Source organism: Mesoplodon bidens (genome assembly GCF_964165515.1).
Source record: "Mesoplodon bidens genome assembly, chromosome: 4".
Taxonomy (NCBI): Eukaryota; Metazoa; Chordata; class Mammalia; order Artiodactyla; family Ziphiidae; genus Mesoplodon; species Mesoplodon bidens.
In genome coordinates, this window is record NC_138160.1 from 120,354,241 (window position 1) to 120,928,301 (window position 574,061).

Here is a 574,061-nt window from a genome sequence, read left to right on the forward strand (position 1 = left end):
TTTTTCAAGCAAATCAATGGCATGGAAAAAGGGAGGAGGGAATCTTACACAATGAGAGAAATTAAGACATACCAACCAAATGCAGTGGATAGTGGATCTTGTTTAATCTTGATTCAAACAATCATAACAACTTTGAAATAATTGGAAACATGTGAATATAGATGGGATATTAAACAATATTAACTTAATTTCTTAGGTGTGGTAAGGGCATTGTAGTGGGTTTTTTTAAGACATTAAAAGTTAGAGATTTATAATGAAGTTTTATGGGTAAAAATTTAGTTTGGAAGGTGAAAATGTTGGGGAGATAGGGTAAACAATTGTGGCAAAATATTGATAATTGTTCTAGCTAGTTATGAGTACCTGGGGGTTCATCGTACTATTCTCCTTCATTATGGGGTTTGAAAATTTTCAAAATAAAAGGTTTTTAAAAATTGATACTGTAAGAAGAGAAGAGGACACCCTTCTGAGATACAGAATCATCACTACCATCACAGATTATACATGTATTAGAAAGATTCTCCAGCCTTTCTGGTTTCATCGTTTGATATGATAACTTCATTCTGAAATAATGCTGCTCATGAATTCTTCTACCACGTGAATCTTGGGGGTTTTTCTAGTCATGACAATGGATTAATGCAAAGTGAGCTACCTGATGGCATCACATTACATGCCGTGTGTGTGTGTGTGTGTGTGTGTGTGTGTGTGTGTGTGAGGTTAATCTCTTTCTGCCTCAGTTTCCCCATCTGTAAGGTGAGGAACTCACAGCAGCCCTATGTAGTAAGTTCCATTAATATCTCCACCTTAGACAGATGAGAAAACTGAGGCAGAGGTTAAATAACGTGTCCAAGGTTCACAGCTACTAATTATTCCCATAGTTCATGGCAATAAAAGTATATAATTCTGAAAGTTTTCTATGTTATTATATATATATTTAAATTTCTGCATATAGTCTTTCTTCTCAGGCAAACTGTTACATAAATATTTTCTTTTTGCTCCAAACTCAATTAGCATTATTGAAAGTAGTCTCTACTAATATCATTTCTCCTGTATGGCCCTCAGACAATTGCCTCAACCTTAGGGTTCAGAGATAGTAAAAATAGTATTGTAACCTTACATAGCTCGGTGATACGTACTGGCAAGAGTTGGGAACATTGGGGAGTTCCCTGGTGGTCCCGGGTTCAGTTCCTGGTCGGGGAACTGAGATCCCACAAGCCACGCGGCTCAGCCAAAATTTAAAAAAAAACAAAACGAAAAGATCTGGAAACATTGCATCCATTTTCAACCCAGAAAATGTAAGATCCTCTGAGGACGCGTGGTGGCGCTGCACGATAAGGTACAAACCGGAACCGCAGCTGCGTCTCCATTAACAGGCAAAACTCAACAGCAGAGCCTGGAAGCCCACGGGGAGCTTGGATGCCACAGAAGGAGGACTGGGTCCTCTGTAAAGGACTACTCACTGGAATATTTCTGAAGTACCTTGTGGAATAACTACAGTCTCAGAAACGTACTGAGGCCTTTACAGCTCAGCGGAACCACCCTCGCCAGAGGCTATACCGAGCAAGAACAATGGAGGCCAGCAGGAAGCTCATTTGCAGACAAAGGCAAGTCTTTTTCTTCTTTTTCTTCTTGGGCTTAGCTCAGGCGGGCTCTGAATTTAGGCGTTATTCTGTGGTGGAGGAAACTGAGGGGAGCTCTTTTGTAACCAATTTAGCAAAAGACCTGGGTCTGGGGCAGGGGGAACTTTCCAGGCGGGGAGCTAGGGTCATTTCCAAAGGAAACAAACTGTATTTGCAGCTCGATCAGGAGACTGGGGATTTACTGCTAAATGAGAAACTGGACCGCGAAGAACTGTGTGGTCAGACGGAGCCCTGTATGCTGCGTTTCCAGGTGTTGCTAGAGAATCCCTTAGAGTTTTTTCAAGCTGAGCTACAGGTAATAGACATAAATGACCATGCTCCAGTGTTCATGGACAGAGATATGTTGCTAAAAATATCAGAGAGCAGTCCTCCTGGGACTAAGTTTCCTCTGAAGAACGCTCAGGACATGGATGTAGGCCGAAACAATATTGAAAACTATATAATCAGTCCCAACTCCTATTTTCGGGTCCTCACCCGCAAACGCAGCGATGGCAGGAAATATCCGGAACTTGTGCTGGACAAAGTGCTGGATCGGGAGGAGGAACCTGAACTCAGGTTAACCCTCACTGCTCAGGATGGCGGTTCTCCACCCCGGTTTGGCACCGCTCAGGTCTACATCGAAGTCGTGGACATCAACGATAATGCCCCTGAATTTGAGCCGCCTTTCTATAGGGTGCAGATCCCCGAGGACAGTTCCATAGGCTACCTGATTGTCAAAGTCTCTGCTACGGATATAGACATAGGAGTCAATAGAGAGATTTCCTATTCACTTTTCCAGGCTTCAGAAGAGATTAGCAAAACCTTTGAGATCAATGTCATGACAGGAGAAATTCGACTGAAAAGACAACTTGATTTCGAAACAACTCAGTCTTATGAGGTCAATATCGAGGCCAGAGATACTGGAAGTCTTTCTGGGAAATGCACCGTTCTGATTCAAGTCATGGATGTGAACGACAATGCTCCAGAAGTCACCATGTCTGCACTTACCAGTCAGATCCCCGAGAACTCGCCTGAGACTGTGGTTGCAGTTTTCAGTGTTTCAGATCTTGATTCTGAAGAGAATGGGAAAATAAGTTGCTACATTCAGGACGATCAACCTTTTTTCCTTAAATCTTCCATGGAAAACTTTTATACTCTAGTAACAGAGAGACCGCTAGACAGAGAGACCAGGGCAGAATACAACGTCAGCATCACCGTCACGGACTTGGGGACACCCAGGCTGAAAACCGAGCACAACATAACCGTGCTGGTGTCCGACGTCAACGACAACGCCCCCGCCTTCACCCAGACCTCCTACACCCTGGCCGTCCGCGAGAACAACAGCCCCGCCCTGCACATCGGCAGCGTCCGCGCCACAGACAGAGACGCGGGCGCCAACGCCCAGGTCACCTACTCGCTGCTGCCGCCCCTCGACCCGCACGTGCCCCTGGCCTCCCTGGTGTCCATCAACCCGGACAACGGCCACCTGTTCGCCCTGAGGTCCCTGGACTACGAGACCCTGCGGGCGTTCGAGTTCCGCGTGGGCGCCGCCGACCACGGCTCGCCCGCGCTCAGCAGCCAGGCGCTGGTGCGCGTGCTCGTGGAGGACGACAACGACAACGCGCCCTTCGTGCTGTACCCGCTGCAGAACGCCTCGGCGCCCTGCACCGAGCTGGTGCCCAGGGCGGCCGAGGCGGGCTACCTGGTGACCAAGGTGGTGGCGGTGGACGGCGACTCGGGCCAGAACGCCTGGCTGTCGTATCAGCTGCTCAAGGCCACGGAGCCCGGGCTCTTCGGCGTGTGGGCGCACAACGGCGAGGTGCGCACGGCCCGGCTGCTGAGCGAGCGCGACGCGGCCAAGCACAGGCTGGTGGTGCTGGTCAAGGACAACGGCGAGCCGCCGCTCTCGGCCAGCGTCACGCTGCACCTGCTGCTGGTGGACGGCTTCTCGCAGCCCTACCTGCCGGCCCCGGAAGCGGAAGCGGCGGACGCGGCCCCGGCCGCCCCGCTCACCGTCTACCTGGTGGTGGCCTTGGTGTCGGTGTCGTCGCTCTTCCTCTTCTCGGTTCTGGTGTTCGTCGCGGTGCGGCTGTGCAGGAGGGGCGGGGCGGCCTCGGTGGGTCGCTGCTCGGTGCCCGAGGGCCCCTTTCCGGGCCACCTGGTGGACGTCAGCGGCACGGGGACCCTGTCCCAGAGCTACCAGTACGAGGTGTGTCTGAAGGGGGACTCTGGGACCAGCGAGTTCAAGTTTCTGAAACCAGTTGTGACCAATTTTCAGGGCCATTCCCCTGGCCCTGATATAGAAGAAACCCCCAACTTTAGGAAAGATTTTGGTTTCAGTATTCAGTGACAGCAATTGTTTTTCACGTTCCATATATTTTAAATTGATGATACTTCAAGGTGATTGTTTTTCTGGCAACCTATCCTGAACTTATAAACTACACTAAACTTGCTTGCAAATTTTGTTTTAAAGAAAGATATCTTTTCTTCATTACTGTAAGAAGATTAACGGTCCTAAATCTTGCCTCTCAAAACACTGTTGAAGTCAATAAATGTACAAGTCCTTTCTGGCATAGCTTAGAAATGTGTTAAGAAAAAAACAGTGGGAAATTAATTCTATATAATCAGTTGTATTTCCTTGAGTTTTTCTTATTAGTTTTTAAACCATTACGTACATAAGAGCAGTACTGCACTAACACACTGAAGCATGCCCAATCAGGAAGGAGAGAGAACTGGTACAGTGAGAATCTGGCTCTTACTTTATTCTGCTCTCATAGCACTTTAATCTTATTTTCTCTTATTAATTGTGCTTCCTTTCATTAATATACCAGTATTAGTTTTAATATAGTTATTGTAATTGCTTTCCATTTAGTTTTACTGGTGTAAAAGGGGAGAAAAAGCTACACTGTTTTTATCCAGTGTGATGAAAGGGCATAGCAGGAAATTGGCTTTTCCCACTTGAGAAACATTGGTCATCTTGTGACAGAAAATCCAGTAGCTGTCCAATCTCCATTCATCTTTTCTTCTTTGGTAACAGACTCCAAATTTCATTTAGAGCATTAGTGTGCTTAGTCAAAAGAACATGTTTTCCCAGGCTCCTTGGCGGCTAAAACGGGACATTTGACTACATGTATATGCAAATGTTGTTAGAGACTTCCAAGAAGGCCATTAAAAGGGAGGTGACTCATCTAGGAAGGGGTCCCTTTTTGTCCTCTAACTGCTTCTTGCTGCTTGCAATGTGGGAGTCTTGGTTGGAACACAGTCATATTGAGCCATAAAGCAACACTAAGGATGGAAATAATGGACCAAGACAGTCAGTATAGAATAAACTTTAAAGAGATGAGGATCCCTGATAATCACAGTTATCCTGTCATCCCTGGATTGCTCACTTCTGAGCTTTCTTCACATGAGAAATAAAGGAACTTCTACCTCATTTAAGCCACCATCATTGTAGTTTTGTGCTACCTCCAGTGGAATCCAATCCTAATGCTTTCACAGTAAGATTTTTTGTTAAAATGTTATATAATACGGGAAAATGGACAGCTCTTCAGTGTATAGTGTGATCTAACTGATCTTTGTCAAGTTTTCCTTGATTTCTAATTTAGTTAAGAGTACAGAGTGCTTTACATTCATTATCTTTTTAATCCTCTGCCAAACCCTAAGGAAGTTGGCATGTTATTTCCTCTTTTACTTGTTCACAATTCTGAAGTAATAAAAGGAAACATTTGGAATATATTCTAAGTCTACTTGAATGGAATGTCCCAGTTCTTCACCTGCATGCTATCACAGCAGGCATTAACTGGTGGCATTGTCTTCCTAACCAAGGAAGTGAAATCCTTCTACTGCATGAATTGAACTCCTATGTAGAAATGTAACTTTTAGTCTGTAGCTTGATTTTGTTTCTATACCAGAGATCACACCGCTCTGGACCAATAAACCCAAAGTTCTTACAGAAACACTGACCTAAGTAAGCTGGGTCAGGTACCACAATTGACCTTCATCATGATCGAATCAGCCTGATTACCTTCCTGTACCTTCTCGACGTATCACATTCAATATTGCAGAAATGAAGGCCCTAAACAGGGAGTAGAATTACCCTATGGTTGTATTTCTTGAGTTTTTTTTTGTACTATTCCTTCAGTCTTTTTCTGTCACTCCTAATATATATTTTATCTTTTTTTTGAAAGTTTATTATATACATTCTGTAAGTCCCTTATTCAAATTAAATATACTGTATTCATTTTAGCACACTATTTCTTTGAAAGCAGTTGCTATTCTAGTATTAGCTCTAAATGAAATAACTAATTTCAGAAAAGTATAGGCGGGCTTCCCTGGTGGCGCAGTGGTTGAGAGTCCGCCTGCCGATGCAGGGGACACGGGTTCGTGCCCCGGTCTGGGAGGATCCCACATGCCGCGGAGCGGCTGGGCCCGTGAGCCATGGCCGCTGAGCCTGCGCGTCCGGAGCCTGTGCTCCGCAGCGGGAGAGGCCACAGCAGTGAGAGGCCCGCGTACCGCAAAAAAAAAAAAAAAAAAAAAAAAAAAAAAAAAAAAAAGGTATAGGCAATGATGTGGAGGAATTTTTATCACTAAATAAAGATTCTGGAAATTAAATAGAAATAAAGCTGATAGGCTCCAGTTATTTTCTATTAAAACTAACCATATGTCTTTGACAACACCTCTTAAAATTATGCTGAAAAAAGATTTAGAGGGTCATAAATGACTTTATTCTGAAAGGATGGCTCACAAGAGCTGAATCAGACATTCTTCAGCATTTGCTGTGATAATCCAGTTTTGTAGAGTGATGAATTTTTGTTGACTCAGATGCTGGGTGCATGAAATTTCATGCTTATGTATTCATTTTCTGTTTCTACTATTAAAAATTACCACAAACTTGGTTGCTTAAAACAATAAAAATGCACTGCTATATAATTCTGTAGGTCTGATGTCTGATATGGGTATGACTGGGTTAAATTCAAGATGTCACCAGGGGTGCATTCTCTTCTGGTGGCTCTAGAGGAGAATCTATTTCTTTCTCTTTTCCAGCTTCTAGATGCTGCCTACAGTACTTGACTCATGGCCCCTTTCATCCATCTTCAAAGGCAGCAACATTGTGTCTCTTAGTCCACTTCTTCTGTAATCACATACCCCTCTGACCATAGCCAGGAAAGGTTCTGTCCCTCCCAGATAATCCAGGATAACCTACCCCCCAACAAGGTCCTCAATTTACTTATATCTGTGCATTCTCTTTTGCCATGTAAGATAACATATTTACAGATTTGGGGAATTAGGGCATGAACATCTTTCGATGGGTGGCCATTATTCTGCCTACCGCAGGTTGACTGCTTGGAAGAAAATTATCTGGTCTAGCAGGACCAACTGTGGCCAAAGGAAGGCATACAAAGACCTTTATAACAGAAGTTTAGACCCCATTGATTGAATGCTTTAACCCCAGACAAGGTATTTATCAAAAATTGTTCTACAGATCGTTAACAAAAACACTGGATTTATAAAAACATTATGAATCTTTACTGGAATTCAATTTAAATTTTAAAAATGGAAAATCTGAACTAAAGAGTACTTTGGGGTTTTTTTAGATGATGAAAATGTTCTAAAATTGACTGTGGTGATGGATGCACTACTCTGTGAATATACTAAAAGTCACTGAATTGTAGACTTTAAACGAGTGAATTGTATGGTATGTGAATTACATCTCATTAAACCTGTCTTTTAAAAGGAATAAAACAGAAATTATTCTTGTCAGGATAAAAAAAAAAATCCCAAAACATGGCAGGCCTAACATTTAGACTGCCTTTTTGGGAAATAACTTTCCAATAATTTGAAAGTTTCAAAAACTCATGTCCTCAGGCTTAGGTGTTGAAAAGAAGAGGAAGTAATCTACTCTTTAATAAGGCGGTGATAAAATACTCTCTTTAGAACCATCACTGATTGCAATTTTGCAGTGTCCACTCATCTGCAATTCTATAACATGTACCATGAAAATAATGTACTTGTGAAACTGTTCCCATATTACTTCACAAATATTTTGCTCCTAAACTTAAATTCTTCTCAGCTTAAATGTTAATTAAATTATTTTACTTAATTATTCACCCTGAACAGCTTTAAACAGTCAACATAATGAAAGTCTGCTCTTAGTACTCCTCCTTTGTAACAACACAGCTCTCTCTGAACTCATAAAAACCACAAGAAAATAGAACTAAGTGTTTCATATTACAGAACACGGTTGACACAGCCTATGTGTTACATTTAGAAGAATTTTGCATCCAACGTTAAACCAGAAAAGATAAGACACAGTGAGAACGCATGGTGGCGCTGCAGGTTAAGGTGGTGAGAAACAGAATTGCAGACGTAGCTCCAGGATCCAGCCAGTTTCACACTGCCTGGAAGCTGAAGAACAGCTTTCTCAGTCAGAGCACAATGTGCGTGAAACCTCTTTAAAACTGTATTTAGAGACATAGTTCTGACCTGCTATACTGCAGGACCGGACTACCAGGATCCTGGGCATATATGAAGCTCCTGTGAACTCAGTTTTCAGGAAAGAGCAATGGAGATTGGATGGATGCACAATCTGAGACAAAGGCAAGTCCTAGTTTTCTTTGTTTTGCTGAGCATGTATGGGGCGAGTGCCGATTTGGGGCCCTATTCAGTAGTGGAAGAAACAGAGAGAGGCTCCTTTGTGGCAAATGTAGGAAAAGACCTGGGGCTGGGGTTGACAGAGATGTCCACCCGCGGTGCCCGGATCATTTCCCAGTGGAACAAAGAGCATTTGCAGCTCAAGGTTCAGACTGGGGATTTGCTCATAAATGACAAACTAGATCGAGAGAAGCTATGCGGTCCGAGTGAGCCTTGCATACTACATTTCCAAGTATTAATGGAAAAACCGTTAGAGATATTTCAGGCAGAACTGAGAGTGAAAGACATAAATGACCATTCCCCCGTGTTCACTGAAAGAGAAATGATTCTAAAAATACCGGAAAACAGTCCTATAGGAATTGCATTCCCTCTGAGTAATGCTCTGGACTTGGATGTAGGCAGCAACAACGTTCAGAACTATAAAATCAGCCCCAACTCCCATTTTCGGGTTCTAACCCAAAATCACAGCGACGGCAGAAAATACCCTGAGCTGGTGTTGGACAAAGAGCTGGATCGGGAGGAGGAGCCTGAAATCTCATTAACCCTGACAGCGCTGGATGGCGGCTCTCCGCCTCGGTATGGAACCGCCCAGGTGCGCATTGAAGTGGTGGACAGTAACGATAACGCCCCTGAGTTTGAGCAGTCGCTCTACAAGGTGCATATTCCCGAAGACAGCCCCGTAGGCTCCCTGGTTGTCACTGTCTCTGCCAGCGATGTAGACAGTGGAGTCTATGGAAAAATATCATACACATTCTTTCAGCCTTCAGAAGATATTAGTAAAACTTTGGAGGTAAATCCTATGACAGGCGAAATTCGACTGAGAAAAAAAGTAGATTTTGAAAGAGTTCTGTCTTATGAAGTGGACATCAAGGCCACTGATGGGGGAGGTCTTTCAGGAAAATGCACTCTTCTCCTGCAAGTAGTGGATGTGAATGACAATCCTCCAGAAGTGACAGTGTCTGCACTCACCACTCCCATCCCAGAGAACTCCCCTGACATTGTAGTTGCTGTTTTCAGTGTTTCAGATCCTGACTCTGGGGACAATGGGAAAACTATTTCCTCCATCCAGGATGACCTTCCTTTTCTTCTAAAACCTTCAGTCAAGAACTTTTACACCTTAGTAACCCAGAAAACACTAGATAGAGAAGAAAGAGCCGAGTACAACATCACCATCACCGTCACTGACATGGGAACCCCCAGGCTGAAAACCGAACACAACATAACCGTGCTGGTGGCCGACGTCAACGACAACGCCCCCGCCTTCACCCAGACCTCCTACACCCTGTCCGTCCGCGAGAACAACAGCCCCGCCCTGCACATCGGCAGCGTCCGCGCCACAGACAGAGACGCGGGCGCCAACGCCCAGGTCACCTACTCGCTGCTGCCGCCCCTCGACCCGCACGTGCCCCTGGCCTCCCTGGTGTCCATCAACCCGGACAACGGCCACCTGTTCGCCCTGAGGTCCCTGGACTACGAGACCCTGCGGGCGTTCGAGTTCCGCGTGGGCGCCGCCGACCACGGCTCGCCCGCGCTCAGCAGCCAGGCGCTGGTGCGCGTGCTCGTGGAGGACGACAACGACAACGCGCCCTTCGTGCTGTACCCGCTGCAGAACGCCTCGGCGCCCTGCACCGAGCTGGTGCCCAGGGCGGCCGAGGCGGGCTACCTGGTGACCAAGGTGGTGGCGGTGGACGGCGACTCGGGCCAGAACGCCTGGCTGTCGTACCAGCTGCTCAAGGCCACGGAGCCTGGGCTGTTCGGCGTGTGGGCGCACAACGGCGAGGTGCGCACGGCCCGACTGCTGAGCGAGCGCGACGCGGCCAAGCACAGGCTGGTGGTGCTGGTCAAGGACAACGGCGAGCCGCCGCTGTCGGCCAGCGTCACGCTGCACCTGCTGCTGGTGGACGGCTTCTCGCAGCCTTACCTGCCGGCCCCGGAAGCGGAAGCGGCGGACGCGGCGCCGCTCACCGTCTACCTGGTGGTCGCCTTGGCATCAGTGTCATCGCTCTTCCTCTTCTCGGTGCTGGTGTTCGTCGCGGTGCGGCTGTGCAGGAGGGGCGGGGCGGCCTCGGTGGGCCGCTGCTCGGTGCCCGAGGGCCCCTTTCCGGGCCACCTGGTGGACGTCAGCGGCACGGGGACCCTGTCCCAGAGCTACCAGTACGAGGTGTGTCTGACGGGAGGCTCTGGGAGTAATGAGTTCAAATTCTTGAAGCCGATTCTCCCCAACCTCCCGCCCCAATGCCCTGGGAAAGAAATAGAGGAAAATCGTACCTTCTACAATAGCTTTGGGTTCAATATTCAGTGACCATAATTAACTTTTATATCTCAGAGGTATGTTGTTTTGTGGCACTTCCATACCAACATTATTTCCCCCAAAATGTGTGTGTTTGAAGTCGTACTGATGTTACTTTTATATTTTCGCATGTTCTACCCACCTTTAAGTGAATGTTTATCTTTACCTGTGGTTGTAGTTAGATAGCAATTTATTCTCTAACCAAGGAGGTCTTAATTTGTAATTAATTTGCCTCCTTAAATAATAACACCAAATCAGTTTTTGCTCATGGCCCTCTCTCCAGTTGAACTTTCATTCACAATTATGCGTATGATAAAATAAAGCAGACCACTTTCAAAGTATTTCAAGTGTTCAAGTATTTCTTCATTTTATTTCTTTCTTGCGGTTTTTCTTGTGGTTGAATAATGGTTGCTATTCAGAAATGTCATTCTTTCTTTAAATTCACCACTTTTTTAGTTAACATTTTAAAATGTTTATTACTGCTGAAAATATACCTGAAAAATCATGTCCTATGATACAATCATAAACACCTTGTTAGAATGGGCCAGAAGGCAATTTTCTTAGTGTCTCTTCTTTACTCATCTTGGAGGGTTATTCTGAAGACACATTAATATTGTGGCCACCCACAGAATACTGGAATATGAAGTTATAATTTTCCAGATGTCTCATTAATGTTACAAAGGTATAATGCAACCTAGTTGAATACAGGCTCCCAAATAATAATTTGTTTATTGTAGAGTGGACTTGTTTGCTAATGTGTATAATTTTTTGCCTCATGTGTTATCCCAGAATTTAATATATATACACTGGGCACTAATTTTCAAACTTTAAAAAATCACAGGCAACTGAAAAATTATATTGTATATATTATATAACATACATGTTTTACATGAAAGAAATGTTTTGTGAACAGTGCTTAGCTTTTTTGTGATACAATCTGAAATTGCCTGTATTATTCCATTCTATTTAATTTTCAAATGTGGTCATGATCCACTAAATTGATTTCATGACCTACTAATGGGTAGCAATCCAAAGTTTCAAAACCACTTTTCTCAGATATTTGTAGAGTACTGAAAAGTATGAAAAGATAGTCCTTTAACATTCTAATTTTGGAACTTTTTTCAAGTCATTGTAGGAGGAAGTTTTGTTTCATGCTGTACAAGCACCAACCAACCACTCTTGCCTTTAGTAACCTGACTATATTACAGAAGAGAAAGCCTTCATTGTTGGGGGAGGATCTTTCCAATGAATTTCATCAAAAAGTCTAAAGTCTGTATGTTGTGGAAGGAAAATGTAGATGAGCAAAATGAGTAAGGGTATAGAAGGAAAGGAAGTGTGTGTGAGAGAGAGAGAGTAGGCATGAGAAAGAGGAGGTGCATGAGGGTGAGTAAAATGATTGCTTTTATGCCTGAGGTGGGGCCACAGACTGGAGTCAATGCCACGCACTGCCTCTTGAAGATATTCTAATCTTAACATTATAGAGGGGCTGGGTATTAGTCAGTTAATAATGCCTGGAAGTCAAACCTCTTGCTCTAACATACCCAAAATAATCTAATGTTTACAGTCCTTGAATGCTAAAATTTCACCACCAGTTCTTTTGAACTGTGTGGACTGATTAATTACTCTTTGAATTCAAGAAAAATGGAGGGAACAAAAGTCTCTCCATGCAGACTAACTAAATTCTAATTTTCTGTTTTCAGAAGTGGAACTTGGAGTAAGTTCTTCTTCCCTAAACGAAAGCTTCCTTACATAGAGAACAAAAATTCATATTAATTAATCAAAATTAAGTATTAAGGTTACCTCCTGTGTTTACTGTTCTTAGTGGGGAACAGATGGAGGACTACTAGCTTAAAGAGATATACAGTATTATAACTGTCAACAACCAAGGTGGGAGTGTTCTAGCAGCTTGTTTCCCCAATAAGCTTGGTCTCTCTCATCTATAATGTGGGAGGGGGAAAGAGCAGTTTAAACAGCTCAGGCAGAAAATCTAACAGGTGCAACAGCAGAGAAAAGGATGAGGTACTTGTCCTCTTGCTTAGAGTTTTTCCAGCTATCTGAACAGGAGGACTTGTCTATTTCTGGAAAGAACTATGTGTTTCCTGACTCTAATGGAGACAGGCCAGGCCTTCAGGAGCTCAGATGCCCAGATATAAGTAAACCAACCAGTTATCTTACAATGTATTGCTAAAAACAGATTTTGCTCTTATGCTTCAGATACCTTAATTATAGTTAAATATAAACCAGTGCATAGGAATCCAACTGTATCAGCCAATTTTATATTAAAGGACTATAAGTTGTCCAATGGGAAGAGGTCACTTACAAAATGGAGATGCAAGAGACTGCTCAGCCTCCCAGAATTGATTTTCTTGAAAACCCTTACCAATAAGAACAAAATAACACTTTAAGTTGGAATTTGCCAAGAGTATGGGAAAGAAAGGACATTTTCACATACAAACACATTGTTTTCCTCATCTCCTTTCTACTTCAAGTCCCTATCCTACTACTGCATTCCTGCATCCACTGATTAATCTAACATGGCCTCTCAGTCCTCTGCTCCAGTTGTCATTAGTGCCTTGGCTACATGCTGTACTTTTTCACTACCCAGAACTGTTCTTTCTACGAAATATGATTTCAGATCTCTCCCTCTGAGAACACAACCTTCTATGCCTTTAGCCCTCTCATCCTGCTACTCCTATCACATCTTGTCTTTGACCTTGTCATGACCTCCATTCCATGATGCTACGACCACCTAACAACCCCCTCCTGTTTTAATTTCCTTCTCATCCAGCTGACTCCCTGTTTTACCACTCCCAATCACTTCATGCTCATATTCTCAATTCTCTTGTTCAACCTGCCTTCACTCTAGGATTTCCTTCACCACCTGATGAAACTGCACATTAGATGAATATAGTTATCTCTTTTCTCTTACACCTGGGATGCTGCACTCTATAAGACAAACTTAGAAAATTATCAATACTATTGCCACTAAGTTTATCACAACCAAACTTAATTGGGCTTTCAAGATCAAGAAATCTTTTTATATTTTCCTAATCAGCTTTCTCTTTTATTCTCCATAACAACTACTTCAAACCTACTTATCTTAGTTTAAACTACTCACTCTACTACTTACACACCCCCTTTTAGCAGATGAACTTGCTTAATACCTTAAAGAGAAAACAGAATCCATCAGATGGGAATTATCTCAATTTCCTGTCCCCAAACCTATACTCTTGATAGCATATGTACTTGGAAAATTTCCTCTGCTGAGGTCCCTTCCACCTAAGTCCAATCCCTTCATATATAGGATCCCTGGATCCTATTTTGACCACTTTCTAGGGGCTTCACAGTGATTGCATCCTTTCTCGTGTACCTTAATTTTCTGCCTCTTTACTCAATACTGCAAATTAGCATTTTAAAACATTTCTGTAGGCTTAAAAAACCCTCCTGAGTATAAACTCTCCTCCAGATACCAATCTACTTCTTTCTTTTGCAGCTAAATTTCTCAAAAGGATTGACATTTTTATTTCCTTATCCCCTCTCACTTTTCATCCCAGTGAAATCTAATTTTTATCACAACCACTCTACTGAAAACTGCTATTGTAAAGCTCATCAAAGATTTCTGGGGCTTCCCTGGTGGCACAGTGGTTGAGAGTCTGCCTGCCAGTGCAGGGGACACGGGTTCGTGCCCCGGTCTGGGAGGATCCCACATGCCGCGGAGCGGCTGGGCCCGTGAGCCATGGCCGCTGAGCCTGCGCGTCCGGAGCCTGTGCTCCACAATGGGAGAGGCCACAACAGTGAGAGGCCCATGTACCGCATTTCTGTTTAAGTTAGGTAAGGTTACACTATTGAAATAGAGCAGCACAACTACACAGTGGCTTGTAAAAGTATGTATCTCTTTCTTGTACCAGCCGCAATGTAAATGATTGGGTAGATAGGGCAGCTTTGCTCCTCATGGTCCTTCTGGAACCAAAATTTGTTCCAAGTAATTCCTCTTACATTCCCTGTTTCAGTGTATAATCTACATGACTTGTAGCTGGGTCACTGCCACATCTGGGTTCTAGCTGGCTAGGAGGGAAGAGACACATACAGATGTCTTCCATTCCAGACCCAGAGGTAGCAAATAAAAATTCTGTCCACAATCTGTGAGAACTTAATTAGCCACACCTAACTACAAGGGAGGCTGAGTCACCATGTGCCTGGGTACAGTTCTATTACTATACAGAAAAGGAGAACAGATTTTGGCAGACATCTATCAGAATCCTTACGATGACCATCTTCTTAAATCCAATGGACCATTTTAATACTTATTTTTCTTGAGTTTTCTGAAGGATTTGCTACTGTCAATATTCCTCATCTCCTTGAAATGCTATTTGCTTTTAGTTTCATGATTCTGAACTCTGCATCTTCCTTGTCTTTTTTAAAAAATGCTTCCTTACCTCTCCTTTAAATGAAGATGTTTCTCAGAGTTCTGTGCTAAGCCTCTTCTATTCTTATTTGACACACTTTTGCTTGGTTCTCTTAGAGATCTCATGGTTTCAAACACCATACACAGGCATACCTCATTTTATTGCACTTTATTGCATTTTGCAGATATTGTGTGTTTCTTACAAATTGAAAGTTTTTACAAATTCAAAGCCCTGCAATGAGCATATCTATCGACACCATTTTTCCAAAGCATTTGCTCACTTTATGTCTCTGTGTCACATTTTGGTAATTCTCACAATATTTCAAACTTTTCATTTTATTATATTTGTTATAATAAAATATAATGGTGATCTGTGATCAGTGATCTTTGATGTTACTATTGTAATTGTTTGGGGGGCACAATGAACTATACCCATATAAGACAGTGAACTTAATAGATAAATGTGTGTTCTGACTGCTCTACCAACTAGATGTTCCCCATCTTTTTCCCTCTCCTTGGGCCTCCCTATTCCCTGAGACACAACAATATTGAAAATAGACCAGTTAAGGGACTTCCCTGGTGGCGCAGTGGTTAACAATCCACCTGCCAATGCAGGGGACACGGGTTTGATCCCTGGTCTGGGAGGATCCCACATGCCACGGAGCAACTAAGCCTGTGCACCACAACTACTGAACCTGCGCTCTAGAGCCCGCAAGCCACAACTACTGAAGCCCATGTGCCTAGAGCCTGTGCTCCGCAACAAGAGAAGCCACTGCAACAAGAAGCCTGAGAAGCCCGCGCACCTCAAAGAAGAGTAGCCCCCGCTCGCTGCAACTAGAGAAAGCCCTCACGCAGCAATGAAGGCCCAACTCAGCCAAAAATAAAATAAATAAATTTTAAAAAAAATTTTAAAAGAAAATAGGCCAGTTAATAATCCTACAATTTGCCTTAAGTGTTCAAGTGAAAGGAAGAGTCACATGTCTCTCACCTTAAATCAAAAGACAGAAATGATTAAACTTAGTGAAAAAGGCATGCTGAAAGCCAAGACAAGCTGAAAGCTAGGCCTCCTGCACCAAACAGCCAGGTGTGAATGCAAAGGACAAGTTCTTGAAGGAAATTAAGAGTGCTACTCCAGGGCTTCCCTGGTGGCGCAGTGGTTGAGAATCTGCCTGCTAATGCAGGGGACACGGGTTCGGGCCCTGGTCTGGGAAGATCCCACATGTCGCAGAGCAACTAGGCCCGTGAGCCACAACTACTAAGCCTGCGCGTCTGGAGCCTGTACTCCACAACAAGAGAGGCCACGATAGTGAGAGGCCCGCGCACCGCGATGAAGAGTGGCCCCCACTTGCCACAACTGGAGAAAGCCCTCGCACAGAAACGAAGAACCAACACAGCAAAAATAAATAAACTAATTAATTTAAAAAGCAAACATTAAAAAAAAAAGAGTGCTACTCCAGAGAACACATGAATGATAAAGTGAAACAGCCTTATTACTGATATGGAGAAAGTTCTAGTGACCTGGATAGAACATCAAACCAGATACAACATTGCTTTAAGCCAAAGCTTAATACAGAAAAAGGCCCCAATTCTCTTCAATTCTATGAAGGCTGAGAGAAGTGAGGAAGAAGCAGAAGAAAAATTTGAAGCTAGCAGAGGCTGGTTCATGAGGTTTAAGGAAAGAAGCTGTCTCTAGGACGTGAAAGTGCAAGGTGAAGCAGAAAGGTGATGTAGAAGCTGCAGCAAGTTATCAGGAAGATCTAGTTAAGATAATTCATGAAGTTGGCTACACTATACCACAGATTTTCAATGTCAATGAAATAGTCTTATATTGGAAGAAGATGCCATATATAGGACTTTCATAGCTAGAGAGTAGAAGTAGGTGCCTTGCTTCAAAGTTTCAAAGGACAGGCTGACTCTTTTGTTAGGGGCTAATGCAGCTGGTGACTTTAAGTTGAAGCCAATGCTTATTGACCATTACGAAAATCCTAGGCCCTTAAGAATTATGCTAAATCTACTCCACCTGTGCTCTTTAAACTGAACAAAGCCTGGGTAACAGCACACTTGTTTACAACATAGTTTACTGAGTATTTTAAGCCCACTGTTGAGATCTAGTGCTCAGAAAAAGATTCCTTTCAAAGTATTACTGCTCATCAACAATGCATTTGGTCACCCAGGAGCTCTGATGGAGATGTACAACCAGATTAATATTGTTTTCATGCCTGCTAACACAACATCCATTCTGCAGCCCATGGATCAAGGAATCATTTTGACTTTCAAGTCTTACTATTTTAGAAATACATATCATAAGGCTTTGGCTGCCAAAGATACTGATTTCTCTAATGGATCTGGGCAAAGGAAACTGAAAACCTTTCGGAACAGATTCACCATTCTGGATGCCATTAGAAATTCATGATTCATGGGAAGAGATCAAAATATCAATATAAAAGAGCTTGGAAGAAGTTGATTTCAACCCTCATGACTTTGAGGGGTTCAAGACTTCAGTGGAGGAAGTAACTTAATTTGTGGTGGAAATAGCAAGAGAACTAGAATTAGAAGTGGAGCCTGAAGATGTGATTGAACTGCTGCAATCTCATGGTAAAACTTTCTCATGGATGAGGAGTTGCTTCTTATGGATGAGCAAAGAAACTGGTTTCTTGAGATGAAATCTACTCCTGGTGAAAATGCTGTGAAGATTACTGAAATGACAACAAAGGATTTAGAATATTACATAAACTTAGTTGATAAAGTAGCGGCAGAGTTTGAGAGGATTGACTCCAATTTTGAAAGAAGTTCTACTGTGGGTAAAATGCTATCAAACAGCATTGCATGCTACAGAGAAACTGTTCATGAAAGGAAGGCTCCATCAATGCAGCAAACTTCATTGTTGCCTTATTTTAAGAAATTGCCACAGCTACTCCAACCTTCAGCAACCATCATCCTGATCAGTCAGCAGCCATCAACATCAAGGCAAGACCTTCCATCAGCAAAAACATTACGACTTGCTGAAGTCTCAGATGATAGTTAACATTTTTTAGCAATAAAGTATTTTTAAGTTAAGGTATGTACATTGTATTTTTACACATAATGCTATTGCACACTTAATAGATTACAGTATAGTGTAAACATAACTTTTATATGCACTGGGAAACCAAAAAATTTGTGATTCACTTTATTGAGATACTCGCTTTATTGCAGTGGTCTGGAATGGAACCCAAAATATCTCTGGGGTATGCCTGTACATGCTGATGAATCTCAAAGTCCACATCTCCAGCCCAGATTTGTTTTCTGTGTTTCGGTTATATATGTACACACACACACACACACACACACATTCCACAGGCACTTACCTCAATATCAACATGTCCCAAGCTAACTTTATCTTTTTCTATTTCAATCTTGGTGGTTGTTTTTTTTTTTTCCAGCATTCCCTGTCTCAGTGAATGACGCACTAACCATCAGTAACCAACCCAGAGAGGTGTTCATTATCCTTGAGTCTTTCCACTTTTTCTCTCCATGCAAGCCATCAGTCACTGGGTCTTAAATATTTTTATCTTCTAAATATCTTTCTAATCACCCCGCTTCTCCTTATCGACACTAGTATTACCTTCATCCAGGCTACCATCACCTCCTACCTGGTCTCTCTGATTCCAGTTATACCCCCTGAAACTGATTATCTAACTTCAGCCAATTTTGATTTTTCAAAAATGCAGGTGTAATTATGTTAATCAACTGTTTAAGATCCTACATTGTATTATAAGTGCCTTTAGGATAACTTTTAAAATGCATGCTATAACTCATATAATTGTTTATGTCCTTACTCTGCTTTTTTTCCCCCAATCTCATTTTAACATTCTCCCCCTTCCATGGTTTAAAGCTCGAGGCATATTTAGCTTCCCTGTTTCCTTAAAATATCCGTTCAAAACACTTCTTCTTCTCCTGAATGGCTCCTCCAGATCACAACTTGTAGTTCAATACCTTAGGAAAGGTTACAGTGATGTCCAAAAATATGGATTAGATTTTATTTATTTTAACAGGCACTTAACAAGCACTTACTAGCCACTTTGTAAAAATTAACTCATTAGATTTCTATGATAATAGTCCTACGAGGTAAACACTATTATTGCCCCTATTTTACAGTTAAGGAAGCAGAGGTACATAACTTGCCCAAGACTTAAGATAGTGAGTAGCAGAACTAGGATTCTAATGTAGACATTTTGGTTTCAGAATCCATGTTCATAACCACTATGCAGTGCTGTCTCCTAGGTATAAGATGTCCCTTCTTGGTATTTATATATTATTATTTACCTGTGCATACATTCTGGCATCTTTTAATCACTTGCCTGACAAATTTTCTAGCCTGTGAGCTCCATAAAGACACACATATATATTTTTAAAAATATACAAGCGAAAAAAGCAATGACATTACTAACTATAATCGACTGAAATCTATAAGTGTTTACAAGAGTGTAGGGGAGAATATATTTGCAATTACTCAATAAATGGCCTGAATAAAATATAATTTCTTCAGTTCAGGACATTTTAATGGTTCTTTTTGTCGGGCATTCAAGACAGTGATAATTCAGTGCACTTCATGAACCTTGTTTAAATACTGATTCAAACAAACCAACAGTAAAAAATATTTTTGAGGAAAATGTGTAAAACCAAACACAGATTGAATATAAATTATATTAAGCTACCAGCACTAAATTTGTAGATTGTGATAGTGGTATAGTATATATTTTTAAAGTCCTTATCTATTACAGATACTTAGTGAAGTATTTAGAGGTAAAAATACGTGATGTCTGGGATTTACTTTAAAATACTCCAGATGATTTATGAATTACTTGTTCAAAGAGAAAAAAAAAATTCTACTGAAAAAATTCATAGAGACACATGGTGGCGCTGCAGGATAAGATGAAAAGAGTGCTTCTACAACACTGTGGGCTCCATTATTCACGGGAACAGAGAACATCCAACCCACTGAAAAGAGAGATATTAAGGAGCTTCACCTACAGACCTGCTGGAGGTTTATATACTCTCTAGAAGTTTCCAACTAAAAAAAGAATCAGAGCCTCAGCTTGCAAAATTAGAGCTGAACTTAAATTTTTCCACAAAAGAGGTTTCTTGAAGAAACCATGGAGATCGGAGGGGCACTCGTTCTGCGGAAAACGCAAGTTCTGATTATCTTTGTTTTACTGGGATTGTCTCAGGCAGGTCCTGAGCCTGTGCGCTATTCTGTGGCAGAGGAAACAGAAATTGGCTCTTTTGTGGCCAATCTGGCAAGGGATCTGGGGCTTGGGGTGGAGGAGCTCTCTTCTCGGGAGGCGCGGGTAGTGTGTGATGATAATGAAAAGCATTTGCACCTCGATTTGCTGACTGGGGATTTGCTCGTAAATGAGAAACTGGACCGGGAAGAGCTGTGTGACTCCACGGAGCCCTGTGTGCTGCATTTTCAGATGGTACTGGAAAACCCTTTACAGTTTTTTCGGGCTGAGCTGCATATCAAAGATATAAATGATCACTCCCCTACATTTCTTGACAAGGAAATAGTTATTAAAATATCAGAGAGTACCACTATTGGAACCACATTCTTAATGGAGAGTGCCCAAGATTTGGATGTAGGAAGCAACAGTCTCCAAAACTACACAGTTAGCCCGAATTCTCACTTCTACATTAAAATTCAAGACAGTGGTGATGGAAAGATATACCCTGAACTAGTCCTGCACAGAGCGTTGGACCATGAGGAGGAGCCTGAGCTCACATTAACACTCATAGCACTGGATGGTGGATCCCCACCCAGGTCTGGGACAACTTTGGTCCTCATCAAGGTCTTGGACATCAATGACAATGCCCCAGAGTTTCCTCAGAGGCTCTATGAGGTGCAGGTCCTGGAGGACACACCTGTTGGCTCTTGGATTATCACCATCTCTGCTAAGGATTTGGATGCAGGAAACTATGGGAAAATATCTTACACGTTTTTTCATGCATCAGAAGATATTCGTAAAACATTTGAAATCAATCCACTATCTGGGGAAGTTCATTTGCGATCACACTTGGATTTTGAAGCAATTCAGTCATACATTATAAATATTCAGGCAACAGATGGTGGGGGTCTTTCGGAAGAATGCACTCTTCTGGTTAAAGTAATAGATATAAATGACAATCCACCAGAAGTGACCATGTCATCAATTACAAAGATAATTCCAGAGAACGCCTCAGAGACCCTTGTGGCTCTTTTTAGTGTCCGAGACCAAGACGCTGGGGAAAATGGGGGGGTCGTTTGCTCTATTCAAGATGACCTCCCATTTTTTCTGAAACGGACCTTCAAGAACTTTTTCACTCTAGTTGCAGAAAAAGCACTGGACAGAGAGGAAAGAGCCGAGTACAACATCACCATCACCGTCACTGACATGGGAACCCCCAGGCTGAAAACCGAGCACAACATAACCGTGCTGGTGTCCGACGTCAACGACAACGCCCCCGCCTTCACCCAGACCTCCTACACCCTGTCCGTCCGCGAGAACAACAGCCCCGCCCTGCACATCGGCAGCGTCCGCGCCACAGACAGAGACGCGGGCGCCAACGCCCAGGTCACCTACTCGCTGCTGCCGCCCCTCGACCCGCACGTGCCCCTGGCCTCCTTGGTGTCCATCAACCCGGACAACGGCCACTTGTTCGCCCTGAGGTCCCTGGACTACGAGGCCCTGCGGGCGTTCGAGTTCCGCGTGGGTGCCGCCGATCGCGGCGCGCCCCCGCTCAGCAGCCAGGCGCTGGTGCGCGTGCTCGTGGCGGACGACAACGACAACGCGCCCTTCGTGCTGTACCCGCTGCAGAACGCCTCGGCGCCCTGCACCGAGCTGGTGCCCAGGGCGGCCGAGGCGGGCTACCTGGTGACCAAGGTGGTGGCGGTGGACGGCGACTCGGGCCAGAACGCCTGGCTGTCGTACCAGCTGCTCAAGGCCACGGAGCCCGGGCTCTTCGGCGTGTGGGCGCACAACGGCGAGGTGCGCACGGCCCGGCTGCTGAGCGAGCGCGATGCGGCCAAGCACAGGCTGGTGGTGCTGGTCAAGGACAACGGCGAGCCGCCGCTGTCGGCCAGCGTCACGCTGCACCTGCTGCTGGTGGACGGCTTCTCGCAGCCCTACCTGCCGGCCCCGGAAGCGGAAGCGGAGGACGCGGCCCCGGCCGCCCCGCTCACCGTCTACCTGGTGGTCGCCTTGGCGTCGGTGTCGTCGCTCTTCCTCTTCTCGGTGCTGGTGTTCGTCGCGGTGCGGCTGTGCAGGAGGGGCGGGGCGGCCTCGGTGGGTCGCTGCTCGGTGCCCGAGGGCCCCTTTCCGGGCCACCTGGTGGACGTCAGCGGCACGGGGACCCTGTCCCAGAGCTACCAGTACGAGGTGTGTCTCATAGGAGGTACTGGGACGAATGAGTTTAAATTTCTGAAGCCGATTATCCATAATCTTCCAGTCCAAGACACCGGTAGGCATACAGGGGAAAATGAGAACTTTAGGAATAGCTTTGGATTCAACATTCAATAAAATAATTTACTTTAAACTTCTAATCTTTTGTCATTCTTGGCAAACTGTGGATCCATTTTGCCAATCTGTAATAGATTTTACCTTAGACGGTAGTTGCATGCATTATCATTTCTCATGTTCTCCTCACAGTTGCTTTAAAAATCTTTATTTGTGGCTATAATGACTTGGAAAAATAATCTGTGTTCTGCTTTTTCATATATTTGGTCAAAATGTCATATTAATGGAGTTATTGCTAATTTTTTGTTCTGATAATGGCATTGTTATGCAAGACGATGTTATTATTTGGAGGTGCAAACTCAAGTATTAAGAGCAAATGCCACAATGTATGTAATTTACTTCTAGACATTTCATCAAAGCATAGATACAGCAAAAATTAAAAGTGCTGTTGAAGCTGGGTGGAAAGTATATTGGATTTTACTGCATTATTCCCTTTGAAAATTTTCATCACAAAGGGTAAATGTGACACCTCTCCAGTATTCAGTAGTAGGGTATCTTTCTTTTTTTTTTTTGCGGTACGCGGGCCTCTCACTGCCGTGGCCTCTCCTGTTGCGGAGCACAGGCTCTGAATGCGCAGGCTCAGCGGCCATGGCTCACGGGCCCAGCCGCTCCGCGGCATGTGGGATCCTCCCAGACCGGCACGAACCCGCGTCCCCTGCATCGACAGGCGGACTCGCAACCACTGCGCCACCAGGGAAGCCCAGTAGTAGGGTATCTTATTTGTTTGTTTGTTTTTTGTTATATAGTGTTTTTCAAGAATTCACTTTATGACAAGATAAAAGTGACCACACTGAAAATTATTGATTTCTGAAGTAATTTTCTTTTTTTTTACTGTTGTCATTGATGCTGTTTTGGGGGAGGAGTCTTATAATGTTCCGGGATTTTATGTTGCTATTGTTGTGTTGTGCTATTTTGTTTTCTTTCAATATACCACATTTGCTGGTTTAAATTTGTATTATTTTATATTTTTCATTACGTAACTCATATGTTCATGGTATCATCTTGAGTAAATACTCCTCCATCAGAAGAGTACAGATAAAAACTTCTTAAGAAATTAAAATGAAAATTCAAACTGGTAGAGAAATAAATTAGGTTCACTTTTCTATTGATTTTTAAAAGTATATATAAAAACATCCTTAATACTTTGTGGCCTCTCTCAGATGTTCACAAAGAAGGAATGGGTCTATATTAATGGTTTATAGATGTCTCATGGTGTTCCAAGTTATAATGTCTCCAATCTATAAGTGTACAGTTCAGTGGACACTTTGGTAACTAGAATGTAGTGTGGATATAGAGCGACTGTGCATATACATTTCTGTGATTTCTCTCATAAAATTAAATATTATAGATTAGATGATGTAGTAAAATGCAATTTTGCTTGACATTGTGAAATGGGTAAAACAAATTCCAGTTTTCTTAGGAATTTTTTTCTTTGCTTCATGCATTTTTTACTGGTCTTATTTTGTGTTGCAACAGATATTTACTAGTTGTGAGAATTTTATTAAATAGATATTTAAGCAGTACAATCCTGAAAAAGAATGTTTGGGCCCTCTTTATCTCTCAGAGTCATAAGAAACAAAGCTTATGCTTCTTATGCATAAGAGTAAGAGTAGATAACAAAATATCCTACTTGAATGATACAGAAACAAACTTGTACACTACCAGATAGAATGGAATTCAAGGTCAGATATTTTATATAAGAAAATTTGGTGATGATTGAAGAGGTGTCAAAATCACTTGGGGTGGGGGGGAAGAGACTGATTACTTAGCAATGTTATTGGGAAAACTGGCTCACTATATAAAGAAACAAAATCCTTATCTCATGTGATATAAAAATAAACTTCATGTGGATCTAAGAGGTGAATTTGAAATATTTAACTGGAAAAAATGTAACAAGTCCAAGTAAAAATATCTTTATGACCTTATTATTGATTTCAATTTCTTAAACAAGGTTTAAAAGTACAAACAATAAGGATAAAAATTGACAAATATTACTACCTCAAAACTAGAGGATAGCCCAGACAAGCTAGCAGATGACAGACAGGGAGAAGCTACTTGCAGCATTTTCACTGAGAAGGATTAATATTTAGATTATTCAGATAAGTTTTACAGATAGCAAAAGTCAGAAAGTCGGGAGAGCCAATAGAATATTTTTAAAAGGACAAAAGGGAAAGGAAATTCAAAAGAGGGGCAAACAGAAAGTCTGAGAAGAACATGAAGTGATACTCAACCTCATTAATTGCTGATACACATGATAAAATAGCAGTTTATACCCATAGCATTAGTAAAGATGACAAATTTCCATCAAGTGGAACCATAGGAAATTGCATATACACCCCATTTTGAAGGAGTTTCCATAGTATTTAATGAAATTTAGTATGTACATACTTTATGATCCAGCAATTCTACTTTGGGGCATATAAGCCAGAAAATTCTTACACAGCTTTACAAAATGAAGTGCATGCTAACATTCATCTTGGGAAAGCAAAGAATAGGAGTCTATCTACATAGCCATCAGTAAAGCAATTGATAAATAAAATGTGGAACATGTTTGTGAAGGATTATTATGCCACTGCACTCAAAAGGAGTGAACTAGGTGTACAGACAACCACATGAATAAATTCCAAATGTTTCAAAAGGAAGAAAGAGCCTGAGATTTATTGTACATACCATATATATCCATATAATACATAATATCTTAAACTTATAGAAATATACAAATATATAAACATTGGAAGAAGAGAAGAAGGAACAAATGTAGGAAAGAAGATGTGTGTTTCTACATAGGAGTGCAGACAGAAGTGTGAGCTATACCAATGTCAATGATAAGACATTGTTTAAATTGATTGCAGCATTATAGAGTTGATTTAGTATTGATCAGATGAAGTTGGTTTTAAAAAAACACATTATTTCTCTATCCTCTCAATAAGATCAATTTCCCATACTCCATGAAAGCTAAAAATTTGCTTATCATTTTAAGACATAACAATATCCTTGAGAATTTACCTTTTTAATAAGGGTGGTATACATTATGTACACCAACACTTCCACTGAAAAAAAATAGCTAATAAAACACTAATATATTGTCAGGTCACAGTTAATGTTTAAAGGTAACTCAGAAAGAGAAAATCAGCCCCAAGTCCACTTTTTTCCTTGGGAACAATTGCAATTCTGGGATATGTGAACCTCTTTTTTGATGGTGTATACGGGGGAGGAAATCAAAGCCTGACAAACTTGAGAAGCTGATAGAAGAACCTCACTTTAATAAATATGGAATCCTAAGAATGACACCTTTATGGTAGTATTAACCTGGAAATGGATGAGCCCTTGTATGCAATTTCAGCCTTGAACTTGAGTTTTAGCCTTGAACTTGATTTAAGGTGGTCATTGACAAATAGTGCTCCCAGATCCTGATAGAACCAAATGCAGACCTTCTGCAAAAGAAGGTTTATTCATCTTAAACCTAGAACTATTCATATAAATTTTTATGTTCTTAACTTGAACATAAAGATAACTGCACGCACAAGGAAACATGACACCATGAGTGAGAGCCAGCAGAAAACATAAAACACTTGCAAACACACATAAACTTGCAAACACTTCAAATATTTTGATTATCAGAAACAGTCTACAAGAAACTAACAACTTTAACTGAAATAAAAGTTACGCCTGAAAATGTACAGGGAACAAGAAACAATAAAATATGAAAGATTAAGAAAGAACCAAATAGAGCTCCTAGAACTGAAAAGTATGATAATCAAAATTTTAAACTGAATAAAAGGTTTAATAGAAAGCTAGATGCAGTGAAATAAACAATTTGTGGAGTGAAAGATAGGTCAGACTATAACTTATCCCACATATAGCTCAGAGTGTTAATAAGGTGGAAAATATGGAGGAGGTGGTTAGAAATGCAGAACAGAGTAAAAAAGTTTAACATATATTTAACCAGAATTTCAGGAGAGATGAGAAAGAATAATGGCTGGGAATTGTCCAGAATTGATGAAAACCTTAATGCACAGATTCAATAGACCCAAATAAACCTAACAGGATAAATGAAAGATAACCATACCTGGAAGCATCATTGTGAAATTTCAGAAAGACAAGACAAATTTCAAAAGACTAAAGAAAAGTCATAGGGGCTTCCCTGGTGGCGCAGTGGTTGAGAGTCCGCCTGCCGATGCAGGGGACACGGGTTCGTGCCCTGGTCCGGGAGGATCCCACATGCCGCGGAGCGGCTGGGCCCGTGAGCCATGGCCGCTGGGCCTGCGCGTCCGGAGCCTGTGCTCCGCAATGGGAGAGGCCACAACAGTGAGAGGCCCGCGTAACGCAAAAAAAAAAAAAAAAAAAAGAAAAAGAAAAAAAAGAAAAGTCATAGGAAAAAGACATTTTATCTTTAAACACATGACAGACTGAAAGCTATGTTCCAAGTGCTGAAAAGAAATCAGTAAACCTTCCTGCCTAAATAGTCTCTGCATATGAGTCATCAAATGAGAGAATCAAATCAACTGGATGTCAGTTGGTTTTAAATTAATCACGATCATGGGAAAGAAGTGGTATAAAGCTATTTTTCAAATATAACTTTATAGTTTTACTCTGTCCCTCCCTTGCCACAGTTCTGAGTCCAGGAGTTTGACCTACTCTGTTTCTAGCCTTCTTCATCCCTGGTGACATCTAATTCTACCCTAGTCTAGTAGATCTATATGACCATGGCCAATTTCTGAAGATGGTAGTCTTTTAGAGCTGCACCTCTGAAATCACAAATTCAAATGTACTTCTCTTAATCTACAACTTACATTCTTTCTCAAAGGGCTTCAATCACCACTCATACCAATAAATCCCACATTTGTCTCTGCAGCCCAAACCTCTTTCCTCAACTTAATTTATATAATGTAAGATCATTTATGTAACAATTTATATGGATACTCTATGGACACCTCAAACTCAACGTGTTTTAAATTAAAACTTTCTATTCCTCAAAACTAAATGTCTTCTCCAGCTCTAAACATGTTCCTCTTTTCTCCTCTTCCTGTGTTTACTCTATCAGTTAATAGCACTAACACTCTCCCAGTTCCCTAAGCCTGAAAAAAAGTACATTGACTTTTACTCCTTCTTATTCTACTCTGTGTCTAATCACCAAATCCTGTATATTTTATCTTTATCATTCTAATACAACTCTATAACTGCATTTTTAGGTGACAGCAATATTGTCTCTTACCTGTATTAATGGAACAACTTCTAATCCATCCCTTGCCTCTAGTCTTAACTCCTCTGTGATTTATCTTCAACTCTGAAACAGGATGATCTTGAAAAATAAGAACATGGTCATGTCACTTTTCTATTTAAAACACTTTAATAATCTTGCATTTCTATTGATGTAGATTCCAAATGACTTGGCATGGCTTACAAAATACTTGCTGATCTTTCCAATCTCAACTCACCATTTCTCTCCTCTTACTCTATGGTTCAGCCATACTGATCCTATTTCAGTTCTTCCAAAATACTTCTTTTATTTTTGGATTTGCACAATCATGTTTTTAGTTTGCTGGAAATTTTACCCCACACCCAATTTTTGTTTGGATTACTCAAACTCGTTTTTCATGTATCAAATTAGAATAAACTTTTTCCGGAAAAGTCTTTCCTCTACTTCAAATCCTGGTTAGATGACCCTCATCTATGCTCTTATATTAGCATGAACTTTTGCTATCATGGCATTCATTATGCTCTATTTTAAATGTGTGACCACTTTTCTGCCTCCATCTTTCAGGATAGAAACTCTGTCTGTCTGTTTACCACTCTATCCCTAACACAAAGTGTGTGCTCAATAAATATTTGCTGAAAAAATTAATGAATGGATGATAATATATTTAGAATTATGTCTCTGGAGGTCCTGGGTCTACAAAATGGAATTCAGTTCCACAACTAAACTGGGTTCTAGTTTGTTCAACTTTTTAAAAATGTTGACAGAAACTGGACATGTCTTACATTATTCACTACTGTTGAGCACTTACTTTCGACTACACTTATGGAGTATCCCTAAATAAACAGTACCATTTACTCAGCCTGAAATGTCCAGCCTCCCCAAAACAATTATTTGTACATACCAGTTCAGTTTTAAATACGTGACATTATCTTTATTGTCTTTTCAAAGCATATTTGCTGATATCTAAAGAAAACTAAGATCTTTGGTTCCCGTTTCCAATTTTCCTGGGAACCTCTTGCTCACTAAGTCAATTACATTAAAAAGTCCTCTTAACTATTTTTAGTTGTTTAGGTTGTTTAGTTGTGTTGTCTTCACAGAGATAGCATAACTTATTTGAGGTTGGGACTATATCTTAATTATGTTTTTTATAGCCACCACAGCTCTAGAGATTGTGGTTTATTGTGTTAAAGACTGAATAGTAACAGCATCACAAGAACAAAACTGAGAAAAGAAAATAGGAATATAGGAGAAAGTATAATTCAGAGTCATCAACAAACACGCAAGATAAATTAATATTTTGTCTCAAACTTATTTGGCTTTGTTTAAAACCTGAGACTCCTCAGAGTCGCGTGGTGGCGCTGCAGGATAAGATGGGGAAATTTTTGTACCATCAGATGCTCTGGTTACCGTGAACCACAGAAACTGAGAACTCCAGAGAAGCAGTGGTGATAAAAAGAGGCTTTCAAGAGAAAGCTAGGGAGCCAACAACGCCCTTGCCACCGAATTGCAAGTCTATAGATTCTCAATGGTCCAGGCTAATAGCTGAGAGGAGCAGTTTGAGACTGAATTGAAATATTTCCGCGGAAAGACGTTTGGCTAGGGAGCCAGGGAGCCATGGAGCCGGGAGAAGGAAGCCCTCAGCAGATAAGGCAAGCGCTGCTTTTCTTTGTTTTCCTGGGAGGGTCTTTGGTGTATTCAGAGACCTGGCGCTATTCTGTGGCAGAGGAAACGGAGATCGGCTCTTTTATAGGCAACGTGGTGAAAGACATAGGTTTGGGCATGGAAGACCTGGCTGCGCGGGGGGCCAGAGTCATCTTTGATGACTATAAACCATACTTGCAGTTGGATCGGCAGACTGGCAACTTGATCTTAAATGAGAAACTGGACCGGGAGGCGCTTTGCGATCTCACCGAGCCATGCATATTAAATTTCCAGATATTATTTGAAAATCCTTTGCAATTTTTTCGAGCTGAGCTTAGGGTCAAAGACATAAATGATCACACTCCCACGTTTCTAGACAAACATATACTTCTGAAAATCTCAGAAAGTACTACTCCAGGAACCTCATTCCAAATGGATAGCGCTCAGGACTTGGATGTAGGAAAGAATGCTGTTCAAAACTACACACTAAGCCCCAATCCGCATTTCCACCTTAAACTGCAAGACAGTGAGGAGGGTAGAAAATACGCAGAGCTGTTGCTGGACCAACCTCTGGATCGAGAAAAGGAGCCTGAACTTAGATTAACACTAACAGCCCTGGATGGTGGGTCTCCGCCCAGGTCTGCAACTGCAGTGGTGCGTGTGTTGGTCTCAGATATCAATGACAATGCCCCAGAGTTTGAGAGGTCCGTCTATGAGGTTTTGGTACCAGAAAACAGCCCTCTGGACTCCTTGGTCGTCAAGGTGTCTGCTACAGATTTAGATGCAGGACTAAATGGAGAACTATCTTATTCATTTTCCCACGTCTCCAGAGACATACGGAAAACATTTGAAATCCATCCCATTTCTGGCGAAGTCCGTTTAAAAGCACTTCTGGATTTCGAGTTAATTAAGTCTTATACAATAAATATTCTGGCCATTGACGGTGGGAGCCTTTCAGGAAAATCAGCAATTTTAGTTAGTGTTGTAGATGTGAATGACAACCCACCAGAAATAGTCATAACATCTCTTACCAGCCCCATACCGGAAAATTCGTCACCTGAAATGGTAGTCGCTGTTTTTAGCCTACGAGACCAAGACTCTGGGGACAACGGGAGGATGGTTTGCTCAATTCAGGACAATCTCCCCTTTCTCTTGAAGCCTACCTTCAAAAATTTCTACACCCTGGTAACAGAGAGTCCTCTGGACAGAGAGGAAAGAGCCGAGTACAACATCACCATCACCGTCACTGACATGGGAACCCCCAGGCTGAAAACCGAGCACAACATAACCGTGCTGGTGTCCGACGTCAACGACAACGCCCCCGCCTTCACCCAGACCTCCTACACCCTGTCCGTCCGCGAGAACAACAGCCCCGCCCTGCACATCGGCAGCGTCCGCGCCACAGACAGAGACGCGGGCGCCAACGCCCAGGTCACCTACTCGCTGCTGCCGCCCCTCGACCCGCACGTGCCCCTGGCCTCCTTGGTGTCCATCAACCCGGACAACGGCCACTTGTTCGCCCTGAGGTCCCTGGACTACGAGGCCCTGCGGGCGTTCGAGTTCCGCGTGGGTGCCGCCGATCGCGGCGCGCCCCCGCTCAGCAGCCAGGCGCTGGTGCGCGTGCTCGTGGCGGACGACAACGACAACGCGCCCTTCGTGCTGTACCCGCTGCAGAACGCCTCGGCGCCCTGCACCGAGCTGGTGCCCAGGGCGGCCGAGGCGGGCTACCTGGTGACCAAGGTGGTGGCGGTGGACGGCGACTCGGGCCAGAACGCCTGGCTGTCGTACCAGCTGCTCAAGGCCACGGAGCCCGGGCTCTTCGGCGTGTGGGCGCACAACGGCGAGGTGCGCACGGCCCGGCTGCTGAGCGAGCGCGATGCGGCCAAGCACAGGCTGGTGGTGCTGGTCAAGGACAACGGCGAGCCGCCGCTGTCGGCCAGCGTCACGCTGCACCTGCTGCTGGTGGACGGCTTCTCGCAGCCCTACCTGCCGGCCCCGGAAGCGGAAGCGGAGGACGCGGCCCCGGCCGCCCCGCTCACCGTCTACCTGGTGGTCGCCTTGGCGTCGGTGTCGTCGCTCTTCCTCTTCTCGGTGCTGGTGTTCGTCGCGGTGCGGCTGTGCAGGAGGGGCGGGGCGGCCTCGGTGGGTCGCTGCTCGGTGCCCGAGGGCCCCTTTCCGGGCCACCTGGTGGACGTCAGCGGCACGGGGACCCTGTCCCAGAGCTACCAGTACGAGGTGTGTATGAAAGGGGGCTCTGGGACCAGCGAGTTCAAGTTTCTGAAGTCTGTTGCCTCCAATCATCAGGAGTCTGTAAATGATGTAGAGGAAAACTCAAACTTTATAAATGGTTTTGGATTCAATTAGGAATTTTTTGATTTTTCAGAGCATTCGGGATGAAAGTTTTCTCTAAATATACTGTTTCCATTAGCTTTGGGGGCCATATAGAATTTCTTGATTTTTTTTCTGATTTCATTTTACTAGTTAAGGAGATTAGAAATTTTATTTGAGAATATACTCATACTTACTCTATTATTTCTATTTTGATGGAGACAAAGAACTTTCAATTTTACTTCATTACTGAAAAGTCATGAATAGTTGTTAGTTTTTCAACTTTTCATCATCAAGCACTATTGATTTGAAGATGACCCCAAACCCATTCTCTGATTGTTGTCCAGAAACTTTTTCTAAATTTTTGATGTTGTGGTTACTTAGGAGATGAGCAGGATACAAATATAATGAATTATTAGTAAATCTTCTGTTTAATCTGATATTATGCCTCCTTGTCTTAAACTTTTAAATGGAGAAATATCTGAAAAAATGGCATGTTTTTGTTTCACAGTAGTATTAAATGGAAAAGACTACAATTTATCCTATACTTAAAGGTGTTTTCTCTTTTTTAATCAACCTGCAGTATATAATATATGAGTAGTATTGAAAGATGTTATTTTAGGATATTTAAATAATAGATTCCTTTTGTGGTGTCTGTCTAGCCCACCCCATCTTTTTCTGGAAACTTCTCTCTTCAGTAAAAATGTACTGTTGCAGCCATGTTTATTTTATATGACCCATCTCCCTCTGTGATTTCAAACAACAAGACAAGGTGGTAGACATTACTGATCCAAACTGACCCAATCTGATTATCTATGCTTTAAAAAATGACTTTAGAAACTGGTTATAGTATCTCTGTTAGAAACTTAACAAGAAAGTGATACCATGTTGGCTAAATACATGAAAGAAGCACAGAAAGCCAATCTACTTAGAGACAAAAAGGAAGGAGATGCCTCATTGTGGATTTTCCAGTCACTCCCAAATGTGCTTTCTCTCTTGAGCTTTTGGAAATAAATATGAAATTTTAAAATAAATTTCCCTCTAAATAAGGTAGCTAAGTGGATTTGTTCTCTTATCAAAAGCACTTTTAGATATGCTTGCATGGATTGGACCTTACTATTAATTTGAGATATTAAAAATTGTGGTTTTCATATTAATGTAATATTTAGGATCAAAAGGTTGTGGAATATTAGTAGTCTGTAAGGGACAAGAACAAGCGTTTGTTAGAATATACAATTTTGAGAAGAATTGATGGATATATCCAAACTGTACAGTCTTTGGAGCATTTAATAGAAATTAGAAATTCTTAGAAAATTCTACTATATAAGAGTTTTTGAATATCATTAGTGTCATAATAGCTTTACTGCAAAATAACACTGATAATGTAAAATGTGTTCTAAGAGATGTATGCCTTATTTGTAGGCTCATTATAACCTTGTTATTATGTTCTTTCTTTTTTATAATATATTCCTTTGCTTAGGGGAACCAGGGTATTTTGTCATTCAGTGAAAAAACATTTTAGATCATTTTGAATTATTTCAAATTACTATTCAAAGGAGCATAGAAAAAAAGTCACTTGAGAACATGCTGTCTTGTTTATTTAGCTCATACAGTGAACTAGGATGTTAGCAAAACAGGGGGCTTCTACATTAGGAGGAGAATCCATCTATCAGAATTGTAAAATTAATTTATTCATTGATCTATTTAACAAATATTTGTTGAGTATCTACTAGGTGCCAGGAACTATTGTAGATGTTGATGGATGTAGAAGTAAACAAAACAAAGTTCTTAAACTCAAGGGTGACGCAGAAAAGAAACAATTAAATGTGTACATATATGCTGTATAAGATGGTGACCAATGCTAGGGAGAAAAGAAACAATTAAATGTGTACATATATGCTGTATAAGATGGTGACCAATGCTAGGGAGAAAAAGCAGGAGGAGATATGGGAAGTGCCCTCATATGCATTTTTCCACAGTTTGAAAGTTTCATAAAATCATAAAATCTCTGACCTTATGTAGAAAGGGTATTATAAACTGGAATGAACTAATAGCTTTTTCCTTGATGTGATTCAAACAATGGAAACCACAGTTCTGGCACATAGGGTGCCTAGAATTTGAAAGGAAATCTAGAGGAACTCAAACTTTTTGCTGAGAGAACTTTAAGAAATCACATAGGTATATATTGTTATTTTTACAAGATGACTGATCACTTTTAAGTCTTCTTTCACTTCTCAGTTCTCCTCAGAATACCCCACCCAGATGACAGGTTCTAGAAGATAGGGACAATGTCTGGATTGCTTACTGATGTATTTCAGAGCCTAGTACATAGATATCAGTCACACTCCTTTGAATGAAGGAATGAATAGTTATAATTGCATGGTTTTCTGATTACATCATCTCCCCCAAACCATTTCCAAACTCCCAATAGCCATCTAGATTATTATATACAGAGAGAATGCAATTGCAGCAATTCTTTTCGAAGATAACGCATGATGGCGCTGCAGGCTAAGACGTCAAAAAAAAAAAAAAAAAAAAAAAAGCCCAGGAAATACTACGAACTCTACCTCAGATCTCCAGCGGAAGAGAAAAACCTGTAAGCAAAGCTCAGGACCAAAAACTCCAGGGAATGTTGCTCGCCGACATTTCTGGACAGGTTACCCACTGGGAGATCCACCACTGTCTCAGTCCCATTGCTACCTAAGGTAGAGCTGGCCCCTATTCCTGGAAAGGCGTTTGTGGGAGTAAAGATGGAGGCCGGAGGGGAGCGCTTTCCTAAACAAAGGCAAGTCCTGATTCTCTTTCTCTTGCTGGGAGTGGCTCTGGCAGGCTGGGAATCCCGTCGCTATTTCGTGATGGAGGAAACTGAGAGCGGCTCCTTTGTGGCCAATCTTGCTAAGGACCTGGGGCTGGGAGTGGGGGAGCTAGCTGCGCGAGAAGCCCGGGTGGTCTCCGAGGACAACGAACCCTGGTTGCAGCTTGATCTACAGACTGGGGAGTTGATATTAAGTGAGAAACTGGACCGGGAGGAGATGTGCGGCCCCACAGATCCATGTGTAATGCATTTCCAAGTGTTACTGAAAAAACCACTGGGAGTATTTCGAGCTGAGCTACTGGTGAGAGACATAAACGATCATTCTCCTGAGTTTCCTGAAAGAGAAATGACGCTGAAAATCCCAGAGACTAGCCCTCCTGGGACCGTGTTTCCTCTGAAAACAGCCCAGGATTTGGACGTGGGCAACAACAACATCCAAAACTACAATATCAGTCACAACTCTTACTTCCATGTTTCCACCCGCAACTGGGGGGACGGCAGGAAATACCCAGAGCTGGTGCTGGACAAAGAGCTGGATCGAGAAGAGCAGGCCGAGCTCAGATTAACCCTCACAGCGCTGGATGGCGGCTCTCCACCCAGGTCTGGCACCGCCCAGGTCCGAATCTCGGTCTTGGACGTTAATGACAACGCCCCTGAGTTTGCACAGACGCACTACCAGGTGCAGGTCCCAGAGAACAGCCCTGTAGGCACCCTAGTTGTCACGGTCTCAGCTAGGGATTTGGACACTGGAACAAACGGAGAGATATCATATTCCCTTTTTTATAGTTCTCAAGAGATAAGCACAACTTTTAAGCTAAGCAGCATTTCAGGAGAAGTTCGACTAATTAAAAAACTAGATTTTGAGACAATATCCTCATATGAGCTGTATGTAGATGCGTCTGATGGTGGGGGACTTTCTGGAAAATGCTCTGTCTCCATTGAGGTGATGGATGTTAACGATAACTCCCCAGAACTAACTATTTCATCACTTACCAGCCCCATTCCTGAAAATTCCCCCGAGACAGAAGTGGCCCTGTTTAGGATTCGAGACCGAGACTCAGGGGACAACGGAAGGGTGACTTGCTCCATCCAGGATGATCTCCCCTTCCTCCTGAAACCGTCTGCAGAGAATTTCTACACCCTAGTAACAAATGGGGCGCTGGACAGAGAGAGGAAAGCCCAATATAATATCACCATCACCGTCACAGATATGGGGACACCGAGACTGGAAACCCAGCATAACATAACCGTGCTGGTGTCCGACGTCAACGACAACGCCCCCGCCTTCACCCAGACCTCCTACACCCTGACCGTCCGCGAGAACAACAGCCCCGCCCTGCACATCGGCAGCGTCCGCGCCACAGACAGAGACGCGGGCGCCAACGCCCAGGTCACCTACTCGCTGCTGCCGCCCCTCGACCCGCACGTGCCCCTGGCCTCCCTGGTGTCCATCAACCCGGACAACGGCCACTTGTTCGCCCTGAGGTCCCTGGACTACGAGGCCCTGCGGGCGTTCGAGTTCCGCGTGGGTGCCGCCGATCGCGGCGCGCCCCCGCTCAGCAGCCAGGCGCTGGTGCGCGTGCTCGTGGCGGACGACAACGACAACGCGCCCTTCGTGCTGTACCCGCTGCAGAACGCCTCGGCGCCCTGCACCGAGCTGGTGCCCAGGGCGGCCGAGGCGGGCTACCTGGTGACCAAGGTGGTGGCGGTGGACGGCGACTCGGGCCAGAACGCCTGGCTGTCGTACCAGCTGCTCAAGGCCACGGAGCCCGGGCTCTTCGGCGTGTGGGCGCACAACGGCGAGGTGCGCACGGCCCGGCTGCTGAGCGAGCGCGATGCGGCCAAGCACAGGCTGGTGGTGCTGGTCAAGGACAACGGCGAGCCGCCGCTGTCGGCCAGCGTCACGCTGCACCTGCTGCTGGTGGACGGCTTCTCGCAGCCCTACCTGCCGGCCCCGGAAGCGGAAGCGGAGGACGCGGCCCCGGCCGCCCCGCTCACCGTCTACCTGGTGGTCGCCTTGGCGTCGGTGTCGTCGCTCTTCCTCTTCTCGGTGCTGGTGTTCGTCGCGGTGCGGCTGTGCAGGAGGGGCGGGGCGGCCTCGGTGGGTCGCTGCTCGGTGCCCGAGGGCCCCTTTCCGGGCCACCTGGTGGACGTCAGCGGCACGGGGACCCTGTCCCAGAGCTACCAGTACGAGGTGTGTCTGACGGGAGGCTCTGGGAGTAATGAGTTCAAATTCTTGAAGCCTGTCTTCCCCAGTATTCTAGAATCGGACCTTGGGAGGAAGTCAGAAAGAAGTTCAACCTTCCAGGATAGTTAGGTATCTGAAACTTCCCCACTGCGAACATTAGTTTTGTCTCCTACACCTTTCCCTTTTTTAACCTAATAGTAATCTTTAATGCTACTTGTCTTTCTTCTTTTCTAGTTTTTCTTAGTAATACTACTCATTGTTTTGTTGGCCTGTTTGTCCTATAATTATTTTTACAATTATTGTTAGTAAAAATTTTATAGCAGGAAATTTCATATTTCTGATTAAACTTTTAGTATTTATTTCTAAATGATAATATGAAAGTTAGCCTCTCAGAATAAAAGTAATTCTAAGTTTAAAAGTACACTTCTCACTATATGACACTACATAAAAATGTCTGATCCCTTTTTATCATACTTCATTTTTTAATTACTGGAAGTTAAAGTTTTTATTTACACAGTTAGACTTGTCTATAATACGTCTTCTGTTTGGAGTGGAATCAATTTATATTTACTTATGTTCAATTTCTTCCAAGCTCTGTTTGGATTTTTGTTTTACCAATAGGCAGCAACATGTATAATTTCATGCTATTTATTTAGAAAATCACACTTGTAATCGTTAGACTTTCACTCTGAAATATTGCATATGTTATCTCATGCAAGTATATATTTATCATCTATTCTTTCTCATCTAAATCAATGTTGAAAATACTTGTAAGTTCTTCATTATATCTAACTGAAGTTGTGATCCTGTTAAAGAGTTTACTGATACCAGGTTGACTATGTTTAAGGAGTTCTTTAGACGTGACCAAGTAATGCATTGCCTGCAATTGTCCCTTGCTGTTGGAGACTAATTCTCAAGTGAGCTCCAAATTCTGCCTAGAGGAGCTTTTGATGACACAGCATTCCAATATCTGCTTGCCTTTGGATGACCACATTGTTCTGGTTAATAGGGAATTTGAAAGAAAATGCATTGTAGAACTAATATTACTTAAGCAAAGAAAACTTAGTAAAGGATATGTTGGTGAGGGAGTTGAATGATTTGAAGAAATAATCAGCTCTGTTGTCAGGACTCCTCTATCTCCAGGAGCCTCATAAGTGGATACTATAGAATGGTGTGGTTGGCAGAGTAATGGCCCCCTAAAGATATCCACATCCTAATCCCTGGAACCTGTGAATATTCTGTGTTGTATTGCAGAAGGAAATTAAGGTTCAGAGGAATTAAGGTTGCTAGTCAGTTAGTCTTAAAATAGGGAGAATATCTAGATGATCTGGATGGGCCTGATTCAGTCAGTTGAAAGGCCTTAGAGCAGAGCTGAGTCTTCCCTGAGATGAAGAAATTCTGACTGTGGGCAGCAGCTTCTCATGCCCCAGACTTCCAGCCTGCTCTTTCTAATTGCCTGCTCTACAGATTTTGGACTTGCCTAGCCAGCTCACCCAACCAAGTAAGTCACTTCCTTGCAATAAATCTCTTAATATATATCTCCTGCTGGTTCTGTTTCTCTGGTTGAACCCTGACTGATACAGATGTTGGTACCTGGAAGTGGAGTGCTGCTGTAACAAATAACTAAAAATATGGAAATTGCTTTGGAATTGAGCGGCAGGCATAGGCTGGAAGAATTTTGAAGCGCATGATGGAAAAAGCCTAGATTGCTTTGGACAGACTGTTAGGTGAAATACAGATGTTAATAACTTTGCTAGCGAAGACTCAGAGGGAAGTAAGGAGTATGGTGGAGAAAACATATATTGCCTTATAGATTACCTAAATCAAAACCTTAGGAGACTTGGTAGTAATATGGATGTTACTTGGTAGTAATATGGTAGTAATATGGATGTTCCCTGGTGGCAGTGGTTAAGACTCCACCTGCCAATGCAGGGGACAGGGGTTCGAGCCCTGGTCCAGAAAGATCCTACATGCTGCAGAGCAACTAAGCCTGTGTGCCACAACTACTGAAGCCTGTGCACCTAGAGCCCATGCTCTGCAACAAGAGAAGCCACTGCAGCGAGAAGCCCACGCACTCTGTGCACCACAACAAAGAGTAGTCCCTGCTCACTGTAACTAGAGAAAGCCCGGGCACAGCAACAAAGACCCAACACAGCCATAAATAAATAAATAAATAAATAAATTTTAAAAAATGTTTAAAGTCACTGCTGATGAGGGCTCAGAAAGAAATGAGGAAAATGTTATTGGAAACTGGAGGAAATAGAATCCTTGCTACATAGTGGCTGAAAACTTAACTGAATTGTGTCCTGCAGTGGAAATGTGGGAGGAAAAGGACTTGTAAGCAATGAACTTGCATATTAGCTGAGGAGATTTGGGCTGAGAAGGCATGGGTTGAAAGTGCAGCGTGGTTTCTTCTTGCTGCTTATAGTAAAATGTGAGAAGAACGAAATAGATTGAGGGAAGGACTGTTAAGCAAAAAGGAACCAGAATAGGGCTTCCCTGGTGGCGCAGTGGTTGAGAGTCTGCTTGCCGATGCAGGGGACACGGGTTCGTGCCCGGGTCTGGGAAGATCCCACATGCCGCGGAGTGGCTGGGCCCGTGAGCCATGACCACTGAGCCTGCGCGTCCGGAGCCTGTGCTCCACAACGGGAGAGGCCACAACAGTGAGAGGCCCGTGTACCACAAAAAAAAAAAAAAAAAAAAAAAAAAAAGGAACCAGAATATGATGATTTGAGAAATTCTCAGCCTATTCAGACTGTAAAAGATGCTAAAATTAAGAAAGTGTGTTCTGGAGAGAAAGCCAAGGATGTCACAGGTGTACACTATTTGTACTAGGCATACACATTGAGATGATACTATAATGAGATGTGATCTTTGAGGACCTTAAATATATTTTTTTATGTGGGATGGATGTGAATCTTTGGGGGCCAGAGGGTGGACTGTGGTAGGGAGAATAATGGCCCCACAAAGTATCTATGTCCTAATCTCTGGAACCTGTGAATATCTTATGTTATGTGGCAAAGGGGAATTAAAGTTGCAGATGGAATTAAGGTTGATAATCAGCTAACCTTACAAGGAGATTACCCTAGATTATCCAGATGGTTCCAGTGTAGTCACAAGAGCCTTTAATAAGAAGTGGAAGTGAGAAACAGAAAAGTCAGTATCAGAGTGATGTTCTGCGAAAAAGACTGAACCAGCCATTACTGAGTTTGAAGATAGACGGGAGCCACAAGTGAGGGAATGCAGACAGCCTCTAGAAGCTAGAAAAGGCAAGAAAATGTATTCTCCCTTAAAGCCTCCAGAAAGGAATATAGTTCTACCTTAACTTTAGCCCAGTTTAATTTCTGACCTCCAGAACGGTAAGATAATTTTGTGTTGTTAAGCCACTAAGTTTATGGTAATTTGTTACAGCAGCTATAGGACATGAATACAAATGGCTACCAACAAAGCCATTTCCAAGCCCATTTTTCTTTTCCTTCCCCTACTCTAGGCCAAAGTATTCATATTCCCATAATCTCTTGCAGGTAGGAGTGTCATATAACTCTGTTATTGCTGCTGATGTAAAAGTATAATTGGGAATTGGGCTTAAGGGAAATATTTTTGAAAGGGCTAATCTGAGGTGGCATGTTCCTTAGGACTTTGCCCATTTTCCTTTTTCTTAACTGGCATGGGTACTGATGAGTAAGCCTTGAGTTGAAGCAGCCAGCTTGCAACCATGAGATGAATACCATAGAACAAAGGTTATATACTAAGTATGATAAGATGGAAAGCCCCTGAATTTCTTACAGCATTGTCAAGATGCTGCAACACCTCTATGCTACCTTCTCCCAGGCTTTATTTTGCACTTTATAAATAAACCCCTATGTGATTAAACAACTGTAGTCAGGTTTTCTGTTGATTACAGACAAATGCATTCCAAGCTGACACATCTCTCCTCCTCGTGAGTAAGGTTGATTTACACAGTTGTCTGACTAGGTCCTATGTTGTCTGTTTAAGATGTATGAGATGCTTGTCAGAAAAATAGTTTTCCCTTCCCTTAGGTGTTATCAAGGGACAGTACTCTGACTGACTTTATATCTTTATTCAGTCATTTCTCAATTTGACTAATATAAACATACACAGATAATTGAATTTTCAAAGGAATCTTCCTAGTTGGTAGCAACCCAAAAAGTTGAGTTTTGGAAAACAGAATAAGAAAGTGACCTGATAAATGCCAGCTATACTATTAACCTGCATCAGTGGTGTCCTTACAAGATGACTGGAAGTTTAGAACACTTGTTTCCCTCTCTGGCAGGGAAGTGGCACAGCCAAAAATTTTACTTGTTGACTAAATATGAGTCCTGAAAATCTTCATAAGCAGATCAGCAGTCTACATGTTTTGGTAGAATATGCCTGATGGAAGGATCAGAAATCCCTAACAACATTTTCAGTACACAGAGATGTGCGTTTTGAGGCCTCAGTGTGTCAGGAGCCATTACTCCTTTCCTGTCTTACTTTACAAATATTGATAAGGTGTAGAATTTAAAGGCATCTCCAAAGGCTTCCTACTTATGTCTTTCTTGGACTGATCTGGAATATCTTGAAAAGAACATTCCTTCCAGTTTATCAGCATAATCATGAAAAATCAATAAAAATCTATCATGATACATGATGGAATTGCCTCAAGAAGCTTTAGAACTCCTTAGCTTCATCCAGAGTGTTTGTGTATTTGTGTATGTTTGTTTATGTGTACATTTGAGTGTGTGTGTATGTGTGTGTCTAGGGGAGTAGCTTTAGCAGATGGTAGAGGTGCATCTCTGGTATATATGCAGAGATATATACCAGAGTAACAATGCTTTTCCATAGCTTTTCCACACTGTAAAGACATTTTCCCTTTAGTGCATAAATGTATGTCATAAAATTGCCATTACTGGGACTTCCCTGGTGGCGCAGTGGTTAAGAATCCGCCTGCCAATGCAGGGGACACGGGTTCAATCCCTCATCTGGGAAGATACCACATGCCACAGAGCAACTAAGCCCATGTGCCACAACTACTGAGCCTGTGCTCCAGGGCTCGCGTGCCGCAACTGCTGAGCTTGTGCTCTAGGGCCCGTGTGCTGCAACTACTGAAGCCTGCATGCCTGGAGCCCATGCTCCACAAGAGAGAAGCCACCGCAATCAGAAGCCCACACACAGCAACAAAGAGCAGCCCCCACTCACCACAACTATAGAAAGCCCGTGCGTAGCAATGAAGACCCAGCGCAGCCAAAAAAATAAAAAATAATAAAATTTAAAAAAATAAAAATTTGCATGGAAAAAGGAAATGTGATTTAAAAAATTAAAAAATAAAACTGCCATTACTAACATATCCTAAAATAGATTATATTTGCAAACTGAAGGATGTTTCTCTTTGTAAATTTAACAGTGCCAGCATTATTGGATCTAGAAGTGTAGTAGCCCTCTTGGTCTTGAAGGAGCATCCCAGGGGAGGGAATTGTAGACCAGACTTGGTCCTTTTTTCCCCAGTGGGCTCAGGAAACAATAAAATTGATGTCAGGATGTGTCAGGGCTGGAATTAGGGTGAGGCCAAGTTGTGCAAGTGTAGGGTTGGATCCTGTCTTTATTTAAAATATTAATATTTTGTTCATCATGAATTATTTCATTAAGTTTGACTTTTTAGAATATTGTATTAAGTAGTATCTATCTTTACTACTAAGTTTTTGGGTGACCCATTAATTTTGCTTCTGAGACGCTTGCCTTACCCTAGTCCTGGTCCTTTTGGTAGTATCCATCTTGCCAGTTCAAATGGCCATCATAGCAGTAGTTTCGGTAGTCACAGCTGAAATCTGAGTGGTGAGATCTGAATCAAGTCCATCTCCATTCTGAATATGAGCTAGCAGCAGCAACAGTAGAAGAATGCAAAGATCCAAGGAGATCTGACAAACTGGAGTCCTACAGACTGGGAACAGAAGAGTACCTGTATGGCTGTGATTCATCAGGCAAACTGTTTGTATGTTTTTCTTCCAGGTGGCATGCAGCAGTGTGAAAAATGTTATCTATTGGGGGATAACATTTGCCACTTCATTGTTGAGAGTTTTTGCATCTATGTTCATGAGGGATATTTGTCTCTCTACATTTTTTCATGTTATCCCCTTGTCAGGTTTAGTTTCAGGATTATACTGGTCTCATAAAATGAGTTGACGATTGTTTATTCCACCTCTCTTTTATGAAAGAGGTTGTGTAAGATATTTATTATTTCTTCTTTATGTATTTGATAGAATTTACCAGAAGCCATGTGTGGCTACCGTTCTCTTTGTGGGGAAAATTTGAATTGCAAATTGAACTTCTTAATTAGATATGCTGCAATTCCAATTTTCTATTTCCTCTTGTGTCAGTTGGTAACTTGTGTTTTTTAAACAATTTGTCCACTTTACCCAAGATGTTAATACACTGGCATGAAGTTATTGATGATACTCCTTTATTATCTTTTCAATATAGTTAGGATCTATAGTGGTACCCCTCTTTCCTTCTAGTTATTGGTAAACATGTTTTCTCTCCTTTTGCCTTTATCAGTATTGTAGTGAGTATATCAGTTTTATTAATCTTTCTCTTCTTAATCCAACCTTGTCTTTGTTATTTTCCTATTACTTTCTGTTTTCTGGTTCATTGATTTCCACTCATACGTTTTAATTTCTTATACCTACTTTGGGTTTAGTTTTCTATTCTTTTTCTAGTTTCTCTGAAAGCTTAGATTGTTGACTCTTTTCTAATACAGATTAAAATATATAAATATATAATTTAAAGTTATAAATTTCTTTCTATGCATTAATTAAGCTGCATTTCATGAATTTTGATACATTGTTATTTTATTACCATTAAGTTTGAATTTATCTACAGTTTCCCTGTTGATTTCTTCTTTGATCTATTGCTTAACTAGAAGTATTGCTTAATTTCCAAATATCCAGGGATATTATTTTTGATATCCAAAATAATTCTGTTTTGATCTGAGAACTTACTCTGTACAATTTCAATCCTTTGAAATTTATTGAGTTTTGCTGTTTTGTTGTTGTTATCTAACATATGGGTTATCTTGATAAGTTTTGCATGTGTACTTGAAAGAAATGCATATTCTACAGTTGTGTGTAGTGTTCTGTAAATATCAATTAAGCCAAATTGCTTTGATAATGTTGTTTAAATATTCTTTATCCTTACCACATTTTCCTACATGTTCTATCAATTACTGAGAGAAAAATATTAATTCTTCAACTATAACTGTGTATTTGTCTGTTTCTTCTTTCAGTTCTAGCATTTTTTTAAACCTCATGTATTGTGAAGCTCTGTTGTTAGATGTGCACATCAGTAGGATTATTTTGTCTTCTTGTTGAATTGACATTAAGCACTATGAAACATCCCTTTTAGTTTCTAGTAATACTTTAAATCTGATATTACTAGAGTCATCCATATTTCTTATGCTTGGGGTTTGTATAATATATCTATTTTCATCCTTTTGCTTTCATCCTGTCTTTATATTTTAAGTTCATCGTTGGTAAACTACATAGAGTTGGATCTTGCTTTTTTATCTCCAGTATTATCATTTCTGTCTTGTAATGGGAGAGTGCATTCTATTTATATTTAATATATTTATTTAGATAATTGTGGCTATTGAATTTTTTAATTCACACTCTCTGTTTTCACTCCTTTGTTTTTTGTTTTCTGTTTTCTTTTGGCTTAATTCTGTATTTTTTGGTATTCCATTTTATGTCCTGAATTGACTTTTTACCTGTAACATTTTGGGGGGTATTTCCTCTAAGAATAAGAATATACAGCCTTTACTTATCATGGTCTACCTTAACTTAGTATTATACTACTTCATCTACAATGTGAAAAGCTTCCTATTGTGTAATTATCATCCTTTTTGCCATGGCACAGATCAGTTTCAGACACAGGAGAGATATTTAAGAATTCTTATGGTGGAGAATCTCTGTGAATAAAATCGAATTGGAAAATATTTTATAAAGACCTTAAAATCTACTATGTGGAAGGTATTTCATACTGGAGAGAACTATAATGAGAGTAATCAATATGGAAAAGCCTTCAGCCTGTTTCCAAACTTAAATGTGCACAAGAGAACTCATACTGAAGAGAAATCCTGTGAATTCACTAGCTATGTGACAGCCTTCATTAATCATTCACTTGTTAAGACACACTGGACACAACCCTAACAATGTAATAAATGTAGAGAGCTCTTCAGCTGTTCTTTGTATCTTAGGACTCATGTGAAATTCACACTGGAGAAGAATACTATGAATATATAAAATGTAGGAACGCTTCTGTTCATTCTTCATGCATTGCTATACGTGTAAGAACTCACAGTAGAGTTAGGCTTTATATTTATATAATGTGAAAAGGCGTTCCATTTCTTTCATCTCTAAGAAAATGTGAAAACTCTCATTGGAGAAAAATTCTATGAAGGTAAAAAATGTGGAAAAATCTTCAATTGTCCCTCATCCTTTAGTTGCAAATGTGAGAACTCATATTGAAAATATACCCAATGAATGTAAAAGAATGTGAGAAAGTTTTTATTTCTTCTACATCCCTTAAAGTACCTGTAAGAACTCGAATTGGAGAGAAGCATTATGAATATAAGGGATGTGAGAAAACCTTCACTTATTCTTCAAAGATTACTCTACAAATGAGAAAACACCAGATATGAGCTCTACACATGTAAGGAATGCACAGTTCCCTTCCTCTTTTACTAACCACATGAGTACAAATATTGGAGAGAGGCCCTATAATTGTAAACAATGTGACAAATCCTTCTTTCTTCACATTTTACTGTACATGTGATAACACAAATTGGAGAGAAACACTGTGAATATATGAAATGCAGGAATGCCTTTGGCTGTTCCTCATCACTTAGGAAACTTGTAAGAACTCACACTGAAAAGAAATCCTATTGGTATTTGAAGTGTAGGACAATCTTAACTTGTATCTATTTCTTTCAAAGCCATGTGAAAATTCACATTAGAGAGAAACCATATAAGTGTAATAAGTGTGGGAAAGTATAATTCCTAACACTTTAGGGCATATATGAGGACACACACTGAAGAGAGACCATATAAATGTAAAGAATGTGGGAAAACCTTCAGGTCTTTCTCATTCTTTAGTCAGCAAGTGAGAACTCATACTGGGAGATAGGAATTTGAAGAATGTGGAAAATCCTTTAGTTTTCCCTAATACTCCAAAAACATATGAAAACTCACATTGGAGAGAAACCCAATGAATACAATCAATGTAGGAGAACCTTCAGGTGCATCTCTTCTTTGTTATGCATAAGGAAAGCAATACCAGAGGAGAAATGTTTTAAATGTTATAAATATGGAATTGCTTTATTAGTGTCTCTCTCATCTTTGAAGTGATCCCCTAGCTCATAATTTATAGTTTTCATTTTCTAATATAAACCTCTATGGTAATAACTTGCTCCCAGTACTCTTTCAGCTATTTCACACAACTTTCAATATGTATTATTTTCATTGTGGTTCACCTATGTATATTGTCTCATTTCCATTGTGAAATCTCAGACTGAAGTAAAGTGTATTTTTTAATATGCAAGTAAGTGTATTTGAAATTAGCTTTGTTATGTTTCTAATTGATTTCCACTATATGCAATGCATGTGGTCCTCGTGATACTGATTTTGGTACTTGTTGGGATTTTCTTTCTGGCCTACTGTGCCAGACCCTGGGATTTGCCTACCTGGTAGTTATTCTACCCTTCTTCCTTACTATGAAAACTTAGAAATTTTCAGGTTATTGACCTTAACTGTTGAGAGATGTATCTTCAGCATTTTTGTGGCTAGTGTAGTATATAACAATTGTTTTGGTTAATAAGTAGTTGATATAAATTAAAAATGTTCAAAATTATCAAAAAAATATGGTTTCATCAGACTCAGTAATTTAACCTTTTGTACTTTTCTCCTCCTTTAAGTTGGACACAACAATTCAAGTTGAAAAGAGAGAACTTGGAACCATGAGGGTGAAAGCGAGGGGTAATGATGGTTGTGCTGGATTATGTTATATGAGGCTTAGAATTACATTTTCTAGAATCCTCTTGCTGTATGGTTAGAATTAGACAAAAGAGGAACGTACAGGAGATTTGAAATGCAAAAATGAAGAAGCCATTAATCTCAAAATGATGTGGAAGTAGCAGATTGACAGACAGATCCTGAACTGTTCAGAAGTTCCAGACTTCAAGCTTATCTTCCTGACTACTGTCTTTGAAGAATAACATCAACCCTGAGCCAATCACAAGCACTTCAGTCGCCTCAGAGGTAGCAGTTTCCACAAACATCTCCATGAGCTCACCCTTCATGGTCCTACTTTGGTGGATAGATGTGCACAGCTGTTTGAATTTCCTTGCAAACTCAAAACTGTCCATTTATACCACTGTTACAGAATATTGTGTTTAAAGACTTTCTCCAATCCTCTGATTACCTCTTCTCCACATTTGTGAAAGGTCTAATTTCTATAGTGAGCACATAGTTCTCCTAATACTTCCAGTGACTCTGTTTTTCCTGAGTCATAAAATGTTGCAGCAAAAGAAAACAAACAAATGAGTAAGTTTGCTCCCCTATTGCAATTGTTGAGTGGCTATACTATCCTTGTGTTGCCTATTTCTAGACTCTCCCAGGAGAGAAATAAGCCCCTTGCTGATTTGTGGGAATTTTATGTTAGTCAAAACGGAATGAAATTCCTAAATGATAAACGTAGTATTGTTAAATTAAAACTATCAATGTAATTCACCATATTAACAAAATAAAGAACATATATATGATCATCTCAAAAAATGCATAGAAAGTCTTTGAAAAATTCAAAATGCATTTTATGAAAACTTTCAACACACTAGAGGATGGGAACATCCTCATTGTGGTTTTAAAAAAAACTACTAAAATCCTAAAGCTAACATCATACTTACTGGTAAAATATTGAATGCTTCCCCATAATATTAGAGACAGAGCCAGAAAGTTCTCACTCCTTCTGTTCAACATTATAATGGAAGATCTAGTCAATGTAAAAAGCCAGGAAAATAAATAAAAGGCACAGATATTTAAAATATTTGTCTTTATTTACAGATGACCTAATTGTATATGTTGAAAATCCTAAAGAACCTACAAGAAAACCACTATGACTAATGAGTAGATTTAGCAAGGTTGCAGAATATAAGACTAATATATAAAAATAAATTGTTTCTATATAATCGCAAGTAACAAATGGAAAATAAAAGTTTAATGCTACCATTTACAATAGCATCAAAAAGATACATTAAGAATAGATTTAACTAAAGATGTGCAAGACTTCCACACTGAAAATTATAAAACATTGCAAACAAAAATTGAGAAGATTTAAGTAAATGGAGAAACATACCATGTTCATGGATTGAAGACTCAAAACTTTTAAGATGTTCACAATTACCAAAATGATCTCTAGAGAAATGGAAATCCAAGTAGGCTGTTTTGTGGAAATTGGCAAGTGACAAGCAAATATATATATATATATATATACATATATATATATATATATCAAGACACCTTGTATAGTTGCAATAATCAAGACAGTGAAGTATTGGCAAAAGGATCAATAAATAAACTAGATAAAGAGAAAATAATCAAGTTTTTTTTCTTTTTAGTATCATTACATATTCATAGCATCTATGGACTTAACTTGTATTAATCAAGTATACATTTTTGGTCCATTTTTGCAAGTAACTTGTCACAACTTAGCCAGCAGGAGACTCACCAAACTGGCTCCTGTGGACTTTTGACCCAACCTATGATTTTGAAAGCGTCCTTGCTTTCTGGAAATAGCAAGAGGTCACAAAATTATTCTATATTCTGCTGATCCAGACATGTATACAACTATTCTTACAAAGAGCTTTGGTTTTTTTCCCATTGAATAAAGGTGTTAGAGAATAAAATCTTGGGATCCTGGAAAGCTGGAAGATTGGGTACAAGGAGTAATGGGTTAGAAGCATGATGAATATATGGGAGTAAACACAAAGTGTGAAGACCTATATGTGATAAGTATATGTTAATAAGTTAATGTGATAAGTATATGTGATAAGTATATGTTAATAAGTTAATGGCCACCAGAGGGCATTCCACCAAGAAAGAGTCACTAAACATTGGAACAGACAAAATTATTGATCCTTTTGACATCAGACAGACTCTTTCATCAGCCAGGCCACTGCTGGCATGAGCAGATGAACAAAGAGGCCACAGTGGCAAAGATAAAAGCTATTCAAGTACCTCACTTACCAAGGTTGATCTAGGTGCTTCCACATCCAAATTTCCAATATGCCAGCAATAGAGACAAACACTAAGCCCTTTACTTTATATGGCAGGAATGGCTTCAGTTAACATTGCTCTCAATGACCTGCTTGGGGAATTTGTGCTTCTCTTTTCTGAAACTCTGGGCTCTGCAGAGTTAGAAGTCCTTGTCCTTAAAGGGAAACATTTCCACCAGGGGATATAGCATGATTCCCGCTATACTATAAGCTAAAGCTATATCCTCAATCCTTTTGGTTCCATATGACCAGGGTCCAGCAGACAAGAGAGGAGCCACCAACTTGACAGGGGAAACTGACCCTGATCATCAGGAGGAAGTAGGGCTGCTATGACACACAGGGTTCAAGGAAAAATATGTTTGGCACATAGTTGACCCACTTGAGTGCCTCCTGGTACACACTAATTGGATATATGCAACAATCCCACATCGAGATTGGGATTGAAGCCCGTGTGCCCAGAGTCCGTGCTCCTCAACGAGAAGCCACCGCAATGAGAAACCCGTGCACCGCAACGAAGAGTAGCCCCCGCTCACCGCATCAAGCGGTGATGACAAGGACTCATATCTCTTGGGGATGAACGTCTGGATTATACCACCAAATAAACCACCAAGACCAGCAGACATGCTAGTGAAGGTGAAAAGAAACCTAGAATGGATAGTAGAGAAGGGAGACAATGATTATCAGTTCTAACCCTGAAACCAGTTTCAGTGGTAGAGACTATAGGTCGTCCCATTAAACTTTCTCTTCTAAGTTTCCCCCAGGAAGAGAAGACCAGCAGAACGATGAAGGAGCTGCTCCACGAATATGTGTGAAGAAAAGGATCTGAGAGGCACAGAAGGTGGACTATAAGGACATGGACATGCACCACTGAAATTCCCTTTCCATGGAAGTCTTGATTCTGGGAATGCCAGGAGTGTTATCAGTAGGCACCCTTCAGCTGTCACACCCTTTTCAGGGCAGCCCACATCCAATGACTGATCAATGTGGAAATATAAAGACCTAGCCATTTCAGCTAGCTCAGCACAACTCTAAAGGGACATTTTAGCTTCAGAGTTCCCCACTTCTCTCTTTGCTGAATCCTGCCTCTGTCACCTCTACCCCATGGATGTTAATCTCAAAGAACTCCCTAGCAAATACCCTACTTTAACTCAATCTCAGAGTCTGCTTCTTAGAGATCCCAACTCAGTAACACAGCTCCTGGCTTGCTGTTGGACCACGGTAGAGACTGAACCCCTGACTGTGGGACATAAAGTGAACATGTGATCTGAGGTGTCTATAATTTACCCAATTCATCAAACCATAAAATTGTAGCATGTGTAGCAGCACTCCATCTTCAAGTGGAAGTAGTAATACAAGATCATAGGTGAGCAGGTCTGGAGAGCATAAATATGTTTCATAAGTGGATGGTTTACACTGGCAATACACCTACTGCTCCTGCATTACCACCTCTCTTTCAACCTACATCTATGGCCTTATTGGTAATTGGATATATGCAACAATCCCATATTGAAAGGGCTTGATGACAAGGGCTCATATCTATTGGGGATGAACATCTGTATTATACCACCAGATAAGCCACCAAAACCAGCAGACATGCTAGTGAAGGTGAAAAGAAGCCTAGAATAGATAGTAGAGAAGGGAATGATCAGCTCATTCCCTGTGATCAGATCACTAAAGAGGGAAAATTTGAGCTTAATATTAAAATATTTCCTCACAGACATCTGACACAAACCATAAGGAGACTAGTAATGTATTACATCCCACAGAACTGGCTCGGAAAGGCAGAAGAGAAAGGAACTCTTCATGCTAGGGAACACCTTTATGGGTTTGTTTTTTGTTTTTTGTTTTTTAATTGAAGTATAGTTAACTTACAATATCATTTTACTTTCAGAAGTACAACATAGTGATTCAATATTTTTATAGATGATACTCCATATAAAGTTATTATAAAGTGTTGGCTAAATTCCCTCTACTGTACATTATATCTTTGTATCTTATTTATCTTATATTTAGTAGTTTGTACTATTTAATCCCCTTCATCTATCTTTCCCCTCTCCCCTTGATAGGAAAGAACCTTGAGTGGTACATCTGACTGTTCACTTTTCTTGGAAAGAAAGATGGCCCGAGGTAAGTATTTGCATTTCTATTAGTTTTCTAGGGCTGCCATAACAGAGTACCACAAACTGGGTGGCTTAAATAATAGAAATTCATTGTCTCACAGTTTTTCAGGCTAGAGGTCTGAAATCAAGGTGTTAGTAGGGTGGGTTCTTTGTGAAGGCTGAGAGGGAGAATCTGCTCCATTTCTGTTTCCTTGGATGTGGATGCCATCTTCTCCCTATCTTCTCCTTCTCTTCACATGGACTTCCCTCTATGTGTGTCTGTCTCTTTGTTTAAATTTCCCCTTTTTATAAGGACATCAACCATCCTGGATTAAGACCCATCCTAATGACCTTGTTTTAACTTGATTACCTCTGTTAAGACCCTATCTCCAAATGAAGTTACATTCTGAGGTACTGGGGTTTAGGATGCCGATATATCTTTTTCAGCAAGGACACAATTCAGTCCATAACAGCATTTATTCATGAGTGGTGGCTAATGGTTTGGCCTATATGCCATGGGATAAAAGGGAATAAGATTAGAGGGTTGGTAACAAGAAAGTCTGGGTATCATCTCTTGCTCTGAGCCTCTTCCGAGGTGTTAATGTAATATTGAATTTCCCTCATTACATAACCCATTTATCATTCCTTTACCAACAGCTACTATTTTTTCTTCTTTCCATTTTATCCCAAACTTTTCTACCTTTGGAAGGGACATTAGGTTCAGCCACTATGCTGGTGTAGATTGCAGACCGCAATACACTCTAGCAAGTGCTTCTTCCTCTGTCCACTCTGTTCCCATAGAGTAAGGTACATAGTTGCAGAACTAGTGGGCTATCTTTACCACCAGGCAATATAGTGGCATTCACTGTTAATCCCAATTTTGCCAGATGGTGTGAAGGTACATCCTGCCCCATTAGGCCCTTGGGAATTCTGACATAAGGTTAAAAACATAGTTATAGTTCCTTGCTTAGGAATCCATTCATGTTTCCTGTCCTTGTAATTGCAGCCCTGGTCCTATGACCAACGCAACAAGTAGGAGAAAAAAAAAAGATGAGGTTATATGAAGAAGAAAGTACACCAGCACCTTCCCCAACCCTTCTGCCCCAGATCCACCAGGAAAACAAGAGAAATCTATTCAGTGAGGACACTCCTTTAGCCCTGCTCATGTTGAGTGTGAGCACATTCTCATGAATGTGTGTAAACCAGCCCTTCGTGCTTTTATCTCCCCCTGTTTTAGACAATCAGTGTTTTAATTGCCTGTTCCAATTCTCTATCAGAATATTACTCTGAGGGGGATATCTCTCTGCCCACTGTTGGACATTATGGGCTGTAAAGTGAGGTCATTGGTCTGAAGACATGATAGTCCGCTATACAAATTGGTGCAATATCTTCTCTTCCAATTCTCTCACAATATTCTGAGCATTTGCATTTACCACCAGGTAAACGAAGTCCAGACCAGAATCAGTGTCTACTCCTATCATGACCCATTTGTAGCCCCATAAGGCTACCAGTAACAGCCAGCTGTGTTCAAGGGCTTTCCCGCCAGGAAGTTAGTCACACAGCTATCTGCATTCTCTGTGTATTTCGTTGGCAGATAAAACAGTTCTTACTGGCATTTTGTGCCTCAGAGGGTACAAGAGGAATATGTTTAGATTCATCCCATCTCTGCATTGCTGCAAACCCTCAACCTCATGGACCCAGTTGGCCACCTCAAGCAAACACACAGGTGTATCTTCTTGTCGATTCCAATCATTTTGGCCACTGTGCATGAGTCAGTAAAAAGCCAAACATAGTGGCTTTTTTCCATTGTTCAATCCTTCCGTCACTGGTGAGTAAACAGCATGCAATTCAGCCCACCAAGCTGATTTGTTTTTACCTCCTTCCATCAGAGTGATGGCCTTCCAAACAGGATGTTCTCCGTTCACCTTGGAATGTACAAACCAAGCAGCTCTGTCAGCCAGGCAAGGGCTCTTTATGGGGCTTTATGGGAAGTGCTTGTGTCTTTTTTTACACCAAGGGAGTAAACACCCCTCAAGTGGAAATTCTCTTGTCCAAAGTCCCAGTAGTCATCTCTGGGAAGCACTCACAGGCTCTAGCCATAAGCCCTAGTATATGCCCCACATAGGGCTATTGTACAGAGAATTTGTCCCCACCAGCACTCCACTTCCATTCTACACTGTATGGCTCAGGCAATCTTACTGGTTCCCATTTAGCATGTCCAGTTAATATTGCTTGAAAGGTGGATTTACATACCTCCTATTTGACAATACTAGGCAGGGGAAGTGTTCCACAGTCAGATTCAGTGTCCATCTCCCAAATACAATCTGGTAAAAAATACACAAACACTTCACATAAAGCCTGTTCTTTTTTTTTTTACCATCTTTATTGGAGAATAATTGCTTTACAATGGTGTGTTAGTTTCTGCTTTATAACAAAGTGAATCAGTTATAAATATACATATATTCCCATATCTCTTCCCTCTTGCATCTCCCTCCCTCCCACCCTCACTATCCCACTCCTCCAGGTGGTCACAAACCACCGAGCTGATCTCCCTGTGCTATGCAGCTGCTTCCCACTAGCTATATGTTTTACATTTGGTAGTGTATATATGTCCATGACACTCTCTCACTTTGTCACAACTTACCCTTCCCCCTCCCCATATCCTCAAGTCCATTCTCTAGTAAGTTCAAACATACCGATTCTCCTACAAACTTTTACTGTAAGTCTAACAACTCATATGTTCCTAACTGTAGCCTCTATTAGGACTTCATCCACAGGTTTTTTTTAATAGAACTTTATTGGAGTATAATTTTTTTTTTTTTTTTTTTTGCGGTAGGCGGGCCTCTCACTGTTGTGGCCTCTCCCCTTGCGGAGCACAGGCTCCGGACGCACAGGCTCAGCGGCCATGGCTCACGGGCCTAGCCGCTCTGCGGCATGTGGGATCTTCCCAGACCGGGGCACGAACCCGTGTCCCCTGCATCGGCAGGCGGACTCTCGACCACTGCGCCACCAGGGAAGCCCCTATTGGAGTATAATTGCTTCACAATACCATGTTAGTTTCTGTTGCACAACAAAGTGAATCAGCCATATGCATACACATGTCCCCATATCCCCTCCCTCTTGAGCCTCCCTCCCATCCTCCCTATCCCACCCCTCTAGGTCATTGCAAAGCACCAAGCCGATCTCCCTGTGCTATGCTGCTGCTTCCCACCAGACAACTATTTTACATTCGGTAGTGTATAGCATCCTCAGGTTTTGATTTTACAATACTAGGTAGGCGAAGTGTTCCCTCGCCCTTCATAATATGCATTCCCATATAACATTCAGGAAAAGTTGACACACTTCTTTTTTTTAATTAATTTATTTTTTATTTTATTTTTGGCTGCATTGGACCTTCGTTGCTGCACATGGGCTTTCTCTAGTTGCGGTGAGCAGGGGCTACTCTTCGTTGCGGTGCACGGGTTTCTCATTGTGGTGGCTTCTCGTTGAGGAGCATGGGCTCTGGGCTCACAGGCTTCAGTACTTGTGGATCGTGGGCTCCAGAGCGCAGGCTCAGTAGTTGCGGTGCATGGGCTTAGTTGCTCCGTGGCATGTGGGATCTTCCATGACCAGGGCTTGAACCCGTGTCCCCTGCATTGGCAGGCTGATTCTTAACCACTGCGCCACCAAGGAAGCCCCACACTTCTTTACATAATTCTAACTTTCATAATCCTATCAACCATTACCTTTTTTAGGTAATCTTAATATAATCTAATCTTAATCTAATTGGGTTTCACCAGTGGGCTTTGGTACCACAGTTGAGTCCTGGAAACTTCTCTTCTCCAGCCCCTGACCATTTTACCCACTCCAGTGCAAAAGTTTTTGGCTACCCAGTGAGGAGTTGAGCCAAGTGACCTTGGCCCTTTTTTCAATCTTTACCTTATAAATCTGCCTGCCCACTCTCCCATGCAATTTCCAGTCAGGTTTCTCATTGTAATGTCTGCCTTCTGACTTTTAAAATTTCTCCAAACAGGGGTAAATAGAGTGGACCTGTTTGGCGTCCTTTAATGTTGAGAGATCAAAGGCGGGGGGACGGGTTCCTTTGGCCCACCCAACCTTAGGTAGTGCTGTATTAAAACTTTGTTTTAACCCAATCAATATCCATTTTATTCACTCCATTTTTTTAATAACCATCTAAGGATTTCTACTCTTCTGGAATGAGTCCTGTGACTCCCCTTTCTGTTTTCTCTTTGTTTTGCTCCTATCGATATTCACTTCATTCATCTTATTGCTTTTTAAAAAATATTTATCTATTTACCTATTTATAATTTATTTATTTATTTAGCCGCACCAGGTCTTAGTTGCAGCAGGTGGGATCTTCATTGTGGCATACGGGATCTAGTTCCCTGACCAGAGATCGAACCCGGGCACCCTTCATTCGGAGCACGGGGTCTTAACCAGTGGATCACCAGGGAAGTCCCTCATCTTATTACTTAATAACCGTTTAAAAATTTCTACCTCCTTGGGAAGAGTCCTGTGACTGCCCCCTTGGCCTCTCCCCATTCTCTAGTTAATTAACTTAATGTTTTTATTAACATCTGTAAGACCCAGTGAGGGGAAGCTAAGATAGCAAAATTGATGCTTCCTGAACCTTTTTTTTTTTAATTTATTTTTGGCTGCATTGGGTCTTTGTTGCTGCGCATGGACTCTAGTTGTGGCGTGTCGGGGCTACTCTTCGTTGGGGTGCACGGGCTTCTCATCGCGGTGGCTTATTTTGTTGCGGAGCATGGGCTCTAGGCATGTGGGCTTCAGTAGTTGTGGCTCATGGGCTCTAGAGCTCAGGCTCAGTAGTTGTGGTGCACAGGCTTAGTTGCTCCGCGGCATGTGGGATCTTCCCAAACCAGGGCTCGAACCCGTGTTCCCTGCATTAGCAGGCAGATTCTTAACCACTGCACCACCAGGGAAGCCCTGAACACTTTTTTGATTTAGCAACAATAGGATTATATGGGATGCCCATGTGAAAGGGCCCCTTTAACCTCAGAATTTACCGTGACATTGGTAACAGGTATATTCAGCGGGTGAATATCCTACTCATCATAAAGCCAGTACCACAGGGTTTGCATATGAAGCGTATCAGCTATTTCATCTGAAGTTTTCCACTTGGCATTCATAGGGGAAGACAAACACTGCAGGGTAAACAGACCTTGCAGTGGCTTTTATTTAGTCCATCAGGCTGGCTGTTCCCTCAGGAATAATCTCTTGTGTATCTGAATCACATATAGTCGTCTGTGATTTTTCCATAGTGAGCTGTGGGCCCTGTATCAACCCAAACATGCTCTTCCACTCTGCAGCACTCAAAACCAAAGACACAGCCCTCACATTAGTTATGATTCATTTCAGTAAAGGTTCTTCAGGAAGCTGATGATACTGATCTACAAAATGAAACAATTCCTTCACACTATAACCCCTGGCTTCAGGAGTTTCTTGGTTTTGTCCTCTCCCCCTCCCACCCACCCCATGTTGATTACCTTCTTTGTGACCAGAGATCATAGAGGACTTTCTGTTGTCACTGCACATTTTTTTACCGTGGGGGCAGCTTTGAGGCTAGTGGCCCAAGCTCAGACTCACTGAAATCTGAGTTTGGACCAGCATCAAGGTCTAACCCAGCATTCTCTTTTACTTTTAGTTTAGCTATTACAGATAAGAATAACCAAGGGATTGTATGTTTAGCATCCTTCTTATTATTTTGCACTTCCTTATACACCCAGTGATTCCATTCCCCAGGATTTGGATTCCACTGGTAACTTTTACCTTTAGTAACTGACTACAGCAAGCTGCTGCTCCATACCATGGGTGACCATGTGGCCCAGGAATCAGAAGTTCTTCATCCTGTGCCCTTTCATCCTTTCTCTTCCCAAACTATATGTTTCCGTGAGCCAGGGCTAATCTAGCAAATCCCACGTCACTGACGCCAACTCTTTTGTGTTCTGAGCACCCAATTTCAATGTGAGGAAAGGGGGTTTTCTTCCACACCTCCAACAAGCAATGCTCTGACACCAGCTGGGTATTCTACAATTCAACTCAGTTCTCCCCTGAGATGGCATCAGATTCCACAAGTTGAGAACTCAGTCCCACAAGACTCCCCCCGCAACCCCAACTGCAGATGCCAATTGCGAGCCCAGGTTGTTACCTGTGCTTCTGACCAACTGGCTACAGGTTGGAGGGTCCCAAGATTCCCTTCTCAGACTCCAAACACCAGTGGCAAGCCCAGGTTGCTACCTGTACTTCTGACCGACTGTAAATCAGAGGTTCCCACAAAGCTTGGGTTTGATTAATTTGCTAGAGTGGCGCAGAATTCAGAGAAACATTTTACTTACTAAATTACCAGTTTATTATAAAAGGGTATAACTCAGGAACAGCCAGATGGAAGAGATGCGTAGTGCAGGGTATGGGGAAAGGGGCACAGAGCTCCCATGCCCTCCTAATGTGCCACTCTCCCCAAATATCCATGTGTTCACCAACTGAGAAGCTCTCTGAACCCTGTCCTTTTGGGTTTTTCTGGAGGCTTCATTACATAGGCATGGTTGATTAAATCATTGGTCATTGGTGATTAAACTTAATCTCCAGTCCCTCTCTCCTCCCCAGATGTCAGGGGAAGGACTGAAAGTTCTAACCCTCTAATTACATGTTTGGTTCTCCTGGCAACCAGCATCCCATCCTTAGGTGCTGGTCCAAAAGTCACCTCATTAACATAACATAACAAGAGACACCTTTATTGCTCTCTTCACTTCACTTAGAAAATTCCAAGGGTTTTAAGAGCCGTATCAGAAACCGAGGACAAAGATCAAATATATATTTCCTATTATAAATCACAATATCACACTGGGTGAGAGATATGTTTACGGAACTCTCTCAGAATGGAGTACAGAGTATGTAGATATATGTGCCTCATATGAATGCTCACTAAATGTTCAACATTGCCGTTGTGAATATTAATACTGAAATTGAAAAGAAGGTCAATTATGTGGCTTTTTACTTTAAAAACATTACATAATGCTTACTATGTGCCAGGCATAGTTCTATTCATAAGATATAAATAGCCCTTTCCCCAACTATACCAGTATTTGCTGATAAATGAACATGAAAATCTTAAAGCCCTTGACCCTCTGACTCCTCCTGGCCAACATAAGCAGACTTTTACTACTTGCCAGAGGAAAGCAGTATCCCCTTTCCTGGAAATCATACAACAAACTTATGAGGCAGGTGCTTTACAAAGTGACACTTGTTCTTCTCCACATCTGTCCCTCTAATCTGCATTCCTTTTAGGCTAAAACCTATGGAAAAGTATACTCTCCATTCTGGGGGAGATAACTTTCACAGAAAGAGTTGCAAAGCCTGACCAATACATACCAGCAGGATACAGGGAAAATGTGAGAGTGGATTTTGAGGGTATTGGACCAGGGTACAGAATATAAGCCTAGATTTGTAGAATTAAATAACATGGAGAACTTGCCCATGACTTGGGATTTAAGCTTCTGGCAAGGATACCTGGACCAGATCCTAATACTTTGGCCAGAAAGGTCAAAGGCTTTTTGAAGATTAGACACAATTAATGGCTAATAAATGTAGTAGAGATATGAACTATCCTTGGACCTAGTATGGAGGAGAATATCAGAAGGCTCAGAGAGGTGGGAATGTTAGAATGGGTTTACTGTATAACCCCTGAGAACCCAACAATTATGTTCCCTAAGATGGCCCAGAAGTGAGGCATCTAGTGAGGAAAATACTGACATTTTTGTAAAGCTCAGTGGGTAGCTATCCCCTATAGACAAGGGTTTGTGGTATTGATGCTGGCAAGGAACTGAGCTCTCTGGCATGAATGAGGATAGTGAGATTTCAGAATAACAGAGACAAAACGGCTTCACATAATTAGTGGCAAAGTAGATTTAACTACTGCAGCAGCAGCGAGACCATCATGGCAACCAAGGTGGTTTTACACATAGTGATTGTGGCTATGCCTAATAAACCATGGTGTTCCTGGGAGTGAGAAAGATAGACAGCCAAATAAAATGTTGCTTGACTTGTTTAATAAAGATATTTGAGAGCTGGTATACAGCTACTGCAATGGACAATTGCAGTCCCTCACCCTGTTTTTAGATGTGTCAGATCACATACCAGAGCCTGTTAGAAGGGGAAGATGACCCTCTTTAAGGAAGGGCAATGCCACTGCAGCTAAAGACTCTAAGTGTTCCTTCTATCCTTTCCTAAAGAGATCTGCAGCTGTTTGCCTGGGTAACTGCACTTGGGAAAGTGGATTATCCAGACTTCTCAAGGAAGGTGAAATATAGTTCCTGAGCAGACTCTGATAAGAGGTGACCTAAAACACCATAATGGTCCTTCAGTTATAATACAGGCTTATAGAGATGAAGAGATGAATGGAATTTAGGCCCAAATCCATCTCAAAGTGGGTCCAAAGTATCCACAGACCTACCATGTGATTATTTCCTAGGTCCCTCAGTGTATAATTGGGATAGATATACTCATCAGCTGGAAGAAGCCTGTGCAGAAAAGAATTAATGTAGCAGGCTTAATACTCTACCCTTACAAGGCCCTGCTTGCAAGGTTGGCCCTTGGCTGTTATCTGGGAACTTGGATTTGGGGAGCATTTCCACTGTCCCTTACCACTGGCTTTCTTGGCATTCTGAACTCACAGATCCTAATCGCCTAGATCTGACACTAAGGGAAAATCTGATACTGTCTTCTAAGCACCATTTCAGTTATAGCATGAGCTGTGCTGAACTGAAAGCAGCCACAGGCTCAATAAAGGGAACACAGATGCTGTGCCTGTTGCAGATTTAGGAAACCCCCTTGTGGGGCCCTAAACAGAGAAAACATGGATGCTGGCTGGACCATCTGGACCACTTACAGATGCCCACAAGAAAGGCTTATTTTCTGATGGGGCCATCTGTAATTGAGGTGCTGACTGGCTCTATATTTTTCTTTCTTTTTTTTTTTTTTTGCGGTACGCAGGCCTCTCACTGTTGTGGCCTCTCCCACTGCGGAGCACAGGCTCCGGACGCGCAGGCTCATGGGCCCAGCCGCTCTGAGACATGTGGGATCCTCCCAGACCGGGGCACGAACCTGTGTCCCCTGCATCGGCAGGCGGACTCTCAACCACTGCGCCACCAGGGAAGCCCTGGCTCTATATTTCTGGTAGACATATACAGAGACTGGTTGCATTTCTAACTTGTGAGTACTGTGGAAAGCTGCAAGCTGGGGGAAGGCACATCACAGCAACTACGACCCCCTTCACCCATTCCTGACAGATCAGGCTCTGGACCCCCAATGGGGTATGTTCCACTGCTATTGACTTGTGTTCAGATTTCTAGATTGGTTGCAATTTGCATCAATGAACTGATGGTGTGACTCTATTTCCCTCACCTTTTACCTAGTACACACATCTTATTAAGGCAATTTGACTGTTAAATGCAACTATCCCCAGAAAGAGATTGATCTGTGTAAATCCATTTTGAAAACCTTTGAAAATTCAGCATATCATTATGATAAATTCCTTAACATGATATGACTTTATGGTAAAAATTATATAAAAAATTGTTTCTGTGAAAATGCTTTTGTCTTGCATACGACCCTTTCAGACAAAAGATCTGGGTAAGAGTAGAGGATGACTAAAAAAATATAAAGTTATAATTGCTGAATGGGACACATTGATTTTTTAACAATGAAGAAAACAGCCCGGGGAGGCACAGAGAGTGGGGAGGACATTAACGATGTTTGTTTTTCAGAACTCTTCCTGGAAGCTTCCCTCTCTTCTTGAAGGAAAACTCCCCATGCTGCTTTTCCAAGCTGCTATGAGCATTCTGGATTCAAATGGACTGCTGAGCCCACAATCACACCTGACAGTGCTGACTATGAGGCAGCAGAGAATGGCTCCAGCTCTTGCACTTTCCATGCAGAACACTTCCAGATGCTGTCCACACCTGAGAGGTGGATAAAGTGATGTCATGCACAAGCAAAACTGTTTGGAACCGACTGCCTCGGGAAGCCCCTTTGAAACCAAAAACTGAACTGAATTATTTGGACTGAACTGAGAATCCTGGAGTAGGAGGCCCCATGGTTAGAGGCCATCTTGAAGTCTCTGTTAACCAGTACTGCCTAACTAATGTATGTCCTGCTCGGGGTGCCCTAACAATGTAAACTCTCTGTTTCTAGAGGTACTACATGTGCCCTCTGGGACTGTATTTCTTCCATGTGTACCCTGCTATCATGACACTGCCTCAGCCCTACAAGGCATTTGTGTCAGCTTCAACTTCCTAGCCAGAGTTGTGCTGTGCCTGACTTGATGCCTTGGGTCAGGTGAAAAGGTTACAACAAAAACTTAAGCAGGAAGATACCTGGCTTTCTAAAGTAGGCCTTTACGGTTAGTGGGATTTGTTTAACTGGCCAAATCTAGGACCCATGGAGGGCATAACTGAGGCCAATATTGTATGTTGGTCTCACCCTGCTACATGGGGTCCTACTGATGATAATCTTGTTGTAAAGACACCTTGGCCAAGGGCCAAGGGCCAAGGGGATGGGCTGTGCAGGAAAGAGTTACCATAGCAGGCCTGAGACTCCTATCCTTAGAAAGGCCTGCTTGCAAGGTTGGCCCTTTGTTGGCATCTGGGACTTGGATTTGGAGACTGTCCCCAACATTTCATAACTGATAAAGGTCATTTACTGTGCCTAAACTGTATACACAAACAATGTAGTTTATGCTAGGCAGGGAATGCCCATGTGTCCAGCACCCAATAAAACCCCTGGATTTCAGGTAAGCTTCGCTGGTAGACAACACTTCATACATGTTGTTTCAATCTGATGCTAGAAGAATGAAGCACATTCTGTGTGAATCCAAGGGAAGAGGACTCTTAGAAATTTCTATCTACTTTCCTCCAGATTTTGTCCAATGCACCTTTTCCCTTTGCTGATTTTTCTTTGTATCCTTTTACTGTATCATTTTACATACTCACAGCCATGAGTCTGACTATATGCTGAGTCTCATGAGTCTTTCTAGCAAATCACCAAACCTGGGGATGGTCTTAGAAACTTTCAATGTCAAACCCTTTCATTTGTTCCCTGACTGGTAGGGTAAGAAACATTATAGTGGAAAACCTGAAATTTCCCTTTCCCTAGCCAAGACAGTAAATAAGTAACACTGCATCCTAATTTCAGAGATTAGCACTACATCCTAAAAGTTAAAGTATACAGAGGTGATAGTCTCCTCATATCCTCATTTAATTTACCTGTTCACCCCCTGCAAAAACTGGATGGATCATAGTGATGACAATGGACTGCAATTTGCTTAATCAACTGGCAGCTCCAATTACAGCTGCCATACCAGTGGTTATCTTTACTGGAGTAGATTAGTATAACCTTTAGCACTTGGTAGGTGGCTATTTTTCTGGTGAATGCGTTCATCTTAAACTCCACCAGTGAATAAAATCAAAAGCAGTTCATCTTCTCATAACAGTGCAGCAAAATATATTCACTGTCTTGCCCCAGAGCTATGTTAACTCTTTCCCTTACTTTTGTAACATACTCCACAAAGACCTCAACATTGAACATTCTACAGAACATAATGTTAGACTACCATATTGATGACATCATGCTAATTGGGCCTAATGAGCAGTAACTGAAAAGGACCCTAGATGGCCTAGCAGGACACATGCATGTCAAAGAGCAAAAGATTAGCCCCATGAAGATTCAGGGGCCTGCCCCATCAGTGATGATTCTAGGGGTCTGGGGCATGCCAGGAAATCCCCCCCCACCAAGGTAAAATACAAGTTATCTCTTGCATCTCTTACCACTAAAAGAGAGGCACTGTCTTTGGGGACCTCTCTGGATTTTAGAGGCAGCATATACCACATCTGGAACTCAAAATGCTGCCAGGTTTGAGCAGGGCCTGGAGTAAGAAAAAGATACGTGTCAGGTTGAAACTATAATACTAGCCAATCTGATGTGATCTAGTCAATCTGATGTTGCTAAAAATGCCAGTAGTGGCTAAGGATGCTGTGTGGAGTTTCCAGCAAGCCACAGTAGGATGATTATAGTGCAAATCTTATAGTGCAGATCCATGCGTTCTATAGCAGATAATTTCTGTGTCCTTGTAAGTAGACGCTGTCAGGCTCCTGAGCCCTAGTAGAGACTGAGTGGCTGACTATGGGACATCAAATGATCATCATGTCATAAGAGCTGCTTAACGTGGGCTTGGTATCATCGGAGCCACTAAACCATAAGGTTATTTGCTTTTTGTTTTTTTTTAAGAACTGATTTTATTTGGGTAACTGACTAAAGGAGTCTCATTTGTAACCAAGATGGAATTCACAGTATGTTGTTACATTCACACTTAAAAAATGTATCTCTATGTACAGGAATTTGCAAATTGATATAAACATACATTGCTTCCAAGTACATTTCTCCCCTTCTTCCTGGAGGAAAAAGAATAGAGCCATCCAGCAAGTCAACTCCTTCAAAATAACTTTAACACAAAGGACGTAAGTATCTCTAAATCAAAAAAGTGGTTCATCTGACCTGCAGATGTCACGGGAGAAAACATCATGGAATGACAGCAATGACAACAGCTTGACTTCAGATGGAACCGGACTATTTAAAATGGAATTTCCAGGAAAAATAGGCACTGATTTCTAGAAGGAAATTCACTCCTTACTGAAGCTATTTATTGAGCCAATATGGCTGGTTAACATTCTCACTAGTGTAAAGTATCCCAGTGCAGAACTCGCGGACGACGCCGGTTGAAACCAAACGCACAGTCGGATCACAACTGGCGCTGCCTGGGTTCCACTGAGAGCTGCTGTCCCCACTCCCCAGATGTGGAGGACCACCCCAATTTCATCTCAGGGGCCCGGTCCACTTCTTCCCATACTGCAACTGTCTAGCATTATACAAGGTACCCTGCTGCTTACCCACTTAAACTACTTTTCAAGTTAATTAGAAAAACCTTTAAAAAACAAAGGAAGAAAGAAAGGCGCTGTGAGTAGTACCAAAAATTCAAGGAAGAAATAATTCCAATCTTATACAAACACTACCATAGAATAGAAAAAAAGGGAGAACACGCCCTTAAAATATTTTGCATAACCCTGATATCAAGAAAGGAAAATTAAAAGCCAATATCACTCACTGACATAAAGTAAAAGAGAAAAAATCATACAATAATTTTTAGAGACACAGAAAAAGGATTGGATAAAATTCTGTTTATAATGGGGGGAAAAACTCCTTAAATTAGAAATAAAACTTCCTTAATCTTTAAATGATATGAAAACATGTACAGCAAAACACATTAATTGTGAAATGTTAAAAGCTTTCCTCTGAGATCAGAAACAAGACACAAATGCCCACTATTACATTTATTTGATATCGTACTGGAAGTTTTGGCCAGCATGATAAGGCAAAGAAATACAAGTTATGTAGACTGCAGAGTAAAAAGCAAAGTTGTTATTATTTGTAGACGATATTAAGGAGTACAAAGAAAATCCAAAAGTACCTACAGATAAAATATTATAATGAGTTTAGTAACGTTGTCGAATTTGAAAAATCAATATAAAACCAATTTATTTTATAAACCAGTAAATAGAAATTGACATTTTAAATAAAGATAGAATTTATAATAATAAAAAAAATCAAGTAGCTAGGAATAAGTCTAACTAATAAAGTATAAGGCCTCTATGGAGAAACCATATGCCTTTGTGAAGAGACACTAAGATGACTTATATAAATGGAGAAATATATATATGATGTTCCTGAATTGGAAGATTCAATGTTTTAAAGTTATCAATTCTCTTCTCCCCCAGGACAACATTACTTTAAACATTACAACATTACTTTAAAATTCATATGAAAGAATAAAATAAGAGCTAGGACACTTCTTAAGAAAAAAAGTAGGATTAAAAATTTGCCTTATTTATTATTGACTTGTTATAAAGCTCTATTAATCAAGATAGTCTGCTATTGGTGCACAGGCAGAAAATTTGGCAAATGTAATAGATTAGGGAGCTCAAACATAGACTTATGTATATATGGAATGTTTGAACATTACAGAGATGGCAATTCAGAATGTCTTAGTCTGCTCAGGCTCCTCTAACAAAATACCATAGACTGGTGGCTTAAACAACAGATATTTATTTCGCATAGTTCTGGAGGCTGGGAAGTCAAAGACCAAGGTGCCAGCAGTTGGTTTCTGTTTGTTTGTTTTTTTTAACATCTTTATTGGAGTATAATTGCTTTACAATGGTGTGTTAGTTTCTGCTTTATAACAAAGTGAATCAGCTATACATATACATATATCCCCATATCTCTTCCCTCTTGCGTCTCCCTCCCTCGCACCCTCATCTCACCCCTCTAGGTGGACACAAAGCACTGAGCTGATCTCCCTGTGCTATGTGGCTGCTTCCCACTAGCTATCTATTTTACATTTGGTAGCGTATATATGGCTATCCCACTCTCTCACTTCGTCCCAGCTTACCCTTCCCCCTCCCCGTGTCCTCAAATCCATTCTCTATGTAGCAGTTGGTTTCTTAATGATGGCCTTCTTCCTGGCTTGTAGGCTGCAGCCTCCTCACCATGTACGTATACATACACCATGTATGTATACATACACCATGTATGTATACATACACCATGTATGTATACATACACCATGTATGTATACATACACCATGTATGTATACATGGTGGAAAGAAGCTCTGATATTTCTGATATTTCTTCCCCTTCTTATAAAGACACTAATCCCATCATGGGCTCCACCCTCATGACTTTATCTAAACCTAATTAGTGCCCAAAGGCCCCTCCTCCTAACACCATCACAGTGGGGGCTAGGGCTTCAATATATGAACTAGGGTAGGGGGTAGGGCACAAACATTCAGTCCATAACACAGATCAGTGCGAAAAGATGAAATGTTCAATTAAAAATGGTTATCCATACAGAAAAGGATTAAATTGGGTCTTAATTTAAAAATCAACTTCAAATGGTTCTAAGACTCAAATGTCAAAAACAAAAACAAAACCCAAAACAGCATTCAAGCTCTTAGTGGAAAATACAGGTAAATGGATTTTAGACCTTGGGGTAGAAATAATTTCTTTAAAAAGACACTGACCAGGGCTTCCCTGGTGGCGCAGCGGTTGAGAATCTGTCTGCTAATGCAGGGGACACGGGTTTGAGCCCTGGTCTGGGAGGATCCCACATGCCGCAGAGCAACTAGGCCCGTGAGCCACAACTACTGAGCCTGCGCGTCTGGAGCCTGTGCTCCACAACAAGAGCGGCCGCGATAGTGAGAGGCCCGTGCACCTCGATGAAGAGTGGCCCCCACTTGCCACAACTAGAGAAAGCCCTTGCACAGAAACGAAGACCCAACACAGCAAAAATAAATTAATTAATTAATAAACTTCTACCCCCAACATCTTACCAAAAAAAAAAAAGACACTGACCATAGAATAAAAGATTAATACATTTGTAATAAAATCAAGAAACTTGGGCTTCCCTGGTGGCGCAGTGGTTGAGAGTCCGCCTGCCGATGCAGGGGACATGGGTTCGTGCCCCAGTCCGGGAAGATCACACATGCCGCGGAGCGGCTGGGCCCGTGAGCCATGGCTGCTGAGCCTGGGCGTCCAGAGCCTGTGCTCTGCAACGGGAGAGGCCACAACAGTGAGAGGCCTGCATACCGCAAAAAATAAAAAAATAAAATAAAATCAAGAAACTTCATTCGTCAACAGACATCTTAAAGATGTGAAAAGGTACAAACCAGGAGAGGATACTCACATATACACTGTGACAAAGAATTAATATCAAGGATATATAAAGAACTCCTACAAACCAATATAAATAAAAACAACAATAGAAAAATGGTAAAAGACATGAACAAACATTTCACAGAATAAACATATAACCAATAGATGCACAAAGAGATGTTCTTTTGCTGTAATTAGAAAAATATAGATCAAAACCAAGATAAGGTAGATGTTTTTGTTTGACAAAAATTTAAAAACCTGAGAATGCCAAGTGTTGGAAAGCATGTGGATACAAGAGATTCAGGCCTATATATTGCAAGTGCATGTAAAAATCAGTACAACTACTTTGAGAAATAGTTGAATATTAACTATTAAATATAATGATTACTCCTAGATAAATACTTGCGAGTTCCAGAATTTCTATTCCTAGTTATATACCCAAAAGAAATTCTTGCACATTTGCATCAGGAGGTATATGTAAGAATGTTTATATTGACAGAGGGCAACAGGAGCAAAAATCAGGAAACAATCCATATGCCTATCAACTGAATGAATAAGCTACGGCATACTCACAAAATGGAATGTTTTACAGTAGTCTAAATAAATGAATTACAGGAACACAAGATTATTGGATTTTAAAAATAAATATTAGAGAAAAAAAGTACCAAAGTATCACATATTTTACCCTTACTATAAAATTTAAAACAAGTAGAAAAATATATATGTAGGAGTAACATATAATACAAAAAAAAATCAAAGGAGCAAAGAATGATGCACATAGAATTCAGGATGATAATTACCTTCATTTGCTGGGGGCCAGGGACCGGTAGGAGGAACCATTTGTACGATTAGATGTATATTACTACCAAGGTCCTGGCATTTGTGGGGAGGTACTGTGTTCACAAATTCTTATTACTATTTTGATAGATAACTACATATATAGATATACAGCTAAATGATATTGGATAGGTAAGTAAATACACAATGCAGGTCAGGTATGGACTAATGATGACAGTTTATCATAATCCAATTCTGTGAACTTGAGGTCCAACAGTATAAAAATAAAACAAAACAGCACATGTGAGAGAATATAAAGCACAAAGAATCACCAATGAAGTATTCTTGCCAAAAATGTTTAAGCTCAACCAAGCCTTTAGACCTTCTCTCAAGGAGTGAAAGTCCTGAAACCCAGGAGACTTCCTGCCTAGTTCTTCGGAGTAACAGACCAGAATCAATCTGGGGGAAAAACTTTTGGATATAGTGCAAAGCTCTTATCGACGTGGTTCAGCTTTGACTCCAGACGACAAAGAGAAGTGGAGAGGCAAGCATAAAAATAGAAGCAGAGAATTAAAAATAAAAAGCAGTGTGTCCTAAAATCCTTAATGCATTACAAAAGGCAGTAATGGTGCCGCGGCAGCCTCCGGACTCAGAACCGAAGACTTACCCTGCTGCACGGCCTCTTCATGACCAAGTGGGCACCTGAGTCCAAGTAGATTCCCACGTCTGGTGCTAAGGAGACAGAGAAGGCTTTTTGTGGACAAAACCTCCAACAACCTAGATCAGGAACTCAGAGCACGGGTTGAAGGTTCTGCCATTCATCTAAAGGCAGAAAGGAGTCTTTCCTGCGAATGGACAAAAGAACCATTTGTAAATCAATGAGCAAAGAAATTAAGTGGAAGGATGCCCCGATGAAAGTCTGCTGGTTATTGAGGAGGACCCAGTGAAACTATTTTAGGCTGGAGTAGAAATTCTCACTATACAGACAATTATCTGGCTTCCCTGTAACAGAAATAATACTCTTTCTGAGTACAATTGTTCCCCCCACAGAATGTGTAGAATTGTTAACAGACATCAATTTTCTACAAAAGTACTTACCCACCTGTGACATTTTTTGTCTCAAGGTGCAGACTAAAGCCAGTAATACCAAATTTTCTGAAGTGGTTTTGAAAAAGCCATTATATCTGTGGCAATGAACAGAGCATCAGAACAGATGATACTCCACCAACCTTCAAGAGATAGGGACACAGGAAGATCCTAGTCCTCCTTTTAAACATCATATACACCATTCACAAGGAGCCTGTATTTAAAAGTGCTGGCATTAGGAGGGCGCTGAAAACATGGTGGACCATGGAGCTCAAAGGGTAGACCACAGACTTAGATGATAGTTCCAACACTGAAATAATTTACTTTCTAAAAAGGCTCTCAGAGATTCCTGGGCCATTCCACGTGAATTTGGAGAGATCAGAGAGACCAGAAAGTCATAGACTTTGAAAACAGGAATTTCAAAGCTCAAAGGGTGCTTACGTTGGAAACGCAGGCTCCAAACACAGGGTACTTTATGGCTTGAGCAAAAAATCTCCTGTGACTGTTTTATGCACACAACAACTTCCTGATAATAATTATCACCCCTTCTTAGAGATATGGGCCAGAAGAAAAGAACCTACTTTTCTTCCAAGTTCAACAACTTGGGGACATTTTCTTGTTTAATTCAAGAAAATGATCAGGTTTGATACTCCACTGCCAGATATGGTCCTTCTGAGATATTACATATACTTAACTGCTGTAGCTTGGTATTGGTATCCCATGAAAGCTGGAACAGAGAATGAATTTCTAGCTACAGTATCACTATAGCATTGCAAGATGCATACCATCTGGCCCTGACAGTAGACCAAAGGGTATAATAAGATTTTTCAAAGTTGAGGGATACCAGGGAGTTCCCTGGCAGTCCAGTGGTTAGGACTTGGTGCTTTCACTGCCATGGCCTGGGTTCAATCTCTGGTCGGGAACTAAGATCCTGCAAGTTTTGCACCATGGCCAAAAAAAAAATAAAAATAAAAATAAAAAAATTGAGGGATAGCGGAGAAAACTCTAATTTTAAAAGATACATGCAAGTTCATAGTAGCACTATTTATAATAGCCAAGACATGGAAGCAACCTAAATGTCCATCAACAGATGAATGGATAAGAGAATGTAGTATACACACACACACACACACACACACACACACACACACACACACACACACAGAGGAATATTATGCAGCCATAAAAAAGAATGAAATAATGCCTTTTGCAGCAACATGGATGGACTTAGAGTTTACCATATTAAGTGAAGTAAGTCAGACAGAAAAAGACAAATATATGATATCACTTATTTGTGGAATGTAAAAAGATGATACAAATGAACTTATTTACAAAACAGAAATAGAGTCAAAGACTTATGGCTACCAAAGGGGAATGGGGGAGGGAGGGATAACTTAAGAGTTTGGGATTAACATATACACACTACTATATACAAAATTGGTAAACAAGGACCTACTGTTTAGCACAGGTAACTATACTCAATATCTTGTAATTACCTATAATGGAAAAGAACCTGAAAAAGTATATATACATACACACACACACACACACACACATATGTATAACTGAATCACTTTGCTGTACACTGGAAACTAACACAATATTGTAAATTAACTATAGTTCAATAAAAAATAATTTTTAAAAAGTTGAGGGATAAATTATACTATGTGGAAGTAAAGTTTAAAATAAGGCTAGGCATCAGAAATATGGATTTGACCAACTTAAATCTTAGAAATAAATACCATCTCACCTCAAATTAAATAAATAAATAAATAAATAAATAGTAACCTGTGAGGTGATGGACATTAACTAACCTTATTGTAATAATCATTTCATAATAAACACGTATATAAAATCATAACATTGTACACCTTAAACATGCACAATATTATTTGTCAATTATATCTCAATAAAGCTGGGGAAGAAAAAAGAAAGAAATACCATGAAACTAATTTAAAGACTACAAAGAAACCACGATATAAAAACAAAAACACAGTTAAGGAAAAGATTTTACACACACACATCACTGATTTTACATACACACACACACATACACACACATAATTTGGATTCTATTTTTTTGTTCTAAATTGTATTCTAGAATATTGCTCTTGTGACTGAAAACAAACATCTAGACCATCAGATCCCTGAGAACAGAAACCAGACCATTAATATCTGAATACCCAGAGCTCAATATAGTATACTGTAAATGGTGTGAATTCAATAAATATTTTTATTTAGGTAAATAATTTAATGATAGACCACTCAAATTTCTTTAAACACAATATTTCAAGTTACTATATTTTTGTCTGAGTACAGATCTGAAGTGGTACAAATTGTATCTAAATATTGAACCATGAATTAAGCAAAAAGAGTGGAAAACAATTCTTCTGACTTAGGTTTCAATTCCTTACTCCCACTCTTGTTTGCCTCAAATGATTCCTATTGAAGATATTTAGGTAAACCTTTAATGGACAACATGTGAAAAGGTCCGTTGACTATAGGGCTAATTGAGACGAGCTCATGGGTACTGAGCAGGGGGCCTTCAGACTTTGAAAGGTCCACTTCCTGCAGAAGCCATTCTTGTTCTCTTTTCTGCTTTAATCCAGACCTGCTTGAATGAAGCCCCACTAAGTAGCTACTGACCACTTTTGTACGTAATATATAACTTAAATGTATAAATAACTTAGAAGTAAAGTAGAAAAAATGGTTTTCTTTTAAAGAAAAAGCAAATGGAAGACCAGCCATCGCTCTGGAGCACACCAGGGATGACACTGAGCATCCCCTCCCCAAATGTCTGCCCCAACCCCCATTTGTCAACATCCATCACCCTGACCCTCTTGCCTCTGGCAATATGGCTAGACTTACCTCAGAGGTTTCATATATAGAAAAAAGCTGAAGGAAACTGGTGACTCCATACCAGGTGTACATCCCGCCAGCAGTGATTGACACACATGCTATGGACGATCATTAACACTGAGAGCCTGCCTGTTTTCAGCTTTTCAGGCTGCTTAAGAACACTTATTGAGAGAGACTCTGCTGGTCTTGGATCATCATGGAATAATGAGGCTTACTTTAGTAAGAATGACCCTCTTACATTATAGGGCCAAAGAACAGATGCACAAGTGTGTAGGGATCAGATGAACTGTTTTTTTGTTTTTGGTTTTTGTCAGTGCCTATATACATACATATGGTATAGTTTATTTAATAAAGTTGCTTTTCTTATGTTTCATTGCTTTGTAAAGTCACATCATATATACAGTCATCAATAAAACTCACAGATGGCCAGTACAAAATTTACAAGTTTCCAACACTGTAAAAAAATGACAAGGAGTTATCAGCCCTCAGGTAAACTTCAGGATGGGTCAGCCCTAACATTAATCACTGTGGACTGCAAGCACTAAGTTCTGTCTAGTTCTGTTTGAGAGGAGAGGACTTCATCCAATGGTAACGTCACCTGATCACCATCAGGGAACAAAAAGTTCTCATGGCTTTGGCACTCTCTGTTCCCTGGAAGGGTTTCTGACTGGTGAAGGCAGAGAGGACAGTGAACGATCCAAAGGGGATCAACAACCCCTAAATGGGCCAATAGTACATCCTGGAATCCTACCCAGGCCAGGACCCTGAGACTGGAAGCTAAGAACTGTTGTCAACTACATGGGTCTTCATCCAAGCACAGAAGCACAGCCCCATCCCTCACCCCTTCCTCAGTCTAAAGTAGAGCAGAGGGGAAGCTCTTTGGGAGAGGAGAGGAAGGAAATTTGGTACAAAGGCCAGGCTACTTCCCAGAGGCCTAATGCTCTAGGCCACACCTAACTAAGAGTGTGGAATATGATCCCACTTTGAAGATGAATAGCACTATTTTAAGAGTAGAACATCTTGGGAAAATCCAGGATGCCTACTCTGAAACTTTAACTCGAGACTGTGGAAGACACATCAGTATGCAGGTATATTCTCCTCTTAAAAATCTAGATGAGAGAGACCACCCTGGTGGTCCAGTGACTAAGGCTCCATGCTCCCAGTGCAGGGAGCCCAGGTTGGATCCCTGGCCAGGGAACTAGATCCCGCATGCCACGACTAAAAAAAGATTCTGCATGCTGCAACTAAAGATCCTGCATGCTGCAACTAAGGCCCGGTGCAGCCAAATAAATAAATAAATATATTTTTTAAATCTAGATGAGAAAAAATATGAAATCTTGCCATTTGCGACAACATGGAGGGACCTTGAGGGTATTATGCTAAGTGAAATAAGTCAGACAGAGAAAGATAAATACTATAGGATTTCACTCATATCTGGAATATGAAAAACTATAATAAACAAAACCCCTAATAAATGAACAAACCAAAACCAAATAAAACAAACATGTCATTACAGAGAACAGAGTAGTGGTTATCAGAGGGGGTAGGTAAAGGAGGGAGACAAAGTGGATAAAGGGGATCAACTGTATGGTGATAGATGAAAAATAAATTTTTGGTGGTGAGCACATTGTAGGGTATACAGACAGAAATATAATGCCATAAATCAAGATTACCTCAATAAAAAATAAAATAAATCATTGTAGATGAAAAAAATGTAGATGGATATTTTCGTTTTCAAGCACCAAGAACTTTTAAAAAACTTTAATTGGCTAATATAGTGCACATGTTAAGCAGACTTTTAAGGAGACCTTACATCTTGAGTGGGTTAAGTAATCATTTATAACCATCTTGAAACATGTTTAACTCTGTTTTTCTGGTGACATGAGGTTAAACATGGAAACCAAACTGTGTTTCACTCACAACATATAAGCAAACAAACTGCATGTACATGGGTAGATTTATGCAAAAGCCCGCTGATACAACTATATTTAGCTTTTCAGATTAGGTACATACGGCCACCCACTCGCCCTGTATTATCTCACCAAACACAAGAGCAGCAACTTTTCCATTTCAATACAAGTATGGACAGAAATTATATGATGTAAAATAGAGGTTCTTCCATAAAGCTTAAGATTTAGCATATAAGCAGGGAAGACAAAAGCAAAGTTCCCATGAAGTCAAAAATAATACCACACTGGTCCAGTGCTCCATGAAACTCTGAGTTAAATTATAGTCCTCAAAGGCGTGTACTTGGATCCAGATTCACCAAGACACTTCAGTATGCTTCAAACTGGCTCATCATCATCTTCCTGCTGTATTCGTAAGTCAAAAATAGTGCTGCATTGGCAGGGAACGCTCGAATCAAAGTAGCTTTCAGACCAGAATATAAAGCCGCTACTCCTTCGTTTTTCACAACACTTAAAAGAGTTCTGATAAATCCTGCCTGTTTTCCAGACATGGAAAGAACCTGAATTCTGGATTTGATACAATCCACTGGGTATATGACAAGCCAAAGGCAAATTCCAGAAATGCCACCGCTTAACATCAAGGGGACAGGGCCTAGTTCATCTTTTGATCCATCCGAGGCAAAAAACGATCGGCTCAGTTCATAGCCACCGAAGAAGAAGAAATAGCCTGGTACTACTTGAAATAGAGTGCTCGTGAGTCCGTGGTAGAAGCCCAAGGGGCCATCCTTTCTAAGGATACTCTTCACGACGGACCAAACTGTATTTTGGCTTTTTGCTATCCTCCCTGACATCTCCAGTTCGTGCATGGTCTGCAGCCGGCACTTCACGAGCTCAGTGGGGCACAGGGCCAGCGCGGCAAACGCAGAGGCGACGGAACCAGCGGCCGCAGTCTGCAGATCATTCAGCTTCGCCTGCTTGTCCAATCCAACCACTTTCCTCATGAACTGTTGGCAGAAGCCGTAGCACATGAAGAGGACTGAGTTCTCGGCGACGTAGGCCATCAGCGCGGGGCCGGTCCCTTTGTAGAAGCCCCGCAAGCCCACCTGGGAGTACGTCTTCAGGCCACAGTCGGCGAGGCCCTTGTACAGGCCAGGGAACGTCTGCATCTTCACTTTCATTGTGTCGAAGGGCTGCCCGGTCAGGACGCATGCTGTGCCCCCAAGGGCCCCCGCGGTGAGGTCGATGGCGGCTTGGATGGCAGGATTGGATTTCATGTTCGCCCACTCTTCTGCAGGTCTCCGAGGAAGGGAACTCTCTGGAGCTTAGGAGGGCGTCCCGTGTCCAGCCGCCTGCTCTTGGCGCTCTCTCCGGGGCGGGAGAAGCCGCTTAACGCCAGACTAGGCCGCGGGCCGCCCTCCCCACGCACTGAAATAACCCCCGGCCCGCGGGCCCGCGCGCGCCTCTCCTGGCGCCCTGCGGCCGCCGCGTCTGGGCCCTAAACCCGCCAGCCGCCCGCCCGCTCGATCCGCGCCGCCCGGCTGTCCCAGCGCCCGCGGGCCCCGGGGCAGACTAGAGAAACACTTCTAATGAATCTCAATACAGCAGTAGAAAGCTGTCCCATAAATTCCTGCGATTACGGCCAGAAACTCCAGGCGCTGCTGCGGCGGAGTCAGACTTGCCTTCCTGTTCGGCCAGAGACCCCCACCTCCCGGCAAAACAAAATGGGAGGTGCTTGATCGCGCCTGGGGTCAAAGGGTCAAAGGGTCAATCTACAGAGACCAAGGTTTAAAATAGGGAAAACGAATAAACACTTTGGGGGGTTTACCTTACAATCGGTGGCTCCTTCGGATCAGAAAACCCTTAATCGTCTCCGGAGAAGAATGGCGGCTCCACAAAGGTGCCGGCCGCCGCGCCTCTCCAGGTGTAGCTCTTTGCTCACCGGGGGAGGCCTGAGGCGGGCACATCCCCTATTTCGTGGTAACATCGCCGAGGATCCTGGCCTGAAGCCCTGCGAGCTGGTGGGACGCAGGGCCCTCGTTATTTCTAGAGGCAAGTCAAGGCCTTGTACAATCGCATTGGAAAACATTTATATACAGCTAAAAAACTTGATATAAAAGACCTGTGTGGTTCCAGCGCTCTGTGCGTGCTAAGCCTCGGGGTTCTTGCTGAGGAGCCATGCAGCTTTATGCGGCAGAAGTTCTGGATATAACTGACTACAGGCCTAGTAGGCAAGATGCAGTTTGGGGCATCAGTGAGGGTACCGCTGTCAGGACACACTTATCCTCCCATATGTTTATAATCCCAGCGTTGGAGCGAATTCTCTTAAAGTTTACATTTTAAGCCCTAGGCAGTATTTTACTTTGGGGGTAAAAACAAAATGGTGGAGGGGGCAGAAAGTATGCTAAAATGATTCTTTGATTTAGAAAGCTTTCCTTGTCTGATTCTTTGGATATCAGTTAATATTTAAAAGTGAGGCACCTAAAAGCAGATTGTGCATGGATACTGTTTGTCAACAGGTAGACTTCATTGTAGTAAACAGTGACTTGGCCTTTTCTTTGGAGAGTGCCCAAATGTATCTGGATTTCCTTTCTCTGGTACCGTATGGTTTCTTCAGAGAATAATCTTCCAGTCTTGACTGTGTGTGTGTCTGTGTGTGTTTGCGGGGGAGGGGGGCTGCGGGTGGTGTTTACCTTGGGTACTGATTTAATGACACCAAGTGGGGGAAGAGGGTTGACATCCTGCAGTCAGAAAACAGACTTTCACACAATTCCCTTGTTCAATGCTATGGACCCCCAGCCTCCATCTGTGTCTTCTTTGGTTCAATTTACCCAGAAAATAAACTTTCTGTCTGTGGGATGGGTAAGGAAAAGTCATCTGGCTTGAGTGAGATAGGGCTCCTGGACATCCAACAGCTCTGAGCACAGATTTTATCTTTTTTTTTTTTTTTGTCTGTGCCACATGGCATGCAGGATCTTAGTTCCCAGACCAAGGGTGGAATCTGTGCCCCCTGCAGTGGAAGCCCAGAGTCCTAACCACTGGACTGCCAGGGAAGTCCCTGAACACAGACATTAACGAATCCTGTTTCTAGCCTCACACCTTCCCTCTTCCTTGGAAACTGCCTGCAAAAACTGAGCCTCAGTGTCTACTTCAAGTGTGTTTGTTTCTCCTTGGTATACCTCCTTGCAGACATTTAGCATGTAACTTTCTGTGATCTCTGAATTAATTTATCGTTTCTTCATCTGCTTTGGCCTTCTGAAAACACTGACATCTCTCATCCACTGTTGTCTCATCTCCTATTTTCCTTGTCCTTGGGGGTTACTATGTTATATTAGCAGGCTATTTGACAGAGAAGATTCATGAGAACAATGTGCCATTTTAAACTAGAAAAAAAATTTTTTTAATTTTTTAAAATTTCATATCACATTTGATGTTTTTTCAAAATAAATTTTATTTATATATTTATTTTTGGCTGCATGGGGTCTTTGTTGCTGCGCTCGGGCTTTCTCTAGTTGCGGCAAGCGGGGGCTACTCTTCGTTGCAGTGCACGGGCTTCTCATTGCGCTGGCTTCTGTTGTTGCAGAGCATGGGCTCTAGATGCACGGGCTTCAGTAGTTGTGGCACGCAGGCTCAGTAGTTGTGGCTCACAGGCTCTAGAGAACAGGCTCAGTAGTTGTGGCACATGGGCTTAGTTGCTCCACAGCATGTGGGATCTTCCCGGACCAGGGCTCAAACCTGTGTCCCCTGCACTGGCAAGTGCATTAACCACTGCACCACCAGGGAAGTCCCTCACATTTGAGGGTTTTTAAAAAATGTTTTGGTTTTTTAAAACTGTCAATTAATTACCTATGGTTCATTGTTTATTTTTTAAAAGCACATACCGAGTTTTTACAAACACAAGAGATGCAGGATACTACAATAAATCATCAACTGCTTTTGCATTAAATTCATGTATGTATATGTTTTGGAGAAACCAAGTTAGTAATCAGTGCCAGGGATCATGAGGGCATTAATAGGGAAATGGTCTGTAATTTCACTGAATTATCAGACATAGTTGTGCAATAATACAGATCTCAAGTTCCATGAAATATATTTAAACAGCTGGACTTGAAGCACATGTACTCCCACGCATACATGGAAAATAATGGCAAAGGAACTTCCAAATTTTCAGTGAAGACCACCACCCTTAGCAAGATGCACACCCACATCACATGTTCCCTAGCACTCAGATTGAGTAGCCAGATAGGATTACCAGAGAAAGTAAGGTTTGAGCTGAGGGCTGAGTAACAAAAAGCTAGCCATGAGAATATCTGGAGACTGTTCCAGGAAAAGGGAAATGTAAGTGTAATATAAGTAAAGCTCTGTAGTGTGAAAGAGCTGGGCATTTGAAATACAGAAAGGCGGCCAATATACCTGCTGTGTGGTGAGCAGTCTTCCTAGTCTGTGTTTTCACACAATTCTTACCAGGTAATAAAAGTTTAAGCAGAGGTTCAAGACAGTCCTTCAGAGACATGATTGGTCACAATTTGTCCAAATTTTTTGTCTCAAACATTTGATCTACAAATTCAAAATGTCAGGCTTTATGACATTTAGATGTGAGCGTAAAGATCCCATTTACCTATAGAAATAATGCAAAACAGAGACCACACTGACATGCTTATTGCAGCATTCTGTGTAATAGCAAATTTAAAATGGAACGTAAGTGACCGGCAATAGGGGAGTGAATAAAATTAAGAACTTCTAAAATTTCTGCATTGCTTAAAATTTTCATTGTTTTTTTTTTTTTTTTTTTTTTTTTTTTTTTTTTTGCGGTACGCGGGCCTCTCACTGTTGTGGCCTCCCCCATTGCAGAGCACAGGCTCCGGACGCGCAGGCTCAGCGGCCATGGCTCACGGGCCCAGCCGCTCCGTGGCATGTGGGATCCTCCCAGACCGGGGCACGAACCCGCGTCCCCTGCATCTGCAGGTGGACTGTCAACCACCGCGCCACCAGGGAAGCCCTCTTATAATATTTTAAAACACTAATTTAAAAAATTCAACTTCCATTCATGAACTCAGAAATATTGAAAACCGTAGCCCAACTATACATCACACTCATCAGGCAAGGGAGCTGTGAGAAAAGTGAGTCTTTTTTGGTAACTCTGGATTTACATGAAGGGAAATGGATCCCAATCTTCTTAAGTTTTTCTCTTTTGAAGTTTACATAACAGATAATTACTCTTCATTATGGAGATTTTAATATTTATGCAAAACTACGCTGTAAATGAATCAAATAAAAAAGCTACAGTAGTAAACTGACTCAGTTTGCTTATGCTGCAGATGTATTTGAAGCAAACTTTGTTTCTGCTGTAATTTATAAACTTAGAATGATTCTTTAATTTGAAATCAGTCAACCCCATTTAAAGCAGCTGTTTCTTTATACACTTTTCTACCATTTCAATCAGTCTTTAATTCAAATTTTTAATCCCTGTATGTTCAGACCCTGGTAAATAGGCAATAATAGTTTGCTTTTATTCTAGGAATTGTTCTAAGTCCTTATATGTATCAACTCAATAGCCAACAACTCAAGGGCCCTGAGGTAGGTAATATTATCACCTCCATTTTAGAGATGAGGAAACTGAAGCCAACAGATTAATTTACTTGCCCAAGATCAATCTCAACTAGGTCACTGAACTAGGATACAAACCCAGGCACCACATCTCCTGACCTTGTGATTTTAATCTCTTTACTCTTCTTCAGTAAGTTTACACTGACTAACAAAGCAAAGTACCTAATCTCAGTGAATTTACAGCCTAGGGAGGACATGAGCAACAGGTAACTTAGACTTTGGTATGATAAATGCATAATAGTATTTATCCCAATAGACTATTATAGAGAAAGAGTAGTAATTAAACTCCTTGAAAAAAATGTAAATAAGCTCAGGATTAAAAACAGTGAGAGAATGTGGTGAGATCAGGCTGAAAAAAAAGAATTTAGGATAGTTTAGGAACGTTCTGTATCTCCTGACCTCCAAATGGAGCAGGTGGATTGGAAACATAATGCAAAGATGACATTTCCCCACTTCTTTGCCTCTGCTGTTCCTCTTTTTCTTAAATTCTAACATAACTGCTTCTTTTCCTACAAAACAGAATCCAATTGGTCAGTCCATTAAACCCCATAAAGAAACCACTTCAGAAGAGGATCTGATACCCACTACCCCTAAAAGAGCAAGGCACATCATAAGGTGAAAATTACTTGCTTTTATTTATTGTTAAAACAACTTTATGAAATGATTTGCAATGCAAAATGTGGAAAACTGCTTTGAATAACTGGGAAAATAGCTACAGCATGGGAAAACGTATGTAAACAAACTTCACTGCCACCAAACTAGAATCTACTAATTTATCTCAGATGGCATCACAGAGTAGCAATGGCAGCTTCTGGTAAACGGAGAAACAGCAGCAAAGTCCTGCAGTGAAGCTGTGATTAATTACCAAACTGAACTGTTCACTCCACTAATCCTACAACTTCCCTACATTTATCTGTCTATACATTCCTACTTACTACAGGACAAACACCCACCAAAGTGGTTCCAAAAAACAAATGAGACAGAAATTCACAATTATAAAACAAATCCAATAGAAGGCAGTGGAGGAAACTGGGAACTACTGCAAAGTTTTACTATCTAGTCCAGGTGATGAAAACAAAGTTTTTCTTTCAAGGCTGACCACTGTCAGGAATGAAATTAAGTATCAAAACTCTCCTCACTTCTCTAGGAGTGATTCTAGCTCTTCTTGCAAAGAGCTGAGCTGCTCCTTTTCTCGGTCTTCCTTTTGTTTCAGTTCATCCAGCACAGCCTGAAATCTGTTCTTGAGAGCCAGGTTCTCCACTTTCATGATGAGATCCTCCTGTCGCTTTGCCCTGTCCTGGGTCTCTTGGAGCTTGCCTTTCATGTTATCAATCTGTTTCTGAATTCCCATAACCAGCTGATTAGTTCCCTCGTTTTCTTGGTGGTGTTCATCTGACTCATTTAGCTTGTGCTGTAGCTGCCTTTCCAGATCTTCCTCAGTGTCAATGATGTTTATATCTTCTTCATCTTGATGCTGTGTCTCATCTTCATCTTCACTGCTGCTGCTGAGGTCATTGAATATCTCCCGAAGCTCATCATGTTCTAATGAGTCATGGCCCTGCCTGTGGCCAGACATTCCTGGGGAAGAGATATCAAGGCCTTGACTTTCTGCTTCTTTTGTTTCATCTTCAGCAATTATTTCCCAACGGGTACTGACAGCTTCAGCATCTGTGCTCAGCAACCGCTTTACTTCTTTTTCCACATCTGGAGACTCAATATATTTCTTCTTTGCTGTCTTACGGAACCTTCTCTTTCTGACATTTTTTAGAGGCAGAGTAATTCCATGGTTCCATATAAACTTTTTCTCTTTGTCCTTATCCTTTTTCTTGCTTGCTTTGGGATCAGCAGTGGCAACTGGTTCCTCAACAGGAGGATAGAGATCACCATCAGCTGTACAGACAAGCATCTGAGAGATATCAGCTGTCTTGTAAAAGGTTTTTTTATCAATGGTTTTCAAGCTTTCCATAACACATGGCAGATCTACCAATTTTGACGCCAATGGGACCTGGTCCACTCTGACAATTCCATGACGCCCATCAGGGTGTAACTCAATTGTCAGTCTGTCCTTCAGGTTGACATGACCAGACTGTATCGCCCGCCTCACAGTAGAGGCATACTCCGGAGGTAGGCGTAAGATAAACTGGCTCTCTAGTTCGTGAGGAGCATCATCTTTGCTCTTACTCATCTTTATTTCTTTGTGACTCACTTTTTCTCTAATAACCACTTGTTGCACTAAAAAATTTCAGCTATTTCAGCAGAAAGACCAGTTCTTTATAAATTGACGTCTTTAATTACAAAGAGTTCTAGGTAGAACAGCAACTAAGCGTCTATTCGGAATTAAGTCCCAAGTCTTTCTAAATATGCTGTGACAATACCAGTCGTTAATGACGCATTGCCTTACTCAGGTCCATTTAAATCTGTTAGCTGCAATGCCAAGTTCCAACCTCTAGATAGAGGTTGTCCTGCCGCTGCAGGACAACGCAGGGAAAGCAAATGGCGGCTCCTACGGAATGATTTTCGGCACAGGAAGTAAGGCTCAGCAGATACTCCCAATCCACAAACTCTCCCGGAACAAAGATACGCAAAAAGCGGGGCGTACTGAGCTCTCTTCGCCTCGGGTACTTACAATCCAGTGACGGTTATAAGTCCAGTTTCTCCGGACAGGCGCGAGCGGGAAACGAAGCCACTCAGAGAAAGGCGGCCGGGAGCCGAGAGTCTCCTTCCGAATTCCTTTGTTCTTCCCGGCACTTGGCAAAGCGATCCGCTGCTTATCGGTGAAACGGCTGAGGACGGGCAACGCGAAATCTCGCCAAGAACCGCAGCTCCGAACGCCAGATTCCGCAACTCCGCAGCTCAGGCGGCCTCCGTCCGTTACAGCAGACCTAGCCGAGAAAAAACAGCTGCGTCACCACGCGAGACCGACAGCTGCTGTGAGTCGCAACACGCCTCGGGCGGAAGTGCGAGCTGCCCCAGCGCGCGCAGGCACAACGCGCGATTACGCTTTCCGGCGTCTTGTCGTCTCGCGAGAACTTGGCCTTAAAGGGATGAAGACTTTCGCAAAGAGCTGTTGGTTTAAAAGTATTTAGAGGAAACGGTTCTAAGAAGCACATGGATTCTCCTGCGCGCCTCCGCTACACCCTCCGCTAAGCCAGGGCTTTTACCGGATCTCTGTGGGGCCGGATACCTTCTAGGCTTCCGGGTGATTGCCGGAGATAGGGAGTCCGTGCGGAAATGGTGTTTGTTTCTGGAAACATCTCGGCATCTCCACAGGCTATATTCAACCTGGAGCCGATAAAAGAATGTATAACTAACCATTACCGTGGATTTTAAAGTACCCAAATCAGTGGAGTGAGGAAGTGCAGACCACTATAATGCTAAGTCTGTGTTTGTTGATTATGAAGATGGCCGTAGGGGGCCCATGACTCGGTCTGTTTCTGTTTTGAAGACCCCCTGAGGAAACAAGGGTGATTCCTCTTTTTAAATTTAATTTAATTTTATTTATTTTTTATACAGCAGGTTCTTATTAGTCATCCATTTTATACATATTAGTGTATACATGTCAATCCCAATTTCCCAGTTCATCCCCGCCCAACCCCCCCCCCCCGCCCCTTACCCGCCTTGGTGTCCATACGTTTGTTCTCTGCATCTGTGTCTCAATTTCTGCCCTGCAAACCGGTTCATCTGTACCATTTTTCTAGGTTCCACGTATATGCGTTAATATACGATATTTGTTTTACTCTTTCTGACTTCATTCTGTATGAGTCTCTAGATCCATCCACGTCTCTACAGATGACCCAGTTTCGTTCCTTTTTATGGCTGAGTAGTGATTCCTCTTTTTAATGTGTTTGACGTAGATATAAATGTAAACAGAAGGGAGTGTTCTTCTGGAGGCCCATGTTCATTTAGGACAGTTGGCTGAAAGACGAGTAGTCTGATTAAAGTAGAATATAATTGAAGTATTACTTCTTTCTACTCATTTGCCAGTAATTTTTAAATTAGTTTGGAATTTTAAAAAATCAACCACTACTGTTTGGATAACTTTTCTGCTTGCCTCTCTTTAGGTGGTCAAGTATTCTTCAACATGTACTTATCGTACTTCAGTCTAACTGAGTAACAGTTTCCACTTATTCCTATTCATTTCCATTTATTAATAGGATCAATTTGGTAGACTATCAAGGTCATTAAAATTTCAATTTCTATTCTCTAAAATATCAACACCTGCATCTAAGTTTTAGAGAATTCACTTAAAATGTGATTAACATTTAAAAAATTCACTTTATTTCTTTATGTACTTATTGTCTCCCTCACCTAGGATTGGAAGCTCCATCATAACCAGGAGTCTAATATCATGTTCATCTGGTCCCAGTGCCTAGTATCAAAACGTGGGAGATAAAAAATATTTGCTAATTGAATGAAACAATTGATCCATCCAGGAAGAACATAAATACAATCTAAATCCTATAATGATTTGTCAGAGAAAATACATTCTATGTTGCCTTAAAATGAGATAGAGCCACTTTATATATACATTTCCTCTCCAGTCACAGACCGTGCCAATTGTTATGAGGCCAGAAGTTTGCAAATAGCGTGTGTGAATGTGACCCCTTTGGTTTCGTAGACTGTGCTACTGTGTGTCATGGGGTGGAACTTAAATGGTGTGGCACCCGTTTGGTTTTATATGTTAAGTTTGAAGGAAAATTATGCTCTTCTACATAACTGTACTTTAGTTCCTTGTTCTGTATTGTGTTCAAGAACGTTAGCTGATGTATATATAATTTCCAGCATGATCTATTTCCTCTTTTTGAAGAAATTTTTCCAACGTGCTTGTCCCTTAATTGTACCTGATTTTACTTACTTAATAGATATGAGTTTAGCATGCTAGCCTTTGCATAATGCTTTATTTAACCCTATAAATTGTGAGGCCATGCTTATACATGAAAATAATCCAAATATTGCTTTGCATTTTAATTTCGTATGAGTTTTATGATGCTCAAATATCTTTGTCACAGAAAATAACTTGAGATAAATTCTAGGCAATTCAGATTTGCCAAAATTATGGTGTATTTTGGTTATTAAACCTTGAAATGGATGGTTGTCAGGGATAATTAAAAGGATCAACTGAAGTTTCCCCTAAAGTATCTACCTCCTTCAATCCTGAAACATATTTTCTGTTTTTGAGTTTAATACATTTTGTGAATGCTATTTTTTGAGGGGTAGTTACATTCATCTTAAACCTAAGGGCACTGCCACATCACCATTACCTTAATGTCTATTGATAAATCCAGTTGTTGTTGTAGTTCTTGTTTTGACTGGGGAACTGAATTTTATTTATTCATTTATTTTTGGCTGCATTGGATCTCTGTTGCTGCGCACGGGCCTTCTCTAGTTGGAGCGAGCGGGGGCTACTCTTCGTTGCATTGCGTGGGCTTCTCATTGTGGTGGCTTCTCTTGTTGCAAAGCACGGGCTCTAGGTGTGCGGGCTTCAGTAATTGCAGCACGCAGGCTCAGTAGTTGTGGCTCACGGGCTTAGTTGCTCCACGGCATGTGGGATCTTCCCAGACCAGGGCTCAAACCTGTGTCCCCTGCATTGGCAGGCAGATTCTTAACCACTACACTGCCAGACAAGTCCCGGGGAACTGAATTTTTAATTTTGTTTAATTTTTTAACACTTTTATTGGAGTATAGTTACTTTACAATGGTGTGTTAGTTTCTGCTTTATAACAAAGTGAATCAGCTATACATATACATATATCCCCATATCTCCTCCCTCTTGCTTCTCCCTCCCACCCTCCCTATCCCACCCCTCTAGGTGGTCACAAAGCACTGAGCTGATCTCCCTGTGCTATGCGTCTGCTTCCCACTAGCTATCTGTTTTACATTTGGTAGTGTATATATGTCCATGCCACTCTCTCACTTCGTCCCAGCTTACCCTTCCCCCTCCCCGTGTCCTCAAGTCCATTCTCTACTTTATTCCTGTCCTTCCCCCAGGTTCTTTAGAACCTTCTTTTTTTTTTTTTTTTTTTTTTAGATTCCATATATATGTGTTAGCATACAGTGTTTATTTTTCTCTTTCTGACTTACTTCACTCTGTATGAGAGACTCTAGGTCCATCCAACTCACTACAAATAACTGAATTTCGTTTCTTTTTATGGTTGAGTAATATTCCATTGTATATTTGTGCCACATCTTCTTTATCCGTTCATCTGTCGATGGACACTTAGGTTGCTTCCATGTCCTGGCTATTATAAATAGAGCTGCAATGAACATTGTGGTACATGACTCTTTGAATTATGGTTTTCTCAGGGTATATGCCCAGTAGTGGGATTGCTGGGTTGTATGGTATTTCTATTTTTAGCTTTTAAGGAACCTCCACACTGTTCTCCATAGTGGCTGTATCAATTTACATTCCCACCAACAGTGCAAGAGGGTTCCCTTTTCTCCACACCCTCTCCAGCATTTATTGTTTGTAGATATTTTGATGATGGCCAATCTGACCGGTGTGAGGTGACACCTCATTGTAGTTTTGATTTGCATTTCTCTAATGATTAGTGATGTTGAGCATCTTTTCATGTGCTTGTTGGCAATCTGTATATCTTCTTTGGAGAAATGTCTGTTTAGGTCTTCTGCCCATTTTTGGATTGGGTTGTTTGTTTTTCTGATATTGAGCTGCATGAGCTGCTTGTAAATTTTGGAGATTAATCCTTTGTCAGTTGCTTCATTTGCAAATATTTTCTCCCATTCTGAGGGTTGTCTTTTCATCTTGTTTATGGTTTCCTTTGTTGTGCAAAAGCTTTTAAGTTTCATTAGGTCCCATTTGTTTATTTTTGTTTTTATTTCCATTTCTCTAGGAGGTGTGTCAAAAAGGATCTTGCTGTGATTTATGTCATAGGGTGTTCTGCCTATGTTTTCCTCTAAGAGTTTGATAGTGTCTGGCCTTACATTTAGGTCTTTAATCCATTTTGAGTTTATTTTTGTGTATGGTGTTAGGGAGTGTTCTAATTTCATTCTATTACATGCGGCTGTTCAGTTTTCCCGGCACCACTTATTGAAGAGGCTGTCTTTTCTCCATTGTATATTCTTGCCTCCTTTATAAAAAAATAAGGTGACCATATGTGCTTGGGTTTATCTCTGGGCTTTCTATCCTGTTCCATTGATCTATATTTCTGTTTTTGTGCCAGTACCATACTGTCTTGATAACTGTAGCTTTGTAGTATAGTCTGGAGTCTGGGAGCCTGATTCCTCCAGCTCCATTTTTCTTTCTCAAGATTGCTTTGGCTATTCGGGGTCTTTTGTGTTTCCATACAAATTGTGAAATGTTTTGTTCTAGTTCTGTGAAAACTACCATTGGTAGCTTGATAGGGATTGCACTGAATCTGTAGATTGCTTTGGGTAGTATAGTCATTTTCACAATGTTGATTCTTCCTATCCAAGAGCCTGGTATCTCTCTCCATCTGTTTGTATCATCTTTAATTTCTTTCATCAGTGTCTTATAGTTTTCTGCATATAGGTCTTTTGTCTCCTTAGGTAGGTTTATTCCTAGGTATTTTATTCTTTTTGTTGCAGTGGTAAATGGGAGTGTTTCCTTAATTTCTCTTTCAGATTTTTCATCTCTAGTTTATAGGAATGCAAGAGATTTCTGTGCATTAATTTTGTATCCTGCTACTTTACCAAGTTCATTGATTAGCTCTAGTAGTTTTCTAGTAGCATCTTTAGTATTCTCTATGCATAGTATCATGCAGTCTGCAAACAGTGACAGCTTTACTTCTACTTTTCCAATTTGGATTCCTTTTATTTCTTCTTTTTCTCTGATTGCTGTGGCTAAAACTTCCAAAACTATGTTGAATAATAGTGGTGAGGGTGGACAACCTTGTCTTGTTCCTGATCGTAGTGGAAACAGTTTCAGTTTTTCACCATTGAAAATGATTTTGGCTGTGCGTTTGTCATATATGGCCTTTATTATGTTGAGGTAAGTTCCCTCTATACCCACTTTCTGGAGGGTTTTTATCATAAATGTGTGTTGAATTTTGTCAAATGTTGTTTTTTTAATGAAATCCACTTGACATATAGAAACACTCTGAGTTGATAAAAGAATTACACTCCTGTGGTTTTTCCATAGAATATCTGTGATACTGGTGAACCAAAGATTTGAGGGGGAGCAATAAATTCCCCAGTGTGGTAATAAGCCTCAAAGGGCTTCCTACTTATGATAAAGGAGTATCACAAGTGGGCTAATGCTGTATGATTGAAAATTCCCTTTAATAAACTTTCAAGTTCCTTATACTGTGGAGGTTAAAAAAAATGTTAGTGATGGGAGAAGGCTTGTTTATATTTTGGAGATTGAAAATTATAAGAGTGAGGAAATAGCAGATAGCCCCCAAAATACACTTATATACTGTTCCAGCAGTATATAATCAGTAAAAAGCAGGTTAACTAAATTGTAGCAGTCTCTTGTATCAAATAGGATGCTTTCGATAGAAAAAAAGACCAACCTAATTTACACTGGTTTAAACAATAAGAAAATGTGTTATCTCGAAAACCAGGTAGTCTAGAGCAGCTCTGTCCAATAGAAATATAATGTGAGCCACGGGTGAAAGTCACATATGTATGTAAAATTATCTAGTAGCCACATTAACATGCCAAAAGGAAACGCGTGAAATTAATTTCAATGTCATTTTTATTAAACCTAATTACCAAAATATTGCTCAACATATAATCATAGTATAAAATATTAACAATATTTTACATTCTCATTTTGTACTGAATCTTCAAAGTCAAGTGTTTATTTTACACTTACAGCACATCTCAGTTTGGACTAGCCACATTTCAAGTGCCCAGTGGCCACATGTGGCAGGTGATTACTCTATCGGACAGTGCAGTTCTATAAGTATGGATGCCTTTAGGCAGGATCGAATTATGGTCTGGCACAAATTGTTTAATTTTGCTAATTTGCTAATTTTGGATAATGAACATTTATTTATACTTTATTATTCTTTCAGCTTTACCCTCACCTCCTTGTAAATTTCCAAAGTCTGTCGTCATAAGAAACCTGCCAGCAGTAACTGGGGAACTTCCTTCCTTGTCCATGGTAAGTTCAGAGAGTGGCTCTTCCCAACCAAAATCTTTCAATTTGATTGGACCAAGTTAGACTATATAACTATCCCGGGCTCAGTAATAGTCACCAGCGGAATACCCTAAGCCTGTGATTTTCAAAATGGTGGATAGAAGGAGACATTTGGTGATGTCTGGAGACATTTTGATTGTTGCACCTGTGGGATCTCCTGGCCTCTCATGGGTGCTGCTAAATATCCTATAATGCACAGAACATCTCCCCCCAACAAAGTTATCTGACTCAAAATAGTACCAGGGTTGAAAAACCTTGCCCTAAGTTTATTTTTTAATTATTAATTGTTTTAAGCCACATTTCTAACTAAACACTGGCAAGCGGAATGAGATCACCAATATTGGTTTAGACCTATCAGAACCTACTACAGCTATGTATAGGTTCAGCTGCCCCTTAGGTGCACAGAGGGTGGGCCTCTAAACTAAAAATGAAGTGTTAGAAGAGAGGAAAGAGCATGGGCAACTGTCATAATTTATTTGGGCTGCTGTGTCAAAATATCATAAACTGAGTGCCGTATAAGCACCTGAAATTTATTTCTCAGATCTGAAAGCTGAGAAGTCTGAGATAAAAACACTGGCAGCTTTGGTGTCTGGTGAGGGCAGGCTTCCTGGTTCATAGGTGGCAGTCTTTTTTGCTGTAACCTCACATGGTGGAAGGGGTGGAGGAGTTCTCTGCAGCCTATTTTACAGGGGCACTAATGCCATTCATGTGCACTCCAACCTCATGACCTAATCACCTCTCCAAAGCCCTGCCTCTAAATACCATCACATTGATTAGGTTTCAGCATGTGAAATTTGGGGCGGGGTGGGACACAAATATTCAGTCTATAGAGGTAACCAGTGGTATCTATGAAAGAGCTGATTATTGGGAGGATTATAGTAGTATATATGTAATTCAAAAAAAGATACAGATGCCTGATAAGCACATGAGAAGATGCTTAACATTACTAATCATTAGGGAAATGCAAATAAAAACAACAGTGAGGGGCTTCCCTGGTGGCGCAGTGGTTGAGAGTCCGCCTGCCGATGCAGGGGACGCGGGTTCGTGCCCCAGTCCGGGAGGATCCCACATGCCGTGGAGCGGCTGGGCCTGCGTTGGCTGGGCCCACGTTGTTGAGCCTGCGTATACGGAGCCTGTGCTCAGCGATGGGAGAGGCCACAACAGCAAGAGGCCCGCGTATCACAAAAAAAAAAAAAAAAACAGATACCACGTCACGCCCATTAGGATGACTGCTATTAAAAAAACAGGAGGGGCTTCCCTGGTGGCGCAGTGGTTGGGAGTCCACCTGCTGATGCAGGGGACACAGGTTCGTGCCCCGGTCCGGGAGGATCCCAAGTGCCGCGGAGTGGCTGGGCCCGTGAGCCATGGCCACTGAGCCTGCGCGTCCGGAGCCTGTGCTCCGCAACGGGAGAGGCCACAACAGTGAGAGGCCCACGTACCCCCCCAAAAAATAAAAAAACAGGAAATAATAAATATTGGCAAAGATGTGGAATAATGAAATCCTGTGCACTGTTGGTGGGAATATAAAATGGTACAGCCACTGTGGAAAACAGTCAGTGGTTCCTCAAAAAATTAAAATTTGAATTACTATATGATCCATCAATTCCAATTCTTTGTGTATACCCTAAAGAATTGAAAGCAGGGTCTCTAAGAGATGTTTATACACCCTTGTTCATACCAGCATTATTCATAATAGCTAAAAGTTAGATTCACCCCAGGTGTCCATCAACCAATGAATGCATAAGCAAACAATGTATGTGTACATACAATGGAATATTATTCAGCTTTGAAAAGGAAGGAAATTCTTTTTTTAAATTGAAGTATAATTGACTTACAACACTATATTAGTTCCAGGTGCATGGCACAGTCATTCGATATTTCTGTACATTACAAAATAATCACCCCCACTGTAAGTCTAGTTGCCATTTGTCACCATACAAAGTTACTACAATTTTATTGACTATATTGTATTCCCCATGCTGTACATTTCATCCCTGTGACTCATTTATTTTGTAACTGGAAGTTTGTACCTCTTAATATTCCGCACCTATTTTACTCATCCCCTCACCCCTCTCCCTTCTGACAGCCACCTGTTTGTTCTTTGTATCTGTGAATCTGTTTCTGTTTTGTTATGTTTATTTGTTTTGGTTTTTTCAGATTCCACATGTAAGTGAAATCATATGGTATTTGTCTTTTTCTGTTTGATTTACTTCACTTAACGTTATACCCTCTAGGTCCATCCATGTTGTAGCAAATGGCAAGATTCTGTTCTTTTTTATGGCTTTGTATATGTACCACATCTTATTTATCCATTCATTTATTGATGGACACTTAGGTTGCTTCCATATCTTGGCTATTGTAAATGGTGCTGCAGTGAACATAGGGGTGATTACATCTTTCTGAATTAGTGTTTTCGTTTTTCCAGAAACATACCCAGAAGTGGAATTGCTGGATTATGTGGTAGTTCTCTTTTTAATTTTTTGAGGAACTTCCATACTCTTTTAAAAAGGAAGGAAAATCTGACATATGCTGCAACATGGATGAACCTTGAGGATATTATGCTATGTAAAACAAGCCAGTCACACACACACACAAAAGACAAATAGCATATGATTCCACTTATATGAAGTATTTAGAGTAGTCAAAATCATAGAGAGAGCAAGTAGAATGGTGTTTGCCAGGGGCTGGAGAGAAGGGAGAATGAGGAGTTACCATTTAATGGATATAGGTTTCAGTTTTATAAGATAAAAAGAGTTCTGGAGATGGATGATTGTGATGGTTGCATGACATTATGAATGTATTTAATACTACTGAACTGTACACTTAAAATGGTTAAGTTGGTAAATTTTATGTTATGTGTAAAATTGTAGTTAAGTAATGCTATTACTGATACTTGAAAATTTTTGTCAGTATTTTCTACCTTTTATAGTGCAAGTTTCTTTTTTTTGTTTGTTTTGTTTTGCGGTACGCGGGCCTCTCATTGCTGTGGCCTCTCCCGTTGCGGAGCACAGGCTCTGGATGCGCAGGCTCAGCGGCCATGGCTCACAGGCCCAGCCGCTCCGCGGCATGTGGGATCTTCCCGGACCGGGGCACAAACCCGTGTCCCTTGCATCGGCAGGCGGACTCTCAACCACTGCACCACCAGGGAAGCCCCGCAAGTTTCTTTTATATTGTAGAATATACAGTGAGAATTTCCTTTTCTAATGTAAAATTCTTTTTACAGTGGGTAATTTCTTGGGTAAAAAAATGTTTAAGAAAAAGAAGCTTCAAGTGTTCTTCAAAAGGAAATGTCAAGAGGGAAATTGTGTAAGAATTTTTATTTTAAGCTGATGTGAATTTTAATAAATTAAAACGTTTGATTTAAATTTTGTGGAAAGACCATTTTATTAGTATTTTGTCAAAAAGAAATAGTGACTTGTAGCCTTTATACTGAACCAACTGGTATTGTAAAAACAAGTCCTGGAAATAAAGCAAATACAGTCTCCTGTGAGGACTTTCAGAAATAACATGTGGTAGCTATCCTACTGGACCTCTGGGTGCCGCTGTTGGCCAATCCGTGGCTTAGAGTGAAACAAAGGAACCCAATGGCAGTTCTGACGCAGCGATGTATGCACACTTTTGAGAAACACACCAGGAGCGGACTCTTAACGCCATCTCTCCCGCAATCTGCTCCAAATATCTGGGTCAGGAAGGTCTGAGAGAGCTGCTGCCTTTTCTTTCCAGCTTACCTTGGTAATCCGAGGAGCAACTGTAGCGAGGTGCATTCGGTCCTACGAAGCAGCATCGTGAAGAGAGAGAAGTCTCCCCACAGGGAAGACGCGGGAGTGCAGGAAGCGCTCTTTCCTTTTCTGATGTCTTTGTTCAGCCTAGTGAACTGCACAGCAGTTACGCTGAGAGATTCCGGAAGAGGTAGCCAAGGATTTAAAAGTGGGGAATCTCGCCAAAGATCTACATGTTGGTGACAAGAACCATTGGGTGAGTGCTGAGAAGCCTCTCTTTACCGCCAGCAAAGAGAGCAGGAAGGAACAAATGACAGGATAGATCTAGCCAATAGGCCAAAGGAAGTCCCTAGGCCCCTTGAATCTGAAACCTTCACTGGAAATCCTATAAATGTTTTTTTATATAAAGTATTTATCCTGGATATAAATAACAAATGGCTTTGAGCACAGCCATTTTGTTTTGAAAATTCTGGAAAACATCTTAATAGGAGCAAAGTTTACTCCTAAACTGCAGTAGATATGAATGCTGCAAGTAATTCTGTACAAGTTTATCAAATTAATTTCAGTTAACCATCTCCCTTACTGCCAAAAGTAAAAGAGAACACTAGGGCAGTAAATACTCTGGTTATTTATTGGAGAAATCTGGACCAGAGTAGCAGAGCTGCCACCACTTAGTGGTGGGGAGGAGGCTCAGGGCAAGATGCAGGTCTTGGATGCCAAAGCCAGTCCTCCCATACTGAGCTACAAAGTATACAGCAGGGTCTGCCTGCCAGAGAACCTCCTTGTCTGCATTCTTCAGGTGATCCCTACTGACCTAGATGACACCCTTAAGGTAGAGTTCTACACGGTCTCACAGGGCATACACAGTATATTCAATAACTACAGCACCATCTTTGACTTTGAAGAGTGACTGTTGTATCACAGCTTAGAAGAGAAGACTGGAGACAGTTAAGGGCACTTTTCACAATCCTGGTTGAAATGCAGGTTGAGAACTATGATGCAGTGCAGGTGACTTTCAGCTGAGTGTTTAGTCCTATTAGAGATAAGAACTGTGGTTGCTCTAATCAAAACAACAGGACTCAGAGATTTCTTGAAGAGAAAAGTGAAAGATATTGTAGAGAGTAATAAACACATAGCCAAACAATTCACAACAAAGAATTACTCTGTAATTCTTTGTAAGCTACTGACAGAAAGGATTCTAGACTGGGAGCAGATTCGGAATCATGAGGTAACAAAGACAAGCTGTCCCTTTCCTCCAGTGTAAGCATTAGCCTGCATATAACCCACATCAACAAAAATGCTCTAATTTTCCAACAGGTCTACTGTATGGTCCCGGAGATTGGGAACACTCACCCAGAGCCTCCATTGCACACTTTAGTGCTTCCAACTGAAACTTGGTGCCCTAAGTGCCTCCTATTTTTCCTGACCAGTGACCTGGGTGCTGTTGTCTGACGTGTCAGTGAGTGCAGAGCACAGTGGTGTTCACTGCAGCCTACCTTTGAGCTGACTCTGTAGCCTGTGACCAGTGTCAGCCTGAGCCTGCCTGTAATGGTGTACCGCCACTGCAAAAACTCACAGAAGATGTGCTATGCTGGGAGTTGCACCTGGAAGTCACACGCCTCTTCAATGGGGCATCACACACTGCAGCTCAACTACCTGGTCGCCAAGGTGGACGCTGACTGGGGCACAACACCTGACTGTCCTCTCAGGTGTCCTAATCTGACTCTTCAACCTGAGGATGCACAAGAACAAGATGCTCACTGGGGCACTGCAGATGACAGAGACACTGTTCTCTGGGGCTTGCTGGTCACCATGCTCAATGACGACATTCGTCGTGCTGCAGCTAGTCTTTGCAAGAGTTGTAGACAGACCTCAGCGACCACTCAGCACCTACTGCCAGAGCTACAGCTTTACCTGGTCATGGCCTTTTCGCCTTGATCTCCATGTTCTTCTTCCTAGCAGTGACTCTGGCCATAGCCTGGTGCCTGCAGTACTCCTCCAGCCCTGCTTTCAGCCTGGTCCAAGCCTGGACTTGGAGTTGCTCCCACTTCAGCAAGAGAGATTTGCCCTATTCCTACAGTCAATATGTGACTTCAGATATTGCAAAGTCTTAATTTCTTCAAGTTAACTCAGAAACATCTTCAACTAGATAGTTTCTGTAGTAACAGCAGTGAAGCCTTAACTATTACATAGGATTCAAATGTATTCGTGTGAGTTTTAACACTTTTATTTCATACATATCATCCTGCTGTAAGCAATCCTGCTTATTTTTTGTTGTCTTTAGGGGTGTGGGAGAGCTCTACAAGTTTGCTTGCTAGTTTCTATGTATATTTTGATTTGTTTCATTAGCCCAGAAAATTCCTTTGGGCAAAACTTTGTGCCTAGTAATGTATGTTCTGAAAAATTATGTTTCTGGCTAAAGAGTTCTTTCCTTGAAATATTGAAGGAGGCTCACTGCATCTTTAAGTTTCTGCTCTTGGGCTCCATTATATTTGTCTTTGAGAAGATGGGAAACTGTAGATTTGGTTGTGTAAGAACATAGAGTCTCTCTCCAAGAACTATTCTGGCCTTTAACATCATTTTCCAGAGCCTTCTCAGTCGTGCTATCCATGGGTTGGCTGCCAATATCTGGCCCAGTTTGTTCCTAAAAATGTCAGCCTCTGGAATGCAGAGATCATTCTTCCCTAACTTCTGTGTAAGGATAAATAAATCACACTAAGCCCAAGACACTTTAGTTAGTAACCTTTTACTAATTTGCAATGAGTAAAAGAAGGAAGGCAATATAGTTTTAAAATCTTGCTGTTTTAGAAAACCAACTTCTTTTGGAGAAAATATTAAGTGTGGATGTAGGAGAATACATATTATCCTAATATAGACTATCTAAAAATAAAGATGTGGCCTTTTTATTTTCAATTTTGAAAAATTTCACTACCTCTTGTGTCTCTTTAGCCTAAATTAGATATTCATGTGACATTTTTCCAATGAAATTCCAAGAGCCCAGTGGTTTTTTTGTTTGTTCATTTTGGCCACGTGGCGTGGCACGCGGGATCTTAGTTCCCCTATCAGGGATCAAACCCCTGCCCCCTGCAGTGGGAGCATGGAGTCTTAACCACTGGACGGCCAGGGAAGTCCAAGCCCAGTGTTATTTTAATATATCAAAATATATTACTTTCAGCTGAGTTGAAGGTCTTTTAAAAGCCCATATTAAAGGTCTTTTTAAATCCACATAATACATAGATGCTTCAGTAAAAGAGGAAAAATAAGGATGGAATAAAATATGTCCTTCAAAATTCCAAGGTTTCTGCTAAATATTCAGAGTGCAATGGATAGGAAATGGGATAGTCCAATTTTTTAAAGTCTTGCTTACACTCTAAAAGTTTATTTTTCCTTTTAGTTTTTTTCATCCTCCAGTCAAAGGGCATTTGCTCTTCTATATGGCCTGTGAAATTATCAAGTGGTCAAGATGTACTACAGAAGAACTGGAGGGATGATTTGTCCCCTTTGTGATACTTCCTGACTAGCAAACGGAAAGCAGATAGCTTGGGAATACTACTGGAATATCCAGGATAGCTTGGATTCTACTGTATGTTACAATTAAGCAATATGTAGATGTAATTACTGAAATGAACATAGCAATTTCTCCTTTTCATAGTTATAATGTATAATGCTTAACTATTTCCTTGACAATAACTAAGACCTGAGGCAAAGTTGATCAGGTTAATGAGAAGAGAAAGTTCAAGTATTATCTAGGAGTGCAGTAACTGGTTAGGACTCTAGGTGCCGCTGTTCACCAGTCTGGGAGATAAAGGCAGCACACACACACACACACACACACACACACACACACACACACACACACACACACACACACACACACACACACACACACACACACACACACACACACACACACACACACACACACACACACACACACACACACACACACACACACACACACACACACACACACACACACACACACCCCGAGGGGGGAAAAAACGTCTTAGAACCTCCATCACTGCCAGATTGAAAACAAACTCCCTGAGGCTGCCCAGATCATACTTCAGGACCCCTTTCTGCTCTGAAGTCTCCTGAAAATTCGGTTAATGTAGACTCAGAAGAGCAGAGAAACAATACTGTTGGTGCCAGACTGGGAGAAAACTATGAAGCAAGAGAGCAATGACGATTCGAGTGAAGGTGCTCGGCTGCCGCAGGCTGGTCTTGCTGTTCCTTTTTCTGGGGATGTTGTTGGAAGCCCAGGCTGGGAAGATCCTCTACTCGGTGCCAGAAGAGACAGACAAAGGTTTCTTTGTGGGCAACATTGCCAAAGACCTGGGACTACAACCCCAGGAGCTGGCGGAGCGGGGAGTCCGCATCATCTCCAGAGGTCGGACTCAGCTCTTTGCTCTGAACCCGCGAAGCGGCAGCTTGGTCACCGCAGGCAGGATAGACCGGGAGGAGCTCTGCGCTCAGAGCCTGCAGTGTCTGGTGAGTTTTAACGTCTTGGTAGAGGATAAAATGAAGCTTTTCCCTGTTGAAGTGGAAATAATTGATATTAATGACAACACTCCCCAATTCCAGTTAGAGGAAGTAGAATTTAAAATGAATGAAATAACCACTCCAGGTACCAGGATCCCTCTACCTTCTGGGCAAGACCTTGATGTGGGTATGATTTCCCTCCAGATGTACCAGCTCAGCTCCAACCCTCATTTCTTCCTGGATGTGCAACAGGGATCTGATGGGTCCCAACAGCCAGAGATGGTGCTGCAGAGTCCCCTAGATAGGGAAGAAGACGCTGTCCACTGCCTCCTCCTCACCGCTTTTGATGGGGGCAACCCAGTCCGTTCAGGAACCCTCCGAATTCGAGTTCAGGTGGTGGATGCAAATGACAACCCTCCAGCGTTTACTCAAGCACGGTACCACACGAGTGTCCCTGAGAACGTGCCGCTGGGCACTCGGCTGCTCACGGTAAAAGCCACGGACCCAGATGAGGGAGCCAATGGGGAAGTAACATATTTGTTTCATAATATAGACCACAAAGTGGCACAAGTATTTCACTTGGATTCTTACACAGGAGAAATATCAAATAAAGAACCTCTGGATTTCGAAGAATACACAGTTTATCCAATGGAAATTCAAGCTCAGGATGGTTCAAGCCTCGTGGCCAGAGCTAAGGTGCTGGTCAAAGTTCTGGACATAAATGATAATGCCCCAGAGGTGACCATCACCTCTGTCACCACTGCAGTCCCAGAAGACTTTCCTCCTGGGGCCATAATTGCTCTTATCAGTGTGCACGACCAGGACTCCGGAGACAATGGTCACACTACGTGTTCCATTTCTGGAAATCTACCCTTTAAATTAGAAAAGTTAGATGATAATTATTACCGTTTAGTGACAGAAAGAACAATGGATAGAGAACTTACCTCCCAGTACAACATCACAGTAACAGCAGCAGATCACGGAACTCCGACTCTATCTACCGAAACACACATTTCACTGCAAGTGACAGATATCAATGACAACTCCCCTGTCTTCCTCCAGGACTCCTACTCCACCTACATTCCAGAAAACAACCCCAGAGGTGCCTCCATTTTCTCCGTGACTGCCCACGATGCTGACAGCAATGAGAATGCACGAGTCACTTATTCCCTGGTGGAGGACACCATCTAGGGGGTACCTCTATCCTCCTTTGTCTCTATCAACTCAGACACTGGAGTCCTGTATGCATTGCGATCCTTCGACTATGAGCAGCTCCGTGACCTGCAATTGAGAGTGATGGCTCGTGACAGCGGGGACCCGCCGCTCAGCAGCAACGTGTCACTGAGCATATTCGTGCTGGACCAGAATGACAACACACCTGAGATTCTGTACCCCGCCCTCCCCACTGAAGGTTCCACCGGTTTGGAGCTGGCACCCCGCTCCGCAGAGTCCGGCTACCTGGTGACCAAGGTGGTGGCTGTGGACAGAGACTCGGGCCAGAACGCCTGGCTGTCCTACCACCTGCTCAAGGCCAGCGAGCCGGGACTCTTCGTGGTGGGGCAGCACACGGGCGAGGTGCGCACAGCGCGGGCCCTGCTGGACAGAGACGCGTTCAAGCAGAGCCTGGTGGTGGCGGTCCAGGACCACGGCCAGCCCCCTCTCTCTGCCACAGTTACTCTCACAGTGGCGATGGCTGACAGCATCCCAGACGTCCTGGCCGACTTGGGCAGCATGGAACCCTCCATCAACCTGGACAACTCCAGCCTCACGCTGTACCTGGTGGTGGCGGTGGCCGCGGTGTCCTGCGTCTTCCTCGCCTTTGTCATTGCGCTGCTGGCGCTCAAACTGTGGCGCTGGCATAGGACGCGTGTGCTCCAGGCTTCAGGAGGAGGATTGGCGGGCGTGCCCGTCTCTCACTTTGTGGGCGTGGACGGGGTGCGGGCTTTCCTGCAGACCTATTCCCACGAGGTCTCGCCCACCGCAGATTCGCAGATGAGTCACGTGACCTTCCCGCAGCCTACCTACGCTGACACACTCATCAGCCAGGAGAGCCGTGAGAAAAAGGATTTTCTATCAGCACCCCAGTCTTTACTTGAAGACAGAAAGCAAACATTTTCTCAGGTAAACTTTGTGTAGTAAATTTATCTAGGTAAAAATAATTCCTGAGTTTACTTACTTGCTTTCATTCTTTACTACTAATAGTTCTCTATTTCCCATATATCATTGTAGCTTTCTATTTACAAATCCTAGGAAATCATTAAATGTTTATATCCGAGTATTTTTATCATTGTTCTTTCATTGAAAAGGAGATTGTAATTAATCATAATGTAGGTGGTTGGGATAAAGAGTTGTGGAAAGAGCACTGCATTAGAAACAAGGAGATTTGGCTTCTAAAGTTTTCTTGCTTCCTTCTGGCCAAATAATTGTATTTTTCTGGCTTTACCATTCTCTTATCTAGCAAGGATTGGGTTTGACTAGAAAAGGTCCACCAATATTAATGTGACTAATACTGTTTTCAAATATCCTTAAGTTATAAATATCTCCTAATTTATCCTTAAATTTAATGTAGATGTCATCTATCGGGGTGCTGTTTTATTTGGGGACATTAGAAAAGGTAGATTGTCTAAAGTAGTATTTTTAAGTTGTGTTAATATAAAATTATGGAAATCTAGGTAAGCTGCAAATTTAAACTTTCTTAGCCCTTTGTTTAGTCATTTATTTTGACGTGTTTTATGCATGCTCAAGAATACATCAACTGTTTAAGTAACTTATGAATTAAGTAATAAGATGAATGACAGAAAATTTTCTGTGCAACTTGAGAAATAGTTTGAAGCCTCGTGATTTGTATATTATGCCTGTAATGTAAACAACTAACAGAAATCAAGTATATATTCCATTTTAATGTGTGTAAGCTCTTCACAAGAAATGCATCGTAGAGGAGTAAATCGATGCTTTGATATACTTACTCTGCTCCAATAAATTAAAGATACAATAAAATAAATAAAGATAAAATAAAGATAAAATAAAAAAGAAGAAAGCAGAAGCATAGTCAGGCACAAATAAAAGATACATAGCTAAATGGACTGAAGATGGGACAGAAAGTGGTGAGCCAGGCTCAAACTAAAGTGGGAATTCTAGTCTTGTACTTAGATGAGATTGTTCAAGCAGTGTAATAGGGACAAAAGGGCTTCGGGCTAAACAAGGGACCTGAGCCAGGCTTACTGCTTGAATCCAAAATAAGCAGTTAGGCCCCTTGGCTAGTTAAAAAGGGGGAAAATCACATAAAAACATTACCTAACAGTTCCCATGGTCATAACTTGTTGCAAGCTAAAGACCAAGGGAGTGAGGTGGACACACATGCTGGCTTCAGAAAATGAACACTAAGTCTCTCAGACCTGAGCTGTGATATTCAGAATACCACTGCTGCATACCATTAAAGTGCCATTAAAATACCTAGTTATGGCCTGGGACCTGGAGAATTCTGGAACTTACTTTTGCTAATGAGAATTTCCTGCCAACAAACTATTATTTTTTAGGTAATCTTTATTTTCTCTGATGGCTTTAAAAAAATTCTCTCATTCTTGCTGTATGTCTAAATGTGGATTTTTATTTTTATTTTCTGTTTGGTACCAAGAGTATACTCTCAATACCATAAGTTGTTACAATTTAAAATTTTCTCAACTCTTATAATTTAAAACTTTGCTTCTGTGTATATATAAATGACCTTTTAACCTATTGAAACACCAAGATTGCCAAGTTGGTTGATTTTTTAAATCCATCTATTCTGCTGACAAGATACGTGCTTAAAATAAAAATATACTGAAATACTGAAGATAAAGATGTCGATAAATATGCACACACACCCTAACCACAAGAAAGCAGTCGTGTCAATTTAATATAACACCAAAGTAGTGTTTAAGGCAACAACATTAGTGGTGATTTTTTAAATGAACTGATCATACTTATAAAAAGAACAGACAACCAAAAGGATATAAAAATCATGAGCTCCTATCACCAAACAATATAGCTTTGAAAATAATACAGATTATTTTCAAATATGAAATTTGAAAGAGATTTTAACACAGTTCCATAAAAAATAATACATCACACAGGCAGAAAATTACTAAGCACACAGCATATTTGAATAACAGTATAGCTTTGGAAATAATACAGATTTTCAAATCTGAAATTTGAAAGAGATTTTAACACAGTTCCACAAGAAATAATACATCACACAGGCAGAATATTACTAAGCACACAGCATATTTGAATAACAATCTATAAGCTTGATCTGACAGATTTGTTGGGTATTTGTATACACAACAAATATAGAATAGCCAATTTTTACATGAACATATGGAAAATCTACAACAATTTACTACATAGTCATCACAAAAAAGGTAGAGCAAATTTCAAAGTACAAATAATATACATGCCTTATGTAGTTAAATCACAAAGTGGCTGGTGAGGAAAATAGGGAGGGATTAGTAAAAGGGTACAAACCTTCAGCTGTAAGAGGAATAAGGCCTTAGGACCTAATGTATAGCGTGAGACTACAGTTGACAACACTGTGTTGTATAACAGAAATTTGCTAAGAGTAGAACCTGATGCTCTCACACACACACACAAAGGTAAATATGTGAGGCGATGGATGTGTTAATTAGCTCAGTAGAGGAATCCTTTCACAATGTATACATATATCAAATCATCGTGTTGTACACTTTAAATATCTTACAATTTTATTTGTCAATTATACCTCAATAAACCTGGAAAAATCACAAAGCAAACATTTTAAAATAGTAAAAGGAAACAGAAAAGTTTGGACATTTAAATCTACAACCCTGAATTACTCTTGGATTTAAAAAATTACAATGAAATAAAAACTACAAAAATTAAAATATTACTTATTAAAAATTGTGGAATGCAGAGAAAAGAACATTTAGGGGTAAATCTGTAGACAACTATAAGAATTTCAAAAAGCAAATGATTTAAAACAAGTGAATTTAGCTTGCCACTCAAGAAACAAAGCAAGAAAGATATATTAGCATAAATTTAAATAAAATAATAGGAGAAGTAACAAAAGTGTAAATTATTGAAATGCAAACAAGGAAGACTTATGACGATGAAGCAATAGAAGCCGACACCAGTGGGGAGAAAATGAAACTTCTGTCAAGTCCAGTGCTGGGACTAATATTGGCTAGTCAGATGGCATGACTAAAATTTGTTTTAGAGATCTTAAAAGAAAACCCCAAATTCTGATTATAGACAAAGACCTGGAAAAGAGAAAGGGAAGGAAAAGCAAGTAAGACTAGAAAAAAATAAAACAGCTTAATACGAAGCAAGAAGCATGAGTGGGAAATGATATACAGAGTAAAACCAGATGTTGTCAAAGACAAAGAAACAAATCTTTAGAGAACTACAATAAGGGATGTCGAGCAGTTATTTAATGAGACTCAAAAGTATCAAAACAATGTTGAAGAAAAAGTTTTAAAAAACAAACTAGAGGCTCTACTAGAAAACATGGTGAGTTAATTTCAATTGTTTCCAATAAATATTTCATCAGGGTTCTCAGAGGAATGGGTTAAAAATGAAAAAAGTTCAATGGGGAAGAAGCCAAAGGGCAAAAAGACTGAAATGAGACCATAACTGTGCAATCTCGCTCAAGAATGTTGATTCAAAATCCTATCTACTATATATGTAATATTTATAGCTTATGACTAAATGGGGTTTATTACTTAGGGATGCAAGAATATTTCAATATAAGAAAATCTAATAATATAAAACCTCATATTAGGGGATTGAAGATAAAAAGCCATATGTTCATTTCAATAGAGGCATAATAAAGGTCTTGAGAACATTCAACACATGATTAAAATCTTTTAGCAAACTGGAAATTTAAGGAAACATCCTTAACCTGATAAAGAGTATCTATCAAAAACTTATGGAACTACCCAAAGCAATCTACAGATTCAGTGCAATCCCTATCAAAATCCCAATGCCTTTTTTTGGTACAAATAGAAAAAAATCCATCCTAAAATTCACATGGAGTGTCAGGGGACCTCAAGTAGCCCTAACAATCTTGAAAAGAACAAGAAACAAACCACCTTCAGTTTCCTTAATGTTTGTGCTGCCTCTCACCTCCAAGAATTTGTACTAAGGTTCTAGAACACTACTCCAGCCTCTTTCTTGATCCAGTCATACCCTTTAGGATCCAGCTTCAATCTTGTCCTGGAAAAGTCTTTCCTGACCCCCAAATCTAGGCTGGATACCCTTCCTATGTATTCTCCCATTGCCCAGGGTTTCCAACCATCATAGCATTTACCATACTCTATTAAAATATTCTGTTTACTTTACTATGTCCTCCCTTATCCTGAAGCTTCCTGAGAACAGGGACTGTGTTCATCAGGTGCACCATTTCTGTCTCCAGCATCAATCAGGCAAAGTGTCAGGCCTTAATTGGGTAGTCACCCAATTAAATGTCCGAAAATTCAATAATTTAAATACAGGTTTTGGGGAAAAAAATACAGGTTTTGAAGTTCAATACTAAGCCATTAAGCACAGAAATTTAAAATATATAACATTAGAATATAATGTAGCTAATGTTTTTAGATTAATCTTATTGTCTCTGAATATAAAATAAGAGGTTGAAGATGTTTGGCCTAAGGGCAGAGACTGCCTTGATTAATGCCTCCAGCGTTCAATGATACTTTCCTTGCAACTACTATCAAGGTCACATTCATTCACACCATTCTTATTCATTCTGAAAAAAAGGACTCCTGACTTGAAACAGCTACTTCTAAGGTATCTTAGAACTGTAAGAGTCTTCACAACAATTTGAAAGTCACAAGGGCAACAAATAATAACTCGGTTTACCTGAAAGAGTGCAGAAATTACTTAGGCCTCTGGGCGTCGCTGTTGACCACCTAAGAAGTAAGCCTGTGAGACATCCACTCCAACATTACGGCTCTCATTAACACAAAGGGCTGGGCGTTTGGCCCGCAAGCTTCGGGACAGCAAAAAAATTAAGTCCAGCAGCCCACTACTTCTCTCCACAGTTACCTGGGTCCCTTGAATGCTGGTCACCTCAGACCCTGAGGAATAAAGATTGGAATCCCGCCCTGGATGCTGGAAGTTGCCTGGGAGAAAGGACTGCAGCTCAAGAAATGGCGGCTCTGCTAAATTTGCCAAACCGCGGAAGGCTTGTCCTGCTGTGCCTTCTTTTGGCGACCCTGTGGGAGGCTGGAGCTGGGCAGATGCGCTATTCTGTGCCAGAAGAGATCGAAAAGGGCTCATTCGTGGGCAACATCGCTAAGGACTTGGGGCTGGAGCCTCAGGAGTTGGCGGAGCGCGGAGTCCGCATCGTCTCCAGAGGTAGGACACAGCTCTTTGCTCTGAACCCGCGAAGCGGCAGCTTGGTCACCGCAGGCAGGATAGACCGGGAGGAGCTCTGCGCTCAGAGCGCGCGGTGTCTGCTGAGTTTCAACATACTCCGGGAAGATAAATTGAGTATTTATTCAGTAGAGGTGGAAATAACAGATATTAACGATAATGCACCTCGCTTTGTAGTAGAGGAACTGGAGCTAAAAATCAGTGAAACGACTACGCCAGGATTCCGGATCCCTCTGAAGAGCTCGCATGATGCAGACGTCGGAGAGAACACCCTCCAAAGGTACGAACTTAATTCAAATGACCACTTCTCCCTGGACGTGCGAAGCGGAAAAGATGGGAATAAGTATCCGGAGCTGGTGCTGGAACGCGCCCTTGACCGTGAGGAAGAGGCCGTTCACCATCTCGTTCTTGTGGCTTTGGATGGGGGCGACCCTGTCAGATCTGGCACCTCCCGCATCCGCGTGATGGTCCTGGATGTGAACGACAACGCGCCTGTTTTTACACAGCCCGAGTACCATGTAAATGTTCCAGAGAATACGCCCGTAGGCACCCGGCTACTCACAGTGACCGCCACTGATGCAGATGAGGGATACAACGCTCAAGTGGCATATTTTCTGGAGAAAAATCCTGAAGAAACCTCAGAGGTATTTGAGCTTAAGTCATCATCTGGAGAAATAACGATCATAAAAAGCCTAGATTATGAGGATGCCAAATTCCATGAAATTGATATTGAAGCTCAGGATGGTCCAGGCCTTCTGACCAGAACGAAGGTCATTGTCACTGTTCTCGACGTGAATGACAACCCCCCAGAATTTTACATGACGTCTGCTACCAGTTCGGTTCCTGAAGACTCTCCTCCAGGAACCATAATTGCGCTTTTCAATGTACATGACAGAGACTCTGGGCAGAATGCATTTATCACATGTTCACTCCCAGAGAAACTTCCTTTCAAATTAGAAAGGTCAGTGGACAATTACCACCGACTGGTTACAACCAGAGTCCTTGACAGGGAACAGTTTTCCTTATACAACATCACTGTGATCGCTAAAGATGGAGGGAACCCATCTCTGTCCACAGATGTCCACATTTTGCTGCAGGTGGCAGACATCAATGACAACCCTCCCACCTTTCCCCACACATCCTACTCTGCCTACATTCCAGAAAACAACCCCAGAGGTGCCTCCATCTTTTCCATGATGGCCCATGACCCCGACAGTGATGACAATGCCCATGTAACCTATAACTTGGCTGAGGACATCATTCAGGGGGCACCTCTGTCCTCCTACATCTCCATCAACTCTGACACCGGCATCCTCTACGCGCTGCGTTCCTTTGACTATGAGCAATTCCATGAACTGCAGTTGTGGGTAACAGCGCATGACAGTGGGAACCCACCGCTCAGCAGCAACGTGTCACTGAGCATATTCGTGCTGGACCAGAACGACAACATGCCGGAAATTCTGTACCCCGCCCTCCCTACCGACGCTTCCACGGGTGTAGAGCTGGCACCCCGCTCTGCAGAGCCCGGCTACCTGGTGACCAAGGTGGTGGCCGTGGACAGAGACTCGGGCCAGAACGCCTGGCTGTCCTACCACCTGCTCAAGGCCAGCGAGCCAGGACTCTTCACGGTGGGGCTGCACACGGGCGAAGTGCGCACAGCAAGGGCCCTGCTGGACAGAGACGCGCTCAAGCAGAGCCTGGTGGTGGCGGTCCAGGACCACGGCCAGCCCCCTCTTTCGGCCACGGTCACGCTCACCGTGGCAGTGGCGGACAGCATCCCCGAGGCCCTGGCCGACTTGGGCAGCATCAGGACCTCTGCCAACCCTGACGACTCAGGTCTCACACTCTACCTGGTGGTGGCGGTGGCCGCGGTGTCCTGCATCTTCCTCGCCTTTGTCATTGTGCTGCTGGCTCTCAGGCTGAGGCGCTGGCACACGTCGCGCCTGCTCCAGGCTTCAGGAGGCGGGTTAGCGGGTGTGCCCGCCTCTCACTTTGTGGGCGTGGACGGGGTGCGGGCTTTCCTGCAGGCCTATTCCCACGAGTCCTGGCTCACCGCGGACTCGCGGGGGAGTCACGTGATCTTCCCTCAGCCCAACTACGCAGACACGCTCATCAGCCAGGAGAGCTGTGAGAAAAAGGATTTTCTTTCAGAACCTCAACTTATACCTGAAGACAAAGAAGAAACTTTTTCTCAGGTAAATTCTCTTCACAATATACCTGTGAGCTACTTTGCTAAAAGAAATAAATTTACCTAATTACTTAGCTGTCTCCACAGTTTACCATACCTTTTCTATTTCCCATATTTCTTTGCGGATATATTCAATTTTTAGGAAATTAGTCCTGGTGAACTATTTCTTTCTAGTTCTAAGTGTTCACACAGTGTAAACAGGAAGAGGAGCTAGAATCATTGCGTCATGAGTATAAATCAGGAGTTAGTAAGTGAAGGTGATATTTAGGTTATCAAAAGAGCACTGCCTGAGGAACTGGCGTGTCTGGCTTCTCATACTTCTTTCTCATCCCTGAGGAAACCATCTCATGCACCTGGATTAACAATTCTTTCTTTCTTAGAAATATAAATGTTGACTTTTATGTTTCCCCAGATGCCTCCCTCCTTTAAATTTTAAGGCTTTTATGTTTATGTATACTTGTTTATGAATAATGAAATACTTTAGTTAGTTGTTTTCTTCTCACTCCGTCTTAATATTTTTCCTTCAGTTTGGCAGTGAGATTCTTCATTTTTCTTGATTTGCATGATCTTCCTTATTAAAAGATGCAAATTTAGAAATATATATGCTTCACCGTGTTTCAGGAGGGTATGTCATGGAATCTCTGTTTAGTTAAAAATCTCATTAGCCTCTAAAGTAGCTCTGTGTTCCTTTAAGAAGTGATTGAGTTATCATTTGCTCTATAATACATGGTTTGTATAACAGTGAAGATGTTTCTGTTCCGTGTTACTTTTTTTAAAATAAATTTATTTATTTATTTTTGGCTACGTTGGGTCTTCGTTGCTGCAGGCGGGCTTTCTCTAGTTGCAGCAAGCAGGGGCTACTCTTCATTGTGGTGCATGGGCTTCTCATTGCGGTGGCTTCACTTGTTGCAGAGCATGGGCTCTAGGTGCACGGGCTTCAGTAGTTGTGGCTCGTGGGCTCTAGAGCTCAGGCTCAGTAGTTGTGGCACACGGGCTTAGTTGCTCCGTGGCATGTGGAATCTTTCCAGACCAGGGCTCGAACCGTGTCCCCTGCATTGGCAGGCGTATTCTTAACCACTGCGCTGGCAGGGATGTCCCCCCGTTACTTTTATTTTTTCTCATATGTGCAAACCACATTGCCTTTTATCTTTAAAAATAATATATATCCTCAAGGGATTCAGAGACCATATCAAATTATTTCCCCTAAAGGTTCTCCTTTTATATTTCTCTTCTCAAAGTTTCCTACTCACAGCAGCTGTTAAAAATGTTTCCAATTCCTCAACCAACATAAGTCCCCCTTACGACCAAGTTTTCCTTCCCCATTCCTCTTCCCATGTTGGCTTTTAGTATGTTAGTTATATATTTAATAACAGAGAACGAAAAATATGCTAATATTGTATATAAATGGGATCATCTTTTATTTGGAAATAATCATGTACTAACTAAGTCATGTATATAATGGTATTGTCATTCTTTAAGGTGCTGTGATTCTTTATTGTTTAAGGACATTGGAGGGAGAATTGATCTGAAACAATGCATTCCATTGTCTTACTACTGTTACATAATGTTCTTTGAGATAAAGTTGGAACTCACTGTGGAATAACATGTCATAACATTTTGCAGGTAAATAAAGTATGAACCGAGGAAAATTGAATACAAAGTTCCTTTTAGTGCTTATAGTAACTCTTCCTGAAAATAAATGCCTTATACATAGGTATATATCACATCATGATTGAAGTGACAAATGAATTCCTATTTCTGTGCTTGGAGAGGAAAACAAATACAGGAAAAGGGTTTCTGGCATATAAAACAATACTTTATCTCTACTAGTTTCAGTTTTTCAATCCTTAAAAACATCTTCATACTCTAGATTTAGGCAAAGTGGACTACTTTCAGTACCCTGAAGTTCTGTGGTTTCTCTCTCACATCTAGGCATTCCCATGCTCTCCTCTCTCACATCCAGGCCTTATCCCTGATCCACTCCTCTCATGTTTCTTGGGGAAGCCTTTGCTAACCTCCAAGTCCAGGTTGGAGGCCCTCCCATTGCCCTTGGCTTCTCCCATTATGGTAGTAATCTCAATGCACTGTAATTCCTTGTTTGCTTTTATATCCTTATAACTCTGTGAAGGAAGTGGCTGTGTTCATATTGTTCACCTTAAATCCCCAGGTTTTGTCGTACACTTAATTATATGTGTGTTTAATGAATAGGTTAAATGGAAAATATTGAAGCCAAGATGTCAGGCTATCAAGGACAAATTTCAAGAGGCATGCCCTATAAATATGGCTGATATTTCTGTGAGGTTCTTAAACTTTGTCTGAACATTTCAAAACAGTAACTTCAGCATGTTTGAGGCAATATTAGTGATCTTAAGATTAGCTCATGGCTTCCCAAGGAAGATAACTTGAAGTCACATCCTTTAACATATAGCGATTCAGTTATGTGAAATAAAAACTGATCCCATTACCTCTGATAAAAAGAATGTCAGGTGCTGAGAAACAGAAAGTCTGGCTTGGGTTTGTCTAAGAGGGTGCAGTAAACGGTTATGCCTCTGAGCGTCGCTGTTCACCACTCAAGGAGGAAAACGCCACTGAAGAGCTAATCCATTTCCTTGTTCCCAAAGAGCAAAGAACCAGCAAATCACACTGACAAGTTCCGAGGCTGCTCCAAAGCTCACCCTTTCAGTCAGCCAGCTCCGTAACCTATTAATTAGGCCCACGAAAGGGTTAGTTCCTTGAGAAAATAAGACTGAAGTCCGTCGTGAGAAATTGGTACCCAATTCAGAGAAAATAATTCACCAAAAAGGAAATGACCAATTACCTGAGATTCAGAAATGGCGGAGGACTGGCCCTGCTGTACGCGCTTCTGGGGACGCTGTGCAAGACCGGATGCGGGCAGATCCGCTATTCGGTGCCAGAGGAGCTGGAGAAAGGCTCCTTCGTGGGCAACATCGCCAAGGACCTGGGGCTGGAGCCCCAGGAGCTGGCGGAGCGGGGAGTCCGCATCGTCTCCAGAGGTAGGACGCAGCTCTTTGCTCTGAACCCGGGAAGCGGCAGCTTGGTCACTGCGGGCAGGATAGACCGGGAGGAGCTCTGCGCTCAGAGCGCGCGGTGTCTGGTGAGTTTTAACATCCTGGTTGAAGACAAACTGAAAATTTTTGAAGTAGAAATAGAAATTAAAGACCTTAATGACAATGCTCCTGATTTTCTAACAGAGGAATTGGAAATAAAAATTGGTGAACTAACGGTTCCTGGAACTCGATTTCCACTTAAGACTGCATTTGACCCAGATGTGGGCATGAACTCTCTGCTGAACTATCAGCTCAGCCCCAATGACTACTTCTCCCTGGCTGTGAAGAGTGTCTCTGATGGGGCCAAGTACCCAGAGCTGGTGCTGCAGCAGGCTCTTGACCGTGAGGAAAAGAAAGTTCACCAGCTTGTCCTAATTGCTTCTGATGGTGGCGACCCTGTTCATTCTAGCAACTTGTGCATCCAAGTGATAGTGCTGGATGCAAATGACAATCCACCAGTATTTACTCAGCCTGAGTATCGAGTAAGTGTTCAGGAGAACTTGCCGGTAGGCACCTGGCTGCTCACGGTGAATGCCACTGACCCTGACGAGGGATTTAATGCTCAAGTATCCTATGTACTAGATAAAATGCCTGGGAGAATCGCTCAGATTTTTTATCTCAACTCAGTGACTGGGGATTTATCAATATCACAAAGCCTAGATTATGAGGATGCTACTTTCTATGAAATTAAAATTGAAGCACAAGATGGACTAGGTCTCCTTTCAAGAGCTAAGATTCTGGTCACAGTTCTGGATGTGAATGACAATGCCCCGGAAATTACGATTACTTCTCTCACAGGATCAGTCCCAGAAGAGGCTACTGCTGGAAGGGAAATTGCCCTTATCAACGTGCATGATCGGGATTCTGGGCAAAATGGGCAAGTCACAGTTTTTGTTCTGGGAAATATGCCATTTAATTTAGAAAAATCAATAAACCGATATTACCGCTTAGTGACAGCCAGATGCCTGGACCGTGAACAGGTGTCCGAATATAACATCACTCTGAGAGCTACAGATTGGGGAAGTCCGCCGCTGTCCACAGACACACACATCACCCTGCATGTGGCGGACATCAATGACAACCCACCTGCTTTCACTCATGCCTCCTATTCTGCCTACATTCCTGAAAACAACCCCAGGGGAGCCTCCATCTTCTCTGTGACCGCCCAGGACCCTGACAGCATGGAGAATGCCCACATCACCTATGCACTGACTGAGGATGCCTTCCAGGGGGCGCCTCTCTCCACCTACATCTCCATAAACTCAGACACCGGAGTCCTGTATGCCTTGCGCTCCTTCGACTATGAGCAGGTTAGAGACCTGGAACTATTGGTGACAGCCAGTGACAGCGGGGACCCTCCACTCAGCAGCAACGTGTCTCTAAGCATACTCGTGCTGGACCAGAATGACAATGCACCTGAAATCCTATACCCCACCCTCCCCACCGATGGTTCCACAGGTGTAGAGCTGGCACCCCGCTCTGCAGAGCCCGGCTACCTGGTGACCAAGGTGGTGGCTGTGGACAGAGACTCGGGCCAGAACGCCTGGCTGTCCTACCGCCTCCTCAAGGCCAGCGAGCCAGGACTCTTCACGGTGGGGCTGCACACGGGCGAGGTGCGCACAGCGCGGGCCCTGCTGGATAGAGACGCGCTCAAGCAGAGCCTGGTGGTGGCGGTCCAGGACCACGGCCAGCCCCCTCTCTCCGCCACAGTCACTCTCACAGTGGCTGTGGCTGACAGCATCCCAGACGTCCTGGCCGAATTGGGAAGCCTCAAGCCCTCAGCAGACCCTGATGACTCAGGCCTCACACTGTACCTGGTGGTGGCACTGGCCGCGGTGTCCTGCATCTTCCTGGCCTTTATCGTCGTGCTGCTGGTGCTCAGACTGCAGTGCTGGCACAGATCACATGTGCTGCAAGCTTCGGGAGGTGTACCAGCGGGCGTACCCGCCTCTCACTTTGTGGGCGTGGACGGGGTGCGGGCTTTCCTGCAGACCTATTCCCACGAGGTCTCGCTCACCGCGGACTCCCGGAGGAGTCACTTGATCTTCCCACAGCCCAACTATGCGGACACGCTCATCAGCCAGGAGAGCTGTGAGAAAAGTGAACCTCTCCTGATAGCTCAAGATTTACTTGAAATGAAAGGAGATCCCAAGCAACTTCAGGTGAGCTTATTTCTTTTTGAACATTATAAAGAACAGTTAATGCCAGTGTGGTTATTATAAAGCTTTAACACACATTTATTTGAAAATAAAGCAATGTGGTCACTGATCCTTTTGTTTAAATATATGTTCCTTTCTTCTTCTGGGATTGTGATGGGGATGCACTTCCTGATCTGGTATGGCTGAGTGGGCCTAGTAAATAGTTCTGACCAATACATTGTAAATGGACGTGTGTGAATCTCTTCCCAAACGAAGTTCTAGTTGCCATTGTAAGAATTACCAGATTTCTAACTTACTCTTTGAAATTGTGACTGTGCCATCTATCTGGGTCCTTGAATAACTACAGTGACAGAAGAGCCCTATGGTTGACTCAACATTGATCTGTATACCTGTGATAAGTAGACTTTTTTCATTTTAAATCACTGTGATGAAGTTTGTCATTCCAACCTACCTAATCTATCCTGGTAAACAGGCATATATATATATATATTATATATATATAAACACGTATATATATGGTACTTTAGGCTATAATAATATGATGCTTAACTCCTTCCAAGACAGACCAAACTCATTTCATCCTGATGACATAAAAATGATCGGGTAAAAAACATAGACATAGGTAAAATTCTTTTACCTGGCATGTAGTCCCTACTTTGTATACTTAAAGTGTGTGTGTGTGTGTGTGTGTGTGTATCCATATGGATTTCAGCCTTTTCTCTGAAGGTGGGAAGCTCAATTGCCTAAACTGTTATGAGCCTTAGAGTGGCAGGTCTTGTCCTTTGGGAAGGATTTTAAAATGTAAGGAGATATGTCTTAACCTCTATGAGAGGTTTCCAGACCATCCACTTCAACAATGGAGTAGGAGTCCTACAACTTTCTTGGGCTAGAAATTGTTGGCCCATTTTGAACTTTATGAAATTACTTTCACCCATAAAATCACACCAGAGAGTCATCCAAAATTAGGCCAAAATAGATTTCATTAGGTCTCAAAGAAAGGAATACAGCTCTCCTTCAGTGTGTTAGGAAAAGGTACAGTCAAAAGTGTGAGACAGGGCTTCCCTGGTGGCGCAGTTGTTGAGAGTCTGCCTGCTGATGCAGGGGACACGGGTTCGTGCCCCGGTCCTGGAAGATCCCACATGCCGCGGGGCAGCTAGGCCCGTGAGCCATGGCCGCTGAGCCTGCGCGTCCAGAGCCTGTGCTCCGCAACGGGAGAGGCCACAGCAGTTAGAGGCCCGCGTACCGCAAAAAAAAAAAAAAAAAAAAAAAAAAATTGTGAGACAAAAGGGCCTGAACAAAATAACTGAAAGCAGAAAAGTGTATATTCTCACTCAAGCCTGCAAATGCATCACAGAAAAAAGGCACATTACCTTTGGAATATTTTTTAGGAAAAATGTTTACAATATTAATATACCTTTCCGTGTAGTGAGAAAAAAAATTAAATGGGGCTTCCCTGGTGGCGCAGTGGTTGAGAGTCCGCCTGCCGATGCAGGGGACACGGGTTCGTGCCCCTATCCCGGAAGATCCCACATGCCGCGCAGCGGCTGGGCCCGCGAGCCATGGCCGCGGAGCCTGTGTGTCCGGAGCCTGTGCTCCGCAACGGGAGAGGCCACAGTAGTGAGAGGCCCGCGTACAGCAAAATAAAAAAAAAAAAAAAAAAAAAAAAAAAATTAAATGGCTAGGGTCAGGGGAACTTTATATGTTCAAAGAGAATTTTCTAAGAATATCATATAAAACATAGCCTAGGTGGCTCAGTCGTTAAGAATCCACCTGCCAATGCACGGGACACGGGTTCGAGACCTGGTCCGGGAAGATCCCACATGCCGCGGAGCAACTAAGCCTGGCGCCACAACTACTGAGCCTGCACTCTAGAGCCCGTGCTCCACAATGAGAAGCCGACGCACCATGGCGAAGAGTAGCCACACTCTCGGCAACTAGAGAAAGCCCACGCACAGCAATGAAGACCCAATGCATCCAAAAATAAATAAATAAAATAAATAAATTTTTTTAAAAAGCATAGCCTACATATACCCTGGGAAAATGCACAGAGTACAAAGGCATCTACTTGTATGGATTATAAGAAGTCTCAGACATCCCATTTTAACTAAAAAGGATTTTTAAAGGATAGGCAAGATTTCATTACAATAAAAAGGGAGGAGGGTTTATAATAAAAGGAACAGAAAGTATAAAGGCATGAAGTAGGGAAAACAAGGGAAACGATGTCTTCAGAAAACAGATAATAATCTGTCTTGACTGGAATGTAAGAGGGGTATGGATTAGCACTGCAAAATAACAGAATAAATTGTTGAGTTTGTATTTAATTTGGTAGTGCATTTGAAATAAAGGTGTTTGTTTTAGTTACCCAAGACTGGTTCAACGATTACAGGTAAGTTTCAAAATGGAGTGTCTAAGAACTCTCAATTCCTCTCCAAGATTTACCAGTGGTCAAATCAAACTCATTACACTTATTAATGGTATAAATTTACTGGAGCTGAGAATTGGCATTAAGGGGTATTTGTGTATACAGTCATATAGTAAAGAATCACTGATTTCAAAGAAATAAATAAGCTTACACAGGATTCAGTTTTATAAAAACGTGTGTGCTCAAATACTAGATTGGTCTCTTTAACAAAATATCAGGCTCCTCTGTACTTAATGGGAAGATTATCTATGTTTTAAAATGATGAGCAATATATTAAAATAAGTCTAGGGCTTTGACTCACTCCTTTTTTTGCAAAGATTAGACCTTTTTATCCACTACCAGTAACCTAATTGGTTACATCCGTACTAGTCATGCCAGTGTTTATAAATACAGTGGAATCACTGAAGATATTTCTGCCCCCAAAACTGAAAAAAAGCTGTATATGCCTTATGAAAAATATTTAATGAAGAAAGAAGAATAAAATGATGGCAACACTTAAAAATTATGAAAAGCTAGAAAATATCAGATTTAAAGGGAAAATTTGAATAGTTTGTTCTTTCCAACAAATAAAAAGACAAGATATATAGGTTCAAGAGCTTACAGTTTGAGGAATAAATAGTTGGGCAATATACAGTTTTTTCAGACAACCTCCGGGTGCTACTGTTGACCAAAAGGAACATAAGGGTTCTCAGTTCTGCAGGAGTGAAGGGCAGAGTGTTTTCCTGTTTGTCCTGTGCACATCGGAACACAGACGCACCTCCTGTGCAACCTCAAGCGCCTAACAAATAAGTCCTACCCTCAAATCACAAAAGTCCAGGGAGCTGTCATTGATTTTTTTAAACATCCCAGAGACATCTTGAAGAGCAGCTTCCCAGAGAGTTCAAGAAATGCTTAGGAGCTCTAGAAAAGCTGAAACAATGAGAGGTCAGGTACTGCTTCTCTTCCTGCTGTCTTTGTTGTGGAGGGCAATCTCCCAGGAGATCCAGTACTCAGTTTCAGAGGAGCTGGCCAAGGGCTCGAGGGTGCGGAACCTGGCCAAGGATCTGAGGCTCAGTGTCCAGGAGCTGCCAGCTCGAAAACTGCGGATTAGTGCAGAGGAGTTTTTCAGTGTGAGTGCAGAGAATGGGGATTTGCTAGTGAGCGGTAGGATATATCGAGAGAAGATTTGCGGGAGGAAATCTGAGTGTGCACTGGAATTTGAAATGGTCGCTGAAAACCCAATGACTATTTTCCATGTGAGTGTTGCAATTCAAGATATTAACGACAATGCACCAAGTGTCATTGCAAACAGCATTGACTTGGAAATCTGCGAGTCAGCCTTACCAGGGGTAAAATTCCCTCTGGATTCTGCACAAGATGCAGATGTAGAAAGTAACTCACTGAAGATATATTCCATCAGCCACAATGAGCACTTCTCTCTGTCAACAAAGGAAAGTCCCGATGGAAGTAAATACCCAGAATTACTGATGGAAAAATCTCTGGACAGAGAACAGCAGAGCTCCCACCACTTAATCCTGACTGCCATGGATGGTGGGGACCCTCCTCTAAGCGGCACTACCCAGATCTGGATACAGGTCACCGATGCCAAAGATAATGCTCCTGTGTTCAGCCAGGACACTTACAGGGTTAGCCTCCAAGAAAATGTGCCCCGGGGAACCTCCGTGCTGTGAGTGATGGCTACTGACCAGGACGAGGGCATTAATGCAGAAATCACCCATGTCTTCCTCAGTGCCCCAACAAGTACCAGCCTCCTCTTCCTTCTCTATCCAAATTCTGGTGACATCACAACCAATGGTACATTAGACTTTGAAGAGACAAGTAGGTATTTGTTGGGTGTAGAAGCTAAGGATGGAGGGGTACACAAAGCTCACTGTAATGTTCAGATTGGAATTGTTGATGAGAATGACAATGCTCCAGAGGTGACATTAATGTCCTTCTCTAGCCAGATTCCTGAGGGCTCAGACCTTGGAACCGTAATAGCCCTCATTAAAGTGCAAGACCAGGATTCTGGGCAAAATGGTATGGTGACATGCTATATTCAGGAAGGAGTTTCCTTCAAATTAGAATCCACCTCCAAGAATTATTACAAGCTAGTGATTGACGGTGCCCTAGACCGAGAGCAGAGGGCAGAGTACAATGTCACCATCACAGCCACCGACAAGGGCAAGACTCCCCTCTCCTCCAGTACAAGCATCACCCTACACATCCGCGATGTCAACGACAACGCTCCAGTTTTCCACCAGGCCTCCTACGTGGTCCACGTGCCAGAAAACAACCCCCCCGCCCCGGCGACTTCATCGCCCAAGTTAGCGCTTCAGATCCAGACTTGGGGCCCAACGGCCACGTCTCCTACTCCATCCTGGCCAGCGACCTGGAGCCGCGCGCACTGTCGTCCTACGTGTCCGTGAGCGCGCAGAGCGGCGTGGTGTTCGCGCAGCGCGCCTTCGACCACGAGCAGCTGCGCGCCTTCGAGCTGATGCTGCAGGCCCGCGACCACGGCTCGCCCGCGCTCAGCGCCAACGTGAGCCTGCGCGTGCTGGTGGGCGACCGCAACGACAACGCGCCCAGGGTGCTGTACCCGGCGCTGGGGCCCGACGGCTCGGCGCTCTTCGACACGGTGCCGCGCGCCGCACAGCCCGGCTACCTGGTCACCAAGGTGGTGGCGGTGGACGCCGACTCTGGACACAACGCCTGGCTGTCCTACCACGTGCTGCAGGCCAGCGAGCCCGGACTGTTCAGCGTGGGGCTGCACACGGGCGAGGTGCGCACGGCGCGGGCCCTAGGCGACAGGGACGCGGCCCGCCAGCGCCTGCTGGTTGCTGTGCGCGATGGGGGACAGCCGCCCCTCTCGGCCACCGCCACGCTGCTCCTGGTTTTCGCGGACAGCCTGCAGGAGGCGCTGCCGGACCTCAGTGACCACTCTGAGCCCCCTGACCCCCAAGCTGAGCTGCAGTTTTACCTGGTGGTGACCTTGGCCTTGATCTCGGTGCTCTTCCTCCTGGCAGTGATTCTGGCGGTCGCCCTACACCTTCGACGCTCCTCCAGCCCCGCTGCCTGGAGCTGCTTTAAGCCTAGTCTGAGTTCCAAGTCTGGACGGAGGGTTCCCCCCAACTACAGTGAGGGAATATTGCTCTAGTCCTACAAACTGTGTGTTGCCTCGCATTCAATTGTGCGATTTAAATTGTGAAATTTAATTTTCACAAAGTGACCCTGGAAACAGCTACCCCTCCAGATCTCCTAGGTGAAGATCCTTCTATGGGTATATGTGCCAGTAATGAAGACCCCCAAATCTCTTATGATTCCTCTTTTTCTCATCACGTGAGTTTTTGCAGACTTACTTAAATTTTAATATTGTATTTTATTCTCGATAGTGCATCATTATTTTTGGTCCTTGTTCATTGTTCTAGTGGTGGTAGTGGGAGAGGAGGTATATTGAATGGGTGGAGATTAGTCCCTTGATTGCTCAGTAGTCTTGGCAGTTACCTAATTACTACTCAATTTGCACTCTTGGCATTTCTATATGGTCAACAAATCCTGCTAAAGATAGCTTTTTCTTGGATGTCACCACCCTTAGTAATAGCACTGCCCTTAATTAGCTGATGTGTAATACTCCTTTTTTTCAAGATTGTAAATGTATTGACAGTTCTTTCTGCCTAAGTTAATGTTCATCTTCATCAAATACATTCTAGTTGTTTATCTTTTTTTCTGCGATGTGTATTTTAATATAGCCTTCCAATAATTCTCTTAGCACTTTTGTGCCTTATCACATGCAGCAAAGACTGCCAGGTTTTACATTTGAATCACTAACTTTGGGTCTTTTTTCCCACTTCAACATCTGTCAAGAATAATTTTCTTGACTATTCTTAAATAATTTATTTTTATACCCTTTCTACTTTGTCACTAGTATAGTAAGGAATGTATCAAAAAAATTTTGTATGCAGAGCCTTTTCCGTATTACTTTTTTTAGTATAGGTTTCTGAGAAGTGAGTCAATTTTTTTCAAAATATTTTATTTTACCTCCCAATCCCCAGCAATTTGTGAGTCTTTTGAGGATTGTGAAAAATACCTTTAATTTATTCTCCAAAGTCTGAGAATTTTAACACTCTGAATAGTTAATGGACTTCTGTGTCTGGTCAAAATTTATGAGTAATTTCTAGAAACTAATTATTATGTGAGTAATAATCTAAAGAACTGAGTACTTGCTGCTTTATTTCAAGTTTTCTCAGATTAGTAAATTACTCTAAGTATTCATGAATAAGAAAACTATGAAACATGCAATGATTATATACAATTACTAAAATATTTCCTTTTACTAGTTATTTCTAAAATCAAAACTAAACTTATAAATAAAAGTAAGATAATACCTTCTGGATGTGTCCTAATGTGGAAAAGATCACTGAAACACCATTTCCTCTTCACAGTGCTTTAGTTTAACTTTTTTGTCTTCTTACCTTTGTTATTTCCTTTTTTTTTTTTTTTTTGCAGTACGCGGGCCTCTCACTTTTGTGGCCTCTCCCATTGTGGAGCACAGGGTCTGGATGCGCAGGCTCAGCAGCCATGGCTCATGGGCCCAGCCGCTCCACGGCATGTGGGATCTTCCAGGACCGGGGCACGAACCTGTGTCCCCTGCATCGGCAGGCGGACTCTCAACCCCTGCGCCACCAGGGAAGCCCTATTATTTCCTTTTAAGATCAGTTATTTACCCATTGTTTTAGGTTTTGCAGCTGCATTAATGACTCATTCGTTAAGCATTGAAAAACTATTTCAGTGTATACTCTAGGAAACGTGCTGTTCTAGAGTGAGGACTCACTGTGAACATGATCGTCACAGATATAACCTGTGGCCTAGAATCTTCTTATATAAAATTAATGAGCAAATGTCCTTCCCAAACCTATTATCATATTTTCCAAGCCCACTTGCACAGGGGTAAGACTAACTCTTTGAATAGTAGATATTTTCTTACAAGGTAATTGAAAATTTGCCCCAGATTCTAAAGGGTCAACCCATGTGAGAATACTTGTTTCTGCATAGGTTGGGACTGGAGCCCAGACCTGTCTTTTCATCCATTTATTCTTTCAGTCTTCAAGTATAACCTTGTTCCTGGGAGGGATAAATATGTCCCTTATGCAATACACAGTAGTGAAATTGGGCTATGAGAATAAATAATGTAAAAACTTAAAAAGAGGTAGAAAAATTCTTACCAAAAAAAAATTGTCTCTGAAAAAATAAATTATCTTGTAAGTCTTATTGTACAGGAATCTTTGGATCACTTCTGGATTGTCATTGCAAATTGAACAGCAGGTGTTTGACTTTTATCATTTTGGGGAAAATAGAATAGGGAAAAGAAATGGTGTACACAAGTGATACTTTATTTACCAATAATAGACTGCAGTAACAGGTTAGGACTCTGAGTGTCGCTGTTCACCAATCGGGAGAAGAAAAGAACCAGGAAATTAATACAAACCACAAGATTTCTGCATTACAAAGCACTAGCTATGGGGCTTTAGAAAGCTTCGAACTGGATCCCTGAGAGCGCCAACATCCAACGGTGAAAGCACATTATCTTGGACCCTGAAGATCCTTGGGATCCTCAGGCCTCCACCAAGGGAACACCCAAGAGCAAGCTACTCCGCCGCGGGGCTGTAATGGCGGCTTCACCTTATTGCCCAGACTGCAGCCGGCTGATCGGGATCTGCGTTCTCTTGGGGGCCCTGTGGGAAATCCGGGCCGAACATATCCTCTACTCGGTGCCTGAGGAGCTGGAGAACGGCTCCTTCGTGGGCAACGTCGCCAAGGACCTGGGGCTGGAGCCCCGGGAGCTGGCGGAGCGAGGAGTCCGCATCGTCTTCAGAGGTAGGACGCAGCTTTTTGCTTTGAACCCGCGAAGCGGCAGCTTGGTCACTGCGGGCAGGATAGACCGGGAGGAGCTCTGTGACAGATCTCCAAAGTGTGTAGTAAACCTGGAGATTCTCCTAGAGGACAAAGTGAAGATTTTTGGAGTAGAAGTGGAAATAATCGATGTTAATGATAACGCGCCCAACTTTGGGGCAGAGCAAAGGGAAATAAAAGTAGCTGAAAATGAAAATCCTGGGACAAGATTTCCTCTTCCTGAAGCTTTTGATCCGGATATAGGGATAAACTCTCTGCAGGGTTACCAGCTCAGCTCAAATGGTCACTTCTCCCTGGATGTGCAAAGCGGAGCTGATGGGATTAAGTACCCTGAACTCGTGCTGGAGCGCGCCCTGGACCGAGAGGAGGAGGCGGTTCACCATCTCGTTCTCACCGCCTTCGACGGAGGCGACCGGGTTCACTCTGGCACTGCCAGGATTCATGTAACACTTGTGGATACCAACGACAATGCCCCAGTATTCACTCAGCCCGAGTATCATGTGAATGTGCAGGAGAACGTGCCGGTGGGCTCCAGGCTACTCACAGTAAAAGCCACTGATACAGATGAAGGAGCCAATGGAGAAGTCACATATTCTTTCCGGAAAGTAAGAGATAAAATATCCCAGCTATTCCAGTTGAATTCTCTGACTGGGGACATAACAATATTGGGGGATCTGGATTATGAGGACTCTGGGTTCTATGATATAGATGTAGAAGCCCATGATGGGCCTGGTCTCCGAGGCAGAAGTAAGATACTGGTGACAATTCTGGATGTAAATGACAATGCTCCAGAAGTCACAGTTACATCTCTCACCAGCTCTATTCAAGAAACTTCTTCCCCAGGCACAGTAATTGCACTTTTCAATGTGCATGACAGTGATTCAGGAGAGAATGGCCTTGTCACATGTTCTATTCCAGATAATCTGCCATTCACACTTGAAAAGACCGTTGGAAATTATTATCGGTTGTTGACACACAGGACTCTGGATAGGGAAGAAGTCTCAGAATATAACATCACTGTAACGGCCACTGACCACGGAACTCCACCATTGTCTACAGAAACACACATCTCACTGAACGTGGCAGACGTCAATGACAACCCACCTGCCTTCCCTCAAGCTTCCTACTTGGCCTACATTCCAGAAAACAATCCTAGGGGAGCTTCTATCATCTCTGTGACAGCCCAGGACCCTGACAGTAATGAGAACTCAATGGTCACTTACTCTCTGGCTGAGGACAAGCTGCAGGGGGCGCCTCTCTCCTCCTACGTCTCTATCAACTCTGACACAGGTGTATTGTATGCTCTGCGCTCCTTTGACTATGAACAGGTTAGAGACCTGCAGCTACTTGTGACAGCCAGCGACAGCGGGGACCCTCCGCTCAGCAGTAACGTGTCTCTGAGCATATTCGTGCTGGACCAGAACGACAACACACCTGAGATTCTGTACCCCGCCCTCCCCACCGACAGTTCCACCGGTGTGGAGCTGGCACCCCGCTCTGCAGAGCCTGGCTACCTGGTGACCAAGGTGGTGGCTGTGGACAGAGACTCGGGCCAGAATGCCTGGCTGTCCTACCGCCTGCTCAAGGCCAGCGAGCCGGGACTCTTCGCGGTGGGGCTGCACACGGGCGAGGTGCGCACAGCGAGGACCCTGCTGGACAGAGACGCGCTCAAGCAGAGCCTGGTGGTGGCCGTCCAGGACCACGGCCAGCCCCCTCTCTCTGCCACTGTCACACTCACGGTGGCCGTGGCTGACAGCATCCCAGACGTCCTGACTGACCTAGGCAGCCTGAAGCCCTCAGCGGACCCTAATGACTCGGGTCTCACGCTGTACCTAGTGGTGGCGGTGGCCGCGGTCTCCTGCGTCTTCCTCGCATTTATCATCGTGCTGCTGGCGCTCAGGCTGAGGCGCTGGCACATGTCGCGCCTGCTCCAGGCTTCAGGCAGCAGGTTGGCCAGCGTGCCCGCCTCCCAATTTGTGGGCGTGGACGGGGTGCGGGCTTTCCTGCAGACGTATACGCACGAGGTGTCGCTCACCGCGGACTCGCGGGGGAGTCACGTGATCTTCCCGCAGCCCAACTACGCGGACACGCTCATCAGCCAGGAGACCTGTGAGAAAAGTGAGTCTCTCCTGATATCTCAAGATTTACTTGAAAGAAAAGGAGAACCCAGTCTTCAACAGGTGAGTCAGATCTTGCCACACTGAAACGTAGGCAGAGAGCTGCATAAATGTCTCCAATTACATATAAAAGACACTTCTTTTTTAGTATTCTTTAAAGTGCTTTAAAGTGGAAGGGCAGATGATCCTTCAATAATGATCAATAACAGTTACTACAGCTAGTAGTTATTGATTACTTATCCTTTGTAATCTTCATTCAGTTATAGTTTCAGCAGCAATTTCTTAATTTTATACTTCTAACCCTCTCACGTCTTTATTTTTTTATTATTTTTTAACATCTTTATTGTAGTATAATTGCTTTATAATGGTGTGTTAGTTTCTGCTTTATAACAAAGTGGATCAGCTATACATATACATATATCCCCATATCTCCTCCCCCTTGCGTCTCCCTCCTACCCTCCCTATCCCACCTCTTGGTGGTCACTAAGCACTGAGCTGATCCCCCTGTGCTATTTGGCTGCTTCCCACTAGCTATCTATTTTATATTTGGTAGTATATATAAGTCCATGCCACTCTCTCACTTCGTCCCAGCTTACCCTTCCTCCTCCCCATGTCCTCAAGTCCATTCTCTACGTCTGCATCTTTATTCCTGTCCTGCCCCTAGGTTCTTCATAACCTTTTTTTATTTTTTGAGTCCATATATATGTGGTAGCATACGGTATTTATTTTTCTCTTTCTGACTTACTTCACTGTGTATGACAGACTCTAGGTCCATCCACCTCACTACAAATAACTCAATTTCGTTTCTTTTTATGGCTGAGTAATATTCCATTGTATATATGTGCCACATCTTCTTTATCCATTCATCTGTCGATGGACACTTAGGTTGCTTCCATGTCCTGGCTATTGTAAATAGTGCTGCAATGAACATTGTCGTACATGACTCTTTTTGAATTATGGTTTTCTCAGGGTATATGCCCAGTAGTGGGATTGCTGGGTCATATGGTAGTTCTATTTGTAGTTTTTTAAGGAACCTCCATATTGCTCTCCATAGTGGCTGTATCAATTTACATTCCCACCAGCAGTGCAAGAGGGTTCCCTTTTCTCCACACCCTCTCCAGCATTTATTGTTTGTAGATTTTTTGATGATGGCCATTCTGACTGATGTGAGGTTATACCTCATTGTAGTTTTCATTTGCATTTCTCTAATGATATGTGATGTTGAGCATCCTTTCATGTGTTTGTCGGCAATCTGTATATCTTCTTTGGAGAAATGTCTGTTTAGCTTTTCTGCCCATTTTTGGATTGGGTTGTTTGATTTTTTGATACTGAGCTGCATGAGCTGCTTGCATATTTTGGAGATTAATCCTTTGTCAGTTGCTTTGTTTGCAAACATTTTCTCCCATTCTGAGCGTTCTCTTTTCGTCTTGTTTATGGTTTCCTTTGCTGTGCAAAAGCTTTTAAGATTCATTAGGTCCTATTTGTTTATTTTTGTGTTTATTTCCATTTCTCTAGGAGGTGGGTCAAAAAGGATCTCGCTGTGGTTTATGTCAGAGTTTTCTGCCTATGTATCTCAGCTGTTTATTTTTGTTTTTATTTCCATTTCTCTAGGAGGTGTGTCAAAAAGAATCTTGCTGTGGTTTATGTCATAGAGTTTTCTGCCTATGTTTTCCTCTAGAGTTTTATAGTGTCTGGCCTTACATTTAGGTCTTTAATCCATTTTGAGCTTATTTTTGTGTATGGTGTTAGGGAGTGTTCTAATTTCATTCTTTTACATGTGGCTATCCAGTTTTCCCAGCACCACTTATTGAAGAGGCTCTTTTCTCCATTGTATATTCTTGCCTCCTGTATCAAAACTAAGGTGACCAGGGCTTCCCTGGTGGCACAGTGGTTAAGAATCTGCCTGCCAATGCAGGAGACACGGGTTTGAGCCCTGGTCCGGGAAGATCCCACATGCCGCGGAGCAACTAAGCCTGTGCGCCACATCTACTGAGCCTGCGCTCTAGATCCCATGAGCCACAATTACTGAGCCCGTGTGCCACAACTACTGAAGCCCACGCACCTAGAGCCCATGCTCCGCAACAAGAGAAGCCACCGCAGTAAGAAGCCCATGCACCACAACGAAGAGTAGCCCCCGCTCATCACAACTAGAGGAAGCCCGCACGTAGCAACAAAGACCCAACGCAGCCAAAAATAAAAAATAAATTAATTTAAAAAATAATAAGGTGACCATATGTGTGTGGGTTTATCTCTGGGCTTTCTGTCCTGTTCCATTGATCTATATTTCTGTTTTTGTGCCAGTACTGTACTGTCTTGATTACTGTAGCTTTGTAGTGTAGTCTGAAGTCCAGGAGCCTGATACCTCCAGCTCTGTTTTTCTTTCTCAAGATTGCTTTGGCTATTCAGGGTCTTTTGTGTTTCCATACAAATTGTGAAGTTTTTTGTTCTAGTTCTCTGAAAAATGCCATTGGTAGTTTGATAGGGGTTGCACTGAATCTGTAGATTGTTTGGGTAGTAAAGTCATTTTCACAATGTTGATTCTTCCAATCCAAAAACGTGGTATATCTCTCCATCTATTTGTATCATCTTTAATTTCTTTCATCAGTGTCTTATAGTTTCTGCATATAGGTCTTTGGTCTCCTTAGGTAGGTTTATTCCTAGGTATTTTATTCTTTTTGTTGCAGTGGTAAATGGGAGTGTTTCCTTAATTTCTCTTTCAGATTTTTCATCATTAGTGTATAGGAATGCGAGAGATTTCTGTGCATTAATTTTGTATCCTGCTACTTTACCAAATTCATTGATTAGCTCTAATAGTTTTCTGGTAGCATCTTTTAGTATTCTCTATGCATAGTATCATGTCATGTTCAAACAGTGACAGCTTTACTTCTTCTTTTCCGATTTGGATTCCTTTTATTTCTTTTTCTTCTCTGATTGCTGCCTCTCACATCTTTAAAACCATTTTCCTTTAGGCATTACTGAAAGGATAGATTAGAATTGTGAAATAATTCACAATTATTAAGGAGGCAATTGTGTATATTTATTTTAAAGCATTCTCCCTTATGAAGCTGTTGTTGTGTCTGGATTGAGTATTTTAAAATTTCCTCTTTTTATACCCTAATGTACTTTGCTTGAAATTTACTTTTCTTTCCTTTGGGATAGGTATTTTCCATTATGATTAAACAATGGCAACTTATAAATATTGGGGAATATACTTAACATTTAGATATAACTTTAACAGGGAGAGTTTCTCAACTGGATTGGTACATTTCATATACTGTGTTGTTTCAGTTTGTGAGATGCACCAACTGACTATGTGTGATTCCTTTGGTGCACTTCTGTGATTACCAAAAATATTGCCCGTTTAATTTCACTCATATTTAATAGCTTGCAGGAGTGATTTTAATAATTTCTAAATTACCTATTATGGTATCACTATGAGACTCTTTTTGATTTCTGAGGAAAACATAACTTTAAAAAATCTTAAAAAAAAAATTAAAAAAAATAAAAAAATGGGCTTCCCTGGTGGCGCAGTGGTTGAGAGTCCGCCTGCCGATGCGGGGGACATGGGTTCGTGCCCCGGTCCGGGAAGATCCCACATGCCGTGGAGTGTCTAGGCCCGTGGGCCGTGGCCGCTGAGCCTGCACGTCTGGAGCCTGTGCTCCGCAACGGGAGAGGCCACAATGGTGAGAGGCCCGCATACCGCAAAAAAATAAAAATAAAAAAATAAAAATAAAAATAAATCTTTCCTTTTTCATCTTGGGAGCCTCTTATACAGGTTGGGTGACTTAGATTCTAAACTGATACGATTTATGCTATTTAGTAAGAAGGTCTCAGCCCTGGTCCCAAAAGTTGCTCATAGGTATCTCTTTCACCGTTGGGCTCTGGGATGATCTGACTTGGGGAAAATATTCATGAATGTCTAGGACTGCAAAAATTAGTGAACTTTGGATACCTGGAAATTGTAGCAATAGTTTGTGGACTATGCCTCAATTCAGCTTAAGAAGGAGAGTTTGAGTTTCTAAATACCTTTGTCTTCATGGGAAATTGTGGTGCAATACATAGAGTAAAACAGGAATGTGGTATGATACAACTAGCTGGCATGAGGAGAGGAAAGAGAAAATAATAAATGAATATTGAGAAAATCGTATCTGAGGATAGATTGTTTAAAATGCTGAAGCTTTAAAATATAATTTGGAAATATCAATTGTCTTGAAACTATGACAGACATATTTGCATGCTGGCATTAAGAATACCCAGAATCAGGGCTTCCCTGGTGGTGCAGTGGTTGAGAGTCCGCCTGCCGATGCAGGGGACACGGGTTCGTGCCCCGGTCTGGGAAGATCCCACATGCCACAGAGCGGCTGGGCCCGTGAGCCATGGCCGCTGAGCCTGCACGTCCGGAGCCTGTGCTGCACAATGGGAGAGGCCACAACAGTGAGAGGCCCGTGTACCGCACCAAAAAAAGAGGCACTACCCTGTTTGCTAGGTCAACTTTCCTGAAAAAGTGACACAAAAGATGAATGAACATCAACCAGCTTATAGCGGGAGGTCAACATAGAAGGGACATTACAGGCAGGGGAAAGAGCATATGTGAAGCACTCAGGGGTCTTAAAAAAAAAAAAGAATACCCAGAATCAGAGTGATATATATTTTTTAAATGCCTAGGAGGGCAGTAGATAATTTGTAACTAATATCACATGGAAAATACATTTTTGTTTGAGTGGACGCTGGGTTTCTTTTAGAAAGTAATATTTCTGGTTAAATAAATTGTTGCTCAATTATATGATGGGCTACTACATAGCTATAAGAAATAAAAAATGGGAAACCTTTTTATGTACTGTTAGAATATGTTATCTTCAAGATATAATGAGTGATATATACACTACTATGTATAAAATAGGTAACTAATGAGAACCTACTGTACAGCACAGGGAACTCTACTCAGTGCTTGGTGGTGACCTAAATGAGAAGAAAATCCAAAAAAGAGGGGATATATGTATATGTATAGCTGATTCACTTTGCTGTACAGCAGAAACTAACACGACATTGTAAAGCAACTATACTCCAATAAAAATTAATTTAATAAAATAAAATGCACCAAAGTCTTATAGCTCAGATTTCAAGGAAACTCAATAGAAGTTTCCTCAAATTTGATAACAATCAAAAAAAATTACATTTTATTACTAACAAATGGTTGAGAATTTGAAAGAAACCTCTGCAAACTGTCAAAAAATAAAAAGCAAATTTTCATCAATTAAAAAAAGATATAATGAGTGAAAAAAGCAAGATGCAGAACACTGTATATTGTATACTTCCTTTTGTGTCTGAAACCGGGGGAGAACATTTTTAGAAATCTGCTGAACTATACAAAACATACTAATGGAATGATACACAAAAAACATAGCATTCATTTCTCCTGGGAGAAATATGTTGTTGAAAGCAGAGAGGGAGAGCCTATAAAATATGCCATATGTGCCTTTTGAATTTCGAACTGTATGAATGTATACCTATTTAAAAACAAATAAATACTCCTTGTAAATCCCCCCACAAAAAAAGAGAAAAAAAAATAGTTCCCTGCAAAGCATTTACAAGACATTAGTGCAGTTTCTAGGGAAAACCTCTGGGCGTCGCTGTAGGTCAAAAGAAGGAAGAGAAGATAATCAGAGACGCATTTGGGAACCTCTGAAAGGGTAACTTCCTGCTCAAACAAACCACACAGGGGAGGCCAGTACAGGTTTGGATAGAGCAAGCGACAGCAGGAAAAGTGACCCTATCCCGGATTTTGCTTATTCCTCCTCCCGACCAAGGAGCAGAGCAGCAGTGGAGGGAGACAGGATGAGGCCGAGCGCAGAGAGGAGCGGCCGAGCGCGGTGGCGGCAGGTACTGTTGCCCTTCCTGCTGTCTTTGTTCCGCGGGGCTCTCCCAGACCAAATTCGCTACTCAATTCCTGAGGAGCTGGCCAAGAACTCGGTGGTAGGAAACCTCGCCAAGGATCTGGGGCTCAGTGTCCGGGACTTGCCGGCCCGGAAGTTGCGGGTTACCGCGGAGAAGGAATATTTTATTGTAAACCCTGAGAGTGGGGACTTACTTGTGAGTGATAGAATAGACCGAGAGCAGATTTGTGGGAAGAAGCCTCTGTGCATTCTGGATTTCGATACTGTCGCTGAAAACCCACTAAATATTTTCCATGTATCAGTAATAGTACAGGATATAAATGACAACACTCCGCTATTCAAACAGAGTAAGATTGACTTAAAAATTGGAGAATCCACTAAGCCAGGTAAAGCATTTCCACTAGACCCGGCGCTGGATTTGGATGCTGGTCCTAATTCACTGCAAAGATACAACCTTAATGAAAATGAGCACTTTGATCTCACAGAGAAACAGACTCCAGATGGACGTAAATATCCTGAGTTGATTCTGAAACATCCTCTGGACAGAGAAGAGCAGAATTTTCATCATCTGGTCCTGACAGCTGTAGACGGTGGGGACCCACCCCAAAGTGGCACCACCCAGATCCAAATCCAAGTCACAGATGCCAACGATAATCCCCCAGTGTTCAGCCAGGACGTGTACAGGGTCAGCCTGCAAGAGGGCGTGCCCCCTGGCTTCTTAGTGCTTCAACTGACAGCCAGCGACCAGGACGAGGGCGTCAACGCAGAGATCATCTACTCCTTCCATAATGTGGATGAACAAGTGGAACAACTTTTTAACTTAGACAGAAGAACAGGAGAAATCACGACAAAGGATGATTTTGATTTTGAAATCGCTAGTAGTTACACTCTCACTGTAGAAGCGAAAGATCCTGGAGATCTAGCAGCCCATTGCAGGGTCCAAGTCGAAATTCTCGATGAGAATGATTGTGCACCGGAAGTGATTGTGACTTCAATATTTACTCCCCTACCAGAGGATTCACCACCAGGAACAGTGATCGCCTTGATAAAAACAAGAGATAGAGACTCGGGAGAAAATGGAGAAGTTTACTGCCAAATCTTGGGAAAGGCCGAGTTTATATTGAAATCTTACTCGAAGAACTATTACAAGCTAGTGACAGACAGGACCCTGGACCGGGAGGAGATCCCAGAATACAACGTCACTATAATGGCCACCGACAGAGGCAAGCAGCCCCTCTCCTCTAGTATAAGCATCACTCTGCGCCTCGCAGATGTCAACGACAACGCTCCAGTTTTCCACCAGGCCTCCTACGTGGTCCACGTGCCAGAAAACAACCCCCCCGGCGCCTCCATCGCCCAAGTTAGCGCTTCAGATCCAGACTTGGGGCCCAACGGCCACGTCTCCTACTCCATCCTGGCCAGCGACCTGGAGCCGCGCGCACTGTCGTCCTACGTGTCCGTGAGCGCGCAGAGCGGCGTGGTGTTCGCGCAGCGCGCCTTCGACCACGAGCAGCTGCGCGCCTTCGAGCTGACGCTGCAGGCCCGCGACCACGGCTCGCCCGCGCTCAGCGCCAACGTGAGCCTGCGCGTGCTGGTGGGCGACCGCAACGACAACGCGCCCAGGGTGCTGTACCCGGCGCTGGGGCCCGACGGCTCGGCGCTCTTCGACACGGTGCCGCGCGCCGCGCAGCCCGGCCACCTAGTCACCAAGGTGGTGGCGGTGGACGCCGACTCTGGACACAACGCCTGGCTGTCCTACCACGTGCTGCAGGCCAGCGAGCCCGGACTGTTCAGCGTGGGGCTGCGCACGGGCGAGGTGCGCACGGCGCGGGCCCTGGGCGACAGGGACGCGGCCCGCCAGCGCCTGCTGGTTGCTGTGCGCGATGGGGGACAGCCGCCCCTCTCGGCCACCGCCACGCTGCTCCTGGTTTTCGCGGACAGCCTGCAGGAGGCGCTGCCGGACCTCAGTGACCACTCTGAGCCCACTGACCCCCAAGCTGAGCTGCAGTTTTACCTGGTGGTGGCCTTGGCCTTGATCTCGGTGCTCTTCCTCCTGGCAGTGATTCTGGCGGTCGCCCTACACCTTCGACGCTCCTCCAGCCCCGCTGCCTGGGGCTGCTTTCAGCCTGGTGTCTGTGTCAAGTCTGGACCCGTGGTTCCCCCCAACTACAGTGAGGGAACATTGCCCTATTCCTACAATCTGTGTGTTGCCTCACAATCAGCTAAGGCAGAATTTAATTTTCTCAGCGTCACTCCAGAAATGGCTCCCCCTCAGGATCTCCTCTGCGAAGATGCCTCTTGGGTGCCAAGTAGTAATCATGGAGATGCTGGGGTCCCATTTGCCTCAGGTACTATTTTAAAGGTGAGCTTTAATTTAATTCACTTTTTTACCTTGCGGTTTCAATGTTTATTAACAAATCACCTAACCGGAGTAGAAGTCTTCAATTCATATTTTATTGTTTTGTGGATAGAATTTAGGTGGTTTTCTGCCTTAAATATCATAATCATATTTAAACAAATCTTTGACATAGGTTTTCTATCTGACAGGTGAGATTTATTTATCATAGTTACAAGCTTTTACTTCATAAGATACTTCTTTTTCTTCCTCATCTTTACATTCCTTCCCTCTGAAAGTTTATTACTGTTGAGACCTTAAGCTATTCCTTTTTCCTTCAGGGTCTTTATATTAGTTTTATTCATTTTAGTTGTACTTCCTCTTAGAATTATAGTACTTAAGAGTAAAGAGAGCTCCCCATCTCACTAGTTTGGGAAACTGGGAACCAAAGAAAGGAAGAATTTTACTCAATGTCATGGCCTGTCAACAGCAGAGCATGAGTAGGACTGACATGAACACCAGCACTCTTCGTATCTTTACAAGCTAAGTGTCTTGGGATCCCAGATCTATTTTAAAAGGTTGTGAAAAGTTTGAGGTATGCAGTGTCTACTATTAAGAGTGTGTTTAATAAATGGGAGAAATCTTTCTCAGGCACAATAACAAATTGCTCTTGTGAAAAATTGTACATTGAGAAAAATTTTGCAACCTATTCTCACATTGTTTCCTTAAAACTTAATTTTTTGAATTTTCTAGGTATAGATGTAAAACATCTTTATTTTCTTTGTTTTCCTATAAAGGTGTCATTAAGTAAAAATTGCTTCTCTCAATGGACTCTCTGAAATGTCCACTTTTTTTTTTTAGTCTTGAGGCATTTCTTTTTCTGCTATCATATAAAGGTGATAACATTAAATATCTGTCTTAACATAGAAAGGCCACTCACTGCCTGCTCAATGATAAGTATCTGGACTTGTTTTTCTGTAAGAGTGATGAACTAAAGCCCTTTCTGCCATAGTCACTCTACTGATTTTCCCCAGGTGTCTGTAACTGTAAAACATCTAACTCCAATTTAGACATGGTAATAGGAAAATATAAATAATGCATAGTTAATCCGACTCAAACTCTCGGTCTGATATAGTGTAACTGCCATGTTCTTAGTGTGAAAATCTTTTTGTTGTTGTTGTTATCTTGTGATAACAAAAATCTTGAAACTTTCTTGAAGACCTCACAAGTAACAAAAAGCAAAAAAAAAAGTCCCTTTATTTCTTCTGCATATGACAGCTAATGCAATATGCATAATTCAGTAGGCCTTTTTTCAAAGGTCTACTGAGAGCTAGAATTGTTTTCTTGGCATTCTTATATACAAATGGGCATGTTTTCATAAATATATTCTAATTAAAAAGTAAAATCTTAAAACCTGCAAAAGAATACTGATGTCCTAATTAAATGGACTCAATATAGGTAAGAGGTAAATAAAAGGCATAGGCTCAATGGCACAGTAAGTAAAACTTCTAAAGAAGTAAAAAATAATCTAATAATTATATTAATCTCAGAATTAATCTTGTGGAAGTCTTTTGCTATTTTAGAATTAAATCTTATTTAAATATAAGGAGTGTCACGTGGTAATATATTAAGGATACAGAAAATTATTAGAAATAAAATATAATTAAACATATTTGAAATCAAAACAGAATTGGTGTAGTAACTGGTTAGGACTCTGAGTGTCGCTGTTCACTAAAGTGGGAAAGAAGCTGCCGCTGATGCGATCAGACTCTGTTCCTTCCTCACTAAGCACGCGCAGACCAGACAAGCTCCTGGGAAAAGCCCCCCCACCCGCGCCCCTCTCCCATTTCCGCAAGGGAATGTGTTCCCCTTGGCTTTAGAGAAGTAAGGAAACAGCAGATTGGAACCAGGACTAAGAGAAAACTGGTCGGAGACAGGCAATGGCGGGTCCACTGAGGGGTTGGGGCTTCAGAGAGCTGTTCCTGCTCTCCATGCTGCTGGGGACGCTGTGCGGAGCCGGGGCCGGGCAGATCCGCTACTCGGTGCCAGAGGAGCTGGATAAAGGCTCCTTCGTGGGCAACATCGCCAAGGACCTGGGGCTGGAGCCCCGGGAGCTGGCGGAGCGGGGAGTCCGCATCGTCTCCAGAGGTAGGACGCAGCTCTTTGCTCTGAATCCGCGAAGCGGCAGCTTGGTCACCGCAGTCAGGATAGACCGGGAGGAGCTCTGCGCTCAGAGCGCGCGGTGTCTGGTGAGTTTTAACATCTTGGTTGAGAGTAAAATGAAAATGTATGGGGTAGAAGTAGAAATAATCGATATTAATGATAACTTCCCGCGTTTCCGGGATGAGGAAGTAAAAGTAAAAGTTAATGAAAATGCGGCTGTGGGAACGCGGTTAGTACTTCCCTTTGCTCGAGATGCCGATGTGGGTGTGAACTCCCTCCAGAGTTACCAGCTCAGCTCCAATATGCACTTCTCTTTGGCCGAGAAAAGCGACACAGATGGACAGAAATATCCAGAACTGGTACTGGAACAGCCGTTGGACCGAGAGAAAGTAGCTGTTCACGACCTCCTACTCACAGCTTTAGATGGCGGAGACCCCGTACTCTCTGGTACCACGCACATCCGCGTGATGGTCCTCGATGCAAACGATAACGCGCCCCTGTTCACTCAATCCGAGTACAGAGTGAGTGTTCCAGAGAACATAGCTCTTGGCACTCGGCTGCTCACACTAACCGCCACGGATCCAGATGAGGGAATAAATGGGAAATTGACCTACTCTTTTCGCAATGAAGAAGACAAAATTTCAGAGAGTTTCCAACTTGATTCCAATTTGGGTGAAATCTCAACTCTGCAATCACTGGATTACGAAGAATCCAGATTCTATCACATGGAAGTGGTAGCTCAGGATGGAGGTGCTCTTCTTGCCAGCGCTAAGGTACTAATCACAGTTCAGGACGTGAATGACAATGTGCCTGAAGTGATCCTCACCTCTCTCGCCAGTTCCATCTCTGAAGACTGTCTTCCCGGAACGATAATTGCTCTGTTTAGCGTACATGATGGTGATTCTGGAGAGAATGGTGAGATTGCATGTTCTATTCCCAGGAACTTGCCTTTTAAATTGGAAAAGTCAGTTGATAATTACTATCACTTACTGACAACAAGAACCCTGGACAGAGAAGAGATCTCAGATTACAACATCACAGTAACTGTCACTGACTGTGGAAATCCACCACTGTCTACAGAAAACCACATCTCCCTGAGAGTGACAGACATCAATGACAACCCTCCCGTTTTCCCTCACACCTCATACTACACCTACATCCCAGAAAACAACCCCAGAGGCATCTCGATCTTCTCTGTGAACGCCCATGACCCCGACAGCGGCAACAATGCCCAGGTCACTTACTCTCTGGCTGAGAACAAATTTCAGGGAACGCCTCTATCATCCTGCGTCTCCATCAACTCTGACACTGGAGTCCTGTATGCACTGTGCTCTTTCGACTATGAGCAGGTTAGAGAACTGCAGCTGTGGGTGACAGCCAGTGACAGTGGGGACCCTCCACTCAGCAGCAACGTGTCACTGAGCCTGTTCATCCTGGACCAGAACGACAACACACCTGAGATTCTGTACCCCGCCCTCCCCACCGACGGTTCCACCGGTGTGGAGCTGGCACCCCGCTCTGCAGAGCCCGGCTACCTGGTGACCAAGGTGGTGGCTGTGGACAGAGACTCGGGCCAGAACGCCTGGCTGTCCTACCGCCTGCTCAAGGCCAGCGATCCAGGACTCTTCACGGTGGGGCTGCACACGGGCGAGGTGCGCACAGCGCGGGCCCTGCTGGACAGAGACGCGCTCAAGCAGAGCCTGGTGGTGGCGGTCCAGGACCACGGCCAGCCCCCTCTCTCGGCCACCGTCACGCTCACGGTGGCTGTGGCTGATAGCATCCCAGATGTGCTGGCGGACTTGGGCAGCCTCAAACCCTCCGCCGATCCTGAGGACTCGAGCCTCACGCTGTACCTAGTGGTGGCGGTGGCCGCGGTCTCCTGCGTCTTCCTCGCATTTGTCATCGCGCTGCTGGCGCTCAGACTGCGGCGCTGGCACAGGTCGCGCGTGCTGCAGGCTTCCGTCAGCGGGTTGGCTGGCGCGCCCGCCTCTCACTTTGTGGGCGTGGACGGGGTGCGGGCTTTCCTGCAGACCTATTCCCATGAGGCCTGGCTCACCGCGGACTCGCGGGGGAGTCACGTGATCTTCCCGCAGCCCAACTACGCGGACACGCTCATCAGCCAGGAGAGCTGTGAGAAAAGCGAGCCTCTCCTGATATCTGAGAAGATAAACGCAAAGGAAACAGAGCTAGGAGTTGTTCAGGTGAGTTTTCTTTTTTCTGTAGCTATGCTTGGAGCATTTTCTTCATTTGTTTCCATCATTTTTCTGCCCCATTCAAAATCGGTTAAGTACGTAAATAGTGAATCATTATTTGCTTTATTTACAGATTAACTTGATTTGATAATTGATGCTTTCTCCGTTTGTTTTCAAATTATATTTTGGTTTTAATGTCTTTTTTCTATAATGTGTGGATATTTTAGAAACTATAGCTGATATCCATAGGCTTAAGTGAAACAAGTATTTTAAAAGAAAGTGGTTATACATAATCACTTTATCCAAAGGCTTTCTTATACCAGAACTGTTTGTTAATAGAAGAGTTGTTTGATTAGAACATCCAAATTGTTAGATGTAATGTTCTCTTTTGAATATTTGCCTAAACACCAATAGCACAGATGTTTTGGAAAAAGTATTGTGCAGTATTGGTATTTTAGTACCTGCTATTTTTGTAAGGGTACTAATAATTTGCATAAATCAGTGGAAGAATATAGAAAACTTCTGCGTGATCAATATCAGAAAGCAGATTAAATTTATAGTGATGATAATGTTTGTGGCATTCTGAAATCTGGAAAGTTTAGGTTAACCCACGTAATAATTGGACATGTGTAATTGTTTAGAGAAGAAATCAAAGGATCCTTTGAATTATGCTTTAGAATAAATTCTGTGATGCAGTTTAAAATCTCCAAATAATTAGATACCAGTTCATTAAATACATATATACCATACACCTGGCATCTTCTGGTTACACATAACCCCTCCACTTTTCAGAATCAATATCGACCTGAATGTTTGCATTTCTGCAAGTGCAGCTACAATTCTGCTTTATTAGAAGAGTTTAAGATTTGTATTTGGAAAATCAATTCAACTGATAAAATAAAGTAAGGCAGGACAAGAAAAATTAAGGATAAAATTCTCTGTGTTTGTTTGGGCCTCCTCCCTCCCTAATGTGCAGTGTACATTTGTATTACACATTAACCAGAGCTCCTCAGAGATGAGAATGCCTGCTTGACTGTATTTTTTCTTTCAATATTTTTTCTTTCTCCTGATGCTAGCACTGTAACTTCTTAAAAGAATAGTGTTCTTTCCCAGCTCTGTAGAGGGTCACAGCGACTTTCTGCTCACTTTGTACGTACTTACCTGGACTATGTATTCTTGGTGAACTTTACACAGAATATCAGTATATCATTTTGATAAACGATCCTTTGTCTCAAAAATGTATATGACTGTGCCTTCAACTTCTAACAGGCAGAGCAGTTCTCAGAGCTTTCTGAGAAGCTGCTTCCTGGGTTATAATCCTCAGTTCAGCTCGAATAAAATTCCCTTTTTTTCTTCTTGATAGTTAATTAAATTTACACTGACACAACTTTAAAATGGTTTGGAAATTTAAAAAACTATTTCTCAGGGATGTGCTCATCTTAAACTATGAGATTTTTCTTATGAAATACTGGTCTGTGTGTCTCAAATTTCACAAATATGTCTTGTGTAATGGAAGAACTATGTATGCTATTCATTTTGCATATGATTTGCTGAAGATGATTTTCAGGTCCTTCTTTTAAAAAGATTTTTCAATCTTTAAAATTTTGTACTTTCAACAACTTGAACATCAGCTGCAAAGTATGAATAAATGGGGAAAATGGCAATAAAATATTATTAATGGAATAGTAGGTTACATTACTCAACCACATGAAGGGGTTACCATTCATTTGGGAACCTAGGACCACTTGATTTTTATTTTTTAAACATTTATTTGAAGGGAATCTAATTATATTTATATATGGGCAATTCTGATCTCAGGGTACAATGTGCAGACTCACTGAATAGTGAAATCATCCAAAGAGTGACAAGAGAATCTGTATGATAAATACTGAATACTGACATCATTCACTCCTACATGAAAACTCACTTTTCCACTATTTTTTAAAGAAAAGATTCCTGTATAGATTTGGGTATGTGTCCTGGGTTAACTTTTTCATGCAATGGGAAAAAATACCTTTTATATCTCTATAAACTTCAATAGACTTTACATAATAAAATGCTTGATCTACACACCATGAGTGTATATACTATATATAGTATACTCTTAAATATTTGAATCTTTAGCTTCATATGTGTTCTGAAAAGATAACTTTCCTGTACTAATTGAAGTGTTCACACAGTGTTAAAAAAAAAGGCACTTGCTCAGTCATCTTTTGGAGCAGTCTTGAATCAGTAGTGTTTTTTATGTTTGTATAGAGAAGCCAATGAGTTTCTGTCTAGAATTCTGGATAAATGTGCTTTCCCACTATAAAATGAGTTCTACATTGTTATACATCTTTCAAGTTTTAGACTGACAATATATTATGTAGTTTTAAAAATACAATTTCTGAATGAAGATTTCTAGTTTGGAAATGGAATTAAAACTCTAAGACATCTATCAGAGACATGGAAACTGAAGTGCTTATTGCTAAGGGAAGAGTGTCAATAACAAAGAGTTGAGATGATCAGATAGTAACCCAGAGACCAAGGAAAAGTGGACAACATAGATTACTTTCTTTGGAATATATCATTATAAGGACTCATACTTCACCCGCAAAATCCAAGCAACTCACCATTGCTAAGCTACTTGAGAAGGAACAGTACAATTAAAGACAATGGTAATGTAGTGTGGACAAATAAAATTAGTGGAATAGTTTTAAATCATAGTCATTTAATTAAAAAGACATGGGAAAGTGTATATTTTTAATTAAATGACTACGATTTAAGGAAAAGAGAGTTTCTTGCTTCTTTACCATACTTCTATTTCATAAGGACAACCAATCTCCTTGCTATCTATCAGTTATTTTGGGGAGAAGATTATAAAGACAGAAGAAAGCAATGCATAGGATAAAACTAAAAGCTGTGAGATTTATAACTTTTATAAGTTGGAAGAAAAGGAAATAGAGTGAAATAACAATACATATCAAGCTGATATTTCAAGAATTTTCATATTACACTTTCTGCCACAACCAACACTTTCATTTGTATCACTTCTACATATTACTTTATTTGGTCTTCAATTTTACTAAGGTATGCAGGGAAGATGTTATTATGGCCACTGTATGAAAATGGAAACTAAAAGCATGACGATGCCAATAAACATCTTCAGCAAGATAACTCTGGCTTTGAGGAATAAAAATCACCTGATTTGGATGGATAAAGTTCAAGTTCAAAGAAATGACAGCGAGAACAAAGATACAGTACATTTTTAAAAATGTTAAAATCCTTATAACATGGGACGAATGAGTATCTGTATGAGGACACAGTAGACTTGTCTTCTAGCCGGCTCTATATTTGGAACTGATTTAGTAATCACTAGTGCAGTTCTGCAGCCGAGGCGCGGGGTGCAGCTGTTGGCTAGTACTGAACAAAGTATCGAGCTCCTCCTGATGCAAAGGAATCGCCTGCGGACCGCGGAATCGCGCGAACTGTGCACTCTCTGAGGTTTTCTGCAGCAGAAATATCTATCCGAGAATCTGCTTGCCAAGACGTGTCCAAGGAATAACTCCTGCTCAGAAATTTTTGGGATCATTTAGCGATCGCAGCTCTCTCGGGTCAGAAAGGCAAAGGCGCAGAGAGCGGGATGGGAAACCGCTTGGGGTCGAAGCGCCAGGCTGGGCGGAGTCGAATTTTGTTTCTCTTCCTGCTGTCTTTGTTCCGCCCGGCGCTTTCGGAGCAAGTCCGCTACACTATTCCAGAGGAGCTGGCCAGGGGCTCGCAGGTGGGGAACCTCGCCAAGGATCTGGGGCTTGGCGTGCGAGATTTGCGTACACGGAACCTGCGGGTTAGTGCAGAGAAGAAATTCTTCACAGTGAGCACCGAGAACGGAGACTTACTTGTGAGCGACCGTATAGACCGAGAGCAGATTTGTGGCAAGAAGTCGATGTGTGTTCTGGAATTCGAAATGGTCGCTGAAAAGCCTTTGAACTTTTTTCATATAACCGTGGAGATTCAAGATGTCAACGACAACCCACCGACCTTTAGCCGAAATGTCACTGAGCTGGAAATCAGTGAACTGGCCCTAACTGGAGCCACCTTTGCCCTGGAATCTGCACAAAATTCAGATGTAGGTGTCAATTCCCTGCAGCAATACTACCTCAACCCTGACCCTCATTTCTCTTTGATCCAGGAGAACCCAGACGGCAGTAGGTACCCAGAACTTGTAGTGCAGGCTCCCCTAGACAGAGAAGAGCAGTCCTGCCACCACCTGGTCCTCACGGCTGTGGATGGGGGTGAGCCAGCCAGAAGCTGCACTATGCAGATCAGGGTAGTTGTGGCAGATGCAAATGATAAGCCCCCAGTGTTCACCCAGGACATGTACAGGGTCAGTGTTCAAGAGAACCTACCCCTGGGTTCCTCTGTGCTAAGAGTGATGGCCACTGACTTGGATGAGGGCATCAATGCTGAGATCACCTACGCTTTTATCAATATTGGTAAGGCAGTGAGACAACTGTTCAAGCTGGACAGTGAAACAGGGGAACTCACCACTGGTGGAGGACTGAACTTTGAAGAGAGAGGGAGCTACACAATTGGGGTGGAAGCAAAGGATGGTGGATGTCACACTGTGCATTGCAAACTACAAATAGATATTTTGGATGAAAATGACAATGCTCCCGAGATAACCCTGGATTCTGAATCTAAATATATACAAGAAGATGCTGAGCTGGGGGGCTGTGGTTGCCTTGATCAAAACACATGATCTAGATTCTGGATTTAATGGGGAAATCTTATGCCAACTAAAAGGAAATTTCCCAGTTAAAATAGTTCAAGATACAAAAAACACATACAAGCTGGTGACAGATAGAGCCTTAGACCGAGAGAAGACTCTGGAATACAATGTCACTATCACAGCTACTGACAAGGGCAAGCCGCCCCTGTCCTCTAAAAGGAGTGTCACCTTGAAAGTCGCTGATGTCAACGACAACGCTCCAGTTTTCCACCAGGCCTCTTACGTGGTCCACGTGGCCGAAAACAACCCGCCCGGCGCCTCCATCGCCCAAGTTAGCGCTTCAGATCCAGACTTGGGGCCCAACAGCCACGTCTCCTATTCCATCCTGGCCAGCGACCTGGAGCCGCGCGCGCTGTCGTCCTACGTGTCCGTGAGCGCGCAGAGCGGCGTGGTGTTCGCGCAGCGCGCCTTCGACCTGACGCTGCAGGCCCGCGACCACGGCTCGCCCGCGCTCAGCGCCAACGTGAGCCTGCGCGTGCTGGTGGGCGACCGCAACGACAACGCGCCCAGGGTGCTGTACCCGGCGCTGGGGCCCGACGGCTCGGCGCTCTTCGACACGGTGCCGCGCGCCGCACAGCCCGGCTACCTGGTCACCAAGGTGGTGGCGGTGGACGCCGACTCTGGACACAACGCCTGGCTGTCCTACCACGTGCTGCAGGCCAGCGAGCCCGGACTGTTCAGCGTGGGGCTGCGCACGGGCGAGGTGCGCACGGCGCGGGCCCTGGGCGACAGGGACGCGGCCCGCCAGCGCCTGCTGGTTGCTGTGCGCGATGGGGGACAGCCGCCCCTCTCGGCCACCGCCACGCTGCTCCTGGTTTTCGCGGACAGCCTGCAGGAGGCGCTGCCGGACCTCAGTGACCACTCTGAGCCCCCTGACCCCCAAGCTGAGCTGCGGTTTTACCTGGTGGTGGCCTTGGCCTTGATCTCGGTGCTCTTCCTCCTGGCAGTGATTCTGGCGGTTGCCCTGAGTTTGCGACGCTCCTCCAGCCCCGCCACCTGGAGTTGCTTTCAGACTAGTTTTTGCTCCAAAACTGGACCCGGAGTTCTCCCCAACTATGGGGAAGGGACTTTACCATATTCCTACAAACTGTGTGCTGCCACACATTCCTCAAAGACTAAGTTTAAATTTCTCAATATAAAGCCTGAAATACTCCACCACGAGATCTTCTGTATAATGAAGCCTCTTGGCTTCAAAGTACCAGTAATGACAATCCCCAAATTGCTTGTAATTCAGTCAATTTGCAACAGGTGAATTACTTCAAAACCTTTTCCTCCCATAAGTATAATTAGGTTTCAATTCACTATTTTAGAGGTCAAAAAGTATACAGGCTAAGTATGCCCTGTTTTTTGTGGGGGTTTTTTTTTTGGTGTTTTGTTGATTTTTCTGGACAGAGAATGGGGATGTGGAGGCTGTTAGAAATTCTTTGTTCACTAATCTGTGTTGCAGTTGTTATTTCATGGAATGTTGCTTAGTGATGATCTTGAAATTTCTGTTAATTCTAAAACAATATGTCCTGAAACATTTTTAATATGCTAGTATCACACATTCTCATTGTAGGACATGTTATTTATATATATAATCTAGACAATTAAGTGGTTTACATGGTTTCAGTGTAGTCAATCCTAAACTATGTTTTACATATAATATAAATATAAGAATTCTTTTTCACTGTAGCCTGTATATTTTCACTTCCTTTGCATGTTCTTGAGGGTATACACAAATATTGGCTAAATTAGGGCAGTTCTTAATCTATATGTTGATAAAAATAGGTAATGACGTCTAAAAATGGCAACTCTTGTGACCTAGTGGTGGATTGGTCCCAAACATGTTTGTGGTTGTTGGTACCCTTACTGAAAATGAGAGAAATATAAATGATGGTGGAGTGTGGATTTCAAGATTTATAGAAAAGTGTAAACGTATTTGTGTTCTCCAATGCCATAAGAAATGTCACAGAAATAAGTGTCATTCCAGGGAACATATAAAACATTTCAAAAATACGCTATTTTATTCTTCCAAATGCTTTTCATTCTTGGGGAGAGAAATATTGAGTGTCATCTATGCAGATTTAGCAGAAATAAGATCCTGTGTATAATGGTTTCCACAGAACCGTGCAGTATTAAGTTAGGACTCTAAGCGTCGCTGTTCACCAACCCGGGTAAGGAAAGCCCTGAGAACTCGAGTTATATCCTCAAAGCACAAAGCACATCTTACACCAAAGCTTTGCAGCTGCGCAGACATTCTGTCCTAAAACGCTTCGCATCTGATCGCGGCTTGTTTATGGACCTTGACCTCCAATTCTGAGAAGCCCAAAATTGATGCGAACCTGTTCACCCTACTCGTAATCCCAGGGAAGTCCAGAACGAGCCAGTAATGGCGGCTCTGCAAAAGCGGCGGCACTACAGCGTGTTGGTCCTGCTCTTCATGCTCCTGGGGACGCTGTGGGAGGCCGGGGCCGGGCAGATCCATTACTCCATTCCTGAGGAGCTGGACAAAGTCTCTTTCGTGGGCAACATTGCTAAGGATCTCGGGCTGGAGTCCCGGGAGCTGGCGCAGCGCGGAGTGCGCATCGTCCCCAAAGGTAGGACGCAGCTTTTCGCTCTGAACCCGTGAAGCGGCAGTTTGGTCACCGCGGGCAGGATAGACCGGGAGGAGCTCTGCGCTCAGAGCGAACCGTGTCTGGTGAGTTTTAACATCCTTGTTGAGGATAAATTGAATCTTTATCCCGTGGAAGTGGAAATAGTGGACATTAATGACAATGCACCCCGATTCTTAAGGGAAGAATTGGAAGTGAAAATTATCGAAAACGCAGCCTTATCCTCTCGGTTTCCGCTAATGGAGGTCTATGACCCGGATGTGGGAGTGAACTCTCTCCAGGGCTTCAAGCTCAGCGGGAATAGTCACTTCTCAGTGGACGTGCCAAGCGAAGCCAATGGGCCCAAATACCCGGAGCTTGTGCTGGAGCGCGCCCTGGACCGGGAGAGAGAGGCCATTCACCGCCTGGTCCTTACTGCCATGGATGGCGGTGACCCTGTCCGCTCAGGTGTGGCTCGAATTCTGGTTACTGTCCTAGATGCAAATGACAACGCTCCAGTGTTTACTCAGTCTGTGTACCGTGTGAGTGTTCCCGAAAATCTTCCAGTAGGTACGCTAGTCGTGTCGGTAAATGCCAGGGACCAGGATGAAGGAGCCCACGCGGAAGTAACGTATTCTTTCGTGAGGATAACAGAAAAGATCTCAAAGACTTTCTGCTTGAATGTTTTGACTGGAGAAATATCAACTTCTGCAAATCTAGACTATGAAGACTCCAGCTTTTATGAGCTGGATGTTGAAGCCCGGGATCGGCCAGGTCTACAAGACAGAGCCAAAGTCTTAATATCTATCTTGGATGTGAATGACAATGTACCAGAAGTGGTAGTTACATCTGGAAGCACGTCAGTTGCTGAAAGTACACCGCCAGGCACAGTGATTGTTCTTTTTCAAGTAAATGATCGAGACTCTGGCCTGAATGGCCTAGTAACATGTTCTATCTCAAGAAGTCTGCCGTTTGAACTGGAAAAATCAGTAGACAATTATTATCGATTAGTGACCAATACGGTTCTAGATCGAGAACAGGTGTCTTTGTACAACATCACTGTGACAGCGACAGACAAAGGAATGCCATCTCTGTCTACAGAAATGCTCATCTCCCTAAATGTGGCAGACATCAATGACAACCCGCCTGCCTTTCCCCACACCTCCTACTCTGTCTACATTCCTGAGAACAACCCCAGAGGTGCCTCCATCTTCTCAGTGACTGCACACGACTCTGACAGCCATGAGAATGCCCAGGTCACCTACTCCCTAGCTGAAGACACCATCCAGGGGGGACCTCTATCCTCCTATATCTCCATCAGCTCCGACACTGGAGTACTATATGCATTGCGCTCTTTTGACTGTGAACAGTTCCATGACCTGCAACTGAGAGTGATTGCAAGTGACAGTGGGGACCCACCGCTCAGCAGCAACGTGTCTCTGAGCATATTCGTGCTGGACCAGAATGACAACACACCTGAGATTCTGTACCCTGCCTTCACCACCGACGGTTCTACTGGTGTGGAGCTGGCACCCCGCTCCGCAGAGCCCGGATACCTGGTGACCAAGGTGGTGGCTGTGGACAGAGACTCGGGCCAGAACGCCTGGCTATCCTACCTCCTGCTCAAGGCCAGCGAGCCAGGGCTTTTCGTGGTGGGGCTGCACACGGGGGAGGTGCGCACAGCGCGGGCCCTGCTGGACAGAGACGCGCTCAAGCAGACCCTGGTGGTGGCAGTCCAGGATCATGGCCAGCCCCCTCTCTCCGCCACAGTCACTCTCACAGTGGCTGTGGCTGACAGCCTCCCAGACGTCCTGGCCGACTTGGGCAGCCTGGAGGTCCCGCAGGACTCTGACGCTTCAGGCTTGACATTGTACCTGGTGGTGGCGGTGGCTGCGGTCTCCTGCGTCTTTCTTGCCTTTGTCATTGTGCTGCTGGCGCTCAGACTGCGGCGCTGGCAGAGATCGCATGTGCTGCAAGCTTCGGGAGGTGTACCAGCGGGCTTACCCGCCTCTCACTTTGTGGGCGTGGACGGGGTGCAGGCTTTCCTGCAGACCTATTCCCACGAGGTCTCCCTCACAGCGGACTTGCAGAGTCACGTGATCTTTCCGCAGCCCAACTACGCGGACACGCTCATCAGCCAGGAGAGCTGTGAGAAAAGCGAGCCTCTTTTGATTCAGGAAGATTTTTGTAAAGAGCAAGACTCCCTTGTTCAGGTGAGGTTATTGCTTTTATTGTTCTTATTCGAACAGGAAAAATTAAAATTCTCTTTGATCAGTGCTTAGTTTTCTTAGTCTTTTGCAGTGAATCATATAGTTTTGAGAAGGTTTTTCTTTTATATCAGTAGAGGTCTGTTAAATCTTAGTTTTCTCGAATTTCACCAAAATAAATCGTAATAATGTATGCCCTGAATTTCCTTTACTCCTCTCCTCTTGGCAAGCTCTTTGTGCCTTGGATTGCTTACATCTCACTTCTTAGTTGTTTTCTTTCTTTTTTTTTCTATTATGTGGCATATCTGAGATTCTTTACTTTTATACTGTGGAAAAAACTGAATCACAGCTTCTATTTAAAATGATCAAGATCTGGGCTTCCCTGGTGGAGCAGTGGTTGAGAGTCCGCCTGCCGATGCAGGGGACATGGGTTCGTGCCCTGGTCCGGGAAGATCCCCCATGCCGCGGAGTGGCTGGGCCCGTGAGCCGTGGCCACTGAGCCTGCACATCCGGAGCCTGTGCTCCGCAATGGGAGAGGCCACAACAGTGAGAGGCCCGCGTACCGCTAAAAAAAAAAAAAAAGATCTTTTTTCTCCCAGTGTTAACTAATAGCAAGTGTTTTCTAAAGTGATGGAATTTATGAAATATTTTCCCTCTTTACTACTTAGGAATCAAAAATTATTTTTATAAAAGATAAGAATAATTGATGTGTGTACCAGGAAACATGAATAATATTAGAAGATGTTAGAAGACATGAATAATATTCCTGGAACTATCTGTTATTCTTTTCAGGACAGTCACAATATCTATAGTCTTCAAGTTAAAGTTTAAGTTAAAAAGCCTTGTCTTATCTACCTCACACAAACTCTGGGAAAATAAAATGATTTTTTTTTTTTTTTTTTTTGCGGTACGCGGGCCTCTCACTGCTGTGGCCTCTCCCGTTGCGGAGCACAGGCTCCGGAAGCGCAGGCTCAGCGGCCACGGCTCACGGGCCCAGCCGCTCCACGGCATGTAGGATCTTCCCGGACCGGGGCACGAACCCGTGTCCCCTGCATCGGCAGGCAGATTCTCAACCACTGCGCCACCAAGGAAGCCCTAAAATGATTTTATTAAAATTTTTTTCGAAGTATAAAGTAGCATACTGAGCAAGTATTTGTTTATATCATCGTTATTATAATTTTGGATTGTTAACAAATAAATATAAGCACCTGATGCTGTATGCCTACTACAGTGTTTTTTTCCATCTGTGTGTTTGATAGTATTTAAAAATGAAAGTGAATTTTTAAATGTGGTAATTAGTGTCCACTTACAATATACAGCTCTAAAAATAGAGGACTAGTGAATGGCAGAATGAAGGATTAATAGTATTCAAATAAGAATTTAAATAATTTAGCATATTTAACCCAGATAAAATAAAGCTTTTGTTATGTAGGAACCCTATTCAAATATTTAAGGAAAGAAGAGTTGTCTTTTTTTTTTTTTGCGGTAAGTGGGCCTCTCACTGTTGTGGGAACCCTATTCAAATATTTAAGGAAAGAAGGGTTGTCTTTTTTTTTTTTTGCGGTACGTGGGCCTCTCACTGTTGTGGCCTCTCCCGTTGCGGAGCACAGGCTCCGGAAGCGCAGGCTCAGCGGCCATGGCTCACGGGCCCAGCCGCTCCACGGCATGTGGGATCCTCCCGGACCGGGCACGAACCTGTGTCACCTGCATCGGCAGGCGGACTCCCAACTATTGCGCCACCAGGGAAGCCCAAGGGTTGTCATTTAAAAGAATGATTAATCTAAATCATCATGGCCCAAAGGTGTGAATGAAACTATGGCTTGGTGAGTAGAAAACAGCAAAGTTTTCAGTTAAGTTGTTCTAACAAAATGGATTTCCTAGGAGGTAGGAGATTCTATTATTGGTGCCTTTCCAAAGGACGTTGATTGTCCTGGGATTAATGGCATACAGGAGATAATATTGATATAATTTGGTGAGTTGTTGAACTTCATGATAGCCAAGATATTTTCCAATCCTGAGCTTAGGATTCTAATATTTGATAACACAATGGATTTGCCACTTGTGCATCTAAATTTGGTATGCACATGTAAAGTAGACAATTCAGAATATATCTTGAAAATGAGTGAGAACTTCCTTTGTAATCTGAAATTGGCAGTGTTTGTAAAGAAAGATAATACTGAGTTGATATCTTTAAGTTAGCTGCTAAAGGATAATTAATGCATGTTTTTCTAAATTGATATTTACTTTCAGCAATTATTGTAGAATTATTTATTTCAAGATTCCAAGTGTATATGACTAACCAAGAGATTCCAGTCATACACATTTCAAACATAATTTGTTTGGACATTTGTGATATAATTCTTTAATGGTTTAATCAGAATTTAATAGAATCCAGGTTTTAAAGGACTTGAATCTTGGATATTGGTCGTGGGAGTCAGATGGTCTTTTATACAAATATTAAGATTTGTTTCATACACTGTGAGAGTGTAAATGTTATTTTAGTATATTACCAATTCTGGATGATTTAAACTAATCTTGTACCTCCATTGTTAAAAACAAAACTCACTAACCGTTTCATGGTTGGTAGACTGGTTTATTTTATTTCCTTATCTGCTGAGTAACTGGGATACTAGGTAGTTTACTTTATTCTCTTATCTGAATTACCCGTGAACATTTCATTTAAACAAATACAATATTTCACTGACAGAAAAACTGTTAGATTTTACTCTCACAATAGTCATTCATTCATGTGGACTGAACAAGTGTTAAATCCTGGCAATCATGGACTTTGCTAAGTTGTGACTGAGGCTCTTTGACTTACATACTATAGATCATTACTAAAAAGATAGGCAATCTAAGATTTTGAGCATATAGTGATTTGGAAGTACCAGGAAAAAAATCTACCAAATTATTGGGCTATTTTATCATTTGTGAAAACCACCCATTTTGATCAAGTGTTTGGAATGGACGTCAAAGAGGAAGAAGTAAAATCTCAGAGAGAATCATTGGAAGAATCCTACATCTTTGCCTGGGAATGAAAACCTAAACAGAACTCCAAACAAATGGTTCTTCAGGAAGAAAAAACGTCCCATAAAGAAATGAGAGAAGGTAAATAACTCACTGTCTGGGAAGATGAATAGACTTTTCGTAGAATGTTTTTATGTAAGTAAACAAATGAAGGTCAAGATTCTTCCCAATAACTCAATCAATAATAACATACTCCCTTTAAAAATACAGTATTATTTCAATTTTATACAGTAGTTTTATGTTATATTTAAACACATCTTGGTGGTTGAGTAGAAATTTTTAATATTTAATTTTATGTTGTAGTGTAACTTTAAAAACTTGATTGTGTCCTTTATCTAGATCTTATTTATTTAGCTCCAAAGAAGGTACCCAGAGTATTGTTAACTTTTTTTTTTTTTTTTTTTTTTTGCGGTACGCGGGCCTCTCACTGCTGCGGCCCCTCCCACCGCGGAGCACAGGGCCCGGACGCGCAGGCCCAGCGGCCATGGCTCACAGACCCAGCCGCTCCGCGGCACGTGGGGTCCTCCCGGCCCGGGTCACGAACCCGTGTCCCCTGCATCGGCAGGCGGACTCCCAACCACTGCGCCACCAGGGAAGCCCCACCCAGAGTATTGTTAATCGAGACTTTTTAAAAACAGAATAAGAGACAAATGTGAGATGACGCTCTGAATTTTGAAGTATCAAGAAGAAAAAAAATTAGGACATTGGGAGCCATAATATATGGACATGAAAGTTTTGTTTGAAAATATCTGCAAGTACTCATGATCTTTAATGACCATATACTTTGCTTACATCAAGAAATTCAAGATTGCTACTAAACTAATAGTTTTAAACTCCTGGTTATGTAATTAATCTACAATACTAATATTGGCTCCTTTGAACAACAAAAAAGTTCTTTTATCTACTTGGTGAAAGCAAATATGATACGAATTATTTTGATAGATTGAAATGGCATTTCATTCAAAGTATTTCCTGTATTTTGACATAAGGCCATCAGAGAGCAGAAATAGATTACTTAGTTAGGAACTTCTCACCAACTGAGCTAAGCTTTTACAGTATCACTTCTAGTTCTCCCTTCTGGTGCTACTAGCTACTCCCCAGGGCTTAAAATAATTTAAAAAGCAAGGTGATTTCTTGCCAGGTCTTCATTTCAGAACAGGTCACTCTCTTCTGCAACTATGTGGAAGGAATTTGTTTTATTTCTGCCAGCTGAGAGTAACCTCAGATCCATCAACAATTGAGTTTTACTTCATTAACATCAGTGGAGCAGTGAGTACCTCTAAGGATCCTCTCAGGACAGTCCTGCATGTATCCTCAAAGGCTGTTTAGAGACCCATCTTTTCTCAAGTATAGGGTAGGGTGATTATTTAAATTGCATAATGAAAAGAAACAGTGAAGCCAAAACACTCATTTCCTTATGAATCCACAGCCAGTAGAATCTGCAAATTTCTGCCTTCTGTCAAAATGAGTTGTTTCTATAGCTGATTGTAGCTGCTTGGCTTCTCACCTCATCTCTAATGGCACTTTTTGAGCATAAAGCATCAGCCAAGGCCAACAATGATTCCCTTTTTTCTTCTTAGGAGACTGGGAATGAGGATATTTGTATTCCTACATTGGTTCTACCATTATATAGTTAAGGATAAAGCAATTCCCTCTCATTTTTAAAATCATTAAAGTGAAGGTATTGGACTAAACAATCTCTAAGATTCCATTCAATGAAAAATGTTATTAAATTATCTCTATATATGTTAAAGAAAAAATGGACTCTGTGCCTTCCATGGTGGTGTCTAGAACATAGTATATGTTCAATATTATTGAATTAACTTAAATGTATATGCTGATATAAATATTTTCTACATAACATCTTCCTTATGTATACACACCTTTAAAAAATAAATCATACTTGTTTTATCTGCAATGACTGATTTTTATCTATGTGCAATAAGGTGTGAGGCAATGTCTAAGAATCATTTCAAAATTGCAATGCAGAGCAGAGAATTAAAAAAATATCTGGGATTAATAAATATTCATCCATGAACATTGTTGCATTAATTCACAGTTTCTTAAAATTTAATTTTAAATGATATCAGAGTTGTATGAATTGAAGAAATATAAATGGGAGAATTTTGAAGGATAAAACAACTTTCTCAAAAATCAATTATTTTGCTTCAATATGGTGCAGTAACTTAGTAAGGACTCTGAGCGCCGCTGTTCACCAGCCAGGGGAAAAATGGTTCAAAAGATCCGCCAGAACCACTGAGCTTTTACAGCACAAAGAAACGCCAGACTGAGACAAATTCTCTTCCAAGCTGCACTAAACTCAGGCCTCTATACCACTGGATTCTGGGCTCCTTTTCCGAATACAGAGGACTCCAGGCAGACATACTGGCATCCAGAAACACAACAGGAGATAAGCCAGTGTCTAAAGATCAGCAGAACAAGAATGGCGGCTCGGGAGAGGGGCGGGGACTACAGAGGATTCATCCTGCTCTCCATCCTCCTGGGGACCCAGAGGGAAGTTTCGGCAGGACATATTCTCTACTCCATTCCGGAGGAGACAGACACAGGGTCTTTTGTGGGTAACATCGCCAAGGACCTGGGGTTGGAGCCCTGGGAGCTGGCGGAGCGGGGAGCCCGCATCGTCTCCAGAGGTAGGACGCAGCTCTTTGCTCTGAATCCGCGAAGCGGCAGCTTGGTCACCGCAGGCAGGATAGACCGGGAGGAGCTCTGCGCGCAGAGCGTGCGGTGTCTGGTGAACTTTAACATCTTGATGGAAGATAAAATGAATCTTTACCCTATAGAAGTGGAAATAATGGATGTTAATGACAACGCTCCTAAATTCCTGACGGAAGAAATGAATGTGAAAATAATGGAGAATACAGCTCCTGGGGTGCGATTTCCGTTAAATGAGGCTAGGGATCCGGATGTGGGCACGAACTCTCTCCAGAGCTACCATCTCAACCCCAATCGCCACTTCTCCCTGGTTGTGCAAACTGGAGAGGATGGAACTAAATATCCGGAATTAGTGCTGGAGCGGGTGCTGGACCGGGAGGAAGTGACAGCTCACCACCTCCTCCTCACAGCCTCTGACGGCGGAGATCCACCCCGATCTGGAACCGCCCGCGTCCAAGTAACAGTGGTGGATGTGAATGATCATGCGCCAGTCTTCTCTTTGCCCCAGTACCAAGTAACTGTCCCTGAGAACGTGCCAGTGGGCACAAGACTACTCACGGTAAATGCTATCGACCTGGATGAGGGAGTCAATGGGGAAGTGACATACTCTTTTAGGAAAATAACTCCAAAAATTCTACAGATATTCCAGCTGAACTCCCACACAGGAGAATTATCAACTTTAGATGGCCTAGATTATGAAGAATCTGGCTACTATGAAATGGAAGTTCAAGCTCAGGATGGTCCTGGTAGCATGACAAGGGCTAAAGTACTGATCACAATTTTAGATGTGAATGACAATGCCCCGGAAATGACTGTAACATCTGTAAGCAGCTCAGTCCCTGAAAACACTCCTCCTGGAACAGTAATTGCTCTTTTCTACCTTCAAGACAGAGATTCTGGGAAAAATGGCCAGGTGACCTGCACTGTTTCAGAAAATCTGCCTTTTAAATTAGAAAGATCGATAGATAATTATTATAGATTGGTGACAGCAAAAAACCTAGACCGGGAAACATTCTCTGTATATAACATCACACTGAAAGCCACAGATGGTGGAAGCCCGCCCTTGTCCACAGAAACTCACATCTCCATGAATGTGGCAGACACCAACGACAACCCACCTGCCTTCCCCCACTCCTCCTACTCCGTCTTTGTGCCTGAGAACAACCCCAGAGGCACCTCCATCTTCTCTGTGACTGCACGTGACCCTGACAGCCACGAAAACGCCCGTGTCACATACTCCGTATCTGAAGATACTCTCCAGGGGCCATCTGTATCCTCCTATGTTTCCATCAACTCCAATACTGGTGTCCTGTATGCATTGCGCTCCTTCGACTATGAGCAGTTTCATGACCTGCAATTAAGAGTGACTGCAAGTGACAGCGGGGACCCGCCGCTCAGCAGCAACGTGTCTCTGAGCATATTCGTGCTGGACCAGAATGACAACACACCTGAGATTCTGTACCCTGCCCTTCCCACTGACGGTTCCACGGGTGTGGAGCTGGCACCCCGCTCTGCAGACCCCGGCTACCTGGTGACCAAGGTGGTGGCTGTGGACAGAGACTCGGGCCAGAATGCCTGGCTGTCCTACCGCCTGCTCAAGGCCAGCGATCCAGGACTCTTCGCGGTGGGGCTGCACACGGGCGAGGTGCGCACAGCGCGGGCCCTGCTGGATAGAGACGCGCTCAAGCAGAGCCTGGTGGTGGCGGTCCAGGACCACGGCCAGCCCCCTCTCTCTGCCACTGTCACACTCACGGTGGCTGTGGCTGACAGTATCCCAGATGTGCTGGCCGACCTGGGGAGTCTCGAGCGCTCCGCCGACGCTGGCGACTCCGTCCTCACGCTGTATCTGGTGATGGCCGTGGCCGCGGTGTCCTGCGTCTTTCTTGCCTTTGTCGTCGTTCTACTGGCGCTCAGACTGCGGCGCTGGCACACGTCGCGCCTGCTCCAGGCTTCAGGAGGCGGGTTGGAGGGCGTGCCCGCCTCTCACTTTGTGGGCGTGGACGGGGTGCGGGCTTTCCTGCAGGCCTATTCCCACGAGGTCTCGCTCACCGCGGACTCGCGGAGGAGTCACGTGATCTTCCCGCAGCCCAACTACGCGGACACGCTCATCAGCCAGGAGAGCTGTGAGAATAAGGATCCCCTGTTAACATCCACAGATTTTCATGAATGTAAGGATAAAGCCCAAAGTATTCAGGTGAGTTCAGTCATTCATTTATCTTTATATTCTTCGAAGAACTATATTTTGTGTAAATTTCTTTATTGTTTTGCGAAATAAGTGATTTGAAGATGGGTAAAAAAAAAACCCTCTCAAGTGGTAAAGCAAGATTAATCGTTTCTTTCAGAGGTGATTCTTTAACATGGAACGCTTATTGACATAGGTTTTGGTATCATATTTATAGTAAAAGCATATGGACAAGATTGTGAATAATCACATTTTTATACCTTCTACTTATGTTCCACATGGTGTTCTTAATTCATGTATTTTATAAATGAGAATGAATTGTTAAGTCTTTCTCATTGCATGAGGTTCGTAAGAAAGTACACTTCCGTTTTCTCAGGACTCTCTTTAGATCAGATCTATAAAAGGCTCTTGAAAAAATTTTCAGTCTGAAGACTTTTTCTGTGCCTTGCTTCTGCTTCCATGTAACTCCCCTTGGTGACCTTGAAAACCTCCATGGCTTTTGACTTATTTAAACCATAATTGTCTGTTAAAGTTAGGTCCTGGTAGAAGGTTAGATTGATGCCTAAAGAATGAAATGTGTGTGTGTCAGGCTTCACTGAGATCTTTATCAATGACAGACATGGAGTCTAATACCACACTAAAGGTCATTGTCCAAAACCAATAAAATGTGACATCAAATAAAATGCCATTCCAGTGTTATAAGTGACATTTGTGAAATAGGCCATTGCATGTTTTTACCCCAAATTCTAATGTGCTGAGTTAGTGATGCAGTCATTCAAAGTGTGTATGTGGGCTCTATAAGTGGGAGATTTGGGATGCTGGCTTTATGAAACAACCATCTCATACACTCAAGTCCTAGACCAGTAGTGAAGTTTACTTATTGGGTCTGCTGAAAAATTTAGTTAGAAGTAATCTAGTCTGCAATTAACTACTTGTCTACTTGTTATATAACACTTTAGTATAACTCAATACATCAGTTGATTAGTATCAGGAAGTAGTTGATGACAAGGTAATCTTGTTCTTGTTTACTGGGACCTTTTGAGTATTAGGTGAGAGCACATTTTTTCTAGCATAATGTTGTGTTAGGTGGTGTTTTGCATATAAAGGTCTGTGCAGTCCTGTGGGAGTATATTTCATACATTCTGCAGTGTTCAGATGTACAGTCACTTGGGGGAGAGGATAATGTTACTGACACTCTGAGGCAGAAATGTGGCTATCAGGTATTTTGAAAAAGAACCCCCCCAACCAAATTTATTAGATGATTAAAATATTTTTAAACAAAGGGGAGAAATCATCACTAAATTCAGTGAGCTATTGCAAATAAACTTTCTAGGGACTATTTCCTTCAACTGTCATTACGGGATGTGATAAGTACAGAAGTGGGAACAAGTGCCTCAGTACATAGACCATGCTTAGTGAGTTTGTGTTGCAAAGCAAAATATATTATTCGCCTGGTAGTTTTGGATATTTATGTTGCATTTTGTAACCAGGAAAATAATCGTGCTATGGGAAGGAGAGGGATAGGCTCTTTTCTAAAAGGCTGCATCATTTCTTTAAGTAAGATATTGGAAGTTAAAATCAAGTAATGTTACTATAAAGAAATCACTGAAACTATTTTGGAAGAAGAGAGGTAAGTATAAATTGTGCCCTTTTAAAAGACAATTTCAGCATTACTGTTGCTCTCTGGAAAAATTGAAATGAATTAGTTACCAAAAAGGTAAGGAAAAATAAGGGAAAAGGCAACGAGGAAAACAAAGATAAAACCTTATCCAATATATTGCTAATTAATAAGTATTCACAATTACTATGCTCTGAGATCGTTTAGGCCAAGTCTGTGTTATAGTTATCATTCTATTACTAGTGCGGATTTGAAAGTCGGGGAATAATTATGTCAGTATATAGATGTTTATATATCAAACCTACCTGATTTACCTAAAAACCTGGAAAGTTGGGATAATGACGTTTCTAATAGTACAAATTAAACGTTATTAAATATACAGACATCTAAAAAAGGTTTTTCAGCTGGGCACAACGGTTATAATTATTTTAGCTGTTTAAACTTAAGCAGCGGGGGCTGCAGTTTCCTAGTGCGGACTCCGGGCGCCGCTGTTGGCCAAAGTGGAGAGCTTGGTGCTGGCGACCTCCTCGCGCAGACGCAGCGCACTTTCCCATCTCAGACTCGCTAGCCTTTCCACCGCTTCCTCCTCTGGAGAAGAAGAAACCCTGCCTGACCCCCCACGCCGGAATAAAGCTGTTCGGAGCTCCGGACAACTGCAGCACAGAGATTGTTTGTAATCCGGCGTCTCCAAGCCGGTGAGCAAGCTGAGGGGAGCAAGAGGGATGGGGAGCGGAGCTGGGGAGAGGGGCTGGGCTGAGAGGCGGCCAGTGCTCTTTCCGTTCCTGCTGTCTTTGTTCTGCCTGGCGCTCTCTGAGCAGATCCGCTACAGGATTCCCGAGGAGATGCCAGAGGGCTCGGTGGTGGGGAACCTCGCCAAGGACCTGAGACTCAGTGTCCACGAGTTACCGACTCGAAAACTGCGGGTCAGTTCGGAGAAGCCTTACTTCACTGTGAACTCAGAGAGCGGGGAGTTACTTGTTAGCAGCAGGCTAGACCGGGAGCAGATATGCGGGAAGAAGCCAGCTTGTACTCTAGAATTTGAGGCTGTTGCTGAAAATCCACTGAACTTTTATCACGTGAATGTGGAGATCGAGGATATTAATGACCACATACCAAAATTCACGCAAAATTCCTCTGAGCTGCAAATAAGTGAGTCTACACTGCCAGGCACGCGATTTATATTAGAAGTCGCAGAAGATGCAGATATTGGCTTGAACTCTCTGCAGACTTATAAACTCTCTCTTAGCCCTAGTTTCTCGTTGATAAATAAGGAGAAACAAGATGGTAGTAAATACCCGGAACTGGTATTGGAGAAACCCTTAGATCGGGAACAACAGGGCTATCATCGTTTAGTCTTGACAGCCTCAGACTGTGGAGATCCACCCCTAAACGGCACTACTGAGCTCCGGATCCAGGTCACTGATGCCAATGATAACCCCCCGGTATTTAGCCAGGACGTATATCGAGTCAGCCTTGGAGAAAACGTGCCCCCAGGCACCACTGTGTTGCAGGTGTCAGCCACCGACCAGGACGAGGGCGTCAACTCAGAAATCACTTATTCCTTCTATAGGACCGGGCAAGTCTTCGGTCTGAATTCAAAGAATGGGGAAATTACAACTCTAAACACACTGGATTTTGAAGAAATCAAGGAATATTCTATCGTGGTGGAAGGGAGGGATGGCGGAGGACTGGTTGCACAATGTACAGTTGAAATTAACATTCAAGATGAAAATGACAACAGGCCAGATGTTACGTTCCATTCCTTAGTCGAAATGATTCTGGAAAACGCAGTGCCGGGAACGCTAATTGCTTTGATCAAAATACATGACAGAGATTCCGGGGAGAATGGGGAGGTTAATTGCCGATTAGAGGGTGAAGTACCTTTTCAGATAATCGCTTCGTCCAAAAATTCATACAAGCTGGTAACAGACGGGACCCTGGACCGAGAACAGACACCGGAGTACAATGTCACCATCACAGCCACTGACAAGGGCAAGCCGCCCCTCTCCACCAGCACAAGTGTCACCTTGCATATTACTGACGTCAACGACAACGCTCCTGTTTTCCACCAGGCCTCCTACGTGGTCCACGTGCCAGAAAACAACCCCCCCGGCGCCTCCATCGCCCAAGTTAGCGCTTCAGATCCAGACTTGGGGCCCAACGGCCACGTCTCCTACTCCATCCTGGCCAGCGACCTGGAGCCGCGCGCGCTGTCGTCCTACGTGTCCGTGAGCGCGCAGAGCGGCGTGGTGTTCGCGCAGCGCGCCTTCGACCACGAGCAGCTGCGCGCCTTCGAGCTGACGCTGCAGGCCCGCGACCACGGCTCGCCCGCGCTCAGCGCCAACGTGAGCCTGCGCGTGCTGGTGGGCGACCGCAACGACAACGCGCCCAGGGTGCTGTACCCGGCGCTGGGACCCGACGGCTCGGCGCTCTTCGACACGGTGCCGCGCGCCGCACAGCCCGGCTACCTGGTCACCAAGGTGGTGGCGGTGGACGCCGACTCTGGACACAACGCCTGGCTGTCCTACCACGTGCTGCAGGCCAGCGAGCCCGGACTGTTCAGCGTGGGGCTGCGCACGGGCGAGGTGCGCACGGCGCGGGCCCTGGGCGACAGGGACGCGGCCCGCCAGCGCCTGCTGGTTGCTGTGCGCGATGGGGGACAGCCGCCCCTCTCGGCCACCGCCACGCTGCTCCTGGTTTTCGCGGACAGCCTGCAGGAGGCGCTGCCGGACCTCAGTGACCACTCTGAGCCCCCTGACCCCCAAGCTGAGCTGCAGTTTTACCTGGTGGTGGCCTTGGCCTTGATCTCGGTGCTCTTCCTCCTGGCAGTGATTCTGGCGGTCGCCCTACACCTTCGATGCTCCTCCAGCCCCGCTGCCTGGGGCTGCTTTCAGCCTGGTGTCTGTGTCAAGTCTGGACCCGTGGTTCCCCCCAACTACAGTGAAGGAACTTTACCTTATTCCTACAATCTGTGCGTTGCCCATACTGGAAAGACAGAGTTTAATTTTCTAAAATGTAATGAGCAGTTGAGTTCAGGACAAGACATACTTTGTGGTGATTCATCTGGGACCTTATTTCCACTTTTTAATTCCAGTGAGTCAACCTCCCATCAGGTGAGTTTCCTGTAAGTATAGCCTGCTTCTTATGGTCTTGACAGTTTTCCATATTCACAAGAAAATACAGGCGTATCTCTGTTTTATTTCATTTTGCTTTATTCGCTTAGCAGTTACTGAGTCTTTGTTTTTTGGCTGTTGTTGTTGTTTTGCACGTTGAAGGTTTGTGGCAAGCCTGGGTCAAGCAACTCTATTGACACCATTTGTCCAACAGCATTTGCTTACTTCATGTCTTTGTGTCACAATTTGTGTCACAATATTTTAAATCTTAAAATATTTCAAACTTTGTCATTATAGTTGTCATGGCGATCTATAATCAGTGATCTTTGATATTACTATTGCAAAAAGATTATGTTTGACTCACTGAAGGCTCCAATGGTGGTTAACATTTTTTAGCAACAAAGTATTTTAAATTAAGGCATGTACATTTTTTAAGGTATAATGCTATTGCACACTTAAAACATAAAGTTTATATGCACTGGGAAACCAAAAAATTTCTGTGACCCGCTTTATTGTGCTATTCCCTTTATTGTAGTGGTCTGGAACCAAACTCAAAATATTACCAATGTGTGCCTATATACAATTTTTCGATCCAAACATTGTCTTAAGAGTGTAGTAGCCAGTCAAAAAGCTGTCATACCATTCTTCAAGGGAGGTTGAATTCGGAGCAATTATGTGTCTTTTAGTGGTGTCTTACCAGGCTCAGATTTACAAAGCAGTGAAGTTGTGGTTTTATCTACAAGGGAAACATTAGGCAATGTTATAGGGTCTCCTGTAAAACTGAGATTTTTCCCTAAATTTTTCTTCCACAGCTTAATATATTGTGATTTTTTTCAGCTTGGACATACTGTAAATGTAAATGTAGGCAGTCATATAAATAAACCTTTAAAGAAAAAATATAAGCTAAAATTAGGTATTTTTCTTAATTGATTTAACTATTATGGTTTCCATACTAATCTGATATTTTGTTTCCTATATTTACTTCTCTGTTTCAAAAACTCCTTGAATAACGTCTCTTAACCTGTATTTTTATGTAGATGGACCTACTGTAATTGTATTCATTGTACTGTGTGTGTGTGTGTGTGTGTGTGTAAAACCATTTTATTTATCAGTAGATTCACTATGTTCACCAGAAGATAAAAGCATGTTCTCCTTACTTGCAGCATAGGTTTTTCAGGATTAATCTGTACTGATGCTCATTCTATAGGCTTCCTCTATCAAAGAAAACACAATGTTTTGGCCCCTGTTATTTCTCTCACACACACTTCTCCTATGTAATTTTTGAAATGTCTGTTTTTTTGCAGACCTAAACTAATATAGCTAGAGGTCTTCTAGTCATTCTACTATCTCTAGGAGAAAAATAGCATGTTGAATTCTTCAAATTTTAGACAAGACTGACAGTCTTATGTGCATACAAGTACATACACAAGATGATAATACATTGTATCGGGCCTTTGCTAGATTTCCCTTAGCAACTGCTTCAGTTAATGGCCACTGTACAAACTGCTGAAGAAAAGAGACATTTATTCTTGCACTGGCACTTTTTGACTCCTTAGTGATAATTTTGTGGTTCTTTTGATCAAAGTGCTAGTTAAGGTAAAATTACCTTTAGATTATATGTATACCTTTAAAAGTTAACTAAGTCGGCTTTAAAATGTAATCATCTCTCATTGGCAGAAGAATAGGATGGAAATTTGCTTTTCATTGTATATTCATTTGTATCTTTCAAGTATTTTCTATTCAAATAGAAAATATATAAAATTTAAATGTTTAAAACACATATCCCATTGGGCTTCCCTGGTGGTGCAGTGGTTGAGAATCTACCTGCCAATGCAGGGGACATGGGTTCGAGCCCTGGTCTGGGAAGATCCCACATGCCGCGGAGCGGCTAGCCCCGTGAGCCACAATTACTGAGCCTGCGCGTCTGGAGCCTGTGCTCCGCAACAAGAGAGGCCGCGATAATGAGAGGCCCGCGCACCGCGATGAGGAGTGGCCCCCACTTGCCGCAACTAGAGAAAGCCCTCGCACAGAAACAAAGACCCAACACAGCCATAAATAAATAAATAAAATTAAAAAAAAAAAAAAAACACATATCCCAGTAAAACATCACAATATTAATTTGGAAACATTATTAATGTGTAATTAAAATGCCATTTTAAAAAGAATATTAAAAGGCAACAACTCTACAGGAAGCTTACTATAAATATTAATTGTTTTAAACCAAATAAAACAACTTCTGGGTCAGTCATCTCCAATAGGTGTATTTTAGTCTAAAAATGAATTAATTTCCAGTGATAACTGTAGTTCTTATTTGATAATAGATATTGAAGATATTAACAATAAAGCTTAGAGCATAATAAGAAATAAAATTTTATTTTTAAAAGAGTAAATAAAAAGAAGAGTAAATATATTCCAGAAATTTGAGTAATTTAATATGACACTAACCCCAAAATCTGATCAATAATACTTTGTAAGACTTTAACCCTACTTCATCCCACACTTCTTGGCAATTACTTTTAAAATATGAATTCAGAGATAAGTTATTCCAAACTACAAAAAGCAAGTAGTAATTTTTTCCTAAGTAATCTAGCATGCAATATAACAAATCTAAGTGAGTGCAGTAACTGCCTAGGACTCTAAGCGCCGCTGTTCACCTACTTGGAGATAAATGTAACCAAAAACCATCCGGATACTCTGGGCTCCCACCTCACAAAGACCCGCAGATCTCACAAACCAACTGCAGGACTGCAGCAAAATTCCGCCCCTAACTTTGGGAAACTCCAGCTTTCCATAAAGATGATCTGCAAAGCAGCATCAAGGTAAAGAAGACATATATGCCCAGTGAAGATTCTGAGTGGATTCCTTAGTGAAAGAACAATGGCTACTCCAAAGAATTACCGAGGACGCGGCGATCTGGTACTGCTGTGCGCGTTCCTGGGCACGCTGGGGGAGATCGGGAGAGGACAGATCCACTACTCCGTGCCTGAAGAGAGCGACAAAGGATACTTCGTGGGGAACATCTCCAAGGACCTGGGGCTGGAGTCACAAGAGCTGGCGCAGCACGGAGTCCACATCGTCTCCAGAGGTAGGATGCAGCTCTTTGCTTTGAACCCGCGAAGCGGCAGCTTAGTCACCGCGGGCAGGATAGACCGGGAGGAGCTCTGCGCTCAGAGCGCGCGGTGTCTTGTAAATATTAACATCCTGGTTGAGGATAAAGGGAAACTTTGGGGAATAGAAATAGAAATCACTGATATCAACGATAATAATCCGAAATTCCAGGTCGACAATCTGGAAGTAAAAATTAACGAAATTGCTTTGCCCGGAACACGTTATCCACTCCCAGAGGCTGTTGACCACGATGTGGGCTTGAATTCCCTGCAGAGCTATCAGCTCAGCCCCAATCACCACTTCTCCCTGGCCGTGCAAACTGGAGACGACGGAACTATAAGCCCAGAGCTGGTGCTGGAGCGCGCCCTGGACCGCGAGGAGGAGGCTGCTCACCATCTGGTCCTCGTCGCCTCCGATGGAGGCGAACCGCGTCGCTCCAGCACAGTGCACATCCGAGTGACAGTGTTGGATACAAACGACAATGCCCCGGTTTTTACTCAACCGATTTACCGAGTGAAAGTCCCAGAGAACGTGCCCCCGGGCACCCGGCTGCTTACTGTAAGCGCTAGCGACCCAGATGAGGGAACCAACGGAGAAGTGGCTTATAAATTCTGGAAAATTAGTGAAAAACAATCTCCGTTATTCCAGCTTAATGAAAATACTGGCGAAATATCAACAGCAAAGAGTTTAGATTATGAAGAGTGTGCATTTTATGACATGGAAATACAGGCTGAAGATGTGGGGGCACTTCTGGGACGGACCAAAGTACTCATTTCAGTGGAAGATGTCAATGATAATAGACCCGAAGTGACCATTACATCTTTGTTTAGCCCAGTCTTGGAAAATACTCTTCCTGGGACAGTAATTGCCTTCTTGAATGTGCATGACCGAGACTCTGGGAAGAATGGTCAAGTTGTCTGTTACACACGTGATAACTTACCTTTTCAATTAGAAAAATCAATAGATAATTATTATAGATTGGTGATATGGGAATATTTGGACCGAGAAAAGATCTCTATGTATAATATAACAGTGATGGCCTCAGATCTAGGAACCCCACCTCTATCTACTGAAATTCATATTGCCCTGCACGTGGCAGACACCAACGACAATCCACCCATTTTCCCTCATGCCTCCTACTCAGCCTATATCCCGGAGAACAACCCCAGAGGTGCCTCCATCTTCTCTGTGATGGCCCATGACCCTGACAGTGGCAACAATGCCCAGGTCACTTACTCTCTTACCAAAGACACCATCATGGCGACGCCTCTCTCGTCTTATGTCTCCATCAACTCTGACACTGGCGTCCTATATGCGCTGCGCTCCTTTGACTATGAGCAGATCCAAGACTTGCAGCTAGTGGTGACAGCCAGTGACAGTGGGGACCCTCCACTCAGCAGCAACGTGTCACTGAGCCTGTTCATCCTGGACCAGAACGACAATGTGCCAGAGATCCTGTACCCCATGCTTCCCACCGATGGCTCCACGGGTATGGAGCTGGCACCCCGCTCTGCAGAGCCCGGCTACCTGGTGACCAAGGTGGTGGCTGTGGACAGAGACTCAGGCCAGAATGCCTGGCTGTCCTACCGCCTGCTCAAGGCCAGCGAGCCGGGACTCTTCTTGGTGGGGCTGCACACGGGCGAGGTGCGCACAGCGAGGGCCCTGCTGGACAGAGATGCGCTCAAGCAGAGCCTGGTGGTGGCGGTCCAGGACCATGGCCAGCCCCCTCTCTCTGCCACCGTCACACTCACTGTGGCAGTGGCCAGCAGCATCCCAGAAGTCCTTGCCGACCTGGGTAGCATCAGGACCCCCACCAACTCTGATGATTCAGACCTCACACTATACTTGGTGGTGGCAGTGGCCGTTGTTTCCTGCATTTTCCTCGCCTTTGTCATTGTGCTGCTGGCTCTCAGACTGTGGCGGTGGCACAAGTCGAGTCTTCTCCAGGCTTCGGGCGTCGGGTTGGCAGGCCTGCCAGCCTCAGGCTTTGTGGGCATGGAGGGAGTACAGGCTTTCCTGAAGACCTATTCCCATGAGGTCTCCCTTACCTCTGATTCACGGGGGAGTCACGTGATCTTTCCCCAGCCCAACTATGCGGACACGCTCATCAGCCAGGAGAGCTGTGAGAAAAATGATACCTTGTTAACATCCAGAGATTTTCATGAATGTAGGGATGAAGCTGCTTCTGTTCAGGTGAGTTCAGTTCTTTGTTTACGTTTATTTCTTAGAGGAATTATATCTTTTATACATTTAAGTTGTGTTTTGAAACATGCATTGTGAAGAAAGTTTTAAAATAATTTTTAAAGTGTACCACAAAGTTTTGGGTTTGTGTTAGTGATACCATAAAATTGAGTTCTAATCAACATACTTGTTTTATCTGCTTTCCAAAGGCTTAGACAAGATTGTTTAAATATGAACTCTTGACCTCTTAAAGCCTTCCATATTTTACCACAATTATCACTTATTCACTTAAGAAATAGTTACCCAATCACATATGGTCAGTTCGTTTTATATACAGGAATATTTGTGTGTGTGTGTGTGTGTATACACACATATATATGTATACATATAAGTTAGAACTTACAAAACATTATTGAGGCTTCTAAACCCTTGTATTAGCTTAGTAAAAGTAAAATACATCTCAGAATTTTTAGGATTCTTAGGATTGCAAAGAATCCTAAGAATTCTTTGCTAAAACTAAAACTAGGCGCTTGAAATTTTCTTCACTTTAAACCTCTTTTCTGAGCCCTGCATCTGGATCACTACCGTTCAAAGCTTTAATACTTCTTATATTTCAAAACAAACATATTTTAAAGGGTGGTGGTAGATGAGACTGGTCCCTAACGCACACACCACTGTTTTTGTGTGTCAGTGGTCACCCAGGACTCTACCAATGGAGACATAGAATCTAAGCCTAAAATGGCCATTGCCCCCTGCCCCCATCAAATTTGCAATAACATGTCATTTTAAATTGTTGAAAATGACTTTTGTAAAATACAGAAGAACACGTTTCATTAGAATTCCAATTAGCTGTTTTGATTGTACAGCCATGTGAAATGTGCTGTGTTCTCATGGTTAGAGTTCCAGAGTGTTGGTTTTAAGAACAGAAGTTACATTTACACAAATTCTAAACAAGCCAATCAAAAATGATTCAATTAAAAATGATTAAAATTCAATTTAAAATGATTCCGTCTGGACTATATGACTTCCGTATCCCTTGTTATAGCATTTAAATAAAACTAACCTCTGATTTGTCATCAGATGAGAGTGGAAATCACAATGAATTATTTGTTAGTAATTAGAAGGACACTTCCCAGGGATTGTGCTATGTTCCCTCCAATTTTGCATATACAATGGGTAGAAGTTAACTTCATATTTTCTGTAGTGTTTGGGTGTACAGTCACTTGAGGAGACAACTATTTTGTTGACACTTTGCAAATTTAAAAAGTGTGTGGAAAGTTGCCCCAATACTCTTGCTCAAAGCATTCACTAATTGCAAATAATTTTTTAAACAAATAGAGTAAAATTATTAGAACAGGTGTCACTACATTCAGTGAATTTATGTAAATACATTTACCATGAGCTCAATTCCTCCAATTCTGAAGCCATTACTTTAGTATAACATAAGTACATAGATAAGGAGCTAATGCATTCTATTAGAATATCCATTTGTGACTTTGTATTGAAGGATAGACTAACATTTCAATACATTTTAAGGATGAATTTATATGTAATACTGGGTATGACATAAGCCAGTTAATTTTGAGATATGAAGTAGGAGGTACAGTAAATAATATCCTGGCTACATCATAGGGACAGTTTTTTTGAATGAATACTTCTTGAGATAGAAGAGTAAAAAGAAATTATTTTGTAAAGAGAGTGTTGAGATTATCAGAAGGAGATGTTTCAGGATTGGTACAAAATTACACAATTTTACAAAATAGTTTTAAACAATATTGATTTCTCTAATATATGTGATATGAAATAGCATTGAGTATGTAGAAATGTTGGAGGTAAACACAGGAATCAGTGAAAGAAGCTTAAAAAATTGTTATATATCATAGCTAATAAACAGAAATGATTCGTGAAATTAGCAGACAAGAAACTCTCTGAGGGCAAGACCTGTGTCTTATTCTTTGTTATATGGCCACTGACAAGGACAGTACTTAGCACAAAGCAAAAGTTCAATGTATGTTTGTAAAATGGTGAAATAAATGGACCAATATATGTAAGTTTGTATACAGGCCCAACATGATATTTCTAATAATTTGGAAACAAGAGAAAAGATACCTTAAGGAAGTCTTGATAATTTAAGGTATTAAATATATTAACCTAAAAATATGGCTTATTAAATTAAGCACACGGTTATAATTATTTTAGCTGTTTAAACTTAAGCAGCGGGGGCTGCAGTTTCCTAGTGCGGACTCCGGGCGCCGCTGTTGGCCAAAGTGGAGAGCTTGGTGCTGGCGACCTCCTCGCGCAGACGCAGCGCACTTTCCCATCTCAGACTCGCTAGCCTTTCCACCGCTTCCTCCTCTGGAGAAGAAGAAACCCTGCCTGACCCCCCACGCCGGAATAAAGCTGTTCGGAGCTCCGGACAACTGCAGCACAGAGATTGTTTGTAATCCGGCGTCTCCAAGCCGGTGAGCAAGCTGAGGGGAGCAAGAGGGATGGGGAGCGGAGCTGGGGAGAGGGGCTGGGCTGAGAGGCGGCCAGTGCTCTTTCCGTTCCTGCTGTCTTTGTTCTGCCTGGCGCTCTCTGAGCAGATCCGCTACAGGATTCCCGAGGAGATGCCAGAGGGCTCGGTGGTGGGGAACCTCGCCAAGGACCTGAGACTCAGTGTCCACGAGTTACCGACTCGAAAACTGCGGGTCAGTTCGGAGAAGCCTTACTTCACTGTGAACTCAGAGAGCGGGGAGTTACTTGTTAGCAGCAGGCTAGACCGGGAGCAGATATGCGGGAAGAAGCCAGCTTGTACTCTAGAATTTGAGGCTGTTGCTGAAAATCCACTGAACTTTTATCACGTGAATGTGGAGATCGAGGATATTAATGACCACATACCAAAATTCACGCAAAATTCCTCTGAGCTGCAAATAAGTGAGTCTACACTGCCAGGCACGCGATTTATATTAGAAGTCGCAGAAGATGCAGATATTGGCTTGAACTCTCTGCAGACTTATAAACTCTCTCTTAGCCCTAGTTTCTCGTTGATAAATAAGGAGAAACAAGATGGTAGTAAATACCCGGAACTGGTATTGGAGAAACCCTTAGATCGGGAACAACAGGGCTATCATCGTTTAGTCTTGACAGCCTCAGACTGTGGAGATCCACCCCTAAACGGCACTACTGAGCTCCGGATCCAGGTCACTGATGCCAATGATAACCCCCCGGTATTTAGCCAGGACGTATATCGAGTCAGCCTTGGAGAAAACGTGCCCCCAGGCACCACTGTGTTGCAGGTGTCAGCCACCGACCAGGACGAGGGCGTCAACTCAGAAATCACTTATTCCTTCTATAGGACCGGGCAAGTCTTCGGTCTGAATTCAAAGAATGGGGAAATTACAACTCTAAACACACTGGATTTTGAAGAAATCAAGGAATATTCTATCGTGGTGGAAGGGAGGGATGGCGGAGGACTGGTTGCACAATGTACAGTTGAAATTAACATTCAAGATGAAAATGACAACAGGCCAGATGTTACGTTCCATTCCTTAGTCGAAATGATTCTGGAAAACGCAGTGCCGGGAACGCTAATTGCTTTGATCAAAATACATGACAGAGATTCCGGGGAGAATGGGGAGGTTAATTGCCGATTAGAGGGTGAAGTACCTTTTCAGATAATCGCTTCGTCCAAAAATTCATACAAGCTGGTAACAGACGGGACCCTGGACCGAGAACAGACACCGGAGTACAATGTCACCATCACAGCCACTGACAAGGGCAAGCCGCCCCTCTCCACCAGCACAAGTGTCACCTTGCATATTACTGACGTCAACGACAACGCTCCTGTTTTCCACCAGGCCTCCTACGTGGTCCACGTGCCAGAAAACAACCCCCCCGGCGCCTCCATCGCCCAAGTTAGCGCTTCAGATCCAGACTTGGGGCCCAACGGCCACGTCTCCTACTCCATCCTGGCCAGCGACCTGGAGCCGCGCGCGCTGTCGTCCTACGTGTCCGTGAGCGCGCAGAGCGGCGTGGTGTTCGCGCAGCGCGCCTTCGACCACGAGCAGCTGCGCGCCTTCGAGCTGACGCTGCAGGCCCGCGACCACGGCTCGCCCGCGCTCAGCGCCAACGTGAGCCTGCGCGTGCTGGTGGGCGACCGCAACGACAACGCGCCCAGGGTGCTGTACCCGGCGCTGGGACCCGACGGCTCGGCGCTCTTCGAAACGGTGCCGCGCGCCGCACAGCCCGGCTACCTGGTCACCAAGGTGGTGGCGGTGGACGCCGACTCTGGACACAACGCCTGGCTGTCCTACCACGTGCTGCAGGCCAGCGAGCCCGGACTGTTCAGCGTGGGGCTGCGCACGGGCGAGGTGCGCACGGCGCGGGCCCTGGGCGACAGGGACGCGGCCCGCCAGCGCCTGCTGGTTGCTGTGCGCGATGGGGGACAGCCGCCCCTCTCGGCCACCGCCACGCTGCTCCTGGTTTTCGCGGACAGCCTGCAGGAGGCGCTGCCGGACCTCAGTGACCACTCTGAGCCCACTGACCCCCAAGCTGAGCTGCAGTTTTACCTGGTGGTGGCCTTGGCCTTGATCTCGGTGCTCTTCCTCCTGGCAGTGATTCTGGCGGTCGCCCTACACCTTCGATGCTCCTCCAGCCCCGCTGCCTGGGGCTGCTTTCAGCCTGGTGTCTGTGTCAAGTCTGGACCCGTGGTTCCCCCCAACTACAGTGAAGGAACTTTACCTTATTCCTACAATCTGTGCGTTGCCCATACTGGAAAGACAGAGTTTAATTTTCTAAAATGTAATGAGCAGTTGAGTTCAGGACAAGACATACTTTGTGGTGATTCGTCTGGGACCTTATTTCCACTTTGTAATTCCAGTAAGTCAGCTTCCCATCCTGACACTCTAACGGCGGTGAGTTCCATTTAAGTGTCTACTCCTTTTCATCATCTTCACAATTTTGTTTATTCATATGAAAATATATTATATTTTTAATCTAGTGAGTTGTCTTAGGAATATTATAGCTCATCAGAAACCTGTATATCCAATCATCATGGGGAATGGTGATTTGGGTAAGCATGTGACGTTAAATAGAGTTATGTTACTCAGTTCGGATTTACAAAGAAGAGAGAGTATGCTCTTTGCTTTGCCGCAAAAGTCTTTTGCCGATTTCTTATCTTTTTTCTAAGCTAATGAAATTTACCCATTGATTTTTCTCATTCTTTATTTAACATATTTTAATGTTTATTATATATAAGTAAACATCAAATTTAAAGTAGGCAATCAATTCATTCTTTAAAGCAAAAAGTGTACTACTAGGTATCTTCTTTCACTGATTTCATTGGTACAGTTTCCATCCCTTTCTTATATTTATTCCTCATGTCTAGTTCCTTAAATCTACCTATTTATGAGTCTTTGAAATCCTTAAAGTTTTTAAGAAAAAATACTGTGTGATGTGTGTGTGTGTAGAGAACGACTCGGTGAATTCATCAGAAAGTCGAAGTCATTATCTAAGTTCCTTCAAGTTTTCTTGAATACAAAATTCTCTTCTTTATAGTTAACAGGAGGAGATACTTGGTAAAAGGAAAGGAAATATTGTTGTCTCCATAACGTGATCTCATTCCCAACCTATATTTTTTGAAGAAGAAAAGGGGGAAGGTCACTGGATTTGTTTTATTACTTGGAGCCCTAAACATTAGTGACTGGAGGTTTTCTCACCCTTCTTCTAACTGTAGGAGCGAAGGAGAATTCTGAATTTTCCATTTTAAAGGCAAAACCTACTAATTTCAAGCACATACAAAGATGCGGTTACATAAGTATCAGTCTTTTTGCTAGGAACTGCTTCAGTAAATAGTTTCTTTACAAATTGCTGAAAGGAATTTCTTATTGTGGTACTTACTTTTTACTTTTTGTGGTAATAATTCATTCTACATCTTGTGTTCTTTCCCCCAAATTATTACATAAGTTTAGATGACCCTTATAATAGGAGGCTTATAATTAGGTTAAAATTGCATAATTTGTTGATGGAAGAATTGAAATGGAAACTTACTTTTCAATGTATGTTCATCTGAATCTTCCAGATGCCATAGGCTGTGCATGCACTGTGAATGCACACGGAAAACTAAATACTAAAAACATTGTGATAGCATAAAAGTTTAACAATCATAGCTATGTAAAATTAAAAAACCCAATCCATTTAAAGTTTAGCAATATTAGGTGATAAAATCTAGTACCATTGCCTAATTAAATTTTTGTAAAGATAATCTCAAGGAGACCTTACTCCAGGAATTTCACTATGAAAATGAATTAGCCTTATAAAATAGCTTCAAGATGAATAATCCATATATTCATTCAATATGATTATGTACTATACATATATAAGCATACATATAAAATTAAGAAAAATATGAATGTATTTCCAAAGAGGATTGCACATTCTAATTACTTCAGAAATTAAATAATGACCTATAGAAAGTATTTGAAACATTATAAAAAAGGAAATTTGAATAATTTACATATCTAGAGAGAGAGAACAAAATCCTAGCAAAAATAAGAGTTAAGTTTGTTTGATACCAAAGTGACATTTAATAGAATTTCATTCCACTTCATTTCCAACTAAAATATCCACAAATGGTAATTGCATTTGAAATATGAGTGAACGACACAATTAGAGAAATCTAAAATCATTATCGTTAGAGAGTAGTGTTTTCTTTTTCAGTCATTTATAACAGAAATATTGCATATCTCAATACTTGAGTGGGTGGGTGTAGTAACGGCTTAGGACTCTGAGCGCCGCTGTTCACCAACTCTAAGAAAAGCTCAATCAGCGCTCCGTCTGGATATTAGGATCTGCAACTACACAAAGCCGCTCGGATCCCACAAACCGACTCCGGGGCTGCAACATAACTCAGCCTCTTAGCCTGGGGCACTACAGGTTTCTCCTGAGGAAAAAGATCACCATAATCTGCAGGAGGAAAACAGAACCTAAGGAATCAGCGTTCACAGAAATTATTCTGAAAAAAATCTTTAGTGAAGCAACAATGGCCGCTCCAATGAATCGCCTGCACCACAGAAGACTGGTCCTGTTGTGCCTTTTCCTGGGGAGGCTGTGGGAGACCGGGGCTAGCCAGATCCGCTACTCGGTACCTGAAGAGACAGAAGAAGGCTATATCGTGGGGAATATCTCCAAGGACCTGGGGCTGGAGCTCCGTGAGCTGGCGGAGCGGGGAGTCCGCATCGTCTCCAGAGGTAGGACGCAGCTCTTTGCTCTGAACCCGCGAAGCGGCAGCTTGGTCACCGCGGGCAGGATAGACCGGGAGGAGCTCTGCGCTCAGAGCGCGCGGTGTCTGGTGAACTTTAAAGTCTTAGTTGAAGACAGGGTGCAGCTTCACGGAATAGAAATAGAAGTAACTGATATCAACGATAATAATCCGAAATTCCAGGTCGACAATCTGGAAGTAAAAATTAACGAAATTGCTTTGCCCGGAACACGTTATCCACTCCCAGAGGCTGTTGACCACGATGTGGGCTTGAATTCCCTGCAGAGCTATCAGCTCAGCCCCAATCACCACTTCTCCCTGGCCGTGCAAACTGGAGACGACGGAACTATAAGCCCAGAGCTGGTGCTGGAGCGCGCCCTGGACCGCGAGGAGGAGGCTGCTCACCATCTGGTCCTCGTCGCCTCCGATGGAGGCGAACCGCGTCGCTCCAGCACAGTGCACATCCGAGTGACAGTGTTGGATACAAACGACAATGCCCCGGTTTTTACTCAACCGATTTACCGAGTGAAAGTCCCAGAGAACGTGCCCCCGGGCACCCGGCTGCTTACTGTAAGCGCTAGCGACCCAGATGAGGGAACCAACGGAGAAGTGGCTTATAAATTCTGGAAAATTAGTGAAAAACAATCTCCGTTATTCCAGCTTAATGAAAATACTGGCGAAATATCAACAGCAAAGAGTTTAGATTATGAAGAATGTGCATTTTATGACATGGAAATACAGGCTGAAGATGGTGGGGCATTGAAGGATCGGACCAAAGTACTCATTTCAGTGGAAGATGTCAATGATAATAGACCCGAAGTGACCATTACATCTTTATTTAGTCCAGTGAGGGAAGATGCTCCCCAAGGAACAGTAATCGTTCTTTTCAATGCACATGACCGAGACTCTGGGAAGAATGGCCAAGTTGTTTGTTCCATCAAGGAGATTCTACCTTTTCAATTAGAAAAGTCAGTAGAAGATTATTATAGATTGTTGACAGTCCGAAATCTTGACCGAGAAAAAACCTCTGAATATAACATCACAGTGACCGCAACAGACAGAGGAACACCATCCCTGTCCACGGAAATTCACATCACCCTACATGTGGTCGACGTCAACGACAATCCACCCTCCTTCTCTCAAACCTCCTATTCAGTCTATCTCCCTGAGAACAACCTTAGAGGCACCTCCATCTTCTCGGTGACAGCCCACGACCCCGACAGCAATGAGAACGCTCGGGTTGTTTACTCCTTAGCCGAAGACACCATCCAAGGGGCACCTCTCTCCTCCTATGTCTCCATCAACTCCAACACTGGTGTCCTATATGCACTGCGCTCCTTCGACTACGAGCAATTTCGCGATCTTCAAATGCAGGTGAGGGCAAGCGACAGCGGGGACCCACCTCTCAGCAGCAACGTGTCACTGAGCTTGTTCGTGCTGGACCAGAATGACAATGCACCTGAAATCCTATACCCCACCCTCCCCACCGATGGTTCCACAGGTGTAGAGCTGGCACCCCGCTCTGCAGAGCCCGGCTACCTGGTGACCAAGGTGGTGGCCGTGGACAGAGACTCGGGCCAGAACGCCTGGCTGTCCTACCGCCTGCTCAAGGCCAGCGAGCCAGGTCTCTTCTTGGTGGGGCTGCACACGGGCGAGGTGCGCACAGCGAGGGCCCTGCTGGACAGAGACGCGCTTAAGCAGAGCCTGGTGGTGGCGGTCCAGGACCACGGCCAGCCCCCTCTCTCTGCCACCGTCACACTCAAGGTGGCCGTGGCTGACAGCATCCCCGACGTCCTCGCTGAACTAGACAGCCTTGAGTCTCCCACCAGCCCTGACGACTCAGGCCTCACTCTCTACCTGGTGGTGGCGGTGGCTGCGGTCTCCTGCATCTTCCTCGCCTTCGTCATTGTGCTGCTGGCGCTCAGGCTGAGGCGCTGGCACACGTCGCGCCTGCTCCAGGCTTCAGGAGGCGGGTTAGCGGGTGTGCCCGCCTCTCACTTTGTGGGCGTGGACGGGGTGCGGGCTTTCCTGCAGACCTATTCCCACGAGGTCTCGCTCACAGCGGACTCGCGGGGGAGTCACGTGATCTTCCCGCAGCCCAACTACGTGGACACGCTCATCAGCCAGGAGAGCTGTGAGAAAAGCGAGCCTTTGTGCGCTTCAGATGATTCCAGGTTTCCTATAGAAGACACCCCTTTGGTTCCAGTGAGTTCAATTTTTCCTTTACTTTAAAAAAAATTGGTTTCTATTTAAGTGTTTGCACTTTAGGATAAGTTGATATTAACATATTTCTCACCATATGTTTAAATTTTCACTGGGCCTAATTTTTGCTCTAACATCTATAGGACGCATTTATTGGTTACATCGTTGATATAATTTTTGCTTTCTCATAATGATTAACCTAAGGTCAGTGGAAACCTTCCTCTTGGGACTGCTCTCATTATCAGGCATTGGGCATGGCTCTTTGGGTGAGGTTGCTTCAGTGGTTACCACGGTTCACTACTAATTCTTAGGACTGGTTTCCATTCCTGAAATTTGTTACTATTGTTATCTCCAATGGCCCCATTGTGAAATTCTTACTCTAAAAACATTTCTGCAGCCGATGTTATTTTTGTAAGGGTAAATTAATAAGAAATGCATTCTTCTTGTAAAAACAACTGAAAGCCCAGACTCAGTACTTCTTTTCTGTTTCTGTGACAGGACAACACCCCTTAGAGGTGACGTGTTTCCGTTCACATGTTTGTAGAGGTTGTTTGCATTTAAAGATCATTTCGGAGGATAATTCAAACTTCAAATATCATCCATTTCCAAATCCTAGAAAAGGATGCTTTATTCTTTTAATAGTGAAAATTTTTAACATCATTTATTCTCATCCTCAGAGCTGTTGATTTCCTAACACTATAATATCAAATTATTAATAATTTGAAACCTCCTATAGTTTATGCTTGCTGAAGAGGGGTTTCTTAGACTGGACCCTGTGAGAAGACAAAATATAGGAAATAAAAATTATTCTTCAACTGTTTTTTATGGCTCAATCCTCCAACTTTTGAGGCTAGAAATAAATCTGGTTATGGGAGATGATTTAGGAAAATATTCTCAGGAACTGCTATGGAGATTCTAAGAATATCTTACTGGCTTTTAGACATAAGGAAAAGAATAATGTATTATGTAATGTGATTTTAAACACAATGTTATTTCAAGTAATAAATGACACTGTAGGAGACTTTGAAAATCAGCTTTGAAATTGACTCAAAGTTCTATACTGAACATGCTGAATATGAGGGCTAACATGTCTGGAAATCCATTATGACATACAGACATTATAATTATTTCAAATACTCTATTCCTAAGCTAGTAGGAAAAAAGTAAAACATCCTTCAGGGTCATATTTTTAATCATGCAGTAGGAAAACTGTCACTTAAAGTTTCTGTCTTGGGGAGTAACCTTTAGTACTTAGTATACATAAATATTAAAATATGGTTAATTTGGAAAAAATGTAATAACAGATATTGATGAAGGCTTGTATGTCATGGTAGGTAACTACTAGTCTCTGCCATAAAAATGTCACTTGCCTTTAAAAACAGAACACAAGGCTCTTTGGATCAATGACTGGGCAGACTGGAAAATGCTGAGTTCCAGTTTTCTTAAATGAGGCAGGACTTTTGCATCGGTAACAGATTATATAATACAATAGGCTTAAGGATAAAATTCTTCCTCATCTTCGTGTCTTGTCTTTAAAGAAGACTTATTAAAATATCTTGGATTTGCTTCAATATAATGAGGGAATGAAATAAAGAGTAAACAAAGATGACCTTGTGTTGATCATCGTTGTAGTTGGGTGATGGGTATAGGAAGGTTCAATAATAATACTCCCTACTCTTGTATAAGTTTGAAATTTTACACAATAACTTTTTTGAAAAACGAAGTATGCAGACATCCGCCGTATACTCTGTTAAAACTGAAATTTGGGGCAATTACATAACTATACATATATATAATTACATAACTATATATATGTGTGTGTATATATATACATACATACATACATACACACATTCTGGAGAGAAATTGTATTCAAGACGAAAATGTCAGACTGCGGTTCCACATGAGGCCTCTGGGAGCCGCTGTCGGCCAGTGCAGGGCAAGCGCTGACGCTCGGGATTCCTCAGCCTCCAGCCAGGGATTTCCTGCGTAGCCACCAACACAGAGAGAGGGAAACCTGCTCACGCACTCAGGCTCCTGGCCGGGCAGGCTCTGCCCAGCACAAACGGATTCCCAGCTCCGCCTGTCCTGGGCCGAAAGCTCTTCCAGTGACGCCGTGGATTGCATTTTCTTTGGCTTTCCGGAAAGACTGGAACCCAGCGAGAACTAGAGCGCGCAATGGGAGGGAGCTGCACGCAGAGACGTCCGGCCGGCCGGCGGCAGGTACTGTTTCCCTTTCTGCTGCCTTTGTTCTACCCCGCGCTCTGCGAGCAGATCCGCTACTCCATTCCCGAGGAGCTGGCCAAGGGCTCTGTGGTAGGGAATCTCGCCAAGGATCTAGGGCTCAGTGTCCTGGATGCGTCGGCTCGAAAGCTGAGAGTTAGCGCGGAGAAGCTGCTTTTCAACGTAGGCGTGGAGAGTGGGGACTTACTTGTGAAGGACCGGATAGACCGTGAGCAGATATGTAAAGAGAGAAGAAGATGTGAATTGCAGTTGGAGGCCGTGGTGGAAAATCCTTTAAATATTTTTCATATCATTGTGGTTGTTGAGGATATTAATGACCATGCTCCTCAATTCGATAAAAAGGAAATACATTTAGAAATTTTTGAATCTGTATCTTCAGGTGCACGAATATCCCTTGACCCTGCCACTGACCCTGATATAAACACGAACTCAGTTAAAGATTATCAGATAAGTCCTAACCCTTATTTCTCATTAATGGTTCGAGTTAATTCCGATGGCAGCAAATACCCAGAGTTATCTTTGGAGAAACCCCTAGACCGGGAAGAGCAGCGGTCCCATAGCTTAATATTGACTGCCTTGGATGGAGGGAGCCCGCCACGAAGTGCCACCGCTCAGATAGAAATCTCTGTCAAGGACACCAATGATAACCCCCCGGTGTTCAGCAAAGACGAATATAGAATCAGCATTAGTGAAAATCTACCCCCTGGGTCCTCCGTGTTGCTGGTGACAGCCACTGACCAGGATGAGGGGGCCAATGCTGAAATACACTACTATTTCAGGAGCACTGCTCAGAGTACAAGGCACATGTTCTCACTGGATGAGAAAACAGGCATGATTAAGAATAACCAGTCATTGGATTTTGAGGATATAGAAAGATACACCATGGAAGTGGAAGCAAAGGACGGAGGTGGTCTCTCTACCCAATGTAAAGTAATCATAGATATCCTAGATGAAAACGACAACAGTCCAGAAATAATCATCACTTCTCTCTCTGATGAGATTTTGGAGGGTTCTCTTCCAGGAATGGTTGTTGCCCTCTTCAAAACACGGGACCGGGATTCCGGAGGAAATGGAGAAGTCACCTGTCATATAGGAAGAGATGTTCCTTTCAAGATTTATTCTTCTTCTAATAATTACTACAAGCTGGTGACAGATGGGGCCCTAGACCGAGAGCAGACTCTGGAATACAGCGTCACCATCACAGCCACTGATAGGGGCAAGCCCCCCCTCTCCAGCAGCACTACCATCACTCTGCACATCACGGACATCAACGACAACGCTCCGGTTTTCCACCAAGCCTTCTACGTGGTCCACGTGGCAGAAAACAACCCGCCCGGCGCCTCCATCGCCCAAGTTGGCGCTTCAGATCCAGACTTGGGGCCCAACGGCCACGTCTCCTACTCCATCCTGGCCAGCGACCTGGAGCCGCGCGCGCTGTCGTCCTACGTGTCCGTGAGCGCGCAGAGCGGCGTGGTGTTCGCGCAGCGCGCCTTCGACCACGAGCAGCTGCGCGCCTTCGAGCTGACGCTGCAGGCCCGCGACCACGGCTCGCCCGCGCTCAGCGCCAACGTGAGCCTGCGCGTGCTGGTGGGCGACCGCAACGACAACGCGCCCAGGGTGCTGTACCCGGCGCTGGGGCCCGACGGCTCGGCGCTCTTCGACACGGTGCCGCGCGCCGCGCAGCCCGGCTACCTGGTCACCAAGGTGGTGGCGGTGGACGCCGACTCTGGACACAACGCCTGGCTGTCCTACCACGTGCTGCAGGCCAGCGAGCCCGGACTGTTCAGCGTGGGGCTGCGCACGGGCGAGGTGCGCACGGCGCGGGCCCTGGGCGACAGGGACGCGGCCCGCCAGCGCCTGCTGGTTGCTGTGCGCGATGGGGGACAGCCGCCCCTCTCGGCCACCGCCACGCTGCTCCTGGTTTTCGCGGACAGCCTGCAGGAGGCGCTGCCGGACCTCAGTGACCACTCTGAGCCCCCTGACCCCCAAGCTGAGCTGCAGTTTTACCTGGTGGTGGCCTTGGCCTTGATCTCGGTGCTCTTCCTCCTGGCAGTGATTCTGGCGGTCGCCCTACACCTTCGATGCTCCTCCAGCCCCGCTGCCTGGGGCTGCTTTCAGCCTGGTGTCTGTGTCAAGTCTGGACCCGTGGTTCCCCCCAACTACAGTGAAGGAACTTTACCTTATTCCTACAATCTGTGCGTTGCCCATACTGGAAAGACAGAGTTTAATTTTCTAAAATGTAGTGATCCTTTGCATTCCACTCAAGACATAGTTTGTGGTGATTCTCCTGGGGCCTTAATTCCACTTCAGAGTGGGAATGATTTGACTTCACATCCTGAGACCCTAACACCGGTGAGTTTCATTTTTTTTCTTCTGTAACATTCTACTAGTTTTTTTCATATTTTGGGCATACTATTCACTCTTACATCTAGAATCATATTTAGAAAATACATGGCTAATCACTGTCTTCTCAATGTTCAGTTTTTGCTGAGTACATTTTCAAGACTTTCGTAGTTCATAAATTGCTCTGTAATTCAGAAAGAATGTCACTAAACTGGAGATATCTTGTCAAGCTTAGATTAGCAAAACAGAGGCTGTGGTCTTGGCTTCTTACCAAATAAATAAATAAATAAATAAATTTAAATGAATAAATAATAACCTATTCAAATCTGCTGAGATTTAAGTTGAAATTTCCATACCCTATTTATGTCTTTTTAAAAGTTTAATAATATTAGCTACTCATTAAATATCCAAGGAGGTGCTCATTTCAAAGAAACATGTAGTGCAAATGATCTTGTATGTGCATTTGGGTATCTTCAATTATTTTAACAATTTTTAAAACTGTAAGCATTTGAGGGGGCATGGTGAGCGGATCCATGAATTCCTGAAATTGCATGTAAAATTACAGATGTATGCATTTTTCTTGGTAGAGGGGTCAACACTTTGATTCCATTGCCAGATTTTCTATGGGCCCAAAGTCTTAATACTAACTACCCTAGAGGAATTTTTCTCTTCAAGTTTTGGTCCTTCTGGCTTTCCTTTTACTTTTCTTGGTGCTCTATTTGTACTCTTTCCCAATCCTTTTTTCTCTACATTACAAGATAAGGAATTTTCAAGAAAGCAAATGAAATGCTATTGTGTTCTGTGCTCAATCTCTGTCTCTGATTGTCTGATATACAATCTTTGAAGACAAAAGGTAAAATCTTTGAAGAGTTCTATACTTGGGGGCAAAGAGACATAAATGTTTCTGAAAAACCTGTTCTCTCTGCATGAAAGAAGTCAACCTCCAAACTCCTCATCTTTGAGGAAAGAACTACTACTGGGTTGGTGGGGATATACAACTGAAGATGTGTATGCCACTTTATTTTGGGCTTCCATACAACATGCAAAGAAGAGATTATTTATATAGGCATCAACGCCCTGGTGAAAACAGGTCATTTGACATAAATACATATTTTTCAAAAACCTACATCACTATTTCTAACTCCGTTTTTTAAAATTGTAGCACTTGTATGTATTTCTCTTCCCACTGCAATACAGACATGTTCCTTTTAGTTTGTGATTACCAGCTCAACTCATTTAAATAGGTCAAGTTAACTTCTAATAATATAGGCCTGTAATAAAAATATTTTTTTTCAAAAAATTCATTGAGACTCAGTAAAACTATTTTAGAAAAAATTGAAAACTTTTTACACAATCTTAATGCTAAACAAATATAATTAGTTGATTGATCAATCTAAAATTTAAAAATTCTAAGTGAAATTTTAAGGGGTATATCTCATAGTCTCTGTATAAGTGTCTACTAAACACAGATGGACCATTTAAATCAGAATTTCAAAAAAATTGTAAGAATTTTCTGAATATAGCTAGAAGCTCATAGGAAAGAAAGTAAGCATTACTTACCTTTTAAAGTGGATATATTTCTATTGGGAAAATGAGTGTTGCAAATATATATTTAATCAACTATTATCACTTAATACTTTGAGGTACTTTCATTCCACTTTATTCCACCGAGTAAGAAAACTACAAATAGTAGTTGATTTAAGGATGTCAGTTGAGAAACCAAAGAAGTAATGTAAAATAAAATAAAATATGCAACAAAAAATAGAGTAGCGTTTGTTTTCTATTGCATACACAGTGGGTGCAGTAACTTCTGAGGACTCTAAGCGCCGCTGTTCACCCACTAGGAGAGAACCGCAGCTAGCGCTCAATCCGGATTCTCAGGACTCCAACTACACAAAGCTCCACAGTTCCTGCAAACAGGCTCCAGGGATGCAGCGAAACTCACTCCAGAATTTAAGGTGCGCAGGCTGCAGAGACTCCCTGCAGCCAGAGAAAGAAAAAGGACCCAGCCAAAACACACAGCGTGCCCAGTGAGGACTTAGCGAGAATTCTGTCACCAGACAACAATGGCCGCTCAAAGGAATAGCTCCGACCGCAGCGCGCTGGTCCATCTCTGCCTTTTCCTCTGTATGCCGTGGCAGGCCGAAGCTCGGCAGATCCGCTACTCCGTTCCCGAGGAGTTAGAGAATGGCTCTTTTGTGGGCAGCATCTCCAAAGACCTGGGGCTGGAGCCCCGGGAGCTGGCGGAGCGCGGAGTCCGCATCGTCTCCAGAGGTAAGACGCAGCTCTTTGCTCTGAACCCGCGAAGCGGCAGCTTGGTCACAGCGGGCAGGATAGACCGGGAGGAGCTCTGCGCTCAGAGCGCGCGGTGTCTGGTGAGTTTTAACATTCTTGTGGAAGATAGGGTGCAACTTTTCGGAGTAGAAATAGAAGTAACTGATATCAACGATAATGCACCAAAATTCCAAGCAGAAAATCTAGATGTAAAAATTAATGAAAACGTCGCTCCAGGAACGCGTTTTCCTCTCCCGGAAGCTATTGATCCGGATGTGGGCGTGAACTCCCTACAGAGCTACCAGCTCAGCTCCAATAAGCACTTCTCCCTAGCAGTTCAAAGCCGTGTCAATGGCGTTAAGTACCCAGAGCTGGTGCTGGAGTACGCCCTGGATCGCGAGGAAGAGGCAATGCACCATCTGGTCCTAACTGCCGTCGACGGGGGTGACCCTCTTCGATCTGGCACTGTCCTCATCAGTGTGACTGTTTTCGATGCAAATGACAATGCTCCGGTCTTCAGTTTGTCCGAATACCGAGTGAGTGTTCCCGAGAACTTGCCTTTGGGCGCACAGCTGTTGACAGTCACCGCCACTGACAGGGATGAAGGTGCCAATGGAGAAGTGACATATTCATTCCGAAAATTACCTGACACACAACTGTTGAAATTCCAACTAAACAAAAATACGGGAGAAATAAAACTATCAGCAAATCTAGATTATGAAGAAACAGGTTTCTATGAAATAGAAATACAAGCTGAAGATGGAGGAGCATATCTTGCAACTGCTAAAGTGTTGATTACAGTAGAAGATGTAAATGACAACAGTCCAGAGGTGACGATCACATCTCTGTTTAGTCCCCTGATGGAAGATTCACCTCTGGGGACTGTTATAGCTCTGTTAAACGTGCATGATCTGGACTCCGGGCAGAATGGGCAGGTCACCTGTTCTATACTGGGGAATCTACCATTTAAGTTAGAAAAATCCATTGACAGTTATTATAGATTGGTGACACACAAAGTCCTTGACAGGGAACAGGTATCTTCTTACAATATCACAGTAAGAGCCACAGATGGAGGAAGTCCACCCCTATCCACGGAAACTCACTTCACCCTGCAAGTGGCAGATATCAATGACAACCCACCCACCTTCTCTCACATCTCCTACTTTACCTATATCCCAGAGAACAACCCCAGAGGTGCCTCTATCTTCTCAATGACTGCACTGGACCCAGACAGTGAAGAAAATGCTCGGGTTATTTACTCCCTGGCTGAAGACACTATCCAAGGGGCACCTCTATCCTCCTACGTCTCCATCAATTCTGACACAGGAGTACTGTATGCACTGCGATCCTTCGACTTTGAGCAGTTTCATGACCTGCAGATGCAGGTGACAGCCACTGACAGTGGGGACCCACCGCTCAGCAGCAACGTGTCACTGAACATATTTGTACTGGACCAGAATGACAATGCGCCCGAAATCCTGTACCCGACTCTCCCCACCGACGGTTCCACTGGTGTGGAGCTGGCACCCCGCTCTGCAGAGCCTGGCTACCTGGTGACCAAGGTGGTGGCTGTGGACAGAGACTCAGGTCAGAATGCCTGGCTGTCCTATCGCCTGCTCAAGGCTAGCGAGCCGGGACTCTTCACGGTGGGGCTGCACAAGGGCGAGGTGCGCACCGCGAGGACCCTGCTAGACAGAGACGCGCTCAAGCAGAGCCTGGTGGTGGCAGTCCAGGACCACGGGCAGCCCCCTCTCTCCGCCACCGTCACACTCACCGTAGCTGTGGCTGATAGCATCCCAGATGTCCTGGCTGATCTGGGCAGCTTGGAGGTCCCGCACGCCTCTGATGCTTCAGGCCTCACGTTGTATCTGGTGGTGGCAGTGGCCGCGGTTTCCTGTGTCTTCCTCGCCTTTGTCATTGTGCTGCTGGCGCTCAAGCTGAGGCGCTGGCACACGTCGCGTGTGCTCCGGGCTTCAGGAGGCGGATTGGCAGGCGTACCAGCCTCTCACTTTGTGGGCGTGGACGGGATGCGGACTTTCCTGCAGACTTATTCCCACGAGGTCTCGCTCACTGCGGACTCGCGGAAGAGTCACATGATCTTCCCGCAGCCCAGTTACGCAGAAGCGCTCATCAGCCAGGAGAGCTGTGAGAAAAAGGATCCTCAGTCTTTGTTAGATGATTCGAAGTTTCCTATAGAAGATACCCCTTTGGTGCCAGTGAGTTCTATTTTTGTTCCTTTTCTGTCCTTTAAAAATTATGGTTGGTTTACTTTTACGTTTGCAGCATGTTGGTGGAGACTTAATTTTTTCACTTTTCCCTCCATTTCAATGACATTTGCTTATTGCTGAAACATTGAAGAGTAGAACTTGATGGTTATTAAGGCTGATTTGATTTTACTTTCACCTAATCCCATGAAGGTTTATTGTGATAGGCTGTTATGAGTAGCTTCACGGAGTCTTGTATTTTATAGTTTTGTTGAGCATAATACTGACAGTTCCTAAGAGAGGACTTTCATACAGAAGTGTCTTGTCAATTTGTGTGCTCTCCCGGTGGCTACATGTTGAAATCCTAGCCCTTTAGACAACCCTGCCTCTTGCTTTGAAGGCAGGTCTGGTAAGAATAGGTAAATGTCCGTAACAATTCATAACAATGTGTGCTTAAATTTTTTCAAGTGTAATCATACCTGGTAACACTGCAGCATCCATTTTGCCTGTGATTCCAATTTCATACTGTCATATGGGAGACATACCATTTTTAAAATTATTTATTTATTTATTTTTGGCTGCGTTGGGTCTTCGTTGCTGCGTGTGGGCTTTCTCTAGTTGTGGCGAGCGGGGGCTACTCTTCGTTGTGGTGCGCGGGCTTCTCATTGCGGTAGCTTCTCTTGTTGCAGAGCACGGGCTCTAGGCACCCAGGCTTCAGTAGTTGTGGCGCTCGGGCTCAGTAGTGTGGCTCACCGGCTCTAGAGCTCAGGCTCAGTAGTTGTGGTGCACTGGGCTTAGTTGCTCCGTGGCATGTGGGATCTTCCCGGACCAGGGATCGAACCGTGTTCTCTGCATTGGCAGGCAGATTCTTAACCACTGCACCACCAGGGAAGTCCCAGAAGACATACCATTTTAATTTTACTTTCCTTGCTCAATAGGGATTCCAGAGAGCCTGTAGAAACAAATGTGGGGTTCTGTTCTCTCTGTACTTTTTGTTAAATTTTCCAGTTTCTAAGGATGAAAAAATATATATATATATGTATACATATATAATTTGGGGAGATAGAGTGGTACATGTTCCCAAGTACAGGGGCAAACATGTGTGCCAAAAGCATTTCAGTGACTCTTTATATAGAGAAAGAAAGGTCCACCTGAAACTCTGAAATTTAAAGTCAAAATATACTTAAAGTCAAGAAAGAGATGTCATTTCTGTATGAGATTGGAATACAAGCAGAGAAGTACATAGAATTATAAACAGATGGTCAGTGGAGTTACTGATGAGCCCATTTAGTTAAGTGAAGATAGTGATATATTTGGTTTGATCTCTTATAATTTATTACTGATATTCTTCTAAACTAATATGGTAGTGTAAAATCAAATCATGTCCTAATGTGTTTCAAAATATTTATAAGACCATGACTTTTTTCATGTCATTCAACTTTTGTTCAAGGATATGTCTGTGGAAGGACAGCATAGTTATTATCTTTAGAGTCATAGTTATTAACTTTTATTTTTTAACTTTTAAATAATTGAAACTGTCATTTAAAATTTCCGACCATGAGAGTCAAAATTAGTATGCATCTATTTCAAATAATTCTATTATTTTGAAAAATACAGGTTTAAAAAATACTACTCTTTTGGCATGGTAACTGTTGTAAGCAAATATGTTAAAATATAATTATTTAAAAGCAATATAGGACACCTTAGATGATTGTAACGAATATGACAGTGTTTGTATTCTGTTTCCTAAATATGGGGGGATGGATTAATACTTTTCTAGCCAAATATAAGCCTGGATTGAAGACCAAAAAAAAAAAGTTTTTTGCTTATCTTTAGTACTTTCTTTTTTGGATAATTACTCTTAAAAGCAGCAGCAGTGATTGCCTCTGGATGGAAGAACTGGATAGCAGTAGGCAATGGAATAGGAGACCTACTTTTCACTCTACATTCTTTTGTGCCTTTTAGATTTTGAAATAAATATTTCTACCTATTCAAAATATATGTAAAATTTTAACATATAAAATATATAATAGGTTTGACCATGTGAAAAAAATGTTTCATGATGAAAACGGAGTCACCGAGGAATAAGATTCAAATATTTTAGCGGCGGTCATCCTGCGTTTAAAGAAAAAGACTTCCTTAAATAGAGCAGAGAAAAACTAAGCTGCGGTTCCACACGGAGCCTCTGGGCGCCGCTGTCGGCCAGTGCAGGGCAAGCGTAGACGCCCGGGATTCCTCAGCCTCTAGCCAGGGATTTCCAGCGCAGCCACCAACACAGAGAGAAGGAAACCCGCTTACGCGCTGGGGCTCCTGGCCGCGCAGACTCTCCCCTGCACACACGGATTCCCAGCCCCAAGCATGGGGGCTCCGCCTGTCCTGGGCCAAATGCTTTACCAGTGCTCCAGTGTACACTTTCTCCAACTATAAATACTGGGACCCAGCGAGAACTAGAGCGCGCAATGGGAGGGAGCTGCACGCAGAGACGTCCGGCCGGCCGGCGGCAGGTACTGTTTCCCTTTCTGCTGCCTTTGTTCTACCCCGCGCTCTGCGAGCAGATCCGCTACTCCATTCCCGAGGAGCTGGCCAAGGGCTCTGTGGTAGGGAATCTCGCCAAGGATCTAGGGCTCAGTGTCCTGGATGCGTCGGCTCGAAAGCTGAGAGTTAGCGCGGAGAAGCTGCTTTTCAACGTAGGCGTGGAGAGTGGGGACTTACTTGTGAAGGACCGGATAGACCGTGAGCAGATATGTAAAGAGAGAAGAAGATGTGAATTGCAGTTGGAGGCCGTGGTGGAAAATCCTTTAAATATTTTTCATATCATTGTGGTTGTTGAGGATATTAATGACCATGCTCCTCAATTCCATAAGGATGAAATAAACTTAGAAATCAGTGAATCTGTCAGTCTGGGGACGGGAACAATTCTTGAGTCTGCAAAAGATCCTGATATTAGTATGAATTCACTGAGCAAATACCAACTAAGTCCTAATGAGTATTTCTCGTTAGTGGTGAAAGACAATCCTGAGGGTGGGAAATATCCAGAATTGGTATTGAAGAAGACCCTGGACCGAGAAACGCAGAGCACTCACCACTTGGTGCTGACAGCCTTAGACGGCGGGGATCCGCCGCGAAGCGGCACCGTTCAGATCCGAATCCTGGTGGTGGATGCCAACGATAATCCCCCTGTGTTCAGCCAAGATGTGTACAAGGTCAGCCTTCGGGAAGATGTGCCCCCAGGTACCTTCGTGCTGAGGGTGAGCGCTACTGATCAAGATGAAGGCGTCAATGCAGAGATCACCTACTCATTCATTGGTGTGGCTGATACAGCCCGGCACGTGTTCTCTCTGGATTCAGCTACAGGAAACATTATAACTCATCAACCCCTGGATTATGAAGATGTGGAAAGATATGCCATGGATGTAGAAGCAAAGGACCGAGGATCCCTCTCTACACAGTGTAAAGTAATTATAGAAGTTTTAGATGAAAATGACAACAGTCCAGAAATAATTATCACTTCTCTCTCTGATCAGATTTTGGAGGATTCCCGGCCAGGAATGGTTGTAGGTCTCTTCAAAACACGGGACCAGGGCTTCCCTGGTGGCGCAGTGGTTGAGAGTCCGCCTGCCGATGCAGGGGACACGGGTTCGTGCCCCTATCCCGGAAGATCCCACATGCCGTGGAGCGGCTGGGCCCGCGAGCCATGGCCGCGGAGCCTGCGTGTCCGGAGCCTGTGCTCCGCAACGGGAGAGGCCACAGCAGTGAGAGGCCCGCGTACAGAAAAAAAAAAAAAAAAAAAAAAAAAAAAAAAAAAAAACACGGGACCAGGATTCCAAGGAAAATGGAGAAGTCACATGTAATTTAAGTAGAGACGTTCCGTTTAAAATTCATTCTTCTTCTAATAATTACTACAAGCTAGTAACAGATGGGGCCCTGGACAGGGAACAGACTCCGGAATACAACGTCACTATCACAGCCACTGACAGGGGCAAGCCCCCCCTCTCCTCCAGCGCTACCATTACCCTACGCATCACCGACGTCAACGACAACGCTCCTGTTTTCCACCAGGCCTCCTACGTGGTCCACTTGGCCGAGAACAACCCGCCTGGAGCCTCCATCGCGCAAGTCAGCGCCTCCGACCCCGACCTGGGACTCAACGGCCACGTCTCCTATTCCATCGTGGCCAGCGACCTGGAGCCCCGCGCGCTGTCGTCCTATGTGTCCGTGAGCGCGCAGAGCGGCGTAGTGTTCGCGCAGCGCGCCTTCGACCACGAGCAGCTGCGCGCCTTCGAGCTGACGCTGCAGGCCCGCGACCACGGCTCGCCCGCGCTCAGCGCCAACGTGAGCCTGCGCGTGCTGGTGGGCGACCGCAACGACAACGCGCCCAGGGTGCTGTACCCGGCGCTGGGACCCGACGGCTCGGCGCTCTTCGAAACGGTGCCGCGCGCCGCGCAGCCCGGCTACCTGGTCACCAAGGTGGTGGCGGTGGACGCCGACTCTGGACACAACGCCTGGCTGTCCTACCACGTGCTGCAGGCCAGCGAGCCCGGACTGTTCAGCGTGGGGCTGCGCACGGGCGAGGTGCGCACGGCGCGGGCCCTGGGCGACAGGGACGCGGCCCGCCAGCGCCTGCTGGTTGTTGTGCGCGATGGGGGACAGCCGCCCCTCTCGGCCACCGCCACGCTGCTCCTGGTTTTCGCGGACAGCCTGCAGGAGGCGCTGCCGGACCTCAGTGACCACTCTGAGCCCCCTGACCCACAAGCTGAGCTGCAGTTTTACTTGGTGGTGGCCTTGGCCTTGATCTCGGTGCTCTTCCTCCTCGTGGTGATTCTGGCCATTGCCCTGCGCCTTCGATGCTCTTCCAGCCCCAGCGCTGCTGGGGACTGCTTTGGGTCTGTTCTCTGCTCCAAGTCTGGTCCTGAGATTCCTCCCAACTACAGTGAGGGAACATTGCCCTATGCCGATAATTTATGTGTGCCCGGGAATCAGACTAATCCGGAATTTAATTTTCTCACATCTGTTGAACATTGTCCTGCCACACAAGATATTCTCAACAAAGATAGCTCTTCAGTGCTATTGGCTAGTGTTTTAACTCTTAGTGTTGAAGCAGATAAGAACACTTTTAAACAGGTAAGTATTTAAAATAATGCTTTTTATATTCCAATATGCCAACATATTCTAATATAGCACTGTTATTTCGAGATTCTAGATTCCCTCTCTTGATGAAGTTCCTAAAATTTAATTCAAACCTATGGGTATTACTATTAAGACTAAAGTTTACAATGCTGCATTCCTACTATTCAAGTGCATTTTAAGGTAAAATATATAGAGCACTGTCAGGTCAGTTTTTCATGAAATAGAACACCTTTTAATTAAGGATATGGAATACAGTTATATATTTATATTGTGGTATTTTAAATGACAACCCTAATGCCGTCAAATTTTCTCAAACATTTTATCTTTATTTTACTCAATAAACATTGGTAAGAATTATAGTCATAATCCTAACTGTTGATTTTGTTGGAACCGTGCTAGTTACACAACCACAAATGCTGTTCCCTTCAGTCAGTAAAAATCAGGAGGAGCCAAATCTAACCTGCAAGTTTTCAGTTCCAGTAGTATTTGAAATTTTTTTTAATTAGCAAGCCTTTTAAATAATTACTCTTTTCATAAGTGCTCTTGGTATACCTTTAACATCACATTACATAATACTTTATTGTCTGCAATTTTAAGCTTTACAAATCTTTGTGATTCTCAATGAGGTAAGTGTGATAACTTCAGGAACAGCAACATTAGTTGAGTTTTTCTTTCTCGTTGCAATAATAAGATTGGGCTCTAGGCGCCGCTGTTCACCAATTAGGGAAACGGGAAGCTGCGAGCTAGAGTCCCTCCCTCCGCTACCTCTACAACACAAAGCAGAGTGAAGTGGATACTCACAGATCGTGATGCTGGAAACTTAAAAGTACTTCTCTTCGCTCTCTAATATATTTTGGATGCACTTGGCCAGTGACTTTGTAGATGCATAAGCTGATTCAGAACAAACAGCTCAAGAAACCGCGGAATATAGGCTCAGCCACTGCCATGGCGAATCGGCAACTGCTCCTGGACCGCAGCGGGCTGGTCCTACTGTATATTTTCCTGGGGACGCTGCGGGAGTCTGAGGCTGGGCAGATCCGATACTCGGTGCTGGAAGAGACAGACAAAGGCTTCTTCGTGGGCAATATTTCCAAGGACCTGGGGCTGGAGCCCAGGGAGCTGGCGGAGCGCGGAGTCCGCATCGTCTCCAGAGGAAAGACTCGGCTTTTCGCTCTGAATCCGCGAAGTGGCAGCTTGATCACTGCTGATAGGATAGACCGGGAGGAGCTCTGTGAGGCGGTTTCCTCCTGTTTTTTAAACCTGGAGATACTTGTGGAAGATACCCTTAAGATTTACGGAGTGGAGGTGGAAATAATGGATATTAATGATAACGCCCCCAGCTTCCGGGAGGAGGAAGTAGAGATAAAAGTCAGTGAGCATGCAACTCCGGGATCGCGATTTCCTCTTCCTAATGCTAGGGATCCAGATGTGGGAATGAACTCCCTCCAGCGCTACCAGCTCAACCCTAATAATTACTTTTCTTTGCAAGTGCGAGGCAGAACGGATGGGGCCAAGAATCCTGAGCTAGTGCTGGAGGGGAGCCTGGACCGGGAAAAAGAGGCTGCTCACCACCTCCTCCTCACAGCCTTAGATGGAGGAGATCCCATCCGCCAGGGCACTGTTTCCATCCGTGTGGCGGTTCTCGATGTAAATGACCATATCCCAAAGTTTACACAGTCTGTATATGGAGTGAGTGTTCCTGAGAACCTCAGCTCTGGAACTCGGGTGCTTATGGTAAACGCAACTGATCCAGATGAGGGAATCAATGGGGAAGTGGTATATTCATTCCTGAATATGGAAAGCAAAGCTTCTGAGATATTCCAGTTGGATTCTCAATCTGGAGAAGTCTTAATACAAGGTTCTCTGGATTTTGAAAAATACAGATTCTATGAGATGGAAATTCAAGGCCAAGATGGTGGAGGTCTTTCCACCACTGCTAAGATGTTGGTCACAGTTGTGGATGTGAATGATAATGCTCCAGAAATAACTATCACATCTTCTACTAATTCAGTGCTGGAAAACTCTCCTCCAGGTACTGTGATTGCTCTTCTAAATGTGCAAGATCAAGACTCCGGAGAAAATGGTCAAGTCTCCTGTTTCATTCCTAACAATATGCCTTTTAAATTAGAAAAGACTTACGGAAATTATTACAAGTTGATAACAAACAGAGCACTGGACAGGGAGCAGGTACAGAGCTATAATATAACGTTGACAGCCACAGATCGGGGAAGTCCACCCTTGTCTACAGAAACTCATATTTCACTGAATGTAGCAGATGACAACGATAACCCGCCCACTTTTGCTCACTCCTCTTACTCTGCCTACATTCCTGAAAACAATCCTAGAGGGGCCTCCTTCTTCTCGGTGACTGCACTCGACAGGGACAGCAAAGAGAATGCCCAGGTCACTTATTCTCTGGCAGAGGATACCCTCCAGGGAGCACCTCTATCCTCCTACATCTCCATAAACTCAGACACCGGCATCCTCTATGCGCTGCGCTCTTTCGACTATGAGCAATTCCATGAACTGCAGCTGTGGGTGACAGCGCATGACAGTGGGAACCCACCGCTCAGCAGCAACGTGTCTCTGAGCATATTTGTGCTGGACCAGAATGACAATGCACCGGAGATCCTGTACCCTGCTGTCCCCACAGATGGCTCCATGGGCGTGGAGCTGGCACCCCGCTCTGCAGAGCCCGGCTACCTGGTGACCAAGGTGGTGGCCGTGGACAGAGACTCGGGCCAGAACGCCTGGCTGTCCTACCGCCTGCTCAAGGCCAGCGATCCAGGACTCTTCACGGTGGGGCTGCACACGGGCGAGGTGCGCACAGCGAGGGCCCTGCTGGACAGAGACACACTCAAGCAGAGCCTGGTGGTGGCGGTCCAGGACCACGGCCAGCCCCCTCTCTCTGCCACCGTCACACTCACTGTGGCCGTGGCCGAGAGCATCCCTGACGTCCTGGCTGATCTAGGCAGCCCTGAGTCTCCCGCCAGCCCCGACGACTCAGGCCTCATGCTGTACCTGGTGGTGGCGGTGGCTGCGGTCTCCTGTGTCTTCCTCGCCTTTGTCATTGTGCTGCTGGCGCTCAGGCTGAGGCGCTGGCACAGGTCGCGCCTGCTCCAGGCTTCAGGAGGCGGGTTAGCGGGTGTGCCCGCCTCTCACTTTGTGGGCGTGGACGGGGTGCGGGCTTTCCTGCAGACCTATTCCCACGAGGCCTGGCTCTCCGCTGACTCGCGGGGGAGTCACGTGATCTTCCCGCAGCCCAACTACGCGGACACGCTCATCAGCCAGGAGAGCTGTGAGAAAAGCGAGCCTCTTTTGATAGCTGAAGATTCAGCTACCGGTTTAGGCAAATGTGTTCCTACCAGTAATCAGGTGAGATTTATTTCCTGCTTCCCAATTGTTGATATCTCTGCACAGGTCTTTTAAGTTACTTTTTTCTGAGCCTGTTATAAAAACTGTTGGGGTGGGGCATATGTTCTTATATATTTAAAGCAAAACGTGAGTTTCTGTAATTTACCTTTCATCAATTTTCAGAAAGGTTTTGTGAAAGGCTTTTTTTTTTGGTCCTGTCAGCTTCTTTTGTTTCTTTGTTTTAATTCAAAGGTCCAGTTCAGTTATCATGGCTTGCTTTGTTGTAAGTTGAATTTTAGTCATATTTTTCTATCACCAGTGTCTATCAATGTAAACGGGTTATGATTCAAATTAATGATTCATAAACATCAATTCGACTTCATATTGCCTCCACTGATTTATAATTATATTCTACCATTATTTGTTTTACTTCTGATGTTCATATTTGAGCCTGTTGATTCAATAGCATACTTACTGTAGCTCTTTATAATACATATACACACACATTCACACATATACAGTTTTCCACACGTACACTTCTCTCTGAGCACAAAACAATTCTGTTTTGACTTTTGGTGGCTGGTAGTACATTTAGATCCTGTTGATTATTTCAATTTTGTCTCATTTATTTACCCAACCAAAACAAGACCTACTGACTGCCTTTTAGATATTAGGGTCTCTTGGGAGAGGAAATGTAGAGCACACTTTTTCATCTTAAGTTCTAGTCATCTTTTCTACTTCTACAGTGAAGTCATTAGATTGTTCTGAAGAAATCGTTGAATTGTAGAACTGGTGTTCTTTTCTTTTATTCTTTTACTTGTACTTTAGTGTCTGTGTATTGTTGAAGGTTTTTTTTTTTAATGTAGTAAATTCTTCTGCAGAAATAGCTTTTAATTTTGATCCAGTCCTTCTCAAAAACTTATTTTCAAATCTGCTAAACATGCTTACATTTTTCAGATTTATTTGTATGGAACAGTTGGTGAATATAAGAGATGGAGTGGATATTTAGAATTCATGAGACTGATTTAGCTGGTATTCCTCTGGATATTTTTCTTTGTTTTCACTATGCTTAGGAGTCTTGGATTCCTTTTTTCATTTCCTTTGTAAACTCATTTTTAAAAATTTTATTGTAGTTGATTTACAATGTTGTATTAATTTCTGCTGCACAGAAAAGTGATTCTGTTATACATATATATATTCTTTTTCATATTTTTTCCTGTTATGGTTTATCACAGGATATTGAATATAGTTCCCTGTGCTATACAGTAGGGCCTTGTTGTTTATCTATCCATCCATATAATAGTTTGCATCTGCTAATCCCAAAGTACCAATCCTTCCCTCCTCCACCCCTTCTTCCCCTTTGCGACCACAAGTCTATTCTCTAAATCTGTGTGTAAACTCATTTTAAAAATTGAAGTATAGTTGATTTACAATGTTGTGTTAGTTTCATGTAAACTCATTTTTTAGATATAAGTATACTCAATTCTTATATTCAGAACCAACTTGTTATTGAAGCCCTGATAGTTACCTAATAATGTGTTATCTGAAGCAATGTTTAGGAAAGTCAAGGGGGAAAAGGAAACTTATCTGGGGTATTGATCTCAGGAATCATCTCCACAGTCAATTCAGCTCAGCACTCTCACACCACTTCTAGATATTTGGTGCAAATTACTTGCATGTTCATGTTCCCTTTCAAGATATCCCTTCTCATTTCAGAGTTGACCTTACTATAGTTAACTAAAAATTGAGTATCTAATGGTTGGACAAAAAGAATTTCAACTGTAGGAAAGGGAAGTCCTGCAACAGATGCCTAAATTTGTCTTGAAATCAATAAAAATATTAGTGTTTTGAGCATCTAGGGATAGAATTTATGCGTATGGGATTCCAAACTGAGAAAAAAGATTTAAGGCCTTTTACCTGAACTGAAATTAGATGAATAAAAAGAATATGAGGTGTTTGCTGGAAGAAGGAGGTTGTTTCTTTTTTTTTTTTTTACATAGTCTGAACTTGTTAGGAGTTGACAACCAAGATCTTAGAGAATAAAAAGGAAATGTTGGTTTTGACACTTGAGATTAAGAAGGTTATTTTGATTAGAGGTAGTGATAAAGTTCTGTTGAGAGGCAACATATGGTACAGTTAAATAAAAGGATAAAAATAAAACCCTCACATTTCATGTCATTAAATTCCTATAGTAACCTACTAGGGTATGCTTTTATATTCTCTTTATGATGAAAGTGTAAAACACTTCATAATCCTTTTCATAAATCTCTTTTATAAGTAACAAGAAGACTTTATGGTATTGGCTATCCTTATCCTAAGTAAAACCTATACAGCTTTGATCTCTCCTCCAGTTTCCTCTGATGAAAGGAGGAGGAAAATCATACACATATCAGATTGAAGATAATACTGGGCGCCATTTCATAGCTGTCAAAATTTCCCCATACCACATGGTGGGGCTCTTTTTCCACGTGGTCTTTGTTCTAAATCTGGAGAGGAGACTTTGCCTTGTTCTTCCAATATGTGCCTTGCCTCTAATGAGAAAATGACAAACTTTTCTCATTACTAGGTTAATGGCTCTTCTATAGGATCCCGTCTCTAAGGAACCCTCTTTGGTAGTAAACACTGGAAAACAGACCTATCCAAAACTCCTAAACTGCCTCATTCCCTATACATCAGAGTTCAACATATCTGTTGGAATACCAAATCCCATTATTTACAAGGCTTCTGACTGCAGTTTTCTAAATAGACTCCAAGGGCCGCTGTTGGCCAATGTGCTGCAAGAGCTAGCGTCCAGTATCTACCCCAGTGATTTCTTGTGTAGTCACAGAAGCAAGTCGGAAAGGAGAGTAGCCCGGACTTAGGCTCTCTACTTGGCAAATCTGATTCCAGAATACAGATTGGGATGTGTTCAAACTGGGAGCATTGACAGTTTTCTATGTAGTCGATGCAGGTATTTTAAACGAAATTTATAAATCATGCTTTCTTAACGTTGGAGCCTGCAGCAATGCACAGAAGGATGGGAAATAAGGGGAAGCAGAGGAGCGGTACCCAGCGGCGGCAAGTAATCTTCCCTTTCTTGCTGCCTTTGTTATGCGGGGCACTCTCCGAACAGATCCGCTATTCTATCCCAGAAGAAATGGACAGAGGCTCCGTGGTGTGGAATCTCGCTGAGGACCTGGGGCTGCATGTATGGGATTTATTGACCGGCAACCTCAGAGTTAGTGCAGAGAAACAATACTTTACTGTAAACATGGAGAATGGGAAAGTACTTGTGAGTGACAGACTAGATAGGGAGTCACCCTGCCCCCAAAACCCTCTGTGCGTCGTGCCTTTAGAAATTGTAGCAGAGAATCCTCTAAATGTTTCTCACGTAAACGTGATGATAGAAGATATAAATGACAATCCACCTCATTTTCCCCAAAATAGCATTGTTTTACAAATCAATGAACTTGCAATTCCAGGAACTCGGTTTGGCCTGGAATCAACTATAGATGCAGATATAGGGCTTAACTCTCTGCAGAGTTACCAACTCAGCTATAGTGAGCATTTCTCTGTGATGGTTGAGGGTAAGACTGAAGGCAAGAATTCCCCAGAATCAGTGTTGGAGAAGCCTCTGGACCGGGAACAACAGAGCTCTCACCTCCTGGTCCTGACAGCAGTGGACGGGGGTGATCCGGTCTAAACCGGCAAACTCAAATCAGGATCAAGGTCACTGATGCCAACGATAACCCCCCAGTGTTCAGTCAGGATGTGTACAAAATTAGCCTGCGTGAGAACTCGCCCCCAGGCACCTTTGTGCTAAAGGTGAAGGCCACTGACCAGGATGAAGGCATCCTTGCAGAGATCACGTACTCCTTCAAAACACTATGAGATATTGGAAATATGTTTGTGCTAGATCATCAAAGAGGAGAAATTAAATCCAAAGACCCTATAGACTTTGAAATCAGTAGCAGTTATACTATAAGCATAGAGGCCAGGACGGTGGAAGCATAGTCACCGAGTGTAAAATTATACTGAAAATTTTAGATGAGAACGACAGTGGCCCAGAGGTGGTTTTCACATCGGTGTCTAGTTCCATAACCAAGGTTGCAGAACCGGGAACTGTGATCGCTTTGTTCGAAACACATGATAAAGATTCGGGAGAAAACGGGGAGGTCACATGTCTCATAAAAGAGAGAGCTCCTTTTAGAATTGAATCTTCCACCAATAATTACTACAAGCTTGTGGCAGATGGGGCCCTGGACCGGGAGCAGACCCCAGAGTACACTCTCACCATCGCAGACACCGACAGGGGCAAGCAGCTACTCTCCTCCAGCACAAGTGTCACTCTACACATCAGCGACGTTAATGACAACACTCCGGTTTTCCACCAGGCCTCCTACGTGATCCACGTGGCTGAGAACAACCTGCCTGGAGCCTCCATCGTGCAAGTCAGCACCTCCGACCCCGACCTGGGACTCAACGGCCACGTCTCCTACTCCATCCTGGCCAGCGACCTGGGGCCGCGCGCGCTGTCGTCCTACGTGTCCGTGAGCGCGCAGAGCGGCGTGGTGTTCGCGCAGCGCGCCTTCGACCACGAGCAGCTGCGCGCCTTCGAGCTGACGCTGCAGGCCCGCGACCACGGCTCGCCCGCGCTCAGCGCCAACGTGAGCCTGCGCGTGCTGGTGGGCGACCGCAACGACAACGCGCCCAGGGTGCTGTACCCGGCGCTGGGACCCGACGGCTCGGCGCTCTTCGAAACGGTGCCGCGCGCCGCGCAGCCCGGCTACCTGGTCACCAAGGTGGTGGCGGTGGACGCCGACTCTGGACACAACGCCTGGCTGTCCTACCACGTGCTGCAGGCCAGCGAGCCCGGACTGTTCAGCGTGGGGCTGCGCACGGGCGAGGTGCGCACGGCGCGGGCCCTGGGCGACAGGGACGCGGCCCGCCAGCGCCTGCTGGTTGCTGTGCGCGATGGGGGACAGCCGCCCCTCTCGGCCACCGCCACGCTGCTCCTGGTTTTCGCGGACAGCCTGCAGGAGGCGCTGCCGGACCTCAGTGACCACTCTGAGCCCCCTGACCCCCAAGCTGAGCTGCAGTTTTACCTGGTGGTGGCCTTGGCCTTGATCTCGGTGCTCTTCCTCCTGGCAGTGATTCTGGCCATTGCTCTGCGCCTGCGACGCTCCTCTAACCTGGCCACCTGGTGCTGCTTTCAGCCTGATCTCTGTTCTAAGACTGGTCCAGGGGTTTCTCCCAACTACAACAAGGGAACCTTGCCTTATTCCTACAATCTGTTAGGTTGCCGATTCTCAGAAAACAAGGTTCAGTTTTCTCACCATGACCCCAGAAATGGTGCCCCCGCAAGATCTTTCTAATGAAGCTCTTTTGGTGGTAAGTGTCACTGAGGAGAATAACAAGTTAAGCTCTAACTCTGTTGCTTCTATTCACGTGAGTTTCAATGAATGCCTTTCATGTGCATATGGGTTTGGTTTATTTTTTAAACCAATATTTAGGAAAAATAATCTTAAACAGATTATATCTACTATCACTTCAGTTTTGTTTGCCCTCTCTCAGACTTTTCTGTCCCTTTCTGAGTGGGTCAGCAACTCCATTATTAACCCTCAAGTATTTTAAATATTTTGACAATTTCATGAGTTATTCTTCATTCACAAACAAAATCTCTCTTACTGTGAGAACTGGGTATTATGATGCCGCTGCCATTCAAATATTTTAATGGAAGCCTAATATTTTTTTCCTGTGGGCGTTTCTCTTATTCAGAACATCAATATCTTGGCATATAAGGCTTTTCTTAAGGCTTTTCTTTACTCTAGGTACAATTTGCTAGGGATTCTTTGAGTGCCATTGAATAGATCAGTTTTGTGCCCTACCTTTTCTCAGAGCTACCTATAGATTTCATCCCAGTGCTAAAGATATTATTTTATGGTATACCTGCCAAACATGTTTATCCTCAGAATCTAAATATTTACACACATGAAAGCACAATAGTGAGGATCTTTTTCCTGTGTTCTGATGGGCTTCCAATATATTACCAGTAAATCTCAGTAACTGGAATTAGGTTTCTTTCCCAGAAAAAGGTACATTTATAATATTCTTTGGGTTCTAATTTTCCTAAACATTCTCTCTCTTTTTTTTTTTAAATTGAAGTACAGCTGAGTTACAATGTTGTGTTAGTTTCTGGTGTATAGCAAAGTCATTCATATACCATATATATATATATATATATAATCTTTCACATATTCTTTTCCATCATGGCTTATTACAGGGTATTGATCCTAAATATTCTTTTGAAATATATTAGTAGAGTACTACCCTTATTTCAAGCAAATGCTAGTTGGAATGCTTCCATTTTGTTCTAAAAATGTTACTGTGTCTTCTTCACTTGATTTCCTGCCAGGTGTGATTCTGGTAATGTGTACAATCAAGTTTCTTATTTTTAGTTTTCCATATTATTGTGAAAATTTGATTTTTAAATGTTAAATGTCAACAACATATTAAAGTAGTTCTTCCATTTAGGCAAATTTAAGAATCTACCAAAAAATTTTGCCACAGATTTTAGCTGGGTGAGAATTTTTAAATTATTCTATTATATAATTTCTCAAAACATGAAACTCCTAAGGAGATTCCCATAATAGGTGTGTATGTGTGGTGGGGGTGATATCAAAGCAGGTGCACTAAAATATACAGTTAAATTTACTGTGTATAGAAACTTCAAATTCATGTAAAACCTCATTGGAAAAATCAGAATACGCTTACAGGTACAGAAAATAATCTCAAGAAAGTGACTGTATGAAAAATCTAGGGAAATAAAAAGAAGCTCACTGAAATTCCAAGTAAAATGAATACTGTAGTTTTGGTTGGCTCCACTTCCATCCCTATTTGAAGAACAGTAGGTGGAGCTATTTAAGGTCTAAAAACCAAAATCCTTTCCCGGAGTTCAAGATTGTGCAGTAATTGGTTAGGACTCTGAGCGCCGCTGTTCACCAATCAGGGAGAGAAAAAGCAGAGAGATCCTGCTAGCCGGGCACTCGCGTTGAAGCACAAAGCACAGATAAAAACTAACCATCTCCGGGACTGTGAGAAAACTGATTGGAAGAGCTCGGGTCCCCCAACTGTCGGATTTTAAGGACGGATGAGCTGATCCGGACTTCGGTGATCACGGGAAGAATTGGAAATAATCCTCAAGGAAAGTGACAATGATTCCTGCGCGACTGCACAAGGACTGCAAAAAGCTGTTCCTGCTGGGAGTTCTCCTGGGGGTTCAGTGGGAAACTGGATGCACCCAAATCCACTATTCGGTTCCCGAGGAGCTGGAGAAAGGCTCTAGGGTGGGGAACATCGCCAAGGATCTGGGGTTGGAGCCCTGGGAACTGGAGGAGCGCGGAGTCCGCATCGTCTCCAGAGGTAGGGCACAACTTTTCGCTCTGAATCCGCGAAGCGGCAGCTTGGTCACTGCCGGCAGGATAGACCGGGAGGAGCTCTGTATGGGGGCCATCAAGTGTCAACTAAATCTGGAGATTCTGATGGAGGATAAAGTGAAAATATACGGGGTAGCGGTAGAAGTGAGGGACATTAATGATAATGCCCCGTATTTCCAGGAAGGTGAATTAGAAATAAAAATGAGTGAAAATGCAGCCACTGGGATGCGGTTCCCCCTTCCCCACGCTTGGGATCCGGATATAGGGAAGAATTCACTCCAGAGCTACGAGCTCAGTAGTAATACTCACTTCTCCCTGGACGTGCAAAGCGGAGCGGATGGTAATAAATATCCGGAATTGGTGCTGGAGCGCGCCCTGGACCGCGAGGAAAAGGCCGTTCACCACCTGGTTCTCACGGCTTCCGACGCGGGCTATCCAGCCCTCACTGGCACCGCGCGCATCCGTGTGATGGTCGTTGATGTGAACGACAACGCACCAGCGTTTGCTCAGTCCGAGTACCGTGTGAGCGTTCCGGAGAATGTGGCCGTGGGTACTGAGCTGCTTCTGGTAAACGCCACGGACCCTGACGAAGGAGCCAATGCGGAAGTGATGTATTCCTTCCGGTATGTGGACAACAAAGCGGCCCAAGTTTTCAAGCTAGATTGTAATTTAGGAACAATTTCAACAATAGGGGAGTTGAACCACGAGGAATCAGGATTCTACGAGATGGAAGTGCAAGCAATGGATAACGCAGGATATTCTGCACGAGCCAAAGTCCTCATCACAGTTTTGGACGTGAATGACAACGCCCCTGAAGTAGTAGTCACCTCTCTCTCCAGCTCCATTCTGGAAAACTCTCCCAGAGGGACATTAATTGCCCTTCTAAATGTAAACGATCAAGACTCTGGGAAAAATGGACAAGTGATTTGTTTCATCCAAGGGAATCTGCCCTTTAAATTAGAAAAGGCTTATGGAAATTATTATAGTTTAGTAACAGACTCACTCCTAGACCGAGAACTGGTTCCTACCTACAACATCACGGTGACTGCCACTGACCGAGGAAGTCCGCCGCTGTCCACGGAAACTCACATCACCCTGAACGTGGCAGACACCAACGACAATCCGCCCGCCTTCTCTCATGCCTCCTACTCTGCATATATCCTAGAAAACAACCCCAGAGGAGCGTCCATCGTCTCTGTGACCGCCCATGACCCCGACTATGGAGAGAATGCCCGGGTCACTTACTCCCTGGCGGAGGACAACCTCCAGGGAGCTCCCCTGTCCTCCTACGTCTCCATAAACTCAGACACTGGCGTCCTGTATGCGTTGCGCTCCTTCGACTATGAGCAATTCCGAGACTTGCAGCTACAAGTGATGGCACATGACAGCGGGGACCCTCCACTCAGCAGCAACGTGTCGCTGAGCCTGTTCGTGCTGGACCAGAATGACAACTCGCCAGAGATCCTCTTTCCCGCCGTACCCACCGATGGCTCCACGGGCGTGGAGCTGGCACCCCGCTCCGCAGAGCCCGGCTACCTGGTGACCAAGGTGGTGGCTGTGGACCAAGACTCAGGCCAGAACGCCTGGCTGTCCTACCGCCTCCTCAAGGCCAGCGAGCCAGGGCTCTTCGCGGTGGGGCTGCACACGGGCGAGGTGCGCACAGCGAGGGCCCTGCTGTACAGTGACACACTCAAGCAGAGCCTGGTGGTGGCGGTCCAGGACCACGGGCGGCCCCCTCTCTCAGCCACTGTCACGCTCACAGTGGCAGTAGCGGACAGCATCCCCGACGTCCTGGCTGATCTAGGTAGCCTTGAGTCTCCCGTCAGCCCCGACAATTCGGGCCTCACGCTGTACCTCGTGGTCGCGGTGGCCGCGGTCTCCTGCGTCTTCCTCGCCTTCGTCACTGTGCTGCTGGTGCTCAGGCTGAGGCGCTGGCACACGTCGCGCCTGCTCCAGGCTTCAGAAGGCGGGTTAGCGGGTGTACCCACGTCTCACTTTGTGGGCGTGGACGGGGTGCGGGCTTTCCTGCAGACCTATTCCCACGAGGTCTCGCTCACACCGGACTCGCGGGGGAGTCACGTGATCTTCCCTCAGCCCAACTACGCGGACAAGCTCATCAGCCAGGAGAGCTGTGAGAAAAGCGAGCCTGTCTTGCTCTCGGGCGATTCCGTGTTTTCTAAAGATAATCATGCATTAATTCAGGTGAGTGCATATCAAACATTCTCCTCTGAGCTTTGAGCAATATATCTCTTATTACAGGTAATTAGTATCTATTCGGAATTTATAAAACAGCAAGAAATTTATATAAACATTGCAGACACCGTTGACAACCAGGCCGACTTCCTTCAGGCTTTCCCTCACGTCTTATTTATAATAATTTAAAAAATATATTTGTGTATGTTATATATAAAATTTTATATCCATTTTATACAGTACTTTTTAATACTCTATATAATTTTTCTAATTTAATTTACCAACTGTACAGCTCTTCCTGCTTTTGATTGCTGTTTTTATTTCCCATTGGCCGTGCAGCAGGTTTATGTTGAACGTCTGATGCCAATTTATCTGTTAAGAACACAGATTCTTCTAGAGGAGATAAATCTAATTCAATCAAAAGTATATAAATGATATTTTAAATAAACTTTTATAAATAGAGTGGCTTCTGACTACACATGAAATTGCCTAACAAATTCATAAATTGCATTTAGTTTCTTTTCAAGTGCAATAATTCTGGTCATTAGGGATGCAAACATTATACTTTCTCAGTGTCCCAAGTTATTTCATGGTTTCACATCATTCATGAAATTCCAAATATCGTGAGTTTATTTCTTATGCATTTAAAACGTTCTCACTGAAATATGCACGATGTAAGTGTTGTCATGAGGAAAAACTGAAGAGATTGTTCATTTTTCATCCCCATTATAGAGTTCAGGAATACAAGTCTGTATGTGTTTCCAGTTTAGATATTTCTTTTGCCCATTATCCACACTGACGATATTATGATGACTCTGTGGAATATTCAGAGTTAACAGATTGTGTTTTGAGCACATTTTTGATATCGTGGTAAATTTGTAGTAATTCTCTCTTCTTATTTAAAATTTCCCATAATTCTCACACACAGACAATTTTCTTGAAAATGCACAGATTCTGTTTCCTGGGAACCTTACGCTTATTGTAGAATGTTGAACAGAAATCAAATGCTAAAATATATTATTCTTGGGAAAGCATTGCTGGAACCTGTGAGAAGCCTGGTTCCTTTTGGTGAATTCTTTTTTTTTTAAGGAATTTTTAAAAATTAATTAATTTATTTATTATTATTATTATTTTGGCTCTGTGGGGTCTTCGTTTCTGTGCGAGGGCTTTCTCTAGTTGCGGCAAGCGGGGGCCACTCTTCATTGTGGTGCATGGGCCTTTCACTCTCGCGGCCTCTCTTGTTGCGGAGCACAGGCTCCAGACGCGCAGGCTCAGTAGTTGTGGCTCACGGGCTTTAGAGCGCAGGCTCAGTAGTTGTGGTGCACGGGCCTAGTTGCTCCGCTGCATGTGGAATCTTCCCAGACTAGGGCTCGAACCCGTGTCCCCTGCATTGGCAGGCAGATTCTCAACCACTGCGCCACCTGGGAAGCCCTCTTTTGGTGAATTCTATAAAGGGGAAGGAAATCATAACATCCTAATTATTTTCTCCTGACTTGTTGCCTATCTGTTTTCAAAAATACAATAGTTAATTAAAACCAAGACTTATAAAAGAGATTGAAAATGATTTGGAGAATGAAAGATAATCAAGTTGCCCTAAAATGAGGCAGTTACTGCTACTGAAATTCACATGTACTTTATGCTTCTTGACAGCCAAGACAAAAAAAGGAAATATAAAAATTAAAAAAAAAAGGAAATATAGAGTGGATCTATTTGTCTTATTTTTTTTAAGGAATTTTTTTAAACATCTTTATTGGAGTATAATCACTTTACAATGATCTGTTAGTTTCTGCTTTATAACAAAGTGAATCAGCTATACATATACATATATCCCCATATCTCCTCCCTCTTGCGTCTCCCTCCCTCCCTCCCTATCCCACCCCTCTAGGTTGTCACAGAGCACCTAGCTGATCTCCCTGTGCTATGCAGCTGCTTCCCACTAGCTATCTAGTTTTCATTTGGTAGTATATATACGTCCATGCCACTCTCACTTCATCCCAGCTTACCTTTCCCCCTTGAAGGAAGTTTTTGAGCATATCTAAAATGGCAGACTTCATATTGACATTAAGTTCCAAATGGAATTTAATAAGTAGAGCTTTCTAAATAATATGAAGGAAGGAAAAAAAATAATAATATGAAGGAAAGTAGAGAGAAATGTAACTTCTGTTGTTTTGTAAAAACTATCAAAATGTTTATCACGTGGCCAGTTTTCTTGTGGTGGTTGATTCAAAATGAAAGACGTAACACACAATAGAAATTATTTGGGAAGCTAAACTAGTATAGTCCAATTCTGCTGACTCTGTTCATGTAACTTGATTTAGGGATAAATCATTAAGAGCTAGGGCAATGAATAGTGATGACCCTTAGGCTGTATATCAGGTATCAGTGATCTCAGTTATGCTTCCAGTATGAGCTAAATTGGCTTCATTAAATAGTTGCTGAGTGAATGAATGAACAAATGTATGTGCTCTGGGGATTACCTAATATCAGTATTCCAAGATGTAGTGTGACAGAGAAACAGCAGCTATGTAATGAGGTAACTCCTAACTGTGTGACCTTTGACCTTATTTAATTGCTTTCAACTTCAACAAAATTGGGATTGTAATATGTAATTTGAAAGATTGTGGTGAAGCCTAGTGATAACATATAAACCGTCTGGTTCATAATATGTACTTAATTAACAGTAGCCCTTTTTTTTTAACATTGTTGATAGAAAAAGGAGTCCTGCTTTCAGTATCAGTACACTTGACATTCTGTTGGGAAAAGTAATAATGATTTGTGTGCTCCTCCAGACAATACAATGGGATGACCTGTGAGTGGAAGTAAAACTGTTCTAACAATTTTATGAAAGTTACTGTAAAAATCTTAAGTGCTTAGGCACATTCTTGATTGAGAAGGCCCTGTTTGGGGTCATGAAAGATAGGGGGAAGATTGTTTTTGATGAGACAATTTTATGAATGTTAATTTTTCTCTCTCTGAATGACAGTTTAACTTAAACAAGGGTCCTGTGTAACTTATTATTTAAGGACCAATTTACTCCAATAGAATTGCTAGGATGATTTAAATGGAAAATGGATCACCAGAATCTGAAAGCTGGAGTTATTTGGTTTTGGCCACATGAGAATTTAAGTTAATGGCTGCACAAAATATCAATCTTAGCTTTAGGATATTTGTTGATAATTTAGGATTGATAATTAGGTTATTTGTTGATTTTTTTTTTTAGAGTAATTGGACAATGGGTTTGGATTTTATATTTCCTCTGGTTTCAGTAATGAAATTATGTCAAGGACTTTTCTTATCTTCCTTTGTGTTATATGGAAGGTGGGTATGCATTCACTTAATCTAATTAATCAAAATATTCAGCTATAACTTCAAAGTTGTAGTTCCTCTATTTTATAGCACCTAAAATTGGAATGTAATCTATCAGCATTCTTCCCCCACTTCCATTCTATAAGAGATTCCCTCCTTGAAGCAGCAATGGCCTAGGATCCTTGCTGAGTCTGTACAACTTGTTGAGACTACTCAACCCATAGATTATTTTAAGCTGCATTAGAAGACTAATGATAAACAAGTGGATTGTATTACAGTTTTCTCAGTTATATGTAACAGAGTATAGCTGTGATCATGAATTGATTAGTTCTGGTGAAAAATCTGCTTTTTCCTTATGCAAGATATCAAGTTCAAGAAAGTAAATGCCTTCACATTAAATATGTGCCACTCTTTGTATATCTATTATACCTCAATAAAGCTATTTTTAAAAATTTTAAGCTAACACATAGTTGTGACGGATGTTGATCAAACTAATGACTGTATATATTAGGCAAGAGACAGATTTATTCTCTAATGTTACACTTGGAGTTCCTCTTTAGGAAACCATACCTAATGAAAAGTCATCAATAACAGAGCACACTCTTTAGGACACATTTTTAAAACACTGATAGGAAAGGATAGCCAATGGCAAAGATAATTGAAAAAACTCTTTGATAGAGGATAAGTTTTCTGGATACAAAATTGGAAGAGCTCTATTTCAGGAAAATGTGATGAAATTGCCATCAGATGGACCATAGAGGAGATAAAATAATTTATCTATATGTAAAAAGAAATCAGTACCTCCACAATTTCTCTGAGAGAAGCCATAAAAAGATCTACTATGTTTAATAATCATTGAGGACAAGCATAATTTCTTAGTTCATCTTTAAGTCTCTGAAGAATTGCACACAGTGGTTTGTATACCTTCTAAATACTTTTTAAAAGACTTGAATTCAATGATTAGAAAGTAATCTCTTGGGGAAAAATCATAGTACAAATCCATTTTACTTGTGCTTTCCCTCTACATCAAACTCCTAATAAGAGCCAACTCTCTGATCTATCTATATAAAGATAAGGAACTGAAGATTTATCAAATTTTAAAAATAGGTGCCACAATCCATAAGATTTCTATGTTGTGAAACTTGCTAGAAGCTTTCTATATATTTATAGCTGAAGATTCAACCAATAGTTCATCCTGAGACTGTGTATATGAAAAAAGTAAAGCCTTTTCCCCCACCAAAAAATAAAAATAAAAAGAGAGACTCAATCTAAAAATACTCTTAAATGTCTAGAAGAAATAAAAAGAAGTCATTGCTTTGATTTCATATGCTGGAGTCATTGAGAATATAAACTTCCAAGAATATTTAATTGCCTTAATAAAACTGTACTACTGCTTCTCAACTTGCAAATTCCAGTGAGAAACATCTTTTTTCTTTGCTCTCAACTCTTCAGATCCTTGACATCTAATTTCTTCAGGTTGCAGTTCTAGAGTAGGGACTCAGAGCACTGCTATCAACCCATGTAGAAACAGAGGTAAACAAGGAGATCCCATAATATTTCCACTGGGTGACTTTCCTAATCGCACCTTTCCAGAGATCTGGGGCTAGGTGTCCAGGACTTAATGGGCTCAGAAGTTGCAAGTTAATGTGCAAAAAGAATACCTCACTCCAAGTGAAGAAAGTGGGGATTTACTTGTGAGTAACAGGATGGACCTGGAGCAGATATGCCAACATACTATACTTCGTATCATATGTTTATAAATGGTAGTTGAGAATCCTTTAAATGTTTTTCACATTAATATAGATATTCAAGATGTAAACGATAATACTCCCCAGTTCAGCAGGAGTGCTACTGAGTTAAATATGTGAGTTGATCCAGCCTAGAGCAAGATTTACAATAGTACCTGCAAAAGATCCTGATGATGGAAGCAATTCCTTTACAAAGTTATCACCCTAACAGCAACTGTATATTTGTCTTCGAAGTAAAATAGACCAACAGTGGAAACAAGTAGATTGAACTTGTGTTAGAGAAGCCACTAGACTGGGAAAAGCAGAGGTCGCATCACTTAGTCCTGACAGCATTAGATGGAGAGCAGCACCAGAAACAGAACCACTCGGATCCTGACCCTGGTGGTCGACGCCAACTACAACCCCTCAACCTCCAATTTCAGCCAGAACGTATACAGGGTCAGCCTTCAAGAAGACATGCCCCAAGGCACCTCCATGGTGAGGCTGAGGGCCACTGACCTGGACAAGGGCATCAAAGTGGAGATCAAGAATGTCTTTGCAGCCCAGAGTACCTATATCCAGTTTGGCCTTGATCATGGTAGAGGAGAAATGAAAACCTTAAGTACATCGGAATATGAAGAGATTAAAAAGTATTCCATAGTTTTGGAAGGAAGGAATGGGGGTGTGGGGGGGGATTGGTTTCCCAGTGTAGTTGAGATCAAAATTCTAGATGATGACGACAAAGTACTGGAGTATTTTTTTTTTTTTGGCCGCGACTGGCAGCTTGCAGGATCTTAGTTCCCCGACCAGGGATTGAACCCTCGACCTTGGCAGTAAAAGCACGGGATCCTAACCACTAGACTGCCAGAGAATTCCCCCCAGAGATTATTTTTACTTCTATTTTCATAATAATTCCTGCAGACTCTGTACCTCAGATAGTAATTGCTCTGTTTAAAACACAGGATCCAGATTCAGGAGAAAACAGGGAGGTCAAATGTCTGGTACAAGAAAATACACTTTTTAGAATTGAATGTTTCACCAATAATTACTACAAGCTTGTAACAGATGAGGCACTAGAGTGGGAGCAAACCCTGGAGTACAACGTTACCATCACAGCTGCTGACAGAAGTAAGGCACCACTCTCCTCCAGCAGAAGCATCACACAGCACAGTGGCGATGTCAACAACAATGCTCCAGTTTTCCATCAGGCCTCCTAAGTGGTCCACGTGGATGAGAGCAACCCTCCTGGCACCTCAATTGCCCGAGTCTGCACCTCAGATCCCAATCTGGGACCCAATGGCTGTATCTCCTACTCCACCATGGCCAATTCAAATACTTTGAGTGAATTGAGCTAACACAGAATGCCAAATTGAGACATCCCTTGTAATCAGGTAATTGTACAAATGGATCCCAATAATGGCAGTGTGGCATTTCACCAAACTTGCAGTTTATAAACACTTCAAAAATTATGTACTAACATTTGCATATAAAATTCCCCATTATATATTTTACTGTCAGTCTTTTTGGAAGCTTGCCATCTAAATATAGCAACAACGACCACACACAAAAAAGGAAAAACAGTGACCTTTGGAAAGTGAAAATATGTAAAACGGATAATATGGAAGCACTGAAAAGAGTGAAAGGAGAATTATTGGTAAGCCAAAAGAAAGAGAATATTAGGAGGAAGATGCATTAGAGTGTGTCTAATTGGTTAGTCACGGTAGTGTTCCTTGCTGGTGTGGGTTTTGTTGTCCAAGATATGTTAATTTTATTATAAATTCCACCTGGCTGTTGGTCTCCAAAAGGAATTCAACAAATCAGATAATTTGGCATCTTCAACCTGGATTCTGATGCTCACCTGAAAAGTTTGCTAAAGCTTGGAAACCAAGAAAAGGCAAGCATCTCAACAAATAAGTGTCACTTTCATTTACTGGATTTACCTTATTTAACATTGTTCTAGCAGTACATTAGAGGAGGCAGTGAATATTCCTGGTGAACAAGGGGCACTTGTTTTATACCTACTGACTCTTCTATTTACGTTTTTTAAAGTAGTTTTTGCATATGTGGTATGAGGCAGCGATTCAGTGAGGTAGGGGTTAAGGTTCTTTTTTCCCATATGGATGCCCAGTTTTTCCAGCATCACTTGTCAAAAAAATTTCCTTTTCCTATTGAATTGCTTTTGTACCCCTGTTGAAAATCATTTGATTTATATATATGGGTCTATTTCTAGACTCTACATCATGTACCATTGATCTGTCCATCCCTTTGCCAATACCACTCTGTCTTGATTATTGTAGCTTTATAAGTCTTGAGGTCAGGTCGTAAGTCTCCCAAGTTTTTTCTTCTTTTTCAACAGTTTTGACTATTCTTAGTTCTTTGCCTGACCAAATAAATTAAAATTGTCCTGTCACTTTCTAGAGGGGAAAAGCCTGAAGGGATTTTGAATGGGATTGATTGCCTTGAAACTATAAATCTCCTGGTGGAGGGGTCATCTTAACAATATTGAGACTTCCAATCCAGGAGAATAGTATATATTTCATATTTCCATTTATTTAGGTCTTCTTTAACTTCTCTCAGCAATGTTTTAGGTCTTGTATATATTTTTAAAAATTATTCCTGCACATTTGATGCTTTTGGATGTTATTGTAAAATGTATTTCTTATTTCATTTTCTGATTGCTAGTTTACAGGAAAACTTGATTTTTGTATATTGCATATGCTTTTGAAAAACAAGAGGTGTAGGGTGCTCTATTCTCATACTGTATGAGAATATAATGTAAGAGAATATAGTATAAGCTTAAATCACCTCTGTGTAAGTTCAGGCTTACATTCTGTACAGGAGTAGGTTGGAAGAGTCCACCCCCAAACAGAGCAAACACTAGTGTCTGCCCCAAGTCTAGTAGAGTGGATCATTCATTCATTTCTATAACAAATATTTATTAACTGCCTATTATATACAAGGCATTGTCCTAGGTGCCAAGGGTGCCTCAATGAACAGGCAGATATGATTTCTGCATTAATGGGCCCCCATTCTATGATATGATCTTTTACAAGCCTGATAAATGCCACCAAGGAGAAAAACCGGGTGCTAAGAGAGCTTGTAATAAAGAGGCCTACTCTAGTCTGAAGGGTCAGGTAAGTCTTCTTTCAGGAAGTGATTCTTAGTGTGCTATCTGAAGGATGAATATAAGTTAGCAAGATAACAAGGAGATTAAAGAAGAAATTGTCAGGCAGAGTGAATAGCATGTATAAAGGACATTAAAAAAAACAAAAGAAAAGGTGAGCAAATTAAAAAGGGCTAGGGAGGTTAGAAATGGAAAATAAGTAAGTGAGGTACATTTTAAGTAACCTTGTACTTAGGAGCTATTGAAAGGTTTTAAATAAGGCAGAGACAAGATATGGTTTAAATTTTTAAAAGATTACTCTGGCTGCTGTGTGGTGAATTGATTTATGAGGGTTATAAATGGAAGTAGGGAGAACAGAGGGGAGACTACATTCCTGGTAAGAACGGGTGCTGCACTGGATTCAAGGGAAGGCAGTGGATATAGAAATAAATGGATAGGGACTTCTCTGGTGACACAGTGGTTAAGAATATGCCTGCCAATGCAGGGGACATGGGTTTGAACCCTGGTCCGGGAAGATCTCGCACGCCGCAGAGCAACTAAGCCCGTGCACCACAACTACTGAGCCTGCGCTCTAGAGCCCGTGAGCCACAACTACCGAGCCCACGGGCCACAACTACTGAAGCCCATGTGCCTAGAACCTGTGCTGCACAACAAGAAAAGCCACCACAATGAGAAGCCGGCGCACCGCAACAAAGAGTAGCCCCGGCTCGCCAAAACTAGAGAAAGCCCATGTGGAGCAACGAAGACCCAATGCAGCCAAAAATAAATAAAATAAAATAAAATAATTTATACAAAAAAAGAATGGGTAGATTGGAGATGTATTTAGGAAATATATCCAGCACGACAATAATGGAGTGGGTGGAATGTAAATTCCGTAAGGGCAGGGACTGTTTTCTTTATTATTATATTCTTCATATCATTGCCTGCCACGTGATAGATTCTTAATAAAAGATTGTTCACTGAATAAAGGATGAAAAGGGGGGCATAAGAGTTATTTCCAGGTTTCTGAATTAAGGAACTGGATGGACAAAGGTACCATTTAGTGAGATGTGGAAGACTAGAGAAGGGTAGATTTCAAAGAAATCAAGAGTTGAGTTGTAAGTATGTTAAGTTTAAGAGTCTGAGAAACATCCAAGTGCAGATATTAAGAGTGTGGTTGGGCATATGGTCACCATTCTTTTACTCTGATTTCTTCCATTGTGATAATCCCTTCAGATGGGTAGATCTTTACCAGGTTGAGCATGATAAAACTTCCTGATAGCTCTACACAGGTATGTTTTTGGGCTCATGGCAGAGCTACTCCTGTGTTTTATTTTTCTTATTGATCTTTTTTTCACTATTAGAAACATCCAGCACCCAGAGAACCTCACTGTCTCTAATTCATACTCACCCCACTCTTGAGACTAGTCCTGGTACCCAGTTCTTTTCTGCCTCTGGAATCTGTTTGGATTGTAACTTACCAGGCTTTTAAAATTTGTTGTTGTTTAATTTTCTTTCACTTGATTGTATGTTTTCCATGGACATTTTTAAGCTCCGTTTTTCTTCACCATCAGTTTTTGGCTTACAAACAGTAAAATTTCAGATAAGGAATGTTTAGGATAAAAACTGCATAGCAATAATAATAAAATTTTTGGATTTTAATATTGTGAATACACTTGAAAGATTATATACCCACACCTACCTTAAACATCCTATAGAGTCCCCAGTAACGTTGTAAAAAAGATACTGCTTCTTGTTCTATGACTTTCATCTGGTACATACTTGCTTCCTCATCAGTGTTAGCTCTCTCTCACCAGCAAGTATATAGCTCCTAGATGACAAGGATTTATTTTTTTTTTCTTGCTATGTTTTTAAGGCCTGTAACAGTGTTTCACACTATTAAGCTCTAAATAAATATTCCTTAAGTGAATTAACAGAAACTAAGCATTTGAAGCTGAAACCAACAGTATTAATGATCATAGAACTTCTTTTGCCCTTGAGGGTATAGAAATTTTCCATATTTTGATGGGGGTTGATTGTATGGGTGTATACATTTGCCAAAACTCATTGAACTTAAGATCCTTGCATTTCACTATATGTAAACAGTATTTCAATTTAAAAGGAGATTTAAGAAAATAAAACATCAGATTCTCCTCACCACCCTCACCTTGCCTCCAGACTCACCCCCAAGAGGTTGCTACTGTTCATACCTGATTATGTATACGTCCAAGCATTTTTCTGTCTATGTAAATGTGTGTGCTGCTTGTTTGCACAACAGGGATCGTCTTACAGTACATATACTGTTCTGCAACCTGCTTTTCCCAGTTAATAATATCTCAGGGACACCTTTTTTGAATCCTTATAGGTCTGCTATCTACCTCAATCTTACTAATTTTCTTTTATTTATTTTACTTTGGGGTAGGAAGCACATTTACATGGTTCAAAAATCAAAACAATGTAATAGGCATGTATTTTCTCATTCCCATTCCTGTCCTTTTTCGATTCCACTTGTTTCCTCCTACTCCCTTGTATGGTCAGGCCACTCAAGATGGCTGTTCTCTTGCCGTCTAAACATCCCCTGCTCGACCAGTCCCTATACCCTACTCACATGACTATCCAATCCTCTTAAATCACAGGGCTTAATCACCTCTGTGTTTTCCCCCTGCCCCGGCCGCTGGTTTCCCTGGTAACTGATGAACCAACCTGACATCAACTGCACTATAAATGGTAGCCTCCTTCTCCCCCTTCTCCTATAACTGAACATCCCAGGAGCAGTTGTCTCAGTGTCGATGGCTTGTCCACCCAGAGGCAACTAGTCAAACCATCTTAGTTCAACTGTCGATCACTGAAAGGCCATTGCCAGCTATCGGTCAGGACAATAACTCACTTTTGCACTTGCCACCAGATCTCCCCACCAGAGGAAAACATTACAAAATGGCCCTGGGACTGGCAGTTAAGTCCCCAGTGGTTGGGGTTTGCATACTCCACAGTGTATGTGGGGAATAGGATTAGAAAGGGACTTATAGATTTCACCTGTCTTCTACCCAGCCCCACTGAAACTACTAAGGTAATTAATCAGAGACCCTTACTAGAGAAAATCAGCATTATATTAACCTTGTGGGCTTGTTATACCACCTGTTCGGTATTCAGCACCAGCTGAGGGTACTGAGGGTGGATAGGGGGTATGGTACTGCAGGCCAAGACAAAAAACCACAGGCAGGGGTGGTATTATCTCAGAGTGTGTTACTGCTTGTATTTTGCTCAAAGGTCGTAATATTTTCAATATTGTACCTGTTAAAAATCTTAAATTTCATCCCTAGCCTGTGCAGAGGGAGTCTGTTCAGGGACTGGGCAACGGCGGTGGCCTCACTGTGAAATGTGTCTGATTGCTGGGTCTGCAGCGAGATGCCTCTGTTGATGTAGTATGGCAAGTAGAAGCCCTGGCTAAACATACAGCGGCTGCCTTAAATAATACTAGACATGCAATTACCCTCCTGTCTGAGGAGACCACCCAAATGAGATGAGTGGTCCTTCAAAACAGGATGGCTCTGGACATGCTAATGGCAGCACAAGGCGGGGCCTGTGCTCTCATTCAAACTCAATGTTGTGTATATATACACAATGACTCCCACAGTATTTCCTCTGCTATGAAAGCTTTAGACCAGGACAACCCTGCCATAGATTCCCTCTCCATCAACTCGGTAAGCGCTTGGCTCCACAATTTGCCCACATGGCGAATGAGTATTTTTCACATACCAGCTGTGTTACTCTTGATACTCTTTAGCTGCTGGTATCTGTGTGGCATTTGTGGTGTGTGGTTGCGTTGCACCTCTACATACCTGACATCAGGGATATCGTGGAAGAGGGGTTGAACCAAGATTGTAAGGGTCATGCAGAGTATGTAGGGGTGGAGTGTATGGTCAGGCCACTCAAGGTGGCTGTTCTCTCGCTGTCTGTACATCCCCTGCTTGACCAGTCCCTGCATCACTTACACCCTACTCACATGATTATCCAATCCTCTTAATCATAGGGTTTAATCAGTAACTACATGCTTGCCCCCTGTCCCAGCCGCTGGTTTCCCTGGTAACTGATGAGCCAACCTGACGTCACTTCCCCCTATAAATGGTAACCTCCAGTTCCCGTGAGTAGTGAAGGTTGTTGCCAAGTCCTGCTTGCTGTCTGCTGTTCATGGTGGAGTGTTGCTTCACGACCTTTTGCTTCTGACTGGTAGGATTCCCTATCCAACAAATCATTGATGTCTCTGTCACGGTCTCCGGGCTTTTTCTTCAGTCTTGGAGTTGGGCAAGTACAGAGCTTGTAGGCTTGCGGGCTGCAGCCTAACACCTGTACAGGTAAACTTAATTAGTTTCTTAAGTATCCTTTCAGCATTTCTTTATGCAAATGTGGGTGAATTAAGGATATATGTTTTTCTCCACTTTTCTTACAAAAGAGATAACATGCTATACATTGTTCTATATCTTGCTTTCTTCACTCCTCAATGTATCCTTTAAAACTATTCTCATATTACTACATAAGAAAGCTTTTTTTTAAACAGCTGCTTAGTATTGTGCTCTTAATCAGTCTCCTGGTTAATCAGTTGATACTTGGGTTGTTCCAATCTTTGAGTCTTACAAACAACTGCATTGAATAACCTTGTACCTGCATTATTTTGTACATATGCAATATATTTGTGGGATAAATTTTCAGAAGTGGAATTGCTGGGTCAAGAAAAAAATGGGCTTGTAATTTTGATAGGTTTTTATGAACTATTTGAGAGTAAGTTGTAGATATCATGTCTCCTTATTCCTGAGCACTTCATTGTGTACTTTCTAAGAACAAGGACATTCTTTCTATAACTGAATTTCAATAATGAAAATAAGAAAGTTTAACATTGATACAATATGATTATTTATAGTCTGTACTCAAACTTTACCCATACTTTACAGTAATTTTTTCAAGTCCAGGCTCACACAATGCAGTGAGTTGTCATGTCTCTTTAGTTTACTTTAATCTGAAACAGTTCCTCAGCCTTGTTTTGCCTTACACTGACATTTTTTTTAAGATGTTGGGGGTAGGAGCTTACTAATTAATTTATTTATTTTTGCTGTGTTGGGTCTTCATTTCTGTGTGAGGCTTTCTCTAGTTGTGGCGAGCGGGGGCCGCTCTTAATCGTGGTGCATGGGCCTCTCTTGTTGTGGAGCACAGGCTCCAGCCGCGCAGGCTCAGTACTTGTGGCTCACGGGCCTAGTTACTCCGTGGCATGTGGGGTCCTTCCAGACCAGGGCTCGAACCCGTGTCCCCTGCATTAACAGGCAGATTTTCAACCACTGCACCACCAGGGAAGCCCTACACTGACCTTTTTAAAAGACTATAAGCCATTTATATCATAGAATGCCCTTAATTTGGGTTTGTTTTATGCTTCCTCGTGATTATATCTAAACTAGGCCTCTTTTGTTAGTCTATTCGTTATCCATTCCTGTGTAACAAATTAGCCCAAAACATAATCGTTTAAAATGACAAACATTTGTTATCTTAAACGTTTTGTGGATCAGGAATGTGGCTATGGTTCAGTTCCTCATGGGTTGTTGGAATGAGGACCTCAGTTTCTTGCTGGCTGTTAGCTAGAGTCCTACCTCAGTTTCTTGCCATGTGGACCTCTCCCATAGGGCAACTCAAAATATAGTATCTGGCTTCTATCAGTCAAAGTACAGTGTTCAAAGTTACTTGCAGTATGGTTATGTTATTCATTTGAATTGAAGTTTATTCATTCATTTCTATTGCATGCAATTTTAGAGTTTTTCCACACTCTAAAATTGCTGAGAGTGTTGATTAGTATCTTTTTGAATATGTAAAACATTTACACAATTAAAGTCAAAAGTGTGTGTTTTAAGGTGTACTCAGGAAATTGTTGCTCCTCCTCTCTCTCTTCTGCCTTGTTCATATCCACTCACTGTGTGTCTTTTTGCAAAACATAATCCCATATATTTATATTGTCTTCTTTCTTACACAAAAAGTAACATGCTATGCAGTCTTTCCTGGCTTTGAACAGTTGCAGTATACATACATTTCACTTACCACAGTTGAAATAATACCAGTCTCCTAAAAACAATTCAAACTTCGGTTACCATGGTATATTAAGTGAGTAATTGCATAAAGTACAAATTTTGCTGTTGGCCCTTCAGTCCACAAATTACTTTGCAAATAATAGATTGGTCACTGATCGTGGTGCATATCACATGGCTTCTTCCAGTCTGTTAGTGACTCGTTACTGTGCATCTGTTATTTAGTTCATGCACAAACAGCAGAGCGTGTAGTTGTTCTGGCTTCTTGTGTTCAAGTGGTGAACCCACATGACATTGTACAAAATTGTATGGAGGGGGGCTTCCTTGGTGGTGCAGTGCTTGAGAGTCCGCCTGCCGATGCAGGGGACACGGGTTTGAGCCCTGGTCTGGGAAGATCTCGCACGCCGCAGAGCAACTAAGCCGGTGCACCACAACTACTGAGCCTGCGCTCTAGAGCCCGTGAGCCACAACTACCGAGCCCACGGGCCACAACTACTGAAGCCCGTGTGCCTAGAACCTATGCTGCACAACAAGAGAAGCCACCACAATGAGAAGCCGGCGCACCGCAACAAAGAGTAGCCCCGGCACGCCAAAACTAGAGAAAGCCCATGTGGAGCAACGAAGACCCAATGCAGCCAAAAATAAATAAAATAAAATAAAATAATTTGTACAAAAAAAGAATGGATAGATTGGAGATGTATTTAGGAAATATATCCAGCACGACAATAATGGAGTGGGTGGAATGTAAATTCCGTAAGGGCAGGGACTGTTTTCTTTATTATTATATTCTTCATATCATTGCCTGGCACGTGATAGATTCTTAAAAAAAGATTGTTCACTGAATAAAGGGTGAAAAGGGGGGCATAAGAATTATTTCCAGGTTTCTGAATTAAGGAACTGGATGGACAAAGGTACCATTTAGTGAGATGTGGAAGACTAGAGAAGGGTAGATTTCAAAGAAATCAAGAGTTGAGTTGTAAGTATGTTAAGTTTAAGAGTCTGAGAAACATCCAAGTGCAGATATTAAGAGTGTAGTTGGGCATATGGTCACCATTCTTTTACTCTGATTTCTTCCATTGTGATAATCCCTTCAGATGGGTAGATCTTTACCAGGTTGAGCATGATAAACTTCCTGATAGCTCTACACAGGTATGTTTTTGGGCTCATGGCAGAGCTACTCCTGTGTTTTATTTTTCTTATTGATCTTTTTTTCACTATTAGAAACATCCAGCACCCAGAGAACCTCACTGTCTCTAATTCATACTCACCCCACTCTTGAGACTAGTCCTGGTACCCAGTTCTTTTCTGCCTCTGGAATTCTGTTTGGATTATAACTTACCAGGCTTTTAAACTTTGTTGTTGTTTAATTTTCTTTCACTTGATTGTATGTTTTCCATGGACATTTTTAAGCTCCGTTTTTCTTCACCCTCAGTTTTTGGCTTACAAACAGTAAAATGTCAGATAAGGAATGTTTAGGATAAAAAGTGCATAGCAATAATAATAAAATTTTTGGATTTTAATATTGTGAATACACTTGAAAGATTATATACCCACACCTACCTTAAACATCCTATAGAGTCCCCAGTAACGTTGTAAAAAAGATACTGCTTCTTGTTCTATGACTTTCATTTGGTACATACTTGCTTCCTCATCAGTGTGTTAGCTCTCTCTCACCAGCAAGTATATAGCTCCTAGATGACAAGGATTTATTTTTTTTTCTTGCTATGTTTTTAAGGCCTGTAACAGTGTTTGACACTATTAAGCTCTAAATAAATATTCCCTAAGTGAATTAACAGTGACTAGGCATTTGAAGCTGGAACCAACAGTATTAATGATCATAGAACTTCTTTTGCCCTTGAGGGTATAGAAATTTTCCATATTTTGATGGAGGTTGATTGTATGGGTGTATACATTTGCCAAAACTCATTGAACTTAAGATCCTTGCATTCCACTATATGTAAACAATATTTCAATTTAAAAGGAGATTTAAGAAAATAAAACATCAGATTCTCCTCACCACCCTCACCTTGCCTCCAGACTCACCCCCAAGAGGTCGCTACTGTTAATACCTGATTATGTATACGTCCAAGCATTTTTCTGTCTATGTAAATGTGTGTGCTGCTTGTTTGCACAACAGGGATCGTCTTACAGTATATATACTGTTCTGCAACCTGCTTTTCCCAGTTAATAATATCTCAGGGACACCTTTTTTGAATCCTTATAGGTCTGCTATCTACCTCAATCTTACTAATTTTCTTTTATTTATTTTACTTTGGGGTAGGAAGCACATTTACATGGTTCAAAAATCAAAACAATATAATAGGCATGTATTTTCTCATTCCCATTCCTGTCCTTTTTTGATTCCACTTGTTTCCTCCTACTCCCTTGTATGTTCAGGCCACTCAAGATGGCTGTTCTCTTGCCGTCTAAACATCCCCTGCTCGACCAGTCCCTATACCCTACTCACATGACTATCCAATCCTCTTAATCATAGGGCTTAATCACCTCTGTGTTTTCCCCCTGCCCCGGCCGCTGGTTTCCCTGGTAACTGATGACCCACCCTGACATCAACTGCACTATAAATGGTAGCCTCCTTCTCCCCCTTCTCCTATAACTGAACATCCCAGGAGCAATTGTCTCAGTGTCGATGGCTTGTCCACCCAGAGGCAACTAGTCAAACCGTCTTAGTTCAACTGTCAATCACTGAAAGGCCATTGCCAGCTATCGGTCAGGACAATAACTCACTTTTGCACTTGCCACCAGATCTCCCCACCAGAGGAAAACATTACAAAATGGCCCTGGGACTAGCAGTTAAGTCCCCAGTGGTTGGGGTTTGCATACTCCACAGTGTATGTGGGGAATAGGATTAGAAAGGGACTTATAGATTTCACCTGTCTTCTACCCAGCCCCACTGAAACTACTAAGGTAATTAATCAGAGACCCTTACTAGAGAAAATCAGCATTATATTAACCTCGTGGTCTTGTTATACCGCCTCTTCGGTATTCAGCACCAGCTGAGGGTACTGAGGGTGGATAGGCGGTATGGTACTGCAGGCCAAGACAAAAAACCACAGGCAGGGGTGGTATTATCTCAGAGTGCTGTTACTGCTTGTATTTTGCTCAAAGGTCATGATATTTTCAGTATTGTACCTTTTAAAAATCTTACATTTCATCCCTAGCCTGTGCAGAGGGAGTCTGTTCAGGGACTGGGCAACGGCGGTGGCCTCACTGTGAAATGTGTCTGATTGCTGGGTCTGCAGCGAGATGCCTCTGTGGATGTAGTATGGCAAATAGAAGCCCTGGCTAAACATACAGCGGCTGCCTTAAATAATACTAGACATGCAATTACCCTCCTGTCTGAGGAGACCACCCAAATGAGACGAGTGGTCCTTTAAAACAGGATGGTTCTGGACATGCTAATGGCAGCACAAGGTGGGGCCTGTGTTCTCATTCAAACTCAATGTTGTGTATATATACCCAATAACTCCCACAGTATTTCCTCTGCTATGAAAGCTTTAGACCAGGACAGCCCTGCCATAGATTGCCTCTCCATCAACTCGGTAAGCGCTTGGCTCCACAATTTGCCCACATGGCGAATGAGTATTTTTCACATACCAGCTGTGTTACTCTTGATACTCTTTAGCTGCTGGTGTCTGTGTGGCATTTGTGGTGTGTGGTTGCGTTGCACCTCTACATACCTGACATCAGGGATATCGTGGAAGAGGGGTTGAACCAAGATTGTAAGGGTCATGCAGAGTATGTAGGGGTGGAGTGTATGGTCAGGCCACTCAAGGTGGCTGTTCTCTCGCTGTCTGTACATCCCCTGCTTGACCAGTCCCTGCATCACTTACACCCTACTCACATGATTATCCAATTCTCTTAAGCATAGGGTTTAATCAGTAACTACGTGCTTGCCCCTTGCCCCAGCTGCTGGTTTCCCTGGTAACTGATGAGCCAACCTGACGTCACTTCCCCCTATAAATGGTAACCTCGATTTCCCATGAGTAGCGAAGGTTGTTGCCAAGTCCTGCTTGCTGTCTGCTGTTCATGGTGGAGTGTTGCTCCATGACCTTTTGCTTCTGACTGGTAGGATTCCCTATCCAACAAATCATTGATGTCTCTGTCACGGTCTCCGGGCTTTTTCTTCATTCTTGGAGCTGAGCAAGTACAGAGCTTGTAGGCTTGCGGGCTGCAGCCTAACACCTGTAGAGGTAAACTTAATTAGTTTCTTAAGTATCCTTTCAGCATTTCTTTATGCAAATGTGGGTGAATTAAGGATATATGTTTTTCTCCACTTTTCTTACAAAAGAGATAACATGCTATACATTGTTCTATATCTTGCTTTCTTCACTCCTCAATGTATCCTTTAAAACTATTCTCATATTACTACATAAGAAAGCTTTTTTTTAAACAGCTGCTTAGTATTGTGCTCTTAATCAGTCTCCTGGTTAATCAGTTGATACTTGGGTTGTTCCAATCTTTGAGTCTTACAAACAACTGCATTGAATAACCTTGTACCTGCATTATTTTGTACATATGCAATATATTTGTGGGATAAATTTTCAGAAGTGGAATTGCTGGGTCAAGAAAAAAATGGGCTTGTAATTGTGATAGGTTTTTATGAACTATTTGAGAGTAAGTTGTAGATATCATGTCTCCTTATTCCTGAGCACTTCATTGTGTATTTTCTAAGAACAAGGACATTCTTTCTATAACTGAATTTCAATAATGAAAATAAGAAAGTTTAACATTGATACAATATGATTATTTATAGTCTGTACTCAAACTTTACCCATACTTTACAGTAATTTTTTCAAGTCCAGGCTCACACAATGCAGTGAGTTGTCATGTCTCTTTAGTTTACTTTAATCTGAAACAGTTCCTCAGCCTTGTTTTGCCTTACACTGACATTTTTTTTAAGATGTTGGGGGTAGGAGTTTACTAATTAATTTATTTATTTTTGCTGTGTTGGGTCTTCATTTCTGTGTGAGGCTTTCTCTAGTTGTGGCGAGCGGGGGCCGCTCTTAATCGTGGTGCATGGGCCTCTCACTGTCGCGGCCTCTCTTGTTGTGGAGCACAGGCTCCAGCCGCGCAGGCTCAGTACTTGTGGCTCACGGGCCTAGTTACTCCGTGGCATGTGGGGTCCTTCCAGACCAGGGCTCGAACCCGTGTCCCCTGCATTAACAGGCAGATTTTCAACCACTGCACCACCAGGGAAGCCCTACACTGACCTTTTTAAAAGACTATAAGCCATTTATATCATAGAATGCCCTTAATTTGGGTTTGTTTTATGCTTCCTCGTGATTATATCTAAACTAGGCCTCTTTTGTTAGTCTATTCGTTATCCATTCCTGTGTAACAAATTAGCCCAAAACATAATCGTTTAAAATGACAAACATTTGTTATCTTAAACGTTTTGTGGATCAGGAATGTGGCTATGGTTCAGTTCCTCATGGGTTGTTGGAATGAGGACCTCAGTTTCTTGCTGGCTGTTAGCTAGAGTCCTACCTCAGTTTCTTGCCATGTGGACCTCTCCCATAGGGCAACTCAAAATATAGTATCTGGCTTCTATCAGTCAAAGTACAGTGTTCAAAGTTACTTGCAGTATGGTTATGTTATTCATTTGAATTGAAGTTTATTCATTCATTTCTATTGCATGCAATTTTAGAGTTTTTCCACACTCTAAAATTGCTGAGAGTGTTGATTAGTATCTTTTTGAATATGTAAAACATTTACACAATTAAAGTCAAAAGTGTGTGTTTTAAGGTGTACTCAGGAAATTGTTGCTCCTCCTCTCTCTCTTCTGCCTTGTTCATATCCACTCACTGTGTGTCTTTTTGCAAAACATAATCCCATATATTTATATTGTCTTCTTTCTTACACAAAAAGTAACATGCTATGCAGTCTTTCCTGGCTTTGAACAGTTGCAGTATACATACATTTCACTTACCACAGTTGAAATAATACCAGTCTCCTAAAAACAATTCAAACTTCGGTTACCATGGTATATTAAGTGAGTAATTGCATAAAGTACAAATTTTGCTGTTGGCCCTTCAGTCCACAAATTACTTTGCAAATAATAGATTGGTCACTGATCGTGGTGCATATCACATGGCTTCTTCCAGTCTGTTAGTGACTCGTTACTGTGCATCTGTTATTTAGTTCATGCACAAACAGCAGAGCGTGTAGTTGTTCTGGCTTCTTGTGTTCAAGTGGTGAACCCACATGACATTGTACAAAATTGTATGGAGGGGGGCTTCCTTGGTGGTGCAGTGCTTGAGAGTCCGCCTGCCGATGCAGGGGACACGGGTTTGAGCCCTGGTCTGGGAAGATCTCGCACGCCGCAGAGCAACTAAGCCGGTGCACCACAACTACTGAGCCTGCGCTCTAGAGCCCGTGAGCCACAACTACCGAGCCCACGGGCCACAACTACTGAAGCCCGTGTGCCTAGAACCTATGCTGCACAACAAGAGAAGCCACCACAATGAGAAGCCGGCGCACCGCAACAAAGAGTAGCCCCGGCACGCCAAAACTAGAGAAAGCCCATGTGGAGCAACGAAGACCCAATGCAGCCAAAAATAAATAAAATAAAATAAAATAATTTGTACAAAAAAAGAATGGATAGATTGGAGATGTATTTAGGAAATATATCCAGCACGACAATAATGGAGTGGGTGGAATGTAAATTCCGTAAGGGCAGGGACTGTTTTCTTTATTATTATATTCTTCATATCATTGCCTGGCACGTGATAGATTCTTAAAAAAAGATTGTTCACTGAATAAAGGGTGAAAAGGGGGGCATAAGAGTTATTTCCAGGTTTCTGAATTAAGGAACTGGATGGACAAAGGTACCATTTAGTGAGATGTGGAAGACTAGAGAAGGGTAGATTTCAAAGAAATCAAGAGTTGAGTTGTAAGTATGTTAAGTTTAAGAGTCTGAGAAACATCCAAGTGCAGATATTAAGAGTGTAGTTGGGCATATGGTCACCATTCTTTTACTCTGATTTCTTCCATTGTGATAATCCCTTCAGATGGGTAGATCTTTACCAGGTTGAGCATGATAAACTTCCTGATAGCTCTACACAGGTATGTTTTTGGGCTCATGGCAGAGCTACTCCTGTGTTTTATTTTTCTTATTGATCTTTTTTTCACTATTAGAAACATCCAGCACCCAGAGAACCTCACTGTCTCTAATTCATACTCACCCCACTCTTGAGACTAGTCCTGGTACCCAGTTCTTTTCTGCCTCTGGAATTCTGTTTGGATTATAACTTACCAGGCTTTTAAACTTTGTTGTTGTTTAATTTTCTTTCACTTGATTGTATGTTTTCCATGGACATTTTTAAGCTCCGTTTTTCTTCACCATCAGTTTTTGGCTTACAAACAGTAAAATGTCAGATAAGGAATGTTTAGGATAAAAAGTGCATAGCAATAATAATAAAATTTTTGGATTTTAATATTGTGAATACACTTGAAAGATTATATACCCACACCTACCTTAAACATCCTATAGAGTCCCCAGTAACGTTGTAAAAAAGATACTGCTTCTTGTTCTATGACTTTCATTTGGTACATACTTGCTTCCTCATCAGTGTGTTAGCTCTCTCTCACCAGCAAGTATATAGCTCCTAGATGACAAGGATTTATTTTTTTTTCTTGCTATGTTTTTAAGGCCTGTAACAGTGTTTGACACTATTAAGCTCTAAATAAATATTCCCTAAGTGAATTAACAGTGACTAGGCATTTGAAGCTGGAACCAACAGTATTAATGATCATAGAACTTCTTTTGCCCTTGAGGGTATAGAAATTTTCCATATTTTGATGGAGGTTGATTGTATGGGTGTATACATTTGCCAAAACTCATTGAACTTAAGATCCTTGCATTCCACTATATGTAAACAATATTTCAATTTAAAAGGAGATTTAAGAAAATAAAACATCAGATTCTCCTCACCACCCTCACCTTGCCTCCAGACTCACCCCCAAGAGGTCGCTACTGTTAATACCTGATTATGTATACGTCCAAGCATTTTTCTGTCTATGTAAATGTGTGTGCTGCTTGTTTGCACAACAGGGATCGTCTTACAGTATATATACTGTTCTGCAACCTGCTTTTCCCAGTTAATAATATCTCAGGGACACCTTTTTTGAATCCTTATAGGTCTGCTATCTACCTCAATCTTACTAATTTTCTTTTATTTATTTTACTTTGGGGTAGGAAGCACATTTACATGGTTCAAAAATCAAAACAATATAATAGGCATGTATTTTCTCATTCCCATTCCTGTCCTTTTTTGATTCCACTTGTTTCCTCCTACTCCCTTGTATGTTCAGGCCACTCAAGATGGCTGTTCTCTTGCCGTCTAAACATCCCCTGCTCGACCAGTCCCTATACCCTACTCACATGACTATCCAATCCTCTTAATCATAGGGCTTAATCACCTCTGTGTTTTCCCCCTGCCCCGGCCGCTGGTTTCCCTGGTAACTGATGACCCACCCTGACATCAACTGCACTATAAATGGTAGCCTCCTTCTCCCCCTTCTCCTATAACTGAACATCCCAGGAGCAATTGTCTCAGTGTCGATGGCTTGTCCACCCAGAGGCAACTAGTCAAACCGTCTTAGTTCAACTGTCGATCACTGAAAGGCCATTGCCAGCTATCGGTCAGGACAATAACTCACTTTTGCACTTGCCACCAGATCTCCCCACCAGAGGAAAACATTACAAAATGGCCCTGGGACTAGCAGTTAAGTCCCCAGTGGTTGGGGTTTGCATACTCCACAGTGTATGTGGGGAATAGGATTAGAAAGGGACTTATAGATTTCACCTGTCTTCTACCCAGCCCCACTGAAACTACTAAGGTAATTAATCAGAGACCCTTACTAGAGAAAATCAGCATTATATTAACCTCGTGGTCTTGTTATACCGCCTCTTCGGTATTCAGCACCAGCTGAGGGTACTGAGGGTGGATAGGCGGTATGGTACTGCAGGCCAAGACAAAAAACCACAGGCAGGGGTGGTATTATCTCAGAGTGCTGTTACTGCTTGTATTTTGCTCAAAGGTCATGATATTTTCAGTATTGTACCTTTTAAAAATCTTACATTTCATCCCTAGCCTGTGCAGAGGGAGTCTGTTCAGGGACTGGGCAACGGCGGTGGCCTCACTGTGAAATGTGTCTGATTGCTGGGTCTGCAGCGAGATGCCTCTGTGGATGTAGTATGGCAAATAGAAGCCCTGGCTAAACATACAGCGGCTGCCTTAAATAATACTAGACATGCAATTACCCTCCTGTCTGAGGAGACCACCCAAATGAGACGAGTGGTCCTTTAAAACAGGATGGTTCTGGACATGCTAATGGCAGCACAAGGTGGGGCCTGTGTTCTCATTCAAACTCAATGTTGTGTATATATACCCAATAACTCCCACAGTATTTCCTCTGCTATGAAAGCTTTAGACCAGGACAGCCCTGCCATAGATTGCCTCTCCATCAACTCGGTAAGCGCTTGGCTCCACAATTTGCCCACATGGCGAATGAGTATTTTTCACATACCAGCTGTGTTACTCTTGATACTCTTTAGCTGCTGGTGTCTGTGTGGCATTTGTGGTGTGTGGTTGCGTTGCACCTCTACATACCTGACATCAGGGATATCGTGGAAGAGGGGTTGAACCAAGATTGTAAGGGTCATGCAGAGTATGTAGGGGTGGAGTGTATGGTCAGGCCACTCAAGGTGGCTGTTCTCTCGCTGTCTGTACATCCCCTGCTTGACCAGTCCCTGCATCACTTACACCCTACTCACATGATTATCCAATTCTCTTAAGCATAGGGTTTAATCAGTAACTACGTGCTTGCCCCTTGCCCCAGCTGCTGGTTTCCCTGGTAACTGATGAGCCAACCTGACGTCACTTCCCCCTATAAATGGTAACCTCGATTTCCCATGAGTAGCGAAGGTTGTTGCCAAGTCCTGCTTGCTGTCTGCTGTTCATGGTGGAGTGTTGCTCCATGACCTTTTGCTTCTGACTGGTAGGATTCCCTATCCAACAAATCATTGATGTCTCTGTCACGGTCTCCGGGCTTTTTCTTCATTCTTGGAGCTGAGCAAGTACAGAGCTTGTAGGCTTGCGGGCTGCAGCCTAACACCTGTAGAGGTAAACTTAATTAGTTTCTTAAGTATCCTTTCAGCATTTCTTTATGCAAATGTGGGTGAATTAAGGATATATGTTTTTCTCCACTTTTCTTACAAAAGAGATAACATGCTATACATTGTTCTATATCTTGCTTTCTTCACTCCTCAATGTATCCTTTAAAACTATTCTCATATTACTACATAAGAAAGCTTTTTTTTAAACAGCTGCTTAGTATTGTGCTCTTAATCAGTCTCCTGGTTAATCAGTTGATACTTGGGTTGTTCCAATCTTTGAGTCTTACAAACAACTGCATTGAATAACCTTGTACCTGCATTATTTTGTACATATGCAATATATTTGTGGGATAAATTTTCAGAAGTGGAATTGCTGGGTCAAGAAAAAAATGGGCTTGTAATTGTGATAGGTTTTTATGAACTATTTGAGAGTAAGTTGTAGATATCATGTCTCCTTATTCCTGAGCACTTCATTGTGTATTTTCTAAGAACAAGGACATTCTTTCTGTAACTGAATTTCAATAATGAAAATAAGAAAGTTTAACATTGATACAATATGATTATTTATAGTCTGTACTCAAACTTTACCCATACTTTACAGTAATTTTTTCAAGTCCAGGCTCACACAATGCAGTGAGTTGTCATGTCTCTTTAGTTTACTTTAATCTGAAACAGTTCCTCAGCCTTGTTTTGCCTTACACTGACATTTTTTTTAAGATGTTGGGGGTAGGAGTTTACTAATTAATTTATTTATTTTTGCTGTGTTGGGTCTTCATTTCTGTGTGAGGCTTTCTCTAGTTGTGGCGAGCGGGGGCCGCTCTTAATCGTGGTGCATGGGCCTCTCTTGTTGTGGAGCACAGGCTCCAGCCGCACAGGCTCAGTACTTGTGGCTCACGGGCCTAGTTACTCCGTGGCATGTGGGGTCCTTCCAGACCAGGGCTCGAACCCGTGTCCCCTGCATTAACAGGCAGATTTTCAACCACTGCACCACCAGGGAAGCCCTACACTGACCTTTTTAAAAGACTATAAGCCATTTATATCATAGAATGCCCTTAATTTGGGTTTGTTTTATGCTTCCTCGTGATTATATCTAAACTAGGCCTCTTTTGTTAGTCTATTCGTTATCCATTCCTGTGTAACAAATTAGCCCAAAACATAATCGTTTAAAATGACAAACATTTGTTATCTTAAACGTTTTGTGGATCAGGAATGTGGCTATGGTTCAGTTCCTCATGGGTTGTTGGAATGAGGACCTCAGTTTCTTGCTGGCTGTTAGCTAGAGTCCTACCTCAGTTTCTTGCCATGTGGACCTCTCCCATAGGGCAACTCAAAATATAGTATCTGGCTTCTATCAGTCAAAGTACAGTGTTCAAAGTTACTTGCAGTATGGTTATGTTATTCATTTGAATTGAAGTTTATTCATTCATTTCTATTGCATGCAATTTTAGAGTTTTTCCACACTCTAAAATTGCTGAGAGTGTTGATTAGTATCTTTTTGAATATGTAAAACATTTACACAATTAAAGTCAAAAGTGTGTGTTTTAAGGTGTACTCAGGAAATTGTTGCTCCTCCTCTCTCTCTTCTGCCTTGTTCATATCCACTCACTGTGTGTCTTTTTGCAAAACATAATCCCATATATTTATATTGTCTTCTTTCTTACACAAAAAGTAACATGCTATGCAGTCTTTCCTGGCTTTGAACAGTTGCAGTATACATACATTTCACTTACCACAGTTGAAATAATACCAGTCTCCTAAAAACAATTCAAACTTCGGTTACCATGGTATATTAAGTGAGTAATTGCATAAAGTACAAATTTTGCTGTTGGCCCTTCAGTCCACAAATTACTTTGCAAATAATAGATTGGTCACTGATCGTGGTGCATATCACATGGCTTCTTCCAGTCTGTTAGTGACTCGTTACTGTGCATCTGTTATTTAGTTCATGCACAAACAGCAGAGCGTGTAGTTGTTCTGGCTTCTTGTGTTCAAGTGGTGAACCCACATGACATTGTACAAAATTGTATGGAGGGGGGCTTCCTTGGTGGTGCAGTGCTTGAGAGTCCGCCTGCCGATGCAGGGGACACGGGTTTGAGCCCTGGTCTGGGAAGATCTCGCACGCCGCAGAGCAACTAAGCCGGTGCACCACAACTACTGAGCCTGCGCTCTAGAGCCCGTGAGCCACAACTACCGAGCCCACGGGCCACAACTACTGAAGCCCGTGTGCCTAGAACCTATGCTGCACAACAAGAGAAGCCACCACAATGAGAAGCCGGCGCACCGCAACAAAGAGTAGCCCCGGCACGCCAAAACTAGAGAAAGCCCATGTGGAGCAATGAAGACCCAATGCAGCCAAAAATAAATAAAATAAAATAAAATAATTTGTACAAAAAAAGAATGGATAGATTGGAGATGTATTTAGGAAATATATCCAGCACGACAATAATGGAGTGGGTGGAATGTAAATTCCGTAAGGGCAGGGACTGTTTTCTTTATTATTATATTCTTCATATCATTGCCTGGCACGTGATAGATTCTTAAAAAAAGATTGTTCACTGAATAAAGGGTGAAAAGGGGGGCATAAGAGTTATTTCCAGGTTTCTGAATTAAGGAACTGGATGGACAAAGGTACCATTTAGTGAGATGTGGAAGACTAGAGAAGGGTAGATTTCAAAGAAATCAAGAGTTGAGTTGTAAGTATGTTAAGTTTAAGAGTCTGAGAAACATCCAAGTGCAGATATTAAGAGTGTAGTTGGGCATATGGTCACCATTCTTTTACTCTGATTTCTTCCATTGTGATAATCCCTTCAGATGGGTAGATCTTTACCAGGTTGAGCATGATAAACTTCCTGATAGCTCTACACAGGTATGTTTTTGGGCTCATGGCAGAGCTACTCCTGTGTTTTATTTTTCTTATTGATCTTTTTTTCACTATTAGAAACATCCAGCACCCAGAGAACCTCACTGTCTCTAATTCATACTCACCCCACTCTTGAGACTAGTCCTGGTACCCAGTTCTTTTCTGCCTCTGGAATTCTGTTTGGATTATAACTTACCAGGCTTTTAAACTTTGTTGTTGTTTAATTTTCTTTCACTTGATTGTATGTTTTCCATGGACATTTTTTTTTTTTTTTTTTTTTTTTTTGCGGTACGCGGGCCTCTCACTGCTGTGGCCTCTCCCGTTGCGGAGCACAGGCTCCGGATGCGCAGGCTCAGCGGCCATGGCTCACAGGCCCAGTCACTCTGCGGCATGTGGGATCCTCCCGGACCGGGGCACGAACCCGTGTCCCCTGCATCGGCAGGCGGACTCTCAACCACTGCGCCACCAGGGAAGCCCTAAGCTCAGTTTTTCTTCACCATCAGTTTTTGGCTTACAAACAGTAAAATTTCAGATAAGGAATGTTTAGGATAAGAAGCGCATAACAATAATAATAAAATTTTTGGATTTTAATATTGTGAATATACTTGGAAGATTGTATATCCACACCTACCTTAAACATCCTATAGAGTCCCCAGTAACGTTGTAAAAAAGATACTGCTTCTTGTTCTGTGACTTTCATCTGGTACATACTTGCTTCCTCATCAATGCGTTAGCTTTCTCTCACCAGCAAGTATATAGCTCCTAGATGACAAGGATTTATTTTTTTTTTCTTGCTATGTTTTTAAGGCCTGTAACATTGTTTGACACTATTAAGCTCTAAATAAATATTCCTTAAGTGAATTAACAGTGACTAGGCATTTGAAGCTGGAACCAACAGTATTAATGATCATAGAACTTCTTTTGCCCTTGAGGGTATAGAAATTTCCCATATTTTGATGGGGGTAGATTATATGGGTGTATACATTTGCCAAAACTCATTGAACTTAAGATCCTTGCATTTCACTGTATGTAAACAATATTTCAATTTAAAAGGAGATTTAAGAAAATAAAACATCAGATTCTCCTCACCACCCTCACCTTGCCTCCAGACTCACCCCCAAGAGGTCGCTACTGTTAATACCTGATTATGTATACATCCAAGCATTTTTCTGTCTATGTAAATGTATGTGCTCTTTGTTTGCACAACAGGGATCGTCTTACAGTACATACACTGTTCTGCAACCTGCTTTTCCCAGTTAATAATATCTCAGGGACACCTTTTTTGAATCCTTATAGGTCTGCTATCTACCTCAATCTTACTAATTTTCTTTTATTTGTTTTACTTTGGGGTAGGAAGCACATTTATATGGTTCAAAAATCAAAACAATATAATAGGCATGTATTTTCTCTTTCCCATTCCTGTCCTTTTTTGATTCCACTTGTTTCCTCCTACTCCCTTGTATGTTCAGGCCACTCAAGATGGCTGTTCTCTTGCCGTCTAAACATCCCCTGCTTGACCAGTCCCTATACCCTACTCACATGACTATCCAATCCTCTTAATCATAGGGCTTAATCACCTCTGTGTTTTCCCCCTGCCCCGGCCGCTGGTTTCCCTGGTAACTGATGACCCAACCTGACATCAACTGCACTATAAATGGTAGCCTCCTTCTCCCCCTTCTCCTATAACTGAACATCCCAGGAGCAATTGTCTCAGTGTCGATGGCTTGTCCACCCAGAGGCAACTAGTCAAACCGTCTTAGTTCAACTGTCGATCACTGAAAGGCCATTGCCAGCTATCGGTCAGGACAATAACTCACTTTTGCACTTGCCACCAGATCTCCCCACCAGAGGAAAACATTACAAAATGGCCCTGGGACTGGCAGTTAAGTCCCCAGTGGTTGGGGTTTGCATACTCCACAGTGTATGTGGGGAATAGGATTAGAAAGGGACTTATAGATTTCACCTGTCTTCTGCCCAGCCCCACTGAAACTACTAAGGTAATTAATCAGAGTCCCTTACTAGAGATAATCAGCATTATATTAACCTCGTGGTCTTGTTATACCGCCTCTTCGGTATTCAGCACCAGCTGAGGGTACTGAGGGTGGATAGGCGGTATGGTACTGCAGGCCAAGACAAAAAACCACAGGCAGGGGTGGTATTATCTCAGAGTGCTGTTACTGCTTGTATTTTGCTCAAAGGTCATGATATTTTCAGTATTGTACCTGTTAAAAATCTTACATTTCATCCCTAGCCTGTGCAGAGGGAGTCTGTTACAGACTGGGCAACGGCGGTGGCCTCACTGTGAAATGTGTCTGATCGCTGGGCCTGCAGTGAGATGCCTCTATGGATGTAGAATGGCAAGTAGAAGCCCTGGCTAAACATACAGTGGCTGCCTTAAATAATACTAGACATGCAATTACCCTCCTGTCTGAGGAGACCACCCAAATGAGACGAGTGGTCCTTCAAAACAGGATGGCTCTGGACATGCTAATGGCAGCACAAGGTGGGGCCTGTGTTCTCATTCAAACTCAATGTTGTGTATATATACCCAATAACTCCCACAGTATTTCCTCTGCTACGAAAGCTTTAGACCAGGACAACCCTGCCATAGATTGCCTCTCCATCAACTCGGTAAGCGCTTGGCTCCACAATTTGCCCACATGGCGAATGAGTATTTTTCACATACCAGCTGTGTTACTCTTGATACTCTTTAGCTGCTGGTGTCTGTGTGGCATTTGTGGTGTGTGGTTGCGTTGCACCTCTACATACCTGACATCAGGGATATCGTGGAAGAGGGGTTGAACCAAGATTGTAAGGGTCATGCAGAGTATGTAGGGGTGGAGTGTATGGTCAGGCCACTCAAGGTGGCTGTTCTCTCGCTGTCTGTACATCCCCTGCTTAACCAGTCCCTGCATCACTTACACCCTACTCACATGATTATCCAATTGCCTTAATCATAGGGTTTTATCCGTAACTACGTGCTTGCCCCCTGCCGCAGCCGCTGGTTTCCCTGGTAACTGATGAGCCAACCTGACGTCACTTCCCCCTATAAATGGTAACCTCCATTTCCCGTGAGTAGTGAAGGTTGTTGCCAAGTCCTGCATGCTGTCTGCTGTTCATGGTGGAGTGTTGCTTCACGACCTTTTGCTTCTGACTGGTAGGATTCCTTATCCAACAAATTATTGATGTCTCTGTCACGGTCTCCGGGCTTTTTCTTCAGTCTCGGAGTTGGGCAAATACTGAGCTTATAGGCTTGTGGGCTGCAGCCTAACACCTGTAGAGGTAAACTTAATTAGTTTCTTAAGTATCCTTTCAGCATTTCTTTATGCAAATGTGGGTGAATTAAGGATATAGGTTTTTATTTCCCCACTTTTCTTACAAAAGAGATAACATGCTATACATTGTTGTATATCTTGCTTCACTCCTCGATGTATCCTTTAAAACTATTCTCATATTAATACATAAGAAAGCTGTTTTTTTAAACAGCTGCTTAGTATTCCATTGTGCTATTAATCAGTCTCCTGGTTAATCAGTTGATACTTGGGTTGTTCCAATCTTTGAGTCTTACAAACAACTGCATTGAATAGCCTTGTACCTGCATTATTTTGTACATATGCAATATATTTGTGGGATAAATTTTCAGAAGTGGAATTGCTGGGTCAAGAAAAAAATGGGCTTGTAATTGTGATAGGTTTTTATGAACTATTTGAGAGTAAGTTGTAGATATCATGTCTCCTTATTCCTGAGCATTTCATTGTGTATTTTCTAAGAACAAGGACATTCTTTCTATAACTGAATTTCAATAATGAAAATAAGAAAGTTTAACATTGATACAATATGATTATTTATAGTCTGTACTCAAACTTTACCCCTCCTTTACAGTAATTTTTTTCAAGTCCAGGCTCACACAATGCATTGAGTTGTCATGTCTCTTTAGTTTACTTTAATCTGAAACAGTTCCTCAGCCTTGTTTTGCCTTACACTGACATTTTGTTTTTTTTTAAGATGTTGGGGTTAGGAGTTTATTAATTAATTTATTTATTTTTGCTGTGCTGGGTCTTCGTTTCTGTGCGAGGGCTTTCTCTAGTTGTGGCGAGCGGGGGCCGCTCTTAATCGTCGTGCGTGGGCCTCTCACTGTCGCGGCCTCTCTTGTTGTGGAGCACAGGCTCCAGCCGCGCAGGCTCAGTACTTGTGGCTCACGGGCCTAGTTACTCCGTGGCATGTGGGGTCCTTCCAGACCAGGGCTCGAACCCGTGTCCCCTGCATTAGCAGGCAGACTCTCAACCACTGCACCACCAGGGAAGCCCTACACTGACATTTTTAAGAGACTATAAGCCATTTATATCATAGAATGCCCTTAATGTTGGTTTGTTTTATGCTTCCTCGTGATTATATCTAAACTAGGCATCTTTTGTTAGTCTATTCGTTATCCATTCCTGTGTAACAAATTAGCCCAAACTTAATTGTTTAAAATGACAAACATTTGTTATCTTAAACATTTTGTGGATCAGGAATGTGGCTATGGTCCAGTTCCTCATGGGTTGTTGGAATGAGGACCTCAGTTTCTTGCTGGCTGTTAGCTAGAGTCCTACCTCAGTTTCTTGCCATGTGGACCTCTCCCATAGGGCAACTCAAAATATAGTATCTGGCTTCTATCAGTCAAAGTACAGTGTTCAAAGTTACTTGCAGTATGGTTATGTTATTCATTTGAAATGAAGTTTATTCATTTCTATTGTATGCAATTTTAGAGTTTTTCCACACTCTAAAATTGCTGAGAGTGTTGATTAGTATCTTTTTGAATATGTAAAACATTTACACAATTAAAGTCAAAAGTGTGTGTTTTAAGGTGTACTCAGGAAATTGTTGCTCCTCCTCTCTCTTCTGCCTTGTTCATATCCGCTCGCTATGTGTCTTTTTGCAAAACATAATCACATATATTTATATTGTCTTCTTTCTTACAGAAAAAGTAACATGCTATGCAGTCTTTCCTGGCTTTGAACAGTTGCAGTATACATACATTTCACTTACCACAGTTGAAATAATACCAGTCTCCTAAAAACAATTCAAACTTCAGTTACCATGGTATATTAAGTGAGTAATTGCATAAAGTACAAATTTTGCTGTTGGCCCTTCAGTCCACAAATTACTTTGCAAATAATAGATTGGTCACTGATCGTGGTGCATATCACATGGCTTCTTCCAGTCTGTTAGTGATTCGTTACTGTGCATCTGCTATTTAGTTCATGAACAAACAGCAGAGCGTGTAGTTGTTCTGGCTTCTTGTCTTCAAGCGGTAAACCCACATGACATTGTACAAAAATGTATGGAGGGAATTGACCAACAAAGATGAAAGTGCAGCCCAGAAACAAAAGTGATAAGGCTCTAAGTGAAATGTGAGCTGAACATAAATGGAGTCACAGAATAAATAGGTGACCATGGGAATGTTGACCCTGCTGCCTTCAAGAGTCTCTAGACATGCAGCCAAAGGAACTTAGTGAAGATGAGCTTAATGACATGAGTGAGGTAAGTGGTTTTGATGAGAAAAATGAACATGTCCCAGAAAAAAAATGACACCAGCAAAACGTTCGCATTACAGGAACTCTCAGAGATACTTCATGACATTGAAAGCTCAAAGGATACATAAAATGTTGGAAATTGATCCAAACATAAAAAGGTGTATGACAATTCGCCAAGGCGTAGAAAAGATGCTTGCTCTGTTTTGTAAGTTATAGGGCTAGAAGAAGCCAAACCCTTTTCAAGCTCTTCTTTTTATTAAGTAATAAAACCCTTTAATTCTCAGTGATTCTAATGTTTTATTTTTTATTTTATTCTATTTTTTTGGCTGCGTTGGGTCTTTTCTGCACGCAGGTTTTCTCTAGTTGCAGCAAGGGTGGCTACTCTTCCTTGCGGAGCATGGGCTCTAGGCGCACAGGCTTCAGTAGTTGTGGCACGTGGGCTCAGCAGTTGTGGCTCACGGGCTGTAGAGCACAGGCTCAGTAGTTGTGGTGCATGGGCTTAGTTGCTCCGTGGCATGTGGGATCTTCCTGGACCAGGGCTCGAAGCCGTGACCCCTGCACTGGCAGGCGGATTCTTAACCACTGCGCCACCAGGGAATCCCTGGTTCTACTGTTTTAGATTACAATGTACTAAATAAATATTAGTTTAACTGTTTTACTTCCCTACAAGAGATTCTTTAATGTTTTCATTAAAACATTTTTAAAGATCATGGAAGAGTCTTAATTTCCCCCATTGTTTATTAAGATCACTTTACACAGTTTCAGTTTGCATGGTCATTTTTACATCCTGCGCTACCATGCAAAGTGAGAACTGACTGAATATACTCTTTTGCACTTTGCTTTAAAATTTTTAAAAATCAATTTCGTTGCAATATAATTTATATATAATAAAATGTAACTTAAAATTATACATCTAAATGAATTTTGGCAAGTATTCACACCTGTGTAACCACAGCTCTAATCAACATACAGAACACTTCTATAACCTTCAAAAGTTCCTTCATGCCCCTTCAAAATCAATTCCTCACATGCCCAGCTCCAGGCAATCACTGATCTGCCTCCTGTCACTGTAAATTTGTTGTGCTTCTTCCAGAATTTCATCTAAACGGAATCCTGCAACATATACTCTTTTCTGTCTGCCTTATTTTGCTCAGCTTATTTTTGGAATTCATTCACATTGTTGCACGTACCAGTAGCTTGTTCCTCTTTATTGCTGAGCAGTATTGTATTATATAGATAGCACAATTTGTGTATTCACCCACTTGTTGATGGACATTTGGGTTGTTCCAGTTTGGTTTTACTCTGGATTAAGGTGATATGAACATTTATGTACAAGTCTTTTTGTAGGCATATGTTTTTTATTTCTTGGATAAATACCTAAAAGCACAATTGCTGGGTCATATAATATGGAAGGTCTATATTTAGCTTTATAAGAAGCTGAAAAACTATTTTTCAAAGTTGTGCTATCACTTTCCATTCACATCAGCAGTGTATGAGACTTCCACGTGCTCTGCATCCTCATCGATGCTTCCTATTGCCAAACTTTTATTTTTTTATTTTTTATTTTTTTATTAGTTTCTGCTTTATAACAAAGTGAATCAGTCATACTTATACATCTGTTCCCACATCCCTTCCCTCATGCATCTCCCTCCATCCCACCCCTCTAGGTGGTCACAAATCACCGAGCTGATCTCCCTGTGCTCTGCGGCTGCTTCCCACTATCTATCTACCTTACGTTTGGTAGTGTATATATGTCCATGCCTCTCTTTCGCTTTGTCACAGTTTACCCTTCCCCTTCCCCATATCCTCAAGTCCATTCTCAAGTAGGTCTGTGTCTTTATTCCCGTTTTACCCCTAGGTTCTTCATGACATTTTTTTAAATTCCATATATATGTGTTAGCATATGGTATTTGTCTTTCTCTTTCTTTTTTTTTTTTTTTTATTTTTTTTTTTTTTCCATTTTTTTTTAAGTTTATTTATTCATTTTTTTAATTAGTTTCTGCTTTATAACAAAGTGAATCAGTCATACATATACATCTGTTCCCACATCCCTTCCCTCATGCATCTCCCTCCCTCCCACCCTCCCCATCCCACCCCTCCAGGCGGTCACAAAGCACCGAGCTGATCTCCCTGTGCTCTGCGGCTGCTTCCCACTATCTATCTACCTTACGTTTGGTAGTGTATACACGTCCATGCCTCTCTTTCGCCTTGTCACAGCCCACCCTTCCCCCTCCCCATATCCTCAAGTCCATTCTCAAGTAGGTCTGCGTCTTCATTCCCGTTTTGCCCCTAGGTTCTTCATGACATTTTTTTTTTAAATTCCGTATATATGTGTTAGCATACGGTATTTGTCTTTCTCTTTCTGACTAACTTCACTCTGTATGACAGACTCTAGGTCTATCCACCTCATTACAAATAGCTCAGTTTCGTTTCTTTTTATGGCTGAGTAATATTCCATTGTATATATGTGCCACATCTTCTTTATCCATTCATCCGATGATGGACACTTAGGTTGTTTCCAGCTCCGGGCTATTGTGAATAGAGCTGCAATGAACATTTTGGTACATGTCTCTTTTTGAATTATGGTTTTCTCAGGGTATATGCCCAGTAGTGGGATTGCTGGGTCATATGGTAGTTCTATTTGTAGTTTTTTAAGGTATCTCCATACTGTTCTCCATAGTGGCTGTATCAATTTACGTTCCCACCAACAGCGCAAGAGGGTTCCCTTTTCTCCACACCCTCTCCAGCATTTATTGTTTCTAGATTTCTTGATGATGGCCCTTCTGACTGGTGTGAGATGACATCTCATTGTAGTTTTGATTTGCATTTCTCTAATGATTAATGATGTTGAGCATTCTTTCATGTGTTTGTTGGCAGTCTGTATATCTTCTTTGGAGAAATGTCTATTTAAGTCTTCTGCCCATTTTTGGATTGGGTTGTTTGTTTTTTTGCTAGTGAGCTGCATGAGCTGTATATAAATTTTGGAGATTAATCCTTTGTCATTTGCTTCATTTGCAAATATTTTCTCCCATTCTGAGGGTTGTCTTTTCATCTTGTTTATGGTTTCCTTTGCTGTGCAAAAGCTTTGAAGTTTCATTAGGTCCCATTTGTTTATCTTTGTTTTTATTTCCATTTCTCTAGGAGGTGGGTCAAAAAGGATCTTGCTGTGATTTATGTCATAGAGTGTTCTGCCTATGTTTTCCTCTAAGAGTTTGATAGTTTCTGGCCTTACATTTAGGTCTTTAATCCATTTTGAGTTTATTTTTGTGTATGGTGTTAGGGAATGATCTAATCTCATACTTTTACATGTCCCTGTCCAGTTTTCCCAGCACCACTTATTGAAGAGGCCGTCCTTTCTCCACTGTACATTCCTGCCTCCTTTATCAAAGATAAGTTGACCATATGTGCGTGGGTTTATCTCTGGGCTTTCTATCCTGTTCCATTGATCTATATTTCTGTTTTTGGGCCAGTACCATATTGTCTTGATTACTGTAGCTTTGTAGTATAGTCTGAAGTCAGAGAGTCTGATTCCTCCAGCTCTGCTTTTCTCCCTCAAGACTGCTTTGGCTATTCGGGGTCTATTGTGTCTCCATACAAGTTTTAAGATTTTTTGTTCTAGTTCTGTAAAAAAAAAAAAATGTCATTGGTAATTTGATAGGGATTGCATTGAATCTGTAGATTGCTTTGGGTAGTAAAGTCATTTTCACAATATTGATTCTTCCAATCCCAAAACATGGTATATCTCTCCATCTGTGTCATCTTTGATCTCTTTCATCAGTGTCTTATAGTTTTCTGATCACAGGTGTTTCACCTCCTTAGGTAGGTTTATTTCTAGGTATTTTATTCTTTTTGTTGCAATGGTGAATGGGATTGTTTCCTTAATTTCTCTTTCTGATCTTTCGTTGTTAGTGTATGGGAATGCAAGAGATTTCTGTGCATTAATTTTGTATCCTGCAACTCTACTGAAATCATTGATTAGCTCTAGTAGTTTTCTGGTGGCATCTTTAGGATTCTCTATGTATAGTATCATGTCATCTGCAAACAGTGACAGTTTTACTTCTTCTTTTCCAATTTGGATTCCTTTTATTTCTTTTTATTCTCTGATTGCCATGGCTCGTGCTTCCAAAACTATGTTGAATAAGAGTGGTGAGAGTGGACGTCCATGTCTTCTTCCTGATCTTAGAGGAAATGCTTTCAGTTTTTCATGATTTTGAGAATGATGTTTGCTGTGGGTTTGTCGTATATGGCCTTTATTATGTTGAGGTAGGTTTCTTCTCTGCTCACTTTCTGGAGAGATTTTATCATAAATGGGTGTTGAATTTTGTCAGAAGATTTTTCTGCATCTATTGAGGTGATCATATGGTTTTTATTCTCCAGTTTGTTAATATGGTGTATCACGTTGATTGATTTGCATATATTGAAGAATCCTTCATCCCTGAGGTAAATCCCACTTGATTATGGTGTTTGACCCTTTTAATGTATTGATGGATTCTGTTTTCTAGTATTCTGTTGAGAATTTTTGCGTCTATGTTCATCAGTGATATTGGCCTGTAATTTTCTTTTTTTGTAATATCTTTCTCTGGTTTTGGTATCAGGGTGATGGTGGCCTCATAGAATGAGTATGAGACTGTTCCTTCCTCTGCAGTTTTTTGAAGGGTTTGAGAAGGATGGGTGTTAGCTCTTCTTTAAATGTTTGATAGAATTCGCCTGTGAAGCCATCTGGTCCTGGACTTCTGTCTGTTGGAAGATTTTTAATCAGTTTCAATTTCATTACTTGTGATTGGTCTGTTCGTATTTTCTGTTTCTTCCTGGTTCAGTCCTGGAAGTTTATACGTTTCTAAGAATTTGTCCATTTCTTCCATGTTGTCCATTCTATTGGCATAGAGTTAGTTGCTTGTAGTAGTCTCTTATGATGCTTTGTATTTCTGTGGTATCTGTTGTAACATCTCCTTTTTCATTTCTAGTTTTGTTGATTTAAGTCCTCTCCCTCTTTTTCTTGATGAGTCTGGCTAAACGTTTATCAATTTTGTTTATTGATCTTTGCTATTGTTTTCTTTGTTTCTATTTCATTTATTTCTGCTCTGATCCTTATGATTTCTTTCCTTCTACTAACTTTGGGTTTTCTTTGTTCTTCTTTCTCTGGTTCCTTTAGGTGTAAGATTAGATTGTTTGAGATTTCTTGTTTCTTGAGGTAGGATTGTATTGCTATAAACTTCCCTCTTAGAACTGCTTTTGCTGCATCCCATAGATTTTGGATCATCGTGCGTTCGTTGGCATCTGTCTCTAGGTATTTTTTAATTTCCTCTTTGATTTCTTCAGTGATCTCTTGGTTATTTAGTAACGTATTGTTTAGACTCCATGTGTTTGTGTCTTTTATGGGTTTTTTTTCTGTAATTTATTTCTAATCTCATAGCTTTGTGGTCAGAAAAGATGCTTGATATGATTTCAGTTTTCTTAAATTTGCCAAGGCTTGATTTGTGACCCAAGATGTGATCTATCCTGGAGAATGTTCCGTGTGCACTTGAGAAGAAAGTGTAATCTGTTGTTTTTGGATGGAATGTCCTATAAATATCAATTAAATCTATCTGGTCTATTGTGTTATTGAAAGCTTGTGTTTCCTTATTAATTTTCTGCCTGGTTGATCTGTCTATTGGTGTAAGTGAGGTGTTAAAGTCCCCCACTATTATTGTGTTACTGTCGATTTTCTCTTTTATAGCTGTTAGCATTTGCCTTATGTATTGAGGTGCTCCCATGTTGGGTGCATATATATTTATAATTGTTATATCTTCTTCTTGGATTGATCCCTTGATCATAATGTAGTGTCCTTCCTTGACTTGTAACATTCTTTATTTTAAAGTCTATTTTATCTGATATGAGTATTGCTATGCCAGCTTTCTTTTGATTTCCATTTGCCTGGAATATCGTTTTCCATCCCCTCACTTTCAGTATGTATGTGTCCCTAGGTCTGAAGTGGGTCTCTTGTAGACAGCATATATATGGGTCTTGTTTTTGTATCCACTCAGCGAGCCTGTGTCTTTTGGTTGGAGCATTTAATCCATTCACATTTAAGGTAATTATCAATATGTATATTCCTATTACCATTTTGTTAATTGTTTTGGGTTTGTTTTTGTAGGTCCTTTTTTTTCTCTTGTGTTTCCCACTTAGAGCAGTTCCTTTAGCATTTGTTGTAGAGCTGTTTCTTTGTTTTTGTTTTTAATTTATTTATTTTTGGCTGCATTGCATCTTCATTGCTGTGCACAGGCTTTCTCTAGTTGCAGCGAGCAGGGGCTACTCTTCGTTGCAGAGCTTGGGCTTCTCAGTGCGGTGGCTTCTCTTTTTATGGAGCATGGGCCCTAGGCCCAAGGGCTTCAGTAGTTGTGGCACACGGGCTCAGTAGTTGTGGTGCCTGGGCCCTAGAGTGCAGGCTCAGTAGTTGTGGCTCATGGGCTTAGTTGCTCAGCAGCATGTGGGATCTTCCTGGACCAGGGCTTGAATCCATGTCCCCTGCATTGCCAGGTGGATTCTTAACCACTGCGCCACCAGGGAAGTCCCTAGAACTGGTTTGGTGGTGCTGAATTCTCTTAGCTTTTGTTTGTCTGTAAAGCTTTTGATTTCTCCATTGAATCTGAATGAGATCATTGCTGGGTAGAGTAATCTTGGTTGTAGGTTCTTCCCTATCATCAGTTTAAGTATATCATGACACTCCCTTCTGGCTTGTAGAGTTTCTGCTGAGAAGTCAGCTCTTAACCTTGTGGGAGTTCCCTTGTATGTTATTTGTCATTTTTCCCTTTGTCTTTAATTTTTGTCAGTTTGATTACTATGTGTCTTGGCATGTTTCTCCTTGGGTTTATCCTGCCTGGGACTCTCTGCACTTCCTGGACTTGGACGGCTATTTCCTTTCCCGTGTTAAGGAAGTTTTCTGCTATAATCTCTTCAAATATTTTCTTGGGTCCTTTCTCTCTCTCTCCTCCTTCTGGGACCCCTATAATGCGAATGTTGGTGCATTTAATGTTGTCCCAGAGGTCTCTTAGGCTGTCTTCATTTCTTTTCATTCTTTTTTCTTTATTCTGTTCCACAGCAGTGAATTCCATTTTGTCTTCCAGGTCACTTATCTGTTCTTCTGCCTCAGTTATTCTGCTGTTGATTCCTTCTAGTGTATTTTTCATTTCACTTATTGTATTGTTCATCTCTCATTGTTTGTTCTTGAATTCTTCTAGGTGTTTGTCCTTTAATTCTTCTAGATCTTTGTTAAACATTTCTTGCATCTTCTCAATCTTTGCCTCCATTCTTTTTCTGAGGTCCTGGATCATCTTCACTATCATTATTCTGAATTCTTTTTCTGGAAGATTGCCTATCTCCACTTCATTTAGCTGTTTTTCCTGGCTTTTTATCTTGTTACTTCCTCTGGTACATAGTCCTCTGCCTTTTCATTTTATTTATCTTTCTGTGACTGTGGTTTTTGTTCCACAGGCTGCAGGATTGTAGTTCTTCTTGCTTCTGCTGTCTGCCCTCTGGTGGATGAGGCTATCTAAGAGGCTTGTGCAAACTTCCTGATGGGAGGGACTGGTGGTGGGTAGAGCTGGGTGTTGCTCTGGTGGGCAGAGCTCAGTAAAACTTTAATCCACTTGTCTGCTGAGTTCCCTCCCTGTTGGTTGTTTGACCTGAGGTGACCCAGCACTGGAGCCTACAGGCTCTTTGGTGGGGCTAATGGCGGACTCCCGAAGGGTGCACACTAAGGAGTGCTTCCCAGAACTTCTTCTGCCAGTGTCCTTGTCCCTGTGGTGAGGCACAGCTGTCCCCCTGCCTCTGCAAGAGACCCTCCAACACTAGCAGGTAGGTCTGGTTCAGTCTCCTATGAGGTCACTGCTCCTTCCCCCTGGGTCCTGATATGCACACTGTTTTGTGTGTGCCCTCCAAGAGTGGAGCCTCTGTTTCCCCCAGTCCTGTCAAATTCCTGCAATCAAATCCCACTAGCCTTCGAAGTCTGATTCTCTGGGAATTCCTCTTCCCATTGCCAGACGCACAGGTTGGGAAGCCTAACGTGGGGCTCAGAACCTTCACTCCAGTGGGTGGACTTCTCTGGTATAACTGTTCTCCAGTTTGTGAGTCACCCACCCAGCGGTTATGAGATTTGATTTTATTGTGATTGCTCCCCTCCTACCATCTCATTGCAGCTTCTCCTTTGTCTGTGGATGTGGGGTATCTTTTTTGGTGAGTTCCAGTGAGTTCCAGTGATGATTGTTCAGCAGTTAGTTGTGATTCCAGTGCTCTCGCAAGAGGGAGTGAGTGCACGTCCTTCTACTTTGCTATCTTGAACCAATGTCCTGTCACTGTTTTCTACTTTAGCAGTTCTAATAAGTGTATGATATCTCTTGGTGGTTTTAATTTACATTTCTATAATGGCTAATGATATTGAATCTTTTCATATTCTTATTTGTCACCGCTTCTTCAGTGAGATGTCTGTTTTTGTGTTTTACCCATTTTCTATTTGGATTTTTTATTACTGTTGAATTTTGAGAGTTATTTATATATTCTACATATGAGTCTTTTGTCAGATACATTGTTTGGAGATACTGTCTTCCAGTCTATAGCTTGTCTTTTCATCCCCTTAACAGGATCTTCCTAAAGCAAAAGTTTTAACTTTCAGTGAATTGCAATTTATTTTTTGGATCATGCTTTTGGTGTCAGGTCTAAAAACTGTTCACATACCCTAAGCCCTGAAGATTTTTCTCCTATGTTATCTTCTAACATAGGGGGTATTTAGGTATTTATCCAAGAAATAAAAAGCATATTCTGTCTTTAGGTTGAGAGTCACTTTTTTATCTATGGATGACCAATTGTTTCAGTACCATTTGTTGAAAAGACTACACTTCTTACATTGAATCACTTTTGCAATTTTGTCAAAAGTCACTTGGCCATGGGAGTTCCTGGTGGTCTGGTGGTTAAGACTCAGTGCTTTCCTCTTCCAAAATATAGCAGAGGGAGGAACACTCCCAAACTCATTCTACGAGGCCACCATCACCCTGATACCAAAACCAAAGATGTCACAAAGAAAGAAAACTACAAGCCAATATCACTGATGAACATAGATGCAAACATCCTCAACAAAATACTAGCAAACAGAATCCAACAGCACATTAAAAGGATCATACACCATGATCAAGTGGGGTTTATTCCAGGAATGCAAGGATTCTTCAATATACACAAATCAATCAACGTGATACACCATATTAACACACTGAAGGAAAAAAACTATATGATCATCTCAATAGATGCAGAGAAAGCTTTCGACAAAATTCAACACCCATTTATGATAAAAACCCTGCAGAAAGTAGGCATAGAGGGAACTTTCCTCAACATAATAAAGGCCATATATGACAAACCCACAGTCAACATTGTCCTCAATGGTGAAAAACTGAAACCATTCCCACTAAGATCAGGAACAAGACAAGGTTGCCCACTCTCACCACTCTTATTCAACATAGTTTTGGAAGTTTTAGCCACAGCAATCGTAGAAGACTCAGTGCTTTCACTGCCATGGCCTTGGTTCCATCCCTGTTCGGGGAACTAAGATCCAGCAAGCCATGTGGCCAAAAAAAAAAAAACAAACAGAAGAAAACCACTTGGCCAGGGGCTTCCCTGGTGGCTCAGTGGTTGAGAATCTGCCTGCTAATGCAGGGCACACGGGTTCGAGCCCTGGGCTGGGAGGATCCCACATGCCGCGGAGCAACTAGGCCTGTGAGCCACAACTACTGAGCCTGCGCGTCTGGAGCCTGTGCTCCGCAACAAGAGAGGCAGTGATAGTGAGAGGCCCGTGCACTGCGATGAAGAGTGGCCCCCACTTGCCACAACTAGAGAAAGCCCTCGCACAGAAACGAGACCCAACACAGCAAAAATAAATAAATTAATAAACTCCTACCCCCAACATCTTCTTAAAAAAAAAAAAACCACTTGGCCAAACTAAGTTTAAGGGAGGGGTATGCTGGGATTTAAAGAAGATGTTTTTTATTCCTCAGGAAATGGAAGCATGCAGGAGTTAGTAACAACCATGTTAAGACCACAGAGGAGGCAGGCAGCGTTAGTGTGGAGCTATACCAGGAAGAATACCATTGTATGTTAAATAGAGGAAGGAAAGAAATCAGGTCCTTTGTGACATATTTATGCTACTGGAGCAAACTAATCATGACACATACTCTGGACTTGAGTTGTGTGAACCAGTAAATTCTTATGGCTTAAAAAAAAAAACTAGTTGGCCTTACTTGTGTGGGTCTGTTTCCCTGTTCTCTGTTTTGTTTCATTGCACTATGTGTGTGTCTCTCTTCCAACACCATACTGTCTTGATTACTATAATATTTTGTAAGTCTTAAAATTGGTTAGAGTAATACCTCCCACTTTTTCTTCTTTTTGAAGATTGTTTTAGCTATTCTATAGGGCCTGTGCCTTTATGTATAAATTTTGGAATAAGCTTGTCTATATTACAAAACATTTGCTCATATTTTGATAGGAGTCACAACCTAGAGATCAAAGTGGGGAGAATTGACATCTTTACTATATTGAGTCTTCCAATCCATGAACATTGTATGTCACTTGCTCCATTTATTTACTCTTTAATTTCTTTCATCAGCATTGTTTAAGTTTCAGCCTACAAGTTCTGTGCCTATTTTGTTAGAGTTATGTCTAAGAATTTCACTTTTTGAACAATTGTAAATGGTGCTGGGTTTTTCATTTCAATTCCACGTGTTCATTGACAGTATATAGAAATAGAATAGATTTTAATATGTTGATCTTGTATCCTATGACCTTGCTTAAGTCACTTTCTGGTTCTAGGAGTTTTCTTATAGATTCCTTGGGATTTTTTATGTAGACAATCATGTCATCTGCAGATAGCACAGTACTACTACTTTGTTTCAATCTGTATGTCCTTTCTTTTCCTAGCCTACTGCACTGTCTAGAACTTCTAGTATTATGCTGAAAAAGAATAGTGACAGTGGACATCCGTGGCTTGTTCCTAACCTTAGGTGGGGGGAATTTAGTCTTCTACTGTTAAGTATAATGTTTGCTTTAGGTTTGTGTGGATGCTCTTTATTAAGTTGAGGAAGATCTCCCCTATTCCTTGTTTTCTGAGAGTGTCTTTTTCTTTTTCATAAATGGGTGTTAAATTTTGTCACATTCTTTTTCTGCATCCATGTATATGATCATGTGGTTTTTCTTATTTAGCCTGTTGATATAGTGAATTACATTAACTAATTTTCAAATATTGAACCAGGCTTGCATCCCTGGAATAAACTCCACTTGGTCATAAAGTGTAGTTCTTTTTGCATATTGCCGAATTCTATTTGCTAATGATTTGTAAAGGGTTTTTGTACCTACATTCATGAGGAATATTGGTTTGTAGTTTTCTTTTTTTGTGTGTTCTTTCTTTGTTTGCCTTCTGATATCAGGGTAATAGTTGCTTCATAAAATGAAATGGAAAGTGTTTTCTGCTCTTCTATTTTCTCAGAGAGATTGTAAAATTGGTGTTAATTCTTCTTTAAAAATTTGGTAGAATTCTCCAGTACAACCATCTGGGCTTAGAGATTTCTTTTGGGAAATTTTTAATCTCTGAATTCAATTTCTTTACTAGCTATAGGACTATTTAGATTATCCATTTTATATTGGGTAAGTTGTGGCAGCTTTTATTTTTGAGCAAGTGGTCCATTTCATCTAAACTGTCAAGTTTAGATGCAAACAGTTGTTCATAATATTCCCTTATAGTCCTTTTAATGTTTGTTGGGTCTGTAGTGATATCCCCTGTTTCACTGTGGATATTGGTTTATCAGTCTTGCTAGAGTTTGTCATTTTGTTTACCAGTTTTACTGCTTTTCAGAGAACCAGCTTTTTGTGCCATTGATTTTCTCTATTGTTTTTCTGTTTTCAGTTTTATTGATTTCTATTTTTCTTTAAAAATAGTTTTATTGAGGTATAATTCACATATCATAAACTTCACCCATTTTAAGGGTGACAAGTTAGACCAGTTTGGGTACTTTGTACTGCTATGCAACCATCCTCACTATCCAGTTTTAGAACATTTCCTTTACCCCAGAGATTTCCTTTGTGTCTGTTTGCAGTTAATTCCCACTGCACGCTGAGCCCCAGGCAACCACTGACTTGATTTCAGTCTATAGTTTTTCCTTTTGTAGAAATTTCATATAAAATATATAGTTTTTTGTGTTGGCTTTTTTCACTCAGCATAATGTTTTTGAGGTTCTTCCATATTGTATAGTATGTATCAGCACTTCATTCCTTTTATTGTTGAATAGTATTTCATTGTAAGGTTATACCACATTCTGTTTATCCATTTAACCATTGATGGACATTTGGGTTGATTCCAGTTTGGGGCTATTGTGAAAAATGTTGCTATGAACATTTGCTACAAGTCTTTTTATGAACATATGCTTTAATTTATCTTGGATATATACCTAGGAACTCAATTTGATTGATTCTTTTTTTAAATTTATTTATTTATTTATTTATTTTTGGCTGCGTTGGGTCTTCGTTGCTGCACATGGGCTTTCTCTAGTTGCGGCGAGAGTGAGCTACTCTTTGGTCTGGTGTGCAGGCTTCTTATTGTGGTGACTTCTCTTGTGGAGCATGGGCTCTAGGCATGCGGGTTCTAGAGTGCAGGCTCAGTAGTTGTGGCGCACAGGCTTAGTTGCTCCACGGTATGTGGGATCTTCCTGGACCGGGGCTCGAACCCATGTCCCCTGCATTGGCCACTGCGCCACCAGGGAAGTCCCAATTTGATTGATTTCTGCTATTGAATTTATTATTTTTTGCTCTGCTTGCTTTGTGTTTATTTAGCTCTTTTTCTAGTTTCTTGAGGTGAGATCACAGTTTATTGATTTGAGAATTTTTATCTTTATTTAGTGCTATATATTTCCCTCTAGGAATGCTTTAGTTGCATCCAATAAATTTTGATACATTGTATCTTCATTTCCATTCAGTAAGTGTATTTTTAAATTTTCTTTAAGACTTACTCTTTAACCCATGGATTATTTAGAATTGTGTTTATTTCCAAATGTTTGGTGGTTTTCCTGTTGACTTTCTGTTACTGAATTTTAGTTTAATTTCAGGATGTTCAGAGCATATATTTTGTGTGATTTCCATTCTTTTAAAATTGTTCAGCTTTGTTTTCTGACCCTGGATACAATCAGAATGTTCCATGGGCACTTGAATAGAATATGTATTCTGTTTTTGGGGGGGATGTTCTGTAAGTGTCAATTAGGCCCTATAAGCTAATGGTGTTCCTCACTCTTTCGATATTCTAGTTAGTAATTCTATCAATTATTGAAAAAGTTTTATCAAATGTTCACTTCTTATACATTTTTGTTCTGTCAATTGTTGTCAAATTTAAGTCTCCACCTATATTTTGGTGGATTCGTCTATTTTACCTTTCAGTTGTATGTTTTTGCTTAACGTATTTTAAAGTTCTATTGTTAAGTACATACACATTTAAGATGGCTATGTCTTCCTGGTGGACTGACGCTCTTATCATTATATAATGTCCCTCTTTGTCCGTTTTAATTTTCTTTGGGTAAATAGACATATGAGATTGTTAAATATTCTTGATACTTGATACATTGACCTTTTCGTCATTTTGTAATATCTCTCTTTATCTCTGCTAATATATCTTGTCTTAAGGCCTAATTTTTTCTGATATTAATGTGGTCACTCCAGCTTTCTTATAGTTAATGCTGCATAGTATATCTTTTTCAATTCTTTATATATAAAGTATTTTTCCTGTAAAAGGACATAGTTGAGGCTTTTTTATCCACCACTGATCTTTAATTGGCATGTTCAGATCACTTACATTTAATGTAATATTGATATGATTATGTCCACCATTGTGCTCTTTGTTTTCTCCTTGTCCATGCATTGTTTTTTTTCCTTATGGAACTTTTTATTAATTTAATTTTTATTTTATATTGGAGTATAGTTGATTTACAGTTTTGTGTTAGTTTCAGGTGTACAGCTAAGTGATTCAGTTATACATATACATATATCCATTCTTTTTCAGATTCTTTTCCCATATAGGTTATTACAGAATATTGGGTACATTTCCCTGTGCTATACAGTAGGACCATGTTGATTACCTATTTTATATATAGTAGTATGTAAATGTTAATCCTAAACTCCTAAGTTATCCCTCCCTGCCACGTTTCCACTTTAGTAACCATAAGTTTGTTTTTGAAGTCTCTGAGTCTGTTTCTGTTTTGTATATAAGTTCTTTGTATCACTTTTTAAAAATTCCACAGATAAGTGATATCATATTATGTTTATCTTTCTCTGTCTGACGTACTTCACCTAGTATAATATTCTCTAGGTGCATCTATGTTGCTGCAAATGGCATTATTTCATTCTTTTTTATGGCTGAGTAATATTCCTCTGTGTGTGTGTGTGTGTGTGTGTGTGTGTGTGTGTAAGTGTTGTAATTGCACATCTTCCTTATCCATTCCTTCATCAGTGGAGATTTAGGTTGGTTCCACGTCCTGGCTATTGTAAATAGTGCTGCAATGAACTTTGGGGTACATGTATCCATGAGGTTGATATATATATATATATATATATATATATATATATACACACACACACACACATACACACACACATACAGGATTGTTTTAAGTTGCTTGTCTTTTAATTTCAAATGCACTTTCAATATCCTGCATTTGTACTCCTCTTTTCTCATGATTGCTGGTTTTGATAGCATATTTGTGTGTGGATGATTTCCTTCATTTACTGTATGCTTGCATTTACCAGTGAGCTTTCCCATTTGTAATTTTCTTGTTTCTATTTGTGGCCTTTTCTTTTCCACCTAGAGAAATTCCTTTAGCATTTGTTCTAAAGCTGGTTTGTTGTTGCTGAATTCTCTTAGCTTTTGCTTGTCTGTAAAGATTTTGATTTTTCTGTCAAATCTGAATAAGAGCCTTGCTGGGTAGAGTAACCTTGGTTGTAGGTTTTCCCCTTTCCTCACTTTAAATGTATCATGCCACTCCCTTCTGGCCTGCAGAGTTTCTGCTGAAAAATCAGCTGATAAGGTTATGGGGGTTCCCTTGCAAGTTATTTGTTGCTTTATGCTCGTTGGTTTTATTATTTTCTCTTTGTCTTTTATTTTTGTGAGTTTGATTAATATGTGTCTCTGCGTGTTCCTCCTTGGGTTTATGCTGTATAGGACTCTCTGCACTTCCTGGACTTGAGTGAATGTTTCCTTTCCCTTGTTAGGGAAGTTTTCAGCTATAATCTCTTCAAATATTTTCTCGGTCCCTTTCTCTCTCTCTTCTCCTTCTGGGACCCCTATAATGCGAATGTTTGTGCATTTAATGCTATCCCAGAGGTCTCTGAGACTGTTTTCATTTCATTGTTTTTTCTTTATTCTGTTTCACAGCAGTGATTTCCACCCATCTGTCTTGCAGGTCACTTGTTCGCTCTTCTGCCTCATTTATTCTGCTATTCCTTCTAGTGTATTTTTCATTTCAGTTATTGTATTGTTCATCTCTGTTTGCTTGTTCTTTAGGTCTTCTAGCTCTCTGTTAAACATTTCTTGTATCTTCTTGGTCTGTGCCTCCATTCTTTTTCTGAGATCTTGGATCATCTTTACTATCATCTCTGAATTCTTTTTCAGGTAGGTTGCCTATCTCCACTTCACTTAGTTGTTCTTCTGGGCTTTTATCTTGTTCCTTTGTCTGGAATGTATTTCTCTGCCGTCTCATTTTGTCTAACTTTCTGTGGTAGTGGTCTCCTTTCCACAGGCTGCAGGATCATAGTTCTTCTTGCTTCTGGTGTCTGCCTCCTGGTGGGTGAGGTTGGTCCAGGTGCTTGTGCAGGCTTCCTTACGGGAGGGACTGGTGCCTGCCTGCTGGTGGGTGGAGTTGGGTCTTGTCCCTCTGATGGGGGAGGGCCATGTCAAGGGGTGTGTTTAGCGGTGACTGTGAGCTCAGTACAACTTTAGGCAGCCTGACTGCTGATTGATGGAGCTGTGTTCCCCATCACTGTTTTTTTGGCCTGAGGGGTCCCAGCACTGGAGCCTGCAGGCTTTTGGCCCGGTCTCAGTGCCAAAATGACGAACTCCAGGAAAGCTCATGCCAATGAATATTCCCTGGGGCCTCCACCACCAGTGTACTTACCCCCACAGTGAGCCACAGCCAACCCCACCTCCCCAGGAGACCTTCCAAGACCTGCAGGTAGGTCTAGCTCAGGCTTCTATGGAGTCATTGCTTTGTGCTGGGTCCCAGTGCACGGGAAATCTGTGTGCATCTTGCAAGAGTGGAGTCTTCATCTCCCCTAGTCTTTTTTTTTTTTTAACATCTTTATTGGAGTATAATTGCTTTACAATGGTGTATTAGTTTCTGCTTTATAACAAAGTGAATCAGTTATACATAATACATATGTTCCCATATCTCTTCCCTCTTGCGTCTCCCTCCCTCCCACCCTCCCTATTCCACCCTTCTAGGTGGTCACAAAGCACTGAGCTGATCTCCCTGTGCTATGAGGCTGCTTCCCACTAGCTATCTATTTTATGTTTGGTAGTGTATATATGTCCATGCCACTCTCGCTTTGTCACAGCTTACCCTTCCCCCTCCCCATATCCTCAAGTCCATTCTGTAGTAGGTCTGTGTCTTTATTCCTGTCTTACCCCTAGGTTCTTCATGACATTTTTTTCCTTAAATTCCATATATATGTGTTAGCATATGGTATTTGTCTTTCTCTTTCTGACTTACTTCACTCTGTATGACAGACTCTAGGTCCATCCACCTCATTACAAATAGCTCAATTTCGTTTCTTTTTATGGCTGAGTAATATTCCATTGTATATATGTGCCACATCTTCTTTATCCATTCATCTGATGATGGACACTTAGGTTGTTTCCATCTCCGGGCTATTGTAAATAGAGCTGCAGTGAACATTTTGGTACATGGTTTTCTCAGGGTATATGCCCAGTAGTGGGATTGCTGGGTCATATGATAGTTCTATTTGCAGTTTTTTCAGGAACCTCCATACTGTTCTCCGTAGCGGCTGTACCAATTCACATTCCCACCAGCAGTGCAAGAGTGTTCCCTTTTCTCCACACCCTCTCCAGCATTTATTGTTTGTAGATTTTTTGATGATGGCCATTCTGACTGGTGAGAGATGATATCTCATTGTAGTTTTGATTTGCATTTCTCTAATGATTAATGATGTTGAGCATTCTTTCATGTGTTTGTTGGCAATCTGTGTATCTTCTTTGGAGAAATGTCTGTTTAGGTCTTCTGCCCATTTTTGGATTGGGTTGTTTGTTTTTTTGTTATTGAGCTGCACAAGCTGCTTATAAATTTTGGAGATTAATCCTTTGTCAGTTGCTTCATTTGCAAATAATTTCTCCCATTCTGAGGGTTGTCTTTTCGTCTTGTTTATGGTTTCCTTTGCTGTGCAAAAGCTTTGAAGTTTCATTAGGTCCCATTTGTTTATTTTTGTTTTTATTTCCATTTCTCTAGGAGGTGGGTCAAAAAGGATCTTGCTGTGATTTATGTCATAGAGTGTTCTGCCTATGTTTTCCTCTAAGAGTTTGATAGTTTCTGGCCTTACATTTAGGTCTTTAATCCATTTTGAGCTTATTTTTGTGTATGGTGTTAGGGAGTGATCTAATCTCATACTTTTACATGTACCTGTCCAGTTTTCCCAGCACCACTTATTAAAGAGGCTGTCCGCTCTCCACTGTACATTCCTACCTCCTTTATCAAAGATAAGGTGACCATATGTGCATGGGTTTATCTCTGGGCTTTCTATCCTGTTCCATTGATCTATATTTCTGTTTTTGTTCCAGTACCACACTGTCTTGATTACTGTAGCTTTGTAGTATAGTCTGAAGTCAGGGAGCCTGATTCCTCCAGCTCTGTTGTTCATTCTCAAGATTGCTTTGGCTATTCAGGGTCTTTTGTGTTTCCATACAAATTGTGAAATTTTTTGTTCCAGTTCTGTGAAAACTGCCAGTGGTAGTTTGATAGGGATTGCATTGAATCTGTAGATTGCTTTGGGTAGTAGAGTCATTTTCACAATGTTGATTCTTCCAATCCAAGAACATGGTATATCTCTCCATCTATTTGTATCATCTTTAATTTCTTTCATCAGTGTCTTATAATTTTCTGCATACAGGTCTTTTGTCTCCTTAGGTAGGTTTATTCCTAGATATTTTATTCTTTTTGTTGCAATGGTAAATGGGAGTGTTTTCTTGATGTCACTTTCAGATTTTTCATCATTAGTGTATAGGAATGCCAGAGATTTCTGTGCATTAATTTTGTATCCTGCTACTTTACCAAATTCATTGACTAGCTCTAGTAGTTTTCTGGTAGCATCTTTAGGATTCTCTATGTATAGTATCATGTCATCTGCAAACAGTGACAGCTTTACTTCTTCTTTTCCAATTTGGATTCCTTTTATTTCCTTTTCTTTTTGATTGCTGTGGCTAAAACTTCCAAAACTGTGTTGAATAAGAGTGGTGAGAGTGGGCAACCTTGTCTTGTTCCTGATCTTAGTGAAAATGGTTTCAGTTTTCACCATTGAGGACAATGTTGGCTGTGGGTTTGTCATATATAGCCTTTATTATGTTGAGAAAAGTTCCCTCTATGCCTGATTTCTGGAGGGTTTTTATCATAAATGGGTGTTGAATTTTGTCAAAAGCTTTCTCTGCATCTTTTGAGATGATCATATGGTTTTTCTCCTTCAATTTGTTAATATGGTGTATCACGTTGATTGATTTGCATATATTGAAGAGCCTTGCATTCCTGGAATAAACCCCACTTGATCATGGTGTATGATCCTTTTAATGTGCTGTTGGATTCTGTTTGCTAGTACTTTGTTGAGGATTTTTGCATCTATGTTCATTTCCCCTAGTCTTGTGGAGCTCCTGCACTCAAGCCCCACTGTCTTTAAAAGCCAAATTCTCTGGGGGCTTCTCCTCCCAGTGCAAGACCCTCAGACTGGGGAGCCTGATGTGGGGCTCAGAACTGTCACTCCTCTGGGTGATCCTCTGTGATATAATTTTTTTTCCAGTTTGTGAGTTGCCTACCCAGTGCGCATGGGATTTCTTCTTCCTTTTTTTTTTTTTTTTTGCCATGCCATGCAGCTTGCAGGATATCAGTTCCCTGACCAGGGATTGAACCCAGGCCATTGCAGTGAAAGCACCAAATCCTAACCACTAGGCCACCAAGGAACTCCCTATGGAATTTCTTTATATCATGAAAGTGCCACTCCTAACATCTTGTTGTGGCTTCTTCTTTGTCTTTGGATGTAAAATATCTTTTTTGGTTTGTTCCAGTCTTTTTTGTCGATGGTTGTTCAGCAGTTGGGATTTTGGTGTTTTCGTGAGAGGAAGTGGGCTCAAGTTTTTCTACTCCACCAATTTGTCCAGAATCAAGGGGTTGCTTTTAGTTTGGGTGTTTGCTGCCTCTTTCCTCAGTGTGTGCTGGCTGTTATCCCCTTGATATGGTGTGTGTAGGTGCAGCAGCCCCGCGCACGCTTCTGGTTCGGTGGGGGCAGCAATTGGTGTCCAGCACCCATGTGTGCTCTCCATCCACTGTTAATTTCTTCTTTTATCGTTTCTTGCCTTCTTCTAGGTTATTGTTTAGTATTCTGTTTTGTCTCTGATATTAGTTTATTAAGTATCCTCTTTGATTTTTAAGTGTGTGTTCTGGGGTTTACACTATGTTTACACTATGCATCTTTAACTTATGATCATAAATGTAATAGAATTTGAGTAATATTACACCACTTTAACAGTATACTTCCATTTCCCCTCCTTTGTTTTTTAGTGCCATTGTTGCCACACATTTTACTACTGTAGTATTTTAAGCCCCACAATATGTTGTTATTATTTTTGCTTTAGGTAATCATTTATCTTTTAAAGAAATTTAAGCATGAAAAGTCTTTAATATGCAACCTACATTTTTATCATTTCTGTTACTGATTCCTTACACAGACCAAAGTTTTCATCGGTGTCACTTTTCCTTTTGACTAAAGAGCTTTCTTTAATGTTTCTTGTAGTATAGATATTCTGGTTATATATTTTCTAGGTTTTTGTTTGTCTGAACAAAAATCTTTATTTTACTTTCATTTTTGAAAGGTACTTTTGCTGGATATAGAATTCTAGGTTTCCAATTCTTTTCTTTCAGCACTTTAAAGATATTCTTCCTCTTTCTTCTGCCTTGCATTATTTTTGATGCGAAGTCTGCAATCTTTCTTATGTTTGTCCTCCTGTATTTCCTCTGACTGCTTCTAAATTTTTGTCTTGATCAATGGTTTTCAGAAATTTGATTATGATGGACCTTGGTGTACTTTTCTTTATTGTGTGTTTTCTTTATGGTGCATTTTCTTTGTGGTGTGTTTAATCCTACTTGGGGTAGCATACTTGAACTTCATGATTCTGTGGGTCTATAATTTTCTTTAGATTTAGGAAGTTTGAGGCTATATTTATTCAAATACTGTTTATCACATGCACACACACACACATACAAAATTAGAGAACTCCAATTTCACTTATGTTAGACTACTTGATATTTTCCCGCAGGTTGCTGAAACACTGTTCATTTTTTTTAAATCTTTTTTTCTCTGAAAATTGCCTCCAGGTAAAATAACAGATCCTGGGGCTCATCTCATTGCTTCCCTTCTCTCAGTCTTGCACTCCTTTTGAGCCAATGGCTAAAAGCATTTTTCTACATATTTTCATCATTTTTCTATTTGTTTATAGTGGTATGGCTAGTTCCACATTGTCAGAAGAAAAGGTTTTCACTTTGGCTTTTTTCTTTTTTTTTTTGCGGTACACGGGCCTCTCACTGCTGTGGCCTCTCCCGCTGCGGAGCACAGGCTCCGGATGCACAGGCTCAGCGGCCATGGCTCACGGGCCCAGCTGCTCCACAGCACGTGGGATCCTTCCAGATCAGGTCACGAACCTGCGTCCCCCGCATCGGCAGGCAGACTCTCAACCACTGTGCCACCAGGGAAGCCCTTCACTTTTTTTTGCACTAAAAATATATTCTGAAAATCATTCTATATCATTTTACAAAGATCTTTCTTTGTAGCTTAATAAAACTCCATTGTATGTGTACGTGTCATAGTATATTCAACCAACTATAGTTTTCCATTTAGGTAGCTTTCAGTCTTTTTGCAATTACAAATAATGCTGTAATGAATAACCTGGTTCATATATGTATTTTCATAATTTTTGAGGTGTATATTTAGGGTAAATTTCTAAAAGTGTGATTGCTAAGTCATAGGGCAAGTGCATATGTAGTTCTGTTAGATATAACTATTTCCCTATATACAGATTGTACCATTTTGCATTCCAGTAGACGAGAATGTTTATTTTCCCATAGCCTCATCTATAGAATATGTTGTCAAGCTTTTTAATTTTTGCCAACCTGATCAGTTTTTTAAATCTCAAAATCATTTTAATTAGAATTTCTCTCATTACTGTTGAAGTTAAATACCTTTTCATATGTTTAAGAGCCAGTTTATCTTTCTAAAAATTGTTCATGTTTTATATTCATTGTTCTATTTTCTATCTTCTAGATTTTTTTTTAGTATTTTGTCTTTTAGAAAGTTATTTATATGTTTAGAGATGTTAGCCCTTTGTCCAAGATATAAGTTGCAAATATTTTCTCCTAGCTTGTCATTTGCCTTCAACTTTGTTTATGGTATTTTTGCACTGCAATGTTTTTCCCCCTTTATTTTTATGTAACCAAATGAATCAGTCCTTTTCTATATTGCACTTAGGTTTTGAATCATAGTTAGAAAGCCTTGTCCCACACTCAGGTTGTAGAAAAATCCATCAGTTTTCTTCTAGTACTTGTATGGGATTTTGGTTTGTACATTTAGATCCCTGATCTATATGGACTTTATTCTTGTGTGTGCTGAGGTATGGAACTAATTTTTTCTTTTTTTTCTTTTTTTTCTAAGTGGCTATCCAGTTGTCCCAGTACTGTTTATTAAAAACTTCATCCTTGTCTCGGTGATTTGAGATTGCATCTATATCATGTACTAAACTTCTATATTGCCAGAAGGTTTTAAAGATCAGAAAGTCACACTTCTTTCTCACTCAAAGTTATCATTATATATTGAAGTCAATTATTTCGTTTAGAAATATAACTCAGCCGTACAAGGCTACCTGTTTCAAAAAATTGATAATAATTTAGGTAACAATATAATAGCATGCTGGGGAAAAATTAAACAAATTTCATCTCTCTAAGGAGACTTAAGGTGTCTTGGGATATTTTCATATGGACAAATTTAGCAATTTTTTGCGGGTAGTTTCCTGGCATATTTAAGCTTTGTGGTATAATAAACAGTAATAGTACTGATGTGATCAAGACTAGAAGAGATTATCACTCAAATGGAAGGGAGAAGTAAACCTCTTTTTTTTTTTTTTTTGCTTAAACTTTGACCTCTAAATCACTGATTGTAGTTCCAAAATATTTTAATGAAATAATTTCTTATTCTTAAGGTTCATAGATCATCTTTTCAAATCAAAGTATGCAAAATATTTTCTCACATAAATAAACTTCAGATGAACTTCACGGAAATATTAAGGCTAAACCATTCAGCTTCCACCAAATCCTTGAATATCCCACCTGTCTGAATTGTGGTACATGTTGATCTATTGATTATCTGTTTTTATATAATTTCTCCTTAAATTATCCCTTAATTTGACCTTAGGATGTTCCTCAAATTGGCAAATTAGATTGAATTCAAAGATTACTAGATGATATTTAGGCTTTTAAGGGATAATACATATGTTTTTCCTTGAATTCATTAATTTAATAGTATCATGAATAAGATTTTCTGATATTATTAATCCTCTTGGAATAAATGATATTAGGTAATTACCTAATATTTAAAAAATAATATTAGGCAATACTTATGGAGAGCTTCTCTGTGCCAGGCAAGGCCATTTTCATGGGCATGTGAACTGTGCAGTCATACTGGTTCCCAACCTTAGAAGGGCCCTGCATTTGGTTTAATGCTCTGCTGTCATCATCTTGAAATTGTAGTAATTTTTTAACAGGGAGCCCCCTGTTTTCATTTTGTGCTTGTCCCGCAAATTATGTAGCCAGTCCTGGTACCAAGCACTGTGTTTAGCAAGGAGAGTATATAATTTAATATATATTTTTGAAAGATTCTTCGGGTTTCCACATGTGAAATGGAGTTTAGGGAAAGCAAAAGAGGAAGTAAGAAGACCAGAGAGGAAGCTGACAGTATTTAAGGTGACTTTGTCTCAGGTGGTAGTGGTAGAGGGGAAAGTAATTGATAGATTCAAAGTATATTTTGGAGGTAGTAAGCATTGACATGACTGGTAATGAATTAAATGTTGGAATGTAGAAAAAGATGTTAAGGATGACCTGGGAATTTTTGACTAGACTAGAAGTGCCCATTATTAGATGCGGACATTGGAGACAGAACATTTTTGAGGGTGTGGTTAAGAGTTGGGTGTGACATTATGCTAAGTGAAAGAAGCCAGATACAAAAGGCTATGCGTTTAAAAAATTGTTTTTAATTGAAGTATAGTTGATTTACAGTGTGGCAGCACAGTGACTCAGTTACACACATATATATTCTTTTTTTTTTTTTTTTTTTTTTTTTTGCGGTACGTGGGCCTCTCACCGTTGTGGCCTCTCCCACCACGGAGCACAGACTCCGGACACGCAGGCTCAGCGGCCATGGCTCACGGGCCCAGCCGCTCCGCAGCACGTGGGATCTTCCCGGACCGGGGCACGAACCGTGTCCCCTGCATCGGCAGGCAGACTCTCAACCACTGCGCCACCAGGGAAGCCCTATACATTCTTTTTTATATTCTTTTCCACTATGGTTTATCCCAGGAGATTGGGTATAGTTCCCTGTGCTGTACAATAGGACCTTGTTGTTTATCCATTCTATATGTAGTAGTTTGCATCAACCAACCCCAAACTCGCAGTCCATCCCTCTCTCTCTCCCTACCCCTTGGCAACCACAAGTCTGTTCTCTATACCTATGAGTCTGCTTCTGTTTTGTAGATAAGTTCATTTGTGCCATTTTTTAGATTCCACATATAAGGGATATCATATGGTATTTGTCTTTCTCTTTCTAACTTAGTTTGATAATCTCTAGTTGCATCCATGTTGCTGCAAATGGCATTATTCTGTTCTTTTTTATACTGTGTAATATTCCATTGTATATATGTACCACATCTTCTTTATCCATTCATCTGTCAATGGACATTTAGGTTGTTTCCATGTCTTGACTATTGTGAATAGTGCTGCTATGAATATAGGAAGGCATGTATCTTTTTTTTTTATATATAGCAAAGTTGGGGTGTTTACTTAGGGACAAATGACTGTGAAGCTTTTATTTATTTGGTAGTTGGTTTGCGTGGGGTTTTTTTTTTGCAGTTTATTAATTAATTTATTTATTTTTGCTGTGTTGGGTCTTCGTTTCTGTGCGAGGGCTTCCTCTAGTTGCGGCAAGCGGGGGCCACTCTTCATCGCGGTGCGCGGGCTTCTCACTATCACGGCCTCTCTTGTTGCGGAGCACAGACTCCAGATGTGCAGGCTCAGTGGTTGTGGCTCACGGGCCTAGTTGCTCCGCGGCATGTGGGATCCTCCCAGACCAGGGCTCGAACCCATGTCCCATGCATTAGCAGGCAGATTCTCAACCACTTCGCAACCAGGGAAGCCCATGTATCTTTTTTGAATTATAGTTTTGTACAGATATACGCCCAGGATTGGGATTGCTGGATCATATGGTAATTCTATTTTTAGTTTTCTGAGGAACCTCCAAACTGTTTTCCATAGTGGCTGCACTAACTTACATTCCCACCGACAGTTTAGGAGGGTTCCCTTTTCTCCACACCCTCTCCAGCATGCGTTATTTGTAGACTTTTAAATGATGGCCATTCTGACCGGTGTGAGGTGGTACCTCATTTGCAGCTTTGATTTGCATTTCTCTAATAATTAGTGATGTTGAGCATCCAAAAGGCTATGCATTTTATAATTCCCTTTTTTGTGAAATTTCTAGAAAAAGGAAAACTATATAGAAAATCGATCAGGGGCTACTTGAAGCTGGGGGTGAGAGCAAGGATTGACTGCAGACAGGCATGAAGGATTTTGGGGGTTGATGGGAGTATTCTAAAATTGGATTGTGGTATTGGTTGTGTAAATGTATAAAATTGCTAAAAATCATTGATTGTCCAAGTGAGCTGTATGGTAAGTACAAAGCTGTTCAAAGATTAAAATAAAGGATTGAGATACTGGTGATTATGTCAAGGAGTACTATTATTATTCCCATTTTATAGTTAAAGAAAATAAAAGTTAAAAATAAAAGCTTCATGGTTACATAGCTACTAAGTATAATGTCCAGTATTGGAACTCAAGTCTTTTTGACACTAAGGCCTCACTGTTGAACACTATAATAGATTCACTTTCTATTTTAAAATTGTTTGCTGCATCTTGTTGATCTAAGGCTCTCTTGGAATTATAAAACAGAGAGGAAAGAAGATAAGAGACTGGAAAATTCCATTGATCCTGTACACTGGTACTTCCATTTCCCCTGGATATAGGTGACAGCAAGTTTTATGTCCAGTGTGAGTTATATTACCACACCTTGCTTGGCTCTTTGGCAAACTATGTTTTCTCTTTCAAATCTTTAGGTTAAGAAATAGTTTCACTAGCGCCACTGGTAGCTTAAAAGACGGACTGTATCTTCCAAAAATGCTTTCTCCTAGGGAAAATGGATACACGCTAATATATATAGTCCTTACTGCATTTAATGATTACTATGCCATTAGCATAAAGATTGCTATATTAATAAGCCTTAAGTATGGGGAGATGTTGGTCAAAGGGTACAAATTTTCAGTTATAAAAATGAATGAGTTCTGGAATCCGATGTACCACGTGGTGACTATAGTTAACAATATTGTAGTGTAACTTGAAATTTGTTAAGAGAGTAGGTCTTAAATGTTCTTACCACACACCTTAAAAAATGGTAACTAGGTGAGGTGATGGATGTGTTAACTATATTGTGTTGATCATCTCACAATATATACATATATTAAATCATCATGTTGTACACCTTAATTTATATAATTTTGTTTGTCAATCAAACTTCCATAAAGCTGGGAAAAATTAAGCATCAAGTGCCTACTGTGCTAGTCACTGAGGAGGCAAGTGATAATCAAAACAGGCATGGTCTCTGCCTTCTTGCAGCTTTATTTTTTTAGTGGGAGAGGCAGGCACTATGCTTAAACAAAATATAATTATAAAATTTTAAATTGTGCTAGGTCAATAAAGGAAAATATAAGGTTCTCTGTGGGAGCATAACAAAGGATCCTGGTTTTAAGTGGGGCCTAAGGAAGACCTCTGTTAGGAAACAACATTTAAACTGAGAACTGAAAGATTTGTAGAAATAAGCAAAAGCAAAGGGAAGGAAGGGAAAGAAGCTTTCCTAGGAGAAAAAAGCATGAAGAGCTTGGTTGACTGACCACACTGAAAGCAGTGTAATAAAATATTGAGAGAAGGGGAAGGCTTGAGAACTTGGATACTATGCAAAGGATTTGGTATTTTATTTCAAGAGTAGTGAGTGAGATGCTGCTGAGAAGTTTTGAGCTGGAGAATATTCTGATTCAATTAAAATTTTAAGATCACTCTTGCTACTGTAAACAATGGATCCAAGGAGGGTTCTGCTGGCTTATCAAGAGGTCTTAGGAAAACTATGGGCCTTATTGTTAAAGGGAAAACTACTTCAGCTTTTAAAAGCTAGTTTTTGAAAACCAGAATGTCAATTAAGTGATGGTGAATAGGGAAAAAATGATTGATAAATAGGTATGTCTGAAAAACCTACTAGATCAGTGCTTCTCAAACTTTAATGTACATTTAAATCACCCTGGCTTTTTGTTAAAATGCAAATTCTGATTCAGTAGGTCTGGAGTGGGGCATTTCTGCATTCCTAACAGCTCCCAGGTGATGCCCATGCCATTGGTCCTTGGCTCACACTTTGAGTAGCAAGTGGCTGGGCTACTATATATGTTCTAAATTCTATATTCTAATCTTCTAACACCTATCAGCCTTGGTGGTATGGACAATTGTCAAATTTGAGTATTTAAAACTGGAGGTTTTAAGAGAGAAAGTATTGAGGACATAGGTCAAATATGGCTTTTCATCTCTTCAATAAATATCCTATATATACTTACTTCCTATATACCTATCTAACCTCTCTGCCTACCACCCTTCCTCAAGGTTCAGTTAAAATTCAGAAAGGACTATATGCAACCAAAGTGGTGTCCAAGATAAGCGTACAGAAATAGTATGAGGTTCTTTACATCTAGTATCTAATGGGGTGATGTGCATCATTAATTAAGACTTACTATGTGCCAGGATTTTATCTGCCTTATTCATTTAATAAGACAGGAACTCGGGAACCCTTAGAGGGTAGTTTCTTGTCTAAGGATGTACAACTCAGTTCTAACTTATATCATAGCTGCCTCTCTTATTCATTATCCTAATCATTACTATTTTGTTTGACTACAATCCTAAATGCAGAAAACTTCAGGCTCTTTATTCTGTGGCTAAAGGCTTTGTATTTCTGACATACCAATCATTTTATAAAGGTCCCAGGTGGTAAATAAAACCTGGTCTTTTTTCTTTTTCTTTTATGTTTTTTTTTGGGGGGGAGGGGAGTGAAGAGAGGGTATTATCTTTTATTAGCAATGCAACGTCTCTTTGTGGTATGCCATATGATCTTGAGAAGCAAATTGATCAAGTAAAGGGAAACTTTAGAGATGCTCTCTGATTGAGGTTATGCTTTGTTGGGACAAACAGAATAGAAAAATTTCACATTGCTCCCTGGTTGTTAAGAAATAAGAACTAAGCAACAACATCCAATTTAAAAAGAAATCTGAATTGTACTTTTAAATTTCGTAAAACAAAGTTAAACCAAACAGCTGGTAGCTCCTGTAGATTTTCTCTACTGAGGAAGTGACCCGCAGTTCTACAGTTTCATTTGGTAAAGATATAACTGAAATTATCAACACCTCCACAGAAATACTAAATGCCTCGCCACAATATGGTCCAGCTAGGTAAGTTTTACCTAGTCCTCCGACAAACCAGATAACGTTGTGTCGTTTTCGGTTTGGTTTGAACCCCCTTCTTGGGATTAAAGTCAGCGGTTGAAGTGTTTAATAGGCCTTAGTTCGGCTTGAAGACTCGCAGAAAGGCCATCTCCATCACCCTGCAGTTAGCTTTACAGCTAAGGTGGGTTTCCGATGCGCGGATACTGCCAAGGAGCTCTGGCTGTAAAGTCTGGAAGGAAGCCAAAGGAAAGAAGTTCCTGGCGCTAGCGCTGGTCCCGCAAAGAGAGCCGGGCGCTGGCGCATTTTTCGTGCAGTTATTGGCTGGAACTCTGCGTGCCGCTGTCGGCCAATGAAGAAGCTGGAGATCTGGCCCCGGCCCGTCCCCTCTTGGCGCCGCGGGATGAGGCAGAGACTGAATAGCCGGCGAGCAAATCACGGCATCCAGAAAGCCATGTCCGACTCGGAGCCCAGCGCCCGAGCGTTAACCCGCTGAAAGTTTCTCAGGGAAGAAGCCGGGCCGATCTGGACCCCGCTAAGAGGAACTGCCTTTGAGTGAGATGGTCCCAGAGGCCTGGAGAAGTGGACTGGTAAGCACTGGGAGAGTGGTGGGAGTTTTGCTTCTTCTTGGTGCCTTGCATAAGGCTTCCGCCGCCGTCATTCGCTATGAGATCCTGGAGGAAAGAGAGAAGGGTTTCGCGGTGGGAAACGTGGTTAGGGACCTTGGCTTGGATCTCGGCAGCCTGTCAGCCCGCAGGCTCCGGGTGGTGTCCGGAGCTAGCCGAAGGTTCTTTGAGGTGAACTGGGAGACGGGAGAGATGTTCGTGAACGACCGCCTGGATCGAGAGGAGCTATGTGGGACGCTGCCCTCCTGCACCATAACTCTGGAGTTGGTAGTGGAGAGGCCGCTAGAGCTGTTCAGCGCGGAAGTGGTGATCCAGGATATCAACGACAACAATCCCTCTTTTCCTACCCGGGAAATGAAATTGGAGATTAGCGAGGCTGTGGCGCCGGGGACGCGCTTTCCGCTCGAGAGCGCGCACGATCCAGATGTGGGAAGCAACTCTTTACAAACCTATGAACTGAGCCGAAATGAGTACTTTGCGCTTCGCGTGCAGACGCGGGAAGACAGCACCAAGTACGCGGAGCTGGTGCTGGAGCGCGCCCTGGATCGGGAGCGAGAACCAGATCTCCAGCTGGTGCTGACAGCGTTGGACGGAGGAACTCCGGCTCGCTCGGCCAGCCTTCCTATTCGAATCGTCGTGCTGGACGCGAATGACAATGCGCCCACCTTCAACCAGTCCTTGTACCGGGCGCGCGTCCTGGAGGATGCACCCCCCGGCACTCGCGTTGTGCAAGTCCATGCAACGGATCTGGATGAAGGCCCCAACGGCGAAATCATTTACTCCTTCGGCAGCCACAACCGCGCTGGCGTGCGGGTACTATTCTCCTTAGACCTTGTAACTGGGGTGCTGACAGTCAAGGGTCGACTGGACTTCGAAGACGCCAAACTCCATGAGATTTACATACAGGCCAAAGACAAGGGCGCCAATCCTGAGGGAGCACACTGTAAAGTTTTGGTAGAGGTTGTGGATGTAAATGACAATGCCCCAGAGATCACAGTCACCTCCGTGTACAGCCCAGTCCCTGAGGATGCACCCCTAGGAACTGTCATTGCTTTGCTCAGTGTTACCGATCTGGATGCTGGGGAGAACGGGCTGGTGACTTGCGAGGTTCCACCAGGTCTCCCTTTTAGCCTTACATCTTCCCTCAAGAATTACTTTACTTTGAAAACAAGCGCAGCCCTGGATCGGGAGACTGTGCCAGAATACAACCTCAGCATCACGGCTCGAGACGCGGGAACCCCTTCCCTCTCAGCCCTCACGACAGTGCAGGTGCAAGTGTCCGACATCAACGACAACCCTCCACAATCTTCCCAGTCTTCCTACGATGTTTACGTTGAGGAAAATAACCTCCCCGGTGTTCCAATACTAAACCTAAGTGTCTGGGACCCTGACGCCCCGCAGAATGCTCGCCTTTCCTTCTTTCTCTTGGAGCAAGGAGCTGAAATAGGGCTAGTGGGTCGCTATTTCACGATAAATCGTGACAGTGGCGTCGTATCATCCGTAGTGCCCCTGGACCATGAGGATCGGCGGGCGTTCGAATTAACAGCTCATATCAGCGATGGGGGCACACCTGTCCTGTCCACCAACATCAGCGTGAACATATTTGTCACTGATCGCAATGACAATGCCCCCCAGGTCCTATACCCCCGGCCTGGCCAGAGCTCGGTGGAGATGCTGCCTCGAGGTACCTCCGCAGGCCACGTGGTCACCCGTGTGGTAGGCTGGGACCCGGATGCAGGGCACAACGCCTGGCTCTCCTACAGCCTCTTGGGAGCCCCCAACCAGAGCCTTTTTGCTGTGGGACTTCACACGGGTCAAGTCAGCACTGCCCGCCCAGTCCAGGATACAGATTCGCCCAGGCAGACTCTCACGGTCTTGATCAAAGACAATGGGGAGCCATCGCTGTCCACCACCGCGACCCTGACTGTGTCAGTAATCGAGGAATCTCCTGAAGCCCGAGCTGAGTTCCCCTCCGGCTCTGCCCCCAGGGAGCAGAATAAAAATCTCACCTTTTATCTACTTCTCTCTTTAATCCTGGTCTCAGTGGGGTTTGCAGTCACAGTGTTGGGAGTGATCGTATTCAAAGTTTACAAATGGAAGCAGTCCAGGGACCTATACCGAGCGCCCGTGAGCTCCCTGTACCGAACACCAGGGCCTTCTCTGCACGCGGATGCCGTGCGGGGAGGCCTGATGCCTCCACACCTTTACCATCAGGTGTACCTCACCACTGACTCGAGACGCAGCGACCCACTGCTGAAGAAACCAGGTGCTGCCAGCCCACTGGCCAGCCGCCAGAACACTCTGCGGAGCCTCGATCCAGTGTTCTATAGGCAAGTGTTGGGTGCAGAGAGCTCCCCTCCCGGACAGGTAAGGGTTAGCAAGTCATCCTGGAATGATATTAATGCTTTTTGATTCCTGCCTCAGTTTCAGGAAAGCATGTAGCCGCCTTTATTTTCAGTGATCAAGATGTTTTCCTAATGATGCATCCACATTTTCACTTGGCCTTTCCCAGATCAAACGTCATGCCTTTGGGGGAGGGGATGGCCCAGGTAGAGTGTGGTTTGTGGTCCCACACAGTGTGGAGTTAATTGACTCATCTGTGGACACAATTCACACCCTCAGTACTCACTTGCCATAGCAACTAACCAATCCTGCTAAAGGGCCATTAAGCTATAACTCGCCATCTCAGCACTCAAGAGCTTAGCTTGGTGTCATTTGCATTGAGTACAAGCTGATGAATACCTCTAACCAGTGGCAGCTGCTAGGAATATAAAAACTACCTCATCTGTCCATCTTTCAAATGATTGCCACATCTGCATTAAAGCTAATGGTTTGCTGATAATTTTCCTTTGACTACACAGATCCTGTACCTCATTCTCAGATGACTTTCTATGAAAGAAATAAAATTCTAGGGTCCTTTAAATTTTGTTTCAAGCACAGTGCTGGAAATTAGGTGGACATTACTCACAAAAAATTTTATGTTATGATAGTGATACATGTGCATTATAGAAAATTTGGAAAATATGTAAAAGTATAAGAAAAAAATTAAAACAAATTATATTCTCCAAATCCAAAGGTAACTACCATTCATTATCAAAGTAAAAGTAATCATTTATTTTGAAGATAAATCCAGACAATCCGGAAGAACATAAAGTACAAAATGAAAGTTCTTCTTGCCCAAAGTGTTGTTTCCTATCCTTTCATCATTTGTCTTGGGTATACACATAGTGTGAAAGGTAGGTAAATTCATATCCTGAGAAAAAGATAAAGCTTTCATTTATTCAGAATGGTGTGCAGGTCTTTGTTTTGGAGTGAAATTAAACACTTCCATTTGTGGGAGAACAACTGTTACTTTGTTACTAATAAGTGTGTTATTGCTATCAAGCCTTGGGTTTGGCAGTTAGACACTTACCATCTATGAGTCCATGGCCAAGTTAATCTCTTTTCTAGACCCTTTTTCATATGCAAAAAGGGAGTAACAAAGGTTTTATAACATTAGTGCATGATATAATATACGCACAGTGCCTAGTGTATCAAAGGTGTTAAAAAATTCTTAGCTATGACTAATATTTTTTATTAGTTCTTAACCCACTCCAAATCTTAATTAAACACACTTTAGAAATGAACAAACCTGGAGACAGTCAAAGATGACAAAGTAGAGGCATAGATGGAAAGGCTAAGGAAGGATGAAAGCCAGAGAGAAGCAGCTGCTGCTTTTCTGGTCAGACTGGAAAACAACTGGCATTTTCCCATGGACAATGTTCTCAAACTTGGTTGCACACCAGAATTACCTAGGGACCTTTTAAAAATTCTGAAGCCCAGGCCACATCCCAGATGGATTAAAGCATAATCTCTTGAGATGGGACACAGGCATCAGTATTTTTTGAAGGTCCCCAAGTGATCTCAATGTGAAGACGAATTTGCAAAGCATTGCCCTAGGACCTGCCAGTCTATCAGTTAGCATGTTTTTGAAGCAAAGTGTTATTCTGGTGTTCACAGAACCAGCAGCCAGCCTTACTGGGCCAAACCGAACTTTAAAAAATTCTGTGATGTTATTTCCCAACCTTAAAATATTATATAGAATAGCTCTAGGAGAGCATTGTAAGGAAGACATAAGATATTTCAGTCATCTGAAGAAAAAATCTTCCTCAATGACTGGCACCTGGGCAACTATTTCTTTAAAAATCTAGAGCTAGGCAATGGGTATGGGGTTTCTTTTGGGAATGAAAATTTTTTTCTATAACTATACTATGGTGATGGTTGCATCATTTTAGTATATGTGAATATACTAAAAACCATTGAATTGTACATTTTAAAGGGATGAATCAATCATGGTGTAATGGATGAATTATATATAATAATATATAGTTATTTATATATAAATAATTATATATTATTTATATAGCTCAATAAAGGTGTTTTAAAAATCTAGAGAGGGGAGAATCACATGCCTGGCATAAAAAGGTCAAGTCTAGGATGTGTAGGATTTAGCCTTTATGATCTTCCAGTTCTAGTAATATAGATTGTATGCCTGTTTGTTTTGCTGTGAACTTGCAAATAAAAGGGATTGAGACCTATAAGAGGTCTAGTTCTTTGATATTAAAGGCATCAGTAAAGGACCAGTTTATGGTTACAGGGATGACAAACTGGTAGAAAAATGATTTAAGATGTTATAGGAAGAGGGGCTTCCCTGGTGGCGCAGTGGTTAAGAATCCACCTGCCAGTGCAGGGGACACAAGTTCAAGCACTGGTCCAGGAAGATCCCACATGCCGTGGATCAACTAAGCCCATGAGCCACAACTACTGAGCCGGCGCTCTAGAGCCCACGCTCTAGAGCCCACGTGCCACAACTGCCAAAGCCGGTGTGCCTAGAGCCTATGCTCTGCAACAAGAGAAGCCACTGCAGTGAGAAGCCCGCACACTACAATGAAGAGTAGCCCCCGCTCGCTGCAACTAGAGAAAGCCCGTGTGCAGCAACGAAGACCCAACACAGCCAAAAATAAAATAAAAAATAAATACATTAAAAAAAAAAGATGTTATAGAAAGAGGCTTTATTTCTTTCTAGAAAGACCAGAGGTGGCAGTGGGGAGATCCTAGTACTGCAGTTACTAGTTGAGCTTTACACAAGTCTCCTAACCTTTCTGATCTTCAGTGTTCTCATCTATAAAATCTTCCAAAATTGTGTAAGAGTGAAAAGTAATGCATATAAAATGTATACTCAATATAAAATACTCATATAAAGTACAAGTATTCAGAAGATATTTGTTGAACTAATAATTAGTGATATTATCATTTCACCATTTATTGAACATCCCTATGTACCAGACACTTTAAAAGAGAAAAAGACACAGCCCCTGCCGCTATGGTATGCAGGGTACTGTAGGAGACAGACACGCACACACATCCACAAAAATGATAATGGAGATCTGTATAATACAAGAAGCAATGGGAGCAAAGGAAAAGAAACACCTAAGCCTGGGGAAATCAGGGAGACTTCATAGAGGTGATGATGCTTGATCTGAGAACAAAAGGTTGAGTAGTAGTTTGTCAAATAATAAAGGGGAAAAGGGGGTAGAGAGGGACTTGCAGGAGATTCCATGCAGAAGGATTATGATTTTTCATTATTGCTGAACCTTAAAGTGTGTTTGTAAAACAATCTTTGCAGGAGATAAAGTGAAGCAATTAGGCAGGAGTTAAATCTTGAGTTACCTTTATGCCATGCCAAGGAGTTTTTATTTTATTCTGTATCCATGATGGTCATTGCAGAATTTTGAACTGACATAAATGTGATGTCATCAGGGTTTTTTGTTTGTTTTGGAGAGATTATTCTGGCAGCCATAAATGAAATGGATTGGGGATATTGGGACTGTAGACAAAAAAAAAATGAGAAGGCTCTTATAGTATTTGAGAAGATTGATAAATGCTTGAACCAGCACAGTGACAGTATAGATGGAGGTAACTATAGTGAAATTATCAGCACTCATTCATTGACATGATAAAGGGAATGAGGGAGAGGAATGAGTCAAGGATGACCCTCCTTACTCCTCTCCATTGTGACTGACCCAGCTTGGTTGGCTAATGGTGTCATTCCACTGAGATAGTGAATTCTGGCATAACCACCTGATAGGTCAGATTGATTGACATCTCCGTCATTCCCATGGGAGGAGGGTTAGGCGTTTGGGAGTAAAAGAACCCAGAAAGCAGATACCTCCCTTTGAGACCAGAGTGTTGGTTGCTGGCCTCACCATCCAAAGATTATTCTTGAGGATCAAGGGCTTGGGAAAACACCTGGGGAGGATAACCTCAGGTTTGGCCACTGGTTTTGGTAGCCTAGGTGAGGATTCAGACGAATTACAAAAATCTCATGTCCAAATCAGGCTGGATTTTTCTCTTTGTGCTCTGGTGTGTTTGAGACTTGAACTACAGTTTGCAGGTAACTACAGTGTGAATTGAACGATATTTCTGCCTTTGTGCAAGGTGGTAGCCAGGCTCCAGGGAGGGTCTGGATCAGGGTGGGGGTGGGGTGAGATCGAGTCTCCCTTGCCAGAAGGCCCCCTAGGGCTAAGTGAAAAACTTGGTCTTTTGAAACAGTCACTGTTGGTAATTAACAACATATCAAGCATACAGTGGTGTCAAATAAAGGAGATTTGTAGGCACTGTGCTTTTGGTAGCAGATCTCAATCATTCAAGGAAGCTATTAAATCTGTGAACATTAGCATTCTGCCAGGAAGTGAGATGTAGTCCTTAGCGTCTCCCAGACAAACTGATTCTTTACTGATTTGGAACCTCTCTCTCTCCTGGCTTCCTCCCCCCTCCTTCACCTCCTTCCATACTGTCCTTGAAATCGATGAATGGCAATTTAGTATACCACCAGTGGGTATCTGAATAAGAGAGGTTTGGTTTCTGCTGCGCCTTCTGTTACAACAAAAATGTGTACTGCATAAATTTAATAGGCTACCTTAATGTGTAAGCCTTTTCTGCAAAGAGGAGGATATATTTCTGAATAATCTGCAGAGGGGCAGAGTTTTTAGTACAAGGCAGTGCTTCTAAGTAGCTGTTGCTCTAATACAATCAGACTGAGGCAGAAGCTACTCATTTAGAATATTGGTGGGTGACAACATTGGCTTGAACAAAGTGACCATTTTCAAATGGCTACTCACTCTCTGGGCTGCAGGTTGCTAGGGCTCAGGCTGTCGCTGTTTTCCCCACCGAAAAGGGGCGGGGTGTTGTGGGCTGGGAATTGGTGTGTTAGGGAAAAAAAAAAACAACAAACGTGTATGTTGTCTGCCTCTCCATAGAGGTAATAACCCGTGGGGGAAAAATGCTGTTGAACAGCAGGAAGGCAAAAAGATAGGTGGGTTGTTTTTTGTTTTTTTCTTTCCTTTTTCCAATGCTGCGACGCATTTACCCTGCTGCTATTGGGACGTTCTCTGCTTAGCCTATTGGCTGAGCCCAGGAGCCTCTGTCTGCCAATCGGGTGGAGGAAGGCAGACAAATCTACCCCGCCACCAGCAAAAAAAACGGCGCGTAACCCTTGCGGCGCCGGCCCAGCCGCGCCAGAGCTGGCGCGGGGAAAGGGAGATAGGTGTCTCCAGCTGCTGTGGCCGTTCGGGGCGGGTCGGCTTCTTCGTCTTCTCAGGACCAGATAGAGAGCTAGTGGGTGGCAGCAATGCTCCGCAAGGTGAGAAACTGGGTAGAAATCTGCCGGGGGACTACCCTTTTGTTCCTTTTTTGCCACCTGGGTTACGTTTGTGGGCAGATCCGATACCCGGTCCCAGAGGAGTCACAGGAAGGGACTTTTGTAGGGAATGTCGCCCAAGATTTCCTGCTGGATACAGAGAGCTTAGCAGCTCGCAGGCTGCAGGTCGCTGGAGAGGTGAACCAAAGACACTTCCGTGTGGATTTGGACAGCGGTGCTCTGCTCATCAAGAATCCAATCGATCGAGAGGCACTGTGTGGGCTCAGTGCCAGCTGCATCGTGCCCCTGGAGTTTGTAACAGAAGGGCCTTTGGAAATGTACCGAGCAGAGGTAGAAATCGTGGATGTGAATGATCACGCCCCCCGATTTCCTCGGCAGCAGCTGGACTTGGAAATTGGGGAAGCAGCTCCTCCAGGACAGCGTTTCCCCTTGGAAAAGGCTCAGGATGCAGATGTGGGAAGCAACTCCATCAGCAGCTATAGACTAAGCTCCAATGAACACTTTGCATTGGATGTCAAGAAGCGCAGCGACGGCAGCCTGGTCCCAGAGCTGCTCCTGGAGAAGCCTTTGGATCGGGAAAAGCAATCAGACTACCGCCTAGTGCTGACTGCTGTGGATGGAGGGAACCCCCCGAGATCTGGCACAGCGGAGCTCCGGGTGTCAGTGCTGGACGTGAATGACAACGCCCCAGCCTTCCAGCAATCCAGCTACAGGATTAGCGTTTTGGAGAGCGCGCCAGCCGGCATGCTGCTCATCCAGCTCAATGCCTCTGACCCAGACCTGGGTCCCAGCGGTAACGTCACCTTTTCTTTCAGTGGTCACACCCCTGATCGTGTGAGAAATCTCTTTAGCCTGCACCCCACTAATGGAAAGCTTACTCTTCAGGGGCCCCTAGACTTTGAGAGTGAGAATTACTATGAATTTGATGTTCGGGCTCGAGATGGGGGTTCTCCAGCCATGGAGCAACATTGCAGCCTTCGGGTGGATCTCCTGGATGTAAATGACAATGCCCCCCACATCACAGTGACCTCAGAGCTTGGGACTCTCCCTGAGAGCGCAGAACCTGGCACCGTGGTGGCGCTCATCAGTGTGCAGGACCCCGACTCAGGTTCAAATGGAGATGTGAGCCTCCGTATTCCAGACCATTTGCCCTTTGCCCTCAAGTCCGCCTTCAGGAACCAGTTCTCCCTGGTGACTGCTGGGCCCTTGGACCGAGAGGCCAAATCCAGCTATGATATCATGGTCACTGCTTCTGATGCTGGGAGCCCTCCTCTGAGTACCCACAGGACCATTTTCCTCAATATTTCAGATGTGAATGATAACCCACCCTCTTTCTTTCAGAGGTCACATGAAGTATTTGTTCCAGAGAACAATCGCCCAGGGGACCTGCTTTGCTCCCTTGCAGCCTCTGATCCAGACTCTGGCTTGAATGCACTTATCTCCTACTCTCTCTTAGAGCCCAGAAATCGAGATGTGTCAGCTTCCTCCTTCATCTCTCTGAACCCCCAGACGGGAGCTGTTCATGCTACTCGATCCTTTGACTATGAGCAAACACAGACATTGCAATTTGAGGTGCAGGCCCGGGATCGGGGCAACCCACCCCTTAGTAGCACCGTGACAGTTCGTCTGTTTGTACTGGACCTCAATGACAATGCACCAGCTGTGCTCCGCCCTAGAGCCCGACCTGGTTCCTTATGTCCACAAGCACTGCCTCCATCAGTTGGTGCTGGACACCTAGTTACAAAGGTGACTGCTGTGGACTTGGATTCAGGTTACAATGCTTGGGTTTCATATCAGCTCTTGGAGGCCCCAGATCCCAGCCTGTTTGCAGTCTCCCGCTATGCTGGGGAGGTGCGGACGGCCGTTCCCATCCCAGCTGATCTCCCGCCGCAGAAGCTGGTCATTGTGGTAAAGGATAGTGGTAGTCCACCACTCTCTACCTCCGTTACTCTCCTGGTGTCCTTGGAAGAAGACACTCATCCAGTTGTCCCTGATCTTCGAGAATCTTCAGCTCCAAGGGAAGGAGAATCCCACTTGACCCTGTACTTGGCTGTATCTCTAGTGGCAATTTGCTTTGTCTCCTTTGGCTCATTCGTGGCACTAATCTCGAAGTGCCTGCGTGGGGCTGCCTGTGGAGTGACCTGCTTTCCTGCTGGCACCTGTGCCTGTCTCACCCGATCTCGAAGGAGAGAGGGGCTTCCTCCTTCCAATGGGATCCTCCGAATCCAGCTAGGGTCAGATGATCCTATCAAGTTTGTTGATGTGGGTGGCCACTCTCATGGCTGTACACCCTTGGCTTCTGCACCCACTCGGAGCGATAGCTTCATGATGGTGAAGTCACCCAGTGCACCTGTGGCAGGGGAACCTGTTCGCCCAAGTTGCCCACCCTCTGATCTTCTCTATGGGCTAGAGGTGAGACCTTTGCAGGCTCAGCCAATGCTTGAGGGTTATTCTGAGGCAGGCATGTGGCTGGGCCATGTCCCAGAGAGTACTGGTCTCTCTGTAAGAGCCTGTAGTGATGTCACCACTTCTGTGAGTGGTAACTATGTGGTAGATGCTATGCTTTAGAAGTGTTTTGTGACTTAACCAGGGAGTTTTCACGGATTAGTACTTGAGGTGGGTTATGCCCTTATCTGAGAGTAAGAATTGAAAGTAAGTGATCAAGAGCCAGGGTATTGTGGAAACACACTACTGGAATGTGGATCATATGGAAGGCTCTTGTGCACAAGGTGCGCCTAAACCCATGTGGCTGCTTTCTCTACTTTTCCTGAATGAGGGGGCCAGGGTCTGGAACACCTTAACTCTAGGTTAAGGGGAGCTAATGTCTTTGCCCCACAGTATCATCTACTCCCTAATCTGCGGTGAAAGGGACTCTCTGCTTGAAACATAGCAGAGAGCAAAAAGAAGAAAGAGCCAAGGGAGTAGAGAGGCATCAAGGTGGAAGCAGGGATCTTTTTGTCCAGGTCTTCAGGACTCCCAGTCAAGTCCCCACTGGGATTTGAGCTCGATTCAGTAGATTGGGGCAGGGAAACATTACCTCTTTGGGAGGAAAAGGCAATAAGTGAAATCACTAAATATCAAAACCTGTTTTACTGCTGAGGAATTCATAGAGACAGCCACTATGGGAGTCTTTAAGTAGCTTCTTCTGAACTGATGAAACCATAAAGCCTAGAGGCCATGCGTAGACTCTAGTCACCTTCCTTGGGTGACCTGGATCAATCCTAGAAATGTTACCCCTACCACAAGCTGTGATGCCCATTCCATAGCTAAAGTCTGGGATCTCAGAAAAATTGAATCCTTATAGCCATCAGCTGACACTGAGATTCCTCAAAGTACTGCTGGAGAGTCCGAGCAAGACTCTAAAGGGTCCTAACAAATCTTTTCTCTCACCTTGGCAGTGTTTGGTAGGATGGGGTAGGGAGGGGATAACACATGGGCTTTGCCTCCCTGAGAAGGACAAAATTTTGTTGCTTCAAGCAAAGTAGTGGGAGCTTCTGAAGTCATGCAGGAAGTTGCTGGGACAGAACACTGAGAAGTTTTGTACCACTTTGTCTTCCCTGTTGAGCACCATCTGAGGTGCCAAGGGGGCTGAATCAACCTGCAGCATGAAATGAGTGGGGAGGTAGGAGGCTTCTGTGACACAGATTTGCAGCGCCTGTTCCTAAGGTTTCCAGGACTGAGGAGACTTGATAATTGGTTGGGAGCACAGACTTTTGGGCCAATCAGACTCAGAGCCAAGGTGGGGGATCTGCTCTTCCTGCCCGCCTCTCCTCCCCCAGCTCCCCAGCTCCACTCAGATTCGATTCCCCTCCCCCTCCCCAACCCACCCCCGCCATTTGGTGACTAAGAAGAACTGCTGCAGGCAGGCAAACCTCGGAGCAGTTTTTTAAGAGGCTGGAAGGAGACATAAGAGATTTCAGCTGCTACATTCCAAGCCCTGGGTCTGCATTCGAGACAGGACAGCACAGAGTCTGTGTCCAGGAAGGGACTTCTGGGTCATGGGGCCCAAGACACCCCCGCAGCTCGCTGGGAAATGGCAAGTGCTGTGCATGTTGTCCTTGTGCTCCTGGGGCTGGGTGTCTGGGCAGCTTCGTTACTCAGTGGTGGAGGAGTCTGAGCCAGGCACGCTGGTGGGGAACGTTGCTCAGGATCTAGGCTTAAAGCTGACAGATCTGTTGAGCCGCCGGCTGCGGTTGGGCTCTGAGGAGAGTGGGCATTATTTTTCCCTGAGCTTGATGAGTGGTGCTCTGGCAGTGAATCAGAAAATTGACCGAGAGAGCCTGTGTGGAGCCAGCACCAGCTGCCTGCTGCCACTACAGGTGGTGACCGAACACCCGCTGGAACTAATCCGTGTAGAGGTAGAAATCCTGGATCTCAATGACAACTCTCCTAGCTTTGCCACCCCTGAGCGAGAGATACGCATCTCAGAATCAGCTGCACTTGGGGCACTGTTCCCACTGGATAGTGCCCAGGATCCAGACGTGGGTGCCAATACCGTGAGCTTCTATACTGTGAGCCCCAGTAGCCACTTCTCTCTGAATGTGAAGACCCTAAAAGATGGGAAGCTGTTCCCAGAGCTGGTGCTAGAGCAGCAGCTGGACCGTGAAGCCCAGGCAAGACATCAGCTGGTGCTCACTGCTGTGGATGGGGGTATCCCACCCCGCTCAGGGACCACCCTTATCTCCATCACTGTGCTGGACATCAATGATAATGCTCCAACCTTCCAGTCCTCAGTTCTACGTGTGGGACTCCCAGAGAATGCACCCGTGGGTACACTGCTGCTCCTCCTCAATGCCACTGATCCAGATGAAGGCACCAATGGCCAACTAGACTATTCTTTTGGAGACCATACATCTGAGGCGGTGCGGAATCTCTTTGGCCTAGACCCTAGCAGTGGGGCAATCCATGTGTTGGGTCCCATAGACTTTGAGGAATCAAGTTTCTATGAAATTCATGCAAGAGCCCGTGACCAAGGACAGCCAGCCATGGAAGGCCACTGTGTGATTCAAGTGGATGTGGGGGATGCAAATGACAACGCCCCAGAGGTACTATTGGCCTCTTTGGTCAACCCTGTCCCGGAGAGCACACCAGTGGGCATAGTAGTGGGATTATTTAATGTGCGGGACCGAGACTCAGGGAGAAATGGTGAAGTGAGCCTTGATATCTCTTCGGGCCTGCCATTTCAGATTAAGCCTTCTGAGAACCACTACTCACTGCTAACCAGCCAGCCTTTGGACCGTGAGGCCACATCCCACTATATCATTGAGCTGCTGGCCCGCGATGCGGGCTCACCTCCCTTGCATGCCCATCTCACCGTCAGGCTCAACATTTCAGATGTAAACGACAATGCACCCTACTTCACCCAGCAGCTCTACACTGCTTACATCCCAGAAAACCGGCCTCCAGGCTCTCTTCTCTGCACCGTGGCTGCCTCTGATCCAGACACTGGGGATAATGCTCGCCTCACCTACTCCATTGTAGGGAATCAGATTCAGGGAGCCCCAGCCTCCTCCTTTGTGTATGTCAACCCTGAAGATGGGCGGGTCTTTGCCCAGCGTACTTTCGACTACGAATTGCTGCAGATGCTGCAGATTGTGGTGGGCGTTCGAGACTCTGGCTCTCCCCCATTGCATGCCAACACAACTCTCCATGTGTTTGTCCTGGACCAGAATGATAATGCCCCAGCCGTGCTGCACCCCAGACCAGGCCGGGATCTCTCAGTCCCCCAGCGTCTCCCTCGCTCTGCCCCTCCTGGCTCCTTCGTCACCAAGGTGACAGCCGTAGATGCTGATGCAGGCCACAATGCCTGGCTCTCCTATTCACTGTTGCCACAGTCCACAGCCCCAGGACTGTTCCTGGTGTCTGCACACACTGGTGAGGTGCGAACAGCCCGGGCCTTACTGGAGGATGACCCTGACACCCAGCAGGTGGTGGTCCTGGTGAGGGACAATGGTGACCCTTCACTCTCCTCTACAGCCACAGTGCTTCTGATTCTGGAGGATAAGGACCCTGAGGAAATGCCCAAATCCAGCCACTTCCTCACACACCCTCCTGAGCATTCAGACCTTACGCTTTATCTCATTGTGGCTCTTGTGGCCGTCAGTCTCTTATCCTTAGTCACCTTCACCTTTCTGTCAGCTAAGTGCCTTCGGGGGCACGCAGACGGGGATGGGGGTGGGGGTGAGTGCTGTGGGCGCCAGGACTCGCCCTCCCGGGAGTTCTATAAGCAGTCCGGCCCCAACCTACAGGTGAGCTCAGACGGCACACTCAAGTACATGGAGGTGACGCTGCGGCCCACAGACTCGCACAGCCATTGCTACAGGACGTGCTTTTCACCAGCCTCGGACGGCAGTGACTTCACTTTTCTAAGGCCCCTCAGCGTCCAGCAGCCCTCAGCTCTGGCACAGGAGCCTGACACCTTCCGGTCCCGCTCTAACACGCTGCGGGAGCGGAGCCAGGTGAGGGGCTCGGCGCGACCCCTGGGGGCGGCAGTGGAGAAGCCGCCCAGCCACATCAGGGACTTTGAACTTGGCATCCGCTCCTCTGGTGCGGGCTCGGCCCGAATGTCGGGACTGTTTGGACGGATTGTGTGAAACCAGAGATGTGGCCGAGGCAGGGATGGGGCTCTGAGCCCCGGGAGGTGATGGTGATTGTGGCTGAGGGGGAGAGAGGAAAGGACCGACCCCACATTCAGAAAAGCTTGGGGTCTGGCGATCATTCTGGCGATTTCCGCCAGGTCCGGGGTCCGGGTGGAGGCGGTCACAGATCCACGCCTGCAGCCAGCCTCCGAGGCTCCGGTGCGGGCACGCTCCACTGGGCCTGAGGTTTCTTCTTAGGTTTCTGCCCACTCCCTTGACCTGTGACTTCGCTGTTATTCACAACCCTCTTTATTCCTACATCAAACCAAAGCGTCTGTGGACAGAGCAGAAGCGCGCCCGCAGGGCCCGCACGAGCCACGCACCGCGCACGGGCTCGCCACGCCTCACCCGCGCACGCACACGCCCCCTCGCGCTTGGCCTTCCACGTACACCGCCTTTTACTGCCAGCCGCTCGCTGCCAGGTGCACTGGCTGTTCCGGCCCGCTCACAGCTTCCCTCCCACCCTGCTGCTCGCCTCAGAGGTACTGACTGAGCGCGCCTAGGTTGTGGCCGTCCCGGCCCCTGATGACTCTGGAGCCTCCTCCCGCCCCCGCCCGGACCTGGACCGGTCGCCTCCTGGCGTGCCAGAGTCGCCCGCAGTGTAGCCACTCTGGGCGCTCTAGGCGCGGGACGGGCGGGACTCTATGACCCGCGGGCTGGCGGATCACGCCGGGCCCGGGGCTCAGAGAGGCCGGAGGTGCCTCCGGCCCAGAATCCTAGCTCGGGTCGCCCAGGCTGCCCAGTAGCCCAAGGGGCGGCGGGGTCCGGCCTGGGACGAGCGAACAGGCCTCTATAGGACAGGCAGCCTGGGCCCTCTGTGGCACTACCGACCTGTCTTCTGGTGGGAAGTGGGACCCTGGAACACCTGGGCTCTGGACGCTAAGACATAGGCTTTTGGCTCCGTCGTCACCACATGTGCCCAGCGATCTAGGATCAGGGCTTTGGGAGTGACCAAATTATCTGACACTCTGGCAAGTCTTTCTTTCCCTGGTTGTTGGAAAGCCATGGCCTCTGCCAGAAGCCAGCAGGGTGCTTGCATACATGGGGAAACTATAATGGTAAAAAGCACACATTTCTGTAACGTCAGGAGCTTTTATTCAAAATATATCCGTACCCCATCCTGCCCCTCGAGTCAGAATTATAGTTTTGAACAACACCCCCATGTGATTCTGATAGCTAATTGAGAGAGCCTTACTACAACTTCCTCTTAGAGAGCCACAACGTCTCCTTTGCTCTTCCCCACACTTGTTGGGTAGGTACTAGAACTCTCCCTCTTATAACGGAGTTTCACAGAGCTCAAGTGACTTGCTCAAGTTCACAGGGTAAGTGGTCGAAAAAGATCTAATCTAGGTCTGTCTTAACTCCAGAATTTGTGCTTTCAGTCACTTGGTACTTGTAAAACTGGAGAACAGGAGGGATGGTTTGTGTCAGCTGGGATGAGGCAAAGGGGGGCATTCTTACCCTTTTAGAGCCTAACACGTGAAGAAAAGTCTACTGGGGCTTCTGATTCCTGAGCAGCCCTAATTGAACAAACTTGGACCCGCTGTCCTTATGTAGGTTGTGAGTTGGCCTAGTTCCTGTCCTCCAGTCTGTCATGGTTCCTGCATCTCCATGTAGATTCTGCTGTGTCTAAGAATATAGTAACTGAGAGCTGGATATCCCTATGCCCTTCCCCATGGCAGCTCCAGAATGGTGCTTGTAACTCCTATGGTACCTGGGATGCTAAGTTTCTGGGTTCTGCGTACATCACTGCCACCTGTGAGACTTAGAGTGAGTCATTTGGCAGCCTTGGGTCTTCCTTCTCCCCAGTGTAATCGGAGGTGCTCACACCTCCCTCTCTGCTCCTGGGAGTGAGTGTGAGAATTAATTACCAGAGCACCCCAGAATGGAGAGGAAATGCCTCTAGGAGTGCTCCATGAGAGTGTGTGATGGGATAATACACCCTCTGGAAAGGCTGGGAGTGTCTTGGAAGTGAAGTGGCTGGCTAGAGTCCCAAACCTTCATCCAGGTGGGAGAGGGCTACAGATCTGCCCCTTGGGAGCCCTGGAGATTGAGTTGGCTCTCCTTGGAGCCTGTGGGAGCTTGATCTCTGCCGGGCTCCATCCCAGCAGTTCTCTCTGTCCCAGACAGAGCTGCCTTGTTCTCTCCTCCTTAGTCAAAGCCATTGTCTGGCACAGAGTTCTGGGGGTGGGAGGTGTCCTGGGGCTTGGATGCCCTGGCATCCAAAGGCCCAGTCTGGCATAACTCCTAAATTAATAATGTATTTAGCTGTGGGAAGGGATCCTTGAGAGCCAAGGGTCTGAAGGAGGTGTCCTTCTGAATGTGTAAAGGCACAACCTGGCATGAAAAGGGTTACCCAGAGCAGCAGCCATCTTGCTGCAGAGGATGCTTTGTTCCCCGCTGAGGAGCTGAATGAAATTCTTTCTAGGGCTGGTGGAATTCTCATGTAAAAACCTCCTCTGCGACTTTTGGGGGCCTTCTCTGCACCCCTCCCCCTGGTTTCACAGAAGATGCTTTCAGCCCTTGAATCTCTGCTCAGAAGTTCTGAGTCTGGGGGCAGGGAGGAAGGGGGGCCGGTTCCTTAGGAAAGGAATCTGGGTTTGCTCACTGTGGTCAGATAACTGTGATCTTATCTCTTTGTCTCTGTTACCTCAGACCTCTGAGACCTGAGGTGTATTTTGTCTTTGAAAATGAGCCTACCTCGCCCTCATCTTACCCCATTTGGGTACTCAGCCCCTTTCCCTCTGTTTTCTCCACAGCAAGCCCCGCCCAACACGGACTGGCGTTTCTCCCAGGCCCAGAGACCCGGCACCAGCGGGTAGGTGACTGCCTCTCCAGCCCACCCTCTCCTCTGCGACATTTTTCTCAGTGATGATGTGGGAGGAGATGGGGGGAGGGCTCAGCATTTGCTACAAATGGCTTCCTCCCTCAGTTCCAGATTTCAGGAAGGTTTTGGTATGTTGGGGGCTGGTACACAAACCCCAGAAGGAAGAGACTCCTACTCTGGCTGTTTTGGAAACGCAATTCACACACTCATCCCTTCCCTTCGCCCCACCACACAAACCTTTTCCTGTATCTTGGGGACTCCGTGGGAGCAAAGGATGGTCTCAAGGTGGTCTCTGGGTGGAGAGGAAGGTTTTTATACCTATCCACCGGCTCCATCCCCCTGCTCCAGATTTGGCCTCCCGTCCTGACTGGGGTTCAGGCAGAGGAATCTGGGACAGGAGGAGGAGGGGAGGAGCTGTCAGCAGCCAGAGCCTCCTCCAGAGCCAGCAGGAAAGAGCCGAGACTGAGGGGAGGGAGGTCAGGCAGCTGGAGGTGGGGCTGGGGACAGAGAGCCTGCAGCCTTCTCTGCCTGCAGGCCCTTTGTCTCTGACACTCTCTCACCGTCCTAGGCTCAGTCTCTACGTTAGTTTGCAATCTCTGCCTCTCCCTCTCTTTTCTCGTCTCGATCTCAGTTTCTGTCTTTACTGCTGTATCTTGGTCCCTACCATTTGTGTCTCCTTGCACTGATCTGTGCCTCTTGCTGCGCCTGCTATGGCTAGGTGCTCAATAAATGTGGAATCAATGAATAAACGTGACTCTGCCTTAGTCTCAGTCTCTGTTTCTCCTTTTCCCTCTGTCTCTGCTTCCCTGTCTCTGTCCTTGGACTCTCTTCTGTCTCTCCTTCTTTCATCATTTCCTAGTGTCCTGATGTTCTTCTGTCTCCAGTCTCTTTCTCTCCCTCTGTTTCTCCTTTCTTCTCTGTTCTCAGCCTCTCTGTGTCTCCTTTGTCTTTGTCTCTGTCTCTCTCTGTATATCTCTCTAAGTCTCTTGTCTGTCTCTTTTTGCCTTAATGGGTCTCTTTCTCTGTAGCTCTTTCTTTATCTCTCTCTCTCTCTCTCTTTTATCCTGTCTTTTACTCTGTGTCCCTCTCTCTGTCTCTCATTTCCTAAAACATGTGGGCAAGCCAGCACACACATGCCCGCCCCCCAGGCTCTCTCCCTCCCCAGCCCCTCTCCCTCCCCAGCCCCTCACACACAGAGCCTTTGATCTCTGCTCTCCACCATACACCCTCCCATCCAGGCTGCCCCAGCTGCTCAGATCAATCTGGTATGAATTCCTGCTAAGACAGGAACTCCCTGGGGCGAGCGGGCCGGGGGTGGGGTGGAGGGGAGGAGGACTTAAGCAAAAGACCTGCAGTTGGTCTGAGGGGAGTGGGGTCAGCTCTGGGCCAAGCCTCCCCCTGTTAGAAGTCGGGAGACTGGTGGAGTCCAAGAAGCCCAGGAGACAGAGGGAGGGCAGAGCTTGGGCTGCCTTCCCCACCTTCTCGCTGGTTGGACACTTGCTGCCCACATTTCCCCAGATGCTGAGCCCTCACTGCCACAAGAACCCAGGACACCTTGGTGTACGGTGGAGACTCCAGCTCCTGGGCATGTGAGTCCTGCCTCTGGTATCGAGGTCTCAAGGCAGTTAGTTCCTAGCAGGCCCCTAGAAGGCAGCAAACCAGATGGCTTGGACTGCCCTTGTCCCGCCCTTGACCCCAGCTTTCTCCTTTTCCCTGCAAGTCTTGCAAGCCTTCCCACAGGTTTATCCGTTAGGTCGTTCATGTATTCGTTCATGTATTTATTCATTCAACAAATATTTATTGAGCATATACTATGAGCCAGGCCCTGTGCTAAACATTGGCCTGTAAGAGTGAACTAGCAGACACGATCCTTGTACTCATAGGCTGCCATGCTAGCAGGGAAGACAGAAAATTGACAACAAATCACGCTAAAAAAATTTCTAGTTACAAATCATAGCAAGTTCTGGGAGGAGGGTCATGTGAGTGTAATGGGGGAGGGGGATAGAGAAGACCTCCAGGAGGAAGTGCCATTTGAGCTGAGGTGATGAGAAGTACAGAGCAATTCATGTTCCCTTTACCCAACGCCACCCCAGGCCATATACTGGCCCTGAAGAAGAATTCATTGCTGAACTTGAGAGCCCCACCAATTGACTCTTTTTTTTTTTTTTTTTTTTTTTTCTTTTTGCGGTACGCGGGCCTCTCACTCTTGTGGCCTCTCCCGTTGCGGAGCACAGGCTCCGGATGCGCAGGCCCAGCGGCCATGGCTCACGGGCCCAGCCGCTCCGCGGCATATGGGATCCTCCCAGACCGGGGCACGAACCCGTATCCCCTGCATCGGCAGGCGGACTCTCAACCACTGCGCCACCAGGGAGGCCCTGACTCTTTTTTTAAAAATAATTTTTATTGGAGTATAGTTGATTTACAATATTGTGTTAGTTTCAGGTGCACAGCAAAGTGAATCAGTTACCCATATTCACATATCCACTCTTTTTTAGATTCTTTTCCCATATAGGTCATTACAGAGTATTGGGTAGAGTTCCCTGTGCTATACAAGTAGGTCCTTATTAGCCGTTTGACTCTTACGTGCCTTCTGGATTGGCCGCCTTACCCCTGCCTCAAGTCCCTTTTCATCAAATGAGAGACTTGGTGGCCTAAAGTACATGAGGGAGCTCTTGGGGAGATAGAGGAGAAGGTGCAGGGCTCTCCCTTCCTTAGTTAACTTGAGGGGGATGGAACAAGCATTTATGATTCAGCTGCACAGGGGCCCAGATGAAGTCAAATGTTAGGGGCCCAGTCCAGCAACTATAACCTCCCCCTTTCATTCATTCAATAAATAGTTAATAAGCACCTACCGTAGGACAGGTAGTATTCTAGGTGTAGGAGATAGACATAACCTTTGCCTTAGGGAGTTTACAGTGTGTTGAGGGAGACAGATATTAACCAAATAATGACTCAAAAAAAATTGTAGGGCTTCCCTGGTGGTGCAGTGGTTGAGAGTCCGCCTGCCGATGCAGGGGACACGGGTTTGTGCCCCGGTCTGGGAAGATCCCACATGCCGCGGAGCAGCTGGGCCCATGAGCCATGGCCGCTGAGCCTGCACATCTGGAGCCTGTGCTCTGCAACGGGAGAGGCCACAACAGCGAGAGGCCCGCGTACCGCAAAAAAAAAAAAAAATAATGATAATTGTAAGATTACAGCTACCCTAAGTGCTGTGAAGAGCAGTTCCTGGTGGTGAGAGTATAAAATAGGGATTTGACCTGGTTGGGGAGCAGGAGGACATCCAGGAGGAAATGAGGTTGTGGGTTAACCAGCTGAAGGAAACAGGGAAGAACATTCCAGGTGGAGGGAAGAGCATTTGCAAAGGCCCTGTGGTGAGGCCTCTCAGGCTCAGCAGAATGATGCAGGTTTTCTTTGCTGCCATTCTGATGAGTCAATGGGGGTGAGAAGATGAAGAGGGGAGATTTCTCTTATTCAGTCTAACCCTGGTTCTGGCTCCCCACTGCTTCTCTGGCCTATCTTGGCTACTGGGACACCAGGTTCAGAGCAGGGCTAGCGTCGAGTTCTTCAGTAAACCTGGTTCAAGTTCAAGCCAGCGCCCTGTCCCATTGCCTAGACAAAAGGAAGTCCCTGCCTGCCAGGTGCTCCTCCTCCCCACCGCTACCCCTGCTCAGGTCCTCCTTTTGGCTTCTGATCCCAACAGCTGTTGTCTCAAGCCCTGAGCCCAGTAAGCCAGTTCTCCTTTCTCAGGCTGTACCCCAGGCCCCGCCCTGCAGCTGTTCCCAGCCTCTGCCCAGAGGAGGGTCTCCATTTGGCTTTCCCTGGTCCCCACACTGTTCTCCTTGGGTGGCTCCACACTGCCATTTCCCCTTCCGTTCCACCTCCCCGAGAGACACTATCCCTGCTCTCCCCCAGTTTGGGCAGTCATTCAAACAAATAGCATCTTATTTTTTTCTGCTTATAAAATAATCCATGCTCATTATAGAAACATGAGAAATAGAGAAAACAGTTTAAAAGAAAAAGCATTCATAATTTTACAACCCAGCCTCTGGGACTGCCCCTTACACACACACACACACAGAGCACACTAGAATACAAACTTCTTAGGGCAAGAATCATATCACCTCTTAAATCCTAGGGCCTGTCACAGGCACTGGCACATAGTGGGTACAGGTTGTAGTTCTGCCTGTTGCCAGCTGTGTGATTTTGGGAAAGTCTCTCGACCTCTCTGAGCCCCAGTTTCATCTGCTGGGAAATAGGGATAATAACACTTATCTGTAGGTGGTTCTGAGGCTGAAATAGACAATATGTATATAATTTAGTCAGCCCACTACCCAGAAATAAGAAGCTCTGAGTAAATGGTTCAAAAAGAAGTCTGTCTCTCTACTCATCTCCTGCCCACGTGCTTGGCCTCCAGCCTTCAGTCATTTCCCAAGAATCCTTTCCGCCCAGCCCGGCATGGTTCCAGGCCCACCCTTCCACTCACCTTTATTCCCTCAACACCATTACCCACCACCACAGGGTATCCTAACCTGGTGTCTGACCCTGTTGTCTACCCCACAGCCCCAAAGCTCTTCTCCCTGCTGCTCACCCCCCTACCTGCTCTCCCCACTCTTTCCCCATTAGGCCCTTCACCTCGGCCTGAGGCCACCTGCCTCAGCCCTGCGCCCCCAGGCAGGCCCAGAGAGAGCTCAGTCTACCTGCAAGTAAGGACTCCTGGATTTTCATGGAGACAGAGGTGGCTGAGGCTCCATCACTGGGCTCCCATCCTCCCAGAGGTACCCCCAACCCTCAGTCTTCTCATAGGAGCAACCATGACCTTTAAATACTTAAATCTGATCATGACAACCCCCCTTTTATATACTTTAGTGGTTTCCCAGAGCTCTTAGGATGAGACCAAAATCTTTAGTGTACACTCTGCAGCCCCAGGCCCTGACACCACCGCGCCTTATGGCAGCCACACTGGTTTTCTCTTAGTGGTTTGCACTCACCAAGGTCCTCCCAGCCTCAGAGGCTGGGAGCGTATTGCTCCCTCTGCTTGGAAAGCTTTCACAACACTACCCTTCTCCTAGTTAACTTAATTTTATCCCTCAGATTTTTACTTTGAAATGCTTCAAACCTCTCAAAGTTGAAAGAATCATATGATGAACATCCAAATACTCTTTTAAACCTAGATTCATCAATCATTAATATTTTGCAATTTACTTTCTCCTCTCTCTCTGTCTCTCAACACACACACACACCTCACACACTTTTTTTCTGGACCATTTGAGAGTTGCAGACGTCATAACATTTGAAATACTTTAGTATCTCTCTCCTGATAACAATAACATTCTCACACATAACCACAAAAGAATGATCACATTTGAAGAATTTAACATTAATGCAATAATATACAGTCTACCAGCAGATTTTCATAAATGTTCCCCAAATGTCCTTTCAACCTGTATTTTTTTTCTTTTAACTCCAGAATTCAATCAAGGAACACAAATTGCATTTGCTTGCTACCTCTCTTTCATCTCCTTTAATCTAAAACAGCCTCCTTACCTTTTGGAGGGTTATTTTTTTTAAGACATAGACATGTTTTAAAGAGTCCAGGCCAGTTGTCTTTCAAAATGTCCCACAGTCTGGATTTGCTGATCATTTTCTCATGGTGAGATCAGCTTACAGAGTCTGATAAGAATACGGCGTGGGTGACATTGTACACTTTCTGCTGCAAATCATTTCCTGTCAGTTTGTCCCATTGTCAGTGATGCTCAGTTTGTTCCCTGGGTTAAAGTGGTATCTCCAGATCTCTCTGTTACAAAGATATTTTAAAATATTGGTGATTAATAAGTAATCTGTGGGTGATATTTGAGACTGTGCAGCAACCTTTCGCTGCTTTTAGTATTTTAGTATTCACTGATGATCCTTGCCTGAATCGGTTTTTACATCAGCAGTTATACAGTGTTGATTTTCTATCACTCCTACGTTTGTTTGGCTGGCATTCTCCTGCAGATCACCTGGATAGCCTCTTCAGATTTAAATACCCTATCTTTTCCTTGAGGAAGCCTGGACTGACTGGCTCCCTAACCCCAACTAGGCAGAACTCTCCTGTACCCCTGCTCTTTGCCTCCATGGCACTTGCTTGTCACAATTACAATTCAATTATTTTGTAATTATTTAATATCAGCCTCTCAATGGAGATCGAGCATTGTGAAGTCAGACTCTTTCAGTCATGTTCACAGCTACAAACCCAGCACCTAGTCCTGTGTCTGGCACACAGTACTTGCTCAATAAATATTGATTGAATAAATGAACCCAGAATCCCAGCTCTTCCCATTCTGTGGAGGGAGAAATGACATTCCTGCTTTCTCCTCCAACCCTAACTCTACATTTGCTGTGACACTGTAGAGGGCACCACACAGCAGCTGGTCTGAGCCTTAGACTGAGTCCACCTGCCTGGGGATGGGAATTCCAGATCAGGGGAAACCATAAGCAGGGACAGACCTTGGAAAAATTGTAAAGCAGCTCTTGACTGTGCTCAGCCACCGTGACAAAATACACAGACACACACACACACACTCTCTCTTTCATGCCTTCAAGGCCTTCCCTGCAGCCCCTCCCCTGGTGCCAAACCCTTCTTACCTCATAGTGAGCCTACCTTTCTGGGCAGGGCTTTCCCCATTCATTCAGGCAACAAACATTTACTGAGGAACTTTAGTGTTCCAGATGGTGCAAAGGTCGACTAATAGACGTGTGTGTCAGGCTGCTTCTCCTTCCCCTCAAAAATGGAAATTTGATCCCTGAAAATTTGATCCCTGAAAATTCCCCCCCGCCCCAAGCATGGAAATAGTTACTATGGGGAAAATCCAAGTTGGGCTAGCATTCCTTAGAGTTCTTTTACAGGTTAACATTTTTAACAATTAGGAATCACCTCGTGTTTTTCTCAGTGTTTAGAGCATCTAAAGCTCTTAACTAGGTGCTTCAGTAGAAAACGGGCACAGTCCTGGTCCCAGAGCTCAAGGAGCTGGGTCTGGGGGTAGAGCAGACAGGTGGGGACAGTGGCAGTCACAGTGGGACTAGAGCCGCCACAGGGCAGACAGTGGGGGTGGGAGCACAGCGGAGGCACTGAACCCAGCCTGGGTGGGCTTAGGGGTCCCCTCTGGCAACATATTCATGTTACCAAGGCAGAGGTAGGGAACTTGCATTCTAGGGAATGGTATCTGCCCAAGATGCGCTGCAAGAGAGAGTCTGAGGAATTAGGGAAAGTGCCTCAGAAAAGGTTTCTGATAGAATGTTTGAGAGCGAGGTGGGGGATGTTCTTGTGAAATAGGAGGGGCTGGTCCTTGTGTGCCTGTGGATTTTATCCTGAGGGCTCAGCGAGCCACTGAAGTGATCAGACTTGAGTTTTAGAAACCTCTCTCCCTGTCTCGTGGGGCCCCCAACCTCTCCCCCTAGGTTCTCTCTAGGTTCTCACACCTTTGTCAAGTTTGGTACATTCTCTCCCGTTTCCCACCCTCACTGTCCTCGGGAGAGGGTCTGCTCTCCCTCACTGTGAGCCACTGCTCCCTCAAGGCAGGGCAAGCTTCAGTGCATCCTGTCCTCTCCCTCAAAGGGCCATGGTGTCTGAAACAGTAGAAAGCTGGTTTGGGGGACTGGCAAATGGGGGGGGGGGTCTGGCTCCTGAAGGATTGTATAATCCGCCTCCTACCTTGCTGGAAGGGAGCAGGTCTTGGGCATGGGCTGGGGATAGGCACTGGATGTGGGAGCCCGGGGAGAGGACAGGAGGGGCATGAGCTGGTGGCTTGGGAGACCGTGCTAACCATCCCATTCTCTCCGCAGATCCCAAAATGGCGATGAAACCGGCACCTGGCCCAACAACCAGTTTGACACAGAGATGCTGCAAGCCATGATCTTGGCCTCCGCCAGTGGTAAGTTGTGCCAGCATGTGTGGGGTGGGAGACCTGGGGTTCTGGGGTGCATCCCACAGCACCGTGCCCTGAGACTGGCTTTCCACCTATGTGGTTCCTCTGGACCTTTCAGCCGATCTGAGGCAGCCCATAATTCGAGGATATAAAGCCAGGTTAGGGAATAGCTGAGGGATGGTGGGGGTGGTCCTGGGATGCCCAGAGGGGAATGAACAGGGAAAGATCCTTGCAGGAGAAGCAGGGAGTAGTGGTTAAAAGTCTAGCCTTGGAAGGGACAACTGTAGGTCAGGTCCTAGCTCTGCCGCTAACTACCTTTGTGACTTTGATCAGTTTGCTTAATCTCTCTAAACCTCAGTTTCCTCAGCCAAGAAAATGGGGACAGCGACCTCAAAGGATTGTTGTAAGGATTCAGTGAGATGATACCGTAAAGCACGTAGTACTGGGCCTGGCACATACATGCCGTCAATCCATGGACGTGGGTGTGGATACCCCCAGCAGGGAGCACACACTCTGGACAGGAGTGTCCAGAGCACACACTCTCTTTTTTGGTTGCCCCCACTTGCAGAGCAGGATTTTAGTTTTCCCACAAGGCTAACAAAGAACTTCAGCAATAGAGATTCAGGTGATGGTTTTCATCCCTGAAGAGTAAGAAGAGTCCTGAGCCGGTGGGGACAGAGGGGAGCGGAATAATATCATTAGTACTTAAGAACACAGGCTTTGGAGGCAGGCCAGCCTGGCTTCAAATCCTGGTGCTACCACTAAGCTGTGAGTCATCAGGCAAGTGACGAACCCCTCTGGGCCGCAGTTTCACTGACTACAAAATCCGTACGATAATAACAGATCTCACTGTGGCGTCGTGAGGGCAGAATGTAAGGCCTCAGCATAGGATTGGCAGAGAGGAAGGGCATGCTATGCAATGGTGAAAATTGATTAACGATTATCTTTTTTGACCCATGGTGGGACAGAAGGTAGAATTAGAATAACGCCTGCTAAGAAGGGCTAGCTTCTGGAGCAGCCAGTCCTGGGCTTATATGGAAGCCGGCAGTGGCCTTACATAGTGAACCGAGAGCCTGGCTGTCCAGCGTGTCTGGAGGCCTGGTGGGTAGAGAACCAGGTAAAGTCAGAATTGTAACCACTATAGTTGTGCCTGTGTGCTGCCCCAGCACATGCTAGGCAAACTTGATGGGCCACATGTCAGTGGATCCTCTCACCAGCTCTGCAAGGCAGGTCTAATTCCTTCCATTTGACAGATGAGGGAACCAAGAAGTCGCTTGCTCCAAGGCCCCCATTTTGAGCTGCAGACTGGCAATTCTAATCCAGCTTGACTCCTAAGTTCATGCCCTTTGTACACCAGTGACCTTGTCTGCCTTTCCATCCAGCCTCAGTTTCCCTTTTAGCTGAATAAGTTTAGAGGCTGAACTTCTCTGAATGCTGCGTTATTCTCCCAGATTAGGGTTCCAGATAAAATACAGGATGACCCGTTAATTGTAACTTCAGATAAACAACAAGTCATATTTTAGCATAAGTAGGTTCCAAATGTTAGGACCGGGACATACTATACTAAAAAAAATTATATGAAATTCAGATTTAACTGGGCACCCTTTATTTTTATTTGTTAAATCTGGCAAGCCTTCCCCGGATGTCTGTGAGGCCCAGTGGGGCGAGGCCGTGGGTGGTGAAGAGGAAGGGAGAAGGGGCAGGGGGCCAGCCTTCTGGGACAGAGCTGACCCCGGGTTTGGCATGGGAGTGGGAGTGGGAGAGTTGCTGTAGCTCTAGAGAGGCCAGATACTGAGTAGGAAAGAGGCAGTTAGCTGGGTCTGAGGAGATGCCAAGTTGGGTTCTTGAGGGAAGTAAACAGACAGTAAGGTATATTTTAGCTGTTGTGGCTTTGAGCCCTAAGGCCAGGAAGCAGACTTTTTAGCCTAAATCCAGATTTTAAAAACAGAAATGGAGTCAGTATTTATAGCCCCAGACCCTCCCAGAAGGTCCCCGGGTCCCCACAGTCTGGCTCCCCTGTCAGGGCTCCACCGCTCTGGCCCACACAGGGCCCGAGCCGGGTGTTAGCTGGGGGGATGGACCTTGGGGGTGGAAGTGGCAGGGTCAGGCCCTACTCTCACTTTCACACCCGCTTCCTGGCCCTGGAGCCGGAGAGGTTCCTGGAGTCCAGCCCAGCCAGGCCTGTGGGGCTGCTGAGGAGGAGTAAGCAAGCGTGGGAGAAAGTACACTTGGGAGGCTTTTTAAATAAACCTTTGAGAGGAAGGTGTGCTCTCAAGGAGGCTGCAGCCTGTGGCTCAGCTGGCCCTGGCTGAGTCTCACCAGGCCTCCTGGACTGCTTGGAGTTGCTGCCCTCAGCCCTGGGGTCGGGAGGGCAGGGCGGGAGGAGCCGGGAGGATGGGTCTGGGGTGTGCTTCCCTGAGGAGGGAGGCTGGCAGCGCTCTCACCTCCTCCAGGCCAGAGGATGCCCAGGTTCTTTCTTGCTGCTCTTCAAAATCTGTTTCTCCTTGGACTCAGGGAAGATCCTGGTTCCTGCCCAGTGTAGGTCTTGCAGGGTTAGAAGGGGGGGGGCATTGGAGACTTGATTCCACAGAAGGTCAGAGCCTTCAATCCAACTGAGGTCGGGGTCAGGCAGGGCCTCGGTCAGGGTCACACGGCTGGCTCCTTCGTGGCAGAGCTGACCGGACAGAACTCAAGGGCAGCCCAGTTTCTGTGACACTCTGGGTTTCCCCATCTTCCTCCCTCCCGGTCCAGCCCAGCTTCACTGCATCCCGTAGGGCCCAGGCTAACATCAGGTCTGGGCTTCTGGGGAGGAGGTGGTGGGGCTCGCTTTGTCATTTCATCTGCTCGGGTGCCCCTTAGGGTGCTCCTTAGAGATCGTGGGTGCATGTAGGATGTGGGTGGGCCTGGCTTCCAGTTACCCAGTCAAGCCTATTTCCTAGCTTTCTCTTTCTGCCTCCCTTCTCCCTGTTTCTCCCCATTTCTTCCCCTTTCTCTCTCCCTCTCGTCTGTCTCTCTCTCTGGCGCCTCTGACAGTCTCCCCTCTAAATCCCCTAAATCACTCTGGAACCCTGGCTCTTGAAGCCGGATCTGGGCCCCGTCCCCCATTGCTTCCATTTGGGGGGGAGGGGGAGGGAGCAGCGCGGTCGAGGACCCGCTCCCGCCTGGAGTTAATTAGAGAAAACGGAGGAAACGCCTGTGCAATGAAAGGGCTGGGGGAGGGGCGCAGCCGGAGGAAGGAGAGGAGGAAGTGGGCGCTGCTCCCTCCCACCCAACCTACTTCCCCGCCCCCTGAAGGCCCTCGGACTGCGGAGATTTGGGGCTTGAAATAGAGGCTGTGGAAACCTGAGCGCTGGAGTGAGGAGGCGGAAAGGCCGGGGCTCATCTCTCCTCGGCTTTCTCTTATGCCCCTCCCCCTCTGGTGCTGTTCTTTGAGAACATTTCCTGTCTGTTTCTCAATCCCTGGTTGGTGTCCCAGGATTACTCAGCCTCTCCGGCTTTAGTCACCCTCTCTACCCACTCCCAGGGTCTGGAGTGAGGGTGGAGGAAGGCCAGGGTGGGGGGAACCTCTTCTGCTGGATGGGGGCTGGGCTGGGCACTCCTGGGGCTTTAACTCTCCAACTGCGGGAGGACTCCGGCAAAAGGCTTCATGAGCTCTGCCCGAGTCATCAAAACTCCTGGTTTGTTACCCCCTGGGGAGGCAGTGCGGGAGCATGTAGGGTAGAAGCAGTGACACGCCTTATGGTGATGGTGGTGATTCTGGCAGCAGCTGACGTTTAGTGAGCTCTTACCAAGTGCTTCACTGCGTGAAGCACGGTCTCCTTGAATCCTCACAAAAACCCAATGAGGTAGGTACTTCTGTGCTTCTCTCCCTTTAATGTGCATACACATCACCTGGAGAGTTTGTTAAAATGCAGATTCTGAGTCTGTGATTCTCACAAGCTCCCAGGTGACACTGAGCCGGGGTCAGAATTTGCACTTCTCTGGACCCCAGTTTCTTCTTCTGCAGGACGGGAAGTTGGGCTACAGGCTCTCTCTGATGTCACCTACTCTAACATTGTGAGCCTGTGCCTACATTGTACCTAAGACATCTGGTCCTGGGATCATCATCTTCTCAGCCTCTCTCCCCCTGCTGTATTCTCAGAGCAGTGATGAGGTGCAGGCCTCTGGTGGTGGTAGTGGTGACCATACCCTACAGCATACACTTAAGATGCACTTAGGCCTCACCCCTGCTCTCACCTGTCCTGGCTGGTAGGCCTTGGGCTAGTCTTTTACCTTCTCTGACCCTTGCTTCTCTCATCTGTACAGCGGGGATAAGAGCACCATGTCCCTGGAGTGTTGAGGTGAGGTAAAAAGCTGTCGTGCATGTGCAACATCTAGCAAGGTGCTTGGCACACAGTAGGCACTGGTTGCTGTTACGAAATGAATCCCTGGAAAAGCACCTACTCCTAACTCATAAGAGAACGACTCAATGCCCGCTCTGTGCTTGGCACTGGGTGGAACAGGATAGGAACCTGCACGAACCATGGTCTTGGCCCCCCAGGAGTCTGTGGTCTAGTGTGGAGACCAGAGAGGCTGCCTGGAGAAGGGCTAGGGCAAGGACTTGAGAGCAGTGTCTCAGCCCTGAGAGAAATGACAGCTAGCATGTTTGAAGTCACTAGTCTATGTGCTTTACGTATGTAATCTTGGTTAGCCTTCACGAAAACCGGAAGAGATAGGTACTATTATTATCCCCATTTTGCAGTTCAGGAAACTGAGGAGACATAGGGAGGTTAGGTACACTTCACTAGGATCACAGTTAGTAGGTAAAAGAACTAGGAATGAAACCTAGGCGGTCACTCTAGAGCCTCTTAGCCCTACCCCTTGTGGGTGGGATGGTGTGTCCAGAGCTATAACTGCTTGTGCTATAAGAGAGTAACTGTTGGGGACCCTGAAGTTTAGCCCCTGACCTTCCCTTGTCTCTGCAGAAGCCGCTGATGGGAGCTCCACCCTGGGAGGGGGTGCCGGCACCATGGGCTTGAGTGCCCGCTACGGACCCCAGTTCACCCTGCAGCACGTGCCCGACTACCGCCAGAACGTCTACATCCCCGGCAGCAATGCCACTCTGACCAACGCAGCTGGCAAGCGAGACGGCAAGGCCCCGGCAGGTGGCAACGGCAACAAGAAGAAGTCGGGCAAGAAGGAGAAGAAGTAATGCGGAGGCCAGGCCTTGGAGCCACAGGGCAGCCTCCCTCCCCAACCAGCCCAGCCTCTCCCTAGCTGTGCCCAGGCCTCGGATTTTCAGGTCTCACCCCCAGGATACTGGTAGGGGCCCAGGCCATGCTCCCCTTGGGAAACAGAAACAAGTGCCCAGTCAACACCCCCCCTCTGCCCCCAGGGGATTGAATATGCAAAGGGAGTTCTGCTGGGAACCCCCATCCAATCAATTGCTGTGCCCATGGGGGTAGTGGGTTAGTGTAGACACCATTTATCACACCCCCTTCAGTTACAGCTGAACTCCTCCATCTTCCAGATTCAATCAGGCCCATCCATCCCCTGCCTCCCTCCTACCCGACCCTCCTCCTCAACAGCTCCTCTTTCTTAAGTTGTTTGGGGGTGTTGAGGTACCTGGTGACCTAAAAAGGCTCATAGTTCTGAAGAGTTGGAAGGGCATCATGACCTCTTGGCCTCTCCTTCAATTCTCAAACTTCCCCCAAAGCATGGTTTGGTGCCAATCCCTTTCACCACCTTCCAGGAACTGAGACCAAGCTCAAGTTTTGGGAGATATGGTCACCATTCCCATGGTACTGATGCTTGCTGGATTTAGGGAGGGCATTTTGCTACCATGCCTCTTCCCAGCACCCTGGGGACCAGTCTTTTGTTTTGGTTTTCATTGTTTGATGTTCCCACTGCATGCTGTGACTTCCCCCTCCCCAAACAAGAGACTTCACTGCATGTTCTAAGACAGTATGGGGTGGTAAGATAAAGAAGGGAAGGGCGTGTGTGTGTGTGGGGGGGGGGGATGGACAAAGCTTGATCCATCAGTTAACAGGGTCTTGCAGGAGGCTCTGTATGCCCCCAGGGTACTGACCAGATCCCCAAATTCCAGTCATAAGCCAAGCACCAGGCTGGACCCTCATCTGTCATATACAGGGCAGCCCAGGCAGCCAGTGGTGGGCTGAGCTACGGGCACCAATGGATTTAAACTGGCATTATGGTCCAAGGAAGCTCAGAGCAGGTTTGGGACCAGGTCCCCTGGAGAGGTCAGAGGGGCCTCTGTGGGTGCTGGGTACTCCAGAGGTGCTGCTGGTGGAAGGATCAGTGTGGCCCCAGCAGGAAGGGAGGGCCAGCTAGACCATTTTTGGTCCCTGGGTTGGAAAGGAAAGGAGCTAGAGCAGGGACCAAGTGGAAAGTGTCAGCCCAGCATCAGGGCTTGCTTCTTCACAGGGCCCCTGCATCCAGCAGCCCCAGTCCTTCACCTCGCCAGGTGCCATTTCTTCTCTGTGAAGGCCACTGCCCAGGCCCCCAGTCCACTCCCTCGTGGCCAGAGCCTGGTTAAAGTCCCCCAGTGCCTCCTTGTGCATAGACCTTCCTCTGCCCATCCCTTCTGCTCCCCGGCGTCCAGTTCACGCAGCGGGGCTTCGCGAGAACCCCACCCCGGCCCTTGCAGTGGTGTAGAGCCCCCCCGCCCTCTTTCGGCTGGTGTAGAATAGCCAATAGTATAGTGCGGCGTGCTTTTCTGTAATGGCGAGTGGGCCGCGGGCGGCGGGCTCCGCGCAGCCGTCTGTCCCCGAATCTGCCTGCGGCGGCCCGTGCTGTGTTTTGTGCTGTGTCCACGCGCTGCGGCGACCCCCTCCCGCGTCCTGACTCCTCTAAGCGCTTCTCTTTGCATAGTCACGTAGCTCCCCACCCCACCCCCTTCCTGTGTCTCACGCAAGTTTTATACTCTAATATTTATATGGCTTTTTTTCTTTGAAAAAAATTAAAAGATTTCTTCTGAAAGGTTCACCGTTTCTATGTAAGAGATGGGGGCTCCTGGCATATGTGGATGAAATGATGAGCTCAGAGTTGTATGCTGGAAGACGAGTGGGATCGGAGGCGATTATTGTGTTGCGTGTTGGTTTTGGGTCAGTGCCCGAGCGTCTGTGTATAATTGTTAAGTGCGGCAACACCGTCGTGCATATATAATGGTGTGCGTTGACCATAATGGTGCTTGTGGATCTGTACCCCGTGTGTGTAATCGGCTTGCGGGTCCGCTGTGGGGGAGGGGATTTCTGAGCGCGACGTGGCAGCGTGCGGCCGCGGGTTCCGTTGTCTGTTCGCTGCTGTCTCCAGGCAGAAGAGGAGACCCGGGCGAGGGGGCGGCGCGGGCTGGCAAATAGAGCTGGAGAGGGGCCGTGGTCGTTTCCTGAGTTCCGCCCCTTCCCTGCTAAAATGACCACCCCGAGCGCCCTGCCAGGCTTCGCGGGAGGAGGGTGGACTCTCCTCTGCCAGTCCTCCTCCACACCCCTCACCTCCCCCACCCTCCCTCCCAGGGGGCTTGGAATGCATGTGTGGGGGGGGGAGGCGGGCGGTGTCAAGGGGACAGAAAGGGCAAGACGGACATAAGATTGCCCGCAGGCGCAGATGCCCTCCCTCCTTCCTCTCTCCCTCTCTCTGTGCTTTCCATTCACTTCTCGCCTAGCCCGTCTCCCGCCTCCTCCAGCCTCCTGGAAGCAAGGAGGGATTCGAGATTGCTGCCGCCAAAGCAGCTGCAGGCAACAGAGTGGGAGGAAGGGGCGGAAGGACATAAAGACCGACCCATTGGGGTTTTCAGGAGGGTCGGTGAGGGCAAGGGCATGCCCAACCGCAGGGTTGGGGGTGGCTGTCTCTGGGCGTCCTCTGTACTCTCCCAGAGCCAGTCAAGCGGTCTGCCAGCTTCTGAAGTCTGTTGTCATGGAAACCAAGCCTTCCAACTAGGTAGGTGTCTGGGGGCGGCTTTCTTGCGTGGGAGGAGGGGTGGCGTGCGTGGCTGCTGAGATGGAAGCAGGGTTTGGTTTCCGAGAGCCAGGCTGCAGAGGGTGGGGTGCCGGTTGCCTGGGTTCTATTCCAGGCACGGCAGGAGACTGGCAGAGCGCGTGAGCAGCTGTGGTTGGTTGGTCCCCTAATTGGTATGTGTGCCTATACAGCTCTAAGCCAGAAACGCGTGGCCTCGGGGGGTAGGGAAGGAGGAGGCAGGGAACCCACCTCCACATGCCCAGCCATACTGGGGAGGCAGCTGCACAGGCTGCAGGGCTACTGAAGAGGCTTTTCTTTCCAGTGCCAGAGCCTGCCCAAATGGGTTTGTGGTTCCTCTCCAAGCCCTTCCCTGTCTGTTCTGGACCTGGTTTGTAAGATTTCTTTGTGCAGGTCACAATGTGCTCCAACAAGTCTGGCCCTGAGCATCAAGTCACCTGGAGCATGACCTCTGTCTTTTGACCTCTGCTGGGCAGGCTCAGGTTTCCACCCCAGGGTAAGCCCTAGCCTGGAATGTGGTCTGTGGACACCAAAAGTGAGTGTGGGAGGGGAATACGGGAGAATGGCAGCATGGCAGTCATAGGTTTCCCTTAGCAAAAGAGGCACAGGTACTGCTAGGAAACTGCAAGTGAAGTCTGGGGTCATGGGGAGGTGGGGGGTCCCAGAACTGAATCCAAGAAAAGGGTTCCAAGCCAAGAGGCAGCAATGTGGAAGGGTAGGGGGCTGAACTGGGGCCCTTCTCCTTTACAGAGGGCAAATGGGGGGACAGAAGCCACTATGTATGAATCAGCTCTAGCCCTGCGCCCAACCGTAGTGTCTGGCACATGAAGGTGCCGGCACCCTTTTGATGATTTTGTCAGGTCAATCGGGCTTGAGGCAGGACAAAAGTGGAGAAGCCTGGATGAGAGAGAAGACAAATAGTTCAGAAATTCACAAGGGAAGCTGTAAGGCAGTACTGTTTCGATGCTTTATTAACAGTTGAAAACAAACCCAACAAACCAGAGGTGATGACATCCCAGAAGCCCAAGAGGTGAGGGGAACAGGTTTGCATTTTGTCCCTTTTTTATTATTATTATTAAATGCATCTTAGCAAAAGTAGATTAAAAAAGAAAGGGTCAAAGCCCCAGATGTCAGCAGGGAGGAGGGACCTAGGGGAGCAGCAGGCCCCTGCACCACGGTCCTCCCAGAAATAGTGCAAAGGAGCTGCTGTTGCCCCTCCACACACAGGCTCTAACAACCAGAACCCTCCTTCCAGGCCTCAAGGCTTCCCTGCAGGCGCCCTTAGGTCTCCTAAGCTCCCCCTTGCTCTAATAACTATACTTTTGCGCCAGGCCCTACCAGTGCCATTCTCTCTCCCAGGGGTGGGAAGCTGAAAGGAGCACAGGAGGGCAAAGTGTCACCTTGACCGGAGAATCTGAGCTTCCTGTGGCTGGGACCGCCAAAGAGTCTGGCCTGCCCACTGCAGAGAAGAGAGCAGGGTGGGGCACAGCCTGTGCACACTGCTCCAGAGTGGCCAGTTAGCATTTGCACATTTGGCTTGATAAATATATTAAATTTATAAAAACTCTGTCGTTTCAGAGCTCCCACTACTCTTAGGCCTGGTCCAGCTCAACAAGAGAAGAGCTTCCCCTTGCGCCAGAGTCAGATGCTGGGAGAGAGAGTCTGCACTGGCCTCAAGGGCCCAGAGGCTTGAGGGCTGAGATGGAGGTCCAGGGGCTTGTTCAGAATTGAGGCTTGTGGGGAGAAATCCCAGGGACTCTGGAACCTGCCATAAAAGCCTCTTACATTATGGAGGGGAAAGGAGGAAGGAAGAGTTATTTTTCTTAAAAAAAAAAAAATGCATATAAAAATAGATCCTTTTGCAAAACAATTTCTCAGCCAGGAGGCTCCACCTCCCATTTCCCTGGAGACAGAGGAGAAGGTTTTGGGATGAGATGCACCAAAGCTCTAGGGAGGGCGTGAGAAGGGCCTAGGGCTGGTGCAGAGGGTCCAGAGAGGCAAGGGCAGAGAGCATGGCAGCAGGCTGGGGGCAGGTCCCACCTGTGCCATGCCTGCTTGCCCTAGGTTCTGGCCTAGGCCACCGGAGAACAGATAAAAGTGGTCCAGGTTCTTTTTGTTTTGGGAGGGCTTTCCCAGAAAGTGGGATAAGGGGGATTTGCTCCCCACTTCCTTGGAAGCAGCTCCCAATGCCCCACCCCTAGTAATAACAAGAGCCAGGGGCAGGAAGAGCAGGGGGGCGGGGTGGTGGTGACAGCAATGAAAGGAAGGACAGAGCCCAAAGGTTCATCAGCCCATGCTGTTCTCAGGGCCAGAGAAAACACAAAAGAAAGCACAAACCCAGCAAGACTGACCTAGGTAAAAGCCCACGGGAAAGGTAGGGGCTGAGAAAGCAGGTGGGGCCTTGTCTGAGATGAGGCCACGGAGAACGGAGGAGACACTTGGGGTTAAGGCAGCAAACACAGAGCCTGCTTTGGTAATACGAGAGCCAGGGCTGGCCAGGTTGGCTTCAGGCCTCCCCACACTGCCCTTTCCTTCTGGCCTCCAGGCAGCTGAAGCTGTGTGTGATGTACAGAGAGCAGCAGGCTGGAGACAAAGATGGGGTCAAGGTGATGCGAGTGGCCACCGCAGAGGAATATCTCTGTGACCCTTCAGGCACATGCTGCAGAGCAGGGACAGTCTGGAGCTCCACTGAGGAGCTGCCATGGCCCCAGGACCTGGCTTAGCTTGCACGGCCGAGCAACTCCTTGGCCTCCTCAAGGATGGTGGGGACTTCCTCGCTCTTCTTGGACATCTTGGCAGGAACACAGGTCATGGCATCATCCCTGGTCAGCACTGATTCTAGCTGAGATATGGCTGCACACCCGACCTTCCTGTTGCCTGCAAGAGAAGACATGAGAGATCTCGTCCATGGAAGGCCAGTTTCGAATCCCTATCGATCTCTACGGCAGATACTCGGCCAGAAGCCACGCACACATGGCGGCCCTGTCCAGTTCAGAGGCCCTTCTTTTGAAGAAGGAGGGGAAGAAAGCCAGGAACACATGGAAGATACCTTTGCGGTGGGGAGGGGGCAAGCAGGGAATATGAGAGTACGGTACAGGTAGGAGAGCAAGCTCTTGAGTTCCTGTGTGAAAAGCAGTAAAAAGTTTGAATACAGCTAGACAGACACAACGGAGTTCAAGTATCAGCAGTGTAATGTAAAGAGAGAGAAGTACTCAAAATCTGTTTTCTCATCAGAGGGTTCTTGGAAGTAAACAGACTCAAGCTTAGTAAACAGTACTGTTTTTGTTTTCTTGGCAGTTCTCAGGAAGCTCCTAGGCCAAAATCACTTTCAGTCAGCCCTGGGCAGGGTCGTCCCAAGCGGAGGAAGGCCTTTAGCAGGCGGCCAGAGACAAAGAGGAGCAGCAGCCATGCACTGACGTCACATGATGCCACACTCGCCTGGGTTCCACCAACCCTCCCTCTCTCTCGCCGTGCCCACATGCTGAGCTCTTTCCCACCTCTTCAAGGGCAGCAGCGATGATCCAAATGCCAAGGGCTCTACAAGGTGTGCAATGTGTGTGTGTGTAGGGGGAGGGGTAGTGAAAGGTATGTCAGGGAAAGCAGACCTGGGGTCAAGGATGGCCAGGACGAACCCTACAAAGAAATCTTAGCCCAATGGGCTAAGGGATAGTGAAGCTTCAGTTGCCACCCTAAATAGGAAGAGAAGAACCAATCAATCAATCCATGAGCTTCTGTCCTAACTGTCCTAACTCCTGGGCGTCATCCCCAAGACTCACATTCATTCATGGAATCCACATTTATGGTCCCAGTATCCTCAACAAGAAAGCCGTTCCTTGGGACAATGCCCATCTCATGTTGTCTGCCTCTTCCCATGCCCTACAAGCAGCACAGGGAGACTGCAGGTCCCAAAGAGCTGCCTGCCAGGGGTGAAAGAAGCCGGACACAAAGGCCACAGATGCTATAATTCCATTTCTGTAAAATCTCTAGAATGGGCAAATCCAGAGACAGAAAGTAGGTTTGTGGTTGCCAGGGCCTAGGCGTGGGGAGAATGGGTATGGAGTTTCTTTTTGGGGTCATGAAACGTTCTGGAATTAGTGGTGCTGGTTGTACAACCTTGTGAATATGCTAAAAAACACTAAATTGTATACTTTAGAAGGGTGAATTTTAGGTATGTGATTTATATCCAATTAAATAACAAAAACCAAAACAGCTTGCTGGGTCATGGGAAAGCTGGGTGGAGAAAGCAGTGCCTAAACCTTAAAGAAGCAGAGACAGAGGAGAGAAGGCCAGCACTCCTAAATGCAGGGCAGTGGCAGGGCACGAGCAGGAAGGAAGAGGTCCAGAAGAGTCAGTGAACAAAGTGTCCACTTTGCCTTCTTGAGACCAGCAAAAAGCTTTAGGTGGGACGGAAGCCAAACAGGGTCAGAGGGCCCAGGTCTTCACCAGGGCTGTCAGCCTCTGCAGAAACATGACCCAGAGCCACTGTGTTCACACGGCAGAGGCTACCCACGGGTCAGCTGGGAGCACACAGCACGCCCACAGGTTACCAATTTACAGGTCTCCTCCTCCTCCTCCTCCCAGGGATGCGCAGGATTGTCTACCAAGAGGAGAAAGAATAGTGAAGACCCTGGGTGGCAGGCACAGGGCTCATCTGGTTACAGGGGAAGGTGTGTGACCAAGACTCCAGGGTTTCACACAAACTACTCCTCGGATTATGAACATGTAATGATGCCTCAGCGACGGACAGGGGAGGAAAGGGGCCCGTAGGAGTGCGACTAGGATGGTCTCCTATCTCCAGCAAAATCTTCCTCAGACCTGCTGAGTTTCTGCTCTGTTTTTGGAATACTCCCTTCTCTAGGACCCTACTTGTCATGTCCAGAAAAGGCAGTGGCTTGATTATCACTTTGCTGCTCCTTTGAATTCAGTCAGGAGCAGTTGAGAAAATATTCCAACTATATTTGTGTGTGTGTGACTCAAGGGGTAAGTACATGTTAAAATAATTTCTGACTCTGGACCCAGGGAAAAGGAACACGTATCCTGGACAACATGGGAAAAGTCAAAGTACAAGTGTGAAGTATCTTCAGCTGTTTCTCTCTTTGGTTTCTTCCTCTAAAACTAAGAAGATACCAGTTGTACCTAATCAAGCACATCTCTATATTTTCCTAGATTCAAAAAGCTTCTGAGGCATTGCAGACTGCATAAAAACTGAGTGGATGGTAAGTCAGGAAAGACCAAAATTTCCCTTTTAAGCCTAGAAGGTAGGTATACTAGGCATGGACCTGATGTGGCCTAAGGTCAGAATCAGAAAGGAGAAAAACTCTTGTTGGAACTGGGAACAGAATCGAGGAATCCTGGCTGCCAGTCTGGCTTCAGGGCCACAGTTACGCTGAACAGCTCGACTGTCCAGAAGACAACCTCTCCCAGCCTTTCCCTAACTTGGTACTTGTTAAGACGATTGAAAAGTAGCCACAGAAGCAGATACATATTTTGACTCTACGGGACCAGGGAGGATTATTAACTCCTAGTAGTCCCACAGACTGTGGGGAAAAGGGAACAATCTTGAGACATTGGCCAAAGCTCCCTGAGGCCAGATTTCTAGAAGTTAGGGGTGAGCTAGATAAAAACACCAACGAAATCAGACATGTAACACTAGTATAGATGAATTAGAAAAAGGTTAATGATTTGGAAAAAAGATATTTATAACACACAGGCTAGGAACTACTACTAAGGAGGAAGTACTCTTGTTAATAAGCTTCCTTAGGGAAGAGGAAACTAGGACAGATGGGGCAATCATTACCAGCCTAAAGAACTCATTATTGTCTACAACACTCCTAATTATAATTCCTGTCCTATTTTTACAAAAGTGGAGGGAGAGAGAGTGGTGGTAGAGGATATACTCTTAACCTCTCTAGACAGGTGGTCACTGGAAAACTCCCTGAAGCAATTTCACCATGTCCAGGGCTCTCCTTGCTGGAAGGTATGAAAGAGTATTTCTGGCCTACACAGAGGGCTCGCTGTCATCTCCTGCTCCTCACATAGGCTTAGTGGAAATATTCCTGGACTTGGATGCACAACAGTGGGTTACAGTTCTGGCTCTATCATTAGCCAGTTCTGTAGATCTTGGCAAGACCTTATCTGGGTCTCAAGTCCTGTTACCTACGAGAAGGTGAGATGCTAATCACTGGAGGTCTTCAGCGCTGGTCCCAACTCTAAGGTTCTATCAGTGTAGGGAGAGCTTAGCTGGAAGCTGGGAAGTGGCAGAGGGAAGGAAAGGGAGAGGGAGATGAATTTCTTTCTTTCCTTGACTTTTATCCCAGTGAGCAGATGGCCTGTATATAAGCAGCCACAATTCAGACATGGAGATAAAGTTGAGTCATTAAAACCACAAGGTGACTCAATCATCAGCCTGAAATAGTGGCTGTAATACAATCACATGGATTCTTCCCCTTGACACTCAAAGCATTGTTCTCCCACACCCTGCAGATCACAGCAGTTTACATGTCACTTTTAATGAACCCGCCCTGATAGTAATGCTCCTCTTCCAACTCCTCAATGGGTCTTTGTATACTGGCTACTCCCTCAGGTCTCCAGAGACCAGAAGATGTTTTTTAAACATTCCTTTAAATCCCAGGGCAAAGGCTGTGTCTTTCAATATAGACAGCTGCCTTTCTGGGACTGAGGAGGGCTGTGAGGCAGACCTTCGGTTTTTTAGCTCAAATCAGTCAGTCAGCAGGAAGAGTCAGAGATGGCCAAGCACTGGGTGGACCAGCTAAGGCCGGCAGCCAGTGAGAGAAACCTTTATAGTTTTACAATGTGGCCTTCTGGGTCCAGCCTCTTTCTTTTCTTCTCCTCTTAATCCTACTGTCACCGTACAAAAAAAAATACTAAAGCTATAAAGGGCCCTGGAGACCATTCTAGCCCAACTCTCATTTTAGATGTGAAGAAACTGAGTCCCAGAAACTTGTCTCAGGTAATCTAGACAGCATCGATTGGATTTGACATTGGGTCTTCTGATGCCTACCTAGTCTTATGCTCTTTGCACTCTACTGTGATGCCTGGCCTTCTGTTTATGTTTAATGGAAGGCCATGTCACTTTCTCGGAAATGAATGTACCAGTGTCTACAGGGGTTACCAGGGTAACTAGAAATGTCTCCCCTGATTCTCCCAGATATGTTCGGTGTGTTTAGTGACCCCAGAAAGATAAGGATACAAGATGGAGCCAATTTTAAAAGTACGTAGTTCTCATTTTCACCACCGTTTTGCTTCAGAATCTCCTAGTCCTTCTTGCACTGGGAAACAGCACTTTGACTGATCCAGGTCCTCTGCTGAAAGGTTAGGTTCTAACAAAATCCCTGCTTCCTCAGCCTGTAAGTCCTGGTTTCTCACTTGGGAAGAAGTGGAGAATGGGGCCTCTCCAGTAGAGGGAAGCCACTAATGTCTGGCTGCCTGTGTCCAGGAAGCATCTGGGATTTTGGTTTAGTTCCAGAGGAAGAAGCTTAAAAGGGAATTCCCCACCAAAAGTCTGGTGAAGGTTGGCACTTAGCTGAGAGGATAGAGGAAAATAGGGAGAGGCGATGTATTTTTGTTTATCTAGAAACGCTTAATGTCAGGCCACATCACCTTATATGGTGGGGAGGAAACAATGTCGCAAGAATCTCTGAAGACTAAACACACCAAAAATACCACTAGCTTCATACTCTGTCCAAACCTAGATCTATACGACTAAACATGCTATCCCAGAAAGACCTAAGTCCATCACACTCACCTGTCTTCCCCTCCAGAAAGCCTGTACTCAGAGGATGCCAGGAAATAGGTAAGAGTTGTAATGAGGGATTCTTCTGTTTAGGGCAGGTTCTGAAGTCCTACAGAAGAGCCCTCAGAGGGAATTTCCCTCTGGGTATTCAGAGTATTGGCAGAAACAGGCAGTCAGCCATTCACGAAGAAACTCATAGTGATCTACAATGTTTGGGCCAGGACACTGACTCTGTGTGGGCTCACATGCTCCGTACCCTTGATCGTAAGGTCACCTTTACAGGCTGTGACGGGTACTATAGGTCCTACAGATGCCACTGTTAATAGCTAAGCAGTGTCCAAAGCAAACCACACAACTCATCTGTACAATAACCTTGAAGTGAAGCTCCTATCACACAGGCCTACAGAATGCACCAGCCAGGGAACAGGGAACATAGCTTAAACCACCTCAGAAGTACAAACTCTTAGTGCTGCCTTTTCTGTAATGCCTACCCTTCAACCTAGGAAAGAAGCCATCATGCCTAGCCCCAAAGGGTCTTCACCAGACTCAGTGGTGCAGGTAACGAGGAGTAGCTTTGGCCATACCTTCTTCTGGACCAGGCTCTTGGCCACCATATACTTCCCTCAAAGGCAATTTAACCGTTGATCCTTCCCCATACTAATGCCTGGATCATTTGTCCTCCTATCCCCATAATTCTTCTTAGAGGCTCTGGCTCAACATAATCCACTTAAATCTTCTGAAGGTTGGGAGAGGAGGCTGCGGGGGAGTAAACGGGGAAGGCAAGTACAGTGGAGGCCAATTACACCCAAGAAAAAGGCGGCTTTCAGACACAGCACAGTCCTTCGGTTGAGATGCTCCTCGACATTCTTACATCTGGGGAGAATGATGCCTAGCCTTCTCTCTATAGGATTCTACACTTTCTATTATTCCATCTCTTCTGCTTGTGAAGCTGAGAGTAAGGACTCTTATTTTATAAGTAAGGACTTATTTTCTTTGTATTCCTACATCTAATGTACAGTTTTGAATTTACATAAATTTTTTTGTTCATATACACAAACACCTACTCAGATCTCTGTGTCCTGCACAGTGGTTTGCTTATGCTATGTTTCTGCTTCAAGAATGAGGAGAGGTACAAGAATAATCAAACGTGATATCTGTTGTCAGTCCCTCAAGTCCTAGTTCTCCAAGTCAGCACTTTCTAACATGGTTGGAAGAGGACTAGGTAATCCACTCTAGATGCAGGGACTATTGTGGGGAAGTTTCTAAACCCTCAGAACATCATTACCTGCTCATTAGCCCAAGACAAGCAGGACCAGGAGCAGCGAGGCCTCACTGCCTTCCTTCAACACACAGGCTGGGCTCCGTTTGCTGACTTACCCTGACGGGGTCCTCTCTTCCGCCGGAATGCTGCGCCTGACTGCAGGGCTTCCAGAAGACTGTCCATCACACCTGTCTCATCGCCCTCTGTCATGAACAAAGACGGAGATGTAAGCTCTTCAGCCCCAGTAGCATTCATGTGTTGAGCCCCACAGAAAATGCACTGCTACTGAATTGCTTGCCCTCGCCCAGTTTCTCGGGGCTCAGAGCACACGGAGGGCTCAACCTCAAGTCTCACAGCCCATGTTTACTTGTGTCTGTTTGAAAATGGTTAAAACAAAAGGTTTCACTGGTTACCAACCACTGCAAACCTTGGATAATTTTCCTGCAGTGCCCTCCTCCCTTCCCACCCCCATCAGAACTAGCACAGAGAAGTGTAGACCTGCCTGACTGCAAGACTGGGATACGTGCAGAGACCGGGATTATGACATTAATAAGGAACTGTATCACTCTCTATTTATCCTGAAGTGTTTCACTCCAATTTACATAAACCTCTCACGGAAAGCCTGCTTCTAGTTTCAGAGCAGGGCAGAGGAAAGATGAGAGACCACTGATCAAGAGTGTATTTCACTTAAGTACTGCCCCCAGTGGCTGCATCTTCCGGAAGTCAGCTCTGCATCTAAGAGGAGCTTCTGGTTGGAAAACAAAGAGTTAATGTAGAATCCTTATTCCAGCCCACTCCGTTTCCATGACAACAGCTAAGGGTGAAGGGTGGTGAAATCTGAAACTGTGAAATCCCTAGGAGCCGGCAGGCTGCCAGCCACAAGGCTGGGCTCACTGCTCCCAGTGCCGCCTGCTGGCCAAACACCGCCAGTGCAGCTGCCCTACATTCCCACCTCATTTGCTTGCCCTTGGGGACATGGACCAGGGCAGGGTCCCCTGTGCTGCCTGACGACTGTGTGCAGCCTTCGTCCCACAAATCAGCTGGACTCCACCTTTCCCTATTACATCCTAAACAGTAACTAGGGACAAAGCCTAGAGGCCTGGGGAGAATGGGGGAAGGTGAAGGATACTTGGTGTGGGCTTTTTTAATGGCATGACTAGAGCAAAGTTTGTGGCTTATATACAACTGGAGTAAGGGCAGGGGAACTGCTTCCCAAAAAAGTATACAGAAAAGACAGAAATGCAGGCAGTTCTGCTTCAGGTCCCTGATCGTGCCACAGAGAGAAGTCCCCGGGAGCTGGAGTGTCAGAGCAGCCCTCGCCTCTCGTGCTCAGCAAAGCGTGGATTCTTGCCAGACCCAGCAGCCCAGAGGACCTCTTTACTTAGATGGCTCTTGGCCCCTCAGGTTCAAGAAGGGTAGCACCAGCTCAGGGCTGTGTGCAATGGATGCTGGATTTCCGCTGCCCACAGAGAGAGCAGCCAGAGAGGGGCAGGGAGTCGGCAGCAGGAAAGAAGCAGAAACAGGAAACAGAGGGCCAGTAATTGAGGCCATATGTTTCAACAAAGACATGCTTCTGAGAGTGAAATAGAGATTCTGCTGAAGAAAGAAGAGGGTGGCCAGCTCCCCTGCCCCCTTTCCAGAAGTGCAATCCATTTACAATCTGATAGGCGTGTACAACTGTGCTGAGGTACTGGGGACACAATACTTAGTGAAATAAGCAGAAAGAGAAGGCAAGCCATTAAAAGACAGGAGCAGGGCCAGGAAAACAGTTTGGGAAAAAGAACAAAAGATGTACTAGAGGGTATGAAAACCGGACGGGGGAATCTCTGGACAGGCAGAAGGCAAGAGTACATGTTACAGCAATACTAAATCACTGGGGAGATGAGACATAATGCAGAACTAGCAAAGGAGGGAAAAAACTGAGAGTCGAGCACTGGAACGTGCATGTAACGGAGTCGGGGTTAAAGTCCAGCATCAGGATCCTGGAGGAAGAAGGCTGCCAAAAATCACTTGCCAGGAGTTGAGCTCAGACATGAGCTGTTCTCTGGCCTCTAGACTCTAGACAGAGAAGCCTTCCAAATGTTCCTGTCTCAACCCATCGGCCCTTCGCCTTCGCTTCTTACCAGCATTCATGTCTATGAGCTGCTCTCTCTTCTGCTGCTTCTCCAGCCGCTCCTTCTCTGCCTTCTCCTTGGCCAGTTTTGCTCGCCGCATCTTCTCCTCTGTCTCCCGCCGCTTCTGGTTCTCCTTGACTGCTTGCTGTGGGGGAAAAAATGAACACGTGGGCATATATGCACTCACGCATGTACACACCCACCACCAACCAACATGAACCCAGTGGAAAGTGAGAAAGGTCCATGAAAGCTTCAGTCGGCAGGTATACCCTGCTTACCACAAACATATTCTTAAAGTTGTGCAGATCCATGAAGAATTCTTCCACAGACACCTTCTTGGGGTCAAAGAGGAAGTACTCGCCCAGCTCCTTATAGAGCGTCTCCATGTTAGAGTGCATCATCCGCAGCTTGTTATACTGTTCCTGTGCATCCTTCACAAAGCTGTGCAGCCAAAGAGTAAAGAGCCAACACCAGGAAGCAGGCCCACTTCTCTAGCCCTGAGGACGACTCACAGATGTGTACTGGCATGCACAAGGATGTGCAACACAGCACTGTTCATATTAGCAAAACCCAGAAGCAATCTAAACATCCAAACGGGAATGGTAAACCATAAACTATGGTATTCCTAAAGAATAGGAATTGGCAGTTTAAAAAGAGACTCTTCTGCATATACTGCTATGGAAACAGGGCCAAACATATTCAGTGCTAAAGCAATACAGTGCAATTTTTACTAAAATAAATCCATTAGGGTGCAAATCAGAGAGAAGGCCAGTGGCAGTGGTTATCTTTGGGAAGGGGAGGGAGAAGGGAATATGTATGTGTGTGTAGTATGGGGTGTGTGTAGTATGGGGTGTGTGTGTCTGGCAGGTGGGGCAGAGGGCAAGGTCTCAAGGGAGACTTTTACTTTATCTGCATGGTTTGATGCAAACCACAACAATGAGAATGTTTTCAAGAACTATGCATTTAATGAAAAAGCATTTTTAATGAAAAAGCATTTTTTAAGGAAAAATTGTATATCATCATATCTATCCTGTTGTCCCCCCACGGGAAGTTCCTTTTTTTCCTAGGGGGCAACTCCCTCCTTTCAAGAAAGGATATGGTCATTTTTTCAACGAACTTGTCTTTCTCATCTGTGGCAGCTGGAAAATTCTGAATATCACGTTCTACATCAGAAATTTGTTTCTTCATCTGATCTAGGTTCTTTTGCAAGTTTTCAGCAGAAACTAAAGTAGACACAGAAAGAGACAGCAAGAGCTTACTACCTCCAGTCTCAATACCCTATTCTGTTCCTCAGGGCACTGCTCCAGTCTGTACATCCAGCTGGTACTTAATTATTTTAGTCCTCTTACGTACTCTCTAACTGTTTCACACAGCTTTTCAGTGAAAGTATAAATTACTTGATGATTAAACCTCCAGCCTCCATAAGCTGTACAATACTAAGAAGAGAAGAGAGGCTTCATTTAATTTAACAAGCATCTATGAAATCCCCCGGGATCTTGGTCTCATTTATTTTAGAGAACAGGGTTTGGGAGGAAGGAGACATTACACAGAAATATAGAGGGTGGGCAGAAATCTGTTCCCGTTTCTACTGAATGCTGCTTTTTCTTTGCCTAGTCCCAGGACGGTGAGGCCTGGTTTTTGCTAATCCAGTCTACGCTTTCTGAATGAGAAAAACTGTTGACTTAAACTAAAAATACCTGCCTTTCTTCTAGTTGTTTTTTGGTGTCTGGTGTTTCCCTAAGAAGGGAAAGAGTCCTTCCCACTTCTGTACATGGAGACCTCTCTTCTGCCCGACACTCCTCCCTGTGGCTTAGACATCATGCCTATGCGCTCTCCCGTTCCTTAAAATTGTCTGAACTGAAAATGATCTAAAATCTAGACTGAGTCTTCTTTCCCTACCCCGTGCAGAGATTTCTGGGGCTTGGAAGCACCTTCTAGCTCCACCCCAATCTGCCTCACCTCGGCTGGCTTTCTCCACGTGGGCAAGCTCATCTGGAAACTTGAGGACCTCGGGATAGTTACTCTCACACAACTCAGCCAAGAAGTGCAACAACGTCATCTTCTGATCTGTGGACTTGGTGTCTCGAAGCTTGGGGGAAGAGGAGAAATGGTGAGTCCTGACACGCCCACGATCACCTCAGGCTGACAGCAGTTTGCCACACTGGGCTCCTAGAGGCCACAGCCTTCCCTTCCATCGTCCTGCTCTAGCCCCCTGGCTCACCTTACAGAGGAAGCTGATACTGAAGCCGAAAGCACCAGCATTCCTGGAACCAGCATTCATATAGTTTCCAACAAGCAAGGTAATCTCTAGGAGGCTAGCGAAGTTCTCGCTCTTTCGCAACTCCTCACATGCGGCAGTGACAGAAACAATCTCTGGCTTGATATTCTCCACTTGCTCACTGAACTGCAGCTTGAAGAGGATGGCATTGAGGCGAGGCCGCAGGCGGGGCACAGCGCCCATCTGGGGAGAGACAAGCAGTTCCATTATAGCCAACAGAGAGAGAGGAAAGGGAGAAGAAGATACAGTCTTAAGCCTCCTGTGGCAGAATCTGAGTTCCAAAGTAGGGAGGAGAAAGAGAGAAAGATGGGTTCAGAATAGACAAGAGGCCAGGAGCAAGTGCACCGGATGCTCTCGGGGAGGAGGGGGTCAGAGAAGAGTCTGTGCCACAGGCCTCACTCACCACCACGCCGAACTGCTCTGACTCAGCCAGATCATCATATTCGTCCTTCAGTTCGGAAAGCATTTTTAACTGCTCTGGCTCTGGCATCTGCTTAATGAGATTCTGCAAGACAGAAGGGACTGTCTAAGTTTGAGGGGGATGAGCTGACAACTTGAGCCTCCTGTCAGTCCCTCGCTCTGCCCAAGGACCACTAAGAAGGAGACACGGGCTGGGGTAGGGGGAGGTGGGGGAGGCAGCTAGTGAGATGGCAGGACTTTTGAAAAATATACCAGAAATAACTTGATCACCAGAGAGATGGAAGCTTATATAAAGCCAGCATTCTTTAAGTCAACGATGCTTACAGAGTCCTCATCGTCTAGGCAGAGAGGAGACAGAGCTAGTGTACAGCAATGCAAAGAGCCAGCTCCAGAATGACCTTGCTCCTTACCTGGATCATAGACTCAGTCAGAACAGCCTCATTCACCTCCAGGATGACATTCTTAATCTCTTGATAGGGCATGCGGAAGGAACCCAAAAAGATTGCTGCCAGGAAATGAGATAAAAGACATGTTCTTCTCAGTCTCTTCCCCCTTCCAGCCCACCCTACAAACCTACGCTGGACAACTTTCCTAGGAGTGCTCTCTCAAAGTCATGATCTGAAACCTCCACCAGCTCCCCACTGCCTGTATAGTTAAGATCCAAGCTCCTGAGCCCAGTGTTTAAGGTTCCCACCTCCCAGCTTTCCCTCCCACGAATCCCCACATTTATGTCACACGCCAGCCACACTGTTCCAAGCACCACATTCTACAAACACCTTGTCTTTGCTCACACAGGAAGTCTTTGATCTCTCTCTATATACATCAGAAATGTCCACCCTGTTCTATTTTAGTTCCTCACTCCCTTGACTCCATCCTCAAAGCTGCCACTGCCTTGAAATGCTGTGATTCTTAAATTGCCACATCCCATTCCCCAACAAACACTTCCCATCCTTTCAGCTCTCTCACTAATCCCTAAATTGACTCTTCAACCTCATCAGAGTGCTCTCTTGCGTGCTCGCTCTCTCCCACGAGAGAGATGACCACTCCATTTTCTCTGAATGTCTCAGTTCTACTTTGCTTTCTCTGTTTAACCTAGACCCTGTAGTCTACCCTTTCACTCCCACTCTATTATTACTACTATTCTTATTTTCTTGTTTCCTTCTCCTTCCAGTCCTTAGTTAACCCAGCCATCTCATATCTCTCCTCTTACACCTGGGCTGATGAACACTGCAGATCAGATTCTACGAATCTGAAGTGGCACCGGTGATGGTGGGGAATCCTTCTGTGTGTCCCTAGTCCACGCTCTCCCGGCTCTCTTGGCAGCTCCTCCATATAAAATATCCCCATTCTCCCAAATGTCCTGCCACTTCCCCATTTGTTCCAAAAAGGCCTTGCTGCTTTTTACTGAGAAAAATTGAAGCCATCGGTCAAATTACTTGCTAAGCTTTCTCTCATGCCACTTATAAACTGAGCAATGGGGGCCCTCAGTTGGAACCAGACTAGAAAAGGCTCGAGTAAGGGCTATTTTGGAATCATCCAGAAGGAAACTTGTGCCGACACTTCTTTACGTAAGCTTAGCAGAACTATATCCATATACTTATCCTTTTCTTGTGTTTCAATAGAACGGGTAGCCCTAAGGACCTTTTCCTTCAGCATATACAGTGGGCCTTCCCCATCTGTGGATACAGAGGGCCAACTATACTACACCATTTTATATAAAGGACTTGAGCACCCATGGATTTCGGTATACGAGGGGGGTTCTGGAACCTATCCCCCACAGATACCGAGGGACAATGATATACACGTTCAAGTTTTTCCTATTTAAAAAAAAAAAATCCTCCCTGATTCAACATTCTTAATTACCAACTTCCTTCTTTCCTTCACTTTATAACGTTCTAAAAATATAACAGTCTATTCTTGCTTCCACATTCTCATTAATTCTTCTGTCCCCACAAAGTCAGTGAAAAGATGACAGTCATTTCTCGAGTGTATACTCCATGTAAGACCTAGTATCTTAAACACAATCTACATATATGATCTCATTTAACCCTATTTATTATAATGTATAAGTTTGTATTATTAACCACATTTGACAGAAAAGGAAACATACTTAAAGAAGTTAAGCTACCCGTCCAAGGTCACACTGCTAGTAAGGGTTGGAGCCAGGATTTAAATACAAACGGATTCCACAGCTGCTGTTCTTAACACTTATGCTATACTAAAATTATTCTTCCCTAGGTCACTGACTTTCCTAATGCCAGATCCAAAAGACACTTGTCCTGTCCCGGTTTTACTTGACTACTACTCCCACTTCTTAGACTATGTCAGACTATTTTTCTTGCTGTTCCTTTCCAGCCTCCTTTGAGGTCTCCCCTTTTTGTTACTTGCCCCCCCCAAATATTAATGACCTTCAAAGCAAATTATTGGCTTCAACTATGACTCATATACTATCTCTTAAATTCTTATCTCCAGCCAGACATTCCTCCTGATTTCTATACCCAAATGCCTAATACACCCATCCTGCTGGAGGATTCCCACAGGAACCTTAAATTCTATCCTAAAATTAAGTCAATCATTCCTACCTACCACTCTGCCATCTCTCACTCATGTCCACCATTTCTCCCACAAAAGATAGAATCTGCTCCTGCTGGATTTTCCTATTTCAATAAGTGGTACCACTCTCTATAGAGTGATCTTAACCCAAGAAAACATCTCCTTTATCCCCTCTATCAATCACTAAGTTCCATTAATTCTATCTTCTTAATATCTTCTGCCTTCCTATTCATTCTTACAACTTAGTTTCAGGCCTTGATCACCTCTCGTCTAGTTTAAAGCCATAACATAACACATCTCTCTGCCTAGAGTCTTCCCCTACCCTAGCAATCCGGCCTCATAATCACTGCTAAAGTAGCCCTCCCCCAAATTACATAGGGTTGTATCACTCACTTTCCTGATTAAAATCCCTGCAATAACTTTCACAGTTTTCAGGATAAAATACATACTTCTCAGCCTAAGCCTACCAGACTTCTTTATGATCTAGCCTCTATGTCTATTTCTTGAAAGCTTCTTCAACCACCACTCCCCCACATATGGCCTTTACTCAGCTGTACTCAACTACTTGCAGTTCTTGAACTGCACACATGCCTCTGTGCCTTCATACATGCTGATCCCTCTGCCTGAAACAAGCCAGCCCTCACCCTTCATTTAGTTTGTTGTAAATAGTTTTAAGCAGTACTTCATTTAGAATGACTGAGCTCTCTCCAATACTCCTCCCACTTGATTTAGATGCCCCCTTGCCCAGTGCTCTCATAAGCTTCCTAGCACACCTCCATCATAGCACTTACCAACTTGTGCTATAACCATTATTTATTTTTCTGTCTCTACCAGACATATGGCTTGTGAGGATAGGGAATACCTTACTTAGTTTTGCATCCTCACCATATAAGAGGCACTTAGTAATCACTGAATCACTAAATAACACCTAGACCCTCCTAATCTCAATTCTCTTCCTAAATTCTGTTTCCCATATTGATATCATTCAACTGGAAATAACAATGTACTACCCCACAGTCTTTTATCATTTTCTAAAATAACAATTGCTCATTTTAATGTTGCTAGAGATAATCTTGAGAAGAGGAACTATCTCACATCACTTTAATTTCCATAAAAGGACTTACCTACAGACACTATTTAGTAATATCTGTTGCCAATGATCTAAGATTATATAGTCAAGCATAATGTAAAGGCTTACTGTTCTCATTATATCACTGACTTTACTTGTGGGTATGTGTCCTCATTACCTGTGTGATCTTGGCCAAGTCATAACATCTGAACTTTAGTTTTCTCACTTGGTAAAATGGGGACAACAGCCATGTCACTGGATCATGAGTGGGCTTTATGGAATACATACCCTTTCATCTCTGGAACACACACCTAGTATGTGCCTAATAGAGCCTGAAACCTGGCAGACCTTCAAATATTTGTTGAACAAATATTTAAATCTTCATTTTGCAACATAAAGTAGGGATATCAACAGTTGAAATGAACAAAAAAATGAACATTCATCCTGATCATTAAATACTACCTATATCAACTCTGCAGAGGAGTTTCTGATCTGAAATTTGCCACCAATCAGAGTTATGAGTATAAGTAGCAAGTTCAGAACAGAACTCTTTGAAGTTATTGATCCTACTCTGAGAAGTACAGGATTTACATTATTTATTCTAAACCACAAAGTTACTTTAGATTTAATGGAAGTCAAGCCAGTGCCCACCTTTAAAGGAAATACTTAAAAGAAAATGAGAAAGAAGGACATGTGCAGTGGCTAGAACATTTGTGTTAGATTTTCTGTGGATGCAATGGAAATAGTAATGGCTTTGAAATAAAAAATATGAGGTTCAACTCCCAGACCTGCCTCTTACCCGCTACGTGACTAGGCAAATTCCTAAAAGTCCTATTAGCCTTTATTTTCTTGCCGTAAAACTAGATGCTAACAAGCTTGCAGTGCTATTGAAGGGATTAGATATCAGGTATTTACTATGCAATGCCAAGAACTAACAAATGGAAGTTTCATATCAAGGGACCCTGGATCCACCAGAATTAAGCTCTTAGAAAAACTCCTTCATATTTAAAATTGCTGAGATCACAGAGTTACTCACAGAGATTCTGGGCTGTCTTTGAATCCAACACCTTTAACTCTTTCACTTTTTTCTTTTGCACAGATTTCTTTTCTTCTCCACCTTCCTGATCCTTCTTGGCTAGCAAGGGAAAGATTAGAAAAGTATGATTAAGGACAAACCACATCTGTGTCTAAATGAACTACTAAATGTCCCAGCCTAGAGATACTCTTCACTCCCTCTCTATTAGTAATGGTCTTCCTATTAAATTTCTTCAAGGATAACCTCCTCTTTAGCCACCCACCCTTCTATTACTGACTTCCCCCTCCAGCTATAATAAATATATCATTTTCATTTCTTTAATAGTTAGCAATAATACTTTCCCACTCATAGCCTATCTACTTGTAGGGAACAGCAAACTTTCTTTCTGTAAAGGACCAAATAGTAAATATTTTAGGCTTTGCAGACTATGTGGTCTGTCTCAACTGCTTAACTCTGCCACTACAGCGTGAAAGCTGTCACAGACAATACATAAACCAATGAGCATGACTATGTTCCAATGAAACTTTACTTACAAAAACAGGTGGTCAGCCTAAGGGCTATAGCTTGCCAACCCCTGTACTAGAGTCTTCCACTGTGTTATCCTTTTGTGCTTATTACTACTTATCTTTCAAGCTCTGTCTTGATCATGAATTCCCTATAAACATTTTCTTGATTTCCCCAAATGGTTATGATCTCTCTCTGAATCCCCACTGAATGTGATACTTTTTTACAGCAAGTCCTCTCACTGACTTTGTCATAATCACATATAATCTCTCCTCTACAAGATAAGGACTTTGTTATTCCTCTTTGAAAAATCTCATGGCATAAAAACATATTCCTAGTATACAAATATCATGTTGGTACACACACAGAAGGTATAATATACTCCTTTCCTTCTACACTCTTCTCAGATTATCCAAAACCAATGTATTCTTCTCTGATAAATGTAGTCACTCTCTGCTTTGATGAACTAATTTTCGTGGTATCTGTTACTTAGATTTCATTCAACAATTAATAATTCAATGTTCATGACATTTCATATATATCATCTTGATCTTTCTAAATCCTATGTTACTTTTTAAGTGTGGATACCTTCCCACCCCATTTGGATTTTGAACTTCAAGAGCATGGGCAAAATAATTCTTCACTGTATCATTCCCTCAGCACCTAACATGACAGTAACATTCTCTCAAAAATGATTTACGCTGCCTATTGAGAAGGATTCAGCAGCAGATAGAAAGAGAAACAGGAACTGTTCTGGATAGACTATTGTAAAATATTTTGTCAACTTTTCAGAAAGGCTTATGGGACTATCTCTTTAAGAAGTATCAAGAAAGTGACACAGCTAGTTGCTTTTGAGGAGAGGAATGGGGTGCTTGACTATGGAAGAGGGAGGAATACTATTCAACACAAACCCTGTTATACTGGTTGAATTTTAAACCATATGAAAAGTATTACCTGGTACAAATAAATAAGAAAGCGAACAAAAAAGCAAGTTATATGGCAAAAGGTACAAAGAACTATTAATAAAAAAAAATCCTTTGGCCTGAGAGTTTTAACTTGAAGGAAAATGCTAAATAGATGAAGATTAGTTATTTAAATAAAGACTTATTGAGTACCTGCATGTACCAGGCTCTGTTCTGGGTACCAGGAATAAAACAAAATAGAAAATAGAAAAATAGAGAAAAACTCCTGCCTTCATGGAACTTATATTCTAATAAAGAGAAATAGACAATAAGCCAGCTAATAGATAAAATAGTACATTAGATGGTCGTAAGTGCTATGAAAAGAAAACCAAGTAAGGAAGAGAACTGGGGGGATTTGATGAGGGGACGGATTATAACTTTAGTGGGATGACCAGGGAAGGTCTTAGTGAGAATGTGACATGACAGTAAAGACCTTTTAGAAGGTGAGAAAGCAAAGCAGTTCAGGCAGAGAGAACAACAAATGCAAAGGCCTGAGACAGAAGCAGGCCCTGATGTGCTAAAGGAAAAGCAAAAAGGTCATTATTGGTGGAGTAGATGGAATGAGGGGGAGAGCTGGAGCTGAAGTCAGAGAGGCCCTAAAGACAGATCATATAAAAAAATGAAAACTATGGGTAGTCAGATAAAAATTTAGACTTAAAACATCCAGACTGTATCACAAAACCTTAGAAGCAGAGGGGCAAAGTACAAGTAAATCTCTCATTTCATATAGATAAAGTGAAAAGATACAGAGTCACTGCTGATGTTGAAAAATAGAAAAAACAGATTCAACTTTTTGCCTGGCAATAAGATAAAAATAAATGAAAAGTATAAATACAAGAAAGGAAGGGATGAAAATGTCATTTCTGTGGAAGATATAACTAGATGTAGAATTCAAGACAACTACTAGAAGTAATAAAGAACTACTAATGAATAATTCAGTAAAGATGACAGATAAAAGACAAGCATATGGGCTTCCAGTTTCACCAAAATGGAGTAGTCCCATGTGGAGGAAATACTATTATATTTAGAAATTGGGGAAGGTAAAGGGACCTAAATGGAAATACAGGTTCTACACTTCACGTGGACTGGTAAAACACTGATATCATTAGACTGGGAAAAGTTACGTGTGTATAATGTAATACCTAGAGCAACACCTAAGCAAACTGTATAAAGTGATATACTCAGGCATTATAAATAAATAAAAATGGAATAAAAAATATTCCAAAAAAACACAGAAAAGTAAGAAAAAAGGAGGAAGCATACAGAAAACAAATAACAGTGGCAGACTTAAGCCCTAAAACATCAGTAGTAGTTACCTTTAATATAAACGGTCTAAATATACCAATTAACTGAGATTGGCTGTAGTGTAACTACCTGACAGTTTGGGTTTTTTTAAATTGTAATATAAGTACCTGATAATAAGCTTTTGATTGCTGAGGCATCCACTTCAAAGACATCCATCTTGAATAAACATATTGCCAGCTACACAACTAGATAAAGAACCAGGCCACCATCCATGAAGTTCCCCTTTTAGAAAGCTGTGGGTGACCTACATAACTGATCATTAGAGTGACCCTGCTTTTCCTTTTGTGCACTTTAATTCCTGCTCTCATGTTTTAAATTCACCAATAAAGAGTGAACCCATGAAACCCTAGGCACCTCACCCTCAACCCCAATAAAGGATGAAGCCCAGGGATGACCTAGAGCCCCCTACCCATCTCTCTTCCTGTGACCTCAATGTGTGGCCTGAGACATGTCATGTCAGGACCTGTGAACACTAAAACCTTGCTTGTTCTCTGATGCTTGTTGCTGAGGTGCATCTTGCAATCCTAATAAGAACCACAAGGGCTGGTCCAGCCTCAACACTGGCCCAGGTGAGTGCCCCCAGGCATTCCCAGGCAACAGCATTAGTAGGCTGAGACCTACACAAAATAGGACAGAGTGGATTAACAAAAGACCCAGCAATATGCTGTCTGTAAGAAACTTTCTTCAAACACAAAGGCTGAATGTAAAAGGCTGAAAACAGATATACCGTGCAAACATCAATTAAAAAAAGAAAACAGAGTGGCTATATTCTATCCAGTGAGTAGACTTCAGAGCAAAGAAGGGAGACAAAGAGGGACATTACATGATGATTAAAGGATCAATCCACCAGGAAGACATAACAATTCTAAATGTGTATGCACCAAACAACAGAGCCTTAAATATAAGAAACAAAAACTGATAGAGGGCTTCCCTGGTGGCGCAGTGGTTGAGAGTCCGCCTGCCGATGCAGGGGACACGGGTTCGTGCCCCGGTCCGGGAGGATCCCACATGCCGCGGAGCGGCTGGGCCCGTGAGCCATGGCCACTGAGCCTGCGCGTCCAGAGCCTGTGCTCCGCAATGGGAGAGGCCACAACAGTGAGAGGCCCGCGTACCGAGAAACAAAACAAAACAAAACAAAACTATAATGCCCAACCCACTAGAATCACTAAAATGGAAAAACAAAACTGATGATACTAAGTGCTGGTGAGTATGCAAAGCACCTGCAACTCTCATACATTGATGGTGGAAATGAAAAAAATGGTACAGCCACTTTGGAAAGTAAAGTGAAAACAGTTTGGCAGTTTCTTATACAGTTAAACATATATATATTTATTGTAACATATGACCCAACAATCCCATTCCTAGGTATCTGTCCAAGAAAAAGAAAAACATGTATGTCCAGACAATATCTTGTATGCAAATGTTTCTATTGGCTTTATTCATAAAGCTCTGCCCCAGGTCAGCCATGCTCTGCTGGGAAGCGAAGGGAATGGGGAGGAGGGAGAAGCAAGCAGTGTCAGCCTCAGGAGCTTCCCCTCCCCACCCCTCTTTCCACCTCTTCCCGCTGCTTGAGCCCTGAGCATTGATTGGGAGCTGAGAGGAGTTGCAGCTGTTGGCATGAAATCTCCTTCTCCCTGACCTGGGGAGGGGAGGACCAGCAGATAATCCCACCCTTCCTTGAGCTGTTGCTGTACCCTGATGCTCTCAGCCAGCTCAGATTTTATAAAAATGAATTGAAAGTCAAAAAATAAAAAAAATAAAAAAAAATAAATGCCAAAAACTGGATTCAACCCAAATGTCCATCAACCAGTGAATGGACACAAGGAAATACTACTCAGCAAAAAAAGGAATGACCATGCATGCAAACAACATGGACAGATCTCAAACACATGATGCTTGGTGAAATAATCCAGACTTCAAAGACTCCTCAGTGTATGATTCCATTTATATGACATTCCAAAAAAGACAAAAACTGTAGGGACAAGAAAACATATCAGCCCCTGCCAAGGCCTAGTGGTGAGGAGAGGGGATGGACAAATGGGGAGGAGGAAACTTTAAGAGTGATGAAAATGTTCTCTATCTTTACATGGCTATATACATTTGTCAAAATTCACAGAAATGTACACATAAAAAGGGTAAATCTTACTGTATGCAAATTATGCCTCAATAAACCTGACTAAACACACTGTATCTTCAAGGCCAATAAAATATATTAGTATAAAGCTATAGTAACTCTAAGAGTGATAATGAAAGAAGAACAAATGAAGTTCTTAATAATAAATAATAATAAATAGAAGAGATTCTAGAAATAGATATGAAACACATTTATATGCTAAAGTAAAAACTCAGATTAATTTTAAAAAGTATAGTCTAACACAGGAGTTGGTAAACTTTCTTAAATGACCAGAAAGTAAATATCCGACTCTGTGGGCCACACAGTTTCTGTTGGAACTACTCAACTCTGCTGGTGTAATATTAAAGAAGTCATAGCCAATATGTAATCAAATGGGCATGGCCACATTCCAATAAAACTTTATTAACAAAAATGGGTTGGTCATAGTTTTCTGACTCCTGAGCTAATCAATAGTGTTGGAACAACTGGCTCTCCATGTTAAAGGAAAATAGTTAGATCCTAACTTTACACTATTCACAAAAATAAATTCCAGATACATTAAACAGCTAAATGTTAAAAACCAAAATACACTATTATTTTGAATAAATGAAAACTTTCCTAAGAATAACACAAAATAAAGATGGTATAAAGGAAAAGACAGACTGATTTGAGTACATAAAATTTTTGTTTTTCAATGTGAAAATCATCATAAAATATATGAAAAGAAATGAAAATTTCCATTTCCAGTATTGGGGGTCAAGTCTCCCATGGAAAAACATCTAAAAATGCTGTTATGGTATTTTAAAAAATCACCTTGAAGCACAAAAGAGCTGAGAAGATGATGAATTGCTCCAGAGAAACAGTGAGCAAAACACTGGAGCATTGTTCCAATATCAGTTTGAGGGCTTTGTGCAGCAAGGGTACACAGGGATCAAGATCCAGTTTCTGGGGGCTTCCCTGGTGGCGCAGTGGTTAAGACTCTGCCTGCCAATGCAGGGGACATGGGTTCGAGCCCTGCACCTGGAAGATCCCACATGCCACGGAGCAGCTTGAGCCCGTGTGCTGCAACTAATGAAGCCCACGTGCCTAGAGCCCGTGCTCCGGAACGAGAAGCCACTGCAATGAGAAGCCCGAGCACCACAAGGAAGAGTAGCCCCCGCTGCCGCAACTAAAGAAACCCTGCACCCAGCAACAAAGACCCACCGCAGCCAAAAATAATAAATAAATTAATTAATTAAAAAAAAAAAAATCCAGTTTCTGCCTAATGTGGGAAATCTCATACGAGACTCTCTCCTCTTTAGCTGGGAACCCAAAAGGCTACATCCTAAGAGATAAAAGTGATCACAACAGGCTTGCACTTGGGAGCCCTAGAAAGCCTACACTCTAGGAAGAGGGTGAACCAGAGGTAGATCAAGCCTTTCCAAAACCACAACCAAACCTTGGCATAGCTCACTCCCTGACTGCATGAAGGTGATCAGCCCACACACTTATCTGCCTAGAGAGGAAAACACAATAGGAACAGACTTATGCATGATCCAGACATTGGAGCTTTAAAGTAATGATAGCTAACATGTTCAAGAATATTGAGGGAAAAATAAAAATAGATGAAGATGGAGAAGTTTACCAGAGAACTAGAATTTATTTAAAAAAATAAATAAATGGACATTCTAGAACTAAATGAAATTAAGAGATCTACAGATGGGTTTAACTAGAGACACAATAGAAGTTAGTGAATTGCAAGACAGATCAATAAAAAAGATACAAACTACAGCAGAGGGATAAAAGATGGAAAGTAACAAGAAGAGTGCAAGGGACATGTGTGTAACTGGAGGCCCAGAAAGAGAAGAAAAAATTGGACAGAGCAATTAACAATATGGTGCTGTACATGTAAAAACTCGTTAAGAGGATAGATCTCATGTTAAGTGTTCTTCCAACAAAAATGAAAATGAAAACAAGGGGACTTAAGAAATCTTTTGGAGGTGATGGATATGTTCACTACCTTGATTGCAGTGATGGTATCACAGGTATATGCATGTGTCCAAATTCATCAAAATGTATACATTAAGTATGTGCAATTTTTTGTATATTAAATATACCAGAATAAAGCTGAAGGCTGGAGAAGGGGGAGAAATGTGACTTGGAGCATGGGAAAAGTCCCAGGATTTCAGTATCAAACAGAAGCTTTAGACAGGTACTCAGAGAAAGTAAAATATTAAAAACAACAAAACAAAAGCAAAAAAGCCCCATGACACACACACGTAAAATGGAATGCTAAATGTGATATTCACTGGCACTGAATTTGAAAGCAAAATAAAATGCCAATAATTAAAACAAAAAACCAGAAAAACTAGACAGGAGCAATATTTGAAGAGAAAATATTTGTTTTAAAAGTGATGAAGACTTCAACACACAGAATCAAAAGCTCAGAAAACCCCAAGTATGAATACAAAGAAAACCACACCATAGCACATTATCACAGTAAAACTGCTAAAAGCCAGAGTAAAAAAAAATTCTCAGAGTAGCAGGAGGTGGAACATATCTTCAAATGAATAACAATAACTGACAGTGGAGGGTTGGTTGGTTTGTTTGTTTCTTAAGGGAGAACAAAAAATATCCTTCAAAAATGTAAGTGAAATAAAGATATATCCAGACAAAAACAGAGAATTCATTACAAGTAGACCTGAACTAAAATAAATAGTAAAGGGGGTATTTATTTATTCAAGCAGAAAATAAAGTATCCCAAAAGGAAATACAGAAATGAAGGTAGGAAGGAAAAACAATAGAAAGGAGTTTTTAAGTGAATACTGATATTATAAAATAAGAGTAAAAATGTCTGTAGGGTTTAAAAAATATGTAGAATTAAAATGCATGAAATCCATGATTCAAAAGATGTGTGGTACATAGGATTAAAATATTGTAAAGTTCTAACGTTACCTGGAAGGTGGTAAAAGTTCTAATATTTATTAGGTTGTAATAAGTCAAGCATGCATGTTGTAATTTCTAAGGTATACACTAAAAGGATAGTAAAAAAAAAAAGTGTAACTAAGAATAGGGAAAATGTGAAATAATAGTTTTAAATGAATCAGTAAGAAGAACAGAAAAAAAGGGTGTAAATTGGAAAAATCAAACAGAAAACAAACAGCAATCTGGTATATATCAATTCAAGTGGATTAAATACTTTGCAATGAAAAGACTAAGATCATCAGACTGGATTTACAAAACACACACACTAAATATGTACTGCTTACAAGGGACACACCTTAAATAAAGACACAGAAGTCTTAGGACAAAATAGTGGAAGAAAATATACTAACCAAAAGAAAGCTGATGTAGCTGTACTAATATCAGATAAAGATTTTATCTGTAATAATGCTACTGCCTTGAATAGACACATTTCATAGTGATAAAGGGTCAATCCACAAGGAAAATATGATCATTCTAAATCTAAATACATCCAATAATTTAGTTTCAAAATATATAAAGTAAAAATTGACTGAACTAAAAGAAAAGGGTAAATCCATAACTACAGCGGAAGAATTAACACCCTTTGTACAGTAACTAATAAAACAAGCAGACAAAAACTTGGAAGGGATATAGAAAATATGAACACATCTAACAAACTTGACCTAATTGATACATTACAACAATGCATGCAACAGTGACAAATTACACCTTTTTTTTCACACACACAGCACATTTACCAAAATTTACCATATGCTGGGCAAACCAACAAATTTCAAAGGATAGAAATCATTCGAAGTATTTTCTCTGATCACACTAGCATTGCATTAAGTTGGAATTCAGTAAAAGGATAACGACAAAGTTCCCAATTATTTGGATACTGAATAAATATCCAAATAACTCTGGAGGCAGTGAAGAAATCACAAAAGAAATTAGAAAATATTTTTAACAGAATGAAATCAACATATTACATAGAACAGACAGAACTAATAGAAAACACAAAATAAGATGGTAGATTTAAATCCAAATATTTCAGTAATTATGTTAAGTGCAGACAGACTATATGTTCCACTTAAGACCAACATTGTAGATGATGAAGGTACATTAATATTAGACAGTTTTCCAGGCAACAAAAAGCATTAAAAAGATAAATAGGGACACACTATAACAATAAAAGTTTTAGTTTGTCAGGAAAATATAAGAATTTTGAATTTGTATGCACCTGATAACAATACATATTTATGTATTAAGATATATAAAGCACCAAAAAAGGATAAGCTTAATCTAATCATGAGCCACAACTACATTAGGCAAATCCATACTGAGGGACATTCTACAAACTAACGGGTCTATACTCTTTAAAAAATGTCAAGGTATTAAAAGATAAAGACCAAGGAACTACAATGAGGAGTCTGACTCCATTTTTGGTTTAACAGTCGACAGCTGTTAAGCCTCACCTCTCCCACTTCACCTTGTGCCTCACATCTGGGCAAAGGAACACAGAGGCCTCAGTGCTCCCTCCTTGGTGCCAGTGGAGATTCAGACTATGCAAGGTCCTACCCTAAGCACAATAAAAACTTAGGCCAGTCTCCTTTCCTTGCCCTTTCAAGCCATTTCAAACCTGCTTGAGAGGACTATTCTCCTCTTCCCAGAGACCTCAATCATTTAAGTTAATAAACCTTTTCATACCCTCTTGGTGTGTGTGGGGCATTATCATTCTTGACATCCAAACCAAATTTTGAGTAGGGGTCCATATGCCTTTGCAGGTGACGATAACAGAAATTATTCCCAATTAAAGAATACTAAGGGACAACTGAATGCAATGCATGATCCAGTATTTTTTCTGCAAAGGATGTCACTGGGACAATTGGCAAAATCTAAAGGTCAGATTAAATAACATTATTACATTAATGTTAATTTCCTAATTTTGATATGTGGCTATGGATCTACTATTAGCACATGCACACCAAAGGATAAAGAGGCAACTGATCTGTATGCTTCAGAAAAAAAAAATAACACACACACAGAAGGGTAAGGCAAATGTGGTAAAATGTTAACATCTCAGGAATGGTGGTAAAGTATGTGCAGGAAATTTTTTGCTTTATTCTAGCAACTTTTCTGTAAGTCTGAAATTGATATAAAAAGTTGATATAAAAAATTAAAAGGGGCTTCCCTGGTGGCGCAGTGGTTGAAGGTCTGCCTGCCAGTGCAGGGGACACGGGTTCGAGCCCTGGTCTGGGAGGATCCCACATGCCGCGGAGCGACTGGGCTTGTGAGCCACAACTACTGAGCCTGCACGTCTGGAGCTTGTGCTCCGCAGCGAGAGAGGCCACGACCGTGAGAGGCCTGCGCACCGCGATGAAGAGTGGCCCCTGCTCGCCGCAACTAGAGAGGGCCCACGCACAGAAACGAAGACCCGGCACAGCCATAAATAAATAAATAAATAAATAAATTTAAAAAACCCAAAACAAAACACGTTGATTAATATATTAGACTAGTATTCCATTACACTGTCATCCTAAAAGATGCAAGTGAAAAATTAAAGCCTGTCACAAATTCAGGAGAATAAATCTTTTGAAAAAAAAATTAAAAGAAGAAATATAAAGCAAAAACTGACAGAATTACAATGCTAAATCCACAAAGTGGGATGTTTCAACCATTTCTCTAAGTAACTGATAAAACAAGCAAACAAAAAGTAAAGATACAGAAAATTTAAGCAACACAATTAACAAACAGGACCTAATGGAGATATATACAACACTTCATGCAACTAAAGAATACATGAACTTCAAGTGCACATAGAACATTTATAATATTTAACAATATTCAGAGTCATAAAGGAAAACTCCACAAATTTCTTAAGACTGAAATCACAAGAGCAGTGACCAGTTAGGCCTCCCCTCCTAAAGTACTGATTGTCAGTGCATATTAGCCAGGTGGTGCACTTTAGCTACCTTGGACAATGCTATCAAGTATGCTGGGAAGGGAGGAAGCCCTCTCTGCATGTGGAAGAGCCCATGTTTGGACTCCCCTTCTTCTGACATTGCAACAATAGCAGTAACAACCAGACAACCATGACATGTGGGTGGAGTCCATCAGGTAATGCTGTGCGAAGTAAACTACCTCAAGGTATGAAATCAGCTCAGCAATTATTTTCCTTTTTGTTTCCCCCACCTCTTCTCTTTTTTTAAAATCTTTTTTTCTTTGTGGCTTGCTGATTTCATATATAAAAGAAAAGCAAAGCAAAAAGCAAAAAAAAACAAGAGCACTGACCAAAACACAACTAGCTAGAAATTAATAAGACATTTAAAAAAAATCCTGAGAACTCAAAGTGGTAGACAGAATAATGGTTCCCCAAAGATATCCACATCCTAATTCAACCTTACATACAAAAAGTACATTGCAGGTGTAGTAAAGTTGATCTTGAGATGGGAGGATTATTCTGGATTACCTGGTTGATCCCATGTAATTACAAGGATCCTTATAAGAAGGAGGTAGGAGGGTCACAGAGAGAGAAGAGACATGATGACAGAAGCAGAGGAGAGAAAGAGAGAGACAGAGATAGAGGTATGAAGATGCTATGATGCTAACTTTGAAGATGGAGAAGGGGCCCTAAGCCAAGGAATGCAGGCAGCCTCTAGAAGCTGGAAAAGGCAAGGAAACGGATTCTCCCCTAAAGCTTCCAAAGGAAACACAGCTCTGTCAAAACCTTGATATTAGGACTGTGGACTCCAAATAAATTTATATTCCTGTTAAGTCACTAAGTTTGTGGTAATTTGTTACAGCAGCAATAGGAAATACATTCCATATATTTAGAAATAAAGCACTTCCAAATAACCCATGAAAAGAAATCATAATGAAAATCAAAATTTATTGGACTGAATAATAAAAATGCTTCCTGTTATGGACTGAGTTGTGTTCCTTCCAAATTCATATGTTGAAGCCCTAACACGCCCCACGGCCCCCTGCCTGCACCCCCCACCACCCGGTGCTTCAGAATATAGCTATATTTGGAGACAGGGTCTTTAAAAGGAGGCTCTTAGGGTGGACCCTGCTCAATCTGACTGGCGTCCCTAGAAGAAGAAAAATCTGGACAGACAAGGAGACACCAGGAATGCAGGCACGTAGGAAAAGACCATGTGAAGACATGGCAAGAAGGCAGCATATGCAACCCAAGGGAAAACGCCTCAGAAGAAACCAGACCTGCTGACACCTAAATCTATGACTTCTACCCTCCAGACCTGTGAGAAATAAATATCTGTTTTTTAAGCCACCATGTCCGTGGTACACTATGGCAGCCTTAATAAGGTAATACACTTCCTATTAAAACTTAAGGGCTACACCTAAAACAGAAACTTAGTGTCAAACACATATATGGAAAAAAAAAAAAGAAAGACCCAAAACTAATGAGTTAACTACTCATTTCAAGAAATGAGAAAAAAAAATTAGAACAGTAAAATAAACCCTAAAGAAAAAATTTAAAAGAAAATACAGGTAAAAGCAGAAATTAATGATCTATAACAGAGATTAACAAAGCCAATAGTTTTTTGTTTTTTTTTTTTAAGACTCGTAAATTCAGAAAACCTCTGGTGAGACTGATCAGTATTTAAAAATGAGAGAGAGCAATTAGGCATCCAACGTCGGGAACAAGCACCACAAAAAACAAAAACAAAAATGGAAATGAATAAATATGCTTCAGGCATTAAAGTAAATAATTTCATACAAAATATATGTGAGAATTTAGATGAAATGGACAAATTTCTAGAAAAATGTAACTTACCAAAACTGACTCAATAAGAGAAAACCTGATCAGTCCCTATAACTATGAAAGCTATTAAATTGGTAGTCAGTATTTCCTAGGAGACCCAGATGACTTTGCCAGCCAATTATTTCAAACAGTCAAGGAACAAATAATTCCCCTAATCTTATGTAAAAATTCTTCCACAGTATAGAAAATGGAAATATTCCTCAAGTCGCACTATGAGGCTAGTATAATCTTAATAGCAAAATGTAAAAGAACAAAAAATCATAGGTTACTTTTACTCATAAACATAAGCATAAAATTCTTGAAATACCAACAAACTGAATTAAACAATATAAAATAAAAAGGATAATAAATAATGCCCAAATTGGATTTATTTTAGGAATGTAAGATTAGTGTAACAGAAGCCAATTATTATGCTTCACCACAATTACAGATTGAAGGAGAAAAATTAGGTGATAATCCTAACAGTACAAAAAAGCATTTCATCAAATTCAGTACCCATTCATGAAAAATATGCTCAGCAAACTAGGAATACAAGAGAACTTCCTTAATTTGACAGAGTAGTTATCAAAAGTTGAATGCAAAAACCATGCTTAAAGGTAAAATGTTGAAAACTTTGTCTTTGAGATTAGGAGCAAGAGAAGAATATTCATCATTACCACTTTATTCAACAACACTGGCTGGAGGTCTGAGCCAGTGCAGTAAGGCAAGAAAAAAATCTTAGCATTAGAAAAGAAGAAATAACACTCTCATCTGAAGATAGTGATTATCAATATAAAAAAATCCAAAAGAATCTATAGATAAAGAAATTTTAAATATCATATAAAAATATGAAGTACCTAGGAATAAATTTCATAAAAGTTGTGTAAGACCTCTAGTAGAAACAATATAGCTTTTCTGAAAAACATTAAAAATGATAAATAAGTGAATGTAGATTTTAAGATCCATAGATTAAAAGACTTGATAACAAGATACCAATTCTTCCCAGATTGATTTATAGAGTCAGTAGAATAAAAATCCCAACAGGGTTCTTTTTTTAAGTTGACAAGCTGATTCTAAAATTTATATGGAAATACAAAGAAGAAGAGCTAAGACATTCTTGGAAAAGCAGCAAAAGATAGAGATTAGTACACTTTATAACCGTAATAAATCAAGATCGTATGGTACCGGCATTGGGATAGACAAAATGATCAACAAGAAGGAGAGCACAGTCCAGAAAACAGACCCAGGCATAAAAGAGCACTTGATATAACAGACTGAGCATGTCAGACTTCCCAATAAATGGGACTGGAACTAAGTGTCCATATGAAAAAAAGAAATTGTACCCATACGCAAATAAATCAACTACAAGTCAATTAAAAACCTTAATGTGAATGGAAAAGCTATAGGATTAATTATCTTGATGACTAAAGGACTTCTTAAATAAGCCACAAGACGCATTACTCATAAAGGAAAACACTGGTAAATCTAAGCACTTTATATAAAGAACTTCTGTTCATTGAGACACTGTTAAAAAAAAAAGTAGGTTTCCCTTGTGGCTCAGTGGTTAAGAATCCACCTGCCAATGTAGGGGACACAGGTTCAAGCCCTGGTCCGGGAAGATCCCATATGCCATGGAGCAACTAAGCCCGTGAGCCACAACTACTGAGCCCACGTGCCACAACTACTTAAGCCCACACGCCTAGAGCCCATGCTCTGCAACGAGAAGCCATCGCCATGAGAAGCCTGCACACCGCAATGAAGAGTAGCCCCTGCTTGCCGCAACTAGAGAAAGCCCGTGCGCAGCAATGAAGACCAAATGCAGCCAAAAATAAATAAATAAATTTATTAAAAAAAAAAAAACAAAAGTGAAAAGCCACAAAGTCAGAGAAGATGTTTGTGACAAAGGGCTTATATCTAGGATACAGAAGGAATTCCTTTTGTTTGGCATAGCACCATTTTGCAATCGTAATGAACGAACAGATCTATGTACTGAGAATCAACAGCTGCTAACATCACAGAGGGGACAGCCACGTATTATGTGCCTTCTGAAGAGGAAACTAACACCTATTACGAAGAAGTCTTGGTGAAAGACAAACAAATGGAGCCTGGTTCTGATTAAGCCTCTAGATCCAATTACCAACTTACACCAAATACACAGGACAGAAATTACACACTACACTATGCGAATACAATCGCAAAGTTGATATTATGGGACACTCTACAGACAAATGATACAGTTTTTTACAACAAATTAACTGCAAGGGGGAAAAAAGAGAAAGAGGAAAAAAACAATAGATTTCAGACATAAAGAAGACATTAAGGGGCTTCCCTGGTGGCGCAGTGGTTAAGAATCCACCTGCCAATGCAGGGGACATGGGTTCGAGCCCTGGTCCAGGAAGATCCCACATGCCGCGGAGCAACTAAGCCCGTGTGCCAACCACTGAGCCTGTGCTCTAGAGCCTGTGAGCCACAACTACTGAGCCCGCAGGCCACAACTAATGAAACCCATGCACCTAGAGCCCGTGCTCCACAACAAGAGAAGCCATCACAATGAGAAGCCTGTGCACCGCAACGAAGAGTAGCCCCCACTTGCCACAACTAGAGAAACCCCATGCGCAGCAACAAAGACCCAATGCAGCCGAAGATCATAAATAAATAAATAAAATTTAAAGAAAAAAAGAGAAGACATTAAAAAACATGGGTAGAGGGCTTCCCTGGTGGCGCAGTGGTTGAGAGTCCGCCTGCCAATGCAGGGGACACGGGTTCGTGCCCTGGTCCGGGAAGATCCCACATGCCGCGGAGCGGCTGGGCCCGTGAGCCATGGCCGCTGAGCCTGCGCATACGGAGCCTGTGCTCTGCAACGGGAGGGGCCACAACAGTGAGAGGCCCGCGTATAGCAAAAAAAAAAAAACAAAAAAACAAAAAACATGGGTAGAACTAAACTATAGTGTTCAGGAATATAAATTTGGGTGATCATAAAGCTTTTTCAAAAAATGGAGACCATACCTTAAGTCGGGATTTTGGTTTCTTTTAGAGGAGAAGAGGCACATGGATGTTCCTAGGAGTCTCCTGGAAAGTTTCTATCTCCTGACATGTGACATTTCAAGGGTATTCACCTTATAATAATTCACTAAGTCGCACATCTGTTTTACGTACTTTCTATATTTTTATTATATTTAACCATAAAAAGTTTAAACATGAAGAGACAACCTAAAAATTAGCACTTTGGTTAATGGGAACTACAGCTTCCAAACTAGGCACTTGGCCAACCTAGTCTCCAAGGACCAGACTTTACCACTGCCCTGCCAGCCTTGCCAAGAAGTCAGCTACTGCAACTTCCCTTCTGTAACCTGTGCTCTCCCACAAAGCAAGGGAATAGACCGCCTGCTGCAGCTGCTGAAAGTCAGAGTCACTGACCCATTTCCAAAAGGGGAGAAAGAACATCAAGAGCTTTCATCTCATCATCTGCATCTAGGTCCGTCCCTGGGGTTATCTCCAACAAGGTCACGGGGATGTTATAATCCTGAAGCCATGAAAGAATTTTCACATGTGCCCATTCCCCACACAACATGATATTTTTTCTTTCTGTAGAACAGTCTATGAAGTATTACTAACTAATTAAGTCTGATCAGGGAGAAAGGCTGCCAATTAAGTAAAAAGAAAGGTTTGGGAGATAAAGCTGAGGACCTGGAATCACTCTAGAGATGCAGCGATTAAAGAACAGGTAAATTTGGTGTCCCAAAGCTTAAAACCTCTCCTTTAATTCCCAGGAAACAGCATGGTCCACTTTGACCACGCTCTCTGTTGAGAGCAGTCTGCACACTTTTCTAAAGACTTTGGGTAGGTAACAGGCTATCAGGTCAGGAGAAACAAGCCACCCTCCTAGTAAAAGACTCCAGTCACTTCTCCCTCTGAAGGCTGCAGAGCACTGTGCCTTCACCTCCTCCCCCATCACCTCTGGGGAAATCCTGAAGATGGGAGGCTCCGCTGTGTGAAGAAGAGAAGTTTGGCTCTGAATCTTCTCAATCCTAACCTGAGAGATCCTCCCTCTCTCCTTAAGAAATTAAGTCTATACACAAACTGCAAGATAAAAAAATAAGAGACAAGGCAAGCTAGAGAGGGAACCTATAGAGACATCAACCAATTGTAATGTATAGACTGTGTGTGGCTCTGATTCAGATGAACAAACTTTAAAAAATACTACTTTAAGAATGCTGAGTGGATATATGATATTAAAGAATTTTTCAGATGTGATAATACAATTCTCTCTTTTTTTAAAAAGTCCTTATTTTTTCATACATTCTCAACCACTTAAGGATATTAAATGATATATGCTTTACAATAACTGGGGTGGTGAAGAGGAGGCTGATGCAGGTAATGAAACAAGACTGGCCATGAGTTAAGTTTTGAAACTGGGTGATGGAGACAGGTATTCATACTATTCTCTTCGCATATGTGTGTGTGTGTGTGTGTGTGTGTGTGTGTATGTATGTATGTATTATATATGTGTGTGGGGAGAGGTTACATTTTCAAAAATTAAAGTTTTTTTTTTTTAACTTGGATTGTTTCCCTGAAGTCATTAGGGCATCTGATTCTTCTCAGACAACTCAGAGAAAAGGGTATCTTTTCTTTTTGGCAATTCTTTAATTGAGGATACCAGCCTAAATATCTCTGTGGTAAAAATCACCGAAGCCAGGCTTAGATTCTTCATAAGGCAAAGGGGATGCCCTGCACGCTGTCTCAAGACCAGCACCCTGCCATGGTTAGTAGGTGTCCAGTAGCCAGGCATCACTCTGTTCTTTGCTCAGCTGGCAGGGACTTGCTACATCTATTGCTCAGGATGCAGGCAGCCTGCAGCAAGGTAAGTCCCTGATGAACAAGTGCTGAGTAAAGATCTGGAGCCCTGCCTCAGCCTGTCTCACTCCCTCCCCCAGCCAGGCTCCTCCCTTGCAGAATTTTTTTTTTCCTGCGTCACAAACACAAAATGGAGTTAGCTGGGAGCAAAAACAATCTATCTAAAATGGCTGAATGCAGCAGGGAGTGCCAGGCAATAAAGCGAAGGGAAAGGGCACCCCCTGCTGTCCAACACACGGACCCTATTTTTCTTTTTTTTTTTTTTTGCTATTTTTGCATATGTCAAAAGAATCAATCCTACAGAGTCCAAGCAACTCTGTCATGAATCTTGAAAATTATGTTTTAATTCTAAATTTCAGAGAGTAGAAATTGAGGCTAAGAAAGGAAAATAATTCTCCGTTTCTAAAGACAGAGCAGAGTCAAGGCACAACAGCAGCCAGAGTCCCAGTCATACTTGGTTATGATTATTAACAGTTTCTAAGAGCCTGCAGAACGGAAGGGAGGTCCATCTCAGCACAGTATTCCCCAACTTAACAAAGAGCTAATGACCTCCGGAGTCCCACAGCTATAGCCATCACTTCCCCAGGAATTCCTGTCCCAGGCTTCTCTCAATGAAGACCACAAACAGGAAATGGAGGAGTGGGGAGTTGCTTGACATCCTGGCAACTAAGTTGCTAAGAATCACAGGTGGGAGTGACTAAGTGGGATAGGAAAAAGGACTTTGGTGAAATACTGCTGAGAACACAGACTGGCTCTAAAGCCAGTTACACCTGAAGGGATGAAAGATTCAGGCCAATCTATAAAACAGCTCCACTATCCTTAATTCTCACTTATTGTCTCAGGACCACACACTACTTGCTCTGCCCAGGATGAAGCCTGCGGCATTTGTCCCTATTCTACAGGGAACACCCTCCATAGTCTTATGCTACAGCTCCCCTGAGTAAACCAAATACTTTAGGACTAAAAGAGAACACACGAGAAAGATGGAAAAAGCAGAAATATGTTGAAAAATCTGTGGAGCTAAGGCACCAACGGTTTCCACTACTTAAATGAGGCAGCACAAACATGTGAGTTTATCCAATGCCCATAAAGTGAGAAAATGGCAATACATACAACACACATGAGCACAGAATCATAATAGGAAGTTAAAAAAAAAAGTGGATTCTGGTACTACAGTTCTAAAAAAACAGGGTCTTTGTGGAAGAGGCCTAGGTCTCCCTAGCATTATCTGAAAGATTAGAATACTTAGTTAGACCTCTAGGAAATAACAACAAACTTTCTGTGAGGATAACATAGCTACAGAATCACCAAGTCCACCCAGCATACAATAAACCATGTCTATTAAGCTCCACACTAACTCTTTGATTCTGGGAAGGGGACAGAGCAAGAGGGCCCTATCATGTGCTAATGTAAGCAGCAGCCCATGTGGGGGATTTCTACTTTATACTCCCCATAGCTGTAATATGCACGGGGGGGGGGGGCGGAAATTCAGTACCTCAAAGCCACTCGTAGGTATACACCTTGGTGGGAGGTTGGGGGGGGGACAGATAAACAGCATGCCAGTTGAACAGCTGTTATTCCTGCCCAAAGGTAACCAGATTTCTATCACTGACCTCTTGGCCAAAATAAATACCTATCTGCTAAATCCAACAGAACTGGGCCATCGTGGATGTGCAAGCTGTAAGGAAGGATGGAGCAAAGTGGCAGAGAGGGATAAATCTGAAGGTCAAGAACAAAGCCAGAAAGAATTCCAAATCTACAAGAAGCAAATGCTGAGTTAGCAAGAAGGGGGCAAACAGAAGTGTGAAAGGGTGGCAGAAAAGCAGCATTCAGAATCTGGGCACTTCACAAGCATTTGCTCATTCAGACAATACAGTCATTGAGCTTCTCACAGATACTTTCCCAGCACACCCAGGATGGTGACTCAATAAGGGAGTGCTAACACCGAGATCAGCTTCAGAGATGTGGGTGGGTAGGGGCTAGGACAGGCACTGCCCCAAGCAAGTCAGCAAAAGGGTAGGACAGGTTTATGTAAGGGAACAGCCGCATGAGAGGGCAGGAGAAAAGGCATCAAAATAAGGTGCTGGGAATAAAGACTTTTCCTTCCTTAAAAAAATGAATCAGGATCTGAATAAGGGTTGACGTATTTTTAGATTCTCTTTTAACCTATATGTTCCCTTCCATCTCCTTTTATCCCTTGAGATTTACTTGTGGAAGAAATCAGGACACTCGTCACTGGTGAAAAGCAAAGAACACTGCCACAGTGCCAGGACAGTCCCCAGCAGCTAGCATCTCAGGTTTTTCTGACATTCCTGCCTTCTTGCCACTCCCTTCAATAATGCTGGATTCTGAGCCCAACAGACCTGGGGTCAAATCCTGGCTTGGTATTTACTTGCTATAAGCTCTCAGTAAGCAAAGGACATGTTAACTATTCTATACTTCATATCTGTCGGTTATAAAATGAAGATAATACCTATTAGGCAGCATTGTTTTAATAATTATAAAGAATGGGTGATAAGCCTCTGTCACTGTATCTGACATTAAATAGGAATTCTGGGACAAAATGGAATGAGAAGACAAAATACGTTCATCTTTTCCTAGGTGCTGGGAACAGTTTTAATCTCTGCTCAGCCTACCTCCCTCACCCCCAACCTAAACACGGAGTAAACTGCAGAATTCTAAGCCATTCTCTGTAAAAAGGATCCTAGAAATACCCTCCATTTTATTCTGGGTTTTGAGAGGGGAAGTGACAGGGTAAAAGCATAACAAAGAGAACAGATGGAATAAACACCCAGCCCCCAGCCTGAGTCTGCAGATGCAGCCGCTGGTTTTCTGTCACACTGCTGTTTTTTTCCTTTCTTTGTTCCTAAGGTGGAAGCCAGGAAAGGGTGGGCGGAGGGGGGGGAGAAGGGGTGGGGATGAGGGCTGGACCATCATCACTGTTACAGAAAGTCACCTGATAGTCTCCTCCAATCCCTGGTCTCTGACCTCACAATCTGGAACCTGAGCCAAAATGGCTCAACTGCGCACGCCCCGTGGCTGAAAAGAAAAATGCAAGCAGAACACGAATGCAAGGAGAATAGGAAAAGGGGGACATTCTTCTTGGAAGAATTTTAGCAGTTTTTCTTGCAAAGAGGAAATTTAAACACACACAGACAGACAGGAGAGTGCCTTATCTTTTCATCTAACAGATCCAAGAGAAAAAATCACTGACTTTAAGAACAGAGTTGGGATTGCTGAAGGATCAGGAGGGATGAATGATTCCATCCCATCTTGCAGACATGGGGCTACCAATGCCCTTTTGTTGTATAACTGGGGCTCCCTTACCCGGGGTAGCAGAAAAAAGAACAGATAGCTTTTTAAGTTGTAATCTGACTTTTCAAAGAGAAGCAGGCTAGGATCATTAGGGAGAATGAAGTAAAAAATGCTGTTACCTGCTCTACAGAACTGGGTATTAGCACTCTGCCTTGCAGAAATCAATTTATTAGGTCCAAATACTCTAGAAACCCCCTTTTCAAGCATTCTGGGCACTAGCAAATTTCCTTCTTAACCCTTTTGTCTTTCCCATTATAAAAATAAGAGACCACGGTATAGAAAAGTTGAAGGAAAAAAAAATCTAGCACCCTAACAAAATCTGTTATAATATTCTGGTATATTCCCTTTCAGACTTTTACTTCTGCATTTTTTTTCTGTAAAACACAATTGCAATAAGGGTTGAATATAATTGTTTCCTGCATTTTCCCACCTAACACTGTATCATGAGCATTCTTCCATGTTGCTCCAAAGGCAAGGGACCAGAGTCATAAAATGGGATAGTTACAGGGTATTAAGTTCTACAGCAATTATCTCCAGAACAAAAACTAAGGAGGAAGGCCATACCCTTTTATGGGTAGTGTCCCTCTGCCAGTGACACAAAGCTCTGCTCCTACTCCAGGGAAGTAGCTGGAGGTCTGGAAGGCCCCTTAGCAGAAATTCTCAAGTCTCTCTTCCCCATACCACAGTGGCTGTAAGGCTCTAGTATGAATTGCTGTACGTTTAGAGTTGGTGTTGGTAACTAACTGTTTAGTCGTTACATGAAAGAGTTTGCAAGGAAAGCAGGGAGAACACAAGGACACGTGCACACTAAGATGTAATCAGATCAAATGGGTTACTGCAGGGACTGTTTCCAAAAAAAGGACAGATTACTTCATTACTATACGTATTTCTGTTTTATCGTAGTGTTCATTATAAAAGTGATAATTAAAAAATTTTTTTAATTTAGAATTTTTTTTTAAATGAGAAAGATCTCTATGTACTAATAAGAAAAATCTCCAGGATATAGAAGCAAGGTACAGAACAGTACAGACAGTACTTTTGGTAAGGGGAGGGAGGATAAGAATCTATATTAGTATTTGCTACAATTGCATTTTTCAAAAACTCTAAAAGAAATTAATAAAAATGGTTACTTCTAGGGAGTTCCCTGGCAGTCCAGTGGTTAGGACTCAGTGCTTTCACTGCTGTGGCCCGGGTTCAATCCCTGGTTGGGGAACTAAGATCCCGCAAGCTACATGGCACAGCCAGGGAGGGAGAAGGTTGGGATGCATGAATACTAGGAAGGGAATTAAGACTTTTAAAAAATATCATCTTTACTTCTGAACTACCTATGTTACCTACATAAAAAAATAGGTAATAGAGATGCAAAAAAAAAAGCCCCAGAGGAAACATTCTATAGTGGAGACACCCTCTGTACTCCCTGAAAACTAGTCTGCCCAACCTCATGTTAGGAGGCAGATCTGTCCCATACCAACAGAAAAGCAAGTTCAGACCGAATGATTCCCAAAGAGTAAAAGGGATCCTCAGAACAGTGCTTTTTCTTTGAGGCAGCACTGTTGGGCTCCAGTAGGAGCCCAAGAGCACTGGATCACTCTTCTGCAAAACCCATCCAAAGCCCAGCTCTGCTCTCACATTTCCCTGAGATCCCATTCCTCTTCCTACACATGTCTCTAATCCCTACCAACTCCAGGTCTCCATGGTGAGAGAACAACCAAACTTGAATTAGAGTTATAGCTGCACAGCTGCAACATCTTTCACCATGATCTGGACTTCCTCCAGTTCCTCACAGCTCCATCCTTGCTGTGTGGGCCTGAGAGACCTCTCATCATCTGCCCTCCAACCACCCTCTCCAGGCTAGTCAGTCTCGAAGTGTTTCCCAGCTACTTCACTGACTCCAGAGAACTTCTTCAGAACCATCCTTCTAAGATGCCTATCGAGACCTGGCTGGGAGGATGACAAGAAAAGAATTTTGTAAAAGCAAGTGTGGTACCAGTTAACAGAAAATGTCAGATTGTTTCCTAATTGATCATGCATGACCTCCATAAAAACAAGAATAATTGTACAACACTCACTCTGATAGACACATCAAAATGTTATTACAAGAAAAAGTAGAAATCAGCTTCTAGACTACGGCAGATAGTGGGAAGACAGCGAGCAGAAAATGGAAAAAGAAATAAATACTGAAGCAATGGACCAAGCCATATTAGTGTATTACATGAGGAGCTTGTTAAAAACATACCCTTCTACAGTCCTTGTAACTTGGAATCTCTGGAGGTGGAGCCCAGGAATTTATACCTTTAACCAACTCCTTATGTAATCCTTATGCACACTCAAATTTGGGAATTACTGGTAGAAATAGATAGTTAAGGATAAGGACTAACTGCACTCAGATGATAGAAATTTAGGCAATACTCATCCCATACTAGATGGCCTGAGTCTCAGCCAATGCCATATAAAAGAACATTTTGTCTGAAATAAAATCTGGAATCTGTAGGTAATGGGAGATAGGACCTTGGGTTTAAAAGATACAGTTTCAGGGCTTCCCTGGTGGCGCAGTGGTTGAGAGTCTGCCTGTCGATGCAGGGGACACGGGTTCGTGCCCCGGTCTGGGAAGATCCCACATGCCGTGGAGCGGCTGGGCCCCTGAGCCATGGCCATTGAGCCTGAGCATCTGGAGCCTGTGCTCCGCAACGGGAGAGGCCACAACAGTGAGAGGCCCACGTACCGAAAAAAAAAAAAAAAAAAAAAAGATACAGTTTCAGTCTGTGTATGTCTAGAATAGTAACAGAGGCACAAACTAAAGTCTGAATAGCTAGAAAGAGGCTCTAAAACTGGGGTTATTTTAAGATAATCAGGAGTTAACAAATGACAGAAGGGTTGACTGTAAAAGCCTTTCTGCAGCAGCAAATTCTACCCAAGATAGGCTAGGGGAATTCCCTGAAGGAAATGAATTCAGTATAGTATCCCTGGGAAATTATCAGTATATAATCAGTGGGTAGTTCTATTGTGTGCCTAAAGTAGCTATTCAGTAGAAATTGAGACAAAGATGGTGTTAGGAATGTGTATATAATGGGATTACAAAACGAACTACCAAGCTGGTAAAATTTAAGCCCCTCTTTAAGCCCTCTGAAATGAAGGCTATGCTTTCATGAAAATATCAGACTAAAACAAAAACAGCCTCAAAAGCATTCTCCAGCCTCTGGGCCCCCAAAAGAGCACTAATATTGCTCCTATAAAAATACAAGCTGCAACAGGACAAGATCCTTTCGTTAAAGGGCAAGCTATAGCTTTCCGTCTCCGTTTTACTTATCAGTCCTCCAAGTGAATTTCCTGACAGGTAGAGGGCAGCATACCAGGCAGTGTGTATTTGAAAACAACAGAGGTTGCCTCTCTCTAACGTGACTGCGTCACTACCAGACGTAACAATGACACATCTAAAATAGAAGAGTTCCATGTGCCATCTGGTGGTGAAAAAGGAGAAGAGCACACTGCAGATAAAATATATCAAATTCCTCTAGTTTAGAAGGAATTAAAGTTTAATTATCTTTATCTGATGACACCCTCCCTTAAATCTCCACCAGTAAGTCTTCCGTGGAATCTATACCAGCAGCCTTCATGCAAAAGTTTTAAAGTTTTACACCAGTTTAGCTCTCTATCCCCAAATACTGGTTGTAAGCAAGGAGGAAATCCCTAATGCCTGGCCCCAGTGCATAGGATAAGATGCATGAAACTCAGACCAAAACAAGCAAACCAACACAAGAACTTAGAAAGCTGTCAAAACAAGAGTGAGATGTAGTCAGGTAACACCGAAGACAGCTTATTCAAGGAAAAAAGAAAAATACAGTAAGAGAACCATAAGTTTAGAACTGAAAGTTATCTTTAGGTTTCTCTATCTCATTTTACAGATGAGGAAAGAGTCAAGGAATGAAGGATAACCTTTGGTTCAGTCTCATTAGTGGTCAGATTAAAACAAGGTAACACTTTTGCCCTATCAGAAATTATGAGTTTCTTATTTCTGGTGGAAGTGTAAAGTGGTACAATCCTACACCTAGTAATTTGGGCCCAGAAATTTTACTTTTAAGAATTTACCGTGCAGAAATACAAGTATGCAGGGATAAATATAAAATATTTCTGGCAGCATTGTTGTTGTTATATAAAAAATCAGTAATTTAAATTCTCAATAAGGGATCGTGTTGTACTATTTATCTGACAGAATTCAACTATCCATTAAAAATGAGGCAGAATATGGAAAAGAATATATATATGTATAATTGAATCATTGTGCTGTACACCAGAAACACAGCATTGTAAATCAACTATACTTCAATTTAAGAAAAAGAAGAAAAAAGAAATGAGGTAATCTATATCTAATGATATCAAGAGATGCTAAAACATGTCAAGCAAAAGGCAGAGCAGTGGATACCAAATGGGATCACACACGTTACATTAAAAATATGTATATACCCTCACATTTCTATAATTTTATTTTTTAATTCACCTGCTCCTTAATTTTCCAGTAAGGTTCTATTTGAAAGTTTCCCACATTTTCTTCCCTGAACTAAAGGAGAAAAGGATTTTACCTATTCCTTTATTAGAATAACATATGCATATGAAAGGTATGGTTAACCATGGTCGAGAGGGGAGAAGGAGATTTTATACTTTCAGTGTATTCTATACATTTGTTGAAATGAGGATATCATGTTGGCCCAGAAACTGGCTTTAGACAGGAACATGGTCACAGAGGAAGACACAGAAAGTAGGTAAAAGTAATGGTGGGAGTCTGTAGAAGCTCCTCTCCTGATTCAATTTTCTCAGTGAAGTAGAAAGAAAACATCCTCAACTGAGAATGAGGATGAGGGAGGTGTTGGGCCTTTAAGGAGAAAAAAGGTGCGAAATAATCATTTAGGAGAGTAGGAAACTGAATGGACTAGAAATATTTAATATCTGTTGCCTGGCAAGGCCAAGCAACATTGCCAACTGAGCAGAGAGACAGGAGGAAAAACAACCAGTGAGGCAGGAGAAAAGAGACCCTGCTGTCCTGGAAGCCAAGAGAAGAAAGTGTATCAAGGAGAGCAAGTTGTATCCTTTTCTCCAGTGTGTCCATTTGCACAGCTACAGGTGCAGGGTGGATAGAGATGGAATTAACCAGGACTGTGATCTTGCGAACCAAGTAAGATGAAATGAGAGAGAAATGGGGAAAGAAAAAAAAAATCCAGGGAAGGGTTATTATAATTATTAATGATAATTTTACCTGAAGAAAGTGAAGTCTTCAAGGGGGTGAAGGACAGTGAAAACTGAAGGATAAATGGAGTGGCGTCTCAGTAGGGCTGGAGGATTGTTGGGGTCAGGGTACCAAAGATAGCAAGGTAAAAAGATAGAAGAAGGTGGTACTATTAAGAAATGCCCTCTCATCTTTTTTCTGTTTCTAAACTCCCATCCATAGCACCCTGTTTTGAATTTTGGGACCATATCTTATGTTCTCTAGAATGAAACTATTTCAGCATTTTATTTTGTGCTGCTACTATGGTTCAATTTCTCTTCACTTAGCATTACATCTAGTTTTTACAGCAACAATGCATACATATTTTTGGACATAAACTATATCTTTCACAAGAAAAAAAAATGGAAGGTGAGTGGTATGAAATTGAGATCGTGGAGGGGCTGCAGTTCTGGTGATGACCATAAGACACATGGGTGAGATGGGGTGAAGGACAGATCATCACCAGAAAAGAAGAGTGCCAGGAAATGTGAGGCCAGAATATTGGGAGGATCATGACCCTTTTATACAGAAATTGCTAAGAATTAAGAAGGAGTACTGGAGTACTACAGAGGAATAAATTGGGGTGTTAGTAGACAACAGCACAAAGAGAGAAATTGGGTGATTATGACTTGATGTCATGAGATTCAAAATTATGGGTTTTAGGAAAGAAAAAGGTGGACTGATCTGAAAGTGGCAATGAAGAACAAAGAGGACATCTACCCCATCTTCAGGTCCATTGGGGTGAGGTTTATGAGAGGAAAAAAAACAACACATGAGAGGGCAAAAGGGAAAGCCCAGTTTCTGTTAGAGCAACAAAGTGAAGTCGATGATACAGGAGATTTTGTTAGTAATGGACCATGAATTCCTGAGGGCACAGTGGACAGGTTTCAAGAGCTCAGGTGGGATGGGAGGAGGAGGCAGAATAGGAGACACACAGAACCTATGGGGATTCCAGTGTGGGAGATGAGGGTAACCTGGGAGTCTGGGCCTTCCTGTGGTGAGTGACATAAACCTAGATAAATGACACAATATTAGATCCAGTGGGTTCAAGGCAAATAGTGATGGCAAGGTTTGGAGTTTAGAGGGATATGTGAGGGGGTAGTTGCAGTTCTTCTTTTATACCACTGATGATGGGAGATCACAACCCAGAGGAAGTGTGGTACTTATTCCACATGCAGGAGTCCTCATAACCCCAGGTGATACAGGTAGATTTATGTTTTTAAATCACAAGGGAGTACTATCTGATATTACAGAACTTCCCAACTGCTTTGAGCTAACGGCCTGACTCTGCTCAAAATCCAAGAGTAGTAAGTAATTAAAAGACAAATGTTCACTTGAGCAGCACTTCTGGTCCTAATCCTATACACTTGAAAGGGTAGGGAACTGATGAAACAGACACCCTTCTGCCAAAAGAATCACTGACTAAGGTGGAGCATGAGGAGCTCTTAGAAAATCTTATTTCTAGAGGTTAAAGTTGCAGATGCTGTAAAGATTCACTAAGGTGTTTCCTGATAAAGATCCAACTGGGTGGGTGCCACCTAGTGGACAGAAAAGGATCACAGGGAAAAGGAAAAAGACCCTTAGATCCCTTTTGGGAAAGATGGGATTGCTTCCCCAACACAGGCTCCTGTTGTAGACTGAAGCCTTAAGCAAGAAGGTTCTGGGACAGCAGTAGACAGGTAAACCTACCGCTTGTCACCAATAGTTCTGACCTGCGCGACTACAGCACAAACCTTGGAATCTGGGCCGACAGTCAAATCCTAATTAGAATACTGTTATTGTTTATGAAATTCTCAGCTTTTTGCCAGGATCTTACTTTTTAGCCAGAGTGCTTTCAACATTACTGCTATTAACCACTTGTAGAACTGCTCTGATGCTCGTAATTCCTGAAATGCACCTCATACTTTAACAGGGAGAGGGCCTAATGCTACATATTGTCCACCGCCACACACCTATTAAGGACAATTAGCTTGTGGATCTTGTAAGTCCAGAAGTTTTTTTGGAAGGAAGGAATAAACCTAAAAAGAAAAACATCACTGTACTTAGGACATCAGTTATCACTTACCACCCTACGTTTTAAGAGGTGATACTTCTAATGGGATTATGATATCAACAAAAGAGAGTAAGAGAAGGAAAGCAGAATGAAAAACTAGTTATTTTGTACGTACAAATAATGACCTGAGGCCACCACAGCGATGAAAATGCTCCCTAGGAGAAGATGAAAAAGAATAAAATTTAACTACTGAACATGTTCCCAAGGAATTCAAGAAGCAGATTCAACAAAGAAACCATGATAAAAGACTCCTGAGGGCTCCCCTGGTGGCGCAGTGGTGGAGAGTCCGCCTGCCGATGCAGGGGACACGGGTTCATGCCCCGGTCCGGGAAGATCCCACATGCTGCGGAGCAGCTGGGCCCATGAGCCATGGCCGCTGAGCCTGCACGTCCGGAGCCTGTGCTCCGCAGCGGGAGAGGCCGCAACGGTGAGAGGCCTGCGTACCGCCAAAAAAAAAAAAAAGACTCCTGGCTGATAACCATAAGCATGAGAGTGAAAAAGGACTAGAAGTTTTACAGCACTGCCTATCAAATCAAAATTCAAAATATTCTCTGTCAAGGAATAAATCAACTAAGTAAATTCCTGATTTACAGAAAGTCAAGAGATCAGAAATAAGAGAATAATCGTTAAGAGAGAAAAATGCATAAAAGAATCTGTAGTATAAATTTGAGAGCCACTTCCTCTCTCTTAGCTCTTCTTAGTAAAAGGCACACATCTTCCTGAACCTTAATGAAGCAGTGGCTTGAGACCTTTGACTACAGGAGGCAGATGTCAAGAGTAAGGCGGATGTTTTCTTTGATGTTCATTCCTGGAGGAGCCGTCAGTATATGGGAGGTTTCAGGTACCACTAAAATATAAGGGGGATACAGCTATGCTTAACAAACAGCAGAGAGTTGTGTTTAGCAAGTGAGAGATGAAACAATGCAATATTATGAAAACCTTGTGTCCCGATAACTTCTGCATCAAGACTGGCAACTACTGGGCTGAAATCATTTAAGCAAGATGTCTACTGTACTAGATATGCATGTCGTGCTTCTCCAGCTGGATTAGTTTCGCTAGAGTTGAATATACTGTAATCAGAACATGGCTTCTCTTCTTCAACCCTAAATACCTGGTATCTTACTTTCCCTAATCTAATGTTGTTCCTTTTTTGTACTCATAAGAGTCACTTCCAATTTAAGAATATTTGTGACAGAATGAATGAGGTGGTAGCAGAAGCCAGCATATCTATCTCCTTCTTCAAGCTTCTGTCTGGATCTAAGCTCTCAGAAGCTCTTAGGGCAGGGACATACACATCTGGGAAGCAGGGGGTTAGAGCAGGACTTTGGAGTCACAGTCTGGAGTCTGAATCCTGCCTCTGGCACTTATTATAAGGCCTTGAAAAAATTATTTAACCCATATCTCTACTTCATCTGGAAGACGAAATAGTCATAGAGTGGTAATGAGTATTTATCTATCATTTAATTATACCATCAATATTAAGGCTATGAATGAGAGACTTGGTAACTGAAACTGGTTACCTACTTGAAAAAAGGATTAAGAATGAAGGTATTCAGAAATGTTATACTAAAGATGTTCAAAGTACCAAAAGCAAAGTAAACCTTGCCTTCATACTGAGGAGCTCTAGATCCTCTGAGTCCTCACCTCTGAAGTTTCCTTAGCTTGAAATTCCTTACCTGATAAAAACCTAAACTCTAAGAAGCCTAAAGTCTTTTTTACTAAAGTGTTTTTGGGGGGCCATGTTGAAAGAAAGGGGCTACTTGGGAGGAGTCTGTATTAAGTCTGCCAACCAGAGCACCAAGAGAGGGAGGCTCAAAACGGCATCAGGAAAGGCAGAGCAGATGAGTTACCCTGATCACGGTGGGTACTGTGGCACTGGTTCCACATGCAGCACCTCCATCTGCTACTTGATGCCCATGTACACGATGTCAAAGCAACTCTTCTGTCACCAAGAAATACACATTAGAATAAGCGCTGACATTCAAATACTGCTTGCATCACCACAGATTTGCAGAGTAACTCAAAGGAAAAGAAAGCAAGAAAATGTAGAAGAAAATAAACCAAACATTAAAGTCAGTAAAACACTGAAAATTCAAGGAAGAAATAATTTTTAAAGGAAGCAGCATTTGTTTCTTGGGAGAAGATGACTGGAAACATACAGATGTAGTGTGGTTGATGACAAGCAGGAAGGTTTCGTTGCATGTGATAACTGTTAGAGTTGGGTAAACCATGAGTACTTGTTTGATAGGAAAAAAAAATCTCTCCCAGGAATTTCTTAAAATGATTAAGATTTAGCATGTTTGGAAAATTGTTCATGATTTAATAATTTTCAAGAACACCTTCTCTAGTGCTTCCTAATGAAAAGACTGGGAAATTAAGACAGGGTGCCAATTTAACACCTGAAAGTCCTAACTAAAGTAAAGATACTTAAAGACTAGCTAGAAATGTCCTTTGTCAAAGTAGCAGCAAACTACTGATGATGATTATTATTCCATGAAAATCAGTACTGACACTAAACTAAACTAAATTGACCAATTCATACTTATTCCTTTCAGATTAAGATACAGAGACTTCTAAGAATAATTTAAGCGGGGGGTGGGGGGCGGGAGCCAAAGCTGTCAGGAAGTTAGAATCATCAATGAACAGAAAATAGTTTCCAGGGCAGAAATTGAAGGCTAAAGGAACATTAAAAAGTTTGGTTACACTGTTGAAAATAACGAACAATGAGATAAGGTCTTGCTTAGGTATTTAAAAAATACTACAGGGCTTCCCTGGTGGCACAGTGGTTGAGAATGCCTGCCAATGCAGGGACACGGGTTCCAGCCCTGGTCTGGGAAGATCCCACATGCTGCGGAGCAACTAGGCCTGTGAGCCACAACTACTGAGCCTGCGTGTCTGGAGCCTGTGCTCTGCAACAAGAGAGGCAGCGACAGTGAGAGGCCCGCGCACCGCGATGAAGAGTGGTCCCCGCTCGCCGCAACTAGAGAAAGCCCACGCACAGAAACGAAGACCCAAAACAGCCAAAAATTAATTAATTAAAAAAAAATACTACATACCAGACTTCCCTGGTGGCGCATTGGTTAAGAATCTGCCTGCCAATGCAGGGGACATGGGGTTCAAGCCCTGGTCTGGAAAGATCTCACATGCCGTGGAGCAACTAAGCCCGCGAACCACAACTACTGAAGCCTGCACGCCTAGAGCCCATGCTCCGCAACAAGAAGCCACCGCAATGAGAAGCCCGAGCACCGCAATGAAGAGTGGCTCCCGCTCGCCACAACTAGAGAGAAAAGCCCTTGCACAGCAGTGAAGACCCAACACAGCCAAAACACACACACACACACTACATACCAATTCACAGTGGGAATATAATGCCGAGGCAAACCACTAAACTGCAGAAAACTCCACTGCAATCAACAGCAATACAAATGTACAGGATAAAAGAAGGATGGTGACAGAGCAGGGAGGAAAAGGGACCCAGTCAGTGTACGTTTGCAGTGGCACTCAGAATGCAGCCACCAGAAAGAAAATGACACCAGAGGCCAACACAGGGATATATTCTGTGAACTTACAAATTAGCAAATTTGATTTTGATTTTCATTGTCAACTAGTCTTTGTTGATATTCCAGAGTAGTATAAGTGGTCATTATGACAGCATTTTTAATAGCAGGTAGAAGTAATTCTCCAAGCTGAACTTTAGTTCAGAAGGTGATATATCTCTTAGAGGAAAAGGCAACTTTGCCCAGAATGCTAGGGCAACAGGGCAGGCCTGAGCACTGTGATCTTTGACTCCTAGATATATGTGTAACTAGGGGCTGCCAGAGGCACAGGTTTCTTTTCTTTCTGGTTTCTTTTCTTTCTTTCTTTCTTTCTTTCTTTCTTTTTTTTTTTTTTTTGTATTTTGGCTGTGTCATGCCATGCAGCATGCGGGATGATTCCCTGACTAGGGATCAAACCCGGGCCTCTGCAGTGAAAGCACCGAATCCTAACCACTAGGCCACCAGAAAACTCCCTCTGTTAGGTATCTTATTAGAATGAGGTGCAGCCTAGTCCCATCAGATCACTTAAGGAAAAAAGTAGTAACTGTCTTTAAAAATGCTTATTTACTGGCAGGGGGAGGGAGGAGTGCTCTGAAGTTGCATTTAATTGTCATCACTAGGGTCATAATAAAACTCTAAATAAACAAAAAAGCTGGAAGAAGATGGAAATACAAAATTATTAGGTTATAACTGTCATTAGGTACATGACAATATCTTTCAAATACTGCATCCCTCTGGGGAAATAACTGTAAGTGTCCCATCACAAGACAGCACGAAACCACAAGAATTAGGAAGTGAAGAAAGAAAAGGGCAAAATAGATCAGCTCTTCTAAAATAAAGGGGAAGATATGAAGGTGAAGAAGAAAAGCAAGAATTTATATGAAAAGACAGACCAGAAGTCAAGACCCCTGGATCTGGTCATATAAAACCTTGGGCAAGCTACCTAACTAATCAGGCTATGTAAGCTACGGAACGGAGATAATATACACCCAACCTATCTCATAAGGTTTCTTTGCAGTCCTAATAGGGTAGAATCTGTTAAAGCACTTTGAAATTTGTAAAATACAACACAAATGTAAAGTAACAGTATTATTATTTAAGTTGTCCCTCACCTTCCAAAGAAAGAGCAAGTATATTGTAGCTTCAACTTAAAATAATTTTCTGCCCTGTCAGCTAACATCAGAGCTACTGGTCCTTCTGGACCCTTAAAAAAAAAACTAGCAAAAGAGAAATCAGTCCCCAATTTCTAGTCTTAGTTTTCTAAAGAGAAATCCCTTTACATCTGTTTCATTTTTTTCTCTAATATTCAAGAGACCCAACTACAAGGCTCTTCTGTATTCTTACCTTTTGAAGCTGCAGGTGCCAGGAAGGAGAAAGCATCAGATATTGGAAAGAAATGGAAAAAAGAAAAGGGATCACATATGGTTCTTCGTTATTGTACAAAGACAGTTGTTCAGCCACCTCACCTACTAAAGACTCTGCTCAGCTCTTATCAATTACATATGTAGGTCTAAAGATGGCACCTTAAAGGCAGTGCCAGAATCCATTCAAGAGTATCATTAAAATGATACTCTCAGCCCAGCCTGAGCTCTGTCACACTAACCTCATATCCCCACAAGTTACACTTGTGTAAAATACCTACATGCATGTAAAATACCTACATGCAAAAAAACTGGGGGGAAAAATACGTACATGCAACAGTTCTCTTTGCCAACTCCAGCATCCCCAGAATACAAAACCAGCTTATTTTCTTCTGAATAGGAACTCCCAGCTCTCTTCAACCCTCACCCAGGGAAGGGAAAGAAATGGGAGACTCCCTTAACAAATGTTCTAAGTCCTACACTGGCCCTTTGCATGAAAGAGGAAAGGACTCACTCTTGGTCTGGGCAGAAAAGGTAAGGGTAAGTTTGGCGAAAAGTTCATTGTTCTCAAATCGGTCCTCCTTCACCTTTGTCCAGAAGCAGTCTTGGGAAAGGTCCTCAGCAACAAACTGTGGATACAGGCAGGTGTTAAGAGTTACTAAACTGAGCTCTGTACTTTCCATCCTAGAAAACGGATTAAGATGCAAAAGAAGCGGCTGGCTGGTTATTGTCAACATCATACTAGAATAAGACTAACCTGAGACACAGAGAACAGCTATGCTCTTTGTGGTGGGACCAGGAGACGATGATTCCAGGTTATGTGTTTATTGGTGATTATTCAACAACTAGAATCAGTTATGCTGCTTATCCTCCTTCTAACCCCAAATCCTCTACTTTTAGAAGCATTAAGGCTTTATTTCACATCTTCCCTTGCTCTACCTTACACTTTTCCCATCAGGGTGGTGAACTGTACCAAATTTGTTCATTTTATGAACAAATCCCTAGGCTCCTTTATTTTAACTTGGTTTCCAGAAGCAAAAGGCTGAGGCAGAATCACAGCGCTCTCAAACACATACTGTGCCATGCAAACATATCCTGTGTAACTTATTTACCGGGGGTAGGGGTGGGTGGGAGTGGTAGGGAGTTGTATCCATAAATCCATGACTTTTGGATCAGCAAAATTTATCAGTACCTTGCGGATTGGTGAAATGACTAATATCAAACAGTGTGGTATCCCATGGCACTCATATCCTCAGAGAAAAGGGCAAAAACATTAACTTAAGGATAAGTTTAGGTTTTGTAGCAGAGTATAGGGCTCGAAGAACTCTCCCGAGTGATATCCAGCATATAGGATATGCCTATTATCTGCTAAATAAACATACACATGAGTGGAACTTGAAGACAGACAGATGTGAGCCATAAGAAAGGGAAGCCCAACCATGCACAAAACACAAAGTAGGAAACTGAAGTGGTCTCTTAAAATCTACTGATGAAGAGATGGACAGAAATTCTCACCTTGGACCAGTTTGGCCTCCGGAGCTGTACCTCTGGCTTGTAAAGTTTCTTTGGGGTTAATCCAAATGGCAGAACTGGGGCTGCAGGAACTCCAAAAGGGAGAGGTGGAGGAATACCAGGGCCTCCAGGACATGGAGGGGGTGGAGGGATTCCACCAGGAAGAGGGGGAGGGGGAGGTAGCATTCCTGGTCCTCCAGGCAAGGGAGGAGGAGGTGGGGGGATGCCGGCACCCCCAAGCAGAGGCGGGGGTGGGGGGATGCCGGCACCCCCAGGCAGAGGCGGGGGTGGGGGGATGCAGGCACCCCCAGGCAAAGGGGGGGGTGGGGGGATGCAGGCACCCCCAGGCAAAGGGGGAGGTGGGGGGATGCAGGCACCCCCAGGCAGAGGAGGGGGTGGGGGAATGCAGACACCCCCAGGCAGAGGGGGGGGTGGGGGGATGTAGGCACCCCCAGGCAAAGGGGGAGGTGGGGGGATGCAGGTACCCCCAGGCAGAGGAGGGGGTGGGGGGATGTAGGCACCCCCAGGCAGAGGAGGAGGAGGAGGTGGTGGAGGAGGAATGGCCCCACCCCTAGGAAGAGGGGGTGCAGAGGCTGTGCTAACCTCTCCTGGTAAAGGGGGTGAGGGGGGACTGACAGGCCCAGAGTCACCAGGTAAAGGAGGGGCAGGGGGAAAAGTAGCACTGCTAGGAGGGGCTGCAGCAGTAACTGCAGTGGAGAGTGAAGCCACTTCTTTCTTGGCATCTTCCAGTTCCTTGGACAGCTTGGCAACCTACAGAAATAACACCAATGGGAGTACTTCTCACTCCACTTCAGGGACCACTGGGGCTGGAAAGGACCTAAGAAGTTACTTAATCCAAACTTCTCACTTTACACATGAAGAGAGTGAAAGGAGTCAGACAGTTGAAAGGCTCCACCTAAAGTCACATAGCTATTTAGTGACAGAGACAAAACTAGAATTCAGGTCTTCAAGTTCCTAGTTCAGTATGCTTTGCATTAAAAAGGCAACTTCAAAGTTTATGTTAAACTCTCCCTTTGATTAGAAAATGCAAAGATCGGGACTTCCCTGGTGGCGCAGTGGTTAAGAATCTGCCTGCCAACGCAGGGGACATGGGTTTAATCCCTGGTCCGGGAAGATCCCACATGCCGCAGAGCAACTAAGCCTGTGCAGCACAACTACTGAGCCTGAGCTCTAGAGCCTGCGAGCCACAACTACTGAGCCTGTGGGCTGCAACTACTGAAGCCCGCGTGCCTAGAGCCCATGCTCTGCAACAAGAGAAGCCCTCGCAATGAGAAGCCTGCACACAGCAACGAAGAGTAGCCCCTGCTCACTGCAACGAGAAAGCCCGCGTGAGCAACAAAGACCCAACGCAGCCAAAAATAAAATTAATTAATTTTTTAAAAAAGAAAGAAAATGCAAAGATCAAGTAAATCAAATATTCTAGGTACGTAATTAACATATACAGGTAATTACGTGCTATACAGGTGTTATACAGGTGCTATACAGGTAATTATATAACCACCTAGGTGATCAAGTTATCAAGTATCACAGATCATATAAATATCTATAACTGCAGAGAGAGTGTGTGGGCATAAATCTGTCCAGAGATGACTAAAATAAGAGAAAAATAGCAAATATAAGAACAGTGTATTTAGTATTTACTCCTAAATTTATTAGAAGGCTATTATCTTTATTTCTGGGTAGTACTGTGACTCATTTATTCTTTGTGTTGTTCTGTATTTTCCAAATTTTCCATCTTATGTATTACTTACTCCCAAAACAAAACAGCTTATGATTTTAAAAATATGCGCCATCTAACTAGATTACCTATTAGTATCTGAACCCTCCCTGGGAGTAAGATGAGAGTCCTGCTTCAACGCAAGCTCACTCTGAGGCTGCTGATGGCAGTTACAGGTCACTCTGCCTTCCCTGTTCAGATATTACCTCTCCTGTCAGCTGAGACACTTCTGCTTCCAGGTTCTGTTTCTCTGTGGCAACTTTTTCCTTTTCAGAATCCAATGCATCCTTTTCTCCCTGAAGATCCTGGAGCTTCTGCTCAAAGTCACTTTCCATCTTTTTCATTTCCACCTGTAGCTCATGTCGGGCTGTTAACTCTGAGTCCAGCTAGAGGAGGAAGAAATCAGGCTCCCGGTAAGCTCTCCAACTCAGCAAAGGCCGGGTGTTATTCCCCATAATTTACTGTTTTGTGCTAATCCTTTATCTGTTGAGCTCACTGACCCAAGGGATGCCTGGAAAAAAGGCCACCATGATTTCAACCTTAAAATCAAGGTTAAAGGAGGGGGAAGCCAGGGATTATCCCCATAGTCTATCTATACTTGGTGTTATTTTAAAAAACAGCAACAACTAAGATTTTAAAGACATTTAACCAGGACAGCTAAGGTGCACAATCCCAGTAGTCTCAAGGATCAAAAACCGATCAACAATAGGAGTCCTTAATCAAAGAGAATTCAGACATATTCCAGTTCCTGTTGTTCTATGGATAAAAGGCCTGAGTCGCCAAGCAAACCCAAGTGCTGTCAATGTTATATGAGAGTGTCACCTGTCTTTCCTCCTGCTCAGGGGCCCAAGAACTGTGCAAACTCACGACTGACTAGCTCCTCATGATCACATCCACATCACTTTCTCCACTGAGTAACCTACAGCAGAAAGGGTTCCCCTAGGAACTGCTACTGTGTGCTGAACACTGAATATATCACAGGTAACTGTTTCACACGTCAGAAAAATCAAAATCCTTAGATAAAGAAAGATATACTCCAATTATTTTTGATCTCTCATACATACCTTTTTTTCCAGCTCTGTAGCTTTGGCTTCAGATTTCTCCACCTTTGTTTTATCAATCATTTGATCTAAAAAGAAGGCGAACAGTCAGGAAGTCAAGTTCCCAATTCTCGTATTCCCCTCTCACTGCCTAAGCCCTTCTACATAACCAAAGGGCAGTCTTTGTTCTTTTTGTTTATTTTTCTTATCCTTCTTAATGTTCTGTACTAGACAAAGAAATGGAACTTTCAGTTAAGTTCAACATATAATTTCTGAGTGCCTGTTATGCAGTAAGGCCACCATGCCGGGTGGCACAGAGAATGCCTACAAGTAATACTTATGAATCTCTGGGACCAGCAGGAGTAGCAGACAATAGCTGAAGTCCCTTCAAAAGGTGGGGTGGTGTATGAGACAGGATAAATTTTTAGAATTATGTAGAAATAAACTCAAGGCCTGTATATTCCTAGCACAGATATTGGTTATATCACCTAAGAAAGGGTGAAAATGGGAATACTGGGGGCTAGAAAAGTATCTTCTCTGAAATTTTCACTGAAAGAAAGATGCAAAATGAAAGACAGAAGCAATGTTTTATGGAACAGACAGACAAATATGCTTACCAATCAATCCCTCAATATCAATCTGGAGGTGCCGGCACTTGAAGTCAGGATCAGCCCCATTCTTGTGCAGAACTATCTGAGAAATACATTCTTCAATCAACTTATAGTACTGCGGTCTACAGAAGAAACAAAATAAGGTTATTAAAGGAAAACCAAAATATAATTTTGGTATTCAGGATCAAGAAAGGTAACTGCTTTGACAGCAGAAGGACCTGAGGATAAATGTTCTGGAAAAGACCTTTTCATAAGATTAACAGAGTATGGCTGCCATGCTAAGAAATCCCCGTCTTCCACATCAGCTAACCCATCTACTTCAGATAGTCAAAACTTCTTGCCATCTGCCTCTGAGTTCAAATCCTTTTCCATCTAAAATTCGAGCTTGATCCTGCCTGTGATGGATACTACTATTGCTGAATCTCTACTCTACTGCTTAAATCTCATGTTCCAACATGAATCAACTTTAAATGGCTGCCTCCCTTTGCTATCATCTTCACTCCGCCCCACCACCCCATTCAAAAGAGGGAGGCAGTTCACCTTATACACTCTCATCTCTTCCATAGAGATGTCTTTCAGTTGGATTAAAGGGACAACTGGCAACTCCCTTTATGTCTGAAACTAAAAATGAACTCTAATCCATGTCTTTGTGTTTTCCTTTTCTCTCTACAGACAATCTTTGAATTTAAGAAGTTCGCACTCTCCACTTAGGCTCAAATTCAAAACTTCCCACAGGTATACCATCTTACCTGGCCTCATAGTCATTTCGGACTAAGAGTAGGTGCTGCAGGATGGAGAGGAAGTGTTGCTCTGCCTTTGAATCCTTCACTGTGTTTAAGAGAATCTGGAAGACTTCACTGAAGTCAGTGGAAAAGGAGAAGAGGCTAAGGAAAGCATATATTTAGACTATGTTTGACAGGTAGCTTGCCCAACTCTCGGGAGAAGTAGCAAGATGCCACTTCTATTCTAACAGCTGTTCCTCCTGTAAACCCTGCCCTAAACTTTAAGCTCTATAAACTTTCTTTGGCCAGGGGACCAGTGAGTCAGGGGGTACTATACACAGAGATAGAAAACTCCTAGTACTTGGCTTGAAAATCGAGCAGTAGACAGACACAAAAAGGTAACTGCCTCAAAGTCACTTGTGGCAAGTATCAATAGGTAACCAAATTATTCCCCCTGTCAGTCTCATGGAAACATACAAGAGAGCAAATTACAACCTCACTCCCTGACTTGTCTATGTTCTCCAAAAACCAGCTCTACATCTTAATGAGCTAAGCTATCATGTTCTAGGAGGTCTATACTAATTTTGATGGCTGCTTCCATGTTGAGCAACCCTCAGATCACCCTTCCCAACTTCTCTGGTCCACAATGATGTAAATATATCCAATGGCAATCAAAAGGCACCTGCCTAATCTACAAAGAAGACAGGGCTAATGCCCTCGTGTAAGTCATCAACTCCACACCATTCCTTACAGGGATCTACAACTGAATGCAACTGAATGTCTTGTGTCTTCAACCCAATCAGTAAAAGGATATTCCATCTCCATTCGAATGTCATCCAGCCGTCCCTTCAGGTCATAGGAATCTTCTTCTCCTTGTTCATCAAACACATTTAGTTGCACTCTCATATCATCATTTTCAATCTCTCGAAGGTCCTGTCAACAGCAAAAGTATAGGCCAGGGAACCCAAACGTGTCCTATGCTGGTTAAAAACCCAAACATTTCAACCTGGTTTTTTTTTTTTAATTTTTTAAATTTTGGCGTGCCGCATGGCTTGCGGGATCTCAGTTCCCCAACCAGGGATTGAACCTGGCCCACGGCAGTGAAAGTGCTGAATCCTAACCACTAGACCACCAGGGCACTCCCTCAACCTGGTTTTTAAACTGAAAACCAAAGTCTTCCCAGGGATGACGGGGTTATAAGAGCAGGAAGGAACCAGCCCAGCCTTTCGAATGAAGTGTTGCATCTCACCTGCAACACTTGATGCAGCCCCAAGCGCATCAGTTCGCTTCGGATGTGAACTCGGAAGTCAAGTTCTTCAGCTGGTGTGATGAGAGCATTGATCAGCTGTAGGCATCCCACCTAAAATAAGAAAATTCAGCAGCTGTGTCAATGTTAACTCCTAGAGATCAAGATTCCATTCTCTTTACATGCATTCTGAGGCCCCCAAATATAACCTAGAAGATTCAGCACAAAAACTACAAGAATAACTTCCTTATATATAGCAATATAACTTGGTTTAAACACAGGTCTGGAGAGTTCAGAGGTCTAAAGGATTCCAGGGATTCTATGGTATAATTTGTTCTAGGCCTTGATTTTTCTAGCTTGTAAATAAATACCATGACTTTTTTCCATCTCATAATGAGGAAAACAGTTCTTTCTCTGCCTTCTTGGAGAAAAAGGTAATCATTTTTCCTTCAGAAAGAACTTTGAAATATATATCATTGGTAACAACTCATGTGTTCTCTTAAAAGGTCAAATGAACTTAAGTCTTTCTATCTTGAATTCTACTTTTGGAACAAGTTTCATAGGTATACATGCCTTGAGAGCAATGGAGGTCCCAGTTTTTAATCCATCCAGCAGTGGCTGGAAACGTTCCACCTCATCCATTTCAGCTCTTTCTGTCATCGCCTCCAAAACTCTTTCATTCCTGCCAGAGAGTAAGGAAAGGGAGAGAACTGCTTGGGTGCTCTTACACAGACAGGTACACAACAGGTATATTATACAGAGGCATAGATCAGTTAGGAAACAGACATTATCAATGTTCTGGATTTCTCACATTATTCGTCTCATCACCTGGAGCAGAGGCCAGATCAACAGGAAACTAAGGACCATCTCTTCAGAAAAATGCACTCCCTAAAATCCAGACTCCTACCTATTTTTACCAAATTAAGACCCCTGTTCTATGGCATATAAATTGGTACAACTTTCGGAGGGGCATTTAACAGTACCAATTTTTTAATGCACATTAACATTGGCCTACTTCTAGAAAATCTATCCAACATAAACACATGAATATGAAATAATATATGTACAAAGAATATATGCACAAGAATTGATAATAAAATTTTTTATCATCTAGAGCAGGGGTCAGAATGTGCTAAAAAAAAATTCTACCTAAAAGTCTACCAATGAAGGAATCATTAAATTATGGGACGTACAGAGTATGAAATGCTAAACAGCCACTAAAGATAATAAGATAGATCTAGAAGTACTGCCAGAGAAGAATGTCCAAGAGCTACTGTTAAATAAAAAGAAACAAGTTGAAAAGAATGGTGGTATGATTTAGCTTTTGTTAAACCAAACCCCTCCACAAAAATAAAAATCTATCCTATACGTGAGATTGGTTTTATAGGCATAAGCCATCTTTCCTTAATTCTAAGAAACCATCTTTTGGAGTGGCAGGTGTGTTAGAATTTAGTAAATATTTGTCTGTGCTAGAAAATGATCTATGAGACTGTACCACACCATTAACAGTGGTTACCTCTGCAGAATAGGGTTTGCCAAAGGGATGACGTTGTTAAATTGTACTTCATATACTTCTATGTTGTTTGAATTTTAAAAATAATGTTGTGTTACTTCTGAATTTTAAAAAAATGTAAAAAGAAACCCTTGTCCTAGACAATACAGACATTAATGGAGATCTAGGAGATCCTGCTGTACCTTTGATAACCAGTGGTACATGCAGAACAGCTTCCATCTCTTAACAATGTTTCTTAAATATTAAGATACACAGTGTTCATGTAAGAAATATAGTCTTACCTAGTATTTAAGACTAAGTGGACACCCAAGCAACTTAATATTCCTCTAGACTAAGGAAGACGATAAAAAAGAATAGAGAAGAGAAATAATTCCAGTCACATACATGTCTTCTGGCTGTGGTAGGATACAAAGAGCAGAAAGCAGCTTAGCTGCATCAATCATCATGTTGGGAACAGCAGGATCCATGGCTCTGACCAGCAGCAGAATTCCTTCTTCTGTCTCCAACATGGTCTTGATTCCAAACTGGTAGGACAAAAAGAGAAAAGGGAGGCTTAAAGATAAGAGCATCTAACCAAGGACAAGTTTACGGGTTCTTATGGATTGAATGGTGCTCCTCCCAAAATTCGTATGTTTAAGTCCTAACCCCCATTACCTCAGAATGTAACCTTATTTGGAAATAGTGTCATTGGCAGGTGTAATTAGATTACCATGAGGTCAGACTAGAGTAGGGTGGGCCCTTAATCCCATATAACTGTTATCTTTATAAAAAGGGGAAATTTGGACACAGACTTGCACACAGGGAGAACGCCATGTGAACACAAAAGCAGAGATTGGGGTGATGCATCTACAAGCCAAGGAATGTCAAAGATTGCCAGCAAGACACCAGAAGCTAGGAAAGAGGCATGGGACATACCCTCTCTCACAGCCTTCAGAAGGAACCAACCCTATCAACAACACCTTATCTTGGACTTATCGCCTCTAGAACTGTGAGATAAATGAACTTCTGTTGTTTAAGACACCCAGTTTGTAGTACTTTGTTATAGCAACCCTAGCAAACTAATATAGGGTAGAAAACTTTTTCCAATATAGCTAAACAGATATGAGCATAGCAAAATAATTTTCTAGCAGACACAACAGAATTCTATGTCTTCCAAGAATAAAAACTTTGATTCTTATGTTTCTTTTCAATGCTCCCCCTAAGCCAGTGGAATAATTATAACAAAATTAAATAGTGAGGAAGACAGATTTGCACTCAGGAACAAATAACTGTAGGTTCCCTAAGTTTAAATACTAAACAGACAAAAAAAGAAAAAGAAAGAGAGAGCGAGAAAGAGAAAGAAAGAGAGAAAGAAAAAGGAAGGAAGGAAGGAAGAAAAGATACAGTAGGAATAGACTGGGGAAAAAACAACAACAAATAAGCAGAAAATAAAGTAAACCTTCCAAAAATAATAACTACAGGTCAGGAAATTTAAGAATTAGGAAAAAAAAGTATAAACAGAAGAAGAAAATTAAGCATATCCTCTGAAACAGACGTTACAACTGAGGGAAAAGATCCATAAAAGTATGTGTATGTGGCGATCAAAAAGTTATGGTACTAAAAGGAAAAGCTAGAAGCCTTGAACCTCATATTCCTAGGTCCTTTTTTGAGTTTGCCAACAGAAGAGAAAAAACAGCGGTCACGATGGGGGTTGAATGAGAATGGGAAATATCTTACCTTGTTGTTCATAAAAGCTTTCAAGCAGCGGATGATCTCATGCTTGTTACGGCTATCGTAGCTTCTGCATGTAGAAGACATAATCAGTGAAATCCCTTCATTCTACACCCCTCCCCATTTGACTTTTCAATCTTGTAAACAAGGGTCTTAGGAACACTCCCAACTAGCAGCTGAGTAAAGTCTAGCACACAGCACTCTACCCTAAAACACTGGCAAAAAGAGGTAGCTGAAGAAAGAACCATTGGTAATTCTCTCATAAACCAAGAATTCAGTATTACATTAAAATCTTCCCTTTAACTCCCTGTAGGCTCCTAAGGGCTAAATTCTATCAGGATAACATCCCACCTATCACTGCTTGCCTCACTGCGTCAGAGGTTTCAAGTCTGTACGTTCAGGAGGTAGAGGTCCTGTGTTTTGTTTTGGAAAGATCCCAGGAAGTAGAGAAATCATTTTGGGTCAGGCTGGCTTCAAGGTAGCCTAACCTAAGACAGTGCAAGGTATCCCCAGAATTATTCCAATCCTGAAGACTATCATAAAGCTAGTCCCAAACTGATCAAGTGTATTATAAGACTTCCAAATGAGATATGACCCAGACCAGATCACAGGAGAGCTTTAGACTAAATCAGACCCTATTTCCAGACTGGATAAGAACCTGTGCTGGGAAACTCACACTCTTATGTGGTATGTATCTTGTGTTATTCACTGTGAAATTTAAGTTCCTCCTTTCTCTGTACCTATAATCATCCTTCATTCTCCAGTCACCCCTATGATAAACCCCATTCTCAGCTAACAGCATAATATCCTAGTCCATAACTTTCCATTTAACTGCCATTTTCTCCTTTAGAGCAAACAGCCAAGTCCTCTACTACCCTCCACCTAGAAGATGCCAAGACTCGGAAGTCCTCACCCAGCAGTCTCCTCTTTCTCATCATGAAGTCGTTTAAGGATGTCCAATAAGGAAGCCAGGCCCTCAGCACCAAATGTTTGCACCCAACTGTAAGGAAGAGACAAAGATGATGCAGTATCAAATCAAATCAATAAATATCCACCAAAATAAAGTGTATCCTGGCAACTCTTTACTCCCAATCCAAAACATTCTCATACTTCCCTGACTCCTTTGATCTCTAATCCCCACCAGTGAGCTCCAACATTGGGCTCTCACTCCTGTTACTACCTCAGAATCCTCACCTGACAGGGTTGTTGTTGAGGGAGACACGAAGGGACTCCAGGCAGCTGAGCAGAGGCATATCCCGCAAGCCCGACCTCAGCTCCTGAATGTACATCATGGCTGACCTAGAGCTCTCCTTTTGACTCATGCCCTGGAAAGGAGCATACAGAGATTAGTAAACACTGGACTCAGTCATAAATTGGACCAGAATTAGTTAATACAGTTTAAACAATATGAGGGCAAACACCCATTATACATACCACCAAACTATGTGAGACTCAGAATTTCCTTCCCATTACCCATACATACTTCATGAAGATCGAATCAGGCAAAAGTATGTAGAAAAGTAACTCAAATGAGAGTAAAAAATGAGTAGGTTTATATAAAAGAATGAAATAGAACTGATGTGGACATGAAATGTTCTATTAAAGTAGCAAAACAAACAGGTCCAAGATAAGGGCACAGTCTCCCACGTCATGGGTACCTGTCCCAGGACTCACAGCCTTGGAGGTGTGCAAGTACTGGGACACCATCTCTCTCTTGATGATAATGTCCTTCTCCCTCAAAGGTTGCTGTTTTTCCTCGTTCAGGTTCATATCCAACTAGAAACGGGAGGAAAAAAGGGGGAAAAATTGCCTTGAATTCCTTACAAGTTTTCAGTGTTTAATGTTTAGTATACTTAGTAAAGAGATGAACACACTAAATGCTTATTGAATAAATAAATTTTCCTGATCCTTAGAGACTTATTCCATTATAGATGATGGGAATTCCTTAGGGATAAATATGGTTAACATTTTATTATAAATCCCAACAGACATTTTTATACACATACACTAAATTTTTCCCTAACAAAAGTGGACTCTCAATATAGAGGGAAAACTTATTTTGCATTATTGAAAGAAAAACAAACATAGTATTTTCTGCACTTAGGATGGACCTTAATAATCTCTTCAGACTGAAGCACTGGATGACTGGCATCATGCAAACACCAGCAAAATCTGCACCATTCTAGGGCCTAAACACCCATTACCCCTGGTTAACTAAGTCCCTGTACAAACTCCTTTCCCATGAAGAAAGAACTGGAAACTGTGACAAATTCCCTCAACAGACATAACCTGGAGTGTGTTATTGGGGGAAAGGCTCTGCTTGACCCTGTTACATATATAACCATGTGTCTGAGCCTCCTATTTCTGTGAGCATAAGTTTAACCTTAAAAAGTCCAGAATATTATTTGAAACGGGGTAAGTATAGGAGAAAAAAAAGGATATATTCAATTTCTTCCCCATGTGTGTGTTTGTGTATGTGTGTGATGTGTGAAGGAATCACCACCACCAAGTTGTCACAGTAATAATTTGACTTCTTTCTGACTCAATTCCTGGTGCTTTCTTCCTCCTTTTACAGATAAGTTGAACAAAGAAGTTGCAAAATACTGGCCCTCAGGTTGAATCAGACCCAAAGATAAAGTATGTTTTGTCTGGCTAGCTCAACATTTTAAATTTGAGAGACTTCATATAAAAATATGAATTTACAGCACCAAGGGATGCAACCAGCAAATTTAAGATTATGGAAAACTCTACAGGTCAAACAGTTTCTTCAACAAATTTTTTATAACAAGAGCAAGGATTAAAGAGAGGGAGGAAAACCTATAGTTCAAATGAAACTTAGTAGAATATCACAATGGACCTTACCTGGAATTGTGATTTGAACAAACAAATTGTTATTTTAAAAATGACCTAATTTGGGAAATCTGAATGCTGGCCATGATTTTTGTTTTTTTAAAAAAATAGAGATTTCTGGTTTCTTTTGAAAAACAGAAATATCTGGCACTACTGGGCTAGCATTCCCAACTGGAATGCTACAAAACCTACTGGGACTGAATTGTGGTTGGAGTTTATCAAAAATGCCAAAAGTCCTTCATTTTACTGCAGTCCCTTCTCCTTTTTATCACTTTCTATGTAGCCTGCTTAACTTATTTATGCTTCCTCCCTTGGCCCTAAAGACATTTAAATTTGCAATCCAAGGCCAAGAGACTGTCTTGATAGATCATACTCTTGGACTCTTAACATACTTGGAGTATTATGAGACAAACTGAAAGCTTCAAGGAAAAGTAATAATAGTAGTACTGGTTGAGTGGTGACTACCACAGGTACCAGGCCTCAGTTTTAAGGGTTTTAAGCACATGCTTTTAATTAAGTTAGGCCTGCCACTAATCTCTAGTTGAATCTGAGATCATAAATCCAAGTTAATATATAGGTCTGATGAAACCTTATAAGCACGTACTCAAAACTTTCCAAGACTTAGCACTAGTGGACATTCACTCAGTGTCCTCCCCACGCAATGGTCCTCACTGAAGACAGCAAAGTCAGTCACATCCATGCACAGCTCATTATTGAACTGACCTCAGCCCCAACCTTTAAAGGTCTTCTAGTGATTGTAACATCAGAATTCTCTTTCCAGATTCACCACTAAGTAGAAGATCTCGGGCAAACGATGCCTTTCCATTCCTCAGCCTCTTCTTTCCCTCCCTCCCTCCCTCCCCTTCCTTCCTTTTATTTATTTATTTTTGGCCGCCTTGGGTCTTCATTGCTGCGCGCGAGCTTTCTCCAGTTGTGGCGAGCGGCAGCTACTCTTTGTTGCGGTGCGCAGGCTTCTCATTGCAGTGGCTTCTCTTGTTGTGGAGCACGGGCTCTAGGCTCACGGGCTTCAGTAGTTGTGGTACGTGGGCTCAGTAGTTGTGGCTCACGGGCTCTAGAGCGCAGGCTCAGTAGTTGTGGCGCACGGGCTTAGTTGCTTGGCAGCATGTGGGATCTTCCCAGACCAGGGATCGAACCCGTGTCCCCTGCATTGGCAGGCGGATTCCCCGCGCCACCAGGGAAGTCACTCAGCTTCTTCTTTGTATAGATTTTGTTGTGAATGTTTTAAAACTTTATCTACTCCGGCTAACCCAAAGGTGGTCATCACACTACCACAAGAGCTGGCCCACTCATTTTATATCTTTGTGGCTAAAGTGTTGCTGGGCTGAAGGACATTAACAAGGTGGTCAGTGATCAGATATTTCCAAGCCTAATTCACAGATTCCAATCTTACAGACTGGCGCTTGTATATGTAGTCCCTTCATTAATGGGACTGCTATTAAGAAGTTCTCTGTTAAGCCTAGAATTTTTTGTAATTAAAGGATAGTTAAGGGGGACTCTACACAAAAAAGGGCCCATCATGCTCGTAAAAGCATTTTCAAGAAGAAGCAATGCTTTTGGGTGGGAAACTTACCAGCATCTGTTCAAAGAGTACTAGAACTTGCTCATCTGAAACATCCTGCAATGACTGTGCTGTGGGATCATCCCCATATGATGCAGAAGAATTTCTGTGAGCAGAATTAGGCTTTTCTTTCTCCTTCTTAATTCTCATGCTGGTAAATCTCTCCAACTGAGAAAGAAAAAAAAGTATTAGCAGTGATCCATTTTCGTTTACACAACAAAGCACACATCAAACAGCTTCTAACCTCTTATACACGCATGGCTCCTCTGGTTTGTGGCCAGTTCAAGGCTCTTCTGACATGAAAAAGAGAAACCAGTCTTCCTTGTACCTAATTTACTACACAGACTCTGTACTCTCACCTTCATCCAAAGATAAGAGGAATGAAGTATTAAGAACTGGAAAGTCTTGGACTTCCCTGGTGGCACAGTGGTTGAGAGTCCGCCTGCCGATTCAGGGGACACGGGCTCGTGCCCCGGTCCGGGAAGATCCCACGTACCGCGGAGCAGCTAGGCCCGCGAGCCATGGCCGCTGAGCCTGCGCGTCCAGAGCCTGTGCTCCGCAACGGGAGAGGCCACAACAGTGAGAGGCCCGCGTACGGAAAAAAAAAAAAAAAAAAAAAAAAAAAAAGAACTGGAAAGTCTCTAAAAAGAGAAAACTTTGCTCTTTAGCTCCCCTGTCATTTCTAAGCCCTCTAGCAGCACAGAACTGAAAGCACCTCATGTGCAGAGTGCTCAGTAAAATGCCTTTTGTTTCCCTCTAGCTATCCAATAACAAATATGGCCAGGCCCTCAGAGGATCACTCCCTTCAAGAGGTAAGTATGACCATAGATTTTAATAGATATAAGTCATATACAAGAAACAAGGAAATGCCTTAAAACCAGGAACCATTCCTTTTTCTTTCTTCTGTACGCTCCATAGCACTTGTGTTATGTAAGCAGCAAAAGTTCAGTACATATTCTCCAAAATCCCCTTTGCAAAGAATATAATCTACTTCAGGGGTATATATGTCATCTCTCTGTCAACCAAATGCTTATGAACCACTCCTCAAACCGCAAGGACAAGCGTTCAATTCAAAAAGAGCTACCGATAAGCTGCAGCTTATCGGCACTACCTGATTGAAAATAACAGTAAATATCTGCAAGCATTCTGGGGCTTCAAATGATAAGAGTGGCATCCAGACAGCAAGTCAGCTTGGAGTTTAAAGAACATGCCTAAACTTGGAAGCCAATGAATGTACCAGGGAAATGCATGCAATGGGTCAAACAGAGCAAAGAGTTAGGAAAAAGCTTTAGGATGATCTGAGAATAGAACCCATATCACGTTTATAAGTTATAGAAAGTCAAAGTTATTGCAACTGGTAAATATCATAGTGTGGGAAATGAGCCATGCACATGCTGAACAAAATTTCCTTACCTCATCTGCCATGAGCCGCTTCAGAGTCTAGGAACAGGAAGAACGAAGGAGAAGAAAGGGAAGAGAGATCAGTGAAATGCCAGGAAACCTCCCAAATACCAGATGGGTTGGGGAAAAAAATGAGGAGAAAATAAGTTGAAAGGATCTAGGCTCCTTCCCACATGCTAGATTTCTGCCAGACTATTCCTTAGCACATTCCCTTAGGTAAGGGGAAGGAGTTTTAAGGTCACTAAAATATAATGACCCTTTGGGGAAAAAAAGGTGGAGAACTGAAAAAACTCTAAATGGGATGACCGATAAACCTATGAAATGTGTTCAACTGCATTAGTAAACAAGGAAATGCAAACTAAAACCACAACGAGATACCATTTCACACTCAAGACTGGCAAAAATTTTCATGTATGTCTGTCTAGTCACAGAGCAGCGGGAGCTCTCACACGCTGTTGGTGTGAATGTAAATTGCTATGGCCACTTTGGAAAACAGTATGGCAAGATCTAGTAAAGTTAAAATATGCAGATATATTACAACTCAACATATCAGTTCCTATAAATCTACCCTTCAGAAACTTGCACATATGTAGCAGGTTGTGTATAACAAGAATGTTCACAGCAACACTGTAATATCCATCAATAAAACAGAGAACAATCCAAATAGCTATCAAGAAGAGAATGGATAAACTCGTATAATGGTAGAGTGGAAAACAATTACACAAAGAAAGTGAATGAACTTATAGCTACTCACAAACATAAAAGTGAATGTATTATTTCTTTTACACTGAGATTAAAAACATGCAAGACTAAATTATATTATTTAGGATGTACAATTATAAAGGGAATGATTACCACAAATGGCAAAACAGTGGTTACCTGAAGTGGGTGGAAGAGTAATGACTGCAGAAGGGGACAGGGGGCTTCAGGGGTGCTTACAATAATATTCTATTTCTCGATATGGATGATGGTTACATGGATGTTCTGTTTATAATTATTCTGTATGTTTTATATTCTCTTCTGTATATGTGCTACACTTTACCCCCAAAAATCTGAACAAGCAGGTATTCCAGGAAAGCAGGAATTCTTCATTCTAATACTTAGTTTTAAACCATATCTATTTTTGCTAATGTCCTTAGAAGAGTATAGTAAATGCCTCTTGATGAACCTTTCTCAACTAATGAAAAACTATTTCTGACACTGCCACAAAGCTACTTTACCAACCTTTTTACAGACGAGAAAAATCTATGTCCTTATGTTCATGTGCCCCATGTCAGAGTTCGGTTAAATCCAGTGTGAACTGTGAATCTTAACTTTGCCCTCCACGGTCCAGAGGAGGGCAACCTTCTACTGATGGAATGCTAATCACTCACCCGAAACCATACGATCCTTGCTCAGTGTCAATGGAATCTAAAGTTACTCTGTGTGTGCTGTTTACACAAAGTAAAGGAGAAGGGCAGCAAAGGCACAAGGATGATGAAGCAGAGACAGCAACACCCAAGGAGACTCACAGTTCCTTTTGTCACCACCCTAAGTCACCTGACACACAGAGGTGAAACAAGCCACAAAAAGGATGAATGTTTATAGTTAGGTTGCCATTGCCAAGGTTAAACTTATTTGCTCCTACAGCAAGTGCTTCCAGAACCTTGTCCTCCAAACTCAAAATGTTCCCTCAGAACCAAGCAACAACCCAAACAATTCTGGGATGGATATAACGTAGGTAACAGAACCTGGGTCTAATGAATCAATCTCAGCTGCAGGTTAAGTTAAAGAACAAACCAGCAACTTGTTCTTTCTGTCTGCAGACTCATTTCTCTTCCCTCCATCCCCACTATTGAAGTTCACGCTATTATGATCTCCTGTTTGATTTACTGTAATAGCCTCCTAACTGATCTCCTTGCCTTCAATCCCATCTGCCCAACACAATATCCATTCTATATACTATATCCAAGAGTAATCGTTCTAAAATGCCAAGCTGTCCATGTTATTTCCCATTTAAAACCCTGCAATAGTTCCCTACTGCCCTCAGGTTAACATCCAAATTCCTTAGCATGGCATATGACACTTCTGGCTTCTCTCCCTTGACTCATCTCTCAACAAACCCTCCATTTCAAACTCTATCTTCTGGGCATCCTAACTAGTTGCAGGCCCATAAATAGATCTTGCTGTCTCACAACCCCAGACTTTCTCTAGGCTGCTGCTTCCCTCAGACTAGATTCTGCTTTCAAGGCTAGCTCCAACAGGCCCTACAGGATGATACCTCCTCTAATTGGATGGGTACCTCTCCTTGTGTGTATATAGAAATAGGTACTTGACTGTCTCACAGCGCTAGAAGTGGATTACAACTCTCTTTTGATTGCCTCCTCTAGCCATTTCCAGACTACGTTCCTTCAAGGTAGAGCCTAAGACTTAGTCATTATATCTCCTACGAACAAATACCATAATCTGGGGCTGCTCTCCTAAAATACCAATCCCTGCAAAAGCCCTCAAATCTATTCCACCTCTTCACTGCATTAGTGAAGAAACTGAAGCCCAGACAGGTGGAGTAAATCACTGAGGTCACATGAATAAGGGCAAGCTGGGTATGGAACTCTGGTCTCTAGATTCCAAAACCCTGTATCTTTGCATTCCCCAGATTCTTGTCTTGTTCCCATTTAATGCCCACTAACTGTTGCCTTTACATACAAAAGTAAACATCTCTTGTCTTAAAAAGGAAGAAACCAGTCTCCCTTGCTCTCCTTGGTGCATCATTAGAAACAGATTTATTCCTTAAAAAAATTATCCATGCTTTACTGCTCAATTTGAGTAAGGACAGTAAAAATGATCCATGCATTTCCTCAACAACTCCAACAGAGGGCAGCATCTACCAGCAAAGTGAATCACAGTACTACAGGCAAAATTCTGTTTCAGAACCCAACAGAACACCCAAACAGCAAGCTCAATTCCATTACTGAAATGGAACCTGCTGCTACAGTATACTGAGGGTGTATTAATTTACTTATTTAATACTATGTGTGCTTTCCTTGCAGATCTTGAACATACAGTTTACAAACAGCTTTGTTAAGTTTTTTTTTTAACTGTATCATTAACTGTTTTGTGGATTCTCTGAGATATGCAACAAGAGGTTCCTATCTCATGAAAAGTAAGAAGGACTAAAAATAGTGGAGACCTTGAAGATAAATGCTACTGGAGCTATATTTATGCCTTATGCCCCAGAGGTTCAAGCTTTTTAATATGGTCTCTAATGATCCCACCTACTTCTTTCTAAATGCTTCTACACTCACCTTTCTCCTTGTTTGCTATCAATTATTTTCTGCCCCCAAACTATAAACCCTTACTCATCTTCACTAAATACTTCATCGTCCTGTCCCTCCTACTGAGTCTTCCGCTAAAACTATACTAAAACCTTTAACTACAAATATAGATACTGAAGGAAGCATAAATACCTAATGAAATTTTTTAGCATATCAAAATCTGCTCATGAATACAGATTAATAGGAACTTCCAGATAAAAGACGGTAGACTGAATCAAATTTCCCCGCTTTTTGAAACCCTTCTACATCTACAGAAAAGGAATTTTTAGGAAGAAAAAAATGATAGAGGGAAGGAGCCTACAAGGTTGGGAAGAACAAGAAAAGCGTAATTGCAATCAATTTTTGAAGCTGGGACTAAGACCCAACAGACCTAAGAAAACTGAGTCCTAAACTTGCCGTAGGAAAAGCTAATGACCAATCCAAATTGTACTTAAGGATCCTCAACAGGCTCAGGAATTAGCAGCACCAGGTACCTATAGAAATGGGCAGTTGGAGGGAGGGGGAGGCCCAAAAATAAGATTGGTTTGAAAGCTGTTCAAGAAGCAGTTGGACAGGTAGATCCTCTGTTACCCCCCAACACCCCTCCCCCCATGCCATCGGGAGACTACCCTCCCTTACTCCAGCAGAAGTCTGGAAATTTATTCTTAGAAGAGGATAAAACACAGATCTCTGGATCAGGGGATGCCAGGCACAGTTGTGGACAGAGATCCTATACCAAAAAGAAGAGTAAGTTAATCTATGCATACTATAAGCTGAGACACCCAGCACCTTCCCCCTTCTAGTTTCTCAGGACCCCAGCACCCCAAAACCCTTACCCTTGAGGCAGAAGGTTGGAAGAGCCTTCTCTGGGGAACTGAAAAACAACATTAAGCTACTGACATAGTCCAAGCAGATGAACCGTGCCATCCAATATGGTAGCTACCAGACACAGGTAACTATTAAGCATTTCTAATGTGCCTAGTGCAACTGAAAAAGGAATTTTTCGTTTTATTTAATTTTATCAAAATTTAAAATTAAAAGCTAATATTTTATTGTTATTGTTAAACTTAACTATCAATATGTTTGGAACACGCTAGGTATGTGAATCTACCTTTCACTTGTAAATTTTTTCAAATCTAAATACACATCAAGTATCTTCATGAAAATTTAGCATCCAAATTGAGATGTGCTATAAATGTAAAATAAAAACTAGAGTTCAATACCTTCATATACAAAACAGAAGGTAAAACATCACATTAATAATTGTTATATCTATTACATGTTAAAATAATGTTTTAGATATACTGGATTAAAAATTTTATTATTAAAGTTAATTTCACATGTTTCTTTTCACTTTTTTCTTTCTGTCTTTTTCTGTGGCTACTAGAAAATCTAAAATTACATATGTGACTCACATTATATTTCTATTGGACAGGGCTAGCCTACAATAAACTGCACAGCTAACAAACCCTACCCATGCATCCAGAGTTTCCAATGAGTTTTTTAGCGCCTCATTTTTAAACATTAACAGACAACCAAGGATTACCAAACAAATGAGGAAAAATCCTAATAAGAGAGGGGGAAAAAGCAACTCATTATACAGAGACTACGCAAGAAAAAGAAAGATTAGGGAAAAAAAATTAATATCCACAAGGGAGAACATAATGCCATTTTTTATAATTGTTTTTTTTAAAGTTTTGGCCATGCTGTGCAGCATGCGGAATCTTAGTCCCCTGACCAGGGATCAAACCCACACCCCCTGCAGTGGAAGTGCGGAGTCTTAACCACTGGACTGCCAGGGAAGTCCCTATAATGCCATTTTAAAAAGAAACATTCAGAGGAAAAAGAACCCTGAGAAACTGAACACATGAGAACAGAAACTCAAGAGAAAACTCAATAGAAGGGCTGGAAGATAAGAATTTGAGGATATCTCCCAAAATTAGAGCAAAAAGACAGAGATGGAAAAATAAGAGAGTAAAGATAAGAAAATTAGATCAGTTTGGGAGGTCCAATATCCAAATAACAGGAGAACAGAGGAGGAAGCTATCAAAGAAATAATTCAAGAATATTTCCCAGTACTGAATGTAAGCTGGTGAAGCCACTCTGGAAAACAGTATGGAGGTTCCTCAAGAGACTAAAAATAGAGTTGCCATATGATCCGGCAATCCCACTCCTGGGCATATACCCAGAAAAAAACTATAATTTAAAAAGATACATGCAACCCTATGTTCATAGCAGCACTATTCACAATAGCCAAGACATGGAAACAACCTAAATGTCCATCAACAGATGAGCGGATAAAGAAGATGTGGTTTATATATACAATGGAATACTACGCAGCCATAAGAAAGAATGAAATAATGCCATTTGCAGCAACGTGGATGTACTGAGAGATTATCATACTAAGTAAAGTAAGTCAGAAAGAGAAAGACAAATACCATATGATATCACTTATATGTGGCATCTAAAATATGGCACAGGGCTTCCCTGGTGGTGCAGTGGTTAGGAATCCTCCTGCCAATGCAGAGGACACAGGTTTGAGCCCTGGTCCAGGAAGATCCCACTTGCCATGGAGCAACTAAGCTTATGCACCACAACTACTGAGCCTGCGCTCTAGACCCTGCAAGCCACAACTACTGAGCCCATGTGCCACAACTACTGAAGCTCATGCCCCTAGAGCCCATGCTCCGCACCAAGAGAAGCCACCACCATGAGAAGCCTGTGCAGTGCAAGGAAGAATAGCCCCCGCTCACCACAACTAGAGAAAGCCTGCGTGCAGCAACGAAGACCCGACACAGCCAAAAAAAAAAAAAAAAAAAAAAAAAATCCTGTGATAAACCATAAAGGAAAAGAATATAAAAAAGAATGTATACACATGTATATCTGAATCACTTTGGGGTATAGCAGAAACTAACAACATTGTAAATCAACTACAGGTCAATTTAAAAAAAAATTTTCCAGTACTGAAGGATAAGTTCCCATCACAAAAGACAGAAACAGATCACCACACAAAGGCATATCATGGTGAAATTCCAAAACACTGGGAAAACAAAGAAAATCCTACAGTTTGAAAGAAGGGGGACTTCCCTGGCGGTCCAGTGGTTAAGACTCCACAATTTCACTGCTGGGGGAGCAAGTTCAATCCCTGGTCATGGAACTAAGATCCCGCATGCCATGCAGTGCGGCTGGGGCAAGCGGGAGCGGGGAAGAAGGGAGGAAAATACATATACATGGTCATATACAAAGGAATCAGAGAAGATTTGGATTTTTTAAACTACATACAAAAAGCTAAACAATGGAGAAAGAGAAAGAGAGAGATGTCCTAATAGAAGCAGAATCAGAGCGATGCAACATTTTGGGTTTTGTAGGTGGAGAAAGGGGACTCTGAGTCAAGGACTACAAGTGACTGCTGGAAGCGGATAAAGTCCAGGGAACAGAAACACCCCTAAAAGCCTCCAGAAAAGAATGTAGCTCTGCCAACACTTCTTTTTTCTTTTTCAACCATCTTTGTTGGAGTGTGGTTGCTTTGCAATGGTGTGTTGGTTTCTGCTTCATGGCAGGGTGAATCAGCTATGCGTATGCATGTGTCCTCGTGTCTCCTCCCTCTTGCGTCTCCCTACCACCCTCCCTTCCCTATCCCACCCCTCTAGGTGGACACAAGGCACAGAGCTGATCTCCCTGTGCTTTGCGGCTGCTTCCCACTAGCTATCTATTTTACGTTTGGTGGTGTGTATATGTCCATGCCACTCTCTCGCTTTGTCCCAGATTGCCCTTCCCCATCCCTGTGTCCACAAGTCCACTCTATGGCTGCGTCTTTGTTCCTGCCCTGCCCCCTAGGTTCTTCATAACCATTTTTTCTTTTTCTTGGATTCCATATATATGTGTTAGCATGCGGTGTTTGTTTTTCTCTTTCTGACTTGCTTCACTCTGTGTGGCGGTTTCTGGGTCAATCCACCTCACTGCAAGTAACTCGGTTTTGTTTCTTTTTGTGGCTGGGTGATATTCCGTTGTATGTATGTGCCACAGCTTTATCCATTCATCTGTCGATCCTGCCAACACTTTTACTTTACTCAATTGAGACCAATGTCAGACTTGTAAGGTAATAAATTTACGTTGTTTTGAGTCACTAAAAAAAAAAAAAAAAAAAAAACCACTGAACAATGAAAAAAGGCCTTTTTAAAATCTGAAAAAAAAAAAAACCTTCTAACTTAGAATTCTATACCCAACCAAATTACTCATCAAATGTGAGTTCAAAATAGATATTTTCAGACACTGAAGCTTTCAAAAAATTTATCCCCGTGCACCTTAGGAAGCAATTGTAGGATACGCTCCACCAAAATGAGGGAGCAAACCAAAAAAGTTAAAGACCTGAAATACAGGAAACAGGAGATCTAACACATGAAAGAGGTAACAGAAATCCCTAGGACAAAGATTCCAGGATCTTTGTGGTGATTCCCTACATTCCTCATGGCTTAACCCACAGATACCCTCAGAAGGAGCCCTTGTAAACACACAGAGAATCTAAAGTCAGACTACGACTCCAACACTTGGGAGCCTCCTTCTCAGGGTGGCAATATCGTCATTTACACATAGTCTAGATTTTTGCTTCTTACTCAATTTTTATAATAATCTTTCAGTTATATGCAAACAATTATAGATAGAGCACAAAATATTTTTTAAAGGGGCAGAAAAACATTTATTCTATAGGAATTTTTTATTCAATAGAATTAGGTGGGTAAATAAATTTCTGAAGGTCATTAGCTGGTACAGGAAAAGAGCTTAACAAAACTGCATTTATTAAAATAAGATTCATTTCCTCTAAAAGATTCTCAGTATTATCAAATCTTACTTAAATGAACACAAATTGCTCAAAGGTACACTGCATCAAAAGTAATAGCATCAGAATAAAAATACTTGGCTGGGCACTGCTCTGCATTAAGACCATCAATCAACATAAAAATGAAAAGCTGTCCCTTCGCTCTCCTTCCAGAGTGTAATCCAAAGCTCTGATTCAGTCACCACATCCTAATGTAATATGTGGTAAGATAAATCTTTTGGTTACCATCTACAGGAAATAAGAAACTTCCTAGAGACTTTACAGTTTGGTTTCTCTAAGAAACCAAAAATTAAAGTCAAGATCCCAAGGTATACCCTATGAGGCCAAGCTAATTAAAATAAATTTATGACCGAATGAGTCTGAAACATACTCTGATCAAGTATTATCATAATAAATGCAAATGAAATCTAAAACTCCTTTTCCATAGCTGGATTTGTTGTGGTGGTGGTGGCTGCATCTATTAGCTCTTCAGCTTTTTAAAAGTGGGCCAGTCGGACTAAACTTGGCAGTCTTTTTGGACAGAGGTTCCCTCTGTTTGCCTAGTAACAGAATTGGTCTTATTATAAATTCAAGGATATAAGAAAATTCATCCAAGGCACTGATTCACTTCTACCGAATTCCCTGAATATTTAACTTTTCCATCTAGTCACAAAAAGGGCATAGAATTCTCAGACAACTACGGACAGTCTCTTGGAACAGGATACTCATGTAGCCTAACAAAAGGTAATTAGGTAGTGTCCTTAGCAGAAGAGAGGTTAGGAGAGATCTAATAAGAGAATATGATTAACCATTACTCTGATCACAGAGTACTTTACATAGCAAAAAGTGTTTCTAATTCCTACCAATGTGCTTCACAGGAACAGTTAATCACGGACTTTTACCTCATGAACCATGTGGCTAGCATACTACGGGTAATATAAACCTATTAGAGCAAGCCCATATTTCGGTACTTTCTAAAGATTTTGTTCAGGCTAACTTATAGGGGACAACTATATCTGAGCTCTTGGCTAAGGGAGAACACCACAGGTGAATGCCATTTGGCCCCTGCTCTGTGATGATTCTAGAAGGCCCAGGTTTTTCTCATAACACCTATAATCACAATGCAATTCACTGCCTCAATATACTCAATTCCCACCTCTCCCTCTTCTGACATCCACACTTGCTCATGGGCTAATTCAGCGTGAGGGAAATATTTAGTGTGGTAGGTAGAATTCTAGGACGTCCTCCAAGATTCCCAACCTGACGTACATACGCTGTACAATCACCAGGACTATAAATATTATAGGATATCACTCTTGTGATTAGGTTATATTATTTAGCACAACTGACTTTTAAGAAGGGAGAATTATCCATGTGGGTCTGACCCAATCACCCAAGCCCTTTAAACCTAGGGTAAGAGGTCAGAAACACAAGGATCCAACATGCCATTTCTGGCTTGAGCATAAAAGAAGCCAAATGGCAGGGATTACAGGCAGCATCTAGGAGCTGAGAGCCAGCAAAGAAACAGGGACCTCAGTGCTACAACTGCGAGAGGCTGAATTCTTCCAACTTGAATGCGCTTGGAAGGTTTTCCTCCAGCACCTACAGATGAGAAAAGGCCCAGCTGACACCTTGATTTCAGCCCTGTGATACTCTGAGAACCCAGCCAAACTATCCTTGCTGGACTTCTGACCAATGGAACTGTGAGCTAATAAGTGGGTTTTATTTTAAGCTATTGAGTTTGTCAGTAAAAGTAGGCAACTAATACATTAAGCAAACTGACAAAATTTATCTAGAACTTTGAGTCCTAATTTTTATTTATGGCATGCTAAACAACTGCAAGTATGATTCTGAGCAAATCACGTTAATTCTTCATGCTTCAGTTCCCCTATTTATTAAAAAACAAAACAAAACCAGACACACACTTCTTGGGACCACTAAGATCATAAAATGGAGTGAGAGAGCATTCTATAAAAGCAATTGTGCTCTTATTACTACAGAAAAACTTCTCGTAAAATATACACGTGTACTAGTTGACACGGTACTCCTACAACATGGCATAAGGAAAAAGTTATTCCTCACCTGTAAATTGTATACTTAGCCATAGCCAATCATTTCACAAAAAGATCTAAAGGACTCAGCCAAGCCAGGCTCTAAATATTTTATATCAGATCCTTCTTCAGACCGTTATTGTAGCTGTTTCTGTGGACCAGATTGTAAGTTGCTTGGGGACAAGAACCCATGCTTTGTTCATTGGACATGTCCAATATTTAATAAATATTTTAAAAATTATCATCACTCTAGGTTTAAGAACATCATCCTAAGCACAGTATATTCATTTATTCATTACTTTATGCAAATTGAACAAGCTAAAGAAAAGTTTCAAGTTAAGGTTTATGACAGTACAGTACGATTGTTATAAACAGCTCAGACCAAACCTTCAAGAATAATGTCTTTCCCTATGAATGAGGCCAGGGGACCCTGAGTGGTGCTTCAGCCCACATGACATATTTGTTAGTTGTCCTTGGGGAAAATATCCAATTATGGCACACATGTCACCTAGGGAGTCTTCCACCACCTGTGAAAAGCAATAAGCCTTCAGTAAAGACATAGGCTACCTATGGGTAAAATGGGAAATAAGTCTCACTGCAGCCAACAACAGTTTCCTTTCAAGTCCTAATATACCTACCCAGGAAGGAACAGGTAAGGTATCTGTCATTCAGAATCAAAAAGAACAAAGAGCAGGGTCTGGCTCTGATTCATTTTTTTTTTTTTGCGGTACGCGGGCCTCTCACTGTTGTGGCCTCTCCCGTTGTGGAGCACAGGCTCCGGACGCACAGGCTCAGCGGCCATGGCTCACGGGCCCAGCCGCTCCGCGGCATGTGGGATCCTCCCGGACCGGGGCAGGAACCCGTGTCCCCTGCATCGGCAGGCAGACTCTCTACCACTGCGCCACCAGGGAAGCCCTCTGATTCATTTTTTTATTCTAGCACAGGACTGACATTCAGTTTCTTAGGATAGTGAGGCAACAGAGGGTCATAACATGGATGTGAATTCAGTTACCAACAAGCCCTATTCCAGCTTTGCCACAAGATTTGCTACATTTCCACTAAAGGACAGTAAAGGCAGGGTAAGCTTTTTTTTTGGGGGGGGGGTGCTGGGTCTTCGTTGCTGCGCATGGGGGCTACTCTTTGTTGCAGTGTGCAGGCTTCTCACTGCAGTGGCTTCTCTTCTTGCAGAGCACAGGCTCTAGGGGTGTGGGCTCAGTAGTTGCTTCTCATGGGCTCTAGAGCACAGGCTCAGTAGTTGTGGTGCACAGGCTAAGTTGCCCTGAGGCATGTGGGATCTTCCCGGACCAGGGATCGAACCCGTGTCCCCTGCATTGGCAAGAGGATTCTTAACCACTGCACCACCAGGGAAGTCCCAAGCTCTTCTTTTTATCCACCACAGTTTCAGCCTTCCTATCTTTAGGACTATGTTGTCTCACAGGGCTTGTGTGAAGAATAAATAAAATAGATGTAAAGCACTTTGTTTTGCAAAGTGTTTTGTAAAAGGTAAATAATATATGATGATGGAACCACTGAAACTCCCTTCAATTCCCACTCCTTATAGAGAAGTCAATTAGAACTAGAGAGAAGGAAATAATGGATACCTTCAAATGTAGGAAACTTTCCCTTCCATTTTAAAATAATGGCCCAAGGATGGCATGGAATGAGTCAATACCTCATATACCATTTACAGAGAAACAAAATAGATTCTGACATCACTACTTATTAGTGCCAATAGCCTCAACAGGAGTTGTGTAGAACTGGAGTACCCACTTCAAAAAAGAAAATCAAAGAAAAAAGGTATATCAGAGGAAAGGAATTCTAAAACAAGAGCACCAAATGACTAGAAATTGAAAAATATGAACTCTAAAGCTAATTTACCATTATAAAGTTAAATGCGCTTAAGGGAAAGAAAACTGAAGATTATCTAGCAACCCCCAGAAATGAGATGGCACACTCACGTTCTCCATGACTGCTAAGGAAAAAGTGCTAAAGGAACAAGTAAGACTCTAGCAGCTCATCCACTTAGTTCCACACTGCCTCAGCAGCCCCACAGCTAAACTCAGTATTGGAGAGTTAAATTTGTGACAACTCACACAAGAGACAACACAGGAAACACAGTAGAGGAGAGTCCAAGATCTTTTTTTTTTTTTTTTTTTTGCGGTACGTAGGCCTCTCACTGTTGTGGCCTCTCCCGCTGCAGGGCACAGGCTCCGGACGTGCAGGCTCAGCGGCCATGGCTCACAGGCCCAGCCGCTCCGTGGCATGTGGGATCTTCCCGGACCGGGGCACGAACCCGTGTCCCCTGCATCGGCAGGCGGACTCTCAACCACTGCGCCACCAGGGAAGCCCCCTAAGATCTTTTATTCCTAATTAAAAGACGTCTTTCAATCTACCCCTGCCATCCAGAATCAGTATCTTTATCCTGATACAACCCAGGGAGTCCAGAAAGATTCCAGGCAGTGGCCCATGTGAAGCACAAGTTAGAAATGCCATATAGGGGACTTCCCTGATGGTCCAGTGGTTAAGAATCTGCCTTCCAAAGCAGGGGAAGTGGGTTCGATCCCTGGCTGGGGAACTAAGATCCCGCATGCCGTGGGGCAACTAAGCCCATATGCCACAACTACAGAGCCCGTGTGCTGCAACTACAGAGCCCACATGCTCTGGAGCCCGTGTGCCACAACTAGAGAGAAGCCCGCCTGCTGCAACGAAAGATCCGTGTGCTGCAACTAAGACCCAACGCAGCCAAAAATATATATATATATATATTTTTAAAGGCCATGTAAAGAACATTATTACGTAACTGTACTCCATTTCCTGTTTCAATAATTATAAACTTGAAGCAATTTGCTTATAAATTCAAAGCAATAAACTCAATTTCCCTCACGACTGTCTAAAACTGTTTAGAGTCTGCTTTCCAATAAACCACATTTCCCGACTATAGTTAAAATGAGGGGAAAAAACTATCTTAATATTAGAATTCAATCCTCTGAGAGACAGGTCCAGTATGTTCGAACAGTTCTCTAATAATCCAAGAAGGCAAGTCTCTTGGGGAAAAGGAGAAGGCAACTTTTTGCCTCCAGCTTAGCTCATCCTGAAGCCTGGGACTGGCAGAGCCTGCATCCTAGATAGCTGATAGCCTAGAGGAAGAAGGACAGTCCACTCAGGTTTCACTATTCCAGCTCAGCAGAACAGGTGGAAACCAGGCTGGGAACATTGCATTCTTCCTCTATGTCCATGCAAACAAACTGCCAGCCCCCTGCACTACAAAGCACTCAAGGGCCGGGAAAACAAGCTGCCACTAGAGAAAGTGCTCAGATTCTAGAAGTCCTAGTTTCCTATCAAGTACCACATGGTGTGGCAGACACGCCCCTCTCCTTTGCTGTCTGGAAGGAGGCGCACACACATTCTGTCATCTGGTGAGAGGGCAGAGTAAGCAAAGCTTCCTCCCTTTCAAACATCCAAAGGTTCTAATAAAACTTTCAAATACATATATAGAAAACAATAAATAACATTAACCTACTTTTCCAAAGTTTTGACATACTTCTCAAGCTCCAAATACTGATACTTGTTCTTTACTTTCTTATTAGGCCTCTCTCTTCACTGCCTTAGCTTAGAGAAGCTAAGAAAAAAGGGGTGTTGTTCATTCATTTGGAAACAGTCAATGACTCAGGAATGCTGTTTCCCAATCTCCGTAGCAACTGTCTTCTCCTCCCTTGTTGTGATGTGAGTAGCAGGACATCTACTCTTTCTCAAGGGTGAGCACATGAATGACACACCCAAAGGCCTGACAGACAGGAAGTTCCTGCAGCTGATATTGCTTCTACATACAGGCACCAAGCATGAGGCCACCTTGTTTTAAATCCCATTCTCAAAGCCTCCATTTCTAAATGATGGTTACACTTCTACCCTCACATCATTCCTGAATACAAGAAGTAATCACGACCTACTGATAATAGCTTAACTGATCCAAAAATTACACTACTACTCAAAAAGCCAGACTTGACCTTATGAAACCACAGTAAACATTTACTGGCCTTTTACAAATCTAGAATTAAGATTTTATTTTGAGAAAATTTGGGGAAGGGAGGTGGGAGACAGCATGAGGTGAAATCTCATTACTCCTCTATAACCAGAAATATAAGCAAGAGTTAAAACAAGAAACTTCCGATACTTCTAGCAACCGTACTTGGGTGGAACTATGTTCTAATGCAAACACATTAAAGAATTTCATGCCAAAGTACTTAGACTCCAAAGAGACTTCCATGTACCATGTATTTTTCTCTTTGGTTCTAACTACTGAAAAGTAATTAAAATTTCTGGAAAACGAGTTAGAATATTGTTTTACTCTATTTTTATACACATCTACATTTTCTTAGAAAAACGTGTATCACTTTTATAATACAAATACATTTCCAGGGAATTACCTGGTGGTCCAGTGGTTAGGATTCCATGCTTTAACTGACAGCTGGGGTTCGATCCCTGGTCGGGGCACTAAGATCCCACAAGCCGTGCGGTGCGGCCAAAGCAAAATAAAACAAAATTTCCATTTCAAACAAAAGTACCAATTTTCAAAGATTAGAAAGCTGAAAAATGTTTATGACACATTGTTTTAAAAGCAGAAAATGTGTAGCAACTGTAATTGCAATGTTGTAAAAATATCTGTGCATAGAGATGACTAGAATATTCAAATACTAAGTGAAATAAAAATAAAAAATAAAAATTGGGGGTTCTTAGATTTTGCTATTTTGAAAATGTATGTATATGTCTTTTCAAAAAGAGTATAAAAAATTATTTTAAAAGAGTATAAAAATTAGCACAGCATCGAAAAGCAAAATATCATCCAATTTTCATATTCAAAATGCCCACCAGCACTTACTCTTTTCCAGTAGTACTTTGCTTAAGGCAACACCCTGGCAGGGCACAGTTACAAAATTTAGGGATGACAATGCAATGTGAGAGAATAATGAACAGTCAGTGGAGTCTAAAAGCTAGCTTACCTAATTACATGACCTTGAGCAACTTAATACCTCTAGGCCTCAGTGGCCTTCTTTCTCATGTTAAGATGAGGAGGCTGAGTCAGATCATTTCTAGGGTCTCTTCAGGGACCCTTAAAGACAGTGCTTAGTTACTACTGCTCTTTTGAGGGCAGCCCAATGCCTGCTGCTTGCTTGATAGGACATATCCTACAGAGACTTCTCACCACTTCTTCTTGTGGTTTCAATCACAGGAAACAGACGTCACCCATGGGCCTAGAAGTAAGTAACGAACAAGCCCTGGCGGATGCAAAGAGCTGCCAACTAAGGCCAACTCCCATCTTTTTCAAATACCAGAATCAAGAAATCACTAGAAACCTCTATGCCTGGGGAGCCTGACACACATCTTTCACAACAACTAACAAAACTAAAAATGTCTCTTTAGGCCCCATGAAAGCATGATGAAATAATTTTAGAAGAGTCCTTAAAACTACTTTGCTTCTACAGCCAAATGAAGGAATCAAAGGAACTCCATAGCTATGGACAGAAATATGTGACTTTGAGAAATAACTAAGGCAATCCTACTGCCAGCAGCATTTTTTGTGGAGATCCAGACATATCCTGAGAACCTGAAGACTCGTCTTGGTCTCCTTTATTTAATATTCTGTGTAAACCTCTCTGTAGCCATGAAAGACTGTGGTACTGATTCAAATAATATAGGAACTTAGCAATTATTCACTTTAAATGTATGTTATCAATCCCTAGAGCAGTGGGTCAAATACTGCTCTCATTTATAACGATAAAAGTTGGCAGCCCTGTGCTATGTAAAATAATGCAGATTTTAAATCCGACAGACATGTTCCTTCATTAAATATTGATACAAGACAAAACCTAAGACACTATCTCTAGAGAAAAATAAAAATATTTTCTCAAAAGAGTTCTTCTGGTCTGGTATAGTCATATCAGTGGTTCTCTTTGCCTCACAGTTACCTTGGTGAGAGGACTAACGTTTTCAAAACTGTCTATCTCCTACATTAGACCACAGAAATGGAGAGACTTGAAAGTAATCCCAAGAGTCACAAGACTCACAGCAAAACTAAAATACATAACAGGTTATTGCTAATGTGAGTTAAACACCTCCACTCTTAGATACCTTACAAGCTAGATGGGAGATAAGACCCACCCTCCTCAAGAGATCTTGATATCATTCTGTCTCTCTCTCTTTGTCTCTTTATATATACATATATATATATATATATACACACACACACACACACTATATATATATATATATATATATATAGTGCATTCATGAAAGACTAAAGAACACTTCAAATAAGCATGCAATCAAAACCAATACTGCAGTGCTAAAGTATGTTTAGAAGAAAATGACAGGTCCCAGAGACAGGCTCAGATTATTCCCCCAATTTCCCACCTGAGCCCACAATTTTTTTTTTCTTTGGCCGCACCGCATGGCATGTGGGATCCTAGTTCCCCGACCAGGGATTGAACCTGCACTCCTTGCATTGGAAGTGTGAAGTCTTAACCACTGGACCACCAGGGAAGTCTCTGAGCCCACAATTTGACTACACAGTGCTGAGATTCAGATGAAGACAGTCACATCTTTTAAAATCTAGAATGATCCGTGAAAGTCTGAGAAGATGGATTATTACAATGGATAAGGAATGGAAATCAAACAAACTTAACTACCTAAACTCCATCTAGATAGCAGAAGTGATTTGCTGGAACCTTAACACTAATCTATTCATGTTCTTCACCACCACATATTCACAAGGCCAAAAACTGCATCAACATGCATCATGACATGTTACAAAATGCAAATTTTTCCATTCTGCTTTCCGTGGGCTTCTACAGAAAGAGAACCTAAAAGCCTTCCCCAGGGATAAAATAATCTCTATGAAGTGGCTTTCTTAAATGATTCATCTCCCACTGATCCTCTTGACTGCTATAACCGGGCCATTTCTTTTTACTACAGCCATACATTCAAACCTCTGAGCCTCTGTTCACATTGTTCCCCATCCCACGAAACCCCTTACCCCTCTCCTCTATCAATCCCTGGATTTACTTCCAGGGCCTATCATGTTCCTTCATGTTCCAGGGCCTTCATCTTCTATGAAGCTAACTAGCATTGCCCACAATTGTATTCTAGATCATTTATGTAGAATTTGGGACATTAGTATAGACCTTTGAAATCATTCATGCCAACTCTCTCATTTTACAAGGAAAGACCAAGAAAAGAAGAGTGACTTGCCCAGAGTTCACACAGTTAATTAGTAGCAAGGTCAAACTAAGTAGCAATATATGGAAAGAATATTTCAGTAAGAGTGAGAGATGGGGGTTCTAGTCCTAGGTCTAGTTGTAAACTTGGACAGATCACTTCTCTAGGCCCACATTCCTTCACCTATAAAATAACGGATTTGAATTAAATAACTTTTAGCATCCTTTTCACCTCCAGCATTCTGATTCTGAAACAGGTCTTCTGACTCTCAGCTCAGTAATCTTTCCACATAATTCCTTAAATTCTCTGAATTTCTACAGCTTTTGAAGTCTATGCTCATGGCCTTTAAGCTTTTCCTACCTATTCTTCTACAGACACAGCTGAGATTACAATCTCTTTAAAAAGCATGGACTGAACCTGATAGGTCAACCACACGGTTCTTGATCTTCAGCCTTTTGGATCTAGGGTAGATTCACACAAACAAGAGAAACTCTATTCTCTACTCTTTGCCACCAATCATACAGAATATCCTAGTTCCAGGTACCTGGACCTCTGTGGCAATGCCTTAATTATTAACCACAAGCAAATAACTGCCAGGTCTAAAGAATAAACTTCAGCAGTCCCCAGACTCAGGAGAGACCCTAGAGTTAGTAACCATTTGCAATCCTTATTTGTTTCAGGGCCAATTCTAAAATATAGAAAAGATAACTATGGAGCTGGTCTAGCAACAGCTTCCTCCTTCCTATACGTCACCACTACTCGCTGCTCGCAGCAATTTAAACAACTAAAATTCCTGCCAGGTGATGCTGTTAGAGCTCTTCTATTTACAAAGGAGATAAGGTTGCATTAAAAAATAATAATAATTTAGACAACTTCTTAATAACATATGAGCCAGGAAAAAGGCTGATTTTGCATGCACTATAACAGCTACTTTTACATGCCTAAGAAAGGTTTAATTAAGATTCCTGCAATGGTCTCAAAGTCTAAATTATTAAATGCAAAACGCAGTTAGGCATTTAGCCACTGCACTTTGTTCATCTAGACCCAACACTTCTTTCCCCACTAACTGAACTGAAAAAGAGTCCAGTTTTATAGACTGCAGTAGTCAAAGGGCTCTAAAGATATACCATCAAAATTTTCTATGAAATTCCTAACAGTGAATACCCTTTGATACAACAAGTGCAAAAACTGGACATTTGTAAACTGTCAATACAATGCAGTGAATAAGAAGATGGCTGTGTGTGTGTGTGTGTGTGTGTGTGTGTTTAAATCAGCCAGACCTAGGTTTGAATTCCAGTTCTATGACCTAAAGCATGTTGCTGATCTCACTGAGTTTTAGTTTAATTACCTAGAAAGCAGGAATAACAATAGTACCTAGGGCTATAGCACTAGGGCTATAGCAAGTATGCAACAAACAAGTGCTATTATTACTGTTACTGTTATTATTATTATTATTACTTCCTGTCTTTCCAGTCTGCAATGAAGTAATCTTCCTATCTATAAAGATGCTGAGTATTCGTTAATATCTATAGATAGGAAGACTGGCATTATACAACCTGTAGCACACTGAGTACAGGTAAACAAAAGGTTTCTAACACCACATAAGAGATGAAAATGCTTTCACTATAAATAGAATCTCAAAGGTCCCCAATCCCAAGAGTATCAGAAATGGTCTGTCTTGTCTACAGGTGAAAATTTACACCCCAAAGAGAACATGTGGAATATAACTGACATTTCCACAGTGATAAGAGGAGAATTTAAGAGCTAAATCTATAAAACTTTTAGGAGAAAAATCTTAGTGACTGTGATTTTAGCAAAGATTTTTGAAATATGATACAAAAAGCAAAAACAATTAATTGGATGGACTTCATCAAAATTAAACATTTTTGTTCTTCAAAATATACTGTTAAGAAAATGAAAAGGCAAGTCACAGGAGGAAGAAAACATCTGTAAAACATATATCCAACAAAGGACTTGTATTTAGACTGTAATAAAAAAATTTTAAGTGGGCAAAATTTTTGAACAGACACTTCAAGGAAGATATACAGCAAATAAACACACGAAAAAATGCTCAACATCATTAAGGAAATGCAAATTAAAGCCACACTGAGATACCGTTTGTAGAATGAAAAAAAAATGCACAACCTAAAAGTTGAAAATTATGTTTTATTCAGAGGCCTTACTGAGGGCTAAAAGCACGGGATGGCAGCCTCTCAGATAGCTCTGAGGGACTACTCCGAAGAGTTAAGAGAGGAGCCGGGATATACAGGAATTCTTGCTGGAAAAAAAAACCCATGAAGTTGAACATCAAAAGATTACTGCTACTCACAAAAAAACAGACATCTCAAGTTAATGATTTTTAGTGCTTTTCTGTATATGGGAAGATGTAAGAGTCTGGGCTTGGGCTTCCCTGGTGGCGCAGTGGTTGAGAGTCTGCCTGCCGATGCAGGGGACACGGGTTCGTGCCCCGGTCCGGGAAGATCCCACATGCCTCACAGCGGCTGAGCCTGCACGTCCTGTGCTCTGCAGCGGGAGAGGCCACAACAGCGAGAGGCCCGTAATGCAAAAAAAAAAAAAAAAAAAAAAAGAGTCTGGGCTTACTGAAATCATTCCTTTGATATGCATCTTAACTACCTAAGGCCAGTATCCTGTTTTTCTCCATTCTGAATTCCCCTCAGGGTGCATAGTCTGGACAGCTACAGTGACCGATGGCTTGGTGGCTGGCAACCTGTTTTTCTCCTTCCTGAATTCCCCTCAGGGTGCACCAACAGGGACTCCTACAGTGGCTGATGACTTTATGGCCAGAACACCCTTTGTTTACTGAAATGGCAAGCAACATTCTTTGTCCACTCACTACACACCCACTAGAATGGCTAAAATTTAAGACTGATCATACCAAGAGCTGACAAGGAACCAGAACCCATATATTGCTTGTGAGAACGTAAAATGGTATAACCACTTTGGAAGCAGTTTGGCAACTTCTTTAAAAGTTAAACATAGCCCTACCATATAGCCTAGTCATTCCACTCCTAGGTATTTACAAAAGAGAGATGAAGGCATATGTCCAGACAAAAACTTGTACGTGAATGTTCACAGCAAAACAAAAAAGAACCAAAACTGGAAACAATCCAAATGCCCATCAACAAGTAAATAAATTATAGTAAGCCCATACAATGTAATATTACTCAGCAATAAAAAAGAATGATCTATTAATATAGCTAACATACATTATGCTGAAAGAAGCCAAAAGAAAGGGTTCATATTGTGTGTAAGTCCATTTATATAAACTTCTAGAAAATACAAACGAACCTATAGTTATAGAAAGCAAATCAGTGGTTAGTTACCTGGGGATTGGGGCACAAGGAGAAATGAGACGGAGAGAATACAATGGAGCAGGAAAAACCTGTTGAGGGTGATGGATATATTCGTTATCTTGCCTGTGGCAATGGGTTCACAAATTGTGCACTAAATATATGCAGTTTATTGTATGTTAATTATACACCAATAAAGCTGTTTAAAAAAAAAAGATGTCCAAAGGATCTGTGGCAAAACAAACAGGTGAAGACCCCTGAATAAAGTATGAACTACTCTAGGTGAAAAAAAAAAAGCAAGTGTGTGTTATCTTTCTACTTGATCCTCAAGTTCTAACATTAAAAAAAAAAAAAAAGCAGCTATATCTGAGATATAAGCCCACTACCTTGGTTTTCTGTGACCTTTAGGATCAAAGATGGTTTATAAAGCAACCTCTGTTGGATCCTTGAAGTATGCTAAGTCTTCAAAGAAAATGCAAATCCTATTGCTTTCAAACAGTACTATTCCTAAAACAGGGAATAAGTCACAGAATCAGAAATCCAGAAAAATAATCTAGGACACCATAAACGCTACCTGTATCTGCTACCTAACAAAATGACAAAGTAGCTACTGCCTAAAGACCACTTATAACCACAATCAAGGATGGAATTTCCCATCTTCCATATAACAATGCTTCCACATAGGAATGCTGTGTTTCTCTTAATTAAGTTCTTTATGATTTTCTCTTTTGTGTCCCCTTATCTGTTTCATCCCCCTTCTTGGAGGGAAGAAATTTAAGCAAATATTTAAAGGACCAATTGACACTCTCTAATTGTCACAGAGCCAAGCAACAGAGTCAATTTCTTCAATCTTTTCCCTTTCAGTTTCATAGCTTCTAGCGTATCTGTTCCTTTTATATAATCCCTTTCCTCCAAGATCCTGAAATTTACTAAAGGAAATGTAGAATCCAAAATTTTATGCTTTTGCTTCCTCCATTTATTTATCCAATTTCCAACCTACAACTGTAAGAAGGGATGCTGCACTGAGCGGGTGTTTGGGCTTGATGACATTTAAAGTCCCTTCGAACTCTAAAATTTTAAGACTCCCATTCACAGCAAGCTTTACTAATGAATGGAAGTAAGAATCTCAAAGTTGAAAGAACAATGATTCACCCAGAGTTATCCTGTAATCAGTGGTAAAATTCCTTAAAATACTGGTCTCAATTTCCCTTTTCCTACAGTTATTCTCTTACTTTCTTAAAAAAGGTTCTTTGATTAGAAAAACTGTGTTTGTTAAAAAAAAAAAAAGACAGGTGGAAAATAAGGTAAGATATGTTCATAGTGATTAAAATATTCTTTACTTTTCAATTTTAGCTTCAAGGTTTTAAGAAATTTTAGTATAAGCATCTTTTATTGCTCCTGATTCCCCAAAGGCCTGGCTTATCCAAGGGACTAGAACCAGTCCTTATAGCAGCAGGGCAGTAGTAAAAACAAAGAGGGAGGGAATGATAAGACAGCTAGGCACAGGGAGAGGGTTGGCATTGTCTCATCTAACCCAAACTAGGGGCAAACACCCAATGCTGCTTTGCTGGTTAGCAAGAGGTGAATTTTTTCCTACTGCTTTCAGACAAAAGTGATTGAGAATAGAAGGCTCAACATAATAAAAAAAAAAACACTTAAGATTTGTTTCAATATGGGGATGCTTTTTGTAGTCATGATTTCAGCTGAGACATAAAATGAGAGAAAACACCACCTGCATATACAAACTCTTTGTTTCTCTATAATACCTAATATTTCTTGTTAAAAAACATGATTTTAGGGCTTCCCTGGTGGTGCAGTGGTTGAGAATCTGCCTGCCAATGCAGGGGACACGGGTTCGAGCCCTGGTCTGGGAAGATCCCACATGCCACGGAGCAACTGGGCCCGTGAGCCACAACTACTGAGCCTGCGCATCTGAAGCCTGTGCTCCGCAACAAGAGAGGCTGCGATAGTGAGAGGCCAGCGCACTGCGATGAAGAGTGGCCCCTGCTCACCGCAACTACAGAAAGCCCTCACACAGAAACGAAGACCCAACACAGCAAAGATAAATAAATAAATAAAATTTAAAAAAAAAAAAACATGATTTTAAGCTGTTCTTCTAATTCATATGTGGTATAACCTTATCTTTTAAGCCTCTATTACATTTCACTGAAAATATAACACTCTCCAAGAATAACGTGGCAATCCATTTATAAATTACACTGAACATCCCAGGGGATAACAAAAGGTGATTTTATCACACAGGTTATAAAATTAGTCTACTCTGACCCATATGTCCATCAACAAAGTTAAATCACTTCTCACTTATTACTATTTTCTTAGCTTTTTAAATAAACAATTTACAGGTCATAAAAATTTCAACTCTTTTTATAAAAATATCCCAACATTTAACAACTCTCTCAAGGCAGAGATTTTAATTGAGGCATTCCCTCAGTTTCACCTCCTGTGAGGGAGGATTTCCTTTGAGACAAGTAAATGTAACATTATCCAGTGGATCCTTGTGCTGTCTCTTTAAAGACCAGGCAGGCAGAGGGCAAATTTTTAAGGTATCATTCTGTCATCTCAAACTCTCAATAACATTCCTGTAGGCTCCCCTCCCCCTTTCCAAACTAGGTAATCCCTGTGTTTATCAACTTCAAAAAACACAAATGACTTGTATAAAGTTCTATGCATACTCCTTGGTTTTCAGCGACCTTTTGGATCAAAATTAAAGAAGCAGGTATCTGCATGAACAACTCCACTTCTTTCATAATCTCTACCTTTCCTAATATTTGTTTAAAATTCTGCCTGGCATCCTTCATCTTTGCTCTCATTTTGGATGAACAAGGGTCTACAACTAAATATACTTTCACTCTCACTTTGCTTTTATTTTTTTTTAATAATTTTTTATTTTTGGCTGTGTTGGGTGTTCGTTGCTGCGCACGGGCTTTCTCTAGTTGCAGCAAGCGGGAGCTACTCTTCATTGTGGTGCGAGGGCTTCTCATTGTGGTGGCTTCACAGGCTCTAGGCACACGGGCTCAGTAGTTGTGGCTCACAGGCTCTAGAGTGCAGGCTCAGTAGCACACGGGCTTAGTTGCTCCATGGCATGTGGGATCTTCCCAGACCAGGGCTCAAACCTGTGTCCCCTGCATTAGGAGGCGGATTCTTAACCACTGCGCCACCAGGGAAGTCCCTCACTTTGCTTTTAGAAGGGCATGAAACTGCAACATCGCAATAATTTTACATAGGCATCCAAAACTAAACAAGATTTTAAAAATTAAGTATCTTCTATTATTTCTAATCCCACACTAAAATTCATGTTTTACAAAGTTAGGCTCCTAGTTGAATCAAGATGCGATAGTCTTTCTTAAAATGGATCAGTTCTCGATTGTATGAGAAGACATGGAGTCTGTAAAATGCAGGAATACTCTGCAGCTTCCTAACGTCCTGGTTATACTTACTCCCCTTACGCATATTTCAGAAATCAGTCTCTCTGACACCCACATTCATTACTGCTGAAAAGGCAGAAAACACTGTTCATTTAGCATTTTTATTTCCCTTCATCTTAAGGGCTTCCAAAAGGAACTGGTATAATGCTGGACAAGGGGATAAGCTCATGGTCCAGGAGACAACAGACTCAAGAAGAACCAAGGGGAATGGAACACCAGACAGCCTGGCTTCACCACACACATTAGCATCTCGAACCACCACATGTTTTAAAAAGATGAGCCGTACCACTATTTAAACTTAGACGCCTTGTGTCCTTTCCACACAAGATGCCTCTAAGGGTAAAGAGCAGATCTTAGGCAATTTGTGAGCTCTGTGTTTTCATCAGTTGATCTGTAATTAGAACCTGCCTCGGCTTGGAAAGGTATGTAGCAGCTAAAGGGATTAGTAACCCCTCAGATGCAAACAAATACCTTCAGGCACACTAGGTCCAAACCAGTGTAGTTTTATAAAATGCATTCTTAATGGAGCTCCCGAGGACACACACTGTAGAAAAGGTGGAGTAGGCGAAACAGCTTTGAGTTCACTTTTAGCCTATAGTTCAAGAAAACTACGCCATGGGTAACAAAAGCAAACCAGCAATCTCGCCGGCTCTACCCACCCCCATATACATACACAGACACAAAGAGAAGTGGATTGCAATGCTCCTCCTAGGCTCTCATTTCCACAGAGTTCTTATATAAAGAGCAATGAGAAAGAATATCCTGAAGGCTTGAGGTATGGTATAGCTGGCAATAAAGGGGTTAAGCAGCTCTACTTTCCTGGAAACTTTCCAATTCCCTAGCCAGGAATGCAATTCTCCTCACTACCTGTGTGCTACATATTTTTTAAAAATTCAGCAGATTAAGAGTTAAGACCAACACCTCAGAAAGAAAAAGAGAACTTGGTTCAGCTGCACCCTCTCTAAAGCAAATAATAACAACTGTGAGCCAAATCCACTCAGCATACACAGGACTCCACGGACATTCCCCAAAACAGGTGAAAACAAGTTAAATTTCCTCAGGTATCTCACCTTTCAGCCCCACACACTTAATAGAATTTACAAATCTGTGAAACACGTGAGTGTTAGATAAAACAAAAGCACATGTAAAATTCCATTTAGAACCTGAAAAACATTTACAAGTCACAGAGGTCACTATAAATCAGCAAAAACAGCTGGAATTTGGGTGAGGAAGGTCAAAGGGTAACCATGGAAACAAAAGCAAAACAAAATGATACATAAATAGAAAAAATATGGGCCTTAAAACTTAAGGCTTAGAAGGAAAGCTCCCTAGCTAGAAGTTCATGCTTATCCTAAAGAAACATAGGGGAATGTTGCTTTGGTCACCATAGGGGGAAAACTGTCACTACTATTAAACCTACATTTCTGGGGGAAAAAAGATGTTCACCAGATAAAAACACAGGCAGTGACTGACAGCTTACAGGACATCCAGAAGCACCCGTCTTGCTAGAAATAGGTAGGAAGAGATGAGTCACTATTTTAATTCTGTTTAGTACTCTCCATATTCCAACCCTCTAGGTCCCAAAGCAACATTATCCTCCTATTTCATTATTTTTCATTATTTTCTCAGTTTTCTTCCCAGACTTGTGGAGTTGGGTCAGAATGCTAAGGGGTGGGGATAAGAGAAAGGAGAAAGAAAGAGGAAAAAGTTAGAAACCTTTTGGTTAGTAGAAAGAGATACTGGGGTGGCAGAGTAATTACCTGGGAGAGAAGACTACATTACAGTTACAACTAGCAAATGGTTATTAAGATCCAAAACTCCCTCTCTTGGACAGCGCCCCCTATCTTTCAAAGCTTCTACAGTAAAAAGCAAACAACTCCCTGGAGAGAGGAGTAAAAAAGAAGATGCAGTGTGTGCAAAGGTAATGAGATACCACAGTGTTACACGAATATCAATATTCTTTCAGATTGGAATTGGCACCTGATGAAAGTCAGACTCTTCTACAGGTTGGAAAAGGGTTGTCAGTAGCCTTGGGGCACAGGATGTGGCAGAAGAGCTGAAGAGATAGTTATCATGGGAAACGTACAAAAGGCAATTCCCTCAGGTACTCACAAACTTCTTGGCCTTTTAGTCTAACTTCCTCCCCATGGGGGAGGGTGATCACCGTCCTAAGAAGGGCATATTCATGAGAGAAGTTCGAACCCCTTGATAAGTGATAAGCAACAGGGCAAAGAGACAGGTTCTCTGGATAAGGAAATACTGGGAAGCCAACTACCGTCATGCCCAATGACCAGAGTAACTGGGCAGGTACCCATTCCTGCAGTCGCAAGGACAAACGTCCAAGGGAGGAGGGAAGGCAGGGCCCAAGTCAGGTAACATTCCTGAGGGGAAGGATTATCAGGTGACACTGGGCTGAGGGCCCAGAGAGGAGACTGGGCGGGAGGAAAGTTAGCAGGTGAAAGAGATCAATCTTGGGGAAGGAAGTGACCTTTGGAGAAGCAAATAGGAGGATACCAAAAACAGGGGGAAGGGTAACAAGAGAAAATGGACCCCGAAAAGCACACAGGATCGAGATAGAGAAGGCGTGTTCGGGTAACGGAGAAAGAAGAAAGGAAGTGGGGCTGCGAGGGAACAGATGGGGCCGCGACCGGCCAGGGCTACGGGGGCTAAGAGCAGAGCGCGCGGGCTGGGGGATGAGGAAGCCCTGAGGTTGCCGGGGCAAGAGCCGGTTGGGACTCCGGGGCTCCGGGAGGTCCCGGAGCAGTCGGAGGTTGGGCTTCGGAGCCCAGGACCGAGCAAAACGAGGAAGGGAGGCGGGGGGTCGGCTCCCTAGAGACGGGCGTACACCCCTGGGGCCGGCTGCGGAGGTCTCCGGGGTCCGGAGGGCGGTTACGGGGCCAGGCTGAGGGAACCGGGTGGGAGGGACACTCACAAATTTCTTGGATTTGCCGCCGTCGCCGCCCGCCGAAGGCAGCTCGTCCGGGCTCCGGCCCTTCTTCTTGTCCCGGGTCCCGCGGCCGGGCCCCGGGCCCCCGCCGGGCGGCTCCATGTCCAGGTTCGCGCTGCTAGTGACCCCGCGCCTACGCCGCTCCCGCCCGGCAGCCCCAAGCCCGCCGCCGCCGCCGCCCAGCAGCTCCTCAGCCAGCCGCCGCGCCCCGCCTCATTAGCATGCCGGGCTGCGCGCGCCTCATGAATATACAACCGCGACGCCTCGCTCCCGCCCGCCTGCCCCACTTCCGCCCGGACACGCAGCCCCTACCAACGGGGGAAGGGAGGCGGGGTGGAGGAAAGCCGCGGAAGCGCACTACCTGCCTGGCGGGCCTAACCATTCGGACCCACGTTGGGGGGGGTGATGGTGAGTGGGCGGTGCAACTCTCCCGGACAGCGCCCCCTGGCGGTTGGAGCGGCGCAGGCCTCCCTGCTCCCACGCAGTGCCCACGTGGCTGTAAAGCCTGGACCCTCTCAAACTCCAGACCGGGATATTATTATCTGAACCAAACATCTCATAAGACAGACTGTTATCTTTGCAGAAAATTTAGTGCCGGGCTTTCCAGGATAATATAGTTTTTATGTGTGCAATACCAATGGAGCACATGAAAAAATAAAGTGATAGCTACCATTTATTGAAAGCTATGTACAAGAACAGAGCTTGGTCCAGGGCCAGCGCTAGACTGAAGTCGACTGGCTCTGGAGTTAGATTACCTAGTTCTAAATCCCAGGTCTACTACTTTCCATGTTTCTAATCTGGAAAAACTAGTTATTGCTACAGCGTGCCTGAAGCTTAATAACAGTTAACCATTTACCATACACTTGTTCTATGCCAGACTCTATGCAAAAACACTCTACACCTATTTTCTCAATGCCATGTGATAGATTCCACTACTCTCACCATTTTAAAGACAGGAAATTTGGACATCGACAATTGAAGTGACTTGCCCAAGGACACATAATGAAGTGACAAAAAAATTAAAACCAGGTTGGTCTGACTGCCAAGCCCTATGTTTAACCAGGATTCCCTACTGACATAAACCAAACCTGAGTGAAAAGAGCAGGCATTCTCCAAAAGTGTGTTCTTTACTCTACTAGCTTGATTCCTCCCTCAGTAATTTCATCTATTCTCATGAATAGCTACATCTGTCCCTTGTGTGAAAAGCCTGTGGTACCCAGTAAGCCCTCAAAGTCTAGACTTATCTTTCCCACAACTGGCAAAAGATTTCAACTGCATGTTCCTGGAGGGCAGTCAGTGACTCACTCACTAGGAAGCCCAGTGCTAGGGTCTCTTATATTACAAAGACTCTGCCAAGCTGGCTGGCTCCTAAATCTGACCTTCATCTCTTACCTTCCACTTTCTAATTGCCTGATGGACAGTTGCACAGAGTTGTCCAGCCCACACTTCAAAATCAATTTGTCCAAAACAGTTCAAAAGCTACTTACTTTCTGTGCTAGTGTTGAGAAACGACAGGATCAGAGCATGGAAGGAGTGATCCATGTATTTACTCTTCTTTCTTGAACCACTGTCTACATCTACTATAGCATTTATCTTACTCCCTACTGGACTATAAACTCCTCCAGGGAAGAGTCCACGCTTGTGGCTACTACAATATCTAGCATCATTCTTCACACAGACAATGAAGATAAGAAGCAACTGCTTATGTCAGTCACCGTTTTATCTCAGTGTATCCTCACCAACTAGCATCACCAATCCCAACACCCAGGTTCAAAAACCTGAAGTCATCTTCTACTCCCTCTCTTAAGCTAGTAATTTGCTCAGGTTTGTCTAACTCTTAACTAAAATGCTCTCTTAACTCCCTATATATGAGTAAGAGAATCCATGTAGAATACATATATACAGGTTCTAATGTAAGGTGACTGCTGAATGAATGTTAACTACGATTTTTATTATATACATCATCACCCCATTCCCTCTCTCTTCATAACACAGGCAGCTAGCAAGAATTAAGAATATTCCCAGAAAGGCAAAAGGTACAAAAAATACCAACTTGGTTTATTGAATAAAAAGGGTGGTAAAATGGACATAAAGCCAGAAGTTAGAACAGGACATTTTCACATCCTCCCCCATCTCAAAACTGCACTTCCCATCATCTGGGTTAAGGTGTTAGGGAGCCAGAGCCCCCTAAAATTCCTTACTCTTCACCTGCACTGGAAACAAGGCCTGCATTAGGAGAACCCAGGAGGAAGTCAAAGGCAACCTTACTCCTGTCTGCCCCCTCACCCCTAAAGTCTCTGGGTTAGAGGGAAGTAGGGAAGGAATAAGTGAGCCAGAAGGGCTGGGACTGGCCTCTAGGGCTCACCGCCCAAGATATCCTAGAGATGGCTATCCTTGTCCCCATCCAATCCCTAATAGGTACCATTCTCAGACCTTGGGAGGGAGAAGAGAGGGGATAGTTGGTTCCAGAACAAGATGTGGTCTCCAAACCCTCCCCCAGCGTTGGTAAAAGCCCTGAGAGTAACCTGACCCGGGGTGGAAGAGCCACACCTTTTCCCTCCCACCCAACCAAGAGGTAAAAAGGAATATCTGGGGACATAGCAAGCCCAGCCACTCTTAAATCTCCACGTCGCTTTCCTTGTCATTGTCATGGTCTCCATCATAGAATTCATTGGGTGCCTCTGGCCTACAAAGCAAGGAAAGAGAGAAAGAGAGGTCAGGCTCCCACTCTCCAAGTTCCAATCTTCTCCCACATAGGCACCCTCTCTGGAGCCATTTCTCAGGCCCCCATTGTCAGGGAACCACTCCTCTCCTTCTGCTGGTAGAGACTGATTGCTATTCATTCATGCATTCATATAGTCAATAAACATTTACTGACAGACTACTCTGTGCCAGACACTGTCATAAGCCTTAACAATAGAGAATCAATCGGACAAAATTTCTGCCTATCCTCAAAAAACTCACTGCATAAATGAGACTGACAATAACTAACAAAGTAAAAACATAAATATGGTCATTTCAGATGGTGGAAAGCACTATGAATAAAATGAAATAAAGGGATGTGACTGAGCGTGATGGGAGGAAACAGGTAAAATTTCAGACAGGATTATCAGGAAAGGCTGTTCTAACAAGGTAAGACCTGAAGTCTGAGAAGAAGCTGGACAGGGAAAGATATCAGGAAGACCATTCCAAGCTGCAAGAAAACCAAGTACAGAAGTTATAAGGTGGATGGAGACTGATGCAGTCCAGTGAGAAAAGGAGGTCAAGATGGCTAGGGGAAGTGTGCACAGAGGAGGGTCATTAGAGATGAGACCAGGGACACAGGTAAGGGCCTTTTAAAGCATGCAGGGCCTTTTAAAGCCACCGTCAGAAATTTGGATTTTCTTCTAAGTGCAATGGAAAGGAGCATTTTTAGCAGAGGAGTGATATACTATAAACCTGCAGTGAGCAAAAGGGTGTGAAGACAACGCAAGGTCCAATAAGTACTCAATACTGCTCTCTTTCTGTTTGGAAAACTATTCTCTGGGAGAACATGTGTAACTGAATTATCCTGCCCACGGCTGATAAGTGAGAAAGAAGGAAGAAAGTCATCAAAGAGAAGCCGGGAGACAAAGTCAGGAAAGGCCCCTCTGCCTGGAAAGCAATGTCTCAGTTACCTCTAAGTGCACAAGGGTTAAAGGTGAGGAGTCAGAGACTCGAGTTTGACTCTCAGCCCTGATATTTAACTAGTTGTGGGACTTTCAGAAAGTTACTTAGCCTCTCTGAGCCTTAGATTCCTCTCCTGGTAATTTAAGAATAGCGCCTCTTAGGGTTGTCTGATGGCAAGAGACTGATGACAGGATGACATTGTATCATGTATGTTTTAATATAAAGCACTCAGTAACAGTCTGCTGCTTAGCAAACCCACAAAAAGTGGTAAAACTTATTACTGCTCTGCAAATGATATGCAAGCTGGAGCTATAGGCATCAAAGAAAAGGAGCTCAGTGGGTGGTCTGATCGTGGGGCTTAGGACAGGAAGAGGCCTGAGGCTTCTGTCGGCTGTTGAGAGTAGGCTGTATAATGCAGAGACAAGGCCCAGATACCAGCCTGGAACTACAGATGAAAATAAAACAAACTTTGCCAAAAGGAAGAACTTAAAAACAGATTTTTAAGAAAATCAATTTCCAAAAGTCAAGCCCCAGAGACCTGGAGAAGTTGAGAAGGAGATGAGGGGTCAAAAAGGATCCCTGAGGCCAGATGTTCAGATACTTCCTCAACCAAGAGAGAAAATAAGGGGTTACTCACGGAGGAGAAGGGTTGGAGTGGTCCCAAGGGTCTAAGCAGTAGCGCCCAGGTCCAGAGGAGAGACCTGGAAGCCTGAACTCTAAGAAAGAGAGAAGATTCTGGAAGGGACTGAGAAGCCCATCAGACTCTGCAGCAGAGCCAGCTCCAACATCTAACAGTGCATGGGAGCAGGACCAGGTGTCCTACAAGCGTCCAGCTGTGGTTATCCCCCAGTCACGTAAGGAAATCTGTTCTCTATTAAGTGCATCTTGTTTCTGCACTTCTGGGTTCTGCTGTCTTTTCCCTTCATTCTTCAGAAAAGCCTGGTTTGGGGTTTTTTAAAAAGTCTATTCTAGTCTTTTTTTCCCCCTAATTCAGTGCATCTGTAAATATTTTAATATGTATCTCAGAAAGGTAAAGACATAAAAACACACACACATACACAATACAACTGAGAAAATTAACAGAGGAAAGAAATCTAAGGGCCTTTCAAGAGCAGTACACGGGCAGTGACCTGTCCAGCTTAGAATCTGGAAGGAGTGAGTAAAATGCTGGCAAGAATATAAACTGTTACAGACTATGGAAGGCAATTTGGCAACAAATAAAAAAAATTTTAGTGCACACAGCCTTTGACCTAGCAACAACAATTCCAGGAATCTCACCCACTCAAACAAGCATGCAAAGATGTATATGTACGGGGATTCACTTCCATACTCTTTGTAATATGGATAAAATGGGAAATAATGTAAATACCCGTCAATGGCACTTGGTTAAATTATGCTACATCCACACAATGGAATATTATACAGCTAATAAAATAATGAAGCAGATTTTTATATATACTGGCATGGAAAGATACACTGTTATGTTAAAAAAAAAGTTGGAAATTGTAGAACATGTATAGAGTAATCCAACTTGTATTAAAAAAAAAAGGCTGCACAACTCTGAAAATGAGTGTATGTGTGCCCTTGTGTTTATATGTGAATGTTGAATAGTACCGTTGTAATCTATAGAAAAAATCTGAAAACATAGAAATCAAACTACTAACATTGGTTACTTTGTGAAACGGGTCTGGGATCGTGTAAAAGCAAACTGAACATATTTTGGTACTGTTTAAAATTTTTACAACAAACATGTTACTTATGTCATAGAAGCAGGGCAGAAAAGTGTGGGATTGCCACATATCAAAGGAGAGAAGCCAAGGACAATTAGGCTAATGCCCTCTAATGTACTTTTTCCCTCTTAACCTCCCCAAAAAGCTTGAGGGAATCCCTTGCTCTCAAGTCCCTGCCCCAGACCTGCTGTAATTCTCCTCGGGACCCCTCTCCTCTGCGTCAGCCTCATCAGTCCTGTCATAGGTTAGGAGGTCTGCCGGCACATCGTGAATCTGGACGCTAGGTGCATGGTTCAGCATCTTCAGGTTTTCAAAGATTGTCTGGCGGATCTGGTCCAGATACTGGTTGGGGATGAGGAATAGACAGTGAGCAGCTCCCAGTGATTCCCAGGGCATCTATGCTTCTAACTGCCTTTTGCCCCTACTGTCCTAGTTTCAATCCCACCTTGCATCTTAGTTTGAGTCTCCCAGCTGTTAACTGTCCCTCCTCCCAACCCTGACTGCTTCTGCTTTAACCTGGGCTGCCTCCTAGCTGCTAACAGTGACAGTGACGGCTGAGAGCTTTCTTTTCTTCCCTGGTTTCTCTGACTTCCCACATCTTGGACCTCTCCTGGACTCCCCCGCCCTGGTGCTCAGCTTCTCCGAGCTGCTGACCTGGCGTGAGTTCTGATTCTCGATGCGGGTGCTGACATCTGGATGGAGCGTGAAGTCCGGGGCAAAGTACTCAAAGTATTCTTGGGGGAGAAGGAGATTAGGAGGAGATGTTATGGCTCAGATAGAGGCAGGCAGGTCCCAAGACTTGTCACTCTCTTTCCTTTCCATCCAAAACCCCTACATAATAACTGCCCAACCTTTTTCCTGACCTGGGTCCAGGGGTTTAGTCTGCAGAGCTCTGAGAAAGTCAAAATTTCCACCTGCTTTCAAACCAGGCCATTTTGGGGTCTTGTGAAAATGGCCCTCCTGTTCTGGGGGCATCGGTCCTTACCACTGTAGGGAAGCTCCTCACTAATGGCCTCTTCTACTAGCAGCGATGTCTCATACGTCCTGAAACAAACCAGCAGAGGGGGGCGGGCTGAGCAAGTGGGCTAAAGGGCCCACCTGGCCATCTCTCAGGGAGCCCCTAGCTCACACTGGACAAGGGGGAGGAGGAAAAATGGGGGCGTGCTCACCAGCAGCGGGCAACGTTCCGGACAGTATAGCCACCACCACCTAGCACCAGCAGAGGGATGTTGAAGCTCTTGACATATTCAACGCACTCCCTGTTAAAAGGAACCAGAGGAACGGGTGGCAGAAGTTACCAAAAGCCAAAGTATACGCTTCTAGATATTGCCTGGAAAGGTGCACAAGGAAACTAGAAATGTTCTCTATCTTGATCTAGGCAGTGAAAATCACTGAGATATATCCCTGAGATCTGCGCACTTTAGTATCCACATGTTGTGTCTCAATAAAAACTTTAAAATAGGGTGCACTCCTACCTCTGTCCTGCTCAGCACCCACCCTGGCACCCGACCTGTTAATCAACTGTTCTCACCAAGGCACCAGCAAGTGCTGTCAGTTTAGCCACCAAAATATAACTCAAATCATCTGCTTCTCTCCATCAACCACCTCCTCCAACTTAGCATCCTGCCTACACAACACCAATAGCTTCCTAACTGGTCTTCCCACTTCCACTCCTGTGTACCCCCATGGCCACCCCAAACCTTTCTCCATTCAGCATTCAGAGCAGTCACTTTAAAATATAAGCCAAGGGCTTCCCTGGTGGCGCAGTGGTTGAGAGTCTGCCTGCCGATGCAGGGGATGCGGGTTCGTGCCCCGGTCCGGGAAGATCCCACATGCCGCAGAGCGGCTGGGCCCATGAGCCATGGCCGCTGAGCCTGTGCGTCCGGAGCCTGTGCTCCACAACGGGAGAGGCCATAACAGTGAGAGGCCCGCGTACAGCAAAAAAATAAAAAATAAAATAAAATAAAATATAAGCCAGATCATATCACTTCCCCATTTAAAACCTGTCTAAAGTTTCCCATCACATCTGAAATATAATCCAGACCCCTTACCAGGGTCTAAAGGCTCTGCACAACCCCACCGCTGCCGACTTCTCAGACCTCATCTCAAACCACCTGCAGCCTGCTCTTCCTGTCCCTACCTTGCTGGTTTTACTTCATCTCCTCCACGATACCAGCTCTGCCCTGTCTCAGAGCCTCTGCATGGGTCCTTCTCCTGCTTGGGATAGACCTCCCTCTGCTCCTTTTATGGCTCGCTCCTTTTAGCCTCCAGGTCTCAGCTCAGAATTTTGGGAAATTCTTTCCAAATCGTGCTATCTAAAGTAGGTTCTCCATTGTTATCCTGTGTCTTAGCTTTCTATCTTTTTCCTTCATAGAATTTATAACTATCTACCTGTCTTGTTTGCTTACTTATTTTTTGTCTGTTTCCTAGGCTAAACTGTAAACTCCATGGGAGTTTCCCCACTGCCTCCCCATCTCCTAGTACAATGCCTGGAACATAATAGGTGCTTAATAAAAACCTACTGTGAATGAATGACCAACTGGGGAACACTGTTTAAGGTGACATTTCTGGTTCAAAGTACAACATGTACCTATTTTTGAGTCCCAAAAGGAGGTGAGGTCCATTCCCCAACTACTCCCATTCCATGTATTGAGGCCCAAGGCCACGTGAAAACCTGGGGGAGTGGAAGGAGGGCAGGTCTCACCCATGTCCTCGAATGCTGAGGTTGAAGCAGCCCAATCGATCACAGCCCAGAGAGTCAGCTCCACACTGCAAAAAGCAAAACCCAAGGTGGCTACAGTGAGATAACTACTCAGAATGTCACAGGTGTCCTTCACTTCCCTTCCCCCACCAGCCTAGGGACTCTCCTCTTTCCTGCTCTCTTCCCTCAAGCCCAGTGTCTGAGGAGGCACTGACAGTATTACCTGGAGCACAATGCACGTGGGTTGGTAGAAGTCCACCACCTGGTTGATAACCGGCTGGAAAAGGTGCTTGTAACCTGGGAGAGGGCCAAAGATGGGCACCTGGCACCCCAAGGGGATGGGGAGACAGGGAACAAAAGGAAAAAGGGGGTTCAGAGAGCGTGGAGCCCAGGAATGGGGTAACCCAAAGGGGCAACCATTGGTTCTGAACTTCTAGGTGGGGTCTGATGAACTTCTGGAGTGACTGATGGAAGCTAATGACCCTCCTCCCAGAAAAATGCACATACAATATGTTGCATACAACTTCCCGGGAGTTCACGGTCCCTCTGAAGGCCATTCATCCTTAAGGACACCTGGCCCAACAGTAGACAACAGCAGGCAGAAGAAGTTAACTCAAGGAGAGAGGGAAGGAGCCTAGTGAGCGGGGAGAAGACTTCAGTACATACTCTGGTCATCAATGCCATCCCGTAGGGGCACATTGAGGCAGTAGTAGCGGCCACTCTCTGCTCCAACTTCATACATGTCACCTGTAGGGAAGCGGGGGGTGGGAGTGGCAGCGGTACCCAGGAGGTATCCACAACTCAGCCGCTTCAACCCCCACTGTACTCCGAGGGCCTCTCACTCCATCTATGTGCACCCACCACTCACTCTCTCGAACCACTAAGTCCCTTGCAGCTTGCATTCATTCAACAGATACTTTTGGAGGGCCTACCAGGAGCCAAGCTGGGAGCTAGGCACTGGGGATACAGCAGTAAAGAGAACTAACGAAATGACTGAAATCCCACCCAGCTTGTGTTCTTGGGAGGTAGACATGACAAGGTGGGAGGCAGTGAACAAAACAAAACACCACAATAAATTCAAGCAGCAGTGAGTGCTCTGAAAAAAACAAGCCGAGTGACGTGGCAGAGTAACGGGGTGATCAGGAAAGGTTTCTCCAAGGAGGGGGCCATCTGAGCTGAGACCTGAGGCTGAGGAGGAGAAAGTCATGGTAAGAGCTGAAGAGTATGAAGGGGACAGACATTCCTATTCCCATACCTGTGCCAGGGAAGAAGTAGTTTCCGTATTTGTGGAAGGACACTGTCATGACCCGGTCAGTGAGGTAGAAGGCTTCCTGAACCCCGTCACCGTGGTGGATGTCAATATCAATGTAGAGCACCCGAGGGTGGTACCTGGGGTGAGGGCAAAGCCAGGGTCTGAGGCACAGGTGAACCCCAGGAGGAAAACCCCCCAACCCACTCCTCCCAAACACAAGGTCTGGAATTATGAAGAGTCTACTTTGGCCCAAGTCACCTGAAACCTAATACCACCAGTTCCCTAAGGGCAACCCTGGGGCTCCAGCCTGGAGGCAGGGACAGGAGAGGGATGTGCAGAGAAGGCTGAAATGTGAGCAGGCAGCGGGGAATCTGCAGCAGAGCACAGGAAGAGGCAGCCTGAGAAAAGCATCAAGAACTTGGGAAAAGCTAGTGTGGGGTGGAGGTCAGGGTCAGGGCCAGGGCAGTCTAAGACCTCCTCAGCCAAGAGCCTCTTAAGTCCCCCCATCTCCTCCCAGGCTACTTACTTGAGCAGCTCCAGGATGCCAATCACAATGTCATTGACATAGCAGAAGCCAGAAGCCTATGGTAAGAGAGTGGTCTTACAAAGAGAGGAAATACTCCTCCACCCAGCTGCCCCCTAGTGTCATCCTGACCTCCTACCCTACAGTAGCTGTTGTCTCCCCCATCTCCTCCCTCACTCACCTCAAACTTCTTGGCATGGTGCAGACCACCAGCCCAGTTAATGGCAATATCACAGATCTGAAAGACAAACACCCAACTCACAGTCCTTCTCCTGCCCACCGCCAAAGCTGGGAGCTCAGGATCAGGGTTAAGGCCTTGGATTCAGGGACCCACAGGAAGGGGGAAATAGGACTCGGGGCTATGGTCACCTTGTTGTTCAGCTGGGTTGCTCCTTGCAGAGATGCGCCTGTGTAACGGGAGCAGAACTCAAAGAGCCCGGGAAACACTGGGCTGCAGGAAGAAGAGCAAGTTGGAGCCCTTTTACCTTTGTCCACTCCCTTCCTACACCTCTCTCCTTACCCCGGAGCCCTCTGATCTCCATGCTTCAATAATCCCCCTGCCCCTCCTACGTACCTGAGTTATCTGCAAATTTATCTGACAAATATTAGACGAAACCATGTACCGAGCCTTTTGCGAGGCACTGGATGGGAAGTAGAGAAGCCCAGTGGTAGTATTCCCTAGCTGCACAAAGAGCATTTACAGGCCCCAGCTGTGGCCTGAGGGCTGACTCTGCATTCCCAGATCTATAAAGTGAACTCAGAAATAGCAGCAGCAATCACACAAAAAACAAGAAACCTCCCAAGACGCATGTAACTGAAAAACCCAACGGGCAGGGCAGTGTGTGCAGGACAGACCACTGTGACTGGTGTGGTCAGGAAAGGCTTCATGGCATGAAGCTTCATGGTGGTGTGAAGGCTGAGAAGGCCTTGGAGAGGCTGAATGGGGAACAAAGGGTATTCCAGGAAGACACCCTGTGCAGCAGGGGTGTGGGGATAAGGTTGGGAAGGTGCTCAGGACCTCTATCCTCCCGCCCAGGCTGCTTCTATTGGGAGGATCTTTCAGGGAAACGATTAGTGTAGTGTTTAAAAACCTAGGCTCTGGATCTGAATCCTGCCACCTCCACTGACCAGTTACGTGACTCAGGCTAAGTTACCAAAATCTCCTCAAATTTCAGTTTATGTACTTATGCCTACCATCAGGAAAAGGACTATTACATCTCACGGGTGGTGTGAGAATTAGGTGGATATACCAGTAATCCTCGGCATAGCAGAATAAGTACTCAATAAACTGTAGCTGTCGTAGGAAACTATAGGATCAACAGCCGTGTTTCTTCAAAAAATAAATTCAAAGGAGAAAAGGAAACATTACAGGTTAAAAGTCTTAAGAGACGTAGCAACCAAATATAGTATGTGGACCTTGTTTAAATCCTAATTAAAGTAATTCAACTGCAAAAAGGAAAAAAATGTGAGATGATTGGAGAAATTTAAGTACTGATTGCATATTTGATATGAAGGAATTACTGTTAATTTTTCAGGTGTGATGATACTGTTCACTTTTTTTAAGGAGTATCATTCGGAGATATATAGTAAAGTATTTATGGACAAAAGGGTGTGACATCTGGAATTTGCTTTAAAATAATCTAACATGGGAGGATACAGACGAAGTAAGATTAGCCATTTGCTCTAAGTGTTGTAGCTCAGTGATAGATGTATGTGGGTTCACTGTACTTTCAGAAATGTTTGAAATTTTCCCTAACAAAAAGTTTAAAAATGAATTGAGTAGATGGCAGCTGTTGTGGTCACTATATTTTTGCGGATGTAGACTAGAATGGAAGCAAGGATCGTGGCTTATCTTTGTTGTCCACCTTCTTCCCACAGGGCCTAACTCTGAGTCTACTTCTTATGATATGAGTTCAACGTAAATGTGGTAGTGTCTAGTGTCTAGTCTCACAAAAGTGTCTTGCTTTTTAAAACCCTTTGATGATTTCCCCCTACTCAAGAGGTTAAAAACCCCAATTCATAATAGGGCTGTTTACTTTTCAAAGGCCCTACCTATCTCTTTAGCCTCGATTCAGATCACTCTCAGATTCTGTGGGCGGCCTTTTTTCTGTTCCTCAAATAAGTCTCACTCTGTCCTACCACAGACCCTTAGCACATGTTGTCCCTACTGCCCAAGACACTCTTCCCCTCACCCTCCATCCTCTCAACTACCTTTCCTCTAATTACCTCCTACTTTCTTTAGATCTCAGCTCAATCTTTATTATTTCCTCTAGGAAGCCTCCACTGACCAGCCCCCGCCCAGGCTAGAGAATTCTCCCATGTATACACTCTCATAGTCTGTCATGTACCTCTCCTTCAGAGGCCTTAGCACAAGTGCAATATTAAAATTGTTTTGTTGTTGATCATTGCGTCCCTAGCATTTAGCACAGGTCCTGGCCTAGAGCCAATGACCAATAAATATTTGTTGAATAAACAAGTGAGTAAATGATGATCCATTGACAAGTATCCCCCCTCCATCATATCTTCCCACTGCTGCCACAAGACCTCACTCAAGTACTCTCATTGAAATGCCTGGCAACAAGGTGTCTGGCATCAAAGGTCCCAGTCCTCCCCTCACCAGTCATCGCCCACGTTGAAGGCATTAAGGCTCTTGGTGAAGCCTTGCATATTGGTGGGGCTGACTCTCTGCAGGAAGTCGATGTAGTCCTCAGAGTGGAAGCGGCACATGTCATGCTGGGAGGCCTGGTATGGCTTGAAGACCTCGGATGGAAACACAAGGTGAACTCAGGCAGGGTCAGTCCCACTCACTGGGCTGAGACTGCCCACACTGAGCCCAGACTTGGGGACTGTCCAAAACCACACACAGCAGTCCCCTCGCCCCCCAATCCTTGTTATTCTATGAGACAAATGTCAGTGAAGAGAGACTCTGATTAGCTTGGTGGTTTATTATGATCAAGCCCCCTAAAGACCACTGGGCTTGCCTTTTCCATCCCACCTCCAGCCCAGCCTTTCCTACCTTCTCAAACCTTAACCCCCTTCCACCTGCCCTGTTCCTTGGATCTCCTCTTCCTGATTCTCTTCATACTCATCTCCCCTGGGCTCTTGATGACAACCTTCTAATTAAAACCCAAGATGCCCAGGTGCTAAGCCAGAGATTTATTATCTTTTGAGGGGTTCACACACTTCTTTAGAAATTGGACAAGAGCAAAAAGTTTTTCTCTCCCCAGAAAATGCTCAAAGGCACATACTGGCAAACAATTTCAAGAGAGTCAGGGACTCATGCACTAACATCACCTCAGTCTTTTCTAGGACCAATTAACTTGTCTGTGCCTTAGCATAAGCAGTGGACACTCATTCATACTGTTGACTAATTCCCCTTGCAATGCATCAGGGCTGAGCAATATGTTATAATCACATATCACTGCTATAAATTCCAGGCCAGGGACAGACAGCATGTGTATATCCAGGAGATGGAGGGATAGGTAGTAATTAAGTATAACTGGGGGGGGGGGCGGTGGTATTCTAGGTTGAAAAGGGAATACCCAAGACATCCCCTTCTGTCCAACACACACATACACAGAGGGCTGCAAAGTCCTCCCTGGAGCTCTAGCTTGGAGGTGGAAAGAGGTGGCAGAGAAGGGATGGGAATGAGGGTAAACCTCACATCAGATACAGTGATCCAGTCGCCTTCCCTTCTTTGAGGCCACAGAACTGCCTTAAGATGCTGGGGAGGGAAAAACTGTCTTCAAACCAGCCCCACTCCACCCTAACCCTAGGCCAAGAGTTGGTCCACTTGAGGTCAAAAGGTGGCCGACCTAAGGTGAAAAAGTATCTCTCATTAAGTCAGTGGATGCACCCACCAACACTCTGCATATGGGGGTGCTCCTGGTTCCTTCTACCACCTCCCCACACTCTAGGGGTGGGTCGCTCTTGGTGCATTCAGTGCAGCCTACCCATCCCTAGAGCCGCAGCTCCTCCCCACCCTCAATCCCCAGCAGAAGCCGCGAGACTCACGATCATCTTCTTATAGAGACCGTAGTGCAGGACCAGACTATGGGTCAATGCCAAGCGATGGGGCTTCATAGGGTGACCAGCCCCTGGGGGTGAGAGAAGAGAGTTCGTCAGCACGCATCTCTGGAGTTGTAGTCCCGACCTCGAAACCTCCGCGTCCCGAAATCCCTCGCCTACAACCTTGTTCCCTCACCGTAGTGGAAGTTGCCCACGTCGGGGTCGTAGAAATAGGCCACAGTCTTGGCCATGGTGCCGGCGGGACCAGGCCCCGCGCCTCCGCCGCCAGCCTGGCCGCCTGCCCCACCCCCGGTCTTGCGTGCTGCGTAAGCACGCAGCCTGCCTCTGCGGAACCGGGAGACCTAAGCCGGCCTCCCTTAGACCACGCCCAGGCCACGCCCCCTGCGGAGTTCCTCCCTCGCCTTGCTACGCCCTTCTAGGTTCTGGGGCGTGAGCGTCTGGCCTTGGCCGGAGGACGGTAGCGTCGGTCCTAGGATGAGAGGGCCATTTCCTTCCGGGCGGGGGTCAAATCCTCGGGAAGCCGAGCCATCCCGTCCAGCTACCTGTCCCAAACGGGGCGCAGGCCATGTCACCTCTCTAGGAGGCTCCGGAGAACCGGCCACGCCGTCCCTTTCGGGTGCAGAAAGCCGGCTCCCCCCGGCCCGCTGGGAAGATTCCCTGCTACACATCCGGCCGGGGCATCTGAGGGCAGGAGCCAAGCCAGCCGTGCCCGATAGACCAGTAGAGAGCACTCTCGCCTGACTGCCTGTCCTCCTCACCGGACCCAGACTCGGCACCGCACACTCCCCCGACGCGGGGTCGGGGAAGGGGGGGAAGCGGCGCAGTCACGCGCGCATCACTCTTGCGCTCACAAGCGCGCAAGGCTCTTGCTCTCCGCCCGGCACACCTGCGCTCCGCCCCCTGGTCCCGGGCCGGCGACGGTCGAAGGCTTTTGGGAACCCAGGGCGGCGGCGGCGGCGGCCCCCTTCTCCTTCCCTTCCCAGGGCTGGAGTTGTCCGGAGCCTCTCCCCGGTCCCAACCAGCCCGCATCCCTCTCCATCCTTCCCTCCCCCCGCCTGCCGCGGCACGGGTATCTGCGGCCGCAGCCCGGAGCCCTTGAGGCGGCGAAGGGGGGAGGGGAAGAAAGCAAGGGATGAGCGCCGGGAGGGCGTCGGGGGCCCTGAGCCGGACTAGGACGCCCCTGGAACCGGAACCCGAGCCGGAGCCGGAGCCAGAGCTAAACCACCGGTACCGGTGGGCCAGGTGGTCAGGATGGGAGGAACAGAAAGGCGGGAGGGGGTGTGTGCGCGAGAGTACAGGAAGGGGAGGGGGCTGTGGAGGCCTGGCTCAGGCCGGCGCAGAAGAGGTGTGGACGCTGGCTCAGGCCGGCGCAGAGGAGGTGTGGACGCTGACTCAGGCACGATCCTTGTGCAGGCCGCCTGAGAATTCCGTCCCATCTCGCTCTGCAGTGTCCTTGGGAGGGACGGAAGCTCAGGACAAGCTGGAAAGGGGCACGTTCTGGGCGTCGGGGAAGCGGACCAGGGTCGTGGAAGACACAGCTTGCCCAGCTGCCGTCTGGCACCCCTGGCCCGGACCAGCACCCCTGGCACGGACAGCTCCCTGGTTGGGTAGGGGGCGGGGCCAGACCTCAGAGGCTTGCCTGTCTCGGATCCTGAAGAAGGCATTCCTATCCCTCCCCTCGTCTCTAGCTGCAGCCCCCTAACCCCAGGAGGCGCCCTGGCCCGCGCTCGCCCCCCAGGGCCTCATGTCGGAACCACAGCCTGACCTGGAGCCGCCCCAACATGGGCTGTACATGCTCTTCCTGCTTGTGCTGGTCTTCTTCCTCATGGGCCTGGTAGGCTTCATGATCTGCCACGTGCTCAAGAAGAAAGGCTACCGCTGCCGCACCTCGAGGGGCTCGGAGCCTGACGACACTCAGCTCCAGCCCCGTGAGTGAACAGCCTAGAACCTGGCTCAGTCACCTTTCTCCCTGACCCTTCTCCCCACACCTCTTCCTGGTCAACAGACCCAGACCAAATCCCGACCAAGCTTTCAGGAGGTCTAGTAATGCTTTCTTGACTCTGCAAGAGCAATTGGGTTGCCACCACCCCGAAAGCAGAGCTAGAGTAGGCAGCATGGGTGGGAAGGGCCCACTGATGAGTCTTGGACTCCCATTGATTTCCCCACCTTTTCTGCCCTGGCCCTTGAAATGTTAAGGTACAGCATGATGGCAATTTGCTAAAGGGGTAGGTCTTGAGCAAGAAGCCACAGAAGCCACCAGGTAATGTACCCCCAAAGCTGACTCATTTACTGCTTCCTTACCAACCTCTTTCATCCTTCAGCTGAGGACGATGAAATGAATGAGGACACAGTAGAGAGGATTGTTCGATGCATCATCCAAAATGAAGGTGGGTGTATGCTGGCCCCGTTCCCCACCTCCTCAACTTTCCCTTGCCCTGGCCTTTGCCTCCACTGACCCCCTCTTTTCCTTCTCTCAGCCAATGCTGAGGCCTTGAAGGAGATGCTGGGGGACAGTGAAGGAGAAGGGACAATGCAGCTGTCCAGGTGAGCTGAGAACAAGGGCAGCACGATTGAGCTTGCCTTGGAGAGTACCCTCTCCTCCTGCACATTCCTCTCCCAGTCTCCTTGCATGTTTGGGTTGACAGGGGAGAGTGAGGCTGGTTAACATACAGGAAGAAGGATGTTTTGTAGAAATCCTGAGTCCTTCAAACCACATCTCTCCTCTGGATATCATCAAGCCTAACCTTCACCCCTTATGCCACTCCTCTGCATTAAGCATTGCTCGCTTTTTAGCCCCGGGAGGGAGAACACATGGTCACTAATATCTTCATATTGAGTTTATTAGATAAAGACAAGAAACGAATGGTGGGGCCTGGGGCAAGTGGGGCATCTGGGGTTTAAGGAGCATGCTGAAAGAACAGGAGCAAGTGGAACAGGAAGAAAACTGGGAATGTCACCCCTGGTCCCTTCCTCCCTACCGTCCAGTGTGGATGCCACCTCCAGCTTGCAGGACGGAGCCCCCTCCCATCATCACACAGTGCACCTGGGCTCCGCAGCCCACTGCATCCACTGCAGCCGCAACAAGAGACCCCCACTTCTCCGTCAGGGACGCTCCAAGGAAGGAAAGAGTCGCCCCCGGCCTGGGGAGACCACTGTGTTCTCTGTGGGCAGGTGGGTATAGAGTGCCCCAGGGAAAGGGAGGTTGAGGTGGGGACCCCAACGGTCAGGCACCTGCCTCCAAAGGTAGGCCCTGGCTCTTTCTTTGTGGACTGTGAGCCAAAGCAGAAGCCAGGCTGCACAATGTGCCCCACAATCTGTTCTCCCCTGCCCTAGGCCAGAGGGAAGTGCCTATCAAACTCAGGATGTCCCTGATCGGAGGGAAGGGCCAAGCAGCCTCTGAGTGGTGGTCCTAAGCCCCAGTGTTCCCTCCCCTCCCAGGTTCCGGGTGACACACATTGAGAAGCGCTATGGGCTGCATGAGCATCGTGATGGCTCCCCCCCAGACAGGAGCTGGGGATCTGGTGGGGGGCAGGACCCAGGGGGTGGCCAGGGGCCTGGGGAAGGGCAGCCCAGGACAGGGATGCCTGCCACTGAGAGCCTTCCCCCTGAGAAGCCGCAGCCCCAGGCGCTTGCCAGCCCCACAGTGCGGAATGGAGGACTCAGGGACAGCAGCCTAGTCCCTCGTGCACTTGAGAGGAGCCCTGGAGCCTCTGCAGAGTCGATGCTGGGGGCTGGAGGGAGGGGCCCAAGCCCAGGGCTGGCCAGTCAAGAGGCAAATGGACAGCCAAGCAAACCGGACACCTCAGATCACCAGGTATGAAGACATGTGGTGGGCTGCAGTGGGCTCAGCTCTTATTTGCCCCTACTCTAGGGGGCACTGATATGACCCACCTCCTGTTCTCCCACTGTTGACCCCTCCTCTCTCTCTCAGGTGTCCCCACCACGGGGGGCAGGGGGTGTGTGAGGTGAGTCTGCCTGGGCCCCAAGTCAGATAATCTTATCCTCCCACCCCCTACTTTAAACTACCTAAGCCCATTGGTTCCCTGAACCCCCAAGCTAAACTGCAGGCTTAGCCTTTGGTACATATTCCTTGGTTTGGTGGTGGGGAGTGGGCTTGTGCTCCAGGGGATAGGGAAGGTCCTGCAGCACCTGGGGAAAAGCGGGGACACAGCTGAAGAGGAGGCAACACTGTTACTCTTCCTCTCCTTCATTGCGCTGATGGACTACCAGCTGGCAGAGCCAGGGGGTGGGTGGGCATGAAGCCCCTCCTCTCCACTGGACAGCACTGCCCCCCAGCTGAGGGACCAGCCTTACTTCCACCTGAAACTGCACGGTCTCAGGCTGGGGAACCTTGGGAGAAGTCCCACCTCCGGTCCTCAGCCTCTTCCCCTTCCCCTGCCTACCAAGAGGCCTCCTGACCTGCTTTCCCCATCACCTCACTCCATATGCTAGAGCGTGCGGCTGGGAGCAGGCCCCTGCCCTTGGTGGGCCCTTAAAGCAATAGCACCTTAGACCCCTGCCCTCTTGGCACAAGAGGCCCAGGCCCTGGCTTGGGCTTTGTGCCCTTTATTCACTGTCAATAAATCCGCTCAGACGATTACAGCTGCTTCGCATACTGGCTCCAGCTCCTTCTGACAGGCCTGCCCCCATCCCAGCCCCCAACCCCAGTGGCTCTGGCATCTGGAGTGGGGTGATTCACAGAACCAGGGTGGAGACACAAATAAGCCAGAGCCACTCGAGACTTTGGGGGATGAATTCCAGTCCCAGAGATTTCAGGGTATTTCACCACCCTAGAGATGGGGTGGTAACAGAAGACAAAGGAGTAGTTTCAGCCCTTAGAGATGGCTGGAGGATGATGGCAAAAAAGGAGTGGGTTCCAGCCCCAGAAATGGGGAGAGAAGAAATTTCTACCCGTGAAGGTGAGAACAGAAATCAGGGAGATTCCAGCTTTTGGCTGTGTCGCTCTGGATCACCGTGGGGAGGGGTGGTCTCTGATAGCACGGAGATAGGGGCAGCAGCATCACTGGGGGAAAGTGACTCCCCCTGGCTTCAGGTGAGAGGATCTGGGTGGCCAGGATCCGGGGCTTTAGCTGGCGGGGGAGGCGGTGGACGCATCTGTAGGGAACACACAGTCAGTGCACCAGAGGCCTCCCTTGGGGATATCCCTGTCCATTCCCTCTGTCCTGCAGATAAAACAGGACAAGTTGGAGTGACCCCTCTCCAAACACTCTCCTCCAAGGGCGGGGCCCTTACCGGCCTGAGTCGAGGCGCCATCACGTCCAGGGGTCCAGGGCAGTCCAGGTCTTGGTCTGGAAATAAGAACCACAAGTCAGTCTTATGACTTTGTTTTGTTCGCTTCTGTATCTCCAGCACTTAGGACAGTGGCACTCTGTAAATATTTGCTGAATTAACAAATAGTCACTAACCTGGGTCATAATATCTATCAATCCATCCAACCTCAACACTTATTGAGCACCTGCTGTATAATCGGGCCTGCTAAAGGTACCCGGGGGCAGGAGGGATCCACACCGCCCCTACCCCAATGGCTGCCAGGAACTGCATAGTGAAACACCGACAGACACAATGAATGAGTACTAAATCATTCAAAGTGAACAACGGGTGCTGGAGAAGCGGGGTGCAGAAAATGCTCATAGGGGTTCCAGGGTCGCGGTGGGGGGGGGGTTGCAGTGAAGAAAGTGAAAGTGCCTTTTAGAAAAGATGGTTTTAGGAAAGATGGATGAGGTAACAACAAGAACAAGGAAAAAAAAAAGATGGATGAGGAAAATTATGATGCAAACCAGGTGTTTACAGGATTCAAGAACACTAAGGGCAGAGGATGTGTATTGGGAAAACATCGTGGGAGAAACTGGCTAATTTTTAAAATAATAATAATGAGAAACCAGCTACTAATTGCATGCTTGCTATGTGCCCAGCACAACGCTGGGCACTCTACAGACATCCCTTTAACTCTCACAACTCAGTGAGGGAGGGACCTTCCTCCTCACTCTGTAAAGGCCCAGACAGGTTAAATCACACACTAGGAAGTCATAGAGCAGAGTTTGAACAGTGGGCCCAGCTCCAAAGCCCAAGCTCTTCTACCATCATACATCAGAGAGCCTGATACAGGAGGTTCCTGGGGCAGGCAGAGGGGCTGAGTGTAACCCAGGAGCTCCAGACTTCCTCCTTCTTCCTGTCTCTCACCCTCCCAGGGCCCCAGCTCCTTCTACTCACCACCGGGCAGGACAGGTGCAGGCGACCCATCCAAGGCAGAGGTGGGTGCAGGAGGGGAGAAGCTGGGAGGGGAAGGGGATGGCAGCATCTGGGGATGAGGGGGCAAAGAGTTATTCCTGGCATGTGGGAAGGTTTCACCAGCTCTTCCTCCCTTCCCACCTTCAGTTCCTGTCCCGTCACTCCCCAGTCCAGAGAGTGACCAAATGCTTGTATCTGGGTGGGGCTTGTAGGTGACACACATTTCAACAGCCAATATATATTGACGCTTAAAATGTCCCAGGCGTTTTGCTAGTACTTCGCGTGCACTAATCCATTCAGTCCTCACCGCCACCCCGTGAGGTAAGGATTTGATGATTCCTATGTCAGAGGTGAGACTCAGGTTAATCCATCTATCCAAAATCACAGAGCTAGTTAGTGACCAAGTCCTGGCTAGAACTCCTGACTCCTACTCCTCTGCTCTTCTTGCTAGAACAACAGGTACCATATATCAAAGCACCTATGGGCCATTGTGCTAAGCGCTTCCATTATCTCTAATCAGGATAGTTAGCCTCCTGAAAGAGGCATTATTGTCCCCCTTTTACATGCACGTGAAGAAACAAGCTCAGAGAGGTCTAATCCCTGCCTAAAGTAACAGAATAGGAATCTGAACTAAGATCCAGCTCTAAAGCAGGACAACCAAACTCTAATGAAGATTGCCTTGGTTTCCCTTTTCTCTGTGCCAAAGGAGATGGGGAGTCCCAAGCCACTATAGGGGGGGAGGGGCCATTAAGACGAATATGGGATCTCCCTGGCATGGCAGAGTCAACCCATTGGTGCCTGGGGACCCAGGGAAAAGGAAACCTCACCTGTTCGGGGTCTGAGAGTTCAGATGGCCCTGGGGGGCCAAGTAGCTCCTCCACCAGCAGGGAGGGGAAGACCCCAACATGGCCCCCAAATTCTCCCCTCCAGAAGCCATCATCCACTCCATCCTGGGCCCGGGGCAGCAGGCGGATAAGCGCCCCCTCGGGGAAGCTCAGTTCCTCTGCGCTCTGTCCCGTGTAGCTGTACAGGGCGCGGGCCAGGAATGCTGCGGAAGCCCAGGAGAGATGGTGAGGGGAAGAGGCGGGCAGCAGTGCCCCCAGAACAGGGCCACAACCACTCAGCAACTCTTCTCCCTTTCTTACCTGTGGGCTCTGCCCCCGAAGGATTGTCGCTGTCGTGGCTGCTCTCAGGGAAGGAGAGGTCCGGGAAGTTGAGATACCGCTCAGGGACAAAGCCTACCTCACCGTGCTGGTTCCGAGCCTGCTCACCCAGCAAAGTGAACAGAAAGCAGGCTTGCCTCAGCAGTCCACGGCCCTGGCCCTCCTCCACTCAGGCTTCCAGCTTTGCCTGGCTGGGTCTTTACGGGCCACAGAGAAGTCCCTCCCACTGCCCCCTTGCCAAGGTCAGAGCCCCGGGTCCATACCCACCTTGACCCATTCGTCGGCATCTCCCTCCTCTATGACCTCCAGCCACTCGCCCTCTGTGATGGTCAGCTCGTCCTCATGTCCTGCCTGGGCCCCACAAAGAAGGATTCAGGACTGGCTGTTCCCCATCCCTGCCTGTCTGAGGTCCCCACCTCCATTCACACCTGATAGCCAAACACCACATGGACAGGGCAGGGGAGGGGCCTGGTGGCCAGGGCTGGCGGGGCGGGCTCCTCAAAGAGCTCCCCAGTCTCCTCACATTCCTCAAAGTCAGACAGCTCAGCATCCTCAGCCTGGGGGGACAGAGAACGAACATCATTGTGAGGCCCAGTCTCAAGTACCATCCACTATATCTCTCACTCCTCCATTCTACCTTTTTTTTTTTAACATCTTTATTGGAGTATAATTGCTTTACAATGTTGTATTAGTTTCTGCTGTATGACAAAGTGAATCAGCTACATGTATACATATATCCCCATATCCCCTCCCTCTTGCACCTCCCTCCTACCCCATCCTACACTTAACACTGTGGATCCTCCTCCAAAGTAGTACCACCCATCCGTTCACCCTGGGTCACAGGCAGAACCACCACAGAGCAAGACAACACTAGCAATAATCACAGAGTTAGAGTATTGAGCGCTTATGTGTGCCAAGCACAATGCTAAGTATCTCATGTACATTGTCTTGTTTAAACTTCCTAATAAGCCAGCGTTATTTTGCGAAACTATCAACCTCATTTTACTTAATGGGAAACTGAGGCTCAGAAAGGCTATGTCACTTTCCAAGATCACACAGCTAGTAAGTGGAGTGGCTGGTACTCAAACTGCTTATAGTCTGCTCTCAGGACCTCTCATAACCACCATCCTATACTCCATAATAAAAGTTCATTGAGAGCTCTCTATGTTACAAACTGTGCCAAGAGTCATACTTAAGTGATTTCATTTAAGCCTCACAACAACGCTTTGAGTTAGTTACTAGTGTGATTCCCACTTTGTAAGCTCTGCTTTCCACTGGGGCTCTTTACCCTCCTGGTGTGTACGGGGAGGGAGTGGAGGGAGCTCACCGTGGGAGAGAGGTCCCTCTGGGACAGCCGGGCCTCGCTGAGCCGTCGCTCCTGCTCGACCTCATCCTGGGCCTGGGTCATGGCCGGCTTCAGCCAGCGCTGCACATCCAGGCCAGCCCCCTGCAGCAGGGCCAGCCGGGCAGCCCCCTTCACCTGGCTCACCTGACACAGGGAAGAGGGGCTCAGTCAAGGCTGTGGCTGGGCCTGCCCTTGGGAGGTGAGTGGAGCCTCCTCCCCAGATATGTCCACCCTCTACCTCCTGCCTCCAGTCTCCCCACCATCAGATAAAGGAGTGGAGGAGGGTGTTGCCGGAGGAGGTGCGGTCTCAGTGGCTCTAACCCCAGGGCTGTGCCTCACCTGTGCCCGCCGGATGCTCTCCCTCACTTCCTGCAGCCGCTGTTCTATGCCTGGAGCCTCCCGCTCTGAAGCCTGCTGCCGCCTCTGCTCCAGCCGCTGCAGCACCTGGTTGGGGATGCAGAGGACAGGAGTGGGTGGAGATACTATGGGGCACAACTTACTAATAACCTGGTAGTTTCCTAGTTGTTTCACATGCATTATGTCATCTCATCTTCCCTGTGATGTGGGTGCTATCATTAGCCCCACTTTAATGATGAGGAAACTGAGGTCCAGAGAGCTTAAGTCACTCCCTTACTCAGGGTTACATAGCTCGGAAGCAACAGAGCAAGATTTGAGCCCAGGTGAGTCTAGTCCCAAAGGTTACGCTCTTAAATTACTGTGCCACACTGTCGGCTTAAATTACCCTTCCCTCCCCTCCTGCCTGCAGCCCCATGACATCCCCAGTGAAGCCGGGATCCCCATCTCTCAGCTCTTCTTGCCCACCCCCGACACCTGCACTCCCCACCTCACCCGCTGCCCATGGTTCTGGATCTTGTAGTCTCGGGCAGCTCGGCTCGTCCAGCGTTGAACTTCTTTCTCCAGGCCACTCTCCCCGGCCACACCTCCTGCGCCCCGCTCCAGCTCCAGGACACACACCTGAATGAATGGGGAGCTGGGAGGATGCCCTGATGCTGCTCCTTCTTCATTCCCCCTCCCTCCAGTTCCCTCCTTTTTTTCTTCCCTGTCTCCTGACCTCCAGGGTCAGGGACAAATAGGTGGGAGCACACACCTATGACTGTGGACACAGGTGTGCATTCATGTGGACACACAGAGAGTCCCAGAAGTGGGATCCAGGTTGAGGGACAGAGGTAGAATGAAGAAGATAGTGCAGTGAAGGGACAGAAGGGTGGGAGGAAGTGAGTTAATTTGTGTCCTGGTGGGAGGGAGGTGAACTGGGGCTCTGAAACCCTCTCTCCGTAGTTTAATAGTCTCTAAGTTAAAACCAGGACGAGGATAATGGGGAAGAGGTCTACACCACAGTCCCCTTTCCAAGTGGCCTGATTCCACCTAGCAGAGAGGTCTTACCTGATCATTCCCTGCTGGCTGAAACTGCTGAGCTGGGGTGGGGGAGAATACTCCGGGCTCCTGAAGAAAAAGCTCCAGATCCTGCTCCCAGCTTACCTGGGAGTTGGAAAAAATCAAAGTCGGCCACTCACTGGCTCCCTCTCCAAGCCTGTCCCCAGCCCTTCTTGGTAGAGAGAGGACAAGGTGAGAAGGAAAGGGGCAGACATGCAGTGGTGGAGGGGGCGCTGTCCTGGGAGAGAAGGGTAAAGAGGATCTCTGGGGAGCTTACCTGGGAGGTCGCCTGCCCCCCACGGTGGGCATGCTCCAGAGCCATCTCTGCAGCTTCCAGCTCAGTGCGGCTCAGTGAAGTCAGCGGGTCCCTCAGGTGTTCCAACAGCTCGCTGACCAGGGCCTGGAGAGAACCCCAAGATGCTGACACCACCCTTCCCCCAAGCAGGCTCTCTGTCCAGGTTTGAATGGGTGGTGGGTATGAGGTATGGGAAATTGAGAAGGAATAAGACATTATTATTGCTTCTAATAATAGGCCCTCATGTGTGCACAGCACTTAACAGTTTAAAAAGCATTTTCACATTCATTCTCTCCCTTGAGCCCCATTAGTCTTATAAAGTAGGCAGAGCAGGGGCTAGTCCTGATGAAGAAACTGGGGTTCAGAGGGGTAAGTGTTCTGCACAGTGTCATGCAGCCAGCTAGAAGCAGAAGCAGAAGCCAGGTATGTATCTTCTGCCCACCCTGAGCAGACTAGGTCCCCAGCCCCACCCAGCCTGATGGTGGTGGGAAGCAGGGAGACGCCCTCCCTGCTGAGAGGCAGGGGTATCTAGGCTGAGACTGGCCTTGAGCACGGCCGGCAGTTCTTCCTGGTAGTAGTGGTCAAGGTGGGCATTGGTGGCCACCAAGTTGAGCAGGTACTCATTGCGGGCCGCCCTCAGCTGCTGGGAGTACTGGGCCGACTGGACAGACAGCTAGGAGAGGAACATAGGTGTCAACTGGGAGCCCTGGACCCTTGGGGTCCTTCCACGGCCAACCCAGATCCAGAATGGATTCTCACATTACTGAGATAACTGGCAAACCATACTAAAAATTTTACATACTCACAATTCCTGCTCAAAATCCTCTAGTGGCAACTGCATACATTTAGGATAAAATCCGAACTGCTCCTTACTGTGGTCTACCAGGTCCAACATGAGCTGGCCCCAGCACCCTCTCTGAGTCTTTCCACAGTGCTCGTCCCCTTGCTCACAATGCTCCAGCCACACTGGCCTTCTCTCAGTTCCTCGAGCCTACAAAGTTATTCCCACCTCAGAGCCTTTGCACTCACCATTGCCTCTCCCTGGAATGTTCTTCCCCTACATCTCTGCATGGCTGCCTCCTCCTTGACACTCAGGCCACCTATTCAGAGAGGCTTTCCCTCTAAATTACACTCCCCTGGTATGCTTTATCATATCACCTTCTTTTCATTTATTCTGAGTCTTTGTTTACATACTATCTGTCTCCCCTAACCAGGCTGTGGAGGCAGGGGCTCTGCTGGTAGTGTTCCCCACCATATCCCCAGTGTTTCAAACAATGCCAAGTACATAGAAGTCCTCAATAACTGCATACTAAAGGAATGAAAAACAAAGGTACTATTTCCATTTTATAGATGAAGAAAATGAGGCTCAGAGAGATCAAGTTTACCAAGGTCATGCACCTTGGTGCATGAAGTAGGGTAGCCTGGATTCATCCCAGTCTCTCTGACTTATGCCCCCGGGTTCCAAACCACTAGACTAATCTGCCCACCTCTCCCTGCCCTGACTCATGCCCACATCCTCTGAACCTTGGTGCTGAGTTTCTGGAGACTGGTCCGAGTGTGGAAGAGGCCATGGTCACTTCGGTTAAGCCTGTGCAGGCAAGGGAGAGGAGCGGAGGTCAGGCCCAGCCATGGCACCTTGGCTCCATCCCCTGACGCCACAGGCTTCCTAACTCCCCATGACCCCACCTGGCCTGGACATCAGCCGCCTTCTCCTGTGCCAAGGCCCACACCCGTTCACGCTGCCCATACAGCTTTCGACTTCGGCTCAGCTCCCGGACAGACTGCAGCACCTCGGCCTGCGCCCTCTGGAGGTTCTCTGCTCCCTAGGGGCATGGACACACAAGTCCTGGTCCAGATCACCTCCATCCCCGAGTCAGCCCTTCCTTCACCCCATCCACTGAGCCATACCTTCCTAAGCACCTGCTCCTTAGCGCTCCGCCCTGTGCCTCCTGCCAGGTCACGGTATCGGTCAGATGCCTGGAGCCGGGCTTGGCCCCCAGCCATGGTGGCATCCAGCAGGCAGCGCCAGGCACCAAACACCATCCTGCCTCTCCCCAGAGAAAGTCTGCATTGAGGAGGGGAGCACTCCAAAGCTTCACGAGATGCCCCCCCCAACACCATGGGAGACAGACTGCTTTCCCATCCCCCTCGTCTGGGAGCCCATCAATCGATCAGCCCATTAGCTCGGCCACAAGGATCACTTATGCCCTCCGCCCCCATCCAGTGTCCTTGCTGGGTCAGCTGCTATCCCGCTGCAGTGTCAGCTCTACCTGCCGCTCACGTGCCCTCCTCATAGGTTCCTGGGGTTGAGCTCCTCATCCCTTCTTGGCTCCCTGGCCTCCCTGCCACCCCACCATGGGACTCACCTGCTGTCCATCTCCCCACTCCGGTGTCCTTCCCTCTTCAGAAATGGCCCAGCCAGTTTCTGGAGTGCCTGGTGGGAAAGTCATCACAGACCCAGTTCCCTTTCAAAGACTCTCCCCACTTGGGAGAACATATGATCAGAGTATAATAATGCCACCCACTTTGCTAAGTGCTTTACATGCATTAACTTATTCCGTCCTTAAAACAACCTTGCGTGAAGGTACAGTTATTATTATTCCCATTTTACAGAGAAAGAAATTGAGGCCAAGAAACGTTAAGTAACTTGTCCAAGGTCACACAGCTAAAAAGTACCACAGCAGGGATATGACACAAATTTGCCTGGTTCTAGGCATTTGCTCTTGACCAGAACAGGAGTATGTGTGGAGGCACATTGCTGGTAGTGTAAAGGAGGCTAGAACAAAAGGGAAGGTCCAGAAAAAGGAGTCCCATACCTGCCCATACTCCCGTTCAATGGCTGCCCTCTGCTTGCTGTAGGATCTGTGGAGATTAGGGGGGTGGGGTGGTGTTACTATTTGGTCCTTTTCTCCCACCCTCGACCCTCTCCTTAGCCTGGGCAGGAGGGAGAGGGGAGCCAGGCCTGGAGTGTGACTATACCAGGAGGGCCTGAGACTGAAGAGAGAGTCCTTGAGACCACCTCGGGCAGCCGCAGCAAAGGACAACCTCACCTCAATGCTCAGAGCCTCAGCAGGATCCTCCCCGCCCCGGAGAACCATCTGTGTGCTTGGAGGTGAGGACTGATGGGGGTCAGCTGAGTACAGTGTGTGCCAGCCTTTCAACAGGTCTGGAAGAGGGAGGGGGGATTCTGTCCTAAGCTTGACTGTGGGTGTGGAGGGGGCGGTGTGGAGTGAAGGGGTTTGAGGGAGGGTCCCTGTGTGGTTGTGTGTTGGGGTGCGCGGAAAGATAATTCGTATCCAGCATCTGGAGAGGGAGGCCTAGGATGACGGCCTTGAATGGGCAGGTTGGAGAGCTCTTCACCCCCGCCCACCCCGACAGCTGTAGTATGTTAGAGAAGAGGCGGAGCGTGTGACAGAGAAAGTCGGGGTACGTGGAGGGGGTCAGGGCTACCTGATATCCTCCAGTAGGTCCGCCTCTGTCTGCTGCCGGGTCTGAAGGATGCTCAGCTGCTCCAGGAAGCGCAGCTTCACCTCCTGGGATGGCTTCACCTGTATGGGTAAGAAAAGGATGAAGACCCCTGGCGCAGGGACCTGAAAAACACTCCGCGCAGGGAGCGGTGAGGGGGCGGGGCCAGGGAGGAGCTGGGCTGTTTCCTCGGTTACTTCTGGGTTGGCCTTTGAACCCCTTCCTACTCTTCTTCCCCCACCGCAGGTCTGGTGCCCCTTTGGGCCGCATCACTCCCCCAGCCCGCCAGGAGTCCCCGTCCCCAGGCCAAGCTCACTTTTCGGGGCGGCGGCTGCATCTCCGCTCCGGCCCAGGCAGCAACTCGACTCCGGAACTCGAGGAAGCCCCGCCCACATCTAAGCCCCGCCCAGGATCTGGCCCAGCTCCGCCCTCGCCCCGCCCACGCCTGATCAGTCTCTTAGCTGGGCCTGGAAGAGCCAAGAGCGGCAGGAACTAAACCTCTGTTGCTGCTGAGAATACCCCGGAAAGGGTCCGCGCCGCCCTGTGGACGCCGCGTCCGCTGGGCGGTAGGGGGAACCCCAGGTTTCTGTGTCAAGACGCCTGGGTTCTATTTCTGGTGGAGAGCTGCTGACTTAGCTCGTAATTATTTCTAATCATTCATTTACATATGCAGATCTCCAATCCCGACGCGACGGGTGAAGGATGGTGAGGAACTCAATCTGTAACCAGAGAAACTGAATCATTGGATGCCTGAGCGCAGATGCGTGTGATGAGAGAAACAGGGCTGATCTCAGACCTTTTCCTAATTCCCACTGGACTGGAAAAGCCGGCGTGAGTGAGGGTGAGAAAGACGCCTGGAGCCAGGAAGGAACCAGTACCAGAGGAAAAGACAGGGCCAATGGAGTGGGCGTGAGCTGGGAGATGAGAGCTGGGAGATGAGAGTGGGGACTTGCAACCCAGAAAGCCCCTATCGCCTTTAGGGCCTGCCCTTAAGGTTCTACACCCCAGGACATAGCCCCCATCCCCGCCCTGGCACTGCTTTCTGAGGATCTGCACACACACTTTCCTCATCCTCCTCACCTATCCATGGCCCACACCTCCTCACCACACCCCCGACTTGGAAAAGGCAGATATCTGTGGCCCAAACTCCAGATTCACATTTCCAACAGCTCACCTGACACCACCACTTTATCTAAATAGGTACCTCAAACTTTCAAACGGCTCCTTCTACCTGATCCTTCCCCAGTCACCTCCCCCAGGTAACATACTAAATGGAACCATTCTCCATCCAGTTAGGAGAGTCAGAAAGCCAGAGTCTATGTACCCTTCCTCCTACCCCCACCTTCCATCCATCAGCAAGTCCTATAGGTTCTATCTCCCGTTGATCAACTTCCCTCAATTTCCAGAACCACCAACCTGGTCCAAGCCCCCATTATCAGTCTCCGGGTCTGATATCTGGCCTCCTTGCTTCCAGTCTTCCCCCTACAACCCATTGTTCAGAAAACAGCCAGAGTGACCAATCTTTTTTTTAAAGGAAGCAAAATCTCATCCCTCTCTTCCCTAAGACTCCTCAGTTGCTTCAGAATAAAATCATGGCCTACAAGGCTGTTCATCATTGGATCCCTGCCAGTCTTTCCCCCTTCAGCCCATACTCTTCTCCAGCTCCCCACTCACTGTGCTCCAGCCACTCCAGCCTCCTTGCTCTTCCCCCAACATGCCAACTCCCTTCCCGTTGCAGAGCCTTCATGCCTACTGCCTTCCCTTTCCTTCTGGAGAGCCCCTTCTCCCAGCACTCCACATGCCTGGCTTCTTACCTTTACCTTCCACCCAGCCCAAATGTCACCTCCACAAGCACATTACTTTGGTTTAGTTTCTTCACAGCCCTGACTTTGTTTGTGTGCGCATTTTCTGTTCCCCTTAAAGCAAGGACCCCCATCCCTTTTGTTCACACTATATCCTCAATAGCTGGCACCAATTAGATGTTCAACATATATCTGTTGAATAATTGAATGAATGAATGAAGTAAAAAATGGCAGTGTTTTTGTTCCAAGGTTTATTAACAGTGACCCATCCTTTTTGGCTCTTTGCCCCAGTTCCCAGCCCTAATCAACCTCCCCACTCTGGGGCTTCACTGTAATCTCTGAATGTTGAAGGTGGGGTAGGATAAACTTGGAGATCATTCAAATCTGTGCCTTCCAAATCTTTTTTTTGTTAATGCATAAAACCATTCTTTTCAAACCCAAAATCTCTCATAGAACCCCTACATATCAAATACATAAAGCGGAAGTTGCCCTTCTCGAGGGAAACTATGTGGGGCTTACAGCTCTGAGAAACAGTCTGAGATTCACCATTCTCCTTATATCAGTTACTTCATGGTACAGGTAAGTCAGCGGAGGCCCAGAGAGGCACCACGACCTGCCTTTCTCTGAGCAGGACGCAGCCTCGGGAGCTCTCGGCCCCGTTCTCCTTCCATAGCACCATACTGGCTTCTAGAGTCTTATCAACCAGGGCAAAGGATGCTCCCAGCAGTGTCTGCCATGGGGAGAGCTTGGGTCTTTGGTTACCTACCCCTCAGACTGCTGGTCCCAGGGTCATGTGAGGGGCTGGCTGGGGGATGGACTGGAAGTGCAGGGAGCTTGGGTGGGGAAGCCAGGTGTCTGTGTCGGAAGGCCACTGGGGCTCGGGGGCTGGGGGCTGGAGGGCTGAGAGGGGCTGCCCAGGCCTACGGTGGTCTCTCCCTTCCTCAGGATGAGGCTGCTGAGCTCCTGGAGCAGCTGCTCCTCCAGGGACCCATGTGACTGGGGGCTGATCTTTGAAGGGGGCCCCGGAGGGGGCTCAGGTGGTCTCTCCTCCCAGCCCAGGGGGCCTGCTTTGGGCAGAGGAGACTGATCAGAGGACCTCTGGCTGGCCAGTGGGGTCTCTGGCTTGGCTGTCTGCTCCGGTGTGATGGAGAAGGAGGTGGAGGTGTCTTCGGTCAGCTCGGGGAAGGCCCCCACTTCCTCATACACTGGCTCCTCGTACACAGGCTCCTCCAGTTCCTCTTGCTCCTCCACAGACCCCTGGGATGACTTCATCGGCTGGATGGGAATGGGGGTAACCAGAGGCAGGCACAGAGTTAGAGTTACCAGATTATTAATCACTACCATTTATTGAGCTCTTCCTCTTTACCAGATGCTGCAAAATACTCTGCATGTATGATGTCAAAACAGCCCTGTATGATGGTTACACTGCAGGTGAGTGAGCTGAGGTACAGAGGGGTTAAATAAGTTGCCCAAGATCACACAGTTAAGTAAAAGGTGGTGCTGGGGCTTGAACCCAGGTCTGTCTGACTCCAAAATGCATTCACGTAACCACTTCCCTTCTACTTCTCAGATCCGGTGACCACTTCCCCCTTTCCTCACCGCATCCTACCATCCCTTGTTTTCCTCATTCCTTTTGGTCCCAATACACTCTCTCTCTCTCTCTCTCTCTCTCTCTCTCTCTCTCTCTCTCTCTCTCTCTCACACACACACACACACACACACACACACACACACACACTCTCAGTGATGGCCTGCATCAGGATAAATACAGAGAGCACATCGGCTCAGGCAGCACAGAGGAACACAGGGTTGACAGGCACCCAGGTGGAGCAGGCACAGTACTCACAAAGAACATGGACAGGGTCCTCCGGTTGTGAAGTCGCCGCTGGGCACAGGTGGGGTGGGGAGGCAGGGAGGGAGAGACACAGAGACACAGTGAGGCCTGGCAACAGGAGGCAGGGGTAGAGACTGGGGCACAGAAAAGGCAGAGGGGGCACCAGGCTGGCAGGCAGGCCACTCCCTTCTGCAGTGTGGCAAAGGCATGAGCAGGGACCCGGAGGGGTTGGGGCAGGCTAGGGGGACCTCACCAGGGTCTGATTGGCAGACAGGAGGGTGGCCCCACTGTCATCCCCACGGATGGGCAGCAAAGGCATGGTGCCAAACTTCTGACGGGCGAGGTCAGAGGAGGAACGGCGTCGTAAGACCACTGGCTGCTGCTGGTCATCATGCTGGAGAGAGGGTGAGGGGGTGGCACTGGTGGGCATGGGAGGTGCTGAGGGTTAGTGCTGAGTCCACAGACCTACCCCTCAGCTCTCTCCTTCCCCTCACCTGGGCTTTGAGGATGCTGGTGGCCCAGTCCCACATCTCATCCTCGTCTGTGCAGGACAGGTAGCTGGGGGTGATCAGAGAGGAATCAGCAGGAGGGGAAGGGGTCACAACTAGAGGGATGGAAGATAGAAAAAGCGAGGAGGTAGAGGACAGGGAGCCTGACTGGGCCACAGGAGAAGCCAGGCTGGGAGGTACTCACAGGTGCATCTTCTCCAGGATCAACGTGAAGCCCCACCTGAGAGGCAAAGGAGAACAGTGATGGGTGATCGGAAAGGCCAGAAGGGTGGCAGCAGGAAGGCTCTAGAAGTGTGGACTTGGGGAAAAACTCACGGGGTGGGGGGCTTGAACTTCTTGCGGATTCCCAGGTAGACCTTGGCACCTTCCAAAGGCCACTCCCGTTCTGGTTTAGAGCTCTGACAACATGAAGGCAGTCAGTGAGGTTGAGAGGTGAGAGAGAAGGATCGAGGTTAAGGAGGTCAAGAAGTCATGGAAGCACTGGGGTTGTGTGAGGTCAAAGGGTCACAGAAGTCAAAGGGCCAGGGAAGCATTGAGATTGATGAGAACATGGGCTGTGGAGTGACAGGGTCAGGGCTCCTCCCACACGGCCACCCAGCCTCCCTCCCTGCTCGCCTAGGGCCCACCTTCTTCTCCTTGAGCAGCAGCAGGCAGCGGCCACGCAGCAGAAAGAATCTCTCCTGGAAGCGGTTTCCCAGCAAGCGGGGCGGTTCTTCCCGACACCGCAACAGGCCCACCCGTGGGCTCTCACGCCGGATACCTGGGCACAGATGGGCAGGGCTAGGTGGACGGTCCCTGAAAGAGGCCTGGGAGGTGCTGGGCTGAAGCAGGAGGCTCACCTGTGAAGAGGCAGCCGGCATGGGCCAGGGAGACTTTTCTCAAGAGCAGGGAGGCCGAGCAGGGCTCTGGGAGCTGGCACCATTGTAGGGCCTGCTCTAGGACCCTTTCCTTGGGATGCAGTGGCCGCTCTAAGGGGCAAGATGAGGGTAGGTATCAACCAGATATCGATCCACAGCCTGGAGCCCCCCCTCCTCGCCCACCAGTCACTCATTCATTCATTCATCCATTCCACCATCCAGCCACAGACATTATTTAGCACTGACTGTGCCAGGTGCTGGGCTGCCCTGGGGAAACAGTGGGGAGCATGAAACACACAGACTGCCTTCACAAAGCCCACAGCCTGGCGAGGGAGCAGAGAATAACAGATAAGTAAATGAGGTAACTAAAGACAAACCATTATTCTGAAAGAAGCAATAAGAAGCTGAGAGAGAGTAACAGGGCAGCTACTGAGATAGGGTGACCAGGCAAAGCCTTTCAGATGAGGCATTTGAAGATGAGACTCAGAGGCCCTAAGGATTGGGAAGAACAAGCCACGCTGAGATCGGGGGAAGAAGACTTCAGGCGTGACAAAATGCAACACCAAAGGGCCTGAGTTAGGAAAGATGTGCTTGAGGAACTAAACAGTCAGTGTGGCTCAATCAAAGAGAATACGTTATGTGAGACGAGGTCTGAGAAATAAGTGAGGGCCAGACATTCATCAGGGTCTTGTGGGCTATATAATAAGGGGTTTGAATTTTATTTTAAGTTCAATGGGAAGCCATTGGAAGGGTTTAACCATGAGAATAGCATGATGATTTATGCTTGAAATGCTCATTGACTGCTGCACGGAAAATGGATTGTTGGGGGGCGAGAAGGGAACACTGGCCAGCTATGCCCTTTCCCGGGCTGTACATTTTAGTGGTTAATGCTGGGGAGCAGAAAGATCATGGTGACTTCAACTAGGTTGGTGGTAACGATGGAGATGGAGAGGTGATAGATTTGAAAAGACTCAAGAGGACTAGTTGCCCACTGGGTATGAAGATGAAGGAAAGGAAGGAGTCCCAGCAGACTCCCAAGTGTCTGTCCTTGATAACTGGGTGAATGCTGGTGCACTGACTGAGTTAGGGAAACTAGGAAATGGCTTGGGCATTTTGTTAGGGGAGGGGACTGGGAATTGAGTTTGGTCTTAGACTTTTTTTTTTTTCTTTTTTTGGCTGTGCCATGCGGCTTGTGGGATCTCAGTTCCCCAACCAGGGATCGAACCCGCAGCCCCTCCAGTGGAGGCATGGAGTCTTAACCACTGGACTGCCAGGGAAGTCCTGGTCTTAGACGTTTTAAACGTGAGATGCTATAAGATGTACAAGTGGATGTGTCAAGTAGCCAGCTGGATATGTGAGTCCGGAGCTCAGAGGAGAGGTCTGGGTCACACATAAACATTTGGGGGCCAGCTTATTAATGGCATTTAGAGCCATGGGAATGGATGAGCTCATCCAAGGGAAAAATGTAGATAGAGAAAAGAAGAGGGTTGAGGACTGAGCCCTGGGTCCCTCCAGCATTTGGAGTCTGGGCAAAGGAGAAAGAGAAGCCTCCTTTGAGGTGGAAGGGAAACCAAGGTTTTGTGGGGTCCACGAAAGCCAAGAGAGCAGAGAGTACCGAGAAAGAGCAAGTGGACAACTACATATCTGGTAACACAGAAGTCTTGGTGACTTTCACCCCGCACCACACGTGCACGCGCACATGCACGGTCATACTCACCAAGCTCCCCACGCTCTCGAATCTCAAACGTCACCCACAAGTCCATCCCGGCTGCCGTCCCCCGAATCTCCAGTACCTGGTTAGTCAGCTCCTCGGCAGTCAGTGTCGGGGACACCTGGGGTCAGGGCAAGAGCAGAGGACCCGTGCCGGTCAGGCCATTGCCCCTGCCCCCCACCATCCTCTCATCTCCCCTCCTGTCCCCTCAGGACTGACCTTCAGGGTGACACAGTTGTCTGGGAGCTGCTGCTCTATAAAAACCTCCATGATGAGGTCTCCAGCCTGGGACAGCTGAGGGGAGGGGTAAAGAAATCAGGAGGACCCAGACGGTGCAAAGAATCAAGGTCAGAGGACTCCTCAGGTTGCCTCATGAGTGCCTCCCCGCCCCACAGAAGCCTCGTCCCAACCCTCACTCCAAACATCGCTCAGGTCCTTCAAAGAGAAAAAACTCCAGGAATGGCGGAACTGTGCACAGAGCTTCCCAAGGAAGTGCAGTTGTGCTTGGGAAGACAGGTTTGGAGTCAGACTGTCTGGGCTCCAACTCTGCCACTTGCTACCGTACAACCTAGAGTAAGTGACCCTCCAAACCTCAGTTTCTTTGAAAAAAATGGGACTACGTACCTCCTGGAGTTGGGTGATGCTAAAGTGAGATTACAGGTGCTTGGAATATAATTAGTCCTCAGCTGTTTGCTACTGTATTTGTTGTTATTCTCACCTATTTGTCTAACTTAGCTAACCCTTCCTTGGATCTCTTACACGTGAAACTGAAGTGCTCCTGCCACCCTTTTGTAAAGAATCCTCATGGTGGAATAAATGGAGCAAATCCTAAACCAAAACCCCTCCCCAAAGCACTCCTCTCCTTGGGTTTCCTGTGTCCCAAAGAGCTGAGGTCCAGTGTCCAAAAGCAGAAGGTCACCTTCCTGTCCTGATGTCCCCTCCTGGCCCACTCGGGAGTCTAGGGTCAGGACAAGTTACCTGCACATCCTTCCAAGTGGTGATAAGACTGACCTCCAAGTCAATCTGAGCTACCTGGTCAGGGTCGATCTGTGGAAGAGCCAAAAGGGTGTGTGTGTGTGTGTGTATGTGTGTGTGTGTGCATTGGGGTGGGGGGGGCTGCCGGGAAAGGAGCGAAGCAGGGAGAGATGTGCAAGACCGGAGCACCTGTAGGAGAGGGTTAGAGTCCAGAAGAGCTAAGAACCAATGGGGCAAGCATGTTAGGAGCATGGTTACAGGAGATTAGGGCCCAGGGCTCTGGGAGGTGGTCCCTGATGCGGAAGGCCTTCAGAGGGCTAGGCTGGGCCTCTGTTAGGGTGAGCAGGATCCAGAGTCCAGGAAGAGGGACTGTAGGTCAGGGGTTGGGAAAGCTTACATCAAACACAGAGATGTAGCCATCGATGAGTTCCTGCAGCACCCGCACCTCGTGCTCCCCCCGTCCATCCGTCTGGAACACGCTGGGTGCAAATAGCAGGGCCAGGTTCCGAGTGCACATCTGGTTTAGAGCTGCACACTTTTGAACCCTGCAGAGGGGTGTGAGGGTCATGAGGAATGCAGTGAGCTTCCGCTCATTCATCGACCCCTCCCTTCATTCAGCAAAAGGTTATTGAGTCTCTACTGTATGCCAGGCCCTGAGCTAAGCACTTGGGATACGGCAGTGAGTTAGACAAAACCCTGGCTGTTAGAGCTCCCGGTCTAGGGGAGAGACAGACTTATAAATAGGGGTCAGCAAACTCTTTATGTAAGGGGACAGAGAGTAAATATTTTAGGCTTTCAGGCTATACAGTCTGCTGTGTAGGGTGAAAGGAACCATTGAAAATAAATAAATGAATGGGCATGACTTTATATTTTATGTACAAAACTTTATTTACAAAAACAAGTAATGAGCTGGATCTGGCCCAAAGGCCACAGTTGTCCAGTCCCTGTGATATAGTGTAATCGGTACAACAGAGCTGAGGCTCACCCTGGAATCATTTAAAAGTCTGTCTCCCCAGTAGACTGGTAAAGGTAGATGTGCATCTTATTCTTCTTTGTGTCTTCAACATCTAATCTTTGCCTGGCATAGAATAATAAATAAAACAAAATAATACTGATTGCTCACCATTTCTGAATGCTTACTACATACATGCCAGGTGCTGTAGTAAGAAGCTTACAAGGATCATCTCATTTAAATCTCGTATAACCTATGAGGTGGATACTATTCCTTATACCATCTTCCTGTTACAAATGAGGAAACCGAGGCTCAGAGACAGCAAATAACTTCTCTAAAGCCACATGCTAGGGAATTTCCTGGCGGTCCAGTGGTTAGGACTCTGAGCTTTCACCGCCAAGGGCCTGGGTTCAGTCCCTGGTTGGGGAACTAAAATCCCGCAGGCAGCGCAGTGTGGCCAAAATAAATAAAAAAAATAAAGTCATGCACTAGAATAGTGGAGCTGGATTAAGGCCTAGGTCTGTCTGACTCCAAAGTCCACGCTGTGAACCTTTATGTTGTGATACCTTCACTTAACAATTATCTGTGGGATGAATATGTGAATGTAAGCCAGGGGGTTGGACAGAGGTGATGAAGGGTCAGGGAGGAAGCCTGCAGGGGGTCTGGCTGTACTGACCGATAGAGATGCCCAATGAGGGTGGCCAGCGTGCGGCGGTTGACCCGTGGCAGGCAGCCAATCACTTCTTTGTATTTCTCCAGGCGCTGGTTCTTCTGGGGCAGCTCTGGGGATGGGATGGGGAAGGGTTGGAGAGGGTCAGGGAAGGAAGAGTAGAGGGAGTTTTAGAGAAACAAACCCAGGATGGATGTGTTTCTGCCCCCTTCCCACCCTGCCTTGAGCCGAGTCCCTGGGTGATCTTCCAGTGGGGGAGTATTGGGGAGGGGGGCTGCCCAATCCCACAAGGGAGGCTCAGGGATTCTGGTAGGGTGGGTGGAGTTCCTGGTTGGGTCTTGGTTGTCGGTAAGGACTTCTTAGGGATCTTGGGAGCACCTACCGGCAGCCTCCCTCCAGCGAGGCAGCAATCGAGCAGAGGTCACAGGGTCATCAAGCTCTCGAAAGAAGCGTTTGAGCGTGTCAGTGACATCCTCCACAAAGTGCTCCCCTGGTCGGAGCTTCACTGACCGGGCATCCCGCCGAAACTCAGCCAGGAGCCGCAGGCTGCGGGCGCGGGCACCCCCTTTCCGGTATACGCCCTCCAGCCGGAGCCCTGAGAACAGCCATCATCTCAGCTCACTGCTGCCCAAAGACCCGCCACCAGCCACCCAGCATCCTGTCCATCACCCCTCATGGTATGTGGCTATTGGAGGTAGGAGGGTCAGAGAGGAAAAAATCGGCCTCTGTGGTTGTGCTTCTCAGGTCCCTGCTCCAGCCCTCATCATCAGAAGGTCCTTGCCTAATCACACAGCAGCCCCCTTCACTCTCTCTCTCTTTCTCTCCCCTCCCACTTTGATCTTTAAATAGCACTCTCTGAAATCACATTACACTCAGGCCTCGTTATTCACAGGGTTCTATACTTATGAATTCATCTACTTGCTAAAGTTTATTTGGAACCCCCAAATCAATACTTGTGGCACTTCGCAGTCACTTGTGAACATGCCCAAATGGAGAAAATTTTGAGTTGCCTGATGGACATGTTTCTAGCTAAGGCCTCATATGGTAAACGCGTATCATTTCGTGGTATAGTTAAAGTCACATTTTTTGCATCTTGTGCTTCTTTTCTGGGGGGGATTTCACTGTTTAAACTAGCCCCCAAGTGTAGTGCTGAAGTGCTGTCTAGTGTTCCTAAGCACAAGAAGGCTATCATGTGCCTTGTTGAGAAAATACATGTGTCAGATAAACTTTGTTCAGGCATGAGTTGCTGAGTATTGCTGGCTGTGAGGTCAAAATTAACGAATCAACAATTTATATTAAATAAAGTATCTTTAAAGCAGACTCACAGATACAGAGAACAAACTAGTGGTTACCAGTGAAGAGAAGGAATGGGGGAGGGGCAGTATAGGGGTAGGGGACTAAGAGATACAAACTATTTGGTATAAAATAAGCTATAAGAATATATTGTACAACATAAGGAAGACAGCAAATATTTTAGAATAATTATAAATGGACTATAAACTTCAAAAATTGTGCATCACTATATTGTACCCTTGTAATTTATCTAATATTATACTTCAATAAAAAAATTTTTTTAGGGCTTTCCTGGTGGCGCAGTGGTTGAGAGTCCGCCTGCTGATGCAGGGGACGCAGGTTCGTGCCCTGATCCGGGAGGATCCCATGTGCCGCGGAGCGGCTGGGCCCGTGAGCCATGGCCGCTGGGCCTGCGCTTCCGGAGCCTGTGCTCCGTAACGGGAGAGGCCGCAGCGGTGAGAGGCCTGCGTACAGGAAAATAATAATAATAATAATAATAATAATAATAAAAATTAAAAGAATTTTTTTAAAGATGAAAACTTGGAACTATACTCAATATCTTATAATAACTATAATGGAAAAGAATATATATAAATATATATATATATAACTGAATCACTTTGCCATATACTTGAAACTAACACATTCAACATTATGAATTAACTATACTTCACTTTAAAAAAAAAGAAGAAAAAAAAGATGGAAGCTTAAAAAAAAAGTCTTTAAACAGAAACACACATAAAACAAAGTTACATATTGATCAATTAATGAAAATATGACCAGTTTCCCAGGAACCTAACCCTGTATTTCCACTGGGGCAATGGTTCAGCATTCATTGATCCAGTCCTTTCAGTGACTTTATAGAATATAACTACCGTGAATCACGAGAACTGACTGTATTTGTTTTCTTAATTATTACCCATCTCTCCCACCAGTCTCTGAGCTTCATATAACCTTCCTCGTTCACTGCCATATCCCCCGTGTCTGGCACAGGGGAGCAGCTCAATAAACATTTGTTGAACAAAGAGTGGCAGTGTAGGAACTGTGGAGGAGCAGGGAAGAACACCCACACTCTCCCGAGGGCTTTTTCACTGGGCCTCCTACTTCAATCCTCTTATGAACAAGAGGGAGGCTGGGAAGGGGATAGGGGTCTAGTGAGTGGGCAAAGTCAGTGCAAGAGGCTACTGCCAAGGCGTGGAGAATGTCTTTAGCCACTGACTATCCATTGTCCATGTAGTAAGCACAACTACTTGTCAGTGCATGGATGTGCCTTTTTCCCCTTGACTGTCCTCCTTAGTTTTCTGTGAATTTTCCTTCTCAAGAGCCCAGCCTTCTAAAGAGGGTTTGTGGGGAAAAAAAGATTCAACTTAGTCCTTACTTGGGAAAGAAAATAAAACGGAGGCCAAAAACTCACAAAGAATTCTGGGAACCCCTTTCATAGCTGATCCTTTATGGCTGGAGAACCTCCCACACAGAATAATTCTGCTCAGAGCCCCAAGGATTTTGCTGCACAGCGTGGCTCTTGCCTTGTAGCTGCCCCCTCTTTGTTCTCCATGGCTCTGCATCTCCAGTCACAACTCAGTGCCACCCTCATTCCATGCCCACACCCTAGTAACAGCTGCCTTGGAACACTTCACTACCTGTCAGATCCTGCGCTAAATGCTTTACATGTGTTATCTCACTATCACACTATCTTGGAAGATGAGACTGTTAGTAGCCCCATTTTAAAGATGAGGGAACTGAGGCTCACAAAAGCAAAGCAGCTTGCCAAGGGTCATACAGTCGTTGCTGTCAGGCTGCAGTCTCTGGAGGCAAAGCTTTTGAAGGCAAATCACACACACACAGGGCAAATACCCGCCCCCCCCACCCCGCCGCTGCACCCATGTTCCCCATCCCCCACTCGGTGTCAGCCAGTACCCACTCACCATGCTGAGTGACAAAACTGATGCAGGCATCCACAATGATGGGGATGTCACCCCGGCTCATCTGCTGCTCCTGCAGCCCTGTGCCTCCCCCGCCGGCTGCCCCGGCAATGGCCGCGTTCCATGCTGAGAAGTCTAGCAGGCCCTCTGCCTGCAGATACAGTGTCCTGAGACCCAAGAGACCTGAGTCAGAGCCAGCTCCAGAGGAGTCCTCAGACTAAGAGGCCCAGGAGCACAAGGACCAGACCTCCCAGAGACACCAGCAGGGGGCAACAACACCCAACCCAGACAGGGCCCCTGAACTAGGGAAGTGACTTTGAGGAAGTGGGCAGTGGTCCAGCAGGCCAGGGTGGAGGGTGTGAGCTGCGCTCTAGAAAGGGGGGCCCAGAGTCAAGGGTAGGGACAAGACTTACCTTCCTGTCTCCACCAGAACCAAATGCTCTTTCTTGTCTGGGGTGTCAGTGGCTGAGACCACACCTGGGAGGAGAATCATTGGACATTATCATCATCGTCGTCTTCATCATAGTGACTAATATTTATTAAGTGTTTAAGGTATGTAGGTTCCATGCTAGGAGCCTTACAAACAATACTATAATAAATCCTGTGAGTTACATATTGTTATCCCCATTTTACAGGTGACCCAGAAGCTCAGAGAGGTTAAGTAACTTGCCTCAGATTACCTGCTATAAAATAGAACTCAAGTTTGTCTCCAAAACCTCAAAACACTATCCTACACTGTTCCTCTTTTAGGAGGAAATGAGAATTCCCAGTCCCTTCTCCCAGTTCCCAAAAAGCAAGCAACTCCAAATAATGATAATAACAATAACATTTATAACAAATAACATTTATTGAACACCTACAAGATGCCTCCTGACAGGCTCTGTGATAAGTGTTTTACATGCATTGCCTTATTTGAAACTCATTACAACCCTAATATTGTGCCTGTTGTGAAGATGAGGCAACTAAAGCACAGAGAGGTTAAGTAACTTGTCCAACGTCACACAGCCAGGAAGTGATGGAGGTGGGGGTCTAAATCTGGGCAATTTGAGTCCAGAACTTGTGCCTGAATCCACTATTCCTGCTGTCTCCCATAGGGACCCCCAAATAGATGAAGGTCCACTACCCACCCTAACTCCCCATAGCCACCCTTCATCCCTGCCCCCAGCCCTGCTCACTGATCTCCTGCAGCCGGCGCAGATGAACCATGTCCTCGGGGGCTGGGGGGCCAGGGCCCGATGCTGGGCACAGGAAGAGGTGATCTCCACGAAGAAGTCCGAACCCAGACAGCCAGAGGCCAGGGGCCAGGGCAGTATGGGAAGGGGACCGCAGCCACAGGCGGCCCAGCCGCAGCAGCCCAGGGCCCAGCAGCTGGTGACAGCTCAGTGGGGAGAACCACTGTGAGGCGGGAGGAGGACAAGGGGAGAGAGGAAAATGGGGAAAGAGACAAGGGGTGGGGGAGAGAAGTAAGAGTGAGAAGGATAGGGAAAGGCAGAGAAAGACATGGAGAGAAAGCCAAGGAAACAGAGGAACGAAAGGGATGGGGAGAGAGTGAAGGAAAGACCGGTGAAGGAGACAGGAGATGGATGGAGAAAAACAAGAAAGAAATGCAATTCAATTTGATTTGCTCCAGCCAACCCAGAGAAGACCCCTATGTGGCAGGCAGCCTTATGCCCTTAATTGGGATGTAGGGGAAGACAGAATGGGAGGCTACATGCTGTAACCGAAGAGTCACGAGGCCCTGGGAAGTCCCACCCTCTTGGGGCCAGGCAGAGGCTTCATGGAGAAAGGACTATTCGAGGTGAAACTCAAAGCAGTGCTTCTCCAGGGAGATCAGCTCGGTGCTTTGTGATCGCCTGGAGGGGTGGGATAGGGAGGGTGGGAGGGAGGGAGATGCAAGAGGGAAGGGATATGGGAACAGATGTATATGTATAACTGATTCACTTTGTTATAAAGCAGAAACTAATAAATAAATAAGCAGTGCTTCTCAAGCTACTTGCGGTGAAGGAACAGGGAGTTTTAAAAAAATTTTCCAATCTGTCACTAACCAACCCTTTCATTAAAAAGCAACAAAATGAATTATTAGAAAAATGAAATGAGAAGAGAAAGACATACAAAATAAGCCCCCAGTTTTAAAAATTAGATTGCACATATAAAATCTCTCTGTCAAATTGCTATGAAGGACTGTAAATGCTGACTCAAGCCCTGTACTTAAGCTGTCATGGGCCATAACAGAGTCCCTGGGCCAGGATGGGTTAACAGACCACACTTGGGGTAGCACTGCCTTAAAGGATGGGCTAGATTTTTGGAGAGTAGATAATACGAAGAGACTTGGACCTGGCTGGGAGGGCCATGACAGAGCCCTTAGAGGAAGGATATGGAGATAACTTCTTGGTGTGAGGAGTTACAGGCAAACCAGGAGAGTGGGGTCAGAAGCCAAAGCAGGGGAGCATTTCCCACAGAGGAGTGTGAGATGCAGAGACTACCTGGTGAGGCCAGAAGGAGGCCCTTGGACTTTACCAAGGGCAAGTCACCAGCCACCTGCAGGGTAGCAGCTCAGAAGAGTATGGCAGAGGGGGGCAGCCACAAGGGGTTAAGGAGGAACTGCAGGCTGCCAGAGCACACAACTTTAAGGATGGGAGCGATTGTCATCATCATTGCCATTACTACTTCAACACCCACAGGTGGAGGGCTTGCTGCGTGCTGGGCAGTGTAGGCCTCGCGTGTCACTTAATCCTGAACACTAGGGGGTGGGGTCTTTTACACCACTCTACTCATATGGAAGAGCTCACATGTTGAGCGTCGGAGGACTCAAATCCCAGGATATCTGACTCTCGTGCCTGAACTTTTAATGCCACAGAGGGGATGCAGGGTGGAGAGACAGTGGCTTGCCTGGGAATGGAGAAGGTGGGACAGATGAAGGCAGCTTTGCCTGTGGACTTGGAGATCTGAGGGTTGGGGGAAGGGAGTGGGGGTCAGAGGCAGCCTCTCTGTGGGAAGAGGCCCAGCACAGTGAGGTTTGGCCCGTGAGCTTTGGAGACAGAGGCCTGATTTTCGTCCTGTGCTCTGCTGCCTCCTAGCTCTGTGACCTTGACCACGTGACTTCATAACCTCTGAGTTCTTTAGGTGTGAAGTATTAATAATCCTTACCTCTGAGGGTTGTTGTGAAATTTAACTGAGACATTGAGTGGGCAGCGTTTAACACAGGGCCTGGTACAGAATAAGCGCTCAGTCAACCTTAGCTGTTAGTGGAAGGGGTAGGAGCGGCTGTAGGAATAAGAGAGAACAGGACGGGGGCAGGTGGGGACAGGGAAACCGTGAGCTGTCAGGGAGGGCGTCTCGGCTATCTCACCTTGCCCACGGCGCTGGTCCAGGCCTCCAGACTGTCAGCTCCATCTGTGCCAAAATGCTGGATCCTCCCCCCAGTGAGGACGAGCTCAAAGGAAAAGGGGAACCTGGAGAGAAGATGAGGTCCGGGAGGAGAATGGGGGTGAGTGAGGGGGCTGGCAGGCTCAGGCTCAGGAAGGGAAAAGGGGAGTTCAGGGAACATGGCGGGTGTTACCTGTCGAGGTCACCTGGGTCAGTGGGTGGGGGGTTCACACCCAGACATACGACATCCTGGGGATGGATGAGGTTGAGGGGTTCAGGGCTGCTTTCTGACACAAACATTTCCAGAGCCGCACCCAGCACGCACCACAGTCGGGGGGGAGCTAAGAAGGAAACTGATGGTCAGCAGGTAGCTGACCTCTGTCCCCACTGTCAGAATTCCCATTTACCAGATATTTATTCTATGCCAAGCCCTCTGCCTGTGTATGATCTCACGTAATCTTCACGGCTCTATGAGGTGGGTTTTACATTCACTCCTATTTTGCAGAAGGAGAAACTGAGGCTCAGAATTTGAGTAGCTTGCCCAAGTCACATGGGTAGAAAGTAGCAGAGTTGGGATTTGACCTCCACAGTCTGACTTCAAAGCACAGCCTCTCAACCATCACCCAGTGCTGCCACCTGCCATGGTCCCTCTCTGACTCTCAGCACCCAGCCCACTCCAAGGCACGTCCCATCCCCATCCTCTCCTCCCTGTCCCTCTATGGAACACCCGTGCCCATCCTGGTTTCTGCCCACCTCCTCGCATCCCTTGGCTCCCTTCTCACCATCTCGGCCCCTGCGAGGGGGTGGCGGTCCAGCTTTGTTGCTAATGGGACCACAGTACAGGAAGCTGCTGTAAGTGGCAGGCACCACCACCTCATTGTACACGCCAGGGGAGGGGTCTGCAAGGGGAAGGAGAAGTGGTCAGGTCAAGCCAGTGTAATGGGACGGCCTGACCTCCTTGGGAAGGGATTGAATCAAGCAAGACAGTGGGACCCAACTCCACTGGCAGCATGGCCAAGTAGAGCCCAGTGGGGATGTCTCACCACCTAGATTAGAAAAGAGGGTGGCAGGGAGTGACGAGGCTTCTAAGCCAGGCCTTGCCCACTGTCTGTCCCCATCAGCCAGTCAACAACAAGTCAGCTCTGGGTGGAGGCCTCAGAGCATGGGCCATCCTGTAAGTGTCTTGACCCCTTTGGCATGACTACTGGAGACCAGCCTCTATAACATGACCATTTCTATGATCAGACTACCCCTGGGGAGGTGTGACCCGGCCTACTGGTTGATCCCATCAGGGGTTGGCCAGCACTAACACCTCAAACCTCCAGATCCACTCCAGACAGTGGTCATTTCATAACATCAAGAAATAGGACCATTGCAGCTCTATTTACAATAGCCCGGAGATGGAAACAACCTAAGTGTCCATCATAGGATGAATGGATAAAGAAGATGTGGCACATAAATACAATGGAATATTACTCAGCCATAAAAAGAAACGAAATTGAGCTATTTGTAATGAGGTGGATAGACCTAGAGTCTGTCATACAGAGTGAAGTAAGTCAGAAAGAGAAAGACAAATACCATATGCTAACACATATATATGGAATTTAAGAAAAAAGAAATGTCATGAAGAACCTAGGGGTAAGACAGGAATAAAGACACAGACCTACTAGAAAACGGACTTGAGGATATGGGGAGGGGGAAGGGTAAGCTGTGACAAAGCGAGAGAGAGGCATGGACATATATACACTACCAAACGTAAAACAGATAGCTAGTGGGAAGCAGCCGCATAGCACAGGGAGATCAGCTCCGTGCTTTGTGACCACCTAGAGGGGTGGGATAGGGAAGGTGGGAGGGAGGGAGACGCAAGAGGGAAGAGATATGGGAACATATGTATATGTATAACTGATTCACTTTGTTATAAAGCAGAAACTAACACACCATTGTAAAGCAATTATACTCCAATAAAGATGTTAAAAAAAAAAAAAAAGGAAGAAAGAAATAGGACCTGGAGGACCTGGAGGGTTGGGAAACTGCCCAGGCTGGACCATTGTGATGGGCTGGGTGAGAGGTAATTGCCCCTCCCCCCGCCCCCCCCCCCCGGTAGAACCAAGGCTCAGGTGGGGCTGAGAGTTCTTGCAGGGAGAGAGAGGAGGCATTTGTGGGGATTACCTGCGGGCAAGAGACCAGGGAAGCTGCCATCGAGGGCTAGGGGGGACCAGGGCTCCTCTCCCTCAAAAGCCTCGACACAGAGGAGCTGGGTCATGTTCTTTAGCAGGTTGGGTCCTGCCACAGCTGCACATAGTGCCTACAGGGAGAAACCCCAAGACGCAACCTGAGAGCCCTGGGCTCAGTCCTCCTGTCACCTAAAACAGCCCACACTGCAAGTTTAGGCATTTCAACTCAGAGACTGCTTTCCCCCCTCCCCATCAGCCCCGGCCCTCCCTCCTACCTGGAGAAGCTGGCTATGATCTGGATACTGAGGGTGGGGTTTCCGGAAGAGACCTAGCCGGTACTTCCGGGAGATGAACTCTCCCCGAGGGCCAGGGGTGGTATCTGGATGCAGCCCTTCACCTGGGGGTAGTGCTCCTGCCCAGAAGCGGTTGGCACGATCATTTCCCAGGACAATGAACAACTGTAGGATGACAAGGGGCAGAGGCAAGTAACAGGAACTCAAGAGTCCCCAGACTTTCCAATCCTGCCCCATGCAGGACCCAAGGCCTTTTCTGCATGCTCTCCTTCCATCCCCAACCCCGGCCCCCCACACAAACTTTCTTCCTCTTCAGATTCCTCACCTGCACTATCTCATTACTCCAGACACTTGTGTCCAGCTTCAGGCTCTGCACCTTGGAGATCCCAGAACCCAGGGCCCGGTGCTGACCTGTTAGGGTGTGAAGGGAATGTGGCAGGGGCACCCTGAGCCCTCCTGCCCCCAACTCCCTCCTTCTCCCCATTTCAGCTACAGGCTCCAGCCCTGACCTGCGCACTGCTTGCAGATGACCACCCCCAGGTTGACAGCGGCCCAGTCCGGGCGGGAGGCCTCACAGTCCGCACAGTGCCGGTTTGCCCGATTGGACCAGATCTTCTCAGCCACCTCGTAGTCAGACAGGGTCTCGGTTACTGCTTCCTGCAGAGCGGCCGCCCAGCTCTGCCGAGCCCCCCCAGACTCGGCTGTGAAGCTGAGGGGTGGACAGCCAGTCCGTGGGCATGGACACACCCCCCGACCTGTTCCATCCCCCTGGCCACATGTGGGCCACCACCGGCCACATGTGGGCCAGCCCAGACCCTCCTGACATCCTGGACCCTGTTCACTGGCCTCCTGTCAGTGCACACCCACTGAATCCTACTGAGGAGGTCCCGGGTCCTCTGCACCCCTGTGCCTCCATCAATGTCTCTCCCCGAGCCTTGCCTCCTGCCAGTCTGGGCCCCACCTGAAGCAGCGATGCGGTGTGAGCAGGTCGAAGCTGCGACTCTTGGTCTCCCGGACACTGCAGCCTTGCAGTTCAATGAAGCAGATCCCGATGCCCAGAGAGAAGGCCTGGCAGGGTCGGGGGTGGGCACAGTGAGGCCAGAATGGGCTAGGTCAGGCCCCTGGGCCCCAGCCCGGCCCTCCTCACCTGCTCACTCTTGTACAAGGCCAGCTCTCCGGGGCTCAACGCAGCAAACACCTTGGCCTTGTGCCCACGCAGCTCCAGCATGCCCGTGCGAAGGGGTCGGGGTGGCTGCGGGGGCCGGGGTTGGCCCAGGAGGCGCTGCTCCTTCAAGCAGGATTGCACCGTGGAGCACCACGTGTCCCGCTGAGCTGGCGGGGGACGGGGAAGCGGGTCAGCCGGCTGTGTGCTCACCTGGCCTCCCCAGCCCTGCCCTGGCCCGGGAGGCCCTGGCCCTCACCCTCGCTTTCTGTGCGGAACACGAATACCCTCTGGCCGGTGACGACCTGGAACTTGTTGTCCTTGCTGCTGCGGGTCATCTCGATGGCTGTCAGAGGGATCACACCCTTGGGGAAGGGGTCCTGGAGGGACAGACCATTGGCCCATGGGGACAGGAACTCAGCCACATGCGCTGACCCCAGGGGGGCCAGTGCCAACTTTCAATGAGATCAGCACTCATTCCGCAAGCAGTGGGGTACAGCTGCTAACCTACCTCCTTTAGATGCTGACACCAGTCATGGGGTACCTGCCTCTCCACCAGGGGGGGATTGGCCTTCCAATCCTGAGCCTCCATCAGCCCTCCCTCTCCCTCTCCCTTTCCCCAGGCCCCATGTAGCATCTCCCGGACCTACCTTATCACTGCCAAAGTACATCAGACTCCTCCCATTGAACTGCACAAAGCGCCTCTGGAAGACGTAGTTTCTGGGGAAGGCAGGGGCCGAGATCAGTAAGTGGTGGAAGCTGCATCCCAGGGCGTCCTAGGAGCTGGGAGCACTTGGCACCTGACCTCCACCACCACCACGCAGCCTCCCGCGCCCCCCTCCCCTTCCCTTCCCAGCAGCCCCACCCCTGAGGGGAGAGCTTGTCTAGCCAGCCACTGAGCAGGGGCGTGGGGCGGTCTGCCGTGGAGGAAAAGCTGGCATAGGGTGAAATGAGGTCATCGTTGGTCTCCGTGTCCAGGGCGGGCAGTGAGAGGGTGGAATCCCCCGGCAGCTCAAGGCTGGCATAGCCAGCGTCCTCTCGTGCCTCCAGATCCTGCCTGCTGAGCCTTGTGGGGGCCAAGACAGAGAGGGACACACATTAGACCCAGTTCCCTGGACAGCCCCACCCTCAGCGCCTAGTGGAATGCCTGGCAGGTACTGGATCTGCTTTTCAAACAGGGGAACAGGGAGGTTGAGAACCCAAAACACTAGCATGGAGCTTCTTCCCCGAGCACACTTGGACTTTGCATTTGAAAAATTTCAGTCCTTCGCCTCTGCCATTAGGATTACTTGGCAGAAAATTTGGGGAAGGGCTGAGTAGATGGCTTTCTGCCACAGTTGCCCATATCTCATCAATAAGCCTGACTGGTTCTTGCTCCAGAAAGTTCTTGCCTCTCTCTCCAGGGACCAAGCTCCCATCAGTTCTCACCGAGGTGAAGGGAATCGCCTAACTGGTCACCTGCTTCCACTCGCACCCTCCCACCAAACATCCGTTCTCCCACTGACACCAGAGTGCTCTTTTAAGAATGCACATGACAGCATTCACTCACCAGCATGAACCTCTACAATGACTTCCCATTTGCACTTAGGATAAACTGAAATTCCTTACCAGGGGCTGCAAGGCTTTGTACAGTGAGACCCGTGGCAACTCCCCTGATCTCACCCTGTATCGCCCTCACCTTGCTTACTACAGTCCGGCCACATTCTCTTCCCCAGTTCGGAGCCTTTGCACATGGTGTTCCCTCTGCCTAGAGCACGCTTCCCTGGGCTGCTTCTTCTCATCCTTCAAGTGTTCCTTCTCAGAAAGTCCTCTATTATTCTCTATCAATTTCCAGTGGTTCCTTACCTCAGCTAGACAGAATCACCTGGGAAACTTAAAAATACCTGTATATGAGCCCCACACCAGACACTTAAATTTAAGTCTCTGGGAATGAGGCCCAGGCATCTTTGTTTTAAAAGTTCCCCACGATGTAGTGCAGCTGAGGTTGAGAACCTCTACCCCATTTGTTTCCTACTTCACTGAGAAACTGAAGCAATCAGACGAGAACCCCCGCAGACTCCCAGAGCCTCATCTGCCCCATTCCACTCACACACTGCCTTCCTCCTGGTACTGTAATAAATAGCCCTGTCTAAAGCCGGTCCGTCCTCTGAGCATTTGATCCTAGTCCACTCACCTACACAAGGACATCGCTCCAGACTTTCTCCCTTTTCTCTCCCCTACATCAGCTAGTTTTCCCTCTCTACCAGGTCATCCCTATTCACCTATGAACAAACGTAGCATTCTATGCTATAAAAACCCCCTTCTTGACTCCACTTCTACTCTCAGTAACCACTCCAACTCTCTGCTCTTCTTTGCAGAAAAACTCCTCAAAAATGTCTTCACATTTCCAACTCCTCTCCTTCCGTTCTCTCTTGAGCCCACTCTGATCAAGCTTTCACCCTCAGCACTTGTCAAGGTCCCGAGTGACCTCCATGTTGCCAGTTCCAGAGGTCAATTCTCAGTCCTCAACTTACCCAGCCTCTCAGCAGCATTTGACATAGCTGACCTCTCCCTCCTCCTTGTACATGTTCTTCACTTAGCTCCTGTGGCATCAACTTCTCCTGGTTTTCCCTTTGCTTCACTAACCATTTCTTTTCAGCCTGTTTTGCTGATTGCTCTTCTTCTCCCAAACCTCTTGATACTGGAGTGTGCTTGGTTCTCTGCTCTATCAACACTCACTCACCGCTACATATACCCATCTAAATGCTGACAACTCACAAATCTGGATCTGCAGCTCGGACCTCTTCCCCAAACTCCAGACTTGTATATCCAGTGGCCTATTTGCCACCTCTTCTTGGGTGTATAGTACACACCTCAAATTCAACACATCTAAAACTGAACTCCTAATCTGCTCCCCACCTACCTCTGCTTTATGCCCAGTCTTCCCCATGTCCGACCATGGCAACTCGAGGGACTTTCAGCTGCTCAGAACAGTGCTGTGGAACTAACTCTTTGAAATGTGGTTGTTTCATAGTTACAGCACAGCTCACACCAGACTAGCCACGTTTCATGTGTTCAGCAGCCACACTTGGTTACTGGCCACCACAACGGACAGTGCAGGCTCAGACCGAAACCCCTGAAGTCATTCTTGACTGCTCTTTTCTCTTACACCTCAATTTACCAGGACAGTTCGTCTTCAAAATACAACCCAAACCAACCACTTTTCACCATCTCCACTCCCATCACGCTAGCCTGAGATGTCTCACCTAGATCACTGCAAGAACCTCCTAACTAGTCTCTCTGCTTCTGCTTTTGCCTCCTACAGACCATTCCCAACACAGCAACCAGAGGGATTCTTAAAACGTAAGTCAAAACCCTTCTGGGGTTTCCCTGGTGGCGCAATGGTTGAGAGTCTGCCTGCCGATGCAGGGGACACGGGTTCGTGCCCCGGTTCGGGAAGATCCCACATGCCGCGGAGCAGCTGGGCCCGTGAGCCATGGCCACTGAGCCTGCGCGTCCGGAGCCTGTGCTCCGCAACGGGAGAGGCCACAACAGTGAGAGGCACGCGTACCGCAAAAAAAAAAAAAAAAAAAAAAAAAAACCTTCCGATGGCTGCCTTCCCATTTCACTTAGAGTAAAAGCAAGGTCCTACCCATCTGGCTCCTTTTACCGCTCTGACAGCAGGGTCTCCCCCAACTCTTCCCACCCTGCCCCACTCTGCCCCAGCCCGGCCAACCCTGTCATCGCTCCTGGATCCCCCTGGGCAACTGGCCTCCTTAAAGCCTCTATTCTGGCCACTCTTCCCGCCTGCAACACTCTTCTCTGAGAAGAGGGCTAACTCCGTCCGCTCCTTCTAGTTTTGGCTTGAATGTCATCCTCTTAATAATGGCAACTCTTAATGAAAAACTGCAGTCCACTCCCCCCTCACTCCATCCCAGCCCTCTTACCGGGTTCGATTTTTTCCATGGCACTTATCACCTTTTAATGTATGGTGTAGCTCATTTATTATATCTGTTGTTAATTAACTATCTCCCCACAAGGGCAGGGATTTCTGATCTATCCCAAGTATCTACAACGATACCTGGCATTCAGTAGGTGCTCAATAAAGATAGTTAAATGAAGGAATGAAAGGCACTTCTCCCTTGTGTGTGTGTGTGTGTGTGTGTGTGTGTGTGTGTGTGGTACATGGGCCTCTCACTGTCGTGGCCTCTGCCGTTGCGGAGCACAGGCTCCAGACGCGCAGGCTCAGCGGCCACGGCTCATGGCCCCAGCCGCTCCACAGCATGTGGGATCTTCCTGGACCGGGGCACGAACCCGTGTCCCCTGCATCGGCAGGCGGACTCTCAACCACTGCACCACCAGGGAAGCCCGACTTCTCCCTATTTTAAATCAGATATCCATTTCTTTGTCTACCTGTTTTACTTCCTGTCTGTCCCCACTGAGTCACAAGCTCCCTAATGGGGGACTGGGTCTGTCATATTCATCCTGTAGCTCAAGAACCTGGCTGGCACACAGTGGACACTCAATGCACATTTGACAAATAACGGGAAACATGGCCACCACAAGCTCAACCGCTCCTCAAGCTGCCCCTCTTCCTGCCATCTTCATGCTATGGACCACTCACCTGTGTTCAGCCCTTTCCTGACAGATAACTCTGCCTTCTCTTCTGTCGGGGACCCCTGGGACCCCCACAGTCTGGACACCATAGTACAGGCAACCAGGGTCCATGATGTGCACTGGCAGGAGGAAAAAAAGGGGAGACAGGGAAGAGGTCAGGTGAGAGTGTCTGAGGTCCTGAAGGGCACTGCCCCTCTTCCCCCAACCCATGATAACCCACCTACCTGTGCCCGTTGCGGGCCTGAGGGCAGGAGTGGGGGCAGTTGTCTGGGAGCTGTCTGGGGCCCTTAGGGGAAAGGTCTAGTGTCATCAAAGGAAAGAGAAGGAAGGACAAGCCCTCATGCCCTGTTCCTCCCTGCCCCCAGCATGGGATCCCCAGGGAGCCAACTCCACTCACATATCCTGAGCTGTCTGTGCCCCGCCTCTTAAGTCCAAGCCGAAGTAGATGGCATTGGGCATCATCTCCACAGTATTCAAGGCTGAAGGCTGCTCAGAGGAGGACCTCTGAGGGACAGGAGGGGACCTCGGGCTGGGCTCTGGGCTCTTGGTTGCTTCTGGTCTCCAGAGAGCTGAACTCAACCCAGGCCTCTGGGTGGTGGTGGAGCCACTGAGCCCACCAAATACCGTCCTGGGTTTAGGCACAGGCTTGGGGGGCTGTGCTTGGGGTGCTGGGCTGGGCGATGGCTCCATGGCACTTTCCAGTTGGGGATCCGGGGAGCCCTCTGCCGTGCCCGCCTGCAGCAGGCGCAGAATGCGTTTCCGATGCCCTGTGGCGTTGATGCCCAATTGCCTCAGCTCCTCGTGGCCCAGGCCCCGGGCTGCACCCGCTGTAGCCAGGCCATGCCGCCGGAACACGTCTGCATACTGCTCCAGGTGCACCGTGGCCAGCCACACAGCGATGTCCAGGTCCTGAGGGGCAGCCATGGGGGCTCAGGCCATTGCTGGGGGGAGGGGCAGGGTGAAGGGAGGGCTCAGGCTGAGATTCCCCCTCCCTGTGCCAAAGTCTGAGGCCTGGACAGGGGTACGAGACTCCAGTCTTCCTCCAAAGAAGAATGACCAGAGGCCTGTAATCCGGGGGCAGAGCCATCCCAGAACATGCTTTCTCATGGCAGGTGAACCCCTTCATTTGCAGATGAGGAAACTGAGGCCCAGGGAGGGGAAGAGGCTTGCCCAGGGCTCACAGCAAGTTGGCTTATCGATGGCAGTGTTGATCCCTTAGCGCCTGCCCACCCTGTGTCTGGGTCAAAGCTCTGCCTCTGCATTACTGCATGTTCAACTAAGTAAGTCTGGGACAAGAGGCCAGAACCCTGCCCCTGCAGGGTGGAGGGGAGATGGTGGGGAGGAAGGGCCCATGATGTGCCCTAATCCTGCTGTGGCACAGAGTGGGGAGAGGGCAGCTGTGGCACAAGAGGAGAGGGGAGATGCAGATCCCACTCCCACTGGTTTCCAGAGCTGAGGTACAGGCTCGGGCCATCCTAATCCTGGACGTTCCCAGTTCCCCCTCCCCTTCCACCTATTGTCTCTGCTCAGACTTCCTTCCTGTCCCTCGGGCTCTGGCTGCCCCCACATCCTGCCTCCCTTGGTCAGGCTGCCCAGAGAGCTCTAAGCAGTACCAGCATCTGAGCAGAGGCCACTTGGGGAGTGAGGATGGGGCAGAGAACTGAGTCAGAGAGATGAGGGACCAGGGGTACCCCAGGGTCTTCACTCTGCAGCATCTTCTCACATACGTTGCGTGCAAACAGGAGCACCCACCCTGCAGGAACTCACAATGTGAAATGACAACCCCCTACCTCTGCTTTCTCCAAGTCTTCCTTCTCTGAGCCTTCCTTTGCCCTGCTCATGCGTTTGGACTCAGGTCTCTGAGGCTCTGTCCCATTCCACCAGCCTGACCCTGACCCTGCTCTACTGCCTAGACCTACCTTGGATTCTGTCTCCCTGAGTTTTATCTCTACCCTGTCCCTGTCCCTACCCCACTCCATCTCCATCTCCATCTCTACCTCTAAATCCATCTTGGTCCCTCTCCTTGCTTTGCTCTCTGTCATTAAGCCTCTCCCTGCCTCCGTCTCCAATTTTAACTAGATCTTCAGTTTCATCTGTGTCTCTGGCCACATGAAACTGGCTCTAGGTTTCTGTCTCTGCCTCTGCCCTGACGGCTCTCTCACAGTTTCTCTCCTGCGGGGTCCCGGCCAGGACTCCCTCTCGCCCCAGCATCAGCGCTGGCCTCTCTGCCTCTCTGTGGCCGAGCCCCCTCCCCAAGCTAGGGCCGGGACCTAGCGCCTCCCGCCCTGACTCAGAGTCCAGTTTCCCGGTGACTCAGGCCCGACTCGAGGGCATGGGACCGGGAACTAGGAGGTGCGCGGGGCAGGAGTGCGGGGGGGCGGGCCAGGCCGCGCGGAGCAGCTCCGGCTACGACGAGGGAGGGGGCAAGGAGGGAGGGGGCAGAGGCCGGCAACCCGAGGGAGGGGCGGTCGCGGCGGGGAGGGGGAGAGGGGAGGGCCCCCGGCGCGGAGTGGGCCGGGGATCCCACGAACGCTCTCGAGGAGGTGATGGGGAGGAGTCTGGGAGGCAGGAGCCCGGGGGCGCGGGGGTCCTCACCTCACTAAGCGGCTGCAGTCGGCTCCCAGGTGCCCGACGCGCTGCCGGAGGCTCCGGGTCCTGCCGCGCCGGCCCCGCCTCCCCTCAGCCCTCCCCCGACGGGGCCCAGCCCCGCCCCGCTCGTCGGTTCCCTTGGCGGGGCCCCCGCCACTCCTTGTGCAAGCGGCGGCCTCCAAGAGGTTTGGGCTCCTTACCCAACCGCTGCGCTTATCTCGCAGCCTGGCTAGCTCAGCCCCTTTAGGGGCCAAGAAAGGGGGGGACCGGAACAGGGTTGGAGGCCGAGGCCGAGACAGCCTTAGAGAGCAGGACAAAAAGGCAGAGACCAGGCGGAGATGGGGACAGGGGTAGAACCAGAGAGAGAAGGAGAGTGCTGCAGGGGACAGCTTTGCATGCCCTCCGCTGTTCCCTCCCCGTCCGGCCGAAAGGGGAGGGAAAAGAATAGGGCCTTAAGTTCCCAGGGCATCTCTCCCACGCCCCGCAGGGTAGCTGGACTCTGGTACCCAGTTAATGGGGGAACAGAAGCTGATATCCACAAGTCACGGATATCCACAGCCTTCCAAGCTGGCGAACCTTCAGGATCCCAGTCGTATGACCTGGGGGAAAGAGGCAGAGGCCCAGCGGAGGAGTCCCCGACTGCTTCTCCCTCTCCAAGGGCCTGGTCTAGGTTTCTTCCCAGAGATGAAGGTCAGGTTTCGGGGCTGCCTTTTTGAAGATAAGGCTGGTGCCCTGTAAGCACGGTGACCCGGCGAGCAGCCTTTGCATCCTGGGGCGAAGCCCCTTCTCCTCACCCTCCCACTGCAGTTTGTGTGTGTGTGTGTGTGTGTGTGTGTGTGTGTGTGTGTGGTGAGGGGGCGCGGGAGAGGGGTCCCTGAGGAGAAACGGCTCCTCTCCCCTCTCGGGATCTTGCCTGGAGCCCTAATCTTAGAGCCTGCCCCCCAGAGCCTGAGGCGCTTCCCCCTCCGAGTGGGGCTGGCCTTTAGCTGTGTGTGGCGTTGGGGGGCGGGGTAGGGGTGCCCGCTGGCCGCTGGCCGGGCTGTGCTTTCCGGTTTGTATGAGAGGAAGTTGGCTGTGAGTCAGCAGACTCAGGAACTGTCAGTAGCTAGGGGAAGACCCCTGCCTGAGGGGAAGGTGAAGGGAATGTGGGGAAGTGGTCCCCGCCTCTCCCAGCTGCCCCAGCTTGGAAGGGGACTGCCATTTTCAGCCTCCTGGAGCCCTTCTAGCTGATAAAGAGAATGATAATAATTAATACTTCAAATGGCCATAATAATGGCTACTAGTTATTGAAAGCTGACTATGTCCCAGGCCCTGTGCAAACATTGCTTTGCAAAGTTTGATTCATTCTCAGGGCAACCCTTAAGATAGGGAATTTTATCACCTCCATTTTACAGATAAGGAGACAGTTTCCTGGATGTCTTTGTTCTGGATGGTTAACTGGGGGGTGCGGGGCAGGAGAATGCTCCTCATAGACCTCCAGCTATAAGGAATGAAAATTGACCAAGGGCCTCAACTGCTTCTCTCTGAAATCCATCAGCTCCTACTCTAAGGCCAGCTTCCCACTGGGCTGCCCCCAGCCAATGACCAAGCTCAGCAGAGATCCTAAGGCAGGCTTAGCCCTGGGAGACAGGGGACTCCTCTCACAGCTGACATTGACTTGAGAATTCCCCCATGGGCTTGCTGAACTTTCCTTCTTCTGCATAAGTGGTCTAGGATATTTCCTCTCACCCTTCCTTCCTTCCCTCTCTCTTTCATAGCTCTCCCAGCTCCTGGCTCCCTTGCTTTGCTTTAATCAGATCCTTGCACGTTTCATCCTACCTTGGCAGCTTCTTCTTGGAGGACTCAGAGTAACCCAGCAAGAGAGGAGAGTTGGGTAAATTAGTAGAGGGCAGGGGGAGCTTGCAGGGATGGGCGCCGGGGGGTCCTGGTCAGGACCCAGATGCAGGAGTTCTGAATCCTTTTTTGTGTCAGGTTCCTCTTTGGCAATCAGGTAAAGTATATGGTCCCGATCTCAGAATAATGTTTTAAAAATGCATAAAATGAAATACGTAGGATTACAAAGGAAACCAATTATATTGCAATACTGTTATAAAACTATTTTAAGTGATGTAGTAATATATGTACTTCTTTATTAATGCTTTAAATAAGATCTAGCAGTAGGTTGATGCCTCACATAATTTTGGAGCAGTGATGAGCATGCATGATATTTCAAACTATCTGCAATACTGTAATAATATGATACAAATATATATATGATTTCTATTGGTGACAAAGCCATAGTTATGGCTAATGTGACTGGTTTGTTGCTGCTGTCATAATTGAAGGACATGCTACATTTCAGCTAGAGATTAGTGAAAATAATGTAATTTTTTTCCCATCCAAGTTCAGTGACTCCAAGATAAGGACACCTGAGTCAGAGGGTCAGGGCAGAGCCACAGAGAAGGAGACCTAGTTCCTTCCCTCCGACCCTACTTCCCCTCTCTGACTCAACCCTTTGGGGCTGGTGGAGCAACTGGTCCTTGGCTGGTATCTTCCTTCCCTCTTTCTCCCTGGCTCTTTTTCCCAGTTTCTCTAATCTCTGTCTCTGTCTCTATGTGCCTCTGTCTGTGTCTCTCTCTGTGTCCCCATAATCTTTCACTGAGGGAGCAGGGCAGACTCAAGGGATTCCTATAGCCTGGGCACAGTGGGGCAAGGAGAACTCTGTAATTCTAGGGTCACTGGGAGCTGGAAGAGGGAATGTCCCTGAGCCTTGGGCTCTGTGGGGAGATGCAGGTCTTTCCTTCCCCACCCCCTCTTCCATTCTCAGCCTTCTTAGGGGCAGAAACAGGCCAAGACAGAGATGAGTGAGAACAAAGGCAGGGAATGGAGGCATCCCAGACTCCAGAAGACAAGGGCTGAAGCCCCTGTGATCCTGGACTTGGGTCCAAGGGATCTTTCCCTGAACTCCACTCCATGGAGCTGCAGTCCAGGAATCCAGAGGTCGAGGCTGTCCTCTGCCCTCCTCCAGGCCTCCAAGAGAGCACTGAGCAACTGACCAGGTCTGGGTTGAGGGCACAGGGGCTCTGGAGTAAGCCTACAGCAGATGTCAGCCCTGGCCCCTAATGGATGGGCTGAAGGGAGGTCAGTGGCCTCAAGGAAGGGGAGCATGGAGTTCTGGGGGTGATCTTTTCTCTGAATAGTTAAGAATGGGGTGGAGTACCAAATCAGCTCTTCCCTTGTTGGGGTGTATGCCTCCCAAGATGATTTGGACCAGGGGAGGGCTGTTGGTCTCAGAAATTGGGGGTAGAGAGCGGTCACAGTATGTCCTGAAAGAGCTGAAGGCATCCTAGGAGAAGAGAGCAGGGGGAATGGTAGTGTGCAGGGTAAACCAGCTTAAAGGAATGAGAGGGAGACTGGGTCGGTGGCTCATGTCCCTTGAAGGGGCTCTTTCCCTGGGGGGCTGTCTTGGATCCCTGTTCCTTAACCAGACCTCCTTCATTCTCACTGCCCAAGGAGTCCACCTACAGCAAGATCAGCAATGCCAGGCTGAGCCAGGGAACTCACTTTACTCCATGGACAGCCATGGCTGGTAATCTGAGCTGAGCTGCCTTTTCCTTTTGGGGTTATCATCTGTGGCTCCTTCAGTGGTACCACGTGTGCAAAACGTACCCCTTAGAAGGGTCCCTCTTCAAACCTTAACCCCGGACCCCTACCAGTTCACCCTGGCAAGAGAGACTGCATTACTGACCATCATCGTCTGATCTGCCTGCTCTGGTCTAATCCAAACATAAGCTGCGGGGCTCACATGACCCAGAGTATGCATGGAGCCATGGTTTAACAATAAGGTACAGTCCAGAAACCAAAAACGATGGACAGGTTCTGCAATGTTTCATCTCTCAAAAGACCTTATAACCTACAGCAACACTTCTGTGTGCTTCACAAACCTCAGTTGTCTGGGTCTTCTCACTCCTTGATACTCCATCTCCCCAAAGACCTTCCCATAGCCAGCCCTGCCTTTCTGTCTCTCATGGTCTCTGTTGTGCGGTTGGACTCAGCCTCTCTGGCATTTTGCAGGGAGAGAAGAGTAAGAATGAAATGTGACATTAGTACATCTTAACCCTAACACATGGGACAAAGGGGCACTAGTGAGCAGAGGAAGGGACAAAACCAAACAAGGGGTGGGTGTGGAAGGGAATTCTCCTGGACCCCTTTGCATGGCTCTGTCCTCCCCTTCCCCACCTGCACCATAGACTGACTGCTACAGCCCCTGTCACTTAGAATACCATTTTGCTCACTGGAAGGGGATGGTATGATGTAGTAATTAAGAGCAAATCTCTTAAGTCAAACCCTGACCCCCACCTCTACCAGTGCTGGGACCTGAGCAAGTTACTTAAATCTTGGTGCCTCAGTTTCCTTTTCTGCAAAGTGGAGATAATAATAGTGCCTACCTCACAGGGTTGTTGTAAAGATTAATCCATAGAGATATATGGATAATATGGGCAAAGGGCCTGAAACACAGCAAGTGCTCATAAACATTTCCCGTTCTTTGTTACTATTTTCACCAGTCACTTCCATGGTGACTTTAGACTACAACCAGCTTGCCTGTTACCCCATCGCCCTGGTACATCCCCTGATCTTGTTTTTTTTTTTTTTTTTTTTTTTTGTGGTACGCGAGCCTCTCACTCTTGTGGCCTCTCCCGTTGCGGAGCACAGGCTCCGGACACACAGGCTCACGGGCCCAGCCGCTCCGCGGCATGTAGGATCTTCCCGGACCGGGGCACAAACCCGTGTCCCCTGCATCGGCAGGTGGACTCTCAACCACTGCGCCACCAGGGAAGCCTCCCTGATCTTGTTTTAATCAATCATCCCATGGCATCCTATTGTTAAATTAGACCACGTTGCACTTGTGCTATTTCTACCATCCCCCAAGGTCCCTGGTTGTCATCTTGTCCGTTCCACCAATTTTGTTATTCCTCATCTAATTTCCTGTCACCCCTGTGACTCCTGATCACCTCCATTGTCTCCAGTGGCCTCCAGGTCTCATTCCCCTTCTGTGTGGTAGAGGGCACAACCGTCACCCACATTTGGGCCAGCTGGGGTGGGGGTGGGCTCTGAGGGGCACGTTTCTTGCAGGAAGGAATACTCCCATTCGATCATTTCATTTATTTCTCATATTTCTCCCCATGTTTAGACATCTCTCATATTTTTACTGTCTCTTATGGACCAACCGCTGCTCAAGGGTTTAGAGAGTGTTGGGGTCCGTGGTTGGCCACCCCAAAATGTGCCTCAATGACATATTGATTGTTTTGAATTAAAGTGACTTAAGAAACAGCCAAAGCAAGAGGGACACCCTGACTTTCCTTTCTGTCTCCCTGAAAGCAGGAAATCAATCTCTCACGTGACAGATGCACTCCCTGCATCTGGAGGTAGAAGGATGCCCTTATCACCAAAGATAGGAAGTCAGGCCAAGAAGCCTACATAAACAAACCTTGTTCCTTCTTAAATGTACTGCCCCAAGCCCAAACTGTTTAAATTTTTCACTAATTGGGCACCCAAAACCCATGTTTCTTTGTCCTGTCAATTTCTCTCACATTTATTGTTTCTTTGTCTAAAAACGCTAAAAGCTGCCTGCTTTGGCCACTTCTTAGGTCCCACTTCTATGAGACCTCCATGCACATGAATTAAAATTTCTTTTTCTCTGTTAATCTGTTAATCTCTCTGTGTCAATTTTATTATTAGTCTAGCCACAAGAGCTTAAGAGGGGTAGAGGGGGAAACTCCCCCCCCTTCCCAACAAGGTACAACAATGAGCAGAAACAGACTGTGGAGAGTATGGTCTACTAGGGGAGTGAGACATTTATCAAAGTACCCCAAATAGGGGCTTCCCTGGTGGTGCAGTGGTTGAGAGTCCGCCTGCCGATGCAGGGGACACGGGTTCATGCCCCGGTCCGGGAAGATCCCACATGCCGCGGAGCGGCTGGGTCCGTGAGCCATGGCCGCTGAGCCTGCGCGTCCGGAGCCTGTGCTCCGCAACGGGAGAGGCCACAACAGTGAGAGGCCTGCGTACTGCTAAAAAAAAAAAAAAAAAGTACCCCAAATAAATGTATAATTACACACCAAAATGAGTGTTCTGAAGGGAAGCACCATAAGAACATGAAACAGAGGAAGCCAACCTGGCCTGGGGGTCTGGGAAAGCTTTTCCTGGAAGCCGTGCTTAAGCTGCAATCAGAAAGATGGTTAGGAGTTAATTAGGGGTGGGAAGGAGGGTCTTCCAGGCAAAGGTCCCGAGGGGGACACAGGCCTGGTGAGGAATAAAGACAGATCAAAGAGGCTGGAAGTTTGAGGCCACCCAAGATTAAGGGACCTCAGGGACCAGGCCATGAAGACCCTTGCTGTTCTTGGTTGGGATTTGGTCTCCATTCCAAGAAGAGTTCAAACAAGTGATAGGTTCATCCTTGCATTTTTTTAAAAATTTTATTTATTTATTTATTTATTTATTTATTTATTTATTTATGCTGTGTTGGGTCTTCGTTTCTGTGTGAGGGCTTTCTCTAGTTGCGGCGAGCGGGGGCCACTCTTCATCGAGGTGCATGGGTCTCTCACTGTCACGGCCTCTCTTGTTGCGGAGCACAGGCTCCAGACGCACAGGCCCAGTAGTTGTGGCTCACGGGCTCAGTTGCTCCGCAGCATGTGGGATCTTCCCAGACCAGGGCTCGAACCTGTGTCCCCTGCATTGGCAGGCAGATTCTCAACCACTGCGCCACCAGGGAAGCCCCCATCCTTGCATTTTTAGGAAGATGCCTGCACAGAAGACCGGTTAGGGTCCTCACAGCTCTCCCCACCCCCAGTTTCTCTGGCCTGAAGACTGTGCCATCTCCCCCACCCATATACTCCCCTCCACGCAGCCCCTCCCCAGTGCCCTTTGCACATTTTTGTGAGGATGAGGTCATCGTGGGGGAGGAGAGGGAGTGCCAGGCCTCTAAGCCTCCTTTATCTTGGAGGGCTGGGGCACCCCTGGGAGCGGGGAGGGGAGGAACAGACACAGAACACCTCCCTTCCCCCCATCCCCACCCCTGAAACTAGAGCCCTGCCCCTTCCACCCCAGGCTGTTGATGTAAGCTGTATCTATAAGGAGATATTTTAATGCAATTTCACTGCAAGACATTTTATGAAGAGCATCTAGTCCTGCAGCTACCACTAGACTCCCTTTGGGACCTTGGGCAGGTCACCCCCTCTACAGGTCTCAGTTTCTCGGTGTGTAAAGTTAGTGAGCAGGGATTTAATGTTCAGCATGGTGACTACAGTTAACCATACTGTACTGCATACTTGAAATTTTCTAAGGGAGGGACTTCCCTGGTGGCCCAGTGGGTAAGACTCTGCGCTCCCAATGCAGGGGGCCCAGGTTCGATCCCTGGTCGGGGAACTAGACCCTGTATGCATGCATGCTGCAACTAAAAGTCTGCATGCCACCACTAAGAGTCCGCACGCCGCAGTGAAGATCCTGTGTGCTGCAACTAAGACCTGGCGCAGCCTAAATAAATTTAAATATATATATATGAAATTTGCTAAGGGAGTAGACCTTGAATGCTCTCCCCACACAAAAAAATGGTAACTATGTGAGGTGGTGAATGTGTTAACTAACTTCATTGTGATAATCATTTCACAATATATATATGTACATTGCACTGAACATATGCTTGAAATTCACAGTTTTATTTGTCAATTGTACCTCAATAAAGGTGGGAAAAATTGTTTTAAAGTTAGTGGGCAGTGCTGTCCAGTAGAATTTTCTGCAATGATGGACATGTTCTATATCTGTGCTTTCCAGCATGGTGGCCACTAGCCACATGTGGCCATTGAGACATTGTGTGGCTAGTGAGCTGGAGGAGCTGAATGAGTTTATTTTGTTTTATTCTATTGTAATTAATTTAAACTTAAATAGCCACATGTAGCTAGTGGCCACCATACTGGACAGCACATGCAGATCTTAAACTTTTAGGGAGTTCCCTGGTGGCCTAGTGATTAGGAAAGCCACTAACCACTGGCTTTCCTAACCAGGAAAGCATATTCACTGTTGTGGCCCGGGTTCAATCCCTGGTCGGGGGACTAAGATCCTGCAAGCTGCATGGCGGGGCAAAACTTTTATGAGAATTCCAATGACAGTTATGGACCCCTTCTCACACACTCTATCATAGATGGCCCCCTCCAGTCCCATTTATGTGGCCCAAGCAGGCAGGGTCTCCTGCCTGGGGCTCAGGTCCCTGGTCTACCTGCCCCTCTTTCTGCCTTAAAAAAGCAGAAAAGTGGGGACTGCCCTGGAGGTAGAAGAATGACTGGGAAGAACCTAGGAACTAGCAGAACACAGTCTTTTTTTTTTTAATAGAAGCATAGTTGATGAAGAATATTATATAAGTTACAGGTGTACAACGTAGTGATTCGTAATTTTTTTTTTTTTTTTTTTTTTTGCAGTACGTGGGCCTCTCACTGTTGTGGCCTCTCCCGTTGCAGAGCACAGGCTCCAGACGCGCAGGCTCAGCGGCCATGGCTCACGGGCCCAGCCACTCTGTGGCATGTGGGATCTTCCTGGACCAGGGCACGAACCTGTGTCCCCTGCGTCGGCAGGCAGACTCCCAACCACTGCACCACCAGGGAAGCCCGATTCGTAATTTTTAAAGGTTATACTCCAATTATAGTTATTATAAAACATTGGCTATATTCCAAGCAGAACAGTTTTAAGCCAGGACTTCTGCCCCCAGCCTGGAGTACTTCCCATACATCTAAAGAAAGGCAGGATGGGGGCAGGGATGACATTAGGGACATTTGTTCTCAGTGTCTTCTTGGACTTCCTCCTGCCCGGCCTCCCTGAAAACCACCAGACTGCCACTGGTACGGTCCCTCTTGGGGCACACAACTCCACTGTAGTGTGAAGCTGTGCTCTAGAGATGGGGTCATGCCAGAAGCCTGCAGTGTTTATGAACTGGGGGATTTGGAGTAGCCAGAGGAGGCGGGGAGACCTCGGCCAGGAGGGGGGTTGCTCAGCCCCTGTCCAGCCCCTCTTGGCCTCCTTGAACTAGAAAAGGGAGCTGTTTGCTGCTCCAGACCTTCTGCCTGATGCCGCCTCCTCCTGCCCCCAGCACCACTCACTCACGCCTGCCGTTTTCACCGTCCACATCATCTGTGAATCAGACATTCCCCAACCCAGGAATATGGAGGTCTGAGGGGGCTCAGAGGAACTTGCCTTTGGCCCTGCGAGGATGAGCATGTCCACCCGATGTGGGGAGGAAATACTGTCCCCCTTTCTCACCTCCAGGCTCCAGCCACTCCCTCCCCAAAGCTCCCTGCATAGACCCATTTACAGGAGACAACTTTCACTGGGACTTAACTTTCTACCCTCTGCTCTGCTCTTCCTCCTTCATCTCTCAGATGCCCACCCTCTCTGTCCCCCATCTGGAAAGTCCTTGGCTGGTTCCTGCCCCCGCCTCACCCCGAGGTCTCCATTTCTTTGGCTTTGGCAGCAGGGCTGGGTTGGTCAGACGGGCTCCAGCAGTGGCCACGAAGTGGGACACACGGGGGAGACGGCTCTCAGACACCCCTTGTCTTAGGTCCTCTAGAAGCAGAGCTTGTGGCTAGGATGCAGGTGAAAACCAGGGGGCCGAGGGTGAGGCAAAGGGAAATGAGGGTGGGGAAGCTGCAAGGCCAGTTGGGGCAATGATGCCCTGCTGTCCTGGCTGTGCTTCAAACTGGCCACAGAGAGGCGCTGCAGGGCTCAGCCGGTGTGCTCGCAGCGTGTGGTAGGGGGGCTTCTGCCGAAGGCTGTGAGGAGGATCACACCTTGGAGGGGCCCACAGCTCCCACCCACAACCTAGCCCGGGGTGTCTAGTGCACCCCAAACTTCTGGGTTCTGTCATCCAGCCCCTGGTGGCACTTGGAAACCAGATCCCACACTGCACAGTGCAGTCTTTCGTCTAGGCCTGAAAGCAGAGGGGCAGCGTCAGAAGAAGCGAGGAGGTAGCTAAGGCATTTGAGAAGGAAGGTTTGTGTCTCCATACGGCCCACCGCTCGAGCCACTGAGATCCCCTAGAGCCCTCCCGTTATACCTGACTTCCATTCCACACCACGGGACCTCCGTTTTCTTCCGTGAGAACAAAGTTGTTACCACTTTTTCCTCAAGGGGAGGCACAGTCCACTGTCAACAAATCCCCTTTAAGACAGTGCCTGATGGGATCTCAAGGAAGATATAGGCAAGAGAGTTAATGAAGCAAGCCCAGGACCCACCGCTGTAGCTGGTCCTGAGTCCATAACTGATGATGTTATCTCCCTCCCCGCCTCCCCTCAAGTAGCCCTTTGCAGATCTGGGCTACTAACCTGATGAGATCATACAGACTTTCATCCTGGAAAGGTCTGATTCTTTGATTGTCTGCCCTTTTGGGACTGGCATTGTTGAGGTTGTCCATTGTAAATTAGCACTGGGTAGGAGGTTCTAGGAGATGCCCCATGAATCTCCTGACTGGGTCCAGATCTACCCTGCCCTGCCTTCATTGTATCTACATGCTATAGCCCTGGCAACCAAGATCAATGACCTTGCTGTTGTTGTTGTTGTTTAATGTTTTTTAACTTTTTGGCCACGCCACACAGCATGTGGGATCTTAGTTCCCTGACCAGGGATCGAACCCACGCCCCCTGCATTGGAAGAGTGGAGTCTTAACCACTGGACCGCCAGGGAAGCCCCAATGACCTTGAACAGTACAGTGATGCCCTTTTTGGCTATTGGTCCCCTGGTATGAGGAGCTTAAGGTGGCCAGGTGGCAGTCACAGCTTTCAGTTTAGTGGAAACATTACTGAGTTCCCTGGTATAAGTTCTCCCTCTCTGGGAGCTAGGATCTCTAACTGGCACAGCCTAAAGTTTGGGGGACAGGAAGCAAAAGTTGTGCAAATCTGAGAGTGAGATGGGCCACTTCCACTGCCACATTGATTCTGGGACCTGTAATTTCTAGGTATAGGGAACACAGTGCTGTTGAAAACAAATACCCTGTCAAAGAGGTCAGGGCCCAAACCCACAGGTGTACCCCTTCCGGCATCTTCTGAGCATTCAGCAGGCCACTCCACTGTTCTGACAGGCTGATTGCTTGTGGGTGATGAGGTACAAGGGAGTGAGAGAGATGAATCTGCTGATCACTGTCCCATGATTACCTCATACCGTATATAAAAATTAACTCAAAACAATCAAAGACCTAAATGTAAGAGCTGAAAGCGTAAAAGTCTTAGATGACCCCTTTTTTGTACCTTCTTTGCAGAGGCTCTGTGGACAAGGAAGACAAGCCCGAATCCTGAGCCTTCACTAGTTCCAGGAAGGATGAGTCACTGTTCCCTGCAGGGTGAAAGGAAGGGGTTCAGTGCAATCCACCTGCCACCAGGGGCTTGGCTGGTCTTCTGAGGAAGAGTCATCACACACTCAGGGTAGGTCTTGCAGTAGGTGGGTTGAGCCCGCAGAGTGGTAGACCAGCTCAGCCTTGGTGAGGGGAGCCCAGGCTGTCGGGCCCATGCATCATCCCCATCCCTGGCACAATGACCGCTCTGTTCAAGGGCTATGCTGCAGGCATTTGGGGTGGACAGGAAGAGATTCACCCACCTGATGAATCACTTTATTTTCCTGGTTCAGAGCCACCTGGCAGTGGACACCCTGCGGGGTGTTTACCTGAGACCGGAAGTTTGCACACGGTGCCCACTCTCAGGAGTCTGTCCATCTACCTTTCCCTAGTCCTCTTTGCCACTGACACTGGTCTTGTTCATTCCAGGCTCCTGACCAACCAGCCAAGACATTCACTACTTCCCAGGAGTCAGGGAGTATCCACACCTCAGTCCATCTCTTCTTTTGGACCAAGAGTACTGCTCAAAGCTTTGCACACTGGGTGGGACTTCCCCTCACTGATGCCCTTTAGGGTCATCCTGAGAGGGCCGTAATGTGGCCACAGTCCAATTCCAACTCTCACCAACATATCACACTGACCCTCTGTGAAACAGGCCCGAGTCCCATCCTTGTCTGTCAGTTGGGCACAGGGAATCTAAGAAGCCACACAAAGTTTGTGACCCAATATCCTCCTAGATCCTATCTGCCTGTGACTTCCTCTCTATTCCTGACTCATTGGGAAGTGACCCTTCACCTCTCTGGGTTCCAGTTTCGCTTCACACCCTTGCCAGACCAGGCCAGATGGGACCTGGGGTGCTACTGCCTTCTGGGCCTCGGGGGTAGGGCTGCCTTCCAAGGCTTAGCATCCTCGCAGCAGTAACGCTGTGATAATAACACCAACAATAGCTCCTTCGGTGCCAGGCAATGTGCTAATAAGTAAGGCCAGGACTAGAGGGAAAAGAATGTGGGGCCTAGGACACAAATTTTAAAGAGGTCTCTGTGTCCTGCAAGTCCCAAGTCCTTAGATTTTGCATCCCAGTCACCTCACTTGCCTTTCCCTAATCCTGATCCTACTAATAAGTTCTTAACGTATATTCGCTCCTTTCAGTCCCACAAATAACTATTATCACCCCCCTTTGAAGGATGAGGAAACTGATTCAGAGGTTAATTCGCCAAAATCACAATGTTAGTAACTGGCACAGCCATGTTTTTCTGACTTTAAGGCCTAAGCTCTTCATCACTTAGCTATACTAGCCTATCTTAGCCTGACCTGAGCCCCGTAGGAAGCTCCCTGCTGGTGATCCTCCGGAAAGTCGCGATTCCCAGGCCCATTCAGACGGCGGGCTGCAGGACCGTGGTCCACGATGTGCTTCCTCCGCAGGGGCAAAGCGGATACCCATTTTCTTCAGTCAGGCAGAGGAAGGGGCTGCGCCACAGTAGGCAGGAAGAAGGAGCGTTCCCGCATATTTTCACTAGATGGCGCCCAACACCGAGCCACTGAGCTCTAGCGGCTGAGTGGGCGGCCGCCCAGCGGGGACATGCCGTGCAAGGCCCGCCCCTGTCCTCCTGCCAGTCTTCCCAGGACCCGGGGCTGGGGGCTATCGACTCAGCCTCGGCCTTCCTGTCGAGTCCTACCCCCTGACTCAGGTCCCACACCCCACTCCGCTCTCCCCGATTTCTGAATCCACCCCCCTTCCCTTCCCCTCACCTCCACCCCGGTCTTCCCCACTGCCCTCAGGAGATGGACTCAGGACACAGGGGGAAGAATCTTGCTGCTTTCCCCTAGAAACTGTCTCTTAGCAGTGCCCAGCACCTCCCAGTGCCTCCACAGTACTGCCTCTTCCCTCCTTCCCTTCCCGAATTCCCCAGGCCCTTCCTGTCACTCCTACCCTTTTAGCTTCTGCCAGTCTTCCGAGGAAGGGACCATTAAGGCCGATTCCACGGATTTCGTGATGCAAATACATGCAAATATATGCAAATAGGCATGTAAAGGAGGCTTGCCACTATGGTTCTAAGTGGCTGTCACAGTTTCTCTAACACCTGTTCTGAGAGACAGCTGCCCTGCCCCCTCCTGCTCAGGCATCTATGTGCTATTTGCCCCCTTCTCCTCCAAGACTCCAGCTTCTGGTCCCCTTTCCTTCAGGGACCCTGGCTGCTTTCTGCATACAAAGGACCCTTGGGGTCTTCTCTCCAAACCCCCTAGAGGGGGGCAAGGAGGAAAGCACATCTTATTGGGCACAGGCTTTGGCATCTGAAGATTACACCATTTCCTGGCTGTGTGGCCTTGGAAAAGTAGTGTAACTTCTCTGAGCCTTGGTTGCATCATAAGTAGAATGGGAATAATGATAGTACCTATCTCATAAAGCTGTTGTAAGGATTCCACATGATGCTACATGTAAAGTGCTTAGCACAGTGCCTTTGAACAGAGGAAGTGCGTCTGCTACTAACATTATGATTATCACTGACCCTGCTGGTTGTCATATCCTGCAGGTTCGGGCTTGGAAATAGGTCTGCAGATGGACACAGGTAAACATGTGGACTCATCCCTGTGTGTGCATGTGCACACACGTGCACGCACAGCTGACAGCCTCATGCACTGGCGGGGTGCACGCTCGGGTATGCACACATTCAGAAACACACACAGGAAGAGGCTGTGGGAGGTGGAATCTGAGTCATCGAGACCAGAGCTGTGGGTGGTGCTTTTGTCCTGATTTCCGGGGCTCCACGCTCCATTTCGAACAAGGAAATGTATGGGGGATGGCACAGCCAAGCCTGCAACTGAAGGGCCAGTTGTGTGGGCCCCTCTCTTGCATCAGCCCCCTCCCTGGACCTGCTGTCATCCTGGTTCTGACCCAGTACTGCATCATCTGGGCTTTTCTTTCCCCTGATCTTGCCCTCAGCACCACTAAGTCCCCATGGGTGGGGCAAGGCAGGCCCACTGGGGCTGTGACGTCACAGCACAGGCCCTGGATGACATCATCGGGCAGGTGGTACCTGCCCCCTGGAGCACACTTAGTAGGCATAGTGGGGAAGGAGATCTGAAGGAGGTGACATATGGTAGTTAAGAGCATTTAATTGAGAAGGAGTTAGACCCAAGTTCAAGTGAGTCCTGGCTCTGTGTGACCTTTTATAGTTTCCCTAATCTCTTTGGGTCTCAATGTCTTTACCAGTAGAAGGAGGTCGATCATACCTAACTCAGAGGGTTTGGGGGACTTTTCGGGGGGATAATGCACATAAACATGTCCTTCATTCAGTGCTGCCTGGACTGAATGTTCATATGTGTCCATCATTTTGGATGATGCTTATTGAAGGTGAGAGCAGATCCTCTGGGCAGCTCCACCCCCAGCAGTTTCATCTCATTCCCTAGAACTGGCCCTCTTCCTGCACCACTCAGGCCAGGAGGGGAGAAGGCAGGCAGTGCCACCTGATACGTGGGGTCTCAGAGGGCTACCTCCTAGGTCCGTGTGGGCTGGGTATCAACAGGCAACTGCGTGTGTCTCAGGAGATGGGTTCGATCAGCTTTTCTTCTCTGACTGGGAGATGATTGGTCAAGACGGGAAGGAGTCTTGAAAGTCCTTTCCTTGAAATGTCTGCCATTTACTGTGTACCTACCGTGTGCTAGGCACCATGCCTGGTGCTGCTCCACGTGAGCTCTTTTCACCCTTATAACAGCCCTGTGAAAGGGGTATCAGCATCCCCAGTGTCAAAGACAAGAAGAAAATGGGTGACTTGCCCAAGGATACACAGTGCATAAATAGAGAAACTGGGATTCAGACTGTCTCCCATTCCAGGCTCTCTACCTTACTACATACAACAGTGGTTTTGACTGATTTGTGTGGACTCCAGGGACATGACATTGGGCAGGGGAAGGATCCCTATATCTCAGGTCAATCTCCCTTTTTTATTTTTTTGGCCACGCTGCAAGGCTTGTGGGATCTTAGTTCCCCAACCAGGATTGAACCCGGGCCCTCGGCAGTGAAAATGTTGAGTCCTAACCACTGGACCGCCCGGGAATTCCCTCAGGTCAGTCTCTTGAGAGCCTTGCGGGCGACAGTGGAGCTGGTGTGAGTTAGTTAATCTATTGGAAATGCCCCCAGGTGTCTTGGACTTGGCTCCCAGCCAGTGGTTACATGCCATCAGAGAAGGCACACAGGTGCATGGGACACAGGTGCATGGAGGTAGGGGGTGGGGTGGGAGCAGCCTAGACACCTGCTGCAGGCTCAGTCCTGTGCCAGTGGCTGGGTGGGTAGGGAGGGGGAAGCAGCAGATGGACAGGGTCGGGGTTGGGGCAGGGATGCTGAGTCGGCTCTGAAGCCCAAGGTGAGTCTGGAATCTGCCAGGAAGAGGAAAATGTGAAGGAGAGGAAAGGACAGGCGGGGAGGTGAGCTGCAGTGGGGGGACACTAAGGCAGCCCCAGGAAAGGATTGTGGGTGTGGGGAGGTTGACAGAGGATGGTTAGGTGTGCAGGCTCTGGTGTCGATGACACAGGCTCTTAGCCAGACTCCAATGGCAAGAACTGCCCTTTAGTTTTCTCAGCTGCAAACCAGGGTACAAACAGTGCCTACTCCAAGAACCTCTAGTCCTGCACCACTAGAACCTGAACTTCATTTTGGCCCAGCGGCCAAGTAACCCTCACAGGGACCTTAATCGCTGTTGAGCCCAGGAATGGCAGCTTCTGAAGACTCCCGGGAGTGACTTCCCACCACAGTCTAACCACGCACTCCATTTTTTTCTCCAAGCAATGGTCACCTTTTCCTCTGACCCCAGGTCTTTAGGTCTGCATAGTAGGGGCTCCAAGAATATTCATTGAAAAGATGAAATGAACAATACATGTCAAGTGGCTGGTACATTGTTCAATAATTACACCATGGCTCATTTAATGTCTGCAAATATTTTGGGAGCATCCACCCTGTGCTTAGCAAATAAGACCCAGTCCCCACCCTCATGATCTCACAGATCAGTGGGTGAAGAGTTCAAGGTGGCAATGAGTGTTACCAGGGTGACTTCAGGGGCATTCCCAAACCAAGGCCCAGAGGCAAATGCGGCCAACGCTTGGAGGAAGAAAATGTGTGTGGTTAGGCTGGGCTGGGGAGCCAGCCCCCAGAGCCTTCTGAAGCAGGCCCTTCCCGGCCCCAACAGTGATTAAGGTCCTTGTGGCTGGTTACTCCGCAGCCAGGCCGGAAGAGAAAGCCCGTAATTAACAAGCTGGCACTCACACAACCACATGTCAGCACGCCCAAGCGCTAGGATAGCTGTCTGTCAGTCGTATCTGCTGGTGGAATTTTTTAGACAGCTAGGCTCAAGCCGGGAAATGAATATAAGTTACATTTCTATGCATCGCTGTTCGTGGTGGTAAAAAAAATTAATCAGTGACATAGCTGTGACACATAGTCATTTAAGAGTCTACAGAGAAATGTTCATTTGTCAGAGGCAGCAAAGAAGAGATTATGTGTCAGCCGGGGAGGGGTGAAATATTTATACAATGGCTAGTAAACACCGGTGTGTAAGGGGGTCAATTGATTGTGTCAGTGGCCACATGACAAATGCATCATTGAGCAGCCATGGGCACTACCCCAGTGCCTGGGGGCTCCATTCTGATGACAAATACACAACATGTTACTGTTAATGCTCCCCACCAACCACCCGCTCGGCCCTCTTTGCCGGCTGGGCGAACACAGATTGCTAGGAAGCAGAACTCCGATGGAAGCTGCCTACCCCCAACTTCATTAAGTTGAACTCCAAGTTGGTAAATTACTCCCCAAATGCCAAAACAGCTGCAAAAAACCATTTCTTTGTGTGTGTGCTGTTTTTTAAAGCTTCATGTTTCTGAATTTCAGAAGGCCTGGAAAATGATTGGCCTTGCTCCCTACCTCCACCAAGACGTAGACCAGCACTCCCGATGCAGACCTTGCCCTCCCGCAGGCTCTGCACCCCATGTGCTGGTTAGAGGTCCTTGTCCAGCCAGCCCTGTGGCTGATTTGACCTCCTTCCCTGTTCTCACTCCTGAGGCCAAGGCCCAATTTGTTCCCCAGTTGCTTTTAGAGGTTCCTGTTGCCCCTCTCCATGGGCAGTCTACCTGGAGCTCCACGATTGGTCATCAAGCTTCCCAGAAAGAGAAGCACATCATATTGGCAATGACCACATCACATCAGCAATTACCACTGCTAGTTTTTGAGCCCTGATCACGTGGGAGGCCCCATGTCAAGCACTGTACAGGCGTTATTCCTTTGAATCTTAACACAAACCTTGAGGTAGGTCTACTTATTGGTTCAGTTGTATAGGGAAGGAAACCAAAACCTAGACAAGTAGCTTGTCTAAGGCTCATGGGTGCACAGATGGAGGCAGGATTCCAGCCAGGCAGGACTCTGGAGCACAGGCTTCTTGGTCCTCGTTGGCCTGTCTGACCATGTTGGAGCTATGGGGTCTCGCGGTTAACACCTGAAAATCTTAATCCCCGTGCTTAAACAATGCAGATTCTATGAGATTAATTCATAACTCTACAAAATGATAAACTTCTGGAGGCAGGGGCTGTGTCCCAGACTCTGCTCACAGCATTCACTCCAGAAAAGTGTGGCTGATTCTCTCATCCTAACTGGGGTGGGTAGATTCACTCCCAGTCCTCAAAGTGTCCCCCACCATCCCAGCTCAGAAACATGCGGCTTGTCACCCTTCCAGGGACTGAGAGAGGCCCCATCCCCTCCCCTGCACCCACTCCCAGCCTCAAGCCTGTTACCAGTTGCTGTGATGCCCCTACTATTCCTGTGACAACATCCAACACCCAACATCATCATTTGATTTGGGATGGGATGACACGGTGAGAAAACAGTTGCAGATGAAATTTCACACATATCTGTGAATGTGGAGATTACAGATAAGCACACGTTGCAACTTGTTTTGACTTTTTAAAATGAGATTCCTCCCCTGGTACTCCACTTTGGATTTTTCACTGCAAAACTGCTAATAATGGTAATACTAATGAGAGCGATAATGACATAGGTTGCATTTATTAAGTGTTTATTATATGCTAAGTGTTTCGTGTATTGTTTTGTATAATCCTCACAACAAACCCATTTTATAGAGGAGAAAACTGAGAACCAGAGAAATGACATAATTTGCCCCAGGACACCTGGGTAGTAGGAGCTGGGGCTGGAACCTGCAGTGTACCATCTTCAGAAGCCCTGGACTCTCACCCATTAAAGTCAGAGTTCACTCCTACTGCACAGTAGGGGCTCCACCCAGCTCAAACCCCCCTCTTCAGCCATATTGAACAGCTCTAGCTCCACAGCTGGCTTTTCTCTCTTTTGCCTCTGGGCCTCTGCACATGGTGTTCCCCTTGTCTAGAATGCCCTTCCTTCTGCTTGCTCTCAAATGGGTACCTCACTGGGGACCACTGGTGGGAAGCTTTGGCTCTCACATCTTACCCCATCCACAAACCACCCCCCACCCCTGGCCTCCAAAGTCTCCCCCAAGCTCAGCCAAGAGTGCCCTGGAAGGCCCCTTCCACATCCCCACAGCCTGCAAGGCTGGCTCCAAGGGTCCTAGACAAGAAAGGACTGGGAACACGGTGTCCCCAGTGCCGGCCCCACCCTCTACACAGCCTCCACAGCATCCTTAACACAGGCCTGACGGGATGACGACCCTGCCACATGCCCCTCTTCAGCACTGCATGAGCTTTACCTCTCTTCTCTCCTCCAGCCAAACCGCCTCACTTATGGCATCTCTGAACAGGTGCTGCTCTCTCTTACCTCTGGCTCTTTCTGCTTGGAACATTCTTCCTTCTTTCTCTGCTGCCTGCCCCCTAATCATATTTCAAGATTCATCTTGGGTGCCCCTTCCTCCAGGAAGCCTTCCCAGGTTTCCCCGGCCTGGGCTAGCTCCTCCAGAGCAGGAGATTGGCCCACTGTCCACTGTGGTATTCATAATGCCAGGCACAGAGGAGGGCCTCAGTGAATGTTTGTCAAATGAACGTGTGGGTGAATGAGGACGTGGGAGTGCACGTCCCAGACTTCAAGGAAGTCTAATAGTCCCAGACTTCAAGGAAGAGGTTCTGAAGGTTTGGGGTCTGAGAAGGAGCCTCAGTTAAGCCAGAAAGAGCCTAAGGATAGGGATTAAAGTCAGATTGGTCAAACTGATGAGCATTATGTCCTGGATCTAAAGAGCCTGTGTGACTTTAGGCTATTACTTAACTTCTCTAAGTTTTGACCACCTCATCTATAACATGGGCAGAAGAGCTGAGAGGGTTTGTGCTGTAGAGGCTACTCCAGGATCCCGAACAAGGGGATAATTATGAGCCACGGACTATTAGGAACCTGTGTCCTGGGCCCGACCCTGGCCCCCCACAAGCTGTGTGACCTCGGACAAGACTCGTCCCTCTCTGAGTCTTGTTTTTCTCCTCTACAAAATAAGGACATTAATTTTCTTCCCAGTAACTACCCAATAGGATTATTGTGGGAGATCATATGAGATAATATATGTGAAAAGGCTTTGAAATTCGTGCAGGGCTGTATAAATGCAGGGATTATGTTTAACTACAGGCAGTTTGTAGGGGCTTAATTATTAGTCTGCATTCATAGGCACCAAAGCTTTGGCACAGTTCCCTTGGTAGCTCCTTAATGGAAAGGGTCCCGTGGAGAAACTGAGGCCGGTTGTCAGCGTGTATCCAGAGGCCCTTGGCAGTGGAGGTTGGGGTGGGGAGGCGGCACTGAGATGGGTCAGTGGTCCCACCCAGCTTTGGGCCTCCACCTACCTTGCAGAAGTGGGAGTCTGCACGAAGGGAGCAGAGGTTCCTTGGCTCCAGGTGTGAAGCGCTTCAGATGCTGCCAGGGGCGGCTCTTCTGGGTTTGCTCCTGGCAGCTCCTCAGGCTGGAGGAGCTGGAGACAAGTAGCAGCTGATGACTCGGCATTTGCTAGGCGGGGCTGGCTGGTGAGGGGAGAGAGGCGCCCAGGCTCACTGTGTCTGCAGGTTCAGAGCCGTGATCTCTGGAGCGGGGAAGGGAGGTGGGCCCAGGGAGCCCAGGGCCAGGCCTGCCCCAGGAGCTCAGAGCAGACCCTACTCTTCATCAGGGAGGGGCCACCAAAGCTGAGAGGGCCCAGCCAGAGGGGTGTGCCCAGGAGCCAGGGCATGGCCTAGAAGTGAATGGGTATGGAAGAAGGAGACAGAAGGAAAAGGGGCTGGAGAATAAAGACCTGGTCCTGAGATACCGAAGTCATTCCTCTGAAGATGGGGAAGGAGGGTGAGTGGGAGGGACTAAAACAGGAAGCAGGGTGTCCTGGTACCATCCATCCATTTATTTGCTCATTCAAAATATTTCCTGAGCACCTACCACGTGCTGGGTTACTGAAGACAGAAAAGTAAACGAGAAAGAGCTATCCCTGCCCTTGTGGAGTTTAGTCCACTCTCCAGGGGAGGTACAGGTGGTTTTCTGAGGGGAAACAAGAGGCTCTATCCAGCCTCCACAGCAGCAAGGCTCTTCCTGAGAACTGAGGTTTGAGCTGAGGCCGGAAGGAGTCAGCTGGGATGGGGGTGGATTCAATTCAATTCAACCAATAGTTACTGATCATCCACTTTGGATTAGCCAATAGACCAAGTCTCTGTTATCGGGGGTTAGAGTTTGAAGGGAAAAGTGTCCCAGGAAGAAGGAACTGCATGTGTGGGGGAAGAAGTAAGAGAGGCCAAGTATACCATAGGAGCCCCAGGGAGCTCGGTGTGCTAGGGGCAGGAGAGGTGAGCGGCAAGGTGGGAACAGAAGACATACTCAGACCACGGAGGGCATCGGGGGCTTATCCCAGGGCAATGAATGAGATGCTCAGATTTGTGTGCTTGAAAGTCCACTCTCAAGTACCCACTGGCACCAGGGCAGACACAAAGTCGCGTGTGGGAGCTTCCGTTCCACAGTGCCTGCTATTAGGCCTAGTGCGAAGGCAGGGTGCGGCGTGGGGATGGGGTTATCCAGGCTGCATGTCTAATAAACAGCTGTCAGTGTGTGTCTGTCACTGACCTAATGTGGAAGCGACTGACTACGTGTGTCTGCCTCACACCTCCTCACACCTTTACTAGCCTCGGTGAGCTGGCCGCAGATCAACAGTAGTCTTCACGTGTGCCTGGTGCCTCTGTCCACTTGAGTTTCACAAGAGGTCTGTCCAGCAAGCAGAGCCAGCACTCCTACTCCCATTTTACAGATAAAGATATTAAAAACCACAGCTGACACGACCGTGTGTTTACTGTGTGAATACCGTGTGCGTACACCACCTCATTAAATATCATCAGAATATTTTCCTCACCTCCATTTTACAGAAAAAAGAATTGCCCAAGGGCACATGGCTTGTAAATAGCAGAGGTGGGACCAGAACCCTGTTCTCCTGATCTCCTGTCCCTTCCTAGGCCGTCCCAGCCTCTCCTGCCTCCTTTCATCTCTCCCCTTGGAGCTGCCAAGTCACCTGGTACTACAGGAACAGCCCCGTCTCCTGAGCTCAAATGGTGAACTTTGCCCCTTCCTCCCCACACCTCTACACCCTGGCTGCACCCCATCTTGCGGGACAGTGCCCCTGAACTCCTGAGCATCTGCTTCCTGAATGCTTCAGGGCCCTGCCCACAGCAAGCACTAGTGCTCCCCTAGATCTTTCTGGAGCGGAGACTCCTCCAGCCTCCATCTCAGAGCCTCACTTGGTCAGAACAGCCAGGGGAGGCAGGAGCGATGTGCAGAGAACTCAGTAATAAGCCCGGCGCAGGCAGCCAGGCTCCTGTGTAAAGACAGATTAAAAACTCATCGGGTTGAGATGAGAAGATAATTCAGCCTGCTGGCCACAGTGGGAAAGCCTGGGCTGCAGGTGCTGGTGGTGGCACGTGGGAGGGGGTGCCAGGGAGGGGATCAGCTCCTGGCCTTGGGAATCTGCACACCCCTGCACCTTAGTTTCACCCCCAGAGCCACCTTCCTTTGCTGCCTGCCTAGAAGCCAAGGCTGACAAATCCCTGTCCCCCATGGAGCAGTGAGGCGGAGGCCGGCTGGGGGAAGCCGAGAACAGTTGCTGCCTAGCTCCACACCCTGGCTTATTTCCTCTGCAGCACTGAAATTATCTTGCTCATTTATTTGTTCACTTGTGTACTGTCTGTCTCCTCACCTAGACCATAAGCCCCACGAGGCCAGGGACCCGTTGGTCTTGTGTACTGCAGTATTCCTAGCCCCCAGCACACAGGAGGGACTTCTTAATGACTGTGAAATGAATGAGTGCACGGGTTGGAATTCTGCCTCCTGCCACCCAGGTCTAGCGGTATAACCTCGCTGCGTCTCCATTCTCCTAGCTGAAAAATGGACATGGTAGGATCCTCCAAAGATCTCAGCCCAGCGCCTGGCTCCTAAGGAGCTCTCCATGAAGGATTTTGTTAAACCGGTAAGAGAAGAAAATGGAAACCGTGTCTGACGCGAGAAGCGCCATCAGGGGGCGCTCTTGTGCAAGGCGCTCGGCGTGCTGCGCACTCCGAAGGCTCTGGGATGAGCGCATCCAAGGCCTCCCCCCCTCCCCCGCCCCCACCTTTGAGGAGTTACCTCCTCCCCTCTCCGTCCAGTTCACACGCCCACCCCCACTCCAGCGCGGGTCCGGACTCCGGGGACCGTCTCCGCAGCCCTGTGCCCCCTCCCCCATGCCCAGCCCAGACTCCTTACGCCCACGCAACCCCATATGCTGGGAAGAGCCTCCCACTCCCCATCTGTCGAGCCACTTCCTTGCCCCGTTCCGGGCTCCGCCGCCGTCTCCTGCGGGAAGCCGGTCGTGATTGAGGGGAGGAGAGCCGAGGTCTCCGGACAACTGCCTTTCATCCCCCACTCCCCCAACCCCCAGGCTTTGGGGAAATGCCACTGCTCTGTGCAGACGACCCCCGGGGCCAAGGTCTGAGCCTCGGGTCAGGATGTGCGAACAGATGCAAGTGAGAACTCTGTGCGTCTGAGACCGGTGGGCAAACCTGTCGAGGTGGGGAGTGGGAGCACCAGGAAGGACCCCCTTGTGTCAGACCCGCTGCTGGGGGAACGGACTGCTCCGCAGGTGCAGTATCCCACAGGTGCCATATCCCAGGGTCGTAGCTTCGGGGCGGACAGCTAAGGGACCGCGACGGGCACGCAGCCAGGGAGGGAGCCACGGTCACCAGGGGTAGACCGAAGGCCCCGGGAGCACCGTGCGGAGGCTCACAGCCTGCTTTTCTCGCCTGAAGGACTGGTTTCATTGCGCAGATTATTGCTCTGTGCGCGTACGCGTTTAGGCGTTGTTAGTTTTTTTTTTTAATGTACCTTGCTTGTCTAATGAATGTTTGATTGCACCCACATCCGGAGGCTGTTTTAATGAAAGGTGAAGGCTCTGAGAGGGAAATAAATAAAGGATAGTTCCCCATCCCTCGGGCAGCCCCCTCCTCCGCAACAACTGTCCATCCACAGCTGTCTTCTGAAGCCCATGCCTTCGCGGAAGAATTCTGTTCCTGTTTGAATGTTCCCACGTAAATGGTGCTGCTCTCCGGAGGAAATCACAGCCTTCGGTTGGTCACTCTCAGGGCTTTTATTAAGGGTGTGAAGAGGGAGATGAATGAGGAGAGGGAAGCTCTGGAAGAGAGGAGGGAGGCCTTCCTCTGTGGCCTGAAAGCTGGGCTGCGGATCAGTTCACTGGTTGAGTCGATTGTCCACTCTGTGCCAGGTCTTGGGCTGAGAGCCGTGGACCCGAAGAAAGCAGGCACAGGTTACTGCGAATGTCATCAGTTCAGTTCATCAGCTATTAGTTTAGCCTCCAAGTACTTTTGACCCTGGGGGAGTTTACTTAACCTCCGAGAGCCACAGTTACCTCACATGTAAAATGGAGATAATAAGCATGTTTATCTCATAGATGTGTTGGGAGGATTAAGTGAGATAGTGCATGTAACTGCTTAGTAATGTGCCTGGTCCAAAGTAAGCACTCAGTAAATGTCAGCTATTATTATTATCTACTACATAGGTAGCAGTGTAGGGGCTGTGAGAAGGCAAAGTGGAGGGGCACAGACCTAGAGTTTATTAGAGGGGGGGATACAAAGTGCATCCTTCTTAGAGGTAGAATGTCTGAGTCTAAGCTCTGTCTCCTTCATCCGTTACAGATAATTACAGGTGCCAGGCCCTCGTTCCTGCTCTGTGGATACTGGCCTGTGTGCACACAGAGATCATCTAGTAGGTAGATAAACAGGCTCTTAGGTAGGCAGCGTGGCAGACTGTCACACAGCAAGCACAGGCAGCCATGGTTGCTTAGAGCAGGGGTGCCTCACCCTAACTGGCTTCCCAGAGGAAGGCAATTTAGCCAGACAAAAGTGTGTGTGGGTGGGGGGTTAGGGGTGTGTGAGTGGTGGGAGGGAGAATGTTCTCGACACGTGGAGCTGCCTGTTGGGAGTCACAGAGTTTAGGGGAATGAGCTCATGGCTGGTTGTGGAACTGAAATTTCAGTCTCTCGTTAAAGAAGGAGCATTGGAATCGGATGCCTGGATTCAAATCCTGAGTCTGCTGTTTACTAGCTGTGTGACCTTGGTCATGCTATTTAACCCCTTAAACTGAAACCATCAGTTTCCTCTTCTGTAAAGGGGGGCTTCAGATCATGAGGACCTTATAATCCTTGTTAAGGGGTTTGGACAAACCAGAGAGCAGTGGGGAAGTAGTGGAGTGACAAGATCAAATCTGCAGTCGTCCTTGGTGTCATTCCTGCGTCCTCTCTTTCACACTCCATATCCAATTCATTAGAGAATATTGTCAGCTCTACCTTTGTAAATCGTATGACTCCTGACCACTTCTTACCACTTCCACAGACACCTCCCTGGTCCAGGCCATCATTATCTCTCCCCTCGTTGCCGCAGCGGCCTCCTAACTGGTCTCCCTGCTTCTACTCTTGTCCCCCTGTCGTCTGTTCTCTATCGAGCGGCTAGCGGGATCCTGTTAAAATGTCCAACGAATCGTGTCGATCCTCTGCTCAAACCCTCCAATGGCTCCACATCTCACTCAGGGTCAAAGCCAAAATCTTGAAGATGACCTACAAACCCTGCAAGGTGTGGCCTCCTGCCAAATCCCTCCCTCTTCTCTTACTCCCCTAGCCTTGCTGGTTGCTCTGCGCTTCCTCAAACATGAATTGGCCGAGCACAATCCCACCTGAGGATTTTGCACTTGCTGTTCCATCTGCTTGGAACAGCCCCAGGTGTCAATGAGGCTCACTCCCTCACTTCTTCCAGAAGTCTGTTCCAGAAGTCTGCTTCCCTCCCTATCTTGTATAATCCCAAGCCTCTCTCCTGCCCAAGCACTTCCTTGTTTCCCTCTGCTTTTTTTCTTTCCATGAAAGAAAGTTAACACTCTCTAGAAGCTATATATTTACTCGATTATTTCTTATTGGTCCCCCACCTCTCCATTGAAATATAAGCTCCGTGAGAACAAGGGCTTTGTTTAGTTCATCGCTGAATCTCCAGCATCTAGAACAGTGGCATGGCACAGAGTAAGCTCTCAAAACTATTGAATGAGTGAATGAATGAATAAATACATAAATGAGTATGCAGCAGAGAAAGACCACTCTGATGCAGTGTACAGAAGGATGGGATGGGGTGGGACAATAATGGAGGTGAGGAGGGAGACCTTTGCAATCCTCTAGGGAAGGGGATGGCCAGCTCATATGGCCAAGACGGCAGAGCTGGAGAGTGGTCGGGGGAGAGACTTAGGTGACCTGGGCAGGGCTTGGGGACTGTCTGGCTGTGAGAGAAAGGATGAGGTGAAGCATGGTGATGTCACCCCCATTTCTGGCTTGGGCGTCTTGGTGGACAGTGGTGCCAGTGACTGAGCTGGTGAAAGGGGAATGGGTCGGGGTGAGGAGTTTTTGATGTGAGCCTATCTGAGCCTCGGTTGCCTTACTTGCAGAGTGGGGAAGATTCTACATCCCCACTTTCTCCTTTCTGGGGTGGTTGTGGAGACAGAGATAAAAGCAATCGAAGTCTTTTGTATGAGTGCCCAGTGGGTTCCCAGATGTGTGGGAGCATTATTATTATTATTAAAGTCGATTTGGAGAGATCTAACAGGCAAGTGAGATGGGAAACTGCGGCAGAACCTAATCAAATGCCGACCTAGGTGGAAGCAAATGCCAGCAAGCACGATTCAGTCGATAGATGCAGTGGGTGGTCAGGAAGGAGAGAGAATATTGTGGCCTGAGCTGTCGGAGGCTGTTTGGAGGAGGACTCGGCTGGATCCTGGAGTAAGGAGGGGGTGCCAGAGAAGAGATTGGGGTTCGGTCAGAGGCCCATGAGCAGAGAAGCTGCAGGGTAGCGTGGTCATCTGGGGGTACACAGGGACCCCTGGGCATAGGATGACCACCCCTGGACTTCCTCCTCCCCACCTCCATCTCCAAATAAGAGTATAGAGGCAGTCCTCAGGCAAAGGAAGGAGAAAGCAAACCCTGGGTGATCGGGCAGAGACCCCCGAGTGCGGCCATTAGGGATCTGCCTCTGCCGTGCCGTCTGACCAGTTTTGCTCACTCATGCACATCTGGGGAGCCATGGACAGTGGGAAACACGCAATTTCCTTCTCCAATTTATCATGTACCTATTAAGTGCTGAGGGGTCAGCTGTGACCTTGTATTTTTGGTCCTGCCCTCTGAGCATTCAGGATGTAGTAGGGGACGAGCGTCCAGTAGGCACATGCCAGAACCCCATGAGGTGGGCACAGTCATCCTCCTTACTTTGCAGATGAAAGGCTCACAGATATTAAGGCCACCCAGTTGATAAGCGGTTGGACCAGAACTTGAATCTGGGCAGTTTGGTTCCAGAGCCCTGGTTTGTTAGCACTGACTACACAGCCCGTGGTCAGAGAGTCTATGATCAGAGGCTTACAGGTGGTGGGGGACAGGCATACAACTCTGTCACCAGATCCCTGTGACCTTGGGCTCCTGGAGGGGTTACCAGAGAGCACTTAAGGAACTGGGGGGGCAGGAGCCCTTGAGAACAAATGGAGGATTTTGGAGAGAGGCCCACTTGGTGGACACAGCTTCATTCTTTCTTTCATTCATTTGGTCTACAAATATTTATTTCATGCCTACTATGTTCCAGGTGCTGTGTGAGATAGCAGTAGGTAGGAGATTCATTGATTATTTCACTGAACAACCTACTACGTGCCAGACACTGTGCTAAGCTGTGGAGGCACAATAGGAACAAAAAGACCAAAACCCCTGCCCCCCTAGAGCTTATATTTTAGTATGGAGACAGAAAATAAACTAGATAAATAAGTTTTAAAAATATGTATAGTATGATAGATAGTGATAAATGGTAAAGAGAAAAAAAGTAATGGCTATATGAGGTTGACATTTTAGACAAGGTGGCCAGGGAGGACCTCAGTGACACGAGGTGAGAAAGGCAGGCTGGGTTAAGAGCATGCATGCAAGGTCTATTGGCCCTCGTAAAAAGAAATGATTTTTTTATTGAAAATACTATGGGAGGTCAGTGGAATTTTTCTGTTTCTGTTTTTGATTTTGTTTTAGTGGGCAAGATTTTATTAAGGTGTTCCTTTGGGATCAGCACCTGTGGAAGGAGGCTGGCCAGGGCAGAGGGAGAGGTGGAGCTGGGATATAGGCCAAGGACAGCCTTGGCCAACCTGATGGGGAGCTCTACAGTTGGCACGGCCCTTCGGAGCTGAGCTGATGGCTTGTCCTTCGTGTCCTACATCAGTCAGTTCTAGGATTCAGAGACCCCAGGAAGGGGCGTGGCCTTGAACCGTGTTCTCTGCAGCTGAGGCAGTCCCTGGAGGGGCTGAGAGCTGGCAGCTGTCTGCCCACAGCACTCCAGCACCTGGGGCAACCGGCCCTTCCCTGAAGGGAGGTGGGAGGTCTGGCTGGCAGTTCATGTTGTTCATCCCATGTATCCAGGCCTTTCTCTTTTGCCCATCCTAGTGTTTATTCAGTAGAGGGTTTTATCCATCAGTGATGTCATCTGATTCATATATACTGTTTTTAAAAAGAATCACTGGTTTTCATGTATGGAGAATAGATGGGGGGAGGGCACAGGGTGAGGTAGGGAGACAGGTTTAGAGGCTGAGGCGGCTGGGAGCGCCAGCAGGTCCCCTGTGAAGCAGGGGAAGGAGAGGCTCCACGTGGCCCAGTTGGGCTCTGGGCCTGTGCTCCTCCCCCTGCAACAGAATGGCTGACAAGTCACGTGGCAACCTGAGCGCTGTCCCAAGGCCATCCTGCATCTTGAGCCACAAGATGGTGGTAGGGTGAAGTCCACAGGAGGCCAAGTGAGCTGTGGCTAGGTTTGAATTTCTTGAGTCCAGAGCCCCAGCTCTGTGGATACCTGTTTCCCAGCTTCTGCATCCCCTGCCACCCCCGCCCCGACTTCTTTCTCTTTTATTTTTTCCTCTTTTTACTAGATGAGTTTCCTTTAAAGAAAATTCATACTTTCTCTTAGCTGACTGACAAGAGTAGTGTCTGTGCTGATGCAGGCAGCTGGCAGGCTCTCATTCCCCAGCCCCCAGCCCCTGGGCCCAGTGTGAGGGTGTCAGGAGCCTGTCCCATCCAACAGGAGGAGCCAATGGGCAAACAAGGGAGGGAAAGGTAGGGGCAGCTGAGCCTCCTGCCTGGAGTGGAAGAGGGTTGAGGCAGGGGGGCTGGATTTCTTTGGGCAGCCTTTGTGGGGATGACAGGGTTGATCTGCTTTCGGTTTCTGCTCGGGTGTGGGGTGCCTGGTCCCCAGCCTTGCAGATGGCCTGGGTGACTGGTAGACCCAGGTAGCTGTTTCTCATCATCTGCCAACGGAGGAGCAAGCTGCTCGCCCAACCCTGCCCCACCCTCTGCGGTCCCAGGGAAAGTCAAACTGTGTCAGGGTGGGACAGACCCCTCCAAAGTGATGGTCCCAGCTGCAGGATGACGCATTCTCAAACCGGTTTGTGAGTGGTGAGTATTTGTTCCCACTTCCAGGAATGTTTCCCCCGAGCTCATACACAGCTGGCTTGTTCACCTTCCTCATTTATCAATTTACATCTCAGGCCATCCCGGCTCAAGAGAGTCCTCCCACGCCCTCCCTATGCCCTCACTTGTTTTGTTTTGTTTCCCTAAACAGCATATATCACCATCTGAAATGATACCTTTTACTGGTTTATTAATAATTCCTTGTATGCTTCCTTGGACTGAATTATAAACTCCATGAGGCGGGGACTCTAACCTGTCTTGTTCATCCCCTGTCTGCCTAGCACATAGTAAACACTTAATAAACAGTTAATAAATTATTTATTTCATTTAGTAAAATGAATTAAGTGAATTCATTCTCCTACCCCTCACCCCCAAAAAGGACAAGGAGAAATCGTGTACATGTAAACATACATATGACCATGGAGGAACAGTCCCTCTAAAGAGGCTGGGCGCCACCCCAAGATGCCAGGCCCATGAGCCCAGAGAGTGAGTGTGTGTGTGTGGGGGGGGGTGGCATGTGTGTATATGTATGTTGTGTGTGTGTTGTGTGTGTCGGTGAGGAGAAAGAAAAACTGCCAGTTGCAAGCTGAAGCTCCTGCTGCATCGAATGCAGGGATTCCAGAGCCCTGGCCAAAGGCCAGCTTCTTTGGGGAGCAGGAAAGGGGAAGAGGGGAGGGATTCTGAAAGTGCCCCTGGAGGTATGTGGCCCTTGGAAGGCCTCAGGATGCCAGCTGGGGGTGCCCAACCAAGTGTGATGGCATCATCCCTACAATTTCCAGACCATCTGAACCCTGGCTGCCCCTCCTACTAGAGAGGTGTCAGCGTGAAGAGGGAGAATTTGCTCTATCAAGTGTGACCTGGGGTTGGTGATGATTACCGGAGATGGTAGGATCAGCTAGAATAACATGTCACACAGTGGGCTGCGTTCAGGAAAGCTGGATTGGGTAACTGGCAAACTGAAAGGCTGCTTCATACTATAATGGTTAAAGAAAAAGGGAATTATCTCATGCCTTTCTTTTCATCTATCAGGGTGTCAGCGTATGCTAATTACCTGGCAGAGACTTCAACGGGAAGAGGAAGAACAACTATTATATTTCTGAGGAAAGATTTATCTTGTGTTATTGGCGCCAGGTGGAGGAGGAGGTAGAGGTGGAAGGGGGTCAGAGAGGCCAAGTGTTCCATGTCTCCAATGGAATTGAAATGCCTTTGAACTGAGGCTTCTCTCCTAAGATTAGAAATAATAAGCCTTGTTGGAAGAGGCTTTGCTCTGAGCCCATGGCCAGGGGAGGGGCAGGATGGGTAGGGGACTCCAGTGTCCTAGGAGATGGGGGGAGGGCTCAGGCCGGGTGCAGCTAACTGCAGAGGGCACGTGAGACTCCTCCATTCACTCACTGACTGGCTATTCATTGACTGATTACATTAACAGGTAGTAGAGAATGGAGGGTAAGAAACGCGGGCTCGCGGCGGCCCTGCGCTTTGAATCCTGGCTCCATCACCTCCTAACGGTGGTTGATGACACATCGCTCCATCTTTCAGAGCCTCCGTTTCCTCATCTGAGGGGAAGATAATACCCACTTTATATGGTTACTATCACAGCTAAACGGGGTCATGTAAGCGAAATGCTCAGGGCAGCTCAATTATAGCAACTGTGGAGATGACTATTCAACAAATACTTTCTGAGTACCTACTGTGATTCAAGGCACTGCGAAAATAAGGGTGAATCAGACAGGGCTCTGCCCTCAAGGAGCTTATCACAAAATGGAGCACCTGTACCTCCTTTGGTCCCGGAAAGGGGGAAACGTAGGGAAAAAGGCAGGGCCCTCAAGCCTTACATAAGGCTATGATTGAACCCATTATAGTACTAACAACAGTTAGCTTGAATTGAATGCTTGACATGTATGAACTCAAAGGGAGATTTGGTGGGTAGATGGTGGAGGCCAAAGGATGGGTCCAGGAGCCGAAAGAGACGGGAGGGGCCGCCTGCAGGAAGAGCTGGTCAGGGCCTGAGCTCTGGAGACGAGCACTGGGGGCCTGCTACCTGCGAGGGGGCCTGTCCTCAGGGGCTGAGGGGCCCTGGGACCAGAGGAGTTGACTTCTCATCTGTTGATCTCCTGCCTATGTTGAATCCAGCCATCCCCAAGACCCTCCTTTCAGAAGCAGCGGGCTGTGGAGGAAGTGAGCTGGAGAGAGGCAGCCTGGTGTCATTGCAGGTGTGCAGGCTGTGGCGGCCAAGAGATCTGGGTTCAAATGCTGCCTTAGACTCATCAACTGGGTGGACTTCGGCCAGTTTCTTAGCTTTACTGTGCCTCAGTTAAATAAAGATAATAAACCTGAACTGTGGAGTTGTTGGGCAGAGTAATAAGGCATTTAGAGCACCCGGCACACAGTAGGTATTCCCCAATAGCAGAGGTGATTACTAAAATTGGCCATCCTTTTTTTTTTTTTTTTTTTTTTTGGCTTGGTTGGGTCTTCGTTGTTGCACATGGGCTTTCTCTAGTTGCAGCAAGTGGGAGCTACTCTTCGTTGTGGTGTGCGGGCTTCTCATTGTGGTGGCTTCTCTTGTTGCGGAGCAGGGGCTCTAGGCACGCGGGCTTCCGTAGTTGTGGCATGCGGTCTCAGTAGTTGTGGCATGCAAGCTCAGTAGTTGTGGCTCGTGGGCTCTAGAGCGCAGGCTCAGTAGTTGTGGCGCACGGGCTTACTTGCTCCACGGCATGTGGAATCTTCCCAGGGCTCGAACCCATGTCCCCTTCATTGGCAGGTGGATTCTTAACCACTGAGCCACCAGGGAAGCCCTAAAATTGGCCATTCTTGCCAGCTATGTCTGATTCCATGCAAGCCTCAACCCCTGCGGCCTGGAGAGGCATTTAGTGCTCTGGGGATGGCAGAGAAAGGAATGGTGGTGCCACCAGGCGGGGTGTGTGGCAGGCAGAGACTATGAACAGATAATGGCTGTCAGGGACCAGCAAATCACAGGTGTCTCAGGAACAACAGGAGTTACACTCAGACACCAAAGAACAAACATGCAGCACAAGACGTTTTGCCAAAGCAAAGCTGTTTTGATCCTTCCCGGATGTGACATGTATCGCATGAGGAAAGAGAGTCTCTTGCACTGAGGCTGCCTAATTGACAGCCGGCAGCTCCACGCAGAGTGGCACTGGGCAGGGTGGGTCATGGAGCCAAGCAGCCCCCCATCCCAGGCAAGCCTTTAACGCCTAGGCACTCTCAGCTGGGCTGTCAGGAAGGGGCGGGAGGCTCAGTATTCCCCACACCTCCCCATCCAGCCCCTACCTCTACCTCTCCAGCCCAGTCCTGCCTGACTCCTGGAAGCTAGGTATGTGCCAGTCTAATTGAATGTCTAAACTTTGCCAAATGCACCGGCCTTTCTGTGGCCTCCAGGCCTTCCTTTGCATATGCTGTTGTGTCCGCCTTGGATTGCTCTTCTCCCCGGCCCTCTCGTCCACCTGGCCAGCATTGGCAAGTGCCTACTTCATAACAAAAATAATAGCAGCTGACATTTACTCTCTGTGCTGAGTGCTTCAGTGTTATCTTATTTCATCCTCACAACAACCTAAGAGGTAAAAATAATCATAGTTGACATGTGGTAGATGCTAACCATTTGCTGGGCACTATTCTAAGTGCTTTAGATGTGTGAACTCACTTGATCCTCACAACCGCATGGGATAAGTTACCGTTATTATCCCTATTTTATACATGAGGAAACCGAGGCACAGAGTGTTCAAGTGACTTGCCCAAGGTCACCCCCTAGAAGTAGCAGAGCCCAGGTTCCAGGTCAGGCGTTCATTATCACGACACATCGTTTAGGACTCAGCCCAGGTTCAACCTCTTCCCAGAGGTCTCCTCTTTCCTTAATTGTGTCAGGAGCTTCCTGTGGGCTTTCATGCTCTCTGTACATGAAACACCCTCCCCCTCCCCACCCCTAGGAGCACCTACTGCCCTGTGAAGTTTGCTTGCCCATCCCCCACTGGACTGGAAACTCCTGACAACAGGGAGTGTCTACCTGGTTCACCACTGTGTCCTCCAAGCCTAGCACAGTGAGGGGCATGCAGCAGGGGCTCCATATACATTTGTGGACCGTCTGCCTGTATCCTGCTCAGGCACATTCCTGCTCTGGTTCCCCCTTTCAATCACAAGGACTGTAAAACTCCACCATATGCATTAACTGGGGTCCAAGAAATTCAGTCGCATAAAACCTCGGTTCTCATTTATTTTTTTAAATTTTATTTATTTATTTTTTTGGCTGTGTTGGGTCTTCGCTGCTGCGTGTGGGCTTTCTCTAGTTGCGGTGAGCGGGGGCTACTCTTGGTTGTGGTGCACGGCCTTCTCATTGCAGTGGCTTCTCTTGTTGCAGAGCACGGGCTCTAGGCATGCGGGCTTCAGTAGCTGTGGCTCGCGGGCTCTAGAGCGCAAGCTCAGTAGTCGTGGCACACGGGCTTAGTTGCTCCGCGGCATGGGATCTTCCCAGACCAGGGCTTGAACCCGTGTTCCCTGCATTGGCAGGTGGATTCTTAACCACTGTGCAACCAGGGAAGCCCCTGGGTTCTCATTTTTGTAGGGTTGGTGAGAAACAATATTTTTTTCCATCCATCTGAACTGGCACAAAAAGTAATGATGATGACTTATGCTGAGCACAACTGACCCTATACTGAGCTGAGGGAGTTCCAAATAATCACAGGGCAGTCACTTCCTGACACCCTCATTCACTTTGGAGCACAGTGACTGGGCGTAGGACAGGAACCCTACACCAGCCCTCCATCATGTAATATCTGAATTTCATTTCTCATGCCGAGCCTCAGAAAAGGTCTCACCACACCCATTTTGTGCCCAACCTCGGCCACAAGCTCTGATGGTTGAGAAGCTGACAGAGGAGCTGGGGAGCCAGAGGGGCAAAGAGAGGGTGAGGGCCTCTGGCTTCATTCCACACATACTTTCAGCCCTGAAACCATCACATACCAGTGCACCAGCAAACTTGCTCAGGTGTTTACTTTCCCACTGTCTGAGAGTAACTATTTGTTGGCTAATACCTATTGTGATGATGCAGAAATAGCAAGCTCGGCCCTACTTTGGGAGGAGCTGCCAAAGAAATGGAGGAGATGAACAGCTCAGAGAAGAGTGAGATTCCTGGGGGCCTGCAGGCCTGGGCAGGTCCAGGCAGGCTCCTTGGCGGAGGTGGCATTTGGTCAGCCCTCTGCCCTCTTCTGGCCTTTCTCCTGTGGTGATAGGGAGCTCAGAAATGTCATGGGCCTCAGCCTGGATTTAGCCTTTGAGCCAGTGACAGTTTGGGAAGAGTTTATGACAACGTCCATGAGATGGGAAGCAAGTCCCCATCACCACATCACCGTCTCCCCAGACCCCCACCCCCAAAGGTATGCAGCCTGCCCAGCCTGAGCAGGGACGCGTGGGAGCCTTCCTTTCCTCCCCAGTAAAATGTAGATAATGATAATACCTTCCCCCCAGGCCTGTGGTGAAGATCACATGAGAGAATGCAGGGGAAAGCGTATTATATGCTATAAAAGACTCTGACAAATGCTCATTATTTCTTCCTATTCTTTTCCTGGAATTTATCAAACACTTTATGAGCCCTGGAGGTATTTTTTTGCCTCCATGCTGCTGGCTCTCTCTGGCCTGCAATTCTCCTCTCCTCTCCTCTCCTGCTGTACTTTAGGGGAGGCAGGGTAGCACAGTGGTTCAGGAGCGAGGGGGGCAGGTTGGTCCGGTTTGAATCCTGGCCCCAGTTCTTCCTCGAGGCGTGACCCAGGGCAAGTCACACAACCCCTCTGAGCCCTTCAGCTTCCTCCTGTGCAAAATGCATGTAAACATGGCATTTAACTCATAAGGTTGACATGAAGACTAAATGAGATAATCTGTGCCACGTTCTTAGGAGGGTGTTTAAGAGACGTCTGCTGTGTCGTGGTGGTTTTTCTCTCTGGTAGGTAGGACTACACCTTGGCTCTTTGAGCGGCAGGACCCATGGAAAGAGACCCCAGAAACAGTTTGCACAGGCTTCCTTCTCTCTGCACTCAGGAAGAGGGTAGATGAAGAAGCAGATCACGTGTTCATTCAACCAGCAAGCAGTGTCTGAGTGCCTACTCTGTGCCAGGTGCTCCTAGAGTGACAGGGGACTAAGTTACAGTCCCCGTCATTGGGGAGCTCACATTGCAGTAAAGAAGATATTTATTCATTCACTCATTCAATCATTTACTCAGTTGGTCAGTCACCTCCCATTTGTCCCTGTGCAGGTTGTGTGCTGAGCTCTGGGGTGTGTGGCTGGGGGCCCTGGATGTCTTCCTACCTCCTGTCACTTGGCCTCAGTCTCCCCACCTGGTTGTCCAGGGGTCGCTCACGCTGGTCCCCAAGTCCCTGGCGCACACCAGCATTCCAGGTTTCTGAGCCAGGATGGACAAATGCTGAGTGACACCCCCATCCCTGCTCCCAGCCCACGCGCTCACTCCGGGCTCAGGCATCGACCGGCTCAGAGCTCATTAGCGACTGCGCAGCCATTGCCGCATGTCACAGGCTCTTAAAGTCTCCATTACCAAGGGCCCTTGCTCCTCTGTATTTTTAGTCCGCATTTGGAGGAGACGGCTGGCATCTCCTATGATTATACATGTCAGGTTCAGTGGTTTCGACAACTCCTCAGGCCTCTCGGCGCCTGCAGGTGGGGGCCCCGTAGATCTGCTCCCAGAAAAGAAGTTGGTGGGAGATGCGAGGGCGGGATGGGGCCAGGGGTTCTCCCCTCCCCAGAATCCCACAGCTTCCGGGTACAACAGAGTAGAGGGGCCCCCAGACATCTAGGTTGCTCTGGGACCTAGGGGGACAAATAGCTCTTTGGATGCCACTGGAGTGAGGGCGGTGATGCCAGCTTAGGAACAACCCCCAGGTCAGTTGCCCGTCCTCAAGGACCAGCCAGTGGCTCCGGCTGCAGACAGGTGGACCAGAGCACACAGAAGGCAGCCAGCAGCCGGCTCCCCCATGGTTAGTAGAGGTTTCTGTCTGCCTTACGAGACAGAGCGATCCCAGCAGCCAACCCAGCCTGGGGGAGCCTGGGTCCCTCTGTCATCAGACATGGATTGCATTTCGCAGAAAGAAGCATCTGAGATTAGTGTCCCCTGGTGAGGTCACCAGGAAAGGAGAAGCAGGCCACAGCTTGCCTGGGTGGAGTGCGAGGTGCAGTATGGAAGGGAGTGGGGAGGAATCGCATAATGGGGCATGGTGGGTGGTCCCCAGGCCTGAGATGGGAATGGTGTGCCCAGGTCAGGAGCACCATAGCCTGGACTTCCAGGGAGAATAAAAGCCTCCTTCAAGGACACAGTTGAAATCCTCCCTCCCCCAACAGCCATCTACCCTAAGATTTACTAATAAAATAAGATAATAATAATAATGAACAGTTATTACTCTATTACTCTGTGCCAGACAGTGTACTGAGTACTCTCCTTGAATTTCCTGATTAACTTCTGATAATCTACTGATGCTTCGCACTAAGGCAGGAACTATTATGATTATTCCCATCTTATAGATGAGGAAACCGAAGGTCAGAGAGGGTAACTCACCCAAGTTCACGTGGCTGGTAGGTGCTAAACGCAGAATTTCAATCCAGGGTCCCGTCTCACCCTCCACTGTATAGGTAGCCTCCAGACGCTGAAGAAAGGAATGAAGTAAGTGACATTTCACTGACAATGTGGTGGGGAGAACACTGATGGGAAGGTTCTGGTTCTGCTGCCGATTGTGATTCTGAAAAATCGTCATTTGCCTCCAGGACTCAGTGAGGGACTGTACTGAGGCGGGGATAGATCAACACCACATTACGCATCTGTTCTGAGCTCGCATCTGATTCTGACAAGATGACTAATAACAACAACAATAATAATCTTAGCAAACACTCGTGAAACATTTACTCTGGGCTGGGCATATTACATGTGCCATTTCATTTAATTCTCACATTTCTCCTGTGAGGTATGATCCTTAAACAGGTGAGAGAATGAAGCTCAGAAAGGCTGAGCAACCTGCCAAAAGCCACACAGCCAGTAGGAAGTGGGTTGGAATTTGCAATGTGGTCTGCTCTTAACCACTCCCCCAACCTGCCCTCTGTGGGGAGAGTCCAGCAGTGCCTAAAAGTTTTGAGAAGGAGGGGCTCCAGGCACCCTTTGTCAGAGCTGGAGGGAGGTGTTCGGGCAGGGCCTATGTTATCCCCAGAAAACGCTCAGTATTCACTGTTATCAAGGTGAGAGCCACAGCCTCCTTTCTTTCAGGCTCAGGGAACCTGCCTCTCTCCATCCCATTCCATTCCACCATCCACTTCTCTCCAGGTACACTGAGAGGTTCACAAACACAGAAAACCTCCTGACAGAGGAGAAGGAGAGAAGCCACAACACCTCTGCGGCACCCAGAAGGGGCCTGGAGTGGCAGAGGAGAGACACCAGGCACAGGGACCTGGAGTGCTAGGCTTTGCCGCCATCTATGAATTTACCGTTCCAGGGCAGGGCTGCCATCCACAGTTGTGCAGTGCCCAACCCTTTGGGTTGCTGTCCATTCTGTGGACATGTGTACCTGACACCTTACTGGGTGCTGGGAATGCCTGACCTGGCCCCTAACCTCACAGAAGATGCCATCCCATAGGGGTGACAGTCAGATGAACTAGGAATTATCTCACAGTGTGGCCAGTGAGGTGATGGGGAGGAGCAGGGGCTGCAAGAGTTTACAGGAGACGCTTCAAGACTCCATCTGGTAAGTCAAAGAAGGCTTCCTGGAGGAAGTGACTTCCAAACCAAGACCTGAGTGACAAATAGGAATGGCCTACTAGAAGGGGAAAGAGTGTTCCAGGCACAAGGGGGAGTACTGATGACTAATTGTGACACAAGGTGATACTGGCTATAATACTAATATGAACAAAGCATTGGGAGCCTTTATTCATTCAGTCACTCATTCACTCATTAAAATAAGCATTCATTGAGGAGATAGAGAACAGTTACGCCTGGGAGTTAGAAAAGGTGATCCTTGAACTGAGCCTTGAAGGATGAGTAAGAGTTTTCTGAGGGGAGAAGAGGGAGGGAGGCAGGCATCCAAAGAGAGACAACCACATGAGCGAAGGCATACAGTTGTTGATTGTGTGGAACGTTGCCTCAGGAACTGAGGATTTAGGATACCTTCCCCAGCTACCCAGGGCAGCTCTTTGTCTCTCAAACCTAACCTTGTTATTTATTCATTTTTAACATGACCTCGTCAGAGGTTCAGATAGGCAGGTTGGATAGATGAATGCACGAGTGCAGGAATAAATAGATGGGTGGAAGAATTAATGCAGGCATGAAGGAAGGGATTTAAGAAAGAATGAGGGGCTTCCCTGGTGGCGCAGTGGTTAAGAGTCCGTCTGCCGATGCAGGGGACATGGGTTCGTGCCCCGGTCCAGGAAGATCCCACATGCCGCGGAGCGGCTGGGCCCGTGAGCCATGGCTGCTGAGCCTGCACGTCCGGAGCCTGTGCTCCGCAACAGGAGAGGCCACAACAGTGAGAGGCCCGTGTACCGCAAAAAAAAAAAAAGAAAGAAAGAAAAAAAAGAAACAATGAATAATTATAGCAGACGTGTATACAGTGCTTTCCATGCACCAGGCCTTGCTCTAAGTGCTTTATAGTTATTAAATCATTAAATCCTCACACAACCCTAGGAGGTGGATATTGTTATTATCTGCACTTTACAAATGAGAAAAGTAAGGCGCACGAGGTTAAGTAATGTACCCGAGGCTACATACCTAGGAAGCGGAGCGGGGGAGCCAGGGTTTGAACTGAAACAGTCTGGCTCCAGAGGATGCGGCAAACAGGGTCCCAGGAGCAAACGCTGGGAATTAGGCAGTTCCTCCTTCATCCAGATACCTCCTTTCTCGCTCCATGTGGGTTTCCTGGCTAAGCCTCCTCCAGAATGTGCTGTTTCCTTGGGGCGGACCCAGGTCCATGTGGCCAGAGTCGGTGAGGGCGCTGCCCGGCTGTTTGTGGCAGGAAGTGCCTGCTGACCTTGCACGAGGCAGCTGCAACCTCGTTGACGGGCTGCTCCTCCCCGGGAAGGCTAGGCGGGAAGCAGGGCCTCTGGCCTCCTCAGCGGACAGCGCCCCAGCTCCGGGAGCGCCTCTGTGATCACTGAGCAGGACGCTTAGTTTGCCTTTCAGGTTGATTGTATTAGCATTTTGGAAGAGTCCCCTTCCTGTGAAGTACATTAACGATTCACTCCGGCTGGGCTCTCACCCAGGCAGGCTCGTCGTGAAGGGCCTCAGATTTCCTAGGAATCCTCTGAGACATTTTGACATTCTGATTGTCGCTGCCAACGTGGGCTGCGAAGGAATTAATTGACATGGATGAAACCCTCAATTTCCAAGGGCTGTGTAATAAAATAAAGGTTATTGTATTATTACAGATTCCACCACTAATGAAAAAGGGCTAAAGACGATAATCACAATTGGGTATGCTTAGTGGGGACTTAACTTGATTTCCACAGGCAACCATCCTGAACTTTAGGAAATAATCATTTTAATAGTTATTATTTATGGAGAACTTATGATACATTGAGCACTTTACTAAATGATCTATATATATTATGTATTCCCACAAGAACCCTAAGAGGGAGGTGCTATTTCCATTTCACAAATGAAGAAACTGAGGCATGGAGAGGTGTAGTGAACATGGCTTATAAGTTGTAGAGTAACAGTAGGCAACCTTTTGGGTAAAACACATTCTATTTTCTAGGGGGTGAGGGGGAATTAGAATACTTGGGCAGGTAGGGTTAAGATATTGGCCAAGTATAGGGCATTCTGGGTGGCAGAGTATTAGAGTTATTGTGCACACTTTCCAGACTCTGAGAGAACACCACTGCCTTTTCTCTCCGACCACAGCAGCCACCCCAATCCACCTACCAATTACCCACCCATACAAAAGGGATCCATCCAGCCAGGCATCCAACCATTCATTTGTCCATCAATCCACTCGTCCAGTTATCCATCATCCATCCATCCACCTATCTATCTAGCCATCCATTTAGTCATACATTCATGCATTCACTTATTTATTTAAATCAGGGTGTCTCTGATTGCCCTTCCCAAGCTCCTGTCATGGAGGAGGTGTTCTTTTCCTGCTGTGATTCAGGTAGAAGGAAGGGAGAAGAAGCAGGACAAAGAGCCAGAGCTCCAAAATTTGTAAGGTCTCTTCAACTTTCTCTTCCCTGGTCTCCCTGTATGTAAAATGGGGATAATATTTGCAGGCTATTGTGAATTTAAAGCAAGCAAGTATGTGACATGCTTTGCAAATAGAAGGCACTGCATGAATTTGTCCATCATCATTATAGTTGTTAGTGCAGCACATACGCTAATGTGAAACATCCTCAAGTTCGATAAGTCAGCATCGGTAAAATGATCCATTTCTGATTTTGTCTTACAGAAATTCTGTAAGATTTGCAAATATGAAACTACTTAATCATGCAGTTACTCAGTTTTATAATAATCAGATCTGTTCCATGTCCTCTTGGGGCTACAGGTAGAACTGGGGAGAAGGAATTGGAAAAGGACTTGGTAATAAGGGGTACTTGCTCATGAAGCATAGGCCTGTCATTCCTGACTTAATGGATAGAACTCTCCAAATTTCCTAGACATCAGGATGATTCTCCAAGGCATACTCCCTGTCGGTTACAAGTAGAGGAGAGGGAATACTGTAAGGAAATATGTGCTTGGGAACCCATGGAAAGATGAACAATCAAGCTTCAAGATCAGCAGGAACTGCAGGAAATATAGGCCTTAAAGACATGTGCATCAGTCAGCTTACATTAGGTTATGCTGCACTGACAAACAATCCCCAAATCTCAGAGGCTTATGACAAATTTTTTTTCTCCTTTATATTACATGTCTGCTGTGGGTCAGCTGCATCTCTGCTACATGTTTTCTTCACTCTGGAGCCCAGGCGGACAGAGGAGCACACTGGGGCTTAAAGCTTCCCTTCACATTTTATTGGCCAAAGTAAATCACATGGCCAAGGCTGACATCAATGGTAAGTCTATTCCTCCTTCACAAAGGGCACCCAAGGGAGGGGCAGCAAATATTTTGAACAATAAAACAACTTTCCCTACATTGTAACTGAACTAGAAGGTAATTTGAACCTCAGAGTGGCTTGGCAGGAGGGACATTTACAGAAGGAGATGAAAGCTTATCTTCCCTCTGTGTGTCCACCTCGTCCCCTCTCACCATCCTTGACTCTCTGCTCCTTTTCTTTGTCTTGTGAGGGTCCTGTTTCCTTGTGCCTTTGGCTTTCTCATCATGGTCTCTTTGACCTCTTTCTTCCTTACGACCATGTATCTTCTAATGTTGCCATGGATTAGCTGGAGCTCTTTGGGTTCTGGTGCCAGAAACCCAAATCAAACTAGTTTAATCAAAAACAAAAACAAGAGGAAAGAAAGCAGAAAAAAAGGAAAGGAGTTTATTGGGTCACATAACTGAAAAATCAGAGGTAGAGCTGGCCTTCAGCATGGCTGGATCTGTGGACCTCAGTGACGTTCTTGCCACCAGTCATCTCTTCTTTCCTCTGTGTTAACTCCATCTTTGAACAGACTCTCCCATCATGGTGACAGGATGACTGCTATGGCAGGGCCTCTTGTTGTCTCACAGTTTTCATTCTCTTCTTCTTCCAACTTGGTAGAAGTTTTTAGCTGGCCGTAAGGCTTCCTTTGCAACTAGGTGTGGTTTGGGGCTAAATTCTGGCTAATGTGTTGTAAGCAACAGGGACATGTGCAACTTTCGGGCTGTGCCCTTAAAAGGAAAGGTCACGCTTCCCCTTCCTTTTTTCCTGCCTCTGGGTGCCGTGTGGTCATGGAGGGGATGAGAGTAAACCCCAGAGGGACAGAGCAGAAGACAGAAGAAGTCCAGCAGAAGTCCTGGTTCCTGAGGACTTCCATGGAGCATAGCTACTGCATTCACTTGGGCTTTTACATGAAAAAGAAACAAACTTTTGTCTTGTTTAAGCGATGGTTATATGGGTCTCTTTGTTACAGTAGCCAGACCAATGCCTTAATTTATTCATTTTCCCCTCTTGAACCCGCCATTGTGGTCAGGGGATAAAATCTGCTGACTGGTCGGACTTGGGTTTGGGGCTCTATCCCTGAATCTAGGGGTGGGACCAGCTTACCTAAACTCTAGGGACTGAAACAGGTAGAGCGGTTGCTCCCGCAAAGAATATGGAGGTGTTATTATTAGATAAATGTGAAATGAGTGCTCGGCAGACAAAAAAGAGGACCTGTCCATCATGGTCCTTATGCTTCCCTATTTAGACTCCTTGAAGAGAAACTCTGACTAACCCATCTCACTTTTTTCCGCCCACCAGACCCCAGATGGGGTTCGTCGCCTGTGGATCATCTGCCAAATTCCTGATAATGATAAATCAGCTGTGGCAACAGAGACAGGTCTTTTATGGCTGCCCCTTTGGTAGTCTTGGTAGGCAGGATGACAGCATGATTCACGTGTCCTCAGAACCCTCTGTCCACCTGCTGTAGTGGGTGGGGTTTATGAGAAAGCCTGGGGGGGACTCACAAAGCAGACTGAGTTCCCCAGGCCTGGGAAATGGACCAGGGAAAAGGTAGGGACTGGCTATGGTCTCTGTATCTATCCTCTCTGGCCCAGCATCCAAAAGTCTGTCTCTGCAAAATGTCACAAGGACCCTACTTGGGTAATCTTCACTGTGTCAAAGGCAATGCAAGTTCTTTAAATTTACTCAGATGCTCAATGGGGATGGACCAGAGTGTTAAGTCCAAACGCCAGTAAATGTTGATAAATAATGCTATTAAAAATGTACTGTTGGGCTTACCTGGTGGCGCAGTGGTTGAGGGTCCGCCTGCCGGTGCGGGGGACACGGGTTCATGCCCCGGTCTGGGAGTATCCCACATGCCGCGGAGCGGCTGGGCCCGTGAGCCATGGCCACTGAGCTTGTGCGTCCGGAGCCTGTGCTCCGCAACGGGAGAGGCCGCGGCAGTGAGAGGCCCGCGTACCGCAAAAAAAAAAAAAAGTACTGTTGTTGGGCTTCCCTGGTGGTGCAGTGGTTGAGACTCTGCCTGCTAGTGAAGGGGACACGGGTTCGTGCCCTGGTCTGGGAGGATCCCACATGCCACGGAGCAACTAGGCCCGTGAGCCACAACTACTGAGCCTGCGTGTCTGGAGCCCATGCTCCGCAACGAAAGAGGCCGCCATAGTGAGAGGCCCACGCACCACGATGAAGAGTGGCCCCCGCTCGCCACAACTGGAGAAAGCCCTTGCACAGAAACGAAGACCCAACACAGCCAAAAAGAAATATAAATAAATTAATTAATTTAAAAAAATGTATTGTTGTTCTGATACTTTGTTATACCATCTTTCCTCTTAATTTTTCCCCATGTAACACTTACTTTAAAAGGCCCCAGCCAAAAGCCAAACACCAAGAAAACTGCACCTAGTCTCCTAGAACATCTTCACTTGTGAAATACTTAAAAACTCAGCACTCAGGGAAAAGCCATGGAGCTATTTCACTGTTTTGTAAACTTTGCAAAATCTGTAGTTCCTGTGGTAGAGGCCTAACTGTATGTTGAATTTGAAATTTTGAAGCTTCAATTGTTTAAAAATATTGTAATTGCTTTGCAAACAGGAAGATTGCATTTAGATTTCCCTCTGTGTTTAACCTCAGACTGGCAAAAGATAGTCTTCAAATTCCCCCAGCAAATGAAAGTCACTTTAGGATTGAGATTGCATATGGATAGTTCCTACCACGAGAAAAAGAAAATCTTCAGGAACAAATACAGTCATACATTCTGTGCTGGGCCCATAACGTGGAGAAATAGATGACCGTTTTGTTCTATAATCCATAGCATGAAGGATCTGGGACAAAGACAAGGAAGACATTCTTGAATATAAGGTTCAGTCACATCTGAACTGTTACTAAGGCAAATTGCAGTGTCCTGCACTCAGTCTTCTTACAGCCAGCCTCCTGCACAGCTGTATGATCCCTTCACTTTTCACGTCAAAATTCCCTTTCTCCCCACTGAGGCGCTAGTGCTCTCCAACCACCTCCTCTCATCAGTTAGTCTTATAACTCGTTCAAACTAAAGTGTGATTGTCTGCATCTTATAGGGGACCAATGGGAAGAGGGCAGTGCTTCACTCAAAGGAATGAATCAACATTGGTGAAATTTTAGGGAGTGACAGTCTGTCGATCAGGTGTATTATTAAATAGGGGTCTTTCTTGTCTACCCATAAAATTGATTTGACCTGTGATAAATACATCCGATTTCCTTCCTCCTTCCCTTTCTCCGTGCCTTCCTTCCATCTATTCAACAAACTTCTCTGGGATGCCTCTCTATTCCATTCTCTATGCTCAGTGTTGAAGTCCTGAAATGGGAACTTCTTACAATAAAGGGAACTGAGTCCAGGAAATCATAATCCTATAACTGCAATTACCATTTATTGAGGAAGTGCATACTACATGCTGGGGACAATGCTAGGAGCTTTTTATGAACAGCATTTAATCTGCATGACAACCCAGTGAGGTAGGTAGTGTTATTCCCTTTCACAGATGAGAAACCAGAGGCACCGTTTTTTGGTCCAAGGTCACACACGTTAGTGTGGTCTGGAATATTAGTGCAGGCATTCTGAACTTGGAGCTTTTTGTTCCAGGTGAGATTAGATTTAAATGAGCCTACAGGGTGGGCTTTGAGGGGACAAGGTCCCTGGTGTGCTCTGTGCTACCCAAGGACTTGTGTTGCGGGTCAGTGAGAAGGGCCAGCCCCTTGCTGAGTGTATATGAGCACCAGGAGGAGGGTCCCAGCGGGCACCCCGCCCCCGCCCTCCGCCTTTGTTCCCCTGCCCCCTCCTCCCCGGAGCAGACACCAGAAAGCAGGCTGTGCCCCAGGCATGGCTCTGGTCAGGAAGAGAGAGTCTTTTGTGATCTGGTGGCCTGGTCTCTGTTAATACCAATCAGCGCTCCTGCCTGCTGGCTGCTGCGGGCCAGCAGCCTTCTGTGATCCTGCCGGCTAGGGGTTCTGGCCTAGAAATGCTCAGGATGTGGGACGGAAGTCAGAGTCTGAGGGAGAGACTGTGTCATTGAATGGAGAGGAAATGGGGTTTCACAGAGGCGTGTAGGGCCCCGCGGCCATGGCAGGGCGGGGGCCCAGACAAAGAGCAAGAGGAGAGAAGGCGGCATCTGGGTCAGCCTCTGCCTGACCCCCACCAATCTCGGCTGTGAATTGGGAGACTGATCTTGGGGTTGGGGGGAAGGTAGAACGTGGGCGCTGACAACCCTGGGCTTGTGGGTGACTCTGAGAAGAGTACTTCTAGGAGCTCGGCTATCCAGGGGTCTGAGTACCCTGCTCCACCTTAAGGCAAGCCCAGATAACTGGCCTCAGACTCCCCAGTTGGCCATGATCTGTGGCTGGCGGTGGGGTAAACTTGAGCGAATGGTGTCAAGTTAGCAAACCAAGTCCTCGTGAAGAGCTGGACAGGGGCTGCCGAGAAAAACCTGGTTGCCCCATTAGGAGGCTGTCATTGGGCTCCCAGATGGGCATGACTGGGGGACCCCTGAGACCTTGTGGCGGGGAGATGGCCCCATGACAGCTTGCCAGAGCTTTCTCCTGACTGCCTGGCCCCTCAAACTCCCCTCCCTTGCCCTCTGGCCCCCTTCGTGCTGCCACCTACTTCTGTCCTTTTTGTCCAGTTGTGAGCTTCCTCTGGCCCATCTCTCTCCGTGGAGCCTGCTTGGTCAGCCAGTCCTCCATCAGGGGTGCTCATCTTGTCTCACACTGTAGCCCTCACTTGGGCTGGATGATCCACAGCACACTCCTTCTTCCTGCAGGAGAGCTGTATCCAGGGTCACTGCAGAGCAAGCAGCTGCAGATGGTACCCGGGAGCCTGTGAGTGTTCATGCCTCCTTGGCTCCCGGCTCCAGCTCCACCTGCTTGCCCAGCTGCTTGCCAGTGACTCACCCAGGTGCCCAAGGAGAACGGTTTTCCAGAACCCTATCTTGCAGATTCAAGAAAATCACTTCACCTTCCAAACACAGAGCTTGTCCTACTGTTTCCTCCTTAACTCTGGGGGCCTTTCCAAGCAGGACCTGTAGGGACAGGGACAGGGTGTCTACTGTTGGAAGGTGCTCAGGCCAAATTTCCCATCCTTGAACCCCCCAGCCCCCCTCCTCTTCCTGGCGGTCTCCACTTTCTTCTTAGTGGATTCTCCGAACTCCCGTGATAGCAGCTACTTCCTAGCCCCACATCCCTAGGAGATGGCAAGTGACAGAGGAGGCCTGTAGGGTGACAGAGGCCTTATATTTGCTTCTCCAGCCCCAGACTCAGTCCTTCCTTGTCGCTGCAGGATGAGAGAACAAATGATCATTTCTCTCAGTACCCAGAAAAGAGCTCCCCGTCTCTGCACCCTCCCTGGTGAGGGCAGGCACTGCTCACCCCTCTCTTCCTGGCTGAGCCTCCCCTCACCACTGCTTGGCCATTTCCTCAGGGCCCTTGGGTGCCAGGCCTCGGGGGATGGGAAGGAGCTTTGAGAGCCAGAGGCACCATTTCATTTTACCCATTGGCCACGGCCCCCACCCTGCTATCGGTGGCCGACAGGGGCTGCTTTGCCAACAAAGGTGTCAGCGAAGCTTTCTGCCAGCTTGTCACTTACCTCTCCCAGGGAAGGAGTGGGTGGAGGGACCAGTGGTTGAGCTTGACCCTGCCCTTCCAGCAGGTACTGCTGCTACCCAGGAGGAAGGAGAGGAGCCCTACCAGGGGCTGCCCCCGTGTTCCCACAGCTTGGGGTACAGAATCAGCACACCACTGCCTATCCCCAGCCCCCTGAGGCCTGGGTCACAAGACTCTAGAGAGATTACTTGGCAGGAAGAGACTGGTGCCATGGCAAACTGGAGATCTTAGCCTGACACTGAGGGCTGCTGGCATCTTGGTCTCCCCTCCATATTCCAACCTACCAGCATGGGTTCCTCCCCTCAAACTGGTCCCATGAACAGGCCCCTGGGCCTTTACACATGCTGTGTCCCCTCCTATGCTCTCCTCTCCTCTCATTTCCCCTCCCCTCTCTCTTCTCTGTCTAAATCCTGTCCACGCCGGAGGGCCAAGCTCAACCTCCACCTCCCCCAGGGAGCCTCCCTTGACTACTCCAGCCCACAAGAGCTCCTTCCTCTGAGTCCTCATAGCTCACAAAACAGAACTAAATTCTATAGTATCCCTCATCACGTATTAGTCTTGTTTTTCCAATTATCCTGTCAGTCCTTTGAGGACGGGAGACCATAATTGACCCCTGTTTGCCTCTCCCAGTGCACTAGAGAAGGGTTAGACTTTTTTGGAACTCAGCCATTAGTGGTTCGCTAATTGGAACCTGCTGGATTTGCATGTGTGTATAGTTTTCATGTGTCTATGTGTATGCTTGTTTTACATGTTTGTACACATATGTAGGGTGTGTGTTCATGCATATAAATAGGATTCACATATATGTACCACACGTATACATGGTTTAATTCACTCAATAACCATTACTGAGACCCTGTCACAACTGGGCACTGTACCAGGTGCTAGGGTTACAAATGTGAATACAGAAATAGACTGCCCCAGCCCCTTGGAGCTGGGAAGAGAGACCTTTAAAGAAGCAGTACCAATAATGTGAGCTAAGTGTCATGAAGGGGGAGCACGTGGCAGGGGTGCTCACTTTAGCCAGTCTAGAGAGACAGGTCAGGGAAGGACTCATGGAGAAAGGAAAAGGTTGGCTAAGACTTAGAGTCTGTTGAGGGTTGAATTACATCTCTCGAAAAGATATGCTCAAGTCCTAACTCCCAGTTCATGTGGATGTGACCTAACTTGGAAACTGAGTCTCTGTTGATGTTATCAAGCTAAGATGAAGTCATACTGGGTTGGGGTAGCCCTAATACCATGACTGCCATCCTTAAAAGAAGAGGGAAATGTGGATGCAGACATGGGAAGAACACTGTGTGACTACAGAGGCAGAAATTGGGGTCATGTGTCTACAAGTCAAGGGGTGCCAAGTGTTGCAACCACCAGAAATTAGGGGAGAGGCATGAATAGATTCTCACTCTGAGCTCCCAAGAAGGAATCGACCCTGCCGACACCTTGATTTCAGACCTCTGGCCTCCAGAACTGTGAGAGAATAAATTTCTGTTGTTATGAGCCATGCATCATGTGGTGCTTTGCTATGGCATCCCTAGGAAAACCCTAATACGAAGGTTTACCAGGCTAACTAGGAATTTACCATGTGAGGAAAAGGAGGGAAGAGTGATTCCATCACAAGGAACAGACTACACAAAAGTATGGCAGAGAGAAATAGAAAGTTTAGTAGGGCTGGAATGTTCCCCAGGAGGTGGGAATGGGAAGTTACACATTAGAGCATGTATGTGCACACATATGGTTTACATGACTGTGATTATGTGTATATGAATAGTTAGTGTGTTCATGTATGTGCCTTTTGGAGTTTTACATGCTTCCTCCTGCTTCTGTGGTTTGTGTGCTTTTCTATGCTCTCGCACAGTTTGTGTGTGCATGCTTTGTGTGTCAGCGCCTGTGTGTGGATGGTCTACAGGTGTGCACCGAACCCAGGGCAGTGGGTTCGTGCTTGGTCAGAGAGAGTTTTGAAGCCACACAGAGCTCAGGTTTCTTGTCTACATGGTTGATGCTCACTGTGGATGGCAAAAACCTGGTCAGACTGTGCAATGACCCAAGGAGACACCAGGAGCTCAGAGCTTACTTGTCCTGGTTCAAAAAGAACCTCCACAGGCAGGGAGGATAATGCCTGGACTTCACTGGCTAGCAAAAGGCATGCGTGGGACAGAACTACTGAGTCCTTGAGTTTGAGAAATGGAGGTGGCATTGGAGATTGTTCAGACTCCTCTTGCCCCACTTAGCCCAGCCCCACTGGCACTATTTCTGGCAATTCCTGAAGAGTCAAACCATGAAAGGGCACCCTGTGATTTGGCCAAATCCCCATCTGCCTGGAAAACGTCTTCTTAGGGGAACCCCAACCCCTGGATAAGGATTGTTGCTGAGAGCAGGAATCAGGGGAAGGGCTACCCCTATTCTAGGCCCTCCTGATAGGACACACAAAAGGTTGTGTATGTGTGTATTTTTCCAGAGTGAGGGTGCCTGGCTTCCATCACAGACAAAGGGTCTCTGACCCAGGAAATCTAAGAACCACTTCTCTAGTCCAGGCTGACATTGAGGGTGCAGGTGTGTGCAAGCATGCGGAACTCCCAACCTGCTTCCTCTCCAAGAATATGGTTAGATCAGGATGTCAAGTGCAGCCTGAGGCCCTGCCAGCTGCTGCCATGGTCAGAACACAGGGGGCTGTCCTTGACGGGGCTGATAGAACAGACGGAGCCAGTGTTAGGGAGAGGAAGGGAGGGGGGGAGGCGACTGCTTTCGGGAGGAGGTTTGAAACCTAGAGGAGCTTCTTGAGATCAGCTCCCTGACTAACCAGCCCTTCGAGGGTTCACGTTCAAGATGAAGCCTTGGAAGTGCAGCAGGGTAGATGTGTGGGTGGGGATGGGAGGAGAGGGTGAATAGGAAGAACTGTGAAGGTTCTGCAGAAGGAACTGGGCTGTTCAGGACCTTGGTCAGTACCCTCCGGGTTCCAGCGGCACCCGCTCTCTCTGCTTGTTTCCAGCCTGCTCCATGTTAATACCTCTGGGTTTGGTGGAGATGCTAAGTACAGTGGCCCTACGTGTAAAGTTCAAGATAGAGTTGGGGGCCTCACTGCGGCTACAGGGGTTTCTAAGAAGTTGGATGGGGAGAAGGAGGGCCCCTCGTGGGTAACTAGAGTTGGGGGGAGGAGGGTGAGGAAGTGCCTGTGGCTTGCGTTGCGTTCCTAGTCCTCCTCGCCTGAGGAACTGGGCTGAGCCAATCTGGGCTTTGCCATCCCTGCCCAACCAAACTTTCTTCCTCCTGTGGGCTTCCCAAACATTCCAGGGTTGGGGGCTTCCGTGAGGCTGTTATCTGAGGCCTCTCTCACATCCCTTTCCTCTGCTGCCCCTCTCCTCTCCTGTGCCTGCCTGCAGCCACCACAACCCCCTTACCCCCCACCTTACTCCCTGTTGTGTCTGGCAGGACTTCACTACTAGCACCGTGTTGAGGACCCTCTGGCTTCCAGATGTGATGGCTCTCTTGCCTCTTCTCTTCTTTCCAAAGAACTTTCTATGAGCAATTAATTAACCTCATCATATCCTTTCTGGGGAGCCCAGTACAGGGAGGGAGGGAGGAGAACTACCTTATGCTTGAGGACAGTCAAGGGGACCTGTGGACCCAGGCAGCTGCTGGGAGGATTCGCTCTCAGAGCTGCCACCCTCACCCCACTTGGGAGCTGGCTGCAGAGTGAGGCCAGCTCCAGGGAGAAGTGGGGTCACCCATCTGCTCTCAGCCCTGGTTCAGTTTCCACACAGCCTGACAAAAGCCTTTATAATCTTCTCCCTCCAGTTGCTTCCACCCTTTCCCCCAATGTTCTCCAGGCAACTTCTGGCGCAAAGGACTTGGGGAGGAATGCAGATGAGTATAGAGGAGCACAGCCTTTGATAGCAGCAATAACCTTTCCCCTGGATGCTGCGTCTGCCCTACTGGTGCAGCAAATGTCATGGAAATGCAGAGCGTCTGCAGGCAAATGTGCCCAAGCATCCTGGGCACCACTCCACTGATGGTCCCTGGGGAGTCTCATGAAGTCTGATCTCTTGTGGCCCAAGCGGTGGGGACCACAAATCCTGGGACGCTGGGTGAAGGGAACACTGGCTCCACCTCAGCTGGTCTTGATGCCAGTGGACAAGGCCCCTCCCCCTGCTCTGTGACCCCAGCTAGGCCCTGGGTGCACTTAGTGTGTGACACCTGGGGAGAGATGGGGCCTAGGCTGTAACTCAGAGGACACACAGAGTGGGAGAGACACAATATGGGGCATTAATTGTGCACCTACTGACACCAGGCCCTGAACTAGACACACTAAGCATGTTAACTCATGTCATCTTTCTGACTCCCCAAGAAGTTCTTAAGAAAACTGAGGTTTACTAATGCAGGCACTTGGCCCAAGATCACACAGTGAGTAAGTTGGGAAGCCGGAACTAGACTGAGACTTTTATAATCTGAGCAAAACTTAAAAATGTACATCAGGGGGCTTCCCTGGTGGCACAGTGGTTGAGAGTCCGCCTGCTGATGCAGGGGACACGGGTTCGTGCCCCCGTCCGGGAAGATCCCACATGCCGCAGAGCGGCTAGGCCTGTGAGCCATGGCCGCTGAGCCTGCGCGTCCGGAGCCTGTGCTCCGCAACGGGAGAGGCCACAACAGTGAGAGGCCCGCGTACCGCAAAAAAAAAAAAAAAAAAAGTACATCAGATAGTGTCATTCCCTGCTTAAGTCACTCCCAAGACTTCCCAGTGTCTCCAGTATGAAATCCGTTTCTAAAAAAAAAAAAAGATATCCATTTCCATTCTGTGGTTGGTGAGACCCTGCACATCTAACCTCATCTCCCACTCCTCATCACTCACTCCGCCCCAGCTGCCCGGCTTGCTCTCTGTTCCCCTTGCACATGCGCTCATTCTCTTCTCAAGGCTCCTGCACTTGCTGTGACTCCCTGTTTGGAACACTTTTCCACCTAATCTTCACGGAGCGGCTCCTTCTCATTCTTCAGGTCAAGTGCCACCTCTCTGGAGAGGCTTTCCATGACTACCCAGGCACCAGTGGCCTCCATCCTTCCCTCTCTATCCCTTCATCCCAATTTCTTTCCTTCACAGCACTTAATACCATCTGAAGTTATTTGTTGAGCAATATTGACTGATTAATAAAACACAAGGGCATTGTGTTTTGCCCTTGAGAACATAAGCTGTGCAAGGTGTTCACCATTGTATTCCCAGGGCCTGGTGCTTAGTAAGTGCTCAATAAATGTTCGATGGACAAAGGACCTCAGAAAAGTTTCCCCAAGGGTGGAGCTAGAAAAGGGAGGGGCACACGGGCTGAGAACTGGATTGCTGACCATACTGAGGCCTGATCACGGAGGCTCTGGGGTTCGTAGAAGAGAGTTCGCCTGTCTTTCTGTCCATGAGGTGTGCTTTCTTCACAGGGAGTAAATGTGGACACATTTCCTCAGACTTTGTGTAAAGCCTGGAGGAAGGGACAAGACCTCCTGGCATGCCAGGACCAGAGAAGAGTGCCCTTCTGGGAGCTTGAGCTCCCTGCAAGCTCCCAGCCATTCCAGATCTTGGGTGAGGTTCAGGGCTGCTCAGGGGCCCACCCGCCTCCCCCGGGGGGATTGTGGCACGCATCGCCTGGCAGGGAGGGAGAGATTGCTGCTCAAAGAACTTGCTCTTTTGCCTTTGCTGACATTCTTGGATTTGGCATCTACAACCTCAGGGTTCTATTCCAAGGAGGCCTTTTGCATTTGATGTAAATATTATGGTGATGAGAGGCGATATCGAGAATACCCCGTAGGAAATGTAATTCCACCCCCACCAGGCTAGGAGCCTCTCCCTGCTGCTGCTTCAGGTTGTTATTCAGGGGATTGATTCCTCCCACTTCTTGGGTTAACCCAGAAAAGCCCCCTCCACTCATAGGCAGCAGGGTCTGGGAGTAGCACATTAGTTATTTTTCTAATTTGCAGAGGCACTTTCATCCATCAATGTGGGAAGCAATCGGGGTAAGTGAGGAGCTGGTTGGTACTGCAGCCATTCTTTGTGGGGGACGTCCCCTCCTGGAGGAGGCTTGGGCAGTCCTCAGGGCTGGGGGGGCACGGGGTTGGGAGATCCAAGACAGTAATGGGCACTGTCGTTCCCAGAAGTCATCTGCTTTTCCAGTCACCTCCTCAATGATTCTCTGCTTCCACCTGTCTCCCAGAAGGGTTCAGCCCTGGATCTACATGCCTCTCCTCTCTGCTTAGCACTGGGGACCACCTCCAGCTAGTGTGGCTCTTGGTGCCATACTCCTACTTTTTTCTCAAATTCCTCGGGGAATGACGTACATAATTCCCACAAGCAGTCATGGTGGGGGGCTGGACTGGAGTGGCTGCCCTCAGATGGGCTACAGGATCAAGGAGAAACATGGCCCCTTTACATTGATATCTCTTTGATATGCTGCATGGCCATGAACATTTTGTGTGGTGCAATGGGAAGGACTCCAGATTTGAGATCCGAAGACCTGGGTTTCATCTACTTCCATCTCATACTTACACTGTGCTACCTGGGCAAATCACTTCACCATGGAGTTTCTATTTCCCAGTCTATAGAAAGGGGATCATGTCACCTAACTTTAGACTGCCATGAAAAAAGCTTTCGACATAAGAAGGAGGCTCAATATTTATATGATAAAAGAAGGAGTGAACGTTGTAGAAAGATTTTAGGATTTGGATTCAGAGAACTTGGATTGGCAACCCAGGTTTAGCACTTTCCGCGTGATTTGGGACACGTGACTTCACCTCTCTGAAACTTGGTTTCTCTCAGTAAAAACTAGGATAATACCTACCCCCCAGCATTATTGCAGAATAGATAGTTAATATTAAAATACCTAATAAACTGTAGGGCACAGTGCTCACTCTAGTTTAATATTACTTTGTGCAGAACCCTCGGGTAAAAACTATGAGGGCTCCCAAGATATGCACAATCCTTAGACCTAGCCCTAGAGGAGCTGTGATGGATTTGGGGGGAGAATGCACAAAGCAGGGCGCAGAGCTACACAGAGAGTTTCACTCATTCATTGACTGCACACATATTTACAGAGGACTAGGCATGCTTTCATAGGTCTATTGGAGGTTTTAGGTTAGGCCTCATGGCAGGGCCTTGGAGGTCAAGGTAAGACCCTTGGATTGACTGTTCTGTGGGTGGAGGTCTCAGAAAGCTCCTATGGGGCTTCCCTGATGGCGCAGTGGTTGAGAGTCCTCCTGCCGATGCAGGGGATGCGGGTTCGTGCCCCGGTCTGGGAGGATCCCACATGCTGCGGAGCGGCTGGGCCCGTGAGCCATGGCCGCTGAGCCTGCGCGTCTGGAGCCTGTGGTCCGCAGCGGGAGAGGCCACAGCAGTGAGAGGCCCGCGTACAGCAAAAAAAAAAAAAAAAAAAAGCAAGCAAGCTCCTATGCCATCTATGCTCCTGAGTTCCCTTGTGGGGTGGCCTCTGGCTTGCTGAGTCACTTTCCTCAGCCACTCTCTGAGGGAGGAATTTGCAGAGTCCATTGTGGGGAGAGCATTTGAATCAGCCACTCAGGGGGTGGCCCCTCCCCAAGGTCAGTGGCCTGTCTGGCCACCGCAGCTTGTGGCCACAAAAGGCTTGCTGAGAATCCAATCTAATGGCATGGCAAAGGCTCCAGCTACCCTTCCTGGGAGCGGGCAGGTGAGTTGCAAGGTGATTTCGCTGCTGTCGCAGTCTCCCTTTAGACACAGGCTGTCCTCGAGGGCAAAAATAGCAGCTTCAGAGGCAGGAGAGTATTGTGACATCATCCCCAGGTTCAGCCAGCAAACCCCTCTCCAACCAGCTGATCCTGCTTTCCCCTTGGAGACTAGGGCCAAGGTCCTAGGGGATGATTTTTGTGGCTCTGAGCCCCTTCCAGCCCCTTGGCTCCAGTTCTGGGTTCTGTCTATGAACAGGAATCATCCCCACTTGGCTGTTTCACTGGGTGAAGAGGAGTGCACTCAGCAGTGCACTGTGGCTGGGCCCATGCCCACCTCCACTTCCCCAGGGCTGAGCGCCACAGACTTGCAGGGGCCCCGCAGCCTCTCTGGGCCAGAAGCACATAGGCTGGGCTGGGGACGTTGAGGAAGGCACCCAGCCTGGAGGCTGAGCTGAGGGGAAGACATTCTGCAGTCCTTGGGAGGTGGGAGCGGGGGAGGGAGGAGTCTGTGCACAGCTGTGTGTGTGTGTGTGTGTGTGTGTTTCTGCCACAGAAGATGGCAGGAATGGGGACTCCATAGCCTCTACTGATTAGAAGGGTTTTGAAATTGATAAATTACTTTGTATTCGGGCAAAATGATTTGACCAGATTTCAAATGTCTCAGAGAAGGGAAGCTTCTCTTGGGCCAAGTATTGATTGCATTTAATAGAGCTCGGACTTTCTCACTTAAAAACAACAAAATAAATGTTTAAGAAAGGCACTAATTCACACCTCTCTCTCTCTCTGTCCTCCTTCACTCACTCCCTTCTCTCTAACAACAGGAAGGGATCCAGAGACACCCCCCCCACCAAGGCTGGGGTGAGGGTGAGGTCAGGGAGGCAGTACTGAGGTTGGAGCTGCTGAGTTCCTTTGGGGCAGATTGATGGTGGGGGCTTGGGAGAACAGGGGGCCCTGGGTTGGTCCCATTCTTCACAGATTGATTTTTGCCAAGCAGCAACTGTCAGAGACTTTGATAAATCACTAACCCAAGTGATGAATGCCCTGAGGCTGGGTGGGGTGGGAGAAAGGATGCTAGGATGGGGGGCAGCCCAGGGAAGGAGAGTGGTGAGGCTGAAGGGCTGGTGGGCAGAGGGAGCCAGCAGAGTTAAAGCTGAGTTCTAGAAATTCTGTGAGACAGTCCCAGATAGCTAATCCTGGCCTTGTCTCTCAATAGGATTTGACCACAATCATTAACTCAACAGTGCTTCAAAATTCATTTTCAGTCTGTCTGTTTTCTGTCTCTTGCTGTCTGTCTCATTGTCTGCCTCTTTATCTGGCTTCCAAATGGACTCTGATGGTTTCCTCCCAGGAGAGGATTCCCGTGGACCTGCTGGAAAATGGAAAGGAGTGTGGGGAAAACTGGCAGCCCAGCTCACAGACCACAAGTCTAAATCAGCTCTGGGTGACTTTGGACATGTAACTTAGCCTCACCCATGTTTTCATCTATAAAATTGGATCATATAATAGATTTGCATAAGGTTTATACTGATTAAGATTATATCTTTAAAGAGCTTAGAACAGCCTGGCCCATAGCAAGCATTCAGTAAATGTTAGCTTTTACTAACCAGCATTATTACTCACCCAGGTAGCAGCATGGCAGATTCTGAAGCCATGAAAACCCAAAGTGTGTCAGCCATCCTGAAGTCAAGAGAAGGGACTCCTGGCTCTGCCTGAGGGTGGACAATTCTACCCAAATTGCTGATCTACAGGTCAAGCCATGCTCTATACTGTCCCTACTTGTCAGTGCTGATGCACCACGGGCTGAAGCTCCACTGCATCCTCTATACAGGCAGCTGGAACCTAGCCCTTGAGAGGCCTGCCAGGCCCCTTGCGGGCCCTCGCCCTGCCCGCACGAGTTGGGCCTGGCTCCTCCCCCCACCATCCAGGCCACCACTCCCAGGCGCCCGGCCCTGCCTCTGTCCGTGGTGCTGACCCACATACCCGCCCACAGTGCGAACTTCTCACCTCAACCATTCCCTCTTGTCCCCAACTTTAACATCTCCGACGATCTCCCCAGTCACCAGGAATGAATTCTGAGCTCACGTTCTGGAACTCTGCCAGGAAGAAGGAAGCGGCGTTAGTATAAAGAATCACACAATAGGCCGCAGGTAATTATGTCTCTTTTAAGCTGTTAACAGGATTGGCCGTTTGATAAATGGGCGGATTTGAGGCTGTTTTGTCACTGACAAGCTGTCGTAAGATCATATTGGAAGCCGAACACAGTTTATCTTCATGTGTGTGGTGAAGAGGGGGAATTCTCAGTAGATTTTACACCCTCTTGACATTAATGTGATCTCCTAGGCCAGTCCGGTGCACAGGAGTGAGTGATCTTTATGACTCACCCCCTGATTAGATTACCTGGCACAGCAGCCACCTCCAGTCCCTCTGAGAGTGCCCTGACCCTCCCGAGGCCCCTCCCTGCTCCCATCCCTCCAGCTCTCCTCCACCTCCAGCTCCCCTCTGACCTCCTTGCCCTCCTCCTCTAGCCCTGCTCTCAGGTCCAGCTGCTGAGCAAGCCCACAGTTCAGTTATTGCTGGCTAGCCTGAGAGGCAGAGGGATCTGGTTTCTTCTGTTTCTCCGGAGAGAGCAGAAGAGAGGGAGGCGGGTGGGAAGAAGAGGGAGGCGACGAGAGCGGGAGGGAGGGAAGAGGAGGAGAGAAGAAACGAGACAAAGAGGGAATTTAACCCGAAAAACAGAGAGCCAAGCCAAGGTAAAGAAAAGAAAGAAAGAAGAGAGACAAAGACAGGAGCAAAGGGAGAGGAAGGGTTCTTTCTTTCATTTCCAGAACCTTACTCTCCATAAGCACCAAGGTAGCCACCTGCCCTGAACCTGGAATTAAGCAGGTCCTCTGGGAAATTTTTTCAGATAACTATATTTTATTTTCTTCATAGCATTTGCCACTATTATCTTGCTTATTTATTTATTTGCTTCTATAATAATTGTCCTCACTCCTAAATTAGAAGACCCATGAGGGCAGGTATCATGGGCACCATGTTGTTGTCAGGACTCTAGCACCTACCACCTAGTAGATCCTTGGTGCCTGTTTATTGACTGCATGATGTGGCAGGTCTGAAGGGGCAGGATGGCTTGCCCTTCTGGCAGAGGTCTGGCTGTGAAGGGATGGGTCCAGGGTCCAGGGTTGAATCGCCAAGTATACCATCACTGGCTGGATTTGAGGAGACATTTCCGGGGAAGGGAATGCTTTGGCAGTTCTGTGGACAGAATTAGGTATCCTCCAGATGAAGCTTTTTAAAATGTGGTCCATGAACCTCTGCATCAGAGTTCCCCGGAAACCTGCATTTTCACGGGCATTCCACATGATTCTGATGCAGTGGGTCTGAAGCTCACATTGTGAGAAACACTGTTCTGGGGAATGGGTGAGCCGGGGGCTTCTGCTCCGGGGAGATCTCAACAGAACCAGAGATCTTGGCTGCTCAGTGCATGTCTCTGTGTGTGTTGGAAGGGTAGTGGTTGGAATACCTACAGTGGAATGAAGAAGCTAACACCCATTATTTCTAGCCATGTGCCACTGGGAGCTACTTGTGAGGGAGCCCCCAAATTCAAAGGAAGGAAAGGAAGGGCTCGACCAGCTAGGGATAGTTCCCCCGCTTGACTCAGGACCCTAAAGGAAGAGGAGGACAGCACCAGATGTGAGGAGGAGAAAGAGCCCTCCCCGCTCTGTGCCCAGGGGCCCCTGCTCCCTACCCATGGAAGTCTGCAGCTGGTAAGTCATGCCTCATTTCCCAGGCAAGCTGTGTGCCCACCCCCAAGCCCCAGGCCAGCCTCTCTGCCTCTTCAGGCATCCCAACCCCCCAACTTGTCAACACAATGTATGCTCCACAATTGACTGACTGCTCCCCCAGCACATGCCCCCCTACACACACACACACACACACACACACACACACACACCAGATGTCACAGCCCCGTCATACAAGACACAGACAGGGCCCGCACAGGACACCTGAAATACAGCAGTGGGTGCTCAGAGGTGAAGGACAGTGTGCCTGAGCAGTGGGACAGCCTGGGTGTGTTCATGCTGGATCTCCATCTGGGCCTGGAACAGGGGGGAGGAGGATGGAAACAAGGGCCAGCTGGTTTAAAAAGATAGCTCATGTAATGCCACTTTCTGCCCAGTAAAATCAAAGCACATAGATGAAGCTAACACCACCTCCCATTCCCTCTACGCTCCAGCAACTCTGGCCTTCCTTCATGCCTCAAACACCGCATGCTCTCTTCTGCCTCAGTAGCACCCTCGCTCATGCTGCCCCTTCTGCCTGCAATGTTCTTTTACACTCTTTCACCCTGTTTATCTCGTAAGTCCTACTTCTCTTCCTTGGTGGGTCTTTCCAGATCCTCTGTCTCTGTGCTACCAGGGCCCTACATTCTTCACTGTTTGCAACACTCAGCCCTCTGGTCATTATATATTCAGTGTCTATCTTCCTCATTAGACTGTGAGCTCCCCAGCAGGAGGGCCCACACCTGTGTGTCTTGTCCACTGCTGTGTCTCTGGCACCACCATCCACAGTGCATGGCACGTGGTGGGCACTCAGCCAGGAAGACTTTGGCTTAGACAGAGTCATTTATTTCAGTGAATGGTTCTTGAGCATCAGGCATGGTGCTGGACCCTGAGGATGCAGAGGCAGGCAAAAAGGCACTCTCCCTCTTCACAGAGGCTGCAATCTGGTGGTGAGACAGATAGTTATCAAATAATCATACAAATTACTATAAAATTGCAACCATGACAAGTACTTTAGAGGCTCGTAGTGCCAATAAGAGTACATAAAAGGGGGATTTGGTCAAGTTCAGTAGGTCAGGGAAGTTTCCTGAGTAGAAAATATTTCTCTGAGATACAGAGGGTTGTGTAGAGCAACAGTGGAGGAAAGAGTGTTCTGAAGAGATAGAACAGCATGTGCAAAGGCCTGTGGCAGGAAGGAGCATGGCTTCTACATGGTACTAAAAGTCCAGAAGGTCTGAAGTGTGTGGGGTGAATGGGGAGGCTGGAAAGCAGGCAGAAGCCAGACCATGCAGGGCCTTGTCAGGTGAGGTAAGGAATTTATTTCTTCATCTAAGAACAAAAGGTTTAAACACTGAAGAGCTGAAAGAGCAGGGGGGCGGGCTTAGGCAGCAGTGACATAATCAGAATTACATTTTGAAAAGGTCATTCAGGCTTCAGTCGAAGAAGAAAGGGAGGGGCTTGAGCAGAGGCAGAGACCAATAAGTGTTGCAGCCATCTGGGCTCAGACCAGGAATGTGCTGGTGGAGATTGAGGGTAGTGGACAGTTCTTGAGAGAAAGTTTTCAAGCCACACCACAGGCTGGTGGCAAAACCAGGACTAGCACCCATCCTGATCCTTTGCACGTTCTTGTAACCATTGACCTCCTTCTGGGATGTCCACTGGGCCACCATCAGAAGGGGTTCCCAGGCCTCCCCCAGAAGTATCCCCTGCCTTGTCCCCCCGCTCCAGGTTCCCACATTCTGTACCATGTTCCCCTGGGGGTGTCCATTTGTGTCCTCTTCCAAGCTGGGGGGCTCTGGCTACCTATCCATTTGGAGTTGGGTTTCTCTCAAGAGACCCCAGATGCTTTGCATTCTGGGAATTGTAGTTCTAGAGCAGGAAAGCTGGGTCTGCTCCCAGACTGTGGGTCTGGCAGGCAGCCTGGTTGCCATGGTAGCAGCTGGGCTGGAGCCACTGAACCATTTCATCCACAGCTCTGCTGGCTCTGAGAGGATCCCAGCAAGGAAGCTTGGGCTCTGGGGAGGAGAAGGAGGGAGGAGAAGGAAAGAAGGAAGGAGGGAGGAGAGGGCCAAGTGGGCCTTCCCCACAGGCCTGGGCTAAGCTTTGCCCTGCTCTGGGGTTTGTGGACTGAATTGGAAAGAAGTCACCAGCTCCTCTTCAGAGCAGAACTCCCTGACCACTGGGAGCCAGTTCTGCTACTCTGTTCTCATCAGTCAATCAGACCCTGTAATTCAGCTCCGTGAATGCAGAAGCCTGCAACAGACAGAGAAAGGAAGGAGCAGCTCCCTACCCAGCGGAACTCGGAGCCTGGGTAGAAAGGCAAGAAGGTCCAAAATAATTACTTAGGAAGGAAAAAGTCCTGTCCATTTTCCTTGTAAAATGTCCCCAGAATCCACTTCTTTTTCTCTGCCCTTTGGCCACAGTCCAGGTTCATTCTCTCTCCTCTCCGCCCCGAGAAGGCTTTCTAAAACACAAATCTGGTCCTGTCACACCCCTGCTTGAAATTCTTCAATGGCTCCCCTTTGCCCACGACTGGATCAAGTCCAAACTCTCTAGTAGGACCATTCATAGCCTTGCAAATTCTGGCCCGAGGCTCCCTGTCCAGTTTCTTCTCCTGCCTCCCCTCTGCTCCAGCCATACAGAAGTTTTCTCGCTCTTCTTTCACACCCCCGCCTTTGCACATGTTCACCTCTGCCTGAAAGGCCCTTCCCTCCCTCTCCCAGCCTCTGAACCAACCTAACTCAGATGAACCGCTTCCTCCCCGATGAAGTCTTCCAAATCCTTCTCCACACGGGAAGAATTAATGGCCTGGTGCTCTGAGCTCCCAGAGCACTTTGTACACCCCTCTCAAGCACTTATCACCCGTGCTGCGATTATTGTCTCTGTAGCTGTCTCTCCCTCTCTCTCTCCTGCGTCTGAGCTATGTCGGGGGCCCCGGCGCCCAGCACAGCATCTGTCACAAGGTAGGTGCTCGATAAATAGTGAATGGGATTGAACTCACCAAAGGAAGGTTATTTGGGCTGTCGCCATTCTCCTGCCCTCCCGCTCTGGGCTCACTGCCTTTCTGGGTTCCCCTCCCCCGCTTGCACCTCCCCTGGGCGCCCCCCGCACACCTCACACACCGCAGAGGACTGGCAGACCCTATTGTGTGGCACCTTCTATTCTGAGCGAGGGTGGCACAGGCACCTGCATGTGGAGGCTGCAAGCCTCCCCATGTCACTGGGAATGTGTATCAAGTCATACCCGGTCTCTAGAGAGAAGGCACCCATGTCTTAAATGGAGCCATGATTTATGGACCCAGCTCCAGGATCTGAAAAACCACTTAGGCTTCCCTGCTTCTCCACCTGGAGGCAGGATAATTCCAGGAGAGTCCTTCCTCCCAGGCAGAGGCTCCACTGCCTGGGCCGCAGCCCTAAGCCTTCCCCATTCAACTCCCCACCCTATCCCGCTCCTTTCACCTACCCCCGGCCAGTAGCTCCAAGCCTCCTGGGTCAGCTTTTCCTGCATTAAAATCCTGACTCTACCACTTAACATCTGGGAAGACTTTTCCTCGTGTCCATCTTTTCTGAGTCTCAGTTCCCCATTAATAAGAGGATAAAAATCTCCTGCCTAGATTATTCACCCATTTATGTATCTATCCATCCACCCACTCACATATTCCCTTCCATGAAGATTTACTGGTTGCCTGCTATGGGCCAGGTACTGTGTTAATCACTAAGGATGCAGAAATGAATCAGAAAGACATGGTCCCTGCCTTCAGGGAGCTAACAGTCTGTGGGGAAGACCAACCTCAAAGTGTTTCGAGACAGAAGTGCAGACTATTAGGTACAGTCTGGGCCTGATCTGGGAGCTCAGTGTTTATTTCCTCAGTGATAATTTGCTGTGTACTTGTGACATGGCAGGCCTGGAGGGTAAGCACGAACACAGACAGGCCCTCCCCGCACTGGGTCCTGTTCTCATTACAGATAGACAGACGCAGCCCAGAGAGGACTCAGGTGTCGCTATACACTACAATTGTGAGGGGGCTGGGAGAGAAAAGGACGTGGACTCTGCCGCTGAAAACAGAGGGTTCAGGCTCCCCACGGCCCCGGGGATGATTCCTTGAGATGGTGATGCAGGATCCTTTGCATCCAGTAGATGTGAAAACAAATGGATGGAGCCTCAGTAGGGCGCCTGTGGTGGGGCAACAGGCAGCCTTCCTTGGTTAGATGGGGTGGGTGGCGGAGAAAGAGGCTCCCACAGAGAGAAGGTGAGAGACAGCAGGAGCACCAGGCACACAGGGACTGGAGGGGGTGGTGGATTCCCAGAGTACACGGAGGCTACTGTGTCGCCGCCTCAGCCCACGTGCCGCCATTCAGTAGAACATTTATTTTCTCTATTCTGGAGGTGGCAGGAAGAACCTGGTCCAGGTGTCAGTGCAGTGAGGGGGTGGGGAGGGCAGAGGTCGGTGCGGCGGCTAGCTCAAGCTGTTCTCCTTAGCACAGCCCCTGATGCCAGGCCCATGTCCCAGAGCCGCTCCTCAGGCCCTCCCTCTGCTCCCTTAGCTGCTGGAATTGGTGTCTTGACTCGGGGGTGAGGGGGATAGGGAGTGGGGGGGGATGAGGAGGTGGGGGTGTGTGTGTGGGTGAGTTTCCAGGGCTCAGAGGAAGATAGGAAATACGAGGGAGTGGGGAGGTGGGTGGAGATTCATCACGAATCCTTGATGTTTTCAAAGAAGAAATCACCAGCTTGCTCTGTGAGCCTGGGTCTCAGTTCCCCCATCTATAAAATCAGGTTGGACTAGCCCTAAGGGTTCCTTGGCATCTGTTCCTCTGGCTGTTGGGAACAGGGAGATGGTGGAGGGAGGCTCTGCAGAGAAAGGCTGGCTCCACCCTCTGCCAAGGGACCCAAATCAGCATGTGTTGACATTTCCCAGGACGCCCTCAGTGCTGTGACATTTCAGAGACTTGCTCCCTGACAGGGATGGAGGATGGGAGGCTGACCACTTAGCCCCTGCTCTAGGCTCAGACGGGCTCAGGTCACAGGCCTCTCCCAGGGACGAACGAGCCTCACCTTCCAAAAGACAGCAAAGTTCCATCATCTGGGCTGGTCCTGAACTGGCACACGGGCCTAGGTCCCACCTTGAAACTACTGTACTGAACTGGGGAAGAGCGAGGCAGCTCTGAGCTCAGAACTTTCCTCAGCAAACCTCAATGTCTGCATTTGTGAAACGGAACGCACGATCCCTGCCTCCCTCAAAAGATGATTGTGGGATCCGACTACATAAATGTGAGAAAAAGGAAGTGTTTCATAAACTGTAGGTTGTTGTGCAAGTGTGAAGGGCTCTGATGGGGGCATTAAGGCCTAGAGTGGGCTTGGGGGAGGGCAGGGTGAATGGAGTTGAGGAGGGGCTAACTGGGTGCAGAGGCTGGAGGAACCAGGTCAGATTCTGGCAATTTCACAGGCGGAGAGAGCTACTTGGTGAGGAGAGGCCAGCAAAGGAGACGCAGGGAACCCTCTTTGCCCCAGTTGATGCTGACTCATGGCCATAGGGGCTGGAGGCAGGGTCAGAACCATCCCATGCAAGGAGGAGGCCCAAAGCCCCTCTCGTTAGTTTTACTCTTCAGTCTCAGGCCTGGGAGGTAGACCAGCTTGAGAGGGCAGGTCAGGGTGGTGGTAAAGTGCCTGGATTTTGGAGTCAGAAGAACTAATCATGGCTCTGTTGATCACTAGCTGTGTGGCCTTGGGCAAGTACTTTACCTCTCTGAGCCTCATATTCCTCACCTGTAAAATGGGGCTTGGGGTTTTAATAGTGCATAGCTGGCAGGTTGTTGACTGGATCAAAGAAGCTCACATTTGTAAAGCACTTAGCATGGGCCGCCTCATAACAGGTGCAAAGTCTCTTTGCTAGCGCCATCATTAGTGGCATCAGCTCTCAGACCCAGGTTGGGCCTCACCAAGAACCTTTTCCGCCTCTGGTCAGCTTAGTCTAGAAAGAGGGGAAACCCCTTCCCCACATATTTTTATGCATTTATATATTTTTTAATTTTTAAAAAATACTTATTTGGTTGTGCCGGGTAATAGTTGTGGCAGGCAGGCTCCTTAGTTGTGGCTCGTGGGCTCCTTAGCTGTGGTATGCAAACCCTTAGTTGCAGCAGGCATGTGGGATCTAGTTCCCTGACCAGAGATGAAACCCACGCCCCCTGCATTGGGAGCTTGGAGTCTTAACCACTGTGACATCAGGGAAGTCCCAGATTTTCATTCATTTAAATGTGTACCAGATACCTACTGTGCACCCAGCTCAGTATGGTGGGAAAGAGGACGAAAACCTGATGAAAATTTGCTGGCTGTGTGAGCTTGACTGGCTTTCTTCCCCAACCTGAGTCTCAGTTTTCTCATCTTTAAAAGTGGGAGTAATCAGACAAGGGTTGTGGATTGGTATTAAAAACTATTAGGGGAATTGTTGATGGGAACATTGGCATTTGTTTGGTGCCAGAGTAACCCACAAACACTATTTTCTAGAAGCAAGGTGAAGGGAGAACCATAACTATCATTAGCTGGTGTTCATCTGAGCATTTCTGTCAGTGGATGAATGAGATATTTTGTGTCTTCCGATGTGGTAGGAAGTGAAGTGTGTGACATAGCCTCGCATGTGTTCTAGCCCAAAACATTTAACTTGAATCATTCTAGCCTTTAGCTCTAACTTCTAGTTTACAGAAAACACTGGAAGTATCCAGCACAAGAAAGTAACCAGACATCTGGAAGGAGGGATATTCTGTAGGAAAACTGACTTGGCTGTTTCATGGTGCGGTGGCCAAAAAAAAAATGGGGGAATGCACCATCTTAAACAATTTAATACACATAATGATCAGATGCCATGTGTGGCCTGGTATTGGATTCTGAAAAACCAGCCATAAAGGACTTTGGGGGGTAGCAAATGGGGAGATTTGTATAGGGTCTGGATATTAAAAGGGATGAAAATTTACTAAAATGGAAAGCTGGAGATTGTTGACTGAAAAAAAGGTAATCATGAAGCAGTATGTATGTATAATGTGTCATATTTTGGCAAAAAGATACCTATAAGTAAGAAAAAGATCTGGAGGGATGTACATTAAGGTGTGAACAGTGGTAGGAATGTGATGTTTTTATGTTTTTGCTTTTTGTGTTTTTAAATTTTCCACAGCGCACATGTATTGCTTCTGTAATAATAAAATGTTATTTAATAGATAAAATGGGAACAATAACAGTGTGTACCTCATAGGGCTGTAATGATGCAGTGAGTTAATGCTGTGAAGCACAGGGCTTGGCATAAGTACATGCTCAGTAGTTAGGTGCTGCTAAGACCTTTATGCTGGTCCCCCACCCACCATTAGACAGACCTGGCTTATTGGGGATGTTCTCCCTGTCCCCAGATCCTGGCACATAGCAGGGCACTGCTTATGTTTGCTGTACAAATCACTTCCCTTGGTCCAGCTTCTGTTGGACGTTGAGGGGAGCCTGATGGAAATTGTGGCGTTGTGCTCACATAGGTAGAAGTCTCTCAGGGCCCACACCCCCATCTCCTCTCCATAAATTCCCAGGGTGTGCCCTCCTCTAGGTCCTTATGACAAGTAGGAGGTGACCCTTTGCCAGTGGAGTAAACCTGCAGTGGTCTGGTCCAAAAGGAACAACCAGTCGCCCCTGCTCGTCCCCGCAGCCATATTCCCCAAACCAGCCAAGCTATTACTGGCATCACCTCCAAAAGCTTTCACCTTCTTCACTGCCCTAAACCCTGGGGTTGGGCTTGGGGCTGGAGGTTGGGTCTGAGGCTCTTCTACAGTACAGACAGGGATTGAGGCTAGACCTACCATAGGTGCTGATTCTTGAGCTGGGTCTAAGCCTAGTTTCCCAGAGAGAGCCTCAGAACTGGGACTAGGCTGCCGCTGTCTGCACGTCCAGGGACTGAGGATTCAGTCCAGGTCTGATGCTAGCTGCCTGTTAGGAGCAGGGTTTAAAACTTGAAGTGTACCTAGGTCTGAAGCTTGCTGTTGACTGAAAGCTAAAGCTGAAGCTAAATCTTGTCCTTGATGAAGGCTGGCATGACCTTTGACTAGGGGATAAGAGCTGGGCTGTTCCCCTACCTGGCAAGGGCTGGGAGCTGGCTCTGTAGTCAGAGAAGGAGCCTGGGAGGGGGATGGTCTCACCAGGTGGGGTGTGGGAAGGGGGCTGTCAGAGAAGGAAGAGGGACATCCTCTGAGGCTCCAGCCTTGGCTCTTGTGTCCACAGAACCTGGTAGGGATGGGGGAGAGAGAAACGCTTGCCCAGGTGAGGGTTGGGCCCCTGTGGCACAGGCAGAGGTGCAGTGTGGAGGGGGAGGGAGCCAGCATGGAGGAGATTCTACTGAGGACTTCTGGCGGCTGGGGAGGGAGCCCTGCATGAGTAGCTAGCGCCCCATTACCCCCAGCTCTGCCCCTGAGAGCCGGCAGGGCTTCCCGCTCATTAGGCCGACATCTCCTCCTTAAAAAAAAAATACATGAATAAATAAATAATAACAGCCATAACTGAACGGGAAACCGCTTTCCACTCTTTTCTGTTTCCCCAGTTCCTTCCTTCCAGGCTCACTCCTGAGGGCTCCCCCAGGCTGGGTCTGGCCCTCTCTCTGGCTACAGGCATCCCTCTTCTCAGGAGGGCACTGGGGGAGGGGGGCGCCACTCTTAGGGAGACTGAACAGGCCTTCTGCACCCGTAACCTGCTCTTGGAGGGGTGGTGGATGGGAGAAGTCTGGCAAGTGGTCGCCTCTCTCAGCTTTCAGGGAGAAGGCAGCAGCAGCTGAGCCTTTAGGGCCAGGGCTGGGGATGGCACCCAACCCAGAGGGACCCCAAGTCAGCGAGGGGCAGGACACAGAAGGTAAGAGAAGGAACTGGAAGGTGGGACAGCTGGAAGTTTGCAGGGGCAAACAGGAGCAGGCATCTGCATAGGATAAGGGAGGAGATCTTAACCCACATCCAAGTACCCAGAGGGAAGTTTGCCTTTCTTAGAAGGAACAACAAAAATCTCTTTTTCTTCCTTCTGGCAGTCTCATGTTGATCCCTTTCTCTCTGTCCCTGTGTCCCCATTCTCTGCCTCTGTTGTCTCTCCACTGCCCTCTCTTTCACTATCATCTCCTTCCTTACCTCAGTCAATGTGCCTTGGAGATGTGTGGGTCAGTGTGACCCACTCCTCAAGGTTAGGGGGAAGTCATACGGCCCTGACCTGGTGATTCAGGACCATGGAGAGCATCACGCCAGGGAGAGGCCCTCTCCTGAACCAAACAAAAAAAAGAACTAGGGGGCTTCCCTGGTGGCGCAGTGATTGAGAGTCCGCCTGCCGATGCAGGGGACACGGGTTCGTGCCCCGGTCCGGGAAGATCCCACATGCCGCGGAGCGGCTGGGCCCGTGAGCCATGGCCGCTGAGCCTGCGCATCTGGAGCCTGTGCTCCGCAACGGGAGAGGCCACAACAGTGAGAGGTCCGCGTACCGCAAAAAAAAAAAAAAAAAAAGGAATAGGATTGCCTGTAAGAGAGCTGGTGAGGTGGAGGTAAGGGAGAGGTGGTGGGGAAAGGTTTGGAGATAGGGGAGGGTCATTCCCAGCCTGGCCCTCCTAGGCTGGGTGACTCATAACTGGGACTTAGACTGGTTGCTGCCCTGGACAAAGTCCCCCACAACCCAACAAAGGAGAGGGGGAGGGGCAGCCTGTGCTCTGGGCTGTACAGTTCTGAAGGAACACAGCCCTTGCTAGGAAGCTCTGGGAGCCTTTGTGTGTCGAATGCAAAACTAAACACATGAGCAGATTATGGTTTGGGGTTTGGGGTCTGTTTGTTTTTTTAATTTTTCTTGATAAAGTACACATAACATAAAAACCATTTTTAAGTGTACAGTTCAGTGAAATTAAATACGTTCAGATTATGTATTTTCTTCAAGAGAACGGAGTGACCCTTGGGCAGATGCTGGGGAGGCTGTGTAGGGTGTGTAACGTGTGCACGGAGAGAAGAGGATAGTTACAACCTTACAGACAAGGGGGTACCCAAGGGTAGGGGAAGTAGGAGCTGGGAACCAGGGTCCCGTTAGGCCTGTTCATTCTGGTAGCTGCAGGCTGTGAGTAGGGGGTCAGGCAGAGAGTTCCCTGGCTCCAGCTCAGGACAAATGGGACCCAGGAGTCTCCTCTTCCCTCCAGCAACTCCCTCTGAATGGAGCCAGAAGTCAGATTTTGGGAGAAGTCCAGATATTCAGGGGGGATTCAGGAAAGTGGAACAGATGGGCCCTGGGATTCCTGTGGAGGCTGGGGGAGGAGGGCAGCAGCTGGAGGATGTGCTGGGACACGTGCTAGAGCTGAGCCTGGCTCCAGTGTGTGCTGGGGCATGTGCCACAAGGTGCACCTAGGATGTGGGTCTTGAGCAGATTGCAGGCTAGGTTAAGTGGCCCTTGGTGCTTTCCATGTACTGGCTACTAAGATTGTCCTAAGCTCTCTCTAGCTGTGGCAGGGCCTGAGGGGTGTACCCTGTCTGCCGCATGCTGTGCCAGGATACAGAAGTGAGCAAGAGAGACCCTGCCCCTGCTCTTAAGGAGCTCAGTCTTTCCCCCAATGCAGGGCTTTGGCTCAAACCCAGGGGATCCCTCCCTCCTCCCTGAGTCCAGAGTGGCCACTCCTTATGGGCTAGAGGAGGAAAGTCTTGCTCAGAGGCTTGAGTGAGATGGCCCAAGGTGTCCCCTCACTTTCTACCCCAGGAGCCCACAGCTCATCTTTCCACCCAGAGCCCCAGTCCCTGGCCATGTCATCCCTGATGGTCCCTGCAGTTTCTGTGGTCCTTGGGAGGGTGTGGAGCCAGGCAAAAGGCCAGAATCTAGAACCGGTGCCTGTGCCTGCCTGCCCCATAGACTCAAGGGCCCAGCAGCTTTTATTACCTACCCCTACTTTGCTGCATCTAGCTATGGTCAACTCACCACCCTTACACCAGCCTGGGAGAAGGGTCACGAGCCCCACTTGGTAGGTGAGCACATTGAGGTGCAGAGAAGTAAAACCACTTGTTGAAGGCATACCACTCCAAGAGAACCAGGATTTGAATCTAAGTTTGCATGACTCTTTTTCTACAATTCCTCCTCTAAGTAAGGGGGTCGTGCAGGCCCTGCACACCAGCCAGTTGTGTAGCTCTGGACAAATAAGTGCCTTTTCCTCGCTGGACCTCTATTTCTTCATTTATAAAGTGAAAAGTTCTAAATAGGATTATCTTGAAGAGCCTGTCCCAGGCTTCCCTGGTGGCGCAGTGGTTAAGCATCTGCCTGCCAATGCAGGGGACACGGGTTCGAGCCCTGGTCCGGGAAGATCCCACATGCCGCGCAGCAAGTAAGCCCGTGCGCCACAACTACTGAGCCTGCTCACCTAGAGCCCGTGCTCCGCAACGAGAGAAGCCACAGCAATGAGAAGCCCGTGGGCACCGCAACGAAAAGTAGCCCCTGCTTGCCCAGAGACCCAATGCAGCCCAAAATAAATAAATTAAAATAAATAAATTAAAAAGAAACAAAAGAAAAGCCTGTCCCATTCTGCTATCCTGTGATGTCACACCCACCCACAGCACTGGGAAAGGGGGGAGTGGGGACAGACGGTGTACTGATGATACTCTAGCTGAGCACAAGGCGGTGACCAGTCCCTCACACCCGCCAGACCCTTGGGGCATCCAGGATATCGAGATGCTCTGCAGTGCGGGCTCCTCTGCAGGCTATACCGGCGGAGTTGGAGTGGAGTCTGGCGGGGCTGGGGGTGGCAAGTCCCTGAGTCCCCCCGCTGCCTGCAGTGGAGGGAGAGCAGAGGGAGGTCTGGGGTAGAGAGTAGAGCTGCTGGGCAGGCCAGAGCCATGTGGGCAGAGCAGAACAAGGCTCACAGCTCCAGGGCTTCACAAATGGATTTTGCTGAAATGGAAATTTCCACCCATCCCTGAAATGAGCCTGGCAGTGAGGCCAGCTCTGGCGGGGCTGCGGCAGCTGGGGACGCAGACAGGGACAAAAGCCAAACTGTCGAAGCCCCTCAGATCCATGCACCCCTCCCCACACCACCCATGCCCGCCCCTCTCCGCTCCTCTCCCCTGCTCACGTCCTCCAGATCCTCAGGGACCTTCACAATCCCCACACCTTTTACACCCTTCTCACTTTCTCCCTCAAACACTTCGTGCCTCACACACCTCCACACCTGACACTCCCCCCACCTCCCACTCGTCCTTGCCCTGCCTTTTCACCCCTCCTACTCCTCACACCTCCGCCTCACACCCCGCCCCCGACCGACACTCTCTCCACCTCCTACTTTGTCCTCACGCTGCCCTCTCACCCCAAACCTCATCTCTCTTCAACCTCAGCCCTGTACCACTCCCTGCGTACACGTGTCTCACATGCCGGCCACCCCCTCCTCTCCTTTGTCCCTCTTCACACCCCACCCCTCCCTGGCTCACCCCTGCACCCCTCACACTCTTTCCCCACCACTTCTCACCCTCTATCCACCCTGCACATCCCCGCCTCACATCACTTTCTGGAACCCTCTGCTGCTCCGGACACTCCCTCCTCTCCCACTTCACTCCTCATGCCCCTGTGCTGGCCACACCCCCTGCCTGTCCCTAACCCCCTTCGCACCTACATACAGCCCTCCATCAATGGCCATTACAGCCAAATATCTCCTGGCCAAGAGCTGGGCTCTCGAGTCAGACTCCTGACTCAGCCCCTCCTGGCTGGGTGAGCCAGGATATTACCTCATCTCCCTGAGATTCTGTTTCCTCATCTGTAAAATGGGGTTGACAATTTCCCTCACTTCTTGGGGCTGCCGTGAGGACTGAGCGGCTAGAGTTTGCAAAGCCCTTCCCTAGCGCAAAGGAAGCAGGGAGCGCTCCATGGGAGTGTTGATCTTGCTTGTCATTTTTGTAATTAGTTGATACCTTGTGCCAGGCCTGTTGCTGGACGGTGCTGGGTGGGAGGGTGTGGGTAGAGTATGTGCTAGAATAGATCTCAAGAGCTGGGGAAAGTATCAGAAAATATTCCGGTGGGGGGAGGGGTCAGGGATGAACCTGATCAAGCAGGCCCTCGGGGCCAGAGTAAGGGAATCAGGCTACTAGGCTACTAGGCAGCACCCAGCTCTAAAGAGGCCTGGCAGTGGAGCAGGACTCTCCCTCCCCAGCTTCCGCCCCTAGACAGATGGGGGCCTGAGACAGTCCAAGGAGCCTGGACATCCTTCCCTCCCTGGACCACTGCTAGCTCCTCCTGTCCCTGGACAAAGGGGTGTGGGGGTGGGAAGGGGGAGGGGTGCTGCCTTCCCACCACCCAAGAAACTCTCATAGGAGTTAAGAGGGGAAGAGGACAGGGGACTGGCTGGGATGGGAAAGGTTGCTGGAGGGGCATCACTGGCCCCCTGCTGGGTGGGTAGGGAGAATAGGGCAGATGCCAATGGAGGGGGACAGAGAGTAGAAGCCAAATGGGGGAGCAGGAGAGGCGTGGGGTTTGACTTGTTGTGGATTCCTTTGCGGGGGCTTCTTGTTCCAAGTACTCAAGGCCTGGCTGGGGGTGGGGGTCTGGCCTGGCCCCTGAGGGAGTTGTGATGCCAGGAGAGTTTGGGATTTCTGTGACTGCAGGGAATGGGCACCTTCTGCTCAGTGGAGAAAGCTGGGACAAGAAGCCGGGGCAGGATTGAGTGGGGAAGGTCATGAGGGCTGAATGAATGGGGATCACGGTCAGAGAGCTGGCTACGGGACCCAGTATGAAGTGGGAGGGTGAGTGAGAGAGGAATCTGGCCAGAGATGGGGGGCCGGAGGCATGTGGGGACGTGTGCAGGGGCTCCAGCCCCTTCCCCCAGTGCAGGGTCCACGGAGCGCAGCCACATGCCCTCATCCCTTAATTACAGATTGCTTCATTCTCATTAGTAGTTAAACAGAGCTCTGAGCTGCTCCAGGCTTCCTCCTGCCCCAGTCCCAAGCGCTGGGCACCAGGCTCAGGGCCTGGGCTGAGTTGGGCCACTGGGTGGAGAGAAACAGGTAGAGGGTGGGGATGGAGGTGGTAGGTGAAGGGGGATGCACAGGGGCAGTCGTAGAGTGTCCACTCGATGAGAAGTGACCCTGGGTCTGGGGCCTGGGAGGCAGGGGAGAAGATGGGCAGGGAGATGAAGCTTCCCCAGGCTGGGGCGAGGGACAGGGACAAGGAGCGTGGACACGGCAGGCTGAGGAAAGGGTGGAGAGTTGTCAAGTCCAGAGGAGGTGTGAGAGGCCAGGGGCGGCTATGTCTCCAGTAAGGGCAGCTAGTTGCAGAGCTGGTGCTTCCACCAGGGACGCTGCCTGTGAGCAAGGCCAGCGCACACCGGGCTCTGCACTTGAGGGCTTGTTCCTCTGAAACTGGGTCTGTGTTGCGGTCATGAACACCCAGCACTGCGGGGGAGGGTAGGAAGCACGGGGGATGGAATTACCTCTCAAGTCTAAAGCCTGGATTCCTCCAGGCCTGGCAGGTGGGCGTGTGCACACATTCCGGAGAGCATTGTGGGATGCTGGCTGTCGCTAGAGATCCACAGGCTCACTCCAGCTCGTTCAGTTCCAGTTTCCTTTCCACAGGAGAAAGAGGGGCCGTGACCCTGGGGGCCGGCAGAGTCAAGGGATGGGGATGATATCTGACCTGGCCCCAAGCTCAGCCCCTCAGACAGGATGGGGAGGCCTTGGTTACAGCCCTGACCCTGCCATGTTCTAGTCACTTGTGACCTGGGCACCTGACTTAGCCTCCCTGGTTTCCTCATCTGAAAAGAAGATAATAATGATTATGGAGCCATGAGCCAGCCTGCCTATGTGCCAGGCACTGTGCTGAGCACTTTAATTCTTCATATCCTCACACAGCCCTATAAGGTAGGTACTGTGAATCTCCCTATTTTACAGTTGAGGAAACAGGGGCTCAGAGAGGCTAAGTGTTTCTCCTGTAGTCACACAGCTGGTAAGCGACAAAGCTGGGACTCTGTCTGACCCTAGAGCCTTACCCTAAATGATGTATGGTATCCATATCTCAGGGTCGCTGTGAGGAGTAAATGAGATAATGCACATAAAGAAGCATTGTAGCCCAGGGACTTCCCTGGTGGCACAGTGGTTAAGAGTCCGCCTGCCAGTGCAAGGGACACGGGTTAAATCCCTGGTCCGGGAAGATCCCGTTGTCGCGGAGCAACTAAGCCCATGCGCCACAACTACTGAGCCTGCATGCTGCAACTACTGAAGCCCGTGCACCTAGAGCCTGTGCTCCACAGCAAGAGAAGCCACCGCAATGAGAAGCCCGCGCACTGCAATGAAGAGTAGCCCCTGCTCGAGCGCAGCCAAAAAAAAAAAGAAGTATTGTTGCCCAGTGTCTGGCACAGGGTGAGTGCTCAAGAAATAGTGTTAATGTTGTTACTGTTCCTTCACCTGCACAGGTGCTCAGAGGTTTCTTTTTTTTTTTCTCTTTTTGCGGTATGCGGGCCTCTCACTGTTGTGGCCTCTCCCGTTGCGGAGCACAGGCTCCGGACGCGCAGGCCCAGCGGCCATGGCTCACGAGCCCAGCCGCTCCGCGGCATATGGGATCCTCCCAGACCGGGGCACGAACCCGTATCCCCTGCATCCGCAGGCGGACTCTCAACCACTGCGCCACCAGGGAGGCCCTCAGAGGTTTCATTTTATGCTGCTCAGGTGGCAGGGGGCTTGGGAGAAGATGGAGAAGCCCTCCGCGGGGGTGGGGGCCGGGAAAGCAGCTGCAGGGACAGGATGGGGGCAGGGGGCAAGCAGGCTGAGGTGGGAAGTTGGGGCTGGAATCAGAAAGCAGGGGAGGGCGGGTCAGGCGGAGTAGAGGAAACGGAAGTGAGTGACTATGAGTGACTATGTATTTACTTAAAGATTTTGCTCCGGTGATGGTCTCATTGGCCAGACATCTGGTTTTCACAGTCATCCCTGCGGAATGGAAGTCAGGTGGCATTAGTTCAGCAGCTCTAACGCCATTTATCCTGGGCTTGCTTGCACTTGCTTGATCTCGGGGCTCAGGTCATTACCCTGCAGAATGGGGGCCAAAGAGAAGCAGGTCTGCCTGTGGAGCTCCCTGGGAAGGGAGTAGGAGTCCATTCTGGTTGCTGGTCACTCGCCTCTCACCTACTCAGAGCTAGAAGCAAGGGGGTTTACCTCCTCCGGACACTCCACCTCCCCATCCTGACCTTCCCTTCTAGGTATGGGGGAAGGAGATTGTCGGAGCTGAAGAGGGCACTGAGTAGACACTCCCATGCCTTTCCCCTCCATGGTCACCCAGAGAAGAGATCCAGCGGAGGGCAGCCCACCAGGCAGCTGCCCAGGGCACCCATCTCTAAGGTGTGCTAAAGCTTCACTGGTCACTTAACGAATTGGAGAAAAGAGTATTTACCAGGCACAAGCCTGGGGTGGGAGTGAGGGGTGGCAGGAATGCTTCCATAAGCCGCTGGGCACAGAGGTGAGATCCCCACAGGGCGCTCAAGCTACAACAATTATTCATTAAACTCCTTTCGGAGGAGGGGGTCCTGCGGAACCCAAGGGTTTCTGTGTAGCTTGGCAGGACTGGTGAGGTTAGGGCCAAAGCTGAATCGTTGGGGATGGTGGAGGAGAGGCTGAGGGCTGCAGCGTGGGCGGGGGCGGGGCTTCCTGCCCAGTCCCTGCACAGCTTCTCTTCCAAACAAATACTGAACAAATATTGAGAGAGTGTTGGTTTGAAGAGGCACTGAATTTATTAGCCTACCCTTGGCTCTCTCGTTTTCCAATCCAGCCCTGATGCAAAAGTGCCATAATGATGATTCCCTTCCTGTCTTGGGTCATGACTGCATCCTGTTTGTTCGTTTATTCTTTCGTTCACTTATTCAACAGATATTTTTAAGCACCTACTGCATGCCAGGCACTGTTCCAGGCACTGGGGATACAGAAGCAAACTGTTTCCTCTTGCCCACTGCTCTCCACCCCATGTGCCATTGAACCAGCAGAGATCTAGAAACTTTCGGGTGCCCGGATCGGATTGGGCTTGGGGTTGGGGATCAGAAGAGGTCTCAGCCTTGGTCTCTGTCCCTAAGAGAAAAGCATCTCTTTGGGTGACAAGGAACTGTGGTAGAGGTATCTTTTTTGTGCCTGTCCCTAGCCCAGCACTAGCTTTTCATGCCCTCAGGACCTGGTGTGAGCTTATAAATTCATGCTGTGTCCAGGATAATGTGTGTGTGTGTGTGTGTGTGTGTGTTTCTCCCCAAGCAGAGCTCCAGACTGGGCAGCCAGGGTGGGGTGGGGATGGCAGAGAGGAGCAGGAAAGGATGCCAGGCTCCTCCCTTATCCCTTACTGTAGACCCCTCCAGGCCTCTCTGCTGGGTGGGGCTGCCTACATAAACCGAGCAGCTAAACAGGAGACGAAGTTGGCCCTGGTTTCTCTCAGTCACCTGAAGCGGGGGAACCTGCAGGAAGGCCAAGAGGCAGGAGGGACCCTGAGGCTTGAGGCTTGAAAGTCATCCTCCCTGAAAAATGCAAGACATTCTTAAAGCACATGCTCCCCTCCCCTGCCACTACCACCAAGACTATTCCACTTAGCTGCCTGGGCTTCTGGGCCTTATTCCAATATTGAAAGAGATGAAGGGGCCCCAGTCCTGACAGCCCTGTCCCCCCACCTTATGTAGCTTGAGGGAAGAGGGGGAGGAAACCCCTGAAGTCAGGTCTGCTCCTCTAGACTGCAGCCCCGACCTGGACCCCTCCCTAGAGTCAGAGACCAATGAGGACATTTGCTGAGATATGGGGGAAAGCAGCAGATCCCCCCACAAGAAACCCTGGATCCTGGGCCGTGGCTGCCACAGCAGAGGGAGGCTGTGAGAGGCAGGGGGTGTACGTGGGGAAAATTGGGGGTTGGGTGTCACGTGCCAAGAAGCAGGGAGCTGTGTCTGCACAGGCATCCCCTCCAACACTGTCTGACAGGACGAGCTGCGTCCTTGCTGTCTCTATCTTTAGTCAGAACTGGAAGGAAAGGAAGTTCGGGGGCCACGCCACCAGCCCCAGCTCCCGCTGCCAGCACCCACGGCACGTGGTGCGGGGGCGCGTGGGAGCCCCGAGTCCCAGCTCCTCAGGAGGCAGGACGGTGCTCCCTCCCACCTGCCAGCACAGGCGTGGGGACTGATGGATGAGATGAGGGGACACGCTCCCTGCGCAGTGGGGCTGGGGAGGGAGTGCTGCTTCCTCTCACTGCCTGAACACGCGGCTCTGCACTAGGGCTCTGGCACAGAGGGAGAGGGTGGAGAAGAAGAAAGACCCAGTTTGGTCTCCTGAAATAGGACTAGGTCACTCTGAGGTGCTTCCTTTTGTGGGCTCTTTGACCAGGGCCCTCACTTCCTCCTTCAAGGTTTAAACATCTTGACTCTATTAGAAGCTGTTTGGGGCTGGCTCTTCCTCAGTAGGGGAACTTGTGTGAGGCATGAGCTCATAGACTCTCCTCTGGCCCCAAGAACAGAGCTGGGGGCAGAGAGGGAGGAATTTTTCAGTGTCTCCACCTCCCCAGCAGAAAGACTCCCTGGCTGAAACCCTGTAGCTGCTAAGGTCATTACTTGTGGGTCAGGGAAAGGCAGTTCAAATGGCCGTGGAGTGTAGTGGTTAGAGTTTGGATTCTGCAGTCAGACAGACGTGGGTGCAAATTCTGACTCCTCCACCTACTAGCTGTGTGATACTGACGAAGTAGTTAAATCTCTCTGAATCTGTTTTCTCCTCTGTAAAGTAGGGATAATCATAGTACCGGCTCTGTAAAATTGCTGAGGATTAAATGAGATAATATGAGAAAATGCACACCGTAAGTCCTCAGCTATTAGTTATGAAAATTTAAAAGCAAAGTCCAGTTTTGGGCCTGAACCCCACTATGTGGCTGATCTCAGGCCCACGTTGCAGAGACTTCCCCTCAGATCTGACTGACTCTGCTCACCCCATCACTGCCCCCACAGCCCCAAGCCTCCCGTTCCCAGGCAAAATGCAAATGTGTAGCTCACCCTTCAGCTGCAGAGCTGGAAAAGCTGTTCCCTGCAGCCATGCTGCAGTCCCAAGGGCTCCCCACCCCTATCATCCCACCCTTGCCCCCTGCCCACTCCGGCTACACACATAGAATCCTGGTGGAGGAATGGCTTAGGCACCTTGTCAAGAGTGCCTAAGAGAGGTGGGGTGAGGGAGAGAAGATTGTGGGGTGTCTCAGACAAAACTATCAAGCGGGGGAAGGCAGAAATGAAAGAGTGAAGACTTACCACACAAATACATTTTTTTAAGAGTTTCTGCAGGTGGTAAAAACTTTGGAGGAACAGCTGGGTGCAGAACACAGACAAGCTTCGGGGGTCTGAACCTCCTGAAAGTGTATTCAAATAGACAATAGGCTTCAGCAGATCCTCCAAAGGATCTAGGATCCCAGGTTGGTGAGGAATGACTATGGACCCTGGTCCAGAAGTCAGTAGATCTTGTCTGCCTTTCATTCCTGGAGCAGAGATTTTCCTCCTCAGTTTCCTCACCTGCTCCATGAGGGGGTTAGACAAGCTGAGGTCTATGGTCCATGAGGGGCATTCCAGGGCTCTGTGAAGTCTGGTGAACAGTGACAGAATAACCAGAACTGGGCCTGGGGGACAGGTTCCCAGGAAAGTGGAAGGGGGCCCTATCCTACTCCTTCCCAGGAGCCGACTTGGTCCATCAGCCAACATGTCAGCCAGCCAGCTGACAGAAACTGAGCTGCATCCCTCCACCAACCTGGGAGGGTGTTGCCATGGCAACTTCATATTTATCCACTTTAGCTCCTAATTAAGGGGAAAAGCATATAACATATTGGATGTCAAGGAGGCTTTGTGAGCCTCATTTTAGCGGCCATGTCTGTATGTCAAACTCAAGCGGGATTGCTGTTAATCACCTTCCAAATTACCTAGACAGGTCGCAAAGGGAAAGGTCCCCAGCAGTGGGGGGGCAGATGGACCCAGGGGAGATGAGGTGGTGGTGGGTCAGGATGGGAGGTTTGTTTGGCATCATGACCTAGGCGGCTCCGGGTGAATGCTGGCTCTGTGGATGTCCGAGCATAAAGTCTCCAGGGACAGTTACTAGGTCTGTTCCCACTGACCCTGAGTCAGGGATCTCCACCCTGGAGACTCACAAATCAAGGCCCTTGGTCTGAGGAGAGGGACTGACTGACTGATGAACCAAGAAGCATGTAAGGACCATCTGGTGGCCTCTGATGTCAGAAGGAAGATTGACAGATGACCAGGGCTGTAAGTGCAGGCTGACCTGATGTCCGGATGGATGGATGACTGTCACATGGCAGACAGAAGGGCCGATGGGAGCCTGCTTAGGAGGAACTGGCTGGGTGACTGGATTCACCAGTGCATCTGTGATCTCCCAAGGGAGTGTCTGGCCTCTCTACCCCAAGGTTAGGCGCGCTCTCAGGTGCCAGTTAGAGCAAGCTCTGCTGTGGTGCTTCTTGCCTGCCATTGGAGCTGTGGCCAGAGCCACGTTCTTGGGAGAAGCTTCAGCAGGCCCCTGGGGATGTAGAGGCAGGGAGTGGGGATTAATGGAGAAGGGTTAGGTGTGGGGGCACTGAGGGGAGGACGTCAGCAAAGCGGTTAAGAGCATGAGTTACGGGGTCAGGCAGACCTAGGGTAGAGTTTCAGCTGGGCTACTTACAGCTGTGTGACTAGGATCAAGTCACTTAACTTCTCTGTGCTTTTGCTTTCTCATCTGTCGCTGGGGATGGTAATTCATACATCATAGGGCTTTGCAAGAATTTAACAAGATGATATCTGTAAGGAGCTTAGCACAGTGCCTGGTACATGGTAAACCCTCACAGGCTTTTTAAACATTATTAGCAAAAGAGACAGGCCTGGAAAGGAGGGTCAGGAACATGGTGCCTGAGGGCTGGGCCTGGAGGTGGGTGAAGGAGCCCTTCACCTCTGTCCCCTTTCAGTCAAGAATTTGCAGAAGGGACTCTGATGAAGGCAGGGGACAGACTGGGAGCTGGGCAAGGGTGTGGGGACCACTGGAACCCTCTGGGCCTGTGTGGGATGTTTTTCAGCCTGAGAGGAGGCGACGGGGAAGGAGGCCCTTGTCCTTAAAGTCTTGATGTCACCTAAGGGCCAGAAAGGACCTTAGTGCAGCCTGAACCTGGGAGATCATTAGAACTACCTGGGATGATTCTACAAGATCTGTCTTCTGGGCTCCCCCAAGATTACTTGGATGAGAATCTCAGAGGTGGAGCCTGGGAAGCTGATTTTAAAACACTCCCAGGAGGAGCTGAGAATCAGCCAGGTCTGAGACTTACTGGTCACAACCAGAGGCCACTGTGGGTGAGAGCTGGGAAGAGCTGGAAGAAAGGGTGGACAAGCCCTGCCCCCCATGCCCCACTATCAGGGTTTTGATTATAAATTGTGTTCGAAAAGAAAAAATTCTACAGCTGTTTTGAAAAACATCTATTATGGTAATAATAATAATTACAGCAAACATTTATTGATTGTTTACTGGGAGCCAGGCACTATGCTAAGTGCTTCACATGGATTATCTCTTTTAATCTTCTCAACGGCCGTTGAGGTAGGTCATCCCATTCACACAGATGAGGAAACTGAGGTTCAGAGAGGTATGTCAAAGGTCACACAATTTGTTAGTGGTGGGTCCAGGATTCAGTCCTGGGTGGTCTGAATCCATGCCTGGGCTACCTTCTCATTCTACAGTTGAAAAAACAGGAAGCCCAGAGAGGTGAAGTAACTTTCCCAAGGTCACCCAGCAAATTGGAGGCAGAGGAGGGATTAGAACACAGAGATCTTCTCTTCCTCCTGCTCTCCACCCCCACCCTTCAGACACATTTTGCAGAGAAAAGTTAAGGACAGGCTGGCCTGAAGGACAGGGTCTCAGCTCTGTCCCCCTCTACAGGCAGAGTCCCTACAGGCAGAGAGGTGGAGTGGAAGGGGGTTGGAAGGTTCCTGACTTGGAGGAAAAGGAGACACTTGGGACATGGTGACCATGGCGTGGCAGCCTTGCTGGCCTGGTAGGAGGAGTTGCTGTGCCCTGGTTTCCACAGATGTGGGCTGTAGGCGTCCTGCTGAATGGGAGGCTATTAAGGGAAAATGCTTTGCAAGGAGCTGAGCAGCTGGAAGGGGAGACGGTCAGAGCCCTGAATGGGGGCTTTGTCCCCTCAAGGGACTGGCAGGCTCTGGCTCCCGGGGTCTGTGTCTGGGGGAGGGGCCAGTGGAGAGGCCAAGGAGAGTCATCCCCCAGAAAGCTCCATTCCCTCTCCTGTCCCCTCCTGTGCCTGGTCCTCTTCCCCAGCACTGTCCCACCTCCAGGGTGGCCTGGTGGCTCAGAACACCGGCTTTGAGGACTGATACCAGGGCCACATTTGTGTTATTGAGAATCTCAGTGCCTCAGTTTCTTTATTTGTAAAATGAAACTAGTAAGGGTATCTTCTTGTAATGTCGGGAAGATTGAGCGAGAAAATAGAGTGAATGCTTTGGTCACACTGGCTCTTGCAGATCTTCTCTCCAGCTGACAAGTTCCTCCTCCTGGTTTCCATCTATCCCAGGCCCTCCCAGGTGTGAACGCCTCTCCTGGGTCCCACCCTACCTCCTCCCCCTGCGCACCAACTAGGCAGGGGCTCAGGAAGGGCTCCTTGTGGAGACAAGAGGCCATGTGCAGAGAGAGGGGAAAGCATTAGGCCTTGTCAGTCTCCAAATGAAGAGCTCTGAAGACAGAATGCGAACTCCAGCCTGTGTGATGATACCGCATCACCTATGGCTTTGCTTCCACCCTGGACCCTCTCGAATCCCTAAATCTGCCTTTTCTCTCCCACCCAGGCATTCGCTGGGGCTGTTTCCTCTGCTTGGGACTCTCTTTCTCCCCTTGCCTCAGCTACCTCCTATCTGGTCCTCCAGATGGTAGCTCAGACCATCCCACTTTCCTTCCCTTAGTCCGGGGGTCCTCCTGTGCGCCCCCCATGCTTGTGCTGACAAGCTCCTGTCCCCACCCCTCTAGACCACGAGCTCTGTGAGGTTAACAACCTCGACCTGTTGGCTTCTCTCCCAGCCCATAGCACAGGACCTGCCCAGAATAGTCAATCTATAAATATTTGTTAGATGAAGGTGTGAATGAGCAAACGAATGAACATAACTGGATTCCCTGGCCCAGGCTTGGGGACGGGCAAAGGAGAATGTCTGGTGGGATGAAGAGAAAGGGGAGTGGGTGCTTCAGACAGGACTGTAAACGGTATTGAACATTCTCTCCCCAGGAGAAGGACCCAAGCTGTCCTCCTCTCTCGGGACCTTGTCTTGAAGTTAGGCACCAGCGTCTGTAGCCATATCATCAGTAGAGCTAGTGTTTACTGAGGGCCCACTATGTGTCAGCTACTATGCTTGACACTTCACACACACACACACACACACACATACACACTGTTTGTGCACTACCTCATTGAATGTTTAAAGCAGCTCTGTGAGACAGATCCCATAAGTACCTGCATTTTACAAAACAGAAAACCAAGGTTCAGAGAAGTGAAGACACCCTGCCCAAGGTCACACAGCTGGCAAATGGTGGGGCTGGAAGTGTGGGTGGCGTCCAGGTACATCTGTTTGATCCTAGAACTGGAACTCTCAATCACTGGACCATCTTGCCTCCCTGCAGGATAGAGCAAAAGTCACCATCTCACCTCCCAGGCAGTGGAAGTTGCCGGGAAACGAAACTGGAGAAAGTTCAGACCAGACATTTAGTTTGTGTTTGGTGAGCGACCATGGTGCACTGGGCCCGGCAGGAAGTGCAGAGTTGGCAGCTAGCCCGGCCACCAGCTCCCCATCTGAGCAGACAGACAGACCCCAGGAAGAGGGGTGGGTGATGACAGCGGGCTGGGGGGGTGCCAGCCCATGCGGTGGTGATGGCTGGTGTTTGTCACCGGGTGGCTCGAGGGTGGACAGTGGTGGGCCTCGGGAACAGGGCACGGGTACACCAAGTTGTTCTTGGAGGGGCTGTTTGGAAGGCTTTGCACATTGGAGGCTTAATCACTCGGCATTTGCTGAGCTCAGACGGTGGCTCCTTGGCACTCAAGCCACTAAGAGGGATGCCTTCTCTGCCCATCCCCAGAGAGGACGTTTTCCTGCTTCTTAGGGCTCAGCGGAGCATTCTCACTTGCTCATTCTCTCCCAGTGGCTGCAGGATTCCAAGCTTTCAGAGTGCCCTCCTCTTGTGACGGATGCAGGATGGAAATGCCATCCTTCTGTGGGAGAGCCTGGGGGCTGCCCTCCCTGATTGTGCAGCTGGCTGAAAGCAGGCAGCCCATTAGCCTCAGTCCTTGGCCGTGTAGACATTACCCAGTGAGGTGTGAGGAGTGGCAGTGGCGGGTTGCTCTGCAGAGTGCTAGCCTTGCCGTTCCTCCAGAGAAGCAAGGCTCCCCAGTTGGGGGGGGGTCTGTTACATCCCTGCCTATGTCCTGGTGTCATCGGCCGGTTGCTGAGAACTGAAAAGGGCAGGAGTGGCCCGGATTCCTGCACTCAGAGCTGGGACTTCGAGCATTCTGAGCGGGGAGGCACCACCGCAGAGCTCTCATAGCCTGGTGGCTCGGCTCAAGACGGCAGCCCTCTAACCCACATTCAGCCTCACCAGGGACCATGGGACCAGGCCAGGGGCAGGGCGTGGTGCCAGGGAGAGGGACTGGCATCAGCTGCAGTTCGGAGGTCATCTTGGGCTGGAGAAAAGGTCAGGTCAGGTGAGAAATAAGGACTGGAAAGGAAGTTGGGGGTGGACTCCCGTCTGAAATGGGTATTAGAGGATGGATGGGGCTGGGGGCAGGGATGGAGTTAAGGCAGGTTGATATGAGAGACAGGTTGGCGGTTGGAGTTGGAAATGGGATGTTAGGGTAAGAATGGGGGGTGGACTTTGGCTTGATTTTGGTATCAGGGGAGGCATTGTGGGTGAAGTTGGAGTTGGGATGAGGGTTGGAGTTGAGGTTGGAGATGAGGTGAGGGTTGTGGCTGAAGTATAGGTTTGACGTTGGTGTGGGTCAGAGCTGGGGTCAGAGTGACATAATATTTGGCTCCGAACTAGACCTGGAAGTGACTGGGAAATGGTGGAAAACAAGTTTACTCTTCACCTACCTGGGTGAACAGGTGGAAAACCCAAAGTGGGCCACCGGGGCTGTCTCAAAAGGTACCTGCCGCCAATCACCTGTCTCACTCACTTACCTCCACCTTCCCACCCTTGCCCTCATCTCCTTTGACTTCCACCTCTGGCTCTTGCACAGGCAAGGCTCACGTGTCATCTCCTTCCTGATCACAGCAGATGTGACTGAGGCTTGTGCCATGTTCTCTTCCAGGCAGCTGCTTATTGCAGAGGTCTCCAAGCATTCTGGGTAGGGCTCCATCAGCGGGGCCCTCATCCTGGGGGTGAGTGGGGACATGGAGTGCCCCCTCCCACTCCTTCCTGGCCCTTGGCAGAGCCCTGACCTCTCTCCTCCTTTCTGCAGAGGCCCCAGCCCTGCACGCCCCCGTCGTGCTTCTCAGGGTGATGACCTGACATCCTCTGGCACTCAGCGCTGGGGTCAGGCTTTTAAAGCTGTCACTGGGGAGACCGTGGCCCCTCGCTCACTGGTTCCCCTGCCCCCGTGTCCCTTCATGCAGAAACACGCATCAGGGCATAAAACAGAGGACGACTGTGGCACTGTGATGCCTTTTAAATGCAGGCAATTAGTGGCTAAATAAAACATAGAACAAGCATCTCTGCCTGCTTCTGGCAGGGACTCACTGAACGCTGCCTGGGCTAGGGACCCTGGGAACAGATTGGGGGAACAGAAGCTGGTGTTCACCGGGTATGGAGCCTCTCGCCAGGACATAGTTGAAGAGAATCGGGGCTCGTGGACTCCTAATAACTCCTCAGCCTTGGCAGAGGGCTGGGGAGCGCAGGGAAGCCGTGGGGGTCTCTCGGGAGCTGAGGGAGAGTCCTGCAGAATAGGGAGAAGCAGAGGACAGTGGCTTCGGAACGCGACAAACCTGGATTTGCACCCTGGCTCTGCCACTGACCAGCTGTGTGACCTGGGCAGGCTGCTCCTCCTTTCCAAGCCTCAGTTGCCTTGGCTGTAAAACGAGGATGGCAATTGTCATACCAACCTCTTAGCGATGTTGCTAGATTTACATGAGGTCATAAATTCTCCATGCCCCTCAGAAAAGAGGCTTCCCAGAAGGGAGTGAGGCTGAGGCTGGAAAGGGGTAGAGATACAGCTAGGAGGTCTTGCATGGATAGGAGGACAGGCCCTGGAAGGGAACTGGGAACCGAGGGCAAGCCAAGCAGATTCAGCTCCTGGAACAGGGGCTCTTCCTCACTGATGCCCCCTCTTGGGTGATCCAGAGAGAAACAGGTGACTAGACTCTGACCATGAAAGGAGGAAGGAGGAAGAACTCAGACTTAGTGACCCTGGGAGTAAGTTCCCCTTTCAGTCCTCCTCCCAGGTACCCTCTAACTGGGATGCTGTACATAGATAAGCACCTTGAGTGATTTACTCTGTGTCTTGGAGCCTCAGTTTCCCCTGCATCACGGCTTTAACAGCACCACATTCCTTGAGCCCAGGGAGCCCTTAACAAGCATGCTATCCTTGCAGACCTCTGGCATCCACTTTCCTTCTCCCATTGGTCTCACCCATACTGCTCCCGTGCTGAGCAGGGCCTCCTAAGGGGCTTCTCAGGGAAAGGGGCCAGGGTCATGAAGCAGCCCAGCAGATGGCAGCTGGGGGGACAGAAGAGGTTGCGCCAGGAGCCGGCGTGCCCATCACTTGGCTCCTGCTCCCACGTGGACTGCCATCCTGAAGCTCCAGCTCAGCCCTTTTCTTTAAATAAAAAGAATGACATCATCCTCGTGCTTAGCTGCTGAGCTAGAGGGAGGTGATCTGAGATACTGTGGAGGGAAAGCATGAGATGCTGGGGCTGGGGGTGGGGAAGCCAAGGGGCAGATGAAGGAAAGATGCCAAGTCCCCTCTGGGGACGTGTGTATGTGTGTGTGTGTGTGTGTGTGTGTGTCTCCTGGAGTCCACCCACGTGTATGTGTTGGAAAACTGCAGAATCACAAAATGTTAGAGCAGAGATGGAACTTCATGGTACCGCTAGAAAAGCAGAGGCTCACAGACAATGTGGGGAGTTAGACAGATGTAAACAAGGCTCTTCATGTTTCTTTCTTTCTTTTTTTTTTTTTTTTTTTTTTGCGGTACACGGGCCTCTCACTGCTGTGGCCTCTCCCGTTGCGGAGCACAGGCTCCGGACGCGCAGGCTCAGTGGCCATGGCTCACGGGCCCAGCCGCTCCGTGGCATGTGGGATCTTCCCGGACCGGGGCACGAACCCGTGTCCCCTGCATCGGCAGGTGGACTCTCAACCACTGTGCCACCAGGGAAGCCCCTCTCTTCATGTTTCTGAGTCTCAGTTTTCTCATCTGTAAAACGGGGGTAACAATGGTGTTGGCCTTGCAGCATTTTATGTGAAAGGATTGGAAGAGATAATGGATGTAAGGGGCACCTAGTAGGGGTGCAAATTAATGGTGGCTATTGTGAATATGATTGGGCAGAAGCAATGCTGGCAGCAAGAGAGCACTGGGCTGGCATCAGGGGCCTCCCCTGTGCTCAGCCCAACCCTTCCTAGCAGGAGTCTGGGCCTGGGCTCTGCCAGGTCGGGGGTGCGTGGTCCTCACCATCTCTTCAGGCGAACCTGCCAGCAGCTCCCCTCTGGTCCCAGGGCAGGGTGAGGGGGTGGTGCCTGGGACCTGCCTCTGCTCTTCCCCCTCAGGGTAAAGCTCTGGATCCTTCTGTGGAGGCTCTGGGTTCTGTTTTCCCTGAGTGTCTGTGAGGGCTCCCCTCAGCGTTAGCTCACGCTCCCGGCAGCTCCTTCCCCCCTTGGCTGACAGCTCCTGTCCCCTCTCAGGGTCCCTTCCCTCTCCCTCCCCCACTCTCACAATTACCTTCCTTTTGCTCATCTTGCTTCCGTTTCCCCTCCTCAGTCCCTCTCCCTCTCCGTCTCCCTATTTCTGTCTCTCCTTGTCCTTGTCTCTGATGTCTGTGTCTAACCAGTCTCTCGCCCTGCCTCTCCTGACCTGTTTTCCTGTCCCGTCCCTGTCTCTGATAGGAAATTTCCTGCAGTCTCTGTCTACAGCCTCTATGTCTTTTTCCATCTTACAGTGTATTTTTTTCTGCTCCGTAAAAAGTAAGTCCCAGCCTTGAGCAAAATCTCGAGAGGCCGGGTCCAGGCCAGTTATCCAGAAGGAAAAGGGCCCCCCAGCCCTCTTCCCCCACCCCGTGTGGGGTGCAGCCCTGGCTTTCTGTACTTCCTGAGCACGGGTGCGTGTGGGCCGAGGGCAGAAGGCCCATCTTGCCTGTCATCTGGAGAGACGTGTGTGCAAAATGTTAGCTCTATGGCTCTGATTCAGCTCCCGGGCGGCTGGCTGTGGAACACGATGATGGAAGGGGGTGATGGGGACCCAGAAAAGGGAGCTGGGCTGGAGCTGGATCTCTGGAACTTTGGCAGAGGACCTGGGGCTTTCTAGAGGAGACTCTGGGCGGGACAATGGAGGGCTTGGGTGGGGGTCGTGGCCCCATTGGATGCAACGATGTGGCCTAGATGGGGTGAAAGTGAAGAGGGTTCAGTGAAGGGCTGGGGTGGGTGGAGGGGACATTGGTTGGGTGTGATGAAGGAGCTCCTGGGTGGGGGGGTTGGAGCCTGGGGTGGGGGGAGTGATGGGACACAGGAGAGGATTCAAGGGACGATGAATGTGAGTGGAGGGGTTATAGGAGGGGTCAGAAGGAGGCATTAAATGAAACAAGAGGCATGGATGTGGTGAAAGGCCATGGGATGAGCCTCCTAGGGCCCTCCGTCTGCTTGCCCCTCTCCTTTCTCCCCACTTGCATCTCATGCAACCCTCTCTCTCCCCTCACTCACTTTGCTGCTTCCAGCCCTCACCTCTCAGTTCCTAGGCTTCCCCATCTCCACTCTCCCCCTGCAGTTGTGAGTTGCTAACAGCCTTTCCTACTTAGGACCTTGCCCCTGTAGATCCCCACATCTATAAGGGGTGGTCTGGTCCTGCAGGTGGCAGACTGTATTTCAGGGCTGACCCTGCAGAGAGCTGTCTGTCTTCCTGTCTACCCGTCTGCCTGGTCCAGAAAGAAGAGCCCCAGTTTCCACTTGCCCCAGTCTGGAGGAATCAGCAGTTCTCACCTGAGAAGGAGCCGGTGGCGTAGCTCCTAAGCCTGGGCTCTGTGAGCTGGATGTGCTGCTGCTGAGGATCACAGCAGAGATGGAGTTTCCAGCACATTCTCGTCAGCACTGCTAGAATCCTAATATGTGCTCAGGGCCCGTGTGTGTCCAGGCCACAGCCAGCACATAAAGTCAAGGCCAAAGTCACCTACTGTTTCCCCCACCCCCGCCCCCAGGACTTTCAGCCCATGTCTGTATCTACAGGGGCCTGGAGGGGGCCACCATACCCTCCAGTGTGGGGGAGAAGGGGCCAATTTCAAAATATAGCATGATAACCACAGTAATATTGGCAAAGGCCATCACTTATACAGAGCTTACTCAGTGCTAGTCTGTGGTGAAGCTCTGTGCATTTATAATTCAAATAAAATCCTCATAGCTATGAGGTGGACATTATTTTTACCCCCAGTTCCCAGAGAAAGAAATAGGCTCAGGTTAAGCTACCTGCTCGGTTCATACCAGGGCCCGCTTGCCTCCACGGATTATGCTCTGAACCACTGCGGACCCTGGGCAGCCCTCACAGGCGACTCCCTGCTGTGGGACCCTGGGAGGTGTGAGTGACAGACGGGAGGACCCGCTAACTACCGTTCCAGGGGGACCCACTCATTTGGGGTTGCAGCTGTGGGAGGAGCCGGGGGCTCATGGCTCCTCCCTCAAGGCCTGGGAGAGCCTTCAGGAACCAAAGAAGCCCCTCCAGTCCCTCGTGGGCCTGAAGATTCCCCCACACACACACTGCGCCCCCCACCAACACCCTCGGAAAGCCGTTAATTGGTTACACTTGTAGCCAGTGTGGGTGGGAATGACCTAAATTTAGGCTACGTGCCTGGGCTGTGGATGGGAACATGCGCTGGGAGTGAGGGGCTCTCCAGCATCCACACCTGCCTTATTGGCCCTGCCTTATGAGCAGCAGGACCCCCTGCCAGAATGTGGAGGTGCAGAAAGACCCTCCCCCACGTCTCTGTGTGGGTGCACTGGGCTGCTGTGTGCGCCGGTGGGCGCGTGACGATGGCAGCTCCCACCCGGCAGAGCCCAGAGCCGTGAACAGAAGGGGCGAGCTGCCGGCAGCTTTAAATAGCTCCTCGCTGTATCGCGCTTGCCGAAGCCCCACCCCCCAAGTCTGGCTGCCCCAGGGAGGGGCTGCTCAAGCCCCAGAAATGAGGCCAAGACAGAGGGACTCAACACCCCCCAACTCAGAAACACCCGCCAGTCATGGAAACACCTGCCAAAGAACACCTGTTCATCACTGTACCTGAGAGGCACATCCCAGTTTTTTCTTGAGTAGGGGGGTCCAGGAAATCTCGCGAGGGACTATGAGTGGTCAGGAGACGGGCTCTGCCTGGGCCTGCATCTTGGCTGCAAGGATGCAGCAGACAGGTCTTCATTCAGGTCCTGCCTGAAGGGGGATGCTCCGGTCCAGGTATGGGCCCAGCCTCTCTGACTCTGAGAAGCAGCCCACCTCCCCCTGTTCCTAAGAGCAGTCAGCGGCAACCTGCTTGGTCATCAGCTCGCCTCCTCACCTTGGCCTTCATCTGTCTGTGCACAGACATTGATAACCTGACCCTGCGACTTTACCCCTCATCACTCTCCTCAATCCACTCACCTCACTTCAGGCATCAGACCTTCTTTCTGCTCCAGCTCATTCCCACCTCAGGGCCTTTGCGTTTGCTCTTCCCGCTGCCCAGATGATCTGAGAAATAAGTTGGAGTTTATTAGTCAGGGAGCTTGACTGGTGGTAGGAGCATTCTAGACAGCGGGAACAGCATGTGCAAATGTCCTGTGCCCAAAGAGATGCTAGCAAATGGGAGGGACTGAAGGGAGACATAGGTGGCCATGTGGTGTGAAATGAGGCTGGAGACGTGGGCAGTGGCCACACGGTGCAGGACCCTGTAGACCACATACATTATGGCCTTTTCTCTTTATCTGGTGTCCTCAAAGGGTTTTAAATCACATGATCATATTTGCGTCTTGAAAAGATTACTCTGGCTGCCTATGAAATAAAAATTTGTAAGTTATGACAAAAAGATTCAGAAATCATATTAGAAGAAGGATGGCAAATTTATGCCATACTTGTCAGAATTGCCCATTCTCATACCCAAAGCAGACAGCGCTAGTCAATTACAGCAGTGGTTCTCAAAGTGGTTCTCAGACCAGCAGCCATTAGTATCACCTGGGAATTGGTTACAAATGCAAATTATCAGACCTCACACCAGACCCCTTGCATGGGAAACTCAGGGGGTGGAAGCAGCAATGTGTGTTTTAATAAGCCCTCCAGGTGATTCTGATGCAGGCTGAAATTTGAGAACCGCTGCAATTTGAGAACCACTGAACTATAACGCTCTTTCCTCTAAGCCCCATGCAGCATCAAAAACCTCCACACGCACTCTAAGCAGTCACTAACAATCAGTCCCAGAGCCACCGTGAGGCTAGTTACACAGAGCGCTGGACTGTGGACTACTCAGAGGAGGCTGCACAGACCCAGCCCTGGAACTCAAGAAGCTGAGATCCTGACAAAGCCCTAAATGCAGGCAAGCAGTCAAGTGTGCCAGGAAAAGAGCACTGGACACAGAGTCTGGAGATTTGGCCTCAAGCCCCTGCTCAGCCTCTGCCAGGTGGCACAGGCAAGCCTCCCTGTCTCAGTTTCCTGGTGTGCATTAAAGACAGTAGCTCTGAGCAGTGGCCCCTTCTTCTGCAGCCTGAAGCCAGAGTGAAGCAGAATTTATGTGTGTCCCCGGGGAAAGCCCCAATAAATGTGCCTCCCCACTGGGGCCGGCAGGGAGTGGGGAGGTGGCAGAGACATCGCCCAGAGCTTCTAAGAGGCAGCGCATGACTCAGCCCTGGGAAGGAGGCATCCATCACCCTGGGCAGTGGCAAGTGGAGAGAACCAGGGAGGGACAGCGTGGGAGTGAGGGAGCGAAGGAAGGAGGAGACCGAGCTCTTAGCCCTTGGCAGCTCCACTGCTTTCTCCGGCCTTCGAACCGTGAACAGACGGGGGCTCAGCCCAGAGGGGGGAACCTGAGTAGGAAGGAGAGTGGGATGAGGGTTGAGGGGGTCAAATTCTCTGAAGTCACACAGGATACAGAAAATGTGGTCCTGAACTGCTTACGAACCTTGAGACTAATTTCAAAAATTCCTCCCCCAGATGACTTCTCGGGCTTCTTCTCAGCTCAAATGCCACTTTAGCAGAGAGGTCTTCCCAGATCAGCCATCTGTCCCCCACCTTCCCATCACCTTTTCATTGTCCTCAGAGCTCCACCACTCTTTGGGATCACTGTATTCTTTTGTGTCCTGGCTAATGGTCATCTCCCCACATCCTCCTGGGATGGAAGCTGCCCGAGGGCAGGGGTCTCCCTATCTTGCTCACGGCTCTCCCATGGGGGCCTAGAACAGCGCCTGGCACAGAACCACAACTTACTATGTGCTAGGAACTGTTTTAGATGATTTACATACATTATTTCATCATGTGCCAATTTTTGAAATAGGCAATATAATTACTTCTCATTTTTCAGATGGAAACACTATAGACAGAAAGATAAGTGACTTGCTCAAAGATCACACAGCTAGGAAGTGGTAGAGCCCCTATTTGGACCCAAGTCTGACTCCAGAGCTCAGAATATTTGTAACGTTGGAGCAAGGGGGCTGTTGGAAACATTGCAGGCTGGGAGGAGTGTTGGACCAAACCTCCCAAGTCACTGATAAGGAAACATTAGAGCAGAACAAGGAGGTTCCTTCTGAAGCTGGAGTTACTTAAGTTAGGATTTCTAAAGGGAAGTCCTGCTTTATACAGCTGCTGCCCAGCTTCTGGAATTTGTTACCCCCAAGGGGTCTGCACAAGATGAAAATAGAAAGGAGTTCAGAAAGGGTTGCATGAAATTAATGGATGATGGGTCCCCAGTGGCAATTAAAGGAAGTGAGAGCTGCTGGGGGTTTGGGCTTAGACATTTGAGGTCAGCATCCCTGCTGGGGACTGCTATGGTCTCCCCCAAATGGGTCGCAGGTGCTCCAGCAGAGAGCGGCTGGCTGGGAAGCAAGGGGGAGGGACATGATCTCAACTTCACAGCCCACTCTGGCAGGATTTGGCTGCCTGGCCGACTGCCCCCCTCCCCCGCCTCCCCAGGCCCAGCTAAGCTGTTAGGGGCCGGTGTCCTGCCTTGCTGACTCACTCACCAGCCCAGGATGGGCAATTTGCCTATGTTCTGGCTTTCTGAGTACCTATTTTCTTTGCTACCTTCTTTTTTTTTTTAAGAAAAAGCTATTTTTGCAAGGTCTTCATTACTTCCTAATTATTCATACTCCTTCCATGTATTTGTCTTGTTAAATACAAAACTCAACAAGCAGCTCACTTTATTTGTTTCAGATTCCTAGTGAATTTCATGCCCACGCCCCTTCCTTCAGGTAAGCCTAGGGTGGGAGGGGCCCCCATGCCCCCTCCTACCTGGGCCTGGGGCATCCCCACTCCCTAGAGACCTCCCTCCATCCAGCCCCCTAAAGACCGTTTTGGGAACACCACCCTCACTGTTCTGTTGTCTTGACCACCCGTCTCGCCTTCTCTTCCCTCCTCCACCCACAGTATCTCCCTTCTCTGCTCTTCCCCCTCCTCTTCCCTCCCTCACTTCCTTCAGTCTGCCCAGCCTCCCTCGGCTTCCCCCGCTCTCTTCCCCCTTTCCCCTCCTTCCCTCCCCGCCCCCCATCATAACCCTCCTCTCCCCCTTTCCTCCCCTCCCCTCCCCCTGCAATACCCTCACATCCCAGAGCCACCCTCAGAGTCCCCAGGGTCGCTCTCACCCCACCCTGCCTCCCACTCCCCCTTCCAGAAATATCACCCACAAGCCAAAACTGTGCTGAGTTGCCGGCTGCTCCGGCAGGTGGGTGCTGTGGCTCTCGGCTGAGAGCCAATCATTCGCTCCCCCGAGCCTTGCATAGTACTCCTTAAATTGCTTAATCCCCGAAAAGTCACTTCCTCAAAGCCCAACAGCAGTGGCTCACGGAGGGGTGGGGTGGACACAGTTCCCTAGGATTCCCAGTCCCCGGTCTAGTGGGGCCAGGACAAGGTTCCCTTTGAGCCACGTTGCAGGGGGTCAGAGCCGAGGCCAGCAACTCTCAGCAGATCCTGCTCCCGGGCCTACGTTATGGAGGCCCCGGTAGGGACGGTGGCCCTCTCTTACCCCCTCTCAGACTCCCCTGGCAGGGGGTCCTGTGACCACCCAGGGGCAGGTGGCTATGTTGGGGCAGTTGATAGCTGGACCTGAGTCTCCTCTCCACAAGCAGCAGCCCTGGACCCGATTTCTGCCTGGGCCTTTTCCAGCTTCTGAGGCAGAAGATTCCTGGCTGGGGACAGGGGTCCGAAGCCTCCCACAGGTAACCTGTACACATGTGTGTACACATGGCCCTGTACCCACACAGCAGCATGTGTATCCACCTGACACACCTCTACACACTCTGTACATTAGAGCAGGCCATCTCACCCTTAGGTACACCAGGATCACCTAGAAAGCTTATCAGAGTGCTAGGGTCCACCTCCAGTTTTGGGATTCAGTAGGTCTGGGGTGGGGCCTGAGAATGTGCATTTCAAGCAAACGCCAGGTGCTGCTGATGCTGCTGGTCCGGGTACCACTCTTTGAGAACCACTGCCCTAGAAATGTCCACATGTGCACACAGGAGGGTTCACATTCATGCACAGAAGCTTTTGTAAAATAGCACGAGTGAGGCGGCTGGGGAGAACTGGAAGCTATGAGCTGAGTGTGGGGGTTACTCGGTCCAAGAACACAGATTCCCAGTATCATTCTCTCTCACCGTCTCTGTCTCTTGCTGTTTCTCCATCGCTCTCTGCGTTTCTGTGCATCTCTTTCTCAGTCCCTCTGCCCTCCCTGCAGCCTCCTAGCCCTGGTGAGGTCCTGCAGCTCCAGGTGGCTTCCCAGCAACCCTGCAAGCAGGAGCTCCTTCATCTCCATCAGCTGGCGAGTGAGTGGCAGGCAGGTGAGAGAAGAAGATTACAGAAGAACAGGCTCAGCTCCCTGCTAACAAGGAGCTCGCTCACCATGAGAACACAGCCAATTATTCTCTCTGTTCTGGGGGATAATCATTAATGCCACAGGAAATTCTAAACAAGCGATTAAATCATTACTGGGGAAGGTGCAGCGAGCCTATGCCACCTTTAAGCCTCCTTTGTGCTGTTGGTCTAGGGAAGGCTTACCTAGGAGGTAAGAAGCAGGGAGACAGGCATTGCCCCCACCCCTGAAGCATCACCAGCAGCCAGTGTGGCAGGGGCCAGCCCCAGAACCACCTTCCCCCTCTGAGCTGCACACCCAGCTACTGTCGCCAGAACCCCTCCTGACCCACCCACAGTGGAGGCTCCGTTCCGGCAGCTCTTCATGATCTCGTGCCTTCTAAAACCTTGCCCAGCTGGGGCATCTATTCATTCAATGGACAAATATTTACTGAGCACCTACTATGTGCCAGGCAGTATTCTAGGGCCTGGGGAGATACTGGTCAACAAGACAGATGAGGCCCCTGTCCTCATGGAGCTCACAGTCGAGTGGGGAAGGCACATAATCAGAATGTGATAAATAGCCAAGAAAATAACCACAAATTGTGGCAAGTGCTCAGGAGGATACTGGGTGTTTTGAGTGAAGGACCTACCTGAAGGATCTTGGAGGCCACACACACTTTAACAGGCAGGCCTCCCTTGTGTCGCCTGGCAGTCTACGCCTGTCTCCTGGGCCTGCAGATCATGTCTTATGTGAACATCTGCAATGTCTGAGCAGCTCTCTTCCTGCCCCGAGTCCCCAGCACGCTATCTTTGGAAAGAGAATGAGTATCTATCACAGCTACTGTTTTTTAGCACTTACTATGTGCCAGGCATTGCGCTAAGCAATTTATGGTCATTACATCATTTCATCCGCAGAACAGTAATAACTTTATGAAGCAGGTGTTTTTAATCCCCATTTTACAGACCAGGAAGTGGAGACCTGGAACATTTGTGCCATTTGGTCAAGTCACATAGTCAATGAGCGGGTGGTTGAACTGAACTCTGTCTGAGTCCTGAGCGGAGGCATTTAATCCCCACCTCATCCTACCTCCCAGGAGGAACATGAGAGGTCTGTGTGGGCTTTGCAGGAGGATTGATTTCAGGGCTGAGAGACCTCCCAGCCTGGGGTCCCTGTGGAGATGGGGCTACAGTGGGCTAGTCACTAGTTATGAAAATGTACCAAGAAGGGCTGTCCTCCCTCTAAGTCTCCAAAATGCAGCCCAGAGGGGAAGCAGCGATGGCCAGCTGCAGGATCCCCTTTGCTCAGGGACCCTCGGACAGTCCCCTTTGGCTGCCCCAGCACAGAGGTCTCTGTAGAACCCAGAGAGACCATGGACCCTACCTCCCCAGCTGTGCCCCCAGGCCCCTGCAGCCTTGGGAGTCCTCCCCACGCCCGGCTCCCCGCCCCGCAAGTGGTCCTGCACGTGCTCCACCTCCTGCCCCTGGGGCCAGGCCACGTTCCCCAGGGCAGCCAGAGGCAGAGAGGACCGGAGCCTGGGTCTGCCGTGACAAATCGGCTGGTGCTTGGGAGGCCATGGTGAATTATTCACACGGACTCTGTGAATTATTCAAGTTGTTATTATTTATTTTTCAGATGCGCCTGCGGCAGAGCCTCCAGGCCCATGTTCAAAGGATGACATAAGTCCTGACTCTTGATCGCCTGCGTCTGTGGAGAAGAGTCAGGCCACTCTCCAGACTCACCCAGGCGTCCCAAAGAGCAGGCTGAGGGCAGGGAGCTGCTGCCTTCAAGGCAGACTCCTGAAGAGCACCAACCCTAATGCCCAGTATAGAACTAATGGTTACCACTTACCGAGTCTCACCGGCCCAGCACTGTGCTTTCCGTGCGCAGGCTCGAGGGATCGGCAGGACAACCCTGGGAAGACTCTTATTGACCCCGTTTTACAGATGATGGAACTGAGGCTCAGAGATGTGATGTCCCTTGTCCAAGGCCACCAGTTAATAACTGGGATTCCGGCCCAGGTCTGTGGACTCTAAAGCCAGTGGCTGCCATGTCGCCTATGTCTTTGGTGTTGTGCCCGACAAGGTCCTACCAAAGCTCTTTGCTGCCTCAACTGCACCCACACCCCCGCCACAGGCTTTAAACCATACTGAGGGCAGGACATGCCCAGTACCTCTGATGCTCTCAGAGGAGCCTTGGTATCTCCATGGCAACAGGATCCGGAGCAGCCAGAGCGAGCCGAGCGTGGTCTGCCTCCGAGGAGCAGAGGTGGCCTTTGCCCGCACAGACCGCCCTCCCCCCCCCAGATGTCCCAGGCTCTGAACAAGAGTGACTCAGAGTTCCCCCAGCCACTGCACCCCGCCCCAGGCCTCACAAAGCCCTCCTGCCCGCCGCCTCAGACACAGAGCATTCCTCCCTCTCAGAGCTCTGAAAGAAACCACCCAGCCACCCTGCCTCCTTCAAGTAACTCCCTTGCTGTCTAACCTCCATTCCTCTGGCTGCAGCTCTAGTCCCAGTCGCTGAGGAGTCCCCCTCCCCCTTCCCCTAGCTGCCATCTGGAGGGGGCAAAGTGGACATGTGGACTCAGCCCTGGGGAGGCCCTGAGGGTCCCGTGTCAAGGTGACCGTAGTCTCACAGAGATGCCCTCCTGTCCTGGGAGGGCAGCTTTGTCTTCCTGTTACCTCATTCATTCATTCACTCACTCATTTATTTGAGAAATCCTCATGGAATCTCCACTATGTGCCAGGGACTGCTCCAGGTGCCAGGGAAGTGGCCAAAAGCAGCAGGGCCTCCTTGTCAGCGCCCCAGCCCCCGACCTGTCTCTCCTGACAGGAAGGAAGCAGAATCTCAGGTGAAGTGGATCCAAGCCTGCCTCTACCAGCCCCTGACTTTCTGGGTGACCTTGGGCCAGTAGCTCCCCCTCTCGGCCTTTCTCCTTTTTTAAAATAAGGGAGTGGGGCCAGAATCTTCTTTTGAAGGCCTTGCCAGACCTGCTTTTCCCAGGTGTCAGTAACTCAATAACAGGGACATCATCATTTCCATCCTACAGCTGTGAAAGTCAGCGCTCTGCACGTGCTTCATCTAGGTGGACTTAATGACCCTCCCTCTCTTCCCGGTTCTGCGCATTTTAAAGAGGAGTCTGGGGGCGGCTTTGCTGTTGATGGTGAATGTCAGTTGCCAGAGAGGCTTGGGGGCTGGAGAGGAAAGGAAACAAACATTTGCAGAGTGCCTGTGGTTTCCTCGAAAATGTTCCTTATTAATCTTTGCAGAGGTGGATACGCTTATCCCCATTTTACAGACAAGGAAACTGGGACTCGGGCCACACAGCCGGTAAGTAGCAGGGCTGGGATTTGAATACAGGCCCACGCTGGCCCACGCTCTTGCTGTGACACCAGGCTGTCTCCCTGGCCTCAGGTGGGCCCTGGGGACAGAGTGTTCCCCTTCCAAAGCCTGTGCTGGAGCTGGGGGAGGAGATCTCTTCACTGAAATGACTTCCAGGGAGTTGGGTGCCACTGATTTCTACCTTCTCCACCAACAGAGGAGAGGAAAACATTGGGCCCAGTTGTGCTGAGTCATTCAGGGCCCAGGAAATCCAGGTTTATATTTACCCCAAAGCAGCCATCTCAGCAGGTTCGGGACTGGACTTCCTCTTTATCACAAAGCACCTGGACTGATTCCCTGGCCAGGCAGGCAGGTAAGGAGGGACCACGGGGCTGGAACGCAGCGGCTGGAGCACCCCAACCTCCAGCCCTGTCAATGGTCTCTACCTCAGCCCAGCCTGATATCAGCCTGGGCCTTCCCCGAGTGGTCTCTAGACCACCAGCACCTGAATCCCGGGGCTTGTTAACACTGCCAGCCTGCATATTCCTCCAGACCTCCAGAATGGGGATCCTGCAGGAGTATGTGTGACACAGGTTGTTAACCAAGATTCGCGCTCCTGAAGCTCAGAACTGCTGGGCTGAAAAGCCTGGGCTCTGGGGCAGTCCCGGGTGAGTTGCAGTCCTGCAGCTGACGCTTACTAGTTAGGCAGGCTTGGGCAAGGCGTTCCGTCTCTCTGGGCTCAGTTTCCCTATTTGTAAAATAGGAATGATACCTATGCCTCCTCATGGGGTTCTTATGAGGATTACACTAGGTGATGTAGACAAAGTGCTCAGTAAAGGCCAGTTAGGATGAGCATGGCAACCCCCCATGCCCTCTTCCCCCTCCCACCCCAGCTGAGGCTGGGCCTGCAGTTGTGACTAAACTTATCCAACCGGTTCTCAGCTCCTCACAGCTGCAGTGTATCTGGTGGCAGTTTCGAAACAGAACTCACCCTCCAAACCACAGTCACATCTCCCTGCTGGCTCCTTGCAAGGCTCCGGCAGGAAGCCAGCTCTACAGACCTTTGTCTTAGACAGGCTGGCGTCGTAGGATCCCTGGGGTCAGAGAGAGCTGCCTTGTGGTCTCGGTGGCAGAAGATTTGGAGCTGTGATCCGGGGCCCACAGGTGATCCCAACTCCATCCTGGGAGCTACCATTTAGGGAGAACCTGTTTCCAGGGCAGTTGACATTCCCTATTGACCTTCCTCTCACCCCTGGCTGAAGTTAAGTACTGCTATTACTTCTGTTTACAGATAGCAGGCCAGGGGCTCAGTCTTTGCCTAAAGTCATTGAGCTTCTAGGTGGAGGAACTGGGGTTCGAACCCAGGTCTATATGATTCCAAATTTTGTGTGTATGCCTGGTATGTGACCCCACCACCCTAAATCTTTCCCGTCATTGTGATGGTTTACTAAACACTTAATAAGGGCCATGTTCTGAGCTAAGCACTCCACATGCTTTTTCACAATTAACTTTCACAATAGGCCACGGAGATAGCTTCTGTTATTATTATTCCTATCTTATAGGGAAGGAAACCGCCACTCAGAAAGGCTGAGGATCTAAGTTAGTTAGCTTGGCTCTTTCACTGTTACACTGGGGTCCTGGGAAAACACCCCACCCCATTAATCTTCCATGATTGTGCTTCACCTCCAAGGCCCGCCTCTGGCTCACTAGCACCCATGTCCCTACTCTTTCTTCTACTTGGATATCTCCTTACCCACCTGTGCCCTCATCCTGGACCCTCTGACCCTGAGCCAGGACTGGCAGAGGTGGGCCCCCATCCTCAACTCCAAACAACTTCCCATCCCTGCTGCCTACCAGCCCGCAGGGAATTCCCCCCTAATTGCCTCTCAGGCTGGGAGGCTGTTAGCCTATGATTGCATCCCCAGCGCCTGCTTTGGCCCCTGGGTATCTGCTCTCAGCTTCCACAGGCGTTTGAGATGACAAATCCCCAGTCCAATCTGACCACCTGGCCTCCGCGACACCCCAGCACCGAGTCCTGGGTGGGCTCCTCCCCAGGAAGCTGGGTCCCCTCACTGTGGGGTGGCAGGAGGGGGTTCCTAGCCAGTCAAGTGCAGCACACATACACATACACATCTGTGCAAACACCGTGGGCACTGCTGTTGCGGGATCCTCAGACCGAGCCCCGCCCCCTGTGTCCACTTCCTGCCAGCTGCCTCCACTTCTTCCCTGGATCCCACTGTGGGAGGGCAAGGGCCCAGGGGTTAGGACTCCTGAATTCTATTCCTGGCTCAACCACTCCCTCTCTGTGACCTTGGGCAAGTTTATTCCCAAAATAGGAGGTTGTTTTGGTGATCTCCAACCAGCTTCTAGCCTGAAAGATAACACCGTTTTGATAATTCCTGGGGTTTTCCTTCCACTAATATTTAATGAATACTAGGCATGGTGCTGGACATTGAGGATTCTAGAAAGGCAAGTTCCTGCCCTCACAGAGCTCACAGCCTCAAGAGGGAAAGGGCCAGGCAGGTACAACACAGAGTGATCAGAGCGAGGATGGGAGAAGCACAGGCTTCCCTGGGGGTGGGGGAGGCCAGTGGTGTCCTGGGGTGCCCAAAGGAGGAGACTTTCCTAGCTCGGAGGAGGAATCTGAGAAACTTTGCTTCAAGGTTTCTGATATCTAAAGAATGAGCAAGAAGCGTAGGGTGGGGGGCTGGACCAGCCGAGGGAACAGCAGTGGGAAGAGGCCTGGAGGCTCTGGGGGAGGGGTGTTAACTCAAGGCTGGAGAATGGATGGAGGCCCTGTCAGCCTTGTTGGAGAATTTGGACTTGAGTCTGAGGGCACTGAGGAGCTATAGAAAGATTGGGGCAGGAGAGTAATGTGGCTGCCGTATGGAGGAAGGACTGGGGGCCGGAGGGGTGAGGGCGGGAAATCTTCCAGGAGGTTTGTAACCATCCGTCTAACCTCTTCCTCCTGTCCCTGCTGGAAATGGAGGCAAGACTTTCCTTCTTCCTCTCCTCTTTCCCCAGACACTCCCCACCTCCCCTCTCCCGAAGACAGACAGACAGACACACACTCGCGCACGCACGCAGAGCCAGACCTGCCGCAGATCCCCTTAGGGAGTAGGGCAGAGGTTGGGGAGGTGACCCAGAGCTGTGTGCCCTAAGAAGGAGCTAGAAGGGAAGGGGTCTTTAGCTTTGACGCCCAGCTGAAGCTCCAGTAGGGAGAGCACCCTGTCACTTGGAGCACAGTAAAGTCCCTCCCCTGTCCCCTAAGGGGTTAATCTCTGCCTGAGCCATGGAGAATGGAACTGGGGATATCTTTTCTCCTCCCCCTCCCCCCAGGGCTCATCATAGAGCCTGGAAGGTTCATCGTGTGTGTGTGTGTGTGTGTATGTGTGTGTGTGTGTGTGTGTGTGTGGTGTAGCGTGAGTGCATGAAGCACAAGGAAGGTGCCGTGAGCCCTGCCATGGAGCCACCATAGGGAAGTGCGCCCCTGGGCCGCTCAAGGCTCCAAAGGGATTTCAGGAGGCTTCAGAGATTCAACCTACTGCCACAGCCTCTGTTGAGCCTGGGATCCTGGGGCCCCAGCTGCACAGAGCACGGGGCTGGGCCAGGCCAGGATGACCGTGGACTCCGGGCTCCGCTCCAGCAGCCCAGGGCTTCCTCAGGCACCTTCTCAGACAGGCCTGGGCCATGTGAAGCCACCCCCATCACCGGGGCCCAGACATGCAGGGGGCCCTTGTGCTTCTTCAGGCACCCACAGTGGGTGTGGGTGCTGAAGCCAGACTCCAGGGGGCCATTGTCAGCTCCACCTTGTCAGTCAGCGCCAGCCCTGGCCAGGATGCCTCTGGAAGGCACATTTCTCCACAGCCCTCAGCAGCCCAGGCCCCAACCCCCTCCTCACTCATCTCCCCAGGTCCACCCTTGCCCTTCTCCTGTCTCCCTCCCACACTGCAGCCAGACAGAAGTTTCAAGAACAGTCAGGCCAGTACTCTCCTCGGTGTCCTTCCACAGCGGCTCCACACACCCTGTGGATAAAAGCCAAACTGCCCTTGGTGGCTTCCAAGGCCTGGTTGACCGCTCTGGCCTTGGCTCCTGACTGCCCCCCACGCACACCCCATAAGGAACTCTCCTCTCTAGCCCCCGGGAGTTCTAACCTCCAGGTCTTTGCACTGACCGTTTCCATGCTCAGAGCCCCTTCTCACTCATCCTCTCCAGGCAAATCCCTCCTCATTCCTCCAGTCTCAGCTCCCACCAGGGCCTCTGACCACCATATAGCACCCCCTTTGGGTTCCAAAAGCCCCCAGAACTTCACCTGTCACAGTTCTGACCACACTGGATTGCAAATGTCTGTTTAACGCACTCATGTCCCATGCTTCACTGTATCGGTAAGAACGCAGCGTACTCCAAGGGGATGAAGGCAGGAGTGAGGTGAGAGATAGGATGGTGAGTACCGCGGCTCAGGGCTCAAGTGCCAAAGATGCTGTGACAGACTACGACTACTCTCTGTGCGCCCATTCCATACCAGGCACTGTGCTAAGTAGTATCTCTTTTCATTCCCCAGTGACCTTGAGAGAAGGGCATTATTGCTACCATCCCCATTTTACAGATAAGGAAACTGGGGCCCAGAAAGATTGATTTACCCACGATCAAACAGCCAGAAGGTGGTACAGGCTAGATCTCCCCAAGTGCTGGGGTGGAGGGGGTTTGAGATAGGGCCCTTGTACTGTGTAACATGCCAATGAACTTGAAAAGGGCGTTGACCAGCTCTCGATCCCTCTACAGTCCTGGAGAAGAGATGACCAGAGCACCCCACACACACCAGAAGTTCTGCTTCTCTGGCAACGGGGCAGGGAGGACCTGAGTCCTTAGGGGGAAAATGTGTCACCCCGCCCTGGAACCTTCCAGGAGGTGTAAGAGAAGCAAGTCCATCATGACCCCATCCTTCGCATTCATGTCTCTTTCAGAAGCAGGAGAAGTCCAGGAAGTCTGGAGTACATCCCCTCACTGTCAGGACAGAAGGTAAGGTGCTGAATTTAATAGCAAAGCAAATTTGGTTGGAGAGGAAATGAGATGTCTTTGTCAAGGTGAGTGTGTCTCGGAGAGCTGGCAATGGGGTGGAGTGGGGGGGATGGGGGCACTTTGGGGGGGCTTCAAAAGGGGGAGTACGGATCTGGAATTATTAGAGTGTTGATTATGTCCTCTTGATTGTTAATGAAATTCTTCACCTTGGATTTCTGGACCAGGGGAAAGCTCCCGGAGCTCATTTTCCCACTGATGAGAGCAAGAGAGAGGGCAGGAGGGGGGCAGAGGAGTCTCAGCTTGGGGAGAAATTAAATTCTGCCTCAACAAATGGGAGTGGATGAGCCTGACCACTGCCGTTTGGAGGCAGAGCCCTGGGCTGACCTTAGGTCCCTTGTGGAAACTCTGTGGAGACCCCTGGGTGGGGAGGGGCGCAGAGGCCTGACTCAGGCAGCAGAGTGCAGCTCCAAGAATAATTACAGCTAGCATTACTGAGTACCTTCCAAGCGTCCCACACTAAGGAATGTGCGTGTACTGTTACCCTGAGTCATCCCAACAGCCCTGGGAGGTAGGCACTGTGACTGTTCCCAATGTGTAGTTGAGGACACTGAGGCACAGAGAGGACAGAAGCTTGTCCAAGGTCTTGTAGATGGTGCATGGAGGCACCTGGCACCAGCCCAGGCCATCTGGCACCAATGCCTGTCCTTTGAGATCTGAAGGACGCCCAGCTCTACCACTCCTTCACCACCACTCTGAGCTTCAGCTTTGCCATCTGTGACATGAGGCCAATCATAGTTGGCACCACAAAGGGCTGTTGTTAGGAGTCAATGAAATAAAAAATTAAATTAAAACACCTCAGCACGGAAATAGTATTCTCTTTGGACCTTTGCTCTCTGTCTCCCAAAGCGGGGAGGTGCCCCTTCTTATCTGGCTGGCTGAGCACCTGTGACGAAGAGGCACTGTTCTAGGCACAGGGGATGTAACAGTGAACAAAAGGGACAAAAATCCCTGCCCTTGTGGAGCGTACATTTAGTCAGGGCAGGCAGACCACAGACACGATAAGTAAGTAAATTATAACACCTGTTAGAAGCAAGAAATGGGATAGAAAAAAACCAAGCGGTAAGAGGAAGGGAGGGTGTGCTGATGGGGGGGACTGCAGTTGAAATAGGGGGTCAGAGGATGTCTCCCTACCGCCACCATGCCAGCCACCGCAGCCAAAGTGACCTGGAGCAAAGACTCAAAGGAAGTGCAGGAGTGAGCAAGCACCCAAGGGGGAAAAGCATTCCAGGGAGAGGGAAGAGCAACTGCAAACTACAAAGTCTCTGAGGTTGGGCCATACCTGGCATATTCTAGGAATGGCAAGTGGGCCAGAGGAGCTACCTTAGCAAAGGTAGTGATGGGGGAAGTGCAGATTGTGTGGGCCTTGTTGACCTTTGTAAGGACTAGCTTTTATCTGCATGAGACGAGACGAATGAGACGAGAATCCACCAGAGGGTTTTAGGCATGATCTCATTTGTGTTTTAAAGGCATCACTCTGACTGTGGTGCTGAAAACAGACTGTTGGGGTCAAGAGCAGGATTAGAGAGAAGAGTTAGGAGGCTGTTGCAATAATCCGGGTGAGAGTAGATGGTGGCTGAGTTCATCGAGGGAGCAGCGGAGGTGGTGATAAGAGGTCGGGCTCTGGGTCTATTGCGCAGGTAAAGCCAACAGGATGAGCTCAAGGATAAGATGTGGGGAGTGTGAGAGAAAGAGGATCACGGATGATTCCAAGGCTTTGCCTTCTTCATCTGTCAGTTCCCTGAAGAGCGATCCCCTGCTTTTAAGATCCAGCTCCACCCTCCTTGTCCTCCCCCATGTCCCTGAGACACCTCGGCTCACAGGCTTTTATTCAAGATCCACTGCTTCCTACCCTGCTCCTTCCTCCGCTGCCCAGCTTTGCCTTACAGAGCTCAGAGGACCCCAGTGCACACAGTCTGACCCAGACTGTACATCCGCCTCATGGCCTTCTGGGCTCCTTCAGTCCTTACCTGGCTCAGGAGTTCCCATCACGTCTGCGGTCCCGCCAGGTCCCTGGCTCCTCCCAGTTTGGATGCTCCCTTCTCTTGCTCCCTGGAACTGGGCCTGCTCCCTGCCACACCACTCTGTTCTTCCCTCTCACCCAGCTGCCTCCCTTGCTTCCCTCAGATCTCAGTTGGAGCATCACCACCCCCAGGAAGCCTTCTCTGACCTGCCAGTCTAGCTGAAGCCCCCATTCCAGCCCTAAGCCTTTACCATAGGGGCAAGTTCATCTTGACTTGTGTAATTGTTTTATGAATAACTGTCTTCCTGCCTAACCGTAACCTCCACAAAGGCAGGGATCCACCTGTTTCCTCGGAAGCAGGCAATTCGCCAAAAGACACGTTCCGTGGACTCGACATGGAGGCTTAGACTTCTGGTAAATTAACTTTGATTGACCTAAAGCCTCCAGCTGCTAGGTAAATGCCTGGCACATAGCAGGTGCGTGACACATATTTTTTGAAAGAATGAATCAGTCTATGAATCAGAGTTCTCCTATAAGACCTTGGACAGGTGACAAATCTTCTGAGCCTCAGTTTCTCCATATGTGAGGAATGGGAATGAGTACCTACTTCCTGAGTTGTTGTGAGGATTGAAAAACATAAGGTGTGCACAGTGCCTCGCACTAGTAGCTGCTCAGTAATTGTTCCTCCTCTGCGGGTTCAGACAATTACCACCTGACAACTCCCCCAGCCTCCCCTACCCCACCCCTCCCATCCCTTCCTCCCTTCCCCAGCCTCCTCCCCCTCCTAAGGACTCCCTGTTGTGGAATCACCATAGCCTCCAAACACTCCCCTCCTCCCCCAAGATCCCCAAATTTGCCACTGGTTCCATATTGATCCTGTTTAACTTTCCCAGTGGATGATAAACATGAAATTAAAATGACTTCCTGGAATATTAATGTAGTAAATGGCCCTATTAAAACAAAGAAAATACAGCTGAGAAAATTCGCTTTGATGTAGCGTTTCTGTAGGAGGCTCATTTATCTGCAGCTCAGACTCTCGAAATGAGATTCTGAAGGTTTCTCTGATGTCTCTTATTTTTCCCTCACCCAGAATTTAAACAGAAAATAGAATCACAAGCTGGTGTCATAAAAATGTGGGCCTTTTCCTTTCTCAACCAAAAAGCAAATGAAAACAAGGCCAGGTAGATGTCAGTCTCTGCAAACACCGGCATGTGGACTACAGCTGCCCTTCCCAATTTCTCCTGCATCTTGCCCACATGGGCCTGGTCCATGCTGCCAGGCTAACCTCTGAGGGTCAGAGGGGGTGCTCAGAGGCCCACGGGGCTGCTGCTGAAATTAGGAACGGTGACTTAGGGCCACAGGAGGCTCTGTCCCACTGGGGTAAATGTGCAGATTTTGCTGGACTTGAAGTCTTGGTTCTGTCACTTATTAGCTATTCTGTTCTTGGACAAAGTACTTCACCTTTCTGAGCCTCAACTTCCTCATCTGTAAAGTGGGGATTCTAGTATCTAGTTCACAGGGCAGTTATAAAGCTTAAACGAGATAAAATATCTAGCATGCAGTAGGTTGCTCAGTATTACTATTGTTTGTCACTGTTTTTACAGATGATAATCTGTGTTGTTATTATATTCAGGCCCTGGGCTGAGATGTCACCTCCTCCAAAAATGTTCCCTGATCCCTAGGCTGGGTCATGTGCCTCGTCTGGGCCGCCACAGCCCTGAGCTTCCCCCATCCCCTCGCTGGTTCCTCCCCTGCCTCTCCCAGTAGCCTGCAGCTCCATGAGGGCTGGCCGGGGTCTCCCTTATGACTGCATCCCAGGGGCACATGGTAGAACTTGAAAGTCTTACAGTCAGAGTCAAGGCGCTAGAGGCTGATGTCCCTGTACCCACCTCACATGGTCTACAGATCTGTGCCATGGCATTGGGTCCTTCTACACAGTCACAGGAGCTCAGAGTGGCCATAGTGGAGACATCTGTCCATCCATCTCCCCCAGGCCTGGGCTCCCTTGTCTGCACCTTCCCTGGGTCTCAGGTGGACTCTCTGGAGCCCACTCCTTCCTCCCTGGCCTCAGGGAGGTGCTCAGACCAAGGTCCTCTGGGATTAACTCTCTCTCCCCACTTCTCTCTTCTTTCATCTGTCTTCCTGCTTCCCCCTCTTTTCAGCAACTTCTACTGAGATGATGGGTCTCCCTTGTCTGGATCTGGCCCTGTGAGCAGGTGGGGGAGGCTGCCCACCCTCTGCCTAGGCTGAGCCTCCCTGGGTGTCCCTTCATAAGCCTAGATTGGACCCTCAACATCCCCAGCTGGGCAAAGCCACGTCCCTGCCACCTGAAATCCAGGTTCTTCTGGCCCTTCCCCAATGCCAGAGGGGCTCAGGACCCCTATGCTGGGACCAAGAGACAGCCCCACCCCTCCCAGGCAGCCAGGGGGCCCTGTCTGCTCTTTTTTTTTTTAATAAAAGAAAAATTTTTATTGGAGTATAGTTGATTTACAATGTTGTGTTAGTTTCAGGTGTACAGCAAAGTGATTCAGTTATACATACACGTATGTTCATTCTTTTTCAGATTCCTTCCCCATATAGGTTATTACAGAATATTGAGTAGAGTTCCCTGTGCTATACAGTAGGTCCTTGTTGGTTATCTGTTTTATATATAGTAGTGTGTGTATGTTAATCCCAAGCTCCTAATTTATCCCTCCCCACCATGTTTCCCCTTTGGTAACCATACATTTGTTTTTGAAATCTGTGAGTCTGTTTCTGTTTTGAAAATAAGTTCATTTATATCACTTTTTAAAAATTAGATTCCACATATGAGTGATATCATATGATGTTTGTCTTTCTCTGTCTGACTTACTTCACTTAGTATGATAATCTCTAGGTCCTTCCATGTTGCTGCAAATGGCATTATTTTGTTCTTTTTTATGGCTGAGTAATATTCCATTGTATATATGTACCATTGTATATATGTACCACATCTTCTTTATCCATTCCTCTGTTGATGGACATTTAAGTTGCTTGCATGTCTTGGCTATTGTAAATAGTGCTGCAATGAACACTGGGGTGCATGTATCAAATTATGGTTTTCTCCAGATATATGCCCAGGAGTGAGATTGCTAGATCATATAGTAGTTCTAGGGTTTCCTTTTCAGCATTTATTATTTGTAGACTTTTTGATGATGGCCATTCTGACTGGTGTGAGGTGATACCTCATTGTAGGGTTTTTTTAAATAAATTTATTTATTTATTTATTTATTTTTGGCTGTGTTGGGTCTTCATTGCTGCCCGCGGGCTTTCTCTAGTTGTGGAGAGCGGAGGTTACTCTTCGTTGCAGTGTGCGGGCTTCTCATCGCATTGGCTTCTCTTATTGTGGAGCACGGGCTCTAGGCACATGGGCTCAGTAGTTGTGACACGTGGGCTCAGTAGTTGTGGCTCGCGGGCTCTAGAGCGCAGGCTCAGTAGTTGTGGTGCACGGGCTTAGTTGCTCCACGGCATGTGGGATCTTCCCGGACCAGGGCTTGAACCCGTGTCCCCTGCATTGGCAGGCGGATTCTTAACCACTGCGTCACCAGGGAAACCCCCCTCATTGTAGTTTTGATTTGCATTTTTCTGATAATTAATGATGCTGAGCATCTTTTCATGTGCTTTTTTGGCCATCTGTATGTCTTCTTTGGAAAAATGTCTATTTTAATCTTCTGCCCAGTTTTTGACTGGGTTGTTTGGTTTTTTCAACATAGAGCTGCATGAGCTATGTTCCAGATTCCTGTCTGCTCTTGAACCATTCATATTCTAGACCCAGCTCCAGTCCCTCTCTCTCTCTCTGACACATACACACACACAAATACACACACAAACGGGCACGTGTGGAGTCACACAACCAACTCTGATACCCAGTCACAGAATCACTGCTGTCACAGGCACAGGACAAGGGGTGGACAGGGGCGTCTGTGGAAGACCAGCTTGCCTGCTGGGGGCACTGTCCTTCGGAGACCCCTCTCCAGCCAGCCCGTGGCCCCCTAGCAGGAAAATGAGAAGCTGGAGCAGAGGGGTTACTTTGGGGAAAGCAGCAGCTGCTTGAAACAGTGAGGGCAGGCCCCAGGGCAAGAGCTGCTCCTGCTGAGATAATGGTTGTGAGGGATGCTGGGGTGGGGGCCACCCGCACCCCCCCCCGAAGCCTGCACTCCCCCAACTGTCCTCACGCTCTGTGCTTCGGCATGCACATGTGCGCGTGCGCATACCCACAGAAAGAAGCATCCTGACCATCTGGGCGTCAGACACAGTACCTTACGTATAATACGAGCACTGCCCTTATTCTCTGTGTTTGAGTACAAACCCATTCAGAGACACAAGCTGCAGGCAGCCCTGGCACTCAGAGGCATGTGACACACACAGACACACACACACATACGGCCATGCCTTCCCAGTCTCTGTGTGTCAGGGTCTGACAGTGTGCCAAGGTGACCCCATCACCGTTCAAGGTCAGAGGGTGGCTTCTTGTGAGAGTGAGCAGAGTTGGGGACCAGGGTGGGGAGGGCTCGCTGCCGGAGCTGGAGGAGCTGGGCAGGACCGTCTGTACACCTTCTTGGGTCTTCTTACCCCTGGAGGCTGTACCTCCCATAATATCAAACAGAATAAAATGCAGCCAGATCCCACATTCCATATGATTTGTGTATAACCCTATGAGTTGAGCAGCTTTGCAGTTCGCATAATGCTCCATTTTGGAGACCTGTATTAATCGTTCATTACTTGTGATTTCTTCATGTGAGTTCTGTTCATATATGAGGTCACTGACATTTTTCAGCAGAACCCTCAAAAGCCTTTAGGCCCTGGGTCTCCGGCCTTTGGTGCGTGATGGGAAACAGGGCCCCAGTGAAAGGGGTAGTGGGCATGGTGTGGGTGGAAGGTTACCACTGGGCCCAGCCCCTGTTCAGTGACAGCCAGCATGGACAGACCAGGGACTCGTGGACAGGAGACCCTCTGAGGTCAGGACCCAACTTGCTCATCACCAGTTACTATCTCTTGGAGCCAAAGAGAAGGCTAAGTGAGTGCTGTGGGCCCAGCCTCTCCACACTGAGACCCAGACCATGCCTGGACAGCTACATGTGTGCAGGCACCAACACAAATGAACACTTAGATACAGGTCCCAACACATACTCGGACAGACGCCCCAACAGATATGCATCACCCCAGCACCTAGGCACACACCTGAACAGACACACTCCCCAACAAACTGGCCCATAGACTCTGACTCAGGCAGACCCATCCCCCTAAAACACAAAGACCCGCCTGGAGTGACACAGAGGTTCTCCTGGGCAAAGTCATCTGTGGACACCCCAATCTGGTATTCAAGTCCACACAGCGAGACATACCCAGGCACATCATTACAGATACCCACATTTGACCATCCTCCCTCCCCCTTCCTCTCACACCCACCCTTCCTCTCACTCCCTGTCCTGTCATGGGGAGACAGAGCATCCTAGCTCCACAGAGCCCAAGGGGCCTGATTAACAGGAAATTCTACGAATGCCAATTAGAGCAAAGTTTACTGAACAAATTGTTTGCAGTTGTGCCCCGGAACCATCATGAATTTTAATCTTGCATTGATTTGCACTGATGGAAGCTTTGCTGATGCCGGGGCCCTTTGTGTCTCCTGCTCCTGGCTCAGCAGCTCGTGGGAGGAGTCATCACCCACCCTCAGCCTCAGGAGCCCTGGGGGCAGTCATCAGCCTCTGCTGGTTCAGAGACATCAGCCTAGGACCAGCAACCACAGCCCAGATTGGAGAGACCAAAGATACCTAGAAGATGGGCAAGAGTTTTAGAGATGCACAGGGCATACCCATGTGGTGTGGATAAAGAGGACCGTAAGGTTTAGGGACCCCAGTAATCTGGGAAGGAACTGGGGGCCCTGGAGGTTCTGAGGCCAGATACAAAGGGAAGGACACAGCTAGGGATGTAGACACAAATGTGGCTGAGATACAGAGATGGGCGCAGATGTTATAATAGTTCCAATACCACCTCACCAAACATGACTCCAGTTTGTGTATATAACCTCAGTTCAAATGACCTCTTCCAAAATAAATTTGATCCTGTCCTCCTCTCCCTTCCACCAAACCATTTCATAGTTTCCTGTCACTTTAAAAAAATCCTTGCCTGATGTGCACCACCCACCTCCCCATCTCACACTTATCTCTCTTTTCTCCAGCCACTCTCAGTCCCCTAGGAGGAGCCTTGTCTCCTTCCAGCTTCAGGGCCTTTGCACATTCTGTTCCTTTATCTGGAGGAGTTCACCTTGTTAACTGCTTTTCATGCTTCAGGTCTCAGTTCAAGTCACTTCCTCAAGGAACTTTCTTTGACCCTCTGCCTAGATCAAGCCTCTCTGCCATTAAATGCTCTCATAGCCCTTTTGTCATTAGAGTATAATAATGCTGTATAACAAACCACTCCAAAAATTTAGGGTCCTACAACAATAAGTATTTCCTGCAGGCTGACTGGGTTTTGGTGGATCTGGACTGGGCTCAGCTGAGCTTGAGTCTAAACCGTGGACGGAGTGCGGGTCTGCTCCACGCGTCTTTCATCCTTTTTGGACCAACTGCTACCTGAGGCTTGGTCTTCTGCAAAAGGCAGGAATGCAAGAGAGCATGACTAACCACGCCCCCTTGGCCAGAGCAGGTCCTGAGGCCCTGGAGGGGGTGTGCATACACTGCAGAGGGAGTGAAGAATTGGGACCAATGGAAATTACCACCTGCTCCACAAATACTGTGGTATGAAGTTGAGTACTTGCTCTGTGCTAGGTGTTGTGTTAAGCACTTTATATTTAATTTATTTATATTTAATTTATTTAATTCTTGAGTCAACCCTGTAAGTATTATTAACCCCATTAAAAAAAAGAAAAACTTTAATTGAAAAAAATAAAAACCTGCACAAGGTAAACAATTCAAACAGCACCAGTTATAACCAATTATATTCAAAGAAAAGTAACTCTTCTTCCTACTCCCACCCCAGCCCCACTCCCCAGAGGGGGGGTTGTTCTGTGGGCTTTCTGATATAGTATCTGTATATCCAAGCGCACACATGCATGCATGAGAGATCCCTTTTTAAGAATTCAGCTTGGTGTGTACTATATTAAAACGGTTCTGCATCTTGGTTTTCTTCTGTTCTGCATTTTTGTTTTCAACCAATAATATGTCTTGGAGTTCCTTCCTTATCAAGATCCTTGATTTGATCTACATTATTTTTTACTTATCTCCATTTTGTAGATGAGGAAACTGAGGCTTAGTTTAAGTTAAACTTGTCCAAGGTATTACAGCTCAAAAGAGCAGGGCCGGGCTTGAAATTTAGGTCTGCCTGACTTCAGAGCCTGTGTTCATAGCTGCTCTGTTCTACTATGTCAGTAGTAGACCCCATGGCATCCTCAGCATGGCCGGGGTAGATCCAGAAAAACCTCTGGGCTCCAGCTGGAGGCACTCTCAGAGAAGGATGGCACTGGGGCCCTCATGGTGCTGGGCCCACCAGTCAGCCAGGGAACCCACCAGCACTGGATCGGAGGAGTTGGGCCCTTGGACCCAGGCCTCACCCTCAGACTACCCACCCTTCTTGGCATCCCAACACTAGCTCTAGGCACTGAGTCAAGCCTCATCTGCCCCTCCATTGCCCCAGCAAGAGGAAAATAGCTGCAGCAGGGAAACAGGGGACCTGGGGCCATTCTCAGCTCTGTCTCTAACTTTACCCCTTTGGGCAGGCCACTTCCCCATCTCTGAAAGGGGAGAATCATTCCCACCTCCTCCTTTCAGAGGGAAGCAGGGAGACCCTGCTGAAAGCCTGGTGTGAGTGCAGCTCTGATTGGAGGAGTGTGGGGTGCGGATGCTGCCCCCCAGGCTTGGGTGCGGGCTCTGATCCCTGTGCCTGGGCGGGGTTCACTCACAATCCAGCCTTTCCACAGAGGTGGCCCCTGTGCTATCGCAGAGGGGCCCAGAGGAGACAGAACACATCAGAGGCTCACATCCTGCCTCCGCCACTTACTGACTCTGGGGCCTTGGGTTCCACTAATAACAATTATAATATATTGAAGTGTTATTTTGTTCCAAATGTGGGCAAACCTGCCTCATTTAACTCTCCTGATAATCCTAGGAGGTAGATACCATCCTGATTTACACACACTATAAATGAGGCTCAAAGAGGTTTAAAGGACTTCCTCAAGGCCAGAAAGTAGAAAAGACTCTTCTGGGTCTCGGTTTCCTCTTCTGCAAAGTGGGTGCAGTAATATCCATCTCTCACAGTTGTGGATTAAGGAAGTGGATGTGAGCCAACTAAACGGGCTTAGCAGCAGACACACAGTAGGTGCTCAGTAAATGTAAATTCCCTTCCCCATCCTCTTGGAGCTGGAGACTATACTGGAAGAGTACATTGGGATCCCCTGGGAAGCTTTAAAAAGGACTGTAGGTCCTGGGTCCTACCCTGAGAAATGCTGATGTAAGTGGCCTGGGCCTGGGCGACAGCCTGGGATTCTTAAAATTCCCCAGGTGGTTCTAATGTTCAGGCAAAGTTGAAAAGGGCTGTGTTCTAGACCCTAGGTGGGTAGAGAGGGATGTCGTGGGAGGCCTCCCTACCTTGCTAGCTCCTGAAATAGTGGCTCACTGGTCTTGCCACTTCAGCTCTCACCCCCCTCCCTAATCCATTTGTCATTCAACCACCAGAGAGAGCCTTAAAAACTTAAATTAGATCACTCTCCTTCAGTAACTTCCCATTGCACTTAAATATGAAAAAAAAAAAAAAAAATCCTACCTCCTTCCAAGACCCCGCATGGCCCAGGCCCTGCTTAACCCACCCGTCAGTCTTCTTGTAGCCCTGGCTCCCATTGTCCCTTCTGCACTCACTCCCCAATCTGCTCCTGGCCAATTCCCACTCGCCTTTAGGTCTTATCTTACCCAGCATTTCCACAAAGAGGTTTTCCCTGGCCATCCTTCTAGAGTTGGCCCCCTTAGTTTTGCTCTCCCAGATATTGTTAAATGCGTGATGGAAGGCACAGGTTGCTTTTAAAATCATCCCTTTGCTTGTGTGTTTGCCTATGTAAAGCCCGTCTCCCTCACTAGACTCTAAGCTCTGTGCAGGGAGGGTCCATGTCTGTTTTTGTTCATCGTTGTGCTCCAGTGCCTTACATAGGGTCTAGCACAGAGCTGGTGCTTAATAAATATTGGGTGGATGGATGGATGGACAGACGGACGGACGATACCGGCTCCATAGCACCTTGCAGGGCTGAGTGTTTTAGAATTTCTTAATTATTTAAGAAGTATGTGTATATATTAATAGCTCCCATCTAGTGGTACCTACTGTGTCTCATTTGAAAGCAGGACTATGGGGAAAGCTACCAGAGCCTCCCCATCTTGCGTCCTCTCTTCACACTCAGAAGCTTCTGTGCTCCCCCTCCAGCTCCCCATCCTGAATTACACTATCCTTCCTCCCCAACCTGCCTTTCGGACTCTGGTCTGCAGCATCACTTCCACCTCCTAGGTCCTCCTTTGGGCTCCTAAGCAGGGGACCTCCCCCACCCCCACCCCCAGTCACAGCAGAGGGGGCCCAGGCCTTCTCTGGGTACAGAGAGCAGACTGGGTACACCGAGCAGCCTCGTCAGAGCCACAGTGGAGACTCAGGGAGAGGTGCTGGCTAGAGGAGCAGGAGGGGATGCAGCCAGCCGGCACCTCCAGCATCATTTAAGGCTGCAGAGGGCAGATCAGAGCAGCCAAGCGGATTAGAATGACAGCCATAGTCTGGTGGGCCTGGGGTGGGGAGAGGATGAAGAGTAGGTGCCTCAAAGACCACCATGCTGGGTCTCTAGACCGTCTCACCCTTCCCACCCAAATCCCCAGCCTGCCAACTGCCCCTGAGTCTTGTCCAGGCTGCCTAGTCCTTGAGAGAGGACGGGCCTTTAGAAGAAGCTCAAGGGAAGGGTAGCCATATAAAGGGTTCTAATTACCTGATTCCAAAGCGGGGGCGGGGGGGGATGGGGGGTTCCCTACACCAACAACAATTCTAGAACACCAGCTGGGTATCCTATATTTCAGCTCAGTTCTGACGCTGTCAGGAGATAGCATCAGGTTCCGCAGGCTCGGGGCTCAGTCCTACAAGACTGCCACCCCACACCTCCACTTCAGCCACCAATTGAAAGTCCACGTTGTCACCTGTGCTACAGATTGAAGGTTCCAGTGACCACCTCCTCGGGTTCAATTAATCTGCTAGAGCAGCTCACAAAACTCAGAGAAACATTTTATTTGCTAGATTACCATTTTGGGGGGGTTATTGTTTTGTTTGGCCTCGCCTCATGGCTTGTGGGATCTCAGTTCCCGACCAGGGATTGAACCTGGGCCACAGCAGTGAAAGCGCTGAATCCTAACCACTAGACCACCAGGGGAATCCCTAGATCAGGGGTCCCCAACCCCCGGGCCACAGATGGTTACTGGTCCGTGGCCTGTTAGGAGCCGGGCCACACGGCAGGAGGTGAGTGGGGGATGAGGCAGTGAAGCTTCATGTGCCGCTCCCCATCACTCCCCGTCACTGGCATTACCACCTGAACCATCCTCCCCCCGTCCCACCGTCTGTGGAAAAATTGTCTTCCACAGAACTGGCCCCTGGTGCCAAAAAGATTAGGGACCACTGCCCTAGATTACCATTTTTTAAATAAAATGATATAACTGAGGAATACCCAGATGAAGAGATGCATGGGGGGAAAGCGTGGAGTGTCCATGCTCTCTACAAGCAAGCCACTCTCCCCAAATCTCCCTGAGTTCTCCAACCCGGAAAGCTCTCTGTACGGTTCCTTTTGGGTTTATATGGAGGTTTCATAACACAGGCATGATTGATTAAATCATGCCTATGTACTGTTGGTGATTGAACTCAATTTCCAGCCCCCTCTCCTCCCTGGAAGTGGTGCGACCGGGTTGGGAGGGCAGTGTTAGGGGGGTGGGACTAAAAGTTCCAACCCTCTAATCACATGTTTAGGTCCCCTGGCAACCAGCCCCATCCTTAGGTGACCTAGGGGCTTTCCAAAAGTCACCTCGTTAACATAACAAAAATATCTTTATGGTTGCCACCAAGGGTTCTAGGAGCTCTGTGCCAGAAACAAGACAAAGACCAAATATATATTTCTTATTATAAATCACACTATCACACCATGTCACCAGCATCTGTATTGCCTCCTTGTCATCTTCACCATCTTCAAGACTGACAGTGCCAGGCACTTTACGCACACACAGTGTAGCAGTTATGTAATTTGTCCAAGGTCACCACATTGTCTGATCTCAGATCCCAGCTCTTAACCACAATACTATGCTAGATTATAGCCTAGAACCATCACCAATTCCTAATCCCAAAAGGACAGCCTCCTATAAGGTGGGGTCTGCACACCTTCTCAAAAAAATAATGGTGAAACAATTGAGCACTTCCATCGTTTTGGTAGTAGATTTCCCTTCCTGCTTAGTGAAGGTGCTACAATTACTGGGGCCACTGGCAAGAGGAAATCTAAAGGAAGACAGAATGATAGGATGTCAGGCTGGCAAAGACCTAATGGCAGCACACCTTTCGGCTCCCAGGTGAAACATAAAAAGAGGTCTGCAGAGGCTTCCCACACCCACCTGAAAGCAGCCATCTAAATTTGCAATTTGGGTTCTCGATATTTTTGCCCATGTTCTCATGCCGGAGCTGAGTCTTTTGCAAAAGGCCTAGTTGCTGCTTTGGTAGATTTCCATTTTGAATTTCAGCTCTCTTACCCGCAAGCCCCTGGGAGCCTCCTGCCTCCTCTCATTTCTTGTGTCTTTAAAGAAAACTCTCCTTGCCTGGGCTCCTCCCATTGGATTTTGTCCTTTGGAGCTGGGTGTGTCTCCCTCCTTCTCTTCCTTCCTCTCTCCCTTCTCCCACCCAGACATATTCCTCCTCTTCCTTATTCAACAGGGGGAGCAGGACCATTGAAGGCCCTCGGCCCCAAGTGCCCTCAACCCAGTGGCCACACGCCCACCCTCCCTGGTCGCAGGGGCAAGGGATGTGGAGATTCTCTGGCTGTACTGCAGTGCCTCTAGCTGCAGCTTCTCCCCCTCTCTCAGGGTTGCTGGAAGATTATTAGATAATTTTCAAATTTGTAAAGCACCTTAAGCTTCTCAGAGGAAAGGTGGTATATGAGTGTAATAACAGTAACAATCCTATCTGTCAAAGCCATTGAGAAAATGAATCTTGTTATCCTCAGGAACCAGCGGTAGGAACCTCAGCCAGAAAACAAGAAAATAAAGTGTGGAGCGAGGTCTCCTGACCAATCAGAGGAGGGGAAAGTGCCACCCAGGGGCCGGGTGGCATTCGAGACCCCCCCCTCCCCGTAGCTCAGTGCTGGGGGGAAGGGGCTCTCAGAAAGTTACCCAAATTGCCTCTGATGCTTCACCAATTAAAATGACTTTAGGACAAGTTGAAATCAACTTAGGGAGCAAAGCGTTCTGATTTCTGAAACTCTCTGAAGGCAGTGGGGAAGACAAGTGTCTGAGCAGGTTGTCACTCACTCAGGAGTAATGATGGGAAAATCCATCCCGGTAACGTGATTGAGTTTGGTGAATTAGTGAGGATGTTTACACTGCATGCTGGAAGCTGGAGTGGGGCTGTCTGGTCGGTCGGGTTTTTGACGTGTGTGGCAGCTTCGCTCCTAATGAGGTTCTCGGACTCATCACTCTCCCTGGCTGGACTCACTGTCGCTGACTTCAAGTCCGTCTGTTTCACTCTTCGAGCAAGTGGCTAAAGGCAGAATGGGCTCTGGAGTCAGACAGGACGGGGTTTAACTCCTGGCTCCGACATCGCCAGCCCTGTGACCTTGGGCAGAGTACTGCACTGCTCTGAGCCTGTTTTCCCATGTGTAAAATCTTTTTTTTTTTTTTTTTTTTTGCCGTACGCGGGCCTCTCACTGTCGCGGCCTCTCCCGTTGCGGAGCACAGGCTCCGGACGAGCAAGCTCAATGGCCATGGCTTACGGGCCCAGCCGCTCCGCGGCATGTGGGATCTTCCCAGACCGGGGCACGAACCCGTGTCCCCTGCATCGGCAGGCGGACTCTCAACCACTGCGCCACCAGGGAAGCCCCATGTGTAAAATCTGCATGCTGGTAGCACCCAATTCATGATGCTGTAAAGGGAAATGAGATGAGCTACCTTTTAAGTTTTTTATTCACCTCCCCAAGCCCAGCATGGTCATGGAGAGAAAAGAAAATTGAAAGTTTCTGTCCTCTTACCTGGAGTATTCATTCCCCTTAGAACCAAGAGGAAACAAGGCAGATAGAGTCACGTGGGCACATATAATGTGCCGTTCAAGTCCTGACGCAGCATCTTGACAGCTGTGTGGTCTCCACCAAGTCACTTAACCTCTCTGAGCCTTGGGTTTCTCGTCTGTAAAATAGGAACTACAGTATAACCTCTCTGTGGGTTTCTGAACAGCCTTTCTAAAAGTTCTGAGCAGACACTTGTCAATAAGCAAATGGAGTCAAAGTCTAGGGGGTGAGGACAAGAACACGTTGCCTTTCCCAGTCACCATGGCCACCTGATGGAGGAAGGGGATGCTGAGAACCACCAGGGGATATAGTGAACCTGGAGTGGGGAGGCACATGTAGGAAGGGCCCCTGGAATTCATGGGCCAGGCTTGCTGGGAACTCACCAGAGGAAATTACACAGGGCTGCAACATGAAGGACTGAAGCCAGACTGTAAACAGACTTCCAGACAGTCGGGCAACAACAAGCCTATTCCTCCCTGGGGTCTTTGGCTATGCCTGAGGAAAACCTCCCCCGAGAGGAAAGGCCCAGCCTGACCGTGCTGGAAGGAAAGCAGAAGGATGGACAGGGTGACCCTGAAGATGCTCCTGCAGAGCCAGAGAAGGAGGTCACGGTGGTCCAGCAGGCCCTCCCCCAGGCTCTCTTTGAGCCGAATCCTCTGGAGGGCTGCCGTGTGGGAACCTCCCGTGACCTTGAAGGGAAGTCGCTGGGCCTGCTCCAGAGCAGGGGCCATGTCTTCACAGACATGCCCAGGTCAGCACCAGGCCACAACTCTGTTATTTAAGGGTTTCATAAAAGAGTGAACCTCCGGGCCTGGAAGAATGGCCGGGATCCTGACTCTTCCTGCACAGGAAATGCGGCAGCTGTGCCTGAGCCCTGGCTCAGCCTGCTGAGGACTCAAAGCCCCTGCAGAAGTTTCCCAGCCTGAGGGGACCCCGCTGTGGCTGAGATGATGACACCTGGGCCCAGACTGGGTCTCTCCTCTCCAGCCTGAGCTGAGACCCACCCACCACCAGGCCGAGGGCTTGTGGACTCTGCAGTGACTTTATTGTAATTTCCTCGTTGTCGCAGTTAATAGCATTAGTTTGTTAATTACTGTATATTTTAAAAGTAAGAGGAAAGGGAATTCCCACTGGAGACTTGTTCTTGGCTGCAGCGCTGTGATGTGAGGGTAGGGAGCATGTGTGGGGGGTAATGAGCTTGCTCTGCCGCTTTCTGCTCCTCCTGACAGGGCCCGGGGCCAGAGATGGGGCTGCCTGGCTGAGGCAAGGCCCTCCCTCCTCTGCGGCACTACTTCTCAGCCCCCAAACCTCTGCCTGAGCCTCCTTCCCCTCAGCAGAGTGAGGCGCCAGGCCCGAGGAGGGGAGGGCGGGCAGTGGGTACTGCACAGAGGGCCCTGGGGCTGAGGGAACCAGACCAGAGTGAAATAAGACACTGAGGAAACCACCGGTGACAGGGGCAATTGATTGAGTAGGATGGAGTTTTTCATTAGGAAACAGAGCTGGAATTTAGGGAGAGGCTCTCGCGTTTGAATTTAGAAGGAGGCTACAGCCCTAGAGGGAGAATGGAGGTACGGGCAGCACAGGTCTAGGGAGAGGCAGGATTGCTCGCAGAGGCCTGGCTGAGGGGGTGAGCAGGGCCTGACACTCGATCCTCACTCTGCTGGCCAAGCCAGGGACCTGGTAGGGCCATGTTAGCTCAGAGGAAGGGTGCCTTTTGGTAATTCATCGACAGTGGGGCCCTGCGTGTTCCGGCTCCCCCCATTCTTCCTAGTCCGAGTCATCGGGGACTGAAGCTGGGACCAGCCTGAGGGACCCAGGAGGAGTTAGGGGCAGAGGACGAAGAGCAGATAAGGAGGGAGAGGGGGAGGGAGAGAGGGAGACGTAAAGACAGAGAAGGATGGGGGACTGAGCAAGAACTTCATACCATCTAGAGGAGCTGATTAAAATCCTAGAAGAAAATGTGATGGAAAGGCTTTCTATCTTCCTATTGAGACATTTAACCTAAAAGAAATGAGTTAAATAATTTACACAGAGGACAAGTGAAACTTGCTTTGATCAAATTAAAAAATATGACTCTGGAAATAAAGTGTCCGCCGCGTCCTTTCCAGGCAGCAGAAAGAGCTGCCGAGAAACAAAATGACAAAGACATAAAAATAACTAACCCTAACCCTGCGAATATTAGTGCCATATTTTTGGGGGAGATTACACGGCATCACTGTGGGCCACGCGGAGAAATCCTCTCTAAGCACCAACAGGAGAGGTTTTGCTCATTGAGGAAGCCCCATAAAAACCAGAAAATGGATAAAATTTTCCTTTGCAAAAGCCATCTGACTTCACTCAGGGGTTGGCCCAGAAGCCACAAGGGATCAAGTTAAATTTCCAATTCATGCATTTGGAAAAAAGAAGAAAGCTAGCTGCTCACCTCCCCTCTCCAACTCTGTGTTTCTTGAAGCCGACCCCCTGTTCCCCTCCCATTTACCCTTTGCACACACTCACACTCTCAAAAAGCATCACACTCAAGCTCCAAGACTCCTGAACAAGGGGTAAGCATGGTTCCCTTTAAACTTAACCTCTCTGAGCCTCAGTTTGCCACTCTTTAAAATGGGCCTAACACTCCCTGCACAGAGTTGTAGTGGGGAATAAAGGAGATGATAGAGCCCAGAATATAGGGGCAGTCAGTAAGTGCAAGGGACCATCTCTTCCTCCTCGACCTGATGAAATGTCCAAGAAGTGCAAACAGAGCCACCAGAGCCCCCCACCTGATCTACACCTCCAGCTGGCTAGCCCACGCCAGACACGGTTAGTCCAATGCTGGAGAGACAGTTTAGCTTCAGGGACACCAGTCCCTCTGTCTTTGGGGGCCCAGGGGACCAAGAAGACACTTTTAGTTCCAAATATCTGGGGAGAAGATCTGAGGTTAGCCTTCTAGGGCTGCAGTCTCCTGCTGAATTTAAATGCTTCAGAGTCAGACAGTACCGGGTTCAAATTCTGACTTCACCACTTGCTTAGCTGTGTGACCATGGCCAGGTTAACCCAATCCCTCCAAGTCTGTCTTTTATCTGCAAAATGGAAATAATTTCAGAATGGATCTCATAAGATTGAATGAGATAAAGGGTATAGAGGGCATGCTTAGTATGTAGTAAAAGTTCAATAAACGATGACAGAGATTATTTTTCATAATGACCTTGGGAGAGACGTTCAAGGTCAGAGTGAATTTTCTTCCCAAGCTCTCAGTTACAGTCTCTGATCCCCAGACGGGAAGAGGGTCTAGCTGACCTGTTCTGGCCGCACCATAGGAAGGGCTGTGGTCAGCTTTAGGGCCGCTGTTAATAGTTCTCTGACCCACCCTGGTGGTACAGAGCAGGGGAATCAGGACGAAGAGGGAGCTCAACCCACTGACACAAGAGGCCTGGAGGAATGTTCGGCTGGTGAGACTAGAAGCATCAGGGGGCTGGAATGGCGGCCTTCAGATTCCCGAAGGCCTGTCACTTGCCAGAGCGGGGTCTGAAAGTGAATATGGGCTCCTACTTGCTCTTGAATAATAGGAGTTTTGCAGCAGTAGTGATTTCCCGGTCCCTGAGTGGGGATGTGCACAGAGCCTGGGGGTAACACAGAAGGGCACTGAGCATCCCCCAGGGCAGCACTGGACAGTCCCTGTGCAGGTTCAAGGTCAGAACCCACCCAACCTGCGGGTGGGGTCTCAGGCTTTTCTGTGCTCCTCCTTTTCCTTCTCTAAGGAGTTCTCTTCCCTTCTCCCATCCCACCCCGCAGAGAACCCCTGAGAAAAGCAAATACCATATGGGAATAGAGTCTGTGCATATTGTAGGGCTGTTTGGTTGAATGGTGTGAAGGTAAATGAGGGAGAAACAGGTGAGATATGTGTGTGTGTGTGTGTGTGTGTATGAGAGAGGGAGAGAGAATGGGAGAGAGGGAGAAGGAGGGATGGGAGAAGACAGAGGAAGAAGCAGAGACAGAGAAAACAAGGAGAGAGAAATATACAAGGAGAGGGAGAAACAAGATAGGAAAGAACAATACACAGAAAAAGAGAAAAGTGCTGAGAGGGAGGAACAAAGCGAGAGACAGGAGATTGAGAGCCAGAGGCCAGCCGGAGAGTGGGGGGGGAGGGCCCGGGGCACACGCGTGTGCACATGCAGGCCCGGCCACAGAGCCACCGTGTCAGGGCAAGTGTGTCAGCCCCGGGAGACGGGGATGAGCCAGCTTTTATCTCCTCCGGCTGTGCAGGATTTACAAGCTTTTGAAATGCAGGATTAATAAGAAGAGGCGGGTGTTTTAATCTATAATGGAACAGAAAGTATCATTATTGTTAAATAATGCACAGCCTGTCGTTTATTAAGAATTAATGGTTTATCGAGTGCTCAGGTTGCTGCGGCCTCCACTGCCCTCCCAGGCCTGGGCTCCTAGCTGCTGGCCTGGCCACCCAACCGTGCCTCCCAGAGCTCGACTAGCCACAGGCAGGCTGGAGGGGCAGCAGCGCATCCGTGTGGGCCTGGAAGGCTCTGTGCTGTGGCGCCCAGGCTTCTCTGTGGCCTTCCCAGCGATGCTGAGGGTGGGAGCAGGGCTTTAGAGTCAGGGGAGGTGTGACAGGGAGGAATCCCCCTCATGCCTTCATCCTGGATCCACTTACCTCTTCTGGGGGGACAAAAACGCATCATTACTGGGGCTTACCGCTCTCCCCACCCCACCCCGGTCCATCCTCTTTTTCTAGGCCTAAGAAATTCAATTTCCACCTCTCACACTGAATCCTCTGAGAGTGGTGATGATAGAGACACTGGGATGCAGGAGGTCCCTTCCCCCTTTCTCTCCTCGGGGACCTGGAGGAACGGATCACACATTTCCCAGGAAAAACTTGAGGAGGCAACCTGGCCCCGGGAGCAGGGAACAGCATTTATTGAGAGCTCCCTCTGTGCCAGTCACTTCCCAGACGTCATCTCCTTGTATCTACATCACCACCCTAGGAGGTATCATTTCTCCTGTTTATAGATGGGAAAAATGAGGCTTGGGGAAGTGAAGTCATATGTCCAAGGCCACACCACATATTCTATTTTATTCCAAAGCCATTTCTACTCCAGAGCTGGGCCATCAGTACTGGCCTCCCCTCTCATCTGAAAATGGGCGACCTCAGGGGCCACACTGCAAGAACTGCTCTAGGGTCTTTCACAGGGAGGGAGCTGTGACTACAGTGCTGCCCCAAGCAACAGCAAAGCCCACGGGAAAAGTGACTTATGGAGCCAGTGAGTGGCTGAGTCAGGGACGGCAACCCAGGAGCCTGACACCCAGCTCAGCATCGCAGCCAGACACCATCCTTGAGCCCCTGTTACACAGACTCCCTGTCTTTCCCTGCTACCAATCTGTGTGGATTGGGTCTCTAGCCAGAAGTACCCATGTCCAGACACAGAAGCTGACCATGTGTCCGCCACATCCGAGGCTGGGATTAGAGCTTTGTGACCTTGGGCAAGTTACTCAACCTCTCTGAACTTCTGTCAAATGGTAATAGCGCCTGCCTCAAAGGATTATTGAAAGTACTAAATGAGAAGCACTCAGTGTTGATACTGGATGGTAAGAGAGGCATTGGTGTCACTGTCATTGATTCCAGCACAAGCATGCTCCCAGCATACACAGCCCACCAGTTTCCACTGCATTCATTCATTCCACAAACGTGTTGAGCACCAACTATGTGACAAGCATATACTTACTGAGCACCTACTCTTGCCAGGCTGTGTGCCCGGGATAAGCGGTGAATAAGTTGGAGGCCATGCCGATCCCCAGACGATGCTCCCCATCTCACGCTTCACACTCCGCTCCATCTCCTCCCCCTCCATCCTTTTCCATCTCACTCAGTCTCAGCTCCCATCCCAGTCTCTCATCTCCACCTGCTACCTTCAACCCCATCCCATCTCCACCTGGCACCCTCCACCAGCTCCCCCTCTATCCCCATCCTGGCCTCACCTCTTTCCCCAGTATCTAGCATGGTCCACCCTCCCTTTCTTCCAATTCATTCCTTCTTCCCCTTAGCCTCATCCCCAGCTCCTTCCTCATTGTCTTCATGTTTTTCTCCACCCCCAACCTCGACTCCCCTCCCACCTCATCCTCGCCTCACCCCAAATCTCCTTCCTGATTCCCATTCCAATCTTTCACTGCCATTTCTCTCCTTTACACCATCTCCACCTCTCTCCTTTCCCATCCCCAGCCCCAGGACTCCTCCCATTCGAGTTTCAGGGTCCGGTGGTCCTGAGGGCGGAGAGGATATGCCTCCAGAGGCCACTGCAGAAAGGTGCACTCCCGGGGCTGAACCCCCAAGGCCCCAGGGCTAGGACAGCCCCAGAACATGCTGTGGGTAGAGTCCCCTCAATTGGCTGGAGTGGGAAGGGTGCTGACTGGGCAGCAAGCCAGTTCCTCACTCCCCACCCCCATCCTTCCCTCCCTCCTCTGGGCGGGCCACCACGCAGGGACCTCAGCCCACAGCCCGGCTCCTCACATGGCTCCTATTTTATTAACCTGCCTGCCGCTGCTCTTGCCACTGAATAGGGCCTGTGGAGGGGGCTGGCAAGGGGGGCCTTGGGCTTTGCTGGGGATCACCATGGAAACAGCAGCCTCGGCCAATCAGTGGGCCAGCAGCACCAAGTGCAGCAGGCAGCTCGGTTTCCGATGCCTCATGCAGCCTGCAGGCTGACTCCTGCCTGACAGGCCCTTGTAGCACCGGCTGAGGGAGAGGAGGAAAAAAGGGGGGCACGACCCTGGGGGAAGGGGCATAGGCCAGGGAGTGGTGGGAGTGTGAAGCCAGAGGATGCTGAGGGGATAAGAAGAAGAGAGATGGGGCGAGGAGATCAGAGCCTCCTGGGTCGGGGTTTGGAGATGGGACATCAGAAGCCTGGGGCAGAGGCTGAGTTTCTCCCCAACTGCAGTTCTTGGTCTAAGCCCAGGTTCTCGGCCTCAGGACTATTGACATTTGGGACCAGGTACCTCTTTGTCGTGGGCACTGTCCTGTGCATTCTAGGGTATTTAGCAGCATCCTTGGCCTCTACCCACCAGAAGTTAGTAGCATCCCCTCACCACCCAGTCCTGACAACCAAACATGCCTCCAGACACTACCAAATGTCCCGGGGGCGGGAGGTGGGCTGGGTATGGCCACCCTTGGTTGAGAACCACTGGCCTAAGCCTTCACAGGGCAGTGGTCACCATTTGTGCAACTTGCTCTCTCTGAGCTGACTTTCCAGAGGGGAAGAAGGAAGGAGGAGGAAGAGGGAAAGAGTGGGAATGAGAGTGAAAGGAGGAGGAGGAGGGGCAGGGTTCCTAGTGGGTGGGAGAGCCTCCAGGAAATAGGGATGTAGGAGAGTGAGATGCCTCGCCTCAGGCTGCCCATTTACATTACAGGGATTAAATAAAGTAAGAGCTCTAAATGCCTTTCCTCATTGAAGTTCCTTCTGCTGGTACACCCTCTCTGTCCTTCCCCAGCCAGAAATCCTATCCTTCCTTCAGGCTCATATTGGGTCCTACATCCAGGAAGCCCTCCCTGAGGAGGGCTCTCAGCAGATTGATTTTTCTTTTCTCCAAGACTCCTTGCCACTTTGCTTCTACCTCCGTGTTACCGTTCCGCATGGTTCACCCTAATAACAAGAGTTACCTTTATTGAGGGTTTCCTATGTGCCAGACGCTGTGCTAAAGGCTTAAGCACGTTTTCTCCCCACAGCTCCATGGTGGGGGGGGGGTACTGTTATCATCACCACTTTACAGACGCAGAAACTGAGGCTCAAGTGGTGAAGTAACTTGCCTAAGGTCACCCAATTAGTAGAAGCACAGTGAAGACTCAAACCCAGGTTTCCATGACTCCAGTGCCGGCAGTTCCGGCTGCTGGATGCTGTGCAAGCGTCTGTCTCTCCTGTTACATTCGGACCCGCTTGCGGTGCCCAGCACAGGGCTGGTGAGTGGTGGGTGCTTGAGAGCTGTTTAGATTGGTTGGTGGTCTCTGGAAAGGTCTGAGTAGGCAGCTGGGCATCAAGCCTGAGGAGGCTGGGACAGAACTGGCAGCGACAGGGTGCTGGGTGCCTCCTAAAGGCCCTCAGGTCTCGCTGTGGCCTGAATTTGCTGGGTCATCCCCTTGAAAGGCAAATGCCCTGAGGCCACATCCCAGCCACGCTGCCTCACTGGGCCACCTGACGTCTCAGAACTGACCTGTCCTGCAGTTCCCGGGGATGCTGCACCATGGCCCCCCCTAGCGGCCAGAGGGTCATGGTGGCAGGTGATGAGAGTGAGCGTGCAGTTGGAGGGCTCACACCCAGCCCAGGCTTCTCTCTGAGCCCCATTCCCAGCCACCAAGGCCACTCCCTCGGGAAATTGGAGCCAGAGGCCTCAGATGACCATGTCGTTGTGGAACCTGACCCCTGACTCCAGCCTGGGGGACAAAGCAAATCCCCATTCCCCTCCCCCTCCCCCGGGGAGGAAGAGCCCCTCTCCCTCCTGGCCCGTTTGAAGCGAAGAGGGTAGTGTTGGCAGAGGACTTCCATCAGAACCTCCCCCACAGTGCAGATTCCACCCCCGTGCCTGCCTTACACTCAGCAAGGGAGGGTTTGAAGCTGAGAGGTGTCTGCCGGGAAGCATGGCGTGATGCTGCTTCACCCCCAGGTTAGGGTTTTGATCTGGGATCCAGGAGCTGGAGTCCCAAGGGACTCACATCAGAACTACCCCCCCCCAGACTTGCATCCGCCATCCGCCTCCCCCAGGAACCTGCAACACTCGCACCTCAGCTTTGAAGCCACGGCTCCTGACAGGCTGCTGTTCCCATGGCAACCCCATCTCAGGCTGCCCTACCCAGTGCTTCCCTCCACCCGCCTCCCTCCACCCTGAACCCACATCACCTTCATTCATAGAATGAGAATTGCTTCCCACCGGCAGAGTGGACACTGTTCTGTCTCCCCCACTCCTCTCTTTCTCCTCTCATTCAACCGAGATCCATGAACCAGGGAGCTAAATGGCTGAATGAGGTGAGGGTGGAAGTGAGGCTGGACTCCTGTGGGTGGAGGGGTAGGATAGGAATGGGAAGGAGCCATGGCTCAGCGCCCCACAACCTGTGGACCCCCAAGGCTTGGGCCTGTGTTCCTCCTGTTTCCAGCTCTGTCTCAGTTCATGGACCTGCATCTGTCTCAGCTCCGGTTCTGTAAAGACCCAGGGCCCAGACAGGCTCCCTGATGGCCCCAGAGCAACACAGGGCCAGTTCTCAGCCTCCAAGTTCAAGTTTTCTCTCCAGGACCAGCCAAGCTGTCGCTCAGAGGCCAGATGCAATGGCTCAGCCCTGGAACTCAGCCCAGGAGCACCAAGGCTGCTCCTGACCGCGGCCCTGGCGCCTCCTCCTGTGTAAGACATTGCCTTGCAGAGGCTGTTGGGGGGTGGAGAGGTTCCAGTTTACAGTGGGATTACAGGAAGGGCTAGAAGGGAGCCTCAGACCCCAGCCCTGGTTAAACAACACGACTCTTTGGCTTTTGAGCTTTGGCAGGTGCTACTGGAAAGTCAGGCAAGGCCTGCTCAGAGCAGGCAGCAGTCCCACCACTGGAGGAGGCCCTGAGCATGGTCAGCAACTCAGCTTCAGAATCAACCAGCCTGGGTTTGAATTATAATGCCCTCATTTATTCACTGTGTGATACTTGCCTCTCTGAGCCTTGATTTCCTTATCTAAAAAAGAGAGAGTAATTATATACAGGTATAGTCATCCCTCAGTATCCATAGGGGATTGTTTCCCGAAACCCCTGTGGATACCAAAATCTGAGGATGCTCAAGTTCCTTGTATAAAGTGGCACAGTACAATGAATACATTTGGCTCTCCATGGGTTTTACTATCCACTGATGTGAAACCCATGGTAGGGAGAGCTGTCTGTTCATGGCTAACATCTATGAGCCCTACCTCCCTTTCCGACAGGGTTGCTTTAGGTGCGTTGTCTCATTTAATTCTCATAAAAGCCCAGTGATGTAAATATCGTTATTGTCATGTGTCTTAAACAGAGGGGAAACCGAGACTCAGAGAGGTGAAGGTGAATCAGCTAGCGAGAGAGCAGAGCTTTTCACCCAGGCAGCGTGAGATAATGTATGCAGTAAAAGGGATAGTCTGATTAGTGAGGGTCTGTGACTGAAACTGGGGCTGCGTCTCTTCCTTCCTTCACTCTGAGGATGCACAGCCTCCTCCAGCAAACAAGACTGTGCACTGCTGGGCGAGACTCTGGGGATCAGGGAGGGGCCTAAGCTTTATGAGGCTGGGGATGTGATGGGTATAGGAGGGGAGACTAGCTTTGGTCCAAGGAACATCTGAACTGGCAGAGTTGTGAGACCATCTCTAGGCCAACCCCTCAACTGTGGAAACAGAGCAAGCATGTGAAGTCTCCAGGAGGAAGTGACTTGTCCAAGGTCACGTAGTAAATGAACCGCTCTACCACCCAACCTTGATCCTTTGTCGCCTTTGGTTAACATATTAAGGTCAAGGTTAGAAGCCTTGGAGGCTTAGAATCCCTTGGGAAGGGTGGGGAGGAGTTGGAAGGGAGCAATTTGTTCTCCTTGGGGAACTGCCCTGTAACTCAAACCCACCCAGCCAGACTTGCAGCTTCCCCACATCCCGCCCACCTCTAGCTACTCCAGCTTCCATCCTCCCCTGAAAGGGTCCCCCATTCCTGAGCAGCCGCCCAGCTAAGAACCTCCGAAGGCCAGGGCTTAACCATCCCCCCCAGCGCCCCACCTTGAGTGAATGTGCTGAACAAACAGCATTGTTCTCCATACAATGGATACAAAGAACTTGGGAATTCACAGAATGGTCCTGAATTTCAGCTTCCTTCCCTTCCAAGCCCCAGAGAGATCCATTGTCTGTAAACTCCACTTAAAATATGCACCATTGCTCCAGCTGGGGAGCCACTTAAGACGTTGGAAAGAGCCTCCCCCAGCCCCAGCCCCACCCCCTTCCCCTCCTTTCAGAGCCAGGCAGGGAGGAGGGGAAGAGCAGCCACCAATAAGGGAGCTGGAAATGACCCTGCTTCCCTACAGTACCCCTGGGCGCCTGGGGCCCCCATTTTACAGCTGAAAGGACTGACTAGCAGCGGGGTTGAGGGACCTAACCCGCTGGTAGACCCCAATCACAGTACCTTGGCTTCAAGGGAGACTTCAGGACCCCCTCTCTCTCTTCTCTTATCTGCTTACAATAAACCTCCAAGGACAGGGAACTCACTAGCTTATAAGGCACCTGTTCCACTCCTGAAATTTCTCATTATGAGATCTTCCTTAGAAGGAGCCTCACTTACCTCCTGGTTGCAGCCCAGTCCTCCACTTTCTGGCTCCCATGTTAATGTGGCCTTCCTCTGGTGTGTGACAGGACTCCTGGAATTTGAAGGCTGCCATTGCAGCTCCCTGAGGTTTTCCTTCTCCTGGGCTGAACAACCCCACTTTTCCCCCAGGCCCCATTAGTACATGGTTTTGAGTCTCTCCCCCAACCTATTCCCATCTGTGCTGCCCAGTGTGTCATTGAGGACTCCTGGTGATGGGGCCCAGAGCTGACCCCAGCATCCATAAGTATTTATTCAACAAGTATTTATTAAGTGCCCTCCAGGTACCAGGCACTGTGCTAACAGCTGGGAAGACAGATAAGATCCCAGCTCTCCTGAGGTTTTTAATTCTGGTGGGGAACTCAGATACTAATATCAGATAAGTACAAGAATTAATGCATAATTACTAAGTGAGATAAGGGATCTGACTAAAGGAACTTGATAATATGAAAGCATCTAACAAAGGAACCTGATTAATTGTGGAAGGAAAAAGAGTGGACCACCCTAGGCTTCCTGACATCCAAAGAAAATAGGCTTTAACTAGAGAAAGAGGTAGGGAAGAGTGTTCCGAAGTGGTGGGAACAGATTGTGCAAAGGTCCTGTGGCAAGAGGGAGCTTCTCTTAATCAAGGAACTGAAGAAGCTACTGGGATTGGAGGCTGGGGGTGGGGGCGGGGTGGTGCTGGTTGTAGGCCTCAGTGAGGAGTTGGACTTGATTCTAAGAGCAGTGGAGAGACACAAATGTGTACGTGCAATGAGGGCGACTGAAATTTGCCTCAGAAAGACAAATACATAGAAGGGCTGGTCCCAAAGCAGTGCTTCTGAGCTTTTGCACTTACTGTTCCCTCTGCTCGGGATGCTCTGTTCCCAGATTTTTCTGAGGTTTCAGAACTTGCCCAGCCCACCCAGCCTAAAGGAGCTCCCTTCATATGACCAGTCACGCTCTATCCCTTTGTCATATTTTTTTATAGCACTTTCACAATCTGAAATTGAATTATTTCCTTTCATGTTTACTCTTGCTCTCTCCTCTCACTAGAAAGTAAGCACTGTAGGGTCAGGAATTTTGCCTGTCTTGTCACCACCACATTATAGCATCTGACAGTGCTAGCACATAGTAGGCCCTCAAGAGATAATAAGTGAACAAATAAATGAATTACTGAATGTATTCCAAGATAAAAGGACCAGTGTTTACCCACAGATACACATATATAAATGTATAGGTATTTATGGGCAAATGCATATGGGCCTGCCTGGACCACCTCTCAAGGGGACTCTTAGTCCAGAGTCACGGCCTGAACAGTTCATTGCCCTGGTTCAGCTGATCAACACCCATCCCCTCTGGCTGGACAAGGACGTGTACAAGCACACGTGCCTCAGGTCAGCTGTTAGGTAATCAAAGATGAGGGTGGAATTTTAAGTGCCCTGTGGAAGGGTCTGGAAAGAGATGGATCCATTTGGCCTGGTTGCAGTAAAGCTCCTCACCGGCTCCATCTCTTCCCACCCCCACTTCCCATTGCTCCCCATGCCCTATTCTACCAGGAGGGACTGAACCAAGCATTGCATACGTGCTAGAACAGAGGAGTTAGAATTTAGTGGGATTTATAGGATGTAGGACTCATTGGGCAACTTTTTAAACAAGCATTTATTGACTTACTGAGTACCCACTAAGGGCCAAGCATGACTAGGGACTGCCACAAGCATATGTAAAGCTGATACAGGGCAGATTGTGAAAAATTATTTAGGTGGAAATCTTAGAATTTGAAGCTTTGGACTCTCAGAGTACACATGGGCTGGGGGTGGGGCTAGAGGGGCAGGCACAGTTAATTCCTGGTTGGGGAGCTCTGGGATAGCTTATTGGAGTATTATTTAAAATAATGACCACGTTGATTGAGCACTTACCACATATTAGGCTCTTTACATGGATTTTCTCACTTAACTCTCACTGTAAGCCCATGTCTCTGTGTGCGCGCGCACGTGTACGCAATTGCTATTATTATCCCAATTACAGATGGAGAGACTAAGGCTCAGGGGTTTAAGCAACTTGTCTGACTTTTTAACAGCCATAAAGTGGCAGAGTGGATTTTCCAGCTCAAGAGGAGAGTCTAGAGCTCCTGCTCTGAACCATAATGGTGGTCTTAGCTATGCCTGAAGCAAAGGTAGAACATGGGTGGGCAGATAGGAGAAGTCCATTCTAGGAAGGGGACACAGCTTGAGCAAAAGCTGGTAGGCAATGCTGCCAGGTATGTCTGTTTTTTAAAATCACTGGTGGCCTGAGATTCCAGGAGATTGAAAAAAAAATTAGCTATTCTGACTTGTTCCTCTTTCTGGCCTTTAGCATATTAGCCCCGGAATGGATTCCTATCATAAGGTGTGCTTTTTTCTAGTCCCCAAACAATTTTGTGCAAGAGTGGACACAGAGGTTGGGGGGGATGGTGCTACTGATGAATTGATGTTCTCCTATCCTGACTGGGGATGGGGGCCACTTGGGGACACTCTCTGGGCCAGGCTGGTCCTCTGCCCATCTGCATCCCTGCCTCCTGACTCATTTCATTCCAACCAATAGATTTGTAGCATGCAAATTTAATGAATAGGCAAATAAATGATTGGCTCATTTTCCCCTGATGCAATAATGCCACTATTCAAGTAACTCCTATGTACCCTACCCCCACCTCAATTCAGGGCATTTGATCATGTTTCTGGCAAGAATCCCCAACTCCTCTATTTCCCCTTTTCCCACTCTGAGTTAGCAAGTCACTTTAAAATGCCCGACTCATCTCCCAAGGGATGGGATGTGTAGAGGACCAGGAAGCCAGCACCCTTAGGCCCAAACCACCGTGGTCCTCCTGGGAGGCCCCATATGCCTCTGCTGGCTGTGAGTAGCATCGAATCCAGGAAAACAGAGCCCATTTACTAAGAGATTTTGTGAGAATCCATGTCCAAAGCCTTCCTGAAACCAAACCCCAGCATATCGGCTGTTCCTTTCAGCCCCTAATTTAGTAATTCTATTGAGAAAAAGAGATTGTGGGGTTTTTTATTTTGTGTGATTTATTCTTTATCATATAAATAATAATAATTTACACAAAGCTCTTCCCCAAACAGAAGAGAATCTGTACATAAAAATAAACAAAAATTAAACTGAGCTGGGCCTGGTGCCCAGAAAACCAGCCAATTCCAAACACAACCAGGGGGAAAAACTCCTCTAGGTCCTGGGAGCTCTGGGGCTTTGGCTGGAATTCTGGATGGAGACTCTGGTCCGGGAAGTCATTGCCCTCCCTTCCCTTGATGCTGGGTAGGACTATGGCACCCCTGGCAGCTAACACTCATGGAGAGCCAACCAGCAGGCTCTTTGGGCTGGGAAGTGGGTGGAATTTGGACCCAAAGGAATAATCAATTTTTAAAACTCCTGGGCAGTGTTGCTTGCTGCTGGCATCCAGGGGCTGTAAGAGCTACTGTGGCTGGGAAGATGGGATATTGGCCAATGCCAAAAGTGGGTGGAAACTGCTGCCTATGCTTCCATCTTTCCCTTGTAGCTCATTAGAGGCACGGGTTGGGCAGAATATTTTCTGATCTTCTGTTCCCTTGGAGCTCTGACACCCCGCTCCCTGGAGGCTTGTTATTTCTATAGATATTGAAAGATGACAAGCAATCTCCTTGGCCATTGATTAATTTCCCTCAACAGAAACTCTAGCTGTTTGCAACTTCTCTCCCCCACCTCTTATTTCCAGAAAAGTCTCTAAGAGGGAAACTGCCTTTCCACATTTTGG

General features: G+C 46.0%; 27 protein-coding genes across 34 annotated transcripts; 21 read left to right on the forward strand and 6 right to left on the reverse strand.

Annotated features, from left to right (window-relative positions):
* Nucleotides 1-1,515: 1,515 nt before the first annotated feature.
* Nucleotides 1,516-3,966, forward strand: LOC308615808 (protocadherin beta-8-like; the record flags this gene model as incomplete). The annotated part of the gene is made up of 2 exons (XM_081231603.1): nt 1,516-1,601; nt 1,795-3,966. The coding sequence occupies exon 2, from the start codon at nt 1,873-1,875 to the stop codon at nt 3,964-3,966; it is 2,094 nt and encodes a 697-aa protein (XP_081087729.1). The 5' UTR covers nt 1,516-1,601; nt 1,795-1,872.
* Nucleotides 3,967-8,163: 4,197 nt separating this feature from the next.
* Nucleotides 8,164-22,678, forward strand: LOC308616367 (uncharacterized protein). Its single transcript, XM_081232622.1, has 2 exons — nt 8,164-10,566; nt 20,068-22,678. Exons 1-2 carry the CDS (start codon nt 8,179-8,181, stop codon nt 22,495-22,497), a joined length of 4,818 nt encoding a protein of 1,605 aa, XP_081088748.1. The 5' UTR covers nt 8,164-8,178; the 3' UTR covers nt 22,498-22,678.
* Nucleotides 22,679-29,111: 6,433 nt separating this feature from the next.
* Nucleotides 29,112-31,761, forward strand: LOC308615809 (protocadherin beta-18-like). Its single transcript, XM_081231604.1, has one exon. It carries the CDS (start codon nt 29,309-29,311, stop codon nt 31,697-31,699), a length of 2,391 nt encoding a protein of 796 aa, XP_081087730.1. The 5' UTR covers nt 29,112-29,308; the 3' UTR covers nt 31,700-31,761.
* Nucleotides 31,762-34,158: 2,397 nt separating this feature from the next.
* On the forward strand, nt 34,159-37,035 carry LOC308615810 (protocadherin beta-15-like). The gene has a single exon (XM_081231605.1). It carries the CDS (start codon nt 34,414-34,416, stop codon nt 36,793-36,795), a length of 2,382 nt encoding a protein of 793 aa, XP_081087731.1. The 5' UTR covers nt 34,159-34,413; the 3' UTR covers nt 36,796-37,035.
* A 36,824-nt stretch (nt 37,036-73,859) lies between these two features.
* Nucleotides 73,860-75,032, reverse strand: LOC308615812 (mitochondrial ornithine transporter 2-like; the record flags this gene model as incomplete). The annotated part of the gene is made up of 1 exon (XM_081231607.1): nt 73,860-75,032. The coding sequence occupies exon 1, from the start codon at nt 74,763-74,765 to the stop codon at nt 73,860-73,862; it is 906 nt and encodes a 301-aa protein (XP_081087733.1). The 5' UTR covers nt 74,766-75,032.
* A 4,592-nt stretch (nt 75,033-79,624) lies between these two features.
* Nucleotides 79,625-82,605, reverse strand: LOC308615811 (transcription initiation factor TFIID subunit 7-like). Its single transcript, XM_081231606.1, has one exon. The coding sequence runs from the start codon at nt 81,278-81,280 to the stop codon at nt 80,231-80,233; it is 1,050 nt and encodes a 349-aa protein (XP_081087732.1). The 5' UTR covers nt 81,281-82,605; the 3' UTR covers nt 79,625-80,230.
* Nucleotides 82,606-96,117: 13,512 nt separating this feature from the next.
* Nucleotides 96,118-98,553, forward strand: LOC308615803 (protocadherin gamma-A1-like; the record flags this gene model as incomplete). Its single annotated transcript, XM_081231598.1, is given in 2 exon segments — nt 96,118-97,605; nt 97,609-98,553. Coding segments are annotated over 2 exon segments (2,433 nt in total).
* Nucleotides 98,554-103,368: 4,815 nt separating this feature from the next.
* On the forward strand, nt 103,369-106,509 carry LOC308615798 (protocadherin gamma-A2-like). Its single transcript, XM_081231593.1, has one exon. The coding sequence runs from the start codon at nt 103,581-103,583 to the stop codon at nt 106,059-106,061; it is 2,481 nt and encodes an 826-aa protein (XP_081087719.1). The 5' UTR covers nt 103,369-103,580; the 3' UTR covers nt 106,062-106,509.
* Nucleotides 106,510-108,528: 2,019 nt separating this feature from the next.
* On the forward strand, nt 108,529-118,332 carry LOC308616368 (protocadherin gamma-A3-like; the record flags this gene model as incomplete). The annotated part of the gene is made up of 2 exons (XM_081232623.1): nt 108,529-111,224; nt 118,129-118,332. The coding sequence occupies exons 1-2, from the start codon at nt 108,801-108,803 to the stop codon at nt 118,330-118,332; spliced, it is 2,628 nt and encodes an 875-aa protein (XP_081088749.1). The 5' UTR covers nt 108,529-108,800.
* LOC308615648 (protocadherin gamma-B1-like) lies at nt 114,561-116,779 on the forward strand (the record flags this gene model as incomplete). The annotated part of the gene is given in 3 exon segments (XM_081231236.1): nt 114,561-115,310; nt 115,314-115,935; nt 115,938-116,779. Coding segments are annotated over 3 exon segments (2,214 nt in total).
* Nucleotides 118,333-119,060: 728 nt separating the features above from the next.
* On the forward strand, nt 119,061-291,768 carry LOC308616369 (uncharacterized protein). The gene is made up of 7 exons (XM_081232624.1): nt 119,061-121,712; nt 127,457-127,584; nt 127,655-129,891; nt 149,118-151,675; nt 276,819-276,877; nt 284,708-284,796; nt 289,755-291,768. Exons 1-7 carry the CDS (start codon nt 119,289-119,291, stop codon nt 289,979-289,981), a joined length of 7,722 nt encoding a protein of 2,573 aa, XP_081088750.1. The 5' UTR covers nt 119,061-119,288; the 3' UTR covers nt 289,982-291,768.
* On the forward strand, nt 131,804-141,168 carry LOC308615793 (protocadherin gamma-A5-like). 2 transcript variants are annotated; one of them, XM_081231588.1, is made up of 2 exons: nt 131,804-134,242; nt 141,107-141,168. In XM_081231588.1, the coding sequence occupies exons 1-2, from the start codon at nt 131,819-131,821 to the stop codon at nt 141,125-141,127; spliced, it is 2,445 nt and encodes an 814-aa protein (XP_081087714.1). In that variant the 5' UTR covers nt 131,804-131,818; the 3' UTR covers nt 141,128-141,168. The 2 variants fall into 2 exon arrangements, with proteins under 2 accessions (XP_081087714.1, XP_081087713.1); XM_081231587.1 differs by lacking the exon at nt 141,107-141,168 and adding an exon at nt 137,303-137,709.
* Nucleotides 137,797-140,938, forward strand: LOC308615801 (protocadherin gamma-B3-like). Its single transcript, XM_081231596.1, is given in 3 exon segments — nt 137,797-138,938; nt 138,940-140,143; nt 140,146-140,938. Coding segments are annotated over 3 exon segments (2,433 nt in total). The 5' UTR covers nt 137,797-137,855; the 3' UTR covers nt 140,292-140,938.
* LOC308615804 (protocadherin gamma-A6-like) lies at nt 141,373-149,027 on the forward strand (the record flags this gene model as incomplete). Its single annotated transcript, XM_081231599.1, is given in 3 exon segments — nt 141,373-141,609; nt 141,613-143,787; nt 148,991-149,027. Coding segments are annotated over 3 exon segments (2,415 nt in total). The 3' UTR covers nt 148,994-149,027.
* On the forward strand, nt 153,915-156,523 carry LOC308615806 (protocadherin gamma-B5). Its single transcript, XM_081231601.1, has one exon. The coding sequence runs from the start codon at nt 154,004-154,006 to the stop codon at nt 156,407-156,409; it is 2,406 nt and encodes an 801-aa protein (XP_081087727.1). The 5' UTR covers nt 153,915-154,003; the 3' UTR covers nt 156,410-156,523.
* Nucleotides 159,087-164,249, forward strand: LOC308615794 (protocadherin gamma-A8-like). Its single transcript, XM_081231589.1, has 2 exons — nt 159,087-161,695; nt 163,883-164,249. Exons 1-2 carry the CDS (start codon nt 159,272-159,274, stop codon nt 164,147-164,149), a joined length of 2,691 nt encoding a protein of 896 aa, XP_081087715.1. The 5' UTR covers nt 159,087-159,271; the 3' UTR covers nt 164,150-164,249.
* LOC308615802 (protocadherin gamma-A9-like) lies at nt 168,115-177,766 on the forward strand. Its single transcript, XM_081231597.1, has 2 exons — nt 168,115-171,128; nt 177,508-177,766. Exons 1-2 carry the CDS (start codon nt 168,705-168,707, stop codon nt 177,517-177,519), a joined length of 2,436 nt encoding a protein of 811 aa, XP_081087723.1. The 5' UTR covers nt 168,115-168,704; the 3' UTR covers nt 177,520-177,766.
* LOC308615815 (protocadherin gamma-B7-like) lies at nt 182,302-185,323 on the forward strand (the record flags this gene model as incomplete). The annotated part of the gene is made up of 2 exons (XM_081231610.1): nt 182,302-183,771; nt 184,010-185,323. Exons 1-2 carry the CDS (start codon nt 182,650-182,652, stop codon nt 185,321-185,323), a joined length of 2,436 nt encoding a protein of 811 aa, XP_081087736.1. The 5' UTR covers nt 182,302-182,649.
* Nucleotides 186,021-189,995, forward strand: LOC308615796 (protocadherin gamma-A11-like). Its single transcript, XM_081231591.1, has one exon. The coding sequence runs from the start codon at nt 186,200-186,202 to the stop codon at nt 188,744-188,746; it is 2,547 nt and encodes an 848-aa protein (XP_081087717.1). The 5' UTR covers nt 186,021-186,199; the 3' UTR covers nt 188,747-189,995.
* LOC308615649 (protocadherin gamma-B5-like) lies at nt 191,336-195,794 on the forward strand (the record flags this gene model as incomplete). The annotated part of the gene is given in 5 exon segments (XM_081231237.1): nt 191,336-192,345; nt 192,348-192,538; nt 192,542-192,644; nt 192,647-194,010; nt 195,660-195,794. Coding segments are annotated over 5 exon segments (2,463 nt in total). The 5' UTR covers nt 191,336-191,675.
* PCDHGC4 (protocadherin gamma subfamily C, 4) lies at nt 267,072-269,989 on the forward strand (the record flags this gene model as incomplete). The annotated part of the gene is made up of 1 exon (XM_081231590.1): nt 267,072-269,989. The coding sequence occupies exon 1, from the start codon at nt 267,392-267,394 to the stop codon at nt 269,987-269,989; it is 2,598 nt and encodes an 865-aa protein (XP_081087716.1). The 5' UTR covers nt 267,072-267,391.
* On the forward strand, nt 271,295-273,947 carry PCDHGC5 (protocadherin gamma subfamily C, 5; the record flags this gene model as incomplete). Its single annotated transcript, XM_081231592.1, is given in 2 exon segments — nt 271,295-273,889; nt 273,892-273,947. Coding segments are annotated over 2 exon segments (2,526 nt in total). The 5' UTR covers nt 271,295-271,419.
* A 1,946-nt stretch (nt 291,769-293,714) lies between the features above and the next one.
* On the reverse strand, nt 293,715-387,427 carry DIAPH1 (diaphanous related formin 1). Its single transcript, XM_081231609.1, has 27 exons — nt 387,197-387,427; nt 360,148-360,174; nt 358,747-358,902; nt 355,980-356,081; nt 355,500-355,630; nt 355,219-355,305; nt 354,312-354,375; nt 352,980-353,119; nt 351,656-351,764; nt 351,086-351,196; nt 350,651-350,769; nt 349,864-349,980; nt 349,121-349,236; nt 348,528-348,592; nt 347,670-347,849; nt 345,729-346,496; nt 344,728-344,842; nt 311,246-311,344; nt 306,998-307,092; nt 306,571-306,672; nt 306,111-306,350; nt 305,849-305,978; nt 304,987-305,112; nt 304,168-304,331; nt 303,899-304,034; nt 301,892-301,978; nt 293,715-295,638 (listed from the first exon to the last, which is right to left on the reverse strand). Exons 1-27 carry the CDS (start codon nt 387,311-387,313, stop codon nt 295,481-295,483), a joined length of 3,861 nt encoding a protein of 1,286 aa, XP_081087735.1. The 5' UTR covers nt 387,314-387,427; the 3' UTR covers nt 293,715-295,480.
* Nucleotides 387,428-389,248: 1,821 nt separating this feature from the next.
* Nucleotides 389,249-401,392, reverse strand: HDAC3 (histone deacetylase 3). The gene is made up of 15 exons (XM_081232788.1): nt 401,270-401,392; nt 401,080-401,162; nt 399,683-399,825; nt 397,435-397,516; nt 397,247-397,303; nt 397,069-397,124; nt 396,546-396,679; nt 395,957-396,037; nt 395,514-395,587; nt 395,294-395,358; nt 393,759-393,848; nt 393,575-393,633; nt 393,244-393,323; nt 392,774-392,931; nt 389,249-389,897 (listed from the first exon to the last, which is right to left on the reverse strand). Exons 1-15 carry the CDS (start codon nt 401,322-401,324, stop codon nt 389,828-389,830), a joined length of 1,287 nt encoding a protein of 428 aa, XP_081088914.1. The 5' UTR covers nt 401,325-401,392; the 3' UTR covers nt 389,249-389,827.
* Nucleotides 401,393-401,532: 140 nt separating this feature from the next.
* Nucleotides 401,533-405,107, forward strand: RELL2 (RELT like 2). Its single transcript, XM_081231618.1, has 7 exons — nt 401,533-402,321; nt 402,783-403,022; nt 403,416-403,481; nt 403,572-403,638; nt 404,080-404,265; nt 404,533-404,908; nt 405,026-405,107. The coding sequence occupies exons 2-7, from the start codon at nt 402,839-402,841 to the stop codon at nt 405,056-405,058; spliced, it is 912 nt and encodes a 303-aa protein (XP_081087744.1). The 5' UTR covers nt 401,533-402,321; nt 402,783-402,838; the 3' UTR covers nt 405,059-405,107.
* Nucleotides 404,915-415,416, reverse strand: FCHSD1 (FCH and double SH3 domains 1). Of its 6 annotated transcripts, none has more exons than XM_081231615.1 (20): nt 415,323-415,386; nt 414,992-415,089; nt 414,358-414,403; nt 413,908-413,975; nt 413,450-413,585; nt 413,228-413,364; nt 413,066-413,129; nt 412,086-412,214; nt 411,524-411,646; nt 411,256-411,351; nt 410,701-410,826; nt 410,191-410,295; nt 409,834-409,995; nt 408,935-409,063; nt 408,774-408,857; nt 408,489-408,606; nt 408,171-408,391; nt 407,326-407,413; nt 406,348-406,403; nt 404,915-406,209 (listed from the first exon to the last, which is right to left on the reverse strand). In XM_081231615.1, the coding sequence occupies exons 1-20, from the start codon at nt 415,341-415,343 to the stop codon at nt 406,144-406,146; spliced, it is 2,073 nt and encodes a 690-aa protein (XP_081087741.1). In that variant the 5' UTR covers nt 415,344-415,386; the 3' UTR covers nt 404,915-406,143. The 6 variants fall into 6 exon arrangements, with proteins under 6 accessions (XP_081087741.1, XP_081087739.1, XP_081087740.1 ...); XM_081231613.1 differs by having other exon boundaries at nt 413,450-413,606; XM_081231614.1 differs by lacking the exon at nt 414,358-414,403 and having other exon boundaries at nt 415,323-415,416.
* A 1,626-nt stretch (nt 415,417-417,042) lies between these two features.
* ARAP3 (ArfGAP with RhoGAP domain, ankyrin repeat and PH domain 3) lies at nt 417,043-441,784 on the reverse strand. Of its 2 annotated transcripts, XM_081231619.1 has the most exons (33): nt 441,718-441,784; nt 439,520-440,063; nt 439,347-439,408; nt 439,130-439,241; nt 435,392-435,592; nt 435,177-435,246; nt 434,786-434,906; nt 434,512-434,696; nt 434,326-434,432; nt 433,874-434,073; nt 433,690-433,775; nt 433,347-433,529; nt 433,067-433,202; nt 431,680-431,796; nt 431,091-431,238; nt 430,881-430,983; nt 428,707-428,926; nt 427,945-428,008; nt 427,535-427,698; nt 424,699-424,911; nt 424,323-424,428; nt 423,092-423,239; nt 422,698-422,766; nt 421,939-422,013; nt 421,726-421,840; nt 419,991-420,119; nt 419,778-419,911; nt 419,467-419,549; nt 419,336-419,371; nt 419,137-419,200; nt 418,896-419,036; nt 418,655-418,693; nt 417,043-418,083 (listed from the first exon to the last, which is right to left on the reverse strand). In XM_081231619.1, exons 2-33 carry the CDS (start codon nt 440,044-440,046, stop codon nt 417,598-417,600), a joined length of 4,644 nt encoding a protein of 1,547 aa, XP_081087745.1. In that variant the 5' UTR covers nt 440,047-440,063; nt 441,718-441,784; the 3' UTR covers nt 417,043-417,597. The 2 variants fall into 2 exon arrangements, with proteins under 2 accessions (XP_081087745.1, XP_081087746.1); XM_081231620.1 differs by lacking the exon at nt 418,655-418,693.
* Between the last annotated feature and the right edge of the window lie 132,277 nt (nt 441,785-574,061).

Excerpts from the sequence above, each read along its gene's own strand:
- LOC308615793 (XM_081231587.1), top strand. The coding sequence starts at position 131,819 with ATGGCGGGTCCACTGAGGGGTTGGGGCTTCAGAGAGCTGTTCCTGCTC. Across the intron at positions 134,243-137,302 it reads CAGAGCTAGGAGTTGTTCAG|GTATGCAGGGAAGATGTTAT; the intron begins GTGAGTTTTCTT and ends AATTTTACTAAG.
- RELL2 (XM_081231618.1), top strand. The coding sequence starts at position 402,839 with ATGTCGGAACCACAGCCTGACCTGGAGCCGCCCCAACATGGGCTGTAC. Across the intron at positions 403,023-403,415 it reads CGACACTCAGCTCCAGCCCC|CTGAGGACGATGAAATGAAT; the intron begins GTGAGTGAACAG and ends TTCATCCTTCAG. Across the intron at positions 403,639-404,079 it reads GGGACAATGCAGCTGTCCAG|TGTGGATGCCACCTCCAGCT; the intron begins GTGAGCTGAGAA and ends CCTACCGTCCAG.
- LOC308615806 (XM_081231601.1), top strand. The coding sequence starts at position 154,004 with ATGGGGAGCGGAGCTGGGGAGAGGGGCTGGGCTGAGAGGCGGCCAGTG.
- LOC308615796 (XM_081231591.1), top strand. The coding sequence starts at position 186,200 with ATGCATAAGCTGATTCAGAACAAACAGCTCAAGAAACCGCGGAATATA.
- LOC308616369 (XM_081232624.1), top strand. The coding sequence starts at position 119,289 with ATGGCGGCTTCACCTTATTGCCCAGACTGCAGCCGGCTGATCGGGATC. Across the intron at positions 127,585-127,654 it reads GGCTCTCCCAGACCAAATTC|TGTCCGGGACTTGCCGGCCC; the intron begins GCTACTCAATTC and ends TCTGGGGCTCAG. Across the intron at positions 276,878-284,707 it reads CAGAGACCCGGCACCAGCGG|ATCCCAAAATGGCGATGAAA; the intron begins GTAGGTGACTGC and ends TTCTCTCCGCAG.
- LOC308616367 (XM_081232622.1), top strand. The coding sequence starts at position 8,179 with ATGGAGATTGGATGGATGCACAATCTGAGACAAAGGCAAGTCCTAGTT. Across the intron at positions 10,567-20,067 it reads GCTTTGGGTTCAATATTCAG|TTTCCACAAAAGAGGTTTCT; the intron begins TGACCATAATTA and ends TGAACTTAAATT.
- LOC308615811 (XM_081231606.1), bottom strand. The coding sequence starts at position 81,280 with ATGAGTAAGAGCAAAGATGATGCTCCTCACGAACTAGAGAGCCAGTTT.
- DIAPH1 (XM_081231609.1), bottom strand. The coding sequence starts at position 387,313 with ATGGAGCCGCCCGGCGGGGGCCCGGGGCCCGGCCGCGGGACCCGGGAC. Across the intron at positions 351,765-352,979 it reads CTACCACAGCCAGAAGACAT|GAATGAAAGAGTTTTGGAGG; the intron begins GTATGTGACTGG and ends ACTCTCTGGCAG. Across the intron at positions 305,979-306,110 it reads GTATCAGCTTCCTCTGTAAG|CTTCGAGACACCAAGTCCAC; the intron begins GTGAGCCAGGGG and ends TCTTCCCCCAAG.
- LOC308615798 (XM_081231593.1), top strand. The coding sequence starts at position 103,581 with ATGGCGGCTCTGCTAAATTTGCCAAACCGCGGAAGGCTTGTCCTGCTG.
- FCHSD1 (XM_081231612.1), bottom strand. The coding sequence starts at position 415,401 with ATGTGGGCGGGGCTTCCTCGAGTTCCGGAGTCGAGTTGCTGCCTGGGC. Across the intron at positions 409,996-410,190 it reads AGAGCATCCGGCGGGCACAG|GTGAGCCAGGTGAAGGGGGC; the intron begins GTGAGGCACAGC and ends TCCCTGTGTCAG. Across the intron at positions 408,607-408,773 it reads ATGCCGACGAATGGGTCAAG|GCTCGGAACCAGCACGGTGA; the intron begins GTGGGTATGGAC and ends CTGGGTGAGCAG.
- HDAC3 (XM_081232788.1), bottom strand. The coding sequence starts at position 401,324 with ATGGCCAAGACTGTGGCCTATTTCTACGACCCCGACGTGGGCAACTTC. Across the intron at positions 395,359-395,513 it reads CCACGTGCATTGTGCTCCAG|TGTGGAGCTGACTCTCTGGG; the intron begins GTAATACTGTCA and ends TGCTTTTTGCAG. Across the intron at positions 389,898-392,773 it reads CCCGAGGAGAATTACAGCAG|GCCAGAGGCACCCAATGAAT; the intron begins GTCTGGGGCAGG and ends CTTGCTTTGTAG.
- ARAP3 (XM_081231619.1), bottom strand. The coding sequence starts at position 440,046 with ATGGCTGCCCCTCAGGACCTGGACATCGCTGTGTGGCTGGCCACGGTG. Across the intron at positions 435,593-439,129 it reads CAGGAAAGGGCTGAACACAG|GCTCAGCAGGCAGGATCTGG; the intron begins GTGAGTGGTCCA and ends GGCCCCCACAAG. Across the intron at positions 418,084-418,654 it reads GGACCCTGTCCATGTTCTTT|CCGATGAAGTCATCCCAGGG; the intron begins GTGAGTACTGTG and ends ATTCCCATCCAG.
- LOC308615802 (XM_081231597.1), top strand. The coding sequence starts at position 168,705 with ATGGCCGCTCCAATGAATCGCCTGCACCACAGAAGACTGGTCCTGTTG.
- LOC308615810 (XM_081231605.1), top strand. The coding sequence starts at position 34,414 with ATGGAGGCCGGAGGGGAGCGCTTTCCTAAACAAAGGCAAGTCCTGATT.
- LOC308615794 (XM_081231589.1), top strand. The coding sequence starts at position 159,272 with ATGGCTACTCCAAAGAATTACCGAGGACGCGGCGATCTGGTACTGCTG. Across the intron at positions 161,696-163,882 it reads ATGAAGCTGCTTCTGTTCAG|CTGTTTAAACTTAAGCAGCG; the intron begins GTGAGTTCAGTT and ends TAATTATTTTAG.
- LOC308615809 (XM_081231604.1), top strand. The coding sequence starts at position 29,309 with ATGGAGCCGGGAGAAGGAAGCCCTCAGCAGATAAGGCAAGCGCTGCTT.